General features: G+C 37.8%; 1 protein-coding gene and 2 long non-coding RNA genes across 6 annotated transcripts; all 3 read left to right on the forward strand.

Moving 5' to 3' along the window:
* Positions 1–25,027: 25,027 nt before the first annotated feature.
* On the forward strand, positions 25,028–27,304 carry LOC141495005 (uncharacterized). Its single transcript, XR_012470625.1, has 3 exons — positions 25,028–25,121; positions 25,881–26,077; positions 26,952–27,304. It is a non-coding gene; the product is annotated as an uncharacterized LOC141495005 (long non-coding RNA).
* A 92,716-nt stretch (positions 27,305–120,020) lies between these two features.
* Positions 120,021–395,886, forward strand: PDZRN3 (PDZ domain containing ring finger 3). Of its 4 annotated transcripts, XM_074198710.1 has the most exons (11): positions 120,021–120,752; positions 139,753–139,839; positions 144,469–144,558; positions 145,897–146,004; positions 367,019–367,266; positions 372,054–372,141; positions 385,432–385,530; positions 387,062–387,124; positions 389,434–389,535; positions 391,962–392,078; positions 393,150–395,886. In XM_074198710.1, the coding sequence occupies exons 1-11, from the start codon at positions 120,036–120,038 to the stop codon at positions 394,713–394,715; spliced, it is 3,285 nt and encodes a 1,094-aa protein (XP_074054811.1). In that variant the 5' UTR covers positions 120,021–120,035; the 3' UTR covers positions 394,716–395,886. The 4 variants fall into 4 exon arrangements, with proteins under 4 accessions (XP_074054811.1, XP_074054812.1, XP_074054813.1 ...); XM_074198711.1 differs by lacking the exon at positions 144,469–144,558 and having other exon boundaries at positions 393,150–395,882; XM_074198712.1 differs by lacking the exons at positions 120,021–120,752; positions 139,753–139,839; positions 144,469–144,558; positions 145,897–146,004 and adding an exon at positions 168,674–182,081 and having other exon boundaries at positions 393,150–395,868.
* Positions 395,887–474,209: 78,323 nt separating this feature from the next.
* Positions 474,210–499,639, forward strand: LOC141495006 (uncharacterized). The gene is made up of 6 exons (XR_012470626.1): positions 474,210–474,547; positions 475,450–475,700; positions 477,331–477,736; positions 486,501–486,602; positions 496,737–496,921; positions 499,082–499,639. It is a non-coding gene; the product is annotated as an uncharacterized LOC141495006 (long non-coding RNA).
* Positions 499,640–576,716: the final 77,077 nt, after the last annotated feature.

The raw sequence follows: 576,716 nt of genomic DNA on the forward strand, positions 1-576,716 counted from the left end.
ATAGCCTCATACCTGGAGTTAATTGAACAAAACCAAGTCAAAGTTAAATGAAAAATGACTAATTAGCAGTATTTCATAACTGCTTCATAGTCTATGAGCCCAAAAATATGAGCCTTTCAACAGATTATTAACAGTAATGACGTTATTGAATTCTATTAATCCTGCTTAAATCATTCTGTTCATACTGTATTTTTATGTTTAGTATTCCAGTCTATAAAGAATTAAACTGATATTTGTAGGACTATTTTATATTGTACCTTGAGGACTCTTTATTACTCCCTTTCTTTTTGAGGGGAAACCCTAACTGGGGATTTGAGTCCATTTTCCCCATGGTAGCCAGGGTGTGAGTTGGATGAGTCAATGAATGTGATAATATGGAACCTATTTCCCACAATGAGAAAGCCTCCATTACTATTGAACTCAGATTGGGACTAGTTGGTAGGGTCAAATAAGTCATCCCTATTAGTTTCATTAGTTGTTTCTTTTTATAAAAAATAGTGACATGGGGGAATAGCTTATAAAAAGGCACAGACCTAGGAGATGGAATGCCATCCATGATGAAACTCAAAGAGACATGTTTGAAATATAAAGTTTGTCAAGAGCAGTTATGTGAAGTAAGCCTGGAAAGGTTGGATAGAACCAACCTGTGAAGGGTTTTATATGCCAAATATAGAACTCTTTATTTAAACCTTGAGGCAATGGGATACTAATAGGTCTATTTGAGAAGACAATCAATGTTGTCAACCTCCACTTCAGCAATATCTACTTGGTATCTGTATGGCAAATGAATTGGAATGGACGAAGTCTCAAGTTAAGTCATTATTGATTAAACTCCCTTTACATTTCAGACATGAGACAAAGCATTCCTGGACTTTAGTCAGAAGATCAATTAGAAGCCTAATTCACTAGCCATGGTAAGGGATGATGAAAACCGTTCAATATATTCTTATGTGAATGAAATTATGTGAGAATAAAGCCATTCATTCAAGTCAACAAGTATCTGTGTTGCTATTCTAATAACATAATAATTATAATAATAATAATAGCAATAACAGCTAAAATTTATATTGCATCAAGTAATACAAACACTTCTCTAAGTGCTTTGCAATTATTATCACATTTTGGTGGGAATTATTATTCCCACCTTACCCACAAGGAAACTAGGGCATACAGGTGGGATAACTCATCCAGAGTTTCACAGTCAATAACTGTCTGAGGTCATATTTGAATTCAGGTCTTTCTTGACTCCAAGCTGGTGCTCATACCCCTCAAGGGCAGTCTCTACTCTAGTTTCCAGTGACCATTGAATGACTGTAGTATCTATCACAGTGATCCTGACCTTTTGAAAGCCAAAACTTGTGAGCACTTAGCAGGTCCTACCCACCAAGAAAGGTTGACAAAGATTCCTAGTTAGGCCCCAAAATAACACTTCTCCCCCGCCTCCCCCAGATCATATCATTAGTCAGAGACTTTCTACAATAGCAATGCAGAGATCATATGATACATTTGTGAAAGAAGTAACTATGCCAATCCCTTGATGCATAGAAAAATGTACAAAGGATTGCTTTTGGTGTTATAGGGGATTCAGAGAAGAGCTACATAGATGGGAAGCCAAGTCATCAAAATATGAAACGCTAACCCAACTCTTGAATCTAACCGTCTTCACCCCCTGCCCAGAACTATTGCAGTAGTCTGTGGATTGATATTCCTGCCTCAAATCTCTCCCCACCCCAAACCTTCTTGTTCCCAGATATCAAATTATGATCCTAAAATGAAAATCTGACCAGGTCACTACCATATGCATTGAACTCTAGTGACTCCCTATTATTAGATCCTTTGTTTGACTTTAAAAATCCTCTATAGCCTAACCTAACGCCTTTTCAATCTTCTTACACCTTTCTCCCCTCCATGTACTCTGATCCAGTGATTATGGCTACCTTACTTTTCCTTGAAATGATATTCTATCCTCTCACCTCCATGAATTTTCACAAGCAGTCACCATATCTAGCATTTTCTCCCTCTACATCTCTACCATGTTCCTTCAAATCAAAGCAAAAATCCAACATTCCACAGAGTCTTTCTTCATCTTCCATAGCATTAGTGTCATCCTTGATTATATCCAATTTATCCTGTATATATCTTTTCTATAGCAAGTTGTTTACATGATGTCTCCTCCATTAAACTATGAACTCCTTAATGGCAGAGGCTATTTTTACTTTGTTATACATTAATAAATGCTTATTGATTTATAGGGCCAGGGTGAACTGATCAGGAAAATATGGAGATACAGGATACTAGGAATAGGAAGAAGCAATGATGAAATGCAGGCAGGAAAAGAAGAAGGAAAAGATTCAGATACAGAGATTATACTAATTACACTAATACCAATAAATCTGTTCAATACGAGGGACCCATATGAATAGCATAGTATCTAGAAGGATCAAGTCTGTGTGAATGGGTAACTTGTATAAATTGCATATGTGATTTTTTTAAAGAAAGATTTTATTTATTTTGAGTTTTACAATTTTTCCCCTATTCTTGCTTCCCTCCCCCACCACCCACAGAAGGCATTCTGTTAGTCTTTACATTGGTTCCATGGTATACATTGATCTCAGTTGAATGTGATGACAGAGAAATCATATCCTTAAGGGAAAAAATAAAGTAATAGATAGTAAAATTACATAATAATATAACTTTTTTTCTAATTTTATGGTAATAGTCTTTGATCTTTGTTCAAAGTCCACAGTTCTTTCTCTGGATAGAGATTGTATTCTCCATTGCAAATGGCCCAGAATTGTCCCTGGTTGTTGCACTGAAGGGATGAGCAAGTCCATCAAGGTTGATCATCACCCCCCATGTTGCTGTTATGGTGTACAATGTTTATTTTGGTTCTGCTCATCTCACTCAGCATCAGTTCATGAAGATCTTTCCAGGCTTCCTTGAATTCCCATCCCTCCTTCTTTCTAAAAGAACAATAGTGTTCCATGACATACATTTACCACAGCTTGTTAAGTCATTCCCCAACTGAAGGACATTAATTGAATTTCCAATTTTTTGCAACCACAAACAAGGCTTCTATAAAAATTTTGTACAAGTGATGTTTTTTCCCTTTTTCATAATCTCTTCAGGGTATAGACCCAGTAGTAGTATTGCTGGGTCAAAGGGTATGCACATTTTTATTGGCCTTTAGGCATAATCCCAAATTGTTCTCCAGAAAGGTTGGATGAGTTCACAGCTCTACTAACAATGTATTAGTGTCCCAGATTTCCCACATCCCTTCCAACATTGATTATTTTCCTTTTTGGTCATATTGGCCAGTCTGAGAGGTGTGAGGTGGTATCTCAGAAATGCTTTAGGGGAGGCTAGGTGGCACAGTGGATAAAGCACCAGCCCTGGAGTCAGGAGTACCTGAGTTCAAATCCTGCCTCAGACACTTAATAATTACCTAGCTGTGTGGCCTTGGGCAAGGCACTTAACCCCATTTGCCTTGCAAAAACCTAAAAAAATGCTTTAATTTGCATTTCTCTAATAAGTAATGATTTGGAACAATTTTTCATATGACTATGGATTGCTTTGATTTCCTCAGTTGTAAATTGCCTTTGATATCTTTTGATCATTTGTCAATTGGGGACTGGCTTGTTCTTTTGAAAATTTGACTCAGTTCTCTGTATATTTTAGAAATGAGTCCTTTGTCATAAATACTAGTTACAAAAATTGTTTCCCAATTTACTACATTTCTTTTGATCTTGGTTACAGTGGTTTTGTCTGTGCAAAAGCTTTTTAATTTAATGTAAACAAAATTATCTATTTTGTTTTGATTGATGTTCTCTATCTCTTCCTTGGTCATAAACTATTTCCCTTTCCATAGATCTGACAGATAAACTACTCCTTGATTTTCTAGTTTGCTTATAATATTGTTTTTTATGTCTAAATCCTGTATCCATTTGGATCTTCTCTTGGTATAGGATCTGAGGTGTTGGTCTAATCGAAGTTTCTTCCATACTGACTTCCAATTTTCCCAACAGTTTTTATTGAAGAGCGAGTTTTTATTCCAAGAGCTGGACTCTTTGAGAGTCCAAACAGCAGATTACTATAATCATTTCCTGTTATTGCATTAGTCTATTCCACTGATCCACAACTCTATTTCTTAGCCAATACCAGACATTTTTGTGGACTGATGCTTTGTAATATAATTTTAGATCTGATATGGTTAAGTTGCCTTCTTTTGCACTTTTTTTTAATTGAATCGCTGGAAATTCTTGACTTTTTATTTCTCCATATGAATTTACTTACAACTTTTTCTAACTCATTAAAGTAAATTTTTGGAATTTTGATTGGTAGGGTGCTAAACAAGTAGTTTAGTTTTGGTAGAACTGTCATTTTTATTATATTACCTCAACCCATCCACAAACAGTTGATATTTGCCCAGGTATCTAAATCTGATTTTATTTGCCTGAGAAGAGTTGTGTAATTGATTCCAAAAAGTTTTTGAGTCTGCCTTGGAAGGTAGACTCCCAGGGATTTTATTTTGTCTGAGGTTACTTTGAATAGGATTTGTCTTTCTAGTTCTTTCTGCAGTATCTTGCTAGTCATATATATATAGAAATGTTGAAGATTTGTGAGGGTTTATTTTATATCCTGCTACTTTGCTAAAGTTGCTAATTATTTCTAGTAGTTTATTAGATGACTTTTGGGGATTCTCTAGGTTTACCATAATGTCATCAGCAAGGAGTGAGAGGTCTGTCTCCTTCCCTATTCTAATTCCTTCAATTTCTTTTTCTTCTCTTATTGCTGAGGCTAACATTTCTAATACATATCGAATAATAGTGGTGATAATGGACATCCTGTTTCACCCCCGATTTTACTGGGAATGCCTCAAGCCTATCCCTGTTGCATATAATGCTTTTTGATGGTTTCAGATAGATACTGCTTATTCTTCTAAGGAAAAACCCATTTATTCCTACACTCTCTAATGTTTTTATTAGGAATGGGTTCTGTGTTTTGTCAAAAAAAATTTCTGCATCTATTGATATAATCATATTATTTCTAAAAGGTATATTATTGATATAATTAATTATACTAATAGTTTTCCTAATATTGGACCAACCCCGCATTCCTGGTATAAATCCTACTTGATCATAATGTATTATTATCCTAGTGATAACTTGGTGCAATCGTTTTGCTAAGATTTTATTTAAGATTTTTGCATCTATATTCATCAAGGAGATAGGTCTATAATTTTCTTTCTCTGTTTTAACTCTTCTTGATTTAGGTATCAGCACCATATTGGTGTCATAGAGAGAGTTAGGCAGAATTCTGTTTTCACCTATTTTTCCAAAGAGTTCATATAGAATTGGAACCAATTGTTCCTTAAATGTTTGATAGAATTCACTTGAGAATCTATCTGGCCCTGGAGATTTTTTCTTAGGGAGTTCAATAATGGCCTGTTGAATTTCTTTTTCTCCATAGGGTTATTTAGGTTTTTAATTTCTGCTTTATTTAATCTGGGTAACATATTTTTTGTAAATATTCATCCATTTCACTTAGATTGTCAAATTTATTGGCATAGAGTTGGGGAAAATAATTACTAATTAATACTTTAATTTCCTCCTCATTGGTGGTGAGTTCATTTTTTTTATTTATGATACTAGCAATTTGGTTTTCTTCTTTTTTTTAATCTAATTGACAAGAGAGTTATCAATTTTATTGGTTTTTTCATAAAACCAGCTCTTGGTTTTATTTATTAGTTCAATAGTTTTCTTGCTTTTGATTTTATTAATTTCTCCTTTCATTTTTAGAATTTCTAATTTGGTATTTAATTGGTGGTTTTTAATTTGTTCTTTCTCTAATTTTTTCAGTTGCATATTTTGTTCATTGATTTATTCTTTCTCTAATTTCTTCACATAAGTATTTAAAGATATAATCCCATGACAGCAATCTTGAGTGTATCCCATAGGCTTTGATATATGGTATCATTATTGTCATTATCTAAGATGAACTAATTAATTCTTTCTATAATTTGTTGCTTGATCCACTCATTCTTTAAAATGAAGTTATCCAGTTTCTAATTAGTTATATCTCCCTGGCCCAGTATTGCATATGATGTTCACTGCATTATGATCCGGCAAAGATGTATTCACTATTTCTGCTCTCTGCAATTGATCATTAGGATTTTATACCCTAGTACATGGTCAATTTTTTTGTAAATTCTATGTACTGCAGACAAATAAGTATATTCCTTTCTGTCCCCATTCAGTTTCCTCTATAAGTCTGTCATATCTAGGTTTTCTAACAATCTATTTATCTCCTTAACTTCCTTCTTGTTTATTTTATGATTCAATTTATCTAAATCTGAGAGTGGGAAGTTAAGGTCTCCCACTAGTAGAGTTTTGCAGTCTATGTCTTTCTGTAACTCTTTCAACTTCTCCTCTAAACATTTGGATGATATCCCATTGGGTGCATGCATATTTAGTATTGAAATCATGCTATTGTCTATGGTACCTTTTAGAAGAATTTAGTTTTCTTATCTCTTTTACTGCTATCTATTTTTTCAGCTGTTTTGTCTGAGATGAGGATTACTACCACTGCTTTTTTCACTTCAGCTGAAGCAAAACATATTTTGCTCCAACCTTTTACCTTTATAGGTATCTCTGTGCTTCAAATAAGTTTCTTGTAAGCAGAGTATTGTAGGATTCTGCTTTTTAATCCACTCTGCTATCCACTTATGCTTTAAGTGAGAGTTCATCCCATTCACATTCAAAGTTATAATTACTAACTCTTTATTGCCCTCCATGCTATCTTCATTCTGTTTGTATTTTCCCCTTTTTTCCCTTTATCCATACTGCCCAGTGTTTTGTTTCTGAATACCTTCAGTGTGTTTGCCCTCTTATATCAACCCCCTACCCCTTTCCCCTTTCCCTTTACCCCTTCTTCCCTTCCTTCTGTTAGTTCCCCTTTTTCACCCCCTCCCTGTCCCCCCTCCCCTTTTCTCCTTTAAATACTTGAAAGGTAAGATAAGTTTCTTAAATTGATTAAGTGTGTCTAAGTTGACTTTAAGTCAACCCTGATGAGATGAAGATTCAGGTGGTTCTTACCTCCTCCCTTCTTCCCCTCAATTACCATAGGTCTTTTGTATCTCTTGATGTAATGAGATTTATTTCATTAAGTCTCCCTCCAACCTCCCTTCTCCTTACTGTCTCTGCTTTTTTTTCAGTTTTTGCAAGGCAATGGGGCTAAGTGACTTGCCCAAGGTCACACAGATAGGTAATTATTAAGTGTCTGAGGCCATATTTGAACTCAGATACTCCTGATTCCAGGGTCAGCACTCTATCCACTGCATCACCTAGATGCCCCACTGCCCCTCCTTTTTATGGAGGTATTGTTTTTTTAAATTATTCTGTCTGAGTCACAGAAAAGTTATGAGTGCCCATCACTTCTGGCTATGTATGTTCTCTCTAACAGAGTTGCAATTCTCAAGAGTTATGAGACTCTTTCTCCCAAGTGGGTATTTAGCCAGTTTCATCTTATTGTACAGAAGTTGTTTTTTTTTAACCTTTTCATGTGTCTCTTGAGCCTCCTATTTGATGTCCAAATTTTCTATTTAACTCTGGTCTTTTCCTCATGCAATCTTTGGAGTCTCCTATTTCATTAAAAATCCATCTTTTTCCCTGGGAGAGAAGGCTCAGTTTTTCAGGGTAGTGGATTCTTGGCTGCATTCCAAGCTCCCTTGCTCTTCAGAATATCTCATTCCAGGCCCTTCGATCCCTTAATGTTGCTGCGGTCAGGTCCTGCATAATCCTTACTGTGGCTCCTTCGTATTTAAATTTTTTCTTTCTGGCTGCTTTCAGAATTTTTTCTTTTATCTGATAGTCTTGAAATTTGGCCACAACATTCCTTGGTGTTTTCATTTTAGGATCGCTTTCCAGAGGGGATGGATGCATTCTTTCAATAACTATTTTGCCCTCTGGTTCCATGATATCAGGGAAATTTTCCACCACTAAATCCTGTAATATTAAGTCCAGTCTTTTTTTCTCTTCAATTTTTTCAGGAAGGCCTATAATTCTCAGGTTTTCCCTTCTTGATCTGTTCTCAAGGTCAGTGGTTTTGCTGATGAGTTACTTTGCATTTTTTTCTATTTTTTCGATCTTTTGGTTTTATCACATTCTTGTTGACTCATGAAATCATTAGTTTCTGCTGATTCCATTTTTTTTTAGAGAAGATTTTTCTTCATTTATCTTTTGCAACTCCTTTTCCAGTTGGTCCATTTTATTTTTGAAGGACTTTTCTATTTGCCCAAATGTTGTTTTGAGAGAATCATTTTCTTTTTGCATTTGCCCAATTGAAGATCTGAGAGAGTTGTTCTCATTTTGTATCTGTCCAATTGTATTTTCCAAGGATTTGTTTTCTTATTGCATGATGTTAATTTTCTCCTGCAACATGTTAATTTTCTCTTGAGTTTCTTTTCCCAATTTTCCCAATTGATTTTTAAACTCCTTCCTGATTTCTTCAAGGAAGTCTTTCTGGGCTGGAGACCAATTCATGTTCTCCTCAGCAGTGCTAGATCTTTCTGGGTTAGAATCTGTCTCATCTCAGTATTTCTCCATGGGCCCCCCTTTTCTCTCGTCTTTTTCATCTTGTGTTGGGGGGGAGCTGGCTCTCTGAGATTTGCTTTTGAAGATCCTAGAGGCTCTGTTCACTTGGCTTAATAATTCCAAGAGACAGCCAGTAGGGGGTGCTGGCTGCTTTCTCTGGAGTGAGGTCTTCAGCATCAGGGTCTGAGTTGACCCTGAATACTGGGCTGGGCCCAAAGTCTCTATGGCTGTGACTGGCCCTCTGGTATCCCCTAGTTGCTGTCCCCGAGGTAATCCTCTGCACTCATCTCCCAGTTCACCCAGGGTGCCCTGAGACAGACCTTCTTGGTAAGTGTTCTTCTCCTAGCTTGTTTTTCTGGGTTTTCTTGATCAAACTTCTGTTAAAAGGTTTCTCTCCTGTTATTTCTGAGAGGAAAGAGAGAATACCTATCATAGTGCCTGTCTTCTCTCTGCCATCTTGGCTGAAGAGCTGTGACTTTCAAAAATATAGTAGTTCTGTCATGCTAAAGATTAGTCATGTTAGGGCGGCTAGGTGGTGTAGTGGATAAAGCACTGGCCTTGGAGTCAGTAGTACCTGGGTTCAAATCCGGCCTCAGACACTTAATAATTACCTAGCTGTGTGACCTTGGGCAAGCCACTTAACCCCATTTGCCTTACAAAAAACCTTAAAATAAAAAAAAGATAAGTCATGTTAATTAAGAGCAAAAGGAAATGGGGAATAGTCAGGGGTCTTTTATAGAAACTCTAACTCAGGTTTGAGGCACAAGGAAAATGAGATTAATCATTCTTATTTACCCAAGTTACTGAAGAACTATGGTTGGTTAGTTTTTGCTGAATATCATAACTTAGAAGTTTCAGGACTGAATTTTAAATATGGGAGTGTTGGAAGAGGATGGTCTTATGATGGAATTTGGTGGACTGGATATCTGAAGGATCATTAAGATTGGAATGAGCAGAAAAAGAAGGGGATCTTCCTTCTGGGAGGGGAAAGAATATGAAGACTATGAATAAACAAGTGAACACAAATTATTTTTCAGAATAATGAATGAAAACATTTGACAAGAGTAGACTTTATAAGGGGAAGGTCTGAAGAAAAGATTGGAGAAGTGCAACCATTTCTCATGTGAAGACCCATTTGAGGCACACTCTTAACTGGACAGGAATCTTTCTGCTTCAAGTATTCTCTGTTGATTTTCTATCTACAGTTCTATTTGATCCCGCACCCCTTCCAGTTTCCTATTATGACTTGTTTTCTTCCTTTAGATTATAAACTCCCTGAGCTCAGGAACAATCTATCATTTTCTTATTTGTATCCTTATAACTTAACCTCGTACTTGCCACTTAATAAATATTTATTGAATTGAATTGAAAAAACATGGTTCTGGAAACAAAAGATTGTTGGACTCTGTTTTTTTTTAATCTATTTTGCCAAACCCAGAGAGATAATGGACTAAAGGAACGATGCATTCTTAGACCTAATCAATATGTTGATTTGGTTTATTTGACTCTATTTGTCACAAGTACTTCTTTTTGGAGGAGGAGAGTTGGTTAGAGAGTAATCATAGATATGTAAAAATAGCATCAATAAAATACTTTTCATGCACAGAAATAAACAGAATGATTTTGTTGCTATTCTAGATAATTATATGTTATTGTTTATATATATTTAAATATAAATTTATTTTTAAAAACAAACTATAGAAAACTATATGAAAGAAATTTGTAACTCCTTATATAAATCCATCATTTCTTATTCTTCTTTGTATATTGAAATGTTTGTAATTTTTGATGATTTCATTCCCAATAAAAAGGAAGACTTTTTTAAAAATGACTAATGATTCACTCTCTGAAGATCATGACAATCATTTCTGAGTTTATTTCTAGTAGTGATGATGGTCATGCACAAATTACTAACTGGCTCCCATTGTAACCAGATATTTGTTAAATTTCTGACTAAGTAGTTAGGTGGCACAGTGGACAGATCCCTGGAGTCAGGAGGACCTGAATTCAAATCCAGACTCAGATATTTAATAATTATCTGACTGTGTGATCTTGGGCAAATCACTTAACCCCATTGCCTTGAAAAAAAAATCTATAAAAAAAAGTAAAAAAGTAATTGTTAGCTTACTCTGAGCCAGTTCCTAAATTTCTGGACAAAGTTCTGCTATTGTTGGTCTCAGAACTGGACTAAATCAATTTCTTGGTCGTATTAATATTCATCATTCATTCAAGAAGCATTTATCAAGAATATTGGAAATACATGTTGTAAATGAAAGGCAACTCTGCCTTCTGGGATCTTATATTCTTCTGGGGAGGGAGAAGAGGGAGAGGGAGACTGCATATATACAATTAAATAAATATAAACCATTTATCAAATATTACATAGCCTTTGAGAACTGGGAAAAAAGAATTCAGAAAAGACTTTGTACCTAAATTGAGCCTTAAAGGGAACTACAACAGTGTTATCCTAGGAATGAGGGGACAACCTATAAAAGCATAAGGAGAGGAGATGAAGATAATTTTTGATCAATGATTATTCTGTGCCTATGTGTTTTAAAATCTTCCCTGTGGTGTAACTATAATTCTTCTCATCCCTATTTTAAAGATGGGAAAATTAACTATGAGAGATTCTAAAGAGGATGTCAATGTTCATGGTTACTATTAACCTAAACTACAATATGAACCCAGATCTCCTGATTCCACACCCAGTATTCTTTCCAGCTAAGCAGAATTAACCAATCCCAGAGGACTGAGTCACGCCTTTTATAATCCTTATTACAGGCAACTCCTCTTGACTCAGTCATCAATTAATTACCTTCAATACACACCACATAGACTTTCATCCTTGGGGCAATATATCATAAAGATCAAGTCCCTCAGATTGGACCCCAAATGTCTCCATCCAGAAGTGGCCCAAGGCCACTTATAGGGTCCATGCCCATAAATGGTCCTTAAGTGAGGGGGTCCCTCAGGCTCTAGTCCAATAAATCAAGGGGTTCCCTTGACCAATTCCCATTATTTTTAAAAAAACCTTTTTTTTCTTAATTTTTATGCACCATGACCTCTCCATTGATACTAATACTGACATTTTCATGAATACTATTCTCTCCTTTCTTGTGACACTACTCTCACCTAGTTATTCACCTCCCCATTTAGCTTTCCTTTTCCAGTATCTTTTGATATTACTTTACTCACTTCTATGTGGTATCCCCTAAAACTCTGTACTATGTATTCTTTCCCCTATTATCTTACTTAAGGATATCATCAACTACCACAGGGTCAATGACCATCTCTATGTAAATAATTCCAAGACATATGCATATATATTGAATATCTTGAACTGTATGTTCCACAGGTATGTTAATTTCAATATGTCCAAAACAAAACTCATTCTCTTTCCCCAAAACTGTCCCCATTTAGGCACCACTATCCTCCAGTCACCCAGACTTTAAATTTCTCTCCCACATTCAATTTATGGATTCAATCTGGTATTATCTTTTTTCTACCTTCCCAAGAGGTCTCATATTCTATCCACTCTCAAGAGGTCTCATGTTCTATTCACTCTCACAGCTACTACCCAGCTTTGACCCTCTTCACTTCATCATTGCTGAGCTATTGCAACACCCTTTAGTCAGTCTCCCTACATCAAGCCTCTCCCAACTCCAATCCATCTTCCTCTCATTATTTTACCACCACCAACCCCATTCAATAAATTTCAGTGACTCCTACTAATTCTCAGATCAAATATAAAATGCTCCATTTAACATTTAAAACTCATCACAACCTGGGTCCTTTCTATATTTCCCCTCCATGTATTCTATGAGAGTTCTGCTTTCTCACAGATGATGCTCCATATTCTGATTCTGGGCTATTTCATTGGCTGCCCCCATTCCTGGAAAGTTCTTTCTTTATATCTTTGCTTCCATACTTTGCTGGTTGTCTACCAATCCCAGGTCAATTCTTCCTTCTGCAGGAGGGCTTTCTCTATTCCTCTTCTCTACCTATGACTTTCATCTAAGATGACTTCATGTTTATAGTGTATATACATATATATATATATATACATACATATATATATATTATATGTAAATGTAATCTCCCCTCTTTGGGACAAAGACCCTGTTTTTACTTTCCTTGTATCTCCAGTCTTTAGCTCAGCACCTAATATTTGCAAATCTTGAATAAATACAGAAGATAGATAGTCCTGTGAGAATCCTAATCAGAAGGAAGTAATAAGAATCAGTCAAATGGCAATGAGTTACCCATCATCCATTCTGCAGCTACCCTAGCCCCGTAGCTCTTTACTCATGGATAATATTGATGATCCTGCAACAAACAGGGCTGAAAATTTTTTGGACCCAGAAAACAGGCAGGAAGACATTCCCAGCTGGAAGGGCTGGAATGAGTGAGTGACATGATACAGCTGGCCCAGGGATGACCAAGTGGATTAATGGGGTCAGGCCAGACATCTTCCAAAAGCTGCAGTCATCAAACATATGCCCAGGAGGTGATCGGGTGTCACTTAGACTCCTCCAGATCTATTTGTTGGAGTGACCCAAGAGTTGGCCTAAGGTTTCTTTCTGGTCACTTAGGCAGCTGGATCACGAGAAGAATTAGTTTCACAACATGAAGCTCAGCATTTCTGACAACTGTCTGTCTGATGTGCACCCATAAGTCATCAAAATGATCATGCCAAGGTGTCAGCTTACAATGCCTTCATGGTTCCTCCTATTTCAAGAGGCCTCCGAGTCACAGGGGACAAGTGAAAGAGCCCCAAAGAGCCAAACCCTCATGCAGGTGATGAAGGAGAGAGAAAAGAATAAAGGCTGTCTGGTGGCAGAGCTGTCTAGCTCCCCTCACTTCCCCAGTTCTAGCATTGAACCTCTCACTCTACTAGGCCAGGTATACCACAAGGCACACAGATCTCATAAATTTGAAGACATCATTACAAGCACACACACATAATATATACTTGCATGTAATATATAGTTAGTAAGCATGTACAATACATATGTACATATGTATGTATGTGTGTAGATGTATCCATATGATGCATGTCTGGATCATATATCACATGTGTGTTTGTGTATGCATGTGGGTAGAATTGATTGCTGCAATGTCCAGCAGGTATGTGACCTTACTGATGTCCTTATCCAGGTTTTTCTGAGTCTAGGAAATTACTTCTCTCATTCCTGCTTCATTAATGCTCATTTACTATGTAAATATGTTGATGTGCATTATATAATATATTTTATAAATATATACTTACAGATACATGCAAGAATAATTGTATGAACATTGAGAGTATATAAAGAATATATTGCATGTATATACTCTATACATATACTAGATAGATAGGCAATAGGTAGGTAGATAGATAGGCAAAGCATGTAAATATAATGTAAGGTAGGTAGGTTGGTAAGTTGGTAGGTAGGTAGGTAGTTGAGCAGGTGGGTGGGCAGATGAGTAGGTGGGTAGGTAGATAGGTAGATAGATAGATAGATAGATAGATAGATAGATAGATAGATAGATGATGGATGGATGGATGATAGGTAATGATTCAATAATAACAGGGAGATAGGGAGAGAGAAATGATAGTGATGAAGATAAAGAGATACCTAGTTACATAAATCAAAGAAATGTAGACAGACAGATAAATAGATAGATATTCTGATTCACCAAGGACTTTGTGATCTTGTTGTAAAAAGGTACTCAAACAATACAAATCACAATCCACCAAGATCTGCCCTAGGGGCTCCTCATCTATGTTGCATGAGAGACTATGCACCATTGGATTTTGAGTCAGATGACCCTGCTATTTATTCCCTTTGTGACTTCACACCTCAGGGCCTCAGTTTATCACTTGTAAAATGGGAAGACTGAAATAGATGACCTCTAAATCTATATTCCTCTGATCCCTAAATTTGAAATAAGTCTACTTCTTAAGTGTTAATAAAGTATAATAGTAAAATCCTTGATCTAGGGCTAGAAGGGACTTAAAAGACCTATCTAGTCACCTACCCCATTGTATAGATGAGAAAACAAAGGCCAAAGGATGTTGTGACTTACTCTAGTTCACACAGAAAATAAGCTTTAGGAATGGAATTTGAAACCACAGTCAGCATTCCCTCCCCCCATCTCTTGATAGCTATGTGATTAAAGATCTAAACTGATATTACTATATATACACACACAAATATACATATGAAGACATACTTTAATAACTTTGTTTTCTCTATTGTACCTTATTCACTGCAAGTCACTAAAAAATTCCGTCTCTTTAGCTCTCTGAGCTCTTAGAGGAAAAGAACAAATTGTCATCTGTAACCAGAGACTGCTTGACAGTTTTGCACGATGCAAGCAGCACCCCTGAAACATTTGCAAGAACGGAAGGCCTTGTTTCTCACTGTTGTTTCACAGAGGCCAGTTTAAGGAGAAATCTTCCCAAGAAGCTGAAGTCTGCAGAGTAAGATGTGGCTGCTGTAGGTTCTGCAGAAAAGGAAATTCCAATGAAAGGGAAATGTCGGCCAGATCTCTGGAGAACTAACTTCTCCAGTTCTCTGCAAGTAAGCCAAGCGGTTGGACTGTCAAATAGTTTTATGTAAAAAGGTACAGTCCAGGAAGGCAGAAAAAGCTTCTAATAGGGTTTTTTCCCCCACTGGCCTCTTACAAAGACACAAATTGATTATGGTCAAAAAAGCATCTCTCCAAAGGTATCCACTGAACACTTGAACACAATTTCCTGCTATCAGCAAAGCAGGTAGCCACCTCGCAGCTGATTGGCAGCCAGAAGCCCAACCTCCTGTCCCAGCCTTCAGCATCAGGAGCAAATATTTATGCTAGGCTGGTCTATTTGGCTGTGGAGTATGTGTTGCGGTATTCTTTGATGCTCAGGAATCTGGTCTGATCTTTCCTTCTTGGGGTTCTCTTTTCTAGGGTGTACATGGAGGAATTCCTCAGCCACATGTGATGATAAGATCAAACAGTAGCAGAGCCAGGTTTAAATCATATTTATCACACAGTCTTTCCAGGTCAACTATGTGAGAATGTTTTTAGAGTCATAGACATGTAGAGTTTTCACTCTAATTGTAATTCTTTCCCCACTTCCATTCTATTCCATGCCCTCCCCCCCCAGAAAGAATAGGATAAATTCCATCATCTTTGTCCAAAAAAAAAATCTTCCTATGGTCTTACATGTTTTACAGAGATCTTCCTGTATGGGCCTTAAGGGCAGAATTTGTTCAGTTTTTGTCACAGTATTCCCACCTCCTGGCACAATGCCTAACTTTTTGAGGGCATTTCATATATGGTTAATTGATTAATTGCAAGTGTGAGGGGAAAGGTTTTTAAAGACATTCAACTAGTTTCCTAAATACATTTAATCAGAAGAACTTTGGGACTTGGAATAAATGAGTGGAATCCATAAGTGTGATCCTGAAGGGAATTAGGGTTATGAAATACCCCAAATTAAAATAGAATAGGACAAGACAGTGAGTAGTGCACCAACCCTGGAGTCCGAAGGATATGAGTTCAAATCTGTCTTCAGACATTTAATCATTACCTAGTAATGTGATCTTGAATAAATTATTTAAACCCATTGTCTTACAAAACCAAAAAAAATGCAATAAGAGAAATTTCCGAGTAAAAAAAGAACAGTGTCACTTGTCCCAGGTGCTTTTTATGTATATCATTTCATATTTCATGTTTTAGGAAAATAGATCAAATTTCCCTCAAAGAATCTCGAATTATATCATGTGATGTAGACATTGATTGCACTCAGTCACATGTAGGGGGATAATAGCAAGAAAAATAATCATTTATATAGTGCTTACTTTCTTCAAGACACTATATAATCATTCTCTCATTTACTCTTAGGAAGTGATTATCATTTCCATTTTCCAGATAGGGGAAACTTGGACAAAAAGAAAATCACAAAGGTATCGGTATCAAGTATCCAGGCCTGGATGTGAACTCAGGCTGTTCTATCCATCTAAGGCAAAGGAGCATAAGAAATATGAAAGACAATGTGATCCTGGGATGAGAAAGACCTGCATTTTTATCTTGACTGGCATTTAGCACCTTTGTGACCACAGGCACATTCTCTGAGTCTCAGTGTCTTCATCTGTAAAATCTAAAGAACTAATCTCATATTGTTGGGAGATCGAAATGAGATAAAATAGTTAAAATCCTTGCTGAACATTAAGCAATTACACAGCTAACTCAGCTGTTTAGTCATTTCTGACTCTGTGATCCCATCTGGGATTTTCTTGGTAAAGATATTAGAGTTCCTTTTCCAGCTCATTTACTGATGAGGAAACAGGCAAAAAGGATTAAGTGACTTAACCAAGGTCACACAATTTGTGTCTGATTCTGATTTGAACTCAGATCTTCCAGACTCCAGGCCTGGCACTCTGTCCACTCTGTGCCACCTAGCTGTAACAACTATTTCATTTCATAACTATTTTAATTGCTTTCCTAAGTAAATGTTAACTATCATTAAATTAATATATTCCAAAGTTATTTAGGATAAAATGCTATGGAATGGGATATTAGTGTGCAATAAGAAATGATGAGCAAATGGATTTCAGAAAAATCTGAAAAGACTTGTATGAACTGATACAACCTGAAAACAGAAGCAGGAAAACATTGTACACAGTGAGGGCAACTATGAATGACTTAAGTCGTCTCAGAATTACAATGATCCAAGACAATTAAAAAGAACTCAGGATGGAAAATCTATTCATATAAGGAGAAAACTAATGGACTCTGAATACGGATCAAAGGATACAATTTTTACTTTTGGTCCATTTTTTCTTTCACAACTTTAACTAATATGGAAATATGTTTTGCATGATTGTACATTATATAGCCTATATCAAATTTTTTACTGTTGAAGCAAGAGGGGAAAATTTCATAAAATTGAAAAAAAAATAAAATTTAAAAAATCCATCAAATCCTCTCAAGGGTCCCCCAATTAGAGTGGGGCCTTCTTGGATTAGAATTAAGCCTGTTTAATGAATTGTCTAATACCCCAAAAGTCCTAAGAACTGAACCCATTTCTAATTCTTCCACCCATTTTTACTGGTCTTAGGATAGGTCATTAAAATACTCATAGAGGAAGCAAGTAAAAATGGATCTTCCTCCTTTGATTCAAATGATAAGATCAGAAAATTTCTCAGATTGCTTTTAAGTAAGGCCTAGCTCATTGACTGAAGCAAAATCTGTCATATTCTTTGAGCTGTTCCTCGATATGTGGAATATGATGAAAAGTGTCATGAAATTAAACAGAAGCATTGGGGGCCTTTTTAGCCTCACTTAAAATATCATCAACATTGCCTCTTTTGGATACATTCTCCCTCTAGGTCTGCATTCTATAAGAGACAACACTTAGGAGTTGACCTCAAAATGGCAAACTGCATTAAGGATTATATTATGAAATCCTGGAAACTCCCTCTTTTCAAAATGAAAATGCCAAAGTTTCCCAGATCTGCTGGGAATTCTATGTTCCCTGCCAGCTGTGGCTTTATTTCATCTCCAGATTCATGCAATTCTTAATAACTAAAGTCCAGAAAAAAGGGGGGGAAGGGGAAATTGTCTGCATGGAATGCAGCTGCCCCATTGGCAGATCTTTGGCAAAACTTTGCAGAGTTTCAAAAACTACACGTATTTGGGCACAGACCTAAACTCTGCAATTGTACATGATTTGAAGGCCTTTCTTTAAATTGGCGCCATTGAAGGGAGGGCTGTTTCTGGGTATTGAAAGAAAGCAAGCTTCTTGCCAACTCACTTCAGATCTGCTCCCTTTCTTCTCTTCTCATCCCTCCGTTTTACTTTTCCTTCTCTTCCATTCTCTCTCTTTCCCTCCTTAGCTTTCTATCCCTCTAGTTCTTTCCCTCTCTCTTCCTACTTCTCTCCCTATCCCATTTTTTCCTCCTTTCTCCCTTTCTTTCCTCCTTCCGCTCTTTCCTTTTCCTCCCTCTCTCTGTGTTTCTGTCTCCATCTCTATCTGACTTCTTGACTCTGGCTCCATCTCTCTCTTCATTTCCTTCTTTTTTTCCTATCTCTGTCACTGTTTCTCTCCATCTCTTCTTCCCTTTGTCTCTCTACCAGTTTTTTTCACTGTCTGTCTTTTCTGGTTTTTTTGTTGTTTCGCCTTCTCTCTGCCTGTCTCTGTCAGTTTAAGTTTCTTTGTCTCTGTTTCTGTCTATCTCTCTTTTGCTGTTTTTCTGTGTCACTGTAACTGTGTCTTTGTCTCTATATCCCTGACTGTTTTTCTGTCTCTGTCTCTCTGTCTCTGTATCTCTCTGTCTCTTTCTGTCTGTGTCTCTCTCTCTCTCTCTCTCTCTCTCTCTCTCTCTCTCTCTCTCTCTCTGTTTTTGGCTCCTCTCCCCCTCCCCAGCTTCTTAGCTCCTTTGGTCATTTGTTAGTTCAAGCTCTGGCAGGCTATGAATCAAAGAGGAGAGCTTCTTGGCCACACTCTGAGAAGGTTGACAACATACAGAAGACTGCCTCGGCCAGAGCTCGGGGCTATTTGCAGAAGGACCGTGTCTGCCTTCCAGATCCAGTAGGTGACTGCAAAACCCCACTAACAGACTCTCATCAGAGAACCAGTGGCCTATGCCTATAGTCCACTCTCTCTCTCTCTCTCTCTCTCTCTCTCTCTCTCTCTCTCTGTCTCTCTCTCTGTCTCTGTCTCTGTCTCTCTGTCTCTCTCTCTCTCACTGACACACACACACACACACACACACACAAAGACACTCCATTGGATTCCAGGAGACCTCAGAATGAGTGCAAGTAATCAAAAGGTCTGGGCTCCTAAGCAGCTTGATTCCCCATAACATCCAAAACAACTTTTCAAAGGCATCAGATTTGTAAAACCCCAAAATCTGAAATTGGTCTTTGCAAGAAATACTTCTGTGAAAATGATTTCTCCCACATAATTAAATTATTTTTTCCACAACAGCCAATACCCTCCCCCCCCAAAAAAAAACCACTTGGATATACATACACTGGTTTAAAAGTATAAACTTAATCTTGACTCTGCTTTTGCATGAAATATGAAGATAGTAATTATAGAATTTTCCATTCAGCTCCCCCTATCATATTCTTAGCAGATTGAGTTCCATTAAAGCAACATTGAACAGCTTTCACATGGGCTGAAGTCAACCTGGGAGAATTCTCCAATGATTTTCTCCTTGTCCTGTCTAGAATGATCCTTCCTTTGGCTCAGATTGTGAACACCCAAATCAAATCAAGATCAACCTGGCTTGCTCAGCCCCGGTGTACTGATTAATCAGCAGATAGCATTTCTGAAATATTCAGACCAATTAAATGAGCTTCCCAAGTATTGCTCAGTGGATAAATATGAGGTGGAAACTGGGGGGTGGGGCAGGGAATTTTCACTTTTATCAAAGACTAAAATCAGAAGGAGAAGTGGAGGCAGAGGGCTGTTTTCCAGGGAGAGGCCTGCGGTAAGTATATGAAGAGCTAAATAGTGACAAACAGCCCTCATTAACAGCAGCCCTCATTAACCTCCAAAAAACAACCAAACAGGAGATTTGTGAGCCCCCCATGCACATAAGGATGAAACGCGACAAGCATCTGGCTGAGTTTTTTTCTTGGACCGCTGCTAAGTTTCCACTGAGGTTTTCTTACTGAGCTCTTGTTTAACGTGCTTCTGGTGAGTGATGCCCATTGTCTAGGTGCCCAGTGGGCCCAGCCCATGGACAACACTGGGCTGGTTGTCCAATGCCTTGAAAAATCCTCCCATTTAAACTCCCCACCACGTGGGCCAGCCCAAGAATTATAGCCTAGTTAAACTGGGTTGAGAAAACCAGTTCAACTAGGCTAAGACTCTTATTCCTGATTTCTGCTTTTTTTTTTCTCTCTTTTTCCATATTGCAGAACATGGGTGTGTCAATTTTGGAAGGAAAAAATAAAAGATTGCCGATGTTCCCTTACAGCATAGGGGAGGTGCCACCTTATAGGTGAGGGCTTCCTGACTCCTTTAACTCTCTCATTTTACAGATGAAGAAACTGAGTTATTAGTCCCGGGAGTAGTACCTTCTCATATTACTCTCTATACTCAGTAGAGGTAAGGAACCCTGAGATCATGGCTGGAAAGTCAGCCTCAAAGTCAGGAAAGCTTGAATTCCTAACTCTAGGCAAGCCTACAAATGGTAGATTAATTGTTGATCAGCTACAAGTGAGGGAGTTGACTCACTAGGGAATACCAGATACTGGAGACAAGGCAGGTCTATACCTAAAAATACCCAACATTCACTTAGGATCATAAATTGAAGATCCCAAAGGTCATCTCCACCAACTCCCTCATTTTGCGATTGGAGAAACTGAGATCCATGGATGCAATATGGAAAGGTGGCATAAATATTATTAAATATCAAAGGCAGGATTTAATCTCAGGACCCTTGACTTCAGCATCAGTATTCTTTCTCCTAATCTATACTGCTTCTTGTGTATGGCTCTCTATATGGCTAGTTAGCTAGTTAGCTAGCTAGTTAGTTTTTTCTCTATCTGTGGGAAACTCGCAAATCTAATGGAACAACATTAAATTCTTAAAGTCTAGACCTGATTGGTTGTGGTTTTGTATCCCCCAACACCTAGTGTGTGTATATTGTGAATATATATTATATATAAAATACATGTATATATAAATGTACATTTATATTCAGATATATATAATGTCTAAATATATATTTATATACACATATATGTATATATTATGTGTATATTCTTGTGTTTATATAGATGAATATAAATATATATGTATGTGTTATATATTTATATGTAGGTCTTCTATGTATAAATATATGGCTATATGTGTTTGTGTATCATATTCCCCCAGGTCAAATGTAAATATTTGGGAGCAGGGATTATTTTGGTTTGTGTCTCCATCATCTGGCATACGATAGGCTCTTAAGGTATGCTTAGTTGAACTGAGAAATGTAGCTGAATGTTAATTTGCAAAATAGATGATTTAGGACTCAAATTATCTATATTTCTAAAGGATTCCATACTGTAGTTCCCCCACTGCCCAAATAAGATAAGAGATGAAGATATGAAGATCAAATTTATCTACAAGGTTTTTGTAACTCGATACTGCTTGCATTTATTTCTTTCTTTTCCTTTCCAACTGCACCTGACTCAATGTTAACCTTACATTTATATCACTCAAGTGTGAGACCTTTGGCTTAGTTGACTGCCTGGGGCTCTGGTGGTAGAAATGGAAAGGAGAAAAATGGAATGAATGTTGAGAGGCATGATTAAAAAAAACAGTCAACATAATCTGGTGACTTACCCCCTATAGGGGACAAGGGGGGAAGAACTCAATAATGAAGACCAAGGTTTTTCTCCCAACTAGTAAGTGAAGAAACATTATTGATTTCTTTCTTCCAATCAGAGGGTGAGTTCCTTCAAGGCAATGCAAAACAACAAGCCTAGGGAAGCCTTCCTACCAAAGGTTGATGATATGAAAAAAAAAAAAAAAGAACATGGAATCTGCCTTCTAGGAACTCACAATCTAATAGAAGAACACTAAAGTCTTAAAGTCTAAAACTGATTTTGATTTGGTATCCCCCAATTCCTAGCACCTAAATATAGCTATGGTCTATGTCTCATCCAGGTGATTCTTATCCTTGTTCTATCAAAAGAGCATCACAAGGGAGAGACTCAACACTTGTAGGTCTTCTTTGCTTTTTCCAACCATCACCAAGGGACCTACCTGTGGGGCATTCCAACCATCCACTTCTTGCTCTTCCCATGTGGTTGGTTCTTCTCTTTCTATCATACAATTCCTTGGCAATGTTCTTTTCTCCCAATCTTGGGAGTTGATCCTGCCAGTGTGTTGCACACTGCCCACTGCCTTCCACATAATGCTCACCTTGAGCTTTTTGGCTACATTTGTTTTACAAGTTTCTATGCCTTTTGGCATCAATGGTTTTAAAAAATGTATTGAAAAGATGGGTCTTGGGGCAGCTAGGTGGTGCAGTGGATAAAGCACTGGCCCTGGAGTCAGGAGTACCTGGGTTCAAATCCGGTCTCAGACACTTAATAATTACCTACTTGTGTGGCCTTGGGCAAGACACTTAATCTCATTGCCTAAAATGTAAAAAAAAGAAAAGATGGGTCTTCTTCAATATGAGAAACTTAGGGATTTCAGAAGGAACTTAATCAGTGTCTATTGATTGACTGTTGGATTGATGGCAGCTCTAAAATTCTAAGATTCTGATTCTAAACTGTCAGAGTTGATTGGAAAGGAAAGGTGGTGAGTTATTTTGGACATGTAAATGTTAAGTGGTGGGAAGATAACCAAGTAAAATGTTTGGGAAGTAGTTGGAAATGTGAGGCTGGAGCTCAGGAAGTGTTCGGGACTAGAGAGACAGAATTAGAAGTCATTTATGTAGGAGAGTAGAAGTCATATCCAAATCTCCACAGAGAGAGTTGAGATCCTTTTAAGGTCAGAGCAAAGGGTAGAGGACTGAGTCTCAGGGAGCTGCTACATGTGAAGGGTGAGGTGGGGGCAGAGAAAAGACAATAAAAGACACTAATGTGGGAAGACAATCAAGGGAAAGAATTGGAATAGAAGTCAAAGGAGAGGACCAATTTAAGAATGAGGGAGGGAAAGGTGTTGTTTAACACTGTCAAAGGCTGCAAGACAAGCAAGAAGACTGAAAACAGAGCACCAGATTTGGCAATTCTGAGGTCAGAGATCACATTTGAGAGAGTCATTTCAAACAAAGGGGCAGGAGGGTTGGAAACTGATTATAGATAGTTTAAGGAGATAGCAAATAGAAAAGAAATAAAAGAAGACACAAAATGCTTGACTGAGAAGTTTGAAAGCAAAAAGAATGAGAAATGACAGTAGCAGTTAAAAGGGAAGAAATTATCATAGACTGAAATTCTGGAGGAAGAAAATTGGTGAAATAAAATGCTGAAAGAAATGGGAAAGAATTCACTTTGACACAATGCAATAAACATTTATGAATTGCCCACACTAACCAGACATTGAGGGTTCAAATAAATGTTCATTGAGTTCTTTGTATAAGAATTGGAATCAGGAGACTTGGGTTCAAATCCCAGTTGTGTCACTAACTACCTTAAACATGTCATCACATATCTGCCTACTTTCCTACTTGCAAAATGAAAGGATTGGGTTACATTCCTTCTTTCTTTCATTTTGGATGCAGAGTTAAATAACTTCCTCGGGGCCCACAACTACTAAGTATCTGAGGCAGAATTTGAACTCAGTTCCTCCTGAGTCCAGAGCCAGTGCTCGCTTCACTTAGCATCCTCACTGCCCTGGGGCAGAAATTTCTTCTAAGGTCTCTACCACTCCTAAGTCTATGATACTGTGAACTAATTAAAGATAAATATGTCAGGTAGGTGAGCACAAATGAATCTAATTCCCTCTGAATAGATTGAGTTCATTAGACATGTTCTTTCCATTATCCCTGCCTCTAACTTTTTAAATATGTCCCCATACCTCCCTCCTGTTGTTGTTTGTCCTTTGCTTTCTTTTTTTAATTCTTTTATTAAATTTTATTTAAGGCAATGGGGTTAAGTGACTTTCCCAAGGTCACACAGCTAGGTAATTATTACAGGTCTGAGGCCGGATTTGTACTCAGGTACTCCTGACTCCAAGGCCGGTGCTTTATCTACTGTGTCACCTGGCTGGCCCTATCTTTTGTTTTCTAAGACTATCCCAATGACATAATGGGATGATGCCTTGACTTAAAAGTGAAATGGATTTAAGTGAGACAGTGTTACACAAGTCATCAGGCTCATCCAGAATTCAATAGCAAGAGAAAAGTCAACTGGAGATTATCCAGGATGCAATGGATGACCTTGGCATCTTAGATGCTTGACCAAGTTTTAAGCCCTACAGAGTGTTTGCTTCAGTCATCTTCATGGCTATTGGAACAACTTATTCTCATCCACCCATTAAACCAGGAAAGAATTCACATTCCAGGGAAGAAATCCTTCTAACTTACTCAAGGGTTTGAACCTTGTGAGTTACCTTCAACCTGATTTAGTCCATCTTCCCAGTTACTAGAGTACGAGCACCATGCATTGGATAGCTTTGGAGTGATAGGTGAGAAATGGATGAAAAGTGGATACCAAAGCTAGATGAACAGCAGTTCAGCAAGACCTCACACCAGAGGCACTAGTTTTGATGGAACACCCTGTACTCCCATCCAACTTCCTTCAGAAGGACCCAAATGCCTATGATATACTGCCAGTGGAGAAAGAGACAGTGTAAAGGAAAGCTAAATAAAGTTATGTGAGGCAGCAGAGGAGAGGAAAGTTACTTTCATGTGAAGGAGAGAGGAGAAGTAAGGTTCCAGAAGGTTTTCCAGAATTTCAGTCTGTGATAGTTTCTTCCTTTTTAACTGCTACTGTCATTCCTCTTTCTTTCAGCATCCAGAGAGAACCTTGAAGAAAGGAAAGGACTGGAACAGATGGAAGCTATTCCAGGAACAAATAAAGAATGAACAAAAATATCAAGAGAAGGTAAGAAGAGAACTGAAATGGAAAATAGGTCAGGAGTCTGTTGCTAGGTGGGGATAGGGCTTTGGTTACCAGTGAGATGGTAGATTTAGTTAGGAGGAAACCTAAAGGTAATAGCAATCAATCAACCAAGAAACATGTATTTAAGTACCTACTGTATGCTATAGACAAAAGATAGTTCCTACCCTCAAGGAACTCACAATCTATAGACAGGATAACAGGAAATAATTAATTAAGGAAACCCAATAGAACTAAGAGGAGTTGGGAATGGCTTCCTAAAGAAAATAGAATTCTTGTTTAGACTTAAAGGAAGGCAGGAAAACTAGTAGGCTGGAGATGGAGAGTATTCTAGACTTGACAATAACTCTAACAACAATGATAAGGATGATGACGATGATATTAACCAGAATTTATATGGCACTTTAAAGTTTACAAAATGCTTAACAAATATTCTCTCATTTAATCAGCATTATAGCTGATCAACCTACAATGTTGTTGTTAATGTGTACAAGCATTTGAAACCAATTTGAATGATGCATATTAAGAATAAGCACGTGTAGACCCAGAGAAAAATACTTCATTTTCATAAAGAGCTTTAAGAAATTCTTTTATTAATCTCCCATTGACTTTCTATGGCTTTTCCCGCAATGACAATTCTAAACATCCAATCAGCTAAGTGCTCAAGTAGGTGTTATTGTTGTCACCATTTTACAGACTAGGAAACTGAGACAGAGAGGTTGACTAATTTTTTCATTCACACAGTAAGCATCCAAGATAGAATTCAAGCAGGAACAAGGAAGTATGCAATGGGAAATGTGGCAATAAGGGAGACAAACCATGAAGAAAATCAAAGATTTCAAAACTAAGAGGAATGGTATATAACTCATGAACACATGAAACCAAGAGAAGTATTGTATGGATGAATACAGTGAATACTGACTGTTGGAGTGGAGTAAAAGGTTTAAGTCTCATTTCTAATACATGTATCATATAAGTTTAAGATATTAGTTTCTGGAATAAGAACTCAGTATTTTAAAGGAACTGCTGGGAAATCTGGAAAATAGTATGGCAAAAACTAGGCAGACCCACATCTCTCACCCTATACCAATAAAAAATCGAAATGGACACAAGAGTTAGACATAAAGGATGATTTCATAGACCAATTAACAAATCAAAAAAATAGTCATCTGTCATCTATGGAAAGAGGAGCAATTTATGATCAAACAAGAAATTGAGTACATTATAAATTGTAAAATGGATGATTTTGACTATATTAAATTAAAAAAATTTTTGCATTAACAAAACTGATGCTGTCAAGATTAGAAGGAAAACAGAAGGTTGGGAAATAATTTTTACAGTCAGGTGTTCTGATAAAGTTCTGATTTCTAAAATATATAGAGAAGTGAATCAAATTTACAAGATTACAAGTCATTCCCCAATTGATAAATGATATCAAAAGCTATGAAGAAGTATTTTGCAAACAAAGAAATTATAGCTATATATAATTATATAAAATGCTCGAAATCATTATTGATGAGAGATATGCAAATTAAAACAACTATGAGGTACCACCTCACATCTATCAGATCGATTAAGATGACAAAAAGGACAATGATCGCTGTCAGAGAGGTTATGGGAAGATTGCTACATCAATGCACAGCTGATGGAGTTGTGAATTAATTCAGCCAGTCTGGAGAGCAATCGGGACTATGGTTAAAGGGTAATAAAACTTGACCCAGCAATAACAATATTAGACCTTTATCCAAAAGAAATCATAAAAAATGGGACGAGTAATACATGTTCAAAAATATTTATGGACGTTTTTTTTTGTAGTGGCACAGAATTGGAAATCGATGGAATGTCCATCAATTGGAGAATGACTGAACAAGTTACGGTATGTGATTATTATAGAGTACTATTGTTCTATAAGAAACCACGAATGGTCAGACTTTAGAGAAACAAAGAAAGAATTACACGAACTGATGCTGTTCAAAGGGAGAAGAACCAAGCGAACATTGTACACATTAACAACAACATTGTAGGTTGATCAGCTATAATGAATTCAGCTCTCCTCAGCAATTCCAAGATCTAGGTTAACCCTAGGAAGCCTGTTATGGATAACACCATTCACATTCAGAGGGGAAAAGATATCCACATAATCTAACTGGATACTATGTTCACTTTTTACAAACTTCTCTTATGTTTTTCCTTCCTAACTCATGGTTTTCTTTCTTTTCCCTTAGTCCTAATTTCTCATACACAAAATGACTAATATGCAAATGTGTTAAACACAAAAGTATATGTAGAACTTTTACCAAATTATTTGTCACTACTGGGAGGGGAATGGGAAGGGCGAGTAGTAGAAAAATGAGTAATTTACAAATGTGCAAGTGGATGAATGTTGAAAAACTTTCAAAATATGTAATGGTAAAAATAAAATAAAATATTAATTTAAAAGTCATCTGTAAAATGGTCCTTTTCAATTCTAGGACTTTGTATTTGAATCAAATGAACTTGGACTTGTTTGGCAAAATCCAAACTAAGTTGTTACATCACCTGAGCTAGGAAACTGGCATAGTCACCCAGAGAGATGAACTAGGGGATGACTTTGAGTACTCTGAGAACCATTGAGAGCTTGGCAGTTCCATTCAAGGAGGTGAAATATCAGGGATAAACATGAACATCCTGAATCTCAATTCTCCTTATTAAATTGGATCACATTGGTGATCAACAGCACAATTTTATGCCTAATACAAAGAAGGAAGTGGAATAAATAAGGGTTCAATAGGACAGTTCAAGCCACATTATGAAGGACTTTGAATACAGAAATTTGAGAAAGGGACTTGAGGACCCAGATGAAAGAGTGAATGACAAAGAAGAGAAGGAAAATCTCCTTTCAGGATGAAAAAAAGGAAGAATTTAGAGATATAACTAGAGACAGAGAAGGCTAATGGAGAGAGAGCGTAACTGAAAGCTTGAATCTTCTCATTAAAGAAGAAAGTAAATTCAATTCCTGGAATTTGGTGTCAGGGAGAATTTGAGCATTTAAATGACTGGCTGTTTGGAATTTCCATTGTGGGAAAAGTGATAGAAAGTCAATGGGAGAATAATAAAAGAATTTCTTAAAAGTCCTTATAAAAATGAACTATTATTCTCTGGGCCTACCCTTGCTTGCTCTTAATATGCATCATTCAAATTGGTTTCAAATGCTTAATTTTCTCAAATCCTTTTAGCATCTGCCTGCTAATTGTTACTTTGAATCCTCAGTAATAAGCAGTGAGAGGGTTCATGTGTTGAATTAGTGGTAATTGCCCAACACCAGGACTTCCTAGATACCAGAAAGGGTCACTAAAGAAGGACATCCCTCTTTTAAGTTCTAAGAAAGGGGAAAATAGTTACCTGTCTGGGATAGCACCTTGGTCATAGAGGTAACCAAGCAATTTCTTCAGATTCTATCTTTGTGCAGATTCATTTTTAGTCTTTTTTTTCTTCCCCTTCACCTCACTGCCAATCACACCTCTCATTTTATCCAACTTCTATAGTTCCAAGTCAAGATGGATTTTTCTCCCAAAACCTTGAATTCTGAGATCAGGATGAGAAGTAGGGGAACATCTTCAGGCCTATGCTTCTGAAAAATCAATTCATAGTTGAATAGAGGGTGGACTGAAATGAGAAAAGTTGGGAGACAAAGGAGTATTATTATAAAACTACTGCAGTAATCCAAGCAAGAGGTGATGAAGACCTGAATTAAAGTTGTAGGCATATGAGTGGAGGAGAGGATATACCCAAATGATGATATGAAGAGAGAAACTACAAGATTTGTCAACAGATTCAATTTGAGTAAGGATGACTGTATGGTTGGGAGAATGGTGGTGGCTTTGTTAATACTAAAGAAGTTATGAAGAAAAGAAAAATGTTGGAAAAAATTAGCCAGATCTATTTTTGTACATATCATGTTTGAGATTCATATGGAATCTCCATGGAGCAACAGGTGTTACAGTACATAGAATGCTGGACAAGGAGTCAGAAAGACTCATTCTCACGGGTTTAAATCCAATCTTACACAGTTACAAACTGTGTGATCCTGGGCTAGTCCCTGTTTGCCTCAGTTCCACATTTAAAAAATGATTTCAAGAAGAAAATGACAAACCTCTCAAGCATCTTTGTCTGAAAACCCCAAATGGAATCACAGATAGTTAGACATGACTGAAATGACTTAGCAACAAAATGGAATATCCAATATCTAAGAGTTAGTTGCTAATGTGTAACTATAACACCAAAGAGAGGCTAAAATTGTATAAAGATCTAGCAAGCATCTACATAGAGTTGATAAAGATTCCATGGGAGTTAATGAAATTGCCAAGTGATAAGTTTAGAGTAAATAGAGAAGGAACTCCATGACAAAGCACAGGGGGACACCTACAGTTACTAAGAATGAGAAGAATGCAGCACCAACAAAAGGGACTGGAAAAGAATGGTTAAGCACATGGAAAGAGAATCTTGAAACACAGAAAATCTTACTTGAGATCTCAACTGTGCTGGATCCTTTTCACTCTTATGAGGACAACATTGGCATAAGATGGTAGATTCAATTCAATTATAGCCCCAAATAGAAAGACTTCTTGTGGCCCATACACAGTGAGTAAAGTGCAACAAGTTATAGATAAATGTTTTGGATCCCCTCCAAAGTAATAGTTTTTGATCCCCTTGAAAAAGAAGGAAATTTTACCTTAATTGACTGTAATCCCCAAAACTGGTTAAAACTGTCCAATAAACAACAAAAGACATAGAAGTATATAGTAAGGGAGAAAAGTCAACGTTAAATATAAAGTATTGGGAGATTAATTGAAGTCTGTGGACACCAGAGACAAGGTCTGGACAGGAGTTTGAGTAGAGGCTGTGTAACAGGACAAGAGGACGTCCCCCTTTCTAGCACAAGTGTCATTCTGATCCAAGGAGTTTCCTAAGCCAAGCAAGGCTAAGAAAAAAAAACTCACTGCATTTTTATCTTGGATTTTCCAATCAGGATTCAGACTTCTATGTTTTCTAGATATGTTTGAAAGAGTTGGGGTGAACAGAGGATCTCTCTATACTTCTTCCTGTTGGTTCATTCTTTTGGCTTTCTTCAAGCTTATTCACTTTGAAAAACTACATTATGGTAGAAAGATGACTGTCTGAGAATCACAAGCTATAAGCTCCAATCTTGGCTCTGCAACTAATCTTGTAGGATGAGTCAGATAGCAATAGGACTTCCAGCCAAGATGGAGAAAAGAGTGGGATGGTAAGGATTAGGGTGGAGGGAGGGAGGAAGAACATGAAAGGTTGTCATGTGGAAGATGGATTGAATTGCTTCTGTTTAGCCTTGGGGAAGTGAGGGTAGAAGTTGTATGGAGGCAGACAGGCTGGATGAACCAAAAAAGGACCTAACAATTAGATCCAGCCAAGAGAGGAGAAAACTGCCTTAGAAGTCAATGAGTTCTCCCTGGTTGAAGGTATTCAAGCAAAGGCTAGATGATCACTTGTTGAGGGATGTAAGAGAAGTGATTTAAGGTAAAACAAAGGTTTAGACTAAATGACCTCTGAGGACATCCCAGTTTTTAGAATCTGTGAGAGTTATATACTTTTTTCATCCTTCCTAGAAGCCTCACAATAGTAGGTGCCTTTTCATAAAAACTATTTGATCACCCAACCTCTCATCATCATAATAGCCAACATTCATATAGCACTTAAAATACTTTAAGTGACCCTTAAGTAACTCTGTGAGTTAGGTACTATTAATATGCCCATTTTGTAGATGAAGAAACTGAGGATGACAAAGGTTAAGTGATTTAGTCCAACTTTCACAGCTAAGTGTCTAAGAATTTGACTCAATTTCCTCATATCAAGAATTACACTCTACCCACCAAACTACCTACCTAACCACCACAGGGGAGCAGCTCTTACCTTGGACTCAATCGGGTCTGTTTCACTTTGCTTACTAACAAGTTTGAAACTTAAAATGTGTTTTTTCCATTGAAACTATATTACAAATTATATTTAATTTCCTAAACTAGCCCAGAAAATTCATTTAATGAATTCTATAATTTAACTACTAACTACTATAATTTATCATTAAAAATGGGAAATGATATTTTAATAATATAATTTCTCTTTCAAAATAAAAGAAATATTTAATGATTGCTATATGGTACTTTCAGATTTGTATGATACTAGATATATATACATTTTATAATCATAATTACAATGTGATGTAAGTATTTTTATGGTCTTTACTTTATAGATGAAGAAATTTAAATGACCTGCCTAGCACCACACAGCTAGTAAATATATGAAACAGAATTTGATCTCAGGCCTTCCTGATTCATAATCTATACACTCCACCCCCTAGCTGATTCATATTTATTGAATCAAAGGATACAAGTATGTCCAAGGCACCTACTATTTGTCAAGTATTAAATAAGCATTTTAATAATATTATCTCATGTGACACTCACAACAACCCTGGAAGGTATTATTCTTCTTTTAAAAGTAAGGAAACTGAGAAATACAGAAGTTAAGTGTTCTTATTTAACCAGGCTTACACAAGTAAGTAAATTCCCAAGGTCAAATCTGAACTCTGAGCTCTTTGATTCCAGGTCAAGCACTCTAAAAACTGTACCAAACCTTCTCGGCAGAAGGGTTCAACCAGGTTGAGTATAACTACCAACCCCAAATCTATCAGTGATTTAGGCAAAGTCTATCGCCAAGCATGTGAAAACTTACCCCAGTGGAATGGACAGATAACCATGAAGGTGGTTGAAACTTGGTCAGACATTAAAGATGCCCAGGTTACCCACTGCATTCTGGGCCATCATCAGTCATCCTGACTTTTATCCTGCCATTGCACTTGGATGACTCTGGAAGAGAGAGTGAGGTTGGTAATTTTGTAGAACAATGCCTCACCTCAATCTAATTCACACAAGTCACACAAGTCATTTCTTTAGTCCTCTCCAAAAACAAAAGACAAACAACAGTTGCCTCATATGATAGATAGAGACCTTGTCTATCAAAAATCCCCACCCAAATAGTAAAGTCAATATTTATCCATAGTCCAGTTTATTCCCACAAATATTAAATACATTACTTCTCAGTGTTTGAATTCATTGACCTTAATTCAATTGCTAATCTCAAAGCCTGCTAAGCTTCCAGAATGAAAATATGCTTCCATGTGGACAGAAAGCAATTTCTACTAAAGTGTGTACCACATAAAATAAAGTCATTTTCAAAGAAAACACACTTCCTGTCATGAACTACCTACCTAGCATGTGAAGCTGAGGCCTGAAGATTACCATGAGATTCAACACAGTAAGCGGAGTGAGTCAAAACTCAGATACTCAAAAGTCTTAAGTCTGTCAATATTTCCATTTCAAAGAGCTTTCATGTTAGTATAAACAGTAGTTCTTAGATAAAATTATCATAAAAATCTAACGCTATAAATGAAAGATATTGCTTACCAACAAATCAAATTGCATGGGATATTTGCAATTGCATAAGGAGAAGAAATTGGGGAAAGAAAGAAAGAGGTAGGTTGGGGGAAGCGGTTTTTTTTTTTTAAAGCTTTAAACTGAAGAAATGTTCCCTTTGAACAGAATGGTCTTTCTGGGTTCTGTTCTCAGTGTTATGAAAGTCTGCTTTTGGCATTCTACTATCTTGCCACCCTGAAATAAAATGTTTTATCTAAAATTGCTTTAATTATTACTTTTTGCTAAGGAATATTACTATCTCCTGGGGGAAAAAAAGAATTTTTGAAGTCTTTCTAAATTGCACTCATTGTCTCTACTGTCTGTCTCGACATTAAGTATTGTGAATGACATTCTGTCATTTTTCACATATGTAGGAGTTAGAGGAACTTTAAACAATGTGTTAATACTAAAATCACTCAAGAATACAAGTTTAGACAGAGACCAAATGACTTGAAAATCCAACTGCACTGTTGGCTTCAATGACCAATATTTGCCACAACTCCTAATTCCTAGTTTTGACAGTGAAAGACCTCCTGTATTTTTTAAAAATAAGTTTTACAGGGTTGCTAACAGTGTAACCACTTTTATATAAGAGAAAGTAAATATCAAGAGATCTGCCTAAAATAAAATTCAATTCTTTTCCATATTGTATATGAAATTTGAATATTCACTGCATAAAAATCCAGAATCTATTAAAGTCCAGACAGGAAATGATAATTAATAAATCCATAAATTTTTCTTTGTTTAGTCAAAATGTTGACTATAGTTATTGGTTCATAAAAATGCTGTCTGAATTTTGTTCCATATGGAAATGGAAATATGTTACACAAATAATCTAAAGTAACATTTGGGAAGAGAAGTGAAAACAACCCAATTGGGGATGCTGCTCAAACCTTTTTTTTCTGATGGATCTGAACTCGAACTAGTTCTATAATATTTAATAGAAATGGGTAGATACAAAAGCTAAGTGGATCACATAACTCCCTTGGCCCAGTAACCTTATAGGTCTACTCTCATAGGGACCAGATTCGATCTTGGAGGCTTCTCTGTGCTTAAAGAAATTTTTCTATTTTGATTGTTTTTGTACTGGAGAAATATGAATTTACATGAACATTTCTGCATGTAAAGAAGAACAGAAAATGAGGTTTACATATGAAACCATGAATCTATTACAAACAGCCTGCTCTCTTCAAAAAAATATACAAAATTCATCACGTTTGCTTTCAAAAGCATCCAGCTTATTCCTAATTCTCCTTTTCTCTTCTGTGTTTTAAAAATATTTCAGTGAATCTTTCTTGTTTTCCTTTCTTTTGAAATTACTATCACTATCTCCAAATTAATTTTTTAATTAATTTTTTTAAAAAATTAATTTTTTAAAAAAATTAATTTTTTAAAATTTAATTTTAATTTTAAAATTTAATTTTTTAAAAAAATTAATCATTATTTTTTGATTTATGGATGCACCCATTGTTTTCCATTAGGAATATCTGAATTTAGCTTCTTTCTAGCTCTCCTGCTGCTCTATCTCCACCCAGGCCTGCCAACCTATAATTCTAAAGAATTAGGGTTCTGAACTGGACATGTTTTTTTTCTTTTCATTACTGTATTTAAATATAATTGATTCCTTTTACAATCTGGTATATTTTAATTCTTTCATTTTCTGAGAAAGGTCCATGTCACAAAAAGTTAAGAATTTCTGTTATTGAAAAAGTATAGTATAAACAATAGAAAGTATTTGTACTTTGTTCATAGTTGATTCAACTATATGTGATTTTCTAAGTGTTGGGAACTTTCTGATGAGGAAATTATTTCTAAAGATATAGGTCGACATTTTCACTCTAATGTATAGACTTAGAAAGTCACCTAAAACACTAAAAGTTTTCATACCCTGCTTGCAGTCAGTTAGAGGTAGGAATTGAACACAGATTTTCTGACTCTAACACCAAAACTCTACTACTTTAAACCACTGCCTCTATTCATTCTCAATTTCTTATCCTCTTATTCTATCTCTGTCTCTCTTTATCTCCATCTCTGTCTCTGCCTCTACCTCTCAGAGATAGATCTTTGTTTCTGTGTCTTTGTCTATGTTTATTTTTCTGATGCCGATGTCTCTCTGTCTCTGTCTCTGTCTCTGTCCCTCCATCATTATATTATCATTCTGGGCTTGAATTCTCTCCAAGAAGGAAACGAACTCAAGATCACTAGAGAATTAACCCATTTCTCCCAGAATTGCATAGTCTTCATGAAAGGATAAGGTCTAAGCTTATTTCTGTACTTCATGGATTAGTACCTCATTAAACTTGCGAACTCTCCTGTATTGACCCTGGAATTCCTTGATTCCTACCTGCTGATACTCTCCCATAACCAATGGGGCTCCCACTGCCTCTGGTGCTACTGCTGCTACTGATGATATGCGACCACTTCCAATAATAAACCACCGCTATCAAAGGGACGGCACCACTATGATTGAGACACCACCACCACTGATGGAACATCATCACTATGAATGGGACACTACTACTACCAATGAAATATACCACCATAAATGTAATACCACCACTGTGGAGGAGATACCACCACAACCAATGGAACATCACCACCCCCAATGGGGCACCACCACTACCAGTGGGACACCACCACTACCAATAGTGCAATACCTTTATTACTGCTATTCACATCCATATGCTTTCCACTGATTGTCTTTGTGGGTAAAGTAATATAATGTTTTCATAATGAGAGAACCAAAACCAATATACCACTGGCCGAGTTAATACATTTCCATTTCAGCTCTTTTGTTTCCTTCTCATGTGAAATATGGAAATCCTTTCCATATGAAATATGCATACATAAAGACTGTTCAAGCTAATTTCTGGAGTGAGAGCACATTTTTGCAATCAGATCCATAGTTCCGCCAGGCTGGCACACAAAAGAGTCAGGTGGCCAGGAAGGGCTAACTCGCCTTTTTCAACCAACAAATCCCAGCCCTTGTGCTTAGCCAAGTTTAAAACATTGATTTCCATTAGTCTCCCTCTCCCTCATCAAAGTGAAGGAAGTGTGCTCTCCACATGGTCAGAACCTCCTACTGTGTCTATTTGAAACCTAGAGGAAAAAATCCTTTCCCACTCCTGTTGTCTACCCCCAACCCACCCTAGCTAGAGGACAGGACCATCCAAATTACCCTAAGGCTTGGATAAACCTCAAGAAAGCAAAAGAAGCACCACCCAGAGAGGAGCAAAGCCAGTAAACCTTCCATAATGGCAAAAACTCAAGTCTTGTCCCTGTAGCATCTGCATCTCCAGTGTGGAGGAAAATAAAAACCTCCTGTTACCACATCAGTCCCTTAGGTCACCCACAGATAGTAATGTTCTCAGTAGCATGATTCTCAAACAGAAATTGGAGCTAGAAAAGCCCATGAAAGACAACGGCATGCGGCCAATATGTGAAGAACAATCCTTTCCATATGATATGTACATACAAAAAGACTTTTTTTTAACTAATTGCTAGACTGATGGCAAATTTTTGCAAGCTTCCACTAACCTTATATTTCTAGACCTAAAAGGGACACCTCACCAGATCCGTGTTCTTTTTGTATGTGATACCAGCAAATAAAGAACACTCCCAGTTGCTATTGGTCTCTTTGGTGCCAAATAACTTCATTGTGAGATTTTTCTTTCACTGAACTTAGCAGCATTGGCATGATGTGTATGGCTTTGGCCCAATAATGTTTCTTTTGGAGCCATGCAACAGACATCCCATTAGCTAGCCTGGGGCTTCAGTAAAATGTTTTCAGTGCTAGCTGACTAACTCCATGGCAGGATTTCATTGCTGGTGATCTCACACTTACAACATGGGTATCGTTGATAAAATGTGACCAGAAGCTGAATGTGATCTAATAATACTTTGGATTTGTCAAACCCTTGACTTTTCCAATGAAACTTTCATATTTATGAAATCATCCTCATCCAGTCCTCTCAATAAACCTGGGAGTTAGGGAAGGAAGTAATTCTTCCCTTCATTTTGCAGATGAAGAAATTGAGGAGGGGAGGGAGTTTTACAAACTCACTCACAGTTACTCAGTTCCAGTTAAAGACAAAACCCAAACTTAGCTATTATAACTAATTCAATTCAATGAGTCAATTAAAGGTAAACTCTATACATGTGATCCAAAAAGGGAAAAAATGATGTTTTCTACTAAGTGGATCCCATATATATCAGATAAGTAAGCTCAAAGTAAATTCAGCAAGGAAGGGGAATCTGGATAAGGCTTATGTAGAGAGAGTCATTAGAAATGATTCTTAAGAGGTGGAAGAAAGGCAGAATGGATGACCTCTACAAAGGCACAGAGGTGGGAAAAATGGAATGTCCAGATGGGGACCTGTAGATAAACCAGCATAACTGAAACATAAAATGAGAAAGGGCAGTGGTGTCTGAGAGTGACAGTGAATGTAGGATGTAATGTGATTGCATTTGAAATGGAGAATGAAGTCATCTTGTATAGTGTTCAAGATATCATTGCGAAAATTTGTGGGGTTTTTTGTTTTCACTTTTTTTAATCTAAGAGGAAAATGGGGAGTTTCTTGAAATTCAGGGTAGCATAGTCAAACCAGTGTGTAATGAAAATTATTTCAGCAGTTATATAGAAAATAGAGTGATGAGGAGACAAAAATCATGGGTAACAGAAAGCTATTCCAATAGTTTAGGCAAGAGTGAAAAGGGTCTAAAATGGATGGTTCTAAATAAGGAGGAAAAAGGGAATTGGAAGTGAAAAAATTTTGTGGTGGTAGATTTAACAAGAGTTAGTAACCTTTTTGTAAGTAACCTAATTAAGGGGGAAGGGAATGGAAAATGAAGAATTGAGGGTGATTCCAAAGCTGTGAAACTGGCTGAGTAGTGGTGCCTTGAACAAATAAATAAGTTAGAAGAAGGGGCAAGCTTGGGCAGAAAATAAGGAATTCCATTCTAGCATTGAACTTTTAGTTCATTACTCTCTCCAAAACACCAAAATGCCTTCTAGCATAACTAAGCAACTTGGCAGATTATACTTTGAAGACCGTTAACTTAATCTGTAGTTTATTGTCATGGTGCCCTTGAAACCATCATATACCAGCAAAAAAGAAAAAAGACCTTTGAAATTGACCCCCCCAAAAAAAGTTATTTAATTTTCTTTTTCTCATCAGTTTTGAGTATTGCAGTTCATTTTAATGTAGAATTTCCCAGAATTTGATAATCCACTGGGTTTAACATCATATTTGAAAATTACAAGCATTTTTTAAAGTAGATGAGTCTTTTTTTCCAGACTGCTGGTTTTATATATTTCTTTTTTTTAACTTTTTTAATAAATGGTGGATGACCCATTTAAATTGTTTTTCAAAGTCCATTCCAGCCTTTTGTTTCCACTCTCCTCCCCCACAGCCCCAGCCTCATCCTCTCTCTCTCTCTCTCTCTCTCTCTCTCTCCCCGGATAGGAGAAATAAATAAATCCAAATCCCTATAAAATAAGTAGTTATTAAAAGGAGACTGCTTAATCTTCCTGTCCATCTTTCCTTGGCTCCAGAAGGTTTGGGACTGGGATTAAAGTATTTAGTTAGTAAATAGTGAAGGATGAAATGGAAAACTATCAATATTAATTTATTTTATTTAGTAAAAAGTCAGCCGCACAAATGCTCTGACAAGTAGTATATCTCCTTGCTAATTTCAAGCATAGTCGTGACCACAGAATTACCCTTGTCTTTCAGAGTCAGAAAATGAATATTCATTCACCTAGTCTCCTTGTAAAAGTCTTAACACGAATGGAGAGTTGGGTAGATTGTATAGTCTGGCGGAATGGAAAAAGTTCAAATCATTAATAAGATTCATTTTAACACAAAGAATTTTCTCCCTCCTTCCCCATGGCCAATCAAAATCTTTAAAAATACATTTCAGAGTGATCTAGATCTATTCATTATTATAAACAGGATTTATACTGGCATCCAAATGGAATAGCTCCAAAGTTTCCAGTGAGCTGTCAACTCAAACCTAACTGGTAATGGAATATTCTTGTCCAAAGAGAATGAGTTCTGCCTTGCTCAACCATCCATGAAAGGATTGTGACACCATGGAAAGCCTGGACTTACCTTTCATCCTTCATACTTTTTCCCCTATTGCTTATAAGCTATTTTTTTCTCCTCTTACCTCCTCCTAAAAGATTAAAACTAGATTTTTTTTCCTAACCTCAATGTATATCTCCTACTATTTTCAAAAGTCTAGGTTGTCAAGATCTCTATAGATCTTGCCCATCTTGGTGGCTCCCTTAGCAAATTAATTCCCTCACCCATTATTTGGAATGCCCTGGTACTACCTGAAAAAGTAAATGTCTGCCATATTTAGAACTGGAACTGGCAATAGTCCACCCAAAGTCAAAATATCCATACAAAAGCTTAAACTTACATCAGGTATTTGTATCTGCTTCATTGACCAAAATCTCAGAAGCTCACCATTAGAAAGGATCTCAGAGGTCATCTACTTTAATCCCATTTATTAAGAATCTATATACCAGATCATTTATTAAGAACTTAATATATAACAGACTCTAGGCTAAATGAAAGAGATACAAATGCAAGCACAAATAAAGCCCTCCCTTGCCCTCTAACTTTTATTCTAATGGAAGATAATGCATAGAAGGGAACTGAAAAAAGAGAGATATCATGAAGTCAAAGTCTGAAACAGAGCTAAGTGGGGAGGAAGCTTAGCATCTGCTAAGATGCTCCCCTAAGGAGAATTCTCTCTACACCCTACCCAGCAAATATTTTATCCAATCTGTTATTGAACACCTCCAATGGAGGAAGATAGGCACTGAATGGATGGGTGGATGGATGGATGGATGGATGGAGATATGAAAACATCAAGCAAGCAATTTCTATGTGCTTTTCACTTAAACTTTGTCAAGTCCTAGGGATATAACTACAAAAGGAAAATAATCTCTGGAATCAAGGAATTTATAATCTAGTAATGGGAGACTATAGAACCTATAGATGACATGAGGGCAGATTGCTGCAAAGGGGCAAATTTTAGGCTTTACTGAAAAGTAATGTCTCTTTTCAGCCCATTCCAACTCTTGTTGACAATGCAAGCCAGCCAAAAGTGAAATGGGCTCCTTTCCAGGGCAGTGAACTCCCTTTCACTGGAGTCTAGATTTGCTTCTTGATAAATTATATCCATTGCTCCCTAGCTCTGCCTTTATATCAGACACCTGAGATCACTGTTTCTCCATTTCCACAGCTATAAATGCGGGTAGGGGTGAATCAGATACCCTGTGAAGGTCCTTCCTCCCCTAGAATAATGCTGATAAGTTGTTGAGTTCTAAGTAGGGCCTAGCCTATCAAAGTCATACAAGCCATCCAGGCAGAAGAAATTTGCTCCAAATTTACTATAAGTCAGTACTGGGTACTGCTTCAAATAAAGAATAATTTTTGAGATTGTTGAGTGAATATTGGACCTGAACTATTTGAATCTTTACTTATTCAATAATTTGGAATTTCCCATGGAATTCAACTCATTGGGTAGAGAGCAACCACAATAGGACCACCTGTAGAAAAATGACCCCAAACTCTAAAGGAAATGGAGCGGGGGAGAGAAGATGGTGAGTATATCTAATATGGAGACTATTAGTCTGAAAAATCTTTGTGATATAAATTAATCATACCTTTACACCTGTGGGATCTTTCCTGAGAAGCTATGGGATTTGGGATTCTTCCATTTTGATGCAAAGGATAAAGGATGCAAATTCAAAATTATCCAACACTGAGGGATGATGATTGCTAACTTTGAGTAAAGCTGATTCTGAAGACAGGCAAGTCAAGTGAAGAAGAAGGGATGAATATGAAGAAAGGCTTAAATTCTCTTGAAGATAATTTAACTAATTAATGAACCTTTGTCTCCTTCCCCTTTATCCTTAGAGAGACAGTCATGATACAGTAGAAAAAAAATCTAGCCTTCCTAGTCAGAGGACATGATACAGATACTAGAACTAATCCTATCAATTAAGCATCATTTAATTTTCCTGGTTCTAAGATTTCTCATATGTAAAATGAGGGGGGTTGATGGTTTCTGAGGTCCCTTCAAATCCTAGATCTATGATCCTGTGATTGACAGAATCTTGAGTGAAGTCACTTAGCACCTTGGACCTCAATTTGCTCATCTACACAATAAAGAGGGGTGTGGGAAGGACTAGTTAGCCTCCACAAGGCTCCTCTCAGTTCTATGAGTCCATGCAAGTCAAAAGGAAAATTGGGAAAACACAATAAAACTACCACCTCCCTTCCGCTTGAATAACTTGTGCCATCCTATCATTGACTAGTTGCCTTAGAACCTCTTCTTCAATGTGCCATTCCAATCAATGGCCCACACCCTCCTGCCATCAAAGCCTACCTAACATGTCTCCCATCACCCCAAAACCTTGGTTTTAGCTACATGAAGACAATCACTAATTTAATCAATTTAACTAAACCAAGCCTATCTCAAAGTTAAGTAGCCTAGATAATATTACATATCATCTTCCTCTTTTTTATTGACTGACCCTTGTTATTTACTCCCTATGGATTGCAAATATGTTCTACCAATGCAACTCCTCTTTAACTTGGAATTTTAAAGCTCCCATTGCCATTCTCTTTGCCTTTGTATTGTATTTCTCCCATTCCTGAAGTTCTCTCCCTCCTCACCTCTACCTTCTGGCTTCTCCAAACTCCTTTAAGACTCAGGATAATCCTTTGCACCAGCAATACCAATACTAGGCCTAAATCCAAAAGAAATCATAAAAAAGGAAAATTCTCACATGCTCAAAAATATTTATAGTAGCAGAGATTTGGAAATTGAGGGGATTCTCTCTATTGCTCTATAAGAAACCATGAGTAGTCAAACTTTAAAGAAGCATGGAAAGAATTACATGAGAGAAGGGAGCAGAACCAAGAGAATATTGTAGATATTAACAGCAATATTGTGAGATGAATAACTATGATGGATGTAACTCCTCTCAGAAGTTCAGAGATCAAGGACAACCCTGAGAGACTTGATATGATAATCCACATGAATTATAATATATATACATATATATATATATGTATATATATATATGTATATATATATATAAAACCAGAATATAAAGCCTTGAAATCTGAATGCATATTATGTTCACTTTTTCTATGTTTTTCCTTCCTATCTCATGGTTTTCTTTCTTTCCCCTTTGTTCTAATTTCTGTTATATAAAATGAGTAACATGTATATATTAAGGAAAAATGTACCTTTACAATTTTACCAGATTATTTGCCACCATGGAAATGGAGAAGGGAAGGAAAGGTGGTAGAAAAATGTATTACTCATTTGCAATATAAGTATTACATTCATAAATGGATGAATGTTGAAAAACTACCATGGCATGTAATTGGAAAAATAAAATAAATTTCAATGAAAAAATGTTTAAAAAAAAGATTTAGGTAAATCACATCTTCTGCAGAAACTTCTCCTGGTCCCAATCTCCCACCCCCAATTACTATCATTTCCCTCTGATATTACCTTCAGTTTATGGGTATATTGTTATTTGCTTGTTGCCTCTCTCATGGAAAACAAGTCTTTTAGGGCAGGGACATAGTCTTTGCCTCTTTTTTCAAAATCCAAACATTTACAACAGTGTCTGGCACATCATAAGAATCTAATAAATGCATGACTGATTGGTTGATAAGTGACTTGGCCAGGACCAACCTGGTATGAGTCAGAGACAGGGCTTCAACCCAGATCTTACTGACTCCAAGGCCCTCCCTTCTTCTATTATCTATACTTAAACCTGTTCTAAATGTAGAAGACTTCTTCTGTGAATTTCAGAGATGGGGGCAGAGCCAATGGGACAAGATTTGTCAAATGGAGAGGCCCCCTTCCCACAAAGCAAGAGATAACTAGCTGCCTGTTCCAATTACACTGTCTCAAGCCTGGCATCCTGGCTTCTACTGTTTGAAGCAAAGCATCACTTAAAATTTAGCAAGCAACCTACTGGCCAGCAAGTGTCATTGAGTAGCCATTCATCAAAGCATAACAATAGTAGGTATAAACATGCAACCCAGGAATTTGAAGAGTTTTAAATTTATAGAAGAATAATTCCTTATCTCTCATCGCTATAATCTATCACTATGATTTTTTCACATTCTGTTCCCACCTGATCACTACTCTGTCCTCAGTAAACATATAATCCTAATATACTACATATTTAAGAGAATGAAAATTAATTTTCTTTTGAGAGCTATATGTCTGTATGTATATATAAATTGCACAAGATTCCTTGAGATAATTGAAGATACCTTGAGGCATCCAAAAACCAAGGTGAGAATCATTGGCCTCAAGAGAAAAGCAATTGGAATGATTTCTGAGGTCCAAATGATTTTAATCTAGGCAATGCCAAGCCAACTCTTCGAAGTTTTCTGCACATGACTGGGGTAACATGGGAAGGCTGTGAAGCAATGAGTTACTCCCTTCCCTAAAGGCAAGGGGCCAAGAGAGATAGAGAGCACAGGTTTTCACAGCCAGTTACTGAGGAAGCATGTTAAATGTACTCCCCCGATAAATAAATGGCTTTAACTATGTCACAGCGTTTTCAGAAGTAGAATGTTGGGCAATCTTTGCAGAACAGAGAAGGAAGCAAACATTTCTATCAGATAAAAAGGAAATTTCAGGAAACCTGGCTTCCTCAAATGGGCCTTCTCAGTAATTGTCTTGTTCATTCATTCCTTCTTTCCATTCAACAATGACTCATTCAGTACCTACTACATGAAAAACACTGAACTATAAATGCCAGAGATGGAGGGGGGATACAAAAGTTAGCAAGAAGTTAAATAAGTCAAGGTCTCTACCCTGTAACAAGGTTATAAATCTGATGGAAATGGACACTGGCCATGCACAGATATACAGTTTTACCCCCAAAATCTTTAAAAACTATACTGGCATGGACTAGTAACCTTTTGTGTCTCATGGACCCTTTAGGCAATCTAGTGAAACTTAAGGGCCTTTTCTAAGAATGATATTTGACTGTGTTTCTTTGCTTTTTATATTCATATTTGAAGAAAATTTCATTTTGAAGTTAGTGGGGGGGAGATGTAACTGTTCTCTATCCAAATTTACAGATACCCATAAACCTATCTACAGGCATCTTGAAGCTGGGTGGACGCAATTCCTGACTTAGAAGAAATTCATAGAAAAGATAAAAAGTACCATGAGGAAAGATAATTTCTAACGACTTATAAAGTTGAATTCATATTTTTCCACTGGTTCTTCTTCCTCTATTCACCCCTCTCTACTTTGTCTATTTCATCTAATCTATTGCTTTCCTTATCACTGTCATCTCTAACCTGGAGATATTTTCCCCTGGGTTCCCTTCTCACATTTATAACTTCCTGTTAGATAATCCCTACTTGAATGTCACACTAAAGACTCAAATTCAAGACGTCCCAAAGGCACGTTCATATTATCCAAAATCTCTCTTATACCTCTACTCTTTCTAACTTTCCTATATCATAAGATCACAAGATTTATAGGATGAACCTCATTATTTTATATTTCTATAGCTATTGATACTGCCATTATTCTCTAAGGCAGACTTGAATATGGTGCATCTTATGCTCTTAAAGCCAGTTGCTAAGTGATGTCAATTTGTCCTTTTCAATATCGCTTTCATCTGCTTCCCACATGGTGACAACTTACATTGAAATCTGAGTTCAAATCCTGCCGGAAATAATTAAGAATTCTATTTTTGTAAAATTTCTTTCTTTCACATCTCTCTCTCTCTTTCTGACTCTGTCTCTCCCCCCCCTCTCCTCTCTCATCCTTTTTCCTCTCTCCCTCCCTTTCTGATTTGAGATCAAACCAGACTGTAGTCTGCCCTCCTTTCAAGTATTTTCAATTCACACTGTCTTCAGTGAGAACTTTACATATACATACGTATGCCAGGGAAAAATTTGGCTCTGTAGTCATGTGTTTATCACAGTGAGCTCACTCTCTCTCTCTCTCTCTCTCTCTCTCTCTCTCTCTCTCTCTCTCTCTCTCTCTCTCTCTCTCTCTCTCTCTCTGTCTCTCTGTATGTGTGTATGTGTGTGAGTGTGTGTCTCTGTGCCTCTCTGTGTCTCTGTGTGTATCTGTCTCTCTGTCTCTGTCTCTGTCTCTGTCTCTCTCTCTCTGTCTCTCTCTCTCTCTCTCTCACACACACACACACACACACACACACACACACACACACACAAACACACAAACTTAGGTTGCTTACCCATTGGTTCCTATTGCTGTGTATGATTTAAGATATTAACTTAAATCTATTTTTTTGTGAAATTCCTTTCAAGTTTTCCTAGTAATTGTTGTCAAACAGGAAGTTCATCCATTGATTGAATTGTTTCTGCTTCTTGTTAATCTAATTTTAACAGCTATCTCCTTATCTATTTTAACCAGTACCAACTATCTATGATTACTGCTTTAAAATAGGTATAAGGTAAAGACTGAGATATGAAAGTACCACTCCTCCTTAATTCCTTTTTTTAATTTTTCCCCTTGAAATTCTAAACATTTTGTTCCTCTAAATACATTATATGACTTTTATAAAGTCAGTCCTTTGATAATTTGATTAGAAAGGAGGTTGTAGCAGCTTGAAAGAATATTTGCCACTTGAGGGAGAGCCTAAATCCCAGGGTTTTATTATGCATGTGAGAAAGCAACATAGAACTGTAAGAGGAAAATATCAAGAATATCAGGAATATAAGGGTGCTGCCTTTCTCTGGCCAATTCAATACCCTTCTGAGAAGAGTCTGAGATAGGAAGGCTTTAATGTTTTCTGTATTTGTGGGCTACTATGACCACGTTTTGCCTTAGAAGCAACTGGGTGATTCTATGTAAAGAAGTCTGGGCTTGGAGTCAAAAAAACCTGAACCCAAATCCCTCCTCAGATCCTAGCTTATCTTTGGGTGTGTTATTCAACATCTGTCTACCTGAGTTTTCCTAACCATAAAACGGGAATCATAATAGTACTGTGGTAGAGGAAAAATTAAACAGAGAAAACATGTTCTGTGCTGGCCTTGCTTATCTTGTGAATGTCTGATTTCCATCCTTTTATTACCCAAACAAACAGCTCCCATTGTGGGCCACCTGGAACCTATACACCAAAAGCTTTCTCATCAGAAGGGGAGATTGTGCTTCCATCCCGTATATATTGATATAGATAAAGATAAAGAAACTTGAAGTTGATTGTAACAAAGGCTACCTCATCAAAAGGAGTACTGAGAGGAAAATCCACTGAGATAATATGAATTGCTTCAATTCCTTCCACTAATTCCTCCTCCATCCTTTCCCAGAATAAACCTGGCCTTTACCCCTGGTGGTTGCTATTTTCAACCCAGTTGCAATGCTTTTGCAATTGTCCTTAATTTCTTTATGCTACTTCCTCCCTATGATGCTTATTCCCCTGATGGCTAAATTCCCTAGTTGCTGCTTAAAACTTTTCAACTGTTTTTACTTTCTCTTCTTCTTCTTCTTCTTCTTCTTCTTCTTCTTCTTCTTCTTCTTCTTCTTCTTCTTCTCTTCTCTCTCTCTCTCTCTCTCTCTCTCTCTCTCTCTCTCTCTCCTCTTTCCCTCTCAGATCTACCCCCTTATTATTTCCTAATTTCTTAATTTCTTTAGTTGTCACTTTTAAGTCTCAGTATTATCAGTATTATGTAAGAAACTTTCATATCCCTATTCCTCTAAGTCAATAATCTGCCTGTAAAAATGCATTCTAAATTTTTGAAGAACTCTTCTTGCCTTTATCAGTATCTATCAGCATTTCTTTGAGGAACAAATAGGATATTTGTAAAGCTCATGGCACATAGTAGGTGTTTTCTTTTTTCTCTTCTTTCCTTCCTTCCTTCCTTTTTTCCTTCTTTCCTTCTCTCCTTCCCTTATCTCTTTTGGTCCTTCTTTCCCTCCCTTCTTGCTTCCTTCTTTCTTCTTTTCTTTCCTTCCTTCCTTCCTTTCTTTCTTCATTCTTCTATGATTTTCTACAGGGTGAAATCAGTCAGTCAATAAATGTTTGTCAAGTACTTAGTGTAGCTAGGAACTATAGTTAAGTTAATTAAATTAACTAGAGGAATACCAAGAAAGCCTCAGATGTGATCTCTGCCCTCAATGGGTTCACATTCTAATGGAAGAGACAGCAAATAAATAATTATATATATATATATATATATATATATATATATATATATATATATATATATATAGTAGATGAAAGATCATCTTAGAGATGAAGGCATTAGCAGGAGTGGGAATCAGAATCCTGAAGAAGGTGGCATTTGAGTTGAGTCTTGAAAAAGAATAGGGAAACCAGGAGGTTGTAGGAAGGAAAAGGGAATTCCAGACAAGGGCATCAGTCATTGAAAAGACAGCTCCAAAGATGGAGGCTGGCATGTGAAGAACAACATGTCCATGTAGGCCCATGTAGCCAGATCACAGCTCCAGTATGTAGAAGGAAGTAAAGTGTAAAAAGATTGAAAAGGGAGCAAAGATTGAAAAGGGAGCATATGGTAAAAGACTTTAAATAACAAACAGAGCATTTTTATATTTGATCCTGGGGACAATAGGGATCCACTTAATTTGCTGAGTAAGGGGATATAGTCTGAGATGAAACAAAGACTGTCCTCTTCCCTCGGGGCATTTTTTACATTGAATGCCTTGAGGGGTAGTCCTGTTCCTTACATTTGGAGAGAATTGGATATTTTGCAAAGTAAACTCTGGATGTAGAAATACAAGTCAAAAAGAAAATAACTGGGGGAGGGGGAGTTGAGGAGGAAACCACCACCACCATATCCATTTCTTCTGAATTTCAGAGGTTAGGGATCCTTTAGCCACAGATTAAATATACAAATATAATAATGCGTGCAAAATATCATAAAATATATCCCCCCTCTCATATTCTCTCCCTCCCTTTTCTTACTCATAGGGAAAAACTAATACTCTTCCTAATATTCCTGCCAGTGTCCCAGGATGGTAATCAAGTCCCTCCCTTAAGTACCCCCAGGCATATTTGCCCTGTATAAAGACCCATATATATATAAATATATGCTCCCTAGACTTGGGATTCACCAACAAATGCAGTTGAAAATTTTCTTGAAGGTTGAAAAACCACATGAATTAGGGAGGGAATGGAAAGAAAAGAGTCAGAAGTCAAGCACACACAGGAATTTTAAAAGGAATTTTAACTCTTTCACATTCAAAGATTCCCCATATACCAAGCCAGAAAAGATTTGGCTAGAGCTTCTGTGTCAAGAGATGGATTATTGAGCAAGGATGTACATGCCTCACCAGAATGGGCATCTTGCCCACTCATAGAGACAGATTGACTAGGCCTTCCATTGATTGCTATGCTCATCCACCCACACAAACCAGACCTCCAGAGCCAAATCACCTGGTTTTGCCTATTTTTATAGTTAGCCCTTGTACTGAATTTTGCATCTATTTGGAATGTTATAGAGTTGGCCTAAGAAGCTGCCCTATTCAGAATGATGCTGGTAGATTTTTGGCCCAAAGTCTTTTATCTGAAAATTCTGGGTCTATAAATGAAGCTTCATGATGAAAAGCAAAAATAAAATAAAAGATCTGTTCAATAAAGTTTGCCCTGAATCAAAATACTCTGACTTTAGACAAAAACTATATGTAATGTGACAACTTTAATACAAGTCTGTTACCACTAAGTTGTGAGTACAATCTGATTCAAAGGAAGCTTTTTTCTTTCCCCCAATAAGGAAAACTCATATCTAGAAATGGAGAATTTGAGAGTGAGTAGTAAAATTAGTTGTGATCTAATCCAACCTTTACCTGAAAACAATGTGCATTCCATCATGGCTAACAAATGCTTGCTCATCTTTCCCATAAAGACCTCCAGTGGGATGGTCCAGACTGCTTCTGGATAGTTCAATCCACCAAAAGAAAAGAAAAGACCTTGAGATTACTGGAACCAAATCATAGAATGTTCAGAGTTACGGTTATTGTCTTTCATTCTTGAAGAGGTCCAAAATGACATCACTAAATTAGAGTCAAGTTATAGTGTATCCAGCTGTGACTGATCAGACCAATATGAGATCAGAATTCTCTAACACAGGTCAGACACAGCTAGATCATGTGAATATTTGGAGTGGATTATCTAAATGTGCCCATTCCTATAGTTCACCTAATCATCTGTAAAAGATACAAATTCTTTTTCCAACCCTTACAATCTAATAGAGTGATTCTATTCCAATTTCAAATAAGTCTAATTATCTTAATTTCACTACCTTTTCATTATCCCACCAGCATCTTTTATTTCCATTGGACTCCAACTTATTTTGTCCTCTAGATCCTGAAAGAGAATCTTGAAGATAAATTTGTGACCATCATATGAATCTCCATGACGACCCAGGGAATTATCATCACAGTCACAATTCTCCAACTTCTCAGTGGGTTCAAGTGAAAGGAAAAGAAAGACAAAGAGAATGAAAGACCTGCCTTTCTGCCCCAATAAGTTAAAATATAGTTTAACACAGATAGCATCAAGACAGCTGAAAACAAAATTAACGGCCCATTTCATATTTTCCTTCCCCCCCCAAAGTCTAATTGTAATTAGAAGATCTGAACTTTACAGTGGGATCAAACTGGGGTTGGGGGTGCAAAGGAAGAATGCCAAATAATGGAGGAGAAGGCTTTTATTCAAATTAAACTATCTTTGATGCAGGAAGGAAACTAGGGCAGATGTCAATTGCTAAGTTTGAGCAAACTACTAATTGGCAAATTTCTCATTGAATTTTTTAAATTGTAGAATAGAAAAAAAAACACATATGCTTCCTTTGGAATCCTAATTCCTTTTGGGTTACCTTTTAATTTGGGACATATTCACAGGGAAGCAGAGAAATGTAGGCAATAGAAAGCTGACTGAAATCAGGAAGACCTGAGTTTAAGTCTTTCCTCTCCACTATAATGACTGCTTGATCCTGGGGGAGTCATTTAACCTCTCAGGGTCCCAGACTAAAACTTGTCACTGCAGAGAAGTAACCATATCTGTTTGTTGATTCAGGAAGTTTATCATCAAGAGGATCTTATACCAGTGAAATCATAAGTCTTTTTAAAAGAAGTAAATGGAGGCCAGACCCATGGTTTTGCTAATAAAAGGAATTCCTTGCTAAGGAACTGTCCATCAATGAATATTGGCAACTTCTAATGTTAGAGATATACCTAGAGTACTGAAAAACTAAGGGATTTAGCCAGGGTAATAAAGCCTCTGTGTGTGTCTGTGTGTGTCTGTGTGTGTGTGTGTGTGTGTGTGTGTGTGTGTGTGTGTGTGTGTGTAAGAGAAAGAAAAAGAAAAAAGAGAAAGAAAGAAAGAAAGAAAAAGAGAAAGAAATAAAAAGAGAGAGAGAAGAGAAGAAAGAGAGGAAGAAAGAAAGCACTGACAAAGCATGAAACTTTTAAATTCTCAATGAAAGTTTATATCCTACTCTACAGAGTGTGGAATGTTATTTGAACAAAAATGTTTCCACTGTGTCTTCTGAGAAGTTCTGGGTTTTTTCCACTTTTATCTTAGTAATAAACTTGGTGAAATTGTTTGCAAGCCTTTAACGTTCCACAAGCAGTTTGGAACTGTTTATGATTTATGATTATAAATTTATGATTATACCATGAAGTCAATTGGGTAATCAGAAAGCATGTACTGTGCTTTTTCCCTTCACTCATGCATTCTTGGTCCATAAATTAGTTAGTTAAAGCATGAAAACAGCAAGTTAACTTAGTCAAGAGAGCCACCTGGACTTTTAAAAAATTATTTATTTTTAATTTGTGGGCTAAAACAAATATTTTCATAACATAATAGAATGAAAGCAATAATTTTTTCAGGTGATCTCTAGTAACTTTGAGCTCAGGGATTTCAAAAACTGATATCAAGACAATGTCCCTTTTCTCTGTAAGAACAGAAAAATGGATTTTGACAGTTCATTTCAGCTGCAAGTAAATCAAAGATGACTAAGATGCTCCATATGTCTGCCCAGGATATTAATGGATTGACTTCTTTGCTTAGGAAGATTAATTATGCTGTTATAGGAGATGACATTTAAAATATGCTTTATAGTTTTAAAAAGTCCTTCATGGGACAGCTAGGTGACTCAGTGAATAGAGCACCAACCCTGGAGTTCAAACATGATTTCAGACACTTAATAATTACCTAGATGTGTGTCACTTTACCCCATTGCCTTGCAAAAAACCTTAAAAAAATAAAAAAGTCCTTCATAAAATATCTTGACATTCATGATAACCCAGTAAAATAAATATTGTTACCCCCAATTTATAGATTAAAAAAAAACTCAAGACTCAGGAAGTTTAAGTTGTTTGCAAGCTGTTAAATGTTAGAGGTAGAATTTGAACTCAGGTCTTTATAAGTCAAATTCTTATTTCTCTGTAACACATTGCCTTGTACACGTCCTTCCAAAAGACATCTACATCTTCTTCTCCTATGGCTCTATGAAATTTCTTTCATAAATATAGGACACTGAGGCAGAGAATTCCACTTAAGCCTAACAGGACTTGGCTTGACCAAATTATTAATAGAAATGAGACCAATGCAGACCATGCTACTGTTCCCCTTAATAGTACAGAGGCTCGTAGAAGGGCAAAACTATTTCTTTTCTCTTTTTATCTTTGCAGCTACAGTGGGTATGGGAATCAAAAATGCCTGAGTGTACTGACCTATTTTAACCATGGAAACTGGAGCAAGTCACCTAACCTCTTGAAGGTCCTACAGTAAGACCCTAAGATAATAAATTACAAAACAGTTGGTGATCCGCATTGACCAACAGTGTGCTGGCACAGTGGATAGAATACTAGGCCTAGAATCAGGAAGACTCATCTTCAGCAGTTCAGATCTGCCCTCTGACAGTTAGTGGCAAGCACTGTTTGCCTCAATTTCTTCATCTATAAAATGAGTGAAAAAAGAAAATGGCAAACCACTTCGGTATCTCTGCCACGAAAACCCCAAATGTAGTTAGGAAGGATTGGATGTGACCAGAAACAACTGAACAACAAAAACAAAAATTAATAAATTGATTTTCATTACTGGAACCTACTAGATTCAAGACCTGCTTCTGGTACATATTGTGTGATGGTCTGCAAATGACTTAAATTCTTTGAACCTAATTTTTCTCACTTGAAAAATAGGGATAGTACTAGTATCTATTTGTTCCCAAGGAATACTCTAAAACAGAGTTCCAGGTGAGTGGCTAATATGTATCAGTGGAGGGAGCTTCTATGTATGGACTACTCTATAATGAGGAAAGAAGAGACCCCTAGATCCCTCTTCTGCCCTCCAAAAAAAAGTAGAAAAGAAGGAAACAAAAGCAAGGAGAGATTTAAATCTCAAGTGTGATCCAAAGGGCCTCATGTTCAAGAACTCAGGTCCATCTTCACAATGCCCCATCAAAATTGGACTTAATGGAATGAACACACAAACTAGAAGCCAAGAAAACACTATGGTCTAACTGATCAAACATTCCATCTCTGTCCAAACACACAACAAATCCAAGAGCAACAATAAAATTCTGCCCATGACTTTGATCTTATCTGGGAAAAACAAGACTGATGTGAGCCATATTTTGATTCTCCTTATGGGAAAAAAGCACATGATGATATACCCAGAACACTCATCTAAAATACAAATCATAACACCAATTGACAATGAATACTTGGAGGTTTGGATTTTTTTTTGGATTTTTATTAGCAAGAGAAGAGAAAAATGCTTCTCTCTTACAGAGTTCTCCACTCACTAAGCAATTTACAGTTACAGCAATCTTTTTTTTTCATTTATCCCCATCCATTAGAACTAAATGAGAGAAATAATTGGGCTCTAATTACCCTGGCATCTAAGTTAAGTGGTCTGATAATTTTCTGTTTGACTCAGAAGTATGCTGAATAGTTATTAACTTGTGTCTACTCTTTTACCCAGTTTAAGAATGTGTTTTAAATAAGAGAAGGGAATGGGAGGCAAGAGTTGGGCAAGGTAAGGCAAGCAAAAATTCTAATGGATTGGCAACTTCTCTCTTATTCTTGGCCTTATTTTTGTTTGATATCAACTACGGCAAAATTGTAAATTCCAGAGAGTAGCTTAAATTACATACAATGAGAAATCAGTCATTTCAGACAGAAAGAAAATGTTCAAAAATCAATATCATGGCAGAAGACAATCATTAACCAGGTGATGCCAAAACCATAGTATTATCTCTATCAGTTTGGCTTCCCCCTCTTCCCAAATATGGATGCATGTTTAACAAGACTCAAAGAAAATTAGACCCATGCATATCCAAACACCAACTTTTATACTATTCAAGGGCAAGATCTTTTCCCAAAGAAATGAGTCAATAAAAATTGTCATTTTGTTCTCCGTAGTTGAAGATAGGTATAACAAGATGGTACAATGGTGATATATTTAGTTTCTTTATGCCTTTGGGAAACATATATCAGATCTCTTTAGTCTTGGTTTACCAAACTCCAAACTGATCCATCATCATTAACCAAATCACTAAGCAATGGCCAAGTCTCCAGTAAGTCTTTCAATAAACATTTATTAACTCTTGCTATGAACCAGACACTGTACTAATCACTGGGACTATGAAAAAAGGCAAAACATAGTCCTTGCTCTCAAAGAGCATATAGTCTAATGAAGGAGATAGGCTACAATACACCAGAGTGGAAAAAAAAAAGCTAAACATAAGATAAATTGGAGATAATCAACAGACGTAAAACTCTAAACTTAAGGGGGATTGGGAAAATCTTCTCATAGAAGGTGACATTTCATCTTCCACTTGAGCCAATGGAATAACTTAGTTACCAGGCTAGAATGAAGCTAAACTATTCTAAGTTCCAGATATCGAATTCCAATTACAGTCTAGGTGTCTTGCCCCACTTCAAATTCAAAATGCCCAATACTGAACTCATCATCTTTCCCATAAGATCCATTTCTCTCCCTTTCCCCCTATTTTTACATTAATAATAAGGCAATAAGTAAAGTGTATTTTTCATTTTAATAATAATAAGGTCTTCATAAATATTAATTGTATTGAGCTGAAAGAGCACTAGTCTCTTTCCTGCCCCCGTCTGTATTCCAGAAAGGAGTATTGTATGCCTCCAGACAGGAAGAGCAGCCTCAGACTTTAATCTCTCCTCCCAGCCTATGTATCCCTGAAGACCATGGTCTTAAGTAGTTTCCATATTTTTATATAATCTTTTCTGATTTTAAAAGAAAGAACACCAGACTACTCTGTGATCTTGTGAGTTTTTAAAGGTTGTACAGTGAGCTATATGTGGTCTAAGAAACTGGGTCCAAATCAGATTTTGCAGTCAAGTTCATTGAGAAGGCAATGTCTTGATTGGTCTATTTGATAATTCAGCATAAGAAATCTTTAAAAATATTGTTTTAAAATGAAAACTTCCAATAGGGAATGATAGTCACTCTTCTGTCAGCTATGCTGTAAGTGAACTTGGTGGGAAGAAATACTTTTATAGAAACTGTGACCTCACTCTATTGAAGGACTAAAGTGGTATTGGGGGGGGGGGGCATGGTCTGTTCCTAGATGATGGCAGAAAATGTTTGTAATTGCATTCTTTCTCTAACTTATCCATGCATATTCCTTTGTAGAAGCTAGAGGTTCTATGAAAGTTCAAAGATCAACAGTTCAATACCCATTCTCATACATATGAGATGGGGAAGCAGAAAAATTAATTCAACTTCTCTGTGCTGCAGTTTCCTCTCCAGGAAAACAAGCACATCACAAACAGAAAGTGTGTGCGTGTGTGTGTGTGTGTGTGTGTGTGTGTGTGTGTGTGTATGTATGTATGTATGTATACATATATGACTGATAATTTTAAGTAGCATGCCATCCTTTCAGTCCTATGGTCTTAAAATCTCAGAAATTTCTTTTACTTTATCTCATTTCCCAAATCCAGTCAGTTCTACAGGTAATTTTCTTTTCTCAGGTTCTTCTGTTCAGGGAGAAGATAGCATTGATAATTTTTCTTTCAGTTCCAGGCAGTTTGTGCTCTGTGTGTTGGAAAAAAAGGATGAAAAAAGTCAAATTGCCTTTTTGACTGAACTGAAATTGAATGTCACATTGACTTTAGATGTTTTTGTTGATGACCCAGTAGGTACAGAAATAGCTCCCAAACCACCGTCATCGCAATGTGCTTATCATGATGGAGAGAGGGAAGAGGGCCACCACCTCCTAAAGCAGCTCATTCTTCTTTAGCAGAGCTACAATTGTTAGGAACTTTTTTCTCACATCAAACCTTCATTTTCCTCTTTGCTAACTCTAAACTTTACTACAGGCTCTACTCCCTGGAGTAGGCAGATTACATCTGGTCCTTTTTTCACACATCAGCCCTTCAAATATATAAAGTCAATTCCTCATGCCTTCTACCATCACCACCACAACCATCATCCCTATCTTTTCCATGTTAATAGCCTAACTTCTTCAATAAAATCCCATATCATCAGCCCTAGGCTATCCTTTTGTCTTCAATCTGGACACTGACTCTGCAAGTGAATTGACTAGCTCATTGAAAATACATCAAAATGATGGTCCCAGAAAAAAAACTATTTAAAAAAAATCCCAAAGTATGACTTTCTACCCATACCTATAACCTCTTTCTCTAATGTACCTGTCTTGCCATGCCTACCATGCCAAGGCATCAGAGTTCCATTCTGGATCTGCTTTCAATGAGAACTGAATCTTTCTTCCATTTTACCCTGTAGCAAAAATTTACTCTTGACTAGATGCCATGTCAGAAAGGAACTGATAACACAGTGGGGATTAATTTGGTGACTGATAATAACTATTTCCAGAGTCTTTTTCCAGAGTTATTTAATTTTAATGGTTGGGATTAACACCTTGACACTCCTATAGCAGGGGTGGGGAAACTTTTATCTGCCAAAGGCCATTTAGATATTTATAACATCATTCACTTGCTAGATTTTGTCAGACATTTAATTAATTCACCACTAAAAAGCTCCTGGATTTAATGAATTTCAAGTCCCGCCTGTGGTTGCCATGGCAGCTCATCTATAAGTGCTGCCCTATAAGGAATAAACCTTTAATGGTGGGATGTTAATCATTTGCAATAGGTTTGCAAGGAGAGATATTTTCACATTAAAGAGTTTCTGAAGCAAGGTCTCCTCAAACCATATCACATAGACATCTTGTCTATCTTATCTATAAATAGGACCCTCACTGAAAGGCACTATTCAAAAAGACTTTATTGCGATACCTATTCCTGTTGAATGACTTCTACCCTCATTCCAAAATCTAAAATAAAAACCTGGAGTAAGCTATTTACTTTCTTAGTTATAATCATACTGCGGACCCCATAGCCACCCAACCTCTGGAGTCAAAATGATAAAAAAAGAGGTCTTGTTATTTCTAAATACAATGTACCAAAAGATAAGATAAAGAATAAAGTTATCATAAATTCAGTTTAATTTTCTTTTTAATATTTAATTTCTGCCTTCCACTTGTATGTCAGTCAGATCTGTATATACCCCCTTTCTTACCTTCCCCCCAAAACTACAGCTTTGTTTTTTTTTTAATAGCAAAGGAAAAGAGTTAAACAAAAATAAGAGTTTGTTCTATGCAACAATCTACCCCTTAGTCCCACCTCTTCCTGGCAAAAGAAGGGTGGCCTTGTGACCAGTTTTGAAAATCCGCTCTGAAATAGATTTGTTTCTTTTCCCAACATCCACCCAGATGTCTCCTGGCCCCAGCTATCCTTCATGAAAAATTCAAAACTTTTTCTAAATGTACACATTTCCTTTGACATCACCATACAATACAGAACATGTGTTGATGTTACAAAGAAGAAAATAAGGCTTTGTGGCATAAATTATAGATAAATTGTACAGCATATGCACATTGAAACATGGTGAGGAGATTAAGTATTATGAATAAAGGATAAAGGTGAAAGAAACTCAATTCAAAAACACAACAAAGTCTAATGAGGCTCATTTTGGCCAAATGGAAATATTTCAAGCAAGCTGACTAAAAATTTCAGGAAAATTTGAGTTTTCAGAGCTCTGGAAGCTATTTATTGGGTGGAATGCTATTACCTTCATGTAAATACTACATTTACTCATGATATGAAAAGAAATACTAACATGATTCATGATCTCTGACTAAATGACAAGTTGAATATATCATTGATGTTTCTTTCAAGAGCTTCATGCTTCAATCTATCAGTAAACGAGAGACACAGAAACAGATATACAGAAAGAGAAAGAGACACACACCAAGAGAGACAGAGACAGAGACAGAGAGAATGAGAGCAAAAAGGAGATAGAGGAGAGAGAGAGAAGGAGAGAGAGAAGAGAGGGCAGAGAGAGAGGGAAGGAGAGAGAAAAGGAAAGAAAGAGAGAGAGAGAGAGAGAGAGAGAGAGAGAGAGAGAGAGATACAAACTTTGTTGACTCATTTTTTTTTTCCAAACTAGTTTTCATATGTAGATTTTTTCAAGGGACATTCATGGTTTATAAAAGTCAACAAAGCTAAATAAGATCATTCCAACCAGTACAGCTTTATAGTGGCACCATTCACAAATGTTAAAATCCCACAAGAAGAATGTTGTATATGTTCTAGAAGTCACTCTTCTAATAACCATAAGAACTTAGCAAGCTGAGTTCCTAGAAGGTGTCTGGCGACTTCTCCCCACAAATTTATAAAACTGGAGTGTTATGGGGTCTTCTCTAGGACTATTGATCATGAATGCTTACCAATGTTCTTCCTTCATTAACTTTCAGTAGATTAAAAACTAGCCAACTAATACAAGCTTCTAGTAAAGATACTGATCGAGATGGCCCAGGAAAAATAATCAACACCATCATCACCCTAAACTAAGGGCACAGTCTCCAAAAAGTACATAAAGTTCCAGAGGAAAGTGGACTCAAGTCCAGATAGTACATGGTAAAATGTAATTCACAACCCTAAGCTTCTTGTGCTCAGGCCCTATGAATAATTCATTAGGTTTGAGTTTATTTTCTGCTATAATTTTTGTAAAATTCAGAAGCCCCCTTTCCTCACCATCTAGTTTTTTCAGCTCCCATTGCTATAGACCACTGATGTTCTGGTGGTCATTACTAGGGTGTCTAAAATCTTCTAACTTTTCTAATTTCATCAGATCATTATCTGGAGGCTGTTCTCTCCCACCTGAGTGACTCCCTCTTGGACATTTGACTAGAATCAATCAATAAACATTTATTAAGCACCTACTATGTGTCCACTCGGCTGAAGCCTGGAGGCATCTACTAAATGCTAGGGAAATTCTTTACCATTGGGCCCACTATCTATTAAAATACTTGGATTTTGAACTGATCGTTGATTTACCAACTACCCACAAGGTAAGATCAAGTCTTTTCACCCAATCCCTCTACACTTCCTTTATAGTATCATTGCATTTTATGCAATTTTACTCACCCTTTGAAAATTGTTTAAAACTTTTGGCACCTTGTTTAGTGCCTTTGAGTCAATAAAGGTGATCTCCATTGATTATTGAGTGATTCAATAGATACTTACATTTTCAATATGAAAATCTTACCATAGCACTAACTGTTCTCTGCAAATACATATAATTATGTGTTATATAACTAACTTTATGTATTCTGACATTTCATCAGAAACACTCAACTAGAAAAGCCACTGGCCTGGGAGGCAGGAGAACTTTTTTTCAAATCTCACTTATGATTCTTCAACCCAACTCATATTTTTCACTTTACTTCCTTTCAGTATTCATTCTGATTAATCTCTCCATAAAGTACAATAATGTTCTATCTACCTAGGTGACTTTTTGGAGAGATTACTATACCTGGAAGCAGGAAGATCTGCATTCAAATCCTACCTCAGACATGTACTTGTGACCCTGAGTAACTCATTTAAGTTGTCTGTGAACCTCAATTTCTTTAACTGTAAAATGGGTACCTCTTAGAGTTGTTGTGAATATAAAATTATATGGTATTAATATTATCTTTTGTCATATTTATATAATTTTATAATAAATGATAAATAAAAATGTTATATTCATTGCAAATATACATAGTATTTATTTTATATTATACCTCATATACTTTAGAAGCCTTAAATCATTATATAACTGCTAGTCATTCTCTCTAGCTCTCTCACACACACACACACAGCAAGAGAGAAAGAGAGAGAGAGAGAGAGAGAGAGAGAGAGGGCAATCTTGCTATCTGTAAGCAAAGTCTGATGTGAAAGCAGGTGGAGGAAAGAACCTGGAATGATTATCTTCATCCTGCTTTACCCCAACCTTTTCGCATTTTTGTCAAAGTGAAATGTACAACCAATTTTCTGAAAGAATGTGTCCTTAGTTCCAGACGACTAACTTACATCTGAGAATGTGGAACATGTTTATACATCTCAGAGTACATGTATACAGTTTCTACTTTAGTGAGAGAGAGTGTGTGTCATTGGCATGTGTATAGTACTTTGAGGTTTGCAAGGTACTTTAACATTTTCTCATCTGAACCTCACAGCAAACTTACAAGATAAACACTACCATGATTATTTTGTTTTAGATGTGAGCAAACCAAAACTCCAAGGTATTGAGTGACTTGCCCAAGGTTACATAATTAATAAATGTCAGAGACAAGATTTGAATCCAAATCCAGAATTTCCTAAATCCAAATCTAATACTCATTTATTAAACCATACATAGAATTTCAGTACTGGTTAGAAGTGACTCCAGACACTATCTAATACTATTAGTATCTGAACCATGAAATTCCTCTTTGATATCCCAAATGATCATTCAGCAGCTAATTGAAAATCATTATTCTCCAAATAACCCTTTCAGCTTTTACATAGAATCCAAAGAAAATCTATCCCAAATTTTGGGTACTCTCTTTGGGTCTGCAGTAATCAACAGGTTAATGATATTTACTTTTATTGGTCACCTAAAAGACACAAATTAATCAAAGAAAAGTCACTTGGTGAAATGGCATAGTAAAGATGGAAATTTATGGGAATCGTCCTTAAAAGGCCAAAAAACCAAGTCCTATTAAAATGCTAGAAAGTTTAGCAATAAATAGAGTCTTTCTTAAAATGATAAGTTGCATCTATCGAAAGCCAAGAGCAAGGATTATCTTGAATAGGGATTAAAATAGAAAGCTCTACAATGGTGAAGCAAGGATATCCTCTGTCATCATCATTATTCAATATTTTACTAGAAATGCTAATATAGCAATAACAACAATTTTAGCAAAGTTATAGGATATAAAATACTACCCCATAAGTCACCAGGATTTCTATATTACCAACAAAACTCAACAGGAAGAGATAGAAAGAAAAATCCAATTTGAAAGCTCATATATATTTAGTATAAAATCATAGAATCTACCTGCCAAGACAGACACATAGAAACCATATGAGCACAATTATAAAACACTTTTCATAAATAATATATATATATATAAATGATTGAATAAATATTCATTGCTCATGGATAGACTAAAACAATACAATAAAATGATAATTCTAACTAAATAAATTTATTTACTCAGTGATCAAAATGAGAATATGATTTAGACATAAAGGGTGATATCATAGATAAAATAGGGGAGCACAGAAAAAAGTTACCTTTTAGATCTATGGATAAGGGAAGAATTTACATCCACACAAGAGATAGAGTATTAGGGGATAAAATCATTTTTATTTCATTAAATTAAAATGCACAATGGGACAGCTAGGTACCCCAGGGGATAGAACATGGGCCCTGGAGTTAGGAAGACCTGAGCTCAAATCTGACCCCAGACATTTAATAATTACCTAGCTTTGTGACCTTGGGCAAACTCAAAGGTATTGAGTGTCTTGCAAAAGAAAAAAGCTTTGCACAAACAAAATCAATGAGGCTAACATTAGAAGGAAATCAAGGAGCTACAAGATAAAAAATTATAACAAAATTATCCAAAGATGACAAAGGATCCATTTCTTAGATATAGGTAGGTAACTGGATCAAATTTATGAAAATAAGTCATTCTCCAATTGTTAAGTGATCAAAGCATATGAGCAGGTAGTTTTCAGAAGAAGAAATCAAAGCTACCAATAGTCACATAAAATGACTAATAATTAGAGAAATGTAAATTAAAAAAACTCTGAGTTTATCACCCTGCATCTATCAGATTGGTTAACATGGCAGAAAAAAATAATGAATACTGAGGGGATGTGGACTGCATTATTGGAGTTGTAAACTGGTCCAAACATTCTGAAGTTGAACTGTTCCCAAAGAGCCATAAAACTCTTTGATCCAACAATACCACTATGTCCTTATCTCAAAGAGATCAAAGAAAAAGAAAAAGGTCCTATATTTATAACAGTTCTTTTTTATAGTGTCAAAGAGCTGAAAATTGAGGAATACTCATCAATTGATAATAGTTGAACAAGTTGTGGTATATAATTGTGATAGAATATTATTATGCTATAAGAAATTATAAAGTCCTTAATTTTTCTTTGTATATCATTGATCTGAGCTATTTTCAACATCTTGTTTGATATGTTCCAGGGTTCAGTTGGACATATTGTCAACTATGAGACACCCCTTACCATATATGTGTGCACATGAATGTATATGTTTAAAGAGACAGAGATAGGGAGAGACAGAGGCAGAGAAAGACAGAAAGACAGATAGAAAGAGAATCTTTTTTATTTGGATTTTATTTGCATTGGCAACCATTTTTGACCAGAATATGACTCCTTGTTTCATCCTAATCATCTGAGAAAGATTTATCTCTGTGATTGAATTTATAAAGGCATCTTGGTCCACTGTCTGAAGAACACTCTTTCTCATTGTTACTTTACAGCTTCCCTCACTTCATTCAAAGTATAGATCAAGTGTCTTCTACATGAAGTTTTTCCTAAGCAGTCCATTTACTAAGCAGACCTTTCTTTCCATGACAGAGTGCTATCTTTGGAAGTAGGAAAAACAGATTCCAATCCTTCTTCAACAGCTAGCTGTATTGCCCTGAATAAGTCATCTATATATTTTTTCCTTCCATGAAATATGAAAAGTAATAGTACTTGCCTCACTTGGTTATGGTGATGAACAAATGAAGTCATCGTTGCAAAACACCTTGCAAACTTTAAATGCCTTAGAAATGTTCATCATGGAGATGATAATAATCTCATCTTTTTAAATGATTTTCATTATTATTTCTTGTGTAAATATTGATGTTACTGACACCACTATAATGATAGACTATCATCACTACTGCCACTGCCACTGCCACTGCCACAACTACTCCTACTTCTACTACTAGTGCTGCTGCTACCACTGCTACTACTACTATTATTCCTACTGCTCCTATTACTACTGCTATGGTTACTTCTCCTATTACTACTGCTGCTGCTGCTACAACTATTGCTACTGCTACTGCTACTGCTGGTGCTCCTATTACTACTGCTAATATTGCTGCTGCTTATTGCTGCTGCTACTACTACTACTACTACTACTACTATAACTACTACTACTACTACTACTGTGACTCCTACCACTACTACCATTACTACTCCTACTATTACCACTTCTTGTTTGCAAGCTATCTGCCCCTCAAGAGAACATAAGCTATATGGAGAGGTAACAATAGCTTTGCTTTTATGAGTTCCCCAGTTCTTAGCAATGATTTAGTATATGTATTAGAGACACTTTGTTTTAAGACAGACTTAAAGCTATAATTCAATTCAAATGATTTTTAATTTAAAAAATGGGAAGGTATATTGTACTCTCCATACCTCCCAAACACTTGTGTGACTGCCTATAGAAAACCAAAGATCATATGTTCCCTTCTCATTTTCCACAAGAATATTCTCACTACATCCATAAAGCTTCTCATAAAGACTTTATCAAGATAGAGAAAATAGTCATATAAGGCATAGTATCTATTAATTTCTTCTTGGCAACTTGGTGGAGGGTAATAATAATACTCTTTTTTTAAATCCTTAGAACTTGTTTGTTCTCTGGCGTAGCCTATAAAACAACCCTGGGGCACTTTTAAAATAATGTTTCTAATCTGAATTTCTTCTGTAATATGTGATCTGAGCCAGCCCCCCTTCTAATTCTTTGTCCTCAAGTCCTATTGCTTCATACTGAATGCTAAGGTTCCCAAATCAGGTGGTTTCACTGTCATCAAAGATGACAATAAATTACTATAATTGTTTTTCTGCCATCTCCCCATTAGAATGAAAACTCCCAGGGTTCAAATGATCTTTTTCTCTCTTTGCATTTTTTCATCCTTAGCATAGTGCCTGGCTACATAGTAAATGTTTAATAATTTCTAGCTGACTGTCTATAGAAATATTATCCAATCTTTTCTATTTCATATCTCTCTGTTGTCCTCAGAGAGGTCAAATAGAATGTTTTGACCAGGAGCTAAATATCAGTATACTAGTTCTGATTTGCTCAGACATCTGGGTTCACTCTGAACAATCAGTTTAGGGAGTATTTTGCTGCATCTAACATACCTACACCAAGTTTTCTATTCTGTATTTCCACCTACATCGTATCACCCCAGACTTAACTCTTTACCATATTCCTATGTGTGATACTCTGTCACTTAGCTTTACTTTTGAAATACATGCATACATAATACATATATATATATATATATATGTAAGAACAACTATTGATAAAGAAAATTTTGCATAATTATATATGTTCAAGGAGAGAAATTAATGGAATGGTGAATTCCTATTCATATTTATTCATATTGAATGAGTTCTGGAAGGACTCTAGAAAAGAAATGAGTTTTGAACTCATCAAGAACAAGTGTTCTTGAAATATTCTTGAAAGCTGGAATGGTTCCCAGCATCTTATCTAATTTTTTTTTATTTTTTCTAGAACTAATATATTGCTTTTGGATAATTTGGTGATAATCAAAAAAGGAAGGTACTCCACTATTATTATAGGCTTTCAGAATTCAGAGTCACCTCCATGTCATGACAAAGCACTGAACAGGACCTCTACTTAAGTTTCTATTTGATATCCCTTCCATTCATTCTTTTCTTGGTCCATGTCATTCTAATCATCTTGGTCATCCTGACTTTTCTGATAATGTAGAGTTTATATACAAACAAATAATATATATACACTGTTGTGTTTGTTCTTTATTTTCAGAGAGTCAATCTCAGAGTGATGAGTTGAAAAATGAAAGACTTAGATTTAAGTGATGCAGAGTTGCCCAAAGTCATCAAACTTATTCTCTCTTCCAGAGTCATTGAAGTCCAGTGGCAAGACAAGTTAGCATGACCAGTGATGTCTCAGGATTCAGTTGTTGACCTTGGCATTTTAGATGCTTGACCAACCTCTAAGTGTGCCATAGCACCTACTTTAGCCACTTGCATGACTATTGGAACAAATTGTTCTCCTCTACCAATTTGATTGGGGAAGTCTTCACATGCTTGGGGTAGGCAACCTCTTAACTCACAAGTTTTTGGCCAGTAAGTTATTTCAACCTGATTTAGACCATCTGTTAAGAGAGTTTATAAGGTTGTGGCCACTGGGACATGCTATATCTTCTTGGAGTCACAGAGGAGGGTTGGGTAAATTTGTTCACCAAAGATGAATGAGCCACTCTGAAACTTTATTGTGAGGTCCTCCTTGAATATTCAAACATTACATATAAACATATATAAAATATAGTCTCTACAGAGCAACTTGGTGATGCAGTAGATAGAGCACTGGCTTGAAGTCAGGAGGCCTGGAGTTCAGATTCAACCTCAGACACTTAATAGCTGTGTGACCTTGGGCAAGTCACTTAACCTTGATTGCCTCACATCCAAGGACTTTCCCAGTAATCCTGATTCCTATCTGGCCACTGGATTTAGATGACTTCATATGAGAAAGTGATACTGGTTAATTAGTACAACATCCCCCTCATTCAAATCTAATTTATGTGCTTGTCATGGCATCACCTCCCTGGTTGTCATGGTCTTTTTTAATAATGAAGGAAAAACATAAATTTTTTAAAAAATTATTATAGAGGGGTGGCTAGGTAGTGTAGTGGAAAAAGCACAGGCCTTGGAGTCAGGAGTACCTGGGTTCAAATCCGGTCTCAGACACTTAATGATTACCTAGCTGTGTGGCCTTGGGCAAGCCACTTAACCCCATTTGCCTTGGAAAAAAAAAAACCTAAATAAATAAATAAATAAAATTATTATAGATTCTACATAGAAACAATATTATATAGTTATTTAATGAATATGAGTTTATACTAATGTTTCTGACAAAGGACTCGTTTCTAAAATATACAGAGAACTGAGTCATATTTAAAACAAAAAGCCATTCCGCAATTGACAAATGGTCAAAGGATATGCAAAAGAAATTTACAGATGAAGAGATCAAAGAAATCCATAGTCATATGAAGAATTATTCTAAATCATTTCTTATTAGAGAAATGAAAATTAAAGCATCTCTTAAGAACCACCTCACACTTCTCAGACTGGCCAATATGATCAGAAAAGACAATAATCAATGTTGGAGGGGATGTGGGAAATCTTGGACACTAATACATTGTTGGTGGAGCTGTGAACTCATCCAACCTTTCTAGAGAGAAATTTGGAACTATGCCCAAAGGGCAACAAAACTATGCAGATCTTTTGATCCAGTAATACCACTGCTGGGTCTATACCCTGAAGAGATTATGAAAAACAATAAAAACCTCACTTGTACAAAAATATTCATAGCAGCCCTGTTTGTGGTGGCAAAGAATTGGAAATTAAGTAATTGTCCTCCAATTGGGGAATGGCTTAGCAACCTGTGATATACATGTGTCATGGAACACTATTAGAAACCAGGAGGGATGGGAATTCAGGGAAGCCTGGAGGGATTTGCATGAACTGATGCTGAATGAGATGAGCAAAACCACAAAAACACTGTACACCCTAACAGCAACATGGGGGTGATGATCAACCTTGATGGACTCGCTCATTCCATCAATGCAACCATCAGGGACAATTTGGGGCTATGTGCAATGGAGAACACCATCTGTATCCAGAGAAAGGACTGTGGAATTTGAACAAAGACCAAGGACTATTGCCTTAAATTTGGAAAAATACCTGATATCTTATTGTCTGATCTTGCTATCTCATATACTTTATGTCTCTTCCTTAAGTATATGATTTCTCTCTCATCACACTCAATTTGGATCAGTGTATACCATGGAAGCAATATAAAGACTGACAAATTGCCTTCTGTGGGGGCTGGGGGGAGGGAAGTAGATTAGGGGAAAAATTGTAAAACTCAAAATAAATAAAATCTTTTAAAAAAAAGAATATGAGTATGTCAAAAATACATTATTTAACATAGTGAGAGGAAGAGAAGAGAAAAATAGCTCCGAGAAGTAGATTGATAGAAATAAGGATGGAGAAGAGAAAGGATAAAGACAAAAGTGAACAAAATTAAACACTGAAAATCTGAGGGGTTTATAGTGTCAGTGAAACTGCTAATGACAATAGAGATGGAGAGACAATGAGCTTTCATTTTGATCTGATAAAATTTACATGCCTTGTACAATCATCAGGGTCACATAACCCTTTCCTCCTGAATACCTCCAAAAGAATACATGCAACTTTGTGAGGGAATAAGTGGCCTGTCCCTGAAAATGTTAAAACAAGAAGGGACTAGATGATCACATAGCTGTCCATTCTAATCCCAATGGTCTTTGATTCTTTCCAATATGAATTCAGAATGTTTACTCATTGCTTTATAGAGTTCTATTTCTGTGGTCCTTATTCATCCAGATGAAGGCCATCTTAGGGTATCTTATAGGGAGGATTCTTCTCAAGAATAAGTTGTACTTGGGGCGGCTAGTTGGCGCAGTGGACAGAGCACAGGCCTTGGAGTCAGGAGTACCTGGGTTCAAATCAGACCTCAGAATCTTAGTAATTACCTAGCTGTATGGCCTTGGGCAAGCCACATAACCCCATTGCCTTGAAAAATCTAAAAAAAAAAAAAAAGAATAAGTTGGACTAGACAGTCATTATGGCCCTTCCAACTCTAAAGTGATTCTCATAGTGAATTCAAGAGTTAAACAATGTACAGACCACTTTGCCAGGATCTATAAAAGAGCAAAAGAGGAGGAGATGAATTCTAAATCTCTTTGTTTAGCTTGGATCCTTTTGGTGATCTGATAGAACCCAAGAATCCTTCTTAGAATAATGTTTTTAGGGGGTGGCTAGGTGGCATATTGGATAAAGCACCAGCCTTGGAGTCAGGAGTACCTGGGTTCAAATCCGGTCTCAGACACTTAATAATTACCTAGCTCTGTGGCCTTGGGCAAGCCACTTAACCCCATTTGCCTTGCAAAAAAAAGAATAATGTTTTTATATGCAAAAAAATAAGTAAATAGGATTACAAAAGAGGCCAATCATACTGAAATACAGTTATCAAAACATTAAAAAAAATAAGCTTTTATGGGTTTCAGGTTAAGAAACTATGAACTAAAGGAAGGCATACAGCCCTTTGAGTTGACCTCTTGCAGTGGCTATTTGACATGAGGAGGAGTAAAGCAGACTGGACAAGCCAGGATGAGCTGTGATGATATCATTGGAAACAATATCCACATCAAGGAGATCAGAATTCCAACCAAGCATCAAAGTGAGGCCCAATGCAGACAAAAATCCTATTCCATGCCATTTCCAGTTAAGTTTTAGTCTTTGGAGATGTGACTTTCATGACATTGGAGTTCACAGCTATATCTAGTCTAAAAGGGTTTTAGATGTTGCTAAAGGCATTGGAAGAGTTTCAGAAGAACTCACTCAGAAAACTGAAACCAGGTCTGTCATTTCAATTTGTATTCACACAATTTGCCAAACTTCAGCTCCAACATCTGTCCAACTAATTAGACTGACAAAATCAGACCAGCTCCCTAAATGCACAGCCTTTTGGACAGAGGTATGGATGAAAATTAAGTGGCTTCTGTAAATTGAAAAGATAAGCTCTTTTTCAAGACTTGAGACAACTCAAAAATATAATGTAGAGTTATCAAAACCAATATTTGAGGTGACAATTACCATTGACAAAACCCATGATGGTAATTTGGAGAAGAGTTTGCAATTAAAAATGTTTTGCAAACCTGAGGGTTAATGTTCCTTATGCCTGGAAACAGGAAAACCTGGGTTCAGTATCACAAAAAAATGCTAACAACTCTGCAGGGATACATTAGAGAGACTCTGAGAACAGCTGGAAGAGACCGGAGAAAATGGTTCCCAGAACCTGCAATATGTCTGTGAAATGTGTAGTCAGCCTATTCTTTCTGGAATACATAAGTATTTTGTAATGCTTTTGAAGATGTGTGAAGAGTTTATGGGGAAAATAACATTAGTCAGTCAAAGACTGAAACCATGTGGCAATAAACAAACCACAGCATGGTGACTTGAAGATTGTTGTGTTAGTTGGGAGCTTCTCATAGTATGGAGTTCTGGGTTCAAATCTTAGTTCTGTTTCTCATTATCCATGTGACATTGGGCAACTTCTCACCACTTTTCTGGACTTCTTCGGTACAGTGAAATGTTGCCATAATATGATAAATTCTAAGATTTCTTCTAGCTTTGAAGCCATGTCTCTGATGCCAAATAATATAGAGTCTGAAATAATAATTTATTCATAAGATTAGCTGTTTTAATTTCATTTTGTATATATACATCTCCTGTTAGGACAACAGTTATTTTGCCTTTTGTTTCAAACCCTCCATTCTTATTTCATGAAAAAAAAAGCCCATTAGAAGTGAAATCTATCACTGACAATCTTTAAAAGTCTGCCAACAATCATCAATGCATTCCTTAATCATGTTGTCTGGAATCTGTAGTCATTATTTTATGCAATTCTTTCTTGTAAATACTTATGAGCATTTATCAGTGGGTTGGTATGGTAGTTGCTTCTAGCTTTGTTTTATTTGTTTTAAAGCCAACTGGAAGAGAAATTGTAATGAGAGAGAGAGAGAGAGAGAGAGAGAGAGAGAGAGAGAGAGAGAGAGAGAGAAATTGCTTTTTCTCTAGAAAGCTCATGAAGTTTGCCAGAAGATAAAAAATATTTAATTGGGACAGAATAGCAAAGTAATAGGGACAAGTCGATCAATAGAATCATTCTCAGTTCCTCATAGAAGGAAATGGCAAGCAACTCCAGTATCTTTGCCAAGAAAACTCCCAAAAGAGTCACAAAGAATCAAACATGACTGAAAACTGCTAAATAGCCAAAAACAACCTGCTCTCACAGATTTACATACCAGTAGAAGAACTGGGGACCTCTCCCCAAGCAAATCTCTAGAAAATGTAGGTTCCCAAGGAAAGGGATCATTTAGGGTTCAATTTAATCTATGTCTGGAAGATTTTTCCTGCCTGAGTCCTTAGGACTCTACTTCCCAAAGGCCTATAAAACCTAGTTCATTGACCCTTCTTGGCAGCGTACAAGGAACTTCTTTGCTAATGTTGTTCTGACCTGCATTAACTCCCATTGAGGCTTGGGAGTTTGTAACATTGCTGCTTCTCTCTGCCTCCCTCCATAATTACTTTCTTTGTTGCTGCTCTCTATTCCTCTAACCGTGATGCTCTGGCTCTGAGGGGAAAAGCCATCTATCTTCTAGAGTGAGGCTTCCCTGACCTATATTACTTATGGTTTCTCCATTCTGGTGTCAATCAATATTTTGGTCTTTGTGGTTCACCAACCTCCTAGCCTCAATCAGTTGCAAAGGGCCATTCAGAAAGTTCTCAGTTTCCTCAGATGAAGGTGTTCTATCCTTACACTTAGCTGAGTAAATAAGAATAAAATTCACTTTTCCCCATCCCAAAAAGGAGACAAGGTGCCCTTGCTCCACTTCTGAGCAATCCAAGGTCAATATCTCCCTGCTGAGTATTTCTGAGGGAATTACCTATTTCAGTATATATAGTCTCAGATCCAGCAATAGGTCTCGGGGAATAGCACTAGACTACACAGATAGTTTAAAGCTCCAAAAAGTTGCAAGACAATGATAAACACTAGAAGAGGGGGAGCAAACATAGTAAAGACCTTAGCACAGTTAGTTTCCTAAACATTTGGGTTTTAAAGTTGATTCTAAAAACAATGAACAATCTACAAACTATAGCTGTTAGTCAATGTCTCTGAAATGATCAGTTGTACCTTTAAACTTTACTTTTTTAAAAAAGATCTATAGTCAAATTATGACATAAAATTGTTGCCATCTATAAATTTATTCAACAAACACTTATCACTCATTGTATACAGAGTTCTGTACTAAGCACTATTTAGTATTGCTTTTTTTTTTATTCAGGTTGGTCGCAAGGTGAGGGATAATATAATTTGGGACAGCAACTTTCAAAGAAAAATAGAAATCTGCCCTGATGGAGAGAATGCTATAACAGTCATCCAGTCAATCAACAAACTTTTAATAGTTGCCTACTATATTTTGGACACTATGCTAAGCATTGAGGATACAAAGAAAGACACAGTAAGTCCCTGTTCTCAAGGAGCTCATATGAGCCATGCTCCTGAAATGTTTGCCTACATAGAGGTATAGATAGAGATGAAAAGGGGCAGCTAGATACATAGAATGCTGGCTCTGGACTCAAGAAGACTCATTTTTCTAAAATCAAATCTGTGCGTTTTCCCTGACCTATATATTCCTTATGGCTTCTCCATTCTGGTGTCCATCAATGTTTTTCTTTGTGGTTCACCAACCTCCTAGCCTCAGTTACAAAGGGCTGTTCAGAAAGCTTACTAGCTGTGTGACCCTGGGCAAGTCACTTAATCAGGTTTTCTTATCTCAAAAGTTTTCTTATCTGTAAAATGAACTGGAGGAGGCAATAGCAAATTATTCCAGTACCTTTGCTAAGAAAACCCCAAATAGGGCCACAAAGAGTATGAGATAACTGAAAAATGATTAACAACATTAGAAAGATAGAGAGAAAAAAGATTAAACTTTTAAGATATGTTTTTCAAATTTCAATAATCCCTTTCTACAATAAAAAATGCATTTATAAGGCTCCAGTTTTTCTTATCTCTACCCATTTAAATTTTCTTCACAGTATTCTACAGAAAGATAATATACTAACAATGCAAAGTAAGATAAACATTCTTAAACATAGTTAATATTTTGATTTGTTTTACTGAAATATATGTGTTTGTGCCATATACACATGTATGTGTGTGTGTGTGTGTGTGTGTGTGTGTGTGTGTGTATAAATTTATTTATTTCAAGGTAGTATTTTGCTTGTGTGATAGGGATTAGGGAGATAGGTAATGATAAGCAAAAACAAAAAACATCAATAAAAAAATTTTAATCACCAGGAAAAAAGTGAGAAAGGGAATACAATTTTTGCTACTACTATGTGAAATTATACACATATAATATACTCAAACATATATAGATATATACATATTATATACTCATAGCTATATTTGTTTATGTATTCTTATTAAAATCAAACTATGTAACAGAAATTCAGTTATACTTATATATGAGCCTCTTCATCCTTTGTATAGTGAATGTTTATATTTATGGATGATCATTATGTTTTCAATAAAAAAGACAATTTAATTAAAATTTTAAAAACAAAGAAACAGGGCCTAGAGTAAAGGCAATGATTTTAATGAGAATTTTTAGTTCCAAAATAATTTTTTTTTTCTGAACAGCAATATAGGCCAATGAGAGAAACCTTGCGTTTTATCTTCAAATAGCAAAATTACCTTTTCTCTTGTGTGCAAATGAACCTGATACATGGTGAGAATCAAAGATAAGACATAAAAACCTCATTATTATAGGACTTCATTATCTTTTAAATTCAATTACCAGAATAGGTTGAGAGAATTTTAACCAAAATAATGGCACTTCAAAGGACTTAATAGACATGATTAAAAGCAGCCTGCATGAGACAAAAACAAGCTCAGGTCTCTGTAGTCTCTGAATCCTGGGTTCACCATTGACTCTGAGGCTATGGGCCAGGCATTTGGACTTACTATCCAGCTCCCTTGTCTATCGTCACATAATGGAAATGTGTTGATTAATCGACCAATGCAGATTCCAACTATTCTCATTAGTTAGATTAAAGAATTTGCAGCAGGTCATGCTAAGTTAAAAATTAATTCCTGAATTTCACCATCAATAACAACCATGAAATTCTCCATTGTGATATTTTTTCCAAAAGAACAAGAAAATAAATGTTAAGCCTTTCCATATGTTTAATACTGCATATCTAGGTACAGATTTGGATCTATAGGAGAATTCTGGAAGTAAGCAATACACAAGTTTATTTAAGTAATTTCCTTCTGTTATTCTCCTTGAATAAATCTATAACTTGTCTGGACCAGAAGCAACTCATTCATTTTGCTGAGATTCATTCATTAGGCCACAATAAAGTCTGGACAAAGAATACTCATCAATAACATGTGTCATTGTCTGCTTTGGATCACAGCTGTGATTTGGATTTTTAAACTGACCCCATCTATCAAGATTGGCTTCCCAGTGACATTGGTCAGCCTGAAACCTGTTCAGGATCAGCCTTCTATAATTTGAGAGTCAGGTTATGGGCCAGAAAGCTGTTAGGGTCAGTGACAGGAAGCCAGTAGGCTCAGCAGCCCAATTCCATGAGCATCCTCTAGCATGAGATAAGGACATCTTGTTGATAAGCGAGTTCATAAGGTCACAGAATCTCAGAGTTCGATGGGTCTCTGAGGTCGTCTAGTTGAGAACTATGGCTAAGCCAGAATCATCCCCTCTACAAATTCGCATAAGGAGCTCGTCAGCCACTGCTCGAAGACACCCAGTTACAGGGAGCTCACTACTTCCCACAATAACCAATTCCACTTCTAATTGCCTGAAAATGTTTCTTTGAATGAAATTGAAATCTACCTTTGGTGACTTCAGTCCAGTATCATTATTTTTTTCTGAGAATAAATTGAATCCCTATTATATGTGAAAATTCTCCAAATAATTCATATTCTATCATCATGTCTCCTAAGTATGCGCTTCTCAAAATCAAATATTTCGGAATCAAAAGTAGTTTCACAATGCTCTCAACCAGTTCTTGGATTGCATTGCCTCAGTCCCTTACAGTCTTGGTCATCTTCCTTAGGGACACCTTTTCAACTTAACATTAATAAAATGTACTCATAACTCAACCCAATAGCTAGGTCTGACCAGGGGAGACCATAATAGTAAAATCTCTGATTATAGATTGAATCTATGACTCTATTAATTCTGATTAAGATCAAATTAGTTTTCTTATACTTTATTCAAACCAACATTTTAATTTAATTGACGTAAAATGAATCGAGAAAGCAAGAAATGATGGAGATGTGGCAGACACAGCAGGGCTATACCAAGACTGAATTTTAAGCTTCAACCACAGCTTAATATCACATCTATCCGTGAACATGCAGAGGGTGGAGGACAAGAAAATAGCACTCCCTGGGACAGGATTTCCACTGGCTCTAGAGAACTTTAGGTATTTCATATTCTAAAGCACTTCACCTACAAATGCCAATGGCACCCATAGAGTGGGTACCACCCCACTAGACCACCACCATTTTATAAAAACACAATACAAGGGGCAGCTAGGTGGTGCAGTGAATAGAACACCAACCCTGGAGTCAGGAGTACCTGAGTTCAAATCCAGCCTCAGACATTTAATAATTACTTAGCCATGTGACTTTGGGCAAGCCACTTAACCCCACTGCCTTGCAAAAACCAAAAGGAAAAAACACTATACAAAACAGTAACAAAAACAACTTGATCAGACCAGAACCCTGATAAGTACCTGCAAAGATTTCCATGGGTGTGAGGTTGGGCAAAGTGGAAAATATCCAACATGAATATAAGCAACAGATATAGATAAATGACGACTTGAAAATTTTCCTCTCTGCAACCTCTGTAGCTACTCATGAAATGAAGACCAGAATCAATTCTACTAATTTCTTCCTGTGCTAAAAATCCAAGTTTGGCATAAAGTAGCTATCTGATGATTCTACATTAAAATTTGGGGACATGTCATAAAGATTTTGGTTTGTCCTCCCCAGGACTTTACATGAATTCAAAGATTACTAAATTTTCTTAAGCCATAGTGTCATGGTAATTTTCCCCCAGCATCTATAGGTCAAAAGAAATATTGGATAGCTTCATTTATCCCATTTATTAAGTTGTTGAGTCCAAACAACTGAGGGCCTAGTAAAAAAATATACATTTCTGTAGTAATGGGCTCAGTCAACAGATATTTATATGCAAAAATCTAAGAGATTTCAAGAAGCTATCGTCCAATCCAAAAATATAAGTAAACATTTGAGAACAATATTGAAAGGGATATAACCTGATCTAATGCTGAATATGTAAACTAACTCACACTAATAGTTCAGGAAGTATCCAAGGATCAAGCATCATTATGTTTCCTTTGAAAAATGAGTTCCCTAGTATACCATGGGGGCACAGGCTGAGGACTATAGATATAATCTCCCAACACTGATATATTTGAATGGATCAGGAAGCAACAATTATTTATTAAGTGTTTCTTATATGGCAGACACTGTCCAAGCAATAAAAGAGATGGCCCCTGTCCTCAAGGATCATATTTTCTAATAAGTGAAGATAGTAAAAGGAGTGAAAAGAGGTTGGGAAGACAATACCCATGTCAGGGCAAGAGGGAAATGTCCAGAAAGTCAGAAGCGCAGGCAGGAGGGAAATGGAACCAAGTCAGCCTGGGCTCATCCCCAAAATCAAGGGCCCTGAAAAGAACACAGCCAGGATATTCCAGGAAGAGAAGGCAGCTGAGTCATGTTGACAAAGGTCAGAGAGTAAGAGAGAGAGTCACAGCTATTTATGCTTTCCTTATAAATAAATTATGGAAATAAATTATGGAAAGCAAGGCATATATGACTCCATTTTCTTATAGGCATTTTTTTTCAAGAACTATGATCTAAAGAGAGAATTGTAATTAACTTTTAAGTATAGAAAACTCATGGTACATGAAGAACAAGAAAATGGAAGAGGAAAGCTCATAAATATAAAAACTATAGTTGGTCCCTTAATTGCTATAATACACCAAGTCTATCTACAACCTACCTCATCTTTCAAGAGTTTTCAGTTGGCCTCATAAAAAATTGTTAGCCGGTATGAAGTATTTAACTAAGAGGTACATTGGATAGAACTCCAGGCCTAGAATCAAGAAGATTCATCTTTCTGAGTTCAAATCTGACCTCAGACTTACTAACTCTGTGACCCTGGGCAAGTCACTTCACCCTGGTTGCTTCAGTTTCTTCATCTGTAAAAAGAATTGGGAAAGGAAATGGCAAAACATTTTAGTATCTTTGCCAAAAAAAAAGGAAAAGGGTTCAACATGACTGAAATGACTAAACAATAACACAGAAGTGTGTTTAGTAAATGTTTAACAACCAATCTTCTGAAATAAGAAAAAAAAATAGTCATATGGTTCACTTTTAATTTAATCTGCATTGTTTTACTCTGGAAATTTATGTTTCTTAAATCTAGAAAATCATCAAAACCAAAGAATTTTCCAGTTTCTGAGAAGAGAATTCTCACACTTAATAGCCAACTCTGCCTTAACTTTCCTTCACTGTTTTCCACATCCCCATGAAAACCTTTTTATATCTAGTTGTTAGAATAATAACCAACTTCCTCCTCTCTCCCTTCTCCCTTTTTCTTTTTATTTCCTCTTCCTCCTCTTCTTTTCTTCTTCCTCTCTCCCCTCCTCCTCTTCTTCACCTTTTTCCTTTTCTTCCCCCTTCTTCTCTCTGATCTGCCTTGTATTTGGCATATAAATCTAAAGCCAAAGTCTTCTCCAGCTGATCCTAATTAACCTTCTCCTGCTCACTTTGGGAGGGAAGAGTGAACGAGACAACATTTTACAATCATCCTTTTTAAAGAATATACATTTTATATATTTTTATATATGTATATTACAAAACAACCAAACATATGTTAAGCCAAATTTAACCATTCCATATAAGAAAATATAAAATATATATTTTTTTAATATATGACAAGACAGAAAAATACAAAAGAGGTCATTTCTACACTCTAGTTATCAATGAAACTATATTTGTCCTCTCCCCCATTCCTCGAGCATAGAACAATCCCTAATGTAGTCTAACCCTTTTGAGGAACATCAGATACACCCAGCAGTGGCCCAGAAAGAACAGTATAAAGCATCTGCCTTAAAGCTGCCAAGATAAGCCTCTTCTCTGACTTCAATAGCCTTTAGGGAGCTCCATTGATCAACATCTCAGTTGCCGAATCATTCTGAACTTGCAAGATATTTTGAGAAACTGCCCTGAAAGGAATCATAAATAATGAAAATATTGTTATTTTGGCCTAGACTTAAACTTGCCCTCGGGCCTTGGTGTTATCCCACCATTTTCTACAGTGTGCTGAACAATTTGCAACCCAAATCCAAGTCTTGCTTCCACTTTATAGGAAACATTTTCTAATTAAATTAATCTGATCCCAGGATGTTCAGAAATCATCGGAGGGGGAGATCAGTGATGAGTTATACATGATTGCTTCCTGTGAGGTGAGGCCTGAACTCATCAGAGTACAAATAATAAAAAGAGGGAAGAAGGAACAATTATCCCATTTCCACTGCTTTAATTAGCATTAGCAATCTGAAATTGGGCTCAGAAGAGGAATTTCTTTCAAGACTGAGGAAGAAAATAGTATATAATAATAAAAACCAGTGTTGCTCTCTTTAGGAGGAAATATTCATGTTCCATACATATATGACTATGTTCTTCATTATGAATTCCCTTTGTCTCAGCTCTGTAAAACTCTTTATTCTATAGATTGTCACTAAAACTCTGTTTCATTGGAAAAGCACCTTGTCACAATACAGACCCTTGGATGATCACTCATCTAATATATTATAGAGGGAATCATTTTTCAGTCATGGGTTAGATTAGATGTTCTCTGTAGTACCACTGAACTTTTAAATTCAGTAATTACCATTGCTTTGTTCCAATATTCAATGACATGTAAGGAAAATAAATTTCTTGTCTAGAAGGGGATTGAATCCAGAATACTTTCTCTAGGCCCAAGGGGAATTTCAAGAAAATTTAGAAAATAGAATCTCAGAAATGAGATAATTCACACATAGAAAAAAAAAAACAGAAGAAGAAAAAGGAAAAAAAAACCCTACTTATCATGGATGTTTTCCCTGGGCATTATTGCAAAAACGTCTCATTGTATTCTATGCTGTTGCTATGTATTTTTAATTTTAATTTCAATTCTCTAGGTGGTAATTTTTCTCAGGGAAAAAGAGGCTAGCTTTGGTGATGATGGCTGGCTGTCACTTGTTCATAAAAAACACTACCTCTATTTAGTAAAAATACATGAATTTACAAGGACCAAAAGAAGGAATAATCTGATAAGTTTAATAATTTATTGAAAATTTCTTTTTGAAGAGAATGAGAAAGGCCTTGACTCTTCTTAGATTATATAAATAGATGATAAATGTGGACAGGAAAGATTAATGACAATGCACAAATATTTATAATAGCATAAGAACAATGAACATGTTGGATGATAAAGCCAGGATTCAAAAATAGCCTAACAAAAGAGAATGGAGATGAATCTAAAAAGATGAACTTTAATAGAAAGTCATACTTGGGTTCCAAAAAATCAACTTCAGGTGTACAAGATGGAAAGGTATGACTAGCTTATCTAGCAAAGATCTAGGATTTGGGGAGTCTTCAACTTCAAAAAGCAATAGTTTAAAAAATATGGAAGCCAACTACATACAGTAAGCTACATCAAATGCCTATAAGCTATATTAAAAGGAACATAGCCCTCAGGAACAGAGATGATAAATCTTTATTTTGTCCTGGTAGACCACATCTAGGGTATCCTGGAAAATTTTAAGGTCCCTTTATGGGGAAGGGTATTGATAGTTTGAGGATATACAGCAGAGTCATAGGAATGTAGAAGGTCTTCATCCTGCATAAAGTTCAATTTAAAGGATATAGAGATGTTGAATCTGGAGAAGACTTAGACAGGACTTGAACAATATCTTCAGACATATGTATATTGGACTCTCTTAAGAGGTCACAGACTCATGGGACCATAGATATAGAATCAAAAATGACTTTAAGTTAATCCAACCCTAGCCCTTTGGGGAAACTGAAGTATAAAGAGGACAAACATCTTGAGTTGGATTCAGCCTCATGGGGATTTTTAAGCAAAGCTTGAATGAACATTCATCTGATATATTATAGAGAGAATCCTTTTTCAGTCATGGTTAAGATTAGATATTCTCTGGGGTTCCATTGAACTTTTAAATTCAGGTATTACATTGCATTGTTCCAATATATAGTGATTTGTTAGGAGAATAAATGCATCATCACCCATCATTGAGAATGTGATGGAATATGAATCCATTTCACAATCAGCCATATGTTTTTTGTTTTTATATATGACTATATCCACTAAGGGTAGCAAAACAAAACCATAGTCCTGCCAGAAAGTTCTATTTGCCATTTCAGGTAAGTATTTTGGGAAAAGATGAAAGACATTCAGGCAGCCGCTTTGCATCATCAATATATATATCACAAAATATCAGTATTATCAGTATCATCAGCAGAAAAACTAATGTTATGTAAATAACATTACCCTAAACAGAGGACTGGGGGCTGTAAACATGTTGCATATATGGCAGTTCTCTGTCCAATACTGTAAATGGAAAGATTGCATTGCCGGCAATCAGATAATATAAATTATGTGCAGCATGAAATATTATCAGTTGTTTAGTTGTTTTTGAAGTCAAGGTCAAACATGGAAAATGGAGTACATATGCTTGCTGATTTCAAACTTCCTTTTAATAATAATAGCCATCATTCCTAATCCCACAATCCCAGAAGTATTTATTAAGTATATATTATATGCCAGCATCATGATACAGGGAATATAATGACCAAATGCCAGATAGAGTCTACCCTCGAGGAGTTTACATTCTGAACATCATAGACTATAAGTGTGTTAAAGATCACAGGAAACTTGCCTCACAAAATTTCTGTTTGGTGGGTTTTGCAAGAATCATTCTTCCTATTCTTCAAATGAGGAAACAGAGACATATTGGGTTTGGCTGGCTTGTTGACAATTATAGGACTAATAAACTGTGAACCTATTTGTAAACTCTTGACTCTCAATTAAATGCTCCTACTAGTCCTCTAAATCCAACTTACCTATGGTATTGATATGACAAAATCCTCAGAATTTTTTATCTTCTTGAGGGGTGGTTAAAATGTGTTACCACGTGTTAAAAATGAGGCAGCAAATTTAGATCTAATAAATATAATTTTCTAGAGTTTAGACCACTACCATGTCACTCAATGTCTGTTGAAAAAAATTTATCAAAATCATCCAGACCAAAAAAAGTAAAGTACTAAAATTAATCCAATGATTTCACTGCTCAAAATCAATGTGGGTATTAAAGGGTAAAAGAATGTTTTGTATCAGCTAGGAAATATGCATATACTTGGGGTTAATAAGTTAATATATTATCCATAACAACCCATAAGTACTAAAAAGGAACATTTACTAGGTTTTAGAGGAAAAACTGCATATTTTCATTTAACTGCTTTCCATTCTGTTCAAAAATAAGTGGAAAAAGAATGTATAAATAGTTTTCATGGCACACTCAGGTCCTCTAACTTAAGTAAAAATTAATCTTTTCTTTCTCCAAAGAAAAATTTTAAAACTTGAAAGGACCTTAGAGATAATCTCTTTACTTTCTTGTCAGTCTTTAGAAAACAATTTTTTAATTTCATTTATTTCATTCTAAATTTAAGAAATCAAACAAACATTTCCAACATAGAATAAAAAGGTGATATACATGAAATTGTGAAACTATTCTATATCATTTGCTATTCACTTTAAATAGATAATAAAGTTATCAATTTAACTTTCTTTTTTCTTTGCTCTTCCCTCTTCCCATTTCCTAGAGATGGTGACCATTAGACAAATACACACACACACACACACACACACACACACACACACACACACACAAGTTTATGTGAGGGAGAATGGTAAAGTCATGTGTATGTGTTTACATACATTACGTATAGGTGTTCATGTGAATAATCTTTGCATGCATGTGTGTTTACATACATGCATACATGCACTCTGTAAGTTGTTTCTCTGGATGTAGATATCCTCTTCCTTCTTGGGTCCTTTATAATTAATTTGGATATTTATAATAGTTGAAATGATTTAGGCACTCCAAATTGTATTTAAAATAATATTCATGTTACTTTATACAGCCTTTTCTTGGTTCTGTCCCCTCATTTCCTGCAGGTCTACCCATGCTTTTCTAAGACTGCTGAACTCATTATTTTTAGAACACCTTAGTATTCCAACAATCATTTACCACAACTTGTTCAGTCATTCCCCAACAAATTTTGCTTATAAACCTATAAAAATCTGCACCTATCATCTGGTTAATGGCAAACAGTGGAAAACCAAGGTCCTATGAGCTTCATCCTCTTTTAGATTGCAGATCTCCTGACATCAGAAACCATCTGCCTCTTTTTGCATCCTCAGCTCTTAGTACAACACCTCCCAGTAGATAGTAAGTGCTCAATAAATGTTTATTATTTCATTAATTGAACTCCTGGGTTTCTACCAAATCTTGGAGATGCAAAAATATTTATTATAGGAGAAATTTCAAAAAAAATCTAAAGGAGAAAAATAAGATCTCAGTCTAACAATTTTTCCCCAGAACAAACAGCTTTATCTGGTAATGCATTGCAATGGTTGCCTTGGATTGGGTAGAGCAGTTTTACAAGTGGTCCTTCCATACCCATTTGTTAGCAAAGACTACAGCAATTTTGTTGTTGTCTGGGTATCTTTGATTTTATAGTTCACATTCATCTTACCATCTCGTTATTGGAAGGTAGGCATCACAGGGGCACAGGGTCCTCCTAAACCTAAATAAATCTTAGGGAATGAATGTATAGGAGGAAGGCCTGGCTCTGCATTCTTATATTTAGTGCTTGTACTGAAAAACTACTTCAAGTGATCACATGGACAACTCCCTCCACCAGTTCAACCCCAACCCTCCACAGACTTTCTCATCCTGTGTGATTCCTATACATTAAATTCCATAAATTCTCCATCAAGGTGGAATCCCCTCCCAAGACTCCCCTTTTGACACATAGATTCATATGATAATAAAGTTAGAAGCAGAAAGAAGCTTAGAAATTATAGGATCATAGAGTCAAGACTTCAGGGGATGTCTTGCACAACCTTCTCATATTACAGGCAACCAAAATCCAGGTGAGTGAAATTGCTTGTACACAGTCACCTAGGAGGTAAGCCTTAGAGTTTTGGACCTGATTCTTCTGACTCCTGATCCATTACTTTTTCTCCATTGCATCACCATCCAAGGATTATCAATGTCATTTCATTTTTCTGTCTCTAATACTCACAAACATACAGGTCAACATTGCTGATTTAGACAGGGGTCATCAAACTATGACTCTAAAGACTGTTTTTCTAGAACTCCATATGCTGATAAAGACTTTTAAAGGTTTCCATTTAATAACATTTTGTGTAAAAATGAAAAAACTTATTCTTAGATCATGCTTGTACAAAAATAGGTAATTTGACCCTCATACTACAGTTCACTTCTCCAATTGAGGAGTTAAGTGAAACTAATAGACTTCTTATCACAGCTCATTGTAAATCATTACACCCGCCAGAATATAACCACATTACCAAAAGACCAGTAAAGTTTCAACCATGTGCAATATTGCCCTGAATAGGAGGTTCCTGGAGGTGACTCTTTCCCCTTGGTACTTTCCTCATTAAAACCATTCAATAAGTTAAATATTTTATGTTTCTATTTTTATTCTGTTTCTTTTTTAAATAAAACATATTTTTTATTCGGTTTCTATTATAGGCAGTGGGTAGAGGTCTGGGCCAGATGGCAGGAAGACTCATCCTCTTGAGTTCGAGTGCACTCTCAGATATTTTTTAGATGTGTGACCCTGGGCAAGTCACTTAACCTTGTTTGCCATCTACAAAATGAGCTGGAGAAGAAAATGGCAAACCACTCCAGTGTCTTTGCCAAGAATATCCCACATGGGATGGTGAACGTGACTAAAACCAATGAACAACAAAGAGATAGACATTGAAGATGCAAAATCAGAAATGAGCTTCTCCCTGTCTTCAACATTATACTGTTGGGATATAGATACACAAAGACAGATAAGAAAGCTTTGATTTTTTTTTTCCCTTGTGGCAAACTCTTCCAGAGTTATCAACAGGTATTCCCACGTGCTGCTACCTGCTCCTAATTCCTTTCACTGCCCTGAAGCTTTCCTTATGGAAATTCCTCACTGTATCCTGTCTCAAACTGTTTTATAATCCTGCCCTGATATGCCTTCAGGTCTCTTGCGACCCAATATAGATATTACCAGGAATCTCCTGGGCTGGGTCCTACTTTCCGTCTCTCCAGTTGCAATGGTCTTCATCTCCCGATAGATGGCCTTCATTTCCTTTCCCAGGGGACCAGTTCTTTACTATGACCTGTGGGAGAAATTAGCAGAGACTCTGTTTTGGGAGGAAATATTTACATTTCAAAATGGATTCTCAGACCATATGTGGTTCCTTTAGTGCTGGGATACCCATTGTGACTCCAGGATCACACATAAGAGGTCTCCCAGAGAATAGAGGCATATCATCTCTAGTACTTTCCAATTTAGACCTCTCTTCCCAAATCTGTGTTGGGTTTTTTGGTAACATCATAACTGATATGTCCTTCTTCTGTTGATTAGGTTATATAATTCATACCTACATCAGCCCTCTCCATGGGTCTCAAAGGAACATGTAGGTGACCCAGCTCATAAAGCACATGCTAGCCTTTCCATTCACATTCCATTGCTTACATCAAGTGTTCTTAAAATAAAATGGCATTCTGTACAATATAAATCAGGTATGTGATAGATAATTTATTCCTATATACAAAACAAATGCTAAACAAAGATTCAAAGTGTATTTTAATATGCCAAATTCCAATAGGATTCAGTAACTTAATTTACAACTCCTATTAGAATTTTCTAGAATTTTCTGCTATATAATATAGACCACTTTGCACTATTGCTAATTAGACCTTTTACATTTCACCTCATTGTCTAAATAATTCCCACTACATGGCAATCAACCAGGCTTAAACCAATTCATTATAAACCATTCAGGCTTGAGCCAATCCTCTTGTGGCTATCCTCTCCAAGAAGACTAATATAATTTCTGAGGACTCCTTCCCTACTATCAATTAGCTCCAAACCAATAAGACAGACATCCTCCGGATCTTTCAGACTTAGAAGGTAGCTTCCAAGTCTATACCTATTCATTGCCATCACCCTACTCATGGAAACCTAAGTCTTCAGGTACAGTGGGAAGTCTGAATTCAGTCATAAGCCTCAAAATAAGTTCAAATCCTTCCTCTGCTTACCACCTGTACTGACCTTAAACAACTCATTATCTCTAATCTCAGTTTTCTCATCTGTAAAAGAAGACAGCTCTATATAACTTCTAAGGTTCCTTCTAGTTCTAAATAGCTGATCCTATTATGTGTCCTTTGGAAAAGGGCTCTTCCCAGCACTCAACAAATTTAATTGTTTAATCAAACTAAATGAAAATAAAGTTAGCAAAAATACAAACTCTCTGTAGTTAGTTAATAACTATTTATTAAGTACCTACTATGTGCTAAGCACTCAGTTTACAAAGAAATGGGATAGTCCCTTGACCTCAAGACGCTTGCAATCTAATGGGAGAGACAACTTGTAAGAAAGTATTTGTAAAAAAGCTATATACAGGATAAATGGAAATAACAGTAGTAAGCAATAGAATGAAGAAGGACTAAGGAAACGTTTCCTAAAGAAGATGAAATTTTGGCAGGACTTGAAAAAAAGTTAGAAAGACAGGAGGTGTAGATGAGGAGGGTGAACATTCCAGACACGGTGGATAGCCATTGAAATTGTGAAGAGTCAGGAGATAGAATGTCTCACATAAGGAATGACTAGGAACCCAGTGTTCCTAGGTTAAAGAGTATATGGAGGAGTAAGATGAGTATACGGAGAAGTAAGAAGACAGGAAATGCGCAGGAGTTGGGGGGAAGCTAGATGATTTTATATGTCAAACGGAGAATTTTATATTTGATCCTGGACACAAAGGGGAAGCCACTGGAGTTTATCGAGTAGCAAGGTAACATACATGGACTTGGACTTAAGGAAAATCACTTTGGCAGTTGGGTAGGGAGTGGACTGAGTGGCAAGAGGTGGACAGACCAACTTCTGGGTTGTTACAATGATCCAGGTGGGAGATGTAACATACTTAATGGTAGTCTCAGAAGAGAGAAAAGGGCATGTTTGAGAGACAGTGCAAAGGTAAAACTGGCAGTCCTTGACAACTGACTGGATATAAAAGCGAGAAGTCCAGGATATCTAGGTTCTAAGCCTAAGGGATTGGGAGGCTAGCACTCTTGACAATAGAGGTGAAATTTAAAAGGGGGAAGGCTCATTTATTGAGTTTAAGATATTTACAGGATATTAGTAGTGAAATTGAACCTTAAAACTTCAGAAGACTTAGAAAAAATGAAAATTTTCTCCTGAATAAGTGAACTTTTTCACTGTTATTTGAAGGGTAAAAACTGGAAAATCAAGAATATAAGACTTATAACAAATGGACATAAAAATAAATGAGACTAAATTCCTATATATAGGAAAATCAGAGGGAAAAATCTTAATCCATGCCTTGGGGAAATTGATGGATGAAATAGAGGGACTTACATCCTCTCTATTGAAGTATCTGATTTGTGTGAAGGAGTTGGTTGGGGTATGTTTTCCATTTTCTTTATATATAATCATTGAAAAATGTGATTGTTTTATAATAAGACAACCCCCCCCTTCTCTGTTTCTCTATAGGAGCTACCCCAGAGAACAAAAAAGATTGACATTTTGGCTCAGGATAATAAGTATCCAAGGAAACAATGGAAAAAAGGAGAAAAAGTAGAAAATATGTAATGGAATAAATGACCCGATGCTACCAAAATTACTGAAATTTCAATAAGGAGAATGGGACAAATTCTTTCTTATTTCTGTGCTTGGCCTGATCTGAAGATGTTGGTTACACTATTTTTTAAAAGTTTCTCTTGACTTAATCCTTGGGCTTCCCAACATTTTTCTGAGTATAAAACAGATGAATGCTATTTGGTTTGAAAGGCATTGGATCAACTATAAGAGGGTAACTCACAGAAAGGCAATATATGAATCCAAGAAGGATTAGTGGAGGTAGTGGTGCGGGGAAGATTCCCTTCACCTACAGATCCAATTTGTGAAATGATTAAGCTGCTTGCCCAGGGTCTCACAGTTAGTAGGCAGGGGAGGAAGGAAGGATTTTTTTTGACTCCTTGACAGGTTTTTTTGACTCTACTTCTACTCAGGGATTTATCCACTATACACTACAGGGACTCGTTAGGGATAGAGGAAGAAAAGAGAAAAGGAAGGAAGGAAGGAAGGAAGGAAGGAAGGAAGGAAGGAAGGAAGGAAGGAAGGAAGGAAGGAAGGAAGGAAGGAAGGAAGGAAGGAAGGAAGGAAGGAAGGAAGGAAGGAAGGAAGGAAGGAAGGAAGGAAGGAAGGAAGGAAGGAAGGAAGGAAGGAAGGAAGGGAGAAAGGGAGGGAGGAAGAGAGGGAGGGAGGGAGGAAAGAAATTGAAATCCTTCAGAGAATGAAATTAGTATCCTTTCTCAACAACAAATCATCTATAAGTCTCATTTCATGTATAAAGCAGAGATATGGGAGGGGTACCAGGAAGGGGCTCTTCCTTTCTCCTCCAGTACCAACAAAAAACTGCAGTGAGCAACAATCTAAGCTACTCAAGATTTCTCCAATGGGGATTTATTGCCTTGGGTTAAATGCCACTCTATCATCTTCTGTTTTTAAGTATATAAAAAGGGAATGCCTCTTGGGTATCTAGCACCTAGTGAATTCTGACATCATGATCAAATTTATTTCATGGAAATGGATAGTTATAACCATGAACTCAGCAAGGCTGAACTACCTTGATTACAGAGGTCATGAGAGTTGAGAACGTTTAAGGAACCAAGAGGCCAGGTTGTAATGGGGGTTGAAATGGGATAAAAGACTACCTTCAAGGTTCCAAATTTTTTTGACACCAAAAAAAAAGCTAATATAATTTTGGGGTTATATTACAAGAGGTATGACTGGCTGCTATATCATAATGGATAGAAAAAGAGAATTGATCCTGAAGCCAGAAAGTCAGGAATCAAGTCTGTCTTTGAAGCTAACTAAAAGACCTGATGAAACTTTTCTATGCCCCTCTCAGGCAACAGTCTAACACTATAAACTGCAATCTGCTAATCTAAATCAATGAAAAGTTTTCCTCTCTAGGTGTTCTCTAGATAAATAAAATAAAGCCATATACAAACATACCAACAGACAGATGATAGAATAGGGTTCTAAGATTAGAGAGGTAGCCATCCCAGGGGTCCTTTTTCAACTTTGATTATCAGTCCTTCAACAAGTCCTAGAAAGACTCAAAGATCAGTATTGTCTTCCCTGAATCTCCTATTCTCTAGGTTAACCATCCCCAATTCCTGTGTCAAATCACCATATGGCATGGATTCTAGACCCTCACCATCTTATTACTACCCTTCCTAGAATGTGGTGCACAGCACTAAGCATAAAATTTTAGTCTGTCTCTGCCTAACTACATATTGCCAACTTATAGTCATGAAGTTTTAAAGCTAGAAGTAATATTAAGAATCCAAGAAATTGAGTTCAAGAAAGGTGAAGGGACTTGCTTAGGACTGCCTAGATAGTTAGTGGCAGAACCAAGAAAAGAATTAAATTTTCTAATCCCCAATTTAATGTTCTTTTCACTACCCTGCAGTTTCCCTTTGCACATAAACTGATAATATTGTTATAGACTTCAAGCCTGTCCTCTAATTGTGGGTGCCAAATAAAGCTAAGTCTTACCCCAAAATTACCATCATGGCCACTTCCCAAAAGATCAAGCTGATGTTTGTTAATTTTGTGAGATCTTTGAAATACAGTAAATGTTTAGATTGTTCAGCACATAAAAGCTTAATTTAGTTTCCAGAGCAAATTTAGTCCTGGGAAACCACCCACACAGAAATCCCTAGACCTTAGAAGTCACTAAAATTGGGACATTTGGAGGAAATAAAAGTAGTCAAATGAAGGAAATTGTAACTACCAAAATGGTTCATTATATATTTCTGGTTAGATGGAGATAATGGTGAAGTTTATCATTAGAAAACAAAAATTAATATTTTTCAGATTAATAGGTAGAGAATATTATCATCTGCCCAAGATACTACAAATATTATCCCGAAAACTAATTCAAATCTCTAGATATAACTTGTTTGTTCCCTTACCCAAAAGAAACTACATTACAAACTACATGACATTCAAAAACTCCTGAAGACAATTGTCAGTTTTTTCTATTAATCTACTTTCCTAAATTATAGAAAGAATATCTCATGCATGTTTTCAGAAATTTAATGTTCAAAATAAAAATCACTTTCTTTACAATATAACTGTGAGGTCAATATTTTGAAAATTATTCCCATTCAAGAGAAAATTTCACTCTAACATAAAGATCCATCTTTTTTGTAAAACACCATTATTTTTCTAGGGAATTGCTATTGAGTCATGAAATCTCATAATTTAATAACCACAATTTAATATGAAGGACATCCAAAGGACTCAAGGTGGGAAAAAATGGCTATGACATAGTATATTTTTTAGTATTTGCAAGGCAGTGGGGTTAAGTGGCTTGCCCAAGGCCACACAGCTAGGTAATTATTAAGTGTTTGAGATCGGATTTGAACCCAGGTACTCCTGACTCCAAGGCTGATGCTTTATCCACTATGCCACCTAGCCGCCCCTATGACAAAGTATTTTACCAGAGAAGATCAACTTTTACTATCTTTACTTACCTGGAAACATGCTTGATTAGATTTTATAAACTAAGCCATTTTTTCATCCTTATCTTTTATATACCCTAGCACAGCACATTACTTAACAATTAGTTGCTGAGTTGAATTGAATTATTTTACTGTTATTCATTCATTTCAGTCATGTCTAACTCCTTGGGATCCCTTTTTTTGAGTTTTCTTGGTAAAGATACTGGAGTGGTTTTCCATTTCCTTCTCCAGCTCCTTTTACAGATGGGGAAACTGAGTAAAACCAAAATAACTTGTCCAGGGTCACATAGCTAGCAAGTGTCAGAAACTGAATTTGAACTCAGGAAGATGAGTCTTCCTGACTTTAGATCTGGCAGTCTATCCACTGGGTCACCTCACTGCCTTTGCCTGGAACATAATAACAATTGCATAATAATGCCATCACATATTAGAAGTTATATAAAACTATGATTATTATAGATTTGAGAGATAACTTGTCTGACCTCAGATAATTACTAGATAAATGACCCTGAACAAGTGCTTAAACCCTCTTTGTCTCAGTTCCTCATCTGTAAAAGGAACTAGAGAAGGAAATGACAAACCCCTCTAATACCTTTGCCAAGAAAAAAAGGAAAAGAGTCTTGAAGAATTGGACATGATTGAAATGACTGAAAAGCAACAATAAAAATGTTTCAATTTTGTAATTATAAATTACTAACATTTTTACTATATAACTTTAAAAGTTGCAAGGGTGAAATAAAATAATAAACTGGGAAGTATTCTAAGGTTAAAAATGTAACTTTTTCATTGTTATTATTGCTAATAAAACCATATTCACATCATCACTGAGAACACAGTTAGATGATACATAGAACTACATTGTATGTATGATTGAATCACAAAATATCTGAGTTGGGAGGGATCTTAAGACAGTCATTGCCCTTATGGAACTAAAGAATCTCTGAGGAGAGGGGTGTTGAGAAATTACATGCTTAAATATGAATAAATATAATGGGAAATAATGTTGAATAGCCCTTGGTGATGATAATGCTAATTGACTTCTCTAGATTTATAAAGCACTTATACTATTTTGATTAAGCCTCATAACATACAGACATCATTATGCCCATCATATATACATATATGTATTGATGATGTTTGTTCTTCAGTCTCAAAGAAGACCATGACATCAGGGAAGTAATGTCATGACAAGCACATGAATGGGATTTGAGTGGAGACAGGGGAGCTGTGCTAAGTCACCAGCCTCATTTTCTCCTCTGGAGCCATCTGGGTCCGATGATCTGATATGAATCAGGATGACTGGAGATAGCCCCGGATGTCAGGCAATTAGGATTATGTGACTCTCCCAAGGTCACATATTTACTAAGTGGCAAATGTCTGAGGTCAGATTTGAACTCGCATCCTCCTGACTCCAAAGCCAGTGCTCTATCCACCATGTCATCTAACTGTCCTATGTATGTATGTAAGTATAAATTATAGAAATATATCATATGTATGTTTATATAAAATATAAATATATCATATGTATGTTTATATAAAAATACATGGATGTATTTACAAATTAGGTGCAAAAAGGTTATACTATTTTCCTGGAAAAGTTGGAGATATGTGAATTAGTCCTTGATATAATTAGATGAATTCAAAATCTGTTGACTATCTGGACCCAAAGAGTAATCATTGATGGTTTGATATCAATCTGGAAGAAGTTTTCTAGTAGAGTGATGCAGGGATCCGCATTTGGCATGGAATATTTTTATCAACAACGTTTCTGTCAGATGTTTGAGAAAACTACTCCTAGGGCTCATAGAAGATAAAGGTACTTGATCTTTTCAGTTTTATACCCAAACACGTGGTTTAGTTGTTGGGTCAGTTGCTGGGGAAGCTAAGTTTCTCAGGAGGGGGCATAGGCTCATTCTGTGGCTCACCATCCCCATCAGCCCCTTAATAAGTTCTGGGGACAAATTGAATTTTAACTCAGAGCTAACTAAGTTTGCTCTAGTCAGAGGGGAAGGGGAGCTTAAAAAGTTGCAACCATTTATAGAATTTGGAATAGATCCTCTTTTCCCATATAGAAGTGAGAATTTTAATCATAAAAGAATCATAGTAAATATTACAGAATGATTAGAATTCAGTCACATCACTATTAACATAATCAAGGTGCTATTTTTCAGTTCCAGTGCTATCATCTTATGGTCCTGTTCAAATCCCATGGGGACAGGTAAGTTTTCAAGGCTGCTTAATTAGAAGTCATTTTACATTGCATTTTTTCTAAGGGCAGTTCAATCAAACATTCCTGCCATCAGCTGTAGGGAAGACCCCTACTGCTGCTTTACCAGTGATAGAGGCCGCCACTGGACCTCTAGCCCCCAGGGTTTTTGAGTTACCACAAAGGAAAGAAAGATGGCTCCTTCCATGTAATGGGTTTGCCTAAGTAGAACATGTGTTAATGATTTGTGATCCACGTGACCTTCTAAACATCTTAAAGAACCGACCTCAGTCAAAAAGGTAGATATACTTATCTAATCTGCAGATGATACAAAGGTGGAAGAGCTAAGGAACAAACTGGACAATAAGCAATATAATGAATAGAGAGCCAGACTTGGATTGAGGAAGAGCTGGGTAAAATTTGACTTCAGATACTTCCTAGATGTGTGACCCTGGGCAAGTCATTTCTTCTTCCTGTTTCAGCTTCTTCATCTGTTAAATGGAAGTAATAATAGCCCTTACCTTCCAGGGCTGTTGTGGTCACATGAGTTGTAACCTATCAAAAGTGGGATTTGAACCCAAATGAAGTCCTCTAAATTAAGTCACTTTACTTTTCATTATTATATTAGTCATTATCTTGCTTCTGTTGTCAGGAGGTTACTCATCAGTTTTGCTAGATCATTCCTTAGAAGATGGAAAAGAAAATCTGGACTATTGTCACCATCCATTCCACTGGACTTATTGTTATTATGATCTTGACATGAAATATTCTTCATGAATGTATTTAGGCCTATGAAATTTCTACCAGAAATGTCAGACAACCAACATCAAAGTTCCCATAATAAGGCACCACTGGATCTAAGAAGAGAGAGCTTAGGAAATGAGCACTTGTGAACCTATTTCTGAACCAGTGTTTTGAATGAGGTAAAATATTTATCTTTTTTTTTTTTAAATGGAGACTGACCCAATATTTCCACAAGGGCGTGACTGGCTGGTAATAGTAGTCTTGAGAGATGAAATTCTTGCTGTATATGTATTCTTTTCAGAAACACTAAATCAAACATGGGTAAAGCTTGTAGCCTAAGAGAGGCACAAACTGTAATTAGGCATCCATAATCTCTGTTCTTTCTGTGGTGATCTTTTCAAGGAAAAAAAATGAAAATCCAAACAGTAGCTGGAGATGTTAGATATGGTTTCAGCATTTCAATTGGACATCCTCTCCCTTTTTTCCTTCTAATGTGAAAAAGTTCTTGATTTGAAACAAGAAATTCAGAACCCTAAATATAATTGTCTTGGGAATGGGAGTCATATTCTGAATGTTTAGGAAGGGAGCACCAACTTTTATAAGAAGCAATTACAATTAATCAATTAATAAATATTTTAAAAGGAAGCACTAGACTAGATGCTGGGTATTCAAATATGAAAAATTAATTTACCCTTTCCATTAATAATTTTACAATTGTAGGGGAATATATTATTCTCTCCAGTCTCCCAGGACACCTTCATAGATTTTTGATCTGAAAAAGACCTAAGAGGTCATGTAGTCTATCCTTTGCCTCATTTTACAGATGAATCATGAGCTTCAATCACTTGAATAGAATACACACACACACACACACACACACACACACACACACACACACATATACAACTATTTGTATCTAATGGCATCCACCTGTATGATGGGGAGGGAGGGAATAAAAAAACAAGTTTGCATGATACATTTATGAATAATTAAAATAAATAGGAAACTACATAATAGATTTGTAGCTTCATATACAATATATTTTTATTATTCTGTCTTATAGAAATGTTTGCTTTCTTCCATAAATTAAAATAAAATGAATAAATGGGGAAAAATCATTTGCCCAATGTTGTCCAGGTAATGTAACAGAATCAGGATTAGAATCCCTACCACCTATATTCAAATTCAATCTTCTTTCTACTACATAATGCTGTTTGTTTTTAGAACTCTCTAGAATAGGAGGTATTAACCATTTTTGTGCCATAGACTCCTTGGACAGTCTGATGAAGCTTTTGAACCCTTCTCAGAATCATGGGTTAAATGCACAAAATAAAATGCTTACGATACCAATTACATTAAATTAAAGATGCAAATTTTCCTAAACCAAGTTCATGGACCCTCTAAAATTAACCACAGAACCACCCTCCTCTAAGAAACTCTGTTCTATGTCAACAGTGAATTTTCCCAAACCTTCAACAGGGTGTTTATAAAGCCATATGTTTTAGGGTAAAAGGCTATTTTAAAAAATAAGCAATTCTCAATGTTTGCTTCAGTTATCTCAGTGATTTCACTGGAGACAGAAGTGAAAAGCCAGAGCAAAGAGAGTGATGGAAGACTGTTCAGGATGCAATCTCAGCTGGGCCAGCAGACTGACTCCTCTGGGTCTTCATCAACTTACCTGGAAAATTAATCAAAGACAGGAACTCACAGGAAAAAAAACAGATCGCAAGCATGAACTAAGGGTGACAGAGCAAAGAAAAAGAAGTCACCCCAAGGAAAAGGGGAAGAAGTTCAGGAACATTTTTATTAAACACTTCATTCTATTTTCCTTCTACAAGTATGAAATGAATTAAAAGGCAGGATATCACTCAAACTCCAAAATATTATGAGCATCGGTTCTGATCTATTCACCCCTTGCACATCATGTTTCAGACCGGCTCAAGTTTAAAGAGGGCAGGATATGGACATATCATACACAAACATACACAGATATAGGCATATATGTGCATATATGCATGATATTTATATGTAAACGCATGTCATATACATATTCATATGAATGAATTCAACAATATGAGTGTTTAATAAACCATGTCTGAAAGCATTTTCTTTTTGAAGCATGGAGAGGTCTGTTTTTTTCTGTGCTATAACTCAATTTAATTTTTGCTCTTTCACTTTGTCCATACATTCATTTTTGTGTTTCTCTAGTTCATTAAAGAACAATAAGTTATACATTTGTATATATGTGAATGTGTTGGAGTATTTGTGTGGAACTTATACTATAGGGGCAGCTAGGTGGCTGAGTGCATAAAACACTGGTCCTGGAGTCAGGAGTACCTGAGTTCGGTGACCTTGAACATTCAATAATTACCTAGCTGTGTGACTTCAGGCAAGTCATTTAACCCCATTGCTTACAAAAACAAACCAAAAAACCAACAGAGAAATAATATAGTAATATAATAAATATAATAAAATTATTGTAATAATTAGAATATTTATTACATTATAAAATGATTATTTAAGATACTGTATATTATTATAGTATCTTAAATAATCATTTTATAATGTAATAAATGCATATATGTGTGCTCATATATGTATATGGATTATTTAAACATATATGTGTGCTATGTGGATGATGTGTGTTTTGAATATGTAAATATATAATACATATTATTGTACTTGGATAGTATGTAGGCAACTAGGCGATACTGACTACTGGACCTCAAGCCAGGAAGACCTGAATTTTCAAATTTGATCTCAGACACTTTCTAACTTAAACAGGTCACTTCACTTCTGCCAGTCTCAGTTTCTTTATCTGTAAAGTGGGAATAATATTAGCACCTATGTCCTAGGTTTGCTGCAGAAGATTGAATGAGATAACAGTTGTAAAGTATTTAGCATATAGTAAGTGTCATATAACTATTATTATTTTTTATTTTATTTTTTATTTATGGAATAAAACCCTAATATAGTATAATAAGGTGATTTCATATGAAACTGCAAAGCTATTATGTATAACATACTATTCATTTTGAATGGATAAGTAAAAGAAATTTATTTTAAAAATTTATAAAAATGTTATCCTGTAAATTTCTTTTTTCTTTTTCTTTCTTCCCCCAAAGATGGTTACCATTAGACACAAATATGTATATATATATATATGTAAAAATCACTCTATCCATACTTCTATTTATCAGTTCTTTCACTGAACATTAGTATTATTGATTAATTATTATTATCATCAATACTAGGAAGTATTAATTATTATATCACTTTAAGATTTATAAAAGTGCTTTACATATATTCTTTCATTGATCCTCTAGATAATTTTGGAAAACAGGTGTTATTGTCTGTTAATCAGTCAATCAATATCATTATTAAACTCTTGGAGAGACAAAGAAAGGCCAAAGACTGTCTTTGACCTCAAAGAATTAACAAATCTATCTGGGGAAACCACAAATTAAAAAACTGAAAGGGGATGGGAAAGGAAGAAAGGAAAGTGAGAAGGGAGGGAGGAGGAATGTAGTCTTATCATCAGGTGGGAAATTCTGAGGTGTCTGCCTGAACCCCATTCATAGTCTGAAAGGTCTTCTGGCTGTACCCCCTTTCACCCTTCTCCAAGCATAAAGAGGGAGGGTCCAAAGAACCAAGATAATCTTAAAACAGTTTGATTTGATTGATTCGATCTTGTAGGGAGAGCCACTGAAAAAGGTCAATGAAACAGCTAGAGAAGATCAAGTGGCAAAGAAAGTTGAATTCAAAGAAAATCTAGAATTCAATCATCCTATATGTTGACGGGGGTCTAGCCAGTCACCCAACAAGCTTTTTATTAAGTGCCTATTATGTGTCAAACACTCTACTGAGTACTGGAAATAAAAAGAAAGGCGGGTCTCTGCCTTAAGGGATTCATAATCACATACATACCAAATATATAATAAATGGGAGGTAATTGAAGGAAAGAACCAGGAAGTGTGTCACTAGAATAATAACTATCTGTGGGATTCCCATCTGTGTTTTCCTGACTTGAGAGAATCCAAAGAACTATTGACGTGGCAGAGAGATTTGCTTTGTACTAAAGGGCAGAACCAGGAACATGGAATCAAAGTCCAATTTAGATTGGATGACCAGAAAATTGTCTAAACAATGAGTGCTGTCCAAGGTGTAATGTACTATGTCAGGAGCTATTGCTGCTGCCCCATCTCCTTGAACCTCAGAGGAACACTTCAGGGAAAGTCTACTTTAGGTGGCTCCCCATTCCCCATCCTCCTTCCTCTCAGCTTTAGAAAAGTGACTTATCCTCTGATCATGTCACACAGCATCTGAGTGGGACTAGAACTGAGTGAAACCTCCCTCATTATTTCATCGCATCTTCCTTTTTCCCAAAGCCACATCAAGCAAGAGTTGCAAAGTTTCCACTTCCCCAAGGTCAGGTGGTAACAAAGATTATATAGCATTGTACTGATTGACCCCCATATATGGAAGGATACAGAATTATCTCTCTGATAGGATAAAATGAATTCTCTCTCTTTGATAGGGTAAAACTGAATATAAATAATTATGAAAAATGCTTCATGCTGATTGGCTGGATACTCACAGAAAGCTTGTGAGCCCAGTTATCTAACCAATAGGTAGTGGACCTGGGGGGGCTGGGACTGCATTAGGGGCTAGGATAAAAGGAACTTGCAGGCCTCAACACTATGCACTCCTCCTAGAGCTGTAACTCATGCTAGGGAGGTTGTACCCTCTCCTCTGGTCCAGGTCTTCTGATTATTCTGTTTAAGGAGAATCCACATTGTAACACATGTTTCTGATCCCACACCCTGTGAATCCCTGTTATGTCCAGGATTAACTAAAGAATCTTCTGAGAGACATTTAAAGCCCTTCACAATCAGGCATTTCCTCTTTTACCAGTCTTCTTATACTTTACTTTGCTCCACACGCTCTAGGATCTGGACATACCAGCATACTTGCTGTCCCTCACACAGTCATACTTTGTCACTGGTTATCCCCCATGCATAAATACTCTGACTACTGACTGCCACCTCTTTGTTTCCCGGACTTCTTTGAGCTTCAACTCAAATCCCAGTTTGTGCAAAAGAACCTTCATCCATCCCCTTGCTTTCTCCTTCCTTCTATTTGCATATTGTCTCCTTCTCTGGAAGCTAAGTTCCTTGGGGGAACATTAGTTGTGTCTTGCATCACTTCCACAAATCTCAGTGCAGTACCTGGTACCTACTTAATTCTTAGTAAATGCTTGCTACTGATCTTATAGATGATTACCCCTCAAGCATTCAAGGAAAGACTGGCCATGAGTTGGGGGGGGGCGGGGCTGGAGAAGATCTTGAAAATCAGAGATACTTAAATATTTCCAGGGATGAATCTCTTATCCCCTAATTATGGGTGTTCACACAGATCACAAGTTATCCATGTCTTTTCATCCCTGACATCTCTTGTCCAAATCTTCTATTAAAACCCCCAGAGGAGATATAGCTAGCAAATCCAGATGATACATCTAACAAATCAGGGTGCCTTTCTCTGGGTCTTTCTACATTACCTAGCAGCTGAGCAATGCATGCATTATTATTCATCAGTTACCCTAAGTTTGCTCATTAATTGGGGAATGGCTGAGCAAATGATAGAATATTGGCAGAATGACATACTCTTGTTCCACAGATGAAAGAGACAGTTCCAGAAACTCCAGGGAAGACTTGTGTGAACTGATCAAGGGAATAGAACAATGTATATACTAACAACATTGCAAAGTCAGCTTTGAAAGATGTAAGAACTCTATTCAATACAAGGAAAAATCCCAATTCCAGATGACTTAAATTAAAACAGGTTACCTACTCTCTAACAGAAATGTTATGATCCAGAATGATACACACATTTTTTGGACATGGTCATTGTGGGAATTTGTTTTACCTGACTAATTACTGCAAAGGCAATTTTTCCCCAGTGGGGATAGATTTACTTCATATAGTTATTGGGAGGATCAAGTGTGAAATTATATGTAAAACACTTGGCAAACTTCAAAATGCTTTTTTAAAAATTAGTTGTCACTATTTTAAATTATTTATTATATTGTTATAATAAATATAACATTCTATATAATAAATAATTTGTAAATATATCATGGTATGTTTAAATATTGTTGTACTTAAAGGAATCATTTATTATTGCTAAAATATTATTTTTAAATTATTAAATGATCAACCTACCTCATTTTCTAATCACACATCCCCCAATGAGAGATTTTCTGCTACTTAATGCTACAATTCATCATTGGCAGTATGCCGCAGCCTACATACACTCACCATGTCTCCTCCATTGCCCCTTGGGTGTCCTACAATATTGATCCCAAACAGATACTACAGCATTATTGCATCACCAGAAGGCTATTTGGAGATTCTTTTTGTGGTGTTTTTTTTTTTTTATATTTTATCTTATTTTATTTTTTCCTGGTTACATGCAAAAACACATTTCAACATCTACTTTTTTTTTTTTTTTGCAAGGCAAATAGGGTTAAGTGCCTTGCCCAAGGCCACACAGCTAGGTAATTATTAAGTGTCTGAGACCAGATTTGAACCCTGGTACTCCTAACTCCAGGGCCAGTGCTTCATCCACTGCTCCACCTAGCTTCCCCATTTACTTGTTTTTAATGGAGTCACATTTCTAGAACAAAGAGAATCATGGGGGGGGCAGGGGAGTATGACATAATTTCCATATGACATAGTTGACCAAAAAAAAATAGAGAAAAAAATAGCTTAGTAAAAAAATAACAGAAATGAAACTAAATAGCCCCCCTATGGGGTCTTTTTAGCTTTCCATTTAACTTCCACCATTAAGAATTTTCCAACCTCTTGAGACAGTTGATATACCAGCTAGAAATATTTCACACTCCTCTATTCAGTGAGGTGGACAGAGAATGTGGAGGGCAATCTCCCCTCAGTCAGATTTATCAACTTTGATTTTAAAATAAGGTCATTGAAATCATCTTTGTCATCTAACAAGAGAATGGGTCAGTGTGGAGTTGATCAGTTATCATGTTATCATGTAGAAAGCCAAAGTCGGTAAAACATGAGGTTAAAAGAGCGGAAAACCAAACCAAAAATCCACACGGAGTTCTGAGCTAATTGAGCTTTACAGAATGAAAATAACCTTAACAGATGCAGCTATTATTTTTTGTTGAAGGCAAATCATTGGTTTATGGAGACCAGATACTTCACATTGCTATGCATTCTACAACCCTAGAATGAGGGATACAAGCTGATTGCCTGGGTCCGAGAAGTTATGTCCAGCCTCTTCTCTCTGATTGCTGACCAAGAGGCATGTTCCCTCCTTGGACCCCCCTTCTCCTTCTATAGGAAATATGCTGAGGCTCCAAAAATCACTGGGGCCCTGACCCAATCCCATTATTACTAGTGACTTCTCCTTTGCCTTTTTACCTTCAATACATATCTCTTATACAGACCCCCTCTCCTCCTACACAAAACAGCAATCAATTAACATTTATTAAGAGCCTAGGATGTGCACAGTAGTACACATAAAGTCTTTGTCCTCATTACCTCTTGCCTAGACTATTATAATAGCCTCCTATTTGGTCTCCTATTTTTAGTCTCCCTGGCTCAAGTCTTTACCCTTTTAAATCCATCCACCATTCAATTGTCAAAGAGGTTTTTCTGATAGTGTAGGTCTAACCATGTCATCTCAACCTCTCTGTTACCTACTGTTCCTCACCCCATGAGCTTCATTGGCTCCCTGTTACCTACAAGACCTATCATATTATTCTGTAGGAGTCATTTAAAGCTCTTCACAATCTGACCCCATATCTGGTATGTTCTCCCTTCCTAACTTTACTTTTTTACTTTATCTGATTTCTTTCAAGACTCAGCTCAAATGCCACCTTCTTCAGGGGGTCTGTTCTAATTGTACCTCCCCCAACTGATAATCCCTCCTAATTTCAAATTATCTTTTATTTTTTAAAATTAATTAATTTATTTTCATCAATATGCATATATATATATATATATATATATATATATATATATATATATATGTATATGTTTAGGTTTTTGCAAGGCAGTGGGGTTAAGTGGCTTGCCCAAGGCCACACAGATAGGTAATTATTAAGTGTCTGAGGCCAGATTTGAACTCAGGTACTCCTGACCCTAGGGCCGGTGCTCTATCCACTGTACCACCTAGCCACCCCCCATATATATTTTTAAGTTACAAAATTTCCTTCCACCCTCCCTTCCCACCCACCCCCAGCATTGTACATATGTATTTTGATAAACATGCTTATAGATTAGTAATTTTCAGTATGAGGAATTAGGATTAAGGGAAAGAGATACATAAGAGATAATTTTTGTAAAGTGTTTATCAGATTCTGTAGGTTTGTTTTATTTTTTGTGTGGGTTTTGTTTCGTTTTTGTTTTTCTCCTCTGGATGTGGATAATATAGTCCATAGCCAGTCTAATACAGTTGTTCTAACTCAATGGACTGCTGAGAGAAGCTGCTTCCATCTAGGTTGTTCATCTCCCAATGCTGTTGTTGATGAGTACCTTGTTCTCTTGGTTCTGTGGCATAGTTCCATATTGCTATCCAGAAAAGTTGGATGCATTCACAACTCCACCAGCAATGCATCAATGTCCCAATCCTCCCGCAATAGTTTCAAAATTGATCATTTTACCTTTTCTTCATCTTGATAGGGGTGAGGTGATATCTCATTGTTGTTTTAATTTGCATGTCTCTAGTCAATAATGATTTGGAACATTTTTCTCATATGATTATATATAGTTTTAATTTCTTCATTTGTAAATTGTTCATATCCTTTGACCATTTAACTTTCAAATTATTTTACTCTATCCTATGGATATGCCTAATTATTCTCATATTATCTCCACTATAATGAAGTCACCTTGAGGGCAAGAATGGCATTGTTCCTTTGGTTTTGCTTTTTTTTGGGGGGGGTATTGTTTGCACTTAGTATAGTACCTGATATATAGTGAATACTAAATCAATGCTTGTTGACTGATTAATTGACTGATTTCTACCAGATGTAAATGTTGCATCATTTCAAACAGCCTCCCCCAAAGGGCACTCTCACCCTAGAGATTCTCAGTCCAATATTCCGGCCTTCTACAGTGTTGTGGTTGTTACTTTTCAGGCCATTTGACTCTTTGGGATCCCAGTTGGGACTTGCTTGGCCAAAATACTGGAATGGTTTGCCATTTCCTTCTCCAATTCGTTTTACAGATGGAGAAATTGAGACAAACAGGGTGAAATGATTTGCCAGGAGTTATTCAGTTTGTAAGTTCTGAGGCTGGATGTGAACCCACTAAGATGACTCTTGGTGACTCCAGACCAGGCATCCTATGCCACCTAGCTGCCTACCTTCAACAATACTTGACTTTTTCTTGCCAGCGTCTAAAAAGGATGAGATGAAGAAAGAGTTGACCCTTAGCTAGCAGACACCAACAGAAATAACCACACTGTTGACAGTCCTTTAAGTTTTATTTTACAACTTAGCAACTTGGTCCTTATAAAGAGTTGGAAGCGTGTGTGTGTGTGTGTGTGTGTGTGTGTGTGTGTGTGTGTGTGTGTGTGTGTGTGTGTGTGTGTGAGAGAGAGAGAGAGAGAGAAAGAGAGAGAGAGAGAGAGAGAGAGAGAGAGAGAGAGAGAGAGAGAGAGAAGGAGAGAGAGAGGAAGAGAGAGGAATGAAAGGGATAAAAAGGAGGGGGAAAGGTGGAAAAAGAGAAAGGGTATCAGGGAAGAGGGAAAAAGAAGAAAGAATGGCAACAGAGAGGAGAGGGGAGAGGAAGTTAGTGTGGATTAGATAATTTAAGCACTCACCTCCATTATCTTAATACAAATCTGCCTTCAATCCAACTAGATTTGTTTTTGTCATTTTAATTCTTTTCTTTTCCTGTTTGTATAATGCTTCCTTCTGGATTCAAAGACCCATTTTTCATCCTCTTCTCTAGGCAAAAATACTCTTAACTGTGCAGAAAAGAATTCTGTCTGGGTCTAAGTGACTCAGGAAAGGGAATATAAAATTCTAAAATCCCAAATATAATGAATGGGCAACCCTGAAGATTTGACATAAGCAAGGACAGGCGGTATTTGTCTTTAGACACACTGGCACCAGGTTAGACAAAGGCCTATGATATAATTACCCAAAGCATATAATATGTTGAAATCTGTTGCTGTCTCCTATGCAAAGCTGGTTGTGCAGGAAGGTAGTATTGCAAATGGCCAGAATATTGGCTGACTTTCATGTTAGTCTTAGCAGATTTTAGAGGGAAGCTGGTGCCACATGGAAACCCTGAGGCCAGGGTCATTTAAAAGATTTGCCAGTAATGTGAGTGTCTTTCTTGGGATTTCACTACTGTGGTTTCCTCAGGATTCCTTTTTAAGGCTTTTATGTTCACTATTATGTATGACTTTTGCCTGGAAATTCATGCTATTTCTATCTTTCATTTTAATAGAATAGTTTGCAAGTAACCACATAGACTATTGACCCAATGCTTCAAGAGAAAATTAATAGACCACTTTTAATACTAATTTACTTTCTGTAAATATAGTTCTGGGAATGGTTAAAATACCAGCGTCTAATAAATCACATTCAAAAGTATTTGGTTAATTATTGGTTAGTTCACAGACATGTTCCTCAAAGTCAGGATAACCTGGGTTCAAGTCTCATTTGTGACACATCATGGCTGCATAAATCTGGGCAAAGCACTTAATCTCTCAGTGCTTAGGCAATATTCTAAGCCTAAAAGTTATAGAGAAGATGGAAACCTGCACTAATGGAGGGAATTTTTTCACCTGAGAGTTCCCTGTAGCAATGGAATCACAGGCCCAATCTTTATCCCTTCATCTTTATATGAGTGTGAGAGAGAGTGTGTGTGTATTCATTGCTGTAAAGCAATACTATGACTGCTTTCCCTTGACTCATTCATTCCTTTATGGGAATGATTTGCTAATTGGTGTCACTCAACCTAACTTCCCATACATATGGTCTACAAGTGTGTATGGAATCTCCCAAATTTCTTCTATATGGCTCTGGAAAAAAAAAAAGGAGTCAAATCCATCTCATGGGAAATGAACTCACTTTAGAAAGAAAATTAGGGCAGAGTTAGTAAACTATTTTTAATTTAGTTTATTTATGTATATTACCGATTGGACCCCATCAGTGATATCTAGAGCCTAATTATTTCCTACCAGCTTCGTTGCTTGGTTTTTATTCTATCATCATCAGGTTTCCCAGGGATTAGCTCTTCAAGCCAGGAAATGATGTCATCATCTCAGGGATTGGGTCAGCTTCAGTTCTCATACCTTATCAGTACTTTCAGTCTTCCCCTCTGATTGGAGAACTGGAAAACAAAGCAAAAACCTCCCCAAGCCTCCCTATAAGGAGGACTCAGAAGTGTAGTCAGTTCATCACCCACCAGTATTCCTGTTTAGCTCCACCTTCATCATCATCTGCTCTCCTGCCCATAATTTTTCTCTCTTATATGTGTTTTCTTCCCCTGTTCAATTGTAAACTTCATCAGGGCAGGAATTGTCTTTCTTCTTATTATTTGTATTCCCAGAATTTAGCATAGTGCCTAGCTCAGAGGAGGTGTTAAATAAATGTTTATTATATTGTACTATCCTGTACTCCAATATTCAAATGACTATGTGATTTCATTGATATGAGTCATCCCTCCAGTGATGAAAAATGGAACCTATCCAGGTCGATCCTCGGTGATTTTTATGGTCTTCCCATGTTGTTGTTTTTGTTTATCCTTCTTTCTGGAAGAAATCCATGACATCATGGAAGTGCTGCCATGACAGGAAAGTAAATTGGATTTAAATGTGCAAAGTCACCAGCCTCACTTTCTCCTCTGGAGTCATCTTGGTCCAATATTCAGATATGGATCAAGACAACTGGAGGTACCTTACATTCTAACCTAAACAGACAAGTCATTTCACAGATTGATAGGAAGAGAGACAGAAAATTATAACACTTCTCCCTGTGCTGGGAGATGGTAAGATCCTAGCTTCAAATCCTCCTTTTGATACTTTCTGAGTGACCTAGAGCAAATTATTTAGCCTCTACGTCATTTAGGAAACTTTCTAAGGATTATCTCATAAGAGGCAGCTAGATGTTTCTGAAACTCATGAGATCTGTGACCCTGAGCGACTCATTGAACCACCATTTGCCTCAGTTTCCTCATCTATAAAATGGAGAGAACAATATCCCCTATCTCCAAGGCTTTCTGTGAGACTCAAATGAGAAGAATCTTTGTAAAGGGTTTATTTAGCACAGTGTCTATTGCATAAGTAGGACCAAATAAATATTTGCTATGAGATGTTAATATTTCGTAGTCTGGATTAACAGAAGGAATAGTTGTAGAGGGAGTTACTACACTAACAGCTCTAAGGGCTGATGAAATCACATGTCAATCATGTTTTAGATGTGTTTATGCCTATATAAACACATGTATTTATAAGTATATAAACTTATATATAAACATATTTTGAATTATACATATGGGAATTTATCCATAAAAATAAATTACTGTTTATATATATATATGAAATTCACATAAAATTTTTAACATAAATATGTGGATATAGCATATGAATGATATGTTCTTTTATAGCTTATGGCTACCATTTCCATTGACTGCTTCCTGGTCTCTCACTGCCCCAAGTTTCTCCCTAATCTAACCTATCTTCTACTCAATAAATGTTCCTAAAGCAGAGATCTGGCCATGTCACTGCTCTATTCAATAAACTCCAGTGGCTCCCTATCATCTCTAGGATCAAATACAAATATTTGGTATAGAGAACCCTTCATTAACTGATCCCCTCCTCTAGTCTTCTTACATCTATCACACCCTTCCCCAAACACACATACACAACATATTCATTGATTCCGTTACAATGACTTCTTTGCTTTTCCTCTCCCTGCAGACTGGATATTTTCACTGGCTGTCCCCCATTCTCTCCTTCCTCATCTCTGCCTCCTAATTTCCCTGATATCCCTCAAGAGCCAGCTAAAATCCCATTTTCTCCAAGAAGCCCTTCTTGTCATCCCTAAAGGATGGTGCCTTCCCTCTCTTGATAATCCCCGATTTATCCAGTATATAACTAGTTTATATGCAATTGTTTTTATGTTGTTCTTCCAGAAAGACAACACCTTGAAAATAGGGAGTCTGTTTGCCTTTCTTTATATTCCCATTTTTCAACAGAATGAACAATATTAAGGGACATCTTAATACATGCTAATCCACTGACTTTAAGGTTTATAAAATACTTTACAAATATTATCTCATTTGATCCTCACAACAAACTTTGGGAGGAAGGGTACTATTACTATCCATATTTTCTCATTATTGTTGCTGTTCAGTTGTTCTTCCATCATGTCCAAGTCCTCCTGACCCTATTTGGGATTTTCTTGGCAAAAATCCTCCTTTAGCTTATTTTACAGATGAGAAACTGAGGCAAATAAAGTTAAGTGACTTGCCCAGGTTCACGAAGCTAGTAAGTTTTTGTGACCAAATTTGAATTCAGGAAGAGGACTCCAGGTCTGGCATCATACCCACAGTGCCACCCAACTGTCCTATATAGATATAATTTATGTATTGTTTTTGAATTGAATCTGATTCTTCATGACCCCTAGGAACATATTATGTCAAAATTGTCCATGGGATTTTGTTCGCTAGAATACTAGAGTTGTTTGCCATTTCCTTCTCTAGAGGTAAAGGTTAAGTGACTTGCCTAGTCATATAGCTAGTATGGCAAATTTGAACTCAGATCTTCTGAACTCCAACTCTTATCCACTATGCCTCCTAGCTGCCAGATAGATGGATAGATAGATAGATAATATAGGTACATTTTTACATGTGTATGGTATACATATATATATATATATATATATACATATATATGTGTGTGTGTGTGTGTGTGTGTGTGTGTGTGTGTATGTATAGGCAGTGTAGGGATCAGACCACATCAGACCTGTGATTTCTTTAGCCTAGGGAATGATCAGAAAAGCATGATACCTTCTATAAGAGCAGATCAGTAATTAATCTGAAAAAAAAATTACACACATATATCACAACACTGAACTTAATTCAAACTATTCCTTGAATATCAGAATACTAGCCATCCTTAAGGCTTAAATTGAAATTTGTCTACTTTGAAGGAATCTTTGAGAACTTGTGGCTTTTATGGTATATAACCTTAGGGAATCTTGGTCTCTTCCTTGCCATGATGAAGCAATGGAATAGAATTTTGTTAGAAGACACTGGAGAAACAAAACTTTGATATACTATGTAAGAGGTTTTTAGGAGGAATACTTGGACCATGAGAAAGTTTAATACTTCACTATCCATCAAAATCTCAGATATAGACCTATCCTTTTTTTAATCTCTTTGTGACATGCATTCTAGATTGTCAGCTTTATTCCTCGATTGTGTGTTACAGCTAATCTGTGACCCCTGTCATTGAAGACTACCATAGTCAAGATATGGGAGAAATTAAGTCTCCAAAATTAATTGTGCCTTCAGAATGTGAGGATAAGAACCAAAAAGAAATCACCTTCTGAAACTGAAACTAAGATTGAATGACAGACTTGATGACATTTTGGCTGGCTCAAGAAGTTGACCCACCCTACAAGCACAAAGCTGATAAGAGCATAGTATTTCATAAATCTCTGTAAGGGAACTATGGTGCCTCCCTAAAAAAAAAGACATCAATTAAAATGCAACTGATAAAAGATAATTTTAGAAGCTGCAACCATCTGTCTTCCATAAATTTTGTAATAACTGAAGTTTATGGCGCCTGATAGTCAAATATTCAGAAAGGATTGTTGGAAAATAAAAATTTGTTACTCTTCATCTGGCACTGGCTGTAGGACTGGTGTCACCCCTAACTAGTAGAAATTTTCCATTTTACTTGGTAGCTATGGGTCATGAAGATAAACAACTTTGATATTTGCACTTAAAGGTTTGAAAAGCACTTTATATTGATCATCTCATTTGGGCCTTTTAATAACTCTAAAAGGAAAGTAAGATTATTACAATCATAAGTCCCATTTTATATATGAGAAAACTGAGATTTGGAGTAAACCATAGAAGATGAGCTAAATCCCTTTATTCTGTTTGCCAAGTAACCCTCTGATGAGAAATTGTGTTTTCCAAGTATCCTTTCTTCTTGAGAAGAGAAGCTGACAAGTTGTTAAGACTATTTTCATCTGGGATATTTCTCAATATAAATTAGTAAATTGGCATTCTCCATTATCTGACAATCAAACCACTGTGAGTGTGGTTAACCTGAATCAGTGTCCTGCATCCTAATCATCCCTGAATAAACAGATAAAATCAAGTTTTAAAACCTATAATCTCCAGTCTCTGAACCCCTGGTAACCTCAACAAGAGATAAATAGAATTCAGACATTTCCACTCCCACTGAGTAATCTTCTCAGGAAAATACAAGCAATTTAAATAGCTGTATATATGTAGCTATAGACATAAATTTATATTCATCTTCATGTATCACTTTAGATTCAGATAGCTCAAAGGTCACCAGCAAATTTGTAGTTCTGGATGAGAGAAAATCTAGTATGAACTCCCTGACTCTAGTTTTATCTTCATCTTTCAGCTTACACAACACAGAGATAAATTATATGTTCCTACAAAGATTCCCACCAATGACAAACTGATTCACTGTCCCCTTCATCTGTCTCAGCAGTGACTCCTTTCATCTCCTTTTTATTCCTTTTTTAAAGCTCTTCATTGAACATCAAGATGAAATGTACTCTTTGACAAAATTACAGAGAATGTGATGGCATTGGAATATATTTTCCACTTTACCTAGGCAGAAAATAGAATGGCATCTGGAATGTGTTTGTGCTTTGTTTTGTTCTCTTTCTTTTTTTTCCAAATAACGAACTTTGCCCATACCGAGGAAGCATCTCACTATAATTATGTTACTTGTCTTTCTCCATAGAATATTTACAAGCAATGGAAATGTTAAATATTATTTCATTTTACTTGACTCCCAACACTCTGGGTAGAATATGCTGCCATGTTACTAAATTCATTGATTTTTATAACAACTTTTGGCCAATTACTAAATTGAATCATGGAATTAAACCACTATGTCAACAGTTAAAATTTTAGACTATCGTGTTATATTTAATTTTTGTTGTTAGATGATGAAACAATCTTCTGTCTGTCCCAAGTAAATAAGATGTCAGTCATCAGTCTTCAAAAATAGAAATATAAACTATCAGTAAATATATGAAAAAAGTTCCATATTACTAATAATAAGAGAAATGAAAATTAAGATAATTCTGAATTTATAGCTCATATCCAACAAATTGGCAATAGTGCTATAAATAATCAGTGTTGGAAGGACTAGGGGATGACAGGCAAATTACTACACTGGTGTAGAACCGTGAATTGGCCCCACTATCCCATAAAACAATATGGAATTAAGCAAGAAAAGTTATTATGATAGCCATACCCTTTCATCAGGGTGAAGAGGTAGCACAATAGAGTTCAGGCAAGAGTCAGGAAGACCCGAGTTCAAATCCAGTCCCCAACACTTACTAGTGTATGAGATCTTGAGCAAGTCAGTTAGCCCCATTTGGCTCAGTTTACTTACTTGTAAAATGAGCTGAAAAAGGAAATACCAAAATACCAAAATTTGTAGTTCTGGAGGAGAGAAACTCTAGTATGAACTCCCTGACTCTTTTGCCAAGAAAATCCTAAATGAGATTATGGAGAATTAGATATGACAACAATAACAGCAAAAATGATCATATTATTCAGTCTACAATCCCACAAAATTCAATAGCAAAATAAAAAGTCCTACATACAGCAATAAGTAATAAACATTCATTAAACACCTTTATGAATCAGACATTGTGCTAAGTGCTGGGGATACAAAAAGGGAAAAGAAAGACAATTCATCTCTCAAAGAGGGTAATCATTGTTGGGGGCCTAGGAGTGGAAGGGGGAGAGGGAGGAGAAGGAGGAGGAAGAGAAGGAAAAAGAAAATTTTCAAAAGTAATGGGGGCAGGGGAGCCCTAGACTCTAGGGTGCTGGATGCAGGGTCATAATGTTTACTGAATTAAGACCAAGTAGAAAATCTGGTCCTTGCATAAAGGGAGGTCTTGGGAGGAGTTCATTAGTCCATTCTCCAAACCTCCAATCAGAGAGAAGGGGCAACTGAGGGCGCTGAGGTGTTGAGTGTTAAAACTGAATGAGTTCAGGGGCAGCTAGGTGGCGTAGTGGATAAAGCACCAGCCTTGGAGTCAGGAGTACCTGAGTTCAAATCCGATCTCAGACACTTAGTAATTACCTAGCTGTGTGGCCTTGGACAAGCCACTTAACCCCATTTGCCTTGCAAAAACCTAAAAACACAAAAAAACAAAAACTGAATCAGTTCCCAAGATGATAAGATTTCAGGTGATGAGCTCATCCTGGGGGAGGTGTGATGTTGGTAGAATTGAGACCAAGAAGAGTTGATGATGGTAAATGAAATTTTAAATCTTAGTTGTAATTTTTATAATTTAAAAAAAATCATAGAAGCAAAAAGAATGCCCATTGCTTGGAAGATGATTAAACAAAATTTAGCACACTAGAAAGACAACTGGCTTTGAGATCAAAGGAACTGGATTAAAATCCCAGATGTGATACTGCCTATGTGACCTTGGCCATGTTAGATCAACTTAGCTCTCCTTTGTTTCCTCCTCTGTAAAAATGAGGGGACAGACCTCTTGTCTGAGCTCCCTTTCAGCTATAGATATATCAACTGGGATATATGAAAGAAATGGAACCTTTTTGGACTGTAAGAAATAATAAAGGTAAGCACTTCAGAGAAAATGGAAAACTTGACAAGAATTGATCTGGAGTAGAACGAGAAGAGCCAGAAGAATGATATATAAAATGATTCCCATAATGTCAATGAAAAAACACCCAGAGACACATCAGAAATTGAATTTGATGTAACTCCCAGTTGTAGGTCCTCTTGGTAAAGAGGAAGAAAAGTGGGTACAGCATGTGGTCTATCTCATCAGATGGGGTCACTGTATCTGATGGCTGTGATTAACTGGTTTTCTTTGTTCTAAAAAAGGAGAAAGATTATTAGGAAATGAATGTACTATTTTTAAAAAATAACCTAAATAAGGTATATTTTGAAAACTCTAATTATAGTTCCTTAGGCCAAAACTAAATAGAATAGAAATCATTTTGCATCATTAGATGTTAGAAAAATGTGGCATACAAAAAGGCAAATATCAACCAGGCACCATTAAGGATAAATAAAAAGTTATGTCCTCTATATTTATTTTCCAAATGAAAAATACAAATATGGAAGTAATTAATGGACCCACTATCCATCTCTCTCTCTCTCTCTCTCTCTCTCTCTCTCTCTCTCTCTCTCTCTCTCTCTCTCTCTCTCTCTCTTTCTTTCTCTTTTTTGAATGGAGCATATTTCTGAGTTCAATTTTGCAGATCTGCAACAGTTACTGTGAATTCTAGTCTTAAATAATTACTTGGAGCAGCAAAAAGTAAAGACCCACATCCAATATATGTCAGAGATGGACCGTGAGCCCAGGTCTTCCTGACTCCAAGGCTGTGTTCATCCATTATAGCAGGTGGCCTCTCATCCATTGCTCTGTCTGCCATATCAAATTGTCCTTTATTCATTACCTTAGAAACTATCATACCTATTTTTTGTTCACACTTATAATTTTTTTAGGTTTTTGCAAGGCAAATGGGGTTAAGTGGCTTGCCCAAGGCCACACAGCTAGGTAATTATTAAGTGTCTTAGACCGGATCTGAACCCAGGTATTCCTGACTCCAAGGCCGGTGCTTTATCCACTACGCCACCTAGCCGCCCCTATAATTTTCTTTTAATGGTTAGCAGAGTGATTTGAATAGGCTACCCTCAAAAGTCTTAGTGCTTAAAACTTATGTTTTAATGATTTGCCCAGGGTCACATAGCTACTTTGTGTCTGAGGCCAGATTTGAGATACAACACTATATCCATTGTGCCCACTTGGGGAGAGTTGTATATTCCATCTAACCCAAGTTCTAAGAAGTCCCTCTAAGATTATTCCTGAAAAGTGGTCATCCAACCTTTGCCTTGAAGATCTCAAGAGAGAGGCAGACTACGATCTCCAAATATAGTCCAATCCTTTTGGAAAATCTTGGATACGAGGACAAAATATTGAGATATTTATTTGCTAGCATGATATTGTAGAGTTATGAACAGGTTTATCCATTCTGAAATTTGAAATTATGCATGGAAGTTTTTGTTGTTACCTTTTTTGATGCAGTGATCTACTGAATAATAAAAACAGATCATTTGGTATTAGGAGCACCAGGTATCAAGGGAAAGTCTCTATTAACTACATTTTGCCAGTTATATAAATTAACAGAAGGACAACAGATGAAAGCAGCTTGTAATGTTTTGTCCCTGCAGAAAGAGCAAAATTAAAATGTAACCTGTCATACTTGAAAGCAGAAGACCGTGTCTTCCTAATCAACTTAAAATAATTATATGGAGCTCCTCAGGGTGTTTTATAAATAAAAATTAGTTAATCAGCCATCGTTACGATACGTTAGGTAAGCCAGGATTATTATTATTATCATCATTATGATGATGATGATGATGATGCCAATTTTATGGAGTAAATGAGAGTAAAGGAGTCTGCACCAGAGCAGAAATTAAAATTAATGAGTTCCTAGAGCCCAGTGTGGGTCTGTAACTACTTCAAAGAGCAGATTTATTTTATTAAAAAATATATACATATATAAGCAGAATAAAATTAAATGATTGAAAATATAATTTCCAAAATGAAATATCCCCATGGTTATAAGTAAAAATGCCACTTAATATAATAGGACTTGCACTACTTGTTTAATTTAGAAAATTTCTCATTACTTTACTGATGTAGTAAATTGCCAAGGTAAAATTTGGTCTCAAATCCAGGACTCTGTACTACATTTCGATGCCCTTTCCTGTTTTAAATCCTATGTTATATGATCACTTTAGTATCATTAAAAAATATAAATTATAACCAGGAAGTAGCGCTGAGTAGTGAATGAAAGGAGGAAAAACCTGAGGATCAGGAAAAGCTAGATTCAGATTCTGGATCTGACACATTTTCTTGGTTCTGTGATATTTGTCAAAGCATTTAAACTCTTAGATTGACCTAGGCATCTCCTCTCTAAAACAAATTGTTAAAGACCAATAGGAGGAGAGGTATTGACAATAGTCTCTTTGTCTCTGTGTCTCTTCCTGTCTCTGTCTCTGTGTTTCTTTTTCTATCTCTGTATTTATCTCTCATCATCCTGATCTATATCTTGCCACTGGACTCAGATGACTGGAGAAGAGAGGACTGGTGGCTATTCAAAGCCCTCCCTCAATCCAATTGTAAGTAAAGACATCACCCTCCTGATGTCATTGGTCCCTTTTAAGAATGAAGGATAAATAGCAATCTCTCTCTCTCTCTCTCTCTCTCTCTCTCTCTCTCTCTCTCTCACACACACACACACACACACACACACACACACACACACACACACACACAATATATGAATTGTGCATTTCTCTAGGTAATATCTCATTCATTATCTTTAGAATTAGTAATCTGAACTAGTATTTTCCTAAACCAAACAAAACAGTCTTTGCTTCCTGAAGTTTTCTAAACTTGAACTGGTATATAAACCATAGACAGGCCATGAACACAGAATTTCTTCATTCTCAGTTTTAATGGGTCTGGGAGCTAATTCCTCATCTATAATAATAGCTAGCATTACTTGTTGTCTAGATGGTCTAAAGGGTCCCTTTTAGCCATTATTGTTGTATTACTATCAATTGTGTTATTGCTTTAGGATTTGTAAATACTAGTATGGGGATGAAAGAACCAAGTTCAAATCCTGATTTGGTCATTTACTAAATCTCTGTGACTTTTGCAAGGCCCTTCAGTGTCTATGACCTTTTAGGAACATAGGATCAGAGATTTAGAACTGGGGGGGGGGGTGACTTGAAATTCATAGAGACCAACTCTTCATTTTACAGACAAGGAAACTGAGTCCATTAGAAGTGACATGACTTGACCAAATTCTTACAGGTAATAAATAGCCAAGATAAAATTTGGCCTCAAATATCCTGATTCCAAATCTAGGACATTCTGTACTTCGTTTTATATACATTTTCATACATTTTCATTTTCATACATATATACCTACATTTTATGTATACACATAAACACACTCACATTTCACAAAATAAAGATTATGATGTTAAAATGTCCTGAATATGCCCATCCATTGTGAAATAAAAACTCATTTGTAAATTACTGGGGAGTTAGTTTTATAATAAAAGTTTATGGGTCATAGTGGTGAAGTCAGAGCTATCTTCCCATGGTGGTGGAATTCCCAGACTAATCTATTAAAAGTCAATTAACTCATGCTATAAGCAGCAATAATAGCATAAGCAGAATGATAAAGGGAGCATGAGAAGGAAATAGAAGAAGAGAAAAATCCACAGCTCTCAGAAGATGCTTCCTACTTCTCTCATGAATTGAAATGAAAAGGAAAGAAAGAGAAAAGGGGAGAAGAAAGACAGAAGCTAGTAAAGAAAGCAATGAGTATCCTCCTGTCTTGGACAGGGACCCAACTGGCCCTAGGCAAAATTATGAAATGCCCAAGTTCTCTGACTTCCTTTTGCAGGAGTAGAGATGGGGGCTACACAGACTTGGAAGATTCCCAGGGAGGAGGGGAGTTATAAAATTAGGAACCAATCAATCAATAGCTCAATCAATCAATTTATTAATTGCCTACTATGTGCCAGGTAAGCTATGGGAATACAAAGGCAACAGACAGTCTCTGGCCTTAAAGAGCCCAAACATCACAGTTTTCTGAAAGTAGAAATCAAGATTTATTGAGACTTACTATATTGACACGTGCAGTGTTAAAGGCTGAGACAGTCCTTGCCCTCAAGGAACTTACAACCTAATGGAAAAGACAATATGAAAACAAATACATGTAATGCAAGTTTTCTGTTGTCGTTTAATCATTTCAATTGTGTCTGCATCTCCCTGATCTTATTTGGAGTTTTCTTGGCAAAGATACTGGAATGATTTACCATTTCCTTTTCTACCTCATTTTACAGATGAGGAAACTGAGGCAAATAAGGTTAAGTGACTTCCTCAGAATAGATCACATAGCTAGTAAATGTGACACCAGATTTAAACTCCCCAAGCTGAGTCTTTCTGGCTCCACCAGTTGTCTGTATAATGTAAACTACATTCATATGAATAAGAAATAATTAATAGAGCAAAAGCATTGAATTAGAAGTTGGGGTAGCATGCTACAGCGGTCAATCTAGTCAAATCTGACTTCAAGCCCTGCTTCTGATACATACTGGCTGTGTGTCCTTGAGTGAATCACTTAACCTTCTTCACCTTAGTGCCTCATCTATAAAATATATAAGATACAATCACTTAGGCTTCAGTACTTCTAGACAATCCTCTAGGACCATCATTTGCAGAAGAGGCCAGGACCTGCTTTGTTGGAGTTTGCTCACTTAGGAGTTCATTGTTCTACATGAAATTGGAGATCCAGGCCCTACTCCTTTGATATATGTATATATTTCTAATAACAGAAAACTCCTATAATTTTTTTTACTATGACCTGTGATTATTTTTTGACCATTGAGTCATATATTATAGTGAAGCTCAAAGCTTCACTTAGAAACAAGCAGGGCTCAATTTTCAAATAAGGAGAGTCGACAGTCAACAAATATCACTGGTTGCTAAGCACTGTGAAATACTTTTATAAAGTGCCTATTATGTGGTAGGTCCCATGTCTAAAGATACCCAAATATCTTCCCCTGGTCCTGGCTCCTATTCCCTTGCTAAGTATTAGTTGTCCCAGCTTCCAACAACTATAATATTTTTATATTCCTCTGCGCTCCACTTTGAAGGTCTCTGGTTGACCTTATCCTCAAGAAGTGTGCCCAGTTTCAAAAGTATCTTTGCTTCCTTTCCCTCAATTTAAACCTTTCAATCTTTCAATGAAACTGATCTGTTTAGTATTAAGGGGAAGATGATTTGCTTGAATTAATTTATACTCTTGTGTGAATGATTTCTTACCTCTTCTCAAGGTCTTTACATTAAAAAAAAGCCTACCAATTGCTGGAATTTCAGGTGTTTTAACAAGCCAAGAAGGAACTTAAAGCAAAGAAGGAAAAGATATTTTGTGCTTGGAAGTCACCTGGGTAGATGATTTTCCTGGAATCAGGACTTTCCCCTTCCTCAATGATCAGGTCGCATTATCCCCTCTCCTTTTATTAAAATTAAATCTCTAAGGTCCTTCACTTCTAAACTTATATGTTTGCTAAAAGTGCCACCTTTGCCCCCATAGAAGGGAAATGAACATCCTAGCCCAGGGGAACTGCTATGTTTTTTGTATGGGGGGTGGTGTGTAAGGTGTTTATACTTCATGGCTTGCCTGCACACATACACACACACACACACACACACACACACACACACACACACACACACACACAACAGTAAGTAATGATTAGTCATAGTAAAAGAAAGGAAAGGTAGGTCATATAGTAATCATGTAGCATGTGGAAAGTATACTAGCTCTAGCCTGAAGATGACTTGGTTCTAAATTCTGTCTCTGATACTAAGTGTATTATCTGAGTAAGTCACTTAGTCTCCCTCTGATTCAGCTCCTCATCTTTAAAATAATGGGATTATACAAGGTGGCCTTGGGTGTGTGTGTGTGTGTGTGTGTGTGTTGGACCAATCTCTAATTGAGCAGCCAACTAGATATACCAGAATACTCCTTGAAGGCAGAGAATTTTTGTTACGTTTTTGTTTCTGTAACCACAGGCCCCTACTTAGAATAATGCTTTTCATAGATTGCCTATTTTTTCCTTACTGTCTGTTGAAGTGAATAGAAAGGTTTCTCTCTTCCATTTCCAAGATTATGCAAATCAAGGTATTATTTGTTCAATGTTTAAAAATGTGGCCCCATTTCTAGTAGGTCCTGCCACACCAGATCTTGTCCTTTATACTGCCGGTACTTTCTTTTGTAGATACTGTTTTCTTTGGTGGCTCTGAGCTCATCAGCAACATTCTTCCCCAGCTAGGTCACATCTCTGTATTTGCTCCCTGCTGGCTCAAGCTGCTTACTGCTGTGGCCTTCTCATTTTTGAAGTGAAAATAATGTCACTTTGCATTACTTGGCTATTTATTGATTTTATTCCTTCAATAGAATATAATATTTTTTTGAGGACAGGGACTATTTTTCTGTCTTTGTCTTTTTTGGTCTTTACTTTTGTCTTTGTAACTTTACTACCTTGACATAGTAGTCAAGAGAATAAATCTTTCTAAAGTATCAGTACTAGGCACTTTAATAAACATAAACATCTCATTTATCTATCCCTCGAAACCTTTGGAAGATAGATGCAACTATGATCCTCATTTTACAGTGAGGAAACTGAGGCAGGCATGAATCAAATGACTTGTCTACACATTTGAATTTTGGTCTTTCTGACTCTAAGTCCAGTCTCCTATCTATTATGCCACCTGCCTGTCCTTCATACTTATATGTTGGATTACATTGAATATTTTATCACAATCTCTTTCCTCATCTGTAAAATGAGTAGAAGATAGCTCAGACCACTCATAGCTCTAGTATTCTATGATCCTCTCATTTCTCTTCTTAAACAAAGAAGCATTTATTAAATGCCTATTGAATGCTAGCTAGGTACTATGTAAGGCAAAGTGGCTACATAGACAAAACTTTGAGGAGACTAGCTTTCTACTTGGAGTTTCTCTCCTCCAAGAGTCACCATGACTGCATGAATCCTATTCTGTCTTTTCTTGATAAGACCAGCCCAAAGAAAGTCAATAATTCCATTGCTTCAGCAGGTCTAGGGGACTCCATTACAAAATGGCTAGGCCCATAGCATTATGAGATTTGAACTAGAAGGTTTCTAAGGGCATTTGACAATTGAGGAAACTTAAGGTAAGGATTCTCCCCATAGCCACCATTAGTACAACTCTGATTCCTCCACTGGGTGCCTTAAAAGTGTTGAAAATATAGTGTTTTAGAGAGCAACATCTAATGTAGACCTGCATTTGTCCTTGTACAGAATAGCATCACTCTTTGTAATCACGGATTAGGGTGTTAAAATTGCCTTACCCACATTGAAGAGCATGTGTGACTTCATGGAAGCAATATGCTTTATATTTAATGTCATTTCTTTCAGAAAGTCAAAACAGAGTTAAACCAAACCTTGAGCATTGCATACATGTGCCCCAAATGTTCCATTTATCCAATCTGTCAATAGCCATACCATGATCATTTAGAGCCCTGTGAATTCATCAATATGGATGGTCTTTTTTGCCACAACTCCATCATGACTAAGTACATTTGTTCTTAAGCTTTGTGGTATGAGGACTTCTTTACACTCTTAAAATTTATTGAGGATCCCTCAAAAAACTTTATGTGGGCTATAGCTATTGATATTAGAAATTAAAATGTTTTAGTATTATAAAAAATATTTTTGACCCCATGGACCCATGAGATTCCTCAGACCACATTTTAAAAACCACTGCCTTAGCAAATGATCTTTATAAGTTGCTATGATAATGAAATTCATAATTTGGTGACTATTTTCTGGGAGTTAGTTAAACCTGAATAACTGAGAGTTACTTTAGTCACAATGAGGCATTGGGGAAGAGTTTAGTGGAGAAGTCTGTCCAAGAACAAATGGGTATTATACCTTTTTTTAAAAGGTCATTTATATGCTCAAAGGGCAACAAAAATGTGCATACCCTTGGACCAAGCAATACCACTCTTGGGTCTATTACCCTGAAGAAATGATGAAAAAGGGTAAAAACATCACTTGTACAAAACTATTCGTAGCAGCCCTGTTTGTGGTGGCAAAGAATTGGAAATCAAGTAAATGTCCTCCAGCTGGGGAATGGCTTAGCAAACTGTGGTATATGTATGTCATGGAACACTATTGTTCTTTTAGAAACCAGGAGGGATGGGAATTCAGGGAAGCTTGGAAGGATTTGAATGAACTGATGCTGAGTGAGATGAGCAGAACCAGAAAAACATTGTAGACCCTAACAGCAACATGAGGGTGATGACCAACCTTGATGGACTTGCTCATTCCATCAGTGCAACAACCAGGGAAAATTTTGGGCTCTCTGCAGTGGAGAATACCATCCAGAGAAAGAACTGCAGAGTTTGAACAAAAACCAAAGGCTATTACCTTCAATTTAGAAAAATAAAGTTATCTTCTGTAATTTTGTGATCTCTTATACTTTATTTTTCTTCCTTAAGGATATGATTTCTTTCTCATCAAATTCAATTTAAATCAATGTATACCATAGAAACAATGCAAAGAACTACAGACTGCCTTCTGAGGGGGTGGGGGAGGGAAGTAAGAATAGGGGAAAGGATTGTAAAACTCAAAATAAATAAAACCTTTCTAAAAGAATTTTAAAAAAGGTCAAGTAACTATTAGGATCATGGAGAGAACCATTCTTCTTAAAAAGTCAGGGTGCTCAGTCTAAAGTATAAAACTGTATTGTAAAGGGGGGGGCAATTCCGCAAGTGATGATGTAATTTTGGTTTACATTCCACAGAAATGCAGTATCTGCATAACTCGGAACTTTCCATTTCAGAATCTGGTCCAGGATAGGGAATTCTAATCACAAAACTCTGCGTATCCCTTTCATTCTTATGAATTCAGATTTTCCCTTATTGGAATTACAGCTGAACAAAACACCAGCTTTCTACATTATCAATCCTCCTTGTCCTACAAATTCCACTAAAATAAGTGAGAGTAGTTGTATTTAGCTTGAGTTTTTGTGTGTATGTCTGTGCGTACACACAGGCACACACACACACACACACACACACACACACACACACACACACACACACACATTAGAAGCAGCTAGGTGGGGCAGCAGATAGAATGCCAGGCCTGAAGTTAGGAAGACTCATGTTCCTGAGTTCATATCTGGCCTCAGAAACTTACTAGATGTTTGATCCTGGGCAAGTGTCTTAGCCTATTTGCCTCTGTTTCCTCATGTGTAAAACGATCTGGAGAAGGAAATGGCAAAATGTTCCAGTTTCTTTGCCAAGAAAACCTCAAATGAACTTAGAAATACTTGGAAACCATTGGAACGGCATCTGAGCTGTCTTAGAATCAGAAAAATCAAAAATCTCTCTGTACCCCCAGCTCTGATGATGTTTGTCCTTTGTGCTTGAAGACCTTGACATCAGGGAGGTGAGGTCATGACAAGCACATGAATTGGATTTGAGTGAAAGGAGGTCTGTGCTAAGTCACCAGTCTCATTTTCTCCTCCAGAGCCACCTGGGTCCAGTGGTCAGTTATGAATCACTGGAGATGGTCCTGGATGGGAGGCAATCAGGAAGGAGTGACTTGCTGGAGATTACACAGCTACTAAGTGTCCAGTGCCTGGGGTTGGATTAGAACTCCCATATTCCTGACTCCATTCCTGCTCTATTCACTTTACCATCTGATGTAGGTCTAAAATTAAAATAAAAGGAAGGTTAGCTAGGTAGTGAAGTGGACAGAGCACTGACTGGCCTTGGAGTCAGCAAGATGAGAGTTTGAATCCAGTCTCAGACACTTGGCGTTAGCTGTGTGTCCTTGAGCAAGTCACTTAACCCTGGTTGCCTCCCACCCAGGGTCATCTCCACTCCTCCTGATTCCTATCTGGCCACCGGACCCAGATGACTCTGGAGGAGAAAGTAAGTTTGGTGATTAAGCACAGCTCCCCTCACTCAAATCCAATTCAAGGGTTTTTTGTGGCATCACCTCCCTGATGTCACCTTCTTCTAGAATGAAGGACAAACATCATCATCATCATCATCACCACCTCTCCTGATGTCATGGTCCCCCCTCTAGAATGATGAAGAAATAGCAAAACAAAAGAAAGAAACAAAAATCTTGTCGGATTGTGCTGTGTTGACCCTTAGGTGTAGAAGGGGGCGACAGTGAAAACTGCACTCTCAGCCTCTTTTAGAAACAAGGCTCAGTCCCGGTTTTGCGCTGATTTGTCTGCCAAGTCTGAAATGTCCTCTGTTCTCCTCCAGCTACTGACCCCTCTCCATTAGTGACTTCCCCCTCTCCTCTAATTTCACCCCCTCTCCACCATCTCCTACCCACTTTCGCAGACTTCCTTCAAATTCCAGCTGGAAAAAAAAATCTCATTTTCTGCAGGAACATTTCCCCCCCTATTTCTCTGGATCTCACTGTCTTCTGATCAGCTCCTGGTTTTTCCTTTACAAAGCTTAGAAACAAATGTTTACCTGCTGCCTTCTCCTTTAAGCTGTGAGCTCCCGGGGAGCTTTGCTTACTAGCTTTTGTTTGTTTGGTTTCCCCCCCTTGTTTTTTGTCCCCAGGCTTCACCCCTGGGCCTGCCCCAGCGCAGGAAGATAATAAACGTTTAGGGAAGGAAGGACTGCCCAGGTTCGAGTCAGATGGCGGACTCAGGTCCATGCACTCAGCCTCTGAGATAAACCTGAGAGACGTTCCGAGGGTTTGGGGCAGGCCCATAAGGAGCAACAAGTGAAAGGGAAAGTCTTGCCATTCCTCCGCTTCTCTTTTCTCTCTTTCTTTCTTTTTTCCTCCCAAACTAGTCTGGAAATAAAGAGCATAAGCTTTGGCCAATTGCGCTCTGCAGATTCTTAGCAGCAGCAGCAGCAGCAGGGCTAGAGGGCCAGAAGGGGGGTGGAACAGCCTTGAAACGTCTTCTAAGAGGCCCCGGTGCTGCTAACAAAAGAAGCCAAGTTGGCTGCATCTCGTCGCCAAGTTGCATTTTCATCTTTTTCCAACTTGCCGGGGCGGGAGGGGAGAGAAGGAAAGTGCCCGCTCCGCTCCCCGCTCCTCCCCTCCCCTCCCCTCCCCTCCCGGACCCCCGCCCGCCTCGCCAGCCCGGCCCGGTGCGCATGCTTGCGGGCTCCCTGGGAGATGGCCCTCCTCCCCGCGGGCCCCCGGCCCGACCCTCCCGCCCCCCGGCCCCTCCTGCGCGGGCGGGGGAGCAGGGGAGGAGCGGCCGGGGCCCGGCGCTGCGCGTCGACTCGCGCCAATGCGGTAAGCGCCGCCGCCGCCCGCCGCCCCTGGGAGGACCGCGCGGAGCCCGGAGCTCGGGGCCAGTCGGGCGCGGGGCGGCCCGGGTGCGGGGCGGCGCGGCGCCTCTCCCCGATGCCCACGAGCCGCGCCCGGGACTCGCGGACTCGGCGGCCGGTGGGGGCGCCCGGGGGGGGGCTGAGCGCGCGGCCTGGGGCGGGGGGCGGGCGGACGCCGCGCCCCCCCCCGCCGCCCACCATGGGCTTCGAGCTGGACCGCTTCGACGGCGACGTGGACCCGGACCTGAAGTGCAACCTGTGCCACAAGGTGCTGGAGGACCCGCTGACCACCCCGTGCGGCCATGTGTTCTGCGCCGGCTGCGTGCTGCCCTGGGCCGTGCAGCAGGGCAGCTGCCCCGTGCGCTGCCGGCGCCTGTCCGCCAAGGAGCTCAACCACGTCCTGCCGCTCAAGAGCCTCATCCTCAAGCTGGACATCAAGTGCGACCACCACGGGCGCGGCTGCCCGCGCGTGGTCAAGCTGCAGCAGCTGGCCGAGCACGTCGAGGCGTGCGACTACTCGCCGGCGCGCTGCCGCCACCCGGGCTGCGGCCAGGTGCTGGACCGCAAGGACGTGGAGGGCCACATGCGCGAGCGCTGCGAGGCGCGGCCGGCCGGCCTGTGCCAGCAGGGCTGCGGCCTGGGCCTGACCCAGCGCGAGCTGCGGCCCGGCGCGCACTGCTGCTTCCAGGCGCTCAAGGCGCACGGCGGCGCGCTGCAGGCCCAGGTGGCCGGCCTGGAGAAGGAGCTGAAGCGCGAGGCGCTGCGGGCCGGCAAGCGCGAGAAGGCGCTGGTGGCGCAGCTGGCGGCCGTGCAGCTGGAGCTGCAGATGACGGCGCTGCGCTACCAGAAGAAGTTCACCCACTACAGCGCCCGCCTCGACTCGCTCAGCCGCAGCCTGGCCGCGCCGGGCGCCAAGGTAGGCGGCGGGCGGCGGCGCCCCCCTCGCCGCCATCCGCTCCCCACCGGGGCGGCTGTCCGCGAGTGGCGCCCCTAGGATCTGCCACCCACCTTTGCCCAGCCCCCCCCCCCCCCCGGGCAGTCCGCTAGCTCCGTCCTCCTCGGCTATTGTAGAGCCCCTCCACCGCCTCTGCCCACCTTCCCCAACGCCCCTCCTAGCTAGCGCCCCCTCCCCACCATGCATGGCCTACTTGGCCCCCAGCTAGCGGCCCCCTGTCCTGCTCGCCGGTGACTCGCCCCCCCCATCTCGTATGTGCACGGGCCACCATCCCCTGCTCCAACCCCTGCCCCGGTCCTCCGGCCGATCCCCAATACCTCCCGCCGCCACCGACGGCCCCCCGCTTTCCCAGCCTCCCCATCCCCTCGTTCCCACCGGCGTCTCTCCCCACTAGTGTCTCACCCCCCGCCCATCTCCTGAGCCCTCTCTCCCCAGCCTGACCACCAGCCATCACCCCTTCCCCTAACTAGGGACTCCGCCCCTCCTGCCCAGTCACGGCCCCCTCCCAGCCGGATCGCCCTCCACTAGCCTTCTCCGCCGTCTACTGCCCCGGTACCCCCCCCCCCCGCCTATCCCCCAACTGTCCCTCCTCCCCAGCTTCCCTCTATCTGCAGCCTCGTTCCCCTCTCCGGGGTGCTGAGGTGGAGGGCGAGGCACCGGCCAGTGCTTTCGGCGAGCAGAAGAAAGTTAGTGCCGACGTGCCGACGCCCCCTCCTCCTCCTCCTCCTCCTCCTCCTCCTCCCCTCCCCCTCGGCTCCTTGCTTTGGCTTGGGGGCAAGTTGTGTGTGGGGGGGGGTGGGGACCGCAGGGAGGGGACGGGGGGCGCCGCCGCTTTGGCTGGGCTGTGTGCCTGTGGCGGGCCAGACTGGAGCAGATGCGGAGCCGGGAATAGAAGCTGCGCCTGAGCCCACCCGGGCTCTGCGACACCCGGGGCGGGGGGACAGGGAGGGAGGCGGGGAATGCGGGTGGGCAAGGGGCGATCTGGGCGGTAGCTCTGGTACTCCTGCCCCGGGCCCCTCCCCTCCCCCGTAATTTCCTGGCCTAGGCATGTATAGCATGGGGTCCACTAGGACCCCCTCCCTTTCTTCCCCAGACATACTTTCTCCCTCCTCACCCACAGACACGTCTGTCTGTCAAACTGCAGCCTCAGCAGCTGGCGGACCCGGCGAGGGGCAAATGTTTACAGCTCCTCTCCTCCCCAGCGACTCCACTGGGAAGGCGCACAAAAGGAGTGTGAGGGGGTGTTGCCAAAATAAAAACAGAAGCCCTACTTTTAAGCCTACCTGGTGCTTATGCTGCTAGGGTGGCCGGGCTGGGGGCCACTTACTAGCTTCCAAAGTCGGCCTTGCCATGGGGACTTCCTGACTAGTTGGAGAGATACTTCTCTTTATAAGTCAGCCATTCACCGACTCCTGGAGTTGATTTAGCATTCTTTGTTAGCCCAGTTGCTCATTCCTTGCAATTTTGTGGCCCGTTTAGAGTGTTCGGGGAAACTCGCTGTATCAAAAAGACGGATACTTTTTCTCATAAAACTTAGGTTTGGAGGATACATGGGGTGGGGGGTGAGGATCCTCAGCAGGGGCTTGTTGGCAAAGGAGAAGTTACTATGTAATCTTGCCCAGAGAAACTTCTTGCAAAGTTGGTGCTGAGCTTTGGGCTCTTGCATGCCTCTGATGGAGAACTGAGGTCTTCCTTAGGGAAAAAAAATATAAAATAAAAAAGACTGGCACCAAATTGCCTCATGGGATTTTAGTGACCTCAGAAGTAGGACCTATCAGTAGTCAGCATTTTCTAGGTGTTAGGGAAACCTGGAAGATAGGGAGCTATCTCCTGAAGGTGGGGGTTAACCATTTGGTGGCCAGACGAACCTGAACTGTTGTATTGTTATCGTAGTTTTTAATTGGAGTTGGGGTTTTGTTGGTTTTTGCTCAGCAGTGGGGTTTAGTGACTTACCCAAGGTCATACAGCTAGGTAATTGTCTGAGGCTGTATTTGAACTCAGTTCCTGACTCCAGGACCAGTGCTTTATCCACTGTACCACCTAGCTGCCCCAGTGTAGTGAATTTTTTAAGGCAAAATGGGGTTAAGTGGCTTGCCCAAGGCCACACAGCTAGATAATCAGTAAGTGTCTGAGGTTGGATATGAACTTAGGTACTCCTGACTCCAGGGCTGGTGCTCTATCCACTGCGCCACCTAGCTGCCATGCCCTCCCCCAGTGTAGTGAACTTTTAAAGGGCATTCTGTGATCTTTATTTTATGCACAGAAGGTGCTACTGTGACACAAAGTCAGTTTTCAAATCAATGGAAATGACTTTTTCTCAATATGGTATTACAGATTATGACTATTTTTTTTCTGTTTTACATCCCCAACTGGGTGGATTTCTAGAAAATGCTGCTCCCTTGCATGTTTAAACCTTTCACTGTATATAACTAATAAGAGAGGCAGCTGGGGTGTATAGAGTGGCTAGAGGACTGGTTTAGAGGCAGGTTAATCTGAGTTCCAGTTCCATCTGGAACTCGTGGATTGTGTCATCTGCAGCTAGCTATCCACCGTCCTGACTATTGGTTGCTAAACAATGACAGATCTGCTTTAGTCAAGGGATTTCCCCACAGCCAGGAAGTCACATCCTCTCCCTCCGCCTCCCCATTCTAGTATTAGCTAGCTTTAAAAGAATTGGAAGTATTCCATTAAATGAGCAAATACCCTTTAATCTATCTCCATCATGTTTATGAATGATAAAGAGAAAACTGATCCAGAAGCAAATAAGCGAAAAGTGTCCCACAATCTACACTTGGTTCTGTGTCAAGATGGGCATGGTGATGTCCCCTTCATTTCAGAGTTGTTTAAAAATATATTTAGAGGATAAGGCTGCCTGACTGGGATTGGAATGTTGACTCTATCTAATGGGTTTGACCTTCGATCAGTCATTTAAGGCATCTAGTCCTCAGTTACTTTATCCACAAAACAAAGGGGCTTCTTACAGCCTTCTTCTGCTATAGGTCTCTGACTGAGCTCTGACTCAGTCCTTCTCTTTGTCACTCACCCATTTCATTCTAAGACTGCTTCTCTTGAATGATCAAGAACTGATAGTTTTTCTCTAGAAAGCAAAATAATTCTAGATTCAACTGAACCCAACTGGTCAGTGTAACTAAAATGCCCTATTGTTGGGTGGTTCTCAAGGCATATGTTTTATCTCCTTGGAAATCTGAAGAACTGTTTTGTCCTTTGTGAGAATATGAATGCTTGACAGATCACTAGTCAATATGGGCTTTCATTGAAAAAATGATCCCTTTTTTTCTCCCCCCATTTTCTATAGTTGCACACTAAAATATTTTACCTACTTGATCTCTTTCTAAGATTGTCATTCAGGTAGAGTAAGTTTTATATAGCCCTCAGATCAAATAAATATATTTGTTCTTTGTAACTCCTGTAAATAAGTGACCCTAATTGACAGTTCCGGTTGTATTAAAAGCTTTTCCAGATGTGGGAAACACCTTGATCCAACTGTCTAAAAATGCACACCACTCAATAGGACTTCTATGGCTGAACGTTGCACCAAATGTTTTCATTATATTGTTGGAGAAGTGAATTAAATGGCATTCTGGCCAATCCATTTGAGTTCAGCCACTCATAGGGAAAATGAAGAACCAACAACTTTTTCCTCGTTTCCTGATGTCTCTCATACTTTTGTCATGTGCAAGACACTGTATTAGGCACTGGGGACCTATATGCTAGAGATGACAGGAATTAGAGACAAATGAACACTTTTGCCAGAAGTTGGAATTGACTTCTCTTTATGACTTTCATTTCAGAATTTCTCATAGAATGATTCTTTAGAGTGTTTGCTAGAGGATGAGAATCAGTTATAAGTTGCATTCACTTTGGGTTCCATCCATGCAATAAATATCCAAATCATTTTGTTTTGAGACACTTTTACTTAAGAGGCCCACACACAGCGTGCCTGCATTGAAAGGGCAGGGCTGTAGATTCTTGATCTAGAGATGGAAGGGACAAAACAGATCATCCAATTCAACTTCTTCATTTTTCAGATGAGGAAACTGAGCTATAAAGAGGTCATGTGACTTGCCAAAGCTCACACAGATAGCAAAGGTTCAGAGGTGGGATTTGAATCTGGGTCTTTTTACTCTAGAAATATGGATTATTTGTTTAACAGGTTAAATGTAATTAGACAATTATGAATTGAGTCATTCTACAACAGAATGAGAGAATATGTGTGATATTCTAAGGTCTGTTCTCTTTGGTCTGGTGAATAAGAAAAATAAGACAAAGAATAATGTGGGAAATGTGGTTTATGGGTGATCAATCAAAAAGTGATTTAAAAAAATCCAAGTCCATGTGACATTGATGTTCTCAGTAATCTTTTCTGTTTTTGTCTCAGTCATTTCAGTGGTAGTGTTTTCTGTTTCCCAATATATATCTCTCCTCATGGACTCATTTAGGTTGGGGGCATGGGATGGGGGAATGTGAACCAATGCTCACAATCAACTTTAATCCATTGGGTCATACAGATACCCCATTCTGTATTTTAATGGCTCTATGAAACCATCATCATTTTTTGATCAACCAAGGTTTTTTTTCAATCTTTAGTAAATATCTGCTATGTACAAAGGATCTTAGCTATTTATTAGGTAGACTCTTTGTGTTTTATAATTTTCTAATAATTTTACTACAGAAAAGGAAGTGGTGGAACATTGTTTACATAGAAAAATAAGATGAGATTGGATATTTTTTTTATTCAACTTCATTGTAATTTTTATAGTGGGCCTGCAGAACAAAGAGTGTATTTTCTAGATTCACTTGTATGATGGCCTAATGCAACATTAGTCCTGGATTATTGTTTCATAATTAGAATCTAAGGATGTGATTCTCTATAGTAGTGAGGATGAGATGAGTGTTTAGAGACTTTAGGGAAGTTGGATGTTTATCCTGAAGCCTTGCAGAAATGCCATTCTTAGGAGTTTTGTCACATGCATGACTAGCTCACAGACATGAGACTAGCCCATAAAAAAGGCTACCTTAGTACCTCTCCATAGACACTGAGTCAGATTCCAGGATATATATTTAATTCATAAAGAATTTTCATACCTACTAACCTCCTAAAAAAGAAAATGCCAAAACATTGTAGAAGTGAAGGCGGGTGCCACAAAAAGTAATTTGTTTTGACACCTCTTGTTTAAAAAAAGTACATTATTGGGGCAGCTAGGTGGCACAGTGGATAGAGCACCAGCCCTGGAGTCAGGAGGACCTGAGTTCAAATATGGTCTCGGACACTTGATAATTACCTAGCTGTGTGGTCTTAGGCAAGCCACTTAGCTCCATTGCTTTGCCAAAAAAAAAAAAAGTACATTATCTCATTTTCGAATCCTGCAAAACCCTTGCTTCCCAATCTGACTAGTTGCTAGAAATAGCATCAGGAAGGGGCAGAAAGAAGATAGATTCAGTGTTTCCACTTTTTAGAGGTTCTGGTGAAAGGCCCAAGGGAGCATGATGAACTAAAGACATGTTCAATTTTTGCTCATCGGAACATTTCAATGACTCATGTTTATGCCATTTTCAATTATCAAAGATAATTAACCGGATAGCTTAGTCTCTGTACTATAAATTGATGTAATAAGTACTCCCAACTTCACTGACAGTAGAAATTGGTCTTCCCCAGTTTTGTTGGATTTCAGATAGAAGTGTCCTCAAGTAATGAAAATGGCTATTTTTATTTCAACCTCCTCTCCTTTGCCCCACTCCAAACCACCTCTCTCCAATCCAAGAGAGATATATATGACTACTTTCAAACAGGAAGCAAACCATTCTTGCTGTTTGGTTTCCCAGTAACTATCAAGAGCTCATTTTTAGATATCAGTGGATGTTCAAACAAGAAAGCAGATGGAACATTGTTAAAATCAGCCATACAAACCGAGAAACAGATGTGCAGAAAAAGAAAAGCACACATCTTGAGGTTTTATGCTGAGGCCATCTGAAAACAGCCTAATGTTTAAAAAGCCAAGGCTATTATTGGAAATATTGGGAAAGAAAACTCTCTTTATTATCCATTTTGACTTGAATTTCTTTAAAAAAAAAAAAAGAAGATATTGTTTGGCCCTGGGACATTGAAAAAGGCAGATTTGAATCCAGCCTTAGGCATATAATAACTATGTGACCTTGAACAAATCACTCAACCTTCCTGGTCTTCAATTTCTTCTCTGTACAATGAAGGGGTTGGGCTAGATCAGAGGCATCACGCATGAGGCCATGGACTCCATGCAGGCTACAACACTTTCAGGTGCAGGTTTAACCACATTAAAATATCCTATTTGTTTATAATGCATTGATGTATTAATAAAAAATATGTGTGGCTTTCTAGGTCAATCTGCAGACTAAAGGATCCTTTTGTACAACTTAATAGGTCCTCTTTCTTTTTGAGTCTGACTACCACTGGACTAAATGATTTGGCAGAGTTCTTCCACTTCTTTATCTATGATCCTATCAATTCTGGCCCAGATCAGATGGATGATTTAAAAATTCTGTAGGCCCTATAGTCACTGAACCACACTATACTCTATTTTACTTTTTGTCTAAATGTCTGCTTCCCTTTATCACTTTGCATCTTCTTAAGTACTATTTTGGTAGAAGGCCACATCCTAAACTCTAGCCATCTGGAACTAACTTCTATTGTATTCAGTCTCCATTTATTTTTATTCCTTAACCCAATTTTATTTTGTTTTGCTTTTGTTTCATGGAGTCTGTACCTTCCAATGGTATCCGTAGTATGTCAAGAGAACTTGGGGAATGTTGGATGGGCTGTGGTGAATTGATGTGAGGACATGAACTAGAGTCAGATAGGATAGGGAGGCATACATGAGCTACCATCTGTGTCATTGAAAAGATATCCATATTGCAGATCTATTTGTGTCCCCCAGTGACTGATGTTCATATCATCTATGAATAGTTTCTTTTAACCTATTTCTTAAAGAACCATTTTTAATGCATAGGAGGTCTCTGGAATTTCTCGTATGTCCTTCCACTGTTTCAGATCAGCAACTGTGCTATGGAATCTTGCCTAGGACACATTAGCTGTGTGACCCTGGATAAGTCACTTAATCCCTATTTGCCTCAGTTTCCCCATCTGTAAAGTGAGCTGGAGAAGGAAGTGGCAAACCACTCCAGTAAGTTTGCCAGGAAAACCTCAGATGAGATTACAAAGACTGAAAAAATGCCTGAATAACACAAATTTGGGGATAGGATAGCATTAATAACTAAAGTGTCATGGAAGACCTTAAGAAGGAAGTGACGGAGGCAGCTGGGTGGTGCAGTGGACAGAGCACTAACCCTAGAGTCAGGAGGACCTGAGTTCAAATTTGGCCTCAGACACTAAATAATTACCTAACTGTATGATCTTGGGCAAGTCACTTAATCCCATTGCCTTGCCAAAAAAAAAGAAAGAAAGAAAAAAAAAGAAGTGGCCCTGAAGCTTGAACCCTGAGGGGACTCAGTAATTTGAGGAAGAATGATATACCAAATGTGGGATCCAGCTGCTGCAAAGACATGAAGATAAGGGAGAAGATGCCCAGATATAGGAAGGATTTGAAGACCACTTCAACTAGAGCTTAAACTGTGGGAAGGAGAATAATATGGAGTTTCAGAAGGACATAAAAACCTGTGAATGTTTTGAAGAAGACATGTACATTCTACTGCTGTAGTGTTTGAGATGCAGCTGTGGCACAAGTGAATAGAACACTGGAGTCAGGGAAAACCTCGGTTCAAATCTAATCACAGATACTGACGAGCTTGTGTGACCATGGGCAAGTCACTCAACCCTATTTGTGTCAGTTTTCTTATCTGTAAAATGGAGTTAGCAGCATCTACCTCCCAGGGTTGTTGTGAGGATCAAATGCAATAATCACCAACCTCAAAGCTGTATAAATACTTGCTCTCATTGTCATTTTTTTTACAGTTCCTAGTAATGATGACTGCCTCTTCCATTTTCTTCCCCCTACACCGTCCAAAAATCCCCTTCATGTCTCCCATCGAGATCCAAACTTCCTGTATGTTTCTTGTCAGTTCATCAGCAGCCCCTGAGGCTGTTTCCCAGCTGTCTGCAAAAAGCAATAGCCCCAGCAGCAGCATGGGACATGAACTTTGCATAATCTCTGGAAAACTAAAAGGTGTCAGTGGTGTCACCCAGATGCATGACCCAGGCGGTCAGTTCCATCTTTCACAACATGCTGGGCAGCTTTCCAGTTGGGGCGTTTGGAAACAGGGAGAATCAGGAGTCATTGTGGAGGGAAAATGTCTTGGAAAAGTTGGCATTGACACTGTCATCAGCTGATTCCCAGAGTCCTTGTGCTCATCTGAATATGGCCAGTTTCCAAGCTTTTCAGTCTTGAATGGCATAGGATCATGGAGCCAGACTAATAATAGTGGCGAATGGGGACAATAAACACAGAGCATGGTAATTTCTTTTTAAAAGTCATTGGAAAGAATTACTTTTTTGAAACTAGAGACATGTTTCTTTTAGGAAATTTTATTTGTTCAATTTCTTAAACTTCTATTTTGGTAGCTAATAACATTTTGGATCATTTTAATATATGATAAAAATGCTTTTTACTATATTTGCTTTAGGAGTGACATGTGTTTCCATCTTTTGTACTCTGAGTTCATTGTGTTCTGAACCAAATCTGTGGGTTTCCAGCATGAATTCCCTTATTCTAGTGATGTGGAAACAAATGGGAATTTCCTTGGAGCACAATAGGCTCTATCCTTCATTTTTAAAGCATCAAGTGAGCTTTTTCATTTTCTGAATTCAGCGTGGCTGAGTCTGTAACAAACCAATGTAGCTATTCAATCCTCAGTCTTTGCTTGTGCTTCTTCTTATGGATGAGCAGTCAGAAAAAGTATGCTTCTCTTTCAGTTTTGATGTTTAGACATTTTAACAACTTATTTCCCTTCACTGTGGGCCCCCTCAAAAAAAAAGAAGAAAGAAAACCTATGAACATCTCCATTGCAAAATGGGAGAAAACCACCATTAAGCACATCTTCTTTTCATAGGGTGTAGAAAACCCTGTTCTTTGTCCCGTCATCAGCTTCATATTCCTTTCACCAGGGAAAACTGTCAGCTAGAGAGGGGTAATGGGAAGAAAACATGCCTGTATGTGGTAGGAACTGTGCTATTGACTATATATAACTATTCAATCATTTGAGCCTCACAACAATTCTTGAAAGTAGGTTCTATTATTACAGCTTTACAGTTGAGGAAACTGAGGTAGAGATTGAATGACTTGCTAGGTACACAGCTAATAAGTTTCTGAAGCTGAATTGGAACTCAGGTTTCCCTGGCTAAAGACCTAGCCCTCTCTCCACTCCACCACCTCTCTGGGGAGTCGGAAGGTCTTCCAACTCCAGAAACAATGTTCTTTCCACTGTATTTCACCTTTCATCCTCATTCCTTGCACAGCCTCAAACTTAATAACTTAAGGCCAAAGCTATCCTTTGTTCTACCTTGGCTACCTTTAGCTAGCATCTCTCAACTACATATCTTATACTTCATGCATCTCACACTTTGCAAGTCCGAATAAAATCTCTACTTAATTCTCATTCCTGGGCTTGCTAAGAATCTTGCCTGCTCAACTAGTGCTGGGTACATACCAGAGCCAATGTCTTGGTAAACTGGGCCCAATAGGTTGTTATCTCTGTCATTGCCTCTAAAATCTCTCACTCCCAATCTCATACCACAAGGCTCTACCAAGCTTACATTGCGCTACCAACCCAGTGTTTCTTCTTTTGTCTTTGAAAGTACTAGAGAGAATTAAAAGGCAAAATTGCCTTGGTTCTTGTTTCCTTGTCCTGCTTGGAGGTAGAAGGAACTTTTGAAATTAACTTCCTCATTTACAACTGGTACAAGTCGAGGTTCAGAGAGATTACCATCTCCCCATGGACTTATAGCTTCTTTAATGGCAGATCACCCCCAAAATTTGATGTCCAATCCATCTTCATCACTTTGTTACTTCTGTCTTTTAGATTTGCCTGATACTCAGTCAGCTGACACAATTTCATCCAATATAAAGCAAGTTTGCTAAGTGAGGGCAGAGATTGTACATTCCCTATCTTGTTTTAGGTAGAATTTTAGAGGTGCAAATGAAGCCTTTTTAACTTGTTTAAAGGGCAAGGAATATGTGTGGCTTGCCCAAATGGATATATCACATAGGAAGAAACCTATAATCAAAATGATGTATAAACATTTTCTTCGTGATGGATGAAAATTGGAGGCACATCTAGAACTCTAACCATAATTTGTAAGCCAGGTTGAAAAATAGGACCTGATATTGTGAGTGAGTCAGATAACTATTAACATCTTCTACTTCAGTTTATTTAGATGAGATTTGGGATAGGATATTCTAATTTCAGGACTTCTAGAGTACTTAAAGAAGGCTGTGGATCCATTTGGGGAGGTCTGTTAACTTAGATGAGGAAAAATAACATGTTTATTTTCACTAGACTCTAACTGAAATTTAGCATTTCTTCCAATTATTTAAAAATTCTGAGAAAGGGAACAATGGCTTCACCTGACCAGGGATGGGGGAGGAAAAGGAAGAGGGCATAACACAAAAAGTTAAGAATTCTTTTCTAGTAGCCCTCAATATACGCATCTCTTGTGGGGAATTGATGGGAGGATCTGGAGAAGAGTCTTAGAGGATGAGGATGCCTGTATCAGCATCATTAGAGGGGGATGGTACCAACATCATTGAGAACAGAGGACATTCTGTTAAAGTACCACCTTAGGAATCTGTATCTATTAATTTTTACATCATTAGAGCCAGTTACAGAATGAAGTAATTGTGTATGTATGTGTATCAGAGTTAACCAGTAATGTAAGATATTGCTGTTAAAATAATTTTTGTGGTTTGTATTAGTATTCTTAAAAGAAAAATACTTTTGTTATGTAAAATCTCTGAGCCCATGAGAGGTAAAGCAGTAATGAGAGTTTTGACCATTAATGTATTTCCTACATTGATGAATTTCCTTGAGTGATAGGAATCTAATTTTTATACCAATGACCTGTCTTCATGAATATTTGGACCTTGAGGCCAGGAAAATAAACCAACCTCACAAATGGGCTTTATTGAAACCTGAAAAAGTTAAGTAAAATCTTCTTTAATAACACTTAGATATTCAGATAGTGCTGTATTCTCATGAATGTAGTTATCCCTTGAAGCAACACAGTTGTAGCTCAACTATTCCTCCTGTCTATGACCTCTCCTAGGTTCACCACAAAGGGTGCACCCAAAGTACTGGGGGCCTTCCTGTTGTTGGGAGAACTGTCAGCCTGTCTACCTGTTATCCATTTTTCTACTTGAGTGGTCCAGATTTTTTTTTGATCTTTCATTTCCTTATGTTTTTCTTTGAAGTCCTTTATTTTATTATATGTTGCCCCCAGTAATGTCTTACATTCATGTGGTGAATGATGGTGGCAAATAATTTAATATAGAACTTTGAGGCAAGCTAATTTGTTGTACTTCTCTGTTATAAGTACTGCCAACTACATAATTCTTCATTCAATATCGTGACATTCTACATCAGTCCACCTCTTGTACTTATTTCCCGGGGGGGGGCATTCTTGCAACATCAGATGACAGTTGCATGCCCATCCTCAGGGACCAATAAGATTTAATTTTGGAAGGGACCTTAAAGATGATCTAATCCTACCCAGTCATTTTGCAGTTGAAGGTTCAACAATCCTAAAATTAATAGTATCTCACATTTGCAAATGCTTTCCTAACAATGACCCCTTGGGGTCAGCAGAACAATTATCAGTATTTTCATTTTGTAGAGATGAAGAAACTGAAGCTTTAAGAATATATGCAACTTGTCCATAGCCACATAATTTGTAAGTATCTGACAGAATTTAAACCCAAACCTCCTGAAGACAGGTCTATCTTTCTCTTCATTACGCTATCCTGTCATTCCTCAACCATTTTCTTCCATCTTGCTACTGTCCCAGTGTTCTTACATTGGAAAAAGTCATGCATTCCCAGTGCCTCTACTTCCTGACCAATCACTTTCTCCTTAACTCTTTGCATTGTGGCTTTTCACTACCCTGTTAAGTTCTTTTTCATGTCAGAAATGATCTAATGCCCCTTCCAGTGACACCACCAACCACACTTCCTGGTTGACATTTTTCATTCTCTTTAACCTTTTGGATCCTTTTGGTATTTCCTTCAATTCATCACTTTTCCCATACAAATAGAGGGAGGATTCTTCAAGGTTCTGTCCTGAGCCCTATCATCTTCTCTTTCTATATTCACTCCTGTTGATCTCATTCTCCTGTGTCTTCAATCTTCATCTTTGCTCAGAAGACTTGAGATCTGCATCTGTAGTGATAATGTCTCATCTGAACTCCAGACTTGCATCTCCATCTTCCTATCTAAAACTGAATTTAAAAGTTTTCTCCTTAACTGGATTTTCTTTATGATACTATTTCTGTTGGTGATACCACTTTCTACCCATTCTCTCCTGGTCAAAACAAAAAATTCTGGATTTGAAATCAGAGAATTTGTGACCCACTTTTGCTGCTTATTAACCTTAACATTACCTTTAACCTTCTTAGGCCTTGGTTTTTCTCATCTGTCAAATGAAAAGATGGTGTTAGATCACTTCCCAGATTTCTTTCATCTAGAAATTCAGTAGCTTCTCCATCTTGACTTTTCCCCTCTTACCTCTCATGTCAGGGTGGCTAGGTGATGCAGTGGAAAAAGTTCAGGGGTTGAAATCAGAGGAAGATTCATCTTCCTGAGTTCAAATCTGGTCTCAGACATTTACTAGTTGTATGACTCTGAGCAAGTCACTTAACCCTGTTTGCCTCAGTTCCTCATCTATAAAATGAGCTGGAGAAGGAAATAGCAAACCACTCCAGTGTCTTTGCCAAGGAAATCCCAAATGGGGCTCATGAAAGACATGACTGAAAAACAATTTATCAACCATCACCTCTCAAATCCATTTAGTTGAACAAGTCTTATATATGTTCTAATTCTGTAATACATTTCTAGATCTTTCCTTCTTTCTATTTTCACTTTCTCCATCTTAGCATATATTCACTCTTAGGAAGTCTTCTTGCTTTCACTTTCTCCCCACTCTCAGTACATTATTCTTATTACTATGAGACTTTTTGGGAATAGAGTTTGTCATTTCTTTCTGTTCATAAATCATCAGTGACTCCCTATTGCCTCCAAAGTACAACTCACAATCCTCTGCCTTGTACTTAATGTCCTTCAATAACCAGACATTTACCTTTCCTGAAGTCTGCTTTCTCTCTGTTTCTTATAGAACAATAGTGCTCCATCACACTTATATATCATAATTTGTTGAGCTATTCTCCAATTGATGGAAACCCACTTAATTTTCAATTCTTTGCTACTACTAACTAAATGAACTGCTATAAACATTTTTGTATGTATGGGTCTTCCCCCCTTTTCATGATTTCTTTGGGATATAGACCTAATAGTGGTACTTCTAAATCAAAGGGTAGTCATAGATTTAATGTCCTTTTGACATAGTTCCAAATTGCTCTTCAGAATGGTTGGATGGATGACCACACAACTCCACCAACTTTGGTGTTCAGTTTTACACATCCTCTTTAACATTGTTCATTTTCCTCTTTTGTCATTTTAGCCAATCTTATGACTAAAATGTGCCTACTCTGATATATGTGTTTGCAAAAAAAGACAAAAGCAGTTCTTGCCTTCAATCAAGTGTGCTCTCTAACTTTCCAGTGTTATTTCATAAATTCCCTGTCATATACTTGATATATGAGCTTATCTATTGTGCCAAACATGGTGGCTTATATACTCCTGGGACCCAAATCCTGCTCCATTTTGTTCTCTGGGTTTGAAATGTCTGCCCTCACCTAAAAGATTCTTACCCGCCTCTTAAAGACTAATTAAGATTTTCTTCCTCCATGAAACTTTCCATCCTCCCCCCTCCACCTCGATCATTCCACCCCATGCCCCAAAGCTGGGGACAACCTTTATATCCCTCTGATGCAGTTATCACAAGTCATGTGTTCTAGTTATCCCTAAGTAAGTCAAGTCATCAAATATTTCTTATGTTCTTAAATCAGATTTAAATAGCTGGGCAAGCATCAATTGCTCATGGATAGGTCAAGCTAATGTAATAAAAAAAGACAGTTCTACCAAAACTAAACTACCTGTTTAGTGCCCTACCAATCAAAATTCCCAAAATTACTTTAATGAGTTAGAAAAAGTTGTAAGTAAATTGATATGGAGAAATAAAAAGTCAAGAATTTCTAGGGATTCAATGAAAAAAAAAGTGAAAAAGAAGGTGACTTAGCCCTACCAGATCTAAAATTATATTATAAAGCATCAGTCAGCAAAACTGTCTGGTATTGGCTAAGAAATAAAGTGGCAGTGGAATAGACTAGGTGCAATAGCAGGAAATGATTATAATAATCTGCTATTTGATAAACCCAAAGAGTCCAGCTATTGGGATAAAAACTCTCTCTTCGATAAAAAGTGCTGGGAAAATTGGAAGTTAGTATGGAAGAAACTTAGATTAGACCAACACCTTCACAGCCTATATCAAGGTAAGTTCCAAATGGATATAGGATTTAGACATAAAAACAATATTATAAGCAAATATTTTTTAAGTACTTCCCCTTCACTAGATTCTGTGGTAAACTCTGGGGATATAAAGAGAAGGGAGAAAATGGTCCCTGCTCTCAGAGATCCATATTCTAATGAGATGGAAAAAAATGTATATAGGAGATACATATGTGAATACACTTCTATGTATGCATATAAACATGTATATAGACATGTGTGAGTATACATTTGGTTTTCATATATGCATAGGGACAAGAGGACATACATGTGTTTTATTATTAATCTATGGAAGGGCAGGCACAAGTTGGGCAGGGGGCTACAAAAGGCTTCCTATGGTTTTCAGCTGATTCTTGAAGGACTTCATTAAGGTCCATGAAAGCAGGGAGGGTCTTAGCTAAGGTTTGCATTCTACTCTTGATCCTTGTCTAGTGCCTAGCAAATAGTAGGTACCTAATAAATTTGTTAACTTAAATTAAATTAAAAATTAAGAACACTTTTCTCTATCTCCAGTGGTAAGTGGCTTTGTATCTCTGTGTTTGTGTGTGTGTGTGTGTGTGTGTGTGTGTGTGTGTGTGTGTGTGGCAACTGCAGTTAAATGACTTGCCCAGAGTCATCCAGCTAGAAAGTATCCAAGTTTTCTGAGGTCAAATTTGAACTCAGATCCTCTGGACTGGAGGGGCAGTGCTATCCATTGTCACATAGCTGCCCCAGCAAGTGACTTTTAGGGCATCTTTTTTTGCAAGGCAATGGGGTTAAGTGGCTTGCCCAAGGCCACACAGGTCATTATTAAGTGTCTGAGGCTGGATTTGAACTCAGGTACTCCTGATTTCAGGGCTGGTGCCCTATCCACTGCACCACCTAGCTACCCCAGCAAGTGACTTTTAAAAGAAAATTTCAGGTGATGGTAACACTTGTTTTCAGAGCTCTTGCTGCTTCAGTGATCTTGTGCTTTCCAATGTTGGCCTGTTTCACTTTGGAACGTGTTCTCCAAGGCAGGACTCTGTTTAGATCTTCTTTGACATTTAAGGTAAATACGGTGCAGCTTTAGCTAAAACCCTCCCTTCCAGGGTAGTGCCGTGGGAGTCAAAGGGTCAACTTCCCTCTAATGAAGCACTTAAGGAAACAGAGCTCTTTGATGGGACCAAATATGGATTTCTCTTAATTCCTGAATCCTGCCCTGTGTATCTGCTTCTTTAAACGGTCTTCTCTGCCATCTCTAATGGGGAAAGACAGTGCAAGACAATAGGAAAGAAGCCCAACTTTGCAAGGGTTACTGGGGATCAGGTCACATGTGGTATGACTTAAATAGCCACTCTAAATATTTGATCGACAATTTTTAACTGACATGTGAGGAGAAAAATGTACCCACTCAGAACATCTGCACTACATTATTAAGTAACTATTTCAATTCTATCATTAATTGCTTATGAAAGCCAGCAACATAAGATAACTGGCTCAGATGTCTGGATGAAGCTAGCTCTTTTAGCTCTCTAAAGAACTTTTTGTTTTCTTGCGTAGCTTCTATCCCACATTTATTCATATCATTGTGTCCCCGCTCCAAAGCCACTAGGCACATTTGTGGTTTTATCTGGCAGGACAGTAGTTGTTACTGACTGACCTGTCTGTGGGCCAAATTGAGATCTTAGGATAGTTGAACTGTTCAATAAAGTTCCTCTCGTTTGCATGTAGGGGAAACTGAGACTTAGAGAGAAGAGATGAACCAAGTTCCTCATGGCTATAAATCTGGGATTTATAGCTCAAAATCTAGCCCCTTTTCCAAAATACCAAAAGAGGAATGCCAGTGTTTAATGAGTTAGTTTTGACTGATTTTAAAAACAAATTGCAATAAAAGGAATTGTTACTTCTCCATAATTTGCTTTGTTCTCTATTTCTAATCTCATTGGGTTGGTGAGTAGCATCATGGTACAGTGAAAAAGGATTGTGTGACCCTAGTCAAGTCATTATCTCTTAGTGCTCTGAAGCAACAATTTCAGACTAGAAGTTACCGATCAGTTAACATAAGCAGCAGTGGAGGAAGTTTCCATGTTGGGAATTTTCTATAGCCATGGAATCATAAAGCCAAACACTCATTTCCACCCTCCCCCCCAAAATAAAGTGGCATGGGAAAATCTATAGAGTTTTCTTTGATATAAGGTACTATATAGTTTTATCATGAAGTGATACTGAAGTTATAAAGGTTTTGTTCTCATTAAACTTTCGCTTCAATGGCACATTTGTTTAGTTATAAAGAATTGGAATCTGAAAGTTTGTCAGTGAAAAGTAATGACTTTGCTTTGGTGGGATTTCAGCGATGATGTGTCTGTTTCTGTAATGATTAGCAGTAAAGAAACTTTCTGCTTTCAAACTAGATGCAGAAAAATTGGCTCTTAAGGGCTTTGGGAAATGAAAACTCCTCCACAATGCAGCTCATTAGTCATTAATGATTTCATTTCATTTGGCTCCCCTGGACAAAGGCATCCTTCCCAAATATGGAGCCAGAGCTGTGGGCTGGAAAGCAGTACAGTCAGTGGAGCAGGACTTTGGAGTTATGGAATAGCAAAGCTCTGAAAAAAGTGGGGTTTTCTTGCTAAGGAAGGTCATTCCTTGAAAATGGGCTATTTGGGGTGGTCAGGATGAGGAGTCAGAACCTGAGATTTCATGGGTACTGAGAACTCCCCACATAGAAAGCAATACAGATAACCCCTTTCCTATAAAAGGTTTAGTCTGGGTTCCCTGAAAGGTTAAGGGATTTGCCCAGACTCACACAGCCACAGACTCATACAGGGGCAGGATTTGAACCCTTGTCCCAAATCAAAGACCAACTATCTCTTCATTGCCAAGCTGCTTTGTTATCATGAAAGGAAAAATATATATGTATGTCTTCCTCCTGGAAGATGGTGTAAACTCTGAAATCATAGCTTTATGGCCCTATATTTTAGAATAGAACATCTATTTTCATGTTCTTATGTACCTATTTCTTATATTAATATTGAGCAAGACCAAAGTTTTGTACTCACCATGTGGTATGTGTAGTTGATAGAGCACTGGACTTGGAGTCAGGAAGATTTATATACTGCCCTAGATTCTGACTAGCTGTGTAACCCTGGGCAAAGTTACATAACCTTGCTCAGCCTCAGTTTCCTCATTTGTAAAAGGGGAATAATAATAATAATAGACTTTCTGTCAGAGATTGTTGTGAAGATCACATGAGACAGGAAAAACATTGCAAATCTTAGAGTGCTATATAAATATTATTAGCATTAGAGCATTAGGATCATTTTAGTTATGTAACAAAAGTTTCTCTAGCAAAAAAAATTGATCAGGTGACAATTTTCTGCGAAAGTTAAATTCATTTTAATATTCTCTTAAATTTTTTTTAAGGCAATGGGGTTAAGTGACTTGGAGTTAAGGTCATACAGCTAGGCATTTATTAAGTGTCTGAGGTTGGATTTGAATTCATATCCCCCTGACACCAGGCCCAGTGGTCTACCCATTGTGCTACCTTAGCTGCCCCCTCATTTTTATATTATAACCCTAATTCTATAGGCACTCATTCTTTCCCACTCACTGTCTATCATAGTGCACTTGAGACCTCTCCAGAACTTTTGATTTAAAGGAGCTTTTCCTTGTCTTGGAAAGAGTGTTTTCAATATCCTAATATACATACATATATATATATATATATATATATATGTATGTATTAGACTGATCTTAATTTGCTAATTCCTTTGAATGATATTTGGAGTTTTGCTCTTTCTGCTTTTCCACCAAAAATGAATCTGACTTTAAAAGCTTAATTTTTATCAAATCCTACAGTGTAAATACTATTGATAGTTTGAGGGGGAGTTATTAAACCTTGTGGGGATTATTCGTGGAGCTGTTCATGATCTGCTGTAGGTGCTGTTGGTTTGAGCTTTGGAGAAGCAAACATAATAATAGAAGTCTAGACAACACATGATAGAGTAATCAGCCTGAAAATGAATTTGCCGACCCAAGAGTCACAGTCATGGAAAGTATGTCTCAGACATGTCTAGACAACCCTACATATTCTTCTATTGGACATCCTGACTGAGACAGTCCTCAAGACTACTTCTTAGGTAGTCTTAGTACTTTGGAGAACTTAGGAATGCTTGTAATCTAAATCAAAGATGTGGTGACACACCTCTTGGTGACCAAAAAGCTTCCTTGGCACAGCTTACCGAAACAGTACTCTTAGTTGGAAAATGGGCAGTTCAATGATCTGTGAATTAATGAAACATTGAGATTGAAAACCCCATGCTAGCAATTTCCTGTTGATAAATAAAGTTTTGAATTAATTTACGTCTTCCCCATAGGGTGAAGAAATGAAAACAATGACTCTTGTCCTTCATCGCGACTCTGGCTCTCTGGGATTTAATATTATTGGTGGCAGACCATGTGTGGTATGTTAATTGCTAAAATGTGTTTTTGTCTTTTCCTGTTGTAGAGAACCATATGGGTCAGGCTTTGGGGGTGAAGGGTGGGAAACTTGCTGGCTTCAAACAATTCCCTGGGGCAAATGAATTTACAATATAATTTAATATTCAAGCTTATGAGGTATCTTCTTTATCTTGTCACTCACAAATACCACTGCCCTGGGGATCACAACTAATTAAACAATTTTACTTTAGGTTCATTTCCATTTATTTGGTCATTAGACACTACTAAATTAAGTATTTTGAGATGTGGCTAGTTAATAAGTCACTTTTTCCTGTACTCATTAAAATATGACTAGATTCTAAGGCTGGAGCCTTGATATCTAGATTCTCTTTTATTTTGTGAGTTCTGAATTTTTCAGGGACTAATTATCTATAGTCTGTTAATTTGTTCATAACCTTTGTTCACTATTTCTCCTCCCCTCCCATCCCCCTTCAAATATTCTGATTTGGTCACTCTTTTGCTTCTGATTTGAAACTTCCCCAGCAAGTAGGAGGAGGCAGAGATTTGTCTCAGTTTCCTCTTCTGTAGAGTGTATTAATTGAACTAAACAATCTCCAATGACCCCTCCAATAACAACATTTATTATAAGTTTGGCAGGATTTTAGGCACTGGATAAATGAACTGGAGATAGTATTTATATAGCGCTTACCATGTACCTACCTGAGACACAAAATATAAGCTAACTAGCAAAATGGTCCCTACTCTTGAGGATCTCATAAATTAAAGAGTAAGATAAAACATAAGGGGAACTGGCAGCTTGACCGCCAGGGTCTCTGCTGCTATCCCAAGGGAAAGAAATCTGAGAATGAGGAGTGAATGGAGCCAGGGGTGAAGAGAGCAGGGCCTGTCACAGAAAGAAGAAATGAAACAATTCTTGTCCTCAAGGGACTTGTATTATTCTGGTGGGATACAGTATGTATACAGATGAATGAATACAAATTTGATCCCAATATTTTTAGCAGGGCTTCAGGGAGGTAACTTTGGGAATCCAGTAGCTCCTGGGGTGACTACTGAGTCTTCCAGAAACACATCAAATGGAAAGTTATGGGAGACTGAACACTCTTTGAGCATTTCATTTTGGTTCAAGTATCTTCTTCTCATCACAGATTTTGTCTTTATTGACCAGATTTGAGGAAAAGGAGAATCTGCCTGTTTCATTGCAGACATTTAAATGGTATTTTTGCTGTAGTTAGAAAAGTTTGGAAACTCTTCCCAGGTCTTCAGACTCAACTACCAGGAAACTCCTACAGATAGATCTCTTAGGGCAGAGACTCCATGAGTTCTGCAGTGGTGAAAAACACACATTTAGAAAGGGTGGGGTCCCTGGTTCTTGGGCTAAAGTTCAGACTTTTCCAGCCTAGTGATATTAAGGGAAAGGGGAAGAAGGACAAAATTCTGCAATATACTGCTTTCCTTTTGCTGGGTAAGAATTACTGAAAACCCAGTCTTCCAGGGAGATGGATTTCAGTGTGGTCATTCTGGAGACCTGGTGCTGGAAGGGACCTTCAAGGCTCTCGTCAAGCCCCACTATTTTAATAGATAAGACAGGGAGGCCTAGTGTGGAAAAGTGACATGGCCAAGACAACAGATGGTAAGAATCAGAGACAGGATTCTACCTTATATTTATAAACAACTCTGGGCTCTTCTCTCTTCCTCCTTCCTCCTCACTCCCCCATCTCCCCTCCTCCCCCTTCTTTCTCTGCTCTCTCTCTCTCTCTCTATCTCTTTCTGGATGTCTTTCTCTTGTCTCTCTCTCTGGTTCTTTGTAACTTTCTCTGTCTCTCTTTTCCTCCTCCTCCTCCTCCTCCTCCTCCTCCTACTCCTCCTCCTCCTCCTCCTTCTTCTTCTTCTTCTTCTTCTTCTTCTTCTTCTTCTTCTTCTTCTTCTCTCTGTCTCTCTCTCTCTCTCTCTCTCTCTCTCTCTCTCTCTCCTCCCCCTCCTTTTTCCTCTCTCCCTCCCTCTCTGATTTGAGATCAAACCAGACTGTAGTCTGCCCTCCTTTCAAGTATTTTCAATTCTCACTGTCTTCAGTGGGAACTTGACATACACATACGTACCCCAGGGAAAAATTTGGCTCTGTAGTCATGTGTTGATCACAGTGTGCTCTCTCTCTCTCTCTCTCTCTCTCTCTCTCTCTCTCGCTCTCTCTCACACACACACACACACACACACACACACACACACACACACACAGACATACAATCTCTCTCTCTCTACACACACACACACACACACACACACACACACACTCTTTCTCTCTCTCCTCTTGCTTTCTCCCTCTCATTCTCTTGCTCTCTCCCTCTCCCCCCCCCCCCCCTTGTTCTGATTAGCAGAAAAAGCATGCCAAGGGTAAAATCATTCTCTATTACTTCTTGGACAATCTGGCAATGTATCTTAGCCCAGGCTAAAACCCCAAGATCTCTAACAGTGCCCACCCACTGTTCTGTAGGTTACATAGAATATAATAAAACAAGGAGTGTGTTTTCCAAGGAATTCTTATGTAAATGTTGGAGACATGCTACAAAATAGGCTTTGCCCTAGGGTGTCTTATGATGTGATGAGGCATCATACAGGAGGCGATATCATTCATTCATTAACTTTTAATCTCCCTAAAAGAACTTGTTTTATCAAACTTTTCACTGGAGGGCCAGTAACTCCAGGCTGCTAGAAAGTCATTGTTGGATTAAACAAAACAAAGTTTTCCATTTCCTTAATGGTCCCAGCTGAAGCCCGTCACATAATTACTCGTATTAGATAACATTTATCAGCAGTAACTTAAAAAGACATTATTAGGAATAAATCTGCCAGGCTGTCTCACTGGGTCTAGAAGAACCTAGAAGAAGGCTTAGATAGTTTAGGCACTTTGAAAGCATGCAGCCTTTTTTATGTGGGGTGTTTAAGGAAGGGCTTAACTGCAGATGCCTCAGGGAGTGGCAGGTAGGGGGGGTGTGTTCTGGGGATCCCAGTGACTCCTCATCCCATTGCCAGGAAGATAACCAAGGAGCTTCAGTGATGATGACAAGAAGAGCAAATCAATGGTAGTCTGGAATTCGTGGGTCCTTTCTTCATTCTAGCTAAAGCAATCGTGGAGCCTGGGCAGCTGGGCAGGCTCAGCTGAGGGATGATGGCCATTTGTGGATCAGAACTGCTCCACCAATTTGGAGGCCCTCTGCTCAGCTGAATCTGACTGGTTTTCAACTCCAGAGGTTAAAGGTAGGAAGGACCAGTCAACTACCATACAGGAGTTTTGGAGCCTGGAAAATTTCAAACAGAACATCTTGATATGGGGTTTCCAGAAAAGACATAAGGTCACATAGTAGGAAGAGGAGACAGGGATAGGAAAAAGAAAGTCTGTTAGATAAAATCATCCAGATTTTAAAATTTTAAATTTAAATTTAATTAATTAAATTAATTTAAATTTTAAAAATGGAGAATTTTCGGGAGATTTTCTTCTAGCAAATTGACGATAATATCATTTGATAATGTTCTTTAGAAATATTTATGATGTCCATTTTCTTATTTGATTTTATGTATTCTTTACTCCTACCCTGCCCATATCTGTCCTCTTATTTAATCCCCAGAATGACTCTTTTGCCATTCCTGAATAAATTTCATGCACCTCTCTTCTAGCCTTCATCCCTTTTACAACTTGCAGTCATCTAGCCACTACTTCATCATCTCCAATATTATCTTCTGAGGCATCTCATGGTACTTTTGAGTAGCTTTAGACTTTGTACAGTTTTTCCTTCATTTGAGCATTAAATGACCTCTTTAGGGATTCTGTCCACTGTTTTAGTCCTGCCTAAGGGGGTTAAGAGCAACCCTGTTAACTTCTCCCCCATAGGAGGGTCCTTCAGGTATTTTGAGATGGTTGACCTGTTTTGGTTTGCTCTTCTCTCCAGATTAAATAGACTCAGATTCTTTCATTGATGTTGGATGTGCTATAACTTGTCAATTTGCTCTTTATAAGATTCCAGCTTTCAGAATTGAGTACAGTGCTCCCTATATGATCTGACCAGGTCAGAATAAATCAAGGCTAGCATTTCCCTCATTCTGAAGCAGTGCAGCTGATTTTTTTCATTAAGAATTATTTGTTCTTCTTTTCTTCTTCTTCTGCTGCTGCCACTTCTTCTGCTTCTGCTGCTGCCACTTCTTCTGCTTCTTCTTCCTTCTTTCTCCTCCTTATTCTTTTCCTTCTCCTCCTCCTATGCCTTCTCTTCTTTTTCTGTCTTTTCTTCTTCTCTTCCTCTTTCCTTCTTCTCTTTTTTTAATCCTGCTCTTCTTCCTCCTCCTTTTCTATCCCAATCTGTTGATTCATTATGCATTAATTTCACTGTCTTAGTTACTTTTCATACAGCTTATTGAGTAACCATATATTCTCCCATTCTCTACTTACATAGTTGACTTTTTGAACCCAAGTATAGACCTTGACATTTTTCCCTGTCAAATTTAATCTTTTTTATATTTAGTTCATTGTCCTAGATGGTTGAACTTTTTAGATATTAATTCTGTAATCTCATATATTAGCCATACTTCCCAGTTTCAGGTCATCAGCATATTTGAAAACATAATCATCTCTTTTTAAATTCCAGTTATTGATGAAACTCTTAACCAGCAAAGGTCCAAGGACATTCCTGATGAGCACTTTAGTGGAGCCCTCCTTTCTTGTCTACAGTGATTTAGTATGCTTTCATTCAATCATTTATAAATCCCCATAGCCTAATTTTTAATCAGTCCTTTTTTTAAGGCTTATGGATTCATAGAATTAGAACCACAAAGGGAGAACATTTTGTCCAAATTCCTGATATAACAGATGAGAATCCTGTGGACCAGAGAAACTAAATGACTTAGTTAAAGTCACAAATGGAAAATATGACAAAAAAAATATGAACCCAGATCTTATGATTTTTCTTTCAATGTTCTTTTAATCAAATTATATAAATTTCCATTCCATATGAGGATACCTAGAAGGGGACCAGTGTTTAGGATTCTTAGCAACTAGAGAAGATACCAATTCTTAGTGACTTTTTTGGAGGGGAAGGAGGCAATCTTGATTAAGTGACTTACTCAGGGTCATACAGCAAGTAAGTGTTGAGTGCCTGAGGCTGGATTTGAACTCAGGTCCTCCTGACTTTAAGGTTGGTGCTCTATACATTGATACATGTAACTGCCTCCCCCCACACTTTTTAAAGCTTATTGATATCATCTTGAAACTATTTCATAGAGGAGTCCATTTAAAACTTGTGGAGAGATCCATCTTCACATAAGTGGAGCCAATTCAGGGATGGAATATTATTGGAGGTACATTTTAAACTGAGAGTTTTAATTTAGTTTACTCATATCTAGTAACATTTTGTCCCAATGAGATACAATTTTTGTGTGGTTTGCCTCTAGCTTCCTATATTTACCATTGACTTTAATGGGTTGGATTGAACTACATTCTTTAAACAGCTTAGAGATTAAGAATACGAAATAAAGCAGAGCCACTTTGCTCTCTCCCTTCCCCCATCTCCTCCTCCCCCTGCCCAGGTTCTTAGTGTAGCTAATGTGGACGGGAGCTTCTTGCTTGAAATGCATCCACCTAGTAGATTTTTGCAACATCCTGAATTTATTTTACCAAATGATTTTGTTTGGAAACACCACATGTTTGTGCTTTTTAATTTATAAATACATCTGTAAATTAGTGGAAATTTAATCCACACACTTAGATGTAACTCATTCCAGGGCTGTTTTGTGCATAGCTCATGTATATGATAAGAGACTTCTCTGAGCCTGTTTTAAGCCTTGTGATTTTGGAAAAGGAAGCTTTGTAAAAGGCAGTAAACTGTCCTCCTTCTCAGAAAGTCAGATGCCTGACTCATCATTCAAGGACCCAAGGAGGCTTTAGAGAGATCGGGATTTGTTCAAAAATGCTTTCCCATAACAACTTTCTCTGTTGATAGTAGGAATTATTGTCTTAAGCACATGAGAGTTTATTTCATGGAAAACCTAATATTATCTTGTTTTCCTTACCTCCAAAGGATAATCAAGAGGGATCATCCAGTGAAGGAATTTTTGTATCAAAAATAGTTGACAGTGGGCCAGCTGCCAAAGAAGGAGGGCTGCAGATTCATGACCGGATTATCGAGGTATGTGGAATAGTGGACCATGCCTTTTCATACTCTGAATGCCATCTCTGAATATTCACCCAAGGTAGCCTGTTTGGTGGAGGGCTGGTGGGAATGAATAAGGCAAGTGTTTTCAGGAGACCGTCAAAGTGTGCTTTGTTAGATTTAGTTCTGATTGTCTTTGGACTCGAAGGAGGTCTTCTCTAAACATAGAGGAGCCAGATTATGAGTGGTGTGGTTAGGATTTCTCTCTCCCCCTCTCAATGGGATCAAGCATCTCTTTGGTGTACTCTGCTTATGGTTTTTCTATGAAACCAACAGGAGTCTGGATTTTAGTTAAACACCAGATGTGAAATCTCTGTTGTGTAAATTGGAACTGTATTTATCTCGGTTGCCAAGGTACTTTTCTGTAGGCTTCAGAACCATTCTGAGGCATCCAAAGTTCAGCATACATGAGTTACATGGCATAAATCACTTGTCTGCTTTGCCCTTGTGCCTCCTTTTATGCTGCCTATAGACAATTTTCTGATGGATGTGAAGAGAAAAGTTCCCTTATCCACAATTATCATCGACAAGTTCGTCTTAATTTCTGGGCTGTACTGCACAAAAATAGCACATCTGGTGAGAAAGACTTCTTTCCCTTTGGAGATTTTCTGATTTTGGGGGGAAAAAACTGAGAATATTTTGTTAAGTGGAACTGAGTATGTTTTCTTGAATAGGTTTGTTTTGTTTTCTTTTGAATTTCAACAATTAAACAATTGAGCAATTTCCTTAATGTTATTTTGAAAAATTTCTTAGGGTCAGGGTTGTTTAGTGAATGGAGTACTAGGCAATAATTCAGGAAGACCTCTTGCTTGGACTATAATAGCTTTCAAATTGGTCTCCCTGCCTCATATCTCACCCCTCTCTAATCCATCCACTAAACAGTCAAAATGATTTTGGTCATGTCTCTGGCTACATCTACATTCAATAATCTCTAGTGGCTCCTTATTACCTCTAGGATCCAATAGAAAAGCCTCTCTTTAACATCTAAGGTGCTTTATCCATTTTCAGGCTCCTTATACTTTCATCCCCTCTGTGAACTTAACAGTTCAGATGAATTGGCCCCTTTCATGTGGTCTTTCATTTCCCATCTCTTTTCTTTGCAGTGTTTGGCACCCCATGCTTGGATTACTTTCTTCTCTTTACTTCTGCCTTCAATTTCTCCAACTTCCTTCAAGTCTCAACTAACCTTTCCCTATTAGATTACTTTTCATCTATTTTTTACTTACACACACACACACACACACACAGTATGTGTGAGTGCCTGTGTACATGAGCTTATGTGTTTATGTATCATGTATGTGACTGCTTTGACTTTTTTTAATACACATAGCTTAACTTGGCTCCTACAGCAAGCTCTTAATAACTGTTTGTTGACTGATTAACTGACCCTTAATTGCCATACAACCCTGGACAAGTCCTTTCACCTTTAAGCACCTTTGACCATCTTCTTAGGACTTAACTACTCAGCCAGAAAGGGGCTGTGATTTGTTTTCCCAGGGAGCTCCCCAGGCTGAAAAAAAAAGTCACAACTTCTTAATGGATCTCTGGTTTAATATTTAAAGATCTAGGCTCAATACTGTTGGCTTTTCTAACAAAACAAATCCAGAAACTAATATAAAGGTCTTGGAAACTGAAAAGTAGATGGATTCTTTAGAGCCTGAGTAAATCATCTAAGTAAGAAAGTTTAAAAAAAAAAAAACAATCCAGCAGGCATTAGCTCTTGTATATGTGTTCACATCGCACCATCATTTATAAGATCCTCTTGCCTTTTTATTCAGCCAATAATGTGCCCGATAGTTTGGAATGCAACATGGTAAGCTAAGCTCCTGCCACCCTATTGGAATACAGTCATATGCCCCTCTAAGGGCATCAGGAATTGGGAAGCTCATAGACCAACCATCTGAACTCCACCAAACCTGTCTTAATTGGAGTTTTTTGTTTCTTCACATACATTTGATTTTTTTTTCTTTAATAGTGAGAATCAGGAAGATTGTGCCCTTTTTTTCTTTAGTTACAGAACTCTTGTTTTCAAATGGTATTCATGTGTTCCCAGATAAATCTCTTTCTGAACAGAGTGTGTTTGATGTCATTAAACAGCAATTTTCCTGGGAAGGACAGCCTTCATTAGAGTTACGAAGTATATTTATTGCCTGTTTTGAAAAAGAAGCAATTTTGTGGGTCTATTGTTCGAAAAGATAAGTGAAGCGCTTGTTGCCAAGGAAATGGTTGTGCAGCCAGTTTTCTAAGTAATGGAATTTCACTGCTCTTATGTTTTGCAAATGAGAAATATACAGCTGTGGAGGATTTGCTTTTGGCACAGGATTGTCTGTATTTGAATTTTCAGTACAGTTTCTGGTAAGCCCTTTTCCCTTTAGTCAGTATGTGAAATATGAATCACATTCTTGTGCCTCAATGAAAAGAATGGAAGTCACAATAATGGAATGATTCTAGATAATTGCAGTCGACACATCATGCATGTATCAATCAATTGCTAACCTCTTTGAAGCAACACAGATTTCAGTGACTCTCACCAAGATGTGCTAGCACATCTGCTTTGTCTTGTTTTAGCCTCTTGCTAAAAATTTAATATTTAACATTGCAGCTTCAGGTGGCAGGAGGGCAAAGTCCTGCAGAGACATCTAGAGGATGACATCTACCAGGTTTTCTGTGGGGCCTCATTTGGGTAACAGAGGCCGTGTGGTTAGTCTTGGATCTGAGAAAGGCAGGCGTCTGCTATGTAAAACATTTAATTCAGTTTTATAACATGTTTGGTGGGTGGAATTGGGGAAAAGGGATAGTATAAAGTAATAGACATAAGTTATTTATCTGTAAAAATTTGTTTGTGAAACAGTAAGAAATAGTTGCAAAAGAGCCATGGTTTTGTTACAAATGTGTTGGACTTAGACCTTGGTTCAGATCCTGACTCTGGTATTTTCAAATTGTATGATGTGGGCAAATCTCTCAACCTCTCTGGGTCTCAGTTTCCACACTTGTAAAGTGGAACAGTAGTACCTGTGACACCAACCTCCTGGATATGGGGTGAGGCTCAAATAAGATAATGTCTGTAAAGCATTTCACAAACTGGCCATTCTTTTTGTTATTATTTTAGAAAAAAAACCGTTCTCTTCTGGTTCAATGCCTTTCAGATAGATATGGTCCTGGACCCAATTATTATACCATTATTATTCTTTTATATGCATTGTTTTGTGGACTAGTTAATATATGAGTGAAGTAATTGCTTTTTGAAGTTGAATCAAAATGAGATGCAAGTTCAGTTTCTCCTTTCCCTTCCTCTTCCTCTTCCCTCCAATTTAACCTACCTCCTACTGCTTTGGAAGAGGGAGTTTCCTCACCAGGAAGTGTCTGCATCTATTAAATGACTAGTCTAGACACTGGCGGGGTAGACCAAGGACTTCAGATTCAAGAGTCAGAAAACTGGAGTTCAAATCCTATATCAGATCTGTACTGACTGGTAAATGCAGGCAAGTCATATAGATTCTCTCACTGCCTGGTATCCAGGGTCATTTCCAGTCATCCTGATTCATATCTGGCACTGCACCCAGCTGTCTCTGGAGCAGAAAGTAAGGCTAGTGACTTAGCATAGCATCCCCTCACTCAAATTCAGTTCATGAGAAAATAAAGGCTTCACCTCCCTAATGTCATGTTCTTCTTCTTCAAGGAAAAAGGACAAAAACAACAACCATATCCTTACCTCTTAACCATCTAGGATTATAAGGTATGGACTAGATTCCCCATCACACCAATGAAGGTAGTGTCCACACTGCTTTTCCCCACAACTGTGAAGTCAGGAGTCTAGTCTCATCACCCTCAAAAAAATATCAGAGTAATTTTTGTTCATTCTGTTGTCATTGTTTGCTTTTTCCTTGTTTTTTTTTTTTTTTTTTTAAGAAGGTAGTTTTAGAATAAAGGACTAGAATATAACTCCTTAATTTTGGGGGGGTGGGTCAGTCTGAAAATCAGGGAACCTATTCTGAAACTACAATTAAAAAAGAGATTAATTATATTATAATAAAGATGAAATTATATTATATTATATTATATTATAAATTAATATATTAATATATTATATTAGGAACCTACCATATACACAGTAATATTATATATTAATATATTCTATTCTATTCTATTCTATTCTATTCTATTCTATTCTATTCTATTATATTATATTAAAGATGAAATTTGTTTCTGTTCAGTTTTACCTGTCAGTGTAAAGTAATAACTTTGTTGAAGAAGGATATGAGATTACTTTGGCATGCCAATTTTAGGAAACTTGTATCCATCTTCCTGATTTCTTTTTTTGTAGCATGAAACTCATGTCAAATAATTTAATCTTGTTTTGCTGGAAGATCTAGAGGACCACCTTTTTCTTTCAAAGCATGCCTAGCAAACTCCTGCAAATTATGAAGTCATTGGCACGTAGCTGCTCTGCATTTCAGTTTTTAAAACTTTCATCTCTAGGTGTTCCTTTACACATTTCTGAGCCTTTTCTTTAAATATGGTATTTAAAATTCAGGTTTTAATTGACTTTTTTTTTTCTCACTTTAGAGGAACATGAAGTGCCTCACTGTTCTTGTTTTCTTTTTGTCTAAGATGTTCTTCAAGGCATATTGAACTAATTGGATTGTCGATGTATAGATGACCCAGAAGAATACTAATTATTCAAATAGGGGAAGTAATTTTGTTAGAGGTAACATTATATTAGGGTTTTGGTTGGGTAGAATCTAAGGGTGCCAAGTCTGGTATTCCAATAAAGGGAGATAAGATTAGACAGTGGAGTCTAGCGATAAACATACAGAATCTTTTGTATTAGCAAGGATTAGGCCTTGAATTTGTACCTTGTGTTGTGGACTGACCTTGTTTGCTCCAGGTTCTGTGGTCTGTGAGCAATTCTCATATGTTAGGGTAACCCCCACTTACCAAGACCTTTTTTGCTGACTCACTGTACAAACCTGGGATAGCAGTAGAACATAGATGCCTATTGATTTGAATGCATTCTATCCTGTTTCCTTTCTCTGATCTCATTTTTTTTTACTATTTACTGAACAGCCCTTTTTAAAATCTTTTTCTTAATCATTTTTATTTAAAGTTTTGAGTTCCAAATGCTATTCTTCCTTTCTTCCTTCTCCAACCCTTCCCTGAGATGGTCAGCAATCAGATATAGGTTATATATTTGCAATTATATATAAAATTTCCATATTTGACATTTCATAGAAGAAGACAAAATGAAAGATTGCGAAACATAGCATACTTCAGTGGTACCAGAATTTATTTCCATATTCTCTAAAGTGAAATGGGGGGGGGTTAGAAATCTTACTCATGATCACCTCACAAAAAACTCCATATAATCTTAAATATTACAAAAAGCAACTTTTGTCTCCTTTAGTTAAATTTTGAAGCCTCTTCTTTGTTTTGACTGTGGAATTTTGGTTCAACTATTCCTTTTCCAGGCATTTTAGAAGTCTGGCTGTTCAGAAATGACTTTTCAACTCTCTTCATATCAATGACATTGATTTAGACTTTATGGTTGGTCTGTTATCTTATCAACTTGAGTACTCATCAGCAATGGTGTTAATCACAAGTCTTTCTATCTCATCTTATACAGTGTGCCCAGGGGCCGTTTTCTTGTTCCACTGTCTCTGTGCCTGGACACATCCTCCTTATGGGTTGTCTTTTGCTTATCTATCATTTTGCATTAGATAACCAATCCAACTCCTTGTTTGGTCATGCAACTCTTAAGTGATTCCATATTAGATATGTTACAAGTGAGTCTCTTTTCCTTGGGATTTTTTTATTTAAGTAATTCTGTCCTCAGTTTTTTTGTGCTTTACCTTCTTCCCCAGAAACCATTAGGGTTAGGTTGAGCATTAGTTTTAGATAGACTCTTTTTTTTTTTAGTTATTTTTTATTTATTTTGCAAGGCAAATGGGGTTAAGTGGCTTGCCCAAGGCCACACAGCTAGGGAATTATTAAGTATCTGAGACCAGATTTGAACCCAGGCACTCCTGACTCCAAGGCTGGTGCTTTATCCACTATGCCACCTAGCCACCCCAGATAGACTCTTTAAAAGGGAAAAAAACAAAACAAAAACAAATTATTGTTTGCCTATTCTGTTCAAGTCATTGAGTGAGATACAAAGAAGCATTAGAATGTTCCTGTCTGCTTGGACACTTTCATTGCCTTGCCTTTTACCTGTCCATCATACCTGAAGGAAAAAATGGAGAGGCTACTTTTGGGCAATAGCCTGGAGAGAATGTAAATACTCTAAGAGCAGGGACTGTCCAATTTTTTTTTCTAGATATCCCTAGCACCTATCATACTGTGTATATGGTAGGTTCCTAATAAATGTTTGAGCATTAGAAAATTGAATTGAATTGAAAGTTCCTGGCTAACCTCTAAGAAGTCCAATAGTGAGTTATTCCAACCCAATTAAATATTATTAATATGATAACATTTTTGTTTAATTTTCAAAGACTGACTCAGGGGTTCTTAATCTTTTTTGTGACATGGACCCTTCTCAGAAGAATGTTTTAAAAGCATAAAATACATAGTCTGCATAATAAGATAATTATGGTGAAATTCAGTTATCAGAATTTTTTTAAAAAGCTCATTGATTTCAGGTTCAGAACCTCTGGGTTAAATGTTATTAAATCTAATGAAGAAAAAACAATAACAAAGTCCTTAATGAATTTCTTCTTCTCTTTTCTTCTTCCTCCCCAATTGGTTTCACTTGGTACACACTCTCTTAATTAATTGATACCAAAGAAACCAGTGGTTTTTTTTAAATAATCAATTGATTCTTACTGATTTGAATATTGGGGCATGTGATATTCCATTGTACTTGTCCCCAAAAAGCAAGAAGCTTAACAGAATTAAAAAATAGTATATCAAACTTCAGAAGGAAATTTATGAGAATTTCCTTAAAACAAGACATAAATCCTCCTGTCCCAAAGTTTGTGACAGTGAAGAATTCCTAAAGAAAGGTATTTCATGCTAAAACTTGTGAACCAGGGTCTTGAAGTTTTTCCTTCAGAGAGGAACCAGGCCTCATTCCTTGACCATTTTAATAAAAGTTCCCAGCAGGTTGACACCGTATAATTTTATGGGAGTTTTTGAATTCATAAAAGCTTTAAAACTATCCTTCCTGGCTATCCCTTAATAGAAAAATATTTAATTAAATCATCCACTAGACTTTGTAAACTCTAGAAAGACGATTAGTAATTATTTTACTTTTCAGTGAGTTTTTCTGACCATTTATTTTTTCCAAAGTAGCCTGGGTGAAATAAAGGCAATCCTTGTGCAAATTCCTTTGGAAGAGGAAAAGACCCCATTCATACTTTAAATAATATGTAGCTTTTAGAAATTAAGGAAATCCCTATGTAAAGGACACTCTGAAATTTTAGATATTTTTCTTTGAATTTGAATGATTTTGAGAACATTAAAGAGTATGTGGCATTAACTTCCATATTGAACTGTATCTTGTAGCCCCTAGGCCCCTATCTTCAATGTTGAGAGTATCAACTCACTGAATCTTTAATCATTCCCTGAGCATAATGCACCATCTCCCCCTCTTCTCCTGACAGCTCTTGTTGACAGCTCCTCTCCCCAATGTCTTCCTGTTCCTCTGACTCTAATTCCTGTTCTTCATCAAGGCTCCCCTTTCCTGTCAACCCCACTGAGTCTTTGGAGGGCTTTGGCATACAAAGCAAGCCTAAAATAGGGATTCCTAACCTTTTTTGGAGTTGTAAAGATAAATCACATTTCTTTGGATTCATTATACCCACACTTTTCCTCCTCAAAGTGATGCCTAGAACATGTTTTACATCTTTAAAATTAAATAAATTCAAATATGCTTCATATATTTTGTAATATCCCATGAGATAATGGGGGAAAACCTTTCTGTGTCCCAGGGCCACAGCTGGGAATCATTGGTCTAAGCACACTTTTTTTCTTCCTGGGTCTCTAGAACTTTTATTTGAGAATTCATTAGCCATCATGCTATGGTTGGCATACTCACCTAAAATATCTGAATGAGGTGTTGAAAGGGAGAGGAAATGATTTGTTGAAAGAGGTTCTCCATTTTAGAGTAGAAGAAAGTTAATTCATTCTCATGTTGTCAGTAGTTTTAGATAGACTCTTTAAAAGGAAAAAAAAAACCCAAATTATTGTTTGCCTATTCTGTGAGTGAGATACAAAGAAGCATTAGAATGTTCCTGTCTTTAACCCTGTTTGCCTTGCAAAAAAAAAAAACCTTAAAAAAAAAAAGAATGTTCCTGTCTTCCTGGACACTATAATCTAGTTACAGAGATAAGACAAATGCTCAGGAAAAGATAATAGTGTGCCAGGTCATAAATGATAAATCCCCCCCCCCCAAAAAAAATGGTTGGGAACTTAAAATCTGGAATTACATTGTAGAGGAGTGTTCACTTTACATTGGATGTAGAAGGGTGCTAGACTTTCAGATTTAATTTTAATAATTAAACTTTCTAACATAAAAATAAGGAAAAATCAATTGCCTTTTCTTCTATTTTGTACTTATTATCATATTGCTGAATCTTAATATTGGAAAAGTCCTCACTGACGAGCTACTCCAGTCATTCTTGTAAAGGAATCCCTTTTATGATCTCTCTGACTTGTAGTCATCACCCTGAATGTACAGTTCTCCAGTGAGGGAGAGTTCACTGTCTCGTGAACAGTCATTTCCTTGTTTGGGGAGCTCTGATTGTTAAGATGTTTTTCTGGGGGGTGGTGGCGCAGTGGATAGAACACCAGTCCTGGAGTTCAAATCCAGCCTCAGACACTTAATAATTACCTAGCTGTGTTGCCTTGGGCAAGCCACTTAACCCCATTGCCTTGCCAAAAAATATATATATTTTTCCAGGTGTCAAGTCAAAAATTGGTTTCTATTCAATTTCATTGATCCCATTTTTCTTCCCTCCCTCCTCCCATACTTTCTCTATCAACATACCTCTTGAAACCCCATTTTATATACTAAGGCCTCAAAGCTTGTCACCATTCTAGTTACCTGACACAATCCTCCTTAACCATAAAAAGAATAGAACATTGTAAAACATGCTGTTTTGTTTTTAAATTGGTTCTTTTTAAAAACTTATTCATTTTATTTTTAATTTGTGGAATAAAACAAGCATTTCCACAATATAGTATATTTAAAAAAAAAAAAAGATGATTGCACATGAAACTTCAGAACTATTATGTACATCTTGCTATTCCTTTTAAATATAAAACAAAGTAATTTTTTTTCTTTTTTTTCCTTCGCTCCCTACCCCCTGCTCTAGAGATGGCTACATTAGATTCACATATGTATATTTTTATAAAATCATTCTATACAAACTTTCATTTATCTCATCTTTCTCTGGATGCAAATAGTGTCTTCCATCATATGTCCTTTGAATGCCAAATGAATGAGTAATTCACTTAAAGGTAAAAAAACTTATGGGATGATTCACGGAATCCAGCTCTAGAGTGGGAAGGGAGGCTTTCTATTTTACTGCACAGCTATAGAAACTGAGGCCACTGAAGGTTAAGTGATGTGTCCAGGGTCATTCCAAGCAAGCATCAAGGACTGGATTTGAACCAAATCCACTAATTCTCCAGAACTAGTGCTCTTTCCATACTCCTCTGCTCTGAAAAGTTTTGCAGACCTTAGAACATGCTATCTGATTTGCTACTGAGACCACTTTCTTTATCTGTTTTCATTTCTAGATTAGCAGGACTTGGAGTCTTTATTAAAGAATATTTACTGCTTCCCAGATTCACAATCATTTTTAATTGAACACATATGCACTAAATTACCACGTAGTTCTCCTATGGCCTGTGAATGAGATGTTTTAAAATTAAACCACAGCAATCCTGCAGTTTCATATCAGATTTTTATAGAGTGCTTGAAGAGAGTCAAAGCACCTTAATGGAAAGGTAGTGTTTTTCTGAAAATGTGAGCTCTCAACCAAACTTTGGCATGCCTCAGTTTGATTTCTGGAAATTTCATACAGCATATCCTCATTACATGTTTTCGTCATGAGAGTGAAGGGGAAGAAATTGTGTTCAAATAAATATGTATTTCCAGATTTGATTCCTCACGTAATGTTGGCTCTCCCATGACTCAGGGACCTGGAAGGGCTTCTGCTTTGAAACATGTACTAGTAGGAGAGGGACTGGTCTGAGTAGCAAATATCCCTCCCAGACAACATTTAGTTTCCATAGTAATCCCTGGAGTAGAAGAACCACTGATAATGCTGATAGCCTAGGACCAGAAATCAAGGTTCAAAATTATTTTATGATGTTCTTATCTCACTGCAAAGAATTCTTTAGTAGTTGGAAATAATACTTCTAGCCTTGCCTGTGATAGTGTTAGGAAATTTAACAATGTTGCTTTACTTTTTTTCTAAATGCATTGGACTTTTTTAGTTGTATAGAAACTTTTTATATAATAAAAATCACTTATTTTGTCTCATAATTTCCTCTCAGTCATTTTTAACCTTTTTCTATGTCCTGGACCATTTTGGTGGTCTGGTAAAGGTGACAAATCTCTATTCAGATTGTTTTTAAGTGCATGCTACATACAGAATATTCCCAAAGCCCTAGTATACTTTTAACCTTCAAAATCTTAAATATGACTCTCTACCTAGAGACTACATATAGAGAGAGACTATACACATATAACACATACACATATGTAGACCCAAATAGATATAGATAATAGACAATATATAGAGTATCACAGATTATATTTATATATAAAGTATCTCTCTATAGACTATAGATTATAGACTATCAAATAGACTGTGTGTGTATTATTTACCTGATTGCATTCCTTTTTTCATCTAATTAAACTCATCAATCTATTTTTCTGTTTTTTTTCTTAGACCAGATTTGCTGTCCCACCCCCACCCCAGTATAATTACTTCTTTCATTATATTCTGTTCTAGGAGTATAAAACTCATTTCTAAACACCCCCCCCATTTCCTTTTTTATTCTTTCTAACTTGTACTTTCATATGAATTTTGGTATTTTGTCTAATTTTCCAAAATATGCTGTTGATATTTTAATCACCATAGCTTTAAATCTACATAGTAATTTGGATAGTATTATCCTTTTTCTTATATCAAATGAGCCTAATCATGAGCATTGGATATTTCTAATTCTGTAGCAAATTGTATTTAATAGCTTAATTCCCAGATTTTTTATAAATTTCATCATTAGCTGACATTTATCTTTTTTATCAGTTTTACTGTTTTATTTTAAATTGAAAATAAATGAATAAGTTGATTATTTGGGAAGTGCTATAAGTTATAAAAGTGATCTTGAGTAATTATTTTGTCATTTTCTTGAGTTTTTTTTAAAACCATCATATCAATTATAATAAAAACTTAGCATCTGATTTCACTAATTTAGGCAGTTCTCATATGAGGAAGGCCTTTTCAGGAATGCAGGTCAGCCCTGATCTTACCATTTAGTTTCAGAGCTGAACTTCTTCCTTTCACTTGTTTAATAGACTAAGTCTTGATCAATCTGGTGAAGCTTACATTCACACAATGAATTCTACTGGCTACATTCCTTCTTGAAGAAAATGCTGCATTTCAGTTAGATATTAGTGAAAATAAAGATCATTTAACTCATTCAAGTTCATAGGACCCTCTGAAATTTATTCATGGGCCCCTTGGAACTCCTTGGACCCCTACATTAAGAACTCTTGTTTTAAAGGCTTAGTTACCTAGAGGACCAAATGGTTGCATGACTTGCCTGGGCTCACATAGCTAGTATGTATCAGAGTCAAGACTTGAACTCAACATTTTTGCTCCCTTTCCACTATGCCAGGGTATATCTCTACCTACATTCTGTCCTCTGATCAAGATATTGCAACATCCTTTATGTAGATATTTATTTTCTTTTTCTTTCTTGCTTCTTTTTTATTTTAAAGAATATAGGCAAGAAATAGTGTGAAAGTCTGTTGAATGATAATTTTGTTTTTAAGGTTGAGAAGTCTGGCTTCTCAGTGGGGTCTCAGTGTTACAGTGACTGAAACCTGAAGAAATGAAATCATAGAGGAAATAAATGGACTAAAAACCTTTCTTGGTTGACTCACATTCAGGAACATTGTCTTTACACAGTTATTTAAAGGAGAAAATCATATGTTGGTTATAGATTACTGTCCATTTTCATCACTTTCTCTCAATTATTTAAATCTAACATAGTCCAGAACTCTTTTTTTTGAAACTTCCAGTGGCAACAGTTGGGTAAACCACTATATTTTGACGAAGAAAATTTCAAAATCGTTTGGAAATATGGCGCTTGCTTAATAGGAGTCTTTGTATGGGGGGAAAAAACCCAAGAGCCTTTAACGTGATATCTGCAAACATTTGCCCACACACTTGGCTTCAGTGTGGATTTGGTTATGAATTATTCATTTGCTGCCCATTACAATTCTGTGGATTAGATTATTTATGACTATATTTTGAATTTAGCTTCAGGTCATTTAGAAGTAGATCAGATAAAATTATAGAAGAAATAAAAGAAAAATCCTGGAATACTAATGGAAAGAATGTTGGATTTTTTTACTTTTTTTCTTTCAAGAGAGCAAAATTTTATTATCTTTTCTGTCATCTTTCCTACTTTGTTGCTTTGCTCCTCCCAGAAAATGTCATAAGTAAAATGTGTATCTGTCAGTTTGACCTCTTAGCTTTAATAGAAAACATAAAGAGATATAAGTATCCCATTATTCTAAGGAATAATGAATGAAATTTGGATGTTTTTTGAATTGCGATCTCTATTCTTTCTCTTAACCTGAGTCCTAATTATTAAATTAATTTAATATTTATTTTGCTTTTGAGTAAAAAATATAAACTGTCCAAAATTATGTGTGCTTTGTTTAGTCATCACAGTTGTTTGAATTGTTTATTGTTGTTCAGTCGTGTTTGGTGATTTGTCCATGGATGATATCACATAGAGTTTTCTTGGCAAAGATTCTAGAGTGGTTTGCTATTTCCTTCTCCATTGGATGAAGGCAGGCAAAGGTTAATTTACTTGCTCAGGGTCACAGAGATAATAAATGTTAAAGAACTGAACTCAGGTCTTCTGACACCAAGCTTAGCATTCTATCCACTGAATCACCTAACTGACTCTGGCAGTTTTTAGTTTTATATAACTGCAAAGAAATATACATTTGAGGAAAGGAAAATATTAGATGTTGACCCTTTCATATCCAATCTTCTCTCATGCAGTTTTGATTAAGCCTTAGGGAATAAAACTAGCTAGAAGAATATGAAAGTAATATCATTTCTTTTCTTGGGAGGTCTGGTCTTTCAGATATTTATCAGGACTTGACTATATTCCTTTTGCAGTAGCTGGGTAAGATTTTGGCTACTTCTTGTAGGAACTGTGGTCTTTAAATTAGTTTTTATAAATTATATTCAGCCTCCTTGTAAATGATACAAAGCCATTTCCCAGTAAAATATTCCTTGGAAATCTGATTCAATTTATTATCCTAAAATGTAAGTCTGATCATGGCATTCCCCCTCCTTAATAACTGCAGTGGGATTACCTCCAAGAGCAAATACAGTTCCCCTGCTTGGTGTTCACCCTCCTGCCTTTCCAGTCTTCTTACACTTTACTCCTCTTCATGTGCTCTTTGATCCAGTGACACTGGCTTTCTGGTCATTCTTTGAAAAAGATATAACATCTCTTGGCTCCCAGCATCCTCTGGATGTCCTCCATGCTTGCAATGCTCTCACTCATCCACTCTGACTACAAAGCTTCCTGGTGTCCTTTAAGTTCTAACTGAAATCCCATCTTCTAGAGAAGCTTTCCCCAAACCCTTGTAATTCCAGTAACTTATTTAGTTCTCTTAATTATTTCCTATTTATTCTGTTTATAGCTTGCTTTGCATAGTTTTGTTTGCATTTTGTCTTCCCCATTAGATTGAAAGCTCCTTAAGGGCAAGGACTTTCTTTTTGTATCACAAGCATTTAACAGATTGCTTCCCTAGCACAGCGCATTAGGCACTTAATGTTGAATTGAAGTTAGACCATGGTTCTGAGTGCAGACAAGTCCCTCATTTGACCTTTCAGGTGATAGCATCTCCCAAGTACCTTGGAGAGCAGAAATGGGAACAATGGATAGATACCATAGGAAATCTGATTTTTGAATTTGGAACTATCCACAAATTCAGTGGGCCACATGGGGACTTTGGGAGGCGGGGGGAGATATTGAATTCTATTGAAGGTCTACATGTTAGTTTTATTATACATATGATTCAAGCTTCAGGTTAGGCTTTGGACTGAATTATCTCCAAGGGTCCTTCCTATTCTATGAATTTTCTATTGCAGAAGAGATCCTGAAACTCCTTGGATTGAGGAGGAGGGGGGAATGGAGTAAATGACCTATAAGGTTCCTTCTTCCTGAAAGAGTTATTCATTCTGTAATTCTGCGCATATCCATGTAATGTGACAAATATTTAAAAATTGTGTACTGTGGGAGAGCCCCAAGTTAAGATTCACAGGTCACTTCTGCCTTGGGAAAACAGGCCAAATGGGTTGGTTTGAAGCCAGTGTTGAAAACATGGCCTCAGATCATAGAATGGTTTGATATATGTATTAGGCAAATGAATACATGCTCATGAACATGTATGCACACACACACACACACACACACACACACACACCCTTTTGATTTCATTTTGTGAGTATAGTGGGAAGATGTATGAACCAGAATTTACACCAGATGCAGGAGGAACATAGGAGACCCTCAAGAAAAGGAAACGCTGTAAGCAAAAACCTAAAACCCAGGCTTCTTTGAAGGTAACCCAGAAGAAATTCTATTTTTTTTTTCTTCAAGAAACAAGATAATATAGCACCAAATTATTGTGGGGTAGAAGGATTTCTGGGTTTGGAATAACACAACTTGGATTTAAATGCAGTCACTTAATCTTTCTAAGCCTCAGTTTCCTCATGAGAGAATTGGACTCAATGGTTCCAGGGATCTTTGAAAAACTAATTACATAAATGAATTTTATATGTTAAGTAACCCATGAATTGTCATTTTAAAGATTTTTTTTCCTCCCTTCAATTACATTAAGATAAAAAGATAAGAAATCTGGTGGTGATTCAGTTTTTGTAAGTCCATTGAGTTTCTTTTTGATTTAAGTACATTTTTATCATGTCAAAATGAGGATCTATCCATGCCTGCCATACTAGGGAATATTTATTATAATCAGTCTCATTGATTCTCTAATCTCTTTAGTACACAAGGAACCCAGCCTATGGCCACCAGCCATTTTTTAGAATTAACCCAGTTATCTTTGAATCCCATGTTTTCATTGTGTGTGAAATTAATACACCCCTTCCTTTTACTACTGCTACTAGTCCTCTTAGACAGCTTAGCCATTTGGTTTCCTTAAGAATTTCTCTGTAAGGTTCAGGAAATGATGCTTTTGTCACAGTTGCTTAATTAAAGAGCTGTCATTGGAGCGATAAACCCCAGTTGAATTGACTCAGACTGTCCCTGGAGTGGAATGCAAATGGAAGCTGGAAATGGAGGTCTTGGGAAAGGTCCTGCCTGCCTTTTGCCACCAGGCCAGCAGTCACAGAAGGTCATTCATATTCAGGAGGAATTAGATGAGGTAGGTGAGCTTGGAAGTGAGAGAAGGCCCAGGGTAGTAAACAGGCTTCTTTTTTTTCTTTTAACTGTTAACTAACTGCTAATAAAATTTAAGGTCCTAGCTTAGGTTGAGCCAGGCTAGAAATTGTAGATAGTAGTTTTTTTCTTTAAGTCATTCCAGTTTTTCTCTTTAGTAAGATGATCTAGACAAAAAAATCACTCCTTCCCCCATCCAATAAACAACTGTGGATCAAAATGAAAAATCAAGTGAAAATTTCCAAATAATTATCTCCCTATAAACTGTCTTTTTTAACATCAAAATTTCTCTCTCTCTCTCTCTCTCTCTCTCTCTCTCTCTCTCTCTCTCTCTCTCTCTCTCTCTCCCTCCCGCCCCCATTTGTCTTTTTTTTAATTCGAGATTTTTGGCCTTGCAAATATCTCAAGTTTACTGCTGAAAATTTTAGCTGAAGCTGAAATTTACCCTTGTTGAATATATTGAGTCTGACCAATGGGGTAAGAAGAGGGGATTGATGTGAATAAATGTAGCTTCTGGTTGGATTCATGGGAATATATGAACTTGGAGGGATTTCTATTTGTGAAGGTGCATTTTTTTAAAAAAAAGAAGAAATACAAAAGGGAATTTCAGACCATTCCGTAAACTTTTGTTACTTTAGCTATAATAATTGATTTGTTTGATGAATTGAATATATAATTCAGATATTGTTTCAATATCAATAATTAAATAACTAGTTTAGATATAATGATTGAAAACACTACTGACCTGGAAATTTTCAGAACTCTTTTGGATTTCATCTGAAGTATATGGGGAATTTTAGAAACTTGTAATTCTTTTGAATACTGGAAGAATTCAACAGCAACATTATTAAGGATTTTTCTTAGATTGTTAATTTCAAGAATTAAAAAAATGAAAGTGTACCATTGTTTCTGTTTATATGGGGAAAACTTGTCATTTCGAAACACAGAAGATACCTGTCACTGTTGAGAAGCAGCTCCTTAGGTTGGTTTATTCAAGGTTAATTGAGAACGAATGACAGAGACATCAACACGATAACGGGAGTAATCTTTAGGATACCCTTAGAGGATTCCCCCCCAAAAAAATACCAAATTTCCTCTTCATTTATCTCTTATTTATTTGCTCTTTCTCTCTCGAAAGTGAAATGAAAATTTTAGATAACTGAATTTTAAAATATAAAGCCATTTCTTCACTAGGAAAAATTTTTTGGCCTTTTCTTGGCTGGTTAAGCAATGAAGATGTTTTTTTAGGAATCAAGGTCACCTACAGAAAAAAAGCAGCAATTCCTCCCATCCAAACCCTTTGGATTTAGGAGGGGAGGGTTGTTTTTGTTGTTGTCCTTGTTATTTCAGCTTTGTAACATAGTAGTTCCTTGATATCAGAGAAGATATTACTGTGGAGGAAACATCTCATTTAGGCCTTTAGGAACATTAGTGGGCCACAAGTGGGCGGCCTTTTGGGGTCTTTTCCTATGCTACACAAAGACAATGTCCCAGTCTTGTCAGTGGGGGGGATAAAGGCGGCTGCCAGTATTGGAAGTGAAAGCAGAAAGCTAATTGTGGATGGTTTAATGTTACAGACCACCTACTTGGATAAGGCTGAAGCTGAAGTTGAACAGAAATAGGGGTTTCCTTCAGAGGAATACTAGAAAGTGACAATAGATACATTTTCTAGCAAACAATCAGTTTTTAAGAGTTCTCAAGAAAAAAAGTCATTTGAGTGGAGCTGAAATCTCATGAGGTCTACAGATGAAATGTATATGGCCCATAATAAAAATGCTACATATCTGCAGTCTTCAGGAAGGGGATGAGCTTTGAATTGGGTTCTTTGTATAAGTGATTTGTTTTTTGTTGAATCAGATTTAATAGCTTAATCCAGTGGAAGAGTACTGGGTTTGAATATAGAGGACTTGGCTTCGGATTTCAGTGCTCCTACCTGTTTCCTGGATGATCTAGGCAGATACTCTTTGGTCCTGGGTTTCCTGTTGTATAAAATTAGAGTTTGGACCGGATGATCTCTGAGGCTCTTTATAACTCCAATTACTGTGAGCCTGCAAATGATCTCACAAATCATGCTGGTTGATTCATCATTTGGCAATGGAGAGGAGGGGGGGGGAATGTTTCTGTATGTAACTAATTCTGTATTGAGACAGAATGAATTCTTTTGACCTAAGTTAACACTCTAAAGTTCTGTTGCCCCACTGTTGTACCACAAACATTTCACTAAGTTATGTTGTTGTTCAGTCATGTCTGACTCTGTGACCCCATTTGGGATTTTTCTTGGCAAAGATAGTGGAGAACTTTGCCATTTCCATCTCTGGCTCATTTTACAGATGAAGAAATAGACAGGATTATCATTTAACAAGGTTAAATGATTTGCCCAAGGTCACATAGCTAGTGAGTCTGGACTTGAACTTGGGTCCTCCTGAAGGACCACTACTTTAACTACGGTTTCACCAAGTTGCTTCAGTCAGTGGTTGGTTATTATAAGGCATGGTGGAGAGAGTGCTAGACTTAGACAAAAACATCTAGTCCATGACCCTGCCATTTATGGTTGGGGAACCCTGGCCAATTCATTCAGTTAGCTTCCTAGTACCTCTTTAGGAAGCTATAGAGGGATGGCTATTTGGCTTGATAGATGTGGTTCCCACTCAGAGAAACCTTTATGTTGTCTTAGTCACAGATTTTAGATATATTTGCCAGCATTCCCATGTCAGGCTTATATAAATGATAGACTGAGTTGGGCCTCTCTGTGTACCACATCTACATATGATTGAAGTCAGCTGTAGCATGGTGAACCTTTAACATGGATGTTCGACCTTGTTACTAGTATTGTAAAAGGCCTGGGATGCATTTAAGTAACGTTGCTGGATCCTGAATGACAACATAACATGTGTTGGTCATGTTTTCAAAATGTTTATGGAAAAAGTGGCAAATGATCCCTTGGCAAATTTATACACCAAATGAGCAGTTTGTTTGGTTTTTTGACCCACTCAAGATGATTGAAAATGGAAACATAATTTTTTCATAAATGGAGTTCTCTTTGTAAAGAAGGATAATTGAATTACTATTAGATTGTTGTTGGTTGGGTTGTTTGTTTGTATGTTTGCTTACATTTGGTGAGGGCACAGGGATATGCTTCCTATATGCCCATCTGTGTCTGTACATTGATGAGTACATTAGATCCTTGTTTGTTTATACCCATGCATTATACCCTCAAATTATTTAATTCATTTTATACTTGTTTCATCTTCTCTCCTCCTCTCTCTCTCTCTCTCTCTCTCTCTCTCTCTCTCTCTCTCTCTCTCTCTCTCTCTCTCTCCCTCTCCCCCCATGTGTGTCTCCCTGTTTCTGTCTATCTCTGTCTCTTTCTGTCTCTGTCTCTCTGTCTGTCTTTCTCTATCTCTCTGTCTCTATGTGTGTTTCTCTCTGCTTTTCTTTGTCTCTCTCTCTTACTCACTTTTGCCTTTTCTCAGTGTGTGTGTGTGTATGTGTGTGTGTGTGTTTCTCCCTCCCCTTCTGTCTTCTACACACACATGCAAACCACAGCATTTTGATGAAATATAAACCAGTTCCTAGCTGTTTTCGAGTGTGCAATGTGGCAGCTCTTGATTGACATAAGAAGACTGTAAATGCCTCTATATTGTATTTCAGGATTAGTTTCAAGCATTTTCATATTGTTGGTGTATATCAAGACACAGTTGGATTCTCTTATTGAAAAGCCAGTCATTGGAGATGGTTTGCACATCCATCGAGGGAAATATTTACTTGGCTCTGTGAGCCAGTCACATATATTGAGGAGAAACAAAATGAACATAGTATAACCTCCCTCTCTCTTGCGCTGTCTGTCCTTGGGCTCTATGCCATCAGGGTTGCCTGGTAGGTGAAACTCCCTCCTAATGAATAAGGCCCTTTTGGTCCTCCAGTAACTAAAGCCCCTTGGAGAAGGTCCAAGCCGGCCCTGCCTTATGCTGAAACCCACTCTGCTGTGAATAGTGTTTTACCAATGTCATTTTGAATGAATAGTGGAAAAGTAATTATGCTGATAGGAAGGAGAATGCAGGTCTCATTAGGACATAGGAAGGGGGGAAAAGTCTGTTTACATATTATGTCTATCATCATAAGTCGATATGGCAGTGTGACCAGATTTGCAGAATGGGAAATGGGATATTATTCTCTTTTTCAGAACCCTAGACAAAACTATTGAAAAGTAACCTATTCCCACAGCAAGGACCAGCCCTATTTTGGAGCAGAATAAATAAATCCCTACTGTGAGCACTTTATCAAAACACAGAAACCTTGTTCTTGCCCTGAAGGTAGGAGGTACCATATAATAAGCAGAGTGATCAGTAGAAGGAGGGAGGAGGGATGTGAGCTCTGAGCTGCCCAACTTTTCTCACTTTAGGCTGGGAACTTTGCCTTCACAACAGCTATTAATGGTCTGAATTCCCTTCTGACTGTAACCCTTTGAGGTGAAACCATAACCTTCTATGTTTATGGAGAGGAGGACTCAGTCTAAATATTATGATGTAAATACATATTTCATACCTAATGATAGTGCCTGCAGAGAAAACGAAACCCCTTGAGGTTCACTGTGGTCTATCTCCGATCTCCATCCCTTCCCAGCTCTTTCTGCTTCTTTTCTCCTCCCCCTTCTCTCTGATCCAACCACACTGGGTTGATTCCCTGATTTGTTTGTTTTCTGATGCACTCTGTTTACATTGTCACCTATACACAGAGTGACCATCTCTCCCAAATCAGGAACCCAGCCTCCCTCTCTCCTCCAAAAAGGGATTCCTCCCAACACAAATAAAGTACAGCAATTTTCTTTTCATTCTTGTATCCCAACACTTAACCAGCAACTCTGAAAGGACAAAAGAAGGATGTTTTACCAAATGCTTCTCAAATGTTCTGAAGGAATTCTTGTACTTTCATAATAATTCTAAATGTTATAATGATAATGATGTCAGCTAGAATTTATATATCTCTTTATGATTTACAAACTATTATATATGTGTATAGGCATATCTTTATCTATAGCTACATATATTACCTCATTTGATTCAGACAAAAACCCTCATTTTTACAGAGTAGGACAATGAGTCTGAGAAAGACCAAGTGACTTGCCCAGGATCACACAGCTTAGAGAGTATAGGAAATGAGTTTTAAACTTAGAATTTCCTGACTCCATGACCATTCTTCTTTTGGCCTTTTGGGTCACCAAGCTGCCATTAACAGTACAAGAGGTATCACGTAAATCTGACATTGGGGGGGTATTTCTGTCTTACATGCTTCACGAACTTTTCAAAATCAGAATACTTTAATATGCAATTGGATTTGTGACACCATCGATGTAGATGTTCTTTCCATTGATCCAAATTACAATGCAACCATGCCTGCTCAGTCTTTGTGGGTCTCATCTATTTTCCCTCCAGTTTACCAGAGGGGATTTGTTCAGTGGTCCAGGGGGCCTTCCTCAATTAGTTCAAGCCCCAAAACACACCAGAGCCTCCTAAATCAAAATAAATGTACACTAGAAGAATATCTGCATTTATTATATGTCAGATGCAGTTGGGCTCTCTGCCCATTGGTCATCTCTCACTCACCACATGATTAGCCTAGCTTCTTTTTCAATCATATGTATCCAGCGGTATCCTCTCTGCTCTTTTTCTTCAGAAGTTTTCGTGTCATATGCTACCCTGTTCATACCACCTGGGTCCATTTTGGTGAGCCTTGCCTTCCCTTCAAATAGTGTAGCCTCAATGACTCATGGGCGGTCCAGCATCACCAGAAGGACATTGCTTTTAAAAAGATGAGATTTTATCCAGTCAGACCTCCTTATCCTCTTCAGTCCTGGGCTCAGCTCATTGTCCCTTTGCAGTGTCTGTCCAAATTGTATATATTGATGGACAAGCACCATAGTTTGTACATCTGGCTGAATATCCCAGGCTTGACAAAAGGCCTTTTTTAGCCACTTGGTCCTTTTTCTGCGTGGATAGTTAGGGCAAGCTCTATTCTTTCCCTGCAACAGTAGAGCCCGTCTTTACCATCAAATAGTTGAATGAAAGTCAGAAACAAGTAAATCCCACTGTTCTTGACCATAGAAAGCATTTGATTGTGAGAGCAAAATTCTTCTTTAACAGCTTTAAGCTGTTTCCATGCATATGATGGAGAGCTACAAGAATATGTCATAGATGCAATAACAGAGATATTTGATCCTCTGATTATTAACATCAATGAAGACATAGCAGGGAGGTACACATATTCATAAAAGGAGTTTATGGCAGAATGGTTTCATATTGAGCAGGAGGTTTTAACAATTTTTGTATCAAGGATTCCTTTAGCAGTCTAGTGAAGTCTGTCAATCCTCTCTCAAAGTAATTTATTAAAATGTCTAAAATAAAATACATAAGATTACAAAGGAAATAGATTTCATTGAAATATAGTCATCAGACTATAGTTTTGAAAAGTTTATGGGCCCCAGGTTAAGCACCCTTTCGTATTAGGAGAATTTCTCTATGTTCCTGCTGCAGGTGACTTTGGGGGGTGATTAAGCTAGACTTCAGAACACTATAGAGGCTCATATAAAAATAAGGGTACACTAAAATATATTATTTATTATATGTATATGAATGTCGAGTCATATAAACATTTATGTTTACATAATATAGTCACATATTATTCAGTTGTTTCAGTCATGTCTGACCCTTTGTGACTCCATTTGGGGTTTTCTTGGCAAAAATACTGGGGTGGCTTGTCATTTCCTTCTCTGGCTCATTTTACAGATGAAGAACTGAGGCAGACAGGGTTAAGTGACTTGCCCAAGGTCACCCAGCCAGTAAGTGACTAAGGCAAATTTGAACTCAGACAGATGTCTTACTGATTCCAAACTTGGCCCTCTATCCACTTTGAGATGTAGCTGCTTTTTTATATAATATAATATAACATCATATATATATATATATATATATATATATATATATATATATGGTTTGAAATATTGACAGTTTTAAAAGTTTCCCCATCAACTACATTGTTGTGAAGTATTTTTTACTTCTATCTCCCTTCTCTCTGTCTTTATCCCACAGGGATGTTTTCCTTAAATCTCCAAATCCATTTGACTTGCATGTATACTTATTCTTTCCAATTGATGTGCATGTCATCGTATCATCTCCCCATGGTCTTCTTCTATAATGAAGGACAAAACAACAACAAAAATGAACCTTGCTAAGTGCTTTTATCCCCCAGTAATTTTTAGCATTCTCTTTTGTTCTTCTTGGGTTCTGCTGCCTAAAGCGATGAAGAAACAGTCTATCCCTGAATCCCCTTACCCAATGAAATTTAAGGAAAGACAGAGTTCTTTTCAGATGGAAACTTTGAACAGAATGCTACTACCATTGCAAGGCTTTGTCAGAAAACTAACTTCTGACCATTTGAACTCATCAGGCAGTTCCAAAGTAATTTTTCTCACTTTATGTATCTTTTACTCAGTATGATTCTCTCCAATTTTTATATGTTAGACAAAAAACTCCCCATAATTGTTAGAAGAAAGAAGGGAAAACCAGTTACTGATTGATCCACTGTAGGTGATAATTGACCCAAGAAAATATATAGACACTAGTTTATCCATGAGAGGCAACATGACAAAGGATAACGATATCCAGTGCTGGGGTCAGGAAGAACCTGTGCCATGCCCTTCATCTGATCCATACTGCCAGCTGTGTGACTCTGTGCATGATATAGAATACCTTGATCCCTTGGGCAACTCTCCAATACTCTAAGTTATAGATAAGTTGTAGATCTGTATCCATCAAGTGAATTTGATCACTGGAAGCTCTTCCATCAGTGAAAGTATGGACAAAAAAAAGAAAAGTTTCTCTGTGTACCCAGTCAAGTTTATGTACTCTTACACTGATTGACTGCCATTGTATCTTCAAATTCCCTAAACAGGTCAATGAAAATGAAACTGTGGTCACTTTTATTGTCATATAGGATGAATGATCTATGGCTGAAACTTGAGGCAGTGAGATGGCTGCAGTGGATTAAACGATTTGCCCAGGGTGATACAGCTTGTAAGTGTATAAGGTCTTCATGACCCATGTCCAGGGCTTTATCCATTAGGCAACAAGCCAGAAGAGCCAGTGATTGAAGAAGGTAGAGAGGCAGGGAGACCCACTGGGGGCTGCTATAATATATGGTCCAGGCAAGAATTGAAAAGGGCCCACACTTGGGTCTGAATAAATGATGAGAAGAGGAAGCAGTCAAAAAGGTTGTTTATTTTTGTTGCTGTTGATCACTCTAAATTTTTTTAGCCCTAACTCCTAGCACAGTGTCTGTTATATAAGCAGACTTATAAGCTTCATAATGCTTATTGACTGATCTCTGTTAGGTTACTTCCATTCTCCAGGAACAATCTCTTAGAAATGTCAGTCCTACACAAGAGCCTTCCCCGAATCATATATGGAAGTTATTTCCTCCACATCTTATCACGCAGCACTTTAGACTCTTCTATACTTCTGAGAAAGCTTCCAAGTCTTAGATTGAAATCAGTCATATACTATAGTAATAGAGTGGATGCTTCATATCACCAATAGGAAGGGTAAATCCCTATAGGCTCTACGGAATGGACTCCCATTACACCTTTATATATTCTCCTAAGATTTATTCTTTATGTACTGATATATGTCCTTGCTTTCTCCTCCCATTAGAAGGTAAGCTAGCTCTTTGTGAGTAGACATAATTTAATTCATTGTAATTGGTTTTGTGGCGCACCAGCAGTCAATAAATAATTGCTGCTTGATTGGTAGAAGTACCCATACAGATAAAATCAAGAATCATTTCAGTCATACCAACTCTTCATGACCCCATTTGGAGTTTCTTTGGCAAGATACTGAAGTGGTTTATCATTTTCTTCTCCATCTTATTTTACAAATGGAGAAACTGAGGCACATAGTGACTTGACCACATAGCTAGTAAATGTCTGGGGTCAGTTTTGAACTCAGAGAGATGAGTCTTCCCGACTCCAGATTGGCACTTAGTTGGAGGACCTCAGAGAAAGGAAAGAAAGAGTCAAGAATGACTGTAAATATGGCCACCTTAATCAAAAGAGGGAAGTTTGGCAGAGGAAGAGGTTATAGTGCACAGAAAGCAAAAGAAGGGCAAATAAAATTTAAAAAGTATTGTTTGCTGCAATTCAGTTTGCTAAGAGAGAGAGTAAAAATAATGCAAGATAAAAATGTTAAAAATGAAATCCATATCTGCCTCTTACATGGTCAGCACAGTTTTGTTTTTAAGAAATAGGCTAATCTGCCATAGTGGTCATTTATTTCACTTTAAGAAGTCTTGTATAGACTTAAGGATTTGAAGACCAGGATTTATTTTGGGAAATTTTTCAGCTGTGCACACTTCCCTTTGAGTGATCAAGTCCAATGGCAATCATGGCTTAGGAAGTTTTATAGAGCATTAGCAATTAAGGAGAGTCAAATGTAGGTGCTTGGGTTCGGATGCTAAGGAGATTAGGAGTCAAGAGGCAGAGGAGAAGTGGAAGCTGTGTACTTACTGGGCAAAATAAGATGGTAATTAATGGAGATGAACAATGTTATTTCTCCACTTTTATTTTCAGGGGGTTGTTTGGTTTTTAATTGCAGGCTGAGTTTCAAATATCGTCTGACCCTCCAGAGTGGCCCTGACAACTGTCGTTTAACTGTTGCATTATGATAAAGAGCATTTGCCCAATACATTTTAGGTCTTCTTGGATCCTTCAAACCACTCATGCCTGGAGGATGTGCTAACAAACTAGTTACACAGTGTTCCTGGCCATAGGAGTGTTTGCATTTGAAAGAAGCCAGAAGAGAAAAGACTGTGTGAGCCTTGTGGTAACATCCTTTTATCCTGGGTTTGAATTATTTTTTTAAAGCGTTACAGTATATTTGGTTTTGATTCTTGTGACCTACATTATTCATGTGAGGTTTGGCCCTATAGTTGTGTATACAATAAAACTGGATAAAATGTTCTAATAGTTTGTCTTCAGTTTTTTTTTTAAAGCCTTGTGGTGACTGATGGGTCTTCTAAATGACTCTCGGCAGAGATTTATGGATTGAAAATGGTTTCAGGGACTTACTGATTCCATGCCAGCTGTAGTGTGTTCCCCAACCCTGCCCCCCCAAAGGGTCTGGGTCTGATCTACTTGATTGGGGGTTTGGCTTTCTCAGGGTTCATCAGTTCCTTAGGTCCTCAGATGTCTCTCACTTTGCCTCACCAGTCTCTTGCATTCCAATTTGTCCCTCACCCCACCCTATAATAAAAACAAATCATCCCTAGGGTGCCATACAGGCTCTCTGTGTGCTTCCAGGAATCTGGAGGCCCCTGGACACCAGGCCTGTCTGTCTACTTTGGGGCCATATCTGTCAGGAGCGAAAGCTGCCCAGAAGGTTCAGATTACCATCCCAAAGCAACCCCCCTGGGCTTGCAAAACTAATCAGATTTTTCTAAAACATCTGTTTTTATAAAATCAGATGCTAAAGCCAATAACTGCCCTTTTTTCTTTCAGTCAGTTATCAATTCACAAGGCCTCTTTGCTAACATTGACTCTGAAACTTGGATTAGTCTTAGGCACCCAGTGAGGAATTAGGAGGGTGACTTAAAGATCCATTAGGCTGATGGATTTGTGTCCTATTTTCTCACTTTGGTTTCCACACGGGGGGCAGAGAACCAAAACCTCCAGAATTATTTGTTCCACAGGCTCTAGAAAAATTCTCCACCAAATATTCGGGTTTATGTAGCACATGTGTTTTGTTGTTTCCCTAGAAGATATAAAAAAAAGGAAGCAAGGTAACACTCATTTTGTTGTTGTTGCTTTTCAAAAATGAAAATACCTCCTATTGAATAGATGCTCTCCGATTTAGCTGCTCTCTCCTTTGGTTGGTTTGTGTACTTTACATTAACCTGGATGAATGTTTCTCCATTTTCAGTTTCACATGCAAGAAACAGTGGTTTTATTTTCCTGATAAGTAATCAGTTGTAGTTGAATGATATGTCAGATGACAGTGGGAATGTTGGGGGTGATTTACGGTGATGGCTCACATATAGATTCCTAGATAATTCACTTAGTTACTCCTCCAAGGATTACTGCAACAACATGGAGAAGTAACATTGCCTGCAGGCACGGTGATGGCTAATGACAGTTTCCAATTGGTTTACAGTTGATCCAGATGTTTGTTTGTTTTAAATACATCTATTTTTTCCAATTTATTCCATCACTTTTATAGACTGATAACTGATTTGGATTAGCAAATGTCTCATAGACTGGACCATGTTTACCTTGACAATTAGGAAGATAGTTCATGTTGATTTAAGGTTATTGAAAGAATCTTTTTTAAATGTTTGTAAAACAATGAGAAGCTATAAAAAGGAAATTTAATTTATATTGACTGTACCTTAATATTTCCTTATCTCACAAATGGTCATTAAGCACTTGTGAATTGTATGAAATCAAGTTGGCACCCATAATATAAAGATGAAATAAATGAGGCCAGTCTTTAGCCTTTTGGATTATATAATCTAGGAGGAGGCACTGTTGAAGTTTTAGAAAGAAAATACAAAGTAGATGTTTCTGCCAATGAATGTTACTGCCAATAGTGTCTTCTTGGCACATACACAGTCTTCAAACTTTATTTTACTTTTATGAATGTGGCCAAAATGACTTATTTTCAAAAATAGAGACTTTAAAAGACAGAGAGCTTTAAGAAATAAACGTTTTATTTATGTGCACACAAAACTTGAACAAACTTCTGAAAAACGCATTTTTTTCCTCCAAACCTGTATTAAGTCAAATATAACCAAAGAGATTTTCTTTTGACTTTCATAAACAAGCCAAAACAGATTTCTGTCCATAGAAGAAAAACATGAAAACAGGCTTAAAAAGTGAAAGGCTGGTTAACCATAGAACAAAGGCTTCCTCACAGAGCATAGTAAGCAGCACTGCTCACATTTTGTTGTGGGGTGGAAAATGAAAGAAAGATTTCTAGAAAATGGGAGCAAATGCACTCTAATAACCAGGAGTTTTTTAGACTCAATATTCCACCAGTCTGTATTTGTATGAATTTCCCTAGTAAGAAACAGTAGGAGAGTGCTTCAGCCAAGTTCTCCATTGGCTCTATGTCATAAATCTGTATTTATTATGGAGGGACTGGAACACTAAAACCCATGCTTAGTTTTGTCAGTTAACCACTTCTAAAGTATGATCGTGTACATTTTAATCGTCTGTATTTCACAGTTAAAGAGGTAAGCGTGTAAGCATTCTTCTCCTGGGATAGTATTCTGTCAACCTGGCAGCTGTTGGTTTGATTGAAAAGGTATGCTTGAAGGTTCACTACAGCCTTCCGAACAAATGGAATCAGACTTTGAAAAATGTGCTTTAGCACAGCCACTGAAAAAAATCCTGTTTACTTGAGGATTTTTATCATTGTTAGAATTAAGATCTAGACTGAAGCAGAACTGTTTCTTGTTGAATGCATTTGTTATTAATGTTCCTTATACTAATATGTTTAGGGATTTGTAATGAAAATGAAGCTAACTCTTGAACAAGGGGATGTTGACATACAGATGAGCAGTACATTGATAACAATATTTTCAGGTCATACAGTTTTTGTGACAATGACATTATTTACAGTTAGAATTCTGGCTTCTTAGACCTTCAGCACTTTGGCTGATTATCAGGTAAGCAGAAACAGGAATACTTATTTGTAATAAGGTGGAAAAAAGTAATAGACCCAGAATGGAAATGGAAAATTTATGATATAGAATACTGGTTGATTTCAATAAAGACTTTTAAGTATTTTGTTGTTCTTCTTAATTAAACTTTAGGTATAAATACTTAAAATTTTAAACAGAAATATTATTAGGAATTATTTGTGTATATTAATGTGATATACATGTATATAAATTTATGTATGTATTTAAGTATGTATTTGTACACATGTACTTTTATGTACATATGGGCAAACACTTTGTCTATGTATTTAATGGATTGCTTGGGAGAGTGATGTGTTATATCCTTTTGAAAACAGCTCTTAATTTCATATTCTAGGATGACTTATGGAATAAGTTGGCAATTAAGATGATTTTGAAAATTTTACAACTTTTTACTTTTAGCTCAACTTTTCCTGGTTAACTTACACTTACAATAGGATAAATTTGGATCATGGGAGGGAATTATTGTCCATCTCTTTTACTAGTTGGAATATGGTTGCCTAATTTGCCTAATTTATAATATGCCTCTTTTAGGGTTTAAACATACTTACCCTCATTTGATTTCTGAATTTTTTCATTTTAAACAGAATTTTTTAAACTAATTAGATATTCTGGCTCACTATTTATATTTTAGGATTTATAGTATTCCCCTATATCTTAGTGTTAAAGAAGAAAACCTATTTAGTTGATATTTTAACCAGCATTGCCTATAATGCAAAATCTATCTACTTGTTTTTATCTTGCTTATTTTATTTTTGGTTTGATTTGATTTTCGAGAAGGATGCTCCCAGATGAAGCTTAAGATTCCATGAAGGTTGCAAGCCCTTTTAGAGTTGCTTGAATGCAAGGTCTGTGCTGCCCTTATCCTTATATGGTCCACAGCACTTCATGAACGTTTGTTGAATTGAATTGACTTGTCCCCTATTGAGAGCTATAATGAATTTAGGTACCTTAGATTAAGTGGAGCTGGAATGGTCCCCTCTGTTGATATAACAAATCAAGAAACCAAGAAAAATGAAGTGACTTGCCCAAGGTCTCTACCCAGCCAGAAGTTGAGGTGGAGATGGGAGGGCAGGTAGCCCCAGTCTTTTGATCAGATCTATTTTTTTGCACTACTTCACCCTGAAGGAGAAAGACTCTTGTCCTTGAAAAAGTCTTAAAGGGGTGAAATAATGATGGATAGGGTATGGAGTAGTGGAATTGGATTCAAATTCTGGATTTACTACTTAGAACCTATGTGACCTTTGACAAATCACATAACTTTTGGGCTTGTTTGTGTGTCTAAAAGATGAAGGGAATTGGGTTCATAACCCTCTTAAGCCTCCTCCAGGTCCAGTACTCTATTCATTCCATCACCAAGCTGCCTCATAATGTAATGTAATCTACCTCTCTTTTCTGCCTCTACGAGGCTGGGAACAATCTCTTTGCTCATTCCCATTTCCTGTTTTCCCTAGCTTTTTTGGTTAAGATTGCTCAAATCCTCCCTTCTTCAGTTGACCTTCCTTGGTTCTCCCCTCTGGTCCCATTACTGCTAGTCCTCCCCTACCCCAGGATGGTATCTCATTTATGTTGACTATCTCTTGTGTCTGCATAGTTGTTAATATGTTGTCTCCTCCATTAGTGTGTTAACTCTGGGGGTGGGGAAATAGGAACCTCAGTGATTTCATTTTTCTCACAACTTCTGGAGGACAAGGACTGTTTTGGCTTTCATTGCATCCCCAGGGCTTAACACAGGACCTGACCGTAGTGGGCACTTAATAAATACTTGTTATTGACTCACTGACAACTCCACCTTCTTTATTTCCTTGCTATGAATAGCTATACTTTGCATTCTCATTGTGCATGAATGGTTAATTCAAACAGCCTTTATTTTTTCCTATGTAATATTCTCCAAGACGCTTTAGTTCATAGCTTTAACTATAAAGATTGCAATGTTGTTGAATTGATGACATTTTAGGGCAGCCAAGAGGCCAGGGTTCTAACAGTCATAAAATCTTACATTTGAATAGTGTCTTCCTCACAACAATTTATGAGATATAAGGACTGTTGTGATTGTTGCTGGTGTTGTCATCTCTCTTTTATAACCAGCCAAATTGAGACTCTGAGAGTGGAAGGGATTTATTTGCCCCTGCTCACAGTATGACCGGATTTGAACAAAGGTTCCTGGTCTCTAAGATCATTTCAGCTCTCTTCCCATTAAGCCTCGATCCCTACCAGGCCCCAACTTTATCAAGGACTAATTTACAGCTTGAGCCAGTTGCCCCTTCCTCAGATACCAGATGATCCCTAATGTCCTCTCCAACTCTGAAAGGCTATGATTTATGTGATCTGATCTATTGAAATACATTTTTCAAAGACTCTTAGTACCAGTCCTAAATGAGGGTACTCTACATCTCGTCTGTCATTCTCCAAAAAGGAGATCTCCCCAGTTCTCAGAGGGATCCACAAAGAGGTGCCAAACTGTTTCAGCTTCATAGAAAATCGTTTGGTACCTTCCTTCAGGTATTGCTCATAAACAGAGGCCCTTTACTTCTTTTTTCTGTTTTATAGGAGGAGTGTACTTCTCTTTTAGTGTTGTGGCTGATTTTTGTAATGTTGATGTAATTATATGACCAGTATCACCTGTTAGTAATTAGGCCTTTGAAAAAGGTCCATGGAGTTGGAGGCCAAAAATGGACTTGACTGCCTGCCAGCGAATTCCAAGCTGCCTCCATGCTACCACATGCTGTCATAGCCAATGTTTCTCTTGGGGATTGGGGGGCTATTCCTATCTGTAACTGGTGGGAAAACAGACTGAAGCAAAAGCATACTAATCTAGAAAAATCGAAACACATACTCATTCCTGGTTAGGGGACACACAGGGAATCTTCAATTGTCTTGTGGGTATCAGACTTCCTGAGACCATCTTAACTTTATTTGCTTTGTTTATAATAAACAATAATAACTTTTTATAGCATTTTAAGATTTGTAGAGTGCTTTACAACTATTATCTCCTTAATCTTCCCAGAAACCTTGCGAATGAAATTCCATTATTATCCCCACCTCACAGATAAGGAAACTGAGGTAGCATTTGAAAAGTGCTTGACCCTAACTTTATTAGCATGCCTATAAGCTAATAGCTTATAGCACTGTCAGATTGTTGTTTCCTGGCAAAACCACTGAGAATACAGATTCAACTTCCTATTTCATTGAGACATGTTGGGAGGACTTGAGTGGAGAATACACTCTATCTACTATGGGGAATTTTGGACAGGAAGGTATTATGACATAAAACTCATATAACTATTTTGTGTATTCTCAGAAGGAAAGGAAGAACACCAAAGTGCATCTCTTCATTTTTCGAAGGAAAATTAATGATGCCTGTTGAATCAGAAGCATTGCTGATTGTGCTGATATGAATGTGAATGATCCTCTTAGTCTTCCTGATACAATCTGTTTATCATCAGCTTTGATCCATGACAAGTCTTTTAAACCCCGGGGAAGTTTTCAGCTTTGAATACCAGGCTTGTGACTGTGGAACTAGGCTTTTGAACTCTTGTTTCTAAGAACATTACCAGTCAGCATTTTTATACAGCTTTATAATTTTTCATTTTTAATCTACACAAGACCCATGTACAGTAAAGAAACACTGTTCCTCAATCCCTGTTTTTACAGATAAAGTATCTGTAAAAGATAAGGTGGGGGTCTTCCTGATTCAGCATCATCTGGACCAGCATTAATAAATTTCATTCATCTGGCTTCTTGAAATAGTGTTTTACTGGACAGTTGAAAACTCATCACTTTCTAGGGTGTTTCTTCATGGCATCACTTAATATTTATTTGCTATATTTATACAGCAGAAAGACCTGGGCTCACTTTTTAGCTTAGGAACATTTTAAAAATAAGAGTGCAAATTCCTTTTAAATGGTTTTAATGGAACCATCGATCTCCACTGGCACTCCTTTACCTTTTGCCAGAGATGTTGTGATATTCTGTCAAGCACAAGATAAATGTCAGTCCATAAGATCATTGAATCTTTCCTCTAGAGCAGGAAGAGACTTCAGAGGTCATCTACTCTCCCCTTATTTTATGGATGAGGAAATGGAGGTCTAGAGACATTAAGTTATTTGCTCATGATTACTCAGGCAGTCCTTAGAAGTGGGATTTGAATTTGTTTTCTGACCCCAAGGTCAGTGTTCTTTCCCCTGCCACATGATTATAATTATGTCATTATTGATATGATTATTAAATAATTTATTTACCAGCCTCCCTTGGATTTGTATGTCATTTTTATCCTCTGACGAGATGACAAGCTCATGTATAAATGCATAAATGTTAGGAATAATACAGAAATCTGCGTGTGTTTAATATAATGATATCCTCTTTTCTCTGGAGTCCCCAACAGAGTCTAATTTTTCCCATTTAATTCTTTCAAAATAATTTTTTATTGTTGTTTTGACAACATCTATATATTCTCTTATCTCCCCCCCTTTCCCCCATCTTAGAAAGCCATCCCTTTTAAGAAAGAATAAAGAAGGGAGGGAAGCAGTTCAAAATCAGTCAATATATTGAAAATTTCTAATCATATAAATATATATAATTCGTCACACGCACACACACACACACACACACACACACACACACACACACACACACACACACCCTGCAGAGAAGAAACCATATCATTGGGTTCCTTTTGGCCTGTGTGGTCATTCAGTAGCATTGATTTTCAGGTCAGTTTGACCTGTTTGGTGGTGATTCTTTACTTCTACATTGTTGTAGTCAAGAATGCGTTTTTCTGGTTCTGCTTAACTTTTCTCTGCATCAAGTTCCTTATGACTTTTGCAGATGCAGAAGAGAGATTAAAGCAATTCTAGGGGGTGTCTCCTCTTTTTAGATGAATAGTGTATACTGTGCCTGAGTTTCACATGTCTCTCACTATCAATTGTTCTAATCCATCAGTGTTAAGCCAAAATATTCATCCCTTAGTCAAGATCTACTCTGTTCATTATGATTTAGTCCTTCCTATGAACCTAAGTAGGAAATTATTTAGCAAGAGTCTAATTTGGTAGTTAAAAAAATGCAGTAAACTACTACCCTTTCTTTCAGAGACAAAATATTCCAGACCATCAGAGCATAGAGTTTTGAATTTGAAATTGTATTGGGCCTGGCTTTTGTTGTGACTCTTACTAACTTTAGGAGTTTGCATTTTAGGACATTTCCTTAAATTTAGGAGAAGCGTCTTCATCCTTTATAATGGTTTTAGAATTTTAAAAAAACAACAGCTGTTTAAGGATTCTCAGATATCACTGCTAGGACTGAAGACTCCTGATCTCCAAGGATAAGCCTCAGGAAATGATTTGAGGAATGAGGCCAAACCTGGTTTCTATATGAAGAGGTGAGGAAGGCTGATCTTTTCAAAAGCCGCACTCCTCTGCAACCAGCCAGGTTGATCATTGGAGTGGTTTGACCTGCTTTGTGTAGTTCTCAAGATGCTCTGTGAAGGCTTTGAGATTAATTCATCCTCTTTTTCTTCCTTATTTCAGAGGGGTTTATAATTCTGATCTGAGAAGTGGAAGGAACTTGACAGATGGACTCATTTGATTCAACAATTCACTTAAAATTAACAACCATTTATTAAGCCTACCCTTGGGTTTGGGGCTGAGAGATAATACCCTAAAGGGATTTGTTGAAGGAACTGGGGATATTGAGATATTTCTTAGAGAAAAGGGAACTGGTGGTATGGTAACTGACTTCAGGTATTTGAAAGCTGTCATGTGGAAGAGGAATTGAACTTTTTAGGTATAAACCCAGAGGGCAAGACTGAAAATAATGGGTAGACATTGTAAATGGGGTAAAATACAGATTTGCCTAAAGGAAAAACCTCCTATCACAGCCATCCAAAGTGAGTGCTCAGACCACTGGAGTTTTTCAAGCATAGACTAGGTAACCATTTGTCAACTATTTATATTCAGATACAGGTTAGACAGGTAGAAATAACAGTAGGCAGTGTCTGGAGTGCCAGACTTGGAGTCTGGAAGGCCCAAATTTGAATCCCATTTCAACCATTTCCCAGCCATGTGACTCCAAGGAAGTCACTAAACTCTTTGTGAGGTTCAGATAATGATTCTTCTAAAGAACTTTGCAAAGTTGAAAGGACTCCAGGAATGTCAGCTTTCGTAACTAGATGGCCACTGGGGTCCTTTCCAACACTGAGGTCTTCTAATTTATTGAGATATTACCTGGGATGATCCTCATAAAAGTGTGTTGGATTTTATGGAGAAAGAAATGATCCCTACTGATGGAATCCTAGCTTAGCTTTCATTTTAGATTTACTCATAACAACTAAGAAAGATAATAATAACCAGCATTTATTTAACACTTTAAGGTTTAGAAAGCATATATCTATCTATTTCTCTATCTATCTATCTATCTATCTATACATATCTCATTTGAACTTGACAGTAATTTTATATTGTAGTAATTTTATATTTGTATATTATATTTTTAAAGGGGCAGCTAAGTGCCTCAGTGTATATAATGCTGAGCATATAGTCAGCAAGAATCATCTTCCTGAGTTCAAATCTGGCCTCAAACACTAGCTGGGTGACTTTAAACATATCATTTAATCCTTTTTTGCCCCAGTATCTTCATCTGTAAAATGAGCTGGAGAAGGAAATGGCAAACTACCTCAGTATCTCTACCAAGAAACTACCAAATAGGGTCACAGAGTTGGCCATGACCGAACAAGATCCTTTTTAACAATTCCCAAATTACAGATGAGGAAACTGAGGCAGGGAGAAAGTGACTTGTCTAGGACCTCCCAGTGTCAGTGACAGCATTTGCTCTTACTAACTCTTAAGTTCAGTCCTCTATCCACTATCTGTCAAAGATGCACTGACAGAGACCCCTGCCCCTCCAAATCCTCATGACCACTCCATATTTATCTTATAGGGCTTGTCCTTATAAGATGAAGGATGATTTTTCTTTCTTTTAAAATAAAATCAATACCTAGGATGAAAAGCACATGCATACATAACCCATGTTAATTCTTGGCTTCTCTTTGTTGAAATTTGGGACTCCCTGTAGTTTCCTTTTGCTTCCTGAGAACTTTCTGTTCTAGCCTAGATTTTGAATTGTAATCTGAATGAGCAGTCTATTGAAAATCTAGCATCTTAGGAATAATTTTCAGTTTTTTAATTGGCCTTGGAAAAATTGCAAAAGCGTGAAGAAGGCAATTCTCCATAGACCCATAAATGAAAGTTGTAGCTATAGGAGGGCAGACTTCAGACTCCAAAACATAAGCACAGTCAATTGCAGAAAACAGTTATTGGTTTTTAAACAAGTATGAGACTCTGTCAATGTGATGATTACAAGGAGGGTATACTTACCATGATTCGACCTTCTTTATTTTCTCTTAAAGATAGCTTTTGATTCGTGCAATTCCTCTACCTTGTTTTTATATAATAACATCACTTGGCAAGTTGCAGCACCAGAAGTACCAAAAACGTGGTTTCCATTTATAGCAAAACATCTTAAGCTGATTTAGAAATAGAGTATGTTGACAGTACCATTTAAAGGTCATCTGCTGCGTCCTTAAGGTAAGAGGAATAGCAGAGCTTACTGGGAACTGAATGCAGTGGCTCTGAGCTCTTTTGGAGGTTTGTAAAAAATTTCTTTTTTTCTCCATTGAAAAATAAATGCAAAGATCCATGCTATTTGATTGCCTTTAATCAGATATACCCCATGATGCACTCCTCGACTCTAAAGTGAAGGCCATGGGAAGCCATTAGTTGTATAAATTGGAATTAATCCTTGCCATTATTTATGTATATTTGTGATTTTTTTATAATACTGCTGTCTGTAAGCTCTTTATGAATTGGTAGAGCACTATATAATGTGAACTAGTGAAAGAATATTTGGACTGGAGTCAAAAGGACCTGCTAGTTTTGCCTCTCTGCATAAAGGTCACTTAGTTTCTCTGGGGTTACCTAGAAAATCACGGAGCAGTTCATGCCAGCTATTTATAGAGATATTGTCTTCCCCAAAAAGATGTCCTGGGTAATTCAATAAATACATATATTTTTTTTAATTTTTGGAAGCTCTTCATTTTTATTCCCTAGATCTAGAACATTTTCAATTTTAGTCTAAGGAATTATTTGATAAAGGAGGATGTGTATGGTCAGAGTTTTAAAAGAGATGACTTTTGGAATAAGATATGTATTGTTATCACATAGACTATTTAATTCTGGGGGACTTGTATGACTTCATGTCCTATCACCAATGACATTCCCACAGGTCCTTCGCAGTGATCCCTGTTAATCTGACCTTAATTTTGTCTTATAATATATAGTGAGAGTAGAAATGAGGCATTCTTTGTTGATCAAGGAGTAAGTAGATTGATTGACATAATGTGATAAATTTCTCCAAATACTCAATGAAAATCCAGTTCTTGATGTCAAAAATGAGCCCTATATTGGTCTTATTGTTATAGGTAATGATTAAGGTATTGGACTTTAAAGGCATAAAGACCTGGTTTTTAATCCTGACTCTGATACTGATTGGTTGGTGACCACAGATTAGTCATTTATGCTCTCTGAACCCCCATTTCCTCATCTACATAATGAAGACAGCAATAATCATACAGGACTTTGGAGAGATATTTCATGTAAAGTATTTTGAAAACCTCAATCTGCAAGATAAACGTCAACCTTTGGATTTGGCAAACCAAGCCTTTATTAAGGGACTGCTCTATGCCAGATTCTGTCCTAGGCTCTAGAGATATAGACAGCGACAAAACCAAAATGATTCAAAGCCCAAAGGAGCTTCCAGTCTGTTGGAGATTATGTGGTATAATAATAGCCTTCATTTTCTTCCTTATGGTTTTGTTCCTTTTTAATTCCATGGTCATATGCTGTAGTAATTACCAGTGTGCTATTTCCCAGAGTAACTTGGCATTAACAGAGTTTGGTTATATCAAAAGTGTTGAAAGACTTGGTTGAATTTAGCTAGCATAATACTTGGTTCATACTCCATAATGCCATTTTTATATTACTTTTAGTACAATACTTTTTGTTGCTTTTTGAAAGTCAAAATCAGAGAAGAGATTAGGAACAGAAAATATTATGAAGTGTAAAGGTGACTAATATTCTTGTAAAATATTGTTATCCTGGACAGTTTTGGGAAACAATTCACTGGTTTTAGTAAAGAAGACTGAGAGGTGAAATTGATTAAGACCAAACTTTTTGAAAAATTTGCTCCCCAAAAATGCTGGAAAGAAGAGAAAGGAAAGAGCAAAGCAAAACCAATTTGAAAATGGATCCCTCTGTCCATGTGGGTTACCTTCAACCAAACTTAACAACAGTTCAGTCAGGTAATCACTATGCACCCACTAAGCCTTTACTATGCATCTGACACTATGCTAAATATTTTGGATGCAGTGAGAGGCAATCCATCAGTGAGCTCTGCCTTGGATACTCCACACTTACTGGCTGTGTTACCTCGGGCAGGTTACTTAACTCTGATTCCCTCGTATCCAGGGTCATCTCCAATCATCCTGATTGATATTTGGCTATTAGACCCAGATGGCTCTGGAGGAGAAAGTGAGGCTGGTGACTTAGCACAGCCCCCCTCACTCCAATCCAATTTACGTGTTTGTCATGGCATCACCTCGCTGGTGTCATGGTCTTCTTCAAGAATGAAGACTAACGTGGGAGACAAGATACTGACAACTATGGACAGTGAATATATAAACACATGTGTGTATATGCATATATGTGAGTATGTATATTTAATAATTTTATGTAGTTATGTATGTATGGAGAAAGAGAGGGTAGAAGGAAGAGAGAGGAAAGAGAGAGAAAGAGAGAGAAAGAGAGAGAGAGAAATATTAGAGGTTCTCTCAGAGGGAAGACTTTAACAGGTGGGGAGGAGAGTAGAGTAGTATGAAACTTGAATTTGAGTTGAACTTGGAAGGAGCAGGGAAAGCAGGATCAGAAGCAAGGAGAGAACATTCCAGGTATGAAAATAGTCATTGAAGAAACCTAGGAATGAGAAATGGAGAGTCATTTCTAAGGAGAAATCAACAGTTCAGTGACTCGCTATTGGAGAGTACATGGAAAGGAATAAAGTGAATGAAGACTGGAAAGGTAAGAATGAGACAGCATGTGAAGGACTTTAAGATACAGAGTATTTCATATTTGATCTCAGAGATAATTGGAGTTTAATGATTAGAGTAACATGGTCAGTGCTATACCTTAGGAAGATTGATCACTTTGACAGCTGAGTGGAGGATGGAATAGAGTGAAAAAGGTCTTGAGGCCAAGATACCCATTAGCAGATTATTGCAATTGTCCATGTATGTATATGTATATGTATGTATATATGTTTGTATATATATTTTTATATACACACATACAGGGTTGTGTATATATGAATGAAACAGACTATATTTCAGGCTTCTAATTGTTAATGTGAAACAAATAATACAAGTAAAACACAACATTATTTAGAAGTGCCTTTTACACTGGCTATCCCTCTTGTCTGGAATGGATTCTTGCCTAATATCTGCCTCTTAAAATCTTTACATTCATTCAAAGTTCATTGTTCTCAAGCCTTTCCTGATTTTCTGGTTATCAGGGAGTTTTTTAAATTCATATAAGCTTATATTTACTTACCTGTATCCATTATTTATGGCCAAGAAGGATGTAAGTTTCTTAAGAATAGGGACTCATTTTCACTCTTGTACTTTGTATTTATTCTAATGGCCTAAGACAGGTCTAAGAAAGCATAAAGTAGGTATATGATGTTGAATTACATAAAATTTTCATATTATGTAGGTCCTTTAATTATACAGACAGAAAATAAAGGAGTTTTCATCCAGATGTAATGCTTAAAAACTACTCTTAGATTAGAATGTCTAAGTACATTAAGTTTATCTTGTCTACAATTGATGACTGTTTATGATGATTTCCAGGAGTTGAAGTTCTTTCCAAGCCAGGAAAATATTGAGTTGAGAATCTGTATGACAAAATTTCCCTGCCTGGAGTGATGATTCTGGAATAAATACTAGCTTTCTTATTCAAAGGAAAAGAACAATGCTTGATAGATTATGAATTCTCATATAAGCAGAAATACTTAAATGATGATACAGCTGCATATAGTCTTAAAATATTTTAGTTGTTTAATATACACAAGGTTGAGATTTGTGGTTGTGTAAATTATTTTTTCTTTCAGTCAAATAGAACTCAAACAACATTTTTCAAAATAAACCTTTATAGAGATTTATGTCAGTGTAATATACCCTCCAGTGATATAAATGGCAGTTTCTCCATACCCAGATAGAACATGCATATTCTATCTGTGACATCCCAGGAAATTTTTTCAAGAGATTCCCCCATCCTGCTGGATGCTTTCCTCAAGCTCCCTTGACACTGATTTGACACTAGTGGAGTCTGCAGTCTATCAATATCTCTCATTCACCAGCTTACCATCGTCATTCTTACTTTCTTAATGACCTTCACTATATCGCTTCTTCATTTGTAATGTTCTGCAACCTGTCCATGCCAACCTTGTGTCTCTTCATTGCCTTATGGATGAGCCTCAATTTCAGCATTTTGGAGACTACTGTCTTGTGATCAGGCAGGTAGGTAGCAGAGTGGATAAAGAGTCGAACCTGGAGTAAGGAAGACTCATCTTTGTGAGTTCAAATCTTGCCTGAGACACTTAACTACCTCGCACAAATTACTTTACTCTGTTTGCCTCAGTTCCCTCATCTGTAAAAATGAGTTGTAGAATGAAATGACAAACTTCTCTGAAATCATTGTCAATAAAACCCCAAATGGGGTCATGAAGAGTTGGACACAATTGAAGCGACAGAACACCAAAACAAAAGTTCCATGATTCTTCTATTACATATAAAATCTGTTCTGTAAAGAGAATGTCCCTTTGCATACAATTTTTTGGTGTGCTTTACAACATTTGGTGTGATGAAGTCATACTTTAAAAATTCTCCAACCATAGCATCATTAATTCAGTAAGGAAAGAGCAATTTGTCAAACATATTTATGCATGTATGGATTTGTGACTTTTCTGGTATTTATTGGAAGGATTATTGAATGAAGCAAATCAGTGTTTTCTGCATAAGGACTTTTGATTTTTCCTTACTGTCAATAATAGGTTAGAGAAGTCTCTACAAATGTCATGAAAAGAAATATCGTGCAAGAAACTCTTCAATGGAAATATAATGTGAGCAATGCTAAATAATTTTTTAAATCACTCCCTACCCTTATATATGGGATGCAGTATTTGGCCTGCCTTGGTGAGCATTACTGGGAATATTAGAATTCTGTAGCAAAAATTTATGGTTCTTGGTACAACTCTTTTCTGTTCAAGATTCTTTTTCAATCATCAAAAATGTATTTTTCTCCCTCTTTATGTCCTTCTTCCAATTAAGAAAAAGAAAAGAAACTCTTTTTAATAAATTTACAGTCAGGCATAACAGTTTTCTCACACTGAAAGTGTATGTCTCAGACTTCAATTTGAGCCCATTTTTCTCTCTCAGGAGGTGGAGAGAATGTTTCATCATCAGTTCAGTGAAATCAGGGTTGGACTTTTCATTGATCAGAATCCTCATTCAGTGTTAAAATTCCTAAGTTTAAGTCAAAACTGTCTTTAAAATACAATTGTTGTATAAATTGTTCTACTACCTCTAACTCATTTCATTCTGTTATTCCTTATAGGTTTTCCTAGGTTATGCTGAACTGAATCCTTTGTTTGAGCCTGGAGTCAGGAAGACCTGGGTTCAAATCTAGCTTCAGACACTTAACTGTGCAACCCCAAACAAATCTCTTAATTCTCTTTGCCCCAGTTTCCTCATCTTTAAAATGAGCTAGAGAAGAAAATGATGAACCACTATAGTATCTTGGCAAAGAAAACCCTATAAGAGGTCACAAAGAGTCAACACTCTTAAAAAAAATGACTAAACAACAGTAACATCTCTTTGATCATTTCTTACAACATGATAGCAATCCTCTGCACAAATTCCATAATTCATCCATCCATTCCCCAATTAATAGGAAAATCCCTTAGTTTCCAGTTCTTTTTTCCTACCAAAATATCTGGATTCAAGATATTTATTCATATAGATACTTTCCCCTTTTGTTTTCACAGATATTTTCTTGGGACCCTGTGGTTGGAACCTACTAGCCCCCCTAGGTCCTTGCCTATGTGTACATAGTCAGTAGATGATACTTAGATAATGTTATTCTATAAAATGTAGAAACAAAAAAAACACCTAAAAAGTCCCCCCAAAAAACTCAAAATGTAGAAACTAAATTAAGAAAAGGAATATCAGTGGGGTCTACAGCTAACTTGCATATGTGCCTCTCTGATGAAAGTATGGTATCTATATGTTCCATACCCATTAAATATTAATTCCATCATAATCAGTTATAGAGATATTCTAAGAACTTATTTTTATTTCGAAGCGTATCTGTTCAATGATATATTCGATAAACTCATGGCTTTCCCTAGCATTGTCCTATAAACTAGTAACTAGTCTTCCCTAGAGACACTTCTTGCATGCAAAGATGGCAAAGCATAATAAACTTGCAGCTGGGAGGGAGCAAAGGTATCATCTAGTTCAACTCTCTCCCTTCACAATGGGGAAAATGAGGCAAGGGTAGGGGCAGGGATGGGGATGGGATGAAAGACCCATTAATTTGACTTCCATAAGCTCACCATGGCAGTTATCTGAGACCAGAACTCAGGGAGATCTATCTCAAAATTTAGTAGTCTTTCCATTACAGTGCTATATTTTGGGGAGCCAAATGAGATATAATATTAGAATCTGTCAAAATTAGCAGACTCAACCAAAATTTTCTGTTGGGCAAAGCCTCTGGGGACAGGCTTCATCAAAATAAACTACCAAACTGTGAACAGAAATATTCAAAAGAAATACGCATAGACATAATTTGTGAAGTGAGGATGATAACAGCAACAATAACCCTTTCTTTAGAATAACCTTTAAGGTTCTTGAAAGAGAATAGATGATTAGGGGTAATTGGTGAGCATTAACATTAAAGGTAATGGAATTGATCCACTTTTGCTCCATTTTATGAATTCTCCAAGTTCCTGCATTTCTCTTAAGCACTTTTTTTTTTGCTTTCCTAACCAGATGATAAGTTCTGAAAGGGCAAAAAGTGTATTTATGCTTCTTTGGTGTCCTTTTAACAGCCAGCAAAGTATTCCACCACTGCAAGTACTCAACAAATGCCTATTGAATGAATTTATTAGTTCATCTAGCTATTTGACACTAAAGAATGTTCTTTTAAATATTCTTGAGAACTTAGAAAGAAAGAAAAAAAAAAGATTGTGTTGCCACATTCCTCTGGCAAGTTTTGCTGTCTTGGGATTATGGAAATAGTCAGCCCAATCTCATTTATGAGATCAGGAATTTGAATGGCAATAAATATTATCAGCAAATGCCTCGTTTTAATAAGCCTATGTATTTACATGTGATCTGACAGAGCTGGTGCTTTGAACAAAAGATTAACATTGTTGGAGTTATTTTAGTTTTTGTATTGTTTTATTTTTTTCCCTTAATGATGGATTCCCTTAGTCAGCCATTTAGGGGCTGTACAGTTTTAGTTCTTGTAAGTGGATTATCCATGTATGGTAAGCTTCTGGCTTCTCTTTGTATCCATGTTGCCCACTCACCTTGCTTTGAGTTGCTTTGAGGTTACTGGCAGGGGACTTCAGTTGAGAAGAAAAGAGATCAGTGTTTGTGTGTGTGTGTGTTCTGTGTGTGTTGTGTGTGTGTGTGTGTGTGTGTGTGTGTGTGTGTGTGTAAGCATACCTCTGTGACTCTATTCCAATGTTAAATAGAAATGTTTGGGGGATTATTCTTTAATATTAGCTATATATGATACTTTATTCATCTAGCGGAATAGACAAGTCACAGCTGAACACATTGTGTATAGCTGGGATCACTGTAATGTTTTGCCCCTCACATTTTTATGGGCACAGGGAACTCCAGATGAGGAACCCCTTCCTGCCAATGTAGAATGACGCACGTTTGGTCATTTATGTTCCTAGAGAGTAGCCCGAGTCCTGAGGGTAGTTCAGTGAGTTACTCCATTAGACAGTCAGTTTGTCAGACAATGAATTCATATCTGGTCTTCCTAATTCCGAGACCCCCATCTCCATTCTGCCTAGTTTTCTTAATCTGGAACCTATAGACTTAGCTTTTGTTTTTGTTTTATTTCTTTGATAACCATGATCAGATCACAGGGAGTGGGTGAATTTGGAGAGAAAACAAACAATTATATCAACATAATTTATTTCCTATCAGTTTTATGTGTATAAAAACATTTTGATGAGGAGTCCATAGTATAAAATAGGTTAATATCTCTTGCCTCTCAGTTTTTATTTGATGTGGATTCCACTGAACCTGTGATTTCATCAGGGAGGGAATACCTGGTTGTATATCAAAGTAGAGGCAGTTGTTTGCCATCATTTTTCCAGCTTAAAGGAGATGATGCTGAGACTACAGGGTGGGGGGTGCTTCTCTGATCATTGGTAAAGCTGGGGGCGGTGGGAGTAGGAATGTTTCAAAACTATAGTTTCAAAAACTATCCAACTATACCAGGTAGATAAACAACCATTCTGCAATTATCCTCTGAGAGAGTTGCCTATTGCATGGAAAATTTGGGCCTTGCTCAGTGGGCCTCAGAGACCTCAGACTTTTTGACTCTATATGAACTGTGTGATAACAACTGTTTCTCAATGAGATGTTAGTTTGAGGAAACCAGTGGATGATACATAGAAAGATAATATAATTAGTATGAACTCTGTCTTATGAATTTCCTTCATGAATAAGAGTAATGATAATTTGGAATTGGAAATTTTAATAGTAAAGAACACCTTTAAATGAAAGTTTACTCTTACTTCCTAATTATTTTGTATATTTTCTCTTAACGAAATCAACATAGTTATGACCTTGACTTTTTTATAGATCTAAGCAATTTCTTTTCATATTATATATTACAGTAAAAAGTTTACTATTATTTGATGCTTCAAACACACCCTTACATTAGGGAGACTGTTTGGGGGGAAACAAGGTCATTAGGAAGGCTAGAAATAAAGAAAATAGTACTTTCTGAGGAAGATTTCTGAAAGGACATGCTCAGTATCAAAACATGTGGATAAAGAGAAGGGAGAGCCCATATTTCAGAGATTGTGAATTCATCTTGGTGAGAACAGGACTAGAAAGGGGTCACCATTTTTGACTTTACATATTTCTATTCCAGTGGAACCAATGATCACATTTTACACAATTATAACTTCAAATAGTGGAAAAACTTCATGGGCTTCACAGTTCTCATCAGTTAGGGCCTACTCTTTGAAGAAAGATTTCAGCATGTACCTAAGGGAAAAAAAATTCAGTGAGTTCCATTTGTGTTAAGTTGTGAATTGTTTTCAATATTTTGGAAAGAAACTAGATGATACATTGGATAGAATGCTAGGCTTGGAAGTCTAGCAGGAAGTGCTGAATTCAAATCCAACCTCAGACAATTATTAACTCTGTGATCCTGAACAAGTCTCTTAACCTTTCTTAACCTCAGTTTCCTCATCTGTAAAATGGAGATGGTAATAAAAGCACTAACTTGCCAGGGTTATTGTGGGAATAAAATGAGATCATATTTTTCCTCCATTTAATAAGAGGTGACAGGAAAAATTGCAACTCATTTTAGACTTCTTAGACTTCTCTATGATGCTTCAGTGCCAGGTCCTCCCCTACCTCATTTCAGCTTTTTTGACATAGTATCTTCTACCATCAGATTGTAAGCCCATTGAGGTTTTTTTTTCATATTTGTGTCCGAAGGTCTTGGCACATTTGGATATATTGCTTTATAAATGTTTACCCATTAAATTTACAAATCTTAAGTACATAAATACTTAGCTATTATCATCATGGCGATGATTTTCATAACTTATTTTGTGCCATCTCCAGTTCACTATTTTAAAAAATTTTTATTTATTTCAGGCAGTGGGGTTAAGTGACTTGCCCATGGTCACACAGCTAGGCAATTATCAACTGTCTGAGACTGGATTTCAACTCAGGTCCTCTTGACTCCAGGGCCAGTGCTCTATCCACCGCACCCTCTATCTGCCCCTCCAGTCCACTATCTTCTTTCTTGTGAGTTTTGTGAGCTCCTGACTTTAAAGTATACCTCTATTAATTTTAATTATGGATAAATTGTGATCACATGCTTTGTTTTAATAACCAGAGTGAAAAAGAGGAGACCTGATAGAAGAATTAGACTTAAAAATGCTTGGTGAAATATTTCTAGCTTTCATAACCGAACATTGGTTATCAGGTTCCAAGAGAAGATAACACATATCTTAAGACAGACCAGCTGTTGTTTTTCAAACAACATCGTATTTTCTTTCAGAAATGGAAAAGCAAGTTTAATACAATGAAGGGTAAGTTGAGTTCTTTAAAAACAGCTGTCGGCCATAGTTTGCTTGCTATTTTTGAATTCATCAGACTAAGGTCATAAATTTAAGTCTTTGGAATGACATTTCGAAACGTCATTCAGCTACAAGCTCTGCTCAGTGGTGTTAAAATCCTCTTTGCAGATGTTCATTTTCTGAATTCAGATAAAATAAAGCCATAAATAAATTCCAACCTTTTATTTTTTTCTTTATTAACATTTACAGACACCAGAAGAGAGTTGTAGGGATGCCTTAATCTTTACTGTGTGAAAAAGGTCTTTGTCTTCACTCCCCTTGGATCAGGATATCTTCCTTTCTTTACTCAGTTTCTCCTTCTGTGTAATTCATTCTTTTCATTTAACAGTTATCCCTTAGGAACTTGCAGTGTCCTGCAGATTTATTTGGTATTTAATTCCACCTCTGCATTTTCCAAAGTAGAGGCAGATGTTTGCCATCATTTCTGCAGCTTAAAGGTGATGATGTCAAAGCTATGGAAGTGGAAAAATTGGGGTTTTTTTCTGATAATTTGTTGGTAAAGCTGGAACTTGGGAAAATAAAAACAGAAATTTGAACCATCTTTAATCTCAATATCCAGAGGAAACTCAGTCCAAGTGTCTACTAGGTTTTATTCTTTTCATATTTATCCTTTATAATTCTGATTTCTTTACAGTTATTTTTGTGAAATTTCAAAAACTTGCTCAGACAGCCCAGGTATTTATTACCCCGACTTAATGGCTGAGAATTCAGAAGCACACAAAGAAGCAAGTGTAGGAATGGGTCATACAACCATTCAGCCACACCATGGTCTTCTTCTGTAACTCTGGCCTTTATATTTGTCTTTCCATCAGTCTATCTGTGTATCTGTCTATACATCCATCCAGCTATCTAACTGTATTATGTATATACTTACATGATATAATACATTATAAATAGCAAAACATGTATTTGAAACATGTATTACATATGTAACATATATAACAAGAAATAGACTTGAATCCAATGACTGAATGATAGTTTATCCAATAGCATTGAGTATGTGGCAGTCACTCTTAAGTGCTGGTCAATAGAGCGAACTATCCTTCTTTTTAAGAATCTTAGGTTCTATTGGGGCTGGAGACAAAATATGTCAATAAATATTTTATTTGAGGAAGGGAGAGAGACAGACAGAGAGAAAGTGCATTAGCAGATTAAGTGGTCAGGGAAGACTTCCTTAGGAAACAATACAAAAACACAGAATCTTTCAAAAATTTTCTTTTCTTAATTAGTACAAAGGAAAAAAAGCCAAAACAAATAGGTAGAACACCAGGGTTATTATAAAAAAAATTCCCTACAAGTTTACTATGTCTATCCAGCGGCTCCTTTTATACCCTGGATATGCCAGTTACTAGGCAAGTGACTCTTTCTGAAGCTCAGTTTTTCCCATCAGTAAAGCAGAGATAATAACACTTGTAATAACATAATTCTAGCTATTAATCACCTACATGACAAGGGATAGAGTGCTGAACTTAGAGTTTGGAAGACCTGAGTTCAAATACTGATATGTCACCTCTGTTTGCTTCAGTTTCCTCACCCCTAAAATGAAGACAAAAGTACCTGCTTTCCAGAGTGGTTGTTGTGAGACTCAATGAGATAATATTCTTAAAGCTTTTTTCAAACATTAAAGCTAGATAAATACTAACTGTTAATACCATAGACTGTGAAGATTCTCTAGTAATATAAGATTTGCAGGGCACTTTACATGCATTCTCTCATTCAGTTTTCTCATGATAGCCCTGTTGTTGTAGGTGCCATTACCATTTCTGTTTTACAGCTGAGGAAACTGAGGCTGAAAGGTGTTAAACTGCTTGCCCCAGATCACTAAGGTAGCATCTAAAATAGTCTTTTTGACCTCACAGCCAGTATTCCATTGGGTATGCCACCTAACCTCCTCTTTGATACCACCTAAATCTCATTTAGAGCACGTCTACTGTTAATTATGCCATTGAAGAATATGAGAATACAAAAAAGCCCCAGTGATGCAGACTACCCAATCAAGAGAGAGGAGGAAAGGAGAGGGGGACAGAGAGAGGAATTACAGAGATAGAGAGATATAGATAACAGGGACAGAGAGACTCAGAGGCATATAGACAAGAGAACCTCAGAGAGAGAGAGAGAGAGAGAGAGAGAGAGAGAGAGAGAGAGAGAGGTGGTGGGGGGCACTGACTGGATTCCCTTCTCTGTCACTTAGTCCCTATATGATCTTGGGAAAGGATTGACCTTTAAGGTCCCTTTCCCTCTAAGTCTAGGTCTTTGGCCATTTTTGGTGTCCTCATACCCTTCTTAAGTACTTTTATATGCATAATTGACAAATAACCCACAAACAGAGATATTTTAGTGGGCCACACTGTTAACCAAGCTATTGTTACCTGAAAACAATTAAAATGGACTTTAAAAAAAATCATACTTCCCATAGAAATAATAATAAACCTGATATTTATTTAAAGCTTTCAAGTTTGAAAAGTGGTTTTTACCTTCATGATCTTGGTTCCCATTTTACAGATGACTTAACTGAGGTTCAGACAGTTTAGGTCCAAGGTCTTAGAATTAATATCAAGAGGTTTTTAAACTTAGGGCTTCCTGATTCCAGGTTTACCCCCTCTTTTCCCTGAACTCTACCCTCTCTGTTATTCCCTCTCCCTCCTCCAGTTAAATTAGAACATTTATGGTATGTGTAGCATTGGAAAAGAACAAGGTCATTAGGAGAGGAAGCTGAATCAGCCTTCACTACTGAAGGATCTTTATATGACTCTAGTGCTTTGAGGCAGAAAAAAGGAACAGAAGGAGGACCCAGAAATTAGCTCTTAATTTGATTAATAACTTTCATGGCTGTTAATATTATTTGACCATTAGAACAAATATGCTGTTTTTTACCAGTTTTTTATCCTACCATTAGTAGTCAGCAAAAGTTTATATTTTTATTTGCCCATTTGTAATGAATGATCATTTGATCCACTGGACTCAATATTAAAAACTGGATTTTGCCAATGTGGGGGAGGGGAGATGTGGTGGCTTTAGTAACATCCCAGGGGAGGGGGGTTGGAGTAGCTGGGAATGCTTAGTACATTTTCCCAGGGGGAGACATGATTCTGGTCCTTAATCCAAAATAACAAATTGGCCATAAATCTCTAATTGCCTTTGAGAAGGAGAAACAGGCACATTTAATTTACTACCCCTTTCAATTTATTTGCATTGTCTAGTGATTAAAGCAGGCGACAGACAGACTTGCTGGGCTCTATTCCCTTCTCTGCCAGGCCAAGGGTCTCATCCTCACCAGTGAATTCTGGAGAATGGATTGCCTTCTTGTCTTTCTTGGGTCTCATGAGATTCATTGTATCTGTGGATTATAAAAGAACCTCGAGACATTTGGATAGAAGTCCGTATGTTTGTCATAGTCTTTACTACTATGTATGGATAGTAATTTAGAAGCTGATAATATTTTGATTTCTAGAAAAAGTTATTATAATATGTATTATAACATATCTGTGTTATTTAATAAAATACATTTCATTCATATATTTTCCTTCTAGTAGTCCAGATTCCTCTGCAGACTTTGACCAATGTCATCATTTCCCTGGAAAGTAGCAATTCTTTCTCACTGATATCCTTATGGGTTAAGCTAACTATGCTGCACCAGCTTAATAATAACCTATTCATTGTACCAGATTCCTCACCTCTACTCCTTTCACCCATAATGATTCCAAAAATATTAGCAAAGAACCACATTGCTTCCAAAAAGTTATGAAAATTGGAGAGTGATACAGAAGGATTTTGTAGACTGGGGGATGGGTTACTTGGAAAGTTGCATTGGGATCCAGTTAAGTGGCTTATCTAGAGTTACTTCCAGCTGAGATGTCAGCTATAAGGTTTTCTATATTCAAGGCAGGTAGAAGAGCCCTTGGTAAAATTGAACTGATAGCAGCTCTCAGGCTCAGACAGATCAGAGGTAGATCATTCTTCTCTAGCAGGAAGGAAGGAAGGAAGGAAGGAAGGAAGGAAGAAAGAAAGAAAGAAAGAAAGAAAGAAAGAAAGAAAGAAAGAAAGAAAGAAAGAAAGAAAGAAAGAAAGAAAGAAAGGAAGAAAGGAAGAAAGGAAGAAACAAGGAAGCATTTTTAAAAACTTATTATTTTATAAAAAGCACTGTGTTGATTGCAAGGGATACCAGTGGTAAAGTTACCTCTTGCCCTCTGAGAGCTTACTTTCTAATAAGGAGAGAACACATGTGAGAGGAATTCATCTTCCAGGTGAATGGAAGGACCCAGGATCCTCATGGCCGTCAAATTGAATCAGATAGTAAAGCTTGCTGGCCCTCTTAAGGGCACTGCAGTGAAGATAATAAGGCTCAGGGATCACATTTTATATGTCTTATTCACCACGTCTTCCACCACAGAACCTTTTGGGAACTAAGGTGAACTTAATCAAATTTTCAAGATAACCTTGGTTCAGAAAGAGGAACCAAAAGGTTGCCAAGTTATGGTTGCAACTGCAAGCAGTAAATATGCAGACACAGTAATGAGCATGAGTTGTAATGCCAACTTGATGGGTAAATATCCATGAAAATGCAAAATTCACCTTAGCTCTCAGCCCTCTCCTGTAAATACTTGTTGATTGGTTCAGTTGACTAAGAATGTATATCCTGTGCCAAGTAATGTGGAGTTCAGCAGCTCAATTCCATAGCAATCACATCTTGGTTTATCTAGCATTAGAAACAATTTACCTTATGCTGAGAACCTGTTTTCCAAATACGGTATTTGTATATCTTAAGAAACTAAACAACATGTTCTCTTGCTGCATACAGCATACAGGTTCCTGCTACATAACCTCTTTTCTCACTGTGAATCCTGATTCAAAGGGTGGGTCTAGCCTTGTACCATTTTTTAGGCAAAATGCAACTCTTTGGAGTTTTTTCCTCCTTATTTTCCCTCCCAAAGTCTGATGAATAATTGTGAATCATTTTTGAGAACACTATTTTCTTTTGAAATCTTGACAGCTGTTTCATCTTTTTTAGGAAACTTCTGATACAGATGGGAAATTCTTCCAGAAATTCCACTCTTAAGAGAATTGTACGAGGCACTATGGGGTTAAATAACTTGCTCAGAGTCCCTTGGCTCCTTCACATTGGAAACAAAGCTTGCACCCTCCTCTTCCTGATTGCAATGCTGCCTTTCTCTCATGGATACCATTTAGCCTCTTTAAAGAAATCCCCTGGTACTTCATGGCCATTTGGTCTGTTCCTTGTGATACACATTTCTCTTTTCTAAAATGGGATCCTTTAAAAAAATATCACTATTTATGCTTCTCTTCAGCCAACACTAAGGGTGAAATAGCAAATTTTTATCATTACTTTTCTAGAACTGGAACGGATCTTGGAGACTGTGTCTGTGCCAACCCCCTCAATGTATTCATGAGGAAACTGAGGCTCCAAGAGGTGGGAAATATTTAGCCCAAGGTCACTAGTGTGATTGTCAGAAATTGGATTTGAACCAAATTGTTCTGAAAACAAAGTCTCTTCTTTTCCCTTTATGTTTAAATCTTCACAATTATTCCTGATTTTAGAGGGGCAAAAAAAGATGAAAAACATAAAAGTAAAAATGAATGGAAACTTGATCCCTGTAGGAGAGTGGTTCTGGTAGAAACCATAGGATGCTTCCCCAGGATGAAGGGAGAACCAAATATTAATGTAGCCACTTTTGTTTCTTTTGCCTTTGTTTACAAAATCAGTGCAGAATATAGTTAAGTATTTTATTAGCAGAGATGAGAACTAGTAATTTTTGGCCATTCTATTCACTTTCTGAATTTCTGCCAGTCATCTCTAAGAATCAGCAAAGATATAACCTCAGTTGCAATTAACCTGATACTTCCTCACCTTGAAAGGATAGGGAAACAATGTAATGTTCCCATATTTTGTTAATTCATGTTTGAATTTTGGGGTCTTTTTTTTAATCCAGAGACAGCAAGTTAAAGTTGTATGATTTGCAAGTTTTCATGGTTGATACCAAAAGAACATTTCACAAATGGAGGCAGCTAGGATTGGAGTGAGTTCAAATTCAACTAAAGACTCTTTCTAGATATGTCACTTAATACTCTCAGCCTTCTCCATAAAATAGGGGTAATAATGGCACCTTCCTTCCAGGGTCTTTGTAAGGATAAAATGACAAATAGTGCCCATCTGCCACAGTTGGACTGGATCAAGCAGGTTGTTTCAAGGTTGGTTCTTCACTAGGCTAGGCTGTTTTGATTACCAAAAGACTGAAAGAATCTGTAGTTGCTGGATCTCTTCTATCCTTTTTAAAAATTTTATTTACTTAAGGCAATGGAGTTAAGTGACTTGCCCAAAGTCACACAGCTATGCAATTATTAAGCGTCTGAGTCCAGATTTGAATTCAGGTCCTCCTGACTTAAAGGCCAGTGCTCTATCTATTGCACTACCTAACTGCCCCCCCTTCCACCCTTTTAAAATATTAAAACGCATTACCCTGAGGTCAGGAATAAATAATCACACCAGAGCAGAACATTTACACTATACAGTTGTTTGTGAACACATGGTAACAAGGTAAGGGGAAAGACAAGAGGCCCCCCCCACTTGTAGACTCTCCAGAAGTTCATGCACTCAGAAAAGAGAGTGATCTACATTGTATACCTGTTCCATTCTAGGACAGCACACATTTATAAGACTTTTTTTCCCATCACTTTGTAATAAACTGACACAAGAAACCATCAATATACCTGAGCATGCTCTAAATTGGGGGACCTCCCTTTAATCACTTTTTAGACGAAGCAGGGCCATTGGACCTCCGTATGGATTGGCAGCTAGTAGATACTTCTCATGCCTTCAGGACTTGGCCCTCCTTGACTAGTCAGCTCCATTTCACTTAGGCATCGGTTTCCTCATCAAAAAATGAAGATCCTAGTACTTCTACTACTACCAGGGTGGTCCTACGAGAAGGAATCATAGAAACTCTGAGTTCATCATGATCTCAGCTGCCATCTAGTCAAATTCATATCTAAAAAAGGATCAACAACATACAAATAAGCAATCATCTTGCTATTGCCTGAAATGTGGGGAAGCCACTGCTTCTAAAGATAATACATTCTCCTTTGTGGCCATTCTTATTTTGGGGAATTGTTTCTTACATCATGCCTAGATCTACCATTCTTCTCTTGTGCCTTCCATGAATTTCTTTCCTTTGGGGCAAACCAGGACAACTCTAATATCTCTTCCCTTTCTAATAATTGGACAATTATCATGGCACCCCCTAACCTTCTCTTCAAGCCAGCATCCTTCATTCCTTAAGTTTCTTCTAACCTGTAGTAACCCAAGCGCATATGCTCTATTATGTGGGGAAATTAAGATTATTTTTAAGGACTTCATAATTCTGATTTACTTGATTGGTTGGTGATGAACTCAATTCCTAGAGGTTCACACTTTCTTTTAATTCATGTATGAGAGAAGATGAATTTTAGTTGACCTTGCCTTTATTAACCTTATGGTATGTGAACAAAACAGTCATTCTCACAAAAAACATTTTGCTTGGTAGAAATATTTCCAGTTCACCGAACTGTTCCTGTTTCTTTCCCCAACAGCTAACTTACAGAAATTTACTCTGAGAAAATCTGAATTGAAATTCATATACTTACCACTTAAAAATTAGGTGGCATTGAAACAGTTGGAGAAAAGGAGACTGTAGCCATTTGAGAGGCTCCAGAACCCTGGCCTGTCATGTTCAGATTTAAATATTTTTCTTTCTGGGATTCTTATTATAAACATCTTAAAAAAAAATAAAAACACAGCACATTGGTTCTCCAGAGCAGACAAACACAGCAGGGACGGATTCTTCTACTAACCAATGAATTGGTGGATTTCTGAGCAAGGGCCAAGAGCTGACCTTTACTCATCTTGCTCAATGTTAGCATTCCTAGTTTTATTTCTTAATTTCTATTCCCTTAGTAATTCCTAAGAAGAGTAGTCTTCAAAAGTGAGATCTGCAGACCCATTCCAGGGAGTTTGTGAGTTCAGTTTTTCAAGTAATCATCAATAGCTATAACCCCATAAACAGAAGCTTTCTGTGGGGGAGGCAGATCCTCAATCTTCTTTAGAATGTATTAGGGTTCTGAGATCAAAAAGTTTGAGAACTGCTATCTTAGAGGCATTTCCTAGAAGACGTTTTCAAATTCCTCCTCTGGTATTATGTCTCCTTCCCTCTCTAAATTACTCCATATTTATTTTCATCTATTTATCTGTGTATATGTTGTTTTTACTACTATTCTTAGTTTGTTAGCCACATAAAAACTGGTGGGGTAGTTTGTCTCTTCTGCAGAGATTATAAACTCTGTGAGAGCAAGAAATCTTTTAGCTTTGGTCTTCAAATCTCCAGTCCCTAGGTCAATTACTGAGTGTTGGATTGAATTGGATTGGTTAAGAACATTTGTGTATCTAATGGAAAATTGAACCTTTAATCACCTCTAAATATCACCAGTCATATGACTTAAAAAGAGAATTGATTTATTTATTTATTAATTTCAAGTCATTCAGCTTTTGCTTATTGTTTTTGTTGTTGGTTTTATTTTGTCTTCCATCTGTGAAATGAAAGGGTTGAATTTTGGAGCATCTTCCAGCTTGAGGCCAGATAAAAGATTTTTATGATTATCATGAAAAGAAAGAAAATGCACTCGTAAATAGGGTCGGTCTTTCTTTTTGTCCTTCCTTCTTCTACCCTTCTGTCAAACAGGCAGCCTTCTTCCCTTATCCTTTTTAAATTACATAAGCATCCATTATTTTGAATTTTTCTCCTGGATTCTGTTTCACTTCCCTCCTCTTGGATGAGAATTCCATTTCTAGATTCAGGCATCCTCCTTTTTGACATGTAAAATTAAATAATCTGCTGTTTTAGCTAAAACAGGTGTAGACTGATTGAGTATACAAATAGCTACTCCATAATGATATTTATTTCTAGCTTCTTTCTTAAACAGACTCACTCCAGGTGTGGGAATTCATCAAGTTGCCAGCCTTGTGATGGCTTGGTAGACAAGTCCCAGATAATTACTCAAGTCACAAAGTAACCAAGTGACTTTTTCCAAGATCCTAAAGTTTTTAAGTTTTAAAGGTAAGGTTTGGATTCAGATCTTTTCTGACTCCAAACTTGTACTTGGAATAGGCTTTCTCCTCCATAGATCTCTCCCTCTTCACTTCTGCCTCTTAAAATTCCTAGCTTAGAAGAGAACTTTGCTATTTTTTCCAATTTTTGTATCTTCCCTCAAAAACAATTTATTTCATTTTTAATTTTATATTTATTTATCTGATAGAATATAAACTTCAGGAGGGAAGGGATTTTTTTTTGTTTTGTATTCACAGGAATCAGCCTAGTGGGTGTTAATAAATGCTTGTGTAACGTAAATGAATTATATTCCTCCCTCCATTTTGCTGCCTTCTCAAGCTTTAATAAAATACATATATTGAAAAAGAATGAAGTAGAATGAAATAAGTGAAAACTCTGTTGTTTCTAAGGGACTTGGATCAGTATGGTATTTGTTTGACTTTTGATTGGAAGATTGGAGTATCAAATGAACTAGTTATAGGTGACCACAAATGAGTGAAAATCTTGTTCTGTGGCAGATTGAGCATATATTATTTTGGAAAATGGTTTGCATTCCTTTTAATGGGTTCTTTGGGGCTGTAAAGCTTGCATGTGCTCCGTTGGCCATGTGATTTTGAACAGCATCGAGAATGCCATGTACTCTGTTTCAGTTATATAAAATATCTTGGTTAAGAGTTGCATGATAAGGAAGGCAACAAGGAGTTTAATATAGTGGGTTCTTGTCTTATTTGGATTCGAAAGCATGTCAGCAGCCCATCAATGAATAAGTGGTGAGCCAGGTAAGAAAGGGTGTAGACTTAGACCTGAGTGATCCTACCCCCACCCCACTTAGGTTCCTCTGATGCCTGAAACATATTTTTTTCAAACATTTTCACCAGAGTCCAGAAACCATCTTGCCAAACACTTTTCCCCCTCTTCATTCTTAAACCCCTGTGTATTAAAAAGGAAATGAAATCCATATGTTTCTGATTCATTTACATGGAGCTCATCAAAATGTAGTTTTGTAAGAGCTATTTGGTGTCCAAGAAGCCTTTGGAACCTTTTTTTATGAGCTTTTTTAAACCTTTTCTTTATTTCTTTTTTTTTCCTTTAGAAGCAGGAAGTCATGGCTTGCCAAGAGTAAATAAAATAAAGCTGTATGCTGCAGTCTGTCTTGGTCCCCCAGACCCATGAGACTGTAGGGGGCTCACAGCATCACCAATTTATTTTTTAAAGTATTTTCTGACCTTTTTTATCAAGCTGTGGAATTAGGTCCATTATCCCATTGAAACTCTAAATGACAATGATTTTGGTCTCGCTAGCTGCCATTCCTAGAACAATCACCCAGCTCCACATGGTTACTCTTCTGATGGGCATTATTCATCCAGTCCTATGAGCCCAAAGGAAGACTTGGAAGAGCAGCTGAATGCATCCACCATTCTGCAGAATAGGGTAATAAGTGGTTCACACATATGCTATCCTAAACAGCAATTAGAGCTAATCTGTGATCTGGGGGGAGCTCTCTCTGTCCCTCCCTCTCAGAACTCTGCCTCACCCAGCCTGGCTAGGTAACCATGGGCAAGGACCTAACCACTCTGTGCCTCAGTTTCCTTTTCTGCAAAATGTAAGGAAATAATCATTATTAAGCACTTACTATATGACAGCTGTGGAAATACAGAAGGAAAAAAACCTATGAGTCAACAAGGTATGGTTTTGAAATCCAAAAAGTCAAGACCAGGGGGAGGATGAATTGGGAATAGAAACAGCAACAATCATAAAAATGGTAGTATCTCCCTCACAAGGTAGTTGTGAGTGTCCAAGAGTTAATAAATATGAAGTGCTTTGCAAACCTTCAGATACCATGTGTCATCATGATCATTATCATCACCAAACAAAAGCAGTTCTTGTAAGTGCAAATAAAAATCTGGGATTTGTTAAATGTATGCTTACTAATGTAGCTAATAGTATCATTTGTATCTGTCATCTAATTTCTTCCTTCCAATAACCCTTTGAGGCGGATTCTATTAATAATATCATTTTATAGATGAGGAAATTGAGGCTGAGAGTTTCAGTGATTTGCCCAGGGTCCCCCAGCTACGAAGTGTCTGAGGCAGGATTCGAAGTCAGGTCTTCTTGACTCCATATCCAACATTTCTGCACCACCCTAAAATCGTGGGACTTATTCATTTATTCCAGTTTAATCAACTCTTTGTGATCCCTGTTGTTGGGGGGGGGGGGGTTTGGCAAAGATATCAGATTTGTTTGTCATTTCCTTGTCTGGGTCATTTTACAGAAGAGGACCTGAGGCAAACAGGTGAAATGGTTTGCTCAGGGTCACGCAACTAGTGTCTTGAGGCAAGATTTGAACTTAGGTCTTCCTGACTCCAGGTCTGACTCTCTATCCACTGCACCACCTTGTTTGCTCCAATAGTGAGGGAAGTACCACTAAATAACCATAAATTACAGACTTTCCTTTGAGAAATGTGTAGTTGACGCTCAGACTCTGATTGCGTTCATAGGTGTTGGTTTTGGTGCAAGTCAAAGAAGCCTGATAATCCCTAAAAAGATTTAGCTTCAGCCTTGGAGGATCAGATTAGCACAGAAGTATAACGCTCAGGAATGACATTAGTCATCACCTCTAGTCTAGTCTTCCATTTGATTGGGGAAGGAGCATGTCAGGTCTTTCTCTATGGTGTCCTGAGATGATGAATTATGGAGTTCCTATTAAAATGTCATTTTAGTTACTGCTTGCCTTACTGTCTGCATGTTCCTACCTGTTGGCATTATTAGGAATAGTTGATATGCATGTCAGAGGTCAGAATCTGGTGCTCTGTAACTTGTATATATTCCAAATACACAAGTTGACTTTTGGACAAAGATATAACTTTCCAAAATTGACTTCTCATACACACACACACACACACACATACATGGATACAATGAAAATTCTTTCTTCTTTGATAAAATGTATAGCCCAATGCATCATTGAGCTTTTCTTGTCTCTTCTTTCAATATCTCTAGTATCAAGGACAGAGCCCTTGTCCTATTCTCGATGGTTTATACTTGATGAAGGAAAAGAGAAATGCAGAAAACTGATTTTTTTGCATGGGTTTTAAGGAACAAAATTTGCAGCGTCAGTTCATAGGAAATATTGACTCTGTAAGAGTCAACAAAGTCTTTCACAACTTTAAAATAAAGTGACTTTTATATCGTGAATTCTAGAAATGGAAACAGACTCAAAAGTTGCAGCAGGAGAGGGGAAAAAAAGTGAAATCTGTTTGGAGATGAGAAAGACAGAAACACTGATCCTGGCCTTCTGTAGGTCCGTTGGGATCTGGATAAAGGTAGAGACAGAAATCAGTGAAGGCCAGCTACCAGAATCTCAGGGGATCTTATTGACCTGCTGAACTGGCTGCTCATTGTCTCTACCACTCCTTCTATTGAGGACACAAAGCAGATTCTCTAAATCCAGTGGGAGGAGGAGGAGGAAGATGGAGACGAGTGTAGAAGCTTCCACAGTGCTGGAAATCTTTCTATGCTACACCAAACAACTTATAACAGCTGGCAGCCTGGTATAATAAAAGTGCAAGGGCACCAAGGTGGATGGCACCAAGGGGGTATATCTTCTCTTCCTGGTCCACACAGTATGTGAAGGAAAGAAGGAAGGGGTGGGGAGGGAAGGAAAGAAGGAAGGTTCATTTCATGACAGAGAAATCCCATGATAACTTTGTTATTCTGCAGAAAGAGGCAGAAAGAGGCATTTGTTTGACTTTATTAAAACCAATTCTCAGAATGAATGCTTTTTATGCTCAAATGCTTTCCCTGATCCTAAAACAGATGATGTTCACCCCACAATGAAGTCCTGACAGTGCTATTTGCACAAGAAACAGGAAAAGAAATAGGTGAGCCAGTCTGTACCTGAGGATCACACCAGCCATCAAAACAACACCCAGGACAATTCACAAGCTTAAGCATTATAAAAAAATTCCACTTAACAGCAACTTCATCTTAAGAGTCCTAGAATGTACTTTAATTATATAAAGTAACTATACAGACTAGGTTAGCATTGAATATTTGTTGAACATTTTTTGCATATTGAAAGTTGCAGAGCATTTTATTAAATCCCATATTAAAACTAAGAAACAGTGGCTATCATAAGATTTTTTTCAATTTATAATTCCTTAAAGCATTGTGTTAGAAAAATTCCTTGGTCTCTGTTTTTGATGGCACAATTTCTGGATGTTTTGAAGGGGGGGGAAGTATAAAGAGGACCCAAGAGGAGACTGTTTGGTACATCTGTGTAAGAGCCAGATGCTTGGTTTTTGAAAACCTAAATCTCCATAATCACATCTGAACTTCCCTATGAAAGATGCAGTTGTGCTAACATCCATTTAAAAGAAATACTGTGCTAGAAAATTTACAGAATTTATAGCCTAATAAATAAGTGAATGCATTGGGATGAATTCAGTCATCCAGGTGGGATTCCATTACTCAATTACAGGGATTCAATAATACATTATTGTTCTAATGGCACAGCTCACTCCAAGCACTTCAATCCCTGGCCTGGTCAAAATATTAATCAAAAAGACGTGAATTTCCCATTTAGCTACAAAATGAAAATAAATCATTTAAAAATGCAGTCCCACCATTTTACTCATTTTAATGCCATAAAAACTAATCAATTCAATCCCTTCAATCATAAAATCAATTCAATGAAAACTTCACTCCACAATACCAAAAAGAACTTATTTTGCACCTGGTGTTTTGAAGTCACACATCAACTTGAATCTAGTCTTCAAATACTAAAGAAAGAAAAAAAATCATTTTGCTAAAATCCCTTCATAATTTTCTAAGACCAATTGTTAGGGGGCAGCTAGGTGGCACAGTGCATAGTGCACTGGCCCTGGAATTAGGAGGACCTGAGTTCAAATGTCACCTAAGGTTTAATAATTACCTAGCTTTGTGACCTTGGGCAAGTCACTTAACCCCATTGCCTTGTAAAAAGAAAAAAAGATCAATTGTTACTATTTCCCTTGAAACTTTAAAAATTTGGCAGTTAGGTCTTAAGAATTGAAAGCCTTCATTGCTTTTCCTGTTATTCCCAAATTCAGTAATAAATTCTCTTTGGTGAAATGCCATTATTGTCTGTCAATCCATAATGTATTGATGTGTCCCTGAGTCCTCATAAATGTTGCAGTTGAACCATTTCAATCATGTCTTACCTTTTATGACCCCATTTGGGATTTTTTTTGGCAAAGATACTCGAATTAAATGGTTTGTCATTTTCTTTTCCAGTGGATATGGATCCATTTTGTCAGCGATTAAATGACTTGCCCAAGATCACACAACTAGGAATTGTCTGAGGTTAGATTTGTTTGGTTTTGTTTTTGTTTGTTTTTTTGCAAGGCATTGGGATTAAGTGACTTGCCCAAGGTCACACAGTGTTAAGTGTCTGAGGCCGGATTTGAACTCAGGTCCGCCTGACTCCAGGGCCAGTGCTCTATCCAGTGTGCCACCTAACTGCCCCCTTGAAGTTAGATTTGAACTCAGGTCTTCTTGACTCCACACTCAGTACTCTTATCTGCTAAACCACTGACTGACTCTCCTTATAAAAAGTACAAAAGACCAAAACATTACATATTTAATCTTTTTCTCTACAAAATTATGCCTTATTTAGGTTTCATTGAGTCACTACCAAACCTCAAAACCAAACAATTCAAGAATTAACTTTAATAATAACAGCAAAAAAGGTCTCTTTTCTGTGAAAGAACCCATCCTTGCTCAATTTAGGTTAAATAGTTCCCAACCTCACTCTCCATGAATCTAAATATTCAAACCTTTTTTGCCAAATACCCTTTTCCATTTCATAAATCAGTTGTTACTGTATAAAGTCCATTAAGCCTCTAAGTTTTCCCAGGATGCCCATGGTCCTATCCCTCTGAGGTGGGTTGCCTCTTGACATGCTTGATTGTGAAACAAGATCTCCATACCGTCCCTCAGTCCCAAACTTTGTTTGTCTTGGCACACCATTGACTTAGACGCTTTCAAACAGAAAACTTGCTAGCTAGAGCCCCTGTAGTCTGCTTCTAGATGTCCTCTTTTTCCCTCCTTGTAACAACTGAGGAGTAAAATTCAGATAATATCTATTAAGGTCTTTTCCATTTGTCTAGGTGAAATATAATTCTGAAAAGTTGTGTTTGGAGTGTGCCAAAGCATTTGCCCTGTTCAGTGAAGGAAACCACTATCCTTTGAGATGGCGTTGGAAACCCACAGCACAGACTCCATTTTTGGAAGTAACATGAGTCCACCGTAGTTCACACAGTGCATATTTTAATGACATTTAAACATATCCAGATGTAATTAATGTTTGGGTTTGATTTTTTTTCCCCTTCAAATAATCTTAGACAAAGTGGTTAGAGAACCAACTCCTTTTTCTCATGCCCATATGAAGGATTTGTTCACATGTTAGTTATGAGCAGTCTGAGAAGCAGTTGTCAGAGATCTGCTATATCTTATTACTTGAATTGCCGAACTCTATTCCTGATGGTCTCAAATGCAAAGAGCTGTCATAACAGAAACAGAAAAATAGGACATCTTCCCAATTCTGCCAAATACAGAGTGAAATTCTTTGTAGCAACAAGATGGAAACGTGTCAGATAAAGTTTGCAAACAGAGGAGAGGGAGACAGAGAAAGAAAAAGAGAGACATGAGGAGATAGAAACAGAGACAGAGAAATAGAGAGAGAAAATTGTTGAAGTTAATTTTATTTCTTGAATAGTTTTTAGGACATTTATTTTAAACAGATTGGAAAATTCTAAGGGGACCCCTGGATGAAATGTGGGTTTTTCTGTACATTGATGTCAGAACCATGTAGGAATTAGAGAATTATATTTTGGCATATAACTGTAGAATTCAGGGCAGGAATTAATTTTTCCAATGGCAGTATTTTATTTTTATAAGAAATAAAATGGAAAGAGATATTTTTGCCATCCTCGATCCTCCACCCCCACCCCTTTTCTTGGTTGGTTACTGTCTCTACCATTTGACATGGAGTCAAGAAGACCTGAATTTAAAGTCTACCTCTGACTTTAGGAAGTTGAGTGACCCTGGGTAAGTCACTTAATGCATCTATGGGCCACAGTTTCCACATCTTTGGATATAAGAGTAAACTCAATGGTCTCTAAAGACCCCTCTGAACCTTTCTAAAATTTAAGGCATTCTATGTATGTCAGTTATTCTTAAATATAGGTTATACCAAATAAATATACCAAAAATCCTAAGAGATCCCCTGAAAAGATCCCCTCTGCACAATGTAGGGACCTCAGTTTGCCTAAAAATGATCTAGGGGAGGTTGTTCAAGTCACTTTGTGAACTTGAGCCTCCTCATCTCTAAAATGAGGAGGATGGGGCCAGATCCTCTGTGTAAGATTCCTCCACCCCTGGCCTAAGTCAAATTCTCAGGAGAACAGAGTCATTTGAGAGTCCCTTCTTTCTCACCTACTCTTTTACCCCTGACTGGTACTCAGCACCATTTTACCAAGATAACCATCCTGTCCTAAAGATTTTTGAGACATTGGGGGACTTATTTACTTGGCTTCCCTGGACTAAGTGGTTTTTCCTTTTAAAAAAAATCTAAAAACCTCTCCCTAGAAGTTGTTGGGGTTTTTTTTGTAATTTTGAGCTTTTGGATGTCCATTAACTGGTTTCTGTAAAGTCCTATCAGTACATTAGTAAGATTAGAAAGAAGACAGATCCCTAAAGGAGCTTACAGTCTAGATGAAGGGATAAAAAAATGGGTGTATCCATGAGCATATAGCCAATGCCAGATGCTAATAAACCACAAAAGACAAGTGATATAAATAAGGGGTCTATAAGGTCCAAGAGGATGGAGAGCACACATTGGATTCACATGATTTTATTTTTGTATTTATTTTAAAGCCTACATCCTCCTAGCTTGCCTGGACTAGAAGTGCTGCAACCACTCAATCCCAATATTGACCAGTATAGTAGCTTTAACCAATTCTAATTTCTGACTGAGGCCACTTCCCCCACTTAGGTGGGGGGGGGGTGAACTTTACATAGTGTCATAGCCCTCTATTTCTCACTTAGTGAGTACATCTGGTTGATTTTAGTCCTCTCTCAGCTCAGAACATCTAAATTCAAAGCTATCCACCAGGTTCAGCCTCCCCAGAAGCAGAGATTACAGTTTATTGCTCAAACACATTATTTTCTAATAATGAGTTATTATTATAACAATATCTCTAATATTAAGGTCTGAGAAATGTTTAAATTTCATGTTGATCATGTATACAAAGGAACCAGAGTGATTAATGTTAGTGTTAAGTAGTCTGGTCATGAAAAAAAAAGATAAAGAAAGGGGTGGGGAAGAACATCTTGAAATTACCTAGAAACAAAATGAAAATCCTTGGAATATTATTATGCACTAAAAAATGACAAAATGGACCATCTTAGTAGAAACTGGAGTATATCTGTAGACTGCTGCAGAGGGAAATGAACAGAACAAAAAATTTTCTACAATTTCTACAATGAATTAACAACATTTACAAGAAAATTTGGAAAGCCCTTAGGTTTCTCTTCAGTGCTGGGACATAGAATAGATCAGGAAGATTGACAATAAAATATACCAACTTCTCAAGCCAGAGAGATCATGATGCACTTGGAATACCCAAGAAGGTCAAATACATTCTTGGACATGGTCAGTGTGGAATGTTTTTTTCTTTGCTAATTATATTTGCATTAAGGATTTTCCTTTTGTTGTATTGTTCATTTGAGGGTAAGGAGAGACAATAAATGCTTAATTGGAAAAATAATATTAAAATTTAATTTAAAAAAGAAACAAAATGAAGATTACCATTTTGGTATGGTTAAAAAATAATCTTTTTTCCTGGAATTGTGAAACAATTCATGTTCCTCAGGAAAGCTGCTATGCCCTGGGTCCATTTGCCAAGTCTAGTAGAGTTTTCTCTTACCTACATGACTGTAGAATATTAAAGCCAGATGAGAAATCATGCTTTCAGAAAAAAAATGGATTTAGTGTGTTGGTTACAAAACTGTGTGTGCTTTGTACTCACATCACCCTTCTCAGGTCAGAGGAAGAAGAAGGAGGAGGCTAATCCAAATATATGGTAGCTTCAAGAAAAACCACAAAAGGAAAGAGCACAATGTAAAAATATAGTCTTGTTGATATAGAATATACAATGCCTACTGTGCTCTATCATTTGAAAACTCCCTCTCTCATACCAATGAGGATGTCATATAAACATATTCAGGAGAAGCCTTTGACATTTCTAGTTAAACTTGTTCTGCAGGTTCAAAGAACATTGCTTTTTGGAACTCTTGTTTTGATTCCAAAAAAAAAAAAAACAGTGCCAACAAGAACAAAAAAAAAATCAGACCACATTATATTTGGAGTGTGCCCAGTGTGTGTTCGTGGATTGAAAGATAATTAAAAGCCTCTGTTCCTCATTCAGAATCAATTAAGAAATGTCTCCTGTGACCACTGAGAAGTAGTGGCATGACTCCAGAAAGGGTAGAGAATGGCAGTGTCAAATGAAAAATTAGACATGGAAACACAGAACAGGTGAGTGTTGCTACTTGAAACTCAGGTCTGGGACTATCCTCCAAAGAGCGGTCATTCTGGGACCCAGGCAAACACTTTCTCCCAGTGGATTCCACTATAGCCAACAAACTATATGCAAGTGCCCTGGGTGGGTCACTGGATTCTCAGAATTCTGTGAGGAAATTATGGAGCAGTTAGATGATTTAGTGGATAAAGCACTCTGATTAGGAGAAGTTAGTCACTGATATAAACTGTCATACTTAACAAGGAAAATCCTCTGCCATTGAAAGCAAAGAACTGGTCTTAGGAGTCATCAATGACTAGGTCTTCTTTGTTCCAAAACATTCAGATGGTAAAGGGAAAAGTTCAATTAATCATCTAAATTCTTGGTTTACTTGATAGCAATATAACACTGTCCTCTCTTTGCACTACAGAATATTATTCATATCAACAAAAATCCCACTGTGCTCCAAGCACTGGCTGAGGGTACAAAGAAAGCTCTCAAGGAACATATAGTTTGCATCCATTTCTCAAGAAACATATAGTTTACATCCAAACAACTATACCCAAACATTCAAACAACTATATACGAACAAGATATAGGCAAGTTAAATGAGATATAATCAGAGGGAAGTTCCTCATATTAAGGAGGGGATGGAGAAAGGTTTTTTTAAGAAAAAGATAATTTTTAGGGGTAGTTAGGTGGAGCAGTGGATAGAGTACTGGTTCTGGAGTCAGGAAGTCATGAGTTCAAATTGCAGCCTCAGATACTTACCTAGCTGTGTGATCTTGGGCAAGTCACTTAACCCTTCTGCCTTGCAAAAAAAAGGTTTATTTTTTTCTTAGTTATGACTTAGAGAAAGTTAGGAGGCAACAGGTCAATATGGTAACCCCAAATCTGAGCTCATGTTGCCTCCTATTGGGCTTATTACTCACTAAAATGGACCCATCTTTTTCAGGCAAACCAAACGCTTGTTTGATGTGCTTCTATAAACAAGCAGGGAGCTTTGGGAAGGATAGTCCCTACTGTAATTGTTGGGTGGCGGCTCTTCAGTCTCATGTAATAGTAGATGTGATCGTGTATAACATGGAACCAATGTAAACACTAACAGAACGCCTTCTGGGGGGGGGGGAAGCAAGAATGGGGGAAAAAATTGTAAAACTCAAAATAAATAAAATCTTTCTTTAAAAAAAATAATAATAGATGTGATCTCCAGTGTTAGCAGTCAGGTGATCCAACATGAGATTTGGAGTCAGTTAAGACATGTGTTCAAATCTTATCTCAGACAGATACTAGTTATATGATCTTGGGCAAGTCACTTAACCTCTCCATGCCTTGGTTTCCTTATCTACAAAATGTGAGTAATATGGCATCTTCTTGTTGTTGAGTGATTTTTTTTTTTTTTTTAGCAAAGATAATGGAATAGTTTACCTTTGCCTTTTCTAGCTCCAGATGAGGACTTGCCCAAAGTCATACAGTTAGAAAGTGTTAGAGGTCAGATTAAAACAGAGGAAGAGGTACTTTATCCATTAAGTCACCTAACTGCCCCATAATAGCACCTTCCTCACAGAATTCTGAGATCAAGTAAGTAAATTTGTAGAGCACTTTGCAAACTTTAAAGAACTAATTAAATATTAGCTATTAGCTATTATTTTGTTATAGAGCTAAATAAAAATAGAAATCACATTTTGTTCCACATTTTCAGCATGTGACCCTAATGTTCAGTGTCTGTCAATCTGTGGTATCAATACCTGAGGACCTTCTCTGATAGAAGTCAGGAAGGTTATTTTCTAAAGACATCAAGGAGACCTTTAGGGAAGATCATTCTGGTTACATTCCTCTGAGGCTCCTCTCAACTTTTCCTTCCTTGACAATGCAATAATAGAACATTTTATATATGAATAGCTTTTTAAAGCCAGATAGAAAGTTTGTTCCTGTTGCCCACAGACCTGAAATGTTTAGGATTTCATGGAATGGACAGCTGAGGAACATGTGTCACATTCTAGACATGGGACTTTCCATGGTGCTTCCAAATTATAGATATTGGTTAAAGAAATCTTTGTCTCTTAAAAATAGGTTCCCAGTGCCCAGGATTAGAAGCAGCTGGAAATCTTCCAGAAAAGGCAGAAACTTTGGATGCTTTTGTGAATGTTTTCTCTATGGGTACAACAGATGCTCCTAGAATTTCACGTAGCCATCATTCATGTAGAACAAAATCATAATGTCATATTTATGGAACCCTTTACTTAAATCTGCTTCTGTCTTATTGAGTAGGTGTATTGACCTTTGCGTAGATTGAACCTATAATAGGTTTATTAATTTTGGAAGAAGATCTTTGTTTCTTCTAAAGATCCATGATCTGCTAAGTATAGGTTGTAGTTCACAAGCCCATTCCATCTCATCTTGTTTTAGATTATTTTTCTTCTTATGCATTTTTCTTTTCATAAATCTACCATAGGAGATCTTCTACCTAGTATACGAGGGGTCATCCTGAGGTTTTTATAATCTTTTATGAATATTATTTCAACATTTGGATTGTCTATTATATAACCTTCATTCTTTTTTTTAAAGGTAACTCATTTAGAAACCCCACCTCATTGCCCATCTAAAATACCAATTTAAGACATTTAACAGTCTTGCTTTTTCTCTCCCTTTCCCATTTCTTCTCCTCTCTCTCTCTCTCTCTCTCTCTCTCTCTCTCTCTCTCTCTCTCTCTCTCTCTCTCTCTCTCTCACATCCTTTCTCTCTTCTCCTTTTGCTTTTCATTCTTTTATTCCTCCTTCTGCTTTTTCTGTTTTCTTATCCCTACCCTTCTCCTTCTTCTGCTTCTTAGCCCTCTTCCTCATTCTTTATTTCTTCCTCCTCTTCTACCTCTCTGTCTCCCTCTTCTTTTCCTTTTCCCTCTTCCTCCTCTTCTTTTTATTTGCTTTCCTCTTTTTTCTTCCTTTCTTCCTCTCCATTCCCTTCCTCTTTCCCTTCTCCCTCTTCCTCCTTTTCACTCTCCTTCTTCCCTTCCTTTCTTCCTCTCCCTCCTCTTCTCCTTTTCCGTCTCCCTCACTTTTCTCTTCTTTACAATGAATTAAGCATTGTTTCAGGACATAATCCAGGTATTATACATTTTTTTTCATCCATTTTCTTTTCAAGTTGGATGAATAGTCTGATCTTTTTCAAATGATTTTTTTGCAAGGCAAATGGGTTAAGTGGTTTGCCTAAGGCCACACAGCTAGGTAATTATTAAATGTCTGAGGTTGGAATTGAACTCAGGTACTTCTGACTCCAGGGTCAGTGCTCTACCTATTGTGCCACCTAGCCGCTCCTCAAATGATTTTTTATTTCACTTAGGAAGCTTGGTAGAATTCAGGTTTTTATTGTAGTTGATATATTGTTACTTGTGAAAATTGGGAGGTTTTTCCCACCTACATCTGGACTTGGTCCATGATGTTTTTCCATATCACTGACTGATATGTTTTCAGATCATTCATCTCCCTATAACATATTTCCTTTGAGGTTGGCATTCTGAGCAGTCATCTCTGTATCTATGAAAGTATCTTGTCTATCTTAAAATATCTGGAAAACTGAATAGACACAGACTCTTCTTATCTACAAATGGTAGCTGAAATCTCCATGGTATGAGAAACAGGAGTATGGTGTCCACCATTGCTCTCTGTATGTTTATTACCAATAATCTTGATTTAGAATTCTCAACATCAGGGGTATGTGCACTTGGTGCCTAGTAGTTATATGAAAGCAGACATAGGCCAAGATCTGTCATAAATGGGTTACTATGGAATGGCGTGAGGAGGCGCAAATGTTTATATTTATAACATTGAACAAAGCCAGGAAATTGCAATAGCATTTCTGGCAGGCTTCTTTGGTTGTGTTAGCATTAAAAGACCACTCTGACTCTTTTCCTTCAATTCCATATTCTTTAAGAGTCTTAAATGTCTTCAGAGCTCTGGCAGATTTTTATTTTGGGTTAGAACTTCCTTTGACTTTGATATCATGGAATATATAATGGCTGAAAAATCCCCATATTGTGCCATTGTTTGTTCTCTCATACTTAGAATGTTAGCCAAAATGAATGTACTCTGGGGCATAACTGCTGTCTCCCTTTCTTGTTGTACCATTCCCAGAGTGTGTAGGGGCTTAATATGTGTTATTTCATAATCATCTCAAAGACATACTTTGTATATATGCCTAGAACGGACTTAAAAACAGAGTTTAGGTGACAGTTTCGGAAACAAATGATAAGCATGTGATTATCCTAATTACAGATTCTACATAGAACGGCTCTCGGTTTCATGCTGAAATTTATCTCTAGGATTTGAAATCTAGCCGTTACAGAAAATACTTCCTCAAAGACTTACCCAAAAGAAAAATAGCCAACGTGTGTTTCTGCTGACTAGTTCTAGAACTTTTGTTTTGAAATCTTAACTCCAGATCTGCTGAGACTGTGGCCTCTATGAAATAGAGTCACGGCACTAGTTTTGTAAAGCAGTTTCCCCCTCTCATTGATCGCTATTACAAAACCAAAGAAATTTGTTCCTTTATCTATTACACAAAGGAATTAGTAAGACCTACTAAGTGTTACTAATGTTCCCACAGTGAGGTTTGCTTTACCATCATAGTTCTTATGACTAAAGCTGCACCAGAATACATTCGTTTTGGCTAAGTTTTTGCTTAAGTGTCTATGCCCTCCCTAGTCTCTCATGTTTCCCTTTCTCTCCACTCACAGAGGCTACTCCCATGGTAATTCTCACCATGCTTGGATAATTGTAGTAGACTTTTAATTAGTCTCCCTGTTCCAAGCCCACTGCAGTCTTTCGTCCATTCAGTTGCCAAAGTGATTGTGCTAAAATGGGGAGCATGTCTTCATCTCCTATCACCACCCATGACTCATTAAATTCTTAAAAGCTGCCAGTTACCTTTAGCATAAAAAAGTTTTCTTTGGAACTAAAACTCTTCATAGTCTAGTTCCTTCCTATCTTTCCAATAGTCTTTTCTCCTGTCAATATACTCTGTGATCCAGTGACACTGACTTTTTTCATTCCTCACATAGGAGACTCCATCTCCCATTGAATATCCCTGTGGCTTGGCATGTTCTTCCTTCCTCTCTCTAAAGTTTCTTCAACCCCTCCTATAGGAGCTTTCCTCGTCCCTTCTCTCCCCCTCCACTACACCCTTAAGTAGGCAAGGGTAAACTCATCCCAAATGGAAACTCTTAGGACCCTCTCAAAGTGGATTCAATGGATGACTTGAGAGATGGAGGTTCTGCTGTACTGGAAGTCTTCCAATAAAGCCTATATGAATACTCTTTGGGTTTAAAGGGGAAAACATTTTCTTTTCATCTCCATTTGGACTCCTTGGTCACTGAAGTTCCATATATACTATGATTCTGTCACTAACTTTCCTGGGCTCTCTTTAAGCCCTAAATATGCCTCATGATTGGAAGATTTTAGGCCAAACAGATAAATTAATTGAATCCCATTGAAATTTCAGTACTAGTTTCTGACATCATTTTGTGTTTTCCTTTTTTAAAGATGAGACAGTGTAGTTTAGAAGGAGTGAGCAAGGGCAGGCAAAAAAAAATCTGATCTCACTTACCTTGCTTATAAAACATCTGACATCTGTGGGTGTGAAAACTATGAGGAAAGCATAATCACCCAGAGGATAAGCTTCCTACCAAGCAGCAAAGGTAAGAACATTGAGGAACTCATTACCTATCAGTCCTCCCAAACTCATGTTGTATCTGACTTCCTAAATTTGACAGCTCTCCTTCTGCAGAGATGTCCTGCAGGCTGATCATAAAATTCTTAACGTCAAGAGAAAACAAACCCCTTGAGACCGTTAGTGTTGAATAAATCATATAATCTTGAGGAGCTCTTTCTAATCATGAGTGCTGTCAATGTAGGCAATTTCCATCCTGGAATTCCATATGCCATTGAAATAACAGCTCTCCTCCCTCCCCCCTTCCCCTCCCCCCCCTCCTTCCTTCCTTTTTCTCTCTGCCCTCTTTTTTTCTCTTCTCTCTCTTCCTCTCCCCTTTATCACTCTCCCCCTCTTTCCCCCTCTCTCATGTATGTTTTATATACTGTCTGCACCGTTTTTCATGTCTCTCCCCCGAAACACACACATACACATTAAAATACACACATACTCACACAAAAAAACACACACACACAGACACACTATCTCTCTCTCTCTCTCTCTCTCTCTCTCTCTCTCTCTCTCTCTCTCTCTCTCTCTCTCTCACACACACACACACACACACACACACACACACACACAGTCTTTCTGTTCTTGCAGCGCTTCAAGTCTCCCTCACTCAGTCACTCCTCCTCTTCTGATCTTTACCCAGATTTATCCCCCAGCTCGTATCCTACTGCTTACTTAGCCAGTTATCTCAGATTTCTAGGACATTTTCCCTCCTTTCTCAATAAGTTCAGAGCTTCTTTTTCTTAACTTTTGCCCTCTTACTGGGGAATCTCTCTCTCTGTTCATGTTGAAGTTCCCTCAAATACACTAGACTTAACCCATTTCTCAATCAACTCAGCTCCTCTGGCCTCCTTTTCCCTCAGCAATATGCAGGACTCAATATACTTTTGATCTTGTTCTCATCACCCACAAGAATTTCACTTCTGTGTTTCAAAACTCCAAAATTGCTGCACTGTATCAAATCTTTATCATTCCATAGTTCCCTGTGCCATATTGCTCGTCATTTTATTTTATTTTTCCTCCTCATAATCTCTGCTGGGACTTTCCCGGGCCATCCCTCCAGCTCCGTGACTATACTTAGTCTTGACCTCTTCATGAACCAGTTCTACTCTACATGATCCTTGACTCTTGACTCTTGTGTTCCGACTTTCCAAATTCCAAATCTGGATGACACTGATCATCTAATGAGCTACCCAGAAAACAGAGAGAAGTAATTCTTCCCCCAATTATATTTTATGTTATTTTATGTTGTATATATTTATTATATATTATAAGTTTTATGATATCAACTTGAAGTACATATATACACACACCTACATATTATCTTTAAAAAAAATGTTTTATAAAGCAATGGAGTTAAGTGACTTGTCCAAGGTTACACAGCTAGGCAGTTATTAAGTGTCTGAGTTCACATTTGAACTCAGATCCTGACTCCAGGGCTGGTGCTCTATCCATTGCGCCACCTAGCTGCCCACATACATATTATCTTACAATTTTTAAAATTTAATTTTTCCACTTTTGCCTTTTTGAGAATTATTTTTCCACTCCCATGTCTTTCTTTCCCATTAAACCCAAATAGTGGGAATCCTTAAAGTAGAATTTACAGAATCCTATAAGAAACAAGAGAATTCAAAACCTGATTATTCCAACTATAGATTTCTTTTAATGACTGACCCTTCCTACCAAATTAGTAGGTTTTGATGCAAAAACCTACTAATGATTTCTGTTTTTTTTAAATAATTTCACTCCAGTTTGTAGTTTTTGTTAACATTTTTTTATCTATCCTATTACTGAAATAACCCTTTCATTTCAGCCTTTTTGGAACTGTGTAGACAATCATAGGATTGAGAATTGGAAGGGATCTTGGAAGTTGTTTGATCCAATACCTTAATTTTACAAATGAGCAAACTAAAGTTTATGGTTGGGAAAATGACTCCCCCCAGGGATCCCATAGTTAATAACTAATCATCTACTCTCAGGATCTCTGACTTCAAATCTAGAGATCTTTTCTCCATTTCATTCCTACTTTATTAAATATAATAGATACTTTAAAAATATATCACAAGCATTACCAATTTTTCATACAGTCTTCTTTCATGTTTCTTGTATGCTGAAATGTTTGTGTTTGCTGCCATTAAAGTTTGGAATCCAAAAGAAAATTCAAAAATTAATGTCTGTCTACATTGTTCTTATTGTCCAAAACCCCTGTACCTTGTAGCAGTTGAAGTCAACCTAGACTCCATCTTCCCTCAGGGATCTAAGGGCACTTCTGCTATTGGGGTTATTATTTTCTGAAGCCATTAACTCCTATGCCCATTCCCATATTTTTGCCCTACTGTTAACCAACAGTGATTGTATCCCCATTCCATTTAACCATTTTACAGCAATTACCTTTTGTATTGTTCTTTGTTTTGTTTTGGGTTTTGAGAGGCAATGGGGTTAAGTAACTTGCCCAAGGTCACACAACTAGGCAATTATTAAATGTCTGAGACTGTATTTGAACTCAGGTCCTCTTGACTCCAGGGCAGGGGTTCTATCAACCGCACCACCTGGCTGCCCCCAGCAATTACCTTTTACAAATGACATTTGCTTCCAAATTATAAAACAGAAGAAAAGCATGAACATTTTCCCCGGGAGCTTACTCTCCTATAGGTCACCTTTGGCCCCAGGCAGAATGAGTTCAGATTTATCATAGTTTCTACAGAGCTTTTGCCCAGTTAAATCAACTTTCAAATGCAGCATGGCCAAAGGGTCACTTAGAACTTCATACCTCACCATCTGACATCTGACAAATCCTGACAAGACTCCGTCTCAGACTTCCGTTGGCATTCTCACTTAATCTTTGAAGCAAACAGAGTCATAGCCATTATCTTTACCTAAAACCAACAGAGGGCCATATTTACAGACCACATATTGACCTCAGAGGAGAAGGGCCCAGGTGACCTTTCCCCTCATAGCATTGTCTCTCTTACCAAACCATATCTGGGCAGGAAAGAAACTAGAACAAAACCAGAGCCTTGCTTGGAATGACCAGCACCATTTGAATGGATCCCATTTCCAGCCATGTGGTCAGTCAACATTGGACCAGACTGCTTCCACTGTTTCTTTGTGCCTTTTCAGAATCAGACTCCCCAATCTTTTTCATGAGTGGATTGCATACTACATTTGATTGCCAGTCCCAGGTTCCATTTTTTTTTGAAAATGGAATAAATTTCCAGAATATTAAGGGGCAACCTTTGCATGTTTAAATATTTTTATGTTGCATCAAGTATTCGGATATGCTACATCAGGTGTAAGATAACTTGGCAAAGGAGATGAGTCCTGGATATGGAGTCAGGGATTGGTTTCCAGCAAATAGATTTTTCTGTCAAAGAATTTACACTCTATTGGAAAGATGATATGCACACATAAACATAAAATGTATATGTGTGTGTGTATAAAAAATTTGAGTAGGATAGCCACTAATTGAAGAATCTAATGTTAGATTAGATCTATACCAAGAGAAATTCCTTAAGTTGTTTATGGAACATGGCATACTAACCCTCCAAGAGGCCACAAGTTGCATAGTTCATAATTGCTGGCTGTGAAACTCCTATCAAAATCAATGAGCAGAAACAACAAAATTGGCCAAGCACTCAAGTGGGCTTAGGTCACTGGGCTTTAATTTCTGCCAAGAGTATTTAGTATGATATGAACTTAATTAAGAAAGAACAGCAGTCAGGGGTAGTGGGTCTCTCTCTTTCTTTCTAGAACACTCCATTGTCAGGTTGTTTAATGTTGCCAATGAATCTCTTTTTACTCTTTGATGTTGAACTAATAGGATTAAAATCAACTTTTAAAATGTCAAACCTGTAGTCAGAGGGAAGATTCATTAACTTGGGGACTTTGAATGAAAGTTTCAATTTTGCTTTAAAAATTATTTTTAATTGGCATTTTTGCTCAGGTTTGCAATAAAAGGCCAGATTTTGGTTTCTTCCCTGGGGAGCTCCACATTAACCAGCAATCATAATGCTATAGAGCTGAATCAGAGTCATCAGACAAAGCCTAATCCAGTCTTACAGGAGTAAAAGAACCATACTTTTGTTTATACTTTTCCTTTTGATAATCCACAATAACAGGTTTGGTAGTGCCTACCCAAGGGAAGGGTTTAGAGAATTATAGACAGGTAATTTTTTCATATCCCAACATACTCTGTACAGTTTGTTCCATTCAACTAGAAAAATATAGAAGTGAGAATACTGCAAAAGTTGGTCCTTGATTCCTCTGATCTTCTGGTCCTTCCCTTCTTTATCTGGAAGTTTGCTGGTTGGCAAATTGGATCTGGAGTCAAAAAGATCTGAGTTCAAATTTAGCTTTAGACACCAACTCATTTACTACTATTTGCCTCTGTTTTCTCATCTGTAGAATGGAGATAATAATAGTACCTATTTCCCAGGGTGGTCATGAAGATCAAGTGAGACAAAAATTTTAAAGCATTTTGTAAAGTTTAAAGCATTATATAAATACTGACTATTTTTAATTAGAGCACTTGTATAAGTTATGAATTCATTTCTATCCTCATCCTCTAGAATTTAGTTTCTGCCTGCCCTTCTTTTTTGCTTAACTCTACTTCCCTTTGTATACCTTATTTTTTAACCCAAACTGACTATTCCCTATCCACTGCTCTCCTCCTTTGTGCAGACCATCTGCCATCACTGTGGTACTAGCCATGTCACCATCTTTTTTAAAGACTTAGTACAGTTGCTATTACTCATCACATTGCATTTTATATGGATTTATTTATGTACATCTCATCCCCATATTAAGCTATAAGCTCCTTGAAGGTTCAAGAATGGCCACGGTTCATCTTTGTATTCTTAATGTCCACCAATCCAGAGTTGGTGTTTAGAGCATGTCTGATGAATTGAGCCAATCTATGATAGAGAGTTGTGATCCCTCTATTTTGTGTGAATCAAACCATATATTTTTGCAGCTCATTAATAAGTGTTAATAAGGACATACACCTTTGCAGTATCCAACAACTTGTCCAAGATGAAATAGCTGTTGTTAGGAAGTAGTAGTAATGAAAAATACAATAAACAATTATTAATCATTGTTCTAAGCTCTGAGGATATAAAGAGAGACAAAATAAAATCTTATAATATAACAGGAAAACAAGATGCAAAGCAACAGAGAGAGGGGACATGATATCTTTTGATTGTCTTTTAGTTAATTCATCTAGACCCCAAAGTTTTCCTGCACTGTCCCCTAGAGGTCAATTAATTGGTTCTGGTTTAAATCTACAAAGAAAAGAGGAATAATTGATCAGCATTGTTCTTTGCATCACTTTAGGAGATGGATGACCCAATTTTAAAAGCCATTTGGAAGGCTTATATTTGACCTGGATTTATGATAATGGAGTACATAAGGATTTTTATAAGATCACTTTGATGAGCATATTTATTGGATGATAAATCCTAATGGCACTGACAGTTGTCTTGGCTTTTACCAGTAATTTAACACAAAGAACCTTGGTATCTGTGCCTCTCATATTAATGCCTAACCTTCGACTGGCATTTATTGCTCTGAGCAAATTCATAAGGTACTGAATCTCATAATGGTTTGCCATTTTGGTACTGGTCTTGTGTAACTATTTAATTTTTATTAGCATGGATGTTAAATCATAAACCTTGTCTAGGCCACACACACATTCAAGGGCCCTGACCTTTCTCTCTGTCTTTATTGTCATTGTAGCCTTTTAAAGTTAACATCCAATAAGGAGGAATATTGCCAGGCAGGACCATTACAAAAATTCAGAACCTGCCTCCATATTAAAAAAAGAAAAGAAACAGTATTTGATCTCCACATACCAGATTTTTCTCATGTCATGGTTTTCAGGGGAAAAAGGAAATATGAGTAAATGAATTTGTAAAATGAGCTAAAAGTTTTGGGTGTTAATTGCTTTTAAATTCCTTCAAACTGAAGGTAATTACCTGAAATTTATACAGACAACACTATGAAGACAAATAACTATGAAAACTCTAAGAACTATGGTCAATTCAATGACTATACATGATTGCAGAAGACCATCCTATTAGAGCTAGATGGAGGATTAGAGGGCAGATTGAAACATTTTTTTGAATGCAGCCAATGAGAAGATTTGCTTTACTTGACTATGCATATTTTTTGCAATTTATATTTTTTTGTTTTTCCAGTGAAATAGGAGCTAGAAGGAGAAAAATTAATTTCTATTTACATTAAAAATAAAAATGAAAAAATAAGTGACAATATTTTCCAAATTAATGTACCAAGAACCTTCCCATCAAGTGCACTCAGTTCTACTTCTGGTTCTGGCTAATAAATGATATCATGCTCAATGGAACAGACCTCATTATATTAGGAAGAGTGACTTTCTCCACCATGACATTATCCTGGGTGAATTGAGGTGACTGTGTATCCAAAATTTCCTACTATTTCTTCAGTCACATTTCATTTGTCTGACATTTCAGAGTGTCCATCAGTTCTGTGTGAAAGTAGTAAGTTTTCCATGAAACTCAGACTTCCTCCTTCTAACTTCATATCATTTAAAAGTTTAATAATTTGGGAGGGAAATCATTTTAAAATGAATTCCCCCATTTCCCTCTCTTCTTAAAGTATAATTGAACATAGCTTGACCTTTATCCGGATGGTTCATGGTCATCATTATGAGCATCATTTATTATGCTGTGATGTAATACAGTGATGCCCTCATGGGGGCTATTCATGTGAGTTTGCCCTGGTGCTAAATGATTCCAGAGTGCTGTGATTTGTCAAGATCGTGACTACTTTTTATATTTTTTTCTCAGTCTTTCTATTACATCCATTGTTTTGCAATGTACCGTCTTGGAGAATTGCTTGAGACATCCAGCAGTTAACTAAATTACTCAGGGTGGAGACTTGGACCTGGTCTTTCTAAGTGGACTCTGTCCACTCTATCATCCTCTCCTTACAAAAACCTTCTGTGAATTTTTCCTCTGAAGTTTTTCTTTTGATGCCTTGTCCTGGTGAAGAAATGTGTCAAAGACTCAGAACCCAAACTTAAATAGAACCTGTCATGCTGAAAAAGCTTCAAATATTGTTGTGGAAATAGTCTGTTTTGCTTTCTGAGCCCTAAATAACTTCAGAAAGGCTTACCCAGGTTGACTTAGAGTAAGGGGAAAGTAGTGATGCATTTTTCAGCCAGTTGTCTCTCAGTGACTCTCTACTAAATGTTGAAGAAGTCAGAAATCAGGGAGGACTATGACTAGTCCTTAAAAATCAAAGAGGACCACATCAATTAATCAATTGATTAGAGGCATGAGTTGAACATTATTATTATATATTATATATCATATATCGTATATCGTATATCATATATCATATATCATATATCATATATCATATATCATATATCATATATATTATAGTGAGGGTCATGTTGTGCCAGGCCTCCTCTTTTACCCTTGCCCAGGGCCTGATTTTTTTTAATTATTTATTTTGAATTTTTCCTCTACTCTCACTTCCCTCCCCCCCCCCACTCCCCACAGAAGGCAGTCTGTTAATTTTTACATTGTTTTCATGGTATACGTTGATCTAAGTTGAATGTGATGAGAGAAATCAGATCCTTAAGGAAAAAAAATAAAGTATAAGAGATAGCAAAATTACATAAGATAATTTTTTTTAAATTAAAGTTAACGGTCTTTGGTCTTGTTCAAACTCCACAATTCTTTCTCTGGATACAGCTGGTATTCTCCATCACAGATATCCCAAAATTTTGTATGATTGTTGCACTGATGGAATGAGTAAGTCCATTAAGTATGGATCATCACCCCCATGTTGCTGTTAGGGTATACAGTGTTCTTCTGGTTCTGCTCATCTCACTCAGCATCAGTTCATACAAATCCTGCCAGGCTTCCCAGGGCCTGATTTATAGGAAATAAGAGTATTGGAGATGATCTGACTGCTGGAGGAGTCTCTTCACCTTAAATGGTTTTGATTCCTCCCATGTTGGAGAGGTATTTCAACAATACCAAACAAGCACAGCCTTCTAGTGCTATGTGGTAACAAAATGAGACAATTTAACCTGTCTCTTGTTGGGCTACCTTGAGAGGGAAGTTTTGATGGAAGAAGTAATCATAGTTATGTACTCATTGTGTATCCTTAAAGTAGTTAAATATTATATTACTGGTCCAGAAATCTGAGGCCCCCTAAGAAAAAAAAAGGAAAATAATCACAAATTCTTCAAATTTTATCTTAAAAAAAAGTTCCACAACAGCATTTTTGATTAAAAAAATAAATATTTGAGGAATCTCAAATGTAATTGAAAAAAAAGAAAAGAAAAATGAGAATAAATGAAAAAGAAGGAAATCTGAGTCTACCAAATTAAAAAAAAATGAGAAATTTTTCATTCTTTGTAATTTATCAAGAAGTTAATTTCTCATTCAAGATAGGATTTTCCCCATTTACAGATGGGAAAAATGAGGCCCAGGACGGTTAAGTGACATCTAGGAGACACCAGAATGCACAAAACACTGCAATTAGAATCAGGGAGACTTGAGTTCAAATATGACATCGAGCATTTATTAATTGTGCCACCCTGGGCAGATGACTTAATCTCTAATTGTTCCGGTTTCCTCATCTAGAAATGGGGATTAATAATAACAGCTACCTTCACAGCATTGCCTCCTCTGGTATCAGCGTCTTCTTCAAGAGTGAAGGACACCCATCATCTCCTAGGTTGTGAAGATCAAATAAGATGATATTTGCAAAGTGCTTTACATATTTCATTCTCTACAGAGCTAGTAAGGACCTGAGTCTGAATTTGAGTTCAGGTCTTTTGACATCAAATCTAGTATTCTCCCTTAATTCTCTTCCCTTCCCCCTCTTGATGTCAGTATGTAAAGAGTTTCCTTAATCCAGAGAACCTATATTCAAATCCCAACACTATCACTTACTAGCTATTTAGTTTTGGGTATGACATCTAACTTCTCTGAGAATGTTTCTTCATCTATAAAATGAAGGAGCTGGATTCAATCTTCCAAGGATACCGTTTAGATTTCAATCTTGTAATCCCCTGATTTTAAAACATTGGAACTAAAGAAAAACCTCTTTTTTGGCTGTGCAAGATTATTGAATACCTATTTTACCTATGACCATCAACTTCCTTCCATGGGAGCCTTGTACATGACAGATCTCTTGTGCTTTGGAGTTCTAAGCCAAACTGGGCTAAACCAATTCTCTCAAAGTCCAATATTAGTATTGTTGAGCCTGCCAGAAAGGATAGAAAATAAGATAGCATAGGGAGAAATTAACTGATCCAGTTGGAATACAAGTGTGTCAAAGTTCTCATGATCAATCAAAGTGGTGCTGGCCCCTGAGCCTCCATTACAACTAGCCAGGACATACCAGGGAGACCCAAGCTTAAAAAAATGTAAACAAAACATTTAGAAGCAAGATATCAACACTAAGCATTTGTAAAAGGAAGGGTCTTGGAGTAGAAAGAACCTTAACAATTTTACTTTTAGTAGATGCTCTATTAAATACTCCTTTTTAAATCTTTTCAAATCCAGTGATACACTTTCAGTTTTTGTCATTCTCTTATAGGTAAGAAGTGGTTTTGTGAGCAGCAAGCTTTGTCATATTCAAGTTTATAGTCCCCTTGGCTTAACTATTCCTAGGATATGTGAGGTTTAAGAATTACCCTTTCCAGGGAGTTACTCCATAGAGAACCCTGGAAGGGCTGAAAGCATAATTATCTTTTTCACTTGTAAAGAAAGTGGGGCATGGGTTTATACTATAGCTTGATGGCCAAAGTCTCTTTGATAGGCTTATGTGAAATGACCCTTTCATTCAACCATTTTTCAGATTAAACTCTGTTAACCGTATTCATTAACTATTTTTAGCAAGCCCCAAAAGTAAGTCCTTTGAAACCTTCTTGCTCAGTCTTCCTTGTCCTACAGAAGCTATTCATTTTATTAATGTTTTAAACTTCCAATACATGGGGCCATAATAATAAAGGCATCATTGGGATGGCTGTTGGGGTGACATTCAATCTTTCATTTAGCAGAAGCTGAAATATTGCACATGACTTCATGATTTCTTAACAAGCTCCTAATGGGTAGAATATTGCTCTTTTCTACAGGACGCTGTTTGGGCTTGCCAACTTCTCTTTGGGAATAGTTGAGAGCGTTCTTTCTTTGCAACATTACTCTAACCATGAGAGAGAAACAGTGGCCATTTACTTGCTACTTAGTGAATTATTTAAATTGTTATACTTAATGTTCTTTTTAAAGAGGGTCTGGCGCTCGTCTCAATGTCCTGCTTCCAGAATATCGATATTAAATATGATTACTGCTCACCACTCTTATCTGCAAGTACAGATGTTTAACAACCATCTCCTGGAATTCAAAAGGGCTGTCAGATATTTTTAATCTTCCTAGTATAATGGTTGAAAGCAGTAGCTGCCCTCTTTGAAGGATTAGCCATCAGATATTTTAAACTGGCACATGAGGGTGGGGGAGTAGTACACACTAGGACTCCTGGTCAGGCTTCAGCCAAGCATGAACTGGGGCAGCCAAATTGGCCCTAAGGAGTCCTCTTTCCCCATAGGTTTCTTTGGTTTCAGATGGAGAGCCCTGGACCTGAGAAAGCATTGAACTTTAACCTTGACCTTTTGTTCAGAGTCAGCTTGTGTGTGTGTCTGTGTGTGTGTGTGTGTGTGTGTGTGTGTGTGTGTGTGTGTGTGTGTGTGTGTCTGTGTCTGTGTCTGTCTGTGTCTGTATTCACACACCAACTCTTAGACTTCATTGATTTGGGCATTTTAAAACAAATAGTAAGTACTCCTGTAAAGCTGAGGCCATTCTATCCCAGTAGGAAAATTTCAACAGAATGGATCACATATTTTTTCTCACCATTTTTGTCTGTTTCTGGTACAATTATCCTTTCTCCATCACAGCTTTCCCCTTTGCGGTTTTAATACATTAAGGGTCAACATAAGAAATTAAATGGGCATTTTAGGGACCTTTGCAGAAGCTGTGATAATTCAGACTTCTCTGGTACAAAGAGAAGACCAAAAAACGTTTATGCAGATTTCCCAGAGCACAGGGGTACCCCTTACCCCAGAGATGTGGAAGGGATGATCGTATTTATTTCTCCTTGAGGAGAATTTTGACATGTATAATAGCAACAATGGTGACAATAATAATAATAAATAGCAATCCTGGAAATCTGGTGTTCTTATTTTTATCATTTTACAGATGAGGAAACTGATGCCGAGCATTTATGTATACTGACATGTAGTAAGTATATGAGTCTAGATTTTAGTTCGTGTCAGAATTGAGTAATTTTTCCTAGGCTTAGCACAGCATATAGCATAGCGCTGGCATTTAATAAATGTTTATTGAATGAATGAATGAATGAATGAATTTGGTTGAAATGTAAAAGTAGTTTCTGTTATTATTTTAGAGAGCTAGATGGTATTGTGGGACTGAATGGGAATTAGTCAGAAAAATATATAAACTAAGTTAAAATCCTTCCTTAAAACATTTACTAGCTCTGTGGCTCTAATTCACTTAACCTGTCAGCCTCAGTTTTCACATCCATAAAATGAGTCTGATAACAACAGTACTTGTTTCTTTGAGTGGTTATAAGGAACAAATAAGGCAATGTAGGTAAAATGCTTTCTGAACGTTGAGCTGTATAGAAATGTGTACTATTATGATCAGGAATTGTAGCAGACATTTCTATGGAGCTTTGAAGCAGTTTATTTCTATGATCACATTTGAGCCTTCTATGTGGTAGATATCTTTATTTCCAGTTTTCTTTTTTTCTTTGAATCTCCAACACCTTAGCATAGTACTTGGTACAAAGAGGGATTTTAAATAATTTAAATACTTGTTGGGTGATCGTGTGATGTTAGTGTGGAGATACGTGCTTTGGATCACACAGCTATGGCTGCCAAACTCCAGAAGTGTAAGATTCAAATGAGTCTTTCTGACTCCAAAGCTTGTACTCAGTAAATTATGTACAGCCCCCTCTTTTTACTGTATGCCTCTTGGTTTCTTGTATGACTTGAAAAATGTTACCAGAAGATTACATTTTTCATTTTTGTGACATTTGAGTCCCCACCCTATTCTGAGAGTTCTGCCCTCAATGAATCTTACCAGGGCAGCGATTAGATGGGGTCTTTTCCAACAACAACCTAAATAGTTTTGGAATTACTGAAACTATTTCAAATAGATTTAAGGAAAATGTTCCCCTTCTTGTGCCTAATTTCTCTATGTGCCTCCCATAAGAAGAACCTAAAAGACCCCTAATTCTTTCTCCTGGGATCAGGGTTCACCCTGTGGGCAAGCCAAACCACCAAAACATTTCATTTATGTGCAATCTTACACAAGCTTCTCTTACTGACTAGGACTCTCTCTGAATTATCCCAACCACATTGCTAACTCTGTCCATGGCTGATCCTCCATAATGCTGTACTCTTCTCTCAATGTAGTCTCTCACAATTAACCCAGAGATGAAATCTCCAAGCTACTCTGCTTATGCTAACATATATATATATATATATATATATATATATATGTATATATATATATACATATATATATATATATATATATATACACTGTTTATATATCTATGAAATTTGGGATAATAACTAACAGCTATGGGTAGATGCATTCTACACTGCCTCCCCCTACAAACAATTCATTGGGCATATTGAATAAACTAAGTTGGGAAGATCTGAATTTTAACTCTGCTTCAGATGATTCAAGTCATTTGACATTCATTCATGTCCAACTCTTTGTAATCTGGTTAACCATAGCATTGTATTGCTGTCTGTGGGGGTTTTCTTGACAAAGAAACTGGAGCCCTTTACCATTTCCTGTCTCCATTGGATCAAGCCAAATGTAAGATAAGTGACTATGAATAAAGGGATAAACTTGTAATCAAGAATTGAGATCAAACCCCATCTAAGATACTTATCACTTGGTGTGACTTTGAGCAACCCATTTAATTTCTCTTTAGACAGTTTTCTCATATATCAAATGAAGGGGTTATATATTTATTGTCTTCTTGAATCCCTTCTAGCTCTAAAGTTGAACCTATGATTCATTTTTAAAGGCCTGCTTTTTTAAGTGACATCCTGAGAATGTAGCACATACTTTGCAAAAGAGAAATATTATTTCTGGTTTATATTCTCTGCATTAAGTGAATGAAAAATATTTGGACAATGTATGATGCTCTTTTTTTAAACCTACTATATTTATTTTGCTTAAAAACAAAAAGGATATAATAAACAAATCTACTTTTGTCTGTTTTAAATTAGGATTAACTAGCAGTTGCTGATGCAGTGGTTAAAACAATGAGATTCTTGAGTTCGAAAGACCTCAGTTCATATCCTGTCTCAGATATATTATAATTCTGATTATAATTCTGACCTTGGACAATACACTTAATATCTCTCTGCCTCAATTTCTGCATCTGTAAAATTAGTCATCATAGTAATAGTATCTACCTTGTCGGTTTTATTGTGAGGATCAAATGAGATAACATTATGTTAGCCATTATTTTTAATACTGTAAACTTTATGAAATATTTTACATACTTTATCTTCATTGGTTTCATAACCTTCTTGAGAGAGGCAGGGAAGCCTGACCCACCTTGCAGTCTTACAAACCTGGGTTCAAGGCCTATCTCTCGGCTAAACCAGTTTTTTAGTTTAGTGACCCCCAGACGAGACAGTTAACCTCTTAGGGCCTCAAGCAACTTTCTTAAGATTCATTTCACAGAGTAACCTCCAGCTGGGTCTATAGAAGGCTTTTCAACCTCCCATTTGAGACATAGTTAGAAATGAGAAGTCTCTAGTATACCTGCCCTTTCCCTCTGTAGATCTCAGTTTTCTTAATGGCAAAACTGAAATAATATAACCTGCCCCACTGATGCCACAGAGCTGTAGTAAGACTCATCTGATAGAAGAGAGGGAAAAGCAAGGGTTTGGGTTTTTTTCCCAAGTATTATTAGTGTAATTGGAGCCTTTGCCGAATGGTGTGTTATGAAAGAATAGTTTCAGGTTAACGTTACATATTCACACTTGGTTTAAAAAAAAAAAACACCCATTATCCCCCAAGAACTTAACTGGGTTCCACTGCCAGATGCTTAAAGTTATAAATCCCAAGGAGATTCAGTGACCAAGGCTTCACAGTCTTTCTTTTCTCTCCACAAAATGGGAATCACCAAAGTAGGGATCAGCATTGCCTTCCAAATATTTCTCCAGTGGTCTTTTTATGATATTTGTTCCTGGGAGCCTGATGTGTTAACGGTCTAGGGTGTTTCTTTTGTTTTTATATACATTTCCTTTGACTTCCCAGTCATAAGTTTAAGCAAGGAAGCACACCTCATAGTCCCTCCAAAGAGCAGAGAAATTGTTAAGGCTAAAACATGCCAAACATAAAATTCATGAATGGGGAATTATTTACTCTGCTCTATATAGAACAAGCCCTCATAGACCACAGGAAGCTCTCCTAGAACTCTTTTTAGCAGGCATCAAATTTATTGAAGTCCACCAAATGCCTCTGAAACATACCCTGGATTGATTTGACCTTCTAGGATACTGTCTGTGTTCCCCCCATCCCCACCCCATACAAACCCCATTTCCTTTCCCTTATAATTTGCATGCTCCGTTAAGAGTCCCTCACTTAGAATGGTTCTTTGTACATGTGAAATAATTAAATTAGACAGTGTCAGTGAAAACACACCTTTCTAAATATAGTCTCCAACTCTAGGTTTTTTCATACTTGAAAATCCCTTTTATTAAGAATTACTGATCTGACATCAAAGCGCTGAGTGAAGAACAAGTGTTCTTTCATTTTCTAATAGAGAGATTTTTCTGATCTGAAGGGGCACACCTGACATTGTTTGTATCTAGAACAAGTGGCCTGTGATAAATGGCCCAGTGGAGGTTTAAGCCTGCTTTCAAGGGTCAGTGACTTTTCTAAACTTGATCTGTTTAGAAGGACTAATTTGTTAATCAAAGTGAAACTTAAATCCCACTGAGATTGCCTTCTGGATGCTGAGTGGGGTGAGCACACACAATGGTTTTTTTCAGGTTTTCATTAGAAAGAGGTTTTTTTTTAATGTCTTCGGGAGAATTAGAAAATAATTTGACATCAGAGGGTAATGAAGGGTAAACAGATGCCTTTGTGCTGTTTTTAGACCCATTTTTTTTTAAAGTTTGAGAAGTTAGTTTTATTTGTTTCCTCAAAGTCTGGGTGGTTTAAACTTCCCTAATGAAAGGCAGTAAATATATTTATAGTCACTCGACTTGCTGTCGTATAAGCATTGGGATTCATCCATTTATTCATTCAATCTTTGACCAATTAATCAATCAACAAGTATTAATCAAATGACACTAGGAAGCAGACACTGATGCTATAAATACAAAGAATAAAGCAGTTCCTCCTGTCAGTGAGCTAGTTGAGACAGTAGATAGAACACTGGCTTTAGAGCTAGGAAGATCTCAGTAACCATCCTGCTTCAGACACTTACTACCTGTGTCACACCAGACAAGTCACTTATCTCTGTCTGCCTTAGCTTCCTCATCTGTAAGATGGGGAAAATTATGACACTTACTGACAAGTCACTTATCTCTGTCTGCCTTAGCTTCCTCATCTGTAAGATGGGGAAAATTATGACACTTACCTCCCAGGGTCATCATGAAGATTGAATGAGATGTAATCTATGTGAAGCATTTTGAAAACCTTAAAACATACATAAATGCAAGCTACTATTATTGTTTCCTTTGTTTAGATGAAGTGGGGGACTATCTATCTGTGTGTATATGTTACTATATATTTATACATTATTTAGAAATATGTATTCTACATAAATATATTTTATATATTATATGTAAATACACTATCAGGACAAAGTATTTGTATACTTTCTAGCAGCAAGAAAGACATGATCACCTGATGAAATTAAGATCAGTTCAATCAGTTCAATATAGTGCATCAAGCATAAGGAGTGGCCTCATTCAAGTCTGGACCTTCTAGGTCAGTAAAGTCTGAGAGCTTTGTCTGTACAAGGTCACAGTGATAAAGAACAGGCTTTCTTAGGAAGTAATAGATTTGCCCTCACTGGAGGTCTTCAAGCAAAGGGAATTGGATAATAAAATAAAAATATAATAGGACATAAATAGTCTTAATTGATGACTTCATAGGTGAGGTTTGCATCTTAATCAGCCTTTAAAGAAGACATAGGGACAATTATAAGAGGGCACCCCTATTTATATGTATATGTACACATATGTCCAGGGTCCCTTGTTGGGAAATTTGTGTTCCTCTCCAGTGGGTATGACCTCCAGTAGTGCAGATCATAGCTTATCCTGCCCTGCCTGTCTTGCATGGTAGTGCTGAAGTAGCCATTGGATATTCTTCAGAACCAGCCTTTTATTTTTCCATTCAAATGCTTCACTTATGTCATTCTCTATGTTATTTCTACTGAAAATTTTTAATGCTTTGCCAGTTGCTCTCACCCAATCTGCACCTCTTTGTTACCCTTTGGGTGAGCCTCTCCTCAATTCTCCAACAACTGCTATAGTCATGGAGCATCAATGGAAGAATGTTGTTTAAAAATCAGTCCTTTGTTTCAGAGAGATTGTGTGTGCATGCATATGTTTATAATCCCATATACATTTCCATTCCAGACTTGAAATTCATTTTTCCAGAACTCTTAAACCCTCTTGGCTGTTCCAGCAAATATGTTCTCCATTCTTTCATTTACATTTTGGTGTTAAAGATGCTCCTGGTTCCTTCCAGCCAGTGCAGTCTGTTCATTTTCAAAAGGAAGCCATTTCCACTGAGTGCTGGGAAACAGGTTTGAAGCTTCCCCAAAGAATTGCTCATTAGTCCATTGAACTGAGAAGTGGATTTGTTTGAAGATGATCAATTAAATGTGTTCTTTGAAATTAAGCTGCCAATTTGCCCTATAGACCTAGTTTTACCATATGTGTACATGCATGATACAATGGATAGAGCACTGATACTGGAATCAGGAAGACCTGGGTCCAAGTCCTTCATTCTGGCTGGGTGACACTGGGCAAGGGACTGAACCTCCAAGACTCTCCAGTAAACACTTTAGAAGACTATGGTACAGAGATGTTGCTGATGCTGGATGAGTGTGCTGGGTTTCCCCACTGAGAGTTGCCTACACAGATTAATTTCTCAATTAACAGCCCCTAGTGAAATACCTCATGGACAGCATTGACATGCCATAGTCCTTGGGGTCATGAAGAGTTGGACACAACTGAGTGACAAGAACAACTACAAAGTAAGCACCTAGGGGGTGCCAGGCAATGTACTATACACTGAGGATACAAATATAAAGCATGTTCAATCTTCCTTTCAAAAAAAAATCCTATTCTAATGAAACAGAAAGTGCCAGTATAGAGATAAGAGCTAGACCTATGATTTCATTGATAATAAGGAATTCCCAGGTGAGGAAAGTCACTTTACCAATACAGTTCAGCACCTTCTCTGTAACAAATGGTCTTAGAGTTGCATAGAGTTTGAGTGACTTGTCCAAAGTCACAAAGGCAATGTATATCAACAGAGGGGTAGAAACCAGACCTTGCTGACCATAAGGTCAGCCCTCTGTGTCCTGTGTTCACACACATATCTATACATGTATACCCAGACAAAATAAATCTAGAAAGAATAAAGGTAAATACAAAGTAGGAAGAAAGAACACTTGCAATTGGGGGAAGGGAATCAGAGAAGTCTTTATATTGAAGGGGGTACTTGAGGGCATGTCTAGAAGAAAGACAGGAATTTTAGGCTGTCTCTTTGGTTTCTTCTTCTGTAAAATGAGGGGTTTGGCCTATATGCCTTCCAAGGTAATTTCCAACTCTGTGATCAGCTCTATTTTTATTTTATCGTTACAATGATCCACCTCCATGTTGAAGATTCTTTGTCCCTGAATCACAGGACTTGGCTAAAATCTCAGGTGGGTTGCTCCTGGGCTGTCTATGATTTGTGCCTTGATTCTCTTAAACCTGTTTTCTTAGTGATTCAACTGACACCTTACAAGGTTGTTTTGAGAGATTTTTTTTTTATCTATCAAGTTCTAAATCAATATGAGTTGCTCTTCTTGGTCCTAGACTGAAGTGCCATTCATGTACACCTGCATTAAAAAACAGAAAACTACATGAACTCAAGGAGAAAAAAGAATTAGAAAAGAATTGGAGCTTAAAGGGACCTTAGAGATCATATTCCTATTTTTCATCATTTCAGGAAACTGAATAACTTAAAACGATAGGTAATTTGTTGAGGTGCAGTAACCTCTCAAGAGTTAGAAGAGTAATGTCTCCCTTACTCCCTTGCCTCCTAATAAATTTCTAAATTTTAAATCTTGTATTTTGTAAGGGAAAAAAGCATTTCATATATATATATATATATATATATATATATATATATATATATATATATATACTAACTCAGATAAGTAACAAATGTCTTACTGTGTTGTATCCAAGGTCAGAAAAATCCATGCTCTACTATAAAAATGTCTCTGTTTTATCTTTCAAATACAGAAAAACTTAAAACCAACAGACCAGTTGCTTTCAGAAAGCTCCTATCTTCCTAAGCCATCAGCATCTGCAAGAGTTTCAAACTCATTGCAACTCCAGGTGTTTATTAAAGCTTAAAATGGAAACCTTTAGTCCGAATCAAGTGGTTTGCCTTGTATCTGATGCGTCTCAACATTTCCCATTCTATGACCAATTGAAATTCCCTTCAGGTTGATGGCCAAGTGCGTCTGAATACCATGTATTCTGCGCTGCTCTTGGCAGAGGGGTGCCCACCCTTTGTCTTGTTTCTATGACAATTGTAAATGTCCAGTTTAGGGGCACACCTGGCTTACAAAGTCAGAGCCTCTGGAGAGCCTTCCAGCTTAGCCAGAATAAACCCATGAACTTTTATGTACCTTATTAGAATATGAAAAAAGCCAAGCACTTAAAGTAATTCCTCGTAGCCACAGGAGAACAATTGATGCAATAACAACTATGTAAAGACACACAGTTGTATAAGATTTGGGAACTTTGACCAGCACAGTGGCCAACCACAGTCCCAATGAAACTTGCTGCTTTCCTTCTCACGGAGAGGGGAAGGACTCAGATTGTTGATTATTTGGGGATATGGTCAATGTAGAATATTTTTACTTCACTTTATATGTTTGTAATAGGGATTTTGTTTTTATTTCTTTGCCAGTTGGGAAAGAGTAAGGGCAGGTGGGAGGAAGAAAGGCAGATTGGTCATTTGAAAATAAAGGAAAAATTAATTTTCAGAAAAATAGCACCCCTAATGTGAAAAAAATGTTTTGTATGGCTTTATTTGAACAATTGATATCATATGGTTTGCCTTCTCAAGAAGTGAGGGCAAGGCAGAAGGGAAGGAGGATATTTTGAACTTATATTTTAAAAATAAAGGATGCTAGATTTGTAAAACTAATATGTAATTGGAAAATATCTAATGAAGTAAAAACTATATTTTTCAAGTAGTACCCTCCTTTTAATCCTATGCTTTCTCTCTCTTCCTCTTAAGTTTATGATTTTGTCTTCTGTACTCAATTAAACTTTTCAAAAAAATAAAACAAACTCCTTTCCATAGCTAATCTTAGTTCTTTAAAAATTGGAATTAATATGGAAGAATCTTGGACAAAGGATCATAGATTTAGAGGTGAAAAGGATTTTAGATAACTGTTTCATTTATATACTACATTGCCTATAAGAGGTAGCTGCTTTAGAAAATATAATTCCCATAGTAAAAATCAAAAAGGAAAAATAATCTATTCCAATTTTTTAAAGATGACTAGACTAAGCAAGCCTCATTATTGTTATGTGGTTTGGCCAAGGTCACAACGTGATAAAGTGACCAAGACAGAATCAGAACCCAGATCATGTGTGTCCAGGTCCCCTCTTGCTACCACCTTGTACTAACTGTGGGACAATAAATCTGCAGAGGTCAAACCAAAAGGGTATTTGATGCAGTTACAAATCCCACTGACCACTTGAAAGAGTTTACCATCAGCATATTTGTAAGGGGAAAAATATGTTGGCAATGTTTCTTGATTCTTGTCTCTCGTGTCTGTTCCTTTCAGACCATGTTCATTTGAAATCAGCCCTTGTGTATTACATGCCAAAATATTTTCTGTTTACCTTCCATCTTTCTAGATTGTTGTTTAAGTCTCTCAATCAGATCATAACAGAACCCTAAAATCATTAGGGAAGGCAAAGAGATATCAATAATGCAGCAAAAGAGAGAATAACAATTAGAATGGTAGTTGAGAGACAATAGAAATCAATCAAGAAATATGTGTGCTTGGGGCTATGCTAAGCATTGGATAAATACACATAAACAAACTCTACACAGATAAAAAGGAAGCGATTTTAAAAGCTAAGGTACTAGAATTAGGAAGAATTAGTAAAAGTTTTTACATTGATACTTAAAGGAAGCCAGAGCAAAGGGGGGAAAACATTCTAGACATGGGAGACAGTCAAAGAATATACCCAGAAGGGGCGGCTAGGTGGTAGTGGATAAAGCACCGGCCTTGGAGTCAGGAGTACCTGAGTTCGAATGCAGTCTCAGACACTTAGTGATTGCCTAGCTGTGTGGCCTAGGGCAAGCCGCTTAACCCTATTTGCCTTGGGGGAAAAAAAAGAATATGCCCAGAACAGAAAGATGGACTGTCTTGTTCATGGAAAAACCAGGAGGCCAATGTCATTGAATCAAAGAGTAGGTGTAGGGGAGTAAGGTGTAAAAAACTAAACAGGTAAGAGGGGACTAGGTTATGAAGGACAACTGAAGATTTTCTTTTTGATTCTGGAGGCAATAGGGAGTCATGGAAGTTTATTGTATAGAAGGTGACATGGTCTTTTTCATGATAGAATAGAGAATAGATTGGAGTGGGGAGAGACTGTGGCAGGCAGACACACCAGCAGACTATTTCAGTTATTTAGGAGTGAGGAGATAAGGGCTTATGCCAAGGTGATGGCAGTGTCAGAAAAGTGAACAGCATATTCAAAAGATATTATGAGGCTAAAATAGGACTTGGTGAGAGATAATGAGGAATTCAAGATGGCTAGTAGGTTGGGAGCCTGAAAGACTAGGAAGATGGTTGTTACCCTCAACTGTAATAGGAAAAGTAAAAGGTGGGGAGGGATTAGAAGGAAAGATAATAAATTCAAGGTTTAGTTTAAGGTGTCTACTGGACTTCCAGTTGATGATGACTGAAAGGCAGTTGGAGATACAATACTGCATATCAGCAAAGGGGTTGGGGTAGGATAGGTAGATGTGAGAATTCTCAGCATAAGAGATGGTATCTAAATACATGGGAACTGATGAGATCGTCAACTGAAGTACTATAGAGGGAGAAGAATAGGGGACCTTGGACAGAAAGAACTTTTATGGTTCTATGGTGAGAAGATATGTGTGATCTGCATGAAGTTCCAGCAAAGGAGACTAAGAAAGAACAGTCAAATAAATATGAGAAGAAGGAGCAAGAGTGTCTTAAAAAACCTAAAGATGAGAGAGTCAAGCAGAAGAGTGTCATCCACTATGTCAGGCCGAAGAGAGGTCAAGGAGAATGTGGATTGAGGAAAGGACATTGAATTTGGCAATTGAGAGATCCCCAGAACTTTGGAAAGAATATTTTTCTGTGGAATGACACAGTAAAAGTTTGATTATAAGGGACCAAGAAGAAGGTTATAGAAAAAAGTGGAGACACCTAGAGTTGCTATTCTTTTCATGTTGTTTAGCCATAGAAAAGAAGATATTTAGGCTCAAATAACAGAGATGGAAGGATCAAGGGAATGTTTTTTCAGGATGACAGGCAAGGGCATATTTGTGGACAATAGGAAATGAGCCAGTTGACAGAGAGTGATTGAAAATAAGAGATGGAATGGAAATGAAAAGGGATAATGTTGGAGGAGATGAAATGGCATGGGATCAGTTGATCAAGCAGAGAGTCACCCTAAGGAGTAAAAGATGGAAGTGTAAGGAGAAGAGAGTGGCAGAAGGTATATGAGTAATATGAGATGGATTAGAGGGAAAAAGAGAGACTTGATCTTGCGTTTATACATACATACATACACACACACACACATATGTGTGTATGTATGTATGTATATATGTGTATATATATATATATATATATGTATATATATATATAGCATGATTCTCAGCTGAAAGCGTAGGATAAAGGGGACTCATGGGAGACTTTAAGAAAGTATAAGAAAATTTGGAAGAACCATTGTGGAAGATGAGAGTGAGAATGACAAGGCAAGCATAGAAGAATCGTTTAGCAACAGTGAGCACTCAATTAACATTGTGTATCACAGATTTATAATGGGTCCACTCACATTGGTTGTGCAATCTTCTTCACCATCACCAAGCATGGGTAGTAGGGAAGACTAGGGTAGTAGGTATGAGTGATCCAAGGCTGAGGTTGGCAGGACATGATCAGTGAAATGATAAGGAGGCCTAGGGATTCAAGAGAAGAGAACAATGTAGAATTGAATTAATCAAGAACCTACTTGTGCCACAGTACTGTGACTAGACCCACAAATACAAAGCATGAAACAATCCCTGTCCTCAAGGAGCTTATGAACAAAAAAATTAGTTTTAAAGTTAAAAAGGTTTGTGCCCAAGAATTTCTGACTGTCCAAATGTGCACTCCTGGATGTGATGGAGGGATGTTTCTCTGCTGGTGTTTCTCTTTGGCCTTCATGGTCTTCTCCCCTTCTTGTGCCCTGTTAGAGCTTTGGGGTGGGGTTTTGCTCCTTCTATCCTCCCTATTGAAGAAAATCTATTTTAAAAAAACATGATGCCCATGTCCCTGGTTTGGGAACACAGTAGAGGGGAATAGACAATAAAAAACCACTGAATTTGAAATCCCAAAACCTGAACCTGATTTAAGTCACATGGCCTTTTAGTCTCAATTTCCACATCTGTAAAATGGAAAAATTGAGCCAGATGTTCCCTACAGTTCTTGTGCATTTTAAATCCATGATTCTGTGTTTTGAGTGACTTTCTAAAACAGATGAATAAAATCACAAAGAGAAATTAAGCTCAACATTACTTTTAAAACTTTTAATTTTTAAAAGTTTTGTTTCATATAATGCTTTAAGGGGAAGGAGATATGAAATTGAATAGTGTTATGGTTATCAATTCCAGAAAGGAAAGAAATCAGTGGGCCAAATAAAGTTATAGTTAAATAACCTTTTTTATCTTTCTCACCCTGCTCACCCAACTATTTTGTTCAATCTCTTTTTAAGCATCTATTTCCTGATGATTTGTAATTGCCTTTTGTGTGTGCCCCAACCTCCTTGCCCCATTACACACAATAAAGCATTTACCTGTGAAAGTTTATGAGAAAGTTCTTTGTATATTGCCACTTTCTATTTCCTTGGTGCCCAGGTTTTAACCTGTGTCCTGTTGTTGGGACATGGAGTAGGATGTCTGATTTTGATGATACATGTAAGGTCAACTAATATTTTTCTCCAACCCAAGTATAATTGTAATGCTTGCATATTTTGGTCCATAAAAGTATTAGTAAATTGCAAAGAATCCACATATTCTTGCTTATGAAATATGAAGTCAATTTTCAAAGCAGATGCTGTGTAAAAATTACAGATATGGATTCAATTATATAGTGTATTAAATATTTTGATTGCCATGGCAACATATTCTGCAAGTATGCTCTGGTTTTTTTAATCCTGCAGTTTGGGGGGGGAAGGCTCTAATACATACATACATACATGTGTATATATATATATATCATATATATCATATATATGTACATACCTCCATCATAGCAGACATTCTGTGGGGAAGGAAAAGGTGGCAATAAATCAAGAAATTTCATTATTTGTTTCAGATCTCCCAGCCATCCCCTCTGGTCTTGGAAGGAGCTTAGCAGTCTATTTTCCAGTGACTTATCTCCTCTTCTAGATGTTGATTTAAGGTGCTGCTAATAATTCATGGGAAGCTTCTATTGATTTCAAAAAGAGCTCTTTACAAAAAACAGACCTGCCTGGTGCCAGTAGTTTTGGAAAATTCTAATATAAAGTGAAATTTGCACTTGGGAAACACTGTTTCTTGGAATTATAGCTTCTCCTATTCATGTTTCAGCCACTGTGACCCCCCCATTCAGATTGGCACATCCCTCCTTGCTGGGTAGGGATATTTGGATGCCAGTGGCTAATGCTATAGAGCAGATTGGTCAGCAGTCACATATAGAATAAAAGACTTCAACAACCCAATCCAGAATGAGTTACTGCTCACCTCCCACTGCATTGGAATAAGCCTAAAACTGGATGTATACTTACTTAGACTTGCATCACTCCTGTTATTTAGAAATAGTGTTGACCTGAAAAGGGTATTTTTGGCTTGGGTCTAGTTCATGCAAAAAAAAAAAAAACCCAGCCAATACCATAAATGGACTTAGAAAATTCTTCTGGTGGTTTGGATTAGAATTTTTAAAAAAATGTTAGGTCCTCTTGAATTTGTAAATATCCTCTTAAGAACAGTCCCATATTTTTAGGGGTTTTTTAGGGTTTTTTTTTTTTTTGCAAGGCAATGGGGTTAAGTGGCTTGCCGGAGGCCACACAACTAGGTAATTATTAAGTGTCTGAGATCGGATTTGAACTCAGGTGCTCCTGGCTCCAGTGCTGGTGCTCTATCCACTGCACCACCTAGACGCCCCAGTTACATATTTTTAAAACTTTATCATTGTAAGTTGAAAAGTCAGACTTGCAGGGGCAGCTCAGTGGCACAATGGATAGAGCACCCTGGAGTCAGGAGGACCTGAGTTCAAATTTGGCCTCAGACACTTAATAATTACCTAGCTGTGTGGCCTCCGGCAAGCCACTTAACCCCATTTGCCTTGCAAAAACGTAAAAAAAAATGTCAGATGTGAATTACTTTGTCTAGGGTTATTCTTGTATTATGAAGATAGTGCCTATCTTATCCCAGTGTATATATTATTTTTACGGGATGCAACTCATATCTTTCTAGCTATCTTGGGACTCCTGTACCCATGCTCTACCATCAATCCAGGCCCCAGATGACTCTGGAGGAAAAAGTGAGGCTGATGACCCTGCACAGCCCTCCCTCACTTAAATCAAATTTATTTGCATGTCATGGCATCACCTCTTTGATGTTATGGTCCTCTTCAAAAACAAAGAACAAACAATGATGATAACTACAGCACATTTTTTTAGGGTTTTTTGTAAGGCAAACGGGGTTAAGTGGCTTGCCCAAGACCACACAGCTAGGTAATTATTAAGTGTCTGAAACAGGACTTGAACCCAGCTACTCCTGACTCTAGGGCTGGTGCTTTATCCACTGCACCACCTAGCTGCCCCACTACAACACATTTTAAACCACACAAATTGTATTTCCCATGCCTCGTTTTAGAATGAGAAAGATCCTTTCAGATTCCTAAACTTGACTAGTAGGGACAGCCTTCCAGGACGTCCTACTAGGCTCAAACAAATCTTAGGTAGTCCAGTGATGAATTCTTTCATCTATTATGCCTAAGTTTGGAGAAACTTGTCACTAGCTTAGCCTCAGAGTGACAAAATCTGGGTCCATAGCAGCATTTGAAGATAAACTGCTAAATTATTATATCGGTAATTTTTTTTAATTTAAGGCAATGGGGCTAAATGACCTTCTCAAGGTGACACAGCTAGGTAATTATTAAGAATCTGAGGATGATTTGAACTCATGTCCTCCTGACTCCAGGGCCAGTGCTCTATCCACTGCACCTCCTAGCTGCCCCATCAATAAGTATTTAAGTGCCAGAATGTTTCAGACACTGAAAATACAAGTACAAAGAAGGAAATAATCCCTACTTATAAGAGTCTAATGGGGGAGAAGCCAAGTACATACATACATATACATATACATTCACATACAGCATAAGTATAAAAGAATAAATACAAGTATATTAAGAATATTTAAATACCAATTAGTTAGGGAGGTAGGACCCTATCAGTTGGGTCTTGAACTGTAGCTGAAAGCATAGATGTCTCACTCAGTATCCATGCCTATGGGGCTACAAAACTTTTGCAGTTGCCCTGACTAAATCAAGATATAATTGGGAAATGTTTAACAAAATAAATAAAAATGTAGTACAATATAGATAATGTAAATTTGTGCTTTTCTAAGTTAATAGATTGCCTGGAGGAATCTGTTTCTACTTGAGTTTGATACCACTGTTTTAAGGAAAGAGAAAAACTCAGACATTTATGGAAGGAGAACAGAGGCAAAGGTAATTTGCCCTGATGGAGTTGAGGGTGAGAGGAGGGCAAATGTTCAATAAGACTGGAAAGACCGTTTTAGGCTAGGTTTTATAAGTCTTTCAAAGCTAAACAGAGGCTTCTGTGTTTTATTTTCAGGGCAAAAAAGGAAGGCACTGTTGATTAAATAAGGGAGTTGTGTGGTCAGATCTACACTTACGGAAAATGACTGGCAGCATTGTATAGAATGGGCTGGAGTGGTGAGGCAGGGAGACCAAAGAAGAGGCTGTTTTAGTAATATAGGGGAGAGGGGATGAGGGTATGAACCTGGGGCTGGTGGGTTTATGAATGGAGATAAGGGGTCACATGTGAGATGTTCTGAAGTCAGAAAGAGGGAGATTTGGCAGTTGGGATTTAGATAGATGAGGTGAAAGAATGAAGAGTCCCAGCTCATAAAAGATGATGACAAAAATAGTCAAGTTTGGGAGACAGGAAGATAATGAACCCATTTTTGAACAGAGTGTATTTAAGTCATCTCTAGGACATTTCAGGAGGCAGTTGGTGATGGGGACATAGTTAAATAGATCTAGGAGTGAGTAATCTACCTGTAAGGAATCCCAGGCTTATTCATGAGACCTCAAGGGTTGTGATTTCTCTTAGTGAAGTACCTATATCAACAATATTTATATCCATAAAATGTTAAAGCTGGTATTTATTATAATGTCAGATTCTAAATTTTGTCCCAACACTTTAAAGCCCTGTCTAGTTCACTTCCTATCATGATAGGTAGCTCGTGTCCAGAAGTACTGATTTATTACTGGAAATACAGTTGTTTGGTGTCACTTTTCTAACCTTGTGAACTTTATTTACACTTGACCAAGAAACTAAGTGGCGAAAACTGGTTTGAATTCATTTGAGGAGTGGTGAGATCAACAAAACATCATATTTGATTTCCAAAGTGGACTTTGATCTGAGTATATGTAGCCTCAACCCTCTTTTCTGTTGAAATGAAGCTTTTTATAACGTCCTGGGTGGAGTTTTATTAAAACCAGAGACAGTCAACTTTGCCAAAATGTTCTTTTTGTTTATTGCCACAACAGGTATAGAAAGGTAAATTTTATTTCTTGTAATTTAATATAATCTGGTGGAAAAAAAGTGGTTCACTCTAATCTCTTAGTGGCAGAGGATCAATCATCAAATACATTCACAAGCCTTGGAATGACCCTTCCAATGACTCCCTGAGAATGACCTACTCTTGGGGCAGTTTATCTGGCCTTCTTTGGCCATCCACAATCCAACAGGATTAGATCAGTTGTTTTGTATTCTCCTACAGGTCCAATAAGCTGAAATGATTTTATTGATTAGATTCAATCTGATCAGTAAGTTCTAGTTAAGCAATAAGAGAGAAGACATACATTAGAACTTCAGAAATTTGAAAAGGTTCCATGTGTTCCATTGTTCTCCCCTGCTCTAATCCTGTCTCCACTGGCTGCCAAAGCGATGTTCCTTAAAGCCCAGATCTAATGGTGGCACCTCCTTCTGTCCAGTAAACTCCAGGTTCCTGCTCATCACCCTTAGCTGCTAGGGCCACCCTCATCGAGTTGGCTTGTGTTTATTTTGGGGTAAATCTACTTTTTGAGAGGCAGATCAAAACCAGGAAGACCTAGGTCAAGATATGTGACCTCCATACCATTGAAATCACAAGTCAGACTTCTATATTTATTTTGCAAATATTCTGATATATACAGTCTTCCTTTGCAGAGGGTAAACTTCTTGAGGGAAGGGACTGCTTCATTTTAATCTTTGTATTCTAGGGACCCAGCCTAGGCATCTGTTGATTAGTGGTGTCTAATTCATCATGACCCTATTTGAGGTTTTCTTGGCAGAGAAAATGAAGTAGTTTGCCATTTCCTTCTCCAGTTCATTTTACATATGAAGAAACTGAATATTAAGTGACTCACCCTAGATCATACATTTAGTAATTCATATTTGAACTCAAGTCCTCTTAACTCCACTCTTTCCATAATAAACTCAAAGATGAATTCTCTGATGTCAGGTACTTTGGGGATTAAAGTCAAATGGAAACAGGATCCTGCATCATATTGACTTAGAAAGGCAGGAAATCATATTATCTATGCTCTATTGTATTTTTATTTATTATGTTCCTCATTTCCCATCTTAACCCAGTTCTGGCTGAGAGCATCCAACTCTAGGGCAGCCAGCTTGACCCCTCTATGGGAACCAGTAAAAAAAACCTTTAGACTGATGAAGGCATAAGTTAAGTACATATGGTCTGGCCAAAGATAAATCAGGTTTGTATTTCATTTCTATTGTCAAGGTTACTCATCTATAAATTTATGCAAAAGCTTGATTAGAAGTGATGGCTGGGAAGGTGTTGACTGTTAAATATGGTCCTCTGCACAATTCGATTGTACTTAGGGAAATTTCTTAGAATAGAATTTAATTATATTTACCCCAAAGGTATAAAGGGAGAAATCAAAGCATATCTTCATTTTTCCTTGTCCACTAATGGCCCAAAGCAAGGTCATATATCTTACTTAAAAGAAGTAGCCTTGATAATAGAGTAATCATAATTCTAAAAAAGGGAAGTTGGGGGGAGGTCTTATCTCTCCTCCTGTCTTTAGTCCATAGTTGATCTTTCATCATGTTATCTAGAGAGATGAACCTTTGTACCAAGTGCCAATGTGGATGTTAAAAACTCCTTAATGACATCTGTATGTTTGATCACCTCTACATAAAATACACACTGGCCCTTAAACATTTAGAACCACTAGCCCATTATCTCTGACTTGAAATAAACAGAATTAATGGAATCTCCTCCCCTGGAGAGAAAGCTTTTCTATTCCTTGGCAGGTAGGGTTGGTGGGGTGCTTACAAAGTCATTAGAACAACGTTTTTAAAACCTGAACCTTTCTCATTTGACACCTGTAGGTAATTCATTGTTTGTTCTTCTTATCCCCAACAAAAGGTAATTATTTGCATTAGTAATAACCCTCAGTTAAATGGGTTGACAGTGCATTACATTTTTAAATGGCCCTAAATGGTTCTCAACTTCTGAGGCCACCTGGTCTTTTGAAGACCGGGTGGCCTCCACATGTCCTTCCTTATTATATATTCATCTTCACAGAAATATTGCTATAGCAAATAAAGAATCCTTGTAGTCAGTAAGAATAATTTAAAAACCAATGTGTATTTATTCCAACGACCCCCTGGGATCTGAATCCTGGAAGACTGTGCCATAAAAGTAGAATTCTCTGAAGGTCCAAACAGTGTTAAGAGATCAGTTGAGGGTGACTGATGGAAGGCCCAGTCTGAGTAAGTTCAGAGAGCTTCAACACCTGTTTGGCTACAATATGATAATTTATTTTCTGCTACAGCAGCTTCCAAAGATCATTTATCAAACTTCTTGTCAATGAAGGCCCTGCTAGTCCAATGAAGTACAGGTGAACCAGTCTCAAAGTTATTGTGGGAACATCCCAAAGGAGAATTGGTCTATAATATGTTTTCTATTTAAAGAATAATCAGCAGGGTCTTTTCACTGAAGTTGAAGCAGCCAGTATTTTCATTTTTCTTTGATTTGGTAAAGTTTCAAGGATCCTAGAGAATTTTATAGCTACCTGTTTTTGACCTTTAGTTTGCTAGTTGGATTTTGTCCTTTTTTTTCCCTTTTAAAAGAGTTACATCTGAGGGGAGGTTGTCTCAATTCGGTAGATCTGCATGTTATAGACAAACAATGAATACAGTTATGGACATTTGAATGTTAACAAGTTGGCTTCTTGAGGCTGCTAGTTCAATAAGTTCTTAACTGGGTAGAATATCCTGTTAATGGTTAACCTCTGTTGTAAGCTTCTGCAGCCCCGGGTATTCAGACTTAGTTTATCATTACCTTTAACTACTGCCTTTTATGGTTTGGACAAACCTCACCAAACTTCATCTGCATGAGCTCAGGGAAGTTTGGTGACATTTGAAAGATACAGACCAAATGAAGTAAGCAGTTTATGGGCATCTGATGAATTGGAGGCTAGAGTTGGCAAACCTTTCCAGTGTTTCAGTAAGAAGTCTTACCTTTTTAGGGTGGTTCAAAATCAAAACTCTTATCCTTCCCTTCCTCATTTGCTTTTTTTGACTTTTTGCCATTCTCTTGACAGTGACTGAAGAAGCCTGAGGAGTTAGAGGGGGCAGAGAAAGAGGGATGGCTTAGTAGTCACAAGACCTGACTTAAGATCTCAGCTCTGCCTTTTCTGCCTATATGGTCTTTGGCAAGTTGCTTCCCATTGGGCTTTATTTGAAACATGGTGGGGCTGGCCTAGTGACCTCTAAGCTTTCCTGGCTTCCTTCAAGTCTCTGCTGTTGCAAGAAACCAAATTTTTCTAGTCCTCCTCAGTCTTAGTGCCTTCCCCCTGAGACTGCCCCCTAGTTTATATTGTATGTATCTTGTTTATTCATAATTGTTTGACTGTTTACTCCAATTGTCTGTAAGCTTCTTGATGGCAGGGGCTGGGTTTTTGTTTTGTTTGCTTGTTTTTGCCTTTATTTGTATCCACAGCTCTTAGCACAATGCCCAATAGGAGAAACTTAATAAATTGCAATTGCCTAACTGACCTGAAGTTTTTTTTCTAGTTCTAATTATGTAATTTGTAATCAAGATAAACTGGAATAATCAGTAATCAGTAAATATGCATTGGACATCTAACTTGGGCCAGGAAGAAACGCAAGTAACAGTCACTTGAATTTACATCATGTTTTATTATTTTTTGCAAATATTTTACCACTCTTTTCTTCTGTGAGTCTTTCAACAGCCCTATGAGATAGGAATAGCTGAATTAATATCCCCATTTTACAGACTTGTAAAGGGGGAAGGTCCTGTGCTAAGTCACCAACCTCACTTTTCCAGTGGTCAGATTTGAATCAGGATGACTAGAGATGACTTTGGATGCAAGGCAGTCAAGATCAAGTGACTTTCCCAAGGTCACACAGTACCAAGTGTCTGAGGCTGGATTCAAACTCCAGTCCTCAGGAATTCAAGCACCACCTAAACACCTTAGTGATAACAACCTGGGGAAGGGACAGATGAGGAACACTAAGATCACTGATATAGGTGAGGTGAATGGTTTCTGCAAGCTGTTCTAGGGGGTAAAAGCAAACCTGGGAAGGAAATGCACCCTTTAAATACAAAGCTCTGATGGGCCACCCCAGTTAAAGCTCTGCATGTCCTGGCTGGTCTATCTCACCTAGCACCCCAGTTTCTCATGTGTTGCCATGCCAGCACATGAAGGTAAAGTAAGACATTCATAAAGCTGTTGTGAGAAGGCTCACTTTCCCCCCATTCCATTCCCTTTCTATAGTCAAATTATTTCTTTCAAAAACATTCCAACCTGAGTAGTTGACAATTTAGCGTAAAAAAGGAAATACATTTTGTAGGTCTTGACTTTTTTATGGATGAAAAATTGCTGGCTGCCTTGGCTGTTGTTGAAGTTTAATGGCTAATTATGTGAAACCCCCCCCCCCCAAAGTTTCCGAAAGAGTCTGTCTGGGTCTTATTTACTGTGGAGTGGCGATAAGTTAATTATGCCAAATGGAGGCTAGGCCACATTGCTAAGTATGCCTTTGTCAAAGAGAAAAAAGTTCACTGATGCTTCTATTTGGTGCTTGTTTTTAGAAAAAACAAATGGGTCAAAATGGTAGACTCAAACTGATAAGATCTTGAGACTATGGATTTGAAGTTCTCAGGATAATGTGGATGTAAATAATGTACAATGTTACGGGACTTTGGGCTTCCCAAGGTATGTCCAGTGAGCCTTTTCCATGGAGGGTTTATGAAACTTATTAAAGAGTATTTTATTGAAACAAGACAAATATTTATTAACAATTCCGAATCATCTGTTCCCAAATGTATGGTACATTCATAGTGATGTTTTAAGACTGAACTCCAGGTGTTTCCTGTCTGACTTTGGAATGGTTTAACTTCTTCTAGGAGGCTAACCAACTTGACCTCCCTAGTCAGCAGTGAAGAAATACCCAGCTTCAGATCAAATGCATCCAGTGGTTAAAGGGACTTAAAAGAGGTATCAGAGTTTTTCTGAGGAACATTCTGGGAAAATGTAAACATGTGTGTCGTGGGCTATTATAGTCATCACCAGACTTTGAAAACAACAACAACAAAAAAAAACTTTCTTTAGGAGAAGGTTGTCTCAAATCTTCCAAACACATAATCCTGAATCTCAAACATATTCTTGTTAATCATGGATTAACTTTCTGGTTCTTAAAGCTTCTGTATTGTTGACATCCATGGTTTCTGTGAAATAGAAATATTATGTATACTCCCAGATGATTGGAACTGGTTAGTGTAAATAGAGGCTTTTCTGATTTAACTGCCAGACCACCCCCCCCCAAAAAAGTCCCACTCCTCTAGCATCTTTTAAATTGAATACAATGAGGTGTCTGTTTTAAATGAAACAGCAAATCCTGGCTCCAAATGTGTGGATTTATTTTCCATTTGCAAACACAAGCTGCTTTTTCCTCCCTCCTTTTCTTGTCTTTGCTGATGTTACATTTGGGCTTTTTCAAATAGTCCTATCCACATTATTTTTTTTATTAGAATTCTCTGTTTGGTTGTAGCCTGTGCATTGGGCTTGCCATGCTTGCATGGGAACCCATGAGAAGCTAATGGACAGAAAACGTCTTGGGCAGATTTGTTGAAACACACAACAAAACAAACTATAAATGGAATCAAAACCAACCCAATGACAGATGCACAACCCAAGCAGTGTGTTCTCTCTGCTCTGCCCCCAGTGTGGCTCAAGTTGGTCCCTGGCAGATTGCCAAGATAGAGTAAGCAATGTGTGTTGTGAAGGAAGACTTAACTGTGCAGTCTCCCTCCAGGATCAGAAGATTCTTATCCAGGTAAAGGGAAAGCTGGATGTTGCAAGTCTGGCTCCTAACAGTAGCCTGAGGCATAGGACCATCCCATCTTGTCAGGCCAGAGCTATGTAAATTTATGGCTTAGGGTTTCTTAACTATTTTAACTATCACTGAGTTCTCTAAATGAAAGGGACCTACCTCTGTGGCCATTCCTGTCCAATCCATAGCTAAGAAAGAAATCCCCATCACAATTTACTCTGAATGGTCTTGAAGCCTCTACTGGCTGGACCTGAGTCAGGAAGACTACTAGCTGAGATCCTTGGGTAAATCACTGAAATTCTCTGTTTCCCAGTTTCCTAGTGAGAGTAATAATAATAGCGCCTATTTCCCAGACTTGTGAAAATGAAATGAGATAATAGGGACAGCTAAGTTATACACTGGAAAGCCAGTCCTGAAGTCAGAAAGACTCATCTTCCTGAGTTTAAATCTGACCTTAATACTTGTATGACCCTGGCCAAGTCACTTCACCCTGTTTGCCTCAGTTTCCTCATTTGTAAAGTAAGCTAGAAAAGGAAATAATCAACCACTCCAGAATCTTTGCCAAGAAAATCCCTTGAGGGGCGGCTAGGTGGCGCAGTGGATAAAGCACAGGCCCTGGAGTCAGGAGTACCTGGGTTCAAATCCGGTCTCAGACACTTAATAATGACCTAGCTGTGTGGCCTTGGGCAAGTCACTTAACCCCATTGCCTTGGAAAAACTAAAAAAAAAAAAAATCCCTTGAAGAGTTGGACATTATCTGTAAAGCATTTTGGAAGCCTTAAAGTAATATATAAACACTAGCAGCTGCTACTACTCCTTTTTCTCCTCTTCATATTTCTCCTCTCCCCCTTCTACTACTACTTCTACTACAGCTTGCCCCAATGAGATACATTTGTCACCAGAAATAAGATTGGAGAGTTTTTAAACTTAATTTCTGCTAATAGCAATCATCCTCATATCCATAAAATCGTTTAGCCACAGAGAACTTTACCTTTTTTTTCCCTATGAATTAAAACTGCAAAAATTGTGTGTAGGAAGCAGGAGAAAAGAAACAAAGAACCTAGTTAATCCACAAGCTGGTTAATTGTGTAGCTGTTGGTAAAAATAAAATAAAATAATATAATTGTGGAAAGAGCTTTTGAATAGAGTGTCAGAAGACCTGGGTTCAAATTCTAATGTTCTTTGTTCCTACTTGATATTGGACAAGGTATTCATCTTTAAATGAAAATTTAAATTAGATCAGTGATTCCCAATGGCTTTGTACTAGGAACAAGTAATCATAAAATGTATTGTGAAGTCACAGAGTAATTTGGCATTCTACTCACAATATTTTTTTTAGATTTATTCTTTAAGTCCTTAAAATCAAACTACAGTGATCAAACTTTTGCCTAACAAAGTTCATGATAGTTTTGAATTGCTGTAGAAAGGAATCTATAGCTTCAATTATGCATTTTCTTTTTGTCACAGAAGTCATATGTGTGTATATATATATAACATACATATATGTATATATACATATTCCAGCATAATCTGGCAAGTATATACTATTTAAGCTACCATTAAAGGATTTTTAGCATAAACCCCTAATAGGAACCACTGGATTAGTTCATTTGAGCAAACTTGAGATACACTATGAGAGTGGGGCATGCATGGAGATCACAACTGTAAGAGTTCATACAATTTACAGAGACTTGCATGCTCTGGCAAATAGTTGAAATCCCTTTCAATTTGTAGCGTAACCAAAAATAGCCTCTGAGAATCTCAGGACAAGATCGGCTCTCAGGTTTCTGCTAGCTTGAAATCTGTGAGCTTGGGATCCTGATAGTTAGAATGCTACTCCCCATAGGAAATGTTTATTTTACTGATTAGCATATTTTTTTAAAAAAAGTTCTTAATCGTATGTTCCTTCCCATTATTAATTTTTCTTTCTTTTTTTATTTTTTTTTGATGTTTCTTTCAAAGACAACACAACAAATATGATATTTAAAGATAACCAGATTTGCTTCTATTACTTTGAGAAGGAAATGGTGCTTCTCAGCTAGGTACTTTGGCAGAAGTTTACACATACATAATGGAAGGAGAGGTTGCCTAGGTACCATGATACAAGCAGGAAGCTCAATCCTGTTTACTCAAACTTCTTTGGCCAGTAGTATTTCTACAGTCAAAATAAAGTTACCACTACTTGGATTGGTTTCCTTTGAATCACTGGCACCAACAAAATGAGCCCAATGCTTTCAGTTAAAAGGCTCAAAAAATACTAAAGAAAAATGTTTTCAAACAAAAATGAGACTACGTGGGCAGCCATCTTATTTCTCGGACCAGGGAGCACTGTTGGCATGCCTGCTCAAATCTGCAGATACCACAAAACTGAGTGGGATAGCTAATGTACTCAATGCCAGAGTTAGGATCCAAAAAAAAAAAAAGAAAATCAGCTGGGCTGAATCCAATAAGATGAAATCCAATAGGGATCTCTGCTAAGTTCTAGTCTTCTAAAGTTGATTTTTTAAATCCTAGTACAAGCTGGGCCCGGCTACACACCAATTGATGTGAGAAAAACAATCTTTAATGGACTGTAAGCTTGAAACAAGTCAGCAGTGTGATGTTGCAGTTTGGAAAGCTAATGTGATATTGGAATGTCTTACTGAGAGAGGCATAGAATCCAAAAGGAGGGAGATGATGATCCTTTTGTGGTCTTTCCTAAGCAGACCATACCTGGAGTTTTACATTCAATTCATTTCTAGGCAGTATATTTTAAGAACATCATAGAGGGCAGAAGTCCAGAAATGTGAAGGGTCAGAAGTCCATATGAGGATAGTTTGAAGGATCTAGTCCTGTGGATTAGCTAGAATCTTTAAATACTTGCAACTAAATGAGTGTTGTAATTATTCACTCCAATCTATCCTTCAAAAAGCTTCCAAGGGGCAGCTAGGTGGCACAGTGGATAAAGCACCGGCCCTGGAGTCAGGAGTACCTGGGTTCAAATCCAGTCTCAGACACTTAATAATTACCTAGCTGTGTGGCCTTGGGCAAGTCACTTAACCCCATTGCCTTGAAAAATCTAAGGAAAAAAAAAAGCTTCCAAGATGATTTTGCTAAGGTGCAGATTCAACTCCCTGAACTCCTTGGCTCCCTATTACTGATAGGACCAAATATTAACTTCTCAGTTTGGCACTAAAAGCATTACCCCCTGGCCATTAACTTTCTTGTTTCATTGTATGCTACTACTGTCCTTCACATGTTCTGTAATCTAGGCAATCTGGCCTTCTACCATTTCCTCATTCTCTATATTCATTCACTTTCTTTCAGCCTTTACAGCTCATCCTGATGCTGGAAATGCAGTTGATCTTCACCTTTATCTCTTAGAATCTCTTATTAGCCTTTCCTAATCCCAACAGCTACTAGTTTCCTTCCACCAAAATCACCTTGTTATATATATCTTGAATCATCCTCATTTTATAGATGAGGAGTCTAAGGCTAGAAGAGTTCAAAGTCACATAAGAAGAGATGTGGTAACCATCTCCAAATACTGGAAAAAGTGGCATAGGTTAAAAAAAAGTGTTTGTTTCTTCTTGACCACCTATGGGAAAACTATTAGCAAGATGTAGAAATTTAGGAGAAATCAATTTGAGTTTGAGATGAGGAAAAATTTTTTTGACAATTCGACCTTTCCATATGTAAAATGGGTTGCCTCGGAGGGTAATGGGACCAACCTTTGGTAGACATCTTGAAGGAAAAAACTAAACAATTTGTGAGTACTTTCATGGAAGGGATTTCATTTGTCTAAATTAGTCCTGAAATGAATCTGTGGTCTTCTAGAGGTAGGCATTTCTTCCATTACTTTATACTTCAATCCATCCGTGCCATTTCAACCCATTTATTTCTCATCCAAATCCTTCCCTATTCTGAAGATCTATGCTACTTAGAGTTTCTGCTTTGTGGGTACCATTGGACCTTGTGGACTCTCTATTTGCTCTTCTTTGCTTTTACTGCAAAGTCATTCATTTGTTAATGATGCCTTTCCTCCATGACAAACATGCCATTTTTTATGTTTAGGTTATCACTGGAAGTAGACAAAAATCGGTCAAGAAACATTTCAATGTGTGTCTACTAAGAGCCAGGCAAAAACAATTGAAAACAAAATAAAACAAAAAACAACCAGTCTCTGCTCTCCAGAAGCTCACAATCCAAAGGTGGAGAAAACAAACAAGTTATATTTGGGCTAAACAGAAGATAATTCACAAAAGGAAGGCACTGGAATGAAGAGGAGTTGGGGAAGGCTTTCGGTAGAAGATAGGATTTAAATTGGGATTTACAGGAAGATAAAAATGCCAAGAGGTGGAAATGGCAGTGTCTTGTTCATGGAACCAGCAGGGGACTAGTGTCACTGTGTGTCACTAGTGTCACTAGTGTCAATCTAAGAGTACATGAAGCAAAGTGTAGAAAAACTGGAAAGGTAAGAGGGCACTAGATTTGGAAGGACTTTGAAAATCAAATAGGAATTTGTATTTGAACAAGAGGAGATAAGGAGCCATTGCAGTTTATCATGTAGGGAATGGGTGAATTGGAACTTCACTTTGGTGATGAAGAGAGGATGGAGGGAGAAGAGAGTCGAGGCAAACACATCCACCAGTAACTACTGCAATGGTTTAGGCATGAGGTGTCTATAATTGAAGGGTGTCAGTGTTAGAGGGGAGAAGGGATCATATTCCAGAGGTAACATCGACAACCTTGGTAATAGCTTGGCAAAAATTTGAATATGAGTGATAATGAGGAACTATAGGACTTTGTGCATGGTTTTGCCCTTGAAAGTAATAGAGAAGTTAGGAAGGGAAAAGATAATGAATTCCATTTTGGACATGTGTAAGATATCTCCTGGACATCGATTTGGAAACATCTGAAAGGCAATGGAAATGAAGGATTGTAGATCAGTAGAGAGTTTGGGGAAGTCTAGGTACATCAGCACATGGATGATAATTAAATCCATGGAGACTGATGAGATCACCAATTGAGGTAATAAAGAGAAAGAAGAGAAGAGGGGCCAGGGCAGAATCCTCAGAACTCATTATCTGGATGAAGATCCAACAAAAGAGACTGGAGAAGGGGGGGGTCAAATAGGTAGAAGCTCACTTAAGCCCACCATGAGACTTTCCATTGCCCTTTGCATAGGCTACAGTTTTGAATCTTCAAATGATGTGATTTTCTGAGACCTATATCCACACATCCTTACTTCAAGAAATTTATGGTAACAAGATGATTCTTTGTGCTGGGGAACAGGTTGTAATCATTAATAGCATTGTACATTTTCCCAGATAAAATCCAGGTTGCAGGATCAGTTCTGCTGGATATAGCTCATTTATTGTCCATCTGTAGGACTTGCCACTGATTTTACATACACACACACATACACACACACACAAACATATAAAACACAAACACTCTGAGGAATTAATGCTGTGATCATCTGATCTGCATATCTTAGTCTGGGCAATATGTATTTTTCTTATGTTTAATTTTTCTTGGATTGCTTAATATTCCTAATTGCTCGAAGGTAGAAGTATCTCTCAGAGCAAGCTCACAATGGAGCCAATGTGTGAGTAATTGAATAAAGGTTTTCACACTGTGAGGACTGAATCACCCCCTGTCTGTCTGCCTTCTGCTTTATGGCAATGGGCTCCAATTACCTAGAAGTCTCCCCTGGACTGTCCAGTGATCAGTCTACTCATTATTCCCATCTTTTATTATTCGATTGATTGTTTCTTAACAAACTCGAGTCTATATTTAGGACCATAGTATTTATATTCCACTCTTATAGTGTTGGAAGAACCAGGACCTTCTGTCCAATCAGTGAAGATAGTTACCATTTATAGCACTTGCTATATAGATCAAGCATGGTACTAAATGGTCCTATAATTATTATCTCATTTGATGCTTACAACAACCCTTTGAGGAATCTGATTGTTTTATTATCCCCATTTTACAGATAATTTACCTGAGGCAAAGAGAGATTTGAACTTAGGTTTTTATCTATTATACCACCAGACTGATAAGACTATATATGGAGAATAAAGTCTATATTATCATTTAAATTTCTTTAAAATTATTTGAGTGTCTGTCATCTACCTGGGCCATCTTGCCAACAGCCATGTAGGCACCTCTCTCAGTCAGGTCTGGGACCCTCTACTTGGACCTCCAAACTCCATGCCTCAGTCCCAAGGAACTATAATCCACTAATCTTTGGATGTGCCATCCTGGAACTGGACCATTTTGAATAGGAACTAAATGAATACACAATTCCTTAGCTGTATAGTACAGATATATTTTCCCTTCCCATTCCATCCAGGTCTTAAACAGAGTAATTCTATCTCTTCTCCCCTTTCCATCTCTTGCTCTAGCTACAACAGCCAAACTAATATTATACAAATGTCATGTTAGTCAACCAACTGACCTATGGGACCATTTGCCATCTTTTGGATTTCACAGACCAAAACCATCTCCTTGTCACATTCCCCTCTATGGAATGCCTCCCCTGTGATATATGAGCCATTGGATGACAGGGATTTTCTCATTTTTTGGATTGTTATCCACAGGACCTAGCACACTACTTTGTATAAAGCAAACTTTAGCTTTTTTTTCACACATTCGTATCATGTGCAAAGATCTATGCAAAGATATATAAGGCACTGCCATTAAGGAGCTAAAGACAAGATAGGAAGAGGGGACAGGCCAGAGCAGTCCAAAAGCATCAAAGAAATATTCAGATAAGTAATGTAGATCATAAATACATTAAATATATTCAGCAGAAAGCAAGATTGTCTATACTGCTAAAGAAGCTAAGTGAAACTGAGAGAACAGGTATGAAGCAAAATGGTGGCTACCCAATACTGTTGCACAAGAGTTTCCATTTCAAGAGATTAAACTCTGTTATTTTCTGCATGAAAGTTTACATACTTCTTGGGCTTGGCTGCTTGCTTTTGTTTGTGTGGGGTCTAAGAACATTCAATTTGTAATAAGTAGAGTCAAGTTTGGATATTAGCCAGTATAGTTCCTAACTCAGTGACCTTGAGCAATACATCAATCAATCAACCAAAAAAGCTGTTTACTATGCTGGGCAAGCTGGATCAACTCTCTTTACCTCGGTTTTCTCATCTGTAAAATGTGGAGTTTGGTTTAGATGAACTCCAAGTTCCCTTCCAGTTTTAAATCCCAGACTTAATGTCGGACCTGCTGCTCTGCAGGAAAGTCTAATTTTGCCTCTTTTTGCCTTCCATTCAGCTCATTTGAATGAAAGGCCGAGAGAAGGGACTTCTTCATTTTGTAGGAATAGGGTTCTATAGTATACAGAGGAGATGGACCTCATCAGAGACTGGGACCCCTAGTGGGGAGACACTTGGGATTACAAAAATTCTAAAGTCTTCAGGTTATATGAGATGGGAACAAATTTACTCCAAGGAAGCCACCTAGTGGTCATTTGTTTCCTGGATAAGAAAAGATGATTTCAAGTTTGTAAAACTTTTATCTAGACAGAAAGCTAAAATTTGACTGTTTTTTAAACCACTTCAACTTCCTTATTAACTCATTGGAATTGGTCCCAATGATGACAGGGGAGCTAATGTTTGCTTTTCTTTCATTGGCCCTGGCTTCCTGCTTCCTCACTCTGGCTGAACCCAAAGTTCTACAGAGAACATTAGAACATATGTGTATATATGTACATGCATGTAAATGTAAGCATATTTATATGTGTATTTTGGCATTCTAATGAAGCCTATTGTTGAGGAGTACCCTTTTTCAGAAAATGTTTTTATATGCATAAAATAAAATACATAAGCTTAAAAGGGAAGCTTGAAAGAATTTTTAAGATTTTTTTTAAAAACTTAAGTTCACAGATCCTAAGTTAAAAACTCTTCCTATAGAGATTTTGAACTGAAAGGAGATTTAGAAATCAATTCAATTCAGGAGACATTTATTAAGTACCTACTATGTATAGGAACTAGGTCAACTAATTAAATCTCCTCATTTTATAGAGAAATAAGCCATGGTCCAGAAACATCAAGTGACTACCCAAGATCATGCATCTAGGTTGGGTTACACATCCTCATCATCCTCATTAGAGCATATATAGAGTGCTTTAGGTTTACAAACATTCATCTCATATTCTCCTTACAACAACTCAAGAGATATCATCCTTGTTTGATAGGTGAGGAAACGGAGGCACACAGAGCCTTAGTGTCATGTCCAGAGTCACATAGCTAAATGCATGAGACTGGATTTGATCTCAGATCTTCCTGACATCAAACCCAGTGCTCTCTCCTCTGTTCCACTTAGCTGATGATGTCTTGATTACAAACAGGTGGTGTCAAAAAATTTGATATAGCACTGATTTCCCTTATGTATCTTATAGTAGAAAGCTAACTCTCATACTCACTCTGAGGAGGAGGAAATTTTAAAGGGAGAAGGACCACAAATATTCACCCAGAAAAATGGTAGTCATGGCTTCACCTCTCTAGAATGTGCTCAAAGACCCTTGATAGGGCACTCCATTTCAATGTGTAGGATTCGACTTACATGCAACTCTAATTCTGAGGGCATTATTTCCTCTCTCACATCAAGCCTAAAATTTGCTTCTTTACACTTTGGACCCATAACTCCTTCACTTGTTATCTCTTACACTCTTATACTCTTCCAAAAGATTGTCTTTCAAGTATTCAAAGTGGCTGAAACCTCCCTCCATAAAGCCTTCTTTTATAGGCAAACATCCCAGGTCCGTCAGCTGAGCTTCAAATGTCATAGGCCTGTTGACCCTTCCCCCCTTCTTGCTGCTCCCATTTATTTTAGGAGATGGAGGAGAGAGTGCCTGTTCTGAAGTGAAATTTGCTTTCAAAGCCTTCATTTCTTACCATAGAGTGCATAAGAGATTCTTTGGAGACGTCTCTCATTAGGCAATGACATATTAGCAATGATGACTTGTGTATGCAGGGTAGCAGAAAATAGAGATCAAAGAGTTGTGTGACTAGCAAAGTCAATAAGACAGTTCATAGAATAAGAGCAAAGGATGACAGATGAGCAGCCTTCGTTCTGCACTGATACCCACGGAATGTTAAAATATCATGAGTTAAGCCTGCAGCATGTTAGGAGGACTCATGTTCACCCCTTCAGCCCTGGGCAAGATTTATGAGAGGATGGAGTTGAGTCCTACAGGAAGAAAAGACAAGAATGAATTGCCATCTGTAATCTTGATGGGAAAGAATGTGTGCAATAATAAATGGAAAAGATTTTGAAAACTTTGAAGTCCTGTAAGGATGTCAGTTATTATAATTGTTATCCCATTCTCATCTGCTATTATAGTTATTACATTCTGACAAAGGGGCTGGGAGTTTTTCAAGAATTCTTTTCCCTCTGTGCTGTCCCCTTTTTTAATTTCAGGATAAAAAAATAACCTCAATGCTTGACGCAATAGGTTTTTTGAGCATCTATTTAGAGACTAAGCTCCATAATACAGATCTATGAAATGAGACATTCAGGGGTTAAGTGACTTATACAAGGTCACATAGTAAATATCGGAGACAGCATTTGAATTGGGATTTTCCTGATTTCCAAGTTCAAAATTCTTCCCTACCATTCCATCATCTCTCTAAAGAATGGAAGCAAAGACAAAAAGGACTAGAGCCATTGGTTTAGGGTATTTGGTTGAATAAGCACAGTTAGGCTTCTGTAATAATCAAGAGAGAATCTTCTATGTTGTCATGGCCATAAGTCCTTAAATACTTTTAATTTTAGAGCTTTATGTGAAGTAACACTATGGGAAAGAAGGGAAGATGTTTGGGAGGGTTTGTTTTATTTTTGAGAATAAACTTCTTGGGTGCTGTCTAATTTTTTTTTTTTGGAATTAGGCAGAAAGAACCCCAAAGCAACTAATGGTTAAGGTACCCCATGGTTAGGTCTACAGTCTTGTCTTTCTGTTTTGTTTTTGTTTTTTCAAGGTGACTTGTCCAAGGTTACCATTAGTAAGTATCTTAATTTAGTTATTCTGGATAAAAACTTTCCTGAGCTCTAATTAACCTTCTTAAACAGCATTTACTGAATGTAATGTAACTCAGAACTTTGGGTCATTAAAATATACCTAAGTTATTGTACCATATTGTGACAGTATACCTTCAGCCTATTAAGCCAGAGAGATTATTTTATCCACACTCCTAACCATCCCAAACTACTATATTTACAAAGGTCTCCTGTTTCTGTTTTTTAATCTTTAGTTTTTCCATATTCACTGTCATGTTGTCACTATTGTTTATTGTGGTTGTCCCCTCCTCTTTCAGATCCCTTTCCAATTATGGTTTCTAATCTTCCGTGGATGTAGGGAGTACAAGAAAAAGCATTTATTAATTACCTGCTGAGTACCAAGTACTTTAGAAATATATGGTAATTATAATAGCATAAAGCATTAACTTGAAGCCCTTCACAATTCTGTATGCACTTTTCTTAACTCTGAAAAGTAATTTCCAGGGGCAGCCAGGTGGCAAAGTAGATCGAGCACCGGCCCTGGAGTCAGGAGGACCTGAGTTCAAATGCAGCCTCAAGACACTTAATAATTGCCTAACTGTGTGACTTGGGCAACCCCATTGCCTTAAATAAATAAAATTTTTAAAAAAGAAGTAATTTCCATGTTATTATGTTAATGGTTGCCCTAAGAACTTCTTACCAAAAGTTTTGAGTTAATGGAGGAAATGGTCTTAAGAAAGTTCAGAAAAGAGCCAGACTTGATTTTAGCTTTCTCAAGAAACCTAAATATCATAGAAAAGAAAAAAATCCCATTTTATTTTTGGTCAATTGAAGTTATGTCTGCAATTAACAAAACAGGAATCATCACCTCACCAAAAAATTAAAATTAACCCCCAAACCAAACAGATACAAGCCTATGTGAACCTCAAATCATAACAAAGGTCATTGAAAAGTTCCATTTTTTTTTCTCTTTGGTGCCTTAATCTCCTACTGAACGTATTTGTAACTATCTCTCCCTCTTAAGTAAAGCTAACTATAAAATAGGAATGAGAATTTGGCAGTGAATCAAAAGCATGTTAGAGTATCCTGAAGCCGGAACCAGAAGGAAGTTGCAATGCCCAGTCTTATTTTCACATGTGGAATGTTACCAGGTCCAGTTTCATAAATTGCTCCAATATATCTACAGTCAGTTGGCCGACCAGTTTCAGGCAGATTCAAAAAAGTTCTGGATATTCTTTACTTAATAAAAATGGTTCCTCACTTCTCTTTCAGGGTAAGCATATTTATTTCTTGAAATAGCATCTTTTTTTTTAATTTCTTCATTTCTCCATCTGTCAACTAAAGGTAAATCTGGGGTTGAAGTGGTATGTTAACTCTTTGGACATGAAATAATGTGAATTTTAACTAGTTAACTCAATTGCTACTTTTCAAAATTATTTTGAGAAATTCTCATGGAAAGTTTCTATATATATAAAATATAGGTGTATAAACATATTCATATATATACACACTGTTTTTTTAAAAATAGTTTACCACAGCTATAAATATTGCCATTCAATATTAAATATACATGTATGGCTGTAATTTACATTGGCACCACTAATGTTTATGAAATATGGGCAAATTCATCTTATCTGGATATAAATTTTCCAATGAAAATCCATATACAGTTTAAAAAGGGAAAAAAATAGATGTTTTTTTCCACGAATACTTGTGGAGAGCTATTGACTCAAAAAAAAAACCCCTGATTTCATTTGCGGAAAATAAAAAAGTTTTAAAAATGCATACATCACTGTTTGTGAATAGAAAACTTCATAAACACCATTATTGAATCACTGGGTAGGTGCTGCCATATTTGATGATGGGTAACCAATGATAAGTCTTGAGATGCGTTTTAGACCAAAATTCAAGACTATTGAGATATAGGATTCTTGCCATAGAAAAATAACATTTTTTATTTTGAACTCTTTAAGTTGTCATGGAGATGAAAACCCTCCTTAAGTAATAAAAAATCCTGCCTGTCCATCTGAATTTTCTCCTTTATTTGCACAGGTGGTTTGCTGTGCAGAGAAGTGCTTAGAACAAATATCTCTTCTTCTTCAATAGTGCCTTTATGTTTCCAGAACAATGTGTTTCATTTCTCTAGCCTTACAACTAATGATCCATTTTCAGCTAATTAAATCACATGTAAATTTTATGTGAGTTCATTTGTTACCTAACACTTGCTTACTTATCTTATATTCCTATGCATTTAGCTATATAACAGTTCTAATTAATGATGAGAATAAGGGTGTGAGGGTGGAGAAAGGGAAGGGAGGGAATCTGGACTTGGGGACTAAGGCATCCCTAAAGATAGACATGCTTTGGAAACTAGCTTTGTAAAACTCCTTTTCATAGACCAAATAAAGCAAGACTACACAGAGCAAAATGTTTAGAATATGCATTCTGAAATTTGCCGCACCATTGAAACATCTCCCTTGTCCATTCATCTTTTTAAGGAAACTTGAATATCACAACCCCAAGGATCTCAATTTCACTGATGGAGAGAATTATGCTTCCAATGCAGAGTCTTTATGTACTAGATAAAAACATAGAGGGCTAACTTCTGTCCCTTATCAGGGAGCAGAATTTGATCTGTGTAATAATTTGGAATAAAAGCTTCAATTGTATGTGGGTTATATGTGTAATTTTTTTAACTTAATCTATGGTGTCTTTCTTTCCCAGCGAAGTTCCTAGCTAGGACCAAATTACTTGAGAAATCCATGGTGTCATTTAGAAAATTGCTTTCAAATACAATGAAACTGTTATGTTTTGGGAAATGGGTTTGTATCCTCTTGTATAAGGCTTGCAAAATGACTGGCACAGCAGAGTGAAGTCGAAGTGCATAGTGTTTTTGAGTTTTCAGAGGACTGGGATGAATGGATAGCAGTGCTAATTGGTATGTGTGAATTCCTGTTTTCTTGGGATTTAAAAATAGCAAATTCAGTTTGAACCCAAGAACTATTAGTTGGTAAACTCAAGGACCATTTCTATCTCTCTTGATCTTAGTCCTTTTCTTTTTCTTGTTTAACTTTTCTTATTTATTTAATTATATAAATATTTTATTTGTTTTCCAATTACATACAGTAGTAGTTTCTACCTATCATTTTTCGATAAGGTTTTGAATTTTACACTTATTTCCCCCCCTTCCCTTCCCCTTCCCAGAGGACAATCTGATAATCTTCATGTTGTTTCCATGCTATACGTGATCAAAATTGAATGTATTGAAAGAAAAACAAATCTTTGAGGAAAAAATAGAATATTAAGAGATAGCAAAATTATGTAGTATATAAGACAACCATTTTCTTAAAAAAAATTGAAGGTCTTTGGTCATGGTCCTTTCTGTAAAAATGACAAGATGAACCATTTCTTCTGATTATATGAAGGTTTGGGTTCAGTCATCAGATCAAATAAAACTATCCCCAGTTATCCAATTCCATGAAATGAATTACCAAAGTTGTTGGTGACAAAAGTTTAGTGACAATGGAACGTCAGCATTTTACAGCAGAGAACATCCTGGAATCATTGAAAGAAACTTTCATTTTACAAACTGATATAAAACACTTAGACATCCCTCTAGCACAAGCACATACATCCTCTAGAAGTTTCAAATACAAGTTGCTGAATTTTGATTTCTTGATTTTTGAACAGGAAAAAAAATCATTTACATTGGCTTCAAGTTTCTCTCTTACTAGAAGTTTGTTTTCTGAGAAGTGAATTATGTTTACACTTTCCAGAAGGTGGCAGTATAGCACAGAGAAAATGTCACCTACTAGAATTTGCGAGTTGCTTAGTCCATTGGAAACTGAGGGGATATTATTTGGATTGTTAGCAGGGAGCCTGTTGTCTTGCATTATCCATCTTGATGTTTGGGAATAGCTCAGTGGTTACATTTTTCATAGTTCATCTGAATGCTTGATACCCAAGGCAAAACTATTGTTGATCCAGTTTTTCAATTATATCTAATTCTTCAAGAATCCATTTGAGGTTTTTCTTGACAAAGATACTAGAGCAGTTTATCATTTTCTTCTCCAGCTCATTTTACAAATAAGGAACTGAGGCAAACAGTTAAATGACTTGCCCAGGGTCATATCACTCAGAATTATCCAAGGTCAGATTTGAACTTGGGAAGATGAGTCTTCTGATTTCAAATGTGGCACTATGGTATTACCTAGCTCCTTCTTATCGAGTATCCCAAGGACATCAAAGCAAAAACATATATCATTGGCAAACATAGAAGCATCTCCAAGGGGGCAATTTAAAACAAAGACATTTTTCAGAGGACTTAAGGCAGCTTTTTAAGTTCATTTTAAAACAAATGGGAAAAGTTTAATAAATGAAAACACTAAAGAATTTAAAAGGACTTTTTTAAAGCTGGTATAAATACACATTTCTCAAACTAGATGAAAGCCATTAAATAGATTTTAAATGTTAATGAAGATTGAAGGCTATTTATATCCCTTAATTTCTGGAAAAATATTAAGGATAAACACATTTTAAAATTTGAATTGACTCTAAAATCCAAAGTTAGCAATAATAGAATGTCAATTTTGTCTTAAAAGCCTAATTACAAAAGAGGGAAGACTTTTTTATATTGTCCTAAGTCTTTTGAGCTTATGTCTGTAGTCTACTATTGCTTTTAGATTTTTGATTTATGGTATTTATCTTATAATCAATTAGGTTGCCAACATACTATTTTCAACAACTTGGTAGGGAATGAGTAGAGTTCTGTCAAAAGGATTCTGGTTAGGTAAGGACCATTAGGACTTTGCCCTAGATAGTAATGCTCTCATCCTAAGGTTATTTAAATTCTCATTTCACTGGCCTCGAAACCTCCCAGTGTTACTAGAGGGGAGTCTTTCATCTCTCCCCACTTCCCCTCCTGAGAGAGAGAGAGAGAGAGAGAGAGAGAGAGAGACTGACTTAGGAGGTTATCTTTATGGAAATGAGACATTTTCAAAAAAAATAGACTAAAGCTACATACAAGTATAATATGAAGTACAAAATTTTACAACCAATCAGAGGAAGGAGCAATCACTTATAGATGGGGATTTTCCAGAGGATATTCAGTACAAGAATGAATGAATGAATGAAGCATTTATTAAATGTTTTTGTGGTTGTTGTTCAGTCATGTCCAATTCTTTATAAGCCCATTTGGAATTTTCTTGTCAAAGATATCGGAATGATTTGATATTTCTTTCTCCAGGCCATTTTATAGATGAGGAAATTCAGACAAACAAGGTGATGTGAGTTGAGGGTCACACATCCAGTAAATCTCTGAGACCAAATTTTAACTCAGGAAGATGGGTCTTCCCTCTCGACCTAGTACTCTTATTCATTGCTCCATCTCCCTTCCAATGAAGCGCTAACTATGTACAAAGAATTGTTCTGAGGGATGAAGAGAAATTGAAAAAGTAAAAGCTCTTCATCTCAAAGCACTCACATTAAAATGGGGATCTGCTAGGGCAAGATAGTTTTTTATCCTTTGAATCCTTATGCTTTGAAATACTAAAACTTTCTAGTTGTCACTGTAGAAATTCACATAAGAAGAAACTTTCTCTACAATTAAAATATTTCATCTGAAACACTGGATGTCAGGGTGGAGGTTTGACCATGGTCATTATATAAATTCATTGTAAAATTTTGTGTTTGACAAGATATTTTCCATAGAAAATTCAATTTCCTTTGCACTTGTTAAATATATTCTCATGTCCTTTCTTAATGGTTCTAAAATAGTTTTGTTAAAAATATGGGTTTCACCAGCTTGAGTACTTTTTGAACTTTTTCTCCTGAAGAATTGCTAAAGACCTCAAAAATTGAGTGTAGATTAAGAATTTATTTTGGGGATTTTTTATGGTTATGGTTTAGAATGGGAGGATTTATGGAAAATGAGGCAAAATTGTTGATTTAATTGCATTTATTATTCTCATTAAATACCTAGATGGAGAATAGAAAAGTTATATATGACAACAGTATGGTGTTTTTCAAAAGCTCAACAGCTTTTCCAAGGTTTTAAATATATATCACACAGAAGATAAAGCTGTAACTTTACTCATGGTGATATTTATCACACCCAAAACAGTGTGGAAAAATATCATTTTAGAAAGGATGAAATAGCCAAAGAATATTTGCTACTTACTAGCAAATTTATTCCCTGTGCCTGTGCAGGATCTCACAAAATCTTTGAATTGATTATACATTTCTTGAACCAAACTTACTGACTTAAAATTTCTTCTACATGACATTCTATTTCCTGCCACAATTGCTTTGCCCAGGCTGTATCCCCTGCCCAGAATGCCATCCCTTCTCACTTAAACCTCTTAGAATTCCTAATTTCCTTTCTAGGCTCAGCTCAAGTGCTTTCTTAAAAATGAGACTTTTCTTGAATCCTTCCCTACTCTCAGGTATTAGTGCCTTCTTTTCATTGACTTTTGATTTACCTACTGTATTTATGGTTTCTATGTTTTTATTAAGTTTTGTCCCTTCAGTAAAATATGAATTATTTAGGATATGAATCATTTTGTTTCGGGGTTTGTGTCCCTAATGCAAAGCACACAGTAGGTAAATAGAATTAAGCAGAAAGAATCTGAACGTGTACCCTTGGGCACAAAAGAGATTGGGTTGTCAGTCTAATTGGTTGGTTGGTTATCTTTTTTGCTAGTGGAGGATCAAAATGACATCACCTTGTTGGGATCAAAGTCTAGACTGTCCGATGTGGCTGATCAGACCAATATGATCAGGGAGGGTATGACTACAGGTGGAACACAAATGGTAGATCTGGAAATTTGGTTTGCGGATATCTCTAAATTTGCACATCTCACGCTTCTTCTGCCAGATTGCCAGGCACCATTTTGATTAAGGGCAGAAATCAAATGATAAGAATGACTTGGTCATTAAGACAGGCTTTATCAAATCAGACCACTACTCACTTCTGTAAGTTGTGTTTTCAGGCATCACTTGCAGCAGTGAGGAAAAATAATCTTATCTGATTCCCTGGAATTCTGCCAGGGCAAAGAAAAGATAACAGACAGTAATAGCATCAGGATCATTTCAGCAATTGTTTGTGGAATCAGCCCTTTTCCCTTTGTGGGGTGCCTTTCCTTCTCCCTCATCTTTCTAGATCTCCTTTATATTCTGTCTTTCCTCAGTGTTTTCTTAGTATGGGGATTTTCTAGTTTCCTTTTATATATATCAACAACCCTCAAAACATTCTCTGACATATAATAAACACTTCATAAATGTATCTCTCTGTCTGTCTGCCTATCTGTCTAATAATGATAGCCAGTGTTTTATTCTGCCATTATTATCTCTTAAATCTCACAACAATCCTATGAGGTAGGCGAAAGGTATTTCCATTTTATGTATGATAGTGCTTTAAGGCAAAAACAAATTATATATAAATATATATGTACATCAAATTTTATTTTGTATTCTCTTACAAAAGAGGAAACAGAGATTTAGTGAGCTTAAGTAATTTGCCCAAAGTTCAGGTCTTCTTTGCTCCCAGTTCAGTACTTTATTAAGAATTTCAAAACTCATGCTCTAGTCTTCTAAAATCAACACTCTTTCAATTTGCTTATTTGCACATTAAGTCTCTATGATGTTTGCTTATGAAAATGGCAGGCAGTATGGTCTAATAGAAAGAGCATTGATTCTGGAGTTGATGGAAATGGTTTTAAATCCAAACTTTTACCCTTGGAATTGAACAAATCTCCTAACCTCCCCAGGCTCATTTCCTCGACTCTAAAATAAAGGAAGTGAAGATGGTGATCTTGACTATTCCTTCCAGCTCTCAATTGATGATCTATGAACCACTTATTATGTTGTCTTTCCTGCATCCATTAAAGTCCTCTTCCAGTGTATCCTTCAGTATGCCAGTAGGGCACAAGCCCTGGCAGGTTCTGCTGACACCTGGTAAGAGATTAAGAAATGTTCATCAAATGAATACCAACTTCCAAAGCCTTCAAGTGAGGGTCCAGAAATGAAATTTAGATCTTTTCTTAGCAAAACTCAAATAGACCCAACAAGTTGCCTTTATGATAATAAATGTCTTGACCAATTCAAATCAAAGCCTGTATACTTATTAAACTCCAATAGTATTGAAAAGGTTGTACTAGGAACTGGAACGCTGTAATTCTCAATGACAATCAATCAGCAAGCATTTCTGAACCAATTATGCTTCACTAGGGATATTTTAAAAAAAAAAAGCTAAAACTAGGAGCAGCTAGGTGGCGCAGTGGATAAAGCACTGGCCCTGGAGTCAGGAGTACCTGAGTTCAAATCCGGCCTCAGACACTTAATCATTACCTAGCTGTGTGGCCTTGGGCAAGCCATTTAACCCCATTGCCTTGCAAAGAAAGAAAGAAAGAAAGAAAGAAAAAGAAAAAAAAACTAAAACTGCATTTGCCCTCAATGAGATTACTTTCTTTTTTATTTTAAACTATATCGTGTACATTTTTATTAATAAATAAGCATATATCTTCTCTCCTTACTCTGCAATTAAACAACAACAAAAGCAAAAAAAGCAAAATATTTGCAATAAATATACACATACAAGAGAAACAAATTTCCTCATCAGTCATTTCCAACACTGGCCAATTCATTCTACATTTACTTCCATGTCAAAGATAAGTAAAATGTTTCATTTTCTGAGATGCAAGGAGTTTACATTCTAATAGAGGAGAAGTTCTATATGAAGTCTGTTTATGTCTAGAATCTAAAATTGGCATCACAGCCCTTAAAAAATTACTCGGAGACACATTCCAACTTATCCCAAGGAAAACCTTATATTTTCATCTGTCCAAGTGTAACCATGAAAATGCTCCTACAGGCAAGGTCTGGATGAGGTCTTAATGGCTATATGATAGATGGAAGTCATGCTTCAGGATAGGTTATAGATTGGTTGGCCATTGGGACCCTTCCAATTTTGCCATTCTAGGTTTCTAAGTAATATGAGATATTTACTTTAAGGAAATTTGGGTCTTGAAAATTGTCATATCCTAGGAAACATATGAGTTTATAAATGATAAAGAAAGCACTATAAGATTAAGCCCATCTTCTCTCTCCCCAAGTTGTTATTTCAGCATTGCTTTGGTTGTTTCCATGTCAAAAGCATATATTTTAGTGCTTTCTAAACACACACTTACATTTATCTGAAAAGAAGAATGAGACAAATGTTTCTGAATTACTAGGTTTAAATGAATCATATACTTGTCTTAGAAAAGCAAAATAAACAAGCTCAAAGCCAGTGATTCTTTAGAACTGACATTCCATTTCTAAACCTGGAAAATTAGTTCCTCAGTGTCTATTAGCCATTTTGGAATAATGTAGTTGCCTTAAGATTTAGTTCATCAATTGCTGGCAAAACTATACTTGTGAATCATAAAAATGGACTTTCCTGGTTAAGATTGGTTTTTTTCCTGCTTCATTTGTTAATTCCACAAGTTTTTTCAGTACCCAGTACTAAAGATACAAAAACAAAACTGTCCTTGCCCTCAGGGAGTTTGTCTTCCTTTTGTTAACATGAACCTTCCCATAAAGATATTAAAGCATTCCATCAGTCCCTAGTTCTAGATATGATTTAAAAGTGAATTCTTGCTAATCTCTCTGATCTAAATTAGCACTCTACTAACTTAGTAGCAATCCATTAATTCTGAGTAGTTGAGGGGGAAGGCCAAGAAGATTTAATGACACAGAACATTATTTTCATGGAACTGGCTTTAGAAATTTTCAAATTCGTATAACTAGAGGTAAAAGAATTAGTCTTTAAGGAATTTGTTGTAATAAATGTATAAAAGAATCCTTGACTTTAGAAGAGAACTCAGATACTATCCTTGCTTCTGATGATAAAAGGATAAAAATGAAATGATTACGTACAGAATTTACTTTCTACTTCAGGAGAAGGAGGCACTTACAACATACACTAAGTAAACTTTAAAGACTATCCAAATTAATTTTAGAAAGATAAAGGGACTGACAACTTGGGGAATGAAAAGTTCTGGTTTTCATCAATCAATAAAAGGGCTTTTTAAACCATCCAGTCTAGTACATACCCCCCAAAACCTCTTTACAGTATCTAGTACCTGTTTAAATACCCTTGAATACTGCCTCTAAGATATAACAACATTTCATTTTGTGGGCAACTGTATTTGCTGAAAAGTTTTCCTTGATTTATCAAGTCCAAATCTGCATCTTTCCACCTTCTGTAAACTGTTTCTAGATTTTCCTTCTTGAGGTAAGCAAAACTAATCAAATGACTCTGCTAAGGAATAACCTTGAAGACAGCTATCACACCCTTATCCTCCCCACTTCAGTTCTTTCTCTGCCAAAATTCCAATAAGAGTTCCAATAAGTGAAAAATATAATGATGATACAATTTTGCATCACGAGGCTATTTTGGTGAACAGAGGGCTGAGATGATAAAAACCATTGTAGCACTTTCTGGTTAATAAAGATGGAAGCAAGGCCATGTGAATGTGAGTCATTTTCATACTGAGTTTATTAACTAATGCCATAATCAATTTAAAGAACTTGAGAAGCACAGGATCACAAGACACTTAAACCATGGCAGGAAAAACCTTTTTTGCCTGTATCACCACTTCCCCTTCCCAACTGTCCATCTGAATCAAACCAAGCCCTTATTTCACAAATACAGCATATGTTCCACTCATCCCTAATCTGCAGCTTTTCTGGTTTTGCAGTCCTAAAAATCAAACTTTCCTATGTGAGTTTTACTTTGATTCATTCCCAAGGATCCCACAGGTTTCTTATTTAGATCCAGATTTGAATCTTAAAAGGACATCAAAAAGAATCTACCATCTTACAAATGATGGAACCAAGCCCTGAAGATGTTAAATGACTTTACCAAAGTCTCACTGGGAGTATGAAACAGAAATGAGTCTCAAAGCCAGGTCTCCTGATTCAAAATCCAGGACTTCATTCTGATGCACCATCATGCACCATTTCTATCTTTTTTTTAAATAACATTTCTTGTTCAGCTGTGGGCTCAGGACAGGTGTTCAGTAAGCATTATTGACAGATTCTTCCTTCCCTTCAATGCTGACAGGGCCATTTCAGTCAATATTATCTGAGCATTTAGAAGAGAAAGGACACACTCTAGATTTGGGTACTCTTTGGTGCTCCTATTTCCAAACATTTCATTGAAAACTAATGCCTTCAATTTGGGAGCTAGATTAACCTCTTTTATTGTCAGGAAATTGATATGTGATTTTTTTAAATCTCAACAAAGTATCATACATCCTATCATTCTTTAACAATGAAAATTTTTTACTACAAAATAATCTCTTTTTAGCTACAGAATCACTTATTTAGCTGCAGAAATCATTGTGAGGCTTCAAATTAGAATTTCAGAAAGTGACATCTGATGTTATACCTAAACAAGAGTCACCCCCTTCAAGAACATGGACAGTCACTCATCCAGACAGTGCTCCTCTGGTGAGGGATAACAGACTTCTTTCTCTGATAGTCCATTCCACTCTTAGACAATTCTCATTGTTAACAGTTTTTCCTTATTCTGCCCTCATGCCCCCACCACATTTTTCCTTTTCTAGGTTAAACATCTCTTCTTCCTTCAACTAATCCTCATGGCAAAAAACAAAATAAGTTGCCTTGTATCATAGATGTATTCTTGGGAAGTCTCGTGCCAGTCAGTTGTTTTCAGATAAGATCATATGTTAGATGTTTGAGTGGATATATATCAATGAACCATTCAATAAACTTTGTAAAATGCTAATGATCTTTTCCTAATAATATAAAATAGGTTTTCATACAATTTTGAACTATAATCAGTTAAATGTTCAATTTCTCCTTTTACAGACTTTTTTGCAAACTTTTGCTTTGAAATCATCAGAGCTAGAAGGTAGCATAGAGATCATCTTGTAAAACCCTATATTTCACAGCTAGAGAAACTGAGACCCAGAATGGCCATGTGACTTTTCAGTGCTCTAGTGATGGCAAATCCTCCACTAGAAAGCAGGTGTTTTGACTCCCAGCCAGAACTCTGTCTCCTATGACATGCTCCCCTATTGTAGTAGAAGTATGGATTTTTGTTTATTGGATTTTATTAAAGCATGACACTCCTTCATTCAGATAATTTAATTAAACAAATTTTAATTAATTTAAACCAAATTAAATTTGAATAAAAGTAATTTAATTTATTTTCATTTTTAGTTGCTTTTGATGATGTTTAATACAAAGCGGGGGTATTTGAATATTAGGCTGCAGGAACTTAAATTTAGCATGCAAAAGAAAAAGGTATAGTTGGATGAAAATTAATTTATAAGTTAAACTTCCGAAGAAAAGAATTATGTCTAAAGCCAACAGACCTTTTCTGTTTTAATAAAAAACAATCCATAAGCAATTTCCATAAAACTTTTTTTCAAATAATATTTCATAGGTTATAAAAATTCCCCTTGATAAATGTTATATGAAGTGCTTTACTTTCTTTATTAGTATTTTGTATGAGAGCTAATGACCTTGCATAAGGCAAACATAAATTATATTCACATGCCTTCCCGAGAGTAGCTTTATGTAAATGTGCAGCAATAGTTCAGGTTTGAATTTCTCCAGTAACAAAAGAAAATAAGTTTTATTGGGGTTTGGGGGTTTGGGTTCTGAGACAAAATGAGTAAGTTTAATTAACATATTTTATTTAAGATATAAGTAACTATCATGAAATTAATATCTTATATTTTTATATTTATAAATTAGTCTTTGATAAAAACAAAATATTGAACACAGTCTGGTGCTATGGGACAAACACCATATTTTCAACCAGGAAGTCTGGGTTCAAATCCCTCATTTGTCATACACTAGCTTTATGACTATGGACTGACTCAGCTTCTCCAAAACTCTTCAGCTGTATAAGTAAACTGAGGGTTCGAAGTTCTCAAGCATCCCTTCTAGCTGTAAGACTTAGGAGCTCTTTTAAAGTACATTAACTCAAGAGATACCTATGGTCAGTGAAAAAAAATTAAACATTGTTTTAAAAAATTTGCAACTCTGGATAGTTGCTTTCTCATTGCAGTAAGTACTTATTAAAGTTCTGCTATCCCCAGCTAAGTACTGGGGAGACAAAGACTGCCCGTGACATGATCCCTACAAGTCAAGGCATTGACTTTCTACTGATTAAGTCCGCTTCTAAGCTTCCACATTGAATTTGAACAAAGTCATTTATTCATTCAAATGAGAAATCTGACTTTCTCTATGATCCTACATCCAAAGGTCTGAACCATCAATATACCATTTTACCAAGGGGTACCCATTGTGACTTGAAAAGAAAAGTAAAAGCCTGCCATTAAAAATAAAATTTATTGTTTCCAATATATTGTGTGGCAAAGAGGATCACTGATTTAGAACTAGAAGAGACAGTACAGGTGATAATGATCCAATTCTCTTATTTTACCAGCAAGGAAACCGAAGACCAAGAAGGTGACTTCCTCACAGTCACAAAATGGTATTAGCAGAGTCAGAATTTGAACGTGAGTCTTGAATTCAAAAGATAATATATTTCTCAAAACACTACTCAGAATAATGAGGGAAGAGCCTGGGAAATTATAGGAAAATCTGTAAGCACCTGGAAGGCAATTCAGTGATTATTAAGTCCTTATTTATGTTTTGTTCTATTTTAAGTGCTAAGGATAGTAAGATAAAATAGAAAAGAGTCCTTTTTCCCTTACTACAGAAACATTCCAGTGGGTGGAGAGTGGTTGAAACAACATACAGAAATAAGAAAATACAAACCATGATAATAGGTTATTATGAAGACCACTAGGATGAAAAACATATTCCTGTAGCAATTCAAATTATCTCCTTCTGTTTGGCATCAGAAGGTGGCATAGTGGATAAAGCTCTGAATGTGGAGTCAAGAACCCTGAGTTCAAAACAAGCCTCGCACACTTAGTATCTGTGTGACCCTGGGCAAGTCATTTAATCGTGTTAAGCCTGTTGTCTCATCAAAAAACTGAGTTGGAGAAGGAACTAGCAAACCACTATGGCATCTTTGCCAAGAAAACCTCAAATGGGTTCCTGAAGAACTGGAGAGAACTGAGAAGACTGAACAACAGCAAACATATTTAGAAAGTTAAGAGACAAAGGTCTGTAGTAGAGGCAGCACTTGACCCCAGGTCTTCCTGTCTCAGAGGTTAATATTCTATCCATTCTACTATTCTTCTCAGTATAAAGAATGTGTATGTATGCATATGTATCTTTATGTGTGTGTGTGTGTGTGTGTGTGTGTGTGTGTGTATGCATATATATGTATGTGTGTCTGTTTTGTTTATTCACTTAATTATCTTTTTGTTCATTCATTTTTTTCTTTATTATGAGATACAGCTCCCAATTTCATTAGTGACACAGTTTACAAGTATTCTTTCTAAGCAGACTGTGAAGAATGCATTTGATGTTAAGTGAGCATCTGAAACCTGAGAAGCAGCCCCTTCTCTTCTGGCATGTAGTATTAAGGGTGGGGGAGGCTGACAGCAGATCACATGGGATGCTTAGCGCATGGGTCATTGGGGAAGCCAAGCCACCTCTTTCAGCTTGCCTAAAACAAGTTAAACTAGCCCTGAACTTGTGAACTTGATCTGGCAGACACATTACAGGATCCTGACTCCAGATTTCAGTGTAAACAGGATCGAAGAGAGAGAGAAACAAGAAAGAGAGAAAGATAGAGAGATGCTGTGTTCTTGAACAATGGTACCTCTTCCCTTCTTTGGTCGAGATGTCCTCTCACATTTAATTTAGACTTCAGCTGTGAGACACTGTTACGATTTCTTTTCAAGCTGTTGGACTCAGCCAGTGGTATCAGCTGCTCGGCTTCCTTCTCCAGCGGCCATGGGGGCTATGATGGTTTGCCTTGCAGAAAACAAAGCTTCTATTAGACAGGTAACCAGTCTATATATGTGTGTTTCAATGAAGTCTTTTTCAAAAGTGGGGATCTCAATGCCATCTTCTTTGTGTTTATTCTATTCCAGTTGAATTAACATTAGAATATCAAGATTTGTGTGTGTGTGTGTGTGTGTGTGTGTGTGTGTGTGTGTGTGTGATTTAGAGAGAGAGACATAGGCAGAATGAGACAGAGAAAAAGATAAAGAATGACAAGTGTAACTCTAATAAGGATGCCCTCAGACGAGACCACAGGACATACAACTCCGCATTGGTGATATGGAGAGGGAATGGTTCAGTATTTTCCAATTACCTTACATCAGGACAATGGTCAAAAGTCCCACTGGGGAACTGAAATAATCCCAGATGACTAGAGCATCAAATTAAAAATGGAATGGTCCTTCACAACTGAATGCAAAGAAATGTAGGTCTTCAGAAGTCTTCATGTCAAAGATAACTTGAGGGTACTTGGGAATTCTCTTTGCAGGTTTGCCTCCTCTTGTCTTGTAATGTTTGTCTTGACAAATTACCATGATTGTGTCACCTGAGAACTTCAGAAATACAGTACAAAGGCTTCCTTGTTTATTATTCACTTATTCTTTCTTTATTATTCATTATATGAGTGGCATCTGATAGTGTATGCTATTAAAAGTCTTGGAAATAGAGATGAGATGAGTATTTCTGAAAAGGTAAAAGCTATTATAGCCCACTAAGATGAATCATTTAAGGATTTTTAAAAATTACACATAGAGTAATTTTAATAGAATATGATGATATTTTAATAGAATATGATGATACCCTTATATTCTCTATATACTGATCCCATAAAGTGGACTCAACCAACCTGGTATATCTTAGTATATGTGTGTAACTTAATAGCAATATTAACTTGCATTTATATAGCACTTTAAAGTTTACAGAGATATTTGTAAATATTACCTCATTGTATCTTCACAACCATCCCGTGAGGTAGATGCTAAAATATCTCCATTTTACAGATGAAGAAACTGTGGCAGACAGGGGAGCTGTTTAAAGTATCATAATTGGGACATCAGCAATATTTATATCATACTTATAAGCCTATGGGAATATTACCCTTTGAGTATATTAAGTCTTTTGAAGGTAAGGACTTCCTATTTTATTTTTTCATTATGTTCTGGTCCATCTCCAGCACAATGCTTATTAAGTTGGTACTAAATGTCTTTGATGACTCTTGCAATATTTCCTACTCATCCATACCACCCACCTTTCCAGATCAGCAAACAGAAATTCTTCTCATTGTTTCAAAAATAGGCATCTCAGTGACCAGGGGCTAGAGTGCCAGTCTTGGAGTCAGTAAGAACTGAATGCAAATCCTGCCTCGAGTACTTTCTCTATGACCCTAAGCAAGTCTGCTCTCAGCCTCAGTTTTCTCACCTGTAAAATGACATTGACCACTCTTGCCTCACAGGATTATTAGGTTCAAATGAGATAACATGTAACACATTTTGCATACCTTAGTCTAAATGCTAGCTATTATTACTATTGCTATCAAATTTACTTTTTAATTCCTTTCCCTCCTTGAAGTCAAATTCAGTTCCATTTAAAGGAGCCTGTTTGGTTCCCTGGGAAACTCTGTTTTTCAAAGAGATCATTGGTCCAGTCTGACTGTAGATGGATAACTAGTGAACACTCAGTCATTTGCTCACAGTGGTATGTTCTCAATTTTGCATGCATATGCATGTGTGTGCACATACAGAGTAAATAAAAGAAAGCCAAGAAACTCCTCTGACAATCTAAAAAAAATAATGAAGTTTCATCTCAATTTGGGAATAATCAACCCCAAGTCAGCATGCCTTCAATTTGGTTTAGACTGCCTGCTGCATGTGAAGTGGGGAATCATCTCATGTCTATGATTCTCATTAGGTGATGCTTCTGTGGCCTGTCCTGTTGAAAAACAGCTTCCAAGATGTGTGTTTTGACTAATGAGCAGCAAATGTCTCTGCTTCTTGCAATTAGTGAGAAATTGTTAGGAAGACCAGATGGGTTCGGGAAAGTTTTCTTCATTTGCCTCCAAGACCAAAACAGATAATGGGTCAGAGAGTTGGCCTTTTTCAGATACATGGAGAAATTCAAGAATGTGGTTTGTTTAGATATAGAAAGGGCATTTTAGATATAATAAAGGATAGTATTTTCCCTTGAACTTCAAAAGAAGAAAGATTGCTTTTAAAGAAAGCATCCATGTCAACATTGTAAAATTTCTCTGAAATGACCCAAGGACATCCTCAATAGTAATTAGCTGAAATCATTTAATTCTGATGTCTCTATCCTGTTCATTGTAGGGAAATGATTATTCCACCTCTTAGGGGGGGAAAAAAGAATAAAAATGGAAGACACCAAAATCTCATGAGACCTGGAGATAATGATTATGCAAAATTGCATCTTATTTAAGATTCTTGGCTTTCTGTCATTTTAATTAAGGGTTTATTCTATTGGTGAAATTTTTGTTTCTCTGTCTTCAAACAATAGAGATCTGGTTTTGCTTGCCAATGTAGGATCTTTTAACAAGACATAGAACTCCTCCAAAACCCTATTTAGAGTCAGACAATTCTTTATGCCAGAGTATTTAAGAATAACGTTGATATGAAAGATGCCAAGACTGACTGTTAGTAGCTATCACTTCTAATTCAGAGATTTTGACATGATTCTTATGAAATTAGAATTGCTGACATTTAGATTTCTCTTCCCATCCCCCAATATGTATAATGAATATATATATATAGTTGTCTTAATATATATTATTTATGTATATATGTGTGCGTGTGTGTGCATGTTTTAAAATAACCATATATGTTGTCCTTCGAATAATATGCATTGAGACTTGTCTTTCCCATTGAAGTGAAGATCTGCTTCTGATTGTTGTGGATATTTATTCATTTATTCAATAAAGATATATTGAGTGCCTATGATACACAAGGCTATGTGTTGGACATGTTAAGGAAATAATAAAAAAACAAATAAGAGTTGTGTTCCTGTCTACACTGAGCAAGTAGACTGGGAGAGTTGTGATGATATACACCATTATACTTGGTAGAAATAGAACCAAAGGATGGAGAGGTGGGTGAAGATGCAGAACAATTTGGAAACAGAAAACAGAATTAGAGCAAATTCTATCCACTAGCCTCTCTCTCTCTCTCTCTCTCTCTCTCTCGAAAAGTAGGAGGCAAGGTCATCTACTAAGTGGCAGAAAATAGTGCTGAGGTCTTGGGTGTAAAAGTTCTGGAATAACCTCTAGCAGATGAATAAGTTTGAACATTTCTGTTGGAGAAGATGCTCATTTGGCTGGAGAGATATAATGGGGAAAGATTTATGGTGTACCCTGATTTTAGAGGAGAAGCCATTTTAGTAGAACATAAAAGAAACCTATTATATTTCCATGGTTGATTTATTTGTGCTTGTACAAACTATGCTATGTATTTGGTTTTTCTGGAACAATGTTAACAGTACAGACATGACCTGCATAACATTTTCCCAACCAATTTTGTTTGACAATTATATCATCAATATATTATAGCTAAAGTCCACAGTTAAAGTCAGAACTCCAGCTTTAAAATGATCTGATTAGAAGCCAAGAACATTTTTTTCTTTTGGATCTGGCCAGTAATTCTGTTTTCATCTAATACTATGTTTCCATTGAATGAGAACATTCAACTATCAATGTCATGCTTTTTGAAGTTATTTATTCTGTTCTTTCTGGTAGATTAAAATGATTCATGCTCCAAAGTGTCCACTATCCTGCCATCCCCTTGCATGGGGAGCATTAGTCATCTGAAAGGTATACTCGTACTAGCAGATATTTTGATTTTTAAAATCCATTTGCCTATTGGATAGGACTAGAGACTGTACTTCTTCCTACCCCTATACAGTATTTAATCAGTATAGAGAATATCTATAAGAGGAAGCTGTATTTACCAATGTACCTTCTTTGTTTGTCATTTGGAGTTTAAAAAAGTGGCCTGGGCCATTGAGAGATTATGACTTGGCAGGGATCCCCCAGTTATCATGTGTCAGCATCATAATTTGAATCTACTTCTTCCAATGAGAATTCCTTATCTACTCTACCATGCACCTATTGCTCTTACCAGATTTTGTTGATGAGTATGGGAAATACCTATTAAGCAGGGAAGGTAAACAATTGAAGTAACTAGCTGTCTACTTGTGCCTGGACTAAGATACCTACCTCTACCATTTACTGTACAGATGACAGAGCAGCTGCTTTATGACCCACCTATGCCTAACTCAAACAGGTAACCTGATTATCAGAAAATTACATCTTCCCAGCCCATTATCAGTTATGTTTGGATTATTTTCCTGTTAACTTATTAAACCATGCTTGCTTGCAGTATGCTGTTTCCCCAACTGTACATCAGTTTTATCCACTTATTTCTGATGATGAAGATAAAATTCTTTTGCACAAAAGCTGTTAGTTTGTATTTCATGTGCTGCTTATTGGCAGGGGAATATATAATGGCATCTAAATCCACTTAAAGAAATGGGATCTGTGAATCACACATAATCAATGCCAGATAGATTGTTAATTATTTTATGATTCTTCATAGCTGCCTTTTGCTTTTTTGTTGGGACTGAGTTCTCTTGTCTCTGCATTTGCCTATCAGTTTCTCTGAAGCTCTTTCCAAACATTGCAGGTACAGGACTAACACAAAGGCTTTTGTCTTATTGAATTACATAGCAACTTCTATGAAATGTATTAAACTAATTTTATTATTCCATCAGTTATACTCTCCTATTTTATTTTTTGTTTATGTAAATTAGAAATTCTTCATGAACATGTGAAGAATGTATTTCCTGGATGTAAGTTTGGACTGGACCAAAGGTTCTTAACTATTTCCCTATCATGAATCTCTTTGGTAGTATGATAAAGGCTATGAACCTAATAACTTATTTTTTAAATTTATAATGGAATGAAGTGCTGAATTTCATTTAGGGATTAATAAAAACATTTTGTTGTTGTTTGGACATATCTGACCTTTTGTAATCCCATTTGGGATTTTCTTAGCAAAGATACTGGAGTGGCTTTCCAGCTCATTTTACAAATGAGGGAACTGAGCCAAATGGGGTAAGTGATTTCTCTTGGTCACACAGTTAGTAAGTGTCTGAGGCTGGATTTGAACTCAGGTCTTCCTGACTCCAGGGCAAGCACAATATTCACTGTATCTACCTGCTATTAGTGAAAATATATACATACATACATACGTATGTATTTTTCCCCCATTTAAGTTCCCAAACTCTGAAATCTCCATTCAACCACTGGGCATTTGTGGACTATGGGTCCAAATCTCTGGTCACATTTGCACTCTGTGGTTGACTTGATGAAGAACTCCATTCTTCGCTAAGTTGGTTCTTAGGCAAAAAAAAAAAAAATCAACAACTGACTGGGCTAGTTCCAAGGGAGTTTTTCACCTTGGTAGGTAGGACTTACCAACTTACTCTACATTGGCACAATCTTCAAAATAACTCAGATCACATCCTTTTCAATGAGATTAAGTAAAACAGAACTACTGTTTCCAACTCGGTCCTGTGTTCAGGCCAGGTTCCATCAAAATCATAATGCATGTTCAGCATTTACATCCACAAGTAGCCTTGCTTTGTAACCTGGTGGATCTTCCCTGAATTATTAGAAGACCCCAACTATCACCATTAAAACTTCTTGTTTCCATCCTCATCTGTAAAGTCTTTTATTACCAACTTACAGGAATTGACAGTGGTAGTTCAAGCAGATTGTCAAATATTTCTTTACCATTCAGTACAATTGATTTGCATTACCTTAATCTTCATAGCCTTATGTATTCACTTGATTAACTGTACACAAACCTATCTCCCTGAGAATAAAAAACTACAATAAACTTGTGGTAGATTTGTGATGACTGGTGAAATAGCATCTGGTGAACTCAGAAATTAATGTCTCCTGCCCCATAAATGTTTCAGCCTTTATGAACAAAGGGTGCATCTTTTCCCCAGTATATACAACTGTTTTTGTGAAGACAGGGTGCAAATATCTAACAGTTCATGAAAATACATCAAACTTAAATACTTTATATTAACTATTCTTAGTGCATTCTTCTTTATTTTGTCTTATTCAAAGAAAAAGAATAAAGGGACCTCAAAAAAAGTGACTAAAACATACTTCATGACATAGTTCTTACTTTAATTCTCATAGTTTGTAGTATTCTTTTTCCTTAGAAGTACTCTGATCAGCCATTCAGAAGTCTACAGTGTATTTTATGCTAGTGTGAATCTGAGATCTCTTTCTTTAATTGGTTGTTAAAAAAGGAAAATATCTATTACACTTAATACTTATACAGCAATAGCAAGGTCATCTTATTTCCATCTATTCTCAATTATAGTGGAGTTTAACAGAATAAAGTAAGGGAATGAAATATCAAAATCCAGTTGCTAAGCTATTTGAACAGGCTAAGCAAAGGGATGAACACACAGAGAATGTTCTTGATTGGAGAACAATAAATGATCACAAAAGGTGCTTTTGCATTGTCCTTGATTCATGGCCTTGTGGTATGGCTCCAGGTTAATTCAATAAACATTATTGATTATTTGGATATTTACAATTGGATTGCTTTCAGTGCTCTGCAACTAAAAGAAAGGAGATAATCTTTCTTCAAAAAGGTTCCATTTCAAGGGAAATAATATGTTGCATCTACAAAACATTCTTCCTTTATTCTCCTTTTAAAAAGAGGGGGCTATTTCTCTCTCTCTCTCTCTCTCTCTCTCTCTCACACACACACACACACACACACACACACACACACATTTCACACATTTTCACTCTTCTGATCCATTTCTCTTGAGTTATGATGATGATGATGATGACTTTTATCTATTTATTTATTTTAGGAGAGGCAACCTAGCAGGGATAACCTTGTAGGCAGGAAGAACTAAATTAAAATTCTTCTTCCTAGCCACAGGCAAGTTAGTTAGCTCCTCAGTTCCCTGGACAACTGTAGGAGTTTTATGAGCTACTGCTACCATTACCACCACCACGACTACTGGCAGCTACGTGGGCCAGTGGATAAAGTGTCAGACTCAGAGTCAGGAAGACCTGAGTTTAAATCTAACCTCAGATACATGATAAGTGTGAAACCCTGGGGAAAGTCACTTAACCTCTGTTTGCCTTAGTACACTGGAGAAAGAAATGACAAACTACTCTAATATCTTTGCCAAGAAAACCCCATGGACAGTATTAGCGTGCATTGATCCTTGGGATCACAAATAGTTGGGCATGTATGTGTATACTGCTACTACTAACTACTACTACTACTACTGCTGCTGCTGCTGCTGCTGCTGCTGCTACTACTACTACTACCACTACTATTCTACGACTGCTACTGCCAGGACTGCTACTGCTACTACTATTAAAATAAGTCTACAAATTATAATGGCAGTCAGCTAGGTGGTGCAATGGATAAAGTACCAGGCTTGTAATCCTGAAGACTTTTTCATGAGTTCAAATCCAACCTCAGACTTATTAGTGACCCTAGGATAATCAATTAATTCTTTTTGCCATATTTCCTCAACTATAAAATGAACTGGGGAAGGAAATGGCAAGCTATTCCAAAATATTTGCCAAGAAAATATCAAATGGGGTCATGAAGAGTAGGACATGACAGAAAAGACAGCACAACAGGAAAATTGCAAAAGAGTTGATCTGTATCAGTGGAGAGTTTTCTTTTACACAGGAAATTCCATATAATGAGGAAATCACAGATGAGACTCTCATTTCTCCTCATCACCACCAAATAGTAAGATTTTTAAAGGGATTTTCCTTGACAAAGCAAAATTAATTCCCAAGAGGGACTTTGTGATAAATTACATGTAGTCCCTAAATTATAAATATCAAATTTATAAGTGATTGGGGTGTAATATGGGTGATATGATAAGTGATATGAAAGGACATCTAAAGAGTCCTGACTCTTGTCTCCAGTCCTGACATATTGTCTCCAGAGCCTTACCCCACCAAGTTTCCATCTTGGGTTTCCTAATTCAGAATGTGTGCAAAGTGATAGACTCTAGAGAGCTGCTTTCTCTTCTGCACATGGAGAACAAGTCAGAATTAGTGTTAGTGGTACCTAGGAAGGTCGAGATAATGAAACCTTTCCCCAATCCCTGCCAACCCTATCCTCTTTGAGTGGTAAAAGGTGGTATACTGATAACCAAAATTGGAATCTGGGATGTATTCTTTGATGAAAACAGCATTTTGAATACTTATTGGTTCTATTGAACCAATCTATTGAAATAGTGTTACTTGTACTGTTTTCCACTATTCGAGATTAAATAAACTTTAGTGGGCTATTCCATGAGCCCCACTGCCAAGGATATTCACATTTAAATAGTACTTTATGGTCTGCACAGAATTTTCGATATAACAACCCCCTATGGCATAAGAATGATTTTCCCCATGTTTTCAGGTGAACTAATCAGGGCATAGATATTTGGTTGTAGTCACATAGCCAGTGAATGTTATATCTGCAGTTGGCTCAGGCCTCCTGACTCCCACAACCAAATTTTTACATTGCCTCTATGGAAAAAAAGAGATGACAGATGAATTAGTGAAGGATTCCATCCTTCCAACTGTAAGTTAGTATTATTTCTCATGAACCAGTTTTGATGATGTATTTCCTCTATAGACAGGAATATTTAGGAATATTATCTTCTCTGCTAGTAAATTGATCCTTTGTTTTAAAGGAAAGAGAGAGAACCAATTTTTTTGGTGTCTCTTTATTTGGTTGGCTGCCAAGATCCTAATTAACTTTTTGGATTTTCATTATATCTTTGGCAAGTCTGATCACCTCAGATTGTACCAACCCATTTTGGTATTATTGCCACACAATCCTTCCATGGTCCTGGGAAAGGGGTTTCAGAATTCTTACAAGTAAATTGTCTCCAACCTTAAGGTAGAAGCTTTGAGAATCTTCCTGGCTTTCCTCAGAGAACAGATCCCAGGATGTGAGGCTGTTGAATCACTATATTTATGATGACGTTTGAGCTTGTGGCTTGTTGCTGCAGCTGTCACACATCCCAGGCTGACATTCAGCTCATTCTGGGGTCATAAGACTGGCAGGAAGCAGTGGCTACTAAAGACGGTCCGGTGGAGGTGGAGAAGGAGGTATTCAGAGAGCTATTAATAGTTAGCCTCTTGCCTAGAACCTGACCCCAGGGATAGCAGTTTGAACTTCATTTAATTGGATTGCCCCCAGTAAGATCATATTACAAACAAAAGGTTTATTGGAACACCTGATACCAGGGTGTATATTAGAAATTTTATTCCAATATGCTGTGTTGCTGTCAGTACCACCTAATATAAATCTTGCTTTCCTCCATTTCCCCATAGTCCACATATGCATCAAGTGTTTGCCAAATAGTATCTCATACTGCATAAGGGTAATTTATAGTATTAGTCCACAGTAAATTCGTGAGATGCCATGGTATTCCCCAAAACATTTTCTGTTCCTGCTGAAAATGAATTGTGAATCTAAATTAATAGGGGAGAAGAAACATAGTGGGTGTGTGTGTGTGTGTGTGTGTGTGTGTTACTCTATCCATCTGACTGTCCCATTTGATTAAGGCAAGGAACAGGGAAAGGTTGATGCTCATTCTTCAAATCATTCCAAAGACCATTTTGAACACACCCCCCCCCAGTGACTGTACAAATTGTGATCAGGTTCTGCAGCTCTAGCCCCACATTGATCTCCCTTTTGATAAATTTCAACAGGTGCTTGCTCTTGGCTAAAACATTTCGGTGGATGGCTCCCCATCGGTGTTCAAGGGAGAATTATTAGCCATTAGAGTCTGTTGGAGTATGCATGGTATGGGATGCAGCTTTTAGCGTCTGCGTGATCATTTGTACCGACTAAATATAGCTATTCCAGGAGAGGAGAAGCTCACAGCTGGATTTTGCTAATTGCTTCCTTCATGATTTTTTAACTTGATTAATAGAAGAAATTTAATTTACTCCTTTTGAGGCTGAATGAACATAAATATCTTAGTGATTCTTTACAATGGAAACATTACTTGGTTATGGTGATGTGTGATGAAGGTACATAATAAACAAGATCTTAAAAACCATGGGTTTTTTTTTAATGTTTCAAGTAAATACATGTGTAATAATGCCTTCCTTCAGTACTTCACATTATTATGAAAGTGACCATGAATTTTGCCAGAAAGAGTACCAGATGTGTCAGACTTTAGTGAATAGCAGAGTGTCTTCCATAGAGTAAGCACTTCTGTAGACTAAGCCGATGAGATTTTGGGAACAAATAGATTGGGACAAACAAAACTGGCTAAGGTATTTTTTCATTTTTAATTTGATTTCATTTAATGCTTTTTTAAAAATTTAATTTAATATTTTTCCAATTACATGTAAAGATAGTTTTCAGATTTGACTTTTTTGTAAATTTTTGAGTTCCACATTTTTCTGCTTCCCTTCCTTCCCTTCCCCCTCCCTATGACAGTGAGTAATCTAATATAGGTTATATATGTCCAATAATGTTTTATATATTTCTATATTAGTTATGTTGTGAAAGAAGAATAAGATCAAAAGGGAAAAAAACATAAGAAAGAAAAAAAGCAAAACTGATCTTTAAAGTAAAAGTTTTAGGAGTGGCTAGGTGACACAATGGATAGAGCACCAGCCCTGGAGTCAGGAGGACCTGAGTTCAATTCCAGCCTCAGACACTTAATTACCTAGCTGTGTGGTCTTGGGCAAGCCACTTAACACCATTTTCCTTGCAAGAAACCCAAAAAAATAAAGTAAAAGCTTTGGTTTCCATTCAGACTCCATAGATGACATTTTTCAAATTTGATGCTTTTAATTCTCTCCATCCCACTTCCCTTTCTTCTCTCCTACCCATCTACCAATTGAGAAAAAAAAAACCCAATTGCAGAAATGTATAGACAAGGAAAACCAGTTCTTCTATTCCTGACTGAGTCGTCAGTAGTTTGACCATGCTAATTGAATAAATTGTCATTTTTTTATTATTTATTTCAAATATATTTTATTTATATTTAGTCAAGTGCCTCTTTTCTCCACCCATAAAATTTATGCTTCTTTTGGACCAATACTGTTGCAAATTTTGTCCTTGTGTTTCCAGTTACATAATAGACATTTCAAAATGCTTTTTGGTGTCTGAGATAAACTGACAAGGCCATAACCTTGGAAATGGTCTACTGAAGTTGAAATTTAATAAATTCTTGATGATTATAAGGAGTTTTGCTTTATGTCTTCAAAGTTAAGGAAAAAATAAGAAATAAATTGCAAATCATCTTAGACTAAGCCTAATTTCCTCTTCACAAGGTTATCCTTATACATTTCAGTTAAATCATCTCACTGACCCAAATAGATGTTCATTCATGACCTAAATATGAGGCTTTGCTTTAGAAAGAAAAGACCTCATATTTACCAACCCAATAAGGGAAATTCCAGGCTAACCAATACTTTTTTTTTGCAGGTCAAGTATCAACACTGATTAACCTTTATTAATTATAATCTTGTCCTAGATGCCTTAGGGGAAAAAGGACTCTATTAGTCAATGAAAGGCTCAGGAGGGACTTCTGACATTTCTCAGTCAATATCCCATCTCTTTTAAGAGGCAATATAGATAGAGGACCTGCTTTGAAGACAAAGAACTAAGTTTTTAGTCCCTGTTATGCCACAGGCTGTGTGATTTGGGGCAAATTCTTTAACTTCTCTGAGTCTTGCTAAAGGCTGAGGATTTTTACCTTCATTTTATTTTCATCCCATTCTTTCTCCATCTATACTCGCAGAAAGACCTCATTTTGTTTAAGATCTGGCTCTGAGATCATCTCTTCCATGAAGTATTCTCTCTCTTCCTCTTTTCTGGTAGAATATTTTACTACTTTTTTTCATAGCTTCATCATACACATACACATATACATCCACTGTATAAATATATTTATATATCCTCAAAGGAAAATAGACTTTTGCAATCAGCAAACACCCACCTGGTAGGTGTTGGACTACAAAAACAAAAATTAAGACAGCCCCTGCCTTAATATCCTAAATATGATAGAGGGTGTCCCAAAAATCTTAGTGCAGTTTGAAACTTTAGTAATTTCCTTAGCTGTTCTGTTGTTATTCAGGAATATATGAACTCCATGTGACTGTATGGATCATGTAATCCAGTGAACTAAGACAGAGATTAAGTGACCTGCCCAAAGTCACACAACACAGCAAGTAAGTATTTGAGGGCAGATTTGAACTCAGGTCTTCCTGACTCCAGGGCTGGAGCTCTAATCACTGAACCGTCTAGCTGCCTCCTTCAGTAAGTTCTTTAATAGGTTTAATAGTTTCAAATCACACTAAGACTTTTGGAACATGCATTAAAACATGTAACAATTATTTATATAGAGTATCAGCTTAAACTTCCTTTTAGTTTTAGAGTAAGAATTAAAGTGAACCTAGGATTAAAACCTTTGCAATAGGCAAATGGATAAAAGAGTTAACTAGTTATAAATGAGCCCTTGGTGAAAGAGAGAGAGAGACAGAGAGAGTGAAGGAGGGAGGGAAGGAGAGAGAGAGAGAGAGAGAGAGAGAGAGAGAGAGAGAGAGAGAGAACAAGAACACAAACATTCTTGGCTTTTGCATTCCTTCCATGTAGTCTTAAGAAGGTCTGACATTGTGGCTGGTTCCTCTATTTCAGTATTTCTACCTTTTTTTTTCTAACATCATGATACTTCTTTTTATCTTTGAAGGCACTGTGGCTCAGTCTCATCTTAGAGTCAGTTCTAAAAGTATGGCAACCTCCCCGTGAAGGTTCATTTCATTACAAACTGGCTGAAGGCAGTGAATTTATATTCAATCACTTCTTGGACTGTTTGCCCCCAGTTTCCCTAGAAAAGATTCACTCCAATATCGCCCTAAATGGAATTTTTGGCCTTTCTTTCAGGCCTGCGTTTGACATTTTCTCAAGAATGTTTATTTTTTAATTTACAACTTTGAGAGGTTTATTTTATGAGATGGGTTTTATGCAACAAAAAATAATGGGTTCAGAGAGAAAGGGAAAAAACCTTGTGAATTTGAAAGAGACTGCCATGAGGAGGAATTATTCATTTCATTTGTCAAGAAGAAAAGACGGCTAACATGAAAGTGGAAAGAAGGTTTCAGGTCTCATTTCACATGTGGTACAAGTCATATTTCATATATCAGCATTCTGTGTGTATGTTTATTTGCCATTAATATATATTCTGATTTTCTTTTGGAAAAAAAGTAGTTCCAACATGAGCTTTATGGTGAGGATTTTTATAGTTTTCAGAAATCAATGTTACTCTTCATCTCACCTCATTATCACTCTTTTTAAAATTTTCTTGAATATTTCATTTCATATGAACATCAGAGCTTAGAATCATAATATGATTCATTTTTTCTGAAGTTACTAATTCCCTATGGTTTTCAGGAAAGCAACTTTTATATACTTTGTATCTCATTTTATAACTTTGTAAACAATTGTGTACTATCCAGTTAATAGTGAATTTTGTAGTGACAGAAATTTACTTAATGAACTCTTCTCTTCTCCCCTTTCCTTTTTCTTTTCATGAAAGTATTAAGAAAATGCTAGAGCTTCTCCTCCTTCATTCCATAGTCCAGTATCATGGTGCTGAGTCCTCTAGCTGCCTTAATTTGCTATCATATGGCAAGAGGAGTGTGTTAGAAAACTCCAGGGTCATGAACCATACCATCTATTCCTTGGTTCATTTCACAGCTTGTTCCTTTCTTAATACCTTGAGGTTCATCTTCTTTTTTTCCCCTTCATTTGGCAAGAGTGACTTTTCTCAGAGTCGGGAATGGATGGGCCTCATGCTGATCCTCTTTTGTTTAATACCCTCCTTTTCTCTTGACTTAAAAAGTGCATGCCATTGACATAATGACAGCATTGGCTACATGCTTTTGCCACAAATGAAGTTTGAATGGATAGAAAATTATAGATCTGCACATTTTTAATGCAAGCCTCCTTCTTCTGTGACTGGTTATTAAAATGAAGATAGAACACAGGAGAAGGTTCTAATTGTTAATAGAAAATTTACCTTAATATGGAAGTCCTCCGGTAGAATATGGTGTTTGGTGAGCTGAATTCACTTTACCTCTTTATCTATCTTTAAGTAAATAGGGCAATAATGAGTTTTGAGATGAGACATAATTGTATTTCCTCATTCAGTGGTGCTAATGGCAATTTGCTTGGGAAGGGTCATGATGTTACATTAGGCTTCCAATATATTTGGAATGTGGAAGAGAGGCCAACAGCTGGGACTTGGGATTTTTTTTTCCATCTATTTCATAACATTCTACTATATTTCAGTATTTAATTTGGTTATTGGATAGAGGTTTGTTTGCTGAACATGTCCCATGAACATCATAGAATAGTGGATCTTGGACTGGAAGGCAACTTTTAAGTTATACCTTTTAAAGTATCAAGTCCATTTGACTAGGCTTTAGCAAGATCAAGGTGGGAGAAGGATAAAATGAACAAAACGTTAACTTTAAGGAATATTATTTACATAAATGAGTATTTCAAGTGGTCCACCAGTCCTTCAGAAACCTCCATATAAAGTGGTGGGAGGAGGTGTTCATTGATGGCAAAAAGTTAATGGTCTATGACTGACCTTAAAATAAAGTAAAAACATTCAGATCTGTTATCTACAGATCTTCATTTAAGTAAGTGTCAAGCCATCTGTTTAAATAGGATGAGAACAAAAAGAGTATAAAAGGGAATTTTTGTTTGACAAAGGAATTTCTGATTTTGATAAGATTCAATTTCAGAACCTCATTGACCTGGCTCTGTTAACATTTGGAGGATTTTGACAATTAGCCTCATATTCCCTCTTTCTGTTCCTGAACTGAAAGTTACGGGCTTCCTATAATTTGTTTTTCTCAGCCATGATGTAATCATTAAGTGGTCCTAATGAAGATTGAAAGTTTAATAATGGAAAGTGTTACAAATTTCAATTTAATCATTCCTAAATTGATTAGTTACTCTCACCCACATGCCTGGCCATTGAAATGCAGAGAGCTAAAGACACAGTTCTTGGAAGTCTGATTTTGATAGATGTGGCTTTGGTAGGGTTGGAATTGAGTTACTGAATTTACTCATCTCACAAACGATGTTTGCATTGTCTCAGCCATATGTGTTTAGGGCCAGAGGAAGGTCATTAGAAGCTTCAGACTGAGGGCATGTTTGGGTTAAAGTGATTTCGAACAGGCAGCATGGAGGTGAGTCAATTAAAAGGGAAATCACGCCATGAGATGCTCCAGAGAAGCCTGCTCCAGGCTGGTCAGTTGTAAAGTCCCAGAGGCCTATTTAAAATAGTCTGAAGATTCTGTAAGTAAATGTCTACTTTTGCCTAGGGCCACTTAGTCACAGACAAATGACATGTATAAGGTAAAGCCTATGGGGTTTAAAAAAAAGGCACCTATAAACAGATTCAAACTGCCAGATTTAACAAAGCAAAGGTGAAAAGGATGAATTCTGCCACTTACCAGATAGCTAGCCTGGTGAAGGAATGAACATGGATGCTTGTCTAGACTGCCATCTATTTATCAGATTTCTGATTAACTGCGACACCTTTCCCTCTGCCTCTGGCTCTGGTTTTGTCTCAGTCGCTCTCCATTCTTTGCTGATGTCTATCTATTTCTTCCTCCTCCTGTTTCCCATTCTCTGATATCAATAAAATTTCTCCTAAAGAATATGATTTTATAATTATAATTATTATATTATATTTTTATATTTATATTTATATTATTTATAATTAATTTTCAAATATAGTACCCCCTATTCCTATCAATCCTGTATACTATTGCAGTGATGATACTCCTAAGAATAAAGTGCCAGACTGATATTTGATATTACTTCTATTACATTGTATTATTTAAAGTCAAATTGTTTTGCCTATAGCTGATTGCAGGTTTAATTTCTTCCAATCCTAGAACTGCCTTGCATGTAGGTATGTACTATTTTAACCTAAGATTATTGAATCAGGAACTAGTAGCTTGAGCTTTACTTTGGACATCTGATCCAAATCTTTCATTTTAACAAATAAGGAAATTGAGGAATAAAGTGTTATAGTGGCAGTTCAACGTTATATACATGCTAAGTATCAGAGTCAAGATTCCAAATCTTTCAACTCTGAATTCAATGCTCTTTCTGTTGATAAATAATCAAATCGCCCTATGGTTCTGAATTTGATTATGGTTTTCCCCATTAGAACTGGGAAAGCTGGTAATGTCGTTTTATCCTTTTTCTTATATTCTCAGTTTGGCATGATGCCTGCTTCACAGTAGGTTCTTTATAAAAGTATGTTCACTGATTGCATTATAGTTATCCCAAATGATTGTTATTCAGGTCAGTGAGCAGCAATTAAATACCTACAGTGTGTGCTAGGTATTGGAGACATAAAGACAATTTTGAAATTGTTCTGCCCTCAAAGAGTTTAATGTCTACTTTATTCAGAACTACAAGAATAAACATGGCAAATGACTTTGAGCCCAAATAAGATTAAAGCAACATTGGAAATGGGGGTGGAAAGGCAGGTAAGAGTTGGACCTGTGGAAGTATTGGGGCTCAACATTAATGACTAAAATCTGGTAGGAAAGGACCAATTTTGAGCCAACTGGCATCTAATATTCTGGGCACAGTGTTCTCATTTAACATACTGACAATTAGCTAAAAGATTCATGCCAGTGTGACATGACAGACATCTGAGAAGTTTTAGTTTTCCCTTCATTTAGAGATAAATGATATTCTCACATAATAACTAATACTTAGATAACATCGTAAGGTTTACAAATATCAACTCATTTCATCCTCACAACAACTCTGGAAGGTCACATAATCAATTATCTGTATTTTACAAGTGAGGAAACTGAGGCAACTAGAAATGAAGTGATGCCCCCAGGATCACACCTTAAGCTTCTTTGAAACCACATCTTCCCAACTCTTAGTCCAGTGCTCTATGCACAATGGCACCTCCTGGTGGCTTCAAGAATATTACCAGCTCATCATTTGTCCTATTTAACAATTGCACTTGAAGATAAGCTGATGCTGAATGAGAGAGACAAAGAGTGTAGAAAGACTGTCGAAGTCATTCAGAGGACCTGGGTTCAGTTTATTGGACCTGGTTCTATTTATTACCTCCATGTCCTCAGGAAAATCATTTTACTTTGCTAGGCTTCCTAGGCAACATGTCTGTAAATGAGATTAGATGTGAGGTCTCTGGGACCCCATTAGTCCTAAATGTATAGTTCAACTTTTAAGTAGCAAGATGAAGGCAGTAAGTTGACATAGCTCTGGAGTCAAAAGGACCTGGGATCAAATGTGGTCCCACACACACTTCCTAATTTATGACCCTTAATCCCAATTGCCCCCCCCAAAAAAAATAGAAACAAAAAAATCTAAGATTTCTAGATGGCTATAAACTCATGAGTTTCCAAATGATTTGATGGCCCAAAGATCTAATATAGTTTTATATTGTCCTTTCTAGAAACAACAAAGGGCAAAGGAAGTGATGATCCTGCTATATTCTCTGCCCTGATCAGACCCTACTTTTAGCCAGCCTCTTTTAGAAAAGACCTTAGTAACCTAGAATACCAGGAAGGCATGGGTATCTGGAAACTAGTCATATCTCTCTGAATGAAGGAAGTGGGAATGTGTAGATTAGAGAATAGAAATGAATGTCTACACATAATTGACAGGTTGTCATAGAGAAGAGGAATTTAAAATCCTGTGTAGAACTGAGATCCATGGAAGAAAGTTCTTGAGAGGTAATTTCAACTCAATATAAGAAAAAATCCTTACCAATTATGTCCAAAAATGAAGCAGTCTGCCTATGGTTACATCAAGTGAAAACAGGATGATCAGACTTCATCAGACAAGATGGCTTTACCAATTCTTTCACAATCTAAATAACTATCCGTTCAAAAAAAAATTTTATCCCAAAAACCTTTGCTTTAGAAAAAATAATCAGTCCATCTTTCATAAAAATGTTGCCATGTAAATAGTATTTTGTATTTTATTTCTATCCTGTGAACACTATTTTAATCAGAAGTAATATTTTCTAATCCTGTAAAAACCTCGTAGCTTAAATCAATAAACGTTTGATGAATACACAGCCCCAGGATAGAGTGTGGACTGATAAATGATAATTGTGGGAGTACCTGGCAGCCAGACCCACGCTTTTATGCAATTAAATGGCTAAAGCTTTCAGGCAGCCAGCCCCGCGTTTAATGATAATTGTACAAGGAGTACATAGCTTTAGTAAAATTTGCTGTGGGCAGATAAGATGGAGACTTTGGCCCCAACTATATTAAACCATCACACAAAAAAGAAATCAGTCCCGCCATCAGGTATTGTGTGATCTTTTGCTGTCACTCTCAGAAAAATTGAATAATGCTATCTCTGAAATACCAAAGGACTGAGCTGCATTGGTAAGATTGCATTCTGTTATTAAACAGTCAGATTCATTAAAAAAAGAAAATAGACCCTCACGGTAGACTCAGTTTGTGTTGGCCTTCTATGCAAATTCTTGTAAAAAATGACAGGGGGAGATTTTAGGTGCACTTTTAATTATAAAGTGCCACTAATGTGAAGTGACTGCTCTCTGCTGTTCAATTTTTTTTTCCTGGCAAAAAATACTAGATTTGGATTGGTTCTTATGAGTTCTGCATTCATAAATAAGCCACCTAACCTCAGGAAGCCTCAGTTTCCCCATTTGTAAAATGAAGGACTATATGACCTATAAAAATCCTTCTCCTAAATCTCGGAATCCATAGTCTACAACAACAACAACAATGAGGCCTCAATGCATGGAAAATACTGTAAAAAACATTAAATATAAGCTATTATTGTTAACCTCAAAGGGTCGTCATGAGAATCAAATGAAGTCACAAATTTTGCAAACCTTGTCATTATATATTATCATCCTATGAGACTTCTTGAATGGAATAAACAGAAGAGAATATAAGAAATGAGATTCAAACGAACAAGAAATGAAAAAGCAGGCAGCCAATAGGAAATAATCTCACCTAGAAATTGCATCTCTGTGTTTATGGCCGACCCTGAGACCAAATAGTGGCTTCTAGTCTGGCTCTCTGCTCATCTGGACAGATTCTGAGATGCACACAGATTCTGTGTTACCTGGAAGAATACAAATGCAACTCTCTTCTCCATGAATATCTGGAGATTTTCTTTACTAGAGTGTTTACAAGACTCTGCCTTTATTGTTGGTATCTGCCACTTAGAAACTCTTTATTCATCTCATTGGCTTATTCTGATGAGATTTCAGACCTTAAAGTTAATCTCCTTTCCAAATGCCATCTCAATAGCTGAGGCCAAATGAAATACTCCTAGAAACATTCCCAAGATTACAACAGGAAAGACAGGTCTAATATGTGCAGAAGGTCCCAATAATTTCTTAGAGATCCATTTTATCTCCTTATCCTAGTAAATTTAGTAGCTTATATGGACATTGCTAATCAAGTTGAAAAAACATGCTTCAGGATAAAAAAAAAAAGAAATTGTCTTTTTTTTTGGCGGGGGGAGACCTCATATTTAATTCTACACATGAGGTGTGACAGAAGGACTCTGTTGTATAGTTGAAAAAACTCTGGCACCTGAGAATACCTGTATTCAAATTCTGAGCCTGTTGTTGACGATCTGTTTGATCTTAGAAAAGTCACCTTCCCTGATTTCAGTTTCCACATCTATATAATGAACTTGGCCTCTAAGATTCCTTTCCATTTCAAGAACAATGTTCCTTTGCTATCATGAACTATTTACTCAACTACAAAATGAGGGAATCGAACCAGACAATCTTTAGTGTTCTTTCTTTACTACTCAAAACTTGTGAACTGGGGCAGCTAGGTGGCGCAGTGGATAGAGCACCGGCCCTGGAGTCAGGAGGACCTGAATTCAAATCTGGTCTCAGACACTTAATAATGACCTCGCTGTGTGGCCTTGGGCAAGCCACTTAACACCACTGCCTTACCAAAAAAAAAACAAAAACAAAAACTTGTGAACTTCTTTTCTTTTTTGGGGGGGGGGGCAGGGTTGCAAGGCAATGATGGGGTTAAGTGACTTGCCCAAAGTCACACAACTAGGCAATTACTAAGTGTCTGAGCCCGGATTTGAAATCAGATACTCCTGACTCCAGAGCTAGTGCTCCATCCACTGTACCACAAACCCCTACTTGTCAACTTCTAATCTTTTTATCTATAAGATTCCATGATCAAGAAAACAAACACATACTAGATTTCCATTGGATGATGGAGGGGGGTGGGTTGGGGAGAGGAGAATGATAATTAAAAAAAAAAGATGCCCATGTGAACAGTGTTTAAGGGGACATATTGAAGATTTTTTTTAAGTCATCTTGTCTCATGAGCCATTTTGATCTGGACAACATGGGGGCCAGTTGAGAACATAGTATCTTTGTTCCCTTTCTCAGTAACATACTTCTAAACCTGTTTTCAGATTCTTTTTCTCAACTCACTGCGTGTCCCCCAAACACACACTCAAGACAGGAAAAGACTCTTTCCAGGCAGGACTCTCTATTTCCAGCCTTGGGTATGATCAAATACTGCCACATCAGAGGTGAAGTTTTCGTGACATTTTTATCCTGCTATCTCAGGGTGGCAGCTACCACAGTGTTTCATACCTTTTGTTATTTTTAATTGGTTGTTCGTATCTCCGTGTTATTTTATAGCTTTTTTTAAAAGAACTCCAGAGGCCTCTACATCCCTTTTATGACAGCACAGTATTCCCTTCTTGCAATAACCATCCTTAGCTGGGGAGGGAAGAGGAAGGAGTCTGGCTATTTCAGAAAAGTATGCCATATGCCAAATTTGTAAAAATCTTGTTAACATTGTGTTTTCTTCACAAGAGAATTACCCTCTAGTAGGGAAGAATGGAAGTGCCAATTATAACAGGACCCTGCTGTGAATAAACGGGAGCTCTATTCCCAACCATAGGGCCGTAAGTCCAGCCATAACCCACCACTACCCTACCCTTCTCATACCTGATACACAAAGCTCCAAAGTGAAGCTTAATTAGCTTGAATGACAGTTAAGAACGTCTCCTTTTTTCAAAGATTCTCATGAAGTGGAACTATTTGAGTGTTAGGGATGGAGATGGAATGTCTAATTCTATCTAGTACCCAAAGGACCAGAATCTGCTTAAGATGTTAAGTGAATATTTCAGGACACGGGCAAGTGAATTTCCACAGGGATAACCAATAAAAACTTTACTATCTAAGGCTTTTATTGTTTAAATTCATCCCTATAGCTAATATACTTTGAATTGTAAAATGGGGTGGGGAGTGGGCAGGGGTCAATGCCCAATTAGAAGTTGTCTCTCCCTCTTCAGAAATCTAGAAACCTGCTTTAATCTCTCTTATTGATTGCCCTTTCACATTCTACCCTATATCCTAGTTACAAACCTACATATAGAAATATATATATATATATATATATATATATATATATATATATATATTTCCTTATATCCCTTTATTAGAAAGTAAAGAATGAGAGGACAGAGACAAACTGGCTTCTTTCTCTCCTCCATAGTACCTTGCAAATTATACGCTTCCAATAAACCTATTGATGAGTTGGAATGAATGAATGAGTGAATGAATGACTTACTGATAATTCTCTGGATAGAGTTACTTCTCCATTAAAATCCTTTCTTCTAGAACATACAATATCTATTACCATAGTAATAGAGGACAATACATTGACTTCATGTAGTTAACTTCTACTTTTCCTGTTGCCCAGTTAGGGCTCCTTTAATCACATATACTTCACTTTACAAACCCATTTTGTCAGTAAATGGTTGTTAATTGACTCAGTTGCTATTGAAATTTTCAGGATTTTTGATTGGGAAAGTTTAACATTCAAGGTCTGACAGTTCCTTCTATATAGTAAAATAAAAAAAAGCCCAAGAAATGTACAGTCATTTGTCCCTCAAGTGCTTTATATCCACTTTTGCAGTCCCCTTCATGAAGGTGAGCTTCTAGACCTTGAAAGTTAATCCAGTTCATTTTAAAGGACCAATAAGATATCTGTTGTAATGGTACTGAAATTAATTTTGCCTTTTTTCTCGGGCCAAATTCCCATTTGAATTTGCCTGACATGGATAATTCTGCCATCCAACTGTAAGCTTTCCCTATCAAAATCTGAATAAGCAGAGGGGAGGTAAAAAGATCCCATTTGACATTTGACTTTTTATATCATTGAAGGGTTAGGTGTCCTTCAGTTTACATTCCCCCAGCTAATGCTCAAGCAAAAATAATGTACAGTATTGACAAAAAGCATGAAGAATGAGCTCTAATTTTTCCCCATTAATGAATATTGAAGAAATGAGCAGGAGATTTCAGAATTCAAATAGATGAGATCCTGTGTATTTATTTTCTTCATTACTCCAGCCACAATGGCACCCAGGAGTACCTCAGAGATGACATCTAAGCAATTAAAGACAAACACATCTGGTGCTGGCCCTGCAGAACTCAATCATGACCCTTTTTTTTTTAGAAGCCCCATACCTGAACTCCCATTCTTGAGGAACTCTGGTTGGGGAGGAGTTTGCCATTTGACAACATGTGTACATTTTTGTACTTGTGTGACATATCCGTGATAGGAGCCATTCTTTGGGAACAAAGCTCTTATTTTCATTCCATTGCATCATTTCAAAAGAGAAAGGGGTAAGAAACAAATCACCAGGATCCAACATTTCAGGTTTCAGACTAACATTCTTAGAAACATCTTACTTTTCCATGACACAATTACAAACATACACTTACAAGCACATACACACACACACACACACACACACACACACACACACACACACTCTCATAAGCACACACATAAATGATAAATGTGGTAAATTATTCATTTTGAATATAAACAGCTGTGTGCGTGATTGCCTACAGCATTGGAGAGATAAACTTGCACCAGTATAGATTTTGAGGATACAACTCATTCAGTTAAAATGTGAAACATGTCTGAAAGCTTCATTTGGGATAGTGTAGTCTCCTACTTCGTGCTAATTTTCCTTGCTCCTCCTCTCCTCTTAGAATACTAAATGCATGCTATTCTAAAAGGAACAAATTGTTTTATTCTTTGATTAAGTTTGCTGTTTAAGTCTCAAAAACAATACACTCTAGTGGTAGAGGATTATGAGACTGAATAGGCCATATGTTCTCATACTCAGTTCAGAATATTCAGTTGATATCAATTTTCTTGAACTTTTTTTCTTTATTTTATTGGAAAATCAAGGTAATGTAAAAAGTAAAATTTTAAAAATAAAAGATATCAAATAAACTTTTAAAAAGATAATAATAAATGATAATTAAGTTCAGACAAAAACAATGCCTTCATTTACGGAGCCCTAAATAACGTCATAGAATTTTTCCCCATGGAATAACTCTTTTCATTTTGATAAATTGTATAGTTTAAAATTTTAGCAATTTGCTGACAGGACATACCTGGTGTTGTGTTTGAGTGGATTCATTTTGAAACACATTGCACACACTGTAATGAATAGCAGTGGATAGAAGAATGCCGACATTCCCGTATGATCCATAGAAAGGTCTAGGTGTAATTAATTTGCCAGAACATATTATTGCTAATTCACTTCTTTGCTCTTGATCTATTTCTTGCTATAGCTAAGATATTCATTTACTGGGAGGATTTATATTTTGCATTAAATAAATATTCTCATCATGGTCGCTCATTTCATAAAAATACATGTGGCAACATAAATGAGTACTTCTGCAGAATTGATAAAATTGCCTCTCTAGTTCAAGACACTAAAGAGAAAAAGAGGAAATAAGATGAGAGAGATATTTGTTGGATGTTTTCTGTTGAAGATTAAGGAATCTAAAAAAAAACTATCCAAGACATAGTCTGTCAATCAAATAGGAAAAATGTCATTTCTAGTGGTCTGTTAAGAAGTCTAAGGTTATTGGACCTCAAACAGTTGTTCCCAATTATTTCAGTCCCCTTAATAGCCCAGTCATATCAGCAGCTCACTGATCCAGTCAGTCACTCAAATTTAAGCCCAAAGGGCAATCAGAATTTCCAGTTCCCTATGTAGATACACAATGGGGGTGTCAAGAAAAGTACCCTCCATTAGCCCAAGAATCACAGTGTCTAGTCCAATTGAAATTTAGTTTAATGGTACCAGACCATATCCCGCTCATATGAGCTAATAAAACTTAAGATCTTTCAACCTATTTTAACAACCTTATTGAATGCAACTTACTCCGTGTTACAGTGCATGCTGAACTATTATTTGCTCTCCTATTTTTTGTATTTCCAAAGAGCACAAGTTGTGATAAAAGGAGTGTAAGATTTGTATTCTAAGGATCTGGCTTTGCATCTTGGTTCTACTACTTATAATCTGGGTGACCTCAATCCTCTTCATCTTTCTGGGCACTCACTTTCCTCTCTGCTGAAAAAGGGAATTGAAGTACATGAGGAGGTTCCTCCAAAGTTTATGTCCCCCCTTTTGTACTCACATTTTTGTCCCAGTCCTTCAGTTGAGTCCCAAAAGCATCTTCTACAGCCACTGCTTTCCTTCAAGTCGCAACTCAGGTAGCTCAAATACAACCCTCAGAGGTGGGTGCTCTTATTAAACCCATTTTAAAAATGAGGAAACTGAGACAGACAGGTTGTGGTTTGCCCAGAGATATGAGGTAGGATTTGAATTCAGGTCTTTTCCAACTCCATGACCAGCTCCCTAACCACTGGGTTTCTTAGTTTCCCAGCATTAGTATTTTTCTTACTAGATGGTACTAGTTTGGTCCCACCTCCATAGACATTTCTTAAGGTGAAAGATGCAGCATCAATTATCCTTGTTACACAGTAAGCCTATGCCTTTTGAGTAAAGTTCATGACTTTGATAATAACCATTTTGTTACATGGCATCTTGGAAATTCCATAAACTTTGGATGATAGGATTATTTCTATAATAGAAGTTGATTGAATTCACAGGATCACAGAATTGGAGCTGGAAGTTCAGAGGTCATCTAATCCTACCTCTTCATTTTACAGATGTGGAAACTGAGTCCAAGAGACTACCCAGGTCCTAAACATCAGAGATGAGATTTGAACCCAGATCCTCTGACTCTGACCCAATAACAGGGCTCTTTCTGCAGTCCAACCTTCATTTAAAAACATTCAAAGAGTGGGATCCCATTATCTCTCAATGTCCCATCATTCTACTTCCAGAGAATTCTGCTCATTAGAAAGTTTTTTCCTTAAGATCACTCAGTCAGTCAACTAACATTTATCAGGTTCCTATAATGTGCCAGGCCCTATGTTAGGGGAATACAAAGAAATACAGAAGAATAACCCTTCCCTTAAGGAGGTTAGTCTAATATAATTGACAGTTTAATTCATTAAGACGAAATCTGTCCCTCTAGTGCTTCCATTTCTACATCCCAGGGCCAAGCATAATTAATGTATTCCCTCCTAGTCTTGAAGTATCCTTGTCTTTGCAGACTGAAATATTCCCAGTTTGTACAAACAGCACAATTTCATTCATCATCCAGGTCACTCTCTTCTCAGTGGTTTTCAGCTTATTGACATCTTTCTTATAGCACTCAAATTGATTTCAATACTATTTATATGTATTGAGCAGGACAGAGTGGGGTGGGACTCTCACCCTTCTTATTCAAGACTTCAAACCTTTAATTTTGTCTAAAAATCACACTTAATTTTTCTGGATCATTGAGTCTGCAGTACCAGATCTTCCTCTCATAATTATGTACAGGATATAACAGTATTGCCTCTTGAATTTAATCGTCTTGGATTTTTTAGCCATCTAGGTGATTCCAGCCCTAAGCCTGGAATTAGATAGACCTAAGTTCAAATTCATGCCCAGGTACTTGCTACCTTGGTGACCCTGGGCAAGTCACTTAAACTCTGTCGATTCAGTTTCCACAACTCAAAATGAGAGTCTGAGTGTTGGAGGTTCAAAGGAAATAATAGTTGTACACATACTACAATTTCTTTCACAAAGTAGTTGCTGTATGAGTGATTATACCCTTTTATTTTCTTTCCTTTTTTTTTGAATCTGATTCTGTCACCTAACATGATAGCCATCCCCTCCCAGATTATATTATCTGAACCTGGTATTACTTTATCATTGTCTTTGATTAGAATGTTATCGGGATCAGAAATCCCTTCTTTTATTCAGATAGCATTATTAGGCAAGAGTGGCACCATTCCATTTATGCCACTGAGTTATCCTCATCAACATCCTTGCAGTCTGAAAAATAGCAAGCAGCCATTGAACATGGTAGTGACTGGTGAAACAAATCAAAGGGGTAGAGAGGAGGGAAGAGGAGATAGCTGTTTTCTTTTTTTCCTCTCACTGATTAATTATCAAAATTAATTTATTTAATTTATTTTCAAATCATTCCTTTTCAATAAAAAAAAATTCATCTTGGTTGCTTCTTGATGAGTCAGGTTATAATGTCTGCCAAAAAACTCAAAGTCTCCTAAGCGTTGCAAGATTCAATTATCATTCAACAAGAATTTATTAAGTGTCAACTTTGGCAGAGTACAAACATGCAAAAGCCTTCCCTTGGGAAGCTTTTATTTTACCTGGTAGGAGGGTGAAAATGCAGATGACTTGTTGGTCATCTCAAAACATGTCTCCTGATGTGAACCCAGTAATTATAAGACCAAACAGAGAGCATCTCCCTGGTGCCAAGAGCCAGACACACCAGACATGCTATTTAATTATTGTTGTTATTCTCATCATTACCATTGAGAATTAGTAACTTGGACAGAGCCTTAAGGTTTATAAGTTCCTTTCCTCCGAACAACTCTGTGAAATGGAGAACTCTCATTATTAACTTACCTGTTTTATAGATTGAAAAACCCAAACTCCAAAAGAAGCGTCATGCCCAGAACCACATCATAATTAACAGTCAGGATTCAAATGTGGGTCCCTTGCCCCTTAAAACCAGTGTTCTTTCCCCTGAGGAAACACTACAAAAAGTACCATTCCCCACCTAGAAAAGATGGACACTCTGAACTGTGTAATTGCCATGGGGGAGTGAAGACTCAAATTCAGATTGTCACCAGGATGTGAAGCATTTCTCCGGAGTGGTAAATAATTCCATTTTACCATCCATCATCATTCCAAAGAAAGCTCCAAAGAAACAAGCAATTATTTATGCAAGTCTTGTGCTCCCTCTGCTGGTTCTGTAATTAACTAATAAGCACCATTGCCATAATTATGATGATGTCATTGATTATTTCTGTACAGACATGAAAATACCCTCACCAGCATGCTAAGTTCAAGCTGCAACATGAAATGGATTTGAATGAAGTCAAAAAGGGGTAACAGGATGAAATAAGAAAATGTTGACTCCAACTCATCAAAATTACCCAAAACTCAGAGCTATTTGGAGATACTCAGGATGCCTTAAGGGGAAAAAAGTCAATTGACAGTTTTTAATCTTTGAGCAACTTCCAGTGTTTTCAAAGGATTTTACACCTTCAGATTTAAAACCTATTATGATACCTGTTTAACAAGTGAAGCTTGCTTATAAATGAGAACTGACATTCTGCAAAACCTTAGCAAATCAGAGTTAAGCAGCCCTTCTTATTTCCTAACAAAACAGTCAGTATAATTTAAACATTTCTATTGCATTTTGAATTTTGCAAACTGTTTTCCATACAGTATTTTCTCTTCTTTGGTAACTAACTTATTTTAATGTAATAATTTTGTATTGTATATTCGCAATATATGTATATGATATATAATTATTTGTATAACATACAACATGTATTTGGCTCACTAAATTAATTGTAAATTGAAAAATATAAGAGCATTCATATATTCTAGGTGAGGAATGATGCTTTTTAGTCTTTTCCTCAGTGGGAAGAGCTATGGATTTGGAGGCAAAGAACCCCACATTACAATGTAGTCTTGAGCACGACACAGCTCTTAGATCCCTCAATCTAAAACAGATCTTTCAAGACAAATAAGCTAAAAATATCTTCATTACCCATTAGCATTATGGGAATTGTAGTCTAGCCATGTTTTGGTGTAAATACCATCAATTCTTGATGTTCTATGAGCATAGGATTCACTCCAATGGATAGCCATAGAAAATTTTTCATCTTGGATTGCTTATCTCAGTGTCAGCTAAGAAATTTCTTGATCCTTCTCTGCATCATTTAGTGAGAGCTAAGATAATATAAATTAATGTTAATATTAACTTTAACAAAATAGAATTTGAAAGGGAAGTCTTGATAAAAATGTTTTCTCACATGCAATGAATTTCAAAGCTAAACAGAAATGACTTCAGGGTTAGGCAAACAATGAACTTCAGTTCACAGGTGCAGTTGAAAGTATAACTAAAAGCATACTGGTAGTCACATTTTAACCCCATTGACCAGAAAATATTGGCCTATACTGTCAAAAAGAGGAATTTTATTTGAATATTTCATAAAATATATTAGATTTATATTAGGTCATGAACAATATTGTTGGATATGCAAAAAAGGCTCTGCATTCAGTTCAAGATTATGCATTTATTGTCAGTATAAAAAGCAATTCTTCTTTGGTTAGCTCATGGATGTGTTCTCTTGTGCGTATAAATTATTTTAAATGAATTTTCTTTTTTTTTTACAAAATTAAAGATTGTGATCAATTTTGGGGGGAAATCCAGTGTTTGTAAGAGAGTTATTTTCATTACAGCAGTCACATGGTGAAACTCAGTGAGTTAAGAAAGCACATATTTACAGACATTATTACACAGTTGCATTTTTTTATATTTGTAATCCGTATTTCCATACTATGTTCTAGCATCTTCTTAATATTATGTTCATTCTTGGAAGAGTACGTGAGAAAATAGAGACCTATTGGTCTCTATTATTGGGATTCTCTTTTTCTTCCATTTATTCATTTCCCAAATGTCAGTTTCTCATAGCCTTTTCTGTGTCATTTATCATTGTACAAATGTCAGATATAAGACAGGATAACATGGATGTTTGACAGCTGTCTAATAAATTATGCAGAAGAACAAGTTAAGGATAACCACAACTGACTTTTAAAAAATACGACTGCTATGTGACTTATTCAGGGATTTTTGCTGGAAAACATTCAGAATAACATACCTAAATGTTGTTTGAATGAATTAATGTGTAAGTGAATGAATGACAGATTAGGTAGCCTATGAGTAATAAATTAAAGATTAACCTTAAAATGAGTCAGGTCTACTGATTTTTGAAAGAGTTGGGTTCTAGTCTTCACAGAAATTCACAGAAATCTAATTAAGACGCAACAAATTCTTTCCCTCCTATTTGTTTTCCCTTCTTTAAAACTTTCCATGACTCCCAAGGGTTCCTAAGTAAAAATTAAGCTGTTGCTTTCCAAGTGTTTACTACTCTGGCTCCTGTCTACTAATAAATGTGATGTTTCAACTTGCTTTTCTTCAGGACCTCTGTGCACCAGCTCAGACAGTCCTACTATTTATTAAATGTTTTCAAGTAGAATGTAAATTCCAGAAGAGCAGGAAATGTTTTATTTTTTTATGCCTAGCCCCAAACGTACCGCCTGGTATTACATGGTAGGTGCTTTGTAGAATTGGATTGGATTTGTCAACTTTGGCTTTATGAATTCTCCACCAACTCTATTCCTCTGATACCTAGAATGGCCCCTTCTTATGCTCAACCTCTCAGAATCTTGGAAAGCCTTTTCAAATTTTAGTTGTTGACCTTAAATACTTAATAATTACTTAACTGGGGGTGGCTAGGTGGCGCAGTGGATAGAGCACCGGAGTACCTGAGTTCAAATCCGGCCTCAGACACTTAATAATTACCTAGCTGTGTGGCCTTGGGCAAGCCACTTAACCCCATTTGCCTTGCAAAAACCTAAAAAAAAAAATTACTTAACTGTATAACTTTGGGCAAGTCACTTAACCCCATTTCCTTGTGAAAACCGAAAGAAAAAAATACTTCTCAGTGTTAATAATGCTCCCTTCCTCCTCAAATGGTATTGTATTTGCAGCATATCTCTGATGTACCTCCCACTAGATTCCTAGGTTCAATCCTTCCTCTAATCCAATCTAGCTGATGGGCCTTGCACAAATCATTGCCCAGAGTTACTGAAATAGATCTGCATTGGCAAAGAGAATTTTCACACCAGGCATCCTTTTTGCCTAATAAATCACAAAACTAGACCTCCTTCCTCTCCCCTACAAAACAAAACAAAACAAAACAAAAAGACAAAAATATTCCAATTAGATATAATGTCCAGTACAGGGAGACTACTTTTGACTTTTTCCCCCCTCTTTGTATATTCAGTACCGAATATATTACCTTATGCCTTATTAGGTCATTGTTCAGTTTTGTCTGACTCTTTGTGACCCCATCTGGAGTTTTCTTGGCAAAGATATTAAAGTGGCTTGTCATTTCCTTCTCCAGTTTATTTCACAGAATAAGAAACTGAGGCAAACAAGGTTAAATAATTTGTCCAGGATCAAACAGGAAGTGTCTGAGGACAGATTTGAATTGAGGAAGATGTCTTCTTGACTCCAGGTCCAGTGCTATCCTTTATAGCTACCTTCCTATATCCATATAGGAAGTGTTTAATAAATATTTATTGAATTCAATTAGATTGAAATTACTTCTACATATATGACAGTAGATCAAAGGATGTGTAGTTATAATCAGATGCACTGTAGCCACTTTGGTTACAAGTTCAATGTTCTTGCCATCCCTAGCCAAAAGAAAAAAAAGGGTTAAAGTCAGTAGGTGAAGATTTCATTCCTGACCCCTAAGGCATTTATTTGGAATAGAAATGGGTTTGCATTAAGAAAATAACTCTTCTAAGGGTCAGCTGAAGGACCATCAAATAGTACCGACTCTCACAGTCAGTGAACTCACTCTCAGAGCCTAAACCTACTCTATTCCATATAAGCTGACAGAATTAATAATGTGGGGATCTCATTTTTGCCTCCAATATTAGAGTTTTTTGTCATTTCCTTTTCTGATTCTTGCCAGAATTATTTCATACAAAACCTCACAATTATTCCTAGTAAAATTCATTTTGCATTCGTTTTTCAACCTTTTCAGTTCTGTGTGTATGTGCGTATGTGCATGCGTGCATGCATGTGTGTGTGTGTATGTGAGAGAGAGAGAGAGAGAGAGAGAGAGAGAGAGTGAGAGAGAGAGAGATGCCTTAATATTTATTTTCTGGACTTATAACAAAATGCCCAACCAAATATAAAAGGCAGTGTGGTACAATAAGTAGATCACTGGCTTTATAGTCAGAAAAGAAATGAGTTTGAATCCCAATGTAAATCTTAGTCTTCTGGAAGACCTTTAACTTTCCTCAGCCCAGTTTTCTTCTAGTCTATCAGACAGGAAATAATATCTGTATATCCTATTTCAGAAAGTGTGAAGAAAGTGCTTTATAAATCTTAAAACACTATTAATCATGAACTATATTGTATGAATTTTAAATAGACTTCTTGCTATCATTTCATTGGTTATTCTAATTGACCCATGTCAATGCCAACCAAAGTGATAGCTTAAGAAAAAATAATGAGTGACATAAATGAACAGGTTGTTCTCGAGGGCAAAAATATCTTAACCAAAATTCGTCCTAGTTCCTGGCAACTCTATTGCCCTTTGAAACCGATTTTCCATTGGTATTTATTTCCCATTCATTTGCTCTCTTTGGTTACCCTGTTTGGCACATCATCCCACCATGACCAAAGTGACAAACCCTGGTCTCTGTTGGATTAATAAGTGTGTTCTTTGATCCATAACATGTGCTCCCCATAGACACTTAGAGTCAACATATCCCACATTTGTGGTCTTGGCAGTTCAGTGTTGTTAACCTGGCAGAGCGACGGTTTTACCCATTTGCATCAAAACTCCCCCCCCCCATCTCACATCCACATCCACTCCCAATAAAACAAATATTGACGATCCCAATCATTCATTAGTAGTAAAATTTTGAGAGCAATTATCTTTTATTACGCTTGCCCTGAAAGACACCATTAATTACTTCATTGCTTCTGGATTTCTGCCAGTTTCGGTCTTCTCAGAGTCTGCTACCAACCTGCCTAAAGAAGTATTTACAGCTCTGAAAAACATAGAACAAGTTTTCATCTAGCACCCAGTCGGCCACCATTGTCTCTGGATGCGAGGTGCCAAGAATTCCCCTTTCTTTATATTTGCTCCCAGCTTTGACTTGGCAGGTCAGGAACACCAGTGACGGTAGGTCCCCCAAGTATGTTTTAAGATTAAAGGGATGTGTGGAAATGTGCGACCTTGTAGATGTGTGCATGTGTTTGGGTGGCTGCTATTGCTTCATTCCAGAAAATGTAATACAAATTTGGAGAATTAGCATAGAAATAATTACATGTCAGGAGAATTGTGTCCTAATTTTCCTAAAGAGTTCAGTGCACTAGTTCAGACTGAGTTCTGGTTTGCTAAATTGAAAGTATAAAGATGTAGCACAAAGATAAAGGCCCTTCATGATTCTCGACAGTAAGCCTTTCATCTTTCGCTCATCGGTTTTGATGTGGGCCAGGTGGGGAGTGACCCAATCTCCAGGCTGTCTGATGACTTTCATCCTATTCATTCTTGCAGTTAGCCGAAAACATGCAATAGGTTTGAGCAGTTAAATCTTGCCAGAATCTGAACTAAAAAACAACATAGAACAAAATCTTCTCCTCCCATTTAGTTCAAATATCTTTTTGTCATGTTTGTGTGGATGGTCTCTCCTTATACACATTGTAGGGAGGTTGTATGGACAAATGGTGTGGTGGATGACAACTCAAAGACTTAAAGGATGATCTTGATTCCAGCTTTATTACTGTGACCTGTACCTGTGTGTCTATATAAATATGCCATTTTAGAATATAAATCTTTATCACTTAATCATAAGTTGAGTAAGTCCCTAATGGTATTTGGTAAGTAGTACCTGGTAAAGATGTATTGATATAGAGAAGGTATCATATGAGAGACTTTCTGTCTCCATCAGAAACAGAATTTTGTACCTGGGAATGGGGAATGAGGGGAAGTTTTATGGGAAAATATATATTCTTTGGAGGCTTTTTTTTAATAAAATGGAAGCAAGACTTTAAATTTTTGTTTGTCTTCTGAACCCTTTTGATAGTCTGGGGATGTCTAGGGATCTCTTAGAATGATTTTTAAATGTATATAATGAAGTATATAGGGTTGCCAAGGAAACCAATCATATTAAAATACAAAATCAAACCTTTTTAAAAAAGGAAAGAAAGAACCAATTTCAAAGATTGTTTCCATTTCACCTTTCTATGAACCTAAGATTCATTGAATAGTCTGCAGAAACATCTGGGCTTATTCTGTAGGTTGTGATCTAGGAACTGGGCTCCTCAAAACCATTTATCTAGGATGGTGGCTTTGGTTTCTTTTTTAACCAATTGTCTTTCCTACAAAAAAAAATGCCATCAAGAATCAGGAACTTTCTGACACACCAGGCCAACTGGTTCAGTGAGCAGAATCTCATTTTGGGCAGTCCTTATTATTCTTAAGGTAAATGTTCTTTTCTAGACCAAAGTTTTTTGCAGAAATTGATCTAGATGGCCTGTTATGATGAAATTATCCACTCTGGCCTCCTTTGATTAAATTACACATTCAATTATTTTTGTTTGAAACGAAAAGCTTGATTATGTTACCGAACATTGTGTAATTTAACGTGCTCCGTTGTATTTAACAACAAGGCCCTGAATGTAATTAATAATGTGGCAGCTTGTAGAAAGAGGCAAAATAATTATTTTTTCGATATACAAGCCCTCATCATAATTCTGAAATCAATATTCATCCACAGAGAATTTCTCCAACAGTGGATTATAGAATTCAGGGTGGCCTGCCCTCATTTCCTTATGAATGTAAAGCTGTTGAGACTTTGGTTAGGCAGGCAAGTTTTGGGATTTTTTTTTTAAGACAAATGTTTAACTATAACCACTGGGACCCAAATCATAGCTTCCAATGCCGAACTATGAATATTAATCAGTCACTAGGCCATGGAGTTGCTTGCTGAGTTTGACAGTTTAAAGGATCAGTTAGTTAATTAGAAGATGACATGGCACTTCAGGTCCCAAGGCTCTGTCCTGCCTTCTGTCTCCCCTTTTCATTTTCCTTTTTGACAAGTTAGATTACATCATTACTTGTAGTTTCACTTGTTAGCTGCACCATGAAATGAGAATATTTTAAGCTTTAATTATCCGTGGTTCTTTTCCCCTGTTCTGCTAAAACTTAGCTTAAAAATGAAATTCAAAAAGAAACGTCTAAGAGTCTGGGTTCAAAGGCCCATGAAAATCAGCTTGATGGTACCTACCATACTAAAAACTGCATTTCAGCTATAAAGAAAAGATTTTAATAGCACTGAAAACTGGGTTATTCATAGTCATGGTAATTGCTTCTAAATATGAAGGTGCCCTTTCTTGGCTTTTGTAAATCATGCGTGAATCTATTATCAGCTTTTCCATGGTCCTCCGCCTGGTGGATTCTGTGCATTGACTGGAAGGTTAGGCTTCACGAATGTCTGGCCTATAGATATCACTCTGGTTGGGATCACTCAGATACTTTTTACCAACTGGCTTGGATAGATTAGTAATGTCAGATAATAGAAATGAATTTTGACCTTCACAGAGGAGAGAAACCTCAAAAAACCCAATGTATCTATAGATATCACTATGGATAGTGGTCTTAGGATAGAGATAAGCATTCCATATCTCTCCTTTAGTTCCCAAATTCTTCTAGCCTTAGAGATAAAAGGGGCAGATTTGACAGGATAACCAGCAAAGACCATTGGTACAATCTTGAAGAGAAAGGAACTTTCTGAGGAGGTTTTCAGTCAGACACTGGATGAGTGCTTATCAAGTATTTTGCTAGTGATTCCTTTTGCCTTTGACTGTACCGGATGAGGTCCCTTTCTATGAAAAAAATTCTCTGATTCTGAAATTTGGTGATTTACAACTTAATAAGAAAAATCATTTCTAAATAAGTATTGATGTCAAATCAGGAATCAATCCTCTGGGACCTATTCTAGTGACTAAGAATCCACTACAAATTCAAATGTAGAGTCTGTTTCACAACGTGATAGGAAATTCTTTGTGATAATTCTCAGTTTTTCTTACCATTGCTCCAATTGGTCCATGGTGGGTTGCTATTACACCATGATGCTGCTAAACGTGAGTTGGTTATCTCTCTTTCATGTCAGTCAAGAAACAATGAGAGATGTTTCTTTGTTCATACACCTCCATGCTTCACCAAGGGAATATCTCTCATTGTACTTAACATTGGGTTGAATAGTCAGTAAAATATTGGGCATACTTTATTCAGTCTTTTTCAGTCATGTCTGATTCTTTGTAAGCCCATTTGGGGTTATTTTGGCAAAGATAGTGGAGTGATTTGCCTTTTCCTTCTCCAACTCATTTTACAGAAAAGGAAACTGAGGTTAACAGGGGTAAGTGATTTGTCCAAGGTCACAGAGCTATTTGAACTCAGAAAGATAAGCCTTCCTGACTCCAGGCTGAGCATGCTATCCATTGCATCATATAGCTGTCCTATTAGGCATATAGAGTTAAATTATTGTTATATTGCAACTGGCAATATTTTGACCTCGAGCATCTCTCATTTTCCTTTCCTTTTTAAAGTAATTTTAAATTATTATAGATATGCTTTGTTTTTACATCATTTGAATTTCCAAATCTCCCTCCTCTTCATCAACATGCTAGAAAGAACCCTTTGTAACTTTGAAAAAAGAATTTAAAAAACTGGTCAGCAAAATTAATCAGTGCATCAACTGGTTCTGTCCATGGTCCCCTTCCTTTGCAGAGAAGGGGGTAAAGTATATTTTCTTCTCTGTAGCCAAGTTTGCAAAAGTACACAGCATTCATAAGAACATAGATGTGGAGCTAAAAAGGACAAATTGGTTTGATCTTCTCTTCATTTTACACATAAGATAACTGAGACCAGAGGAAATTAAAGGACTTGCCCATACGTGTTTTGAAAGTTGGATTTGAACCCAGTTCATCTGACTGTAGAACCTGTCAACTTTCCACTGACACACTTTTCCCCCTTCCATTAACACTCTTGAAGTCATTACCCATATTACCCAGTTCTCTTTTCTTCATTCTGTATCATTTTATTGAAAGCCTTCTAGTTCTTCTCTGATTTCATCATTCTTCTGGCATAGTAATATTTTGTTACATTTATTTATTACACTACAATAGGCATATACTTTGTTTCTATTTCTTTAGTATCATAAAAATTGTACAAAATTGTCTTTTCATTTAAAATAGGAGCAATATTATTCAAGGAAATAATTATTTCAGAGATATATAGAAGTGTAAAGATAATAAAGTTAAAATATCCTATAAAAGACAAAATTAAGACCTAGAAAGAAAGTAATCACTTGCTCAAGCTCCCATAGCTCACCAATCACAAAGTCAAGAATATATTATACATATCTATTTATATATGCTATTATCTGATAGATTATAAGCTTTTTGAGAGAGGAGACTGTTTTTGCTTTCATCTTTGTATCATTACCACCTAGTATAGGGCCTTGTTGGTGCTAAACAAATGTTACTTGTTTACAGAGTCACAAGACCCTCACTCATGGACAGTGTACCATATTCCCTTTTATTTTGCAAGATTATTTTTTCTAACCAATAATCTTGAGATTTTTAGATGATAATAATTAATTTCAACAAATCAGGAAGACCTCGATTCAAGTCCCATCTCTGACATATGCTGGCAGTGTGACTTAAACTTTCAGTGTTTGGGGTGTCTCTATAAGATGATAAGTTGCAGAGCAGGTGCTGATTTTTATTTGTAGATGGGGTTTTCTCTTGTGGGAGTTCTAGAGATCAGTGAAATTGTAGGTTCAGTCCCTGCTTCCTGTTTATTTTAGTGATAGAAATGTTAAAAATTATTCATTTAATAGATATTTGGTGATGCAGTGGATAAAACACCGGCCCTGGAGATAACCTCAGACACTTAATAATTACCTAGCTGTGTGGCCTTGGGCAAGCCACTTAACCTCATTGCCTTGCAAAAAAAAATCCTAAAAAACACCATTTTATAAATATTTATTGATCACCTACTATATTCAAGGTACTGTGCCTTCTACTGTGGGGAATTATTAAATTTTAATTTAGTCTATTTCTATTTAGTTAATTATTTAATTTATTTTTAATTTAACAAATAAATAAATACTACTAACCATGTGAGCTCTTACATTTTTATGATACCTTACAGTTTATAAAATACTTCCTTACACATTTCATTTGATATGGTCAATCTTATGGTCCAAAAGAAAGGAGCCAGAGAAATGGATGGCAATATTGAAAATATGGGGAAAAAAGTAGAAACTGGTAGATCAGGTTGTCACATACTTGGAAATGACAACAAGTTAAAGGTGTTAACCTTGGAAAAGATCAGGGTCACCTTGTTGCCAGAGCATGGGGGAAGACAGTTAAAGGGGAAGATGCACATTCAGAGACAGTTAAAGGGGTGGATAAAGGTTGAGAGGGAACTGGAATGCAGCCACATACATTAGATGACTTTTCTTGATAAAATAGGAGTAGGAGGGGACAGGCAGGAGGTGATGCCAGCAGAAAAATGGGATTGATCTAGAACAGTAATTGTAAGGATTATAGTTAGAAGTCAATAAGACTTGAAGGTTCAGGGAAGAATAATAGAATTTAGAAAGCCTTGATTCCAGGTGGACCTGGTCAGTGCTGTTTCTTTACTTGATCTAGCACACTGCAGACTAGAAACCCTTAAGAAACAGATGCTGCTATTTATCTAGGCTTAGAGACTGGAAAGGGGAAAAGAAAAGACTCTTGAAAGTAATCTTCCAAAAACAGATACCAATGGGTGATTTTTATATAATACTTTTAAGCTTTCTAAAACATTTTGTTTATATCATCTCAATGGAAACTTAAAACAAATCTTTGGCATGGGTACTAGGGGTTTTGTTTCCCTGTTTTTGCTATAGAGAAAGCAGGGGAACACATAAATTAAGTAACTTGCGCATAGTCTCACAACTAGTAAAATGGCTTTAAACAATTCTCCAAATCGAGAGCACTTTCTTCTACATCATTGGCTTTGCCAAGTTTAATGTAAAAGATGGCAACTTTGTAGTGAAAATGGAGAAGGAAGGGAGGAAAGGAGGAGGGAGGGGAAAAAGGAAGGAAGGAAGGAAGGAAGGAAGGAAGGAAGGAAGGAAGGAAGGAAGGAAGGAAGGAAGGAAGGAAGGAAGGAAGGAAGGAAGGAAATTGTAAGTGTCTCTGAATGTGCATATTTGAACTCTTTTCATTTCTATTTAAATCATTCAGCAAATTGTGATTTTCCCCTTTCCTCTTTATCCACTTATAACCTCACATGCCAAAACACAATCTTGACACCCCTTTGGGCAGTTCACCTTCAAGATGTTGGGGTCTAGTAACTGAAATGTTTGGACACAATAAATGGATTTTACACCTTGGTGTCTTTCCAATATTGCTGTTTTACTTCAGCAAGCCCAATAATAATCTGATCTATCCTATGGGGGGACCATTCTAAATCATTTCAATTTCCCCTGTCCTGAGGCTATGGCCATAACCACCAGAATCCTGGGCTCACTGTAGTTTGTGATCTAGTGTTTTACTTGCCCATTTATATTAGAGTGAACTTTATTAGTTTGTGGACACGTGTCTATCAGTTTTGAAGATTAAATCCCCTGTCAGCCATCTTACAGTGCACTCAATCAAACATTTGTCTTTCCCAGAAAATGCTGAAAAAAATTAGCATCATCATTTGCAGAAATACTATTTTCTTCAAACCAATCATTGGTCATGGGGGGCTTTGGGGAGCAGGGTTTGCTTATGTGCACTCCAAAATGTTATTTTGTGTAGAAAGTAAATCCAGGGTGTGAGCTTGCTAAATAATTTCAGAATTTATAGTATTTGAACCTTAGAGGTATGAGTGAATTATAAAGCTTCATTTTGCAATGGATAGTGGTTTTCTTTTTCATAACTCTTCCTCTTCTTCCTTTAATCCTTTGCTTATTCTTTAAGAAATTTTAAAATACTGCACTAGCATCCTCTTATGGTTAAAGCAATTGATTCTCCTGTCCCTGCTCTTGGTCCATCGAAGTGGTTACTGTCTCAAAAGTATATTGCACAATGCCAAAAGAAGGTTAATTGAATATGGGGTGTAGGTTCCACAGATAGCAAGTTTTGGCTGGTTTAGGGTGATGACGGTTCAAATTTATTCCCTTCCATTCCTTTCATACTAGTACATGTCCCCACAACCTCACATTTGAGTTGCTCCAATAGCTGTCTCATTAGTCCTCCTAACTCCAGGGTCTCCTTTTCTAATCCATTCTACATTCCCCTGGCAAGGTATTTTTCCTTGAACTTTACTTTCTACACAGGATCAGATATATAATAAGGCCATCTAGTGGAGCTCTTTCATTTTCTAAACGAGGAGATTAAGCAGAAGGGAAATGAAATGATTTGCTCAAGGTCACATAGGAAGTAACCATCATAGGCAGAACTTTAATCAAGGTCCTCTGATTCGATGCCACTCCCTTTTTCATAAGGGATCATTCTGCTTCTCACACCAGAAATTTTCACCAGCTCCTTGTTTCTTACAATGTCTTTGAAGTTCATGGATTATTAGAGCTGGAGTCAGCTTTTTATTTATTTGCTTTTTTTATTGCATTTTCTTTTTTCAACCCTCAATACTTAATTTCTATTTCTCCCATCCCACCTAATTTAAAAAGAAAAAAAGCATAACTATATATATATATATATATATATGTATATATATATATATATATATATATATATATATATATATAGTATTGTAAGGCAAATTCTCGTGTTGCCCATTCTGAAAAATGCATGTTAACCCTTCATGTTGTAGAAAAGGAAACTGAGAGGGTAAATCAATTAATAAAACTGTTGAGAACTCAAATTAAAACCTACTTCCCGATTGGTGAGTCTTTGCCAAAGGTCACCTTGGCCTGAGCACCCACGGCCACAGTGCTCACCTTCCTTTCTGGTGAGCTAGTCTACCTTTACTTTTTGTTGTTGTTCTTGTTTTTTGTTGGGGGTTTTTTTTTGACAAAGCAATATGGTTAAGTGATTTACTCAAGGTCGCATAGCTAAGTAAGTTTTAAGTGTCTGAGGCCAGATTTGAACCCCAGTCCTCCTGATTCCAGGGCCAATGTTCTATCCACTGTGCCACCTAGCTGCCCCACTAGTCTACCTTGTTCTCAGGTGGGTACCTTCCTCGCTTCCCCTGTCTTCTTCTAACTCTGTTTCATGCTTTGTCTGCCCCTGCTCCTTGAGAATCGAGGCAGTCATAGTTTCAGCACCTTCCTTAACAGTATCTGGCACACAGTAAATGTTTAATGATCTGGTGTTTGACCATCTAGTGCTTTTTAGTTTGAAAAGTCCTTGAAATGTGGTATCTTATATGGTCTTTACAGTAACATTATGATATAACTTCTATTATTAACCATATTTCACAGATAGGGCCACTGGTACTAAGAGAGATTAATGACTTTCCAAGTCACACAGCAAGTGACTGAGGAAGGATTCGAACTCAGATCTTCCTTACACCATGCTAAAAAAGAAAGGAAAAAAAAATCCCTACTCTCAAAGAACTAGAATAGAAAAGCAATTATGAAAACTTTAGATAACTCTTCCATTGATCATTCCATATTACTCTGTCTTTCCAATGGAAACATTTCTGCTAAGTCCCTCCATATTTTGGTCTCACCCTCATTTTTCCACTCTCTGCTCCCTAATCTACCCTTCAATCTAGTCCAAGTATCCCACATCCACAGAATATGTTCACATCCATGTCTAGACTAGAAACATAAACAGAACTGAAATGCACTTTCTTTGTCTCTTTTCGTACTGATACCTACTCCTGCCTGCCTCAATACAGAACCAACTGTGTAACCCCTCTCCTCTAGGGCATGCCCCCAGCTTTTCAGGGTGAGGCACGATGATGTGGAAAATGTGTGGGGAGCCTGTTTCTCACACCCCCTCCTGAAATGAGCTCATAGGGAGAGACAAAGTTGGTGAATTTTATCCCTGTGTGAACAGAGGAAATAAACCTATGGGAAAAGAACAAGGCAAATGATTTAGTTACTCTCTCTCATCCTCACAGTCTTTTAATAACTCCCTGTTACCTGCCTGGCACTATCTAGCCCCCAATTTGCCTGCCCAGTTTGTATCTTCCATATTGCAGAGCATCATGGCAGAGAAGACAAAATACTGGATTTGGAATGAGGAAGCCTGAGTTCAAAATCTGATGTCAGTCCCTAACTGTACGACCTTGGCCAAGTCACTTAATATTTCAGTGTCTCAGTTTCCCCATCTGTAAAATGACAGGGTTGAACTCTGGCTCTTCCTGTCAAATCAAGCTCTAAATCTATGCTCTTGATAGATGGGTCAAATCAGTGGTCTCCCAAACAAGCGTGATGTATTTCAACCAACTTGCCTTTATTCACATCTGTCTGGAAAACGTCTTCACTGCCTATCAAAATCCTACCCATCCTTCGCGACTTAGCCACCATCTCCAAGAAGTCTTCTCAGATTACTGTGTTCAACCTACTATGTACTCTACCGCCTCTATATTCACAACACATCCTTAGCCATCAGTTCTTGTGATATTTCTTGGGTGGTGGTTTTAGCCAGTTATTTTAATCTGGTAGAGTTCATCTTCCATCTGCCTGTATTTTATATCGCCAAGTGGAAAGAGGGCAAATATGTCATGTCTTATACTTTCCTATGTGCACCACAGTTTATTCTGTGATCAAAAGTTTAGCCCAGTATCTTACAAAAAGCAGGCTTAGAGCTGGAAGCTAGCTTCCATTGGTATCATCTAACCCTATGGTTTGTGTCATGGCCCCTTTGACAATATCCAGTAGACCCTTTCTTAAGGTGATGTTTAAATTCATAAAACAAAACACATAGGATTACAAAGGAAACTATTTTTTTAAAGACAGTTATCCAAATATTTTTATAATAAGTCATGGACCACAGTTTTGGAACCCAAGACCTCTTCCAAACTGATCCAGCAATAAGGAGTTAAGTAGACTTTGAAATTTGAAATGTTTTCTCTGAAGGCAAGGGGCTACAACAAGATTGCTGGTATGATCTCTTTTATTTTCATTCACTGTTAGCAGGGCTCTGTTGCTACCACTTAGCACCTAGGTGACTGGGAAAATCATTTACCCTCTCTATGCCTCAACATCTTTGTGTATAAAATGAGAGAGAAGAGATTGATCTAACTAACTACCAAGGTTCCCTCTAGGATGTAAAGTCCTCTGAACCAGTTGAGTCATTCAAGATTTTAAAGGATACTCAATTCCTACATATCCTATTTTTTTCCTTCCCAGTATTCTCTGGTTCTCTTTTCCCCCTTTTTTTTAATTCTCAAATTCCTTCTCTTGTCACTCTTTAGTTTTGTCTGTTAGGCCAAGTCTACATAACTAATCACTAGAACTCGATATTCTTGATAGAACTGAAGACCCAAAGTTTCTGTGCCTGAAGCCCAAGAGTTTCTGTTTGTGGACTGAAAGACTAGAGCATTGTTCATTGCTCCTGGATCCATGTTGCATCAGTAATTTTTTAACAGACAGACGCATATTGATGTGAGGCTGATTGGATATTTTCCTAAATTAGCTAGACAGAATGGGTACAAAAGACCAAACCAAGGGAAGAACAATTCAGATTTTCATGACATTAATGTATTCTGTTTCCATTTAGCCTTTTGTCCCCTAATTGCCTAATCCAACAAATATTTATTATTGTGTAAAAAATAATATGTAGTCTTCTTAATGAGGTTCAGTGCTTCCTTGTGAACACTTCTAATAGTTGATAATCATAATCAGTGAATCGGTCACTCAATGACTACCGAATATCTACTAACCCCTCAGCACACCATTCTAGATGTTAGAAATAAATCTAGACCTAGAAATAGTCCCTGTCTTCTGAGGGGTGATACTTTGTCATGGAAGACAACATGAACATCTATAGTATCTATAGTATTCTATGCTTATAAGATAAAATAAATAAAAGGAAATTTCATGGGAGTGAGGATGACCCTAACTTCTTTGGGATTAGAAAAGGCTTCCCGTAGGAGATAGTGCTTGAGGTGACTTTTAAAGAAAACTTGGGATTCTAAAAGACAAAAATGAAAAGGGAGTCTGTTTCAGGCCTGGTGGACATCATGTGCTGAAGAGTTTTCCTGGCAGTCATAATAATTTTGAACTAATCTTCCTACATTTATCCACACCTGTTCAATCTCAGTACCAGAGAATGATTATTTAATAAATTCCCTTCAGGAAAGAGCGTGAGAGATTAAAACCATTTGAAAAATCACATTACCCCTAGACTATCCCCCAAGCCCAGAAGATCCTCCATCCTGTCTTCTATCTCCCAGAATCCCTATCTTTCTTTTAGGCTCATCTTATCTGCCATCTTCAAAAGGAAGGCTTTTCTGAGCCTTCTAGTGTTCCATCCCTCAATAAATAAAATATCTGTTTAAAAGTTGTATTCCTCCCCCCACCCAGGAGAGAATAAACTCTTTAAGGGTTGAAACCATTTTCCATGTTGTCTTTGAATTTCAGGGCCCAACACAGTGGCTAGTACATCGATACCATAAATGCTTCTTTGGATTGGATTGGAACGACTAGCTTATAGGTAGGATTGTAATAGAAAGAAGCTAATATAATTGTGCATTTAATTATTGGTCTCTACTAGTGTTTGCTATATTATATCATATCTCTTTTTCATGGTCTACTGAACAAAGTTTGAAAACTGATGATAAAACTGTGTCTTTGTGCTGTTTGAATGGCAGAGGCCACAAACTTTCCATCAGCCCTCCACTTATTTAATTTCCTTATGGGCTCTCATTTGTGCCTTCCCTCAAATTACTTCAGGTGGAAATCACCATTAATAATTCTACTCATCATTCAGAGTTTCTCTAGGCTCTTTTAGGTCTGAACTGGATTCTGGTGTACCCTATTATACAGAAACTGCTCAGATGAACACAACCCTCTGGTTTTTCAAAGGAAGATTTGGGTTCCTGAGCATCCATCTTGAGCTTGGAGAGCTATTCACTGGCTCAAAGTGACTATTACCTTTTTAAAGCCACTGGTCATTTTTTTGTGCTCTGACACCACTGAAGGCTTTTTTTTGTATTTACTGGGTTAATGTGGTTTTCTGCTGCAATCTACTCCCTCATCCTTCTTTGCTTATAGTCCCTTGTGTAGTCTTCAGGACCCAGTGACCATTACATAAATACTGTTAACTGACTGTAGAAAAGTCACCTTGTCAAAGATGTGTGTTATTAAAAACACTAAGTTATTGAAACATTATCCTCAATAAATTGCATCTGGGATCTTTGAAATGGGTAGGGAAAGTTTGTAAGATTCCTTGACCTTCTATCTCACCCCAGAAGCACTTTGATTACTATTATTATGGTTGTGGTTATTGTTATCATTATTATTATTACGAATAACAGTAATGTCCAATATAAAGCAGGTTTTCCAAGATAACACACACACACACACACACACACACACACACACACACACACAGAGATATTCAGAGTGATGGCCCCCCCTCTGCTTCCTGAACAGAAGCAAGGTATGAGTCTAGCTGAGATCTCCATGGGAATTGTGTCCTGTACTCTCGTGCCTTCTGAAATGTGCAATGTCGATTGAAGGAGATCTCTTCTCCGGAATTCCTCTGTACTCTTCTCATCTTTCCGATGTTGGCAAGGATTAATGGACCTAGTATTTTTCACCATCTCTAATATCTTATGAGCTCTTCACAGCAATCCACATAAGCAGAATGGAGGGATGTAATGAGTCGTGTGATAGAGTATGCAAAACAACAAAACTAATAAAGGACGCTATTTCCAAGATAAGCATAGTCAACAAAATCTACTTACTGGGAGCAGTGCATTCTCTTCTCAGTGAGTAAAAAAAAAAAAACCTGCAGCTAGGTGAGTCCCAAGCTAAGGGCAGGCAGTGGGACATGGTGAAAAAGGACTATTTGAGGAGAAATTAAGTTCAAATTTGATTTCTCATGTTGATTAGTGAGGAAGCTTTCCAAGATTACATTTTTATATCTCTAAAGTGGAAGGGGGAAATTAATAAGTTTCTCCTTCATAATATTATTCAAAAATGAAATTATATCAGAAAAGCCTTTAGAAAAACTTTGAATCTCTGTAAACTAGCTCTTATTTTTAGCATTTAAAAAATCATCCTTAGTTTTTAAACTTTGAAAGCACAAATCCTGAAGGTCCCTTCAGGTAAATGATCACCTCATCCCACATCAGTATGTCCATAAATCAGAGATTAGTGATTTTTTTGGTATGGGAGCTCCCTTCCTTGTTCCCGATTGCCAACATAGTTTCAAGAATTGCCCGAGGTTCAGAAACATTGCGACCTGTCTATAGTCACACAGACCATCTTGGAATCAGAATTTTAACTTGGATCTATCTTTCAAGTCCAAGTCCACAGCATCTCAACTTTCTGGGGTTTTTTATTTTGCTTTTTATTTTTTTCCTAAGCTCCATGAAAGCAGAGAGGGATTGTGTCTGTTTGATCATCCAGAGCATCACATACATTTGGAAACACTTTCCAATGATGACGGTATATACGATTACTTCCCAGGGAAAACAAATGTCGAACTCCTTGTTAAATACAATGTAAGCTTTTTTCAAGGCTAGCTGTTTTTCATTTTACTAGGGTGACTGTTATCTCAGAAATAGCTCTATCTATTACAAGTAACTCCCTGCCAGCCAGCAGTCCCCTTTTGCCCTTAACAGAAACACTTTGACTGGGGTGATTGAACCCTCTAATGTATTTCACTAAGTCATACCTCGTACTATCCCATGGTATACCTCACTTTACACATTAAATCTCTTGTGCTACTTGAAATTTTGTAAACTGATCATCTTCCAAATTCATTAGGAAAATAGAAAACATTAAAGAACAAGTCCAATCCAACAAGCATTTATTAATCAATCACTGAACATTCCATTGTACTAAATGGCTTTCTGGATAATGGAGACAAGGGAGATGTGCTTTGAAATGAAGGTAACATAAAACTAAAATTAAATTATATCAGTGAAATTGATTATGAATTTGAAGAAAAACAAGTATTATAGCATTTTTATATCATACATACACAGAAATTAATCAGCCCCTCCTCTCAAGGATCTTTATATTCTATCATAGAAAATAAATTATATACAATATATACAAAATACACACAAGGTTACTTTGGAGGTGGAGAGGTATCTTAAGAGATCAGAATATATCTCATATAGACAATTGTATTTATGCTGAGCTTTGAAAGAAATGAGGGTCTTTCTAGGTAAGGAGTTCTGGTACATGCCTTATAATCTCCAATATTCAAACTTGTGGATTCTAAGCTTTAAGAAAAGATACTTGGGTAGACACCCATTAATTAATTTATTGATTGATTTATTAATATGGTAGGTGACTTCCCAAGGAGGAACAAACCAGCCCAAGTTGGAAAAAAGAACAGGTTAAATTTTCCATAGCATTGGATTTGGACCTGTTGCATGTCCAGCCCAGGTGAGACAGAGATCTAGTCAATCAAGAGAAGGGGGGGGGGGAGAAAGAGAGAGGGAGGGAGGGAGGGAGGGAGAGAGAGAGAGAGAGAGAGAGACAGAGACAGAGACAGAGACAGAGACAGAGACAGAGACAGAGAGACAAAGACAGAGACAGACAGAGACAGAGAGAAGAAAAAGAAGAGATGGAGGGGGGAAATGGCAGGAGAGGGAGAAGAAGGGGGAGGTGGAAAGAGGAGAGAGATGAAAAATAACTGGAGAGGGGAAAAGAAGAGATGGAGAGAAGAGGGGAAGAAAGAGAGCAATGGGGGGGATAAGAGATAAAGGAAGAAAGGGGGAGGTGGAAAGAGGAGGTGAAAAAGGAAAGAGATGAGAAAGGAAGAAAAAGAGATGGAGGGAAAGAGGAGGGAAAAGGGAGCAAAAAAGGAAATGGAGAAAAGAGAGAAGATGAAAGACAGAGAGAGAGAGGTGGAAAAAATAGGAGTGGGGGTAGAAAGAAGAGAAAGAGGAGAGAGATAAGAAGGGGAGAAAAAGAGATGGGGAGAGAGCAGAGAGGAAGAACGAGGGAAGGGGAGAAAGGAAAAGAGGGAAGAAAAAGAAAGAGAACTTCCAAACTAGGGACTCAAAAGGTCAGGGGTGAGAGGGGAGCACATTCCAGTCATGACATGTGCAAAGGCCCAGAGATGAAAGATGGGGTTGTTGTATGTGACTATCAGAGTATCAGCAGGAGGAAGACCAGCTTCATTGAATGAACTCTAGAATGTAGCAGGGGCATTGTGTAGTAGAAGCCTAGAATGTAGACTGGAGCAGTTTTCATTAAGCTCCTACTATTTGCTAAACCTGGGAAATTGAAAAAAAGACCAAAAAACCAAGAGTTACTGTCCTCCAAGAGCTTCCATTAGGCAGATACTTAGGAAGAAACTACTGTGAAAATTTATAATTTGGAAGAAGCAGAGGAAAAAGGAAAGGAAAGGATGAATGATGAAAAAGTATAAAAATGGACAGAGGAGTATACTGCCTGAGTATTTTGCCCACTCCAGTAGAGGCACATGGTGGCAGTGTGCCTACTCATACCCAGAGCTTTGGCACTATGGGCAGAGAACAGGTGTCCAGTTTGTCCTGTCACAGTCCTTTCAAATGCCTGAATTTCTCTTCCTACCCATGCAGAATTGAGGGTGAAATGTATACTTCAGAAAAAGAATTCCAGAATTATAATGGGAGTTTGTTACTCAAGGCCTTTGACCTCATTTTCTGTATCAGTCAAACAGAATAGTCACACCTGCTAATTGAGAGTCCCAAAAGAATCTTATAGAGGCTCATTTAATAATTCCTATGCTATACTTTCGAGCTTGAAGGATGGAGGGGGAGTGATATTCTTATTCAGCATCCCTGAGGTCTCTATGAGAGAAATAACAGTCTTCTTCAAAGACAGTTAAACCTTTATTAGATGAATTAATTGGGAGAATTTTAAATACAAATCACCTTAGTTAAGAAAATAACCAGGTGAACTTCAAGTGGTAAGGTAAATTCTAAATAATCAGAGTTTCAGTAAAGCCCAGTAACCTTACTCAATAGGAACTGTATCCAGAGAAGATAGAGTGGACACATCCTCATAGACTCCTTGGACCCATGCACCAACATCTCTTGATTCGTTTGGATTGCATTATATTGGAACTTCCTATCTTCCTCAAACACAACACAGTGAAAGGTGAGATCAATGGTCACAATGAGCTTAGAGAGTCAGTTTTTTAAAAGGGGAAGAAGTATTTGGATGCTCATCAGTTCAAGTAGAGGATATTTAATACAAATTTATTGGGCCAATTAGCCTAATGAGATGAACCCTGAAGAATTCAGTCTCCATAAATCTGAAGGGGGGGAAAAAAATCACACACAGCCGACAGCTTCAATTATTTCCAGTTAGCTTGACAGATCTATAATAAATAACTTTTCATTCTTTTGAGATGGAAGCCTACTTAATAATCACTTTCCTTATACTCCTTTTCTCCATACTCTTTTTTTTCCTAAGGAAACTAAATAGTGCCAGAGCCCTTGGTTATTATGTACCTCTAACTATGGGAGAGAAATGCATTTCTCAATTAAGGAAATAATAATTTTATTTGCATGTAAAATGGTGTTTGTGCAGCTTTGTTTAAAAAAAAAACCTGTCATTTGTATTCTTCCCAAGAAGAGTTCATTTCCATAAAACCAGTTTATGTGACATAGTTATCTACAGCATTAAATACATTTTATATCATCAGACTTTTTTAACGATATATTTAAAAAATGTATTTCTATTTAGTTTAAACGTGCTAGGAATCATCCTAAGGGACTGTGTGAAAATGTAGTCGTTTATTTGTAATTGCCAGAAAATGGTTTACAAAATTGTTAGTGGCTTTTATTGCGGGCGCCCTGCTCCTGGAGCACTTGCTTGTTAATTAGAGAAATTTCAACTGTCATAGTCGGCAATTATAGCTTCTGTATCATTGTCTGTTATGAATAGTCAATGAGGGCTGATTAATATGCATGAGCAGCAGTATATAGGGTGTGCATTGGACCACAATCCAGAAGCCTTCCTACAGCGGCAGAGGGAGTGTTGTGGACTCAGAGAGAAGGAGGAGGGAAAGCAGGAAGCCTTAAGGAGAAAGAGGGAGCAGCTTCCCCCACTCTCAAAGCGATGCCAGCGTGAGCCGCTCGGCTGCCTCACCTGGCCATCCCTTCCAAAGGATCTCTTTTCCATGAATGCTAAGTAACCTGAGCTGCCTCTGTGGGAGCTGCTGAAGACAGAAGTGGCTTTCCTTGCCGATTCTCTCATCATGGGATGCAGCCTGTGCAGTCTGCAGAAGCAAGAAGAACAGTACAAATTACTGTATGAAGTTTGCCAGGTAACCAATGGGATTTTCCTGCCGAAAGGATACAGCTAGCATGGTGGGAATAGGATGTCTTCTGGAAGGGAAATTTGGGGGGGAAAAAGAAAAAGGAAAGAAAAGTATTTGCAGGAAGGGAAAGGCACAGCTCTAGCATCTTTGAATTTCATCCATATGTTGTCTGTTTATTCTCTTTTGTGATTAATCTTCCAGATGCACCAAGATGGTTCGTTTTGACTAGCCAAATATATGTTGACATGTAATTAAAGCAAGGTCCAGGCAGCCCCATCCCAAAGCCACTGGCCACAGACATTTCTCCCCATGTGCGTTAAGGACTATGTTTCGAGGAAGGGTCATAGCTTGGTCATGCACTCTTTGAACAAGTTGGAGGAGACGTGTCTGATGATTGATGCCTGGGAGGTTTTTGTCTCTGTTTACGAATAGTTTTTCGAGGGTTCTTTCAGGAGAGCATGGGGCATCTTCATTCTTTCGGCAACTTCTCTGGATGGGACATGTGGTTCAGATTTATGTTTCACACTTTCAAATGTCCCTGCTTCGAGCCTATCCAGAATAAGGACTTGGATGTCTTTGGGAATGTTCCCAGCTATTATTCCTTTAAGGAGGGAAAAATTGAAAACTGGAGGGGAAGAAAACAGTATGAGAAATAGGGTAGGAAAAAAAAGCTAACTTGGCTTGGAGTAGGGGGGGGGTATACTGTATTTAAAATATGCCACTTCTCAAATTCTGATGTCATTAATATAGGGTGAATTTTCTCAGAATATTAGGGGGGCTTGAATTTTCCTGACTCCTAAAAGTTTTTCTTCAGTAACTAAAAAAAGTTATTCTTTCATTGAAATATCTTTGGAACTAGGGGGAGGGAAGAAAAGAAATATGAGTATTAAGATGGCTAGTACAAGTAAAGGACAGGATGATTTTTCTTTTCTTTTAGTGATTGCTATTTTAGTATTTTACACTTTTAAAATCTAGAGCCCTCAAGTGGGGAACAACTTAGAATTTCCCTAACAGACTGGTTTGGCAGTTGCCATTTTTCTCTTTCCCAGCAGAGGGCGATTTTTGTCACCAAAAAAAAAAAACCTCAGGACAGTGTTAGGTAGGACCTTTGTGTATTTACTTGAATGCTATCACAAGCTCCCACTTTGGCAAATTTGACATATAGACTGTTATGTGTGGCAAGGTGCATAAAGATATTGGAAACCAAATTTAAGTTCATGGGGCTTGCCACCTTTCATTGTTTCATATCTGGACAGATTCCCTCTTGTACCTTTTGTTTTGTTGTGTTGTTTTCATTACAGTCGTATAGCCAAGGACCCCATTGTTAAATTAGTTCTCCTGAGCTTTTCATTGAGGTCATTTCTGAGGAGACCAGGTTCTTGTACTTAAACCATCTCCAAAAACTGGTTATAATTCAGACGCCAGTTGTGATTTTTGACGTCTGGGCTGTTCACATTCATTCTATTTTATCATCAGACACTGCCTGTCATAATAGTTAGCCCTTGTCCCTGCCAAGTTTCCATTCAGTCTAAACTGAAGGGCTCTTAATGAGTCGCACGTTCAAGAAGTGAAATGAGAACAAACAGAAGCCAGCCTTTTAGCCAGGTAATGGAAGGGTTTTCATTTGAGAAGTGAGCAGCAGAATATGGAAATCACCACCTGTTTTGTACAAAGCATTGCTTTTAGCTTCCTATTCTTATTTCCCCTCCTCCAGTCAGAGTAAATAACATTCCATGGTCATGGTAGAGGAGTGGATAATTATCTCAAGAGACCATAACTCTACTTCTACTAGATTGATTTTTCTCTGATCGGTTAATCTATCTAATTTGGCAAAATCTTATTTCCTAAATAAATGTCACTAGATTTTGTTTATTTCTTACTTTTTTTTACAAGATGATTTTATGTAGAAGTATTTTGAGCCAAAATACCACACAATGAATTTTGATAAATGACTCCCATCTGGTCTACACTTTGTCAGCAATTTGGGAAGCCATGCAGATGCACTTTCAGGAAAACGAAAGCTACTTTTCAAGCTACTTCTTAGGCTTGTAGTATCATCAATCATGGAGCTGGGGCTGCAAGGGACCTCAGATACCACTTAACACAACATTTTTATTTTACAAATGAGGAGACTGAGGCCCAGTTACATCCTTAAGGTCACATAGAGGTTAGAGGCAAGATTTGAACTTGGATCTTCACAGGTGCCAGTGGAATAAATCACCTCACTCTTTTCTTCATAGAACTTAGAATCTGGGAATCATCAGGATTTCCAAACATTGGTTGCCATTAATAACTCCACTTTCCCCATTATCCCTCAAAGCTTTATGACAGCTGAAAAATTGAGGCTTCCACAAACACCAGTTACAGAAGGCTCAATCATCTTGCTCAGTAAGTCTTTAGAATTGGAGCATGAACAAATCAAATATTTCCAGGCTCAGAGTTTATCTCTTCCTCATCTAGAGGTAATTCAAAGAGATGCTCTTCATTAGGGTCCTTGGCATGCTGCCTCTAGTTTCTTTGGGGGGCTGCTGTGAGCCTAATGACATGGAACAATGATTGGACCTCTTGTCACGCACACACCTTATTGTACCTTTAATCACATCATAAAAAAAGAAAAGCATATTAAGGGACCTAGTCATTAGCTTGTATTTCAAGTGCCATGAATAGCTTTGCTGCACTTTGGGTTCTAGTCAAGACCACTATAGATGATTGATCCTCTGCACTATCCAGTGATTTCTCCTCATTGTTTTTGGCACCAAATAGTAATTTAGTCTCTCAGTCATATCCCTTCTTTGTGCTTCTGCAGGAACTGCTACCTACAGGAGATTTCCTCTCTGGGAGTACACCCCAGATCAGTGTAGATCCAGGGTTTAGTTTCATTTCTTGTTGCTGACGTTTAAGTTGACAGTTGTTCTCTATCTTGGGGGATGTGCCCTAGAGTCCCCAGGTTATTTTCAAGACTCAGGAGCATCATTAAAGGAAGAACAGATGGAGAAAGGATGGAGCTGCTTGGAGGTTATCTGGGGTGCATCTTCTCGTATAAATTAATTGAAAAAGAAGATCAAATGGCTTAGGGGATTGGGAAAGGGATAGGCAGCCTTTTCAACACCTGGTCACCTTCACTGAACTAAGGTGGATAGGGACAAAAGCTCATCATTAAGGAACTACTCTTCAGTGGAAGATATGAAATGACTTGGTGGTCTTCAGCATTTCCCTTTGTACAAACAACTCCCATCTTGGGTGTTACTTCTTGATGACCCCTTTTGTAGGAAGGGGCAATAATGATGAGAGTCATTTAGCCCACATGGCATCCTCCCAAAATAAGATGGGAGACGCTCTTCTTTAAGTGCAAAACCATGTAGGAAGGGAGCTAACTCTGGGATACCCATTTCTTTGGTGTCCCCTACTGGAATAATCCTCTGCAATTATTTTTTAAAACTTGCCCTATCAAAATAAACAGACAGTAGAAGAGAGGAAGCAAGGAATGAAAAGATAGAGAAGTAGGAATATTGTTAGTTAAACTTTAGCTTTTATTCAAATCACAGATTAGATAAATATTGATCCAGAGTGCCAGCTAGAGAAAGGAAAGGTTTGACAAAAGTAAGCAATAATAATAGACATTAATATAATGCTTTAAGGTTTACAAAGTGTACTGTATACATTATCAATTAGAATGTGAGCTCCCTGAAGGCAGGACCAATGTTTGTACTTTTCTTGGTATTCCCAGTGTTTAGCACAAAGTCTGGGATGTAGTAAGTATTTGATAAATTCCTGTTGATTGATGCATTTCATTTGATGATGACAACAATCCTAATACAATGTTCCAAGTAGGATTATAACCCCTTTAAAGAGGAGGAAACTAAGTCTGAGAGGGGTTAAGTGAATTTCCCAGTATCAGAGAGCTAAGTCAGAATTCGAACACAGGTCTTCCACTTGCCAATGCCAATGTCAATGTTCATTATATGGTGCAGTATCATAGCTGGGACTAAGAGGGAAATCAGGATAGCAGCTATCAAAGGAGCACTACTCAAGTCTGCTGTAGGTCCCGATGGCAAGACTTTGTAAAAGAAATCTTGTTGCCAAAAGGTCCATTTAGCCTAAGCATGTATTCACTAACTGCTTTGTATAATATTATATTAGGCATTTCAATGGAGAAGTTACTTAAAGCACCCAGTTTTTTTGGCTCTGTGGTCATATTCCAAAGTCCACATCGCAGTACAGCCACAAAATCAGTATTGTGTGGTATGGCATAAATATAGTCAAGGACTGAAGGTTACTTATTTGCAGAATGAAAGTGGTTGGTATATTTTAATTGTTTTGGAGATCAGTGGTCCTCATCAATGGTCAGTGACAATGGTGTCCTGAAGAGTATGTATAACGGAGGATCATGAATTTGGGGCTGAAAGGAACCCTCGAGGTCATCTACCGTCACTCAACCCCTCCATTACAGAAATGACAAAACTTGATACTAGAGAGGCCACAATGACCAAGATCACACAGGCAAGAAATAGGAGACCCCAGGTTTCAACTTAGTTCTCTCAAGTTCAAATCCATATTGCTGCCTCTTAAAGCAATCTCATGAATAAAACACAAAGCCTTTTAAAAAATGTGATAAGAAGAAATATTATATAGGGCGATTTTGTGCTTCACCTCAGAGCTGTTTATAAGATTCCCTGAGAGTCGTGGCTAAGACAGATGAGTATTAATTTTTACATTTATGCATATCTCTTATTATCTGTGACCCTGGACACATCATTGAAATGCTTAGTCTCTGTTTCCTCATCTGTAAAATGAAAGAGTTGGACTCAATGGTATCTAAAGTCTCTTTGTACCATAAATCTGTGTTCTTAAAAATCTGCAATATTTTGTTATATACATTTGGCTAGACCATCAGGGAAATGGTAATTTTTTTCATGCTTTTAAAAAAACTCATACCCTTATAAATTGTCTATTTTTTGATTAAGTAGATATAATATTCAATTACGTAAGCATGATTTTGATGACTTTCCAAGAAATAAACAACTGTATTAATTAAGTTTATTAAAAAACATGTTTGTTCTGAGAACAAAAAAGGAATACTAAACATCAGTATTATAACTAATAAGAGTTAGTATCACATGTATAGTGTAAATGCTAGCTCTAGAAGAGATAAATGACAGAATTGAGTAAATTGATCTCCATAGCATTGTAGGACCTTTTATTCTTAGTGGGAAAGTAGAAGCCTTTTCTGTTTAAAGGAAATGTTATTTCAGAAAACTTTGCTCTAGAGAAATTTTTCTGTCTTCAAATTAATTGGCAGAAATAGAGAAACTGTCCTTGCCTTGGAGGGGAGGGATACAACCTTCACAAAAGATCCCTGTAATTATTGCTGTGCCTGAATGGAACTGAGAAAATCTTGTAAGTTCAGTTATTTACCAGTTACTGACAAATGAGATTGTCCTCTTCATTTCACAATGAGTGATAAAATATTCCCCTTTCAGAAGCTGATAAATAAAACCCCGGGTCATATTGTTTGGGCAGCAAGGTGGCACCATAGGGTCCAGTCTGAAGTTCTGAAGACTTGTCTTCATGAGTTCAAATCTAGCCCCTAGACAAGTCACTCTCTCTATCTGTAAAATGATCTGCAGAAGGAAAAGCAACCCACTCCAGTATCTTTGCCAAGAAAACCCGAATGGGGTCACAAAGAGCCAGACCGGACTGAAACAGTTGAAAAATAAAAAAAGGGATGCTGTCACTGCATAAGAAAATAAACAAAGGAGTTAGAAGGGAATTAATACTCTTCTTAATTAATCAGTATATGAACAGTTGCTATTTAGAGACCTTAGAAGCCATTTACTACATCCCTTTATTTTACAGATCAGGAAACTGAGGTCCAAAGAAATTAAGTGACTTGCCTACGGTCACACTAATAGTTTGTAGCAGAGCCAGGATTTCATCTTAGGTCATATAATTCCCAATTCAACATTCTTTCTCCTATATCACATTCCCTTATCTTCCTTCCAAATCCTTCCCTCCTATAGCCTAAGCATTTTCTATGTCCTAAATTTCTTCAGTGCTTGAACCAAATCTAAGTCCAATTAAATAGCCCAGTCTTAGATTAGAAAAAGCTTTTGCAATGATGAATGATTTGGTGGATGGGACTTTTTAATGGGTTGCTCTGCTACATCTGCTTATTGCGATAAAGCAGGTGGTAAGAAGTCACAGGGGAGGAGCAGCTTTCCTGCTTTACTGTCACCCATCAGACATGGCAAGCTGAAAGAAAACATATGGAACAATGAAAAAAATGCCACTTTAATAAATGTCTTGTGTTGTGTTCATTAATAATGAAGGGAAAGGTCATGGTTCATTTGGGGCAGCATGATAATTGTCCACAAGGCTATTGGAAAAACTGAGTGGCTATGGCTCTTGGAGCCCCAGAGAATTTTCTGAATCTTCTTAGAATTGGGTTGACTTAAAAATCCTAGACATTCCTGCTCTGAAACTCATAGAGAAATATATCTCCTTGACTGGTGGAGACTTTGTCACAGAATGGGTTGTTTTAACAAGCTATCCATGTTAAAAAGCTAACCATTGCCAGATATGTTCCTGAATAAAGAATTCCACTTTGAGACATTTGAAGAATGTTTTTTTCGGGTCTTGAATGATTTTGCCTGTGCTTACCTGAATTTCATATCACTATTCCATTGAAGTTTATCCTATTTGTCAACCTTGATAAGCAACCTTTTCAGAGCTTTTGCATTGACTCGTGTTTGTAAAATACACTTGATGACTTCCATCAACTTGAGATAAGCTCAGGTGCTGCATACTACAAGTGGCTTTTCTTTATCTGCCATTCATTCCTTAGTATTTTCTCCAGCATCACACAAATTACTTTGTGTGTATTTTGTACATTTTGAGGAGGAGTGAATTTGGAAGGGTGTCTTAAGTTCTGTTTTAATCACGTTGAGTTTAAAGTGTTGATGGGACATTCAAGGGAAATGAATAGTGAATCATCCTGGTTTGTACCTTTGAATTTCATCCATATAAAGTAAAAAAATCTGGAAAGAAAAAAGAGAAAATGAGTAACAAGCAGTTGACAAATCAGGACTGGAGGTTATGAGAAAGATAAGGGTAGGTATATGGACTTGGCAGTCATCTTGCTTCCTCTGTTTGACCAATAGTCACCCACCATGGGGGTTATTAGGCACTTCTCCAGAATTTAATTGAGGTTGAAGAGTTTAACCAAAAGACTATGTTCATGTAAATATAATAGGCTCTAGAGGAGATAGATGAATGAAAACGGAACAACCCTGACAAAACAATATTGGGTGTGCAAATTTGAGTTGGATTTATCTAGCTAAATAAGGTATTTTTAACTTAGGATATAAACTCCCAGAGAACATAGACAGTTTCATTTTCTATCATTAGTTCCCCTGAGTAATCTCTTGCTCTACACAAATTGATTAAGTATCTGTTGGTTATAATGATACATTTACAGTTGAAACAGTCCCCTCTCAGTGGGCTTATGGTCTATAGACCACAAGAAAATGTACAGATATATGCAACATCAAGCTAAAGCACACCCATGCACACACACACACACACACACACACACACACACACACACACACACACATTTACAAAGTACAAAGTATTTAAATGCAAATAGTTTGGAAAGCAATTCTACTAGAAACCAGGAAGAACCAAGATGACTTCATGTAGAAGATGGTGCCTGGGGTAACTAGGAGAGATGGGGCAGCAAGGTAGTGCAGTGGACAGAAAACTGGTCCTGAAGTCAGGAGGACCTGAATTCCAGTCCGACCTCAGACACCTGATACTTAATAGCTATGTGACCTTGGGCAAGTCACTTAACCCCACTGCCCCACCAAAAAAAAAAAAAAGAAAGAAAAAGGATGGTGCCTGAGCTAAATCTTCAAGGAAAAGAGACTCTGAATAGAATTGGGGGGAGGGGAAGGTGGTGGTGGTTTGTTCTTTGTTTTCTTTTTCTTTTTCTTTCTTTAGATTTTTGCAAGGCAATGGGGTTAAGTGGCTTGCCCAAGGCCACACAGCTAGGTAATTATTAAGTGTCTGAGGCTGGATTTGAACTCAGGTACTCCTGACTCCAGAGCCAGTGCTCTATCCACTGCACCACCTAGCCGCCCCTGTTCTTTGTTTTCAAAGAAGAATAATGACATCACAGGGTGATAGTTTTGATTTTCATATAAGACAGGGAGTTTGTGCTAGGCTAGTGACAGTCAACAATACAAAGGCCAAGAGACTTGAGATGTAGCGTGACGTGAGGTACAAAGAGGGGACCAGCTAGCTAGGCAAAAGGGAATTATGCAGGTGGCATAAGATTGGTGCCAAATTGGGAAGGTCTTTAAGAGCTAAACAGAAGAATTTATGTATGTTTTAATCATAGAGGCATTAGGAAGCCCCTGATGTTGGTTCATTAGGAAAGCCACGTGGTGAGATTTACATTTGAAAAACATTGCTTTGTAGTGATTTGTTGGATGAAATTGTGGAATGGGGGGATATTTGAGGTAGGTGAAAGGTCATGAATATAGGAGGTAAATGTCTAAGTGCAGAGATGCAAGAGATGTTGGAAAAGTAAAATTAGCAAGATTTTTCAACTGGTTGAATATGTGGAATGGAGGAGATTAATTATTATGATCCTAGGATAGAGGAAGGATAGTGATACCTTCAACAAAAATGGAGAAATTTGGAAGGAAGATACAAGTAATTGCTTAATTAATATTTTTGAATAGAATGAAGGAAGAAGAAAAGGAAGCAATGAGAGAGACTGATGGAGAGATAGATGGATATGCTTTCTCAGGGGTTGGATTAAGTTGTCTAATTCTCAGTTTACAAGGCTGAAAAGAAAATGAAAATTTCTATCAGAATAGTAACTTAAGAGAAAGTGAAATTTCTATCAGAATACTAGCTTAACAGATGGATAGGACAGAAGAGGAAAAAATAGCTGTGTTATAAAAATCTGTAGTAGGGGTTATAATTGGAGAGTGGGAGCTTGTTTTCTCATACTAACTCTAATTGTATTTTTCATTAAGATCTGGCATAATTCTTAGGAAAAAATGTATTAATTTTATTAATGTAGCTATAGTACTATTAGCTGATATTTAAATAATGCTTCTATATTTACAGAGCACTTTATATAAACTGTCCCATTATTTATGTCCTCATTCTTACCCTGTGAGATAGATACTTCAGGTGATATCATCCCCACTTCACTATAAAGAAGTTGAGACCTATAGGGGTTGGATTGACCATGGTTGTTCAACTGGTTCATGTTGGAGGCAGAATTTGAACTCAAGTATGGACATTGAGTGAGTGCCACATATAGAGAGAGACTCCACTTGTGGCATGGAGCTGTCATTGAGTGATTCAATGTAGGACAGAATAGCCACCTCAAGCCTCATCACTCCTTCTCCCAACAATCTACTTCAAAAGAGACTTTCACTCTTGTCAGGAGGGGAAACAGGAGGTGAAGACCAGAAGCTGTTCTGCTCTCCTCAAAGCAGAATTTTTCCTGTTCCCTTAAGTACTGTTAGTCCCAGGGATCTGATTGGGTTCTATCTAATCTGATTCTTTTTCCATTGGGGGGGGGAGAAGGAGAACTCCAAGCTCTATATCCAAGACTTGACTCTTTCCCCCCCAGACACCAGTTCCACACAAAGAACATACATACATAGTGAATAACTAATAGCAAAACATAGTTTTTTATTCAAACTGATAGGAAAAACAAATCAGAAAAAAGTATGCATAGGAGAATATACAATAGACAATGCATAGTATAGGATCCCTCCCATTGGGAACTGAGTAACTCAGCTCAACCAAAAGAGAGAGACCTGGATCTCATCCAAGTGTAGCTCTAGTGTGGCAAGCTGGGAATAGGGGCATTATGGAGACTGCCACCTCCTTTCCTCTCTCCCTGGAGGCTTTTCCTTCAGCAGCCTGAAGTGACTTCTTTTGACAAGGGCTGGAGCTTTCTTGCCTTTCACCAACTCTGCCTCATATAGGGCAGAGCGTTCATTTCCACCAATAAGGAAAGAATCTCATCCCAATTTGGCTTAGGACAGGGGTTACATCAGAATTTGCTTCTTCCAAAGCCAGTACTTTTTCCCAATAGACACTTTTCATGTAATTCTACAATAATAATGTATAAGGTCACTATAACTGGAAATCTAGGTGTCACAAGTAGAAAGTAATTCCCAGTCAAAAGTAATTAGGTTCAGGTCCAGCTTTTAATACTTGCTGGTTGAATGATCCTAATAAGTTACTTAATTTCCCCAAACAACTCTTTCACATTAGAAATGACAAAATAGTTTCTGGACTGCATTGGTAGAGGGAGTTTCCTCACTGGGACTTCCCTACATCGATAAAATCATGAGTCTGAAGGAGAGAGACATAGAGACAAAGAGAGAAACAGAGACAAAAAAAAAGAAACTTCTCAAATGTTTTTGTAGTGTTTGTAACAAATATACCCTCTTAAAATTCTTTCTTCTGTTTTTTCTTTTGTAACAATTTGACAGATGATTTCCTTTATTTTCTTTATATCTCTTCATGGGTTATTTCATTAGGAAGAAGAGTGCCAGTCATATTGTGCAAGAATTCTGGTCTAATCCGTGACTGCCCTTCCTAGTGATAGGAGGAAAAATGTAATGGGCCAACACATAGAACCCACCTATTTTACAAACCATCTTTCTGAAAATAGCCTTTCAAATACCTAAAAGTTCTCCTAGGCTTCTTGCTTTCTCCCCCCCCCCTTAAAAATGTAGCCTTCTTTAGAACTTCATAAAAAAGTAAGTCAGATACCTATAAAGAATAACCTAAATGGGAAATAAATGAACATCTGTAGCTTAATAGAGCTAATGTCTTAGCAAGCATATATCCTTGGATCATGGATACCTCTACACAGTAAAACATCCTAACCTTTATTTAAAAAAAAAAAAGAATGTGTAAGATTTGTGAATGCATAACCAATTCTCCACTCATATTCTTTGAGAAGTCATCCTTTGTCACCATATTAAGTGTATAAAAAGCCCACTACTTCGACAGGCAGCTTGGGAAATCAGTCTTTTTTTTTTTCAGAATACATTACCTAGGTTGTAAATGCCCACCCAGATACATTCATTTATTTAGTCCTTTATTCCCAAAGAAAGCCAAAAGCATTGAGATTTAGGGTACATCAAATTATAAATGATAGACTTTTTTTCAAAAAATTCTCAAGAAATATGAGCCGCCATGCTTAATCAAGCATCTGTTTTATGTTTTGAGAGTCTAGTGGGTCACCAAGCTAGAAAGCTGTGTCTTCCATAAAAATTCGCTTGGCATTCAGGACTTGAAGATGCTACAGATGTGTGTGTGGATGTTTCCCCCAGAATGAATGCGATATATTACACTTGGGGCCATGTTTTATCTTGTTATGAATTCACTAGAATGAATAGCTTGAAATATATAGGCTGTACACTTAATACGTGAATTATAATACATATGTATGTACCTTATGATACATAAGGATGCGTATGGAGTCCGGATATTTTTTGCAAGATGATTCATTCATCTATCTCATCTCATGTTATTATTTCTTTGATCTATTATTTCCCTCTGTCTTGCATTTTTTTCCTCTTTGTGGGCCTTATTCAGGCTTCAGATTTGTGGTCCCTTTTTGCAATGTGTCTAAGAACTTCCCAGGGGTTTAAAAGTGTTATTTAAATTAGTTCTCTCATATTAAATTCCTATTTATGTGAATTCTACCGTTGAAGAGTAAGCCACTAAATCAGATACCCAAAAAATATTTTTCAAAGGGTTAGAGGTATGTATGAGTAAGGAGGAAAAAATCATAGAATGACAGAGTTATGGGGACACCCTAGAGATTATGAGGGAAAATGCCCTTATTATACAGATAAAGAAAATAAGACCCAAAAGAGAGAATGATTTACCCAAGGTCTCTAAATGACAAAGCCAATTCAAACCCAAGTCTTTCAATTTTGTCTAATGCAGCAGTTCTCTCTTTTTCACTTTTAAAAATTGAGCATCGAACTCCTAAGAGATTTTGTTTATATGTTATATCTCTCTCTCTAGTTATCATATTAATAATTAAAATATCTTAACATTATTATGAAAATAGTTTTGACCTTGTGGATCCCCTAAAAGAATTTCAAAACCCCCAGACCATACATTAAGAACTAGTGACCTAATGCCCTTTCTATTATAATTGCTCACATCCTCAAGTAATGAGCACTCTACAGTGTGCTTTAAACACTAAAGATAGATACAAAGACAAAAATGAGACAGTCCTTGCCCTCAAGGAACTCACATTCTTTCCAAAGAAACAAGAGGTAGGTAGATAGATGACAGAGATAAATAAATAGATGATAGGTGGATGGATGGATGGGTGGATGAGTGGGTGTATGGATGGATGGATGGATGGATGGATGGATGGATGGATGGATGGATGGATGGATGGATGGTTGGATGGATGGATAGCTAATCAATTTAAAATGAACACAAGCTAGTTTGAGAAAGGGGGCATTAGTAGGTATCCTTCCATGAGATGATTATTTGTGACATAAGATTGGACCCATAGAGGGATTGGTAAGGGAGTATACATCCAGAGCCACAGTGTCATTGCTGCTGAGCAAAAGGGGATATATTAGTAGGAAAGTATAAGGTTGCAGGTACTTTACCTGAGTCATGAAGAAAGTAAGGGATTCTATAAGCAATGAGAAGAGACAGTACATTCCAGGCCTGAGAGATAGCCAGAACAAAGGCACAAGAGATGAAGTATCATGTATGAGAAACAGCAGAAAAGTCATTTTACCTAAACTTGAAAATATAAGAAAGGGACTAGAATAATGGAGCCAGAGAGATAGATTGGAGCCATGTTGTCAAGAACATGAAATGCCAAACAGAAGAACTGAGATTTGATTCTATAGTCCCCAGGCAAACACCTGAGTGTATTGAATTGGGAAGAGACATGGGTAGACCTGAATTTGAGGAAAATCATTTTGCAGCACTGTGGAGGTTCGATTATGAGCTCCTGGAAGGCAGGTTGTCTGTTGCCTTTCTTTGTAGCCCTAGTAATTACCCTAGTGTCAGGCATCTAGTCTTCATAAATGCTTCATGATTTAATTACTGACTAACCGGAACAGAGAAAGACTTGAAACAGGGACACCAATTAGAAAGCAGGTGGCCATATTCCAAGTGCGAAGTGATGGGGCCGGGGGGTGAGTGGCTTTGCTAGCCACGCGATTGGTGGATTGCTGCAATTGTTATAATCCTTTATACTTATAAATTGTTTTAACTCCAACAAAATACTTTTGCATGAGTAAATGATATGTCCAAAGAGTGACTTGATTTATTGATTCTGAAACTAGTAGCTGTTTTCCCATATACTTACCTCATAAGGTCATTTCAAGCTTCAGAATTACAGAATTTCAGAGCTGGCAAGGACTTCAGTGACCCTCCCAAGCAAACATTTGCTAAGACATACCCATACCCAAAGAGCAGGGGGTCCAGCCTTTGGTTGAAGAGCTCCAATAGCTAGAAGCCCCGCTGCCCATCTAAATTTCCCATTCCACTTTGGCATAGCTTATTATTTGGAGACATTTCCCTCATCTTAAGTGGAAATTTTTCTCAATTTTTACCTATTGCTTCTGATACTGCCTTCTTGTGCTGAGTAAGATAGTTCTTAACCTCTATTCTACATGAAAACCCTCTCTTTCCCCTTAAAATATTTGATGAATGTAGTGTTGTCCCTCTGAGACTTTTTTCCTAAGAAGTCTATATGTATGTATATAGGTATATGTGTATATAGACATATATACATACACATAATATAGTTATTTGCATATTGTCTTACATGTTCTTGATGGCAGAGACAGGCAAATTTTTGCCTTTAGCACAATGACTGATACATAATAATTACTAGCCTAGATGCTTGTTGATATGATGGTTTTTATCATTCTCCAAACACATCCCCCAGTTTTTTTTCTTTCCAGGCTAAATGGATGTATTTGCATCATATAGAGCATATAGAATTCCCTTCTCCAGAAAATAGACTGGAGCTCCACCAAGCCTTGTACCTGCCACCTGGTAGGCATACTTGTAAATTGTCCTTCCATGGGATGATTATCTGTGACATGATGTTGGACTCATAGAGAGACTGGCAGGGAGTATACATCCAGAGCCACAGTGTCCTTGTTGCCCAGCAAAAGGATGTTGAAAAATCACTGTCCCAAAATTATCCCCAAATTGCCATTGTCCCAGGAAGCTAAAGAACAAGAGCATTTTCCCACTGCTGTTTTTTTTTTTTTGTAGTTCTGAGTGATGGACCAGCCATGTTTCCAAGCTTCCAATATTCTCCATTTTTATCTCAGATATATACTAGTGTATTTACTGAAGCACAGCTCTGGAAGAATATCCACCCAGCTGGACTGTCTCTGCTAGAGATTGCAATATCAAAGCTATAAATGTCATCCTCAGATCTGCCAGTCTCCTTGCTTTGCTAGCTGATAACTTTGATTTTTTTTCCTGCTCCCACCATAACTTTTCCCCTGAGCAGTATCAAAAACAGCTCCCTCCCTTCATTTTCCTACTTCCCCCTTTCCACTGTCTTTCTCCTCTCCATTTTTGCCCACTTTTCTATCACCTCTTTCTCCACTTTCCCCTTTCCCTCCATCATCTTCTTTCCATCCTTTTCTCCATTTCCTTTCTTTCTATTTCTCCCTTTCCCCCCTCTCTTTTTCTATTATCCTTTCCATCCCTTCTTCTTATTTCCTTTCTATTTCCCTTTCACCCTCTTTTCCTCCTGTATCTTTCTCAGCCTTTAACCTTTTTCCCCTTCCTTTTTCACTCCCCTTCCTTTCCCCATCTCTTCTTTCTGTTCTTTTCCCTTCCCCTTCTTTTTCCTCCCCTTTTCTTTCCTCCTTACCGCTCACTCTCCCCTCATGTCCTTCATTATTCTCCCCTTCTTACTATACTCTCCATACCTTTCTTTCCCTGTCTTCTCTTTCCCCTCTTCTTTCCTCACCGCATTTGTATGATTAACATAGTCCTGGGTTCCTAAAGAAGGTACAGGACCAAATTGTCCTTTATTGGTCTACCCCAATTTCATCCTTTTTCCAGTAACTCATGCTAAGAAATGCTACAGATTTTGTCAGTGCTACAAGTTTGACAACTCCTTTGTCATGTCAGCTGACAAAAATTTCAGGTTATCCTTGTTCTCAAAGGAAAAGATAGCTAATTTGTATCAGTAGTAACTCAAAAATAAGGGGAGATTTTAAGTTGGGAACTTTGACTCTCTACAATAAATTCCAAAGGAAATAAAACATGGGGCTTAAAAAAGTTCTGCTGCAAAACATTTGAAAGGAATATCATTGAATCTACCAGCCCAATCATAATTCCTATATCTTCTTTCCCATTGCTATTTATTCTTGGTACCTTCTGCCTTTGTTTCCCCATGATGCTGTTATCTCTCTAACAACCCTCTTATGATGACTAATAATACCTTGCTTGTCCTGAAATTTAAGGAGCAGCAATAATAATAGCTGTGAAAACACCCATTTGGTGTTTTCTTGGCAAAGAGAGAGAGAAAAAGTTTGTCAGGTCCTTTTTTCTGCTCTTTTTATAGATGAGGAAATTAAGGCAAACACAGTTAAGTGACTTGTCCAGGATCATACAGCTATTATGTGTCTGAGATCAGATTTGAGTTCAGGAAGATGAGTCCTCCTGACTACAGGTTCAGAGCTCTATCCATTGCACCACCTCAGTAATCCATACAATTAGCAAGTAGAATTAATAAAAACAACAAATTTTAAATGAATTTTCATTTATTTAGAACTGTGCTCCTTGGTGCAAAGTATATAAGAATATCAAGTGATATAGTTCCTGCCCCCAAGATTGTTCCAATCTACTCTAAAGTCTGGAAGAATACAACTAAAACTTTTTTTTAAAAAATCATTATATTATCAGATTCAGGTTGGTGGTTTGGTCTCTGAAAGGTGGGCTCTTGGAGAAGGGTCAGATCAATGTTGGCTTGAAAACCCAGGAAGGCTTCCTGAAGTAGGCAAGATTGGAAGGATAGGTACCATTTTGATAGATGGGAAAGAGTAAGAGAGAACATACCATTAAAATGGAAAACAACATTAGCCAAGTCCCAGGACTATTCAGAACAGAATATTACTCTTGAAGGCTAAGTAGGAACTATGATTGGATTGATTGGGAGAAGAGACCTAAAGAAGAATCAATGAGGTTAGGCAATGTCTGAATGATAGAGAACAGATTTTAATTTGTTTCAGTAGGTATCAGATAATCATGAGCAGAAGAATGACTCAAGAAAGACAGTGCTATAGGAAAATTATCTTAGTTAATTATTTTGAATTAGCATTCATGTATTAGCTGATCAGTCAGTCAAAAAGCACAGCATTATTAAGTGCCTATTGTGTGCCAGATACTTTTCCAAGGTGATAAGAATGTTAGGAGAGAGACCAGAGTCTTAGAAATATTTCTGAGGTTCTCTGAAATTGGTTTGGTGCGTTCTCAAAGGTTATACCAGCTGAATGTAAACTCTGGATCATGGAAAGCCTTTAGTCTACCCCATCTCTGAAGGATCAACTACCACACAGCATCTCAAAAAAGGATTACAATGGGAAATGATGGAGGAAACACACACACAAAATATTTTAAGTACTGTCTTATTTCAAATAAAGTATTTATTCCAGTATTTAGGAATATTTAGGAATAAATAGAATTCAAGTATATTTATATTACAGTATTTAGGAATAAATAAAATATAAGGTTTAAGAGAAGAAATAATCAAAATAGATTGAATGAAGGTTAATGGGAAACCATGGTGGCCATTTTAACAGAGAAGGCATGGGGTAGCAGGGAGAGGAGCTCCTAGATTATTCTATTTTCTGAATAACCAGTTTACATTTTGTAAATTGCTTCCATTTCCCTTCTCTATGGAATGGCAGTTCTAGGAAATGAACACAGAATTATGAGACATTATTTCTGTCCCCCTTCTCTCAGCTGCTACAGAAAATAACACAAAGAAAGAAGACTAGAGACCACATGACTGACGTTTCCTTCCTTTTCTGCCTCTGCTGACCAGGGATTGTGATTCCCACCATATCCTTTTACAGTCCTGAATCCTTGGACTGGGGATGCTTATTCTATTTATGTACCCTGGACCCTTAGGCAGTCTTGTAGAGATTATGGACCACATTCCATACTCAGATGCATAAAATAGGATATAAAAGAATACAGGGAAATCAATTCTGTTGAAATTCAATCATCAAAATAATTTACAAAACAAATTTTCTGAATTTTTGAAATCTAGGGGACTCCAGATTAAAAACCCCTGCCCAGGGCGGTAAGTTATCTGGTTTATTTGCTTCTGAAAGCCCTACTTGGAAACCATTCTAAAGTAATAGAAAGAGTTTAGTATCTATTCCTAATGGAATATTTCAACCATAATATAAACCCATGCAGGACTTTGGTCTCAGACAAATAAGAAGATAATCCAAGGAGAGCAACTCAAGGAAATCATGTTTACTGGAAGACTGAAATGCATGATAGCTTTTGAGCTGATCTAAGTAACTTTATATTTCCTTTGTACTAGAAAGTTGAAGAGGTCATTCTCCATAATCTCTAAGGTTCCTTTCAGTTCTGAATCCTATGATCCTAAATATTACATATTAAATATACCCTATGTTGTTCTAGGTGGTCACAATCATTGCCATGAGATGGCAGATAGCTTTGTTTAGTCATTAGCTTATGTTTGGATTTGGAGCAATGAAATCAAAGGGAAAACACAAGCAGACTGTTTGAAATATTTAATTGAATGTACTTTCCCTTTCAAATGCTTTCCATTTGTATAATTTTCTTAATTTCTTATTAATTACAGATATTTATAAACCACAATCAGAAGGCATGGTTTGGAGTGCTTTCTTTCTCCTCATATTTTTCTGGAGCTCCTTTATCTGATCTCTTACTCACTCTTGTCATTCCATAGTTTAAATAATACTTTTACCTATTTACAGGGTGCAATACACTTTTAAGATGTAAACTCCTTGTAGGCAGGAACTCAGTTGATTTTATCTTCCCATCTCTTTTACCTAGGAGAGCTCCTTGGAGAATAGCAGATTTATAGTAAAAGTTTACTGACTTGAATTCATCAGTTCATACTGGTGGATTTTTTCCCCCCATCCTATTATTTGCTTTTTTTCCTTTTTGTTCTTTATCACCGTATGTGATACACTTTCTCCTTAACTTATAATCCAGAAAGACTTAGTCTTCACTGGGTTTTGTTGGGGGGGGGGGGGTTTAATGCTCTTGTTACTAATAGAGTTATACTTGAAAATTAGTAATAACAGAAGAACAATAGAGAGCGGAATGGGTCACCTGAGCACACTGAAGCATGTGATAAAACCAACTTATAACGAGACTCAGAGTAAGAGATGTGAACCCAGAATTACTTGTGTCTAAATGTAAAGTAAATGGATTGGTCAGATGGCAGCAAAAAGGGTAGGTCAATGGTGGCTGTTGCTGCTGTTCAGTTGTGTTTGACTCTTCTAACTCTATTTGGGATTTTCTTGGAAAAGGTAATAGAGTGGTTTGACATTTCCTTCTCCAGTTAATTTATAAATAAGGAAACTGAGGTAAATATGATTGACTTGCCCAGCATCACACAGCTAATAAGTGTCTGAGGTCAGATTTGAATTCAGGTTTTCCTGACTCCCAGCCCAGCACACTGTCCATTGTACTGCTTAGCTGTCCAATGGACAGCCCTGGTATTCTCTTAGTATTTCATTATTTCAATAGGAGGAGAGGAAAGAACATTCTCCACTTCTGGAGACATAGAGGGAAACATGGGCAAGAGTCACCTCCAGAAATCTGACCTGCCTGTATTAAACCATTTCAGGGAATCCCCACACTGATCAGAGAAGAGATCCAGTTGAGGATTTTGAGTGTAAATAATAGTATTAATATTAAAAATAATAATTTACTTAGTAGTAGTAGTAGTAGTAGTAGCAGTAGTAGTAGTAGTAGTAGCAGCAGCAGTAGTAGTAGTAGTAGTAGTAGTAGTAGTAGTAGTAGTATCATTAAGTTCAATGAGTTAGAGCTGTCAAGGACCTCAGAGATTATCAAGGTCAAACCACTCATTTTACCAGTGAGGAAACTGAGGTAGATTAAACAAAGAGATGAGGTGACTTATCCCAGGTTGCACAGGTCATGAATAGCAGAACCAGGATTCAAACACAGATCTTCTGACTCCCAGTCTAGCACCCTTTCCTCGGTACCCATGATACTGTCTTCTCAGACAATGTCTTTAACTTTTCAAAGGGCACAGCATCCAGATATGAGGGTCAGGCAGATGGTGGATGAAGTATCACGTTCAAGGAACTAGAGAAGTAGGTCAGTGCAAACAGTATGGAAGGGAGGAAAGTGTAATAAGATTCAAAAGAAGGAAGGGCCCAGGTTCTGAAGAGCATTTTCAAATGCCAAACAGGATTTTATTTTTGATCTTACAAAGAGCCACTGGGGCTCAGGTACAGGATAGAGACATCGTCAGACTTATGCTAGAGGAAAAATCAAATTGGGTCTCTGAATGGAGGAAGGATTGGAGCAGAGGCTTTATTCAAGACATTCAATTGAAAAACTATTATAATAGTTCAAACAGTCAATGATAAGGGTCTGAACTAAAAGAGTGACTGAGTGAGTGGAGGGAAGACAAAAAGATAAGAGATGTTTTCAGGATAAAAACCGATCTACAAGATTGAATAAGTGGGATGATTGAATGTAAAGAATCAGGGACAATGCTGAGATTGCAAATCTGGTTGACTGGGATGATTGTAGCGCCTTCAACAGTGAAAGAGAAATTGGGGAAAAGGAAAGGCAGAGGAGGAGGAAGGTGATTCTGTTTTGGACATGTTGAGCTCAAGGTGTCCAATGGGCACTTGGTGTTATGGCTTTGGAACTCAAGAAAGACAAGACTTGTGGGCCCTTGGTGATATGGCTTTGGAACTCAAGAAAGACAAAACTTGATAAATGTAATTATAACTGTGTGTTTTCCTTTTTATACCTTCTTAGTATTTAGATTTTTCTAGGAGAAAAGTTCAAATTTTAGTTTGCTTCTAGTCCAGGATAGTTTCCTTAGTAAACTCTTTCTCATCTCACTATCTCCTGATTGTAGTTTCAATATCACTGAAATTATTAATTTTCTATGGAGCATCATTGCATCTTCTTTGCTAATATTGCTAATATTCCCAGGGTTCTATGAAAAATTTGTGTTGTGACCAATAGGGAGTTACTTATTTCAATGTAGATCATTTCTATTTTGCTTTGTAAAGGGGTCCCTAGTCTCTCTTAGGTGTCTAGGAAAGTTCTCTGGAAACCCTGAATATTTAGACAGTTCAGTAAAACACATTTACATTGCTCCATCTGGACCTGGTTCTTGTGGTGTGTGAGATGTAAGCATTTCTAAACAAAGATTTTCCAGTATCTCATTTGCACATTTTACAGTTAAAATATGGAATTGTTGGCTAGCATTTTTTTAGCTTCCAAATGTAGACAAATATTTTTCTCACCTAAAGCACTGAAAAGAAGAAAGTATTTCTTTCTCCTCAATTTGCATTTTCCCCAGCAGGTTTTTGCCATAATTTTGTACTATGAATATTGAATTTTGTCATGGTTCTGGAGAAGCTCAGGGTTAGTTTTATGCTTTAATTTTGCACATCAACTAAGTAAGCAATGAAATGGTATCCCTGCAAATATATTATTCCTCCAAATGATTCAAGCTTTGTTTACAGTGCTATGAATCAGGAAAATGAAATACTCACACCTGCTCCCCTCCCCAAAAGAAAGCTTAAGCAAAGGAACCAGCCAACCATCTGCAGAATTCAGATGGGCAATTTTCATGATGGAAAGAACAAGAAGCAGGAAAGAAATATGAAGAATTACTTTACAGTTTTTTAAATTGTTGTTCTTGAGTCAGGGCCCTGAATTTTGTAGATTTTTTCAGTTGATCCCAAACTGGGAAGCGATAACCAAAAAACATAAATAAGGTCATGAGATCATAAGTTTAGATCTGTAGGAGACCATATTAGCATCCATTCCAATCCCTTCGTTTTTCAGGTTAAAAAAAAAAAATAAGGCTCAATGAGAAATTGTGACTGGTACGATTAGTAGCAAATGGTAGCTTTAGGACTAGGACCCAAAGCCTAAAGACTCCAAATCTTGGACTAAGATTTAACCTAGTATTAATCCTTAATCTAACCTTGGACTTCCTGTTATAGGCTTAGAAGGGTTGGACATATACTAATTGTATTCATAATCCTTTGTACTCCACTAGAAAATTATAGATCCATTTTATTTACTCATAATTGTAGCTTCCTTTCAAGAAGTTATTTTATCCCCATTTTAAAGTGGTATATTTTTGTATGAGAAGAGTTCATCCAAAATAATGTCTTCATTATAAGAATGAAGCAGTTTTCCTCTTAATAGCATGTGCTTCTCCATAAGACAAAACATCATAGAGTTCCCACATTAAAATGATCATTACAGTTTCTCCAGACTTATTTAGTGACTGCTATCCAGTTTCCCTGTCTCAAGACTTTCCTCATTCCAATACAGCTTCCACTCAACTACCAAATGGAATTTCCTAAAGTGAAGACCCTACTCAGCCTACTCTAGTGATTCCCCGCTTATACTTGGAGCAAATATAAACTCCTGTTTTACATTTACCTGGCCCCTTCCTAATCTTTCAGTCTTATGCACAAGATCTTTCTCCTCCCAATCTGTTGTCCAACCATATTAGCTTACTTACTCTTCCCCATCAACAGTGTTCTGACTCCTGAATTTTGTGGTTTTCTTCAAAATTTATCCGTAAAAATATTTATTTCTGCCTGAGTAATTTTCTCAGTTGCCTTTTTCACCTTCCCCTTCAAGTTTGCCTTATATTCAATTTGTATAACTCTATATTCACATCTACATAGACATGTCTTTTCATCATTACAATATAGGCTTCTTGAGAACAGGGCCATTTAGCTTTTTGTTTTGTTTTCCCATTACTTAGCACCATGGCCAGCACTGCTTAATAAATGCTAAGTGATCATTGAGTAGAAGAGCACCAAAATCTCCATTACCTTGATAATTAATAAGTTCCATAAGTCTGATATACATAAAAAAAATTATATTGGGGGAGGAGGGGAAGGGAAGGTCATGCGAGATAAATACCAAAAAAGAATGTCTAAGATGATCAAGTTTGAGATCAGTTTTACTCCAAATGTTCATGTGGACAGTTTGTTCCTGGCCTATAGTAGAGCTTTCTGAGCTCATATTGACTTGATTAGCCAATGGACCGACACACTAAACTTAGACCCCAACATAGTGTTGTTATTTTGATTTTTTTTTTGAGCACAAAGGACAACCAACCAAACATAGAAGAAATGAGGCATTTCTTTAGAATAAAAAAAGTTAAGAGACATAAACTTGTTGGTTCCAAATCATGAGATCAGTTCAGATGTAAAAGATGAGTGACCACTTTGGGGAAATATTTTGATGGACATTTCTTTTAGGTATGAGTTGGATTAGAAAGTGACTGAGATTCCTTCCAACTCTGAAATTCTGAGATTCTGCTCAAAAGGCTCATCTATTTCAGTGCTTTATACCATGCAATACTGTTTAAAATGCCTTCCTTTCCACATACCCTTAGAGTTTCTCTTTAATCATTTCTAGGTTCAAAGATCTTTTTGCTTCTATTTATTCATTTATTCATTTCACCAGTGCTGATCAGTTCAATGAGCTTCCATACAAGACCAAAGCTCAGCTCTTCCAGGGGAGGCAGAGATGAGTAAGATCTTTAGTTCCACTTTTGGAGATGTTTACAGTGTGGTTCTTTATCAAATACAGAGTCTTACAAAACACAACACGGATTAATTTTAAGAGAGATGCTCCTTAATAAGGAAGAGAAATATTATTAGAAAAAGACAGTGAATGATTTCCATTAGAGCATAAATTAGTGTTGGAGTGTTGGATTTGAAGTCAGAGAATCTGGGATTCACACACTACTCTGGAGCCTCAGTTTCTTCATCTGTCCCATGAGGGTTTTGGACTATGACCTGTTTCAGCTCTAAATGTATGCTCTAATGAGCCTAGAATTCTTAGGGTGGGGGTTAATATATCAAAAAAGAATTATATTTCAAAATTTGGACCATTTAAAGCAAAGTTTTGACTACAACTACAACCAACAGTATGATTTATACTGTTAGCTTCAAGGATCCCATCCCAATTGCTTAAATGGAAGTTTAGCCTAATATTCTTCAAACAGGCAGCAAGCCAAGAGAGAAGTTGGCTTTGATCTAATCAAGACATGTTATAGTTTCACTTTGTAAGAAAAAAACAGGGTGGGGGGAGAGAGAGACAGAGAGAGAGAGAGAGAGAGAGAGAGAGAGACAGAGACAGAGACAGAGACACAGAGAGACAGAGAGACAGAGAGACAGAGAGAGACAGAGAGACAGAGAGACAGAGAGAGACAGAGAGACAGAGAGACAGAGAGAGACAGAGAGCAAGACAGACAGACAGAGAAGGGGAGGGAGGGGAAGGAAACTGAATGCCCAAAAAGAATTTTACGTTGTACCAAAATATGTTGGCCCAACTTCACAAATGTCAGGAAATTCATTTTAAACAGGAGTATCAGCTCCAACTCTGATTTCTTTCATGTTTATTAGTATGGTGCCTTGGCACCCACTATTGTTTAAATCTAAATGGAAGGATTTCATAATCTTTTTTTTTTTTTAAGAAGTACCAGTAAATGTAGAAAACCTGTAAATCAAGTAAGAGCCAAACAACACTGCTTTGACTTTTCTTCTCTGTTTTCCAGGACTTTTAGTATCACAATATCATTATTTTTTGTGACTTTTTTTTAACCCAAATGAAACTTTATAAGAGGTGCAAAATGTTTACCCATCTCACTGTATACAGTTTCATTGTACTCAACTGGTTTCCTCAGCCCTTTTGTGGACTTGACTAAATTTGCAGAACCCACTTCTCTCCTTAAGTGCTCCCATGGACAAATATCTGAAAGTTTGATAAAGCTCCCTGGGGCAATTGGGTATTTCCTCTTTTATTCTTTCTCAAAAACAGCTTTGAGAAGCAGTGAGTGTAATGAAGAGAGGATTATGCAGGGAGACCTTAGATCAGATGCTTCTTTTTTGTAGATATTGTCTAAGAAACCCTGGACAAATTACTTAGTTCATTTGGGGCCCTGGTCAACTTTCTATTACAAATAAGTTGCTATTTGAAAGAATTTTATGCTCTGGGGGATGCCTTTACCAATAAAAATCACAAAGTGCAAGATGGAAAGACAAGAAACCCTGGGTTAATGTACTATATCGATCAGTAAGTCAATAAACACATAGGTATATGAATATATAGGTACATGAATACATAAATATCCAACCCTTTGTTTCATATCTCCAGGACATAATAGCTATATGAACCTGACAGATTATTTATGCTCTATAGTCTAGATTTTCCTTGTCTATCCCTGAAACCACGCTGGTTCCTGAAGAAATGAGTTTTTACCTCTTCCAGAAATATGCCTTCATATTTTTAACCTTCCCCCCATACTTTGTCTATCTTTTATGTACATGGTTCTCTGCATGTCTTCCCCATTAGAATGGGAGCTCCTGGAGGGCAGGGACTGTTTACTCTTTTCTTTGTATCCAAAATATTTAGTGTAGTGCCATATACATACATACATACATACATACATATATATATATATATATATATATATCAAGTCCTTAATAAATACTTATTAACCTGCTAAAGTGTTATTGCTAGCCTTGATCTCTAAAGCATGCTATCAACATTCCAGTCAATCTCATCTATATACACATACCACACAGGCTCCCCTTCACCCTCATCCACTCTACCCCTGGAACTGCTTTAGACCCTGATAGCTAAATTTTCATCTTATCTTGCTCCAAACAAAGTCTCCATGTCATTTCCCTGACCACAATTTTCAACCCGAGTAACTTCTTTCTCACATTACAGCTCATTCTTATATGTTGTTTTCCTATAAAAATAGAAATTCGGGGCAGCTAGGTGGCACAGTGGATAGAGTACCAGCCCTGGTGTCAGGAGTACCTGAGTTCGAATCTGGCCTCAGACACTTAGTAATTGCCTAGCTGTGTGACCTTGGGCAAGTCACTTAACCCCATTGCCTTAAATAAATATTTTTTAAAAAAATAGAAACTCGCCGAGAATAAGGGATGACTTTCTTACTTGTATTGATATTTTAGCATTTTTTTTTGCATTTCTTTGAATTCCCAACTCTAAGCTGACAAATTGTAGCTACTTAATAAATACTGATTGACTGGCTAATATTATCAATCTGTTTGTAGAGTGGGAAAAATCATTCCTACAGAACTGCCTTCATGGGGTTATTGTCATATATTTCATGTGGAATATTTCCCCAACTTTAAAATGCTATGTAAATATCAGTTATGATCATCCAGAAAAATGGGCGGTTTGCCATTTACACCTAAAATCCTATTAACTTTGGGATTTAGGTTGGGTTACCAGCACTCTCAACAAATACAGATGCAGCCAGTTATATTATTCAGACGAGTGCCCAGAAGGTATCTGCTTGCCAAGACTAATGAAGCAAGAAGTAGATATGATATGAAACATATAAACAGTATGTCTTATGCTCAGAATTGGAAGGCAGATGTTTATAGAAACTTGGCATCTGTAACTTTTAGATACAAAGTTTTCAGGTCCTCTCTCCTGTAGCAAAAGCTAAAACAGTTTTTCTTCTTTATTTTAATTAGATGATATTAGGCATCTGTGTGAACAAACTATAGTCGTGTATGCGCTGCTGTGGATATCCATGCATATTTATTTTTTATATTTATATAAGTATATATTTATATTTTACACATTATATTTTATATTATATTTATATAAGTACATATATGCATAGGCATATGCATATGATATATTACATGTTATATTTATATAAGTACATAGATATGCATTGACATCTGAGGTTTACATATATTCATATATGCCATTTTATATTATGGTATAAATTATCTGTATCCATTACTCTATAAGCTATCCATCCAACTGCATATCATCATCATCGGACAATAGGCATTCTTAACTCATCTGGTTTTTACTTGTTTTTTGTTTTGAGTCCATCTCGAATGAATCTGTATCTCATTTCAATGCCTCTGTGTCTTTGAGAGCTTGATGGCATCGGCCCAAAGTTATCTACCAACCCAAGCATCTAGGACCTTGTTATCAGCAGAGCCCTTTTTTTTTTATTTGAACTCTGCCCTGAATCTCCTGGCAAACTTGCATCTCCCTGTTTTATGCACAACTTGGTATTAGTAAACAAAAAATAGGGAAAAAGGTGACCCCAGGCATATCTTTCAAGGAATCTTGTATAAGTTTGTTTTGTGAAAGGGAGGCATCTTGTTGAAGGAGAGCCTTGGAGATGTTCTGACCTCTCCAATCAGATTCAGTTTCCTCTCTGCAATCTATCTAATGGCTGTTCCTTATTCATGACAAAACCATCATTTTAGTCATTTGCATGGTTTATCCCCATGCCTAGAATTCATTCCATTTTCACCTTTACCCCTTAGAAACTTTAGCCTTCATCAAAGTTCATTTCAAATACTTCATCTTCCAAAAGGATCTCCCTTAACTTCCCTACTGATAGTTCCCTTGCATTGACCCAGTTACTTTGCATAGATTTTTATTTAATTTTCCATGTACCTATTATTTTCCCTACATAAGTAAAGAGAATAAGCATTTATTAAAGATCTCTCTCTCTCTCTCTCTCTCTCTCTCTCTCTCTCTCTCTCTTTCTCTCTCTGACTATAGATATAGACATAGCTATATCTCACACATACATATAATTTAATGGCTTGCAAAGTACTTTAAGCTACAATGTCTCTTGATTCTCACAATAAGCCCAAGAACTAGGTACCATTATTAGCCCCATTTTACATTTGAGGAAACTGAAACAGCCAGAAGTTCAGTGATTAGCCCAGAGTCCTTCAGCTCAAAAGTGTCTGATGCTGCATTTGATCTCAGATCTTCTTCACTACAAACTCAGCACTCTGGCACTGTGGTATCCCCTAGCTGGCACAAGATGATACAAGTTCCTAGAGGGCAAAGATTTTTTTCATTTTTTTCCTCTGTATTTCCAGTCCCTGGCACATAGTAGGTACTTAATAAATTTTTAATTGATTTAGAAATGTAACTACTAATTTATCTGGTACATCTCTGCAGCTTTTTATTTTGGTAATAATCTATCCTAGGCTTTGAACTATTAAAAATGCTAATAACATGTAAGACATAAAAGATCTAACAATTTTCAAGTATATATTTTTAATTCTACGTGGCGATAAAATCTTCTTATAGTTTTCTTTTCTTAATGAATAGAGAATTGGGAACTGAAATTTACATTCCAAACAGCCCTACATTCTTTGAGCAAGACTTCTAACAAATTTAGGCTGTACAGGAAATTTATGAGACCTATATAAAGATGGCACAAGGGAGGATTATGTTAATAAAACATTTTTCATCAGACATTGGGTTGGGATGGTTATTTAAAAAGACCTCTAACCATTGCTTTGCTCTTGTATATATTATATTTGTCTTTTCAAACAGAGTAAACCTCACAAAACATTAAAATAATGTAAAAATAGTTTAAAAAAAAGAAATTTGGGGTCCCATAATTCCGTGCTTTGGTAATAAAAGATTCACCACAGTTTGTATGATATATATATCAACAGAAATAATAATAATAATAATAATAACTAACAGTACTAGTCACTAAATTTTACAATTACTTCAGTTGATCCTCACAAGAACTGCAAAAGTGTTATCTCCGTATCATTTTATCTCCATTTTCTAGATGAAGAAATTGAGACAAACAAGTTAAATGACTTGCCCAGAATCATATAGCTAGTAACTGTCTGAGGTTAAATTTGAACTCAGGTCTCCCTGACCTCCAAGCCAGATGCCCCATATCTACCCAATTTTCATAGTCCAGTAATCAAAGCACCAGATTTGCCCTTAGCAAACTTGAGTTCATATCCCCTCTCATGTTCTTATTTCCTGTTTGATGTTAAATAAATTATTTTGTCCTTCTAACCTTCCTTTTTTCATCTCTAAAATGAAGGGCTAAACTACTTGGACTTTGGGTTTTTTTTTTTTTTCTGGGTCTAAAGTCTGTAATTCTATTGTCTCCTATTCCTGACCTGGGCATAAATTTCACCTACTTATGTTTAAAGTGATGTTTCAGATGTTTTTTATCTTACCATTTTTAGACACCTATCAAAAAATCACTGAGTTAAAAAGTTTGAAATCAGTGTCAGTGAAGGTAGTCAGCACACCAACAAAACAGGAAGTCCTGGAAGAGCTGAACCAGATATCTTGAAAATATGCCAGTGGTTTCAGTATTAAATGTCAAATGGCAGGTACTGACTTCAATACTATGTGACTAATTTAGTTCAAACATTTTAGTCCGTTATAAGAGACACTTAGAGGATACAGACAAACAAATTAGACCTGAAAAGGACTTTAGATTTAGAGCCCACCTAATTGAAATGCCTGTTTTACAGATCAGAAAACTTGAGCAATGGCTAAGTAAAGTCTTTTACTCAAGACAGAACTGAAACACTATTGTTTACTCTTTAGATTGTGTATCTGGGGCAAATTTGCCTGTCAGTTTTTTTTTAATTAACATTTGTGTTTTAAATCACATATTGTAGGAATTTTCATGAATTCAAAAGTTATTGATTTCAATTCCACATTTGTTTTTTGTTTTTGTTTTCTGGGCAAGGCAGTGGGGTTAAGTGGCTTGCTCAAGACCACACAGCTAGGTAATTATTAAGTGTCTGAGTTCAGATTTGAATTCAAGTCCTCTTGACTCCAGGGCTGGTGCTCTATCCACTGAGTCACCTAGCAGGCCCTCCACATTTGTTTGGGATTTTTCTTGGCAAAGCTACTGAATTGGTTTTCCAATTTCCTTCTCCGGTTCATTTTATAGATGAGGAAACTGAGGCAAATAGGGTTAAGTGAATTGCATAGGGTCATATAGCAAGTAAGTGACTGAGGTCAGATTGGAACTCAGATCTTCCTGACTCCAGACCCAGTGCTCTCTCTACTGTACCACGTATCTTTGGGCTTAAAATTGTGCTAAATATTACAAATACATGGAAAAAATCAATAGAACACTTGTTTTAATGAGTTTATATTCTTTTAAAGGAATGCAATAATAAGTTCATCAAGTATTATTAGTGTCCACTATGTGCAAGTCTCTGTTTTAGGTGATGGATCAGCATAGGATCAAACTATGGTAAATCTATGGTAAAGCTAGGTCATTTATATTTGAATTCACATTTTTGAAGTTATAATTATGTAAAATATGGCCATATGGACCTCACTTTATAGAGACTTCCTCATGACCAAGGTCCTTCCACAGATGCAGATCTTCCCCCAGTCTGAAGTTTTGAACCTTAGAAAGTTGACTGGGGCAGCTGAGAGTTCAAGAGGTTCCTCTAGGTTCCTTTAGCCATTGTATACTTGCTGTCAAATTTGAACCCAGGTCTTCCTGAATCTGTGGTTGGTCCTATACTCGCTTTTCCACGAGCCATACTCTCCACCAGGAAAAGGATGAGATACAGCATAAACAAACAACAAAATACACATTAAAAGGGTTCAAACAGCCAGGAAGAATAACAAAAAGGCAGTGGCAGAAGTGCAAGTGCCAGACCTTGAAAGAAAATCAGAATTCCAGTAGATAGAGATGAGGAGGTATTAAAGTTAATCTATAATAGCTTAGAACAGCACAAAGGCTTTAGGGGTACCCTTTTTACACAATGATCTAATGTTCCCAACATAAGCTATATTCTGGGAAAGAGAAAAACTAATAGAAGAATTTGCACATCTTGATTGTGGTCCAGGCTCTATACCTGATACACTGATATTGATATACCCTATGTCCTCTCTTCTGATTCTTTTTTTCCATTTGAAAAATGAGCATGATAAGCCATAATGAGAAAAGAATAACTGTTTCCTGCTAAAGTTGTGTTCATTCAAATGTGCAATGGGCTTATCCAGGCTCAATATCTGTGAAGCATTCCAAAAGACAGTGGTCACATAATTATGTTATTGAAAACTTTACTGCCTATCTCACAGCCCACTGGGAGCAATATGGAAACCATGACTTTTATTCAGTAGAAACTCTTCAAATACATCATCTTTCTATTTCTTTTTCCTCCTTTTTTTGCGAGGACTAAAATCGTGTCTTAATGACTCATTACCCTTTGGAAAACATGCAGGTAGGAAAAGGGCATTCAGGACTATACCCATTGGACTGTGTGCACTAATCCCTACTGAAGAAGAAGTTAAGATCCAAATGTTGTAAAAACCACTTTGGCCTCAAAGAAGAAATGGAAGAAAATTGGCAGTCATCATTGCCTTTGACTCCAAGTGCTCTGCACTGTTTTTCATCTTTAACATAATTACATAAGGGTTTTTACATAAGAGATTGTTTTTGATAATGCATAAACATTCACAGAGTAATTTTCAGGTTTCTGGAATATTAGTGCCTCCCTTTGCTATATTTCTGTGGGAACTTGGTAAGTACCATTTGTCAGAGATGGTGAAAATTGGATTTGGAGCCATATATTTTGTCAATTCCTCCCAGTACATACTTTCCCTGGGGTCCTCAGTATGACACCATGAAAGCCTCCAGACGGACTGAAACATTACAATGAAGGGAGGCTTCTCTCCAAGGAACAAGATGTATTTTTTTTAATAATGCAAGTACATTTAAAAAGGATTTAAGCAAACTTGTGTCCAAGTAAAAGCTTTCCCAAGGAATACAGGCAACCATCATACAAGATCTCCTTGGCCTTGTTTGGCAAGCTTCTGGTAGGATTATTATTATGTAAGGTGAAAAGTGTTTAAGCACAGCCTCAGTGGGATTAGACAATACTTTAACAAAACCCATCAAGTATATGTATTTTTACATCTGTTTCTGAAAGACACAAGTAATGTAGATTGTTATTTAAAGGATGGTTTCCAGATGTCCTCTGTCTCTGTTCCTCACAAAATGAGAGTAAATGGGGTGAGAAGTCAATATGAGAATTTTGGTGAGAGACAAGGAAGAACTTGGCAATAGAATTACCTAACTCACCTTTAATAATAGAAAACTCTGGTTTATATGGAACCCACAAAATGTATCTGCATGGTTTCTGAAGGGACATTTCAGCCATTAAAACCATTGTGGAGAAAGTTTGGAACTTTGAAAGAGTCTGGAGATTCCAAAGTAGAGAAATGGCTGTGAAAAAGAAGAGTAAGTTGCTTAGGGAACTAACCCCCAAGGACAGACATCGATGGTTTACCCACTAACCAGAAATAATTATTTTCTCCCATACACATTCACTCCATGTTACTATGAAGCCTGAAATCCTGACAGTTAGAAATTCATATTGCTAAGTATCCTCTTTTTTAAAAAAAAAAGTAGATCTGTGAAACTAAAGGGAAAATCAGTCACTCACACCTTAGTATGAAATAGTTCAATCAAATGACTTTTTGCCCAAAAACCTAGCTGACATTTCCTATACTGTATGAATATGTGGTTTTTTTTAATTTGGAGAAGGGGGCTGGGGAAAAGAATTATAGCACTCTACCAAAGGGGATGAGGAGGAATTAAACCATCATGGGGATAGCAAAGGCTTGGATGGAGAAAATCTAGTTGATAAGAATGCCAAAAACAATGTTTCTTGTACAGTTGTCAAGGGCTGATCCAAGAAAGCCAGAAGAATGCCTTCTTCTTTCCCTTTCTTTGCTCTTGAGCTATGTATAAGTTCTAAAACTCAAGTTTCTAGTTTTTAATACTATAGTTTAGAACTTTGAGGAGTTAACAACCTGGATTCTCATCCCAACCCGCATTATAGTGTTATGTTTATGTACTGACAGCCAAGAAGTATTTTGGAGGGTAAGATGCTTTGTCAGAAATCCATTGCTCTTACCAGTGCCTTCAATACACTCCCACATCATCTTTGACCTTCAAATTCATCTTTTAAATTTTATTTTTCTTTGTATTGGGGAGTGAGGGGCAATCAAGTTTGAATGACTTGCCCAGGGTCACACAACTAGCAAGGGTCTAAATCTGGATTTGAACTCAAGTCCTCCTGACTCCAGAGTAGTGTTCTATTCAATGTGCCACTTAGCTGCCACTCTGCCAACTAGTTCTGCCTTACCTCTAAAGCTGTCAGAATTCTCCCTCATATTTTCCTAGATCCTTTTGCCTAGATTTCTGCTTTGCCATCTCCTCTTGCTTACTTTACATTACACATAATGCTTATGAGTTGTATCCTCCCAGAAGAAATGGAATCTCCTTTGAACAAAAGACAGTGTTTCATTTTTCTCTTTGGATCATCCACACCTAACACAGTGTCCGTGGGCAAAGAACAAAGTGCTTGTTAAGTTACAAAAATGTGGATTTTAGATCTAGAAGGGACCTTAGAGGTCATCTAGTCTTGTCATTTGATCCATGAGGAATTCAAGTCCCTTAGAGATGAAGTGACTTGTTCAGGGTCACGAAGGCAGGAAGAGGCAGAGTTGGGATTTGAACCCAGGTCTTCTGCCTGCAAATCTAATCTCTTTTCATCTTGTTGAATTGAACTGAATGGCTTTGATCAGTCCACTCTAAACTCAATTCAATCCAACATCATCAAACATAATTTGCTATCTACAGAAATCATCCTGAAATTTCCCTATTTCAACTGCATTGACCTATACTTAGAGATCAAATGTATCATAAAAGATTAAGCTTCTGATAATTAGAGGGTGAAGTTTAGATGTCAGAGTTCCAGTATAACTGGGCTAGCACTCTTCCCATGGATATGTCTAGACCTATGTAATTTGTAAATTATTTCATTCATTAAGGCTCAGGGGCTGAACTCACTGTGCACAACATCTAAATTTTAGATAAATTATTCTTTCCCCATCCTCTATCCCTGGAGCGAACTGTGAATTTGAAATAAATTAAAGCCGACAGGGCTTTTTTGAATGGAAAAAGGGTTTTATTTCTTGACTAAATCAGACCCCCAAACCTTTTCCTTTTCAATGTGTAGTTTATCATCTTATATTGCTTCCAGTGGAATCTAAGCATTAATTAGTTTGGAAACATAGGTGTGATATTTTTTAAAAAATGAAATTAGTGCCCCTCTATTTAATTAAACAAAACTATAAAAGTTGGTTTGTAGCCAAAAGCAAGATTTATAGTCACCTGAATTTTAAATGAGATGAGCACTTTAAGCTTAGATTGGCTTGTACACTAAATATAAAAGTGATTGTGATGTAATAATTAAAGGGTGTCATCCAAATAAACACTTTCATCCACACTCACAAAGAACATGTCTACATTTTCTCTGAAAATGTCCCAACATTTCTACCAATTTGAAGACATTAATAAACTAGACAGTGTCCCTAGAGTGGCAGCCAGAATGATGAGGGCCCTTGAGCCCATGTTGGACAAATATCAGTTCAAAGAATTGAAAGAGCGAAAGACTAGGTGGCAAAGGAATGGGAAAACAGAGAGACAGAAAGACAGACAGACAGAGATAGAAGACAGAAACAGAGGAGTGGGGGGAGAGAGAGAGAGAGAGAGAGAGAGAGAGAGAGAGAGAGAGAGCGAGAACAAAACATTTAAGCATTTGAACAAGCAAAACCATCTCATAAATTCTCAAGTAACTTATATTTGTGTTGTTTGTATATGTGTGTATGTATGTATAATAATGTATGTAGATATAAATATATAATAATACATATATATATATAGGATATGAATAGCACATATATACATTTCTAGGTATATGAATAGCACATACAACCACAGAGTCTCAATCTTTTTTTGAGAGTGTCCTGGACGATTTCTTGAAGTCTAATGGCACCCTATCAGAATGTTGGGGTTTTTTTTAAATGAATAAAATGAAATACGTGGAATTGCAAAGAAAAATAATTACATTGAAGAACAATTGTTAAAAAATTTTAAATAAGTGCCCAGACCCAGGATGAGAACCCTTTGTAATAGAGGAAGACCATCCATCTATCTGTATATATAATATATAATATACATATATACATGTATAGGGGAGTGATGAAATGTGTGTTTATGTGAAGGAGAGTGATGACCTGGGAGAAGGACTTTAGACCAAAGTTTAGGGAAAATAATTATTTGAATTAGTCATGGACAATTGGTTGGTGTGTCCCTTTTCTAGCAATAGTAATTTTATTTTAATTATCATTTGATAACTAATGTGGGAATAAGGTCGAGTATGGTAGACACTAGGAAGTGGCCTGGTGGGCTTAGGTGAGGGATAGGCAAGATGAATGCCCACCAGAGTATTTAAAATGTGGAAGAAAGGGAAGAGAGGGATTAAATGACTTGTCCAGAGTTAGTACTTGTGGCAGAATTCGAACTCGGGTCTCCCTGACTCCAAATCCAGTACCCATCTATTATCTCATGCTGTCTTTCAACCTTCAATATTGCTATTTATTTTTTCTGACTCCTTTGGGGCATGCCTCCCATTTAGTGTCATTCAGTAAGAAATTAAGTGAATTTCATAGTACTTTGCATCCTTTAAACAAACTATAAAGCAGATCTGGGTTTGGTGTCAGGAAATGCTTCCTCCCATTCAGAGCTGAGTTCAAATCGAATGCCTCCCCACAGTAGATGGTGAACTCCTGTTTTAGGACTCTGCACAAAGGCTAGATGACCCCTTATTTAACATGCATTATAGGGAACCCTACTTTTCTGGAATATCTTGGACTAGACAGCTCTGACATTCATTCCAACTTTGCAGTCTTGCAATTATTTGATTCTAAAGAATTGTACTTCTTCCCTTATAAAAAGCTGCCTGGCTACTTTGGGGGTCATCCAGAGAAGATTTGATTCATTGAAAGTTTCAGGTTGAATGAGAATAACAGTAAAAAAGAAGGGAGGGCTCATTTGAGAAAGTGGTCCAAACATACCTTAGTGTCTACATCCCATAAAAGGAATTGGACTATCTCCAGGGCTTCTCAACCTGGGGTCTGTGAACTTTTAAAAACTATCTTTATAACTGTTTTTCACAACCATTGGTTTTCTATATAAAAACATTATTCAGAGAAGGGATCCATAAGTTACCATGGGCAGGGATACACGAACCAGAAAAGGTTAAGACCCCCCCTAAGCTAAGCAAAAGTCAGATAAAAGCTTCCTGCCGAGAGCTATGAGAAAGACAGTGTCTAGCATACTTACTTTGTAAGATGCTGGCAGTCATGGATTCCCTCCCACCATCTGTTAAGCAAAGCTGATAGTACTAGAATTTGATGTTCCCTCCAGTGGCTTTCCAGCTGCGAGAAAAAAAGACTAAAATTAATCAGATCCAGAGATGCCATAACCTGGCAGGACCAGGAGGGGTTCCTATGATAGGTAAGAAGAGAATTTCTCTAATAATATGCAGCAGCCCAACCCATCCTAAAACCAATAGAAGTAAGTTGTGGTTGTTTTAACAATAATGTAAACACCTTGTAAAAAATAAAGTTAGGTGTACTATTCACGATGAAGTCTAACCTTGAAGGAGAGGATTATTTTGCTTCAACAGCATAATTATTTATCTCTGCTAACTTTAATTTGCCTGAGAGGACCTTCCCATAAAAGGAGCCCTTTAAGGTCTGTTACTGTCGTGTTATATTGGAAACAATGGTGCTTCTTTTGAAATGAAGTGATTGTCTCTTCACCATAATTGCACCTAACTCTGAAGCAAAAGATAGAGGGGGCCTTAGGTGAATAACTTGTACATTTAACTTCTAATAAAAATGAAAATAAAATTAGGTTTGCAATCAGCATTTCTCTCTACAAAACATTCCATTTCCTTGGTCTTAGAGCTGTGTAAACTGTTTCAAAGCAATCTGTTCAATTGGGCGAGTTAATGATATTTAATTTGACCAGGCCAAACTTGACTCGCCTTGCATTTTTTCTGTAATTGGTGGCATCGTAACAACTCTGTGTAAGGCAGATGGGGTGCTAAGACAAAGCATAAAGGTTGTCCTATTTGGTTGGCTGATCACATGAACTAGAGTCATCACCTCTCAGAGGCTCTCAGTTGGGTGATTCCAACTGACAGGGTAATAAGTATTATGAATACACGATAATTCAAAACAAATTTGACTGTATAGATGGATGTGTATGGCTCTGAACTCCCTCACCTTCCTACCTTTTATTTGTGTGTCTGTGTTCCCACATGCATGTTTTAAGAGGAGACTATATATATCTTAAACTCCCTCCATCAAGATATTTGAGAGACGGAGGCCAAGGTTCTTAAGAGTCTTTCTGATAGACTAGGGTCAGAACTCTGGTATTGAATCATTCTCAAGAGTTTAAGCTGGAAGTTTTTAAATGTTTCTTAGTATTTAAAAAAAATATCTACTATGTGGACTACCATATCCCCTTTCCAAGAAAAATCCTACTTCCAACATCAGAACATTCAAAATATACAAAGCATCTTTGTTGTTTGAATAATACAATTAAGGGTTAGAAATAAGATTGGAAGCCATTTCTTCAGATTTGAAAATTGAAGCAAAAGAGAGGGATTAAATGACTTGTCCAGGGTTTACACATTTTCCAATTAACTGCAGCAGAATTTGAACTCAGATCTCCCTGACTCCAAATCCAATGCCCTATCATCCCATGCTGCCTTTCAATACTAGATGCTGCTACTCTTTCTTTTTTCTGCTCCTTTTTGGGCATGGCTCCCATTGAGTGTCAATCAGTAGGAAATGAAGTGAATTTCATAGCACTTTGCATCCTTAAACATGTAGTCTTAGGTTCCTGATGGCCCCACAAAATTCATTTGCTCTGTGACTTGAGGTGCTATAAATCTTAACTCTTCAGAACTGGAAGAAAAGTGTGCCTGTGTCAGACTCAGATGATATGTTAAGTTTTGTGGAACTGCTTTTTTTCCCCCTTTTTTCATTCTTTGGGGTAGAACATGGAGAAACTATTTTTGAAATAAGGGTTATCAAAATAAGAGATAACATAACTTTTTTTTAGATGAGACACAGCTTCTTTTAGCTTATGATTATATAATTCTGTGAAGAATATGAGAGGTTGCAAGACCCTAAGAACATCCTTTAAAAAAAAATAAGAAATATGATTTCTTTCTCTACCGGTGTCAATGCGTAGTAGGGACTTATTAACCTTTAAAGAATTGAACTGAAATGGATTTCATTTAGCATTATAACTGAAATCCTGTACTGTTACCCATGGATTGGTCCATATGGCTGATGAATGAGATTACTGGGTTTTTGCACATCGTGGGTGTCATCCCTCAACATTAGGTAAGACATGGAGTCCTTTAAGCCTTCGATGGAGTTGCTACCTTTTTGTATTGTCTCTGGGCCAGGGGAAAATACACAAAAGCTTAAAGTGATTTAAAGGGGTCTTACTTGTTTCTCCTAATCAAATGGCTCAGAGAACAGCTGAATGGTTTGCCAAGACTTGGTAATGGGGCTATGCGCCATGATGAAATACTCTCTGGCTTACATTTCCCCTGCCAGGTCTTTCATGCATGTCTTTCAATGCTCTGTTTAAACTCATACTGAATGTTTCTACTGTGGGTTTGCAAGCTGTAAGTGAGGGAAGCAGCAGCTGGGCTCAATTTGATATAGAAAATGTCTTGATCAAAGGAATACTGCTAATCAAAATAGGACTTTGACAAATCAGCATTTTGTTAATCCGATTAGGTAGATGGATCAGACATTGGTAATGATAGATGTGAACTTGTTCAGTCAATTTTATCAAACAGCAACTGAATATTCTAGGACCTGAATTTTACCTCCAACTGCAAATATGGAGAGATACAATATGGAAAGAGGACTGTTTGAAATAATAGTAATAGATGCCATTTACATAGCATATTAAAGTTGGCAGAGAATTTTACCAAATGTTCATTTATTCCCTACAGTACCCCAGTAAAGCAGTAAAGGTATTAATTTTCCCCTCCTCTAGACCTGAAAACTAAAGTTCAATAGTAAGTGGTCCAATGATTTCACCAAGGTCACATAGCCAGTAAGTTTGGGAAGGACCCAAACCCAAGTCACATCTGACCATAAGGCCAATACTTATTCCAACACCGTACAAGAATTTGGACACTGTGGTCATGAATAATGAAAAATTCAGGAGAATAACAATAATAAAAATAACAAAAAAAAATCTGCCCACATTTGGATAGTATTTGAAAGATTCCAGAGCACTTTTTTTCACAACCCTACTGGAAGGTGGATGGTGTCCTGTACATAGTAGGCATTTTATAAATGTTTGTTGATTAATTGACTTATTCATTATTACCATTTTACAACTGAGGCCACTGAGACTAGAGATGAAACAGCATTCATAGTTATAAAGCGTTGAAAACAGTGTTTGAACCCAGATTTTCTGGTTCTATTAGAGTAAGCTCCATGAGACCATTAACTGTTTTTGCCTTTTTTATATCTATAAATATATAGCAAGTATTTAATAAATATTTATTGATTCATTACATTAGAATGTCTTGTGTCATAGTAAATAAAAAGAGTGGAGAAGCAAAAAAAAATTTTTTTTTAAAAAGGGACTTTTAGGAAACTAAAAGAACAGTCCTGCTAACTTTAGATTGTGAAAGGACTGAAACTATTTTTGAGATGCACTCTTCTGCTATGTGAAATGTCGAATGAAGAGTGTCCAGTACTTCAGTACAGAAAATGAAAGTCAACTGGGGCAATGAATTTATGCTCATTAGTTATCCAGCAATTTCTATATTCAAAATTTTATTCGACCTAAATGTGTTTGGATTGTGTGAAATCTACCATTCATTTACTCTTAAATGATAAGATTAAGGCTGAAGTGAAGAAGCAGATTATACAGAAGCAGATTATACAGATTATAATATAATATATTATATATATAAATATATATTAATCCCAGTAATTCACTGACATTGACTTCTCCCCCTAGTGACCAGTTCATTGCCAAGTTTCCCTTACCTCTCCTCAGTCTCCTATCCCCTTCTGTCTCTCTGATTCTCTTCACCCCTTGTTTCTAACAGTCTCTCTTTTGTATAATCTTTTCATAGTCCTTAGAATGTTTATATAGTGCCTCCTATGTGTCAGACACTGTAAGTTAAGCTCTTTTTTAAGTATTATTTCATTTGGTCCTCAAAACAACTATGAGAGATAGGCACTAGATTCATCATCATCATCATCATCATCATTATTATTATTATTAATATTCCCATTTTTAAGATAGGGAAATTGAGGAAAACAGAGGTTAAATGACTTATCCAAGGTCACAAAGCCAAGACGTTCCTGAGGCCAATTTTGAACTCATCTTCCTGCCTCCAGGCTCAGTGATGGACCCACTATCCCATCCTCACTGTCTCATAGGTCAGAGGATTATAAGATCAGAGACCTGTGGAACTTTATACTCCATCTAGTTCCAAATGCCTCAGTGTATAAATGAAGAAACAGATGCTTAGAAGTCAAAATTAAGATAAACTAGTTAATAAAAGACAACATCGGAATTTGAACTCAGATCCTCTGACTTGTTCTTTATATAGTATTACACTACAGATAAGCCAGTCCTACCACCACCACCACCACCACCACCACTCTGTCTTTCCCTTGTTCTTCCACACTCCATAGCTTTGAGTATAAACTACATGTAGTCTTAGGTTCCTGATGGCCCCACAAGATTCATTTACTCTGTGACTTGAGGTGGCAAATTTGTGAAAAAAACACCACATTAAAACAGTCATTCCCCCTGTGACTCTGGATGGACAGATTTCTGTGGTTGAGCCCTAAGCTTATTTACTGGTACATTCAGCAATTTGTGGCCCACAGCCCCTTTTGCCCACAGCCATCACCAGTGAAAGTAAATTACTTAAATGGATTGAATCCAAATCATTAATACTTAGTCTGCTGTTGTAATTTAGTTAAGGCTTCATTAAAGGGAAAGATCCCATCATCAATTCTTCAACCCAACTGTTATTTACAAGGCATTCCTTGCAAAGTTGCCAATTCAGAATTCTTGTCCCCGTAGACCTCGAGTTGATGTATTTAAGAGAAAGTAGAAAAACAGCTGCAAGAATCAATGTCCATGTTCTGCTTGGACAAGTAGAAACAGAAGGAAGCTCTCTGCAGCTTACTCACATGGACAGCTCCAACAATTTGCAAGCCTTTTAAGTAAAGGAAAGTTATTATAAATAAAATGTGTGCCAGATAGCATCCACCAAATGCACTAATATGAAGAATGAGCTTATAAATTATAATAATCTTGAAAGACTCAGCCTAACATTTCCTAAGTTAAAACAAATATTCTTCAGTGTTAAATGACTCTTAGAGAACATGTTGTTCATCCAAGAGAATTGGAAGCTAAAGAAATTTGTGGCAGGGACTCGTTGTGTGGTGTATGATCACTCCGTCACCACTTTTCAATTTTGTTGTCAAAAACCTAAGCAGCATTTCTTGGAAGATATTTAAATGCTATAGAGTTTGACAAAACATCTTGGAGGAGTCAGAGTCAGAAGAACTGAATTCAAGTCTTGATTTTTCAACTTTCTTGCTTTGTGACTTGATCCAGAGTTTTCTCAATTATTATATGGGGATAGATATAACTTTTTTCAACCTAACTCCATGGAGTTGTTAAGAGTATCAAAACATTTATTTTATAACTATAAATTACATTGACATAAAATACATATATGGAACTATGGTCTCATTGATGATCACACTTGTAGTTATATAGTTATGCATTAGACTATCCGCCCATGCAAATCATGCCCTATCTATGCCTGTCCACCCTATGTCACTCTTGGTCATCTTTGGACCATCTCTGTGTTTTCTTTCCATGAATTGCATGGCTGCTTATAGAGTATGCCAACTATCCATGTTATATTTCTCTTCCCATGACTAATATGTCATCCTATGTTCCAATCATCTTTTTCTCAGATGACATCCTTTGCCCTGCTTCTTTTACATCATTCTCCATTTATAATGGGTTTCAGCCAGCTCACACATATAGTGACCCTCTCCAGTGCCCTATGGGTGAACCTCATCTCCAACTTTTTGACAACTCTACTGTTGAGTGACTCAAAACAATATGACATTACTGAAAGAATAATAGTGGTGGACCTTTGTTTCAGAGAAATGCTTTGTATCATTAAAAGAACATTACAGTTTGCCAGAGTCAGTCCAGTACCCTGTCTTCTTTCTGTTCAATTTGGGGTCTAAGTCCTTGTCTATTCCTTGTGTATGACCAAGAGATATATGTTTATCATAGCAGAAATTTAACAGATTCCCCCTTGATTCATAGCAGGAAATGGAAGGGAGGAGTGTTAAATTAAAAACTGCTTACATAGGTGACTTATTCTATGCCTAAACCAGCAAACATTTATTAGCATGTGCTAAGCATTGTTCAAAAAGAGAAATAAAACAGACCTAACCCTCAAAGGGATTGCATTCTGCTCCATCTATATGATCTAAAGTCAGTATATTCAGTTCATTATAACAAAATGTTCTAAGATTTAACGGGGGAAATTAAACTTATATCCATAAAGCAGGACCTTTCCATATACCTTGCTGCCTTCCTCCCTCATTATCTTAAGTTCTTTTATTTTTACAAATGTACAAGAAAGTAGAAAAATATACTAAAAGGCAAATTCGAGGTAATTGTTTTTCAAAAGTAGGAACTAGAAGCTGAATGGATCAGGAATGACCTAGTATAGGAAGTAGCAGCTGAGGTTAGCATAGAAGGAAGTCAAGAATTCTGGGAGATGGGGTTGGGGGGGACTGTCTTGTAGTCATGATGGAAAGCCCTTGCAAACATCTGAAAATGGGAAATGAATGAACATGTATGAGTTATAATAAGTCACCTACTTTGACTGGAAAAAAGACAATATGAAAGAGAGTCCTGTATAATGATACTGGAAAGCAATTAGAGCCAGATTGTGAAGGGTTTTAAATATCAAACAGACGAGTTTTTATTGTATCCTCCAGACAATAGGGAATCTGAGCTTCTCAGACCTGTGCTATAGGAATATCAATTTGACAGCTGTTTGGAGCATGGATCAGAGAGGGGAAGACTTGATGGAGAGGACAGTTTGGAGATGGTGAGGGCTTGAACTAGAGACATGTGGATGGAAGGACAGAGATGAATGAAAGAACTGTCATGCAAATAGAATTAAGAAAATGATTGGGCCACTGATGGGCTATAAGGGGTTGAGAGAAAGAGAAGGATCATATTTATGAAAATGAAGTGTCTTCTGCTGTGCTACAAGGATGTGGGTTTTTTTTAATTCAAAGTCAATTTCTACCTCCATATATATGCATTTTTAACTCCTTTGTCACTTAGCATCAATATCATGGATCACTGGAAAGAGTACTAGACTAGGGTTCAAATTGTCCCTATTCCACTGTCTACCTTTGGATCCTCAAGGACCATTTGTTCAAATGCAAAATGAGGGATTTGAAGTAGATGGCCTCTAGTGTCCCTTCAAGATCTAAATCACTGATCATGGAAACACCAATTGAGTACCTACTGCCTTCCGCACCATATGAAACAATCTTCATAGAAATGACAGTAAGCAGGTTAACTATTCCAATAATCCAACATTAGTGATAGCCCAGAGAAGATGATTGATTGTCAGTGATGTTGCAAAAAAAAAAAAAAAAAAAACAGATAAGATTATAGAACATAGTTCTGGGGGGGGGGGGTTCCCTTTATTGTGATCACACTTGTAAAACATGAATCAGAAATTACATCCACAGGGGTTTCATCACTGGTTTAAAGTCCACTTTTGTTTCCTTTTCTGTTTTAATAGGTGAATGGGAAAGACTTATCCAAAGCAACCCATGATCAAGCTGTGGAAGCTTTCAAGACAGCCAAAGAACCTATTGTTGTTCAGGTCTTAAGGCGAACCCCTCGAACAAAGATGTTTACTCCTTCACTAGACTCCCAGCTGGTGGACATGGGCACCCAAACGGACATCACCTTTGAGCATATCATGGCACTGACTAAGATGGCATCCCCCACACCACCAGTGTTGGATCCGTATCTCTTGCCTGAAGAGTAAGTAATGAAATAATAAATTACTGAAAATGTGACTTGTTATATTTATTACATCATCAAATCATTACAGCTTTATTTTTTCCTTCCATGTGGAAAAAAAAATTAATGCTTCTTATAATTCTCTTTTGAGTTGCCTCTGTTTAACTTTATTGTTTATAGAGGCAATAAATTGTAGCCTGCTCTGAACTGTTCCATTCTGTTCCCACATATTAATTACTTTATTATAACCCTGAAGCAGAGTTACTCACATTATATTCTAGGAGCAAAATTACTTACAAATGTTGTCAAAGAAGCTTCAGAATAAAATTTAATCACTCCAAATGATAATTTGAGGATTTTTGTAGTTACAACTCAGAGAAATGATCTTTATTTGCTTAAAGACATATGCAAATGGAATATTAAAAAGGCCCTAGAGGTGATAAATTTTGCTTTCTTTTGACCCCATTTGAAGTTTGCATCCACCTTACATCCATTGGAGCCCAATGTACTAATAATTCTGGTTACACTTAACACAGCTCATTCCCTCTTTCTGCTAAAAGTCATTGTTTTAGAGTTGGAAGGGACTTCAAAGATCATCTAGTCCAAGAACTTCATTTTATATATGAGAAAAACTTACAGAGGCACAGTGATTTGCACAAAGTCACATTGAAATTATGTGGCAGAGACAGAACCCAAGTCCCTGAGTCTTTCCACTGCAAAAATTCTAGGGAAGACTGTCTAGCTTAAAATAATTAACAAGTTGCCTAGAAAAATGAGATTTTGTTATTTTCTCAACTAAACAACTTGCCTACAGTAGCCCCAATAGTCCCTTTATGCCTCAATTTTTCTATCTGTGAGGGAGAATAAATTGCTGTATATTTTACTTTTTTTTGAGAAGGGTAGGCCCTCCAGAAGGAAGAAACATAAAGAGAAATTCCATTTAAGATAAATGTAGACATTATAAAATGCTTGGGAGTCTTACAAAAATGAACAAGGCCAAGTCAATACAATGAAAATGACAATTCTACCTAAATTAATTCACTTATTCAGTTCCAAACCTGTCAAATTACCCAAACATTACTTTATAGAGCTAGGAAGATTCATCTGGAAGAACAAAAGGCCAAGAATATCAAGGAAAATCAATATAAAAATGTGAAAGGTGGGGTACTAGAAGATTTCAAACAATGTTACAAAGTAATAATCATAAAAACAATACTGACTAAAAGATAGCGTGGTGGATCAGTATATTAAATTAGATACACAGTACTCAGTAGTAACCAGAGTAATCTAGTGTTTGATAAACCCAAAGATTCAAGCTTTGAGGGAAAGAATACATTCTTTAATAAAAATTGCTGGAAAAACTGGAAAACAATTTGACTAAAACTAAGGATAGATCAGCATCTCATAAGCTAAGATCAAAATGGGTAAATGATTTAAATATAGAGGGTGATATCATAAGTAAAATAGGGAAACATAGAACATTTTATCTACAGGTAGTAAGGTAAGACTTCATGACCAAGGGGTGGCTAGGTGGCGTAGTGGACAAAGCACCAGCCCAGAGTCAGGAGTACTTGGGTTCAAATCTGGTCTCAGACACTTAATAATTACCTAGCTGTGTGGCCTTGGGCAAGCCACTTGACCCCATTTGCCTTACAAAAAAAAAAAGAGAGACTTCATGACCAAACAAGAGGTAGAGAGGATCATAGGAAGTGAAAAATAGGAGATTTTTGACTATATGAAATTAAAATCTTTGCATAAACAAAATTAATACAACCAGAATTAGAAAGGTAACAGGAAATAAAGGGAGGAACCAATGTATAAGTATCTTTGATAAATTTCTCATTCCTCAAATATACCAAATTTATTAAAAAAAAGTCATTCCCCAATTGATAAATGATCAAATGAAATGAATAGGCAGTTTTAGAAGAAGAAATCAAATTTCATTCTTCTTTCACAATATGATTAAGATGGATTTCTATTTAGAATGGCTATGCATACATAACTTACGCTAGATTACTTTCTGAGAAGGAGGGGAAGGGAAAAATGTGAAATTCTAAACCTTGCAGAAAAATGATAACTGAAAATTATATGTAGTTGGAAAAATAAATTTTGAAATACTTTTTAAAAAAAGAAAGAAGAATTCTTTCAATAACTATTGATTAGAGAAATGGATAATATAACAAAAAAGAAAATTACAAATGCTGATGGTTATGCAAAAAAAAACCCAGATACACTAATGCATTGTAGTTGGAGTTGTGTACTCCTGAATAATGCAACCATTCAGGAGAATAATTTGGAATTTTGCCCAAAGAACTACAAAGTTATGCATACTCTTTGAACCAGTAATACCACTACTAAGTTTGTATCCCAAAGAGATCAAAGAAGAAGAAAAAGGTTTTTTTTATGTACAAAAATCTTTACAGTAGTCCTTTTTTGTAGTGGCAAAGAATTGGAAATTGAAGGGTTGCCTGTCATTTGGGGAATGGCTGGAATGTTGTGGTATGTGATTGTGATAGAATACTATGCTATAAGACTTGAAGAGCAGAATGGTTTCAGAAAAATCTGGGAAGAATTATAGGATGCAAAGTGAAGTGAGCACAACCAGAAGAACATTGTACATAAGAATAGCAAGACTATAAGGATGATCAACTGTGAAAGACTTTACTATGATCAAGAAACTGTCCCAAGATATTTCCAAAAGATGCATGATGAAAAATGTCATCTACCTCCAGAGAGAACTGAGACCTCTGAATGAAGATAGAATAGGAGAATATTTTTTCACTTTGTGCTCCTTGGTTTTTTTGCAACATGGTTAATGAATATGAAAATGTTTTGCATGACTTCACATGTATAGTTGATGTAATATTACTTTCCTTCCATCTCAATGGGCACAAATGATGGTAGGAGTGAGGAAGAGAATTTGGGATGCAAGATTTTTTCTAAAAAATGAATATTGAAAAAAGTCTATATTTTTTAAAAGATAGGAGGTGTAAACTACAACTAAAGAAGTTCACTCTCAGAGCAGATAAGCACCTGCTCTGCAGATTATAATCTTAGTTTCCAATGCATAAAGAGAGGCTAGATGAATTGCCCAGGCACATAAACCATTATGTATTGGGGGCAAATCTTGAGAACCCAGATCTTTCTGATCATGAGACAGTAACACTGCCTCTCAAAGATCCACTGTAAACTAAAATTGCATGTTAGTTCATTGACCAGCATGTGCTTTCATATCTGAGAGCACACACAGAAGAGTTTCTTCTCAGATAAAATTCCAGAGAAATATTGACTTCTGCCTTTTGAAAGTGAGCAGTCTGACCACAGCAATGTGAGACTTTGGGAGTCCAGAATGATCTATCAATTTAGCAGATGATCTTGCTCTTCATTGTTGATGAGAAGTATCCTTAGGTACTCAGTTGTTGAGCTGACAGTGATAGGATCCTTGAAAGTGCATCCCTTCTTTCTTCCCAAGAAAAGTTACCTTTGCATGAATCTGACCCTGGCCCCCATCCCCAAGGAGATGCTTTAGATATATCCAAACATCCTCAGAGTTCAGAATGATTGAGGTTCTCAGTTTTAAGGTCAGAAGTCGATATAGCCTGTCTGTTACCATGGAGGGATCTGGGATTTAATGGAGACCATTAAGCTGATGTCTGGGCAACAGGGACCAGCCACGCACCACCCTCACAGCTAAAAGCCCCATAAGTATGAGGAGTAGGCTTGCCTAATAAGACCCGAAAATTGAAAGCCCTTGCTTGTTTAAATTGCTGTTCACTTCTGGCTTGTGGTTTCCAGTGTAAGTACTTGGGAGGCAAGATGAGAGCCAATTGATTACAGCATTAACCTGGGAGTACTAAAGATCGAGGTCCTCAGCCAGCCAGGCTGCTAAGTCATAATGGGAGCAGCCCTGGCAGGAGCCTGTATTCATATTGCCATCCTCCCCCAAGCCTTGGCATGATTCTGAAAACAGGTGCCCTCCTACCTGGTGAAGCCAGAGCTAATTGAGAAGGAATGCCGCACCAGCTGGAGGTGGAAGAGGTGAAGACACCTTGGCTACTCACATCTCTCTCTCTGTGGGTTCTCCCTCCCTTTCAAAAACAGAAGAACAGGTGCTGAGCTCCCTGTCCCCATGGCCCTGACTCCGCAAGAACTCTCTTCACAGTGTTAGTGTTTAATGTATGGGTTTTATGAGTTGTTCTGAAGGCAATGAGATAGCACAGTAACAGTGGCTCTTGGCTCTGCCTCTTCACTTCCTCTGTGACTTTGGATAAAGTACTTCTTGGTTCTCACTTTGCACATCCTAATGATTTTCAAGGTCCTTTTGCCTCCAAATCCATGAACTGCTTCTCCAAATATCCCCCACTAAAGGGAAGCTCCTGTTCTCTCAATACCCTAGCAGTGTTTTAATGACAACTGCATTCATGTGTCTAGCCCAGAGAAATGCAGTGAACCTGAGAAGAGAAGAAAACTTTAGGCTTGAGCACCTGCCTAGGGCCAAGCAGTCAGCTGTGGCTAAAATCCTCTTTCAGAGCCCCTTCCTTCTCTTAAATAGATCTTCCCAGAAGCCCAAGCATAGCCTCCTAATTACTAAGCAACCCCATGCCCCACAAATGGTTCAAGATTCCATGATGGAAAGCATTTTCTTTCCCATTAAACATCCTTGAACAATATATAGAATTGTATCACCAAAAGAAAGAGGGGGGAAATACCCTTATATTTCCATTTACAAAGAAATGATCATAGTTCCCTACCATGGAAAGGAAAGTGGTTCTTGAAACAGTGACCTAAACCTTGTTTCATCTTCATAGGCATTCATCTGCTCATGAATATTATGATCCAAATGACTACATGGGAAGCATCCATCAGGAGATGGACAGAGATGAGCTTGAACTGGAGGTATGGCAATGTTCTTTTTCTTATTCAAAATGTCTAGTATCTTCTTGGGAGTCATTTATTGAAAGGGAAATATTGCATGTACCCTGCATCCTGTGCAATTTATTCCCTCCAAAAAAAACTAAAAAATGAACAGAAACAAAAACTTGAACCAAGCAACTCCAAAGGTGAGATTTTATTTTGTTGTGTGTTATATATACATCAAGCAAGCAAGCAGTAAGCATTTATTAAACTCTTTCTCTGCTACCAGGCTCTATGCTAAACCCTAGGGATGCAGTGGAAAGGAAAGAATGACCCCTGCCTTCAAGGAGCATATATTCTAATAGAAGAGATATAGACAGATATAGAGAAAACATCTAAGGAGTAGGTATAATGTAGTCTTAGAAGATAAGGCATTAGGGGCAGCTGGGTGGCGCAGTAGATAGATGAAGAAGAAGGAAGAAATCTCCTTGTAGATCTGTAACAATTTTTGCTCCTGGGGCAAATGATTTAAATACACCCAGAGAAAAGTGGGAGTGAGCCTCTCAGCTGTTGAGGAGGCTAATGCTCCCAGGAGGGACCAAGGTTTAGGATGGAGAGTTGTCATATTATGACATCTGGTAGCTTCATATCGTGACCAGTTATTCTTTCTAAGTGGTCACCAAGCTCACCTTAGCTTATGAGAAGGACTTTTGATTTCAAAGATATCAGGAACCTTGCTGAGGAAATTCTCTGCCAGTGACCATCAGCATACACTCTGCCACATAGACTTAGAAAATTGCCTGAGATGAAGTGGCTAGGTGACACAGTGTATAGAACACCCAGCCCTGGAGTCAGCAGTACCTGAGTTCAAATCTGGCCTCAGACATTTAATAATAACCTAGCTGTGTGGTTTGGGCAAGCCACTTAACCCCATTTGCCTTGCAAAAAAAAAAAATTGCCTGACCCACTAAGGGGATAAGTGACTTGTTCAGGATGGCAGAGCTAATTATGTGGCAGAGAGAGAGGACCCAGGGTTTTTGAAGCTGGCTCTCTATGGTCAGATATTTTCCCAGTGAACCTCTATTCTTATCATGGAATACCCTTGTGAATCTGATAGTCATAGATAAGGGTTTCCTGTAGAAATATTAATTATAAAAAAAATTAAGTGTCGTAGAGCTAGAAGGGATATCAGAGATCATCCAGTACATTTTAAAGATGAGGAAAATGAAGATCAAAGGTTTCCCAAGGTCATACTAGTGGTAAGTAAATATAACGGTGGAATTTGAACCCAAGTCCAACCAGGGTTTTTTCAAATGTTCTTCATCATTCAAAGAGCATGAATGACTCCCATAGTGGTTTCTGTATACTTTTTAGTAAAATTTGGTTTCCTAATCAGTATTTGCTCAAGAAAACCTTTAAAAACTGATTTTAGAAAATGATGCCTTTTAAAAAGTTAAAGTAGATAAATTACTTCTGTACCACTCAAAGGTCAGCCAATTGGAAATAGTTAACATTTTGTCCCATTTCAGAATCGGTCATCAGGTGGTCTACGCTGAAGCATTAATACTTTGGAAGGAGATGAATTACTTGGTAGCAAAAGGTGATCAGTTCAGCAAAAAGGCAGTTGAATAGTTGGAAACAGCTGTTGTCTGGATAGCTCATAAAAAAGACTGAAACGTTTGTTCTAATCTTGAAGGAGACTGAGAAGAATGGGAGGGAGCACCATTCTGATACAATCCCCCTCACCTGGATAGTCGCATTTGGAGTGTCCTCTGAGAAATGCATTCTAACCAAAAACACCATCATTAGTTGTGTTTATTAGGAGTGGGAAGCATGGAGAGGAGCAGAGGAGGCAGTTGATGACTCTAGATCTCTGAAAACATATAAGATAAGCTTTAAATTTAGCCAAGACTCATTTCCTAAAACGAATGTGGAACAACCTAGGCTAATCATTGGCTTAGTTGAACTTAAAATGAAGGTTCTCAACTGGAGTATCTTCTCTATCAGGTATCTGCTTAAAGCTAGCAAAATGGTGGACGAGTTACATTTACTGTTACTTCCATGAAGTGGACTGCAGTTTCCAAATGATCCAAATGATAATCACTCAGTGTTTTGTTCATCCAATCATTCTTCTCCTAAAGTAAAGGATTCTTATTTAAATGGGAATGAGAGAGAGAGAGAAGAAAGGTCGGGAGAAGAGAGAGAGAGAGAGAGAGAGAGAGAGAGAGAGAGAGAGAGAGAGAGAGAGAGAGAGAGAGAGAAAGGAGGGAGAGATTATTTGATGTTTCTAAGAAAGTCAGATGTACCAATTGTTTGGTTTCAAATACCTCCTTTTAAAAAGATTTATCTGGGGTAACTAGGTGGTAAAGCAATTAGTGCACAGGCCCTGGAGTCAGGAGGACCTGAGTTCAAATGTGACCTCAGACATGTAATCACCTAGTTGTGTGACCTTGGCCAAATCACTTAACCCCATTGCCTTAAATAAATAAATTTTTTTTAAAAAGATTTATCTTACTCCCAGCAAATAAAGATTGTTCCATGTTTTTGTCATTTAATTACTAGCCAAGTATCAGCATTCCCTAATAAGGAACAGAAAGAGTCAGTGGCTAGAATGTTAGACTTAGATTCAAATCCCACTCCAGACTCCTACTAGTCATATGACACTATTCTCCCTCTGTCTCAGTTTCCTCAATTGTAAAATAGGCATAATGATAGAACCTAATGCCCAGGGACATTGGGAGGATCCAAGGAGGCAATATGTTTTTAAATTTTTTTTATTTCTTTAAGGCAATGGGGTTAAAGGTCACACAGCTAGGCAATTATTAAGTGTCTCAGATCACATTTGAACTCAGATCCTCCTGATTCCAACATTTAGCACCATTCTTAGCACATAATAGACATTTTTAAAAAGCTTGTCGACTGACTGTCAATGAGCCTATGGAAGACAAACCTCAATCCTAATACTATGATTCAACTGCATGTTGTTACTGTGTGATGCTGCAGTGAACATTATGTAAAGGACTCATAGGGTGGAAACTTCTCTTAAAACCTCTTCTATTTGAACCTCATTGGAAAGTATAAAAAGAATTAGATAGTGAGGATGATGGTTCATTAATAGAAGGAACAGATAAAATTCATAGATCATAGTGTTCATGGTGGTGATGGTGATAAAGAGGAAAAGAAACTAATGAATAGAGAAATAGTCTCAAAGTTAGACTGATCTGAGTTTCAGTCTCACATCTGGTACAATTATTATATGTCCCTGACAAAATTGACTTCCCAGGAATCCAGAATTTCAGAGATCAATTGCTTATCTGCTTTGATAGGAGTTTCCTCAGTGGCAGGTTTCCTACATTAAAATCATAGATCTAAGGCTAGAAGGGAAGTTCCACGTCATGAGGTCCAGCCCTCACTAAAGGCCCAGGGAGGTTGAGTGCTTTACCCATAGGTCCCATATGAAATATCACAGGCAGGCTTAACCCAGGTCTTCAAATTCCACAGCCAGAGTGGTTTCTAGGGTAACATGATCAAATCATAGGTCCAGACCAAATAATAATAATATCATTTTAGCCTAGCCAAAACTCTATGGAACAGACTCCTGGGTCCTGGAGGTCGTCTGCCTTCTAGGTTTTGTTGCAGCTTTTACATTCACACTTGGTTAGTTGGAATTGGTAGGAAATCATTCATATGGAATAAAATGATTTATTTCCACTTCACATTACTCATCTGTGAAATAAGGATTAGATTAAATTACCTCTAAAGTCTATTAAGTTCTAACTCTATGATTCCATGATCCTATCTGCCTAGCACTTTTATCTCACCTATTAATTGATTTGTAATTAGACCCATTGCAAACAGTTGGACCAAGAGAAAATTCTATGGAGTTGCCCAAGACAGCAGAATAGAAGGAAATTCTTCCTTCAGAATTCAGCTCTCCCCCCAACTCTGAACAACAGACTATTACCACACTTCTCATCTTCCCACCCCTTCATCCTGGGCTGGCAGTTGATAAGTTATGACGGGCAGAAGGGTATTGAGGAGAATTTTTCTTCTACATGTTTATTGGAATATTTTTAAGGATAATGTGCTGAGAAAATCGATCCTTATTCTAAAATATTCCAAATGATCATATTTAGAAGAATGTGAAATCCTAATTATGCTACAACTACTTGGAAGTATCAAGATTATACTCAGCAGTTGTCAACCGACCAACTAATTATCCATGAAGATTCAGGTACTAAACCGCCTGCCCTTAATCTTGTTTTCAACAACTAAAGGGGGAGGCAGGAGAAAGAACAGTAGTCAAAGATGGGTTTTCTTAATGTAGTGTTTTAATTTCCCAGGGGCTCCATCAGTCTGTATATATAATATTACATGTCCATTAAGTGGTCTTCATCAGCGAATGATAGCATTAAAAAGTATTTAAAATCCTCAGGCAGAGGAAAGAAATAGCTTGTTTTCATGAGGAAAGAAAATTCTTACCAGTCATGCTCATGCTCAGGGAGTGACTTAAGTAGAAAAGAGTCAAAGAAGTAGACCCTCCCACACACACACTGATGGAGAGGATGTCGGGTGGAGGCAGAACCACCACAAATAATGCCAAAAGTAAAACATTAACTCCTTCTCCAGATCTCTGGGGTGTTGAGAGACTCATGGGTCAGACTCCCAGCTCAGGATCTTCTGTGAAGCCTTCCTTGAGTAACCTTGTCTGAATTCTAAATCCTTATTGCTCATTCCCTTCAGGGAGTACCTGACCTGCCCTGCCTCATCCTGTGTAGTGTTTGTCCCCAAAGAGCAATAAAAAGAGGCATTTCTGTAGGACCTTAATGTTGCCACCTATTTTATCAACATTATTTCTTTTGATCCTCAGAAATCTTGCAAGCTAGATAATATAATCTCATTTTACAGATGAAGTAACTGAAACTGAGGCTAAATGATTATGCCCCTGGCCTTGCCTGTTGCCCTTCCTCATTGCTCTGTTAGATCCTAGGGAGCCGTCATATGGCCTTCAGATGCTCCCTAATGACCCCTGGGCCTTGCCATTGACCCCACTCAACTCTCTTCTATGTGTTGTCTCCCCTGGTTAAGTTCTGATTCCTTGAAAGCAAGGAATAATTTTCTTTTTCCTCTTCAAATTTCTAATGCAAAGATCAGTGTTAGGTAAATAGTGAGTACTTAATACATTTTTTTCATTAATATATAACTGGTAAATATCCTAATTCCAAGACCAATCCTCTTTCTGTTATTATAGTTGTGTTATATATGCATACTATATGTGTATTGTTTCTATATAGACATGCAGGGGATATGTCAGTGTGTCTCCAGAAGGGGCTGTATGAATTATGACAGCTATAGTCATTTGAAAATATTGTTGTTCAGTCATTTCTCATTATGTCCAACCCATCATAACCCCCTTTGAAGTTTTCTTAGCAAAAATACTGAAGTGATTTGCCTTTTCCCTCTCCAGCTCATTTAACAGATGAGGAAACTGAGACAAGTAGGGGTAAGAGACTTGCCTACAGTCACATAACTAGGAGGTGCCTGGTGCCACATTTGAACTCAGAAAGAAGAGTCCACCTAAGTGCCTTTGAGGACTTAAACTATGTCTAATTCTTCTGTCCGGTGTGGTGGAAATTTAGTAGATTTGTGCTGTTTATTCAAATTTATTTATTTGTTCCAGACATGTACCTGGGCTAGTATTATGCCTACTTGGCAAGGAATTAACAGGGTGTCTGTGTCATTATTAGTATCCTAAGGGCTCAGTTTCTAGAGCGGTGGCTCTTTAAAGAAGAGTCTTTGAGTTTATTTGTTAAAATATTTTTGATAATGGTATTTCAATGTAACTGTCTTTTTTTTTTTTTTGCAAAGCAATGGGGTTAAGTGGCTTGCCCAAGACCACACAGCTAGGTAATTATTAAGTGTCTGAGGACGGATTTGAAGTCAGGTACTCCTGACTCCAGGATCAGTGCTCTATCCACTGTGCCACCTAACTGTCTTCTTTTGCTGTCTTGGGCAACAACCAGCAGGGTTGCTCAGTGGATGGAGTCTTGTGCTAAAAAACGTTATAAATACAATTTCATTGGCTCCATCTAACAACCCTGGGAGACAGGTGCTATTCTTACCCCTATTTTATAGTTAAGGAAACTGAGGTGAAAGAGGTCAAGTGATTTACCCAGCTTCTCACAAGTTAATAAGTGTCTGAATCAGAATTTTTTACATTCATCTTGACCCTCAAGTCCAGTGTTTAATCAACTGCATGTGTTTGTGTATGGGTGTAGTTTCCATGTACATTGCTTTTAGAAACTGATGCTATTGATTGGAATGATTTAAATTTTGCCTGAAAGGGCATTTGCAAAAAAAAAAAAACACCACCAACTTTCAGTCTGGACAACTCAACAAGGCCCTGGGGACGTTAGGGGCTTCCATCCAGATATCACCAATAAATTATTCATACCAGTTTGATTAATAGTCTTTTTTAAAATCATATCTTCATCTTGATGAACAAATATTTATTGAGTATGCTTATACTGCTGTCCACAGCTCGGGTAGTCCCTTTCTGATAACAAGCTGCTCAGGTTCAAATTGGAATTAAGCTAGAAATTAATGAGGATCAATGGAATTTGAGGGTTTTAAACTTGCCTCCAAGATATTGCTCTTCATTACAAAATCATGAAGTTATAAAAAACAGGAATATTTAAAAACACAAACTCTGAGTCAGAATGAATTTCCAAGACCAGTTAGTCCACCTGTGATCTGCCACCATCTGCTGCAGTAGGACACACTTGCCTTAAGCCGGACATGAAGTCATTTTGATCTGCTTCAAGAATAAAGGGCAGGAGGGCGGCTAGGTGGCGTAGTGGATAAAGCACCGGCCTTGGAGTCAGGAGGACCTGGGTTCAAATCCGGTCTCAGACACTTAATAATTACCTAGCTGTGTGGCCTTGGGCAAGCCACTTAACCCCATTTGCCTTGCAAACACCTAAAAGGAAAAAAAAAAGAATAAAGGGCAACAACCACCAAAGAGAGTGGATGAAGGCATTCTGTAAGGGGAAGGAGAGATAGGGAAAGCCTCCTGAATAAGGTAGATCTTGAAATTGCAGATTGGATCAGTGCCATGCTCTTTTGCCAAACTTGTCATTGCCTGGAATTTTATTTACTGTCCATGTAAGCTAAACCTCAAAAGTATAAAGTTTGATGCAGAACATTCAACCCTTGCTTTAGCTGTCAAGAATTACCAAAACCCTGGTTATTTGCTATTTGTGCTCTCCTTTTTAAGACCATTACAGTTTCTCTGGCACTTATTTCTGGTGAGCCGATCGCTTCATCTGTAAGATGATCATATTAATACTTAATCTTCCAGATACTACCTAAAAATGAACTACTGCCACATCATCCTTCAGTCTCCTAAACTACATATATCTGACTTTGGTTCATGCTTCCTAGGGAACCTGCTGGAGGAGAAAGATAAACTCAAGTCAGCAGTTCTTTCCCATAGAATTTACAGATGCAGCCCCAGACTCTTTTCAACCTGGATCTTAGAACTATGCTTTCCCAGCATGTTTTTATCCCATGCATCTTTTCCTTTTCAAAACTAAATCATTTTCCAGGTGGAAAGCTGCCCCCAAGAGATTTCACTTAAGCCAACTAATCTGCTTCCTCCCTAAGCCAGTTTACTTTTTTAAACTAAACATCACAAGTTTATCCTTGACAGCCAAAGAGACTCGATTGCCCTGCTTTGCTTAGATCAAGCATCTTGAAGAACATTTGGTTTTTTCTAGCCAAAACTCACCTTGGGTCCTTGCAGGGGCCTCTTTTTGTTTTCAGGGAAGGAACTTGGTCTCAATAACACTGTAGTAAGCTTTAAGCAAAATCCCACTAAATTGATACAATCTGACTGTCTGGGTAATTGTGTTCTCTTAGGAGTAATTTTAATAGGAGCCAGCCCCTAAATTCAGTCCTGAACTCTTAAAAAGGTCCATTGTGGCAGGACCATGTGTCATCTGGGAGATGATAATGCCTGAAAAATGCCTGGCTAGAAACAGCTTCCATTTTTTTAATGCATAAATTACAAGTGATTGGACAGTGAACACAGTACCATTGAGCATGATTCTTATAGCACAGTGAGTGATTCACAACACCTATCATGTGCTCAGCACTGTATGCTTCACTCAAAAGAGTTGTGAAACACCGCTTTAGCCTTCAAGAAGCTTACAACATGCTTGAATGTATGCCAGAGTATCAAGTCTTCTACAACACGAAGGATCAGAGATTTAATATTTTGGAAGAGAGGGTCCTTAGAGGCCATCTAGTCTTTACCCTACTGTGGAAAGATTATTGTCTTAAAATTTCCATACTGAAGATTAGACCATCAATGGATAGGTTAGCTTAACCATACTATTGTAAGTTTATCACCTTAAAAATACAGTACTGATGCTCTGCCTGCATTATGGTAAACTGTGGTACCTCACTGACAAAGGAAAGACCTTCATCTAAAAGACCAAGGTGCATATCGTGTCATCATTCACTTGATGCCATGGTCATCTTCAGTCATGAAGGACAACAATCAAATCAATCAAACCACCACCACCACCATGTTACAACTGGGGAAACTGCAGTTTTAGGAGAGTAAGGTGATCCAAATGTCAGGCCTGGAATTTGAACTCAGGTCCTCTAAATCCAAAGTCAGTAATTTTTTCCCTTCTGTGCCACACTATTTGAGCTAAAACTTTACCTTTCTCTAATAAGTAGCTTCTGTTGCCTTTAAGATAAAATAAAAACTCTGATATTTAAAGCCCTTTCCAATCTGGCTATCATATATTTTTCTAGAAAGATCACGCATTACTCCCCCTACACACGCTCTGCATTCTAGTCAAATAGGCCTACTAGCTTTTCCCTGTTCATGACTCTTGACAGATCTCCCGCCACCACATCTCTGCACAGTCTGCACCCTTATGCTGCTAGAGTTCTCCCCTCATAACCTCCCCCTCGTAGAATCTGTGGCTTCCTTCAATGCACCATCTACCTGCAGCCTTTCCTGCTTTCCCTAAGCATTAATGTCCTTACCAGCAAATTATGTTATATGTCTTTTTAGCTCTATATATGTTGTTTCTCTCAACAGAATGCAAATTCCTTAGAGGCAAGGACTGTTCCCTTTTTTTTTAAACCTTGGTATCCCTTATGGCTGTCTTATAATGCTTGGAGTGTTGTAGGCATTCAACACATATTTATTGAATTAAATATCTTCCCATCAGTGCTACAGAGTCTAATCATCCTTCCCAACTGTAGCCCATCAGATATTCAAAGCTAGCAATCGTGCCATAACCGAAACCTTCTCTTCCGGCTAGACATTCTTAAAATGGTTCTTTTAACCATTCATTCTTCTCATGACGTGTTTGCCAGACCCTTCACAGTCCTGATTGCCCTCTCTGGACTGGTTCCAGTTTTTCGATGTTTCTTTTATAAGAAGGAATCTAGGAAGGAACAAAATAATCGAGGCAGGAACCAACAAATTCTGACTTCAGTGGGAATATTACCTCCTTGTTTTGGACACTCCTGTGAATGTAGCTCGAGCTTGGATTGGCCTTTTGGTCAGTCTCTTAGAACATAATAAAAATACCGTTTGGGGGTATTTTACCCTCTTTTGAATAACATTGGAAAACAAGGAGACACAGTGTTAGCAATGTTCAAATTTTTCTCCTTATGACCTTTTCGAAGTATGTCTCATGTTTTTGATGACTGCCTGTCTGAGGAAGAACCTGCTGATGAGGCATAAAACTTTCATTATCGACAATGCTCCATTATGGCAATGGAAGACGTTATGTTTACATTCAGTCCTCCATTTGGCTGGAGACCAAAAAATGTCACCAGTTTCACTGATTCACACTGAGTTGGGAGGATGAGGAAAGTAGTCCACTCAGAATTAGCACAGTCTGCATTTTTTGAGTTTTACTACTCATCCTTACAGACATCTCTATGACTCTCAGTTTCCTCATCCATAGGATAACATCATCCATACAGATAACAATACTGTAATAGACACTTCATTGGATTGTGTTGTCAGAAAAGAAGTTTATAACTCCTAAAATATAATAGTGGCATAATAATGTTTAGAGCACTGGTTCTGGAGTCAGGAAGACCTAAGTTCAAATCCAACCTCAGACATGTACTAGCTGTGTGACCCTGGACAAGAAACTAAACCATGTCTGCCTCAGTTCCCTCATCTATACAATGAGAAAGTCAAAGTAAATGACCTCTAAAGTCTTTTCCAGCTATTTAGTTACAACTGTACAAGCCCTGGAATGCCATCCCTGACTTTCACCAGCTAGGTTGTCAGGTGAATACCACCTAACTTCTCTGCACCTGTTTCACCATCTGAAAAATGAAGGTGTCACAGTAGATGCGCTACCTGCTATCTCTGCCATCTTTTGCCACTGCCTGTCCTGTAGTGGGCGCTGAATAGAAATTGTTATTGTGATTAGTGTTGTTTGTTAGGGTTAAAATTGTTATTGTTATTATTGTTGTGGAAAGTTTTCTAAAGTTTTCAAATGCCTCAGTGGCCTAATCATGTCTTCATTGTGGATACTTCCTTCAGTAATGCAGATTTTAAATACCTTCACTATCTGCTGACCCTATGCTGCTTTTCTCCATGTCCTCCCATAAATCAATCCAAGAGCATCCAGCCAGTATATTGGGATCTTCTCTATATGCTCTTGACATCTTACGGACATCAGTGGAATATATAGGCTTCCCCACTCTCTTGCAGAGAGACTGGCTCATCTCTTTTTCTTGTCATATAATTCTCTATTCCATTAAACCTTTCCTTCCATATGATCCCTCATTACTACCTTGCTGCCTTCCATTCACACCTATCACCCACCTCTCCCTTGTCCTTTGAATGATCAATTTTACAGGAGACTGTAGGGATTCCCTGAATTACTAACACAACATCACCAGAAGAATATCAATATTGAAAACATGGGTCATCGTTTCAGGGAAAAGTTAAGGATTATGAAAGAATTATACAATTTCCCAATTACAAACCTTAACATCTTTTTCCTGTTCACTTCTGGTTCCAACTCATTATCTATTTTCAGTAGCTATCCGTATTATAGGATCATAGAGTTGAAAGGAGTATTTGAGGTTTTCCAATTCAGAACTGTCTTCTGAGTTCTGCAAAACTAGATGAAAATATAATTGGAAAATATTTAACAAAATAAATTTAAAAACTGGTAGAACATAAATAATGTTAATATATCATTTTTCTAAGAAAAGATATAGCAGGCGGGAATCCTTATATAGCATGCATTGCTCTCTCCCCATCTTTATATTTGAGTTTAACCCCACTGTTCTCAGCAGGATTTGAACCCAAATCTTTGGACAGACTCCAAATATAGCCTTTATTCCACACACCATGCTGCCTCCCACATGTGCTGGTGGATTAGCTCGAATGTCTGTCCACCTATCTGCATTCCTTTCCTCGTTTGTAAAATGAGAGAATTGGACTGGATAATGTCTCTTATACTTCAAAAGTCTCATTCTGGAATAAGCACCTATGTTCAAAGGCAATGTTCACTTTTTTTATCTTAAGAGTCCTGGCTTTTGACTTTTATCTTGTATGTGAGAGACAGACACAATATGTGGCACAAACCATCCAATTTTGGTTGTCCTTTCCATCTGGTGCAATGCCAGTCCCCATACCACCTAAAATAATATTTTGCACAGAAGAGATCCTCATATATTTACTGAGAGGCATCAACATAATGTAGGGGAAAGAAAAGTGGAATTAAGAGTTAAGGCTTAAAAATCATTTGCTAGCCATATGATGTTGGACAAATCAATTCCTTCTTTGTCCCTCAGTTTCTTCATCTCTAAAATGTAAATATATCCCAATAGTGCCTATTTTCCAAGGTTATTGTGAGAAGCAAATGAAATAATGTATACAAAGGGCTTTGAAAACCTTTAAGCTCTATGAACATACCAGTTGTTAATTTTTCAAGTTGGACCTTTGAAATCCTTCTGTTCCATCTCCCTCATTTTACAAATGAGGAAAGTGATACACAGAGAGGTTAAAAGAGACTTATCCAAAGTTACACAGCTAAAATGTGTCCAAGGTAGGATTCAAATTCAAGTGGTCCTGACTCCCCATTTAGTAATTCCATCCTCTGTAGCACCCCTCAGATTCAATTTAGCAAACACAAATCAAGCACCTACTGTGTATCAGTAATCAATGTAACCAGTGCTAGAGATACAAAGACAGAAACTAGAAATAGTTTCTGCCTACCCCAGAGCTTGCACTCTACTGGGGATCAAATCTGGGAATGGGAGGAGAGATGAAAGCTTTGCGTTCCATCCTGGAGTTTTAAACATCTCTCCTAGAAAAAGCCTCCCCAAAATGGGCATCAGAGAAGCCAGTGATCAGATTTCAGCAGGCCTCCCCAGACCTATCTGTTGGAAGATAATGTTTTACAAACCAGACCCAATGACCTGTCCAAGAATATGTATTGTGATGAGCCCTGAGGATGGGATTATAATTTGCTGTGGCAACAACTTTTATGCCTGCTGGCTGGTGGGTTCGATTGGCCTCCACAACTTGTTAACACTTCCTAGACAGCCCCATAACTTGCTCCCAGAGGCTTTAGTTGTTTTCAAAGGTCTGATTTTCTTCTGAAGCCCAGGCTAATTGGGCCAAGCAATGTGCTCTTTGGCTCAGCCATTTGCTGAGCTCATGTCTCATGCCAAGCTCTAGGCCCCTTTGCTTTTATCTTCTTTCATTTGCTGTAATAAAGCCTGAAACTAATTTCTCGACTGTAAATATCACAGCTGTTGTGGAAAACATTAATTGCATGCTATCACGTTGTCCTCCTTTCTGGGATGAATTTAGGCAGTAATCTCTCTGCAAGTTACATTGCTGCAAATATTAAAGGAGCCCAAAGTAAGATCATCTTAACTCAACACAGAAACATTTGTATTAAAATTGGCAAGTGGCTTTTGTATGAAAATGCCCTTGTTTGCGACAGCCATTGAAATACTGCTTTTTAAAAAGGTTTGCCACTACAAGTCCTGACACCGAATGAAATATAGGTGATTTGTCTTTCTCCAAGATCAATGAAAGAACTATTTTCAAAATGACTTTATATTGATTGAAAGGTCAGAAATGCCCACAGCATTGATCTCATAGACATAATCACTTTTTGTTCAGTAAGTTAACCCGCTGTCTGCAGTCAAATGTAAAGAAATCCAGTATAGCATTTAAGCCAAATATTTTCAAAGCACTTGACAGGTCTCTATCATCACGCAGCCTGTTTGATCTTGAATGTCATTTTCTGTGCCTAGGAGGTGGATTTGTACCGACTGAATAGCCAAGACAAACTTGGTCTCACTGTGTGTTACCGGACAGATGATGAAGATGACATTGGGATTTATATAAGTGAGGTAAGAATGAGTTACTACATTGCCTCTCATTCAGCCTGCATGATTAAGGGATCTCCTTACCCCCAGCTCAGCTCAAGATATTCATTGACAGATGTATAGAAAGATTATTTGTTCATTCTCTTTACATATGTTCATGTATGTGAATAAATGAATGAGATGAAAAGAGAGAAATAGAGACAGAAAATGGGGGAAGAGTGAGAGATAGGAAGGAAAGAAGAAAAAGAAAAAGAAGGAAGGAAGAAAGAAAGAAAGAAAGAAAGAAAGAAAGAAAGAAAGAAAGAAAGAAAGAAAGAAAGGAAAAGGAAGAGGAGGAAGAGGAAGAAAAAAGAGAGAAAGAAAAAAGTAAGAAATAGGAAAAGAGAAGAGAAGAAGAGGAGGAGAGAGGCAGTGAGAAATAGAGAGGAAGGAGACAAGGTGAAAATTCTGGCATACAGGGAAGTTTCAGAATCTTCTCTCTTAACTCTATCTCCAGAACTTCTACACACCCAGTCACTCAAAGTATGGACTATAACTTATACATACCTAGTAGTATTACCTAGTAATCCTGAGCATTTTAGCAATTTCCAGAGTTTCCACTTGTAAAAAACAATGCAACTTATTTCTCTTATTTTTGACCAAGGAATTAGAGGTTTTGTAGCCTAGTGGGTAGACTGTTCCTAGCAGGTACCTTTGGAGTCAGTAAGCCTCGAGACAAGTCCTGCCCCTGTGTATTGTTGGGCAAGTCCCTCTAACTTCTCAGTGACCTCAGGTAACAGAGAACATCCTTACATCACCAGTTCCTTATATTGGTGCAATCTAGAGCTAAATCTCCAAAAATAAACATGAAGTGCATGGGATTTTGATCATTGGTATCTGGAGGAAGTAAAGTAAATGCCATCAGTGTTAATATAATATAATGGTGGTCTATGAATAAATACATTTAATTGAAAGTTCTTGCTGGCTTTATGATCCTTTGGCTTGCTTGTCATTTGAAAACACTTCCTTTTCTGAACACTAGTCTCTAATTCTCTCTAGAATTTGGGAATCTTCAGCCATTATGATATAAAAGTTTGCTAAATATCATATAACTTGTTGATAGGAAACATAATGAAAAATATTGTATCTGCTTGTCGTTGCTCATCTTTTCACTCTTTGGCTGTTACTTCCTGGTCATGAAAGTCCCAGTGTCATTCTTGTCATCAGACACTATTTATGGGATGCTTGCTGTGTCCTTGTAAACATAGCAGACACTGGAGCTACATGTAATAGGTTCATTTTAGATTATAATTGGCTGAGGTTTCTCTGGCCTTCAAAAAAGGGATGGAGAGAGAACATTCCCCCTTATCCCCCTTTCATGTCAGCTGGGAAACTAGCCTTTTCTCCACAAAGACGATACCAAGCAATATCCCCAAGGGTGTCCATGTTTATTGGAGACTGACTTCTAGCAAACTATTGTTTGCTTCTAAGTGGGTCCAGAGGGGTTGTACATCTCTGTGGTTGACCTGATAGGTGTTCAGAGTTGAAAGGGACCTAAACCTCCTCTGTCTTTCAGATTGATCCTAACAGCATTGCTGCAAAGGATGGACGCATACGAGAGGGAGACCGGATCATCCAAGTACGTTTGCCTGCTGATGTGTGTATTTGTTATTTAGACATCCTTCTGTACAAGCGTAGAATTTCAAGATTGGCGGAGACCTCAAGGGCTTCCATTTGAATCCGGGTCCTTTTCTATACCCCCTTAACAAAAGATCATTTCATTCCAATTTAAGGACCTCAAGTGCCAAAAGAACCCACTATCCACTCTTTAAAGTGGCAAATAGATAGTAACTTGCATAGACCTGGATAGGTCCAGATTGCTGGTCCTGGAGTCAGGAAGATCTCAATTCACATGTGACCTCAGACACATGCTTACCATGGGGGCCCTGGGCAACTCACTTAACTGCTGTCTGACTCAGTTTCCTCAACTGTAAAAATGGGGATAATAATAGAGTTTACTTCCCAGAGTTATTGCAGTTTCAAAATAATATTTGTAAAACATTTCACACACTTTCAAACCTTTTATAAATCATTATTGATAATTGCTGCCTCCTGAGTTCTCTTGTTCTACTTGTGGGCAATTCTGATTCCTGGGAAGTTTTTCTAGCCTCAGACTGAATATATCTATCCCCTTGTAGCAGGATTTGTTTCCTCTCAGTTCTGACCTCTGAGACCCAACAAAATAAGCATCAACCCCAGAGATATTAGCTTGAGCACTGTAGTAAGTCAGTAACACCCAAGTTCGAAACACACCTCTGACACTTAGACGTTGCTAACATTGGCTAACATTGAGCAAGGCACTCAGTCTTTTCAACTTTATTTCCTCATTTGTAGTAAGAGGATAAGAGCTCTCACCTCTCCGGGTTATTATAAAGCTCAAGTACTAAATAGATGTTACCTATTATTACCTATAACCCATCTGGACCTCACATTAACATTTGTGCTCTGTGAATGCAATCAGAACCCAGAATGCAATTTCTGGTTTTGATACCAAAGACTTTGACTATTTGGCACTTAGAGTTTAATGATAATGGATGGAACCAATATCCCAACTTGAGACTTACAGAAGACATCCTAGCAGTCTCCATTTTCCCCTCTCCTTTCAATTATTCTGTAGGTTTTTATCAGAATACATTTTTCAAATTCTTTCCCTCCCCAAGACAGAAAATAGTCTTTGGAAAATTTCAATAAAATGAATTGGACTATTCCTTGCTTGAATAGCTGAATATTTAGCCCACTTCATGGAGGAGATGCTCTTAAGGATAGTCTTTTTATCTTGCAAGTCCATTGTCACCTTGATAAGGTCTTCCATATTATAGTCATCCATCTTCCTGAAGGATTCCTGTTCCTTTTGATGTACTTTCCATTCATCACCATTTAACTCCTTTCTCCAGCACCGAATTACCATAGAGTGTTAAAGCCAAAAGGGGCAATAGGGAACAATGGAATCCTGCCCCTTACTACCTGTGGGACCATGGGGTAAAGCTCTTCTCTGATTCTCAGATCATTCAAAATGGACGGTAGGAAGTAGACTGGATGATTTAGAAGGTTCCTTCCAATCTAAATCCATAGCTTCATGATATTATCTTCAATCTTCAGCCCCAACACTTAGCATGATACCTCATACATAATAAGGGCTTCACTAATGCTTATTGACTCGGTCTCAGCATGCCACAATGTTATTTTGTTCTGTTTTAGGGCTGTGGGTTCTGTGCCTTGTCCTCACTCACTCATTTTAATTCATCATGTGTTTTTTTTAATTATAAAGATATTGAGTGACTTCTTATACCTTTAAGACTCCTCTTCATCATTTATTCTCTTAAATAATCTAAAAAGCTAGAAAGTCAAACTAGACTCATTAACAAAGTTGATTCCCCTCCTCCTCATTCTCTCTCTCTCTCTCCTCTCTCTCTCTCTCTCTCTCTCTCTCTCTCTCTCTCTCTCTCTCTCATCACCTTCTGGGTGCGCTAGTTCGCTCCAAGTCTGTATGTAGTATGGTTTGAGTTTTTCCCACGCACATTACCGACACCTTCACATTCCTTTCCTTCCTGTACAACATCTCCTTTTGCAGCCTCTTGCATCTCAGTGATAATCCACCCAATACCACCAACCTGGGCTGTTTATTGCTTCAGCATTGCAGTTACCTCATCAACTAAATCAGCTGTGGCTTTCTCATAGGCAGGTGCCAAAAGAAAAAGGCATTGGTATAAGGCCTTTGTTATGTTTGGAGACAGACATTCTTTTGTGGCTGGGTATGATAAATGATGTTCTGGGTGTGAATAAAGGAGGTTAGGGAAGGCCAGGGCTGACAGTAGGGCTGCATAGAATCAGGATGGATAAAGTCCCTACACTCAGACTGATTGAATTACTGTGCACTTTTTTTTAAAGATTAATGGTATAGAGGTACAAAACCGAGAGGAAGCCGTGGCCCTTCTCACCAGTGAAGAGAGCAAGAATGTCTCATTGCTCATTGCAAGACCTGAACTCCAGGTATGGCAGTTTCACATAAGTGCAAAGCTATTTCTGTTGTTTTTCCCCTTTGTGGTTCAATGTCTAGCTCTAGTCCAATAAAGTATAACATAAGTAATGAGTCTTAACTTGATCACTAACTCTGCTTTGACCAAGTAGGTGAATTTTTACCATGATTCAGAATCCATTTTATTGTTTGCTGTCTACAGAATAGCTTTCTGTCTAAGTATCTACTTGGTTCTTAACTGATCACTATCCTGGAGCATCAATAAAAAAAACAGGGAGAAAAGAAGGAAATCAAAGGGAAAAGAGGATTCTAGTCCCCTGTCCTAAGCTCTTTGAGGACAGGGCTTATCTTGCAAAAGTTCTTGGCATTTAATTGTGACATTAAAGTTCAAGAAAGATGATTCCTGCATAGTCATTTTATTTATAATGCTGCATTTTAATAAAAGATGTTGGAGATATTCTCTAATGCCAAAGACCCTCATGGCAGCAGGCTCACAGCTTAAATACCCTTAGGAAAAAAGGTGTTCCAAAGGTTGGCAATCAGCTCTAATTGGATAATATTTATTGAGAGAATGAATATTAAAATGAGAAGTGAATCATTACAGTGAGGACTGAAAGAGTGACATCATTGTCACCTTGAACATAGAGACCATCTCTACACCTAGACCACCCCCAGTTTTTGGACAATCTAATCAAAGATCCACACCCAAACCTGAGTAGAACACAATAGACTTCTCCACCTTAGATTAAATTCCTTGTAAAGTTTGGTGAAATCTGACCAAGATTGAGAAGAGTTCATCCAATCTCATTATTAGTAATGTCCTTCAAGAGACTGAACTTTGAAATGAGAATTATAGTAAAGCAGGAAATTCTGAATCTCCCTCAAATCATTGGTTCTTAATAATCTCTCAAGAACATAGAAGGGTCATTGTTGAATTCCATAAATGCTTAGTTTTCTTTCAGGTTCTTATTCTCTTTCAAAATTGAACCCTGGTGGGGCATTGCCAAGGTTGCAATTTAGCCTTTCAATTGATAAGCCATTTATCAAGTGCCTGCTTCTCTGCTAAGTACTGAAAACAAAAAAGAAAGACTCTCCTCTCGAGAAGCTTACTATTCTGTAGAGGAAAAAGAGCATGTACATGATTTTTCAGTCACTTCCAACTCTTTATGATCCCATTTAGGGTTTTCTTGGCAAAGATACTGGGATGGTTTGCCATTTCCTCTTCTCCCTCATTTTACAAATGAGATATATACATAATTAAGTATAAACAAAGTAAAGGCAAGGTAATTTGGCAGTATTTCATTGTCTTTTCTAGGAACACAAATTTCATATCCAAAATCTACTCATCTTAAAAAAGAAATAAAACTTGATAGCCAAATTCAGTCTCCCACACAATTTTCGAGGGCAATGATAAAAGATGAATTGCCACTAAAGAAAGGGGTTTATTACCTTTTCTAGATCTGAGGTTTTGGGGGTAGCAAGGTGGCACAGTGTGTAGCTAGATTACCTGGCCTGGAGTCAGAAAAACTCATCTTCCTGAGTTCAAATTCAGCCTCAGGCACTGTATGACATTGGTCAAGTCATTTCATCCTGTTTACCTCAGTTTTCTCATCTGTAAAATTATCTGGAGAAGGAAATGGCAAACTACTCCAGTATCTTTGCCAAAAAAAACCCCAAATAAGGTTATGAGGAGGTGGACACAACTGAGCTGACTGCATAACAAAAGGCCTAAGTTTACAGAACCAGGATCCACACCTGGTCTCTCTTGACTTCTTGTCCTTGGCTACTCTGCCTTGAAACCCTATAGGATTGTTTGAGTACAAGGGATACCTTGGATTTAGGTTTTCTTCCTAAATGTTGAGCAGGATTCTGTGAAAATGTTAACATGATGTGGAAGACAGCTGCCCTGGGAAGAAAGGGAAATCAGTGAAGAAGAATTTCTCTCATTTCATTTTAATGAGTACCCAGAATTCCCTGCTCTTCTTTCTTTAAAGAGAGAGCCTAGAGAATCTCTAAGAAAGCAGAAAAATACATGAATTAACCAGTCACATTTATCAAATGATTGTTATCCGCCCAGCCCTATGCTAAAATCACCAAGGTCATAGAGAAAGATCAGCATTCCCTTTCTTCAGAAGTCCATATTCTAATGGAGGAAGGAGACCTAATTTACAAATACTTAGATACTTAAGAGAGAGAGGAAAGGAGAGATAATTTCAATAGGGAAGGTACTAACAGTTGAGAGTACTTAGAAAGGCTTCTTGAGGAAGGTCATACTCAAGCTGAATCTTGAAGGAAGCCAGGGCAACTAAGTGATAGAGGTAAAGAAGGAAGAGAAGCTTGGGAGATGGGAGATAAGAGTGTTGGGTTACAAGGACCAATAAGTCAGTGTGTCTGGGCCAAAGTCCTGCTGACGCCATGTCTCTGTTTCCCCTTCCCACAGCTGGATGAAGGATGGCTGGATGATGATAGAAATGATTTTCTGGATGACTTACACATGGACATGCTGGAAGAACAGCACCACCAAGCTATGCAGTTCACAGCAAGCGTGCTTCAACAGGTTAGAATGTGTACATCCCTCTAGAAGGATGGGCACTTAGCCCAGAAAGAGTGATCCTTATCCCTTCTCCTTCACCACCACCCCCAGCAGAACCCAAATTTGGAAGACCATTATAAATGCCAACCAGAAATTCCCATGGGAGTCTAGGTGAGAAATTCCCATTAGGAGAGAAGGGTTGGAATCAACACTGTGGGAGCTGGCAGTGAATGGAGACTTCCAGATGTTCTGCCTAGCTATATAGATTCAAGCTAATTTGTATACAGATGCAAAATAATAGTTCTTTTCTATGTGATAACTAATAGAATTTAAGCTATTAATATTCTTGGCCAAGAGAGCACTGCTCTTTTGACTTCTTAATTGAAAAATAAAATCGTTTTATTGTTGACTGCCTGAAATTGTCTTGGTGAATACCTATGACGAGTCTTCACATTTATTTGAATGGAAGAATGATTTTGGAATGGACAGGGAGGTTTGAACCCCTGATAAAATGCAAATGAAAATAGAAACAGCCAACATTTCCATCGAGTCTGCAAAATAATTCATGTTGTTCTTCACACCTCAACCCCGCAAAGTAGCTGCTATAAATATTTACAGATGAAGAAACTCAGGTCTAAATAAAAGGACTCACTTTGGGGCAGCTAGGTGGCACAATGGATAGAGCACCAGCCCTGGAGTCAGGAGTAACTGAGTTCGAATCCGGCCTCAGACATTTAATAATTACCTAGCTGTGGTGGCCTTGGGCAAGCCACTTAACCCCATTGCCTTGCAAAAAAACCTAAAAAAAAAAAAGACTCACTCAGATGTCCACAGCTAATGAATTCTGAGGCAAGAGTTAAAACTAACTAGGTTGGTATCCAACATTCTCTCTACTCTGTCACATCACTGTTATAAAATATGATGGAAATTCTAAATGATTCATGCCATCATACCCCCCTAAAATTTTTTCCCTAAAAATAGAGACCCCCTCCACCTCCACAAATGTGTTTTTATAAGATGAAAACTCAAGATGGGAAATCAATCCCATATCCTTTCCCCTTTTCAGCAACGGTGTTGTTATTTTTGTTTGTTTAGAAAAAACACGAGGAAGATGAAGGTACCACTGACACTGCCACGATCTTGTCAAACCAACATGAGAAGGACAGTGGTGTGGGGCGCACCGACGAGAGCACCCGAAACGATGAGAGCTCCGAGCAGGAGAACAATGCCGATGACCACACCACATCTTCTAACACTCTGGGGAGCCAGAGGAAGCTGATGTACAGCCAGGACACCCTTGGGAGCGGAGACGTGCCCTTCAGCAATGAGTCCTTTATCTCAGCTGACTGCACAGACGCTGACTTCCTTGGGATCCCAGTGGATGAATGTGAGCGATTTCGCGAACTCCTCGAACTCAAGTGCCAAGTGAAGAGTGCCAGTCCCTACAGCCTCTATTATCAGAACAGCACCCTCGAAGTGAACAAGAGTGACCCTGAGAGCGTGGACAGAGAACTGGAGATGCTGAACGAAGAACTCCGCAACATCGAGTTGGAATGTCTGAACATTGTCAGGGCTCATAAGATGCAGCAGCTGAAGGAGCAGTACCGAGAATCGTGGATGCTCCACAACAGCGGATTCCGGAATTACAACACCAGCATCGATGTGCGAAGGCACGAGCTCTCGGACATCACCGAACTCCCTGAGAAATCTGACAAAGACAGTTCCAGTGCCTATAACACTGGAGAGAGCTGTCGCAGCACCCCACTCACCCTGGAAATCTCCCCCGATAACTCCCTGCGGAGGATCGCAGAAAGCATCAGCTGTCAAGGCAGCGATGGGGCGACGAGCAGCTCCGCCGCTTGCAAAGCATCCCAGAGGAATCTGCTCTCCATCACAGAAAGTCCAGAGACCAGCAGCCCCAAGTACTGCCCTTCTCCAAAAGAGCTTGACCTTAGCAAACAGCTAGAGAACAAAGAGAAGAAGGCCAACGATGAAAGCAAGAGTCCATCCCAGAGTCCAAAATTAGGCAGTTCCTATCTCTCTTCCTACCACCACTCTCCCTACAAGCATGCACACATCCCTGCCCATGCCCAACACTACCAGAGTTACATGCAGCTGATACAGCAGAAGTCAGCGGTGGAGTACGCCCAGAGTCAGATGAGTCTGGTCAGCATGTGCAAGGACTTAAACTCTTCTAACCAGAGTGAACCCCGAATGGAATGGAAGGTGAAGATAAGAAGCGATGGGACTCGCTACATCACCAAGAGGCCGGTGCGAGACAGGCTGCTGCGTGAGCGAGCCCTGAAGATCCGGGAAGAGCGCAGCGGCATGACAACGGATGATGATGCCATCAGCGAGATGAAGATGGGGCGGTATTGGAGCAAAGAGGAGCGGAAGCAGCATGTCGTTAAAGCGAAGGAACAGCGGAGAAGGCGCGAGTTCATGATGCAGAGCAGGCTGGATTGCCTTAAGGAGCAGCAAGGGGCCGAAGAAAAGAAGGAAATGAACATCATTGAACTGAGCCACAAAAAGATGATGAAGAAGAGGAACAAAAAAATCTTTGATAATTGGATGACCATCCAAGAACTCTTAACCCACGGTACAAAGTCCCCTGATGGCACTAGAGTATACAATTCCTTCTTATCAGTGACTACTGTATAATTTCCATTTCTGAATTGTGTATATATAAAAAAAAGCAAAAAAAGCAAACCAACTCTACCATTGGGGTCAAAATTCCTGCCTCGTTCAATGTGGCAAGTTTTTGTATATAAGATAAATAGAGTCCTTGTGTTTATAGGTGAAAAACTGAACTCTACAACATTGGGTGTGATAACTCTATTTTACCAGGAGAAAACCACCCTGATTATCTTTGAAGGCAATATTAACAAACAGCTTTTTTTCAGATAACTGATTGTACTTTTTTACTTGTTACCTTTTACATAAAGTGTTTTAAATTTCAGAAATCTTCTTATTAACCATACTTACACAAAAGAATTTGTTTAAACTATATTCATATTAAAAAAGTTAGACATGCTTTTCTTTTCCTGCCTGAAACACAAATGCAACTGCCAATATGTATTTTTACGAAACCCTCTTTTGTAACATTACCTTGCCCTGGGTCTGCCATACTTGGGGCCAGTTTATCAATATTTTAGCTCCGGTTGTTGGCGGCTCAGCATCACTGACTTCCCTTTGTGTGAGCTGTTCCGGGATACTTCCCACACATAATCAAGCCAGCAGTGTTTAGCGTTGTGATCCCCATTTAAACATTTTTACTTTGTGATATTCCTAAAGAAGCACCAAGGTTTAACAAGAAGGGCCTGGAGCAGAATATCCTGTGGCTTTAAAGGAGGTTCAAGCATGTTTGCAAATGTTGCAGCCTGTTGAAAGAATTTGCATGTACAGGAAAGTTGTTGATACAAGAACGTCTTGTGTGATTTTTTAAGTGCCCCCTAGTATCTGTTTGCTTTGTAGAGTTGAATGTACTGAATTTAATAAGCAGTTTCATGGAATCACAATGAATTACAAACAGCAAGTCGAGGTCAAAATAAATTATTATTTTCTATTTGATCCTTTGAAATGATTCCTTCTCATTTGTCCTGGGGAAGCGCCTTTCAGAATAAACCTTTGGCTGTGAGCCCCTAGAGCTCTTTGGGATAGATTGAACACCTTTAGTCCCACCTGCCCCATCATTCACTGGCTCAAACTGCCTTGGACCCTTCCTGTCACCCCAGCAAGAGATAATGAGGAGCTTTAGGGTCATCTCAGTCAACCCATTCATTTTACAGAGTAGGCCTAATACCCACAGTTAGTAATTTAAGTTAGTAATTTAATTAAATAAGACCCAGAGTTAGTAATTTGCCCATGGTAACACAGATGATGATAAAAGCCAATACAGATATACATCATATGTGTGTGTGTGTATATATATATACATATATATATGTATATATATATGAATTTATTGTATATATATCCATATATAGATATATAAAATACATAAACATTTGGATAGTAAGAGAGAGAGGAATAGGGAAAAGATAGAGGGATCAATGGATAAATGCTAAATAGATGGGTAAATGCACTTTACAAATATCTCATTTGATCATCCCACACACAACCTTATGAGGTAGGTGCTCTTGTCATCTCCATTCTACAAATGAGAAAACTTAGACATATGGAAATTAAATCCAAAGCCCAGCATCACACAATTAAGTGTCTCATCCTGGCTTCAGGTCCACCACCCTAGCCATACTATCTTAACTATAGTAAAGAGCAGAGATGAAATTTGAACTCAAATCATTTACCTCCATATTCAGGATTTTTCCACCTTAGTTGCCTGCCTCGTTCACATGAAGTAGGGTCCATCAACACATGTAAAACCCATGGATGTTTACCAAGTGACAGAGTCCTTTGATTAGCTTTGTACTCTGTGCTAAGTAGATCTAAGTGGTCTGTGTCGTGATTAAAGAGAGGAATTGGGCTAATATCCTGTAAATAGGAGCAGCTATTAATTAACTTACTGGGATTGTGTTGACACTTCTCTGTTTAAACTGAGGCTTGAAGTTTTTTATAAACCATTCCTGCCCATCAGTAAGAGATTTTGAGCCTGAGTTCCACAGGGATGTATGAATTCCTCCAATCCTCCAGCTGCTTTGTAAGGCCTTTGGCTCAGTCAATATTGGAGTGGAATAATAACTCTCATCAAGGCAGTGGTCTTACCTAAGCTAACAATTGATCCCAGCTACCAACAGTCCATCATTAGTTAATGAATTTGCAAAGAGTTAGGCTCTGTTTACAGACAGCCCCAATACCATCTCCCATCAACAGTAGGAAAAATGCTTGAAGTGGAAAAGCCAGCTAGATGTCGGTCTGTATTGTGACATACAAATAATTTTATGTTCTCACTGCCTTATTTTTTCACTGAACTGAGTGAAATTTTAATGAAATTCGACAAAATATTGCTACAGTTTCATAGCTAGAGACTTCATGTTGGCCATAGTCGTGTGCCACTATAATCATATTCCTTAAAGGACCAAAATTTGAGATACTCTCACAGTTGGTACACTTGTAATAAGACCACTTAATGAAAGCCTTAATTTAAAATACTTCATTCTTCTCTATTAAGGTCTGCATTCATCTCCTTTTTCTAAACAAGACCATTAAATTCTGACTCTTAATTGCATCCTAAGCCACATGCTAAAGAGTCCCTCTTGGTCCATTAAGTTGAACTGTGGTTTACGGACCAGGGTTTTAAAAGCTCCACTTAAGCCAGAAGAGAGCACTAAGCTCAGATTACAATAGAATCTGATATTTCACTCCAAAGAGAAGTCTTTCTCTCCTTGGATCCCAGAATGTGCCATCTTGGTATTGCTTCATAGAGAACCAAGATTTATTCATATAGAGTAGTTTGGTCTTGAGAGTTCCTCGGGTCCCCATTTCTTAAAATAACTTGAATTAAGACTTCCCTTGTAAGAAGAAAATTGTGAGAATGAGTGGGAAAAACAGATTTCTTACCTAAAAGGAGACTTTTACTAGAGAAAGGAAATAATCATTTATATATCAGTGTATCTACTAGACACTCTACTCGGAACTTCTTTTTTTAAACCACGTTACATCTGATCCTCACAAGAACCATGCAGTTATTTTACCCCTATTTTACAACTGAGGAAACCAAGGCAAACAGTTTAAGTAACTTGCCCAGAGTCGCATAGCTGATAAGTCTCTGAAATTGAATTTGAATTCAGATCTTCTTGATTCCAAGGTCATAACTATTCATTTCACCATCAATCTATCCCTATTCAGGAATTATCACATTTTATTATCACATGGTATAACACAGGATAATAACACTGCCAACACATTCATAGAGAAAAAGAACCATTTACACTGAAGATACTCAGAGAGTTGATTTACTTTTCTAATTAAACTATAAGACCCTGGCATTTCCCACCATCCATATCTGTTCATGATTGGCATATGAAAATATAAATCATTTATTAGCAAATTACTGTTCAAGTCAAAGCTTATTCATCCAACATGAATGCATGTTTATAAAAATGAATGAATTGCAATGAGAAGCATCTCAAATTTGTGATCATGTGTGTTAAAGATCACAGAAGAGACTAAGTCTTACATATTGCCTAGGGATTGTTGGTTGGAGAACCAATTAGGATTATCAACCGAAAGGATGTAAATTAACAAAATATAATTATCTGCTTGTGGCCTTTAGAATAGGTTGTGAGATGCTTGATAGAAAAAAATGCCCATGTGCCTGGAAGCCAGCACAACTTGCCAGAAAGAATTTAAATCTCCCTTCTTTTGTTGGCGTTTCCAATTGGTTTTCCACACCATCTTTGTATGAAAGACTTATGTCAAACATAAGCTAATTAGAAAGAAGTCACTAAACAAAGATAAGATGCAACATATCTTGTGGCAATGAGGAAATGGGAATTCTTGTAGTCAACAATGCAAGATTTTCTCCTCCATTTCATTTCAGTTTTCTGCTAAAATAATGTTATTGGGTTTTTTCCCCCATATGGTCTACATGGGAATGAGACTCACTCTGAACTTCATTTGACTTTTCATTGACTGATCATTTCTGCATATGTCTTTGAATAATAAGATAAATATGTATTTATGTATATATATCATTAATGACACCAATCGTTTCCAGCAGTTAGTTATTAGACATCTACCATGTGGCAGGTTCTGTTCCAGATGCCAAGGATAGAAAGACAAAAGTGGGAAAGTGGCTGCCCTCAAGGGGCTTACTTCTATAGGGGAAATAGCAAACCCATAGACCTAAAACTGGAAATGACCTTAAAGACCACTTCATTTAACCTCCTCATTTTAAAAAATGAGTAAACTCAGAGAAGTTCAATTTTTCTACTGACAAGTCAGTATTTGAATTTGGGTCCTGTGATTTCAGAGCTTACACTTTCTACTACAATACACTGGACAGATATAAGCACTGATATGAGTTCACACACACACATATCAGCATATAAGCAACCTTTTCACACATCCTTTATAAAATAATTATGACTGAATTGCCCTACAGGTATTGATTGATAAACTGAGTCACAAGATTACTTCAATGATTCTGAACTTGATTTAGCAGTTCCATTCCTGGGAAATCATCAGGCTCAGGCTTCCACTCTGATTCTCAGGGCTTTGCAAGACAACAGTAGATGAGGTTATTAGTGTTTACCTATTGGGAAATGGGTTCCCATGGTTTGATTTTAGAGGCACCTGCATCATCCTAACCTTCCAAAATAAAAATCTCCCTCTCTCCTCTCCTACTGATTGGTTGCAGAAACTTTCCTATTAGTGATTTCCATTAATAGGACTTTGACTTTTGAAAATATCACTAGAAGGGTATTCAATTCAACAAGATTTATTAAGTACCTTCTAAGCAGAATAAATCTTGAGTGGGTTCCATGTGAAAATTCTCAAAATTTTTAAAGCAATTAATATGCCCTTCCTTTCTCTCAACCCATCCATGTATCTTCTCCAGTCCAAGACTCTAGAGTTGAAGGAACTCTATCAACCTATCTTTGTAAGACATGACCATGAGTTGTTGGGGGTGCCCCCAAAGAAATGATCATGTATTTTAGCAGTTTAAATGGCTTTTAAATTACAGATTTGGGATCCTGATTCATACCGCATCCATCCCAGAATTTGGTATTCTTATATTCTTTATATGTCAGTTCGAAGTTCAATTCAAAGTAGGCAATCAAGTGTTTATTTGTTTTTGTTTTTGTAGAGTCATTTTCAATCATATCTGACTATGACTCCATTTGAGATTTTCTTGGCAAAGATCCTGGAGTGGTTTGCCATTTCCTTCTCCGGTTCATTTTACAAATGCAGAAAGTGAATTTAGGAGTGGCTAGGTGGCACAGTGGATAAAGCACCATCTCTGGAGTCAGGAGTACCTGGGTTCAAATCCTGTCTCAGACACTTAATAATTACTTAGCTGTGTGGCCTTGGGCAAGCCACTTAACCCCATTTCCCTTGCAAAAACCTAAAACAAAAAAAAAAAACCAAATGCAGAAAGTGAGGCAAACAGGGTTAAGTGACTTTGTCGCAAGGGTCACTAGGGAAGTGTCTGAGGTCGAATTTGTACTCAGGAAGATGAGTCCTCTGACTCCAGAGCCAATATTCTATCTGCTGCACCTCTTGGGCATCTATTATACATTAACTATCCTGCTTTTCACTGGAGATTTGAGAGCTAGAGAAAGAAATAATCTCTGTCCTCGAGGAGTTGACATTATTAAGTCAATTCAAGAAATTTTGCTTACTCCACTTAATTCACTGTCATCCACCATGAAATACAGTCATAGAATTATACAGATGATAACTTAGGAATCACCTAGTTTAACTCCTCATTTTGTGAATGGGGAAGCTTCGAAGGGATGAAATGATTTTCACAGTCACATCCAAACATTAAATGAAAACTAGACACAAGGCACGGAGTCAGTAGTGTGGGATCCTATTATTTCAATCAACTAATTAAGTATGTATTAAAGGTCTACTACATGGGGGGTTGAGAGGCTGAGGACAAAAAAAAAAGAACCAATTTGGACCTGTAAGCTTAAATTCAAATACAAAAATAAACAGCTGATCCTGCCTTAAAAAAATTGTATTTATAATAGGGGAGCAATGGACATATATAAAAAATTACAAGGGAAACTGAGTTGAAAGGAGAGATCCAGGGAAAGTACTTTGAGAAAGGAAAGATTGCCTTCAGTTGGGATAGAGGGTGGAGAACAAGAAATGTTATAATGGAGAAAATAAAGATAAACTCAAAGGATAAATCTTCAAGAGCTGAAGGAGAATGAGGGAGAGAACTGTCCAGTTTTAGCTGGGATGTCAAGGCTGTGAAGGATGAATGTTGAAATAAGAATGGAAAGGTAGGGAAAGAGTCAGATTTTGGAGGGCCTGGAGTACCAGGATCACAAATTTCCTGAAGGAGCCAATGGCAAAACTTTTTAATAGTAGAGTCATACATTCGGAGGAGTTGACCAGGAAGGTTACTTAGGCAGCAGCAAAATGAACAACAAATTGGAAAGTATAGAATGGAAATGAGGAGACCAATTGGGAGGCTGCTTCAAAAATCTAAAAAAGAAGGTTATTTTGAGGCTGAAATGACAGCAAATCATTTAAATGAAAAATATAACAAGTGAGATCAGAATCCCAAGTGAAGGGGCACGGAGACCTGGAGATGGAAATTACCTACATAAAACGACTAAAGCAATGAGGGAATGAGATCACCAAGGGAAGAGGGAAAGTGAAAGGAGGACCCTAGATGAAGCCTTGGGGGTACACCCACATTTAAGTAATGGGAGGCAGACAAAAGTAGTCAAAGGGGTAGAAAAAGAATTAGTAGAAGGCAGTTTCAAGGAAGTTGAGGGAGAAAAGGGTTCTCCGGGAGGGAGTGGTTAGCAGTATCTCATGCTATAGAAAGGTCAAAGAGGATGAGAACAGGAAAGTGCTTTTAAGATATCTCAGAGGGGCGGCTAGGTGGTGTAGTGGATAAAGCATCGGCCTTGGAGTCAGAAGTACCTGGGTTCAAATCCGATCTCAGACACTTCATAATTGCCTAGCCATGTGGCCTTGGGCAAGCCACTTAACCCCATTTGCCTTGCAAAAAAAAAAAAAACCCAAAAAAGCCCAAAACAAAACAAAAAAAAAAGATATCTCAGTTGATTCTTACAACAACCCTGGGATGTATTTGCTTTTAAAATACCAAGTTTTCATTTGAGGATACTGGAGCAAGTAACTTGCCCAATCAAGCTTACACATCCATCTGAGTTCACATCTGAACTCAGACTTTCCTGACCCCAGGGTCACCTTTCTCATCTTTTATGTTTCATAGACCCATTTGGTAGTATATTGGAGTCTATGGGTGCCTTCTTGGAATATTTTTAAATGTATAAAATAATATGCATAGGATTGCAAGGGAAACCAATTATATTGAAAAAGAAAGAAAGAAAGAGAAAAAGGAAGGGAGAGAGGAAGAAAGAAAAAGGAAGGGAGGGAAGGAAGGAAGAAAGGAAAGAAGGAAAGAAAGAAAGGAAGGAAGGAAGGAAGGAAGGAAGGAAGAAAGAAAGAAAGAAAGAAAGAAAGAAAGAAAGAAAGAGAGAGAGAAAGAAAGAAAGAAAGAAAGTTGGAGAGACAGAGATTGAGTTCATGGTCCACAGATTATGGGCCCTAGCACAAGACCATACTACCTGATAAAAAAGAGCAAAATAAAATCAAACGCAATCAGGAGTCATAATAAGTAGTTTTCTCTTCCTGTCCTTAATAGATGAGCCAGGGTGTTCAAGGCCTTCCTACCTACCACTTGGTATGCTCAAAGGGTATTGGATTTAAAGGAACATGAACTGAGATCTGATAAGATCCTATCCTCTTGAGTGGCCTAGAGAAGAAAAGTAACTTGAGTGGCTTGTGGCCACCCAACTCCTCCGATCACTTTATCTCCCAGATGGAGAAACACCTCCTGCCCTGTAATGCACCCTGCTAATGAGATCGGAGGGAAGACCAACTGTAGCATGTCACACGTCGATGGGGCTTTTCCAGCTAAGAGTGTCTCATCTCTCCATTCTACTCTTGTAAGTGATCTTTTTAGATTCCTCAGCAGGGCGCAGAAAGAGTAGACGTTACTAAAACTGGCTCCATCCAACAATCCAGAGGCCACAGGAAAAGGTATTAAGACAATGTAGAATTCAAATCAATGAAACTAGGAGCACTACTTGTCACTCTGAGAGTCAATAGATCTGAATTATTGATTAATTCAAGAGAGGCAGCATGGGGTGATGGAAAACACATTGTACTTAACATCAGTAAGGATTGGGGTAGTTACCCAGTTCTCAAAGTGACTTTAAGGATCTAACAAGATGATGTATATAATGCACTTTGCAAATCTGAGGATGCTATGTGAACGACACCTATATTTCAGGATCCAAATTATCTGTTTTCCAGGAAAGAAAAAAGCATCTGTGCCTCAATATAGTGCCTACAAATGACCCTCTGGAGAAAGCCAGGTAGTGTTTGGCTAGAGATCTTTCCATCAATAGTCCATGTAGTGAAAGAGGAATTATGTCTGATGCACAGACATCACCCTTGTGATGCCATTGGTCATCTTAGAGAATGAAAGATAAATGACAACTGGTTTACAAGGAACTTTCTACACATAAATAGGGTAAATCATAATATCCCTAATTTGCAGATGAAAAAATTGAACTCAGAGAATTGAAATAACTTACCAAAGGTCAAACTACTAGAAAATGGCAGAGCTCAGATAAAAGGGGAAATGATGACAAAAAGAATACTAGTCAGAGTCAGAAATCCTGAGTTTGAGTCCTGGTCTGACATCAAATAGCCAGCAGTGGAACAAATGATTTTCTCTGGACCTCTGTTTTCTCATCTCTAAAATGAGAGGTTTGGACTTGTTCTCTGAAGTCCCCTTTAACTCTAAATCCACATGGATTAAATCAAATGGGTTATATAGGTTCACACTCACCCATCAAGACAAGGGCAGGGTAGGAGTGTCAAAAAGGAATGAATTGAGATTCTAAGTGAAACATTAATTCCAAGCATGAAGAGGTTTCCAAATTATGGTTATAGTTAAATGGGTTCTAAGATGGAAGACATAGGGGACAGCTAGGTGGTACAGTGAATAGAGCATCAGAGTCAGGAGGACCTGAGTTCAAATCCAGCTTCAGACACTTAATAATTATCTACCTGTGTGACCTTGGGCAAATCACTTAACCCCATTGCCTTGCAAAAAAATTTTTTTAAATGGTTGAAGTTCTCAATGGGGCCTTTTGGATACTCCATATTGAGAAAACCCCAACTAATAAAAATAAGTTAAACTAAGCCTACCCAAGGAGGTAGCTAGGTGGTACCACAGTGCACAAATCATTGTGATCTTGGGAAAGACACAACTCCTGTCTGCCTCAGTTTCCATAGCTATAAAATGGAAATCGTAATAGCACCTAATTTCCAAAATTATTGTGAGATATTTGTAAAGCATTTGGCACAATGCCTAATACATAATATGTATTTAACAAAGGCTTGCGCCCTTCCAAAAAGGTTCCAGTTCAACCAGAGATTCCTCTTTTGTCTGAGACTGCTTTTTACATGCTCCCCATTATGTCTAATAGTTTCTCCCCAGCCCTAACTCTGTCATCCTTGAAAATCTGAGTCCTGAACAAAGCCTGGAAAATATCGATGGGTGGGTGTTCCCTTCAGATAACTGTACATAGTTACAAAAACAAGACCAGGCCATTAGCCCAGTTTCTTTGACTGCTAGCTTCCTGCATATAAAGCCATCATCCAGAATCAGACAGCCGAAGAGAACATCATTAACGTAGAATATCTTGTCAGGGAAAAGTCAAACTCGGGGTGACCTTCCATGAAAGTAATTGCTTTGTCCTAAACCAAGGGCTCCCATGTGTAAGCAGGCAAGCTAGGTCAGGGGGTGAAGGTTGAAGAGCCGCAGTCCCCATTAGAAGGACCAGCTTTGCTTTTTAATGATCTCTCATCAAGCAAACTCAATTCTTTTTCCTTCAGAAGACACCAATGACCTCTCCAAAGACAAATCCTGGATGGATTTTGGTAAAAAGTGAATCCAAGTCAGCAATGGCTAGGAAACAATGGTTCCAGCCAACATCCCACTTAAATACAACTATGACTGTTCAAGGGATGGTAACTGGGTCCAATCAGAGGCACAGCAAATAATAAACTTCCTGTGGACTCAGAATGTACTCCTCCAGATTTCTCCATCATGTCCCCACGCTGACTGGAGACCTTCTCCTTATCAGACCCATCCCGGACCCTTTCCACTTCAACTCATGCACTGATTTCCCCATTAGAATGTAAACTCTTTGGGGAAGCTAGGTGGTGCAGTGGATAAAGCACCGGCCCTGGAGTCAGGAGTACCTGAGTTCAAATCCGACCTCAGACACTTAATAATTTACCTAGCTGTGTGGCCTTGGGCAAGCCACTTAACCCCATTTGCCTTGCAAAACCTAAAAAACAAAAACAAAAGAATGTAAGTTCTTTGAGGTCAGGGACAGCCTTTCTTTTTTGCCAGATTTCAGTACAGTATCTGGCAATATAGTTAAGTGCTTTAATAAATTTTTTGTTGACTTAGAAGACTTTCAAAATAAGCTAGCAGGGCAAAACTTACTAAATTCTGCCCTACCTACATTTTCAATAAGTAATACACGGAAATTTCCCTCTGGTCACTTCGAGGAATTTTTTTCCTTTTGTTTTAATAAGACACCATAGGAGGGACAGGTATGAGGCAACTAGGTGGCACAGTGGATAAAGCACCGGCCCTGGAGTCAGGTGTACCTGGGTTCAAATCCAGTCTCATACACTTAATAATGACCTAGCTGTGTGGCCTTGAGCAAGCCACTTAACCCCATGGCCTTGCAAACACCAAAAAGAGAGAGAGAGAGAGAGAGAGGCAGGTATATAGTACAAGGGACAGAGCATCAGTCTTGAAATTAGGGGGTCTTGAGTTCAAATCTAGCTTCAGAAACTTGATAGTTACCTTGTGACCCTGGAAAAGTCACTTAATGCTGATTGCCTTTCATAAATAAATGAATGATTGTGAATGAATTTTGTTTTGTTTTGTTTTTTCAAAACAGTGGGGTTAAGTAACTTGCCCAAGGCCACACAGCTAGGTCATTATTAAGTGTCTGAGGCTGGATTGGAACTCAAGTCCTCCTGACTCCAGGGCCGGTGCTCTATCCACTGCACCATCTAGCCACCCCTGAATGACTTAATAAATAAATGACACCCTGAGAGAGGCAGTGTATTACAGTGATGGGAAGGGTATTCCAGGAACCAAGAAGACCTGGGTTCAAGTCCTACCTGATAAATCCTGGTTGTGTGACCCTGGGCAGATCTCTTAGGCTCTCATTCTCTGAAACATTTCTATAATATTATGAATTGCCAAATGGGGACCAAGGAGCTTTGGTGTACTATATGGACCTATGTGGACAAAATCATTGGGTTTAAAAGAGGGGGGGAGGTTCCAGATTTATCTGTGAACCAGCCTGGAAAAGTTTTTAAAAGAAAAGGAAAGGTGGGTTGATGAGATTATCAAAATGCCAAAATTGTCACCCCTGAAACTGAAAGATGCTAACAATACCACCCAAGAGCCTGGGGCTCCTTCTTAAGGCTGAGGCCCAAGGAAAATGAGAGTCCTTTATTTCCTTTCCCCCACCTCCATTGTAATTATAAGGATTATCCTATGCTCCAAAGCAAATTGCTGGCAGTGTAAATCAAAACAAATTTACTAGGTAAAATCACAGCTGCCCTAGTGGCAATCTGTTATGGTTTATCCTATGTTCTCAAATAGAACTTTGACATCTAAGAGGCGACATCATGACATGTAAGTGAATTGGATTTAAATGAGGAGATGTTATACTAAACCAGCAGCCTTACTTTCTCCTCAGGAACCATGTGGGTCTGGTGACCAGATCTGAATCAGGACAACTTATCTAATCGGTAGAGGTATTACTAATTGGAGAAAACGCCACAGACAACATGAAAGCTGCTATTATACCACAGGAACCAGAGTGATTGGGAAAGGGAAAGGATGGAGTCAGACGGGAGAAGATCCCCAGCAGGGAGAAGGTGGTGGGGAGCAAGCAACCCACATCACGGTTCCCGTTTTTACACATCACTCTTAATATTAGGGCTAAGCTCAGTTGTCTCTACTGGCTGAAGGTTTTCATGTTTAAATGTCAATGCCCTGCAAGAGCATCCCAGTCAGTCCATTCTAGTTATAGCTCTGCCATTTCAAAAACTCATTTCATTAATTAAGAAGCCAATGTCCAAAAAGATTCAATGACTTACCATAGCGGTACCAGGATTTTAAACCAGATCTTTAGTCCTGTGATCTTTGGATTGAGCTCATTCTCCAACTATGAGGCTTTTACAAATCAATCAATCATTATTAAGTGTGTACTATTTTTCAGGTACCACCCCTACTTTGTGGTCTCTGCCCTTAAAGAGCTTATATTGTATCAGGGGAAATAACATAAATGCCTATAGATATAAACTCTTTAAAATGGAAAATTACCTGAGACTCTCCTAGAATTAGAGTTAGAGAGAACATAGGTTCAAACTTCTACCATGTGCCCTTCAGGCAATTAATCTCTTATTCCTCAGTTTCCTCATTTATAAAATGAATGGGTAGGACTCGATGGTCTCTGAGTCCTCTACCTCTGACCTACATGGATAATCATAGGATCATAATATTAAAATTTCAGGGGTAGAAAGGAACTGTCTCATTTTTGAAGGGAGGAAACATATGTTTTATCTCCCCCTCTCCCTCTCCTTCTCTATTTCTTTCTCTCTCTCTTTGTCCTTCACAGTCATTCAAGAGTTGGGAAATTTCCATTGACATAAGAATATCAACAAGGCCCAACAAGGTCCAAATTAGTTAATCTATTGCCGTTCTCTTTAGGGGTCTGTTGCTTTGTCTCACATCTTTAGGGTTATTGCAATGTATTATATTCTCCATTTATAGGAGTCATTTGGAAATTAAAATATTACATATTTTTCACTTCAATTAAAAATTTCCATAGTAGTTCATGTCATTTTTTAATTAAAGATCTCTCATTCTGTCAAGCAAAACTGTGTTTATTTTAGTGAGATTCAGCCTACCAAGCATCCTAGGATCTATTGCCAATAAATATCCTTAGGTAGAAAGAATATTCGCCTTTAGAGAAAAGCAGTCTCATTAACAAAGTGTGACCCAGAGCCAAGTTGCCTCTCCTGGGGATGCCAGATGCCTCCCTTGTTTACGCATTACCAATTAACTCTTAACAATTAGCTGCAGACATGAACATCTATAAATATAGTCATTTAGCATAGTAGCATGCAATGTAATGCTGGCATCACCCCAGCACACTGACCATCTCTCCTGCCCAAAAGGAGTGTGGGCACATATAGAGGAAGTATTTTCATGGTGGTATTCAACCACATTGTTGTAACCTTCGAGGTCACTCCCAAGCTGTATTATGGGTACCCCAGAACAGGCTACTCCAGATTCAAGATATTCTGTAGATCCAAATCCGTGTAAAGCCACTGCTCATGAGATGCTACCAATGTTTTTACCTTTAATAGTCAAGTAGAGGGGGTGGCTAGGTGGCGCAGTGGATAGAGCACCGGGCCTGGAGTCAGGAGTACCTGGGTTCAAATGTGGCCTCAGACACTTAATAATTACCTAGCTGTGTGGCCTTGGGCAAGCCACGTAACCCCATTGCCTTGCAAAAACTAAAAAAAAAAAGTCAACTAGAGGACACATTCATTTGAAATCAAAAACCCTTAATAACAAAATAACAAAAAATCAATCCTAAAGCATTTATTCCCATAAACCTAGGGCCCACTTCTCTAAATTGGCACACCTAAAGGTAGATATAGTAGGAAGAGTAGAAATGTATATACAACATTTGATAAGATTCTGTGTAGAGAAAGCTTGTAGCCAAGGCTTATTGCAAGAGGATATAAATGTCGAAAACAAGTATGTTCAAAGTACATATGTGAAGGAATACCTTAGAAAGGGTATACAACACATACGTGTTGGGGAGCACAGATGACCAGGACACATTTGTAAAGGAAGCAGTTCACAGTCCTGATGCTCTAAAACCCAAAGGTTTCTGGTCATTCCTTTACCTTGATCCTGCCAAACTAAGTTCCCACAGGTACAGATTCTCCACCATGTAGTCTCTATCCATATATGCATATATATGTGTGTGTGTGTGTATATATATATATATATATATATATATATGTATATATGTATATATGTATATGTGGTCTGTGGCTTCTGCCAGGAATTTTCCTTTATTTACTGCACATGACCACTGTTTGCTTTTGTCCCACTGGTCTTATGATCACTGCCAAGCACCAGCCTCTTTAAAATATAGAATACATTCCCGGCTAATTATGTACCACAGGATGAAATCTGTTGTTTAAGCATAACATCTTGTTTGCCGAGAACATGGTCTTTTGAGAAACATCATTGTCAGAAAGTTCATGCAATTCTGTGATCTTTTTTCCTTATTGGAAATTCTTTGCCCTCAATCCATTTTAGGGAGACTATGACAAAGAAAATCCAAAGTGGCAGGACAGGGGTGAGCTAGAGCCAGCTTGCACCACTTAAAAAGAGCTGATAGTTAAATTTTCAGTGTGAATGTTTACATCTTGGAAACTGGCAAATAATAGAAGTTCAAGGATCATTTTATTATTTTGGTGATTGTCTAGAATTTTTTTAAAAATGGAGAAAATGTTGCTTAAATGTAAAATATTCTGTGTATTATTTTCCTTTTTTTTTTCAAAGAGCTGGTCATTAAACATTTACCAGCACATCTCTGAGAGTGGGTTTCACCTCTGTAACCTTTCAGAGAATACAAAATGCTTTGAGTGAGTCTCCTATGTGTATTAATCTAAGAAACCCTAAATCTTTGCCCAGAGAATAGACATTGTCTTTTGCCATGTGCATTCCTGACCTTTAACTATGCATATGTGGTCAAGAATCAGCTCTCTGGTAAAAACATCAAACCTTTGAAATCCATTGTCTTCTCTGTGTTTTTGGTATATTTGGATTAGGGGACCTAGAGGGGGGTAAAAAGGAACTTTGAAATCATCTAACCCAACCACACTTATATTAGCGATAAGGAAGCTAAATCAGAATTGTAAAATAACTTCTTATGGTAGGCAGAAAAGAGCAGAAACAGGATTTAAAACCATAGTCTCTGGGTTCTACTCCAGGGACTTTGCCACCACATCACTATGTCCCTGAGTCATGTAAGAGACCTACCATGGTGGACATAGCGTGAGATTTAGAGTCCAAACCCTGCCTTAGCTGCAGACTAGCTTTTTAACCTAATGCAATTCATATAACCTCTCTGAGTCAGTTTTCTCATCTGTAAATTGGAATTAATACTAGTTCCTACCTCATAGCTAAACGAGAGAATAGATTAAAAGGTCTTTACAAACATTAAAATGCAATGTGCTGGAAACAATGTAAAGACTGACAAATTGCTTTCTGTGGGGGGAGCTTGGAGGAGGGAAGTAAGATTGAGGGAAAAATTGTAAAACTCAAAATAAATAAAATTTTTAATTAAAAAAAATGTAACGTGCAAGGTAACAGTAGTAGTAATAGTGCTTTAGATTTTGCAAAGAACTTTACATGCATTATCTGGTTTAACTTTCTTGGGATGTAGATACAATTAATTTTACAAATGAGGAAACTGAGGTATAGACAAATGTTGTTGGTTTGGGGTTTTTTTTTGGGGGGGGGGGTTGTAATTTGTCCAGCTGTCTGAGGCAAGTTTTGCACAGGTCTTGAATCCAAATCCAACTGTCTATGCTAAAACTCTTTGCCTAATAGGATTTTGCAGAATCTTTAAGTTGGAAGTTGCAGAAAAAAACCCATTCACAACTTACACGTAGCCTCCCAGCTTTTGCTGGAAGTGTTCCAGGAAGGGTCAGTCAGTCAATAAACATTTATGAAGCACCTACTGTATACCCATTCTACTTTGGAACAGCTCTGTTAGAATTGTTCTCCCTTGACTGTGACCTAAATCTGCCTCTTAGCAACTTTCCCCCTTTCCAGTCTCCTAGTTCCATACTCCAAACCCAAACAAAACTATGCTAAAATATCCTTTCCACTTGACAGTCTTTCAGACATATGCTCGGTGCTGCTGGAAAGTCAAGTGAATATTTTAAGTGTTCCAGTCTCAAAATTCCCACTTCTTAGGCTGCTCGCCGAAGCTCCGAAGCTTCCCAGGAAGACTACCGGGATTCCATCATAGAGTCATTGCCTCAGGAACATAATATTTCTCTATTTCCCCTCAGTAAGAGGACCCCAACACAGGCAAATTGTCCTAAGCACAAGTGAAGCAATACAACCTCCAGACGGGACTGGACAACCTCAGAACCCAGATTTCAAAGAAAAGTATGTCACATGGAGGGCTCCCTTGAGGAGCTCATGATCTAATGAAGAAATGACATGCAAACAACTACATACAAATAAGCTATAGACAGGCTAAATCAGAATTAACCTATAGAGAGAAGATTCTAGAATTAAGAGAGTTTGAGAAATGCTTCTCATGGAAGTTGAGATTTTAGCTGGAACTTATAGGAAGCCAAGGAAGTCAGAGAGAGGAAATGATGAATTAGAGTGAAGCTGTATGTTTTTAGGAGAAAACAACTTTTTGTCCTCTAATGCAGTGGTGTCAAACTCCAAGATGGAAGTTGGATATTCAGAGTGTAGAGAAGGTTGCAATAATAGAATAGAAAAATAGTGGATGAATGTTTCTCTGTGAGGAACTTGGGTGTTGCAGAGAATAATAACCCAAGCCATTGTCTACTGTCATTGTCTACTCATCTAAGAGAAGGAATAGTTTTAGTTTGACAGATTAATCCTTCCCAGGGTCAGAGATGTTTCGAGTTTTGCTAGGGCACTTTCACCATGCTGTTTTTCTACATGAGGGCCCATTATGTCCAGTCTTTTTGCTCAGAAGCATTCAAAATACCCCGAAGGGAGAATTACCAAGAATACAAATTGTCATACATAACCCTTCTCCCCACAAAATCCTTGATAGGCCAAGAAGAAAATCAATTTCTAGAATTAGAACCTAAAATTAATCAATTCTTTATTATAATACAAGTAAGAACCCATTTTCTTGCCTTTCTTTGTATCCTCATCATTTGACACAGTTCTTGGAATATAAATACTTAAAATGTTTGTTGACTGACTTTTACTGATTGATCAGCCCAGTACTAACTTCATACTAACCTCAAAAATTCATACTAAAAGATTACCAAATGACCATTGACCCTGGACCCTGAGGGAAATGGGAAGGAATTGCTCCTTCTAGATGTGTCTGCACACCTAGGTTATGATCTATGCATGCCTATGCAAGGGTCACATATCAAATATATAAAAAGCAGTGTATTTTTTTTCTCTGACCTTCTAATTATTCTGTAATTCAAACACATGAACAAGGGATTATCAGGAGGTCTCAGTTAGAAAACTGATTTTTGTAGAAACCTCGAATGTTAGAGCAGAACTTAAATATAAGCTCATTGGGATCATAGATTATTTTTCATCTTGTCCTTTGTATCCCCAGTACCTAGCAAAGTATCTGGCACATAGTATACAATTAACATATTTTAATAAAGTTTTATTGGCTTGGATCACTGAATCTAACTTCTTATTTTAGGAAAAAAATGCTGAGAGGGGTGGAATAGTATTTTTAATATGATACAATTACTTACTGGGACCTTCCAGAACCCAGATCTCCCAAGTGTCCAGTCTAAAACTCAGCTCATTATGCCCTGCTATTTTGATGTTTCAATAATCAACAAAGAGTTTTTTTAAAGGTCATCTGTTTTAAGAGCAAAGTCTTTAGAATTACCCTTAAGGCAGTTGTAAAATTATATAGCCACAAGAAGTATCAAAGCTTCATTTGGTCCAAGCCCCTGCTTTCAGGCAAGTGGCCACCTTTACCAATAACCTTCAAGTCACTGATTGTCTGTTCTTCCCCCGGGTTAAGTTCATCACACAATAAAATGATAAAGGCATCTGTAGCTTGGAACCGTGATGATGATAACTAATATTTGTAAGTGTTTATGTGTATGTTGGAAGTCCTCTCTCCAACTTAAGTGATGTAATCCAGGATATAACCACAGATGAAGAGGTATAAATGACTAAACAAGTTGCTATCTTGCTTATAAAAAGTTGACCACCTTTCTTTGCTGAATTAACGGGGATATTGTGGGCAAGACATAGTAGCAAATCCAGTCTTAGAGAATTCAAGGTACTGTTAAGCAGCAGAGTCCTAGCAGACTCACATGGATATAGAGAATAAGTCATTCAAAGGAGGAAGCAGCTTCTAAATCATTACTGATTAGAGAAATGCAAATGAAAGCATCTTTGAGATACCACCTCACACCTCTTAGACTGGCCAGTATGACCAGAAAGGACAATAATCAATGTTGGAAGGGATGATTTTTGCAGAACCCTAGAATGTTAGAGCAGAACTTAAATATAAGCTCATTGGGATCATAGATTATTTTTCATCTTGTCCTTTGTATCCCCAGTACCTAGCAAAGTATCTGGCACATAGTATACAATTAACATATTTTAATAAAGTTTTATTGGCTTGGATCACTGAATCTAACTTCTTATTTTAGGAAAAAAGTGCTGAGAGGGGTGGAATAGTATTTTTAATATGATACAATTACTTACTGGGACCTTCCAGCTGTGAACTCATCCAGTCTTTCTGGAGAGCAATTTGGAATTGCACCCAAAGGACAATAAAAATGCACATACTCTTTGATCCAGCAATACTACTGGGCCTATACCCTGAAGAGATCATGACATCACTTGTACAAAAATATTGTACAGGGCATAGCAGCCCTGTTTATGATGGCAAAGAATTGGAAATTAAGTGAATGTCCATCAATTGGGGAATGGCTGAACAAATTGTGGTATATGTATGTTATGGAATATGATTGTTCTATTAGAAACCAGGAGGGATGGGAATCCAGAGAAGCCTGGAAGGATTTGCATGAACTGATGCTAAGTGAGATGAGCAGAACCAGAAGAACATTGCTCACCATAACACCAATATGGGGGTGATGATCAATCTTATTGGGCTTGCTCATTTCATCAGTGCAATAATCAGGGACAATTTGGGGGCATTTGCAATGGAAAATACCATGTGTATCCAAAGGAAGGATTGTGGAGTTCAAACAAAGACCTTTAATTTTTTGTTTTTGCAAGGCAATGGGATTAAGTGGCTTGCCCAAAGCCACACAGCTGGGTCACTATTAAGTGTCATAGGTCAGATTTGAACTCAAGTACTCCTGACTCCAGGGTCAGTCGGTGCTCTATCCATTGAGCCACCTAGCCGCCCCAAAGACCTTTAATTTTTTAAAAAATGTTATCTTGTTATGAAATTTTGCTATCTCTTATATTTTATTTTTTCCTTAAGGAAATGATTTCTCTCAATACATTTGATTTTGATCAACGTATAGCATGGCAACAATGTAAAGACTGCCTTCTGTGGGGGAGGGGGTGGGGGGAGGGAAGCGAGATTGGGGAAAATTATAAAATTCAAAAAAAAATTAAAAATTTTTTTAAAAAGGAGGAAGCAGCTTCCAGAGAAAGAATCCTTGACAACCAAGAAGAGAGACAGCTATGAACTCAAGAGAGAGTTAACCCTGGCAATCTGGAGCAGAACATGAGAATTCCATGAAAAGAAGCCGAGTAAGCAGCAGGACCAGAATTGTGAGTGTCTTTGGCCATACCTGTATTTTACATATATGACTCTCTAAAATTGTACTCTCCAGTTTATACCTAATTTTCCCAGGTCTGCTTTCTGTATTAGTAGGAGAGTACATCCAAGAGAGAATTGTTTTGCAGTACAGTTCTTACTAGGCCATCTTCCACTGCATGGGCCCATGCCGGTGGACTCAGATGACCGGAGGGAAAAGTAAGACTAGTGACTTTGCACAGCTCCCCCCCACTTAAATCTAATTCATTTGTGTGTCATGGCATCACAGCCCTCTTCAAGAAAAAAAAGGACAAAGAATAGCAAATGTCTTTGTTAAAAGCTAATTGCATTTACTGACTGACTATTAATGAGAAGCACATCAGTGGGGGCTTAGGAGCCATAATTAGTAGTTAGTACCAGTACAGTACCTTAAAAAAAAAAGGTAGCAGTCATGCCCTAAGGACCACAGGTTGGAAGAACGTTCCAGAATGGAGTTCTAGCAGGACTTTAAAGTTACAAAGTGCTTTATTTACTTATTTCATTCATGTGATTCTCACAACCCTGTCGAGTAGGCACCATAGTTGTTGTTATTATTATTATTATTATTATCATTACACAGATGAGGAAACAGGCTCAGAGAGAGAGAGACAGAGACTTATATTTAATCACATAATCTAAGTGTTAGAGGCAGGATCTGAACCTAACTATGAGGTCTAGGAGATAATGGCCAGTCATTATTCTCAATTAACAATTATGGGATCTCCATGGCACAGTGAGGCACTAGATTTGAAGTGAAAAGTCCTAATGCTGTCACTTATTATATATTTAATCTTGAATTGTCACTTTATTGATACACTTTTTACAGATACACCTTTTGATACACATTTACAGATACACTTTATTGATTACACATTTTACAGATAAACTTATCTGTAAAATAGAAAGGTCAAACATTGTAAAGAAAAGCAAGTTTTATCAATGCAATGACAAATCACAACGACAAGACATTAGACTCACCCAACAGAGAAGAGGTAATGTACTTAAGATACAGAATAAGACATATTTTCAGACACATCCAAAGTAAGAATTTTCTTTACTTGACTATGTGGGCTTATTACAAGCATCTTCTTTCTTTCTTTTTCTTTTTAGTGTGGGTCAGATAAAGGAACCAAAGTTAAAGTTATACTAGAAGAAAAGAAGGACAAAGAAGGAAGGTGAGAATAGAAACAGACTTGAAGGTCATTGAAGCATTTTTAAAATGCATAAAAGATAATAAAAGAAAAAAAATCACAGACATAAAGGATATTTTTGAAAGTCGTACATTGAATTTATTAAATATTTTAAAAGAAAAGCAAAATGTATAAAAGAGATTTTCAGTCTGCTACACAATTCTTTTTTTTCTGTTCTATAGTACATATGAAAATGTTCATTTTATTTGGTGCTTGCTTAAGGTCAGAATAAAATAATATTGTAAAGGAGGTCAAACTCTATCTCTAAGTAGCTCATTACTTAGCACAATTCCTAGTACATAGTTGGCGCTTATTAAATGCTATTGACTTGACTAAATTTCTGATCTTATGATCCATTTGAACACATGAGGATGTCATCAGGTCAGGCTATAAGAAATTATTCTTTGATGAAATGAATCAACTGAGCTCTTTCAGGGAAACCAATTAGGGATGGGAATCCCTGAAAGGTCAATGGAGATAACAAGCACTAGCTTCAAACCCAGGCTCTGTCTATCATTTATTTAAAAGAGTTGGAAAAGGGAGAATGGACAAAAAAGCCCCAGGATTAAAGGAAAAAAGGATCCTGTTGGAGCTCTTTTAGGGACTCTCCAAGCAGTTTTGGCAACGCTATAAACCAAGGGTTGTTTAACCTTCTTTATATCATGAGGGACAGTCTGGTCAAGGCTCTTTAGAATCAGAATTATGGTTCCGAATGCATAGAATTACAAAGAAAACCAATTCTACTAAAATACTGTAATCCAAATTTTTTTAAAAAAATTTATCCAGGAAGGCCAAATCAGGGCAGAGATGGTTGAACAACTAGTCCCCTGCATGGCTTTTGATCCACGGAAATAATGTGAGTCTGCTGAGTTGTACAGTAACTCCTTTGCCCTCCACAAAGGTCAACGGGCCTGTCTGTGCTTAATAACAATCAGAGGCAAGATGGAGCAGCCAGAGCCAAACTGTTTTCCATTGTCATGGGAAAGGTGAAAAGCTTTAAAAGAGAAGGTTTAATCATGACAGATAGGAGGAGGGGAAAGCTGACAATCACCTGCCACGGGAGAAGGCTCAGATAATGACCAGGCCTGGCTAATGGCCACAGCTCAGCCTCAGAGACGCGGCCGTTATGACTCTTCCTGATGCCTGGGTAAGCCCCGGGCTTCATAATAGCTTTCTTCAAAGAGTTATGATAATATCCACTGTTGTTCGTGATGAGCAAGGAACAGTGTAAATAGATGAAAAGTATATGTTTATGTTCTGACTATTAAATTCAAAGCTATAAACACGGAGGGCACTAAAGTTGATAGGGTCCCTGACAAATGCTTCACGTTAAAGAATATTGAGGTTAAAACAACTGGGGGGGGGGGAGGGAGTTCTATTCCTTTCCTTATAGTTCCCCCGACTGGCCCTACTTCTGAATTGTCCTATCAAATCAAGATGGCACCATGGGGGGACCTTGCTCTAGTCAGAGACTGTTGTTCAGTTGTGTCTAACTCTTCATGACCTTTGGACCATAGCTCGCCAGGCCCTTGACCCGAGGGACTCATCTTCCGATGTCTTATCTTTTAGCATTTTAATATGTTTCTTGGCAAAAGTAGAGGAGCGGGTTGCCATTTTCTTCTCCAGTCAGTCACCTTTTGTTGGAGTTCTCCATTAGGAACTATCCATAATGTGTAACCATCGCTCCTAATTTCATTGAGCTATGCGATTGAGTCAAAGGAACTGGGTTCAGATCCTGCCTCTGATGCTCTCTACTTGTGTGTGAGTTCCTTAAGATCCCTTACATCTGTAAAATAAACTAGCTGACTCTGAAGTTCTCTTGAACTAGAAATCTCCCATCTTTCTAGCTCCAAGGTTTTATTTGGCAAGACTGAATTTAGATGAGGAAATGAAGGGCCCAAGTGCTTTGCCTATTGTCACCAAGGGAATAAGTGATCAAGGCCATATCTGAACTCAGGTCCTCAACTCCAAATTCAGCCCACATTGTTTTTGCCCTTTTCTTTCGTAGTCTTATTTTCAATGCCATGATCCTGGCAGAGGCTACCATCTATGACCCCTCTTTTCTCCTCCATATCTAAACTCACTTCAATCATTCTTCAGTGCAGTAGCAATTTCTTAAATGACTTTGGTCCATTTTTTTTTTTGCTGATTCTGCCATCTGTGAGATGAGTTTTTTAGGAAACAGGTTAACAAAATACACCACCTAAAATGTTTTTCTAATGCCCTAGATTGCTTTACAAGGGATGTGATAAATATTGGAATATTGCCCAGATATACTCCCAGGATACCACCCTCAGAAAGAACCCCAGCCCCACTGGATGGGTCTATTGAAATATTCTTTGTGATCAGTAGTGTTACAGTAAAATGCAATCAAAGTCTCTTTTCCCTTTTCTAATCTGTGGTATTCTTTGGCTAGCCTAGAGGCATTGAATATCATCTACCTTTGGAAAAGGCCTCAGTCTCTTTGATCTGTCCCCTTCTGGTGGCTTCTACAAAACTAATTTTCTAATTCCCCCTTCTTCTTCTAGGAAGAGACAGTGGGAGCTATTAGACTGAATTCAGACATTTCAAGAGAAGGTCAGGAAAATACAATGAGCTCAGGTTGCTGTTTTCCCTCATTCTCTCCCTTGATTCACTTAGTTTTCTCATGTGAAAAATTAATACAGTGACATTTTTTTTTCTGCTTCATGGGATTGAAATTTAATGAATCTTGGCCTGTATAGTGATTGGTGATAGATTTAATTCCCCTTCATTCCTATTAGGAGAAAGAAGCAGCGGTACAAAGAATCCAAAAATCTTTTATTTGTAGATTCAATTCAAATCATTTAATGTTTATTAATTATCTCCCATGTCAGTTCAATTCAATTCAGTCATCACTTATTAAGCATCTACCATGGTAAGTGTCAGAAATTGTTAGGAACTGAGGTTATAAAGACAGAAATAAAACCATCACAGCCTTCAAAGGAGGGGGAGAGGGAGATTGAGGCTGGAGGGACAAAGGATGGTGGGAGAACAGAAAGGAAATTCATAAATGTACATTATATATAAAATAAATGCTACATTGGGAAAGGATCCTATCCTTAAAGGAAGTAAGAAAGACTTCTGGTAGGAAATAGTACCTGAGTTGAGTTTTGAAGGAATTTTGGTGTTCAATGAAGGGAGAATGGTGTTCCAGATTTAGAAAATGCCATGGACAAAGGTCTGGAGATGGGAGACACAGGGGTCATACCTATCACCTAACAAACAATTAATAAATGTTGATCAATCGACTTACTGAGACTAGTGTGTACGGGTGGGGGCAGCCAGGAAAAACAAATTGGAGGCATACTGTCAACAGGAGGAGTCCAAATTTTATCCAAGAAGTAAAAAGGAATCAATGAATACTCTTGAGCAGGGGAATGACCAGGTTAGCTTAGATTTGTATCCAAAGTTCTTTGCTAAGTGCTGAGGATATAGTGATGACTAACAGATTGTGATCTGACAATGCTTATCTTGCAATAAGGAAGCTTTAGACACAGGGATGTGCTGATAAATGTTTAACAACTGGCTGGGAGGAGGAGGAGATTGGATGCACAATACAATTTTAAGACTAATTTGAATTATTAAAATCTTCTCCATCCCTTTAAGTCTAGAGTCTACACAGTCAACAAAATATTAAGGCGACCTCTGATTTGTTGCCTTTGTTGGTTCCTGAGGTGATATGACTCTCAATGAAAATTTAACAATCAACTGTCATGAACCAGTATGAACCAGCTCCATCCCCACTCCTAATTAGATGCCTACACAAATCAGTAAGAGACAAGTTAAATATAATAAGGGTAAAGGAGAGGGGGAGGCAAAGTGCCATGAGAAATCTGAAGAAAGGCTAAATCACTTTCAAGGAGATCAATTAGGAGGCTATTAGTCTAGATGAGAGCCATCAAGGGTCTGAACTAAGTAGGTGATTATGTGAGTGGAGAGGCAGGACAGATGCAAGAGAGGTTGCTCAGGTAGAATTAATGAGACTCAGCTATCTATTGAATATGAAGGATGAGGACTAGGAAGAATCAGGAATGTCTTCAGTGGTACAAACGTGCATCACTGGAAGGACATTGGTACCCTCAGAAGAGACAGAGATGTTTAGCAAAGGACCAGGTTGGGAGATGGAAGGGTAGATTTGGTTAATGAGATTAGTAATGGTAGTTAACATTTAAATAAAGTTTGTCAAGGGTTTTACATACATAATTTCATTGACCCTCACAACAGTCCTCTGAGACTAATACTAAACATCATATCATTGCCCTTTTACAGAAGAGGAAAATAGGGTTCGTGAGGGGGAAATGGTTTACATATACACTTATTGAGTGTCAGAGACAGGATTTAAATTCAAATTTTTCCTGACTCCAAGTCTCAAATTTTATCTACAGCTCCAGTTCCATTTTGGACCTATATGTTTTATGTGTGACAAGACATCTAGATGGAAATGTCTAGAAGGAAATACAGAAATGGAATTCAAAAGGAAGGTCTGAGCTGTAGTCCTATATTGAGAGTCATCTGCAGGAGTCATTAGCAATAAAGGCTTCCCTCTTGATGCTCATCAATTGGGGAATGTCTGAAAAAAAGTTATGATTTATGATTGTGATAAAATATAATTGTGTTATAAGAAATGACAAGCAGGATGGTTTCAGAAAAACCCAGAAAGACTTAGCATGAGCAGATGAAAATTGAAGTGAGCAGAACCAAGAGAACATTATACACAACAAAAGCAATCTTATATAATGAAGAATTGGGAATGACTTGGTTATTCTCAGCAGGACACAAATTCAAGAAAATCCTAAAAGACTCAAGATAAAATCTGCTATCCACCTCTAGAGGACCAACTGATATTGTTGGACTATAGATGAAAATATGCTATTTTAAATTCTTTCTTCCTTACTTATTTTCTTAATTTTTTTTCTTTCTGATTCTTCTTATACAAAATGACGAATAATGGAAAGATTTTACATGACTGAAATGTTTAACCAATATCAATTGCTTTCCATCTCAGGGTATGGGGGAAAGAAGGAGGCATAGAATTTTGAATTCAATTTTTTTAAGTTAAAAATTAGGCACAGCTAAGTGGCACAGTAGATAGAGCACTGACCCTGGAGTCAGGAGGACTGAGTTCAAATCCAGCCTCAGGCCACTTAATCCCCTTGCAAAAAGGGAAAAAAAAGTGAAAAATTGGTTTTTAAGGTAATTGAGGGGAAAGAAGATATAACGTTAAGAAAAAGAGAAATACTACCTCCTCTTTCTTTTTTACTTTTTTTGATTTTTCAAGGCAAAGTGATTTGAAGTTAAGTGACTTGCACAAGGTCATACAGCTAGGTAATTATTACATGCCTGTGGCTGGATTTGAACTCAAGTCCTCCAGACTCCAGGGCTGGTGCTCTATCCACTGTGCCACTTAACTGCCCCCCTACTCTCTTTCTTTGAGACTGGAGCAAAGATGCAGAGAATGGGAACAACAACGCAGACGTATTTTGAGATATGGAATAGAGGAGACTGAGGAATACCTAAAAGATAGCTTTGATTTTCTTGATAAAGTAAGTGTTCAGATGGTGCTCAGGGAAAATCAGGGAGGAGGAAGTGTGGAGGATTTCGGGAGAGAAGAAAAGGCAGAGGATAGATAGCCTGGGTTCTAGTTCATCTTACAAAGCAGAAAAAAGCATTGCTGGGCATCACTAAGAATCCAACTGAAATAAGATAACGTGACTTTGCACTGGTCCCAACTGGTTACGCTCCCTTGTCAGAGTTTAGCTAGCACTCGAAAAGGCAAAGGGTCACGGGGACCCAGGGCTACAGATTGGCAGAGCATGAATGGGCTAAGGATTCAAAGGTGAAAAGCAGTGCATAGTTGAACTGGTCAATTATAGGGCCAAGACTGAAGAGGGAGAAAAGTGAGGCCAGGCCAAGGGGAACGGACTGGGAGAACAATGCGTGTTTGTTGAACGGATGAATGAATGAACATAGAGTTCATGCAGGGGAGAAGTGTAAAATAAAATTGCAAAGGTGGGTTGGGGCCATGTTGAAAAGGACTTTAAATACTAGACCTTAAAAAAAAGGAAGCACTTCATAAATTTGCAGACTTGGATCCCTGTATACAAATTTAGGAGAAATTCGGCAGGACCTTTCTTAAAGATCAGCTTATTTCTGTGATAGTGAGGTATATGGAAACAGCTGAAAGATGAGGCAACACTTTGTGTTTGTGGTGAGCTCACTCTTAACACTCAGAGAGTCCCTTTTCCAAGTAATTTCAGTCCTTTAACAACATGGTAGAGAGTGAGACAAGTTTTTATTTTTGTTTTGTTTTGTTTTTATAGTGACTAGCAGTGTCTTAATCTCAAGACTTAGATGCCAAAAAGTGAAGTCAGCTTAGAATTCATTGCTCAGGCACCACAAAGTGTTGCCCATTGTTCCTTCACAATGTCCCAAATTCATCCCTTCCCTTCTGTTCCCACTCTAATTTTCCTTCTCATCATCACCTCACATCTCGACTGTTGCAATACCCTCCTGTTTGGTCTCCTTGCCTCCGGTCCTGTCTCACTTTTCCAGTTCATGCCAGGCAATATTCCCAAAGGAATCTTCCTAAGACACCATTTCCATCATGCCACTTCCTGCTTAGAAGAGTATATAGTGGCTCCCCCTTTGACTTTCAGAAAGTCCATATTTTCCTTCTAGTATTTAAGAGCCGCTGCTAGGATTAGACTCGACTTTTTACTGTCCAATACGCACACTCTAACTTTTCCCGTCATTGCCCAGGCCTTTCTTCCTCCCTAGAATGCCATCCCCTCTCCTTAGTCTATGCCAACCCTGCTTATGCACCATGATGAGTATCTCTTAACTTGACAGTGATATGCCAGCTCTTCCTGACCATGCCAACATCTCCATTGTCTGACCTCACAGAGTGTGACCTGACGATTCCATGAATTTTGGCACAATTATAAACCATGATCTGTTTTTTTCTCACACTGATTGAGGATTTTCTTCTTGAAGAGCTCTGAAGCCCAGAAATCAGAGGCAAAGGGACATTACAAAAAGAGAACAAAGAAGTAAAGGGAAGGGGCAGCTAGGTGGCACAGTGGATAGAGCACCAGCCCTGGAGTCAGGAGGACCTGGGTTCAAATGCAGTCTCAGACACTTAATAATGACTTAGCTGTGTGGCCTTGGGCAAGCCATTTAACCCCATTGCCTTGAAGAAAAGAAAAGGAAAGGAAGGGAAAGGAAAGGAAAGGGGAAGGGGAAGGGGAAGGGGAAGGGGAAGGGGAAGGGGAAGGGGAAGGGGGGAAGGGAAGGGGAAGGGGAAGGGAAGGGAAGGGAAGGGAAGGGAAGGGAAGGGAAGGGGAAAAGGGAAAGAAGGGAAGGGAAGGGAAGAAGGGAAGGGAAGGGAAGGGAAGGGAAGGGAAGGGAAGGAAGGAAAGGAAGGGAAGGGAAGGGAAGGAGAAGGAAAGGAGGGAAGGAAGGGAAGGAAGGGAAGGGAAGGAAAGGAAGGGAAGGAAAGGAAGGGAAGGAAAGGGAAGGAAGGGAAAAGGAAGGGAAGGAAGGGAAGGGAAGGGAAGGGAAGGGAAGGAAAGGGAAGGAAGGGAAAGGAAGGGAAGGGAAAGGGAAGGGAAGGGAAGGGAAGGGAAGGGAAGGAGGACCTGTAATTGAGGGTTTCTGTGTGTTTGGGAACTGCTAATGGAAGCCATGCCAACACCTTTAGCTAAACAGCCTTGGCACACTAATAGATTATTCAAGATTATTGGGGATAGTGAAAAGAATGGATAAGGAAGTTAAAAGGTTGTCCCAAGTTCCATGTGACCCTGCAGAACCAGGAGCCAACAGACATGACCAAATGAGCATTTTATAGGGGAAATCTATCCTTTGATTCTTTGATCCTTTCAGTTTACAGTCAACTCATTAATCTAGTCAAATCAAAAAAAACCTACTAAGTGCCAGTCACTGAGCTAGGTTAGGTTGGCACTAGGGGACACAAAAGTAGAAAAAAAAAAACCCTGTCCTCAAGGCGCTTACATTCTAATAGGGGAGAGAAAACAAACATATATTCATCTATACAAAGATAAATCCAAAATAAATACAAGGTAGTTGGGGGAAGGATTCCCATTTATTTCTTTTCCTTCTCTGCCAAACTGATTGAAAAAAATGTCTACACACTCCTAACCCACTTCCTCATCCCATAATCTTTGTTTCCTCAAAGTACTGCATTCAGACTTCAACCACTCTATTGAAATCTCCCTCTCAAAAAGTACTAAGGTTTTTACCAGATTCAGTGAGTTTTCTTTAGCCTTCTTGAATGCTCTATAATATTCATCACTCCTTTCTGAGTTTTTATTCCTCCCTGAATTCTGAAAAATCACATTCTTTTATTTCTCCTTCTATCTTCCTATTTACAATCAAAATACTTTCAGGATCATTTGATGCTAATCTCAGAGGAATGGTACCAGCATGATGGCAGATTGAAAAAGACTTTCTCCAGAGGGTGGGACTTTAGCTGAGAGATGGAGGCCAGGAGTCATAAATGAAGAGGGAGCAAATTCCACATATGGGAGACAGTCAGTGAAAATTTCAAGAGTTGGGATATGTCTTGTTTGAGAAATAATAAGGAGGTTGAATTTTTCTCTGCATTCAGGTAATGAACTGATAAATACAAGTATATATAAAATAATTTTATGTATATACAAACATATATACACCCATATATTTGTGTCTAATGTAGCCATCTGTAGGGTAAGGGAAGGGAGAAGGGGAAAAAAGAAATTTCATTACTTTCATTTTTTTATATAATATTTTATATAATTTAAATTTCAAAGGATGACAAGTTGTAAAAAAATTGTAATTTAAAGGGCAATCACCTTTTTTATTAAACTATGTTATTGAAATGTTTGTTTTATTCAATAAATGAAATATTAGGCAAATTTTTTAAAAGAAAAAGAACAGTGGGAAAGAGAGAGGCAGGTTATGTAAGACTTGGCAAACCTAGGAAAGGATTTTGTTTTTATCTTGGAGGTAATAGTGAGCCACTAGAGTTGATTAGATAGGGGAGTGACATGCTCACTTGCTGGTGCTTGAGGAAGATAATTTGACAGCTGAATGAAGGTTAAACTAGAATGGTAAGAGACAAGCAGCAGGGGGACTAAGCAGCAAGCTGTTGCAGGGGTCCAGGTCAGAGAAGAGAATGAGGAACACACACACACACACACACACACACACACACACACACACACACACACACAGAGAGAGAGAGAGAGAGAGAGAGAGAGAGAGAGAGAGAGAGAGAGAGACGAGAGTCACATGCACACATCTGTAATTGTGTTGGAAGGGAGAAGTTTCAGCTGAACCATGAAATCAGAAGTCATACTATAGAGTTAAGAAGAGAATGAGAAAAAAAAAAGAATGGAGGCACCAATTGTTTAGCAACAAAGGGAAGAGGTATAGGACAATAGTTAGCTGAAAGTAAAGAAGAAAGTGTGAAAAGAAAAGAAATGGAAACACCAATTGTTTAGCAACAGAGGGAAGACCAGTATAGGACAATAGTTAGCTGGAAAGAACTGATCAAGTGGAGATTTAATGAAGGGTGGTGGCAACACTGGCATGCTTATAGGCAATAGGAAAGCAGCCAGCAGCCAGGGAGAGATGGAAGATTAATGAGAACGAGGATGATTGACGAGGCATTCTGCTGAAGAAGATGGGATGAAATGAAATCACTTGAGCATGTAGAGGGTCTTGGCTTGGCAAAGAGAAGAGTCATTTTTTTCACGTGAGATGGGGGTGAAAGAGTGGCAGAAGGCAACCGAATGATGTTTGATGAGGAGAGAAGAGAAAGCTCTCAGCACACAGTCTTCCTTTACAGAATGTCTTCCCTGTTTCCCTTAGTTGATAATGTCCTTCAAACTCCTCAGAGCTCATATAACAATTTGTTTTGTATTATACTAATTGTATTATTGTATTATACTTATTGGGGTATCATATATACTCCCCTGTTAGAATGTAAGTCTCATGAGGACAACTTATCTAAACTTTGTATCACCCCAACAGTAGTAGAATGCTCTCGACCACTAGGCATATACTATATAACCTTTCAGTTAATGGATGTATATATTATGAGTATCTAAATAAATATGTATTGTACATGTAGTGTGTGTGTGTGTGTGTGTGTGTGTGTGTGTTCTATATACCAAGAATTGCTAGGTACAGTTATCCAGAAGAGAAAGGAATGCTCCTAGAGAAACTAGAGAAAATAATCCAACAAAAAAAGCACAAAAGAAATGGGGATTAAAATCAGGGCCAACAGACTGATGAGGATAAGAAAATGAAGCAGAGAGCCAAGAGAAAAAATTCTGAACCCTGAGAATTACATAAGAGACAGTTTGCAAGGGGAATCAAGGTTCCTGAATCCATAGCCCACCCTCCCTGGTGTCCTCAGAATTCACAGGCAGCATTAGACGCAAGGAGGCAGTTGGTTGTGGGGTCAGCTCTAAGGACCTTGCCAAGGATGCAGAGATAGCCATATGTACAACTAATGTGGCCAATCAAGATTTGTATTGCCTTTGGGGAACATGTAGCTAGAAGATGATGGAGCGCCTGTCAAGGCTTATCAAGTCCATGACACTGAGCCATCTTCTGAGTCATGCGGCAACAAATGATATTGCCACAAGAAACCTAGAAAGTGTCTCTGTCGGCGTCCATTGGAATTGGAAACCAAAGGACTTGGGGGGAAGGGAGAGAGAGGGGCTATGTGGGAAATGGGTTGTATTCCTATCTATCTGCCAGTTGAAGGTCATGACTTTGGAAGAGGGAGGAGGAGAGCAGAAGGGAACATCTGGTGACACTGGGGGTGTCTAATGATGGGATTTGGGGTTTTCTGAACCATGACTTAGGAAATTAGGATGATGTCCTCTGCCCCTTACAAAGAGCAACCCGAGATTACCACGATGAACAGAGCTTTCACCACTAAGCCAAATATGGGGTAAATCTTCTGCTAATTCTTCCAAATTCAAATCATTTATATCTGATAAAATGGGGGGAAAGGTAATACCATACATTTTGACTAATTAAAATTAAACAAAATAGAAAAAAGGAAAATAATTTTCTTGTTTAACATAATCAACTCGTATTCTAATCGACTGCTAGTTACTTTATATCATTCCACATATCTTTACATAATTCTTGAATTTATGTTTGTTATCACCCCATAGAATTCCATCATATTACTAGATGTCATACTTGAAATGATCCGTGATTTCAATGATGTAGGGACTGCCATCACTGATAGAGCTTGCAATCTATCCACATTTTCTTCATATGTATACACACATACATATAAACACATATATAAATTCATTTGGGATTTCTTATGTCTTTTGTTTTTTACATCACATTTTTTTTCTTACAAATCCTTCCCGCCTCCCTGCCTACAACCTTCTGTACCTTCTTTTAATAGAAAGATTTTTAATAGCTCAATTCAACTACCCAATTTAAAAAGCATCAGTAAAACTTTTACATTTTTTTTTATTTTCCAGTCGATTAATGCTTTTCGTTTTTACATCACATTCATTTCTGAACATAGCCATGACCAGGCTCTACCTTGTTACCAACCAGTGAACTTTCCCTGATAACCCAGATTTCACCACAGAAATATTGTCTCTGGCAGCATATGAGGCAGCTGATAGTGGAAAGAGCCCTGGACCTAGAATTAAGAAGATATAAGTTTAAAGAAACCATCACACATTTACTGGCTGTGTGATCTTAGACAAGTCACTTGATCTTTGTTTACCTCAGTTTCCTCAACTTTCAAATACAGATAATTGCACCTACCTCCCACGTGCTTTTATCATGAGGATTGAAGCAATATTCGCAAAGTGCTTGCACATGGTAGGCACTATGTAAATGCTAAGTTTTTGCTATGAATTATTATTATTATTATTATTATATGCAAAAATTTCCCATGGGGCGGCTAGGTGGCACAGTGGCTAGAGTCAGGAGTACCTAAGTTCAAATCCGGTCTCAGACCCGTAATAATGACCTAGCTGTGTGTCCTTGGGCAAGCCACTTAACCCCATTGCCTTGCAAAAACCTAAAACAAACGAACCAAAAACCAAATTTCCCATAGTATTTCACCTTTCTATTTAAAGGAGTATGATGTGAACTTACTCATCTTTTCCAGGGCATTATTTTTTCCTAGAGCATAGATTTTTTTCTTATTCTTATTTTCTAATTACATGCAAAGGTAGTTTTCAACATTCATCCATTTGAAAGTTTATGAGTTCCACATTTTTCTACCACCATCCCTTCTCCCCATAGCAGTGAACAATCTGATAAAAAATTGTATTTGTACAATCGTGTTAAACAGGTTTCCATATTAGTCAGGCTGTGAAGAGGAATTAGAACTAAGAGAAACACACCTTGAGAAAGAAAGACAAACCGAGAAAGAAAGACAAACCACGAAAGAAAGGAAAGCCACAAAGGAAGTTTTAAAAAGTGAACATAAAATGCTTCGCTCTGCAGTCAGACTCCATAGTGTTTTTCTTTGGCTGTGGATGGCATTGTTCATAGCAGGTCTTTCAGTGTTGTCCTTGGACATGAACTGTTGAGGGGAGCTGAGTCTATCATAATTGATCATCTCACAAAGTTATTGTTAATGTGTATAATATATTCTTGGTTCTGCTCACTTCACTCAGCCTCAGTTCATGCAAGTCTTCCCAGGCTTTTCTGAGGTCCAATAATTCATAATTTCTTATGAACAACAGTGCTCCATAGCATTCATCTACCATAATTTGTTCAGTCCTTTCCCAATTGATGGGCATCCCTTCAACTTCCAATTCTTTGCCACCACAAAAAGAGTTGCTATGAATAGTTTTGTAAATATGGTCTTTTCCCAATTTTTATGATCTCTTTGAAATATAGACCTCTAGTGGGTATGGTTGGATCAAAGGACTTGAATAGCTATATTGCCCTTTGGGCACGGTTTTAAATAGTGGCACAGATTTTGACCTGGAAATTATCTAAAACATCTACTGGGTCAAGTTTCCTTGTGGACCAGAGAGGATAAGTAATCCCTCCCACAAAAGATACTCCCTTACAAGGGTTCTTCAGACTTAGAAGGTTGATGTGGTCCTTCTTCTTTCTCTGCTCTTAATATATTGACATTCCCTTAAATCTTTAGTACTTTAGACTCTTCCTATGCCTTGATGATCCTTCTTTGATCATTACTCTGTTCAATTTCTTTTATATGTTTAAAAAACAATAGTTTTTAAACAAAGAAATTGATTTCACTACTTATTTTCTTGAAAGTTGGACTTGGATTTATCTTATTGAATACTTTGTCTTTGAATTTTTTTTCAGGAACGTTTCTGTTTTGATTATCCAAAATTTTAAATTGACAATTAAGGTTAATTGACAATAGCAACTTTGCAGGTATATTATCTAAGGATTGGCGTGTGGGTCCTTTAGCTATTTTGGTCCTTTAGTTTTACTCTTGAATTTTCATTCTTTTTTTTTTAATTTTTAAGTTTTGTTTTGTTTTGCAAGTCAAATGGGGTTAAGTGGCTTGCCCAAGGCCACACAGCTAGGCAATTGTTAAGTGTCTGAGGTCAGATTTGAACTCAGGGACTCCTGACTCCAGGGCCAGTGCTCTATCCACCGTGCCACCTAGCTGCCCCAAATTTTCATTCTTCAAGTAACCCTCTATTTGGTCTAAGGACAGTTAGGTGGTGCAGTACATAGAGTGCCAGACTCAAAGTTTGGAAAATTCATCTTTCTGAATCCAAACCTCATGTCAGACACTGACTAATTCCATGATGTTGGGCAATTCACAACCCTGTTTGCCTCAGTTTCCTCACCTATAAAATGAGCTGGAGAAGGAAATGGCAAAACATACCAGTATCTCTGCCAAGAAAACCCCAAATGGGGTCACAAAGAGTAGGGCACGACTGAATGACAACAATTTTCAAAATTAATTAATTTATTAATTTTTAATTTATGGACTAAAACCAGCATTTCTATAACATACCATAATAAAAAGATGATTGGTTGCACTGTAAATCTATTAAGTACCACTTGCTGATGAATTTAAATATATAATAAAGTTATCATTGACAATTTGAATTTATCTTCCATCATATCTGTAGACCTTTTTCTGGGGCTGCTCATGAAATTTGTGGTTTGTTATTGAAATTGTGAAAGGCAAACACTCCATTCCTTGAACTTTAAGCATGGAGTGGCTTTTCATCAACAACCTATGAATTATAATAAACAATCTGGTGCATTCAAAAATTCAGGACAGTTTTCTTGTATCATTCCCTTCAGTGTGGTGTTGAAGTTTCTTGTTCTATTTTATAATCTTCTGTCTTAACTGCTACATTTAGATTATGTTTCTGTAGCTTGTCTTAGAGATCAGGTATTTTGACTTGTATAAAATTCCTGTATTCTTTTAAGGCTGTTGCTTTTGTTCATCTTTTGATGAATGATTTTTCCATGTCTGGATTTTTGTGTTTCAAAGCTGATACTCCCTCTCTCGTAGCTTCTACATTTTTTGAGAGTACGTTCATCAACTATTTTTTTTTTTACCATTCCTGCTATTATAAACCCTGATTGCTAGCCCAATTATATTCCAGATACCTGGTTATAAAAAGTTTCATTTCTCTTTTGTAGCATTCTGGAGGTTTTTAACTACATATCCATGATCCGTGGGAAATTGGAGGACTTCTTTATCATAGAGTAATTTTGATTTATAATGTAATTTTTCTTTCTAGTATAATCCTTTATTAATTTTCCTTCATCATATAAAACTTGTTCATTGTGCTATGACCTTGTTTTGCATTTTTATCTTTTTTTATTTCTGTTTTTATATGCTTTCTGTGTTGGTTTATCTGTTTATGAGCTGAGTTTTTATTTAAGACTTTCTCCCTTAAACTTTGGTCTTTTGTTCTTTCTTCCTCATTCTCAGTGGCACCTAAATATCCTCCAGTTTCTCTGATAGAATCAACTGAGGTTTTAGAAGGGAGAGAAAGAACCAGCCCCAGGTTGTTTCTAATTACTTTTCCCTCAGACACAGAAGCTCTTCTGCCTCCCCCTCTACTCTTACTCTCCCTCTCCCTTCCTGGGGGGGCAAATCACTTTTACTGGCACAGCAGTTAAACCCTGAAGGTTCATCCTGCCAGGCTGGTTCTGACTGTCTTGGAGGGTGGGGACTGAGTGGGAGCTCTAACTATTGTGGAAACATAGCTATTAAAGCCTCAGTTGTGTTATATACTATTAAGCAATATTAGTCAGGTCCTTGTCTAGAGTCCTTGAACCTATTTGAATCAAAAGATCTAATCAGTCTTCCCTTGAATAGAAGACTTAATCAATATGAGGGAGGGACCTGCCTCCCTTAGGAAACTAAGAGACTTCAAGAAGAAGAAGAAGAAGAAGAAGAAGAAGAAGAAGAAGAATAAACACCAACAGCAACAGCAAATGCTAGTTGTCTAAGAGACAGTCTTGTTTATAATGTTTATAATGACTGAATGAAAAGTAGAAATAACTTCTTCAATTGAATTGAAAAAAATATTTCTATTCATCTTTGATCTGATCAATGAAAGAATATTAAAGAGGGAGGGAAGATATTTTCTCCAAGGCTAAACTAGGATTAACATGACAACTGTTCTATTCCATAAATCAAAAAAGTAACTGGTAGTTAAGTGACCCAATATATTGAATTCAAGGCCTGGAGTCAGGAAGATGAATCTTTTTGAGTTCAAAATCTGACCTCAGATAATCCCATCTGTGTGACCATGGGCAAGTCACTTAGCTCTGTTTGCCTCCATTTCCTTGTCTGTAAAATAAGCTGGAGAGGAAAATGAGAAACCACTTCAGTATTTTTGCCAAGAAAACCCCAAATGAGGGGCAACTAGGTGGTGCAGTGGATAGATCACAGACTCTGTAGTCAAGAGGACCTGAGTTCAAATCCAGCCTCAGACACTTAATAATTGCCTAGCTGTGTGATCTTGGGCAAGTCACTTAACTTTGTTGCCTTGCAAAAATAAAAAATAAAAAAGGAAACCCCAAATGGAGTCAACAAGAGTTGGACCCAACTGAACATTAACAATCATTTTGTCTTTTGTTTTAGGTTTTCTATGAAACAAGTTTCAATTTCTTGGGGTCAGAGAATTATAATAAGTAGGGGATATTCTGACCACTAGGACCTCTCCTCAAGTAAAAATGCATTAATAAATTGTCACTGCAGACTTTGGCTAAAATGCAGAGTATAGATTTTTTTCTTTTCAAGTTTCTGAGTTCTCTGATGTTACTTCATGGAATTTTTACCTTTTTCATCTAAAAGATTCAGCTTTACTCTATATTTGGCATATAATTCCTTTTCCCTTCCTTTCTTTGGGGGCATGTGTCTTAGAGTTGAAGTTTGCAGAAAACTGTTTCCCCATATTATTATAGGTCAGTGAGATTTGGTGATAATATCATCAAAAAAACCTTTCTTAGAAATGTCTGGATTCTTCTGCACTATTTCTTTAGGGGCCTTTGAGAGTGGAGGGGAATCAGAGACAAAGACAGACAGAAACTGAAAGATAGATTGAAAAATGAAAGGGAGAGTGGGAGAGAGACAGAGACAGAGAGGGAGGAGAGAGACAGAGAGCAGAGGGAGAGAGACACACACAGAGAGATGCAGAGTCAAAAGACAGAGAAAGAAAGGACAAAATAGACAAAGTCAGAAGGCAGAAGTATTAGAAGTCAGGGACTTATTTCTTCAGCCTCCCACTGACAGGAAAGAGAAAAGAAAGGTCAAATAAGACAAACCTGAGAATGCTCTTCTTACTATTTCACTCATCCATGCTTTCTCATTCTGTATGGGAGGAGAAGGGTAGTGGAGAAGGGAGAGGGGAAGGAGGAGGAGGAAGAAGAGATCTTGAGTTGAAGTAAAGAGTCAGAAAAGAACAGTGAAAACTTGAGAGCAAACTAGATGGCACAGTGAATAGGGTTCTGGCCCTGGAGTCAAGAGGATCTGAGTTCAAATCTGACCTCAGACACTTAATAGTTGCTTAGCTGAGTGACCATGGGCAAGTCATTTAACCCCAGTGCCTTGCCAGGAGAGAGAGAGAGAGAGAGAGAGAGAGAGAGAGAGAGAGAGAGAAGATGAGAAATTTGGAGGGAGATACTTAAGCTGAAGGAGGAAAATAGTTGAAATTGAAGAAAAAGAAGGAAGGAAAAGAAGAAAGAAGGGGAAAGATAATAATGGTTTTTACTGAAGGAGAGGAGTATAAAGGAAAGTGAAAGATGGTTGGTAAGACAAGATGAATGGGACAAGGTAAATAAGATAATTTACTAAAGGAAGACATGAGTGGCAAAGAAAATGGAAAGGAAATTGATGGTGATCATCAAAATATCCACAATATGTAAAGTCTCCCTGGATTGAGAGCCTCATGGATCTGGGGGTGAGACACTGACTTTTGTCAATGCCTTGGGTAAAGGCATAAACAACTACTAATTTGTGGCAGAAGACATAAAACAAGGGGGAACAAGTAGCATTCAGATGACAGAGGCTCCATCCAAAAAGGTCTCAGCAGTCTAAAACATTGGACTGACTCTTAAGAAGATGAAAGTAGAGATTCATGTCCTTTGGGTTCAAATCCCTGACATCCCAAGTACAAAATGGGGAAATCCTGATTAGATGACAGTTCATCTGAAGGAAATCTGTGTCTTTTCTAGCTTCTAGCTGTCTTCAAAGCTCAATAGGAGTCGACAGTGACATGTGGGAATGAAAAAAGCTAATGTAATTTTGAGTTATGGCCAGTCCATGTCTAGTATTGGCTTTAGTTCTAGACATACCACTTTAGTAAGAAAATGAAAAAGCTAGAAAACATCTGGGGGAGGGGGGAACCAATGTGGTAAAAAACTCAAATCATAAAGATTAGCTTTGGAAAGTTGGAGATTTAACTAGAAAAAACTTGGGGATGAGGATAGGGAGAGGATAAGCAAGAATGATAATTGTCTTGAAGTATTTGAACAATGTAGAAAATGAATTAGAAATGTTCTATTTCACTCAGAAGACAATGGACAGGAGTTTTGCTGGAGATATTTAGACTTGACATAAGGAAAAACCAGTTTTAACACAGCCATTCGAATAGAATAGATTCCATTGGAAGACCACTGGTTTTCTTTGCATAGAAGTCTTCAAACAAAAGATGAATAACAAATAAGGTTATGATGGTCTTGAAGACCCCAGGAAGTGAGGAGATGTTAAGGGAAGATGTAATTAAAATGTATACAGTATTTAAATGTATACAGTAAATTACATCTCAGAGTAGTGAAAAAGAGATAGGTGGGAGCACACATGCCAAGGAATAACAGAGAAAGTGACCCAAAAATGTGCAAAGGGCAATTGTCATTTCAATTTTTTGAAAAGGGAAAATGGGCATTTTTCAGAAAATACAGACTTGTGACTTTGCCTTCATTCCCTGGCACAATACTAGAAGAGATAATCAAACAGAAAGTTTTAAGCACAAGATATGGAAATGTCACACACGAAAAACTATCATTGGTTCACTATATTCATCCCACTCCTTAAAGATAATAGCTTTTAAACTGGAGAGACTAGAGAAAGGATTCATGGATGTTGAAGTGCCATCAATGGCAGGGTCACCCTAAGATCTAGATGCCTGACTCTGGGCTTTAGGACGTTTGTCCAACTGGGAGGAATTCATTTGGAGAAATGATCCAGCCTCTTTTTGCTGCCCACCCCTTTTATAGATGTAATAGAACAAAACATTGTGTCTAAAATGACAGCTTGAGGGGCGGCTAGGTGGCACAGTGAATAAAGCACCAGCCTTGGAGTCAGGAGTACCTGGGTTCAAATCCGGTCTCAGACTCTTAATAATTACCTAGCTGTGTGGCCTTGGGCAAGCCACTTAACCCCGTTTGCCTTACAAAAAAAAAAAAACCTAAAAACTAAAAAAAAAACTAAAATGACAGCTTGGAATGGTACAGATCATTTATCTCAATGATGTTTTTGTCAATCCACCATGTCTACTTATCTCAGGTTAAGTACCTCATGTTCCCTATTTATCAAAGGTGAGGGGGAAAGAGGAGTGGTCCAAAACCCTGTCATTCATGTAAGAAACTCCTCCCAAAGTAGGAATTTCCTGGATTGATATAGTTCAGTATCATACAGAACTGTCTAGGGCACCAATGGATTAATTGGCTATGTTGCATTAGAAGTGAAGTTGGTTGGGGGTGAATACCTGATAGTAACTGCTTTAAGTTTGAGCCCACTCTCCCTAAAGGTCAAGGAGAGAAAAGTATACCCCTGACTTGAGCTCAGAGGGGGCAGGGAATACTCTGAAACTGTTCTTGCTGTATCTTCTCAGTAAATATCCTTTTGTATAATTTATTAAGTGATTATATTGATAGTAAGATTCTAATAACTGAGTCAATGAATGATATAGAGGAAATGCTGATTGTAAATAGATGATAGTGAAGTGATAACTGGTTAATTGATATTAGGGAGTACACACCAGAATGAAAATGAGTCGATAGTATTAGAAAATCTTTTAACTGGCTTGTGATGAAAAATGCTATCCTTGTCCAGAGAAAGACCTGAGGGAGTCTGAATGCAGATCAAAGCATACTATTTTCCCTTCATTTTTTTTGGTCGTTTCCAGGATCCCATATATATATATATATAACTTCTATCAAATTGCCTACCATTTTAGGGAGGGGGAAGCAAGGGAATGACAGAAAATTTGGAACTCAAAAACTTTTTTAAATGAATAGCAACAGTTTTCTTAAATGTATTTGGAAAAAATAAAATACTACTATAAAATAAGAAAGAAAGTCCTAAAACCCTTTAGGGTTTTCCCTAGAACCTTATGCCATAAACATGGCCACCTATTTTCTGGGAGCCCAAATGGCTACTGTACCTGTGGAAGAGTTAAGCACCAAACCTATATATGCTGCACAAACAGTAGTGGTAAGAAAATATAACTGAGTCTGTGTTTATTTGTTCCAAAATGTGACACCTAGAAGTAGACTACTTAATCCAGATTTAAATCAACTAGAGAATAGAACAGCAAACAAAAGAACTATCACTTTCTTTTTGATCCCCAACATTCTCTGTTCCAGTAGTCAGCTCACATGTCTTCTTTGTTTTTGTTTTGTTGTACTTGGGGGGAGGGTTGTACTATATTAGAGAGCCAGCTCACTGAATTTTCAGTCTACTTAGACTCATGGGTCACTTTGATATGAACTGTCAGGAATGGTCTAATGTTATGAGAGCTCTCTAGAAGGACTGCAGAACATTAAAGGAATGGCAAAGCTCTCATGCCTAGCCCCCAGCCCTCAGGCGGCTATATGCAGGGAGCCAACCATGGTGCCATAGACCTTCCATGGCAATTATCTCTCCTGTGACAGAGTCAATGGAGAAAATGACCACACAGACACTTAGAGCCAGGTTTTAATATAGGCTGACAAGGACTTTTGGGGGTCACCCCTGCATTTAAGAGAATTAACCCAATCCATAATATCATCTTCTAAAACAAAGGAAATCAAATCTCTCCTCTTGCAAATATGAGCACACTCTATGGGGGATGAAACTAGGCAGGCGATATTCAGCCTCCCCCAACCCCCCCCACTCCAACAGCTGAACCCAATTTGATGTAATGTGCCGGAGATGAACAGTTTGGGCCCCTTTCCAAAAATCTGTGTCGAAGATCCAGGCTTGGGAGCCAGTCTGTTGCTGGATCCCCTTGGGCCTCCTCTTCGGACAAGTGCGAAATGTTTCAATCCCATTCCCGACAATGGCCTGTGAATGGACTAGGTCTCCCCACATTGTGGCCACATGGAATCAGCTCTGTGTCTGCGGCCTCCCGTTGGATTTTGGCTGCCCTCGTGGTCTAATGCCAACCCTTCCCTCAGCGGAGGCGAACAACTGTAACATCCATCAAGAAAGATTACGCAGGTTAGCCAGATGGCAGAATTTGATTTCATGGCAGGGAGATGTGCAGTATATCACATTTTCTTGCTTTTTGGTGAAAAACCATCTAGCATGTTTGTGAGTCTCTCCAGGGGAAGCTGTTGGGGTGGGGGGAGGAGAGGGGGCCTGTTCTGTGTATTTATCTGGACATTTGTTTTTCTTTTAAGACCACTCAGGAGAGGAGGGAGCGCTGATTGGCTAATGAGAATTCTAAAGTGGTAGATTAATCAATATGAATCATTACCTCAGCTGTGACTGCTACTTAATATTCTTCCCTGCCAGCACCAAAAATATAGGCTCTCTCCACAATAAACACTTTTTATAATCCCAATAAGACCACTCCGGGGAGTGTTGTTATCATGGAATAAACATGGCCCCTTGGGACCGGAGAGGCTTTGGCTGAGTTTCCTGCCTCATGATGGGGGGTGGGGGGGAGAGGAGGTAGAGAGGCAGGGGGGAAGGGGTGATTATATCAGAATAACTGCACCCCCTGCCATGCCATTTTTGCTTAAAGATTGTTCGAAAGGTTTAGCCACCTCAACTGAGAACATGTGCTAGAGAATTGTAAGGGAATGAGCAGCTGTGATTTACTTAGACACAACCATCTGTAATCATGTATTTTTAATGGCCCGTTTGGGGCTGTCGTCACACAAACAAAACTTGTGGTCAGATCGTCTTTAGCATCCCCATTCACAAAAGTGAATTTGAGCTACTCCCCCCCCCAAATAATCTTAAAGAAATTAAAATGTTAACCTAATACATCAGGGAGGAAACAACGGCTCTTTCATTTTTTTCATCCTCTCACCAAAAAATAAAATCTTAAAGAAATTATGCATATAATTAAATAAGTTAGGAAAATTTGATGGTACTTCCATTTTTTCATCTTTCTTCTCTCCAAAAAAATATTTAAAAAATTAAATATAACCAAATACAGAAGGGCGAAACAGAAGCACATTTATTTTTTTTTCATTTCTTCAAATCCTCCTTACCCCCCCCCAAAAAAAAACCTTAAAGAAATTAACCATATAACCAGATTCAATGAAGGAGAAACAATGGTCCCTCCTTTTTTTGCATCTCCCCCAATCTTAAACTAATTAACTATATAACTAAATACAGTAGGGGGAAACAATGATGCTTCCACTTTTTTTTTTTCATTGCACAAGACTTCCTGACAATGGTCTCTTAGGGACAGATGGATGCTTAAAATCCTCAAAGTCTGTGAATCAACTTATTGTATATGTGATTCCTGCTGGTTGTGATTACAAGTGTATTTCCCCCTCCTGATTGCCTATGTGTATTTTTAGATACCATTCCAAATTAATCCATCATTTTGTGTTCTTGCTTGTACAGTGAGACAAGCCTGGTAACGCTGTACAGAATCATGCTCAAGGCAGATCAGAATGAAAGTAGAAGGGGATGTGGTCCTCTCTATGTGTGATTTTTTTTTAGGCATGTTGTATCTGGACACATTATGTCTACATGTACTCATTGATTGGGAACAACATAATGAGGGAACTGTAATTGCTCTCTAAAATGACCCTTGGCTTTTGGTAAATTTTCAATCCATGAACAATCCTTCCTAAAACTAATAATCTTGCATCCTCCAAGAAGCAAAGAAGCATTGCAACACTGAATATACATCAACTCAAGGTAAGTTGATTTTGGGACTATGAAAATAATGGTCTGAATGCATCACTTTCCTACCTAAATTCACTAGTCCTTTTAGAAGAGAGAAGGGGTTCTAAAGCTTCTTCCTTTGGGATTCTCATTGAGGCAGATAGAAAGTGACAACTTAAAAACCCTAAGCAAAATAAAGGAAAGAAAAAAAGGAAAAAAGAAAATTGGATGACAGCCATCCAATTTTGAGTTAAAGGGAGATTAAGTCTATTGCCACACTTGTTGAAAGGAAAACAGGCAAAAGTCCCAAGGAAATAAGTGGAAGGGACAGGAATACCAACTTCTGGTATATTATTCAAGTCTTCTTTTGCCTGTATTTCTATAATCGATGAATGAATGGGAAGATTTACTAGAATTAATTAAAATACAGTATTTTTAATCCCAAACCTTTAAGGATTATTACTTATTTTACAGAAAGACAAAACAGACTTAGAGATAGTCAGAGACTGCTTTTTTCCAGATTCTAACAAACCTGGATGAACTAATTAACATTATTACCACTTCCCTTAAAAAAAAAAGTCCCAGTTCTGCTATGAGAGTGACTTTGGATAAGACATTTTGGTTTGTTGCCATCCGTTTCCTTATTTGTATAGGGCAGTTTATTGTCAGACACATTTATAGTTTAAGTTTACTATATACAATCACCTTGCCCTCAGATTTAACTTCTTTGCAAAACCAGATTCATTTATGTAGAAGATTCAAAGCTTTTGGAGAATCCTAAAATATTACAAAGGATCAAAATCATCCAACGCAGAGTTTTTTTTGGTGACAAAAAATTGGTTTGTAGACACAGAATCCCCTTGAGAAAAGTATTATTAAATAGCATAGCATTCTGAATTTCTATTTTTTTTGGCAAGGCAAATGGGGTTAAGTGACTTGCCCAAGGCCACACAGCTAGGTAATTATTAAGTGTCTGAGACCGGATTTGCCGGTGCTTTATCCACTGCTCCACCTAGCCGCCCCTCATTCTGAATTTCTAACCCTAATTCAGAGAGACACTTTTGAAAGGAAAACCACCCTTAGTGAGTAGGAAATTAAATATTTAATAATAGATTGAAGTCTGCCAATACTACTTAAATGGGAAATCCTTTTATGAAGGAACCATTGATCACAGCCAAGATTCGGTGAAAAGATAAATCCTTGGTGAGGGAGAAAACGCTTTTGAGGTTTTTTGCCCTACATTTTGGTGATTGGGAGTTTGAGAATGATACCATTCTTCTGGGAAGTGAGGTTTGGTAGTTATCACTGGAGTGTTGGTGTTCTACCAAGCAATGAGTACTCAAGATTAGCAGAGCATACAATACCCAGAATACACTACAGACCACAATCGCACATCTGGTAGGAGAGTACACATCTGGCAAAGATTATATGCCCAACATAGATGGCATAAGGCTGGCAGGGAGCAGTATTATGATGAAATCATTAGAAAACATTCATAGCCCCCCCAGGATCAGAGATGCAGCTTATCCCTCTACAATATGCTTTGACCACATGTGTGCCCTACATATGGGCTCCTTTATATACATCTCTGATCAGATGCATGCTTCAATTGTGTATCTTTGTACATGTGTTCCTCAGGTGTATCCACTCCTTTGCACTGATGATACTTGTCAGCAAATATATCCCAAACTTATGGCAGAAATGTTTTATTGCTACCTTTCAAATGATGGTATTCTATTCCAAATCTTTAAATTAATGTGTCCTCTCGCTTATGGGGGGGTGGGAGGAGTAAATGCATTAGTAGGGGCCTGTGAACTATGGTTGTGAGCAGATCCTGACACATATGGTACCTCTAATGTAATCTTGTTTAGGGAACCTTTGGGTATAGGAATGGGGTGGGGTGTATGCTCCAAGGTGCTACATTGATTAAACAGAGGGAATAGAAGGTATCTTCCAGATTGAAATCCCAAAATGCCTGGAATAACTACCACCAAGTGACCCTTTCCCCCCAACCATGTCCTTCTCTGCCAGATACTTTTCTTTTGTCAAGTTTCACTGGACATTCCCATGTCTACGAAGGCAGCCACAGGCTGAATCTCGATCTTTCAAGCACATTGATTTCAACCAACCCAGCAACTGTGGGAGACCAGATCTCTTCCTTTTTCATTCTAACAGGTCAGAATGGTGGCAGTAATCCTTTCCTGTGGAAGAATATTCTATTCTTAATCATTGACTTCTCTTAAGAAAAGGGAATGGGAAACTCATCAAACTGACACTCTGCTATCACAACGCGTCTTCCTAATACAATAACAGGCATAGGTTTATGAACCATCAGCTAAAACAGCCAAAGGAGAAATTAGATCATTTGGCTCTGGCTGCTGAAATGTAATAGATGGCTCTCCTGTTAGGATAGCTGAGCCCAGACTGGGAAGATTAATGCGAGCGCAGGATGGTGTAAAAACTGTTTAATGTAAGGGAGCAATATGGCATGCAAACCAAACTAAAACACCCATAAATATTTTAGGCACCTTATAAAGATTTAAGAGTATTTATTCCACATATAAATCCTCTGTGTAGTATCTGCAGAAGCCTGCAAGGGTGGGGAGGCTGGCATCCTAAAACATGCTACAAACAATGAGGAGGGTGCCTCCTCTCTGCTACTTGCATTTTCCTGCCATGATTATTAAACCAAATTAGTTGACTAAGTGACTCGAATGAAGCAGATCTTGCAGGTGCCTCTCCCATCACCACCCCGATGGAGCCCAATTTGCACAGCCTTCTAACAAGGAGGATTGCCAGGCTGGAGTGTTGAGACCCTTGATTCTCTAAAGAAACTGTCCTTTGCTACCCATGAAGCTTTGCTAGAGTTCTTAACATGGAAGCCCATGAAAATGTTTATTTTTAAAAAATATTTTCCTAACTATATTTCTACACAATCTGTTTCCTTTGTAATTCTATATATTTTGGTTTATGTATTTAAAAACATTATTCTGAGGAATCCAAAGACTCCATCAGACCGACAAAGAGGTTCATTATATAAAAAGTTTAATTATCCCTAAGATTGGGGAATTAAAACTATGAAACACTAGTTGACTTGAGGTTTGCTTTAATTCCTACTTCTGATTTTCCATATGATTTTAATTTCTTCATGTATGTTGCTTATTAATTCATTTAGTAAATCTCTACCCAATAATATACCATACTTTAAGGTTTGCAAAATGTTTTCCATATATGAACTCATTAGACCCCACCATGAGCATGGCAGTGGTCATTAATAACCCTCAGAAATCTAATTTCTGTTTAATGTATGTTACTTTCTGATATATTCTCTGTCATCATCATCAGTTCAATTCAATAAACATTTTAAGCACCTACTATGAGTTAGCTGTGCTAACCTGGGAGATACAAAAAGAGACAAAAGGGGGCAGCTAGGTGGTGCAGTGGATAGAGCACTGTCCTTGGAGTCAGGAGGACCTGAGTTCAAATGTGGTCTCACACACTTAATAATTGTCTAGCTGTGTGACCTTGGACAAGTCACTTAACCCTACTGTCTTGCAAAAAAAAAAAGGTAAAAGACCCTAAAAGAGCTTACAGTCTGATGGGGGAGACAACATGCAAACACATCTATACTAAGCAAATTCTATACAGGATAGTAGGAAATCATTAACAGAGGGAAGGCACTGGAATTAAGAAGGGTTGGTGGAAGGCTTCCTGTAGAAAAGAGGACTTGAGTTGTGACTTAAGCCAGCTAGGTCAGTAGTTAGAGTGAAAGAAGGAGAGCATTCAGCAGAGAGGATAGCCAGAGAAAATGTTCCAAGCTAGAAAATGAAGCCTCTTGTTTGTGAAACAGGCAAGAGGCCAGTGATTCTCAATCAAAGAATATCTGTTGTGGAGGAAGGTCTAAGAAGACAAGAAAGGGAGGGGGGTAGGTTCGGATGGACTTTGAATGTCAAACAGAATATTTTGTATTGTTTTCTGGAAGCAATAGGGAGCCACTGAAGTTTGTGGGGTAGGGCAGTGACATGATCAGACCTGGCTGAATGGAGGAAGGGTTGAAATAGGGAGGTCTAGAGGGAGGCAGAGTCCCCAGAAGCTATTGCAATAGTCCAGGGATGAGTGATGAGGGATTGCACCAGAGTGGGGACAGAGTCAGAGGAGAGAAGGGGTCATATTTGATCAGATGGTGCAAAGGTGCAATGGGCAGACCTTGGTGTCAATATTGGGGGGAGGGGTCAAAGAGAGTGAGGAATCCAGGATGTCTCCTAGCTTATGAGCTTGAGGGACTGAAAGAATGGATGTTGCCTCCACAATAACAGGGAAAGTAGGAGATAGGGAGGGTTTGGGGGAAAGAAGAGTTCTAGTTTGGATTCTTTGAGTTTGATCCAATTTGGACATCCACTTTGAGATGTCTGAAAGGTAGCTGTGGCTAGCTGTGCCTCTGCTTGTGACTGTACATAATCGTAAGCTCTCTGCTTCTCAGTTTCCCAATCTAGAAAATGAGGGATTCTCAGTTCTGAGATATGTATTTCCCAAAAGAAATGCCAGATGGAAAACCAACATAATTTCAACATATACATATATAAATAATATATATTACCTATAACTAGAATAATATTTCTATATAATTATGCAAGCAAAGATGCATGAGCATACCTACATACATGTGTATGTATACATCCATGTATGTCCTATGTATTAAAATCTATCAGAGATTATGATTGGGTTATTCAATATGTGAGAAACAGACAGACAAGTATATCTGTGGAGTCCGATAGAGAAATAGTGACAGAGACAAAGACAGATGACAGAAAAATTGTGTCGAACCGACATCACTTCTCAAGTCGTCATCAGAGCTTTTTATGGGGGAGAACCTATCAGGAACAATAATCTGCATTTTTATAGGACTTTTAAGTAGGGAAAGCACTTTTCATGTCATTAAAGTTTTGCCACATAAAAGTCTACATCATGGGTATGATCACCTCCCTTCTATACGTGAGAAAACTATGAGGTCCTGGTGGGTTAAGGGACTTGCCCAGAGTCACACAACTAGTAGATGATATTAAATCTGGGTCTTTCTAATCCCCAAGAGTAACACTCCATTCCTTATGCTCGCCTGCCTCCAAATGCAATACTTCTTCATTTAGTAGGAAGAAGACCCTAGAGATCAAGTTCCAAAGTATCCCATAATACATGCCATGTGTCGATACTTTGGTGTTATTAAGTAGCTCAGGACCTTGATTACTATTGTAGCAGCTGGGTAATGGGGTATTTAAACCCAAATCACCCTACAGACCATAGCAAAATAGAGAAAATGAAATCCAAGCACAGGCTGAAAAAATATATTGCTACAGAGCACAACCTGAGACTTAATTTGGTTGGGTGACGGAAAGGACAAATGAGAGATAAGCTCTAAATAACTTCTCATTTATTGCCATCATTAGACAATGAGAGGTGGGAGGAATTTTTGTTTTCTTAAACCCTGAAGGAAAACCTGAAATGTTTTATTATGAATCAATAAAAATCAAAACGGAAACAGTCATTTTTCTGGCATTTTAAATTCATGTCCAACACATTAATTAGGTAGAAAAAGTGAACAATAATGAGGCAATATTATCAAATCCTGGTCCACCTCTATGGAGACTCTGTCAAGTAACTAAAAGATGGGAGGCAATGAAGCAGCTTTCCTGTGTCCAAATGTGATGCTTGTCTTTCATACATTGAAGCCTTTATCGACTTGTTCAGTGTTTGTCGATTGTATCATTTTTCTAACTGCTTCATTGTTATCTCGATTAGAGTGACGCCACCATTCCAGGTGGTTGAAGTTTAAGGACAGAAAACATGGGCTAGGGGGAGCTGAGGCAGGGCTGGATAAAGGATAAACAATATTAGGTTTCAAGGGAGCCTATGAGTGATTTACTAATGAGGGAAATGGTCCAGAGCAGAAATAATGAGGGTCAGAGTAGGCAAAGAATCAAGTCAACAAGCAGTTATTAGTGCTACCATTGTCACTGTAGGAAATAGGCCTAGACTGCAGGGAGACATGAAGGCTGGCAGCTCCTTGAGGACAGGGACTATTTCCCTTTTCATTTTTTTAACCCTATCAGAAAGTATCTAAAACATTAATAAATATTGGTTGAATTGAATTGAACTGAAGCAATCTAAGAGACTGGGAATTGTCAGCACAAGCAAAGAGACCCAGCCAAGGGAGGAGGAAGGTGGGAACCTCCCAGGCAAAAGGGATGAGAGTCCAGGCAAAGTTTGGACAATTAGAGAATTGGAACAACAAGGGAGGACCTCGATACTGAGGCAACTTTTGCTCAATCCAGGCAGGAACTATGAAGCTAAGAAATAATAGCTGAATTGATATTTCCATCTCCAATCTTTCCCTTCTCAAATGCACCCTTCACACATTTGCCAAGGTCACCTTCCTCATCAATGTCAGATTCAAAAACTTTCATTGCTTTCTATTGTCAATGAATTCCTTATCTGGACATTTGAACATTGTTCCAACCCAACTGTCTAGGGTTATCTCTCCTTCCTTCATGTCCTAAACTCTATAGTTTAGCCAAACTGGATCGGTCAGCATTTCCCCTTCCATCCCTCTTCCTCACCTTTTCACCTTATCTCTGCCTTCCCCTAGATGTATATGTTACTCTTTTTTCTTTTCCACCTTTACTTCTAATCTTCACCTACTGAAATATTTTTTTTCCATTCTCAGGATCAATGATAGGCTCACTCACTCAACTCACTCTTTTAAGAAGCCTTCTCAGATCTCAGCCCTCTTCCATCACCACCCATGGCGCCAGGGGAACAGACTTATTTTCCCTTGTTCAGACTTCTCACAGCACTTTTCACTCCCAAGCTTCTCTCTTTTGCTCTGTCTTGGATTATAGTTGGGTGTGTATATGTTTTATGTACACATAAGCTCTCTGAGAGAACAAACTGTTTTATTTCATCTTGTTCTTGATGAGGGCAGGGACTCTGTCTCTTAATAATGAGACATGAGAGTCTGACTGGCAGAGTGTATCAGGAGCCATCTCTGACACATCCTATGTGACTCTGGACGAGTCACACCCCTTCAGTATTTTGGGCAACTCTCTAAGGCTATAAGTTACAGAATGGTGCCAATTTACATTGACTGAAGGAGTCCCCTCACCTGGAGTCCCCTATAATGATGAAATCACAGAAAAAGGCAATGAGGCAAAATGTTCTAATTATTGAAACAGAAAACTGCAATTGGAGTCAGGGAGATACAGATTCAAATGCCGTCTCAGTTTCCCTGTCCATAAAGAGGGGATAATAATGGCCTCAAGGGGTTATCACGAAGCTCAAAGAAGATCATGTATGTGTAAGGGCTTGAGGAACAGGTGAACTTTTTCCCCTTTCCATGTGCTTAGTAAACAGCTGGTGGATTGCATGAATCCAGTTCATGGTTGCAGTTACAATGAAGGTACCAAACCGAAGACCCATACATATGTACAAGGTTCTGTGACGGTGTTAGTGAAGCCTTCCTGAGAAAAATATGCAATAAGCTGGAAGCATTGCCAAGACAAAAGCCTTCCTATGGAATAGATATCATAGATATTTTTCAGATGGCTCAATCTGCCTTGTGGATCAGCCATCAGAAAAAAAATAAACGAATGTGGCACCTCCGAGTCAGTCCAGGAAGGAAATTAATTTGAAGACCACAGGGGATTTTCTTTTCATGTAACCCGAATGTGTTGTGTCAAAATAATCAATAAAGATTAATGATTTCAAGATATCCATCTCAACATAATCCATTAGAGCACTTCAAAGTATTTACATTTTTTAAAATGAAATCAAATCAAATTTAACAATAATTCCAAACAGCATTTGGCCTGCAGAGAGATATGAGCAAAGAACCAGGTCAGATTAACTTCTTTGGAATTCTGCAGAAATAATTCCCACTAATCTGGTCTCTTAAGATTCTAAAATTGCATTCCAAAGGGCTTTGGAATTTAAGGAACTAAAATAACCCCACTTGGAATTTTCTTTTTCTTCAAATATATTTTTTGTTTGAAGAAGCGGTTTTCATAAGCTTTCTTATTTTTCTAAATCAGCCTAATGCAAAAAGAGAGGACATTCCATAATTGTCCCAACATTTATTGATGATCATGGGAGATAAAAAGAAGCATATGTCATGGCCCCTGCCTTTATGGGACCTAGAATCACTTAGCAACCTCAATTCACAGTACAAAAGATTTAGAACTACAATGGGATTGACCTAAGACAAGATGGGGAAAACTGGGTCTCATCAATGTTGCAATTTGCCTAGTCTCACAGGCTAGGATTTGAATTCAGGTCTTCTCACATCAGGATTCTATTATATTGGCCTCCTTTCATGCCAAGATGTGAATTTTTTCATCCAATTCAGTTTTCCTTCTTTTTATCTTACACTACATCAGTAGTGGTAAGAAATTTCTCCCTTGATATTGATTATCAGATGACGGTAACTTGAAGACTCTGCCAATGGGGTACATTTCCTTGGTTGGAAAGACTTTGAGGAAGAACGGCTTAGTGATAATCAGAGGACCTGTGACTAGGTTGAGCTCATGTTTCTGCCATAACATGGTAGACAGAACGCTCATCTAACCCATCACAGATGAAAGGAATTTTCATTATATTATAGTTGACAAGTTGCTGATGATTCCCAAGGAACTGGTGACTCTTCTCAAGGCAGTCCAGTCCACTTTGGGGAAGCTCTTTCTACATTATGCCCAACTTGACTTCTTTGTAACTTCCATTGTCTGAGACCAAACAAAACAAGCTGAATTCCTTCTCCATGAGGTAGTTCTTTAAATACTTGAAGATGGCTATCACATCTCCACAAGATTTTTTCACAATTCAATTCAACAATTCAGTTTATAACTGTCTTCAATGAATTAAGTGTAATGTGTGCTGAAGATAACAAAAAGAAAACCAGAAATGGTTCCAGACATATTTTACTAATAGAAATAATTTTTTTCAGAATTATCCATCTGAAGGTCAAGAGTGGTATTAAAAATATGAGAAAGGAATTTTCATAAATGTCTACAAGACAACCTTGTCTTTTTGACACATCCAATTTACTGTAAAGTGGAGATTCAATGAGTACTGATTCTTTGGTGATTACCAAGAAAACTACATTTGAATGAGAAGAATAAAATTCAATCTTAAAGACTCCCCTCCAATGTGATGTCACCTATTTTTGTTTGGTAATAAAAGATATCTTGATAGATGATAACTCTATAGAATTTTGCTTAACTAGGGAGGTGGGTGAAGGCTCCACTTGTGGTCAACTGCCAGAGGTAGAGGAACCCAGGAATGACCACATCACATAATGCGTCTACTCTATGCCTCCTTTTGTCCTTGGATCCTGGGGCTCATTAAAGAATGATAGGTCTAAGGAGAATTTATTGCTTTAGGTAACAGATTATAAATCACTCTCCTGGGTTTTATTTATTTCTCACACTTATAACCTTGGACTGGTTTAGAAAGCAGTTTTAGCAAATCTTGTGGGATTGGCAAGTTCCCTTGGGCAGGCCTTTGGCCAACTACTGTATCTGAGCCCAAATCCAAGACCAACTCCTACACTGAGACAAGGGTTGGATGCATGACTGCATTTGCTTCAGATCATCTCTACCCACCTCCGTCACTTTCCAAATATGCATTTAATGCAGGTGTATGGGCTAATGAGAGAGAGAGAGAGAGAGAGAGAGAGAGAGAGAGAGAGAGAGAGAGAATCAGAAAAAAATGAGAAGACAGGGTGAACAGAACATTCAATGGGATAAGGAACTGATCAGTCCAATGAAAATATGGCAGCCAGTGACCCTAACTGGCTATACCTACTGCAGGGAGCAGGAAGGTTTTCCTACTTAGAGACTGGATCAGGGACAGTTTATTAGTACCTGAATAAACAGGAGCCATGGGAACATCTCTGCTTGGGCCATGTCACTAAATAATCCACAGTCCAGGGGTTGTAGATCTGGCCTCTGTAGGTCTCCTATCTTTTTTGGATGCAAGTACGGTGAGGAAATATGGGAGTGCTATGCAGCAATAAATCTCTCTCTTATGATGAAGGCTCTTCCCCTTTCAAACACCATGCCTCTCTTTTGTCTTCTGTCTTCTTCCCAGAATTCTCCCTGCACCAATGCTAATCTTCTATGCAGACAGCTACCCAAAGTTTCCTTAACCAAGCATCCAATCCTGGGAATTCCGTGAATGCAGTGTATCTCAAGGTAGAGCTCCAGATGCAATGTGGCAACTTGGTTCAAAACTTCTGCTGTTCCAGATTATTATTATAATAATATGATAATACTTATTATTATTATCAGTTTTGCAATATTATTTCTTTTGTTTGATATTCATTTGTTTGGCAATTCAGCTCCGACCTGACTTTCTGATTTTGTTATATGCTGTCCCTTTTGCACACTTTTCAATCCAACCAAGTAGCCTTGCTGTTGTTCACACTGGTGATTCCACTGAGTTCTGGACTCCCACTTTAGGATCATGTTCCTTTCTACCTCCATCTTCCACTCTGCCTCTCCAATGATTGCTGTGCTTTCTAAACTGGACTTCTAGAGATCATGCCCAGGAGAAGCTAAAATAAATATGACAGTTATAAGTGGTTTAGTTCCTGCTTTCCTGTATTGAGACCATACTTATCACCACTTCCCTATATAGCCTCTCCCTATTAGGACCTAGAAGGGTGAAACTATAACTATTTCATCCTATTTTAGCTTGAGACTATATTAAGTGCAAGAAGTCTTTGAAATACATTTGAAAGGAAAAGATACAATTGGCTATGGGATTCTGCCATTCCCGCAGGGTCCTGAATAAAAAAAGCATTGAGTTAGGTGGAATGGGAGACTTTTCCAGAAATTGGAGCATGTCTCTTTCTAGTGCACCATTGGGATGTCTCATCTGTGGCAGAAGAAACCTTGGCTTTGGCCAGGTCTTCTTCCCTCTATCCCCTTTGATTGAAGAAGGACTTTCTGACTTCATAAGGTTTGGAGGATCATCCCATAGCATCCTTGTGGAGTCTGCATTGCTAGGAACCAAGGACAGACTGGACTCTGAGTTCTAAAATGAATCCAGCAAAGAGACCCCCACCATGCTTAAGTGAGACTACTTGAGTACTCAAGAATGAGAAAGACTTCAACAGCAAGTTGCTGTGAATGAACCCATTGGCAAACATCTTCTCTAAACCTGAGTCCACTTTCCCTTGGCCTCTTTATGGACTTTTTAGAAAAGGTGCCCCAGACCTTTGGAGGAATATTCTGTACTAGCTGCTTTTGTTGTGATATTTGTCCTTCATTCTCTAAAAAAGACCATGACTTCAGGGGAGGTGATGACATCACATGCATGTGAATTGGATTGTGCCTCACTTTCTCCTCCAAAACCCTCTGGGTCCAGTGGCCAAATATGACTCAGGACAACTGGATAAGTCCCTGGATGTGAGGCCATCAGGGTTAAGTGATGTGCTGAAAGGTCTCATAGCTAGTAAATGTCTGAGGCAAGATTTGAACTCAGGTCCTCCTGACTTCAGGACTGGTGCTCTACCCACTGCACTATCTTAGCTGCCTGCTTTGATTGTATCATAAATACCCCTTTGTCAAAATTGCTTAAGGATAAATGATTAAATGATTCTCAACTGCTCATCTTAGAGAGAAAAAAAGGGGTAGAACTTGAACCAGTGATGTCAAAGAATTACCTTTGACCCCCCCCCCCACAAGGGATGTCCCTACAATCCTGAGGGGAACTAGTCAAACTTTGGAAATTTAATTCAATAGTGAGGAAAAGGTTGGGATAAAGATGCCCCAAGCAAATCCTATCTAAAATGTAAGCTCCTTGATAGCAGGGAATGGCTTACTTTTATGTTTGAGTTTCTAGCATGGGCACTGTGGGTAAGATTAATCACTTAATAAATGGGTTGGATTTTTATTTTTTTCATTCATTCAAATGCTTTGATGACCATCTCCATATCTTTTGGAATGATCTCTCTTCTCACATCCACCTCTCTAAATGGCTAACTACATTTACAATTCAACTCAAGCACCATCATCCACATGAAGCCTTTAGAATTCTAACTACAAGTATCTACAATGGCCAAAAAAAAATTTGGGCATACAGGGGCAGCTAGGTGGTGTAGTGGATAAAGCAGCAGCCCTGGAGTCAGGAGTACCTGGGTTCAAATCTGGTCTCAGACACTTAATAATTACCTAGCTGTGTGGTCCCGTTTGCCTTGCAAAAACCTAAAAATAAATTGGGGCATAATGTTGTCTACCCCTGATAGATGGAAACGCTTCAAAAGCAAGGAGGATGTCATTTTTGTCTTTAAAGACCCAAGAGTCTCCTTCAAAGTCTGGTACGTTGTTGTTGTGCTGGTGGCTTTGTTTATTGTTTGTTGTTGTTCAGTCATTTCAGCGGGATCTGACTCTTTATGATCCCAGTTGGACATAGAAGGTAGGTCACAAAATGCCTCCAACCTCAGTTTGATTAAACCAAAGAGGAGGAGAAAGAAAATAAGGCTTAATGAGTTTTTTATGTTATTTTATTTTATTTTTTCCAATTACACATAAAGATAGTTTTCAACATTCACTTTTTGTTAGATTTTGAGTTCCATATTTTTTCTCTCCCTCCCCATGACAGCAAGTAATCTGATATAGATTATAGATGTACAATCATATTTAACATATTTCCACTTAGTGAGGTGTTATTTTTTTATCTGAATCTCACCTTCCCAGCCTTTTATGAGAGATAATTAGTAAAGAGAATTAACTCTGAGGACCACTAGGTGATGCCATAGTACACAGAGCACAAGGAATGAGTCAGAAAGACCCAGGTTCAAATCCAGCCTAAGATACTCTCTAGCAGTGTGACTCTGGGCAAGTCACTTCAACTCTGTCTGCCTCAGTTTTCCACATATAAAACTAGGACAATAATGGGACCCACCTTACAGTAATGTTGTGAGGATCAAAGGAGACATTTGTAAAGTACTTAGCAGAGGGTCCGGAAGGCTGTAGGTATGGTATAGCCGATTCCCTACTTCTTGAGTCAGAAAATCTGGATTCATCTAGTCACTTACCCTCAAAAGTAAGAGGACTGATCTCCATGAGTTCAAATCTAGTCTCAAATATGTAGTATCTGTGTGATCCTGGGCATATCACGTCACCCTGTTTGCCTCAGTTTCTTTTTAAAAATGAACTGGAGGGGCGGCTAGGTGGTGTAGTGGATAAAGCACCGGCCCTGGAGTCAGGAGTACCTGGGTTCAAATCCGGTCTCAGACAACTTAGTGATTGCCTAGCTGTGTGGCCTTGGGCAAGCCACTTAGCCCCGTTTGCCTTGCAAAAACTTAAAAGAAAAAAAATGAGCTGGAGAAGAAAATGGCAAACCACTCCAATATTTTTTGCCAAGAACACTCCAAAGGGAATATGAAGAATCAGACATGATTGATAACTAAAACCCCATATTTCTCTTATATGAGAGCATTGAACTGAATGATTCCCTGGGTCTCTTTCAGCTCTATGGCTCTGCCAAGCCTAATTTAATTGCTAACTCAAAAACACCTGTAGGGAATGGTGGACATGGGGCCAGTCTAACATGGAGGCAGCCCTTAAGTGGTATTATGAGTAGGAAACCATGAGGTCCTTTGGTAAAGAGCCCTGATTTCCACCCATTGTTAAATCACTCACCCTCCCTTCCAAGAGAACAAGGGGATGTATATAACAAAAAGGAACAACACCTTTTATATCCACAGGAACACTGAAGAGCTTTATTAATCTTTAGATAAATATCTAGCCACCTTGGAAAAATGAGGAAGGCCATCCTGTCTTCTTAGGCAGACTTATTCTTTCTATTTTGAGGCTGTTGGGTTTTTTTAAACAACAAATAAAATAAAATCAGAGGATGGAAGTGCCACAATTCACAGGAACAATGTTATTGCCTTTCTTTATTGCTATGAATGCCAAGAAAGTTTACAATTAATAGCAACTGATGTAAAAGAAGAAAAAATAGAAGAAATGTTTATTGCTCTGGAAACAGTCTTATTCTCCTCATAGCTCTGTAACTGCTCACTTTTCCCTGTGCTGTGGCATAAAAAGAGGCAGCATAAAACATTTCTTTATAGAACACACCATGAATTGCAGTTGAGATATTAAGCCGATACATGGGGGGATGCACACACCCTGTGCAGGAAACAAAAGAGCCAGAACTGACAACTCTCCATAAAGCAATTCGTTTGACCAACAAGCCCGCTCATTTTACTCATGTAGGGAAAGTGGAAGTTGGAAGGGACAAGAGTTTGAGTAAAGCTTTAGCAACAGTTAACAGTCAAGGGCTAAGGAGTCTTTGAATATGGCAGAACTAGGTTAATGTACATGATATTGTGCAGAATTAGTCTACAATCACTCTTGGTTCTTTGACTAAAATCCCAAGTTTCCCCTTGGGGGTCCTAAATGGCATCCCTATACTGGTTATAAAAAATACTAACCTTAGAGTTTCATTGTGTTTCATAAATGTGTATATGTGGTTTTGGTTGTTAATATAAAAATGATCATTTTTCTCACCCCATTTGAGTTTTCTTGGCAAAGATACTGGAATAATTTTCCATTTCCTCCCCAAGTTCATTTTACAGATGAGGAAACTGAGGCAAGCAGCATGAAGTGACTTGCCCAAGGTCACACAGCTAGTAAGTATCTGAGGTCAAATTTGAATTCAGGTCTTTCTGACTCCACTCTATCCATGGTGCTACCTCACTGCATCAACCTATTTCCAGTAATGGAGCTTTCTACAATCAGCACATAAAATCAAGGAAAAACAGAATTTCCCTGCTAGGGTTTAAAACTTGGCTAAATCATATGGCTTTTACAAACTCTTTTTTAACAGAGGAAGGAAAGAGAGGACAATAAAAAAGCCTAACAGGGATCTGATGTCCCTTCTGTGTTTACATTAATGTTCCCTTCTACCGAATGGGTCTCCAGGGAAGTCTAATGCACCAGGTTATGCTCCCCGAAGTCTTAGACACAGACACTTTGAAAGGATAGAACAATGATTAATCTCTGTCACAAAGTCCACAAAAGCTAGGAAACATTTGAGTCATTCCTTCTCCCCAGAGTGCGTCCGAGATCCTGACATGAGGGCGCCATTCTTTTGGGAGCTGATCAATAGGGCCAGGACACACAGGCACATCTATCTTCTGGGTCACAGACATAGACCCCAGTGATGTTAACCATGGTGGCAAGAACCCATCTTGGTCCACTTCCATAGTTCCTACAAAGACTAATTCTTGGGTGCGAATGAGCAAAAGTATGTTTAGATAAATTACCCCAGTATTCTCTCATTTGGTGCTTATTATCCCAGATAAGTCTGGATGGAGTCAAGGTAAATTTGAGGAAAGAGCTTTATTAATAATATCACAAGAACATGGCAGAACTTTGAAACACCCCCACAGGTTTTATTGACCAGTCTCCTCCAATAAACCCTTTCAGGACTTCCAGTTGATCATTTATTGGTAGATGAAAAATGAAACCAATGGTTTGAGTTACATTCCAGTACTCCAATTCCTTAAACTCAATTGTTGTGAGGTTAGAAACACAAAAAGGAAAAAGGCCTAGAAATCTGTGAATTAGGAAGAACCAATAAAGAGATGGGGTTGTAGCAACAGGGGTTTGAGTTAAAACTAGGGTTATTTGTGAAGGGGTCTTCCCCTTAGACTGTAAGTATGTTAAGGTCAGCAACAGCTCTTTTTTGTTTTTCTTCGAACCTAGCACTTGACTTATTTGGTACAAAGTAAGTCAATGTTTATTGACGTTGATAATGAGGAAGGTGGCTCTACAAGATTAAGTGTTTTCAATTCCTCTTGGTCATGGCCCAAAGAAAAGGAAGGACTTCTGATGGGTTAAGTCATATGTCCTAAGATGTACTTTAGTTACAGTTGTTAAGTCATGTCCAACTCTAAGATCTCATGGTCCATGACACGCCAATATTGTCCACTGGGTTTTCTTGGCAAAGATACCGGAATGATAGGTACATCATTTCCTTCTCCAGGGGGACCTATCTAGGATCATACAGCTAGTGATTGTTTGAGATTGGATTTGAACTCAGGTCTTCCTGACTCTAGGTCTAGTACTCTATCCACTGAACCATCTAGCTGTCTCATTTGTTTTTTTCAATATTTGAATCAATTCCAGGTCACTAGACATAGTTTTTAACCAATGCTCTCATATAAACAATTCCCAGATAGGCTAGCTGTGTAGTCTAAGATAACCTGATAATCACTTTATGAAATAATACCATTTTCCCCATAAAAATATTTATTTATTGGTGGAAAATACATTAACAACTTGCATAAATATTTTTAATTCCTCAAGAATTTTCTCTTCTGGTCAATGCAAGCTACATGGATGTCAAGATGCAAACCAAGCCAGGATCTCAAAGAGCCATCTGGGTGATACACCATTCAATAGGTAAGCATTGTTATAAATCAGGGGAACCTCTGGCCCACAGGCCATATTTATGTGACATTGTCAAAGCCCCTGCAGGAGGGACTCAAAATTCAATAAATCTAACAGCTTTTTAGGGAGAATTAATTAAATATTTGGCCAAATTTAGCCAGTGAATGTTGTCATAAATATCCAAATGATCCTTAGCAAAAAAAAAGATTCCCCCTTCAACCTAGGTCTAAGAATCGAATCTGGCCAGAAGAAATTTGGGAAATTGGACAATCCTGTTAGTTATTTCTATTGAATTGGCCTCTTTCTCTTTGTCACAAAATTCCATCCATTTAAAATGTTTATTCTCTTTGTGAATCTATGTGCCTATTATTTATGGTGCAATATGATTTCAGAAGAACTAAACCTTCAGCTGACCTAACTATCAAAGGAAGCACCATGGTGGATGTAGATGGCATCATATCAAAAATGGCAGGTGCATGAGAACCATCCTTGCCTGGAAGGGGAGCTGGGCCAATCTCAAGGCAAGAGGAACAGGAAATGGAGAGGTAACCTGAATACCTAAATACAGTATTGGCATGCCATGGACCATGAGATCACAGAGTTGGACATGACTTAACAACTGCAACAAAAGCACATCCTAGGACATATGATGTAACCCACCATAGGTCCTTCCTTTTCTTTGGGCAGTGACCACATTTTATGAGAAAAATTTATAGAGAAGAATCATATGGGATGAAAAGGGTAAAGATAGCTGTGCCAGTGAAATGACTATCCACATTAATAAGGTCATAGATCCATCAGATTATAGAGTTGAATAAGTAAGGAAATAAGGTAAAGATGATAAGCTGTATCCAATAATAATATGTATACAATGCATGCTATTTATAAATGAAGCTCAGTGGATAGAGCCTAAAATCAGGAAGATCCAAGTTCAAATGCAACCTCAGTTACTTACTAATTGTATGACCCTGGGCAAGTCACTTAGCCTCTGTTTGCCTCAATTTCCTCAGACTAAACAAATGACCAATTATATCCATTAGCAACTAGAAATTTGACTAGATTTCAACTGGAACCATTGTTCACCTTAAATACAATCTAAATTTGGGAGTCTTAGAGATTTCTTAAGTTTGAAATGTACCTCTCTGGCCCTCACATATATTCCTGTCCCTCACCAAAATCAATTCGCTATGTCTAAGGAAACATATATGTAATGGAGTACTTAAGCTTCCTATTTATTCAGGCAATAACTATCCCCCCCCCGAAAAAAGCACTTTTTGATAGGGATTAATTTCATTGATTAAAGGGATCTTCTAAATGAGGGCAATTTCTCTACTATTACAGATAGCATTTTTCCCTACAACTTTAAGACTTAGAGAGGATGTCTAAAATGGTGTCATCAAACCAAAATAGAAATAAAGGCCATAATCCATATGTAATTATCCTTGTAGATTGCATATTGACTTAGTTTTAAAATGTTATTACATTTTCAAATACATTATTGTATTTTTTACAAATACATTTATGTAATTTTATTTATTTTGTTAAAAATTTCCCAATTCCATATTAATCATCATTAGGTCACACCAGGAGTTTTGTGGGCCATAAGTTTGACTCCACTGGTCTAGGGAGCTAAGATGTTAAGGAATTTGCTCAGGGTCATACAACCAGTATATGTCAGAGGCTGAGGGTACCTCTATATTTACCATTTCATAGTTGCCTCTCACATTTTGATAATTATATCTAAATTGAATATACGTGGAACAAATGTGATATAGTCCCTTTTTTAAATTATGAGAAATGTGCTTGAGAAATGTGGTTTGGAGGCTAACAAAATGTGGCTTGTTTCCCATCTGGTTCACTAAGCCTCAACATGGTTGATGCAATCTTCCAGAAGTATCATTTACATCCATTTTTGTTTAGATGTAGCATTCATACAGAGGAACATGAAGCCTGGGAAGAGATTATTTAAAAGCATAATAGGAAACATGGGTACACCATAAAACTTAGCTTTAACTAGTATAAACAATTGTGTAAAAGAGACATCTTATAAATTTCCCAACACCCAAGATAAGGATGGTGGAAATTGCTTATGTTTATAGCATCATTTATCAAAAACCTTTCATGCGTGGTAAGAACTGATGTGTGCCTTCTTGTGGTAGGACATGTTGAACAGTCATGAAATAAAATTTTCCTTTCAGAGGAAAATAAAAATCAACTGTAATTCATTATGAAGGAACCAGAGAGGGGCATATCTAGGTAATGTAATGGTTAGAGTCAGGAGGACCTGAGTTCAAATCCAAACTCAGATGTTTAATTCTTACTAGATGTGTGATCACTTAACCCCAACCACAGAGCCAAAAAAGTGGGGTATCATAGAAACCCAAACATAAGGAACCTTAGAGAACAAGCAACCCAGCTCTCTCATTTTTCACACAAGGAAACCGAGACTGGGGTTTGATGTCTTACTTCTTGGTAATTAGTAACTGTATCAGAATTTGAACGCTGGTCTTACGGCTTTTTCTTTTTTTTCACTCTATGAAGATAGTAAAACTAATGGAATTCATAATGTTTTATCGTACTTTCATAACAGTTTTATCAGTAACTAATAGTCTATCATTTAATAGTAAACATAATTGTTTATCAGTAACATAATTTGGACAATGAACATTCTTCATTCACTTGGTTCATTCTGTGTGGATAGTTGGATGGAAGGGAATAAGTATTTATTAAATGCCTATTGGATTTCAGTCCCTTGACAAATACTTTATCTGATCCTCTCAAAAGCCTGCAAGGGAAGGGGCAGCTAGGTGGTGCAGTGGATAGAGCACTGGCTCTGGGGTCAGGAGTACCTGAGTTCAAATCTGGCCTCAGACACTTAATACTTACCTAGCGGTGTGGCTTTGGGCAAGCCACTTAACCCCATTTGCCTTGCGAAAACCTAAAAAAAAAAAACTTATGAGGGAGATGCTATTATTCTTCCAATTTTATAGTTAAGGAAACTGAGGTAGGCAGAAGTTAAATGACTTTCCTGAGTTGATGCAGTGCCTGATGCTATATTTGAACTTAGATCTTCCTAACTCCAGTTCAGGTGCTCCATTTTTAATACCTTGTATCTGCCTCTAGTTAGGTCAGCCAGAAAAATATGGCTTTCACCTATGCCATCCTAATCTTTTGCTGTATAGAGTTCTAGCTAATTCTTTTGCTCTGAGAGTTGGATCAGAAACCAAGATCTGGTTTCAAGTTCTGCCTTTGATACGTGCTGGCTGCATGATCTTGGACAAGTCTCTTACCTTCTTAGTGTTCTAGGAAATTCTGAGGCTATAAACTGCAGACATGCCAGAGATTATTAGTAAGAGAATCTCCTCACCTGGGAGTGCCCTATACTATTGAAATCCAAGAAGCAGAACCTATCTATATGTGAGAATGTCTGTGCATGTGTGTGTCTTAGAGGGATATGGTATGTGAATCATGAACTGAGTCCATGGTTGGCTAGGAGGAGGAGAGATTGCCTAAGATAAACTTCTCAGAACTTGAATCCATCCCAAGCCTCCCTCATGAAACCAAGTCCCATCATTTTCTTCTGGTAATACCACATTCTTGAGAAGCATAGGGATGCCTCAGTTTCTGAAGGACCCAAGCTGCCTGGCAATGGAGAGCCACCCAGGGGAGAGAGTCAACTGTAGCTTATTAAGAATGATGAATGGCAGGGGTGGCTAGGTGGCACAGTGGATGAAGCACCGGCCCTGGAGTCAGGAGTACCTGGGTTCAAATCCGATATCAGACACTTAATAATTACCTAGCTGTGTGACCTTGGGCAAGCCACTTAACCCTGTTTGCCTTGCCAAAAAAAAAAACCTAAAAAAGAATGATGAATGGGGTAGAAGGAGCATAAATGATATTATCAATGGAATGTTAGCCAGGAGATGAAGATGGGCTGATCAATGACAAGTGTGAGGGATGAATAATGGACAGCATGCATACTCCATTTCTTTCCATGCAATGGTCATTGATGTTGAAGCACCTCACCCATCCCCTCTGGTACACTCAACTGACCCCCATGGAGGATCTAAAGGAAGATGGAGATGAAAAGCATGAGGTGATTTGGAAACTCCACTCTCAGGAAGTTCCCATATCAACAAGAACCCTTATCCATAGAAGAGGCTTAAACTTCCCTCTGTAATGTTTCAACTCAAATTGCATCTTATACCACTAAACATTAGACAAGATTTGCTTATTCATGAAAAAATATTTTTTAAAACAGGAACAAAGGAAAATCATCTTTTCTCAGGAAAGGGGGTGGGGGAATAAAGGGAATAAGACAGTCAACCAAAAAAGCATTTATTAAGTGCCTACCATGTACCAAGTGTATTACAAATATTATTTCATTTTATCCTCAAAAACCTTGTGAGGTTAAATGTAATTATTATCCCCATTTAAGGAACTGAGACAAACTAGGTTAAGTGACTTGCTCAGGGTTGCATAGCTTGTAAGTGACTGAGGCTGGTTTTGAACTCAGTTCTTCCTATTCTTAGATTCAGCCTCTAGGAGCTACCAAATAGCTTAGTATAGAAGAGTTGGGGTGGGGGTGGGGGACTATTTAGATCTGAAAAACATTTAGTATTTCCTTTGTAATACTACATTTAAGAGATGCATAAATTTGCATTCTGGTGCTTTATATGTGTCTATCCATCTATCTCTCTATCTATATCTTTGTCTCACTATCTATTTTCCTATCTATCTACAGATAGATAGATATGTGTGTATATATATATATATATATATACATATACATATACATACACACACACATATATATATAAAACTTTCACCTGCTTTGTTGTGCCATACCTGGTAACCAGAGTGAATAGATTGAATAAAACAAGTCAGAAAACCTTGGTTCAAATTCCCTCTAGACACATACTAGCAATGTGTCCCTGGACAAGTCACACAACTCTTGTCTGCCTCAGTTTCTGCATCTGTAAAATGGGGATGATAATAATAGTACTCATGTCTGCTGTGAAGATAGTGTAGTGATTTGCAATCTTTAAAGCATTATATAAATGTTAACTATTATTATTAATAATAATATTATTGAGGAATTTGAAGCATATCTAGAAAACATTGCCAAGTCAATAGTAGATGTAATAGGTTCTTGTTGATAGAGTAGCAATAATGTAAGAAAGAACAAGAAAATGAAAGAATAGTGTGATCTGTCCCCACCACCCTTTTCTCTGCTCCCCCTCCTTCCAATCTGTTCATGATTCTCCCTTGGGGATCTCTCCAGGGAGCAGTTAAATTGTTAGCTTAGATGGATGAACAGAGAGTCTTTGGGGGGTTTCCCTCACTTAAATAAAATAGGTCACCAGTTTGGTTTGTTCAACTATCATGGACCATCCACACACATCTGGCCACAGTTATTGCTCCCATTGCTCTGAAGGATAATCACATCTTGAATTCACATGGTTTCCTTCAGGTAGAAAAGGCTGCCCAGGATACAGAAGAAGACAGACAAAATCCCTTTTTTCTTTTCTCTAAAATTGAGAGCCTACATCATTTGTTTGTTCTGATTTCATGGGGGAAACAACCTCAAATTTGCAGTTGTCTGTTCTCCCAAAAACGGATCTGTGACCTCTGTGAGGAAAGATAATCTTTAAAGAAATGTCAGGGCAGTTAGGTGGCGCAGTGGATAGGGCACCAGGAGTCAGGAGGACCTGAGTTCAAATCCAGCCTCAGACACTTAATAATGACCTAGCTGTGTGGCCTTGGGCAAGCCACTTAACCCCATTTGCCTTGCAAAAACTAGAAAAAGAAAAAGAAAAAAGAAATGTCAATTGTTTTCTAATCTTCTTCCTCATAGACCTTCCCTGTTAGGAATGAAAAGTTACCTGGAAGACTGTGTGCTCAACCCTCCAGTTTCCTTCTCTACTGTCCCCTCAAGGACAGGATTTTCAGTTGGTCCCACTGGAAAACAAAGAGAAGGAAAGAAAATACTTTATTCTATAATAGTTTAATATCTATCTTTTGTAAACCCTTTTTTTTTTACACATTTTCCTGTGGAAAAGTTAAATAAGGAAGGACATGTTTTGTTTCTAGTTTGTTTGATTTTTTTCATTAGCAGCTGATATTTTGGGAAGCAGAACAACATTGTCGTATAGTCGGAGTCAGGAAGATGGGGGCTGCACCCCAGCTATGATAAGTTATAGACTCTTACGGGCAACTCTAAGACTGTCAGTCATAGATATAAAGTATGGTCCCTTCCAGCTCTAAGCTAATAATGCTAAGGATCAATGGAGGGAGTCTGCACACTGGGAGTTCTCCACACCGATTAGATTGAAGAGAACAATGTTTCTCTAAATTTAGGGGTTAAACAGAGTATTTCAGGGGAGTAAAAACACCATGCAGAACCATATATACTCTCTGATTTGCCGTTTTAGAAAAACCTTCCACAGAATTAATGAGAACATCCCTAATGAGTAGATGTCTGGACTTTATTAACTATCATAAGTTATTCATGCATGCTTGAAATAAAAGTGGGGACATTGTCATATAATGAGCCCTAATCCTACAAAAAATCCATTCACAAAGAATGGAGAGTCCACTGTGCAAGTCACAACTTGGGCCATAGAGAGTTGCCATTTTGGCATGAACAGTTGCTGTCTGTCTTTAATTTGCTCCCTCCCAGGGCCTCCCTTTTTCCATGTTCCTAGAATGATTCCACAGGCTCCTTTGGCACACTACCTAACAGCTAGGCTGGTTCCTCTCTCCAGGAATTATTGGGATCATTGAGATCTCCTTATTATTGGGATCTCCTTAACAACTTCAACCCTATTTCCTATTTGGTCGGGTTACTTGGACTTTTCTTTAGGAAAGAACTTCAGGACAATCACCTTCTGGTTTCCTCAAAGTCAAAGACCCCTTGCCTCTTCCAATTTCTTTCTAACTCTTCATTTGATAAACAGAGTTTATCAACATTCCTGGGACATGGTTTTCCATATAAAGCCAGGAATTCATAGTGAGCCTGCCAAAGCCCTAAGATTCCTTTTCAGAACAACTCCAGTCTAGCCATGACTGCACCATCTTAGATTTGTGATGAGACTTTTTTATGACCAAGTACAAGATGCTGTCCCCATTGAATCTCATTTCCTTAGAGCCAGGCCTACAATCTAGCCTGTCAAAATCACTGTCAACCACTGTCAGAGTCCCTTCCTATTGTGTGTTATCTGCAAATTTGATGAAGGCTCCATCCTTTCCTTTCCCAAGTAATTGTTAAAATGTTAAAAAGCACAGGGCCAAGCTGGATCTCTAGGGTACTCCATTTTAGACTTCCTGCCACTTTGGCATGAAATCATTAACAATTATAAAATCATTAACAATTACTTTTTGGAATCCAGTCACCTAACTAGTTCTGGGTTTTTCTGATTGTATTATTGTCCAGTCCAGGGGTTGGCAAACCACAGCCTAAGGCCAAATATTTGTAAAGTTAGGTGTGGGCTGGATTTGACCCATGAACAACAGTTTATAGGTAGCTACTCTCCATCTTTTCCAGGAGAATAGTATGGAATATTTTACCAAAGGCTTTGCTAAAATCTAGTCTAACGACATCGCAGTATACCCTTCATTGACTAGTTCAGTAATCCTATTGGAAAAGAAAAGGTTAATGTGACCTGGCTTATTCTTGATGAAGGCATGTTAGCTTGTTTTAATCATCCTTTCTGTTTCTAAATGTTTGACAAGCATCTCTTTAATGATCTGTTTTACGATTTTCCAAGAGATTGAAGTTAGGTTAATTAGCCTATAGTGAGAAAACTGTTTTCTTCACTTTTTTTAAATTTGTGATTTCATTTTCCCTTTCCAGCCTTTGAGACCTAGAAGCCCTAAACTGTTTTTGTCCTTCTGTTTTCTTTTGATATTTTTTCCACAAAATTCTACTCCAGCATCTCAGCTTAGTTCCTAAAGGCTACCTTAGAGGAGAATATGGCCAACCTATGTGTAAATCCTATTGGTGAAGCAGACTTCATCTGTTGCCTGAAGATCAAATGGATTAAGCATGAAGAGATTGAGGAAGGCAGTATAAGAAGTCAAAACAGTGATGGGTCAAAGAACCTAGGTGACCTAGGTGACCTTGAGAAAGTCATTTACCTGTATTACTTTAGGCAAGTCACCTCATTTCCTTGGGCCTCAGTTTCCTCATCTCTAAAATGAGGGAGGAGGGATCAAAAGAGATGCCCTCAGTTCCCTTTTAGTTCTGTGATCCTATGGCTCAACAGCAACATGGTGGCTACTTTAGCTATGAAACAAAAATATAGCAAATGATCATCAACCTTGTACAACTCTTTCCTTCTTACAGTGACAAAGGCAAAGTGGCAAAAAATGGAGAAAGAAGGATGGGATTCTAAGAATCATACAGTTTGGGAATCAACTATAAAAATTAAAATATTAATTATTATGGTTTCAATTAATGTATTAATTTTCTAATTTGAGAGTTTTTTAATCCAATAATGAACAAGGGTCTTCCAGAGAAACTGAACTACTCTAATGTTGGCAAAATATATACATAGAATTAAAATACAAATGTATATATGTAAACGTATATAATTTATATGTATATATACACATATAAACACACATGGCAATTTCATGGAGGACAGTATAATCTTACTATTAGAAGCAATTTGTTAACAATAGAGTAAGGCAAGATTTTAGAGTTGAGGAAACTGAGGCCCAGGGAAATGAAGTCTCTTGCTTAAAGTCATACAGATAAGTGACTTCCCCAAGGTCACACACGCAAACAGTCATCAGTGATGAAATCTAATCTGGGTTCCTTTCACTCTAGACTGTTTTGACTTCTTATCCTGATTTCCTCAATTCTCCATGCTTAATCCATTTGGTCTTCAGGCAGCAGACAAAGTCCGTTTCACCCACAGAAGAACAATGTCTCAACAAGGCGGAGGATAGAGACAATAGGGTAATGGGGCTGGCATGGACGATTATTGAGAAACAGATGACCTTCAAGAGCAGGCTCAATGACTAATGCTTGAGGCTACTATAGAAATGATTCTTATTCAAATAAGTTGTTGTTCAGCCACTTCAGTCATTTCCAAGTCTTCCTGATCCCATGTGGGGTTTTCTATTGAAAGATACTAGAGGGGCAGCTAGGTGGTGTAGTGGATAAAGCACCGGCCCTGGAGTCAGGAGTACCTGAGTTCAAATCCGGCCTCAGACACTTAATAATGACTTAGCTGTGTGGCCTTGGGCAAGCCACTTAACCCCATTTGCCTCGCAAAAACCTAAATAAATAAATAAAGATACTGGAATAGCTTTCCATTTCCTTCTCCAGGTCATTTTATAGATGAGGAATCTAAGGCAAACAAGGTTAAGTGACTTGCCCAGGATCACACAGCTAATGTGGGAGGCTAGATTTGAACTAAGATTTCCTGACTCCAGGGCCAGGTTCCACCTCGATTCCCTTATTCATACAACAGCTGGCCTAGAAGGCCTATGAGATTCATTCCAACTCCAGTATTCAGTGATTCTAGGATTTTTGTGTTTAAGACTACTTCAAGATCTCCTCAACAAGACCTGAGGCCACTCAAATGACACTGTTAATACAAACGTGACAAGCCAAGTAGATGAATAATCCTAATTCCCAATCATAACACCTATGGGTAAAGTCATAGAGCTAGCTCATCTATCTTAAACAAACCCTGCAGATGGACAGTCATTTCAGCTTAGAATGGAATAGGGCTGTACGCTGGTTTGTATTCAGAAAAAAAATTGTTTAGCACTTTCAATCTAATTCCACAAGCATTTGTTGGCAACTACTATCCAAGCAGAATCAACATTATGGGAAGCTGAAAAGGCAGTGGAGGATATGAAAGTGAGTAAAAATAGATTGCAATATGTTACCAATGGGGACTTGTTCTTGAAAATTGGCATAAAATAATTAAATCATCAAGAAAATGTGTGATTGGAAAGGAGATGAGGCTGTTTTCTTGTTGGAAGACATAAGAGATAAGTGATGAATGTTTTGAGCACTCCTTGGGACAAAATTGTGCCAACTCCTAGAAAACCTCCTAAACCTTAGGGAGGTCCTCTGCCGCATTTACTGAAAACATGAAGACTAAAACAGGGCTCTATACTGCTGGCAGAAGATCATACCAATGAAATAACCAGAGAACACCTCAAATAGTTACTAGCTGTGTGACCCTGAGCAAGTCACTTAACCCTATTTGTCTCAGTTTTCTCATCTATAAAAATGAGTTGGAGAAAGAAATGGTCAACCACACCAGTGTCTCTGCCAAGAAAATCCCAAATGGGGTCACGGAGAGTTGGACACAACTGAAAAATGACTGAACTGAACTGAGGTATTAGGTAAAATGGATAAAGGCTGAAGTTTTGCTTGACCATTTTTCTTGGCTCCAAAAGGAAACTCATTTCAGGGAGCTATAATAAAAATAATAATGTTTGTCCTTCATTTTCAAAGAAGATCGGGACATCAGGGAAGTGATGTCATGACAAGCACATGAATTGGATTCGAGTGAAGGGTCTATGCTAAGTCACCAGCCTCACTTTCTCCTCCAGAACCATCTGGGTCCAGTGGCCAGATAGGAATCAGGACAATTGGAGATGGTCCTGGATGCAAGGCAATCAAGGTTAAGTGACTTGCCCAAGGTCACACAGCTAGTAAGTGGCAAATGTCTGAGGCCAGATTCGACCTCCCATTCTCCCGAATGCAAGGCCAGTGCCTTATTCACTGCACCACCAAGCTGCCCTCCAAGGTGACCCTTAGGCAGTTAGCTGACTCAGATGATAGAGTATTTTGACCTGGAGTCAGGAAGACTTGAGTTCAAATCCAGCTTCAGGCCTCAATTTCCTCAACTATAAAAGCAGGGATAATAATATCACCTACTAGGAGATAATATTTGTAAAGCACACATAGTAGGCACATGATGAATCATTATCCCCTTCCCCCTTCAGGGCAGATTGGGAGAAATGGAAGGAACTCAAAGAGCAAAAAGCTTTTATTAAATGACACCAGTACTATGGGTTCCTGCATTAGGTGTTGAAAAATACAGATGTAAGAAATGACTATAACCCTCCCTACAAGGAGCTTATATCATGAAAGGGGAATAATATTCAAATGGAGCTAGAAAAGAGGATGGAAGGACACTGGCCACAAATGTCCTGAAGTGATCCGAAAGTCTTCTTCTAGGCAAGATAAGGTGAAAGCTCACTTACCAAACCCAGGGTGGGTCCAGGGGTGGAGACTATATTTCATGTGAGAAAGGGATAACAATGATGAACAAAGTGCAGTTGACATTGGGAAGATATATTCAGAACCAACTTTAATGTAAAAACAAAAAGCATCTATTAAACTCCTCCCAGCTCTCCCTCCCTTCCTCTCTCTTTTTCTCCCTCCTTCTCTCCTTCTCCCTCCTTCTCTCCCCCATCTCTTTCTCACTCTCTCCTTCCTCCTCTCTCTTTGTCATTCTACCTCTCCTTCTCTTTCTTTCTCCCCTCCTCCTCTTTTTCCCTCCCTCTCTCTTTCTCCCTTTCTCTTTCTCCTTCCCTTTCTCTCTCCCTCTCTCTCTCTCTCTCTCTCTCTCTCTCTCTCTCTCTCCCCTTCTCTCCTCTCTCTCTCTCTTTCTCTTTCCCTCCCTCCTCTCTCTCTATATATATATACATAGAGATTATGTGTATGTATGCACATATGTATGTTATACACACATGTTTAATGTGCTGTGTTATATGGATACATGAAGACAGTTGGTGGCACAGTGATAAAACAATGAAATCAGGAAAACTCGAATTAAATTCAGTCTCAGGCTATTATTAGGCAGGTGATCTTGGGCAAATCACTTAACCTCTTTTTGCCTTTGTCTGCCTCAGGTCCCAAATGGGGATCATAGTAGTACCTACCTCACAGGGTAGTTATGAAGACCAGATGAAATAATGTTTGTGAAGTGTTTCCCATAGTGTAATTCATAACTGGCATTGTATGAAAGCCTCTTCCCTCCTCTTCTCCACATAGTCCCAGTTGTTACACCTAGAAAATTAAATCACTAGATGAGTAGAGTTCAGATTTCACCAGTGTTAGGAGATTCCTTCTCCCCAGTTCAGGTGATCACATTCTCTTAGGAAGGTGTCTATAACAATGGGAGGTGAAGTGACTTCCCATTCCATGCTAAGCCCTGCCTCTGATGCGCGTGGTTCCCAATGTTCTCTTTACATTATACTATGCTAAATTTCTTCCTAAAATGAAATTTAATTTATAACATATTTGATAGTGATTCACTCATTTAATATCAGTCGATCTTTTTTTTTAAAAAAAAAATGGGCAATAAAACATTTCCTGGCTAAGGAAGGACCATTCAATTTTTGGCTGGTTGCTTAGTTTTCTAGGCAGGTCTGAAGGAGGAAAAAGCACTCCAACCAAAGTAGAGCATCTGATTCATTCTCCTCCCAAGCTTTCTGAATTCCAGCAGGCACACCACCTGCTTGGCTTTCTCACAGTTGGGGCTCAGCAGGAAACAGTCCATCTTGCCATCAAGATTCCAACACAATCACAAAAGGAAAAACACACAAGTCAATTAGAAACCAAACAGAAAAAAATCATGCACAAATATTGTGACACTCAGAGGGTTGGTTGATCATGGTTCCCACTCTGGGCAAAGGAGAAGCCTTGTGGGTAATGGCCAGATGACTGTAAATGACTCAGAGACCTGGACCCTAGCTACAAGAAGAATACTGAATGCCCATGGATGCCATGGATGGCTAAATGTGAATTCCTGGAAAGACTACTTTAGGAAGTTAAAGTCTTTCTGCCTCTATATAGGTACATTTTCTTTAAAAGGAGATGTTTTGTTTTGTTTCCTTTTTACTTACAGTCTATTTTATTTTTCCAAACACATGTAAGAATAGTTTTCAACATTCATTTTTTATAAGCTTTTGAGATTTACATTTTTCTCCCTCCCTCCCTTCCTCTTGCCTTTGCTATGATAGCAAGTAATCTGATATAGGTTATTCATGTACAATCATGTTAAGTATATTTCCATATTAGTCATGCTGTGAAAGAGCAATCAAAGCAAAAGAGAAAAAATTCACGAAAAAGAAAAAAACATACAACAAATTTTTAAAAATAAAAATAGTATGCTTTTGTCTGCATTCAGGCTCCATAATTCTTTCTCTGATTGTGCCATCACAAGTCTTTTAGAATTATCCTTGATCACTGAACTGCAGAGAGTAGTTAAGTCCATCATAGGGGATCAACACATGATGCTGCTGTAAATGTATAAAATAATTTCCTGGTTCTTTTTCTGAAATCTGCCTGTATGTGATGTATTACAGAACAATAGAATTCCATCACATTCATATACCACAATTTCCTGAGGCATTTCCCTGGTTGATGGGAAATTTCCCAAAGAATTTCCAATTCTTTGCCACTCTGCAAAGAACTGCTGTAAATATGGTGTACATATATATTATACATAAATGTCTTTTTCCCTTTTTATAATCTCTTTCTGATAGAGACCTAGTCCTGGTATTACCAACTCAAAGGGTATGCACAAGTTTTATAGCCCTTGGTTCCAAATTACTCTCCAGAATGGTTGGATCAGTTCACAACTCCATCAACAGTGTATCAGTGTCCTAGTTTTCCCAGATCCCCCTTCAAATTTATCATTTTTCCTCTTCTGTCCTGTTATCTAACTTCCTTTTTCTCAGCCATTTACTCATTCTCCATGGAATAGAAGAATATGTAGCTAAGTGTAAGATACTCCAAAGTGGACCACCCTGCTTTTTTGACAACCTGCACCTAAGGCAGCAAGATATAGTGCAGAGCTGTCAAACCCAAACAGAAACAAATCACTACTGTATACATGTTGTTTTATCTATCTATGCTATATAATATTTTTAGTTATTTTGTCAAATATAGTCTAATGACTTTCAGTCTGGTTCTGGGGAACTCAGGGATTTTGCAAACTACTTAGAACCCTTGAATTCAAGTGGAGAGGGAACTGGGTGTTAGCCAAGCCCTCCTCAGATGCTTACTGGTTCACCCTGGGCAAGTCAACCTCTTTCAACTTTTTTCCTTAACTATAAAATGTGGATAATAATAGTCCATTTATTAAAGTGTTCCTGAGATTGAAAAGATACATATGTATGTGAGCCAGATGCAGGGATGGGATTCCTGGTGTCTTCTTCCATTAAGTCATAAGCATAAAAATCAAAGAAGGTTCTCCTGACTGAAGGTTTGATCCTCTATCCATTGCACTGCCTGGCTACAACCTAGTTTGCTTCTGCTCCAGTGCTGCTGGGGTTAAAGGAAGGATGGTGCTCGAAGCCTGAAAAAGGAAGGGGGCAAAGTGGTAGGAATGACCTGTTGTGATTTCCAAATATCCCCCACAAGAACCTAGGAGGGAGCAGTGAAAAGTTAAAGGATGGATAGTTGACAGCTACTTCCCCAGGACCATGGACAAGACCTAGACAACAGAGTCCTTCTATGTGACCTTGTGCAGCTTCCCCTCCCTCTCCTGAGAGGTAGTATAATGTGGTGGGTAGAATGCTTTACTTAGAAACAGGAAGATATGAGCTCAAATTCTGAATCAGATACTTGCTGCTTGTGTGACCCATTTATGCTCTCTGTGCCTCAGTTTCTCCATTTGTAATATGAGAATGTTAGTCTTGATGTCTGCTTTACCCTCTCACAACTCTAAATCTATGGTTCTGTGGGACTCAGTTACCACTCCTATAAAAGTAGAGGCATTGGACTGAATGATTTCTAAGGTCTCATTCCATCCTGAATCCTGATAAAACAATTACTTATCACCATTATATACAACATAAACAGAGAAAGTATTTTTTATTTCTATTATCATTAGAATCATCAATCTAGAGCCAAACAGGACCTCAGATACCATCTGATCCTCTTATTTTACAGATGAAGAAACTAAGGCACAGGAAGATTTAAACCCTTTGTGCAATATTGCAGAGCTGAAGTTTGAACCCAGATGTTTAGATTCTGAACCCAATCTACATTCCACTCTGCCATGTCGTTTCTGATATCCATTACACAGTTTATTATTTTCACCCAGGCGTGGAGTCAGGAAGAACTGAATTCAAATCCAGACTCAACATTTAGTAGCTGTTTGACTCTGCACAAGTCACTTTACCCGGTTTGCTTCAGTTTCCTCATAATCTGTAAAATTAGCTGAACAAGGAAATGGGAAACTATTCCAATATCTCCATCAAGAAAAACCCAAATGGGCTCATGAAGAACAACTGAACAACAACGAGTTGAAAATGATAGTATCATACAGAGGGAGAGAGAAACCCACAGGTTCTTTGGAGACCAGAGGGCACCTTTCCTTATCCAAATATTAACTAGTTCTGGAGAGGTTTGTATCAGCAGAGGAGCCAATTACCTTCACTGTAGTTATTCACAGAAGACAGTCCTATGATTCTGACATGGTCTAGTGATTTAGCACCTGCAGGTAAAACTTTTATGCTGAATCTTAATTTACTACCCACTGGTGACCCTGTTCTATGAGTCAGGACAGGAGAGATTAGATCTTGCATGTAAATTTTATGTTTTGTCAGCTGGCAGATTTATGTTGCTGGTTGCACTCAGCGCATTCAATGAGGGAAAGCCACAAAATGGTCATACATGTCATTGAATATAGCACATCAAACCGCTGAGCATTATATGGCATTATAGTATTACACTGTAGAGCATAGACCTGGGAAGATAATTCATTCCAAATACTACCTGGATTGCTTTTCCTTTAAAACTGATGGAGGATCAGGCTACAAGACCCAAGATGCATGTCTTGATCCTAGAAATAATTCTTCTGTTCACAAAGGCATGGCAGAATTCCCCCACCCCAACCAAATCCAGATTTCCTATTGCCAGGTGGAACACACGGCTTCTCATGATGAGGATTCACTTGTAAAATTGCTTGTCCAAAATGGACGGAAGTGATTGCATGAGGATTTATATCGAAACTTATTTATTTCTCAAAATCAGCTCTCCCGGTATCAAGGCTTATCTGCCATCTGCATCTTCCCTGATGAGGCCTTTGAGAGGAAAAAAATTAAAATCGTGATGCTCTTAAAGGCTAGGCCACTCAGACAGATAAGCTTGTCTTTTATGTTTCTTCCTAGTAAGCTCAATCGAAGCATTAAAAAGAGAGCTTAAAATGAGATTCCTTCATTTCTGTATTTTCTACAGTACCCTAAGGAGTCCATCCATTCTGAAGATTTCATTTTTTTTTTTACACAAGACTAAGGCTTTTGCATCCCCAGGACTGACATTGCTCTTAGTACTATCTTTGCAGCTCAGGAATAGCTTCCACTCTGAAGCTCTGCCCTTGTCTTCCCATTAGAAGTAAAGTTTTGAAGGGAGTGAAATTTCAGTACTGCCTCTTATTACACAGGGCTAATAGCAACCCAGACTTTCAGAGTTGGGAGAGATGCCAGAATCTATTCAGTCTACACTGTAGGTGGACATGAAACTTTGCTCCAATAGCCTTTATCTAATAGTGATTAAATACTGAGCACTGTCCTTGGTGCTAGGATTGCAAAGATACAATTTTTTAAGTAAACAGTCTCTACCCTCAAGAAGCTTATTGTCTTTGGTCAGGGAGAGCTAGTGGGACATAAAAGTGCACAAAAGAAGCACAGAGTTATCAGATGTGGTAACACAAGCCTATAATAATCTCCACTCCTGGGGGATGATGAGTCTTGTGGATCACTTTCATTCAAGAGTCCTGAGCTACAGCAAGAATAATGATGATTGATTGATCAATCAATTGGACATCTGCTTTGTTGAGCACCAATAGGGTGCCCTTCTTTCTTCTCATGTCCCACCCATCCATGGATGAGTGAGGTTGACAGGGGATGTCTGAGAGGAGTAAATGACTCAAGATTAAAACAGAGTGGGATAAAGATTCTTTGCCCATTAGCAGTGGAGTCCAACTCATGAAAGACTAATATATTTCTAATCTGGGCAAAATAGGGACACCCAGTCTCAAAAAAAAATGTAATTTGGGAAAGAAAGTACTAAGAGCCAGATGGATCAAAGGAGGTTTCGTAGAAGGTTTTGCATGAAATGAATCTTGAAAGAAACCAAGTATCCAAGAATACAGATAAAGAGAGTACATTCATGGTATAGGGAACAGCCAAGCAAAAGGTACTGAGAGAGGAGATGGAGTATTGTGGATAAGGAAGAAGAATGAAGTCAGTTTGACTGAACCGCAAAGTACAAAGAGGAACACTGTATAATCAGTAGGAATACAAAGGTGGATTGCATTTAAATTATGAAGTGCATTAAGTATCTTAACATAACTTATGAGTGATCGTTCAGCTTTGTGTCACTTCCTCCAGTGAACAAAAATCTACTGTAAAATAGCACTTTATATCTACAAAGTTCTCCCAGACATCAAACTCAAATCCACCTTTGCTGTCTTCCCATTGTTCCTAATTCTGTAACCAAGAATAATAAGGCAAATTCCTCTCTATGGAATGGCCTTTCCAATATTAGAAAGCAGCTTTCAGGCTCCTTTAACGTCTTTTACATGCTAATTCGATCCATTTCTTCAATCAATCTTATGGGTCATAATTTCATGGTTCTTCATCCTCCTGGCTATCTGCTCTGAATTATCTCTGTCTTATCTTTACTAAAATGTGGTCCCCCAAAAAACATTCTCTCTGGATACATAGTACTCCTATGACTTTAGGGTAGAGGGGTCCTCTGAAATTCCTTTCAACTCTAGATTTGTGGATCCTATAAAGTCACTTTCTCACTAGATTTCTCTTTATTTTTTTCTTCTTTCCTTTTCTCTTCCTTTCTGTTTCTCTCTCCCTCTTTCATCCCCCCTCTTTCTCTATCTCACTCTTCCTTTCTCTATTCTTCTCTCTTCCTCTTTTTCTCCCCCTTGGTCTCACTTCCTCCCTTCTCTCTCCCCTCAGCTCTCTTTCATTCTCTCTCCCTTGCTTTATTCCCAACTTTCTTTCATTCTTCTTTCCCTTCACTCTCTTCTCTGGCCTTCCTTCCAAGCTTTCCTTTTTTATCACCCTTTCTCCCCATCTAGTAAGTGGTCATAACATGGAAATGAAATCTATATACACATATTTATGAGAGTATTTCACTTGCTGAAGGAGGTCAATACCTCTTGTGCAGAAGGCAGGATAATGAAGTAATAACATTTCATTCATATTGTATTTTATGGCTTATAAAATTCTTTCATCACAATAATACTGTGAGGTACATAAGAATAACAGCTAATATGCATTTAGTGTTTTAATGTTTGTAAAGCCCTTTGCAAATATAATCTCATTTGAATATTATTAGTCCCATTATATAAAAGAGGAAATCAGGACACAGAAAGGTTAACTGATTTGCCTATGGTCACATCAGCAAAATATTATAGTTGACATTTGAATCTAGGCTTCTCTTGACCTCAGGACCAGGGTTCTTCCCATCATGCCATGCTTCATGTAGTAGAAAAAGGTCTTGGAGTCAAAGAATCTGAGTTTTATGTCACTTATTACCTGTGTCCTAGCATAAAGTCTGCTAGGTTTGGAATTAGAATGCCATCTCTTAACACTATGTGATATGGACAAGTCTGGTACCTCATTTGTAAAATGAGAATAATAATCCTTGAACCTGTAGTTCTTATCTCATAGGGTTGTGGTGAAGTTCATATAAATAATATATACAAAGGACTTTCCAAATCTTAAAGCAATTCACAAGGCATCCCAAAAGTCTTGATGCAGTTTGATTGGGTTGGTTTTTGTTTTTGTTTTTGCAAGGCAATGGGGTTAAGTGGCTTGCCCAAGGCCACACAGCTAGGTAATTATTAAGTGTCTGAGACCGGATTTGAACTCAGGTACTCCTGACTCCAAGGCCAGTGCTCTATCCACTGCGCCACCTAGCTGCCCCTAAAAGCTAAAGTCTTTTTAAAATACCCTATAGAAATGTCAGCAATTATTCTTATTATTCGTTAAATGAGGAATAGCTACCTAGTTTTGAAGAAAATGTTTCTAAAGGTAGGAGAATTAAGTGAGTTCCCTGATTAACTTGATAAACTTATAGTTTGGCATAAGTTTATTTGAGAAAAAATTAAAAGTCTTTATAGAGGGTTTGTATGTACCTCCTTAAGTATTTCTTAGAGGCCAGTCCCCAAGATGAGTTGATTGCTTTGGAACCAGCCTTTGGTAACTCCTGGAAAATGAGCTTCATGGATGGATGTGGCTTCCAATATGAATTTATTGTCTCTAATTTTTGAAGGGATAGACTCATGGGAGAAAACATCCCTCTTGATGGCCTGTGAAACTCAGTCTTAACTGAGCATTTGTGCTATTTTTTCTTTTTCTTTTTTCTTTCTGGAGCATCTTGTGATCGATCACAGCAGTTAGGTGGCAGATCCATATAAAAACCAGTCATAGTTACCTAGCAGCAGAAGCACATGGCTTTGCTAGGCTAAGGAGAGAAGTTCCTGAAGTCCCAAGTTTCTAGAACCTTTTGTGTTCAGAAACAAAGAGATCAGAGAAGAATTCCTCAGCCCAAACAGCAGTGATAGAACCTCTCTAGAACATCCAGAAGGACACTCAGCTCTTGGCCCTTAGTCTTTTAGTTAAGGGATAGTATGATCCCCAAATGGAGCCTTTTCTTCAAGAAAATGGAATTGTTTTGGCTGGTTCCAACCTTTTAAATCCCAAGGATTTAAATCTCAAGGATTTGACCATCTATCAAATAAATTTCCTGAGTAGCAGGGTTTTTGCCAGGGAAGATAGCCCCATGACCAAAATGACCTTTACTGCTGAATAAGTGAAGAAACACTATACCCAAGTTCTAGAAGAGATGAGCACCTGGATTGTGTATGCCACTGTTATGAAAGTAAGTTATTCAGACTGGATTGGGATCTGCAATATCAGGGAAAACCTCCAAATCAAAGAAATCACAGATCGATTGGGAAATTTTAAGATTTTTTGTCTAGATGGATCTAATAGTAAGGCTGTTTAGCATTCCAAAGTATGCTTCCCTGCCCTGGGAAGCACAAGCATTCAAAAGTCTCTGCGGGGTGGAACTAAATAGAATAACAACCTCATGTGCATTTACCTTTCAGGGGAATTCCAATTATCAGAGTAGTAATAGGTATAATATCTGAGTTTCTGTGGTTAAAAAAAAAAGACTAAAGGTAATACCAGGGGGTTGATCCACTGGGAACCCAAACTTAGTCCCTTCTAATGAAAGTGTAAGTCATAGGACAGTGCTGTAAGACTAGGACAAGCAGATTGTAAAAAGGACTCTGGTGGGAAGTAGAACTCAACAGGGGACAACAAGAATTGTATTGATTATTTATTGAACTTGTTACTTCTCTGCATTTATGGACCCCCATGAGTTCTCTGTACTTTATGGATTTTCTGTAAGGTAGAAAAAAGACTATCCCCAGTATTCAATATCCAACATTGGGATCTAAGGCTCATGTTAGCCTACAACTGGGGAGGCCTGGGCACACACACACACACACACACACACACACACACATATTTATGAATATTTTAAAAATTTTCTGAGAGAAAATTCTAGATAAAGGTAATATGATCAAAAAAGAGAATAATCTTTTGGGATAGGCCCAAAAGTTGAACTGGATCTGAGCAAGTCCAGAGTTTGAGGAGCTGAGCTTTGAGTAATAGCAATATAAATGTATGATATGTGGTGGTGCTTGTTGTCATTATATAGTCCCATCAGTGTTTCTGAGATGCTAATGTCAATTTTACTTTCTTGGTCCATGCCAGAGTTGGGTTCAGTGGGGAGGAACGTGAAAGAAGATGGAGATTTTTTGAAGGTGAACAGAAAACCAGTGATGATCAGGACAAAGCTGACCTGCCTGTGCCTTCCAGCCTCTTACCAGTGTTAAGACTTTAATAATAAGGCCACCCAATGTTTTGAGCATGAACCAGATCCAATACAAGCAGTGAATACTGGAGGAGGGGTGAGAAAGAGCAATTGGGAACCGTGGAAGGGAGAAGACGGAGACCAAATGCAAGTATGTTATCAAACAGCTCAAAGGGAGGCTGCCACAACCCAAGTTTCTATGAAAAAAAGCAAAGGGATTGCTAGCCTGTGCAGATGCTAGCTCGATCTTCTGCAAGGAGGAGGCCAGTGGGTTTCCCAATCTCCAAGTGTACTAATCTCAGTCTGCCTTGAAGGGTTGGCTGGGTTGGGAGATTAAAGCTTGTGGTTGCAAAAGATGGGTGAGTGAAAGTTGTTGCTGACTCTCAACCCTCCTTGAGGTTTAGAATATTTATTACTTCAATTAAACATTTATTCTAATTACAAATCTACCAGTAGAGGCTTGAGTAATTAGGAAACACATTAGGTCTTTGGAGGAAGGTGTAGGGTTTTCCCAGAGTAGACTAGGGGGTGAACCACAATCAAATTTCATAATCCATATTCAAGCCCAAGACCAAAGAGAAAAAACAAATGGATCTCACCAAGGAGCTAAGGGGAGAGAGGCCACCAGCTCTTTGAAAGCCAGAGAGAATTGGCAGTTACCCCAGAGAACTCTCTGGTGTCATATGTTGCCAAGGCTTTATTACCAGCGGTGCTGCTTCTGATCCTAACACTTGTCACAACACCCTTGATCTGTTACATATTAATGAGGAAAAACTTTAAAAATTAAGTTGTTTATTTAATGAATTATTAGTCTCACTTGGGTTTTTCCCATATAAGTCAATCATCTTCTATAAAAAGGTAAAAAAGGTTCTCTGTGGCAGATTCCTTTTCAGAGGGAAAGAAAGTTAGGAAGGGAGAAGCTTAAGAATAAAACAAACCAACACCTCCCTTCCACCTCCAGCCTCTATAACATGAGAACTTTTCCAGAGAATGGACCCTAGGGTTGGGTTTTTTTTTGTTACATCTCCAAATTTTAGCCAGAGAGGGCAGACAATAAAAGCTTTTTAAAGTAGCCTGCCTTGGAAAAAAGAAGGAAGGGCTGCTCCTCTTTAGGACCTAGCAAAAACATTCCCCCACAATACACTACCTTGACAGCAGATTTCTCAAGTTTGAAAGATGAAGGCATGTTTACTGTGTCTACAGAATCTGAATCCTCTGGTCCCAGGGAGAGTAGGTATTATGGAAGCCCTACTTTATATGCTGCTTGAAAAGAGTAACAGAAATATAGCTTGGCCCCATATTGTTTTGAACTAAATCTTTTTTCCCCTCTCTCCCAGATGTAAATGAGATCATTAGTGAAGCACTCCTGTTTTACAGGGACATTTTTTTTTGAGGCAGCCTCTGCCCAGGGAGGTGGAGGAGGAGTTTGCATACAAAGGATGGGAACCAGTTATCAAATGATAAAAGATACTTGCTGCCTTCCTGAACACAGTAGAGATGCTCATGAGAATGGGCCCCCATCAATGCCATTGAACACAATGGCCTTGCCTGAAAGAGCAAATTTCATAATGGCTAAAACCCAGAGAAATGCAAAAAAAAAAAAATTGGTGATTTTTAAGATTCTCAGAGTGCTCATTTGGAGCTAAGTTGCCTCTAGAGCTGGATTTCGGTCTGACCCTGACCTTTTATGCCCTTAGGGATGAGGTCGGTAGTTCCTTATTTTCCCCTTATCAAATCTTGTCAATGCATAATTGTCATTATCCCTCCTCTTAACTGATCAGGTGCAGGTGATGGGAGCAATCACTAAGAACTACCTACTCTGCTTCTACCTGGGGAAATGTTGGAAAAATCTTCAAGAAACCCTGGGGTAATTTGTGCGGCCTGACCCAGGGAAACTGGGAATGAGAAATCTTCAGGGAGAAGGAATAAAGTGGGTGTCCTTAGAACCCCAAGGAGGGACTGCTGACTGCAAGAAGTGCCCTGTCCAGATGCTGATAGACAGAGGCCATCATCATCAGGTTGTACTTAGCGTGAGCTCCCCCAGAGTGGAACAATCCAAGCAAAAGAAGATGAATAAGAAGAGCCCATAGAAATTAGCAGGAAGCTAAACCATGGCAAGAAGCATCTGTGGGAGGTATATGAGAAGCAGAGCATAGAGCACCAGAGGCAGAGAACAATCTGCATCAGGTAACCAAGCTGAGGGTGGTGGCAGGGGTGGCAGGCGCTTTCATTAGGAGAGAGGCAAGCAACATAGGAAGGAAGGGCAAAGTCACAACTGTGAACTTCCTTCTCAGAAATGCAAGCACAGGGGCACCTAGTGGATAGAGCACCAACATTGGAGTCAGGAGGACCTGAGTTCAAATTTGACCTCAAATACTTAATAATTACCTAGCTGTGTGACTTTGGGCAAGTCATTTAATCCGCTGCCTTGCAGGAGGAGGAGGAGGAGGGGAAGGAGGGGGGAGGAGAAAGAAGAAGAAAAGAAATGTAAGCATGACAATGAGGGAACAGGAGATAGGAGACAGGACATAGTCAGGGAATAACTGTCAGGATAATAATGTGGAGGAGAAAGCCCTGGCCTTTTTCTTCATTGTGGCCCTATTCACAGTAGTACTGTAAGTTTCATGTGTGAGAGAGAGAGAAAAAAATAAAAGGGAAAAAGAGAAACAAACTGAGAGACTGGGGAAAAGGGGATAGGGAAAGAGACAGAATGGGGGAGAGAAAGAGAGAGACAGTGAGAAAGAAAAATGAAAGAGGCAAACAAATGGAGATTGGTGGAAGGGGAGAGAGAGAAAGTCAGAGGAAGAATAAGGGGGAAGAGAGAGAGAGAGAGAGACAGAGAGACAGAGAGACAGTGAGAAAGAGAAAGAGAAAATAGAGAGAGAAACAAACTGAGATTGGGGAAAAGGGGATAGGGAAAGAGACAGAATAGGGGGGAGAGAAAGAGAGAGGCAGTGAGAAAGAGAAAAAATGAAAGAGGCAAACAAATGGAGATTGGTGGAAGGGGAGAGAGAGAAAGTCAGAGGAAGAATGGGGGGGAGAGAGAGACAGAGAGACAGAGAGACAGAGAGACAGTGAGAAAGAGAAAGAGAAAATAGAGAGAGAAACAAACTGAGAGATTGGGGAAAGGTGGAGAGAGATAGAAAAAGAGAAAGCTTGGGAGAAAGGAGGGAGGGAGACAGAGAAAGGGGCAAAGAGGCAGACAGAGCACTCCACCAAGTCAGAGGAAGTGGCCTAACCCTCATGAGTTCCAGTAAAGTCCAGATTTTTTCATTGCTCCCTCACATTGGAAGCTCTCTTTCCCATTGAAGGGTTAATGAACCACCAAATGCCTGCTTTGTGAGCTTCCACATCTCGGTGCCAGCACCGCTCCATATATGGCAAGACACATGGGAACCCCACGGTCGTAATGGACAGACAGGTGTCTGATTACAGATCATATTGTCATTATTTACTCAGCCACATCTGAGCTTTCTGCAAATGATGAGGAAAGGGAAACAAATGGGATTCGAAGCAGATTGTGACTCTGGGAAAGAGAGTTTTATTTAAAAGACTTCTTGATGCCACAATTCATCAGGTTAAACCTTCCTTTGAACCAGTCCCTTCCACAAGATCGATCACATGGCCATCACTGGTCATTTTCCTTTTGAATTGCCTTATTCTATTGAAACTCAGTTACAAATTAAAATGTTTTCTGTCAAACTGAAAAGGAACAATTTGACAAATACACAAGAAAATCTGGAGATGTTATATTTTAAATTAGCAGAATGGCAGGAGCCTGAGTTATATGTTATAATTTTACAAGAAAAGCTTCAAGAATACTTCAAGTCTTAGTTTCTTCATGTACAAAAACCAAGAGGTTAGACTAGAAAATATCTAAGTGATCGTTCAGCTCTAAAATGCTATGATTCTATTTTTGATAAATGCTCCTTTTATTTTTGTATATCATTACAGCTATAGAAAGTATAAATATATAAATGTATAGAACAAAATTAATGTACAATGCTCATTGCAATGTGTTGCAATCTGATTATCAAAATCATACATTAATCTATTCAGTCACCAATCAATGAAGAAATAATCTGCTTTTCTATGAACCAGACTCTAGGGAAGCATACTGAGGCCATGAAACAAACATCAAACATTTGAAACCTTCAGAGAATTTATATTCTATTGGAAAAGATCATAAAATGCTATGATTCTAAGAAATAAGCAGAGTAAATGGGGACTGACTTTACATTTGCTAAATGTAACAGGTCTTTCTAGTCTTTCTTATTGAAAAATATGATAAAGGGGCGACTAGGTGGTACAGTGGATAGAGCACCAGACCTGGAATCAGGAGGTCAAATCTGGCCTCAGACATGTAATAATTACCCAGTTGTGTGAACTTAGACAAGTCACTTAACCCCATTGCCTTACAAAAAATAAAGAAAAAAGAAAATATGGTGAGAAAACATTAAATATGTTATTAGTCATTAATGTAGGATCATAGATTTCAAGTTCAAAAGGACCTCAGCAGTCTTATATAGTACAACATCCTCATTTTAAAGATCAGGAATGAGGTTAAGAAAAATCTAAGGGACTTGGCCACAATCCCCCAGAAAATGACAGAAATGAGATCGAACTCAAGTCTTCTAACTATGAAGCCAAATCTTGCTTCATGGTCCCAGATCAATGACATAGTAGGAATGACAATACAGATTGTGCCTGAAGGTCAGGCCATGTAATTATAATATCAGATATGTATCTAGTGTTTGCTTTCATTTGGATATCACAACAACAGTAACTAATATCATCATCCACAAATTGCAGATTGAGCTTCAGAGAGGATAGATGGTTTTCCTATGGTCACAGAGTCAAGACTTAAGTATTCCTGACTCCAGATTCCACATTCCATCTGTAATGGAACTGGCCTGTCTCTCTGGTCTCTATAATCAGTCTCTATTTGGATTTAAGACTCAAGTGAAGGCAGATCAGAATCCCCTGAATTCTTAAGAGTCTCTTCCTCCATGCCAGGGTCCATGTGAAGGTCAGGGCAATATTCAACTAAGTGTCCAAAGTTATCATGTGCTGATTATCAGAGTGAAGAGTAAGGCGAGAGCAGAGGTGGAAGGGCCCTGTGTTAAACATCTGACTGACCTACTCTCTCTGTACAATACGGCCTTTTTTCTTTTCTAGAGGTCTCCTGGCTCTTTGCCGGGGCTGCTCAGCTGAGTGGTGGTTGGCAAGGAGCCTAAAGGAGACCAAAAGGAGGAAGAAGGGGGTGCTCTTCCAGAAGCCTTTCCCTCCCTCTTCTGACTCTTGGCTGCCAAAAATTCATCTGAATGGTGAGCGGCCAGGAGATAAAAACGTGCTGAGAACGGCTCCTTCCTCTGCCAGACTGTCTGAGTGGGATGCTTTGGTACCTCCCCTGAGATGATGGATTATGGCATAGAAGAAAAGACAGAAGCCCCAAGCACAGAGTGGAAGCCACTGCCACCCCATCATGAAAAATGATTTTAAGACATCTGTTTGAGTTTTTCTTCATTTGGAGGAGAGGTGTCTCTCCTACAAAATGAGTTCAACTCAAAGGAAGATAATGCTATCTAGTATGAAATGGGATGATGCAACTCATTTATTTGCTGTGCAGAATGTCCTTTGGTTGGGGGCCGGGGAATGACTTTGAGATACATCTAACAAAGACCACATTTGAACTGAGCTCCAAGTAAATGGCTGGATTTCCCATTTCAATCCTGAGTTATCTTGTCTCCTTTCACAAAGTGCCTTTGGAGTCTCTGCTTGAAGTAAAAGGGAAAAAAAGGTGAAAATATCCCTTAGCATGTTCCAGATATTAGGAAAAGAAACAAGTAATCTCTAAGAGTAAAATATGAGATATTGAGCTAGATTCCCTGAAGCAGTTATCTCCGGCATGGAAGTAATTTTAGGAGGATAGAATTGATTTCTGACCTTGTGCCTGAGTGTATTTGTTAGAATTTGTATTTGATGAAAAAACAGTCCAAATAAAGGGCACTATGATTCTTCAAGAGCTGTCAAATAAAGGCAAGGAGAATAAAGGCTAACTTGCATATTATCCAGCATTTGAGAGATTGTAGGAAATTGCTGGCTGGAACAAAACCCTTTGTTTTCAGTTGCAACTAGCTTTAACAAAGCTGACCATGCAATTGTATTCAGTGTCCACAGATCACAGATTTCCTTGACTCTTCCGATTCTCTTCCACACATTCTCTTCCTGCTCATCTGAACTTATTTGGGGGTTCTGAGACAGACCCTTAGAGTCTGATGCAGTCTTAAATCTCTAAAGGCTTACATGAATAAAATGAGAAAGAGGAGATCAATGAATTGGCGTGTGACTAAAAAAAGCTAGAAAAAGCACAAATTACAAATCCTCAATTAAAGACCAAATTAGAAATTCTGAAAATCAAAGGAGAGATTAATAAAATTGAGTGTAAGAAGACAATTAACTATTAGATAAAACTAAGAATCGGTTAAATTCTAAATTTAATTCAAAAATAACTAAATCTAAAAAAATAAATTTAAAATGAAATGAATCTTTGGTTAATTTAATTTTTAAAAGGAAGAATAAAGCCAAATTATTAGTATCAAAAATGAAAAGGGCAAATTTATCAACACTGAAGAACAAATTAGAGTAATAATTTGAAGATGCCAAGTCCTTAGTTGGCTACAACATTGGAAGGGATACTTGGCAGGTCAAGCTCAGAAAAACATGCAGATATAGATCCTCACATAGGGATTTCCAATGCCATTTATTGAGTGACCCAAAATTTGAGGGGCCAAGCTAGGTATTATAGAAAGTATGTGCCTTCCAGTAGTTAACTTCTTACACACAAATGAGGAAATGTATTCAAAAGCAATGAGGACACCTGGAATTGTGGGATAGATGGGTGGAAAGACTGAATTCATCAGAAAGATGAAATGAGCATCTGATGAGAGAGAGAGACAGAGAGAGAGAGACAGACAGAGAGAGACAGAGAGAGAAACAGAGAGACAGAGACAGAGAAACAGAGACAAAGATAGAGAAAAAGAGACAGACAAAATTTAGAGAGACAGAGACAGAGAGGCAAAGATAGAGAGCAGAGAGAAAGAATTGCAAGCCACAGGCAATTATTTGTTGGGGAGAACTATGATTAAGACTAATAAGGTTTGGCTTCCATTTCAAAGGTCCATCTCTGTGTTTCATAACTAAGTAGTGATCAAGTCTGATAAATAAGGGCCAAGTCAGACGTAAACAGAAATTGGGAATTCCATACTCCATTACAAGTGTGGTAAATAAACTCAGAAGAAAATGAGAAAAGAGGCATCTCTGCTGGGGCTGGAGTGGAGGCGGAGGAACACCAACCATGTTTGTGCCACAAACACTAGAGAAATTGTTTGAGAACAGTTGAGTCTCCAGGAAAGAGGAGCCTCTCCCACTGCCAAGCTTTCTAAATATTGGGACTCTCCAGTAAGGGCCTATCATGCAAGTTAGCTCGAATAGCCTGGGGGATAGATTTAGCTCACACACCTGAGGAGGGGGGAATTTCTGAAGTTCTTTCCTTTGTTAGTTCAAAAACTCTTATGACTGATAGTTTTTTCATTGTCTGCTATCCTCTTTCTCTGGGACTTGTCCACTCACTTAATTCACCAGTGAACCACCCAATCCATCCCACAATTCCAGGTGCTTTGTAGGGCAGTCTAAAGCACAGATGAAATGTAAACATACCTAAGAGTCAGATGGTAGAAATTAATGATGAAAGATATGTTTTCATGATCATCATTGTCTGTCTTTAAAAATGACTCAATATTCAGTATTAGCTAGACATTAAATTAGATATTGTCCGGAAAATTTTGTGTTCTTTTTCTCAACTCATACCCTCTGTGAAGCTTTAGAAATGGCTGGTGCTCGTACTGTCTACACTCATCTAGACCTGGTGGTAACTGTAAACTAGTTCAGCAATAGGTGCCACAGTGAACAGAGTCCTGACCCAGAGTCAGGGAGAGAAGTTCAAATGTATCCTCAGACACTTACTAAGTAACAGTGAACAAAACTACCAAACCTATTGTAAAATAGAAATAATAATAGTACCTACATCTCAAGGCTGTGAGAAGGAAATGGGACCCTATTTCTAAAGTCCTTTTACAAACCTTAGATTGTATTTAAGTGTTAACTGTTATTATCAACAGGCTTTTAATTAGCACCTATTTTTGCAATGAACTGCACCCCATTTGGAGGGACCGAAAAATATAAAGCTATAACCTGCTCTCAAGAGTCTTCCATTCATCAGTAATACACATGTTTACCAATATGCAAATTTAAGAATATTTATATAAGAATATAAGAGTTACATGTATACACTAATATGTAAATACAAGATTTGCTTAAAAACGTATAAGGAAAAGAGCACTAGCCCTAGACTTCAAAGCTTTCCTAAGAGTCCTATATGTTTACAGTAGAATAATGAACATTTATATTCCTTTTCTGAACAATTGTAAGTGACAAATATAAGTTATTTTGATACTTCAAAGGTATCTTCAGACTGCAAAGCCTCTAGAACTTTGGTGGGGCCATCTTTAAAAGCTGCTGTGGTCCCCAAATTCATCATCCTGTGTCCACCTGGTGGTAAATCTTTGTATACAATAGGCACATCTGACTATTTCAAGGACCAACAGCTTTGTCAGGTTATTAATTCCCAATATAGGAACTAGAGAAGAGCAAATGTCAAGATTTTTTAAAAAGCCATGTTGAACAGTGAGGAGAGAATGAAATCTATAAAGTATAAGCCAATGAATTTGACTTTGGTTCCTGGAAAATAAAGGAATTGTAGTGAACATTCAAAAAGAAAGTAGTGATTGCAAGGAGCCAGTGTGGCCTCATCAAGAATGAGTCAGATTTACTCGGGACAATGAGTCTTCCTGACTCCAGGCCTGGCACTCTATCTGTTGTGTCACCTAGCTGTCTCCCTTACCCAAATGACATACATTCAAATACTAGGGGGAAAAAAGCTATGATGTCTTCTTTGAATATTCTGTTCTCCATATTAAACACTGCCTTTTCTTTCAATTGATCCACATATACCATGAAGTCACTATCTTCATATCTCTACTCTAAATACTGGGTTTATCAGTGAATTGAGCGCAAATTTCCATATGTGATCTGAATAAGGCAAAATATCCTTCCCCGAATGCCAGCTCTCAATGGAGCCCAAGATCGCTTTAGCTTTTTTGACTTCCATGTAACCCTGTTAGCCGATATTGAGTTTTTAGTCCACTAAAATAATCAGATCTCTCCCCCCAGCCCAAACCACTATTTGGCCACACTTCCCTCATAGCACTTTTAAGCTCATTTTCTGAACCCAAGAGTAAAATCTGAAATTATTTCTATCAGATTTCATCTTATTAAGTTTGACCCATTATTTCTGGTCTATCAAGATCTTGATGCTGTTATTCTGAGTTTTAGCCCTACCTTCCAGTTTTTTGATTTGATAAACTTCATCCAAGTCACTGAAAAAATGGTGAGCATTTTTACTGCAAGATGAACCCTCTGTAGTGTCCCATTGGAGTCTTGCTTCTAAATTGTCATCAATCCCTTAATGACTTCTTCAGGTAGCCACCATTTCATTTACTCCCAATCCTTTTAATCTTATTGTCAACTAGCTCATGTCTCTATTTTTCCCCACAAGGACAGTAGAGAGATTTTGTCAAATGCTTTGCAAAACCTAAGTAAATTCTGTCTGAAGCTTTCATTTAATCTACCACTGTAGTAAATGTTTAAAAAAAATAAGGGAAGTCTGACTCATTCTTGATGAGGCTATGTGACCCTAGGCAAGTCCCTTAACCCTGTTTGCCTCAATTTACTCATTTATAAAAATGAGCTGAAGTAGGAAATAGCAAACCCCTTAAGTATCTTTGCCAAGAAAATTCCAATGGGGTCATGAAGTGATTGAAATAACTAAACAGCAACTCTTGGGTGAGGGATCATAGCCTCAGAGGGCAAAACTAGAAATAATGAGTGAAAGTTGCAAAGATGCAAATTGGGACTTTTTTGGAAGAAAAAAGGTAGCAATTAGAAATGCTCCCAGATGAATTCTGGCCCCAAGGAATACAGGTTCCTTATCCTTTCTCTACCCTCTCCCTATCAAAGTTTGTTTAGGAAAGGATCTGACTAAGATCACATCTTCCATGTATATTTTCCTCTTTTAAAAACCACAAAAGCCTTGAATAAAGTTTATAATGCCAGTATTTCGTGCAGCCCAAACAAAGGGGTCGGGTGCATTTTTAGAACAAGGGCTTGTCTAGGCACAGACCCATCATCACCTACTTAAACTGTAATAAAAGGTTGGCCCTGTATCTCCTCTTTCTGTCTTCATAGGGTCCTAGATTCAGAGCTCAAAGAGAACTTTGGCATCATCTGAGTCCAACTCAGTCATCTTAAAGATAGAACTTGAGACTCCAAGGAAGGAAGGGATTAGACTAAGTTCACTTATTCCCTGTATGACCTTGGGGGCTTTGATGTTGTCAAGGCTTGGACCTCTGACTCTAAATTCAGAATGAAAACAAGTCTTTTTTAGGTAAGCCTCACTATCGACTATCCAAGGAGAATGTCCTAGTCTAAATTTTTCTTAACCCGAAATTGTAATACTAATAATACTAACGAGAATGATGATGGTAATAACAATAACGATAACTAGGATTTCTATGGTACTTTAAGTTTTGCAAGACATTTATTTATTTTTCCTGATTTGGGCTTCTCAAAACCCCCATGAGCTAGGTGACAGTATTACACCAGTGTTGTAGATGAAGAAACTGATGTTCAGGGGGATTAAATAATATGGCTAAGAGAAAGAACTGTGGAGTTGGAACAAAGACCAAGGACTATTAACTTTAATTTAGAAAAAAAACTTGCTATCTTATTGTTTGATCTTGCTGTTTCTTATACTTTATGTTTCTTCCTTAAGGATGATTTCTCTCTCATCACACTCAAGTTGGATCAATGTATATACCATGGAAACAATGTGAAGACTGGCAAATTGCCTTCTGTGGGGAGTGGGGAGAGAGAGGTAAGATTGGGGGAAAAATTGTAAAACAAAATAATAAATAAAATCTTTAAGAAAGAAAGAGAGAGGGGGCAGCTAGGTGGCACAGTGGATAAAGCACCGGCCTTGAAGTCAGGAGTACCTGGGTTCAAATCCAGTCTCAGACACTTAATAATTACCTAGCTGTGTGGCCTTGGGCAAGCCACTTAACCCTGTTTACCTTGCAAAAACCTAAAAAGAAAGAAAGAAAGAAAGAAAGAAAGAAAGAAAGAAAGAAAGAAAGAAAGAAAGAAAGAGAAGAGAGAAGAAAGAGAGAGAGAGAGAGAGAGAGAGAGAGAGAGGAAGGAAGGAAGGAAGGAAGGAAGGAAGGAAGGAAGGAAGGAAGGAAGGAGAAAGAAAGAAAGAAAGAAAGAAAGAAAGAAAGAAAGAAAGAAAGAAAGAAAGAAAGAAAGAAAGAAAGAAAGAAAGAAAGAAAGAAAGAAAGAAAGAAAGAAAGGATATGGCTAGAAAGTGTGAGACTGGATTTGAACCTAGGGCTTCCTGATTCTAGGCCCAGGGTCCCATCAATTGCATCATCTAGCTGCCTGTATGTTTTGCAGTTCTTTAAAAAATTAAACAAAGCAAATAAACATTTCTTTGGATTCAGTAAAAATTTAAGATGATGTTCATTTAATTAGAGTCAATTCAGCATAATGGATATAATCCTAAATTTGACCATGTTCAAATCCTATTTCTGTCATTTTCTTACTATGTGACATTGAAAAAGCCCTAGAAATTATTTATTAAGTCATAAAACAGGACAAAATCTATATGGGGAACAAAGTTTTCGTACCAAGATTTTCCTTCCTTGATCAAATTCAAGAATCTTTGCATCTTTAACTAAGGATGGGCAAGTTCTGACCACCATGAACAAGCAGGGACTTGTTGGATACAGAGTGGTTTACATATCAAACAGGCCTAATATCAAAATTTGTTGCATGGAATATCTAAGATTAGAGCCTAAGCTAGGAACCCTTGTCCTTCCCAACTGAAGAAAACCAATTTATCAGCTCCCTCATTGACTGATATTGGACTGTGAGCCTTCTGGGGCCCCACAGTTTCCCATCAGGGCAGCTAACTGCTACTAGCTCTAACTCTGTTCCTGAACAAGCTCCCCACTTTAGTGACCCACAGGATTCCAGGATCATCACGAGATTACTATAAAATTCAGCATCACTGACTGAACTCTCTACCACTGTTGCCGTATCTAACCACCATGGTAGATTTAACCCTAGCCCCCCTCAGTTACCATCCGCAGCCTTCATTTCCCTCTGCACTCTAAAGACTCTTCCTTCATTTCTCTGAGAACCTCATGCCATAGATTGCTAGTTTATAGGATGACTACAGATCTTGATTCTTCTACTTACTACCTATGTTATCCTAGATAAATCACTTCAACTCTATAGGTCTCAGTTTCCTCATCTGTAGAATGAGGCACGTGGATAGAAAATGACCCTTCCCAATTTTAAATTTGTTGTCGTTCAGTTGTTTCAGTTGTGTCTGTATCTTCACGTCCCTATTTGGTTTCTTGGCAAAGATACTGCAGTAGTTTTCTATTTCCTTCTCTTGCTCATTTTACAGAAAAGGAAACTGAGGCCACCAAGGTTAAGGAACTTGCTCAGGGTCATACAGCTAGTAAATATCTGAGACCAGATTTGAACACAGGAAGATGAGTCTTTTTGATTCTACAATTTTAATCCACTGCCCACTTTTAATTATGATTCCTTAATTACAAATCTCTTCCTCTTGCATTCCTTCCACCTTCTATGCAGCTTCCTTCTGTTGATAATACATCTTTTGTCACCCCTCCAAACCTGACTGTGCCTTCTCACACCTCAATTCATAGGGCCAAGGGGAGATGTTGACAGAATCCTTACTCTTCATGGCCACTTTCAGACATTCCTTCTGCCATTATCACAAAACAACTTTCTTTAAAGTTTGCCTTATCCAAATCCTTGTTGCTGTCATTAGAGGTCAAAGGATCTCTAAGTCACTCTCCTCCCTTTCTAGTGAGTTCTATAACAGGTTTCCAGTCTTCCTCTCCAAACACCCCTACCTTCTTCAGATACAGTACTTGCCTGGTTTTTGGCATTTCCCCCACTCAACTGCCATGACTGTTGTATCCATTATACAAATGGTCAATGGGGTGGTCCAACCATAGCTGACCTCTTCCCCCATCATCATCTCCTTGCTTAACTGAATTTGCCCCAGATGGGAGCGTCCCTCATTAGGACTCTGCCAATACCGATTCGGACCACGTTCTATTGAGTGATTCTAAATGGAACCTTTTCAAAGACCTCAGCATCTTTGATTTTCCCATGCATGACCTTGATTCCCTCATCATTATTCCCATTGTAATTTTTGAGTCTGTGAATCAAATTCCAGGACGTGGGCAGAAGTTATGTTTTCTGGAGAATTCCAGTTGGATAGTTTAGCATCTGAACACCCCCAAAACTGACTCCCTTTTCTCTTTCAATGCCAATCAAGAACTCCTCGGGTTACCTCTGAGGAACGCAGAATGCTGCCAGACTCTGTCAGATTAAAATATGAGACAAATTAGCCCTCATTAGGAAAATGCACCTGCAACATAGTCTACCAACTGTGAAAAAGCAACTGTCCACAGCTCCGAGTCCATATTGTCTTCACCCCTCATTAAGCAAACCCCCTCGATTTTGCTGAGCAGTTAGTGACTGTTAGAGGCTTTGCAAAAAGCATCTCTCCCTTGACCTCACAGAGAAAGTCCTTTTTGGCAAGTTAGAACTCTTCAAAGGAATAATAAAGCATTTTCTGGGTTAAAAGAGAGTCATGAAATTTGATTTCAAAGAAGCCAATTTTTTTCCTTAAGGAAAAAAATTTTAAATAGCTAGAGTTACCATCTATTTCCATTTTCAATTTTTTTTAAAAAAAGCAATTGTAAAGGTCACTTTCCTTGTGGAAATCTTTAGTTTGTTCAATGACAGAAGTATCATTTACCATGGATAAAATAATATTTTAAGTCACAGTCAAAAAAATTGATTATTTTTCCTCACTTCTAGGGTGAGGGATTTTAATTTTAAATTCAGGAAAATAAAATTTTCAAGGGGTTCCTTCTAAGAGGTAATAGCATCATGACCAAATTACTGAACTTGGACTATGGATAATCTGGATTTGATTTCTGCCTCAACCATTTAAATTTGTTAAGACCTGAGCAAGTCCCATAACCCTTGTTTCAGTTTTCTTGCCTGTCAAATGGGGATGATATTAATTCATCTACCACTTTCCTCTAAAAGTTGATATGAGAATCGAGAGTTAATTTATATAAAATGTTCTGCAAAACTTAAAGCACTCTACAAATACCAATTATTCTTATCAGAACAGTGCAGGAGAATACATTCTTTTTAATTCTGTGTCCCAAGTTCCAAAAAATATTCTTTATAATACTTAAAATTGCTCATTGCTCAAAAGAACAGGGACAAACTTACAGCTACTGCAGTCTAGTATAATGAAGAGAGGATCAGATTTGACTTTTTGAGATCTGTGAGCTCAGACCAGTCTCTTTTCCTCTGAGAATCTTGGTTCCTCATCTGTAAAATGGGGATGTTGTTGCTTATAGAATCTCTTTCTCAGGTTTGTTGTGCTTTGGAAAATTTCATATGGAAACAAGAGTTGCTGTTATTAATAATCTTTCTGTTGATTATGCTCATTGATGATGTTTGTCCTTTGTTTTTTGTTTTGGGGGGTTTTTTGCAAGGCAATGGGGTTAAGGCTTGCCCAAAGCTACACAGCTAGGTAATTATTAAGTGTCTGAGGTCAGATTTGAACTCAGGTACTCCTGACTCCAAGGCCGGTGCTCCATCCACTGTGCCACCTAACTGCCCTTCTCCTTCATTTCTGAAGAAGACCACAACATCATGGAGGTGATGCCATGACAAGCACATGCACTGGATTGGAGTGAGGGGGAGGGCCGTGTTAAGTCACCAACCTCACCTACTCCTCCAGAGTCATCTGGGTCCAGTGGCCAGATATGAATCAGAATGACTGGAGATTTCCCTGGATGTGAGGCAATCCAGATTAAGTGACTTACCCAAGGTCACACAGCTAGGAAGGGGCAAGTGTCTGAGACCGGATTTGAATTCTTATCCTCCTGACTGCAAGGTCAGTGCTCTATCCACTGCACCACCTATGCCCATGATTTATTATGATCCAGAATGGGTGCACTGTGATCTGTATTATTGGAGAGAACAACTACGTGGTGAAGATACCAGATGCATTGGCTGGAGCCCTGACTGACCATCAGCACTGTTCTGTGGGTGGGATTTTGCGGTTTGTGTCAGAGCTGCACTCTTTTGCCGCCCTCCTCCAAAACTAAAGCGGATCTTCAGGGACTAAGTGCAAGGAGACTCCAGAGCTCTTTTTCTCAAACTCGCCCAACCTCTTCTTCACCTCCTCATCCATCACCTGTGCTGACCCCTCTCTGAGCCAAACAACTGGCAGATGTCATAATCAGTAGATGGGATGCACTCAAGCCCACACACAGCTAAGCAAAGTTGACTTACAGGTGTTCCTGATTGCACCTGCCCACAAGGCAGCTAATAGCCAGCTTTCTTTCCCTTGGAAGATCAAGGGGGTAGGACTGAGAGATGAATAGTAGTAGGAAAAGACCATAGGGGGAAAGGAAGAGGGACCCATCCAAGCAGGTGTACTTCAAAATTAATAAGATGGGCAGTGGACTGAGTACTGGCCCTGGAGTCAGGAGGACCTGAATCCAAATGTGACTTCATACCCGTAATAATTACCTGACTGTGTGACCTTGGGCAAGTCACTTAACCCCATCGCCTTCTAAAATAAATAAATAAATTTTTTCAAAAAGTAATAAGAACACAAGTACCACAATGGATTCAGCCTAGGATCCAATCAGCTACTTGTGTTTCTAAAAGTGTGACCAAACTTTCCCTTGGATTCCTTTCCTTGGAGACTTTTTTGCAAGTCCAAAGACTTGAGCTTATTGACAGATACAAAGGGATGACATAAAGGGAGAGAATAAAGGATAAAAGTAAGAGAGAATCCAACCTTCATAAATTCACCCATCTTTACGGCTTGGGGGAAAATAGTATAGAAATGCCTTTGCTGGGGGTGGCTAGGTGGTGCAGCGGATAGAGCACTGGCTGGCCCTGGAGTCAGGAGTTCCTGAGTTCAAATCTGACTTCAGACCCTTAATAATTACCTAGCTGTGTGGCCTTGGGCAAGCCACTTAACCCCATTGTCTCTTGCAAAAAAAAATGCCTTTGTTGGAAAATTTGATCACTCTGCTCTTCAAACTTGTATCAGTTCCCATAAAATCCCTCTGATTCTTTGTCTCCCTTAGTATCTATGAGTAGATTTGGTTTATAAAGTTTCTTGGAGTCCCCAGAAATATCCATTTAAAAGACCAACACTAGCATCTGTTGTGAAATAGGACTGATTTGTTTGTGGCAGCCCCCAGATCCTGTGATATCTTAGACCTCAGTTTTTTCATCTGTAAAATGAGACATTTGGACCTTGTGGTTCTGATGTTATTCCCACTTTAGACCTTGATCCTAGGCACTGGAATCTATTTCTAGATGCCCACAGCCATGCCACTATCCCATAAATCCCCAGGACCTTTCTTACCAAAATCTCATGCTTGGGGATTATTTCCCGAATTCCCTATCTCTGCCCCATACCCCTTTACCTCCTAAGCCTTAAACCAATAGTTTAAATATCAGAGTTCAGGAGGACCTGATCCAAGCCACTCCTTTAAGATATAGAGTTTTAAAGACCAGAAGGAAATGGAAATATGCTTAGGATAATGAGAGTCAACTCTCTTAATACATCTCGACTGACCTGTCCAGCTGATTCTCATACTATCTCTGAATTAGGTTCTCTCTATTTCTTGACTATTCTTGCTACTTCAATTCTATCTCCTGAGTTCCCAAGACGGGACTGAATATTCCATGGATTTGCTTGCTCCCTTTTGGAAGCTAGTCTTGCCCATCTTCCTAGAAGCTCATTAATTGGGAGATTCTTAATCAGGGCCTTTGCCCTGACTAAGCAGTTGTAAACAATCTCTCTATTTTCTGCTATTGGTCTTGAACAGTTTGACTCTTCCCATCATGAATTTCCCAGGCCTCAGTTACCCCTGGGTTCCAATTTCTCTTCCAAATTGGACAAAAGTAGTTGGAAATGCTAGCTCTCCCAAATTTAATATCTATATTTTAGCAAGTGACCCTGGGGAAGTCAGTTTCCAAATCTGTAAAAAGGGAATAATAACACCTACCTCACAGGATTATTATGAGGATCAGACAAGATAATATTTGCAAAGAGCTTTAGAAACCTTAAAGCATTATCTAAATTTTAGCCATTATTATTACCCCTCTAAGGAGACAGAGAAAATAACTGCTAATCCATATGACTATGTTCTCACCAATATGAATTTTTATGAGATTAATCTACAAATATACCAAGGGTATGGTTGATGAGAGTATTAAAATGCGACAGACCAGCTTTCATAGGCAATATCCCAGAGTAGCCTTCTTTATTATCACACAATTGATGGAAAGAGATAGAGAATATGAGATCCTATTGTTTGTTGTCTGTAGAAAGGGATTTGATTCAGTGGAGGAGAGCTGCCTTGCAAACTCTCATTCATTGAGGTGTTTCCTAGGTTTCTGACAAAATTATACGGGATTCTTTGAAAGGTAACAGAATTAACCTTATTCACGACCCCTCTGGTCATTAATATCAATAAGGTAGGAAAGAAGGAAACATATACTCAACAAAGGTTTATACCACAATCATGGAGGAGAGCCAGCTCAGAACCCAACTCAGAAGAAGGGATTGATTTTTTGCAGAGGGATAAATCACCCCAATGTTCCTGTTTGAAGTCAAAATTGTGTTGATTGCATCGGGGACCAAGTCTCAAACCAGTCTAATGGTGCAGTTCAAGACCGAAAACCAAATGAGCAGAACTCTTTGACTATGTAATATTTTACTAAAGACCCAAACAACACCACAATGTCATGAAAAGGGTCTTTAGCAAAGATACAGTACTACTTTGGGAAGGCACAGCCTCTCCTACCTCCCTATCTCTGCATTTCTCATAGGGGTCCTCCCAAACTGAAGGCGGGGATTGAGAAGCAGGGCAAAGATACCTTAAGTCTGAGTAGCATTGACGATGCATGCATAGGTCATTTTGCCCCTTGCCACCGTGAAGTTTATAGCAAGTCTCTATCCTCTGTGGCCATTTAGTCTCAGGGATGGTGTAATACCCTATAGAAGAAAAATTCTAAGACAAGGGGTCCTCTAGTCTCTCTAGTAGTAGTAGTAGTAGTAGTAGTAGTAGTAGTAGTAGTAGTAGTAGTAGTAGTAGTAGTAGATTTTATGACTAACCTAGAACCCTAGAAAATTATTAAAGAGCCTCCAAAGTAAGTTCTACACTCACTCTAAAGATTTTTGCCTATTTCCCCAGGAAAAATCAAGTGCAAAAAGATTCCCTGCTGCCCAGACGATGAGATACAGTTGCATGAACAATCTATGGAGCTTGTCCAATAAAATATACATATCTTGGAGAGGCAGTGCAAATGATCAGTGAGTTCATTTGGGCTTAGATTTGGAGCATAAGAAAAAGAACTATTAGTATTGCCTTGGAGAAATGGCAAAGTTCTTTCATTGATCAACACTTCTCCCTCATGGGCAAGGCATTCATTACAAAAAAGGAATTACAAAATAAAGGATGTCATCAAAGAAATGAGAAATGTACGAGTGAAAAAGAAATGATTCTTCCTCTTAAGATCATCTCCAATTTGTCTTGTTTCCCTTTTGTTCACATATAGTTGTCTGCCTGTTGTCTCCCTCATTACGCTATGAGCTACCAGAGATGAGGAACTATCTTTTATCTTTTTTCCCATCTCCAGCATCGAACTCAGAGGCTACCATATAACAAGTACACAATACATATGGTGGACATTGCCATGCAGCAAATGAGAGGTAGCCAAGGGACAAGCTGCATGCCCCACTGGTATACCAAATGGGTATGTCTTACATGGACCTCTGTCTGCACTGTTGAAGGATAGATAAGCACATAGTTCCATTAGATCATTTGAATACTATTCCAGTCCCTCCCAGGACCTAGTGCAGACTTCTGGATACAATAAGCGCCCTCTTTCAATGATTTTTTCCCTTTTTCTATAACTATAATTTCACATTTTACTGAGGAAATCGACTTTTGGCCAGTTAAGATGGATTCAAAGCTCTTTTAGTCTCCGGTAATTGATTTACATCAGCTAGACATCCTTATAAGATGCCAATAGGCCATGGCGATAGCTTTTCTATTCTCCATTTTTCTGAACTGGCCGTTCATTAAATAAGTCACGTTGGAGTTGCCTCAGTTGTATACCACATCTTCTCATTTCAATAGATCTTAATCTTAGTTCTAACAAATCAGAAGTCTAACTCTTCACAGAGAGTTGGTTTGGAAACAAATTTCATATTAGTAAAAAGCAATTTCCCATCTGTGAAAATATCATTGGATTTTTTTCCTGATGTTATTTGGTTGCCACTTTGTTCTATACCCTCCCTCTCCACCCCAACTCTCCTCTTGAGAAAAATATTCAGGATATACTGGCAAGAGGTTTCTGTATAGACTAGAAGCCTTCAGCTTCACTGTTATACTCAAAGACATATTTTCTTACACTTCCTCGCCCTTATTGCAGTTTATAACATATATTTTGCCATCTTTTCCTGTCTGTCTTTGTTCTGAAATTAATGAATATCAGAGTAAATGTTTATTTAATTTGGAGAGTCTAATTAAGCTCTTCACAAAATGTCTTTCCTCCTTTCTACTCCACAGCAGATGTCACATAAGCTATAGTTAGGTAGTTATTTTCATGGTAGTATCTCATTGCAAATGTCTTTTATGAGCACTATAATACCAGATGACCAAATATCTCATGGAATGATGATTCCTATGGTCTTTGGATGCATACAGAAACCAATTCTGCTGGTTTCTTTGTTTGCCTCTCCAAGGAAAACCTGGGAATCATCCTTCTGCAGAGCAATAACTTCTTTTTGCCTTATGGTCTCATTTATGGCAAAAATGGCAAGATCGAAAAGATTTCATTCCTCCAGAAGTATATTTACTTGTTGGTCATTGGGAACATTTTCAGTTTAGAGTACTAAGAGATAAATATATAGGTTATCTAAAAACTATATGGTTCTAAACACCTTCAGTACCCTTGCCCATCATTCTGTCACCTTCACTGCAGGAATGAAAGAGAGCCAACCCAATAATGATGACAATCTTGAATTTGTCTTTGGCCCACAAATAACCAAGGAATTCCTCACCAAGTGACTAATCTATTGGGGGTTAGCTTCTTTGAACATAGCTAGCCTTGATCCGAGAAAACGGTTTCTTCAGGTTATACCTGAAGCCTTTCCATTAAGATAGCTCCTTGTGCCCTCTGAGAACCCAGGCTCATATCCATGCCACAAAGAAGCATCAGAATAAGATCTTTTGGGATATTCTTAATAAATGTTTATTGAATTGGTTTCCACTAAAGCTGGAAATGACTGACTATTTTCCTGGGGTCTTTGTAATGAAGAGAGGTTTCTTCCATGGTGTTTTCCTGTAGTACTCTCTCTACATTCCTCACTTTGGCTAGAGAATCTAAACCTATTCAGGAGACATTGCCATATTCAGCCTTTCTCTCTAGGCTTCATAGAATGCAATATAGACTCTGCATTACATAAAAAATTACTTTCTCCTCTTCGGGCACTCACTGGGAGCGATGAAACTGCCTAATGTAAAAAATCCCATACCGTTCTGCAGGATATTTATATACACATAAAGCATTCTGAAAAACAGCCTGTGGACTCTCAAGTCAAAGCACAATAAAAGAAGGTATTTACATTCCAATCATTTGCTCTGCTCCAATTTTCTAATTCGTTTCCCACCTTTCTCAATCCCCAATGACAAGCTTCTTTCTCTGCATCCTGCACAAACCCAATATCCTTTCCTACTCTCTCAACCACACACACTTTATTATTGTCTTAGGGTCAATACCTTTATGGATGTGGCTTTGACTGAGTTCTCTTAGATAACTTGAGGGCACTTTCTCTCTGCAGGCAATAAAAATATTCTGAGCTAGGATGTCATCGAGATGAAAGTAATTACAAATGAAACCTAACATAGTTCAGAGTGTGGAAGACGAAACCCCATACCTTGAATATCATGGCCAGATCCCCAAGAAGTTCAGTGCTACAAACTGGGTTGATTCCTCTCTTCCACCAGAAGGGCTAGAGACATTTCTGTGAGTATCCATCCATTGATGAATGGTTACGAAATGGTAGCATATTAATGAAATTGAGTGTAACTTGCAGTAAGCAATGTGAGGGGCAATTAGATAGATGTGAGGTGCAGTAACAGTAGACCTAGTTTTAAAAAACCAGAAGTTCAAATCCATCCTTAGACACTTAGTAACTGGGCAAGTCAGTTATTGTGATTTGCTTCAGTTTCCTCATCTGTAAAATGAGGGGGAGAACAAAATAACACACCACTCTAGTTTCTTTGGCAAGAAAATGCAAAAAAAAAAAAAAACCAAACAGGATCACAGAGAGTCAGACATGACTGAAAGGACTGAAAACAACAAAATTAATGTAAGGAAATCTGTGAAAAATGAAAAAACCTTTGCAAATGAATTTGAAGTACCAGCAAAGTCACATATCCAGTGACTACACTAATAGAAATAAAACTACCCTAAAACAGTTAGATTCTGGTTAATGTAATGGGCATTCCCAGAAAATAGATGATCTGATGCTCCTCTCCATAGAGAAATGAGAAACAACAGGGGTAGAATGTTGCAAATGCTATTAAGTGTGGTCACTGAATTTGTGTATAATTGCCTTTCTTTATTACAAGGTGATAAACAACTCTGGTATAAAAACAAAAGCTATCAATAACACTTGCATTTTACAAAAGCAACCAAGGGGTAACTCATTCTTGCCCTAATTCACAAGCTAGTCTCTTTTCTAAGAGGACTCATCTTTAGCACCTGCAAGAGAAATTCTCTTTTTGCTGGTAACATTTCATCCTTTCTTGAAAGTTATCTTGGAGGGGCAACTAGGTGGCACAGTGGATAGAGCACCTGCTCTGCAGTCAGGAGGATCTGAGTTCAATTCCAGCTTCAGACACTTAATAATTACCTAACTGTGTGACCTTGGGCAAGCCACTTAACCCCATTGCCTAGCAAAAACAAAAAAAAAGTTATCTTGGGACCCACTGTGGCATTTATTGGAAGCAATTTCAATTTCATGAACATGTTCCCTTTTCTCCCCAATGAGACATCTTTGGAGTATCAGACACCTGGTCAAAATTATGACTCTCCTTACAATTTGTGACTCTCAAATACACTTATTATGATGTGATGATCATAAGTATAATCAAAATCTTAACAGTAGATTAGTATATTGACATTTTATCTGTCATTAGATAATGAGCTCCCAGAAGACAGGTACCATGTTTTAACTATACCCTTCCAGGTCAAATTGGCTTGAAGTTTGGGAGACTTAACTTCCAATAAGTACCATCCATCCTGGGATTCAATACCAACTTCAATTTCTTCATCAGGGCCGCCCTCAGTTGGTGGCCATAGTGAGTCCAAGAGAACTTTGGATGGCCCTCAGCTAAAGTGGAGAAAAGCAAGAACAAAGTTTATTCAGAACCAACTCATCTAAAGCCCCACATAATTTTACAAAAGGGTTGCACATCTTGTTCCATTGTAGATAGGGAGTGACCCTCTGATAAAATACTTGGAGAATTTTTGTTGCTGTTTTTCTTGCCAGAACTGGAATTACACTTTTAGAAGAACCTCTCATTTAGGAAACATCTTTGAACGAAAACCTGCCCTCTCCCTACACCTGATAATCTTAAAGAGTTGTATAGGGCAATGAGAAATCCTATGACTTTCCCAGGGTCACACAGCCAGGATGCATCTAAAATTTCCTATCTCTACACTAAGCTTTCTTTCTTTGATGCCATGCTGACTCCGATAAGCTGATATTTATTAAGATAGCTGGCTGGTACAGTGGATAGGGCCCTGAGCCTGAAGTCAGGAAGACCTGTCAAATACAGCTAAAGACACTGTCTGTATGACCCTGTGCAAGTCACACACACACACACACACACACACACACACACACACACACACACACACCTGTTTGCCTCTATTAAATAGGAATAATAATATAACTTAGCTCCCAGGATTGTTGTGGGAATCGAATGAGATAATTTTTAGAAGCGTCTAAATATAACCTCTAGCATAAGTAACTTATAAAGATGTTACTTGTTATTATCATTACTTATTCTATATGACTTTTTAAAATGTACAAAGCATTTTACATAAGTAATCTCATTTACCCTCTAAATAATCCTGAATTAATGACTGCAAGTATTATTTCCTGCCATTTTACAGAGTTTTGAAAAAGCTGAGGCACAAAGAGGGCAAGGGCCATCAGAGTATCAGAGGCAGGATCTGAACTCAGATCTTTCTGACTCCAAAACCAGGATGTTATCTTTGACTCCATACTGCCTTTCCATAGAACTGAGATCAAGTATTCTTATAGCAGGAGAAACAGAGAGGAACAGCCCAGCTTGCCCAGGGGCCTCCCAGTTCAGAAGACGGAGCCTCACAGAGGCTTGTACTTGTTTTCTTTCTTTCCACTTATGTATAACAGTCCTTCTGGCAAAACCTGGACTAGCTGCCTTGAAAGAGACCCTGAATCATTCCGGAAGCCAAGAGTTGTATTTCTTTGGAATATAGGAAGAGAAGAAGCCAGTACAGACTTAGGAGGGAGGAAGGACTTCTCCACCACAGATAGAGTTTATAAGGATCTCTTAAGGGAGTCCAGAGAAGATATACTAAGAGAAAGGAAGTGGTGAGAACCTTCCTCCAATACATGGAGAAGCATTGGACCACATCCAACCAATAATGGTCATTTCTTCAGATCCCTTCCTGGAACCCAAGTGTTCAAGGAAAATTCTGAGAGGTAAAAGCTAAAGGGAGAAACTGACTCTGTGCATATTGGGGGGGGGGGGGTGAGGGTTTGCTTGGTTGGTTTTTATCATGGGCACTCACTGAAATGGCCGGAAAAAGATGGAAACTGAATACTTAACCCTCCCCTTCCCCAGTACAGATGAGACCAAATGGCAGCTGCTTCTAAGCATGCCCTTTGATTTTGTTAAAGATTGCCTCTGTCCTAATCTCATTTCTTATATACCCTCCTGGTTGACCTTGTCCTTTGCTTTCCCTTGAGTCCCTTTGTTCATAACATGATGGCATAGGGCAGCTTTGGGAGTCACATGAGAAAATGCATTTCCTAGAAGGGGCTGGCCTCCCAACATTTCAGTGCATTACTACTCTATAAATTGGTCCACAAAGACTAGCCATTCATGGTTTCTTAACAAGCCTTCCCAAGGGGAGAATTACCATGAACTTGGCACCTTTTCAATCTGTCTCATCAGACCAAGGGCCTCCTGTGGTGACCCACAGAGTTACTACACTTTGACTTCAATACTTGAGTACCTGGGATTTTGTCGGTGGGGCACGTCCTCTATTGCTGGGTCTCCCAACCCCTCCTTGCCTTAGTAGTCTGTCTTCTCAAGTTTTGGGAACTAAAAATAGAAAAACCATCAAAAATCATAACTCCCGTAGAGGAAAGTCTTCAGACATATTTAGTCCAACCCCCATTTCATAGATGGAGAGACCCAAGAAAGTTGAAGTGATTTGCCCAAAGTCAAACAGGTAATAAACACCAGGACTGGGATTTGAACCCAGGCTCAGACTTTAGAGTCAATATTCTCTCAAGCCCTGCCATGGAAATCATCAGGATAGCCAACCTTTTTCTGGCGAAATTCTCATAACTTGCAAAGCCAATTGCTAGGTCTACATTCAATGCCTTTCTACTTTCTATGAAAAGACCAGAGTTCATGTTCCATTTTCATAACTCTTAAGAATTCAAGGTCATCTATATAAACCAATGAGCATCAATTAAACAATTAATTGATCCATCAACCTGCAGTTAGTCAGCACATTCTGGGCTGTGTTGGATCAGGGGATACAAAGATGAATGAAACAATCCCCACTCTCAAGGAGCTGATTTCCTGTCAGGGAGATAATGTCACACAAGTTAAAATACACAAAATAAATAAAATATAGGGGGTTTTTTGGTGAGGGAGAGACACTGGCAAGAGTCAGATTCATCTTTTTGAGTCCAAATCCAGTCTCAGACACTTCCCTAGGCAAGTCACTTAACCCTGTTGGCCTCAGTTTCTTCATCTATAAAATGAATTGGAGAAGGAAATAGCAAGCCATCCAGTATTTTTGCCAAGAAAATCCCAAATGAGGTCACAAAGAGATGGATATGACTGAAATGACTCAACAGTAGCAACATGGAAGAGGCAACATTTGAGCTGAACTTTGAAAGAAACTAGAGAAACACCCATCACAGAACAGTGGAAAGTCTTACAGATACCAAGTACTCAATAATTGCATTTTGATTTGAACCATCCAAAGTTGCACAACCTAATATGTCTTTTAACAGTTTAATTCAGGTACTAAAAGAACCTAGAATAAGATAATACATAAACAAAAATAAATAAGACAGAGAGAATGAGAGAGACAGAGACAGAGGCAGAAACAGAGACATACAGAGACAGACAGAGAAACAAATAGAAACAGATAAGCAGGAGAGAGAAGAGAAACTATAGAGAGGAGAGAAAGAGAATGAGAGAGAAAGATAGAAGAGAAAGAATAAAGGAGATTGATAGGGGAGAGAGAGAAAAAGAGGAGTGAGAGAGGAGAGAAAGGGAGAGAATGAGAGGGGGGAGAGAGAGAAGAGAAAATGATAGAAAGGAGAGAAAGAGGATGAGGGGAGGGGAGAGATAGAAGAGAGGAATGAGAGAGACAGAGACAAAGATTGAGACAGAGAGAGACAGTGAAGTGAGAGACAGAGACAGAGAAACAGACAGACAGGAGAGAAAGGAGATAAAATATAGAGAGGAGAGAAAAGAGAATGAGAGAGAGGAGAGAGAAAAAAGAATGAGAAAGAGCAAGAGATAGAAGAAAGAATGAGAGAGACAGAGACAGAGAGACTCGAGTCATATTCCCACAAATTCTTCATAAAGAAATCTAGACCCCAGTCTTTTCATCTTGATTGACAACAAGAGAAAAGCCACCCCTCCCTTTACTACCATCAAGGGAACGATGCTTTACAAACCTCATTATATTTCCTGTTATTTTAACTATCACAGTAATTAAACTCAAAGATTTACCGCATGTGGAACTCTTGGGCCCAGGGTTTTGCTTTTTGATTTTCAGCTTATTCAACACACCCCCATGCCCTTGAAATTCATTTGTCAAACAAAAGGACACCCAAGCCCATCAATCATATTAGCCAGCTGGCCAGGAGAAGTCACTAATTCTTTGTCAGTAGAAGGGAAAAATGCTTCCTCCATTCCACGTACTCATTGTACCTTCACGGCCTGCAGTTGGAATCCACATGTTTAATTTGTGTAAAGTCTAAAGCATGTAGACCACACATGAAAGGTGGCGCTAACTCTGGAAGAGTTACATGAATATACCCTTGAAAATGGGCTCCATGTAGTAAAGACTGTGCTGTTCACCATCTGGAAAGGTCTGGAAATTGAGATGTTGCCAGCCCCAAATAAATCACGCACCCGATAACGAACCGACGGTAAGACCAGGTAGGAGGCCACAAAAGGTTCAGGTTGGGGAATCCTAGAGGGGAGCTATTTACCTTTGTTCTTGAACTGAAGGCAAACCGATGGGGGAAGATGTTTTTCATCTTGTGATCACGGACAAGATCTTGAACTCTACAAGAAGGACCGAGCTGTGATGACCGGGTATCATCCGGAACCTCTGTAAAGCCTTTACTTTCAAGAAAATGATTTGTTTGCCGTCTGTGATGATGTTTTCACAACTATGATGAAAAGGTCACATGTCAAGTTTAGATTTTTTTTCTTGGTTGCTGGACCTTTTAAATGTAGGTTATTTACAATAAAGCCTAACTATATAATGCTTTATCTAATAATGTTAATATATATGCAAATGTACACATATACATATACATATAAAATTAGATATCACTGATCAATTGTGGATGGCTTTGCCTGAAATCAAGATGAGTCTCCTGGACTCTTTTTCCCTAAGAAAGTGCCTTACTCTTGCAAATAGTAATTTCTACAGGTAAGTCATTGGTCTTTTATTCTTTTTGAGACCTCAAGAGATAACATAAGGAAACCAATTAGAGTCAGAACCAGAAATAGGAAAAAAAAGTGATACTTAACTGATTGAAATCTAGACTTATGAGACCCTACTCTTCTCCTCCAACAGGCAGATTATAAGATATATTTTAGTGGGAAAAGAACTGATTGAAGAATCAGAAGACCTGAGTTCAAATCCTGTCTCTGATACTAAAAATTTAGAGAGATTCTGAGCATATCACTTAAAGTCCATGAGTCCTCAGAATCTTCATGTGTAAAGGGTGGCGGTCAGGCTAAATGACCTCAATGATTGCCTCTAACTTTAAATCTGTGATCTGCGACCCTGAGGGTATAGGACTAAATGTCAAACTTTTCCCAGGATGAACATCTCTGACCTATTTAAATCCTATATATTCAATCTAGTGATCAGTTCTCCCCTCCCCCAGTTAATCTCTATGCTTGTCTCTACCATCAATTAATATCAATCACTTTTTTCAAGAGAAAGCCATCTGTAAAGTATTACTAAATCAGCAAATAAACAACACAGTAAAAATAAGTTTATCTATCAGCCTGCCTGCCAGCAGGCACAAACACAAGAAGAGGGTTAGAGGGATTTAAACCCTCTTGTCATATTCAAAGTTCTTAAGAGATGCTCCTCTCTATCAGGTGTCATTGAAGTTGTTTGTTCTAAAGAGAGAAAAGACTTCCCTAGGGGATCCCATTGCCATAGTGATGTCATGGATTTCTCCTTACCACACCTCTCAGCTCTTGGTTTCTCCTCTTCCCTTCCTTCATGTCCACACTGTCCCTTTTAGGTAGTTGCCAAGTCATCCTAAAGATTCCACTCTCCTCTCCACCTCGGAGTTCACACAAGTTTAGTCTTTTCCTGGACTACAGATTTCTGGATCCCTAACAGTACTTCAGCCCCTGAACCTGCTCACGGGAGAGCCAATCCAAGCCCCATTTACATGAACATCACCTGGTTATGTTCTCTGTTTGAAACAATAGCTTCTATTTATAAATGAAATCATTTGCAGCTCATATTTGCCAGGAACGGAGACAATTAGAAGATCCATCTTTCCAAAAGTCCCTCCCCTGATGGGATCAGAGATACAATGCAGCATCTTCAGGGCTGCCAAGAACAATTTGGCAGTTGTGATTTCTAGTCTGATGCAGCCATTGCCAACTTTGGACCAAACTGGATACGGCCGAGCAGCTGGTGCGAATACTGCTGGGGACAACTAGGGAAAGTCAGACAAGGTTGGCTTTGAATCCCAGCAATCGCTGAATCTGGGTTTGTACGGAGCCATCCTGTGTCACAGGCTCGGGGACTTGGGCGAGATGAAAGAGAGCGTGGAACAAACTAAGCAATTTAGGAATGGGAAACCAGAAATTTGGACTCTACACTATGACCCACACCACTGCCTTTTGGAAGGAGCAATGGGAAAGAGGAAAAGAGATCATCATATTTATGAGCACCAGATGGCAGAGCGGAGGAGAAATATGGTTTTCTAAGGCTACTATATTACTCAGGAAAGAGGTCGAAGAAATCATAGAATATGCCTGGCAAAGGCTAGTAACAACGGGGAGGTGGGCCAACCGTGCAGGACTGAACACATAACTCAATTCTTTTTAATAGGGGAGTCCTCCATGAATGCTAGTTGACTGACATTCCCAACCCTCTCTGTTTGGGCGGCTATCTGGGAGTGTTCAGGAGAGCATCAGGTGTTGATGGATTATTTCCTGATCTTATGGTTGAAAGTAATTTATGCATCTGACTCTTAACAAAGGCAGGGATGAGTAGAAGAGAATCCTTGCAAAGATCCTGTGTTTGGTGAACTCCCCAAATACTCCAATAAGCTTAGATAGATAGATAGATAGCTAGATAGATAGATAGATAGATAGATGATATAGATAGATATAGATATAGATATAGATATAGATATAGATATAGATATAGATATAGATATAGATATAGATATAGATATAGATATAGATATAGATATAGATACATATATAATTCTATTTCCTTAATAAGCTTATATGCAATTCTATTTGCTTAATGAGGTTTTCCCAATTTCTCTTATATGCCCCCTTCAAGAGATTCTTATTTCCAAGAATAGCTTTTAGTATTGGTCATTTCCATGTTCACAAATCTCTCAACTATTTCCCCTTTTCTTCACTTCCCCAGCCGCTATATTCCAGATCCAGTCAAGTAGCCTTATCACCTCCTATCGGAATTATTTCACTATTCTTGGTCTCCTTGCATCTTATCCACTCCAATGCATCATCGGCTCAGTGCCCACATCATCACTTTTCCCAATAAACTTCAATGACTCCTTATCCCCTCCAGGATTAAATGTAAAACCTCCCCATTTCTACAATCACCAAAGTTCAGCTCTCATTTCTCTTTCCTATACTATGGCAATAGTATTCTGATTAGTATCCTTGTTTCAAGTCTCTCCCTTCCCCAACACAACTTCCATTTACCTAGCAAAGAGATTAGGGAGCCAGAAATCTGTAGTCCAGGAAAAGACTAAACTTGTGTGAACTCTGAGGTGGAGAGGAGAATAGAAACTTTAGGATGATTTGGCAACTACCTAAAAGGGACAGTGTGGACATGAAGTCTCCAGACGGCTAAATAAAAAACAGTGTTTTCCTATTATTCAGGATCAAATATAAAACCCTTTGTTTGACACTTGGGATCCTTCATAAACGGCCCCCTTTCTGTCTTCCCAGTCTTCTTATATTTGTTTCCCTCCATGCCCTCTACAATCCAGATATACTAATCTACTTGTGCCTGGAATGCTCTTGTTCTCTCTCATCTCTTCCACCTCCTAACTTGCTTGATTTCCTTTAAGACTCAGTTCAAATCCCACCTTCTATAGGAGATCTTTTCAATTGCTGCCCCGCCATGCTTTTCCCCTGAGATGGCCCTCCATTTACACTGCATGTATGTCACAAATACATAACTATTTACGTTTCATCTCCCCCATTCAAATATGTGCTCCTTGCCTTTTGTCATATTCCCAAGGCTTAGCACAATGATAAGCTCATAGTAAGTTCATAGTAAATGTCTACTGGCTGGTCTTACTATCCCTAGTTTCATTGACTTCAAGTTGCATGCCCCTGGGACGTCACTACTGGATGTGGCTGCCCTGCTTCCTTGGCTAATAGCAGAAGCCTGGGGTGGGGCAGGGAGTTCTGCAGAGATAATGGACTAGAGTTTGATAAGGAAGCCTGGTGTCCAGCCAAGTTACAGGAAAAGTGTGGAAAGGGTTGAGTAGAGAACTAACAGGAGTTCTCCAATCAGTTTGAGGCAGGAGGCAGACCAACATCAGGACCCAACAACCATAAGCTGATAGCAGAGCACTAACTTTGATAAGGATTTCCCCACTGGAGTAGGCAGGCTAGAATAAAGACAAGGAGAGGAAATTGCACCCCTATAGTAAAAAAGGGACACACACAAGAAGGGTTAATAGGAGTAGAGAGTCATAGAAAAGTGACAAGTATTGAAGAATCAGAATAAGCAAGTAAAGTCATAGTAGAACCTGAAGCAACAACCCCCAGAAGAGCAAGTTTCAGTGAAAGAGGTCTGCTACCATGTGTGTCTCTTCAGGTGTCAACTCAAGGTTTCTTACCATCTGCTCCCTCTGGACAATCCATCTATATCTTAAGGAGCTCTCAACATGGCTCTCACCCCCAGGAGGAGTGGCTTTACCTTCTCTTGCCCATAAATATTCAGCATCTGTATCTGAAGATGGTTCTTAGTTATGAGTAAAGGTTGGATTATTACTAATAGTAGTAATAAAAAGAAGAATTTATATAATACTTATGTGTGGAAGACATGGTGCTGGTCTCCATCCACTATGCCACCTAGCTGTCCAATGAGAAGATACCATTGGATACCATCAGTCATTTCTCCATTTTGCCTGCCCATCTGCTCATCTGCCCATCTTCTTTCTCAATCAAACATTTCTTTTATGACATAGGAGCATTGATAGGGGCTAGAAAAGTCCTCAGATGTCTTCTAGTTCAACTCCTTCATTTTTAGTTTAGGAATCAAGGCCAAAGGCAGTCAAAGTGACTTGCCTAAGGTCACATAAACAACAAAGCATCAAAGATGGTATTTTTTTTTGGTTTTTTTAGGTTTTTGCAAGGCAAATGGGGTTAAGTGGCTTGCCCAAGGCCACACAGCTAGGTAATTATTAAGTGTCTGAGACCAGATTTGAACCCAGGTACTCCTGACTCCAAGGCTGGAGCCACCCCTTCAAAGATGGTATTTGAACTCAGGTCCATGGATTTGTGTGCTATGATGTTTCCTTTACTCCAGTTAAAAATCTTCTAATGAAAACTCCCTATAGCCATGAGGTGGTTTTTTTTTTTAAGTGTAGAATTCAATATGTTAGGTTCGTCTTGAACTGCAGACCCTAAGATTCCCAAAAGATATCATTAGATGATGTTTTTACCTTTAAAATAATTGGTCAACAAAACTAAGATCAGTATCGTAGTGAACCTCTGAAATTGGTTTCTTTTTGTTTTTGTTTTTTGCCAGGCAAAGGGATTAAGTGACTTGCTCAGGGTCACACAGCTGGATAATTATTATGTATCTGAGGTCACAGTTGAATTCAAGTCCTACTGACTCTAAGGCTGGTACTTTATCCACTGTACCACCTAGCTGCCGCCCCACTGGAATTGGCTTCTTAACATGGGGTCCTTAGATGGATAGATTTCAGAGGGTCCATGAACTATGAGTGGAAAATTTATATCTTTAATTATAACTGGTTTCCTTTCTGGTTTTATATATATATATATAATTTTTTTGCATTCAAAAACATTATTCTGCGCAGAGATCCATATAGGCTGCACCAGACTGACAAAGGGTGCTCCGTGACACAGAGAAAGGTTAAAACCCCCTGCCCCAAGGTATTTAACATATCCTCAAACTTCACATGACTAGTTCTTGATGTTCCAAATTGAACAAGACACTGGAAACATATGGCACAGCCCCTGGCTATCATAACAGAAAAACTCTACCCGCCATGGGCAGCTTTTTGGGTTCTTTAACTTAGAAAGATGAACTTGGCAATGTCCCAGAATTGCTTCAAATCATCTGATATATATGATCCTTCTGGTATGAGGGGTAAAAGAGGGGTCTGGCCCCCATATTTGGAATTTTTATACCCTTTGTCAGCAGGAACAAAGATTAGGCTAAGTCAATTTTTCTCCCCACCCACCACTTCTTAGCCAAGGAATAACATATAATTCATCACTGTATAGCTCACTGCACAGTTCCTCACACATTGCTTAGAGGAGGCAGTGGGGAGAGAATATTCTGCTAATCAAGAGATCTGATTCACTGAACAGCCCCGGGAGCTTTTCCCTGCCAAGCACACCCACTGCCAGAATGAACATGGCACCCATTTATAATGGAATCGGCAAGGGGTCAGTGAGAAGGGGGCTCCTGGAAAGTGAACCTGCTCCACGATCCATTAAACAGTCTGCCTTAAATCTACAATGTCAGGTTGCTAATGGGGCTCAACCCCACAATCATTTTACTGAGGGGAAAAAAATGACATTTTCTTGGTGGCTGTCAGGTTATATCAGGAAATGAGCTCCTCTGGGGTGCAGGGAGCACAAGATTCAGAAACCAATCAAAGATACTCGGACTTGGAATTCTTCACTTGTTTTGATCCCTGGCTTTGTTTGCTCCGAACCAATCATCTGACAGAGTATTGTGCATTGATGTATTGTGAACAACACACACCCTACTGTCCTGGACAGAAGCAAACTGTTGAAGACATAAAAGGCTATATATGTAATAGGAAAAAAGCAGATCAAAACAGCTCTCGGATTTCTTTCACCTCCCACCTATCAAATACAAAAAGATGAGAAGAGATGGAAATAGTCAACAAAGAACGTTTATGGAAATACAGGCACATTGATAAACTATTGGTGGAGTTGGAAATTGGAGTGACCAATCTGGAAGCCAATTTGCAATTATGTGAGAAAAGTCACTTTCTCTTTTGTACTATTTGACCTAAATACCTAAAAAATGACCTAAAATAATAGGAGAAGCGACTCCTAGACACCATATCCCATGGAGACGAAAGGCAGGCAGCACGCATCTATTAAGTGTTCCTTTGTTCTAGGTTCTGTGCTAAGTTCTATAGTTATAAGAAAAGCAAAAAGAAAGACAATTCCTGCCCTCAAGGAGCTTACCTACTAATAGGGGGAAACAACATATAAAGAGGGCTAAGAGGGGAGAATGAGAAGGTACTTGTGCAAGAGCATTATAGTAATGTCTAAACAGAAGCATAGCTGGGAGAGGAATAAAGTATGGTGTGTCCCAAAATGGTTCACCACTGGGTGAAAATGAAGAGCATGGAGGAAGTATATTCCAGGATAGAATGACTCTAGATACTAACAGAAATTATAGGGTAAACAGGTGGCTAAGTCATAGTAGGGAAGTCTAAGAGAGAGACAGAAACACAGATGGGAGGGGAATTGAAAGACATTTAAAAATGGCTCCAGATACACAAAAAATATTGAGTGTCATTTTTTTGTGGCAACATAAAACCTTAAAACATAGTGAGTCATCATGAACATAACGGAATATTGTTGCATTATAAGAAACAACAATGATAAGAAACACGGAAGCATGTAATTGCTTATACAAATGCATGCAGAACGAAGGGGAAAAATCCAGAACAATATAAACAACTAGAAAAACCTAAAGACAACACTGAAATGAAGTTCTTGGCTAATTGTAATGATCAATCTTGTACCCAAAGAATAGATGATAAAATATATTCTCTTCTCCCAATAAAGAAGTGGGGGCCTACGGATATAAAATGTGCTCATTTGGTATATTTGTATGACCCTCCTCATTGCTGGACAGGGTGACTCTTATGCCTATTTGGGAAGAGATGTTAGTAAACATTTTAAATTTCTGTTTAAGCAAGAACACATGCAGTTCTAGGTCCTATTCAGGGAGAAACCTAGAAAAGAATAGAATTTGGAAGATAAGGATAGAGGAGCTGGCACTTCAACCTGTCTCTAATTTCCAACTTGGTGCCCTAGAGACATTGGGGAACTACTCCCCCAATTCTCTCTTGATTAGATTGAGATTCTCTCTTGATTAGGATGAGATACTTTGCTCCAGGTAAAAAGCCCAACCACTCTCTGTAATGTATGGTATATTCTAATCTGCTTTCTGCTTGCTATCTGCTTTGATAAAAAGGATTTACTCACTATTCACCATTAGGGATGTTCTTTTGGGTAACCAACATTTGATTAAAAAAAAAAGAATGAAGTCTTCAAAAATAAACTTGGGACACCCTTTCAAACTCTTCAAGGATTAGCAACCAAGAAAGTGATTTGAATCTAAGAAATAAAAAATTCTTTCCCTGGACCAGCAATATTTAGGGGAGCAAAATGGATATAATTCAAGACCAGTGCACCCTGGCTGAGTGGCTGATCTCATGTCCCTTTTCCTGCTCCCTTCCAGGCAAGAATCAAAATCTCTTTTAGATAGGAGAAGGCAATATTCCTGAGATGTCTATCAAAGCCTTCCCATGAACTTCATTTGAATAAACTCATGCAGATATATTCAAAATTTATATGGGCAATACTTACACTCTATAGCATAATACTCCCTAAAAGATGAATTGCCAAATTATTTGCCTAAAATTGAAGGGCTACACATTTTTTATTAGCAAAGCAGAACAAAGACACAATGGAAATAATAATAGTAATTTTAACTCAATCTGTGTTGACTTGGTCTTGGAACCTCCCACAGAACACATTCCCTTTTGCAAACTAGAACCTGCTCTGCAACCCAAGAGTCGTATCAAGAGTTGTCAGATATCATTGTTAACAGAGATAGCTAATAATATTTGGCATTTCAATAGCACTAATGTTTTGCGAAGTCCTTTACAAGAATTACATTGGAGCCTTACAATAATACTGTGAGATAGTTATCATTGTCATCTCTATTTTACAGATGAAGAAATTTAAGTTGAGAGAGATTAAGTGACTCATTTGAAGGCACATTCAGCTAATAATGAGATCTCTCCTGACTATGACTGATAACCTTTGTACTATACCAGAAGATTCTGCCCCTGAGGTCCAAACCATGCACTCATATGGACAGACTCAAGGGTCCATAACCCTTTCTCCAGGGCAACAGAATACTCTTGCATACTAACCACCACTGGACACCAGGCCAATGGGGAATGAATCCAATAGACACACTTCATTATACTGATTGTCCAGAAAAATGTAGTTTTCATCCCAGATACTAAGATGCACAGGCAATAAAGTAGCCACTGTTGCATAAAACCCACTCATGGTCATAATTAGACACATCTCACTGATACCCACTTTGCATATCATCTTCATAAACACCATGGTTGGTATCTTAATTCTCTTTTCTGGGCAACAGTGCCGTTGGCAGCATTTTCGGGGGGGGAGAGGGAAATGACTTGGAAAGCAGTTAATAAAAACATGAAAACAGCAGCTATAAAAATGCTTGCTCCACTCCCCCTACCTCCATGGTGATGCAGCTGGATGGAAGGGCAAGAGTAACTATGGTTTGGATGTTTCTCTTATATTTCTGGAACATCCTGACAGGTTTACAAGGATCTTCTGCCTTTGTGGGATCCTAAAAGTCCAACAATTTCCCTTTATTTTATTTTCAAATCATGATCTGGGCCTCTTTTACCACAGGCTACCTCCTCCCCACTTCCTCCCACCAATCTCTACCTTGCCCCAGATCCCCAACCATCGTTGGCAGATCTCTGGGGATTATTCACCGGGCTTCCATTGAGCTGGTGCCATTCACAGAGAGCACCTGACAGTCTGGCACCAGGATGAAAGGCCATGAATCACCTCTTGCCCACACAAAATCAATACCCCCAAAGAGGCAACAGATCATGGAAATCAGTCTCTCTTTCACTGTGGAAGTTTCAGCTCATATAACACATGAATGACAACTTAGTAAAATTTCGAGGGACTGGATGATTTCCTATCAATCGTTGGAGGAGTTAGGACATAATAAATTATGGCCATATCTCAGGTTCAATAGACACCAATTCTCAGTCACTGTTTCTCATTTTCTCTGATTCTGCTCTTCCCTTCCGCCTCCTCCTTATGTTACAATTTCTCTTTCTATTCCTAAACTCTTTGTTCCTTTTATTTTAATAATAATAATGATAATGATAATAACATTTAAATGGAACTTTAAAGTTTTAAAGCACTTTACATCCTCCTAGCAATTTGTGCAATACTCTCCCATTTTACAGGTAAGGAAACTAAGGCAGAGAAAGATAAAGTAAGTTAATCAGGGTCAAATAGAAAGTAGGTATCTGAGGCAGGATTCATATTCGGGTCTATCTGAGTCAAAAACTTGAACCATATCTAACCTGCAGCAATGCCCTTGAGTGCCAGAACCTTCCAGTACCTCTGCTGCTCTGGCTACATAAATCTGTACATCTCTCCTGCTCTCCTCTGAGAATTTGGAATTCTCTCTCTCATCTCATCTATCTTCCAGACTTTGTAGTTTCCTTCAAGTTCCACTAAAATCTCACCTTCTCTAAGAAGTGTTTCCCAACACTCCCCCCCTTTTTTGCAAGGCAGTGCAAGTGACTTGCCCAAGATCACACAGCTAGGTAATTATTAAATGTCTGAAATTAGAATTGAACTCAAGTCCCCCTGACTCCAGGGCCCATGAATAGAGATTCACGGTACCAAGTAGCTGCCCTTCCCAAACTCTGGTAATTATCTCCTATTTATCTTATCTATATTTTACTAGAGTTGCTTATGTATTGCCTCCATCATTAAACTGGAAGCTCCTTGAGAGCAGGTACTGGAGGGTTTTTTTTCCATTTGTTTGTTTCTTTTTGTCATTCTTCTTATCTCATTTAGCCTAGTGCTCCATCACATAGTAGGTGTCTTATGAATTCTTGTTGACTGACTGTATGGTCTACTATTTTTTCCTTTACTTATCTTTACCTTGTGCCCTTCTGTCTTTCAGATGTGGATTCAAGATTTACCTCCTCCATGAAGCTGTTCATGAGTAGCCCCACCCAAAACCAAAACTTTTATCTCCTCCAATATTTCCTTATTTATCAATATAAATCATACTGTTGTCTATTTGCATCACTGTATATATAGAGATCGAGATCGAGATAGAGATAGAGATAGAGATAGAGACAGAGGAGATGGAGATAGAGGAGATGGAGATGGAGATGGAGATGGAGATGGAGATGGAGATGGAGATGGAGATGGAGATGGAGATGGAGATGGAGATGGAGATGGAGATAGAGAGATATATAAATATATAGATCTAGGCACTTAAATGGTTTTTCCCCCAAGATGTTTTTCCTGTTTCTTTTCAAAACTCAATAGTTCAATAAATTCAGACTAAACCTCTAATTTGCACAGATCATAGTGCTAGAAAAAGGGATAAATGCAAAGTTCAGCTAAGTCATGGTTCCTGACCTCATGGAGACTACAGTCTAGGATAATACAAAATATGAAAAACACACACATTTATACAAATAGAGATAGACAAAAGTGTATTAAAGTATACTAGAGGACTGACTAATGCAGGTCCAGTCCTTAGAGTATGCTCACATTTACTTTTCCTGGTGGGTTATATAAAGGGTGCATAAATATTTTCTTTGAGTGGGATCCCCATGTTATTGTCTGGGTAGCAGCATATATCCAATGATAAATGCTGAGGAGCAGTTTCTGTCCTAATATGGTTAATGTTAGTATGAAAAGTCCTCTAATTTGTGGCAGAACCAGTTACTTGGTTGCTTGCTTCTTGTCCTTCATTATTGAAGAAGATAAAAATGACATCATTATGTGTGATTCCGATTACAATTTGCCTGACTGTGGCCAATCAGACGAATATGAGCTCAGAATGCTCTACCACAGGTCGGGAACAATTAGTCCATGTGAACACCTGGGGTGCCCACTCTAAACTTATACATCTCTGGGTTTCTTCAATGCTGCATTCCTCATAGAGGGCAGCACCCTCTCTGATGGGGGCACGCCATGTTGGCCATTCCTATGCCACTGTCTCCTCTGCCATACAATCAATTCTAAAATTCTTAAGAGACCTTCATGGGGTCCCAGGACTGAGTGTACTGACGAATCAAAAGGTGCCAAGTCAGAGCTGAGTTCATATACAAAAGGTCAATCTTTCACTCTCTTTTCCTTTATGGTGATGAGTGAAGCAGAAATGTTATGAACTTCTGGGCTGGGAGGAGGAATAAGAGTGGTCTCATCTCCTACCCAAATTCTGCATGTCTATGAATATATAACATCTGTATTTCCTTCCTTCCTGATCACAAATGAATATGCACCCTGGGAAGGGAGTTCAAAGGCAATCCATGAAAATTCAGAAGATGTTTAGAATCATCAAAGGTAGCCCAAGCAGTCAGAACTGGTAGCAGAGTTCACGAGAGCAAGACCACCAAGAGGAGAGCTACCCATAGATGGATATGGAAACACAATCCAGTGAGGATGGTAGTGGCTTCAGGAACCAACCACCTCATGACAGAGAGAAGTGTTGACCAATCCAAGAAAGCTACCAATCCTCAGAACCTAGCAGAGAGCTACAACTAGAAGGAACTTCATAAGAAGTCCTCAAAAGGGGAGGCGGCTAGGTGGCATAGTGGATAAAGCACCAGCCTTGGAGTCAGGAGTACCTGGGTTCAAATCCAATCTCAGACACTTAATAATTACCTAGCTGTGTGGCTTTGGGCAAGCCACTTAACCCCGTTTGCCTTGCAAAAAAAAAAAAAAAACCTAAAAAAAAGTCCTCAAAAGGAGAAGAGTTATTTCTAGTCACCAGAAATCAAGAGGCACCCAGATGGCCTCATCTAATCAATAAACATTTGTTAAGAATCTTTGAAGTTCTGGGGGCAACTAGGTGGTGCAGTGGATAGAGCACTAAGTCAGGAGGACCTCAGTTCAAATTCAGCCTCAGACACTTAGTAATTACCAAACTATTTGACCTTGGGCAAGTCACTTAACCCGGTTGTCTTGCAAAAATAAAAAACAAAATAAAATAAAATAATCTTTGAAGTGCCAGATATTGGATACAATTAATAAAAAGAAAGACAGTCCCTGCCCTTATAATCCAAAAAAAAAAAAAAAAGGCAACACAAAAAAAAGAGGCAGGAAAGTAAGAAACTGAAGCTGGACACCAAGAGATATTTCATTCTGTGGAGTAAAACCAAAGAGATCAGCAATATGAAGTGAGGTGAGCTGAGTTACTTCCCTCTATAAAAGAAAGTGTTGAGAGGATTTTGGTACTCTGTCCTACAGATCTCCAATCAGAGGAGAAAAAAAGCTGAAGGAGGTAGAATCAATCAAGGCTTGAGTTAACAGCATGGTGTCGAGTTTAGAAGTGATGAGTTTATCTTGGATGAGGCAGAGAGAATATATGTTCTCTACATGTATGCCTCACTAAGGTTTTGCCTTAAATTTGAGCCATCAATCCTTAAAGGAAAGAGCACACCTTCAATTTGGGGAAAGGAGAACACTTTTTGCAACACAGTTCCTGCTATTCTTCTCAATAAATACCCTTTTGTAAAAACTTATTGATGTCAACTAATTGATTGATAATAGAAGGTGTGCCAGTAGGAACTCAGGAACTACCAATACTGCTGCACAAAGAACTAATCAAACAAGATAGATTTTCTTTAAATGCTGAAATCCTTACTTCCTAACCTACCAGTCTTCTTGCTCTTTACTCCTCTCTTTGAATTCTGTGATGAAGCTACACTGGCCTATTTGCTATTCCTCCCAGGAAATCCTCCATTTCCTTGCACTGTGTCTTTACACTAATTGTCCCCTGTGCCTGGAATGCTCTCACTCCTCATCTCTACTCGCTGCCTTTTGAAGGCTCTACTCATATCCCATCATCTGCAAATGACGATTCCTGATCCCCAGCTTAGTGCCTTTCCTCTGTGATTATCTCCCACTTAATACCTTATCTATCTTTTGTATACATGATTACTTTCACACTGTCTTTCCTATTACAATGTGAACTCCATGAAAGTAGCAATCATGTGTTCTTACCATCCTTTGCATCCTAGGAGCTTAGCTAGGATGTATCATATATATATATATATATATATATATATAATATGGCGATAGATAGATATAGGTATATATATATATATATATATATATATATATGTATATATTGCCTGATAATATAGATATATTATATAAATATATATTCATATAAATATATACATATTTATTTATATATAGTAGGCACTTAATGAGAGTTTGTTGAGTTTGGTCCCAAAGAGATACTGCAATTCCTTTGCAGAGAAGGGGATACAGAATTTTGTATATAATGTCTAAAAATTGTTTTCTTTTTCTTTAAAAAAACTTTAAGGGAAGATATCAAGGATGTAAAGACAAAAGATATTTCCCAGATATCTACTATAAATAATAAAAAATAATATTTGCTTACTATTTTAGAGAAGCCAGAAGCAAAGGAAAGTAATGAAATATCAATATAGGGAAGAATGGTTTCATAAGAGGGATCAGGAAAGGAGCTAGTCAAAATGGTGCAAAAGGAGGAATAAGTACAACCAATCACCCTACCACAACTCCTCCCCAAAGAGATAGAAAACATGTCAAATCAAGTCCAAACTGGGAAATTCAAGAAGAAGAAAAAAACATTAGAGTGTATCATTTTCCCAACGGAGGTCAACATCATAAGATAGAAAAGTCTGTAGACACTGAAAAATGGGGTCTAGTCAGCAGTAACTACATAGAGCATTCCAGCATAGGGATTGAGCAAGTGACTGCCTCTGGCCATGCAACTAGGTAAGAGGTCCTAGTTCAGAATCAAGGGGTCTGACACTATAGAGGGTTCAAGAAAAGGTTCCCACTGGAAGGACTCTCAGCTGCCATCTTGTGCACAGGGTCATAGACCCAGTGTTGTCTGAAGAAGGGATCTGTACCTAGAAGTGGGCAAGAGATGATCATAGCTCTTGACTGTATACTGAGCAAAGCAAAGAGCAGGTGTGTGGCTCTAACCCCAGGAGACCAGATAGGGATCTCAAATCTGGCCCCCCAGGACAGTATGAAGGTGGCAATGAAATAATCAGGACAGGAAACCCAAATCAAAAGGGAGCTTGCAAGTTCTGTCACTTTAAACCCACAGAAGTTTCTAGTTGACTGGCGGTGGTCAAATGAAGCAGAAAGTTATCAGATCTCTCTCCAGGAGCAAGTCCACAGTTGTGTTACTCAGACTCAAAGCTCTATCAGGAACAGCTGTGATCAAAAGGGTAGCTCTCATACTTCATCCAGGATTGGATCACTTCAGGAAGACAAAGGAAAAAATACTACAAAGAGGTAGAAAGAAAAAATTCAAGTATTAAGGGGCTAAAGGGAGGATCATACAATATTTGGCAGTCAACACTTTTTACTTTTTTATTTAATTAATATTTTATTTGTTTTCAAATTATATACAATAATAGTTTCTACTTATCATTTCCTTAAGGTTTTTAATTTTACAATCTTTCCTCCACCCTCCCCATCCCCCCACAGAAGGCAGTCTGATAATCTTTACATTGTTCATTGAATGAAATTCAATGTGTTGAGAGAAATTATCTCCTTGAGGAGAAAATAAAATATCAGAAATAGCAAAATTATGTAATATATAAGACACTTTTTTAAAAAAAATTGAAGATTTGGATCAATGTATACCATGGAAACAATGTATAGACTGGCAAATTGCCTGCTGTGGGGGATGTGGGGAGGAAAGCAAGATGGGGGGGGGTTGTAAAGCTCAAAATAAAATCTTTGGGGAAAAAAATTGAAGGTAATAGACTTTGGTCTTTGTTTAAACTCCACAGTTCTTTCTCTGGATTCAGATGGTATTCTCCGTGGCAGGTACTCTAAAATTGTCCCTGATTATTGCACTGATGGAATAAGCAAGTCTGTTAAGGTTGATCATCACCCCCATATTGCTGTTAGGGTGTACAATGTTCTTCTGGTTCTGCTCATCTTGCTCAACATCAGTTCATGCAAGTCTTTTCAGGCTTCTCTGAAATCCCATCCCTCTTGCTTTCTAATACAAAAATAGTGTTCCATAACAAATATTTACACAGTTTATTAAGCCATTCCTCAATTGATGGACATTCACTCAATTTCCAATTCTTTGCTACCACAAACAGGGCTGCTATGAATATTTTTGTACAAGTGATGCTTTTACTCTTTTGCATGATCTCTTCAGGGCATAGACCCAATAGTGGCATTGATGGACCAAAGGTTATGCACAGTTTTATTGCCTTTTGGGCAAAATTCCACATTGCTCTCCAGAAAAGTTGGATGAGTTCACAGCTCCACCAACAATGTATTAGTGTCCCAGATTTTCCACATCCCTTCCAACATTGGACATTGTCCTTTCTGGTCATATTGGCCAATCTGAGAGGTGTGAGATGGTACCTCTGAGATGCTTTAATTTGCATTTTTCTAATAAGTAATGATTTAGAGCAATTTTTCATATGACTATGGATAGCTTTGGCTTCTTCATCTGTAAATTGCCTTTGCATATCCTTTGACCATTTGTCAATTGGGGAATGACTTTTTTTTATAAATTTGACTCAGTTCTCTATGTATTTTAGAAATGAGTCCTTTGTCAGAAATATTAAGTTGTAAAAATTATTTCCCAATTTACTACATTTCTTTTGATCTTGGTTACAGTGATTTTGTTTGTGCAAAAGTTTTTCAATTTAATGTAATCAAAATCATTTAATTTGTTTTTGAGGATGTTCTCCATCTCTTCCTTGATCATAAATTGCTTCCCTTTCCATAGATCTGATAAGTAAATGTGTCCTTGATTTCCTAGTTTGCTTATAATACTACTTTTTATGTCTAAATCCTGTACCCATTTTGATCTTATCTTGGTATAGGGTATGAGATGTTGGTCTAATCCAGGTTTCTGCCATACTAACTTCCAATCTTCCCAACAGTTTTTATCGAAGAATTCTTATCCCAGAAGCTGGACTCTTTGGGTTTATCGAACAACAGAATACTATAATCATTTCCTGGGCAGCCAGCACTTTCAAGGAGTTTAGAATATAACATTCCAGAAGGTAAAACATATAGGCTTAAAACTATTTATAATTTACCCAGCAAAACTGGATACAATCCTACAGGGGAAAAATGAACTTCTAATGTAGTAAAGAACTTAAAAGCTTTCCTGAAGTAATTACCAGAACTGCACAGAAACTTTGAAATACAAACATAGGAATCAGGTGAAATGTAAAAAGTGTAAATGTGGGTGCATAATTGTAAGAGATTAAACAAAATGACCTCTTTGTAGTATAACATGGGAAGATGATGTATATGTTCCCTTAGAACTCTTCTCCTCATCAGATGTCATAAAGGGAGTCTAATAAGGCAGAAGGCTTGGAAGTATTTATTTTTAGCAAAATTTCAATTATCTTAAAAGACAAAAGGGAAGATACAGAAAAAAGAATACACTGGCAGGAAGGAGGAGTGAGAGGAAGGGTGGAGAAAATTATCTCATTTAATTTGCAAATGAAAGTAGAAAACTATGTAAAGAGAAAATTTCATCTGAACCAAAGGAGGGAAGAATAAAAACACACAGAACTGGGTACAGAAATACATTTTTTATTCAACAGGGAAACAGGAAGGAAATGGAAGGAAGGAAGGAAGGAAGGAAGGAAGGAAGGAAGGAAGGAAGGAAGGAAGGAAGGAAGGAAGGAAGGAAGGAAGGAAGGAAGGAAGGAAGGAAGGAAGGAAGGAAGGAAGGAAGGAAGGAAGGAAGGAAGGAAGAATCTATGACTGGCAAGAAAAACAGTAGCCCAATAAGAGGGGAAAAGTTGATGGCATCAAGCTTAGAGCACCAGTTCTGAGCATAATCCTTATTTGTCACTCTCTTCTTCATATAATGAGAATTGATCAACCTGATGACTGACCATGATTTCAGAGAATTTATTGAGATATATAGTTTCAGACATGGTCGGTATTTTACTTGACTATATATATATATATATATATATATATATATATATATATATATATATATATATTAAATAAGGTGTTTTCCCCCCTTCCTATTTCGATAATAGGGAGGAAATGGGAAGGGTGAAGGTAGACTTTCATCAATTAAAAACTTTAGGCAGCTGAGATTAGAAAAAGGATAGATAATTCTTTACCACTCTAATAAAGGTCTCATTTTCCAGAAGAGAAGTAGATTCGATTTTCTAAACTTAAGAGTTTATGATATCAGATGATATCAAATGATCATCAAAAGACAAGAACAGGCAATTTTCAGAAGAAATCCAAGCTATCAGTAATCATATGAAAAAAAGTGCCAGTTCACTAATAATTGGAGAATTGAAAATTAAATAACTGACGTTCCATCTGACACTCCTCAGGGAGACAAAGTTGACCAAAAAATGGAGAATGTTGCATATTCTACAGGAAAATAGGTCCATTAATGTGTTATTGGTGAAGCTGTGAATTGGTCCACCCATTCTGAAGAACAATTTAGAGCTATATCTCCAAAGTTGTTAAAATGCTTAAGTCCTTCGACATGGAGATATTGCTATATTTCCAAAGAAATCAAAAAAAAAAGTAGGAAAAGATTCAGATGCACAAACATATTTGTAGCCACTCTTTTCCCCTCTCCCTTAAGGACTTTAAACAGAGAGAGAGGATGACCCTTTGTCAGGTCTGTGGCAGTGGGCATCCTTTTGCACATGTGACCTAGAAGGGCAACAGAAGTGCCTATCCAATTTTCAGACTGGTAACATTTTCTACAAATATTGGATTCTCCTAAAATCAGAAAACTAAAGAAAAAAAAAGCACTTGTTCTGGATCTGTGATTTCACTAGTAAAGGTAAATCCTAGTAAGGAAACCAGAGAGCAATTCTTGAGTCCTTGAAAATAGGTTAAAATCTTCTACCTTTTTACCTAACCTTGGAACTCTGTTTCCTTATCTGTAAAATGAGAAGGTTGGACTACATGACCTTTAAGGGCCCTTCCAGTTTTAAACCTTTGATCTCAGAATTCTTCCTGCCAATGAAAATAATTAAAAGCTCTGTAATTTATAATCTTACAAAAATTCCTGGGATACTAAAAGGTCAAGTGACTTGCCCAGGTCATATCATCAATGGAACTCAAAAGAAGGATTCAAACCCAGGTTATCTAGAACATAAGACCAGTTTACCATCCACTCTGCCATGCTCCCTCTCAATAGTTTAAAGGTTTAAAAAAACCCACACAGAATCAAGCACCCTAATTTACTTGTTGGACTAAGAACAGGGATATATTTTCAATTCCAGTAGGAAAAGTTTGGAAGTGGCTGCTTTATTTTCAGCTACCACCCCAGTGAAAAGATCACAGCAGGCAGGAGAGGGTCTCAGAGCAAGGGAAAAATCATTCTTTTTGTTTTCTCCACCTGAGCCAGAACAGCCTTTAAAAAATAATCAGCATAAAGTCATCTGTAAATATTACTTTCTTTACAAAGCCAGAGACATTCTGAGCTTGGCATTTCTTTGTGAACTTAGATCTTCTGAATAGGTTACAAGGATCAGAGGAGAGATTCCAGTTCTGCCCAAGGTAGATTTTTCATTCCTTTTCTCCTATTTTCTCACCACAGAAAATATTTATATGCAGATGTCAGAAAATGAAAAGCTTTTCAAGTCTTCCAGAAGGGTAGAGATTGGTATTTACTAAACTAACCTCTGAAACTACTAAACGTTTGTAAGGGACTAAAATTAAGAGCCCAATGATTTGAATAGCAGTCAGTGAATGACCCAGATATATTGATTTTCACTAAGTATGCAGCAAATTGTATTTTCTGAATTGAGTGGAGATAAGGGCTTTCTTAGGAAAGCCCAATCAATGTCTGATGAGCCCTACCATGCTGAAACAAATAAGCAAAAGTAAACCGAAGAACTATCCAGATTATTTGCAACTAACACTCTGATTTTTGCACATCACCCTCCTAGCTCAACCTGGAGGAAAAATTCAAAATAAATTTCTTCCATTTCCAAATCTCTCCCCTTTTCTTATTCACTTAAGTCTATTGTATTCCAAAGAAAGAGTTTTTCCAATAGAATATTTCATTTCCTTGAGGGATGGAGAGAATAAAGTCTAAAATTATAAATCATAGATCTATTTAGAAATTTTTCTTTTTGATTCATTTCCTATAAATGGCAAGTATAGCAAGAATTCATCAGACTTATTGGTGCAGTGGATAGAGCATTGGCCCTGGAATCAGGAGGACCTGAGTTCAAATCCATTCTCAGATACTTAATTGCCTAGCTGTAATAAATCAAAATTAAAAAAAAGAATTCATTAGACTTACTAAACTAGAAGTAGATGATAAATTCCTGGGGAGAAACTAGTCAACCCCAGATTCTGGAATGATCCTAATGAATTGTCAAAGCAGCAAGAGTTCTGGAGTCACTATACAAAAGCTGATTGTAAATAATTGTTCTGGAAGTTTGGATTTCAACTGTAGTAAGAGATAGAACTCTTCAAAGAGAGATAGGATGAGTTTAAATTTCAGGCAAAGAAGCATTGGAATTCAGTGAGCTCCTCTCCATGAGTCTTTCTGTGCAGGGTTCTCTCTCTGATTGATAGACTAAAAATGTCAAATGCAAATTATAATGAGGAGACCTAGCTAATTGTAGCTGCAATCAGCCACTAGTGCATTCAGTACTAACAGCAGTAGCTGATTGGAGGGCAACAAATTTTCCCAGTCTTCTTTTGTTTTGTATCTTTGTATCTTCCCACTGGGAGCATTCAACAGTGACTAGTTTAACTGGTCCAGCAAATATAGCTTCATTCATTTGAAAGAACTTTTATTTATATGATGTTCAATAAGATCTTAAAATCCCAGTTTTGTAACATAGAGCCTTAATGGGCTTAGTTGTATAAAGAAGAAATACTACATGATGATGATGATGATGATGATGATGATGATGATGACGATGATAGAGGTGGTGATGATGAAGATAATAGATATTCTTTAGGATTTAGATTCATTCAAGATCTTGGGCAAATACACTTCTCACATTGCAGTAATTTCTCCATCTCCAGAACAACAAATTATCGCTTGTAAATTTGGGTCATCAGTGAGAGCTTGATGACCTGTAAGTACATCTAGGACCATAGTTCTCATGCGTATCCTGTTGTCCATCTCCCTTGGGTGATCCTCCCAGTGTAACACTCACTGAGAAAGCAAAAACCATCAATTCATCTTTATCTGAAGAAAAAAAACATTATAAAAGTACAGAGAGGAAATAAACAAGTTTTAAAGAAAGCATGAAATTCCCAATGGTAAGCAATGTCAATTTATCAGCAATAAGAAAGGAAAGGGAGAAGTAGAGAGTGTAAAAATTCATGAGGTTCCAGTAGCCACAAGGCAGGCACAGTCATTGGAACAACAAAAAAAGGCAAATTATTCTTTCAGAGGATCAGTGAGCCAGACAAGGCTCCAACTGCTCATTGTTGTATTCAAATGATAGTTATAGCATCCTTCATTTACAATCAATTCATCACTAGTATGTGACTACATGACCCAGGTGCTTCTCCCTACTGAGAAGCTCAAAAGTTCCCAGAATTTCCCCATTTCATGTGGCTTCTACTACCCATGACCCTCTAGACTCTCCTAGGCAGGAAAAACTATATATCCCATCAACCCCTTTGTCAAAAAAGTGACAATGTTTGAGGGGAAAAGGACAAAGTAAATTTTAAGGAACTGAATGAACCAAAGTAATATGAGCCCTTGCATGTTCCTATACTTAGTGCTCTAGAAAATACTTGATAAAACTAGTGTGGCAAATTGTCCATCATAATCCATTGACAGTTGGCATGAACAAAAAACGATTTAGCTCATTGCTCTTACCCCAACAAGATCAAAGACAGAAAAAAAAGGGTCATATAGATACCAAAATATTCACTAATCAAAAAGAAGAAAAGAAGAAAAAGCAAAAGAAGGAGGAGGAGGAGGAGGAGGAGGAGATGATGATGATGATGATGATGATGATGATGATGATGATGATGATGATGATGATGATGGAGGAGGAGTAGGAAGGGAAGAAAATTAAGTGAGAACATATGAGATTTCAGAATGTACAGTCATTGGCTGCTTTCAGACTAGGTCTTTTCCATCAGCCCATGGTGCAGATAACATAACATATGCAAAAAAAAATGTGAAATTCATCAACAATCAAGACTTAAGTGATGTGGTCAATAGAACATAGAACTTGGAATCAGCTCACTGTGCCTCATTTTCCTCTATAAAATAAGGGGCTTGGATTCACAACTTCTAAGTGCCCTTCTACTTTAAATCTACAGTCCTATAAACCTGGCAGAGACCAATTCCATCTGCATAGTTTTTATCACTGAGATATCACTGAGATATCACTGAGATCATTGCCATGATGACCATAGACTGGGTCCAAATCCTGAGTTCATAGTTCATTGCCCTTGGACTTAGCCTAACAGTATTCATCAGCAATGTGTTGTAGCTTAGTCGCAATAATCTGCAGTTGAAAATCTCCAGTACTGAGCCCTAAACGAAACACATACCCAATGTCCTCCATTAATGATGATCAGATTTGCCAAGTCATCCCTCAGGATCTTAACTCTAACATTCCTCTCCCCCGTCATCCTGGCAACATCCCATATTAGAAAATACTACCCTAGTGTCTTGATGTAACCAAATGACGCTCTCATTGTCAAACTCTAGAAGTCTGAGTCTATAAGGCAGCTCCAAGAAAGACAAATAGGACCCTATCAAATAGACCCTCAATACTAGTGTGTTCTTTGAATATGCTTCTATGGTCCCTTTCGTCTCTAGTACTCTGAACCTGTGTGATACAAAGAGAAAAATGATGTTACCTGTTTTCAAGGTGTTGATAATATCACCATGAGAGACAAGCAGTAGTGAATAGGCATACTCAAAAGAGAGAGAGAGATACAATATACTGGGGTGGGGTAGGGACTAACAACTAGTTTCTGCTTTAATTGCAAATGAAAACAAAAAGCAACTGAGCTCATTTGAAATGATCAATTTTGGGGGTGGCTAGGTGGTGCAGTGGATAAAGCACTGGCCCTGGAGTCAGTACCTGGGTTCAAATCCAGTCTCAGACACTTAATAATGACCTAGCTGTGTGGCCTTGGGCAAGCCACTTAACCCCATTTGCCTTACCAAAAAAACCACAGATGATGAAATATATTTTATCCCTAAAGAAAGATGAAGAACCATGGATATGGAATAATGCAAATACTAACCAATGAAGTCATTTTAACAGTTAGTGTTGCTTATTGGTACTGGAAGAAGGGTGGGTTCTAATGTGCTGGTGTATTTGGAAATGACTGATTTTTTAAAGACATCTCTAAAAACCTTTTTCAAGTCCAAATTGGCCTGATTCAATGGGAGGAAATGAAATGGCTAGCATGGGGCAGGGGGAGGAGGGGGGAATCAAGGGAGAAGTTCTTTTTTTGTTAAGTAAAGACAAAGGCAGGATCCCTTTCCCCTTTTAGTTTGTGCCTCTGATTATAAGTTGCTTCTGATTATTCCAAAAAGTCCCCAATCTGCACCACCCAAATGAACAAATTAAATTCCACTTGTATCTGAAATAGATACTATTACTTTGGGGGAAACTTAGAGGAGCTGTGATAAGAAAAGACCAGAACTTCCCAGTTTTCAGGCTGAAGCAGGATCACTTTTTCTGATCAGAGACAAATCCTAATAGATGAGAACCAAGGAAAGAGAATGGAAGAGCTGACTGGTCAACCTTTTAGCCCCATCACCCAACAAAACTTGTCAAGGGCTGCAAATAGGTTTAATATTTATTTATTTATTTCTTACTACCATGTAACTCATATTACCAATGATCATAACAGTATAATGTTATAATATAATAAAGTATGGACTTTCACATGGGTTGGACACACCTAGCTAGGTCTTAAATGAAGGACAAATTTCAAGATTGAAAGCACGTCTGTTCAGATCAACAAGTGATTGCCAGATTCTATTCTTAAGCCTCATTTTTCTTTGCCCAAGGACTTTACCTCCTCATACTGCCTGGGGAACCAAACCATTTGGTTGTCCCAAGATCATTAAAACATAACTTCCCCTTGTTCCCTCAAACTCATTAGTATTTTATGCTCTTCAGTCAGTCATCTTGACCTTCATAATGCTAATACCACATCTGGGCCCCTCACAAGGCATCATCATCTCACATGGTCTCCCATTCAAATTTTACTACTATTTCAGGAACAATTAATTGAAGTGAACCTATAAACTGTCCATTATAAAATGGACAATTTTCAATGACTACCACTTCAAGTGGGCCCTCCCTCTATAAGGGAGCTGGAGTATGAAGGACTTCATATCCCTTTTCATCACTGACCTCCTTTTGTTCTTTCCAGTCAAAGACCATTACTTTTCTTCTTTAGTTCCCAAGGAGGGAAAAAAGCCCAGAAAACAACAGCTTACATTTGTATCATGATTTTCATGACTTCCTTTGCTAATATCATCCCTTATTTTACATATGAAGAAATTAAATATCCTGCACATGGTCACCTAGTTAATAAGTGGCTGTTACATTTACTTTAAATCATAAATAATGATTATTTTAGTATAGTTGCTTTAAAGTTTGTGAAATATTTTTTATTCAAGATTCCCAAAGTTTTAGGTTGGTTTCAAGCTTTTAATCTAAATTAATATATTCAGATTCCATCAGGGCTTTCTCTGGTGATGGATAATATTTTTCATCATAAGTCCTTCATAATTGTCTTGAATCATTATATTGTTGCAAATAGTTAAGTCATTCACAGTTGATCATAATACAATTACTATTACTCTATACAGTGTTCTCCTGGTTCTATTCATTTCCCTTTACATTAGTTTATGTTTTGAATTAGCTCAGATTATTCTGAGAGCATTTTGTTCATCATTTCTCATAGCACAATTGTATGCCATCATAATCAGAGCCAACTTTTCAGTCATTTTCCTAATGATGGAAATCCCCTCAATTTCAAATTCTTTGCCACCACAAGAAGAGTTGCTATAAATATATTTGTGCATAAAGTTCCTTTTCTTTTTAAGTTTTATCACTTTGTGGTACAGACCTAGTGGTGATATTATTGGTCAAGGGGTAATGAATGATTTTCTAGCCCTTTGGCCACAGTTCAAAATTGCTCTCCAGAATGATCCAATAGGTATGCAACTTCATCAACAGTGAATTAGTGTCCCAATTTTCCCCCATCCCCTACAATATTTGTCATTTTCCTTTGCTGTCAGATTAGCCACTTTGATAGGTGTGAGGTCATAGCTCAGAGTTGTTTTAATTTGTATTTCTCCAATCAATAGTGATTTAAAGCATTTTATATGACCATAGATAGCTTTGATTACTTTGTCTGAAAACTGCCTATTCATAAACTTTGTCTATTTATCAACTGAGAAATGATTTTTATTTCTAAAAATTTGACTCAATTCTCCATATATATTTGAGACATGAGGTCTTTACCAAAGAAACTTACTATAAATTTTTTCCACAGTTATGATCATGTATTTCTCTCCATCCTATCTTCCCTAGTTCTTGTGTTTTCTTGTTCTTTCTTTCTTCTTCTTTTCTCCTCCTCCTCCTCCTCCTCCTCCTCCTTCTTCTTCTTCTTCTCCTTCTTCTTCTTCTTCTTCTTCTTCTTCTTCTTCTTCTTCTTCTTCTTCTTCTTCTCTCTCTCTCTCTCTCTCTCTCTCTCTCTCTCTCTCAACATATCTTCTGGGGATCAGTAGGTTAATGTTTCCATCATGCTGGGACTACAATGGATTTTTTTTGGTTTACGAGTGAACTCTTCTAAGAGTCTCTTGGCCTGAGAGTAGGTGGTACTAAAGGAAGTCCTTAGAAAGGGGTTGAATGAGGACTCTCCCAACTGAGCAACAAAACCAGGGGCCTAAAATGACAGGACTCCGCAAGTAGGACTACCTCGAAGACATGAAGATGTAACTCCAGATGAAAAGAATGATAGAGAGTTTCTGGGTCAGCTGGAGAGCCCTGAGCCCATGCAACTAAAATGGACATCTCCTAAGGTCTGGTAGCTTTAGGCTCACCAAGGTCAGCACTTCTGATGTGATTATCCCTCATTGTGCTCCCTGACGGTACCCATGGTTCTAAGTGAGATACCATTCAAAGACAACTATGCGGGAGCCTTGGACTAGTAATCAGAGATCTCAGTTTCTCTAAATTGTCATACCAGATTTATTAGATCAGCAACACTGAATTCACCTGTGACCAGGTATTATCCTTTTTCTTAAATCTCCATTCTGTTTTTGTCTGCTCTGCAGCATCCCTACCCCCATGTGCTGGCTATTTGAGTAACCAAAATTACTAGTGACTAACTAGTTAGTTTGCTTCAGATGACCTCTCTGAGACTCAGTTTTATCATCTATAATATTAAATGTGATTAGACTAGACAATCTCTAAGGTCCCTTCTGCCTCTCAGTCTATGGTTCCATGACACTGCAAATTAACACAAAACCTGGAATCAAAGGATGTGGATGTGAGCCCCACATTGCCATTTGCTTGCTGTGAGACCTTGGGCTAGTCACAACTTCTGAACATCCATTTTCTCCATCTATAAGGTAAGGAGGGTGATAATATTTGTACCTCTCATCTTACAAATTATTGGGTGATCAGATTTATATCATATATATGGAAAGTCCTCTGCAGCAGTAAAGGGCAACATAAATCTAGCCATTTATAGCTCCAGGGAGGAGGGATTGATTACTTCCTAAGGCAACCCATTTCACTTTGGGATAGCTCTGAATATTAGGCATTTTTCTTCCAGTGGCCTTAAATCTTCTTTGAAACATCCAGCCCTTGTTCCTAGTCCTGCCCTCATGAATACAAGCAGAAAACAAACTCTAATCACTCTTCGACCTGATAGGCCTTCAAATATTTAAGAAAAAATAAATAATTATTTAATAATTTAGAATTTTATGAAAATACGCATAGATATAAATATTTACTAACTATGCTGAACACTGTAAAATTATTAGCTCATTTGATCCTCACAAAAACCCTAGGAGGTGGGTGCTATTTTTAATGCCATTTTACAGATGAGGAAACTGAGGCAAACAGTGGTCAAGTGACTTAGTCAGAAACACACAACTAGTGAATGTCTGAGGCCTCCTTTGAATTCAAGTTTTCCTGCCTCTAGATCCTGCATACTATCCATTGCACCTCCTAGCTGCTCCAATGAAGACATTATGACCATCTCCCTACCATTTTCCTAGTCTTCATTTCTCCAGAATACCCATTTCCAAGGTTTTCTATACCAATTTAAATATCCTCCTCTTAGTGCTGTAAAATGTGACCCCTAAGACTGAACGCATCATACATCTTAGATGCTCCTGTCTCCCTCTAGATCCTCCCCCCCATTACCCATAAACCCACAGCTTTGCCCTTCTTCTCATAAATTAAGTTTATTGGGTTGAGTTCCCATGTCCATTGATCAGCTATCTCCTCCCAAAGACAACAGGGATGCAGCTAATCTTACATCCACCAATAAGAGGTCCTTCCTCCTCTGCTCTTTAAATTCTCTCAGGAGAGGTTACATTTATGAGACAGAAGATGAGAAATTGCAAACAACCAACTTCAACTGTTCCCTTAGCTTTCATGGTCCCACTAGGTCTCTCCAGTAACATAAAGTTCCCCAAACTTTGTTCCCCTTTTATCAGGATTTTTTGCAAAATCAAATCGGGGCAGGTTATGGTCCTCCACAAGAATAAAGAACAAACAACAACCTACCTTCATATTAAACCATGCCTTTTAAATTTTGTTGAAATTTTTACTTGATAATGCTTTCATTTCCAAATATCTTTAATTTCTTCTCCATCCAGAGAGGAATCCCTTGTAACAAAAGGGGGGGTAGAGGAAATGGGGGAAGGGGAAGAGGAAGAAATTCAGCCTAACCAACCAATGCATCATCCAAGTCTGACAATGTTTATATTCCATACCCATAACCTCCTCACAAAGACAGAAAATAGAAATATCTGTTGAATCCCGGACTACTTTTTTAATAAGAAAAAAAGCCCAATGTTTCCTTTCCTCTCAGACATTCTTTTCCCTCACTATAAGAAGAATTCACAAAGAGAAGTCTTACTGGTGCAAACCACCTTAACGAAGATGGACGGGATAATTAACTCGACTGAGGTCTAATGTTGAGTGACACCAGGTGAAATTCAAAGTGTTAATGAGAAACTTTTGGGAGAGTTAAGGTTCCCTACCCATCCTGGAGCCTTATAGAAGATGCTCACTCTTTCCCGACCATGGATGAGAAAAGAGAGTCAGCAGCAGTTTTTCCTCTAGGTAATTGGGGTCTCATCACAGGCCTTCGAGCAAGTGAACATGAACTCTGTGGCAGCTACCACCTTGTCTTTTCATTTCCCTGTGAGACAAACTCCTGTGCAACTAGAAAAATGAAAGGATTCTGATTCTGAGGCTGTCAGACATTGCTCCTTAAGAATTTAAAGAGGCCTTATATCAATGCTGGGGTCAGGGATGCCTTCCAATATTCTCCTCTCATTTTCAATTTTTCTAATATTTATCTCCATTCTCTGAGCATCTCAGAGCAATCAGAGAAGTAGGCATGATTTAATGACATCCTGGGGAAGCAGGGGTTGGGAGAATTAAATATCAATGCTGTCCTTCTTATCATGGAAAAACACCCTCTCTCATGGATGCCCCAGATGGTGGGTTGGATTCCCATCCCGTTCTCCCTGAGTAGTCAGAGCACTGGAAGCATTACTGCTGAATAATAAATTTTCCTTCTCTCTCTCTCTCTCTCTCTCTCTCTCTCTCTCTCTCTCTCTCTCTCTCTCTTTCTCTCTCTCTCTCTCTCCCCCAAAACTAAGAACGTCAAGAAATCTAGCAAGCATGCCAGTTCTATCATTTTCTAACCATGTGACTTCAGACAAGCCATTACAGAGGCCTCAGTTTCCTCAACTGTGTAATGAGGCAGTTGAACTGAAGAGTTCCTTTCAGCTCTAGATAATAATAACTGACCTATAGTACTCAAAGAATTATTTGAAAATTTTTTTTATCAGATCTCATTTGATCTTTACCCTCGACCCTATGAAATAGGCGCTATTACTGTCATTATTAGTCTCCCTTTACAAATTATGAAATCTGGGCTAAGAGAGGGTAAGTGAATTCCTCAGGGTGATATGATAAGTATCTGAAGTATCTGAAACAGGATTTGAACTCAGGTTTCCCTGACTCCAAGTTCAACTCTCTATCCACTATCGTATCCTAGGTCATGACAATCAAAGTCCAATGACCAAAGAATTCTTCTTTCTTGATAATGCATAAACTCATAGATGGAGGTCTGAAGGAAACCTCAGAGCCCATAGAATCCAAACCTCTCATTTTACAGATGAGGAAACGGAGGCCCATGGAGACTTAGTGACTTATCCCATGTATCTGGGATTTAAACCCAGATCTACTGATCCCCAAGTCAGCGTTCTTCCCACTCAAGCCCATCTACCACAGACTTCCGATTCTTCTGCCTCATCATGAAATGATGATTCCCTCAAAGATGTCACCAAAGAAGTCCAGTCTCTGTCAGGTCCTCATAAGCTGGAAAGGCTTTCCATATGGCTCAGCAACAGTCTCCTCATCTGACTCAAGGACCACTCCAAGTGTGAAAAAGACTCATGTGCCTAATTCTCAGTTTAATACACTTGAGACTTCTGGGAGGTTCCCCTTGGGTTAGACCCAGAACTGTCTCAGTTAAAGTGAGTTATCTTGCTACCAATGAGAGAGTTACTTCACCCTCTTGTCTTGTATATATATTCTCGTATATGTACACTCTCTGATCTCTATTTTGCCATGATTTGGATGGGTTTCTTTGTTATTTAAAAAAAACAAGGTTTATGACTAAAAGATTGGCCATCATGGGATAAATTTTTCTTTGAGCTAAAACAACTTCACAGATATGGGACAGGGAAGATAGGGTTCAGATGGAAAAGATCTATGAGTTTTAGGGGACTACAAGTTCCATATGAATCCACAGTGTTATGGCATTTTTTTAAAAAGCAAATTTTATCCTAGACTGCATTCAAAAAGGATTTCAGTCCAAAAGAAAGGAGGCTACATCTAGGGGGCTGCATTCAATTGTGGACCTACATTTTAAGAAAAACACAATCAAGATGAACTCTGTCCAGAAAAAAAGGGACTAGAATAGTGAGAAGACTGGGAAATAAACCATGTGAGGCGTAGATGAGGGAATTGGCTGTTTACCCTAGAAAATAGAAGACTTAGAGAGATCATTACAACTGGCTTCAAGACTTCATGGACTTTCACATGAAAAATAGGATTTGATTCATTTGGTTTAGCTTCAATGGATAAAACTAGGGGGGGGGAAATGGCTTGGCAGAAAGGCATGTTGAAACTAGCTATCAGGAAGAATTCACACTATCCAAAAGCTTCACGAGCTGCCTCACTTCAAGGAAGGATGGATGGTCATTCCTTGGACTTAGTGCAGAAAAAGGGTTTGGAAGGAAAGAAGGCGGAGAAGGAGGGAGGAATAAAGATTCTTTGTCCAAAAAAAAAAAACCACAAAGTGCTGTGCTAGCACTGAACATACAAAGAGAAATAATACAAACCTTGCTCTCGGGGAGCTCACCTTCTAATGGGAAAGACAATAAATATGGCCTCTTGTAGCTTCCAGTTTGTGAGTCAGATAGAAAGATCCCAGAGTCCCTAAAGTTTCAGACAAAGCAGTTGGTAAAGCTTCTTGGTTAATACCATTTCCTCTGATAAAATTGTTTTCATTTCTGATGTTGAACCAATTGACAGTGTGAAGGACATTGGAGGCAAGAACTTTCAGTAGCTATAGCTTTAGGAACAGGAGGGGCAGCTGGCAGGCTTCAAACCACAGGGGTTGCTTCCTAGGTTAATGGTGGACACTGAGTCAGAAGCTGCTATTTCAAAACTCTTGGGTTTAAGGTCTTGAACTATGTTTATGAGGTTCTGAAGGGACGTGGTTACCAAAGTAGTGGTGGGCTGACTTGCCTGACACAGGCTGCTCCCCCATCTCTTCTTTCAGGTGTCTTGATGATTAAATAACCTTGAGGGGTCAACTATCCACTATTATGGTATCTGTCGAGTATGGCTGGCTGATAACTCATTGAAGGTGCCATTGGCTCATTTCTCTGGCCAGGATCAGTGCAACAGAATTTTGAATAACATCATGGTCAAACTTTGTTGATATGAACTCCATGACTGGCCATATCCAAAAGCAAGATCTAGAACCCCCGAGGCAGAGCATTTGTAACAGCAGTGGTCCCTGTTGACTGACCCACACCTACATTTAGAAGCATCTCTAACTCAATAGAGATCTACATTAGAGGTTTAGACTAAAATGGTCATCTTGCCCCCGTTCGTACCCACTTCCTAACGAGACTGGTGTCGGAATGCTGTCAGAGGCAATGGCTCATAAATTTGAGGGACACAAGTTTGTACAACCCACACTCAAGGCACCACTCGCTTCCAAGTTGACACAGTGGCTGACAAATTATAAATATTTAATAAATATTTGTTGACTGACTAAGATTATCAAGGTATGTGCTTTCAGTTTGATTTGATTTAATAAGGCCAGGTGCTGACACAGAGGAAGGAAAGTGACAGAATAAGCGTTTTTAATGCCTAATATGTAGTAGGTCCTAGAAAAAAATGCTTTACAAATATTTTTATCATTTGATGACATAGAGCTGAAGGAACTTCTCATTTCAAAGTTTTGGGCAAGCCAAGTCCTGAATTTCCTCCCAAGGGATGCACTATGAAATGACTTGTTTGTTTAGGGAGCTTTCTTCCTCAGTTTCCACTCCAGGATGCTACTGGGCTTCCATCATAGTTGCCTGCAGAGGGACACACACAAATACAATTGGATCTTCTGTTGGGCCAGAGAGTTGCAAGACACAAACCAGATATTAAATTTGAAAAGTACCCTCCAGACTGTCAGGCAGATGAACATTTAGGATGTGTGCTCTTGCCCACAATCTCCAAAGTGTTAGAATAATTTAATTGGGTATTTCATGGAACATTTTGCATTATTATCACTCCCTTCGGATGCAACAAATGATTTGCTCCAGTAATGCAGTGTCCCAAGTAGTGGTATTATGTGATTAAATAAGCGAGAACACCAACCATTAAATTTAGTTCAGTCATGCTTACATCCATCTTATTTTTTTATATAATTTAAATTTTCCTGCCAGCATATATTCACCTGAGACTATTTTTAAGTAATCTGTTTATGTGAGTTTATCTTCTTAGTCCTCATCCAATTACTCATGTGTGTAGGGTTTCAGGGCTGAAATCTGATTCTCCTTTGTTAAATTGATTGACCATTATGCTATAGAGTAGAGCAAAGGATAGTTGATTTACATATTTATAATAGGTCTTTACATGCAAAATATCTCAAAATGGTTTATTTTATGCTATTTCCTCCACATTACTTAGTAGTGCAGCACTTAACCTGAGCTTAGAGTCATGGAACCCTGGCTGCTAAGTCATTTCTATATCTGGTAAGGAGCCATTTGTGTAACTTGGACAAGTCAGTCAACCCCCACTAGACCTCAGTTTCCTCACTTGTAACAAAGGAGGCCTTTTACTCTATGGCCTCTAAGGACCATATTCAACTATACAATCCTTTGAGAGTAAGTGCATCCAAGTCTTAAGAAATCATGCTTAAAGACTGTTTTAAAAAAAAAAAAGACTTGAAACAATGATATTTAAAACACATCGATGGATCAATGACTTCATCAATTGTGGATGCTACATCCAAGGCACCCATTAATCCTTCTCATCCTTCTCATCATCTTATCTATGTTTCTCTGCAATTCTTTTCACAAGAAATACAGCCAGGATATTAGGGACCTCTATTCTAGCTCTTGTGGTGCAGCATGTTGGTGGGTACCAGTAATACCCACAGATCATTCATCAATCTATCAATTATCTCTAGCTCTCACTTTGTAACTGAATAACCTTTGTTTCTGCTCTTTCCTGTTTCTGGTGAGTGGAGGGAAAATTAGGGGATGATCCTAGAGGAAGATAGAGAAAGAGAGAAATCAGGACCTGCAATTTCTGTTGTGGCTAAGCTTTACTACTCCCTTCCCCTATAGATCTTCCTTTTAATTGGTAGGGAGAGGACAGGAAAGATTAGAAGTAGTGATCCCCCCAAAAAGGAAAGAGGGCCACTGCAATATATTTTAACAATCAGAACAGAAGAAAGTTTAGAAGGAAGTGAGAACCATCAGGATAATTTTGAAAGTGATATATGGAATTTTATTATATAACTTTTTTAAAACAAAGAGCACCAAATTCATGAGATGCACCACTCCACACAAAATCCTCTTTCATGTATACCATTGTGTATAGATATGTTTTTGTGTGTGAATTTGCATGTGCATTTAATATGGTTTTTGGTACTCTCTTGAGGGTACCACAATCCTCCAGATCACTGACACTTACAACTTCAGTAGCATTCTCAAATCTTATGCACTCTTATCCTTTTTATTAAATCTGTTGTCAAATCATTCTGTTTTTGCCTTCTCAGTGGGACTTATGGAAGAACCTAAGTCCCACTCCCTCCATTCACATAGGCGTTACCCTATTTCTGGCCTTCTTCACTGGTGTGGACTCTTGTAGCTTCCTCCTACTTGGTTTTCCTTCCCTGAGTCTCTCTCCTCTCTATTCCAAGATCTGCTCAACTGCCAAAGTGATGTCACTTCTGTTGTTGAGTTGTTTCAGTCAAGTTCGACTCTCTGTGATTTGGGGTTTTCTTTCCAAGGATACTGGAGTGGGTTGTCATTTCCTTCTCCAGTTCATTTTACAGATGAGGAAACTGAGGCAAATGGGGTGAAGGAACTTGTCTAAGGTCACATATAGCTAGGAAATTTGAACTCAGGAAGAGTTCTATCCACTGAGCTACCTAGCTGCTCCCAGCCATGGCACTACCCAATTCAATAAGTTCCAATGGCTTCCAAGTTACTTTCAGGATTAAATATAAAATTCTCTTCACAACATAGCCCCTTCTACTTTTCCAGTCTTTCAACACCTAACTTTCCTCTCTGAATTCCACAATCCAGTTTGCGTGTTTCATATAAAATATTCCATTTCCCAATGGAGTCTTTTCTTTGGTTGTCTTCTTGCCTCTCTTTTCAACTCTAATTTCTGGATTCCCTCAAGACACAACTCAAAGTCTACCTTCCACCAAAAAAAAAGACCTTTTCTTAGCTAACCACTGAGTCCCTTCCTTTTGAAATTACTTTCCATTTATAATATATGTGTATGCACTATTATATAGAGTATCTTATTTATAAATATATCACTACATGCTGCCTCCCTTATTAAAATATGAACTCCCTGAAAGCAAGGATCATATTTTTTGCCTTTTTCTTATTCATGGCACATGGTACCTAGGTCATAGACACATTTTGTTCTTTCCCAAGAATGTAATCTATTTTTTCATTGATCCCTACTTCTTATCTTGTTAGGCCCTGATATGCCAGCTCTCTTTGTTCATTTTTGTAAAAAATAGAAAGAGAAAAGACCATTGGTTTGCTGTGATCTTTGCCTATATAACATTTGACAGAGCAAGTCACCATCTTGTGGCACATTTGTATAATTAGCATCCTGTAGAGTAATGGATATCTTTTTATCAAGAGGTAGCCAAGATGCATTTCTGATGACCTGTTTCATCTCTGATTGCCTATTCCAATTACCTAGTAGAACAAATTGTTATTATGGAAGAAAACATGAGCACAGTTCTGTGGACAATAGGGACATTGGTTCTGAACCCTGACGATGACCCTCAAAAAACAATCCTAGTTTGAATCACTTGAAGCATCTGTGGCTCATGAACCTTTTTCATTTCTTTGGTGTATTCTTTTAAAGTAGTAAAGCTTAGCCACAACTCAAAGAGGTCCAGTTCAGGGTGGAAAATTAATTGTAAATATAAATAGGGTCTCATGTCTGATTCTGACGCTGTTGTCAAGTGAAACTTAATGATGAGCCTCCCAAGGGAAATTCATGGACCATGTGTTGCTCTTTGACTGCTAGCCAAGAGTTTTCTTCCCAATCATACACCACCTGTCATCATTCATCCAATTCAGGGTGAGCTTAGTCACCAAACTTGCCATGAGCAAAAAAGAATAGAGGTAAAGGTGAATGGAAAGAGGCTGCTCTGAAAGGAAAAGAGAAATAAAAGTCCTGACTTCCTCTTTTCAGATACAGAGGCATCTGTCGCATACAGAAATTTGAAAAATATCATCTTCTATTCTGTCTGGAGCTGAAAAAAAGTGAAAAAGACTGTTCAAAAAGTTTTCTGGTTCTTTCTTCTAAAATTAATAAGCAATGCCATAGTTGCTCAAAATAATGGTCCAGTCAAATTAGTATTTGCTAGGGAATTTTATTAACTAGGGAAAAGTGATCAGGGTTCTGACCCCAGTTACTGAGCTTAGATAGTATAGATAGCACTTTGAAACAATAAGATTTAGTGATCTAATTCCAAAAAAGACAGCCCAGGGAAACTCAAAAACCTGTGCCGGGGTAAGATCTTCAATAATAATTCAACGTGCCTTTTCCTCTCTGACAGGGAATCTAGCCAATCCCCCCTGCCCCCAGCAGGAATCATTCCCTAGGTCAAGGGTTCTAGTTCCCAACTCCCAATGCCCTGTTCTACCAGACCCAGAATCCAGATTCTCCTGGTTTGGGAGAGTTCCAATTTTCTTTTGTTCCCTGGTAGACTACATCCATTTCCACCAGGCCCGGTTTCCATCTTCACTAACTAGCCTTCATATTGTACATCCCTTCAATAAAAATGTCTTTGCTTTGCTCTTTCTCTCTGTGTTTGTGTTTCCTCATTCAGGACTCTAGTCTTCTGAAGCTTCCACTGGCTCACCTCTTGAGCTGTCACTCCAATTCCATCCATTCCAGAACAGAAGGACCACAATTTTGATTCAAGTTGAGCAGAGCTCACCCTCTAATTCAGTTCAAATGAACAAACTATAAGTACCTTCTGCATATGGAAACCAATGCTAGACAATGGGAACATTTCAAAACTGTTATGGTAACTGTAGTCCAAAAGAGTCATACATAAGATAGAGACAACTATAACTGTTACAAAAAAATAATGCATATATCTTAATGGTACTACATCAGATGCAAAGGGAAATTCTGAGAGGGCCAGGGAGAATATTTTCACAGTATATTAATTATCATCATCATCATCATCTTTGTCTTCATCATCATTATAACTATCATTTAGTGGTTAAGCACCAGGTTTAGAGTTCAGAAGTCCTGGATTCAAATGTGGCTTCAGAAACTTAGGCAAATTTCTTAACCCTGTTTGCCTCAGCTTCTTCATCTGTAAAATGAGCTGGAGAAGGAAAAAGCAAGCCAAAAAAAAAAACGCCAAATGGGGTTATGAAAAGTCAGACATGATTAAAAAGGTTGAAAAGCAATAATAAATGTATACCAAGTTTACATACAGCGACTCATTTAATCCTCACAACAATCCTATGATGTAAGTGAGGAAACTGAGGCAAAGAGAGGTTAAGTCACTTACGGCCATACAGCCAAAGACTATCTCTGGAGGATAGTACTCAGGTCCATCCTGGCTGCAAGTCCAGCATACCACATAGCTACTTCAAGAAAAAAATCTGACTTGACCTTTAAAGAATGAAGAAGAATTGTATAGGTAAAGAGAAGTAATAAGCATTGGTATGAATAAATTCATGAAAGCAAGCAAAGTGTAGGTAAATATAAGTATAAGGAATATTCCAAATATAAAGAAATTTACGCAAGAAGAAAAGTACATGATGTGTTCCAGGGAAATGGGGGAAAGGGGTATAGAATATGGTACAGAAAAAAATTGAGATTAGGTTTAGAAAAGGATGGTCAGATTCCAGAGGGCCTTGAATGTCAGAAAAATAAATTTCAGTTTTGTTGAATAAGCCATTGGAAGTTATTGAAGATTTTGAAAAGAGTGGCATTAACTAAACAATAGAAACACATTTGGACTCTAGCATCTTAAAAATCAATGTCTTCTATGACAAAGCAGAGACAGTCCCTAAAATGAGAAAGATTAACTTCATTTGACTAAAATAACTACAGGGGAAAAAATGGGTACTGGGTGTGCCCCAACTTTCAAGAAATTTGCAAGAAACTTTTATTAAGCACCTACTATATGCCAACCACTCTACTAAGCACTAAAAATACAAACAAAAGCAAAAGTCTCTCCAAGATCTCATGGTGTAATGAGTGAGGCAATGTGCAATATAACTAATAGAAATAAAGCCCTAGCCTTCTTCAAATGTCCCAGTCACTCTTGCTCCTAAGGCATAATGACTGGGTCATTCAGAAGTCTTTTTACCAAAAAATAAATGGTAACATACATTTATTCATCACCTACTGTATGCTACACACCATGATAAACTCTTTACACATATTATCTCATTGGATTCTCATAACAACCCTGGAATGTAGGTACCATTATTATCTCCTTTTGAGAGTCAAGAAAACTGGGGCAGATAGAAATCAAGTGAGAGTCTGAGGCCAGATTTAAACCCAGGTTTTCCTGATTCCAGACTCAGGGCCCATCCATGTATTATGTACTTCTTATGTGCCCCAAAATCTCCTAGGTTCAGTTATCCAAATAGTTTAAAAATAGTACAGGAAGGAGCAGCTAGGTGGCAAAGTGAATAGAGCACGGGCCCTGGAGTCAGGAGTCCCTGAGTTCAAATCCAGCCTCAGACACTTAATAATGACCTAGCTGTGTGGCCTTGGGCAAGCCACTTCACCCCACTGCCTTGCAAAAACCTAAAAAACAAATTGTATAGGAAATTAAAACTGACAAGGAGATAAAAACACTCAACCAGAAGATTCTCTGGGATCTCAGAATCTTCCTGTCTGAAGTCCAAAAGACTGCTATTTGGCTGTTATCAAAAGACCTATAATTGGATTCCAGATCAATGCACCCCAGGACAATGCATGCCTCAACCACCCCATATCTTCACCACATCATCATTTCTTGCAATAGTCCCAGTGGGTGCTATTGTGAGAGTGTAGGGGATTCATTCACAGCTCCCCAGGTCCACCAAGATCCTGACTCACAGCATCTAAAGAATGGAAAAGAGTACAGACCCTGTTTTGACCCCCTAACCTTATCCCCACCCCACCAGTGACTAAGAAAATACCAATCTACATACCTGCTTTCTTAAGTCTATAAAAAGTTTATGAGAACGGGTGTATATATCAGACCTACTCTTAATAAAAACAAGCGGGGGGGAAAGGCAGGCTTTCACAATGTTCCAGATTTTTATGGCCACCCAGGGGCCTGAGAACTAGAGACTAGAAGAGCCAACTGGATCTATTGTTTATTGACATTTAAAAAACATTTAACTCAATAGAACAATATGTATTCTTGAAGTCTTTCCTCAAACAAGGTGTCTCCCACACAGAAAGTACAATGAGACCAGATGACACATGCACATACAGAGAAAACTTTGTTCAACACTCTCAGAGTATTGGCAGCATCCAGTGAAGGGGAAAAAAGAGAAAGAAGCTGGTGGTATAAAAGATAGCTTGTTGTTCAATCATGTCCAATTCTTTGGGACCCCATTTGGGGTTTTCTTGGCAGAGATACTGGAGTGATTTGCCCCTTTCTTCTCCAGCTTATTTTACAGATGAGGAAACTGAGGCACACAGGGTGAAGTGACTTATCCAGAGAATAAGGGTCTGAGATGAGATTTGAGTTCATTTCTTCCTGACTCCAGGTCCAATGTTCAATCCATTAATCCATTTGTCTCATGGCAGATAACTTTTAACAGGGCAAACTAAAGGAGATAGTAAGATTCTCCAAATGCCAACATTTTCCTAATTTCATAGAGCCCTGGACACAACAAATGTTATTATTCACTTAAAAAAAAATTAAGCATCTACAATGTCTCAGAAACTGTGGTTGGTGCTGGAGAATCAGAGACAAAAATGAAAGGTTCATAGTGCTGAGGAAGCTTCCTCTTTACAAGGAATATAAAACATGGTCTCAGATAAATGAAACACAATGTAATTCCAAGGAGAAAGCATTAGCAAGGGAAGGGGGAGGAAAACACTGGGTTTTGAAGAAGTTGGGAATCTTAAAATAACAATCACATCGATCATTAATATAATAAAGGGTAGCATATATATATATATATATAATAACTAATATAAGCTAGGAACTGTGCCAAAGCACTTTACGCATATTATCTCATTTGATCTTCAACAACCATCAGAGATAAGAGCTATTATTATCCTCATTTTATATTTAGGAAACTGAGGCAGGCAGAAATTAAGTGACTTTTTCAGGATTGATCTAAGTATCTGACATTAGATTTTAACTCAACTTTCTGACTCCGCTGCTAGCACTCTACCCAATAATCCACTTTAGGTAGAAGACAGAAGTAATGAACCCCAGACATGGAAGAAGAAGAAATGTATTCTACTTTGGTATGGAAGTCAGAGGTGGAATGTAATGCATGGAGAATAATAAATCTGCTAGTTTGTCTAAACCGGAGAGGACAGAAAAGGACTACATGAAATAAGACTGTAGAAACAGTTACAAGTCACATAAAAAAATGTCTTAATGAAAAATCCATCGTCATGCTAAAGAACCTAGTCTAACAATTAGCACTGGAAATGCAAAATGGATTTTAAAAAATGGTTGTTTTCCAGGTTATGGCATAACCACCTTCAACAAGGTGTCTCCTTAGATTCCCTGAAAGTTATGATAGAGAAAAGCTTGCCAATTGACCTTGTGATCAGCAGTATCAAGCCAGGAGTGAGAGAGGAAAATCACCAGAGATTTTTGTCTATCTACCTATCAAATCCAACAAGAATTCCAGGTCAAAGTGGATGGGATCCCTACAATTGGTCTTACTTTCAGATAATATTGTACTGATTTCATCTAGTACTGAAACACTACAGAGCCTCCCAAATGAGCTCCAAAATCACTCAAAGAAGTTGGACTAATTATTCAGACAGAAAAAAGAATGCCTGTTGTCTACACTATAAGACTGGATAAGCAATTATCTAGAGTAATTCTTCACCAGGGATGAATGAGCTATAGATGGGAGAGAGAGAGAGAGAGAGAGAGAGAGAGAGAGAGAGAGAGAGAGAGAGAGAGAGAGAGATGGATGGATGAACAGATTGAGAGATAAAATGCTTTCCAACATGATTTTCTTTGTGATCCTCGAAGCATTTAAAAGCATTATTCTTTGGAAGGGTTCACAGGCTCACTATACTGCCACCAAGCTTAAGTAGCCCTGCTCCAGAGTCCATCTCTCAGTAATTATGCCAACTGGACAGTGAGTTAGATCCACAGTCAAATGATAATGGATTCAATTTCCTTTCCAATATTCTTTTGTTTTACAATTGTGAACCATGGAACAATATGGTCTCCAAATAACTGAAGTTGAAAATCATCCAAAAGGCAATGGAGAAAGTTGCATGGTAGATAGGAGTGGGCAAAAAACATACAAACAAGGTATACTGAAGAAGAAGTATATAGGGCTCATCAAAGAAATTTATGCTCAAAAAAGTAGGTAAGCCAGTCATGAAAGAAAGATGGTGGGGTGGCTAGGCGGTGCAGTAGATAGAGCATCAGCCCTGGAGTCAGGAGTACCTGAGTTCAAATTTGGCCCAGATACTTAATAATTACCTAGCTGTGTGGCCCTGGGCAAGCCACTTAACCCCATTGTGCCCTGCAAATACAAAAAAAGGAATATTTCAGTATGGACCATTGGTAGAAATAGAGCTGAGAGGCAGTGTGGAGTGGCACATAAAGAGCTGGCTGCTAAATTGGTAGTATCTGGGTTCAAATTCTGCCTCAAATATTGGCTCTTAACTTCTCAAGCATCTAGGCCAGTGAAGTCAAATTCAAAAGAAATGAGACATAAAGATCCTCATGGACTATAGACTTAGAAAACCACATACTGTTATTATCTATCCTCTATTGTATTTTTATTGATTTTGTTAAACAGCACCCAATTACATTTTAATCTGATTAGGGCAACTCTCCTGAATTTGCTAAGCATGTGACCCTTGGGGGCACCAAGCCATTTTTCTAAGATTATGCAGAAGGGGCCAACCTGCATTTGTAATGAAAGTTTCCTGCAACTAATTATATCACAGATCCAGTCCCATTCCTCTGTAGCAGAGCTGGTAAGCTATCATCTTAGAACATCTTAATATAAAGGATCTTTTTATGAACCTGGAAAATATAAGAAAATGGGCCATCAGTTAAGTAGGAAATCAGAATGGATCACATCAAGGAAATGACAAAGTATTTTTAAGAATCCCAAACTAGGGGGCAGCTAGGTGGCACAATGGATAGAGTACTGATCTTGAAGTCAGGAGGACCTTGAGTTCAAATGCGTTTTCAGACACTTAATAATTACCTAGCTGTGCGACCCTGGGCCACCGACTTAACCCCATTGTCTTGCAAAAACCAAAAAGAATCCCAAATTGCCTGATCCTTCAAAGGTTTTCCTTTTTTTCTCTTTAATTTTTTTAAATGAATAGAAATCTATTTTTACCCAACCTTTTAAAATCAATATTCTCATTGTGGGACTAGACAACTGTGACTCTTTGAGCAACACAATTATAGAGGACTCAGAATTACAAGTCAAGTCCATAAACATTAAGCACTTACTGTTTGCTAGGCTCTGTGTTAAGCACTGGAGATACACAGACAAAAAACAGTCCCTGCTCCCATAGAGAGGGAGACAATATTCAAACAACTGGGTGCAAGCCAAGATATCCACAGGATAATGAGGAGATAATCATCAGAGGAAGACACTGTCATTAAGAAGTTTGAAGAAAAGTTTCTTGCAGAAGTTTGGATTTTTAGAATAAATTCGAAATCAACTATAAATAAATGTTGGGTGGCTAGGTGACACCATAGTGATTAGTGGGTAGACTTGGAATCAGAAAGACATCTTCCTGAGTTCAAATCTAGCCTCAAACATTTACTAGTTATGACCTTGAGCATGTCACTTAGGAGATCAGGAGATCAAGAGGGCAAACCCCTCCAATATCTTTAACCAGAAAACCCCAAATGGGGTGAAGAGAGTCAGACATGACTGAACAATATGTACATGTTTACTAGTTGTTAAATATAAACACATCTTTTGGGGTGCTGGGGGGGAATAGACTAAAGAGTAATTTCATTGATGCAGAGAAATCTTATCAGGAAAATTCCTTTTTTTGAGAGTGGTGATTCCTCTGTCACTTACATCTTACTTAGTTTTTTGGTATGATGAGAGCTTGAATGATTTGTTTGGGGTCACATAGCCTGAATAGGTCAGAAGGGAGACTTGATTTCCAGGCTTTCTGATCACCAAGTTGGGTCTCCATCCATCCTGCCAAACGACTTCCAATCTCATGTATAGAATTAATTGGAATTAAACATAGACCAGTGTGCAGCTTCCTCTGTACAACCCAGAATGTTGACCAATAATGCTCCCCATCCTTTCCACCTGAGAAGAAAAATAATACTCCAGTGTTCAATTAGATGTGACATTCATAGACCTAGAGATAAAAGGAACCTCTTTTTTTTTTAACAAATAAGGAAACTGATACCCAGACCCATGACCAATCCATGATCTCATCAGGCAAGGTTCCCTGGAAGTGAAACTGCAATGAAAGAAATGATCCTTTCTTTACTTTAAAAAAAAAAAAGATTGGATGGGGCCAATCAAGATGATTAAATACACTTTAGAGACCTGACCGATATCTATAACAGGCTTTTGGACTGAGGAACAAAGGACTTAGCATCAACTTTATTTCCCTTGCTCTGATAATTTATAAAATGTCTACAGCTATCCTGAGTTTGAGATAAGGAGAGAGTTCCATTATAACATGAAACAATAAGATGGCAGTCAATGTAAGGAGGCTGCTTTCAGATCCATGGAGGTGGAGAGCATGGGCATGTGTATTTATGGGGATTGTAAACTGACCACTGAGGTGTCTCTCATCTTGGTTGTATTTCTGTGTTTATGGACACCATAATATAGCACTGCCATCTTTGTTTGATTGTAATAGAATTCCTTGTAATTCTATAGTGATCTCTCTAGAGCCAGCCCTGTAGGGTAGATGGGACATAGGGACTTGACCCTTATTAGCTCTGTGATTCTTCACAAGTTACTAAATAAAATTCAATATGGCTCACCTTCCTCATCATTAAGAGAGTAGGTTCAATGGTTTTAAGGTCCAAAGTTCCCTTCTAGTTTTAAATCTATGATCCCATAATCAGCTACCAGTATATCACCGAGAATCATAATTTTTTTTAAACAAGGCAATCAGGATAAAGTGACTTGCCCAGGGTCACATAAGAGACCCAAAGAATTTCAAAGCTTAGAACTCCCTTAGCCATTTAAGCCATTTGATCCAACCCCTCCCTGATAGGCAAAAAGATAAAAAATAATTATCTAGATCTTGTTTGTAAATCCTCATTAAAGAGAAATTTCCTCCCTTCCCATGGCAGTCCATTCCCCTTTTGAAGAGTTTTCTTTTCTTAGGTTTATCCAAACATCAAACTGAAATTTGTCCCATTGCAATTTCTACTCAGTGCTCCCAGTTCTTTCCACAAAGGATAAAGAGTGCCTATCAAATTACTTGCAGAATGTAACAAATAGAGAAACTGGGGGAAATCCCAACCTAAATGGTGTAGATAATTGAGAAACATAGCTAGTAGAGAAGCAGGGAAACTCCAATCTAACTTCCATAGCCAACTGATAGCCAACAAATTACAGTCTCTCAGAAAATAACTACCCAGCTAGAACCGAGACAAAGGAAAAAAGACAGAACGAAGCCCTCAGAGCCTTCTCCAAATTGAGTTCCAACTATGAAAACATGGTTCCTTTGGGAGTTGTCCAGTGAGGAGCTAGAACTACTTTCTGATGGGAATAAAAGCTATTGATCAGCACTGACAAGAGTTCACGTATTACTCCCCCAGCAATCTGTGAAACATCTATTTGCTCTGTTACATTTCTTCTTCTTGATAGGTATTTCAAGTTGTGTCCAACTTCCTACAATCTTCTTTGGGGTTTTCCTGGCAGATACTGGAGAGGTTTTGTCGTTTCCTTCTCCAGCTCACTTTACAGATGAGGAAACTGAGACAAAAAAAGATTAAATGACTTACTCAGGACCACTCAGCTAATAAATGTCTGAAACTAGATTTGAACTCAGTTCCTCTTGACTCAGAACTACCATTCCATCCACTAGCTACTTAATATCGGACAAATCACCTAACCTCTTTGAGATTGTTTCCTCATCTATAATACTGGTGTAAATGGCCTCTGAGCTCCTTTCAGGGCTGACTGTATGAATATAACATCCAAAAAAAAAAGTCAGGAGCAACAAAAGGAGCATCTAGCTAGGGAAGGCGACAGGAGAAGACTTGTGTTTCTTGATATATAAATGAATTCAATTCAATTTATTTTCTGATACCCATTTTTTGTGATTAGTATGTCCTAAAAATTCAGTATCCAAAAACAAATGGCACGTTTGCATTCCAGGAGTTAAACAGGCTACCAACAATAGTCATTCATTCATTCAATTGACATTAATTTCTAGCCTACTGTGTCTTAGGCACTGTGCTAGATACTGGGGCTATAAACTGAGAGTTTACATTCTACTGAGAGAAGCACTATGAGGATAGATGAATGAAAACAAATGATATACAAAGAAAAGAAAAGATTACTTCAGGGAGAACAAGCTACTGGGGACAATCTGCATCCCTGGATAATATTCCCATTACTAACATCATAGATCTGTTAAGGTATATATAATTATCTATACACATTTTCACACATATGTGTGTGTAGGTATGAAAATGTGTCTAGAAACGTGTGTATATATATAGAGAGAGAGATATACTATACTTAAAAATATATACCATATTTTAAAAGAATACTATATTTAAAATATATACTATAATTAAAAAGAATACTTAAGAAATCCCCAAATGACAGAAATACCAGGATTCCCTCCTAGATCTTGGAATGTGATTGTGAGGGCATGGAGACAAAGAGGGGGAGGCTTTGAAAGGAACCGTAAGAGTAATAGGGAAATCTTTCCCTTTTCTGCTTAGTTGACTCGAGGGGCACTGTGACCCTTGAAAAATCAAAAATCAAAAATCCCCCAAACACCAAGATTGGTTCCTGAAATGTAAGTCATTTCTTGGAATAACTTGCCATTAATCTCTAAAAACATTTATATCTATGAAGTATGAACAGCTCTTCCATCCATTTACTGTGGATTTATAATAAGGAACCTGTCATATTCCAACAAGCAGATGATATGCCCATTGACTCCATTTCTCTTTCTGGCACATAAGGAAATGGTGAGTAATATTCCCTGTCCCTTGGGAAATGAATCAATGGCAGCAGCAGCACACCGCGGGTCCCACAATGAAGAACTCCAGTGTTCGGCTTGTCATCTCTCGTCTCCAGGGGGCTGATCAATGACAATATGCAAATCCAAATCCAATCTGACATGTCCCTGTCTGCCTCTCTTACGGTGGGCTTCGCCCCTCTGCCCCACCCCTTTGTGCCTTTGTGACAGACCATCTTGATGCATGGGTTCCCTGCCACTCTCCATCTCATTAGTGGAGAGAATCCTCTGCTTGCCTCTTAATGGACTTTACAAATTGGCTGTCTTCCCTCCAATGTGAGATTATTGTCATTTTATTATTCATCCTGGGGATTTGTAGCCAAGCAAGACAACATGATCAGCTCTCCTGACAGGCCCCCTCTTCTGTAGCATGGCAGAGAGGGGGGGGAGAATCGCTCATCAAATCACCTATTGGTGGGCTTTTAATTAGGAAGAATTAATAGCGTTCCATTTCATAATGAATGAATGAAAAGTATTTATTAAATGCTCTCCATGTGAGAGGGGTTGTGCTAAGAGCAAAGGATGCAGGTGCAAAAGCAAAACCAAGACCAGGAGGCAGCAGCTTTGCTTTGGGAGTAAAAAGGCAGATCTGGAATGGGAAAGAGCTGGGTTCTGGTTCTCTCTCTCTCTCTCTCTCTCTCTCTCTCTCTCTCTCTCTCTCTCTCTCTCTGTTTCTCTGTGTCTCTGTCTGTCTGTCTCTCTCTGTCTCTGGCTGTCTCTCTGTATGTCTCTCTCTGTCTCTGTCTCTGTCTGTCTTCTTTGTCTCTGTCTCTCTCTGTGTCTGTCTTTGTGTGTGTCTGTGTGTGTGTCTCTCTGTCTCTCTCTCTCTCTGTCTCTCTCTGTGTCTCTCTGTCTGTCTCTCTCACACACATATGCATGTATGTGTGTAATATACATACATGTGTGTGAGTGTGCATGCCTATTCCCATACATATAGATGAGGAAGAAAGAATGTGAGAAAGAAAGAAAAGAGAGAAAGAGGATAGTGAGAGGAGAGAGAGAGAGAGAGAGAGAGAGAGAGAGAGAGAGAGAGAGAAAGGAGAGAAAGGGAAGAAAAGAGAGAAAGAGAGAGAAGAGAGAGGAGAGAAAGGGAAGAGAGGCGGGGAGGGGAGTTTAATTGAAAGTGAGACTCTAGACTAATTATTTTAACTTTTCAAGTTTCCTCCCTGAATGACACCCCAGGCTATTAGTTGCTGAGAAGCAATTGATGTAAATTAGTAAAAGAACTTTCCTTTTCTGGAATCCCCTAAAACAAACATTGCTCCAAGTTCAAACCAAAAACAAAAAAACCTGACATTGATATGGCTATTTTCAGGTTGCAAATCACTTAACACATTTCAGTTCAACAAGTTTTCATTAGAGAACAAATGAAAGTTCAGAAGAGGACACAGACAAGAAGGAAACTGTGGATAGTATCAGGTTAAAATTTATATGTAATTTAAAAAACACAAATTAGCTATACATGTTCAATTCACATTTCCATGTGAAGTCCTGTTTTCTTCTCTTTCTATATGGAAATATCTATTTGGTGATGACTGTTGGGTTTATAATAAAAGATTTAGCTTAAAAATGAAAATGAAAAATAAACATTTCTTAAGCAACTGCCATAAGCCAAGCAACAAGGTAGCATTGGAGATTCAAAAACAAAAATGCAAACCTAAGCTTAAATATCTTACAACTCTTGCTCTCCCTCCCCCTCCCCAGTTTAGAGCAAAACTCTAACAAAATCTCTCAAAATGTATATACCTCATGTCTAGGTTCTCCACAAAATGTAAATAAGAGCAACACGCACTTAGCCCTGGAGCTGAAGGGACCTCGGGACCTCTTTTCCAGAGAAGGAAGCTGACATCCTGAAAGATTAAGTCACTTGTCAAAGATCCTAAGGATCCCCTCTGGAACAGGCATTTGTGTACCATAAGAGCAGCAGGTATAGGGCAGCTATTTATTTCTTCCACCACAGAAAATACTTAAGATACAAAGACTTAGAGGAGTAAATTAACCAGTATGGAAACAGAAAGCATTTCTTCTCGAAAAGAGTTCTTATATGTAAATCAGCTCCTGCTGGGTAGGTAGAGTCTGACTCCTAATTTTAGGATTTCTCAGACTTAGGAGGTAACCACTAAGGTCACGAGTTATAGTGGGTGCTTAGTAAATGCTGGTTAATGTGAAAGATTTAGCCACTCTGAACAATATAATAATCCAAGACAATTCCAAAGGACTCGTGTTGAAAAATGCTACCTACCTCCAGAGAGAAAATTGATGAATTCTGAGTGTAAACTGAAGTATAATTTTTTAACTTTATTTTTCATGGGAATTTTTTTTCGACGTGGCTAATATAACAATATGTTTTGTATTACAAGTGATTTCATATTGTTTACCTTCTCAATGACATAGGGGAGGACTGGAGGGAGAGAGAATTTTTTAAATGAATATTAAGAATGCATTAATTTAAATAAATGGTAAAAGGGTGAATAAATAAATGCTAGTTTACAGACTGAGGACCTACTCAGAAGAAACAGAAGAAGGCAGATCGGGATTTAGAATGATCTGAACTCAGGGTTCTCTAGATACCCCTGTATTCCAATGCCTTTTGCTTGTAGCTCCCATCTCTGATTGGGAGGAGGGAGAGAAAGAAATCACTAGCAGTCCTTCAAGGGAAGGGTCTGGGGGGAGCTATTCTCCAGAAGAATCGATACCCCCTGAGGCTGGGAATGTTTGATCCAATCCCTTAATCACAGGAACCAATCTCAAAAGTTTCTGTGTTGGGGCAGCTAGGTGGTCAGTGGATAGAACACTCAGCCTGGAGTCAGGAGGACCTGAGTTCAAATGAGACCTCAGACACTTAATGATTACCTAGCCGTGTGGTGACCTTGGGCAAGTCACTTAATCCCATTGTCTTTTTTTTTTAGGGGGTTTTTTTTTTTTGCAAGGCAATAGGGTTAAGTGGCTTGCCCAAAACCACAGGGCTAGGTAATTATTAAATGTCTGAGACCAGATTTGAAACCAGGTACTCCTGACTCCAGGGCCGGTGCTCTATCCACTGCACCACCTAGCCGCCCCATTCCCATTGTCTTAAATAATGTTTAAATTTTTTATAAAAAGTTTCTGTGTCATCACAAAACACATACCCCTCAGATGGAACCAGATAATATGATTTACTCCAGGGTTCATGCTTTATAATTTCATCAGGTAAATTTAAGAAAACTTGATTGAGTAGGGATCCCTTGACCAATCGTCTGCTACACATTCAGCAGTCCTGTGGTGTCATGTACCCATTTTATAGATGAGGAAAATGAATCCCAGACTAGGTAATCTGCCCATTGTCACATGGCAATTATCAAGTATATTTCAAACTTAAATCCTCTTGATTCTAAGCCTAGCACTCTATCTATCTGCCATGCCACACACCCAAGAGAAAACAGAAAATACAGAAAGAATAGCTTTGACCATTAGGTCAAATTCCCATTTTCCTTCAATGCTCAGAACAAAAACTTCATTCCCTTTCTTATTTTCAGACAGGACGCATTCTGGCTCACTTGATGTCTGAGGCAACAGTCTTGATACCAAACAGGCATCCTTCAATGTTATTTCTCCCCATCCTCCTCTATCAACATATAGAGAGCAAATATCTTTGAATTTACACAAGACCAATCATGGAATTTTCAGCTACAGATAACCTATTTTAGGAGGATATATATATATATGTATATATATGTGTGTGTGTGTGTGTGTGTGTGTGTGTGTGTGTGTACATGCCAATACACCTTTGTTTAAGAGCATGAAAAAATCTTTCAATAATCTATAGATGATTTTTTATAATTAATAAATATTGGGTTGTAGGTGGAACATTGAATAGAAAACCAGCCCTGGAGTCAGGAGTATCTGAGTTCAGATTTGACCACAGACACTTTATGATTACCTAGCTTGGGACCTTGAGCAAGTCACTTAACCCCATTGCCTTGCAAAAGACAAAAACACAAAATACACAAACAAATAAATACCAAGAATCATTCCTAATAATGTTAATGAACATCTGGAACAGTTGGATACTTAAGGGTCTTATTGGACTAATAATACTTCAAAGATTAAAATCTTAAGAAACCACACCAACATTTAAAATTCCCACCCTCTGGTTGAAGAGTTAAAGTTAAGGAAGCCTTTAAGCCAATCGTCCTGGCTAAATCTCTTTACAATTCTGAATGAATAATTAACTTCCCCACACACACACACACAAAAATTTGAACAACACCGATCAGATTGAGGGTCCAGCTGTTTCATTATGTCTTGAACTGTGTTTTGAACTGGATTCACTGCCAGCCTAGATAATTTTGGGGCCAGGACCAATTCTGATGAATCTCCAAGAGCTTGGGGACAGTTATAACTGGATTTATGACCATCATATACTATGTGGGCATGGCTCATCCTATCCGGAGCTGCAGGGAAGCAAATGTCCTTATGACAACCAATTTACGTGGCTAAAATAAAAAGCGAGATTTGATGGAGTAGAAAAAATACATGCACCTATAACTCTAAAATATATGGTGAGTTTTATTTTGCTTTTTAAATGGCTAACCACAGGCCCCCCTATAAATGTGTGTGTGAATAAAAACTCTGATAATGGAGTCATTTATAAAGGGTAAATGGTCTTCAAAAATAATACCAGCGGGTCTCAAACTATTCTAATTCACATACAGAAGGAACTTCCAGATGTGTCCTAACTAGCTGTGCCTCATAGAGGTTTCACTCGTTCCTTCCCACTGTTTGTTATCTTTCCTCATTTGAAATATCTTTTGCCAAAACCCCAGCAGCAAAATCGTCAAAGTGTTTTCAACACTGCCTTTTTAAAACAACAGGTAGAGTAAGTCCAAAATCATTTCAATTTGTGCATATACAAGTCAGCCAACTGTCTTGGGGTGGGCACTGTCTCTATAGGACATCTCAAGTTTGTTTCATTGGGCAGGTAATCCTAGACAGGTGCCACCGCAAAGAAAGTAATTAATTGTGAGTGAAAATCAAGGGTCGGATGTCCATGTCTATCTTTCTGATTGTCTTCGACTCTGCTTTCCAATGTCCATGTCCCCATTTTGTCCATTAATCAAAAAACAGGATTGTAAAGGTCCCACAGGTTTTACAGGCTAACAGCTCCGACAGTAGTTTATGTTTCATTTTTACTGACAAAATTTGTTTTTAAATCACATCCAATTCCAAGGTATTTCCCTATTCTCTGAGCTTTCCCTGGTAACAAAATAAGAAAGCTACAGAAAAGCAGGTCAGAACAAACAACCGATGAATTGAGTCCAATAGCATATACAATATTTCACATCCATAGCACCCCACCTCTGTAAAGAAAGAAGAGAATGCCAACTTGATATGAGAGTTCCAACATGTTAATGCAGTCTTGGGCTTCTTTAAGGATGTGATTTACTCTGCCTTGGCCAAATCCCAATGGGAGCATTGTGTTCAATTGTGGGTTCCCCATTTTAGAAAATACACTGATAAGCCAGAGAACGTTTAAAACAGGGGGTTCTTAACCAGTTTTTTTGGATTATGGAACCTTTTGGCAGTCTGGTGAAATCAATAGTCCTCAAAAAAGATTGAAAGAAATGGTTCATTTCAATTAGAGGTCCAGGAATATAAAGATGGGAGTGGGTGTGGGGAAGGGCAGTTTCTCTTCCAAATTCACAGATTCCCTGAAATCCATCCACGATTCCCTTGGGAGTCTGTGGACCACAGGTTAAGAACTCATGATTTAGGGGAAGCCAGCTTGAATAGTCAAGGGCCTAAATACATATTACAGTAGGTCCTGGCTAGAGTAATTGGCTAAGCTGGGTCTGGAGAAGAGGCATGATGATAAAAACAACATTGGACCCATAGAATTTGCATCTTAGCCCTACTTCTTCCCTTAACTTAGTTTTACCTTAGGCAGATAATAGGCATTTTTATAGCTGACATTTATATAGCATTTTAAGATATGCAAAATACTTTACACACATAATCTCATTTGGTCCTCGCCACAACCAAGGAAAATAGATACTCTTTTTGTCCCAGTTTTACAGATGAGGAAATTGAGGCAAACAGATTTTTTTTTAATTTGCCCAAAATCACATAGTTATTACATATCTGAGACTGGATTTAAATAAGGTCTTCCTGACTCCAGGTCCAATCCTCTATCCACTGTGTCATACCTTATTGGCCTCAGTTACTGAGCCAAGAGCACCTGACAAAATTGACTCATTCAGGAGAGGAATGATCCCTACCTGGAAGTCTCTTTCTTCCATCCTTTCCCATTCCTTACATTTTTATATGTCCTACAAGATTTTTTTGTTGGGTTTGTTTTTTTTTTTTTTTTTTGGTGGTGGTGGCGGTGGGGAGATGGCTATAAGTACAAATTCTAATATTCAGTTCTGGACTTGTCTGTTCTGGGCCTTCAAACTCCATTAACAGAAATGACTATTTATTAATTTATTTATGCAAGATTCCTTAAGGCTATGGCCTTAAGAATACTATGGTACTCTGTAGTCATATGATTCAGACTGATGGACCTTAATTATGTAAGCCTGGGTGCAGCTCTGCAGGGTAGAATCTGGTCAGTGAGCAGACCATACAAAGACAATGCACACCGGATTGGGCTTGGGGGGCATCAGCCATAGAAGAGAAAAGGAGGTAAAAAAGCATGGAATGCCAACAATTTTATCCAAAGGCAAGTAGAATAAGTGTGATATTCCAAAAATGCTTATGTGTGTATGTGTATATACATAGCAATATAATATATATATTATGCATAATAATATAACATTATATATATATAAATAGGTATATGCATGTATATAAATATATATGTATTACATGTTTATATTTATATATCTATATTCATATATATATATATATATATATGTATAGACCTATCTATATTTAGGCAGTACAGTGGATCTTGGAGTCCAATCAACATGAGTTCACTGTAGCTAGGTAGCGCAAGATAAAGTGCTGGACCTGGATGAAGTCCAGAAGACTGGAGTTCATATCAAGTCTCAAACACATATTAACTATGCTAATATGGGGAAGTAAATTAACTTTTGCCTCAGTTTCCTTATCTGTAAAATGAGCAGGAAAAAAATGGCAAACCTCTCCAGTATCTTTGCCAAGAAAACCTCAAATAGGGTCATGAAGAGTCAGTACAGAAGAGAATTGAACAACATACATGCTTTATAACATACACACACACATATACACACATATATTTAAATTCCTACTAAGAATTTCAAAGAAACCTTGAAAGAAAGTAGGTTGCTTACAGTGTACTAAAATTCCCCGACTTTTATTCAGATAAACTTTTGCTGATTTATGCCTTCCCTATATTTTACTTGAAAAGTTGTTTTTTTAACAGAAATAGAAAACTGTACTTTTATGCCTATTAAATTTCTCCCTATGAAACTTAGCCCATTGTTTTAGTCTATTGTACTATTTTTGAATGCTGACTTTGCTGTCCCTCCTAGCTTTTGTGCCATCTGCAAATTTATTACTCATGCCAATCTATGCCTTTATTCAAGTCACTGATAAAAATTTTCTCTATCATGTCAAAAGCAGCATGAAATAGGGGCAGCTAGGTAGTGCAGTGGATAGGGCACCGGACCTGAGTTCAAATTTGGATTCAGACACTTAATAATTACCCAGCTGTGTGACCTTGGGCAAGTCATTTAACCCCATTGCCTTGCAAAAATAACAAAAAAAAAAGAACAGCATGAAAGATTTTTTTTAACATTTTTTAGGGGCAGCTAGGTGGTGCAGTGGATAGAGCACCGGCCCTGGAGTCAGGAGTCCAAATCCGGCCTCAGACACTTAATAATTACCTATTTGTGTGGTCTTGGGCAAGCCACTTAACCCCATTGCCTTGCAAAAACCTAAAAAAAATTTTAAGGCAATGGTGTTAAGTGACTTGCCCAAGGTCACACAGCTAGGCAATTATTAAGTGTCTGAGGCTGGATTTGAACTCAGGGATTCCTGACTCCAGGGCTGGTACTCTAATCACTGTGCCACCTAGCTGCCCTGTAGGAAAGACTTTTGAAAACTTTTCTAAAAACCAGAGAAACTGTGTGCTTCTATTACCAAGTGAGTAATTCTGGGATGTAGGTGGGAGAGGAAATGAGGGTATTCTGACATGATTTGTTCTTGATTACAATACTGTGGCTATTTGTGATCATTGTACCTTTCTTGACCTCCATTCTTGAATCATGAACTCCCTTCTTGGACATCTTAAATAGGATGTCCTGTAGACATCTCAAATTTGACACATTAAAACAAATCTCCTTATCTTTCTCCTTCCAACCTTTCCCTTTCCTAAATTTCCCCCTATTATAGTTGCAAGCCCACCATCGCCTCAGTTGTCCAGGCTCACGGTCTTAATATCATCCTTAATTCTTCAATTGCTCACCTATTTCAAATTTACTGCCTTAATCTTTGCTTCTTCCACATGCCCTTTCCATTCTCTCTATTTATTCCACCTTTTCCCTGATATGACCCCCATCAACTCTAACCTAGAACTTAATTATTATCCCATACTTCTAGCTGGTCACTCTGCCTTAAGTGTCTTCTACAATTAGCTGCCACAGTGGCTTCCTAAAGTACGGACCATGTCACCTCCCTATTCCAAAAGTTCCAGTGGCTCCCCATCGTCTCCAGGATCGAATATAAAATTCTCTGTTTGACTTTTGAAGCCCTTCCTAACATCAACCCTCTTTGTCTTTCCAATCTTGTTGCACGTTATTTCCCTTACTCTATGATCCAGCAACACTGATCTTTGTGTTATTCCTGCCAGAGAAAATATGAATAGAGCAAATGTGAAAGGAATACATGTGGTCAAGGTTCATGCTTGAAAGGGGGAATTAGCTCTGACATTTCTGCAGAGAATCTTTTGGTGAAATCATCCTGCTGCTCACCCACTACTGAAATGTTCCTGCTCTCTCTTGCCATATGCTAGATGTTAACAAGGATGAGATGAATTAGTTGAGTTTCAGATACTTGTTGCCATCTGCTGGTCTTCAGCTACAAATGTGGCTTCTTCCCATAAGTGGGAGGGGGTCTACCTCAGTGGCTAGCTTTAGTTATTTTATTATATAGAATTCTACTAGCTAGAAAAGACTGTCTTTTGAGCTACCTTTTCTCTTTTTTTGTTGTCCAGTCCCCTGCCCTCCAAACTGATGTCTCAAATATTGTCAGAATTTCCCTTTATCACCATCTTGAGTGACTTTTGTTGTTGCTGTCTTTCATTCTTGAAAAAGACCATGACATCAAGAAAATGATATCATAAATCATAATCCATAATTTGGATTAAAGTGAGGGGATGTTGTGCAAAGACATCATATTTTTTTTTAGGTTTTTGCAAGGCAAATGGGGTTAAGTGGCTTGCCCAAGGCCACACAGCTAGGTCATTGTTAAGTGTCTGAGACCGGATTTGAACCCAGGTATTCCTGACTCCAGGGCCAGTGCTTTATCCACTGTGCTACCTAGCCGCCCCCAACATCATTTTCACTATCTCTTCCAGCACCATCTGAACACAGTGACCTGGTGTTGGTCTGGATAAAGATCTGGTTATAAATATGAAATTGGCCTTTTAGATATAGATCTTTCCCATATCAATAGGTTATTTCAGTATGACTTAGGGGGTTTGACTTAGCAATATTCAATGGCAAATTTCCACAACTGGTAACTGCAACATTTGGTTCCTCATTCAAATAGATACATCCAATGCATGAAATTATGGTTCCATGACAAATCTTCATCAGTTAGGGATATCCCTTGTACTGAACTACAGTTCCACTTGACCTAGGAAACAAATCATCGGTAGAGTAAAATTTAGCAAATCTGTCTTGTTAGTCTATTCTATTCAGCTCTACAACCATATTCCCCCTGAAACTCAAAGACTTTTATTTTCCAGAAGCTACCCAGTGGGTCATGGGAATAATACCCACTGGATTGATAGTTGGAATCATTTATGGTTGGAACTACAACAATGTGTAATCATTTTCAAACCTCCAACTTTCATTTTTGATTAATGAAAACATTATCAAATGTGTTCACTTTGCTCATCTTGCACCAGTTCAAGAATTTCACCTCTGATGACATAATAAGAATGTTCCCAGTCATCCCTTTTCATCAAAGTTCCAGTTCCAAAAACAAACAAAATAAAACTGGGATCTTATTTCATTATTCCTAAATGGGGTATCCAGGTGACTTGGGTCTCTTTACTTTGGAAAAAAGAAACTTAGGCTCATATCAGGAATCCTATTTTGCATAACTAAAAGAACATGTTTCCATGATAAGGAGAATTTTTTCTCAACCTCATAAAGTATCTGCCTAGTTACCATGAAAAGGGGAGGGGAAATAGTGATCCACTTCCTCTTAAGCAACCAAAAATATTCCCTACTGACCTCTGGTGCAGTGGCTAGAGCTCCAAGCCTAGAGTCAGGAGTAGCTGAGTTCAAATCCAGCCTCAGAATTTACTAGCTGTGTGACAGTGGGCAAGTCATTTTACCCTGTTTGCCTCAGTTTCCTCATCTGTAAAAATGAACAGGAAATAGCACACCACAGCAGTATCTTTGCCAAGAAAATCTCAAATGGAAGTGACTCAACAACAAAAGCCAACCTTTTTCTCTAAAGGGTTATTCTATAAGAATTGGTGTTCAGAAAGAGGCTTCTTCAGGTGCTCCAAGTCCCAAAATTATCAGAGAAATACTCAGTTATGTGAAGTATACTAAATGTACATACTCAATCAGGAAAACGAATTCATGCCTTTTTGAACCTTAACTGTGAGGGTTTAAACAAATAGGCTTTTTGACTTAGTTATTAGGGAAATTAAATACGCCCATAGATCCAAATGTTAAGAGCAATCCAGTTAATCAAATTGGCATGCCAGATGTAAAAGTTGCATGAGCAATTCAGAGGAAAAGCATTATTAGAATTCTGGGTGAAATGACCATGTATACTCCTCCAGACACCTAGAATAACAATGCCTGGTTAAGTTGAAGTCATTCAAATCACTTTACAAGCTTGAGAACCAGCCTGTGTTGATAAAATCCTTCTTAAAAGAATTCCTGAGACTATGAGATAGTCGGGTTGGTTGTCCCTGTTTGGATGCCTGAGAACTGTTACAGGTCAAAAGAAATGAAATCCTGCTAGCTACCTCAGAGGATGTCTGTTCTCTAATTAGAGTTGCTTTCTCTGATCATTCTGGATATGCGTCAAGTCTAATTAAAACACCATGTAGTTTGACCATTATAAATCAGACATTAATTCAGTGATTAAAAATCGACTTGATCTTCATAGAATATATTATAGAAAAGCCTTTGACAAAATTTCACCCACCTAGGTAGTGAACACTGAGGACTCCAACATCTCAGCAGTTAGCCACTCATTTGATTACAAAAAAAAAAATAACTTTCAATCACAAAAGAGAAGATAAATATAAATAATGAGATAAATGTTTATATAAAACCCAATAGTATCCAAGGAGGTAGAATCAAATGAATTAACCATTTTTTAAAAAAAAGTTTCTAAATATCTCTTTCAGATCTATCAAAAGGCCTATCATTACTGAATTTTTATGTCCTCTTTCCTCTTTTCTCCTTTTTCTTTCTTTTTGCTTCTTCTTTTTTCTCTTTTCTCTTCCTCTTTTCCAACTTTTTTCTTCATTCTTCTATTTCCTTCCCTACTTTTGCTTTTCCTTTCCTTCTTTTTCTTCATCCTTTTTTCCCCTTTTTCCTTTTTTTCCTTTTTTTCCTTCTTTTTTCTGTCCTTTTCTTTTTTTCCTTTTTCCATTTTTCTTATGTGGTTGTAGCCTCATTGACTTGACTGGTTTTGCTTTGCATCATGTCATGGAGGTCTTTTCAGATTTCCTTATCTGCACCTATCTTTTTTAAATGACCATGGAAGTCTGTGATTTTACCATGTCATTCAACTTTTTCTTCAATTGTTGTACCTAAAGGTGGTTTCCATTTTTTTATGGTATAAATAGAGAAGCTATGAATGCTTTTACATAAATAAAACCTCTTCCCACCTCATCTACTTCATGATGTTTTTAATAAAAAAAGTCCTCACTGTGGAACTACTGAGTGGGTACAAATGATTAGTTATGTGTTTCATTCCATATTACCCATTGAGATGCCTAAAGAGCTCTGATTGGAGATGACACAAAATAGATTATGTTCCCCCTCCCCTTTCCCATGGTACCCAAATTTCATCCCAGTGTTTACTCTCCTTATAATTGTCTCCATGTGGTCAGACACTGGCCTGCTCCCCTAATTCTTAAACCTAGAATCTATCCTCCATTGTAACCCTTGGATGCATGCTCCCTTCCCATGGGTGGTGAGTTGGTCTCTTCCAGGGTCTATATCTTTCTAATGTGCCCTAAGGATTGCCAAACCTTGCCATTTGACCTACCACTATAGCCATAGGGCCATGAAGTCTTTCTACCTACTCTTCATCTGCACCCTCATATATGTGTGTGTGTGTGTGTGTGTGTGTGTGTGTGTGTGTGTGTGTGTGTGTTACTTCTTCCAAGTACAATGTAAACTTCTTGAAAGAATTTTTTGTTTTAATTTATATCTCCGGCATTTATCCCAATATTTCTTAATAGATGATTTTTCTATTCACTTCAGCAGGACGATAATAGAAGATAATTCTAAAAGACTTATGATTGAAAATACCATCCATATCCAGAAAAGAATATGTGGAATTTAAATGCAAATCAAAACTTACTATCTCCAATTTTTAAAAATTGTCTTATGTATTATGTTCTTTCCTCTCTATTGCTTTTTCTCTGTTTTGATCTGATTCATTTCTCACAACAGAACTAACATGGATCTTTGATTAGCATGAGTATACATGTTGGATTGCTTTCTGCCAGAGGGAGGGGAAAGAGAAAGGAGGGAGGAGAAAAATAGAAAACTCAAAACCTTACAAAAAATAATTGTTGAAAGCTGCTATTTCATGTAGTTGGCAAAATAAATAAAAAAGGAAAATAGGGGATTTCTCAATCATTCATTCATTGTTGTATTGTTCTCCAAAATATTTTTACAAGTCTATAACCCTGCCATCAATATACTGGGCTGCTTGCTTTCCCACAGGCTACCAACACTGGATTTGAGCTTTTGTTACTATTTTTCTCATTCTAGAAGGTATATGATTCTCTTTATTTTCATTTCTTTTATTACTACGAAATCAGAGCACCTCTGTTTGTATGTAGGTTAATAGCTTGCATCCTCCCTTATAAAGATTCTATTCCTCTCCTTTGACCATTATGTCATCAAGGTATCTATTATTCATCTTATAGATAGGTGTCTGTTTTACTGATTGTTTTCAAACTGTAAAAGCTCGATATTACAAGCTCTCAATATAATAAACAGCTCCTGATCCTCCAAAACAATATGTTACCATGTCTCTAGGTATTTACATTTATTCAAAAAATGCAGAATATTTTGTTGTATGAAATAGTTGGTAATAAGGCTTTTAAAAATAAGATCTGGTGTAAAATTTGATTCCAATATCCTTCTCTAGCAAAGAAATGTCTTCTCGCTATATGTAAGTGCCAATGACTCATGAAGGCAATGTCAGAAGTCTTTCATTTCAAAATAAAACCAATTCAACAAAAGGGAAGAACAAAGCCCAACCCAAGGGGAGGGGTGGAGATAGAGGAAGAGAATGTTGGTATTTTGAGAATCTGATGCTCTTATATCTCTCGAAACAGAGGAAAGTGATAAATGGGTACAATTAAGACACTCCAGATACCATTTATTAAATATTGTGTGACCTGCAACATTATGGATTTCCAGCTTCACCAATCACTGACTTAGAGCATTTAACGGTTTGTCTTGATGGTACTTTCGAGGATTCAAATATTGATTACAACGTATTTATGTGTTCCTTTTCCAGCAATCCATTTTCAGGTCTTTGATTTTTTTTAATAAAGAAGTGCATTTTTGTTTCAAAGTCCTAACAAGAAACATAAGTTGGAAATCATACATTTGTTCCACACCAATACAGCAGACGTGCAATTTAGGGGAACTTTAAAAGAATTAATCACAGCTGAGGAATGTGGTCTACAGAGACTTTTACTTAACAAAATATTAATGTAACTCACTTCATTAACTTCTTTTGTTTGGAAGAAAAGCATCTTAAATCTACACAGGATTGAAGTAGGGGATGGATTCTAAGATCCTTCCAGCAAACAGAAAAATAAATATCTTGCATTAGAGTTTTAGAAAACAGAAAGATATTTCATTGCTATCAGCCATCACATGCTTTAAACACATAGCATCAAAATTCATGTCTTTATCAATAATTCACCGAAGTCTTACTAGAACCAAAGAAGAAAGAAATCGGAACGGTATTGGAAATAAATAGCTTTAATTCCTTTGTTTTACAGATGGGGAAACCGAGGCCAAGTGACTTGCCTGAAGGTGACACAGTGGCAGAGGAATGGCTAGAGTCCAGATCTCCTGATTTCCATCTTATTCCCCTTTGTTGGACTATTTCCTTGAACTCTGCCTCTCGAATTCATTCCAAATCATTGATTGCATCTGTGATTCCATGATTCTAAGCCAAAAGACTACATCATCAATAAGACTGTTGGCCTTGACTAGGATCCAAACTTGACTTAACAATGTACTCTATAGCCAATTATAATGAGGGGCTGAGATTTTTCATTTGTAAGTATTAGAAGAGGGTTGCTTCCTTAGTCATTAACTTGTGGAGAGAATAAATCACATCAGTAACATTCAATAAAGTTCACGTAACTCAAATGTCAATCAATTAATCAACTAACATTTTAAAATATCTGAAATCACAATGACCAAAGTGAATGGTTTCAGTCTTAAAGGAGTTTACATTCTATGAGGAGAATGGGAGAAGAACATGGACATATATGGTTATCTATGTAATAGATACAAAATGATTTTTAGAGGAGGGATGGGGCGATCAGGCAACGTCTCATGGAGGAGGTGGTAACATGTACCCATATAAACTCAGAGCTCTATGTTAAATGATTTCTAGTTTGACTTATTATGAATGGATAAAAACTTCTTGGGTCTAATGAAAAATCATTAAGTACAGATTTTCATCTCAAAGACAACATTAGATTCTACCCAGTTTTCTATATGAAATGGGTACCCAAAATCTATAGAATAACTGTGCAAGACCCTATAAAGATTTAATAAATTTGGGAAGGTGATGTATTTAGATGTCCTTTTGCAGATTTTGCATTTCGGACAAAGGAATCAAGAGGTTTAGACAGCAGACAGATGCGTAACAATTCACCAAGACCATGCATTTTTAAATATCTAAATAGGGCAAAGTTCTGCTAAGCATTGATCATACAAATCTGACAGATGCTGGAGAAGTAAACAATAAGCTGTCTCTCTAACCTCTAGCTCCTTCTGGGCAGAGCCTCTCCTTCCCAACTTCTCCTATATGTAAACAATACGCAAAAGCAAATCGGAACAATGGCCTAGTGTTTGACAAACCCAAAGATCTCAGCTACTGGGGCAAGAAATCACTAATTGGCAAAAACTGTTGGAAAATTGGAAATCGATCTGGCAGAAAACTAAGTATAGACCAATATCTCATACAATATGCCGAGAAAATCTGCAAATGGATACATGATTTACACATAAAGGGTGGCATCATAAACAAATTAGGAGAGTAAAGAAAAAAATCACCTACCAAATCTATGTATAGAGAAAGAGTTCATGATTAAACAAGAGATAGAGGGGATCACAAAAGGCAAAATGGACATTTCTGATTACCTAAAATTAAAAAGCTTTGGGACATCTAGGTAGAGCAGCAGCCCTGGAGTTACGAGGACCGCAGTCCAAATCTAGTCTCGGACACTTGATACTTACTAGTTATGTGACCTTTAAAAAAAAAAGCTTTTAAACAAAGAAAATCAATGAAGCTAAAATGAAAAGAGAAGCAAACAAAATAGGAAAATATTTGCAGTAAGGTCTCCTGATAAAGATCTCATTTTCTAAAACATATAGGAAACCATTTCAAATTTATAAGAATCATTTTTAATTGATCAAAGGATTTGAATAGTTTTCAGAAGAAATCCAGACTATTAATAGTCATGTGAAAATATGCCCCAAGTCAATAATAAATTGATCCCAAAAAAAGGAAAATGACAAATGCTGGAAAAGCTATAGGAAAACAGACCCTGTTTAGTTGATGCAGCCATTCTGCAAAGCAACATGGAACTATTTCGGAAAAACTACTAAATTGTGCATAACCTTTGACATAGAAATGCCACTATCACTAAGTCTAAACTCCCAAGAGTTCAAAGAAAGTGGAAAAGTACTCATGTGTGCTAAAATATTTACAGCTTCTCTTTTCAAAGTGGAAGAGGAAACTGAAAAAGATGCCCCTCAATTTGGGAATGGCTGAACAAGTTATAGTACATGAATATGATAGAATACAATTATGCTAAAAGAAATGATAAGGGGAATAGTTTCAAAGAACTCTGGAAAAACTTATATGAACTGACACAGAATAAAGTAAACAGAACCAGGAGAATAATTTATATAAACAGTTTGAATTAACTTGAGCATCCTGATCAACTAACCATGATTCCAGAGGACTAATGATGAAATATGCTATCTCCTATAGAGTGCAAACTGAGACATATTTTGGGATGAGAGAGGAAGGAACATCATTCCAATTGACATTCATTCATCCCAAATGCAGGAATTTGTTTTGCTTGACTAATACATGTTTAAAACAGGAATTTTGTTTTTCTTGCTTTCTCAATGGGGGTTAAGGGCCAGGAGGGTAGTAACAGAGGTATAATAACTCATCACTGCCATGAATGTTTATTGAGTACCAAGTTTTCCTATAAAGGGAAGATATATAAGATATAAGATATATTGGAAACTGACTCAGATTTATAAAAATAAAAACTATTTCACCACTTGATCAAAAGAAGAGGGAGTTTTTGGAGAAAGAAATCCATGCTATCAATAGCTATATGGGAGAATACACCAGATTTGGGAAGGAAAAAAAATGCATCTTAGTTTGAAAAAAAATTAATTTAAAAATAAATGTTTTACTGATTAAAATTAAAAATTTATTTTTAAAGAAAGATTTTTCTCTTTCTGTGTTTGTGTGTGTGTGTGTGTGTTGTGTGTGTGTGTACCAGAGGAAATACAGTTCCTCACTCTGATTCTCCCTTTAATCACCTGCACCCCACCAGGTTATCCTCTCTTTTTAGTCCATGACTTTTGGTGAGCCAGGTCAACTCTTTGACTGGCTGAAGAAGCAGCAGGTGTAGTGGATTACAGCACCAGCCCTGGAGTCAGGAGGACCTGAGTTCAAATTTGACCTCAGACACTTAATAATTACTTAACTATATGAACTTGGGCAAGTCACTTAAACCCACTGCCTTGCAAAAACAAAGTATTTTTCACCCTCTCTCTTGGACATATTTTGCGTTGATTCCTTCATCATTGGCATCTAGTAAGAGATAATGCTAAAAGGGGAAAAATAGCAGGTCCTCTTTCTGTTCAAGATGACTTGTGACCCCATGAAAAAGAGAGTTTAGGAATTGGACTCATTCCAGTCTAGCACTGATGTCCCAAGGAGAGGGTAATGACCTTCAGGACTCAGCCTAGTTACTGTTTTTTTTTCTTTTTTTAATTAAAGATTTTATTTATTTTGAGTTTTACAATTTTTACCCCATCTTACTTTCTTCCCCCACCTCCCACAGAAGGCAATTTGCCAGTCTTTACATCGTTTCCATGTTGTACATTGATCCAAATTGAATGTGCTGAGAGAGAAATCATATCCTTAAGGAAGAAACATAAAGTATAAGAGATAGCAAGATCAGACAATAAGATATCAGGTTTTTTTTTCTAAATTTAAGGTCATAGTCTTTGGTCTTTGTTCAAACTCCACAGTTCTTTCTCTGGATACAGATGGTATTCTCCATTGCAGACAGCCCCAAACTGTCCCTGATTGTTGCACTGATGGAATGATCGAATCCTTCAAGGTTGATCATCACCCCCATGTTGCTGTTAGGGTGTACAGTGTTTTCCTGGTTCTGCTCATCTCACTCAGCATCAGTTCACGCAAATCCCTCCACAGCCTGGCTATTGCAAGAAGAGATCATCCAAGAGCAAGGCTTCATTTGAGCCTTCACTTGATGGGATCAATATCAGATAAAAAGTGGCTTAAGTCTGAGCCCATTTTCCCCAGAACCTACATGGTATATGGAAGAGTAATGAAAGGAAAAATCTGTGGGAATTTTGGGGAAGGGAAGAATATCTGTCAAGTAAATTTTCCTTTATAAAATCTAACTGATGCTAAATTGAATGAAATTGAATCCTTAGTCACTGGTGACTAAAGTCAGAGAGAATAGAACTGGAATGGGAATGCAAGTATTTTATTTACAGAATAAGAGCCCCAACCTCCTAGAACTATCTGGAAGAATCCTTGCCAGGAGGAGATGTAGCCAGTCTGACTCTTGCCTAGTTAGCTAAGAACATGGTTGGTATCGAATTAATATGCACAGTCAAGCAAAACAAATTTCCACATTGGCCAAGTCCAGATAGGATGGAGTCTGTTTCTGCATCCTGAGTCCATTACTTCTTAATCTCTGTTTTAAATTGAGGCACTACCTTTCCTTACAAGTCCAAGGAGCTAAGGGAACAAGAAGGAATTCTTCTTCACACTAAAACACTATGGAGCTAATTAGCATGGCGACAAGGCAGCTCTCCTCAGTTCTATGGGGGGCACTCCTTGTTACATAAAGCTGAAAAAGATTATGATCTTTCCCCTTTGGAATTAGAGAAAGCCAGTGATATAGCAAGTATAGTGACCAGATCTGGCATCAAGAAGACCTAAGTTGAAATCTGACCTCAGACTCTTACTGGTTGTGTGACCCTGGGAAAGTCACTTCACTTTTGAATTCCTCAGTTACCTTATTTGTAAAATGAGAAGAATAACAGCATCCACCTCCTAAAGTAGTGGTGAGGATCAAATGAGATAATATTTGATAATTTGATAATAAGGCACTTGGCACATAGTAGGCAATATATAAATGCTTATTGCTTCCCTCTTCTTCCCTTTTTGAAAACAATAACAAGGTAGGATATGATAGGGGCAGGAGTGTTCTGGTCAATGATTAGCAATCAACTCTCCCCCCCCCCCCCAAAAAAAAGAATAAAGGAAACACTTGTAAGTTTAAAATGCCTTATTAGCATTTTTCTATCATTTTTCTTAAGTCTGAACAATCAACAAAACAAGAAATTAAGTCTTTGCCTGTTTCCAAGATGCAAATGCTTGTGCTAAAAATTTACTAAGTAGGGGCAGTTAGGTGGCACAGTAAATAGAGCACCGGCCCTGGAGTTTAAATTCAGGAGAACCTGAATTTAAATCCAACCTCAGACACTTAATAATTGCCTAGCTGTGTCACTTAACCCCATTACCTTGCAAAAAAAATTTAATAAATGACTCTCTGTAGTCCTTTTTTATCTTTTTGCAAGGCAATGGGGTTAAATGACTCGCCCAAGGTCATACAGCTAGATAATTATTAAATATCTGAGACTGGGGTTGAACTCAGGCCCTCCTGACTCCAGGGCCAGTGTTATATCCACCGCACCATCCAGTTGCCCCTCTGTAGTTCTTTCAACTGGCCTCGAGCATACCCCAGAAAAAAGGCAAGGAAGGAAGGCAGGAAAGAATCTCACAAAAGCATTTGAGAAAGTAGAGAAGATTCTCATTTGGGATCCTTTCATCACTGTAATTTCCCAAAGCCTGTGTCCAAGATCTAATGGCCACGGAGAGAAATTGAGGAGGAAGAGGATGGACTGGGTTATTGAAATCCATTCTTACCTGCCTAAAGAAAAAAGATGGTCAACCCATTCCTGAGGTGGGTGAGGTTCTGAGTAATCAAGTAGCTTCCTCTGGAGTCTTTAAATTATGATAGAAGTCTCGGTGCCCAGATAATCTTTGTGTGGCACAGTAAAAGGATAGCTGGCACACATTAAGGCTTTCAAAGTGCTTTACATATGCTAGCTCATTTGATGTGAAATCTAATAATGTCCCTTAGGCAAATGAGCTCCTCTCTAATCCTCTCCTAGCCTCACTGCTGGGCACCATTTTCTGTGGCCATGACATTACCAGAACCAATTAAGAGGGCAGCCAGGTGGTACAGTGGTTAGAGCACTAGCCCTGAAGGAAGGAGGACCTAAGTTCAACTCTGCTCTCAGACACTTGAACCTTACTAGCTGTATGATCCTGAGCAAGTCACTTAACCCTGATTGCTTCACATCCAGGGTCAACCTGATTTATATCTAGGCCCTGGACTCAGATGGCTCCAAAGGAGAAAGGGAGGCGGTGACTTAGCTCAGTACCCCCTCATTCAAATCCAATTCATGTGCATGGCATGGTATCATCTCCCTGATGTCATGGTCTTCCTTGAGAATGAAGGACAAGCATCATCATCATCATCAATAGGATTAGTAGGAGCGACACTCTTTGGATCTTCCCAGAGCCAACTTCTCTCTTGAGATGTTTTGGTAATTCAACACAATCATATTTTCCAGGATCACAACCATTACTCCAGATCTTTTCTTATCTCTCTGCCTTGCCAGTCACTTCACTGAGTTTTCCTCTTCAATCACATCCTATTCATTTTCACCCACTACACTTTAGAAACTGCTAACATGAAAAAATGGCTAATTTTGAACATATTCTTCCCCTCTTTCCTTCTGTCTCTGCCCAGGCCTGCAGCTTCCAATTAAAAGTTTCTGTTCCAGAGTTTGTGCTTACCAGAATCGTACTGCTTCCACCCTTAAGGCCCTCATCAAGCCAACCAAACAGAACACCAACAATAAAAATCACCAGTTGTAAATAGGATGGAGATGACAGAGCTTGGGCTCAGGATACTGATGATCTAGGGGCACACTTAATCCCTACTTTTTCCCCATGACTACCACCTCATTCAAACTCTAATCCAAAGAGCACAACTCCAATGGGCTGGTCACGTTATTCAAATGCCAAATGTACCTTTGCCAAAAAAAAGACTATTTTATAGAGAACTCACAGAGGGCAAGCACTCACATGGTGGTCAGAGAAAGCTATGCAAGGACCCTCTCTAGTTCTCTCTTAAAAACTTTGAAATACTTTGTATGGCACTGGCACTAGGCTGCCCAGCATGGCATGTCCTCATCAGAGAAGGTGTTGAGCAGTATTTGCAAAGCAGAACTGAAGTAGCTCAAAAGAAACGGGAGCTACACAAACTTAGATAATCCATCCCAAACGTTTATATGGCCCATTTGAGCCCAAGCTGTGATAGAGCATTCCGAGCTCAAACTGGGCTGATCAGGCAGTTAGGCAAAAGGCAGTTTGACTGTAATGCAGTGACACCATTTTGGGCCTCTTCAGGAACACTGCATCTGATCTCAGTAGGTTAGTAACACGATTGCATAGTAGATAGGGAGAGAGAGAGACAGAGAGAGGGAGAGAGAGAGAGAGAGAGAGAGAGACAGAGAGAGAGAGAGAGAGAGAAAGAGACAGAGAGAGAGTGATAGAGAAAGAGATAGAGATAGAGACAGAGACAGAGACAGAGATAGAGACAGAGACAGAGATAGATAGAGATAGAGATAGAGAGACAGAGATAGAGAGAGAGATGGTGATAGAGAGATAGAGATAGAGAGACAGAGACATGGAGACAGAGACAGAGATAGATAGATATAGAGATAGAGATGATAGAGATAGAGATAGAGATAGAGATAGAGATAGAGATAGAGGTAGAGATAGAGATAGAGATAGAGATAGAGATAGAGATAGAGATAGAGATAGAGATAGAGATAGAGATAGAGATAGAGGTAGAGGTAGAGGTAGAACAGATAGATTGATAGCTATGGATTAGATTAGATTTAGATATGGACATATATCAAATTTTTACTGTTTCAGAGAGAAGGAAGGTGGGAGGGAGGAGAAAACAGAACTCAACATTTTTTGAATGAATGTTAAAAATTCTTAATATGTAATTGGAAAAATAGTATTTAAAAATGAAAGAAAATGTGTCATCAAGGATGAAAATATGCATCAAAAAAGTTAGTAATAAAATTTCCCTTGGTTTTGGTTCTCTTTTGAACTTTTTATTTACTTCTGTGCAAAACTTAGTGCTTTGTTGTCTTATTTTTCATTCATTTCTCTCACCACCCACTAACTTCTCCCCTACTACCATCAATAGAAGCCCTCCCTTGTCACAATTAAATATAATCAAACAAAACAAATCAATAAGTGTTCATCATTAGCGTTCTGAAATCATGATTGCTCACTCCTTTAATCAGAGTACTTAAACCTTATGAACTGTTTTCTTTATGTTATTGTAGTCATCATGCAAATTGTTCTGATTTCACTCATTTTACTTTACACCAGATCATTCAAGCCTTTCCTCTACTTTCTACTATGCTGTGAGGTCTTCAATTCACACACAATTCAATATGGGGCGTTGCAATCGCTTCATCCAATAATAACGTCATACTAATGGTCATTCCTTGTTGTAACTAGGATTTCTAGAGATCCAAGCATCACAAACAATAAATTCTTCCTTCTTAGTTGTTGTTCATCCTTTATTCTCAAAAAGGACCAATGATATCCAGAGGATGATGCCTTGATTTGCAAATGAATTAGATTTATGTGAGTCATCATACTCATTCTCTCCTCCAGAGTCATGGGGGTCCAGTGACAAGACATAGGTCAGGATGCCTGGAGATGGCTGACCCCAGAAGCGGTGGGAGACCTTTGCCTTTTAAGCTAAGGTCTTTTCCAGGTCTCAGTGACACCCGATTACTAATTAAAGGCTAGGTAAGAATTGGGGCAAAAAAAGATGGCTTAGTTTGACTACCCAAAAGAATTAGTCCAAAAGGGAAAAGCCTCTCAGAATCTCTGACCAGAACAGAAACAATTGCTATTTACACTCTCTTGAAGCATCAAAACCCAGACAAAGAGCAAGTGGGACTTGGGCTGGGACCAATATTGGCCAATCAGTGAGAGCCAGAGGGATTAGGGTTTAGAGACATAGTCAAGTGGCTCCATTGGAACGCCAATGGCTTTTATCAAAGCCTAATGTCCCAGAGCTATATTTCAATAAATCATAAATGAAAATTACATGATGCAAAAAAATTAATTGTGCTAGTTTTGTAAGAAAAAAAGTGATCATAAAAGAAAAAACAAATTTACAACAAAGTCTGACGGGGTATTTATACTTTAGCAAGAAAAGGTCACAAAGAGTAGGAATTGCCAACCTGGATCAAATGCTAATTTTACTTCCATTCCATTCATATAAATATTTAAGAAAGCAGTGTGATTTATATAGACAAGAACTGAACCTGGAGGTAGGAAATCTGGGCTTTAATCTCAGCTCCAACATTTGCCTTTAGTCCCATGGTGAGTAAGTCACTTTAGACTCCTGACTCAGTGTCCTTATTATTAAAACAGAGATAATAATACTTATCCTAGTCATAAGGAAAGTTCTTAGTCAGTCTTAAAGATCTATATAAATAAGGGTATGTAAATTTGAATTATTCCTTCTTCATGACCTTCAACCGAAATGCAGGAGGTTTTTAACTAAAGAGGATAATGTATCTCAGTGCGGTGTATCTAAGAACTCTTAAATTTTTATTAATAACCTTATGCAAAATGGACCTGTGACAGCAAAGGTTCTCCATGACAAAGAGGTGCCCTCTTCCAATATAAGCTGACACCTTCTTTTCTATTTATACCTCAGAGAGATGCCTAGAACTGTTGTGAGTCAATCATTTCAATCATGTTTGAATTAGAGGTGTTGATCAGTCATTTCAATCAGGTCTGAACCCATTTGGGGTTTTCTTGGAGAGACACTCAAGTGTTTCCTTCTCCAGCTTGTTTTATGAATAGGTAAATGAAGCAAAAAGAGTTAAATGACTTGCCCAGGGTCACACAGTTAGCAAGTGTCTGAGGCTAAGTTTGAACTCAGAGCTTTCCGATTTCAGTCTCTCCACTCTGTCTACTGAAGTCTACCTGTCTAGTTACCTGAAAGGTTAAACATTTTCTTAGGCCACACAGCCAGCATGTATTAAAGAGAGGATTTGAATCAGGGGCTTCCTAACTCCAAACTCCGCTGTCTGTTCAATGGGCTGTGCTCCTTCTCAGGGAGTCAGTTTAACACAATCTACAAATGAGTGTAATAACAAAATAGCACCTTTATTTAAAGTTTTAAGACTTAAAACATGTTTTACATGAATTATCATCTCATTGAGCTCTATGAAATCATAGGTATTCTTACTTCCATTTTACAAAGGAGTTAACTGGAGATCAGAGACATTAAGTGATTCTCCCAGAGACACAGAGTAAGTAAGTGACTAAAAGGAGTCTTGGTGACTCCAGTCCAATAGGAGATCGCCACCTTAGCACAAGAACTAATCAGCGTCTCCAGATGGGTTGTTTGGATTTCAGATGGGCTTTTCCATGATGCCTCATACAAGTGTCATTCTGTATTCTGAAGGGCCCATAGCCCTTCTATGTAACACTTCATTTCTTTAAAGAAATTCATGGCTTCTTTTTTTAAAATGTTGATGAGCCTCCTGCTGTACAAACATCATACAATAATGATGTACAAGCGTAAGGCTCTTGGAACCACTTCTATTTAGAAATCTTTGTTCTTTCTGCATCTCTGAACTAGAGTGTATTTTCCTTTTCAATCAGATTCTATTCATTTGTGCACATTTTACTTAAGAGATAGCTTCACAAGAGCCTGTCGACTCCTCATTTCCTGCCTTGTTTTCTCTGTATCTAAATCTTCATTTCATTCCTAGAATTTACTGATAACTCCATTCAGTCCTTGACAGCTAAAAAGTCCTGCCATTTCTCCCTATGGACAAGAAAGGGTTCCATGTACTTTGGACTTACTCTCCTAACCACACATTGGCTCCACTATGTCAGACAGCAATACTGCCACTTATCTCTCAGAGTGAGTAGATGGGAGGCATCCTCTATTGCCCATTAGCCCCCTCACCCAAGAAAGGTCCAAATTGTCCAATCTTCTAAAGTCTGTAATGTCTTCTGATGATCAAAAAAGGGAAGAAGCTGGGGAAGTTGAGGCTATTCCCCTAGGAGTATCAATAGATAACAATTTGTCATCCTTTCATAGTCTTTAGAAATGGGTATTTACTGTAGTGCTATAATTGATATAGTTTATACAAAACTTCTCCCCCACTCCCACAAAAACAAAACAAAACAAAATAAAAAACATGTGTGACACAGTTACCTGCTAGCACATACAGTGTCTATCTAGGTGGAAACGAGCTCACACTGAGAGAGATCAGGTGTAATGATTGGTTTTGGCAAAATCTTAATATGTTTCCCTTAGATAGTAACAACAATAGAAATAATTAGCATTTATACACTTCACTTTAAAGTTTGCAAAAAGCATTTTACAAATGTCTTCTTTGGTCCTCACAATAATAATAATCTTGGGAGAGAAAGAGAAGGTATTTATAGCTCCATTTTACAGTAAACAGACAGAAGAAATGATTCTGAGAGAGGTTTCGTTTTTGTTTTTAGGTTTTTGCAAGGCAAATGGGATTAAGTGGCAAGGCCACACAGCTAGGTAATTATTAAGTGTCTGAGACCGGATTTGAACTCAGGTACTCCTGACTCCAGGGCCGGCGCTTTATCCACTACGCCACCTGGCCACCCCCTGAGAGAGGTTTTGAACACGGTTTTCCAAGTCCAGGACTAACGCTCTATCCACTACCCCATCTGCTGGGTGCTTTATGGAACAATGGCTCATCCTGTTCTCATTTTGTCTGATCTGTCTTTGGCATCTGAAGCAGACGCTGGCACTGGCTTTTGTTGTCCAAAGGTCACTGCTAGACCCTGATAAAAAATTCAAATCGTCTGGTCCTCAAAAATCTGGAATAGCTTCCAACGAGCAAGGAATGAAAGAAGCTGAGGAAGCCAAGGTGGCCAAGCACTGCTTTCTCTGGGGTTTGGCTGGAATGGTCTCCACTACGTTGTCACTTGCTAGCAACTAGCTAGCTGGACAGACTCCCTGTAACTCCCAAGGAGATGTCCAAGCTCACAGAGTTCCTCCAACAGGAAAGAGCTTCCTGTATGCACCTGGGGAAGTGCCCTGGTTTAATCAAGCTATACATTCACCTGGTTAAGGTAGTAAGTCACAGCATCTTGTTACCTACTTTAGGTGGGATGCAAATAACTGGGCTTATGCTCCCCCCTCCTCCATGCTTACATGAGCTCCTTGAGGACAGAAACTTCCATTTCTGTCTTTGTATTCCCAGCTCCTAGAACACAGCAGGCATGTCGTAATAGCCTGAGTTGGATTGAATTAGGTAGTATTAAGTCTGGGATGTGGAATTCTTAAAGGGGGGGGAGTACACTTGGTGGAAGATAAACTCAAAACTACAACTGTTGATTCCATTTTACATCTTTGTTTCTCCCCCCCCCATTTTGCTTCCTCTTCTCCCTTCTTTCATTCCTTTTCTTCTTTTCTAGAACCTTTACTTGCTTTTCCTTTGCCAAGTCAGTCAATACTTATTAAGCCCTTATTGTATGTCACGCTAACCACAATGTCCCCAGACCTTGTACTTCATAAATATTTGTTGGGTGTCTTGCTAAGTTCTGAGAGTACAAAGAAAGGTTTTTAAAAAAAAAAAAAACACAGCCCCTGATCTCTAGGAGTTCCACATTCTGATGGGTGAGAACACGTGCAAACAAGGTCTAATCAAACTAAATTGGAAGAAATCAACAGCGTGAAGGTACTAGAATGAAGGGAGAGTGGGAAAAACTCTCTGTAGAAAATAGCATTTTAGTTGCAATTTCAGGGAAACCAAAGCAACTAGGAGGTATGGATGAGCTTCCAGTGGTACCCAAGGAGATTGTTTAACTCCTCTGGTGGCACTCAGAGCTAAAGAAGCTACCCAGATGTAATCATTATTCTCAGAAATCATGAAGGAATAGTCACTTTGGAGCAGGAAGGAACTTTATTTCCCTCAGGTCTCTCCTCCTTATTTTCCAGATGGGAAAGTGGAGGACCAAAGAAGTTCAGCATCTTGCCCAAAGTCAGAACTGAGATCTTCCCAACTGCAAATCCAGGGTTCTGTAACTTTATTAAATCAAATCCATGATATTTCAAGGTATACTCTACATTAAATAGATTGAAGGGTTAATGTTCTATTTGTCACTTGGTTTCAAAGATTCTAGAAATGTTCCATTCAGTTTTACGTGATGAAGTATCTCACTAATTCAAGTAGGTTTAAGAATCAATCATTTGCCAAATTGTATCTATCTAGCCTGGACAAACAAATAGCAATAATAGTTATTAAAAGTGCGCATTGCATTTTAGTTAATGTAAATAAATGAGAAGGTAATTAATTAGAGAACATATCATAAATATTCCTGGAATCTATATATAAATTTAAAAATAAAATCAAGTATAGCTTTGGGACATCCTGGATTTGAGGGCATACAAAGAGCATAAGCGATACAAAGAATTGCTGACACGTTTTCCTCAAGCTAGGAGAGCCATTGTTCTCAATTTCATTAAAATCAAATCAACTCTGTTCTCCTCCAAGACATTTCCATGTTATATTAATCTCCTAGCATGCAGCCTGCATAAACACATGTTCATCTCTCAATTTGGCCAGTGCAGTAAATGGGTCTCCTTTAATTAACAGAATCTCCCTCCAACCTCACCCATAAAATGAATTGTTTCATAGACCCCCCCCCCCCCCGACTGTTACAGCTGATAATGTGTAAGTCTGACTTGCCCTTTTCCATAGTCACCAGCTCTAATGACGTTGACCCGTCTCTGACTCAGGTAAGTTACCTGTCAACTTACCTACGTAGGTCATCCAGAGCCCTTGTGTATTTATTTAGCTTAGCTTATGGCGAAGCACAATGGATCTGGATTCCTCACAGACAGCTTAAACACAATTAACTTTTCATCTGATGCCTCCCATCTCTGTGTGCTCTCAATGTTCCCTTAGGGTCTGAGATCCAATAAGTCCGACATGTGGATAGAAGGCCAGGCGAAGAAACTGACCAAATATTGTACAACGCAATATTATAAACCTATGGGAAAAGGCTTTAATTAAAGACCAAGATGATTCTTTGGGGAAATGTTTCTTTTATTAATGATTTCTGACAAACAAAGCAGCATTAACCAAACCCTCACTGCCTGGAATATGTGTATGTGTGTGTCTAAGATTTCTGAAAATTTTTTTCTTTCTTTTGGCTATTTAAACATTAAGACAATAGCATTGTTTGGAGGCCAACAAATTAAATTTAGTTTAGTTCATTCCAAATTTACGGATTTAAACATATGGTGTTCAAATGACATAAATCAGACCAGCTTAGAGGAGAGAGGGAACAAAAGTTTTCATTGTTCATTGTCTTTCTATAGAAATATTACAATAATTGTAAAGACAAGTCATTCATAGATCAACTAACAAGGACATTTCGATGAAGGATATAGATAGTCCAAATGCTGATAAGAAAATGTAGACCAAAATGGAACCACTCTTGTCATTGTTTAATAAAGTCAATGGATTGAATTGTTATCTGATATAAGACTACATGAATTGCAATGTGGATTTGGAAGTAGAAATTTTAAATGGTGAAGTTATATCCAATGAGTATATAAGAATATTATATATAAATATATGCATATATTATAGTTTATGTCCAATGTATATAAGAATCTCTAAGTAATATAAAACTTTTAAATCATTGAAAATCTGAAATGCTGCTAAGGCATAAATATACAAATTTTAAAATGGATCATATATATGTCATTGTTTCAGGGTGGCACAATAAGTTTGAGGCAAAGAGTATCTTGATGTGAACTGATCTGGAAAGGGGCTATAATAAAATGTTAAAAAAAAAATTGTCCAGGGAGAGGAATGGTTTGGTTATGGTGACTCAGTCAATAAACATTTCTGAAGGGCTTACTATGGAACATACAGAATGCTAAACACTGAAGATACAAAGAACCTGGGTTCTGCTCCCCAAAACTCCTTTTTTAATGGGAAAAACAGCCTTCAAATAACTCTGTACATGCAATATAAGGTAATCTCAGAGGGAAGGGCCGCTAGGAGAAAGTGCTGAACCTGGAGTCAGAAAGACTCAGCTGCTTGAGTTCAATATGGCCATAGATCCTAGCAGTGTGACCCTGGGTAAGTCACTTATCCCTGTTTGACTCAGTTTCCTCATCTGTAAAATGAACTGGAGAAAGAAATAGCA

Source organism: Macrotis lagotis, chromosome 8 (assembly GCF_037893015.1).
Source record: "Macrotis lagotis isolate mMagLag1 chromosome 8, bilby.v1.9.chrom.fasta, whole genome shotgun sequence".
Classification (NCBI taxonomy): domain Eukaryota; kingdom Metazoa; phylum Chordata; class Mammalia; order Peramelemorphia; family Peramelidae; genus Macrotis; species Macrotis lagotis.

Coding starts and splice junctions, on each gene's coding strand:
- PDZRN3 (XM_074198710.1), top strand. CDS start 120,036: ATGGGCTTCGAGCTGGACCGCTTCGACGGCGACGTGGACCCGGACCTG. Junction 144,559..145,896: donor TTCTTGTCTACAGTGATTTA/GTATGCTTTCAT, acceptor TTACCTCCAAAG/GATAATCAAGAGGGATCATC. Junction 389,536..391,961: donor TTGCAAGACCTGAACTCCAG/GTATGGCAGTTT, acceptor CCCTTCCCACAG/CTGGATGAAGGATGGCTGGA.